We start from the raw sequence: 416,158 nt of genomic DNA on the forward strand, positions 1-416,158 counted from the left end.
TTCCGGGAATGTGTTTCTTCGACTGACTTTAGTTTCGACTCCATCTCCCTCAGCTGTGTCTTGAGCAGTTGAACTTGCTCGGAATCATATCCTTTTGTCCTAGCCAGATCAAGTCTTGCACGATCTCTTTCCTTAATCAAGTCTGCCAATTCGATGTTTTTCGCTTTCAAATCTTTCTCCAATTTCTCTCGTTTTTCTATAGCTTCTTGAGCTGATGCAGCCTTTTGTTGCACGATCTTAAACTTTCCCAAAAGATTCAAATGCTCTTGTCTGAGTTGGGAATACAATTTGGCCAGTGATTCATATTTATTTTTCCAGTACTGAACCTGTTCCTCCAAATGAGAGCACTGCGAGTTCTTAACTGCTAACTGTTCTTCGGCTGTTTGGGTCATGATCCTCAACTCGTTTTCCAGAACTTTTACTCTCTGATCGTATTGCTCCAGCATCAATTGGTCTCTCTCATGCTGGCCCCCTAGCGTCAACAAATCTTGTTCCAACTCAGCCAGCTTCCCTTGAGCTTGCCGTTGCATTTGGTCAGCCAATAACTGACTCTGAGCGAGCTCTTGAGACACTGCTTGTTGCCTTTGCTGTTCCTCCCAGAAACGCGCTTGGTCCCTCTGGAGCATCTGTTGCTCAAGAAGTTCCGCCTGCCTCCTCTCTTCAGCCTGTCTTTGCTGTTCTTCCAATTCTTGTTGCTGTCTCACAAAGGAGTCAACCATTGCTCCTGTCGGCTGAGACTGAATGATACTAGAACGCGGTGCATTGGATTCTTCGGAGTTGTTAGTTGAGGCAATTTCTTTGGCTGAGGGGACCTCATGAGAATCATCTTCGTCTTGAAGTCTTGGGGGGCTTGGCGGTAATCTTGGAATTGTAATAAGAGTTGTGAGATACTTGATGGAAGAGCAATCAGCATAAAATTCAAATAAACGGTGGTGTTGAGCATCAAATCGATCTTTCAAAGGAGCTATCACTTCATCCGATTCTGAAGACCTGTATAGAGCTCTTAACATTGAAATCAAAAACTTGTAAATTCCGTATGATTCTGCGATGATCGGAACCAATGAACTGATAACGTACTCTGATATATCCGAAGTATGGCGTATAAAAGAAAATATGACCCTCTGCAAGTTATCCAAAGAATCTTGCAAAGATAGTAGATCCATAATGGACTCAAACCCTTCATTGGGGTCACTAACAGTTCTCAATGAGACATACTCTTCATACTCAAACATTCCGTTGAAACCTCGATGATCGTGATGAAATCTCAGCTTCTGCTCTAGGTAGAAAACGTATTCCCTGATTAATTTTGTGTGACCCGCAGTCGTATCATTGTTGGAGAATCGCCCGAGACTTTCAAGCCAATTGATGTTTTTGTACCCTCCTATCAGGCAAGTAGGGTGACCTTCTTGCAGGACCTTGTGAATGACTATCAGTGTCTTGAAAATTTGAGTATCGTTTGACTGAATTGGTAATAACTTAAGACAATGCCAAAACTCCCGAGACGACTTATGATCCCAAGTATACACGATGCAGGCTCTAACATGTTTTCTTTTCGGAGCAGCCGAGTCGGCAGTGCATGCCTTTTTCAAGCTTGTTTGAATGTCCAAATTGGAATGACCCCCGAAACTGAGCATAGTTTGTATTCGCTTTTTAACGGTGATATAAATAGGAGAGCTTAATTTTATTTTATTTTATTTTATTGGTGATTAGTTATTATTAGGTGTTCAAAAGCAAAAAAAAAGAGGCGATCATTTTTGTACGTTAAGCTGCTGCATTTACCTAAGGATAAGTATTTACCGGCAAGATTCATTAGGTCATTACTCGCTTGAGTCGCGGATCATCGTTTAAAGCGCTAACAAGCATTGTCCAAGAACAGTAGGCTCCGAAAGCCAGCGTCTATGTCAAATTTTTGTAGCTAAATATTCTAGTGTACGCGAAAACACAAAAATGCTTGCTAAAAAGCATTGAAGTGGTATGTAGTGTGGCTTACATAACAAAATATGTTATCTGATAAACCGTAAGACTGATTGAGAATTCCAGAAACCGGAAAATTTTTTGAGTACATAAACTTTATTAACACCTTACAGTGCAAACTAATTAATGAGCTCCATTGAAAACCTCAAATCATTTGGTAAGTGATTTGTACCTGGTGTCCTTCCACCTTTGAATCTTGAAGGCTTTACATTTTACTGATTGGCTAACAGACAGATCCTTTTGCTGATACTGGAGACGCTGAAACTCAACCTACAAATTACATCCATATTCGCATTCAGCAGAGGAACGGAAGAAAAACATTAACAACTGTTCAAGGGGTTCCGGAAGAGTACGACTTGAAGAGGATTCTGAAAGTGTTAAAGAAAGATTTTGCCTGTAACGGGAACATTGTCAAAGATGACGATTTAGGGGAGGTGATTCAGTTACAGGGAGATCAGAGATTGAAAGTAATGGAATTTTTGATCCAGCAACTTGGTCTTCAAAAGAAAAACATAAAAATACATGGATTCTAGAGTGGAGTCCGCTTTATATTCTTGATAATCTAATTTCTACATATTCGCTCAAACATATGGATGTCAAATTTTTCCGCCTTCTTTTTACTACCTGGTAGCTTTTCTTGTTAAAAGTCTGTTCTTCTCCATTTGACAAACAATTCTTTGTAAAGATAGATGTTCAACAAGCAAGCTGTCTGATTTGAAGGATCGCCATTTTTTTTTTTCACTTTCTCATTTAGACAAACAAAATTCTTACCAATGGTTTCCGACCTTAACCTCAAAAAGTCTTGGAATCCGAGGCTGTTGAAGAATAGAACCAAGGTATGGGAAAAAGAGCGCGAGCTGCTTTTGAAGAGAAGAGAAGATACCGTTCACAAAGATGCCAATAACGAAATGCCCGTGAAATTCAATCAACCTAAATCGTTACGGATTGATTGGATGTACAAAAATCCTGTTGAACATCAGTCAAGCGGTGAAAATAGTTGCAAAAAGAATGATCATCTTAGCAAACTTCCAATCCAACGAAGCAAACAAACAAACATAGAAGAACAAACTTATGTTCGACATAACTCATCAGATTTTTCAATCAAGGAACCTGCAAACGGTATTGACAACACATTGCTGGAAAATGACCCGATTAATCTTATAAGTAAAACACGATCTCTACGATATCAACATCAGAAATCAGAACGTAAAAGTGATGACTCTTCGAAAATTACAAAGGCTCGATTGAGTCGCAAAAAGCGCTAAACTTTCCTTGACTTCGACTGAAACAATAACGTGACTATCTGGCAATATCATTGTCTGGTATCACAAATGGACTCACGAACTAAAATTATCCCTTGCCCTGGTTGCTTCAACCCATAGCGTAACTTTTGGTCTATAATCAAAATATTTAAAGCTCTAAATCCATCACCGATCTTTTCATTCCCTTCTCTTGGCTCATTAATTAAATGAACACTTTGAGAAGTATCCGAAGTGCTAGTCAAACAAGGTCAAACAGATCAGGAAGCAGATCCTTTTTGGGCTCGGGCCGAAGCTCTACTTCGACTTCGCGATCAGGCTCAAGGTCACGTCCGGCATCGAATATGGGGTCTCTTAATGCACGAGAATCCGTGGACAATTATTCCTTTACAGGCTTGCAAGCTCCAGAGAAGAATATGGCATTTGATGGCCCAAAAGAACACAATATAGAGAAAGAATTGGAAAAGACATTTTGGAGAAAATTCCGTGAAAACGTGGTAGACAACGATAATGCATGGATAAAGCTGTTTCTCTTTGCTTCTTCCATATCTGCCATTGTAATTCTTGCACTTGAGTGCACTATATGTGCATTGTTTTTCAGCAGTTTCAGGCTGATAGAGTCAAATAATGACGACTTCAACCCAATCTTAGCCATTTACGGGTATTATAGATCCTATCTCAAACAAAAGAGATATGCTATGGGTGCATACTTAGCACTTTATATCTATGCAGAACTTTATCAGATTTTGACCACCTTCATTATTCTCTATACTAGGAACGTATACCACTTGGCATCTTCCATTTTATTTCTAGCGGCAATGGCAATTTATGCAGGCATTCAGTATAACGAGATCAATACGACAATCACTAGTTTTGCAACATATAGTCAACTGTTTACATCAACATTTGATGCCTTTGGGTCTGGGACGGCTGCTGCAAAAGTTCACATCAAAAACCTATCAATTGCGGTGATCATCCTCGCCTGCTCGGTATGTGTAATTCAATTAGCTATTGGGTTAAAATTGAAAGACAAGTTTCAAAAATTTACGGGAGAAGCGATTGGCAACAGTCGCAAAATGATCTATGCCAATACAGTGTTCAATTTACACCGGGATGCCTTGTTGTTGGCTTTATTTTTTGCACCGGGATACTTTCTTCAAGCCGTGATTATAGCACCGAACAAATCAGATGCAGAATTCCGTTTGACACTGGCTGCTCTAGTCCTTTCAGTGTTTGTTATTTTTGGCGCTGATTACTCCACGTCAAGGGAAAAGAAGATAACCTCCGCGTTTTTTTCATTGTGCTGTACCGTTGGGTTGGGATTTATAATATTCAAAATTGTGAGATTGTATCTTCGATATCATTCAGCAAGCCAAGGCATACCTGGAAGGCAATCAGTTGTTGCTTTTGGAGTTATAACTACCGCAATTTTGCTTTGTTTGATGGTGTTATTGTTACAAGTGATAAGAAATTTTGGATTAGGACTATTTGAAATCTACGCAGGAAACTATAACTGGTTGAGACCTGCGCATGGAGGAAGCAGAACAAACAATGAAACAGGTTATTCCAAGGCAACTCTTACTGGAGAAAATCAAATAAATGAAGCTCCAAATGATATAGATATGTCTGGCGAGCTTTCTCCATACTTGAGATTGTCGACAATGCCAAAGAGGGAAGAGTTGGAGTTCTGAATTGTTAAGGATTCACAACCAAATTAATAATTGCTAGATTTGAGCGATACAGGTTAACGTATCGCCTGTGTTAACATCCATATTACAGAGGAATTCTCTATCTTGAGTCAATAAGCGCTTTTTCTTAAAGAGATCCAATCTATCACCCTGAAGATAGTTCAGCTTTTGATTATGCTTAGCCAAAAACTCGTTCTCTCGCAAAAGTGCCGCCACTTTCCCGCGTAGAAACCCAAGCGTCGTTCCTAGATCCGCGTCTTCATAATCATCAGGGCCGAATTCGATATAGTATACTATAGGCCGACTGAGCAGCTCCCTTTTCAAAATATCATTACTTTGGATAAAATTGACTGACACATATACATGTGAGCAATGGGTGGGAGTTTCGGCGAATACATCCATATGTTTTGATATTAGTCCCAGATGGTATCCAATTAGCATGAGTATTTGATGAGTAATGATTGCGATGAACAAATAAGTAAATATTAGTGTTATACATTTGGACCAATTCGAAGCCAGCAACTGTTTTGTTAGATCAAAGCTGTTGTAGAGCTCATATATCTTGATGTGAACAAGCAGCAAACATCTTTTAAAGGACTCTAAAAAATCGAATTCTTTCAAAGAAGGCATCTTCTACCAACAATAATTTATCGAACTAAATTTAAGAGTCAATAAAATCCTCACGAGTACAAAATTCAAGAGTAGCTGGATTAAAATGTCTCAAATTTATAGAGGGATTCACGCAGCATTGATTATATCCCTAGTTATAGCCTTCTCTTCATGGCTGCGCAGTCTCAAAAGGTTCAAAGGAAAGAGAGAAAAAGCAGAATGTTTGGCAGACTTGATAGGCGATACACCTCTTCTCAAAATACGCTCACTTTCAGAGGCTACAGGCTGTGAGGTATATGCAAAAATGGAATTATGCAATCCAGGAGGATCATCCAAAGATAGAGTTGCTTTAGCCATTATTAAAGATTTTGAAGAGCGAAATCTGATTAGACCCAACAAGGGCGACGTCATTTTTGAAGGGACTTCAGGGTCTACGGGCATTTCAATAGCTATGCTTTGTAAATCTATGGGCTACACAGCGCATATATGCTTGCCTGATGACACTTCAGATGAGAAGGTGAATCTCCTACAAATGTATGGAGCAGTAATTGAAAAAGTGAAACCAGCATCCATCGTCGATCCAAATCAATACGTAAATGCAGCAAAAAATGCAGCTGATGCAGTCACTAATGACTCCAGTTCCAATATTAACGCTGTATTTGCAGATCAATTCGAGAATGAGTGCAACTGGAGGGTTCATTATGAAACGACCGCAAAAGAGATATGGGAGCAAACTGAAGGAAAGTTGAACTTTTTCGTTTCGGGTGCAGGAACGGGTGGCACAATTGCAGGGTGCTCGATGTTCTTCAAACAAAAGAATAACTCAATTAAGACAATCTTAGCAGATCCCCAAGGATCCGGCCTCTTCAACAGAGTTGAATATGGTATCATGTATGACACTGTAGAGAAAGAAGGAACCAGAAGAAGGCATCAAGTTGACACTTTAGTGGAAGGTATTGGACTAAACAGAATCACTAAGAACTTCTCACAGGGCGAAATTTATATTGACGCGGCAGAAAAGGTCATCGACAAAGAGGCGCTTTTAATGGCTCGCTATCTCATGGAGAATGAAGGTCTCTTTTTGGGATCGAGTTCTTGCGTAAATGCAGTAGCGTCCGCTAGAATAGCCTTTAAGAAAGCAAAAAAAGGGGATACCATCGTTTTTATTGCCTGCGATTCAGGTATCAGGCATTTGTCTAAATTTTGGAAAGAAGCTCTCAAATACGATGTCCCTTCAGATTTAAGGGATATTATAAACACTTAGTATCAGCTTATTTATTCATAAACAACCTTTTATCATAAGTCATTAAAAAACCCGGTAATTTCGCTGGCCTTTCGTCTCTTATTGGATCTCACGAGATCCTTCCAGTCATCGTGCGTTTCCTGAATTTCATCTTCTGGTAGTAGTAGCCGTTCCTTTTTCTTTGGTTCCTTGCTTGATGACGACTGCCTTTCCTTAAAATTGGACTTTGATTTCTTGCTCCAAGGTGAATTTTGTTCCTTTTGTGCTTTTCTATCTAATACTTTCGAAGACGGACAAACCTGGTGTAATTTTTCGTTTTCCTTCAAAGTTTTCAGGTTCAAATACCGCTCAGAATCCACACATTTATCAATGAATCCCCCGTCAGGAAAATCATGGATAAACCTATTCTCTGGCATCTTGGGAAATCTGAGGAGAGAAAACCCTTTCGCGAGCTTCCAATAGTCCAAAGCAGAAAGTCTGAATATAGACGAAGCAGAATGTTTCGAGTAATGTCGAATGTAAGTTACAAACGCTTTCGTCGCTTTGTCATGTCTAGCTCTATCTGCGAGTAACCAGGCACGTGATTCCGTATGGATAAATTCATAAGTTTGAGGGCTGTAATTGTTTTGGCCTAGATCTTGTAATTCTATGTTCCTCAAACTCATGAAATCGACATAATTTTCTTCAAGACCTGGAGTCAAGAATACCATAGCGGTACCAGGTTTCCCGGCGCGTCCCGCCCGACCACATCTGTGAACAAACACGTCAGGGTCTGTGGGAGGATCCAGTTGTATAACTAAATCGACATCAGGTATATCTAAGCCTCGAGCCGCGACATCTGTACTGAGCAGAACGTTCTTACAATCTGAAAGCCCCGAAAAATGAGACAGCGTTTTTATCCTAGTTTCCAACTGCAGCTTTCCATGTAAGGAGTGTAATTTTATACCTTTGTAACTGCTCAAACAGGACAAGAGATGATTCAGCAGCATGTAAAAGTAAGAAACACAGACACATGTGGGAAAATAAACGATAGCCCTCTTGAATTGGTAAGATTCCAGCACATGGAAAAGAAACCCTATTTTCTCATCGGCTGGTACGATACTATAGAATAATTTCAGCTTCGAGGGCACAAGCTTTTGGCTTAAGTGATCAGATTTCACAGTGATACGAACAGGGTTGGACATTCCAAGCTTAAACACATCATCAATAGCTGCAGACATTGTTGCAGAAAACAATCCAACTCTTTTCTGTCGAGGCAGAATTTTGGCAATTGAAGACATTTCTGCATTGAAATCGTGATCAATTAATCGATCAGCCTCATCCAAAACCAATACTTGACAACTAGATGATTTCACCATAGACTGTTGTAAAAATTCCAATACCCTCCCTGGAGTCGCGATGATAATTTGTGCCCGGGTTTTCAAGAAATTTTGTACATCCGTAGATACAGATCCCACACCCCCAAGCACAGATTGAGCTTTTAGTTTACAGTTTTCGTCAGGGGAAAATTCAACAAGATTATTAATGACCGCTTCGATCTGAAATGCCAGCTCTTTAGTTGGACATATGATTAAGGATCCAAAATGACCTCTCTTGAATGCTGATTCTTCACGTAGGTAACGACATAGAATCTCCAGTACTGGGATAACAAATGCCAATGTTTTACCGGAGCCCGTCACAGCTTGTACCACAACATCTTTGTTTCCCGAAAACAAAGGGATTACTGAGGCCTGAACAGGAGTCATACTTTGGTATCCTCTCGAGATCAAAGCCTCCCGAAGCCAAGGAAGTAATTTGTAAGACAAGGAGTCCCAGCTCAGTCTATTTTCTGCTGCCATGGAGGAAACCAATTAAAAGAAAACTATTCTAGAAGGGAGTGAGATTTCATCTTTTTTTTTATATAATTTTTTTGCGTTTATTTTTATGTTTTTTTTCCCTGGAAGGTCTCTCATCTCAGTAAGAGTGAAAAAGGAAAAGGTGACATCGTCAAAATTTAGGAGGGTCTTCATATGCAAAGGATCTAAAGTAGTAGATTCAGGCGGAAAAAGTCACTAGTTTTCTTTTTGAGCTCTTCGTCACATGAATAGATTCAGCTCTTTCAGCAAATATCGCCAAATATCAAAACTAATATTTTCCCAACAAGACCGCTTTCATACTTGTGTAGCATTTCGGATGTCTGAGATGCAGGATTACAGTGAGTGGACCAAGGATGCATTGATTAAACGATTACAAGAATATGAGTCAGGGGCTAACCAAAATAAATCTATTCATCGAATTCCAAGTTGTGATCAAGTTTCGAAAAACGCTAAAAAGCCGCGGAGGGATTTCGACTTTTCTAAGTATAATCGGCGAAGAATAGCCCTCAAATTTTCGTATCTTGGTTGGAATTATCATGGACTCGCTTATCAAAATGATACATCCAATGTCCCAACGGTAGAACTGTTTATATTGAAAGCTTTAGAGAAAACAAAGCTGATCTCCAACTTGGACCCGACTGAATGTGATTTTAGCAGATGTGGTAGGACTGACAAAGGTGTGAGCGCAATGAATCAGGTGATTTCTTTAACTATTAGGTCGAATTTGACCGAAGACGAGATGACAGATCCCCTCAACGACGTAAAAGAGCTTGACTATGTGAAAATTCTGAACAAGGTTCTCCCCGAAGACATAAGAATCCATTCGATTTGTTTAAGACCACCAGAAGGGTTTGATGCTCGATTTTCCTGTCTCTCCAGACATTACAAATATTTCTTTGAGCAAGCGAATCTGAATATTGAGATGATGCAAAAGGCTGCATCTTATTTCGTTGGTGAACACGATTTCCGTAACTTCTGCAAGGTAGACGGATCCAAACAGATTGTTAACTACAGACGGAAAATTATATCCTCGTCGATAGAAAGAACCGATTTGGGACCGAACACTTACGTTTTCAATCTCAAGGGATCAGCATTTCTTTGGCATCAGGTGAGATCCATGATGTCTATTCTGATTTTGGTGGGCCAAGAACTAGAAGAACCTGAAATAGTAAGAAAGCTTCTTGACGTTAAACTCTTTCCAAGCCGTCCTAATTACACAATTGCCAGTCCTCTTCCTTTGGTTTTGTATGATTGCGAGTTTGACAGCAATGTCGTATGGTCAAAGTCTCTTACTTCAGACAGAATACAATTTGCGAAGTTTGACCAGATGTGGAGAGATCTGAAAGCAAAATACGCTATCGTTACCACGATGAAACATGTCATCGAACCTAGTGAAGAAAGGCAAAATCATGGTTCAAGTAACTGTAGCGCGTCAAGGAAGCATTCTTATACACGAATTGAACAGAGGGAATGTCTTGAGACACCGGACAATATCAACAAGAGGTGGCTTCAAAAGAGGGCTTCCGGTTGTAAGTAATTATAGATGAAAAGTGGCATTTAGAGAGGTAATTTTTATTTTTTTTTACGCACAATTTTTAAGCAAGCCTACTAGTAATACTCAGTACGTCGGAGACTTTCAACCACACAAAATGGTGACTATATCCGAGAAGATTAAGGAAATCCAAGATGAAATGTCGAGAACTCAAAAAAATAAAGCAACTGAGTATCATCTGGGGCTCTTAAAAGGAAAATTAGCAAAATACAGAAGAATGCTTTTGGATCCAGACAGTTCTTCCAGCCAGGGCAGTAAAGGCCAAGGATTCGAGGTAAGCAAAAGTGGAGATGCCCGAGTCTGTTTGATTGGTTATCCATCCGTGGGGAAATCATCTTTCTTATCAAAAGTTACAAAAACCCAGTCAGCAGCCGCAGCATACGAATTCACCACGTTGACTTCTGTTCCTGGTGTTTTACATTATGAAGGAGCTGAGATTCAAATTGTGGACTTGCCTGGAATAATCAAAGGAGCGAGTGAGGGAAAAGGTAGAGGAAGGCAAGTAGTTTCAACCGCGAAGACTGCAGATTTAATTCTGATGGTCCTTGATGCAACGAAAGGCCCTGATCAACGCGAGAATCTTGAAAGGGAACTTGAAGCCATTGGGATCAGGTTGAACAAAAGTAAGCCTGAGATTACAATAAAGTACAAACAGTCGGGCGGTATAAAACTAATCTCGTTAAACCCACCATCTCACTTAGATGAAAAGCTTGTCTCCTCTATACTGAAGGAATATAGAATACACAATGCGGACGTTACATTGAAGGATAAGGATGTCACTGTAGATGATTTGATTGATGTGATTAATGAGAAGCATGTGGTTTATACACCTTGTCTTTACGTCTACAATAAGATTGATGCCGTTTCGCTGGAGGAAGTGGACAGAATTGCGCGCGAGCCAAATACCACAGTGATGTCTTGTGAGATGGAACTTTCAATTGAGGATGTAGTTGAGGAAATATGGTACCGTTTAGATCTTTTGAGGCTCTATACAAAGCGAAGGAATGCAAGACCTGATTTTTCCGAGCCACTTGTTGTCCGCAATCAGTCCACAATTGAGGATGTTTGCAATTCAATTCACAAAGATTTAAAAGACAACTTTAAGTATGCTCTGGTTTGGGGCTCATCATCGAAATTTGGAGTGGCTCCCCAAAAATGTGGTCTAAACCATTTAGTCCATGATCAGGATGTGGTAACGATAGTGACAAAATGAAACTATGAACTAATTATTTGTGTAGCTCTTTCTCTAGTTTTTTTATCCATATATCTACTTGAGATTGATTTTCCCAGTTTATTTTGCGGCTTTCGGCCATGTATTCTTCTAAATCAGAAAGCTTGCTTTCCCAATTTGTTATTTGTCGTTGCATCGTATTGAGCTCATTGCCTAAATTGTTGAGAAAGTCGCATGAAGGGGCAATAGAATTTGCCACCAAACCAATGGATTTTAACTGAGCATTGACTCTCTCCAAATTAGATATGCGCAATGATGCATACCTCTCATACAGATATTCGATCTTTTGAAGCAAGGAGCTATCTCGTTCGATCGAGAACAAGCTATCCGTTGTTACTTTGCTAGACACATTTTTGCTTTGCTGGGACATGTAAGACATCAGAGCTTCAATTTTTTGATTCAGAACATTAAGCTGCAATTGTATGCTACCATTTTCAATTGGTCTGCTTACAATTCCTGTCAATTTTTCCAGCATTTGCACTTTTTCCAGTAACAGAAAAATTCTCGAAGTGGTCTCTGAATCAACATTCAAATTTAATTCAGGCTCATCTTCGGGAAGGCGATTATGCTTTGTCTCATAGGCGTTGCGAAGTGAACGGCTTTTTTCTTTCAGGGTTTCAATGATCAAAGTCCAGTCTTCCAAGTCACTTTCAAATTTTGAAGAGGTTACGCGTTCGCGTAATTTGTATAGGAATTCATCCACAATTAATGTGCACTCATCAGGAATGATTGGTCTACTTCCGTCGTAGCGTTCCGACTGTGTAAACTGTAGCCGACGTTCAAGTTCTGATAAATTTTCTTGATCAGGTGTATAAGCCGTAGTACCTGATGACACACATGGATGAATAATTTCAGAAGAATAAGACGATTCGTCAAAGCATATTGGATTTGAAGTTTCCAGAATTTCAGGTTCTTCACCCGCTACTATGTCTTCTGAGTAAAAGTCAAGAACGCTCATCGCCCATTGTGTTCAATGATTCTTTAGCGTTCAAATAAACTGAACTGTTTACGAAAATGTAATGAGTTAAAATTTATGTTCATTTTCACCCACTGTATTTTCTTTCTTATGTGCACGCATGGGAAAGAATATATAAATCGATTATGATTGAAAAGCTTCCCCTGGAATTTGAGATCTGGAATTTTGGAAGTTCATCAGAGCTGTACCGTAATCCCAGTTACTTTGCTCACAAAGTAATAAAGAGTATTGTAAAACCAAGTTCGTCTCCGTCATTACCTTGCATAAAACTTGCTGCTGTGACAGGTTCAAGTTCGCTGCGATGTCTGAAGGAATTGAAATTGGTTCCACTGCATTTGCCAGCACATGTCCATTCGAGGAATCAGAGAAAGATGGAGTTGCCTCCAGAGGAGACTTTGGGAACCAAGCGCCTAAACCCGAAAATGGCTTGAGCAGTAACATGTCAGAAGCCACGATATAAGATCCATTAGGACCAGCTATCACCATTAGTGACCGATCAAAAGAGCGTTTCTCCAAAGAGGAACGAGTATTTGCATTCGGGGCTCCAAATCGACCCCCCTGCCTGGTACTAGATTCTTTACCGGTAGCGACAGGAGGCGAAACTTCCTGAAACCCACCATGAATTGATATTTGCATGGCATTCAAAACAGGCACTGAAACAACCTCAATAGAGTAGTTTTGGGGATTTTCTTGAAGTTCATGCTTGGTTCCAGGTAATGATCGAAAGGCTTGCTTAATTTGTTCTCCACCTTTGAATACTTTAGACAGCCGGGGCCTGAGTCCAGAGACTCGCATCAGATTTCTTGAATTAGATATATATGAACCCCAAGAACTGGCGACAGAATGTGGCACCCTGACTGCCTTAGATTCTATGGAACCTATAGGAGCATCCACAATATGAGTGGTGTCAAAATGGTAAGAAAATTGAGATTCTGGAGAGAATAGGCTAACTAGGCTCGTGCGATCATGGTCCCATAACCTGAGATAAGTCGTAATGAATTCTATTGCGACTCTTTGTAAATCTGACGACTCAAAAAACAAACTTTGATTCGGAATAGGAAAAGAGAGCAGTTTTGAAAGTTTGCTTTCGTCTCTTACCGGTAACCCATTCAGTATGATCAGACGGGGGAAAATTTTGATGATTTCCCCTGTAGATGTAGGATTATCAATCGGGTTACCTGTTATCCATAGTTCCCGTAAGTGAGGCAACTTATTCTTCAATTTTTCGAGGGTGTCAAGCTTGGTGATGTTGTTATTAGATAATGCCAAGTTTTTCAAGCCTGGTAAAGAAATTGCCATTTCGATGAGATCTCTTGAATTGTTACCTAGATTATTGTTGGACAAATTCAACGAGTCAATCTCATATTCTTCTTTAAGAGCGATCTTCAACATCGCTAAAAAGAATTTTGATGCAGTTTGAGAGTTTGCAAGAACTTCACGCAGCTCAGGGTTAGCATCATTGCGTATGCCATCCAAATTAAGTAGTCTAGACGTGGAGTCATACCTTGAAGAAAGAGCAGATTTGATTAATACCAAAGTGCTATTACCCCCTGCGGCCGATATGTTACCCGAAGAGGAGAGAATCTTGATTCTTAGAGTGTTGCCTGCAAAGCGGATACCATTGCATTTGCTCAAGGTGTTTGCATCTCCATCTGTTTTCACCGAAGCTTTCAAAATTCCAGTTGTACGGTCCGCATAGATGAGCCTAATATTGATTTTCGTCTTCCTATGAATGAAAGATGACAAATCCTTTTCATCAGCATTTGTCCAACCTGTAATCTCCACAAGAATTCCATTATTTTGTGTCCAATCTGAACCTGAAGGTGTTAAATTCGTACTACTATGTTGATTACCTCTATTGCTTGCATTTAGCCCAAATGTATTTTGGAACATCTCAAAATATCTATTGAATCGTAGAGAATAGTTAACATCAATCTGTTGAGAGTTTCAATTGTTAGAGCCTTCAAGAACTCTTTCAGTGTCGATACCGTCCAAACAGAAGAAGCCAAAAAAAAAAAAAATAAAACGTTAGCAATCGGGATTTTTTGATCTATAACTGTCTGCAAATAAGCGCTCAGAGACCAGCTAAAGAGTAGATATATGGACGTTGCTCTCACTAATAGACAAGGAACAAAAGTAGTTGATCCATATCCATTACAGATACAAGACGAAGGGAATATACATGGGCAAAGCATGAACAACGAGCGTCAAGACCCAAAGCGTAAATAGCAAATCAGGATTCTGTCCTTAATAGCTTAGCCATCAAAAAAAACAGGCCTCCAAGACATAGATAACCATCGTGAGTTTGTATTAGCAAAACATCAAAAGGATCATTAAACATCAAACTTCAACCAATCAAGATCTTTGAACGTGCAACTTTCATCTTTGGAGTCAACGAGAGACGGATCATAAGATCCGTTTTTGTGAAATTTAGATCGTCCAAAATTGATATCGCCATCCACCACAGAATTCATGCGCACAGACGCATCACCCGTAATCATTTCCTGACTAATAATCCCTCGTTTAGCTTGAATGTCGTGATAAAGATTCTTGGGGAAGGACCCTTGTCGAGAGGAAAAGTTAGAACGCATGGGTGCTGAAGGAGGAGAGGATGTATCTGATACAGCAGACAGACAACTCCTTGATTTGAGCCTCTTGAATCGTGGTATATCTTGAGGTTGGGAATGACTAACAGAGTTTGGGACAGATCCTGAGTTTGTCGGAGAATAACCTGTTGGAGATTGAGGTGCGATAGGAGTGGTTGCTAATGGAGTATTTGGATTTGAAAGTGATTGCGGTAATCGATTTGACGGTTTGGGAAGAATTGGAACATTTCTTGACCGACTGTTGTTCACTGGGGGCACTGCTTGTCTGTTTCCTCCTAAATGATAGAAATGCCCTGGTTGCGATCCAAAATGAGGAAAACTTTGATTGTCGTATGATGTATCCATATTTGGCCTCTGAATATAGTTCGGTGAATCAGAGAAGTTTTGAGACATAAGCACGCTTTGATTGGCAGCTATACTAGGGTGAAGGTTTGTTTGAAATGATCCAAGTACCTCGGGATTGCTCAAAGTTTGTGAATTACCTTGGAAAAGCAATTTTTGCTGCGTTGTCGTGGTCGAAGGACTCATGCCAAACTGCTTGTTGAAGATACCACCCTGCTGAATTTGACTAAAGGACTGCCGCTTCGAATTTCGCTTCTTGATGATGTCGGTCTTTAGTGATAGGGGCCTCATTGTTCCGTGAAGTTTTTGGAACAAGCCACATGCATTACAGAGAGTATTGCCCTGAGAGTCTCTCCGCCAAAGAGGGGTTTTAGTAGTGCCACAATTGAAACACTTGGAGAGAGGCTTCGATGGAGGAGTCACAGAGATTCTATCCGAATGACTCTGTTGACTATCATGTGTCTCCCTGATCACGCTGATATTTTTAGGTTTGGATGCTAAAGAAATTGAACTATCCCAATCATTATTGGAAGATTGCGACTTTGAAGCAAAAGGATTCCTTCCTAAAGCTTCTGAATTTTGTGAAAATACGGTCATATTCTGAGATGAAACAGACGGGGATGACTTAAGCTGGTTTAAATTGTTAGAAAGTTTCCCGTTATAGTTCTTAAATAGTTGAGGATCATGTTCACACAAAAGTGTTTTGTCGTTCTTAAGGACCAACAAGTCATCTAAATTCAGCTGTAGCATATCGTTTAGTTCCCTTGCTTTCTTATTTTGCAGACTTTTGGGGCTTTCGGACATAGATACAGGTGTGACAAAATTTGAATTCGTAGTTGGAGAAGAAGCTGCAGGTTGAACGCTAGTTTGAAGGTCACTTGGCGGTGTTATCAAATTCGAAGTGCTCATATTGCTATCCGATGAATACCTGTCTTCCACTGCAGTCTTTTCAAGCTCTTGCTTGCAACTAAAACTTTGATAATTTTTCATTACTACAGGTGAAGACGAAACATGGGAGTTCGAACACGGAGTAAGAGAATTTCCGTTAACCTGTATCTGACTTCCATCACTTGGCTTAGCACGAAGCTGCTGTTGTAATTTCAAGTTCTCTTCTCTCAAATTTCTGTTCTCAATTCTAGGATAGAGTGGCAATATATTCTTGGCTGACATGTATATGTCCCATATTGAATTGGGTTCCATTTTCCATTGATGATCACTCGCTAGAAGTTGGGATTTTGTCTAAAGCACCTACCGACCTTCAGCTAAAAAAATAAGAGCGCTACTAGAGAATTCAGCAGCAGATTGAAATAAAAGTGTGGATTGTCAAGAAGTACTCGAGAAGCCGAAAATTTGTTAAAAAGGTGTAACTTTTAAATTAATATTTTATTCATCGATTATAAATGAAGTTTTACTATAGTAGTGAGCCAAAAATTTCCTTACGTCATCATTTTATAATCTCTTCACGAAATGATGACTACATGAAATCCGCAAAATAATGCCATTCAATGGTGGTAACAATTGAGATGTGTATCAAGGGCGCAGATCCAGGATTACGGGTAATTTTCAGGTCGAGGTTTATTGCCTTGATTTCACGATCACAAAATATCAAACACCACATAGTGTACAAAATTCGATTCTTAAATACTTAGTAAAACATATGATGTATCGTAGCTTCATTCTCAACAACGCGTCAATCATCAACTGGCCATTATCTCTTCAAACGCTCCTTCAGTTTTCTTTCTTCTTCGTCAAGCAATGACAATTTGAGAGCTTCTTCTATCATTCGCTCCTCAATACTTGTATGATTATTGTGATCATTCCCATTTGAACTGTCGCTTCTCCGGTACGAACTTTCGAACCTGCTCGTATATGTGTGGTGAGAGTCATCTCGGTCATATATCAAAGACGACGCATGCAAAGCAGTAGCAGCAGCAGATCTTCTTGCAAGTTTCGACTTCGCATTCAGTAATTTTTGTTCCCAATCAGGATGGATGAGGTCCACTGTAATTACTCCAGGCGCCTTCGCAGGCAGAGAACCTCTTCTTCTCCGTGCAGGGTCGGAGCCTTCGGCGTTTTTAATATGAAAACCGTCATCACTATTCTTAGACTTCATGGATCCGGAGTCCTCAAAACTCTTTTGACCTTGGTTCGTCCTATATTCCGATAAACAGGTAGACTTTTTGGGTGGAGTGCCTGATGCAGAATGTGACTTTGTCATTGCATAGCTAAGAGAAGCTTTCCTTTGACAGTCGGAAGAGCGACTACCACCCTGAGGCGTGTTCGGATCTTCGTGAATCACTTGCGGTATAAGGTTGAAGTCTCTTGGTGGTCTTCCACCAATACCAGTCCATAGGTTAGGTGGTGAGTACGTTACACCAAAATCAGACATCGCACAGAAAGGACAGTTCACGGGCTCGCTAATAAGCTCATCAGCTAATTTCTCCGGTTCCGTGGAAGCATTAGGAGCAACTCCCTCGTCGTGAGGCGGATGTGGGTCCAAACGTTTCAGTTGAACAAAACATTCGGTACATATTGGTTGAACACAACATCGCGACAGATTAAGGTTGGGAGGGTAATAAAGAAAGCATATTGGACATTCGATAGCATTCCGGTATAGCGTCAAAAGAAGGTCGTCTGAGGGAATGTTTGGATAAGTTTTGATCCCGCTCTCACTCACTGATCTGTCTCTACTGAAACGAGACTCTGCATCTCGCTGAAACTTTATCGACATCTCGGAAAGATGACGCTTGAATGCCTTGTGTTCTTTTCTTCGCATGGAACTAGCACTTTGGTGTATTTTATGATCATCTGGATCTTCATCTTCATCTAAAAGCAACTCAGTTGTTGGGGCATGTAAGTTAAGGCGCTTGAGACGGCTGAGAAGTTCGCCGTCCGTCCAGCTTTCGTCAAAATCTTCCAATGGTGTATAAAATGGAGCCAATTTTCTCTCAATTATCAATTCTCGAACAACGTCTGTTTTGTAGTTCAGACCATCTTTATAGTTTCCATATGGCGCTAGGTAGCCTCCGTCTACGTTCTCCTGATAGCGGACTATGAGATCCAGCATATGCTGTTCCTTCTGCCTTCGTTTCTCCCTATCTCTTTCTTTCTTTCTTTTAGACAACCCGACGAAAGACTTGGACGACACAACGTTGTCTTTTGAAAAGGATCCTGATGGAGAGCGTGCTTCCTTCGCTGGTGCATTACCCATTATGAATCAAACTCAAGCTTCTATACTTTTGTAGTCAAGGAAACTGACAATTGTGCGATCGCGACTAACAATCAAATATAAATGATCGTGGGTGCCTTCCTGGAGATTCACTACCTATGCTTAAAAATAGTCCAACTGAGATTGCGCTGCTCAAAGTCTCCCGGAACGATTAAAACTATGAGCTAGTTAATAACCCTAGCAGGTCAACTATAATAAATACGGTAGAATAATGGAGATCGTTCTGTGTCACCCCAAAATTTATCGGGAAGGCTCGGTTTTTTTGCTGCATCACACTTGGAGCTTCCCACGACATACAGAAAAGTCACTTGGTGGGGTGGCAACAAATACTGAAAAATTGTTGCTCGATGTGTTTGTTTACATAAGATTGGATGCATGATATTTCAAATTGAAGTTCGTGCCTTTCAACTCAACTAGCTAAGACGACGTGCGCATTTTAGTCAATAATCTATGTGCTAGAAAAAAGTTGTCAAATTTACGAAGTCTGACACAATGCATCCACTTAAGGACTCCAAATACACTATCAGCTACATTTTAGACACAACTGTCATCGACTCAGATACTTCTACTACTCATTCTTTGGGTGTAAATTCACTTCAATATGATGTGGACAGAGAGATCCTGTTTTCGGGTGGGAGAGATGGCATGATTTTGATGCATTTTCCCACTGAAGAGTTAAAATTGGATCCAGATTATGACGACTTTGATCAATTGAACCTCACCGCACCTGAAGTCAAATCTTTTATCAAGAATAATCTTACCAATGAACCAGTCATTATGTCACTTGAGGAGAGTATTCGCCGAGGAATGGACCACATTAGACCTCAAAAATCCTGCTACAAAATGAAAAAGTCGGCACAAATGCACTTAGACTGGATTACCGATATGTGTGTCCTTCCACAAACTTCTTTAGTGGCATCTTGTTCGCATGATTCTGCAGTGAGACTTTGGAATTATGAGACAAATGTTATTTCAACTGTTGGGTTTCACAATGACTATGTCAAGACAATGGATTTCAATAAAAAAGAGCTTGTATCAGGTGGTCTTGATAGATCCATTAGACTTTGGGATATAGCGAAACAAGAAGAATCGGCATTTTTCACGAGCACAGAAGAGAACAGGTCTGTGTATGCACTTGCCTGTCACGGAAACATGATAGTTTCTGGAGGTCCCTCGCAGACTATTTACTTATTTGACAAACGGACTATGATAAAACCAGTGAGATCATTCATTGGTCATACAGACGCTGTTCGCAGTCTATGCCTCAAGGACCGAGGAATACTTTCTGGATCATCTGACGCGACGATAAAGCTATGGGACTTGAGGACGAACAGGATAATGAGGAATCTAGACATACACGAATCATCTGTTTGGTCGCTTTATGTGCCCAAGGAGCAATCAGACTTTGACATTTTTTATTCGGGTGACAAGAACGGTCTTCTAATGAAGACGGATCTCCGATCATCCAACTTGTCTGACTTTGATATTTTCAACGAGAATTACTTAAACTCTCGAATGAATCAAAGTCTTGGTATAGCTACCACAGTTGCAGATTTGAATTCTTACTCTGGAATGAGTTCTAATCGAAATGAGCAGTTTGATAAAGCAGGAGTTCTTAGTATTACAGGTTCCAGCAATTCTATATGGGCTTCTAGTGCAACTAGTGATTTGGGATTCATAACTGATTGGACGATTCCCAAGACAGACAAATTATTACTTTACCAAGGTATCAAGCTCAACAGAAATTTGTCGATGTTGAACATGACGAATCGAAACTCAATCGAAACCACACGTGCTGAGAATCTTGATATAGCCAGTCAATTCTCAAGTGAGAGTTTGGATTATATCGATGATGCTTTAAAGTCACAGATGAAATTGCACAGACCCACTTTTGAAGTTGGGGGCTCTTTATCCGCCAGCGGCTTGAGAAATCTGACTGTGAACGATTCAGAAACCGAATCCGAAGTGGACGATGGACGAGAGTCATATTTCGTCAATTTAAACGGGGGTCCAAGCTTTGAATTTATTACCAATGACGATTACGAGGATCCGATTCACAATACAATACGGAACAACTTTGAGAAAAAACCTTTAGACATTGTTTTTCAAAGACTACCAGATGGTTATGTTTCTGTTGTTCCTTATAATTCTAGACCGATTGAGGTATTGCGTGGGAAACATGGAATAATCAAATGTAGAATGCTGAATAATCGCCGACATGTGGCCGCTTTGGATGATGGTGGAAAGATGTACATTTTTGATGTCATTGACTGCTCACTTAAGAAGGAGATACATCTGTCTGATCATGGTAACAAATCAACTGAAATGGACATTGATACACAATTTGATCATTTTATTCAAAAAATCCAAACTATGGAATCTCTTCCAATGTGGTGCAGTGCTCATGCGAAAGCAGGGAAACTAGTGATTACTATGGAGGAGTCTGACTTTGCTAGCTGCGATATCTACCTAGACGAATTTGAGACGGAATATAGAAATTTCAGATTTGACTACGACGAAAACAGCGATCCAGAATCTACAAAGCTAAACGTTGGAAAGTTGGTACTGAAATCTTTATTTCTTGGTTTTGCTGATTATGAAAAAGAATCTCTCAAGACGAGAAATGCGAATTTATCTTGCAATCAGAGCGGCATTCGACGTACTTCCACGGCTTCATCGAATGTATTATCGAAAGTTATTAACAAAGAAAATCTGGTCTCTCTGGCAAGTGTTAACGACTCCATTGGAGAGAAATCATCCGACAACGACAAGGAAAAGGCGAAACGGAAATTCTTTGGCAAGTACAAAGCTGCTTCTTCTAGCACGGCTTCTGCCTCAAACAATGAGGAGTCTTCCGCTGAACAAATGAAAAATTTAACCGAGGCAGACATATTACCTAATCTTAACAGCTACAGTGAATTGCAAAATTATATCGCTACCGGTCAGCTTAAGCCCAAAATCGTCATTGATCATAACCCTGAAGTTTCGCAGTCCAATGATGTTCTCATAGTCATAAGTGAAAAGGGAATGACGGAAACCAAAGCTTTGTTCAGTTCCCGAAAGTCAGAAATCGAGAGCTGCTATCCAATCCTGGAAAAAGTAATGCCTTTATGGGCTCTCAAATACTTGTTATTTGGTTACGCCGCTGTCAAAGATACTCCTAAAATTGTATTCCTAATTGTTCCCCATCCGTCGATCAATGCCGAAAGCTTGGAAGGGTTTGATTCACACCGCCTAAATGCTTATCAACAATTGCGAATTGCAAGAGTCTGTGAATTTGTTAGAGAAAAGCTACCGGAATCATTACAAGAGAAGAGAATTCAATTATGGTGTAAAGGCCAGAAGCTAGACCCTCGCATGACTCTACTTACTGTTAAGACTCGAATTTGGAGAACGAGTGCAGATACTGAATTAGTGTTCAGCTTTGAAGACTAGTCTTTTAGTTACCCGGAAATAATGTATGATCTTTAAAAGTTTTTTTTTTTTGTTACGGTGAACTTGGTCAGCTAAGGTCATTCTTGTATTCTAGTCAAAGAGTGGGTGTGTATCAGTTTGGGATACTTCAATATTGCGCTTCTTCGCTGAGAGTATATCACCGATCCTTGTCAATCATTACTAAACCATACGCCCAAAGATGGATGACATTGAACGAACCACCTCTCAATTATGGAGGGCTTACAGAACTGTGAAGGAAATGGTGAGAGACCGTGGGTACTACATAACACAAGAGGAAATCGATATTTCTCTTGACCAATTCAGAGAAAAGATATGCGATTCCATGGGAATGCCACAGAGAAAACTTATGTCATTTCAGGCTAATGCTTCTCAAGAAGCTGCGGAGAAATATGGAGATTTGGGACCATTATGGGTTGAGTTCTGTGATGAGCCTTCTGTTGGGATAACCACTATGAAGAATTTTTGCCAGCATATCGCAGACAAGAATTTTGCTACAGGAATTTTCATTTACCAACAAAATATGACTCCTTCGGCCACAAAAGCAATCGCAGTTGCGGAGCCAGCCGTTATTGAGACATTTCAGGAAGCTGATATCATAGTCAATATTACCCACCACGAATTAGTCCCCAAACATATCAGGCTGTCAACCGAGGAGAAAAAGGAATTGTTGGCTCGGTATAGACTAAAAGAATCTCAACTACCCCGAATTCAAAGAGAGGACCCCGTTGCTCGATACCTGGGTCTTCGCCGTGGACAGGTTGTCAAGATTATTAGAAGATCCGAGACGTCTGGAAGATATGCATCCTACAGAATTTGTCTTTAAGGTTCAACGCTGTATAAAAGATACGTCAATGTGAACGAAATTTAGTCATTCTAGCGTTTACTGCAGTAACTTACATCCTTACACATTTCTTGAAAAGTAGTATCACTTCAAGTGACTACATATCACAGAATCTTGCACACCAGTCCACCAAGACACATCTGTAAGGCGGAGTTCTTTACAAGGAGATACTTCAACTCCTGATTTGCCTAGGAAGACCGGACCGATAGTTATAATTAGTGAATTGATCAACGACTTCCCGCTGCTTGGATCTCTGGCCAAAAGCAGACTGTTAATTACCGAGGCGCCTCCTTCAACCATAATTGATTTGATATGTCGTTTCTTCAATTCTTTGAACACCTTCAACCATCGAAATTCGGATGCTGGCTCAGTTTCTATGGGAAGCAGCATAATCTTATGTAGAGTACAAAAGCTCTTGATTTCCGGATTTGATCTAATTTCTGATAGTCTCACTAAAACAATTGGTGGAAGTCCTTTGCTCTCCAGGAAAGCTTGCCTGAGTTTGGACTTTTCATAGTAAAAACCTAACTTGAATGTAGGATCAATGATCACGGGTCTTATCAAATGACTTGAGTCGTCATGATTGATTTTGAAACGGCAATTCAGGATCGGATCATCGGCCAGAAAAGTACCGATTCCGATGAGTATGGCGTCGTGCTTGGATCGTAGATAATGGGTCATAGTTTTAGTTTCTAGATGTGAAATCGAGGTCCTGGCACCAGGAGAGCTACTGATCCTTGAATCAATGGATTGTGCAAATGTTAAAGTAATAAACGGAAGACTGTCATCAGTTTCGGCTTTATCTAATACAGCTGTTGGATTTATTCGAGGCAGGTATGGATCTAAGAAAGGAATGAGAGATTCTGTCAGCGGAGGTAATGACGCCATTTAGAGCTGCAAAAGCTTCAAGCTCTAGTAGAGTACTGAACAAGCTAGAAATGCAATTCGGTCTGTCAAATTCAAAATTGGAGATCAGATTAGCTCGAACGAAGACAGCTTAATCTTTATTTTTTAGCTCCGAATACCAATAAAAATATTTTTCTTTGTGAGAATTCTATAATGATACCAAGATCACGCGGGCTCATAAGAGTATGTACCACTACTGTAAGAAGGTATCTGTTTCCTGTCAGGCAGTACTCTAAGATTCAAGTCGTGAACGCTACCAATACAGACAAAATCAATGAACTGCTCCCGAAACTCAATAATATGATTTCTCATTTACCAAAAAAATCACTTCCTTACTACAAACAGCTGATGGCATTCGACGAGTGTACATCTCAAAATTGCACATACGATAGTAGGACGGGAGAAGTGATTGGGGGGATTGAAGCATTTTGGCAAAGTATCTACAAAATAATGCCTTTGTATGATAATCTTCTGCATACAGGAGAGTTAAATGAAGACAGAATGGACAGCTTAATATCTCTTCTGCGAAACGGATTAAGAATACACAGATACCAGCTTGCCAAGCAAAATAAGAATCTAGACAATGACTTGCACCACTCGCTAAAAAGTACGAAAACTTACCTGATAGAAGCGTTAAGAAAAATAACAGACGAAATACTGAGGTATCGAACCCTTCACGTCAGTCCTGCTGGTATATCCAATATATTCAAAGCTTACAAGGACTTGGGTTTTGTTGAGGAAGCTGTACAATTTTGGGAGCAGGGGAAGAATAATAATAGACTAAAACCAATTTTTGACTCGGAGCCAGTTTTAGGTAGCGTTATTCAGTTCCTGGTCGATACGGGCGACTTTGACTTGAAAGAAGTTAAAGAATTATACGACCATATTAAATTCAAAAAGGCCAAACTAGATAAAGGACAAAATGATATTCACCCAGAATTAGTAGTTGGAATGATCAAAGCTTGTCTTGTGAAAGGTGAAACAGGTGTCGCAGGAGAATTGTTCCAACAAATAACATCTGATATTTGCAAAGAATGTGCAAATTTGAATAAAACACCATCACAGAAAATGCTCAGTTATATGACTAATGCACATCTTTCATTCATTGCTTATTCGGCCGATATTGCGACTTCAAATATGTTTTTTGAGAGCGCTGCGAAAGGTCAATTACCATATCCCACTCCTCTCCAAGTCAACTACATCAAGCCATACATGGTGAAACTCTGGCAATCAACTAATGATTTGACTTTAGTGCAGAACGTTTGGGAGAGAACGTGGGAATATAACGAAAGACACCATCGTTCTAACTCTTCTATGTCATCATCACTGAACGATCTCTTTTTCAAGATATTTTTTTCGAAGTATCCTCGTTGCACTCCTGATGGTATCAAACATCTCAAACAGGTAATTAAAGCTTATTCAAACGTCAAATCTATGGATGAGCCATTTTTCAATTGTTTACTTACAAATTCCTCAGCTTGGAATAATAGCGAAGTTTTCCATACTATTGTCAAAACAGCAGACCTATATAATTTCCCGAAGACCAATGTTTTTTATCGGTGCTGTTTGAAAGCATCCGGTTCATTGACTTTAAAGGCCTTTGAAATTATCAAGTTGGTACAAAATTTACTCTCAGCAAATGCTTCGATGGGTTACAGAAAGATCGCCAATGCGGATTGGCTTGCTATCAGGGATGCAACAATCAACTCTAAAATTGTATCTCAAGAAAAAGTTGATTTGTACTTCAAGTTATGGAAAAAGTGTTCACCTTATTTTGCAAACTCATCTAACTATTATTCGTATCAACGAGAAGACACGAAACTAAATGCTGCTTACTCGCACATCTTTAACAACATTCGAAAAATAGATACTGAAAATTTAACATTGGATCAACTGGATTTCTTTGTCAAGGACCACCAGATAAGTTCGAAGGTTAATTAAAAAAAGTAGTAACTTTTATCATTTTAATTTATTTGTCTATAGTTCCAATTCGGCTCAATTCCCAAGTTATTATTTATTATCCTGAAAATATTGATTCTATTTGCTTTAAAAGACCAATTTTGAGAGAGGTATCCCAACTACGTGCTGGATACTACTTTGTTTACAAGATCTGGGCTCACTTTCGTAGTTTTGGATACTTTCTTGCGAGATGGGACTATGCGGATCAAAGGAGGTACAAAAAACGAGAACAGGAAAATCAGCTCTCCCTCAAAACCACGCAGAAGCAGGAGCTTCCAAGCATAAAGGACATCGGCTGGGGGGTGCTTCAGAAAATGAAGCAAACGGTCTAAGCGCGAAAGAGTTAGCCGCACAAGCTGCGAAAGATCGATTCGAACAGGAAAAGAAAAAGAACCAGAAAGGTGAGTTGGGAAAGAAACTCGCGCAAGAGATTAAGAAATCGTCCAAAGATCACGCGATGGAGAACTATCATAATAGAAATAAAGAAGAACTTGTATACGATTAAGAAGATTTGCGATTAGAATGTCTCAAGACTTGTTGCAACCGTGCAATGATCCACTATGTTGAATTTTATAGACATTTGCGCTCCACGGTTTTACTTTCAAAAAAGGTAATTTCGCATCTACGCAGTTTACAGATCGAATTCATTTACGAGAAAGGTGAGGGATAGGACGAAAATATGATTTTTTTTGATTCTGCATTTATAACTCAGCAACTCTGTTGTTTGGGCAACCTAAATTGTTGACAAAAAACATTATCTCAAAGATATTTGGATATTGATGCCAGCGGCCATGAACTATGCTCATAGTCTTTTATTTTCGAGACCTGAGTCATATACCATTTCTAACATAGCTCCAAAAGATTCAATATTATCAAAATACGTTTAAGAATACCAGTAGATGGAAAAACTGATCAGCCGGTTCCATGACAATGAACGTGCTCTAGTCTAGAACTATATCTCAAGGCAATCGAGTAACGTTAACTGAATGCTACTTGAGATAACACCCGATACGGAGTCTCGTAACAAACAGACAGCTGGTGAAGAACGTCGTACGAGCTCTGCCTATGCCTTTAGCGCTATCGACAATCACGTCCTCTCACGAAGACGATGAGCTTGCAGAAGATGAATGTCTTTTTCGTGGACCTTTTTTATAACCGGGGAATAAATTACCCTATCACACGGACCCCACACACAAATGATAAATGGCTACGCAAGATGATGTCGTCGTTGTGCGAGGACAATTTAAAGCGATATCGCTGAGAAAAGCTTTTGGACGTCAATACGTCACAAATCTACCGTAGTACGCCGCATAACTACAAGAACACTCATCATCGACACAATGCAACTTTCAAGATAGTATTATGATATACATGTTTCTGGCATCCATTGTTCTTGTATTTACATTCCAACTTATCAATTTCAAGAAAAGTGACAGTGATTTGATTGTATTCCAGTCATAATGGTAAACAACTCTGTTGTAAGTCAGGAATTTGCTGAATTCGAATTGGGAGGCATGAGTAAATATATAATCCACAAGACAAATCCATATATGACATGGTTCTCTAGGTCTTCTTAATGATGGAGAGCAAAACTCTTGATCATTTGAGTCTCAGCAATAATCTTAATATTAATCACCAATCAGAAGTTACGATACTTCTGAGCAGCTTCGCAAGAGTCGTCACACTCTTGACTTTCCAGTCTACTTCGGTAGTAGCTCAAATGTTGTCCTCCTGGGTAGAAACAATTCAGGGAATGCTTTATAAAGCAAGGCATAGAAGGAAATTCCCGCAAGCGCTTCAAGAGGTCAAATCAAAATTTCACAACTAGGGAATGAGTTCAGATAGAAAGGTATTTCATTGAATGACGAGCGAAAGACTGCCATAGTTAACAGACAGCTCAAATAAATTGGTACAGGTTTTTCAATTATTAGTGTTCCATGTGTTCCCTCTGTGAATTACTCCACTGAGTTTGCGGTTGTCCAAGTAGTATTCGAGACGCAATCGTCACCGTCTTGTTGAGAATCTGGAGAAAAATTAATTGAGTTTTAACGTAAATCTTCAATGTCTTTGATCAAATTGGATAGATCGCCTCGGCTTTTCGACTCAATTTTGATGCCATTCTTTTTGTCAAGATCAGCCTTTTTCAACAAAGCTTTATCGACTGCAGGGCAAATGCCTGTCCTTGACAAAGGGCAGACGTCACATCGTGGCCTCTGAGGCAGACAAACAACTTGCCCAAAACCAACTAGAATGGGATTGATTCTTGACCATTCTTCTTTGTGATCTGAAAGCATACTTTCAAAACATCGTCTAACATATTCGGGACTCATATTCTTGCTTGGTGGTACCCATTTGAATATCTTTGCCATTCGTTGCATGTGTGTATCCACTCCTATACCGGTGTTGATATTCCAAGCTATTTGCAATAACAAGAATCCCATTTTTGGACCGACACCAGGAAAGGAGGTAATCTCTTCAATTGTTCGTGGGATTTCTCCATTGTATTTCTCATGAAGAATCTTAGCCGTTTGCTTTATATATGTCGCTTTTCTTCGATGAAAACCAACCTTATAAATTAGCTGATCCAAGACGAGTTCGTCGGTGTCGAGTATGGCCTCCAATGATAAACCATGTTTGTAACCTTTAGAAAGAAAGTAATCCTGTAATATTTTCATCACTTGAAAGTTGACCTCATCTTTAGTTTGCGAAGAAAGCATCAACGATATAAGACACTGGAATCTGTATACTTTTCCCTCGGAGAGACCAGAAACTGTAGTCGCCACATTTGCACAGCCCATTTCATCAACAGGCGCTTTTATCCTGCTTCTCACTTTCTTGATCTCATTGTACATCGGCCAAAAATGTGGTGGAGGCTGCGTAGGTAGGTTCTCCTTGAAATTGACTTGAGTTACGCGTTGCTTTTTAGGTTTAGCTTCTGCGATCAAACCTTTTGGGTCGTTCTCGGTTTTGACTTGAATTCTTCTACGCTTGCTTCTCAGTATATCATGGTTTTCGGTTGATCGTGGTAAAATGCTTAACCTTTGTTTGCTTTCAAATGTAAACTTTTCCTCTGCATCATCAGTTTTGTCCGTACCGGAAACTGTTGATGGACTAGCAGAAAGTCTTGATCTCCTCGTCTGCCGTCCCGTGAAATACAAGGTAGTACCAAGTTCGTCTTTTACCTTCTTCAGCGCCATTCCAAAAAGTTCCTTATCGAGAGTGCAGATCGAGCATTAACAATACTTAAGTTTGGGCCACCGCAAAAAAAAGTTTCTTTCGTACGGGGAAAACTTAAAGTAAAGCTGCATGTTCGTTCTGGGGTAAAAGAGTTTATAGACTTCAAAGTAGTAATTTATTGTGTTTCGAGTGATCATTTCAAATAGCCTTCAAGGAACAAACTTTCATTATGCAAAATGATGTCTTATGAGTCTTTAAAGCAGGCTTCAATGCAGATAGGTAACCGGGATCACATTAAGAAATATCTGAGATTATAATTGCTTTAATGCTGCTGACCTACAAAGGGAAATGATAGTTTCAAGCATTAGAAGACTCGGGACAACATATCCGATGACGAAGAAACCATGATAAGTTATCTGATGGTAGAGCAACTTTTGATAAGTTTTCAACTTTTACTTTCAGTCTATCGCTGAAAGCATCATTCCATACCAATGATGGTATCATAATGTGCACATTTTTGATATTGTTACTTACCTGATTCCAAATTGAGCTAGCATTGGAAGGTGATCGCTTGGATATGATTCATTAGGAAACCATGAAAATCTATCCAGATGTTCAATATTTATGTCTCCGAGAACTCTGATAGGTATCAGATTTTTGCTATACTTGTTCACCCAGATATAATCAATAAATCTTTTGAAAGGCTGGCTATGCTCACGGCGTTGGAATTCAGAGGAACTGACCAAAGATTTGTACTGCGACTCAAACCCTAGAAGACCGGTTCTCAAAATAGCACCATCAAGCTCGCCATAATCATAATTGAACCGGGTGTCTTTAGCGATGTTCAGCGAGCCAGTTTGTAAAAACTCATAAACCATGGAGTCAGGCGTAGAATTGAAATCGCCAACCAAAAGAGCATTAGCTTCTCCATTACGCATGATTTCTTTTAGTTGATAATCATTTACTTTATAGTAATTTCTCATAGTCCTTCTAAGTAAACGAGCCAGCAAGTATGTTTGCAAAACTTTGACATCGGGGAACTCAGGGGACCAATACAAGTGCGTGTTCGTCACAAAAATGATAGTTCCTGTTTTCTTGTGTCTCATTGTTGCAATGAGAGCAACAGTATTTCTGGACATAGCACGTTCTCTTAGATCTTCAGTTGGAGTGAAATATTGGGGATTTTGGAAGTGTTCAGAATACTCGACTGGTTCGTAGTTAAGAAGGTCAAATTTGTTGGAATTGACAAAAATAGAGACACCATCTAACTGGTCTTTGCTTTTCGTCCAGTAAACGGGGGGCTTCTTTTTCTGGAAAATGGAGTCAAAACCGTGATTTTTCAATAGAGGTTTCCACGTTTCCTGATAAACATTGAATTCCATTTCCTGAAAACACATGATGTCTGCCAGCCGCGATAAGTCTATCAGATTTCTGTTTATCAGAAGTAGCCTGTACTCCCAGCTTCTATATTTCGAGGGTATGTGATTGTAAACTTCTGGCCACATGTATTGCTGGGAGAGAAGGTTGTAAGTAGACACGGTGATGGTCTGTTGTCCAGCTGGTCGCTTTGAAGGGCTGACATCAAACCAATTTCTTTCCTTGGTTATAGAGTTATCCACGTTGATTGAGAGCGATCGACCTACAGGTCTGAAAATTTTAGCTACTGTAACAATGTTCATTTACTTCATAGAAGGTAAAACTTCAAGTTCTCTTATTTGTCTTTCCCCGGATTTTTGTTTTTTTATGATAGATTATTGCAGTGACATACATTACTTACAGTAAGATAAAGTGTACAAAAATACGAATACAAGCTAATAACGTAGCACCAAACGTAAATAAATGTAAAGTCAAAGAGTCAAGTCTTTCTCGAGGAACTGCCATCTCGGAAATCAACCTTAACTTTCTTCGCTGAGGACGATTTCTTGAACTCGAACTTGGATATCAATGGTAAGTGATCGGAAACAAAATCTGCACTCGGTAGTCCAATGACCCTTTTAGCATAGTTGGGATCCATTTCTCCGAGTAAACCTCTAACAGACAATGTTCCCGTCGAGTACCATATGTATTCTATGACATTTGTGTAGGTAGGACTGAAATTTGTAAATGGAAGCTCGTTAATTGCTCCATAAGCAGACTTCAAATGGAAGGGATGCGTACATCCTTCAGAGGTGAATTTTCCATAATCTCTCCCTTTAATATCATAATGCTCTTTGACTGAACCTTGAGAGAATAATTGATAAACAGCAGAGTCTGTCTGGGAGTTGAAATCACCACATATTAGCAAAGGAATCTTATTCAACTCGTCTTTGCTATTCGTATATTTTAGGAGAAGAACACGCAGTTCCTCCAAAAGAACTGCAACTTGCATCGTTTTCACATCATTAAATTCTGGATCCCAATGTAAATGTGTGTTTGCCAGTACAATTTTATTTCCAGTGGGTATGTGATGCAATATCGAGATGGAAGCTATGTTATCCTTGTTCATGAACCTATTGAATATATCTTCAGTCTTTTTATATTTGTCTTGGGTCATTACAACTCTTCCATATTCGATAATTTTTTTGTCGATCAACTCAAACATTGAAGTTTGGAAAAATGTAGCACAACCATCTACCTTCTTTGCATTCTTATCATTCATGGTTCTCGCTCTACTTTTGCAATGAAAGACAGACTTGTAACCATGACTTTCCATTAATGGAACCCAATATTCTTCGTATGTTTTGGTTTCGACTTCCTGAAGACAGATAATGTTTGTTTTGTACGAAAGTATTTCTTCCGTAAGTTTCTGCCTTCTGTATTCCCAAGCGAGCGCCCACGATGGGGTGTACATGAAGAATTTTGGTGTGGCATAGTGTTGACATAACGTGTTGTAGCTCATTAAGGTAAACGAATTAGAACCTGGAGAAGAAAGATCACATTCAATGGCCGGTTTTTGCTCATCGGGGTTTAGATTAGGTTCTCCATCATCTCCAATTTCTATCCATTTGCGCGGTTCAGGAGGAGGTAAACGTGGAGCCTCATCCCTTAAGTGAATTATTAAGCCACGAGTTCCCTTCTTTGCAATAATATTAACAAATTCTTGGTTGAAGTCTTTGTTTCCTTCCACCCCCAAAAATTCAAGTTGGTACAAATTTCCAAATTGATATGGGACTTCCTTCAAATCGTTTCCAAAAAGATATAAATATTTTAGGTTGAAAAGCATTCCCAGTTCGCCTGGGAGCTCCCTTAACATGTTAAACGACAGATCAAGCACGCGTAGAGATTTCAGCTGTAAAATTGCCTCTGGTACTTTTCTCAGGTTGTTTCCATTGAGATATAACCTTCTAAGGAAACCGTAATGGAATAACTTAGGTGAAATAGTTGTTATCATTTGACAACTGAGATCCAACGCAGTCCAAAGTTGTGTGTTGTTTTCTTTAATTCTTATGCGTTGATCTTCTTCTTCTTCGTCAATCGAAGTGTCGTTGCTCATCTTTTTATGTTGCATCAAACCTTCATTAGCTTGCTGTTGATCTTGGCTTTGCTGGCTTTCCTGCACGCTTGCCAACAGGGACTTCGTTATATCCACAAGCGAAGTTCCCTGTTTACTCGACATCTCCGGATTACTTGTAAGTCTCCTCGACGACGATGCAGCTTGACGAGCGTAGAAATGAGGCAGGTTGGAGTTCTTCGCAACGACCGCCAGCTGCATCTGATGTTGCCAGTGAATTTGACTTGATACGGATGCATCAACATGAATAGGGTTGAGCTGGGTTTGAGAAACCATTTGCCCACTCGAAAGCTGAGGCTGAGTTTGTTGGAACTGATGTTGATGACCTTGCAAGACAAACAGCTGTTGCTGTTGTTGTTGCGGGGTTTCCGGTTGTTGTAACTGTTGAAGTTGCTGGTGGAGGCTCTGAAGTTGAGTTTGCTGGCCTGATTGATTAGAAGGTCTGTAACCACCTTGATATAGGGTTTGAGTCAAAAAGCTTGATGGATTCAAACCCTCCGATTGAGATTGACTTTGATGCTGACGTTGAATAAAACCATCTTGCAAAGATGCAAAAGGTTGTTGTTGTTGTTGATACATATAAGGGGATTGAAACTGTTGCTGTGGTTGCTGTTGCGCTTGTAGCTTCTGCTGAAATTGAGAAGCGGTATTCATAATAGAATAAAGTACCTATGCGTTTCAATAGGATTTGACAAGCAAAATGAGTATAATCTACACCACTCGGTTACTCGGCGTCGTAAAATTGTTGATGAATGAAATAAGTAGTAAAATATGACTTGAACACTAATTGTATAATTGACTACCCATTCGTTTTGTTGAGTGATGAGCTTCTCCTTTTAAGAGGATTCACAATAGTTGAATATCCTCAGTAATGAATCGCTTCTTTGTGAATTGGTGATTTGATGTCGGTGATGAAGGCTTTTTTGCAAAAAGGCTTGTAAGTAATGTTGATGATAAACAGACCTGTTAGTTTTTTGTCGATTAAGAAAATCGTTTTTAGCTTAGGTTTACGTAATAATTATGTTTTCATTCCAGATCGAAAAGATGCCGACTTCAGGGCTGTGTTAAAAAATCTTTTTAAGCCTTACTCAGTAAATTTTTAACTATACTAAAATTTGGCACACTCTTTATATTTTAATATTTATCGCTCGGCAAGCTCAAGGAGTTCAAAATGGGCTTTTCATTGTCTTCCAATTGGAAACAACTACAAAGAAAACAAAAATCTGAAACCAAAGGAATTGCAAAAAAACGACCCAGATCAGCTGCGGCTATCGCTGCCAAATCTGTCAAAGTTTCTGAGGTTTCGAATAGAGACTCCGATGTTTCAATTGAGTTTAGCATCACAGAGTCTACAAAGAACGTATCTCATAGGAAAAAGGAAATCGGCAAATATCTGGCCATGGACTGTGAATTTGTCGGGGCCGGAGAATTAGGAGAATCTTCGATCCTGGCTAGGGTCTCGCTAGTAAACTATCACGGAATAACTGTTTACGATACTTTTGTCCAACCCACTGAGAAAGTAACCGATTGGCGTACGCATGTGAGCGGTGTCACTCCTGCGCATATGAAGGGTGCTGTTTCGTTTAAAGAAGCCCAAAAAAAGGTTTCAGATTTATTAAACGGTAGAATTTTGGTGGGACATGACGTGGGACATGACTTAGATGCCCTGATGCTTTCTCATCCAAGATTCATGATAAGAGATACTGCGAAGCATACACCTTTCAGAAAAAAATACGCAGCGGGCAAAACACCATCACTAAAAAAGCTCAGCAGAGAGATTCTTGGTGTTGAGATCCAATCAGGTCAGCACTCTTCTGTCGAAGATGCAAGGGCAACAATGATGATTTACAAGTCTGCGAAAGCCGAGTTCGAAAGGATATTAAAAAAGCCGCGACATAAGTAACAAAACCTTTATCAGGGGACGCATAATCAGATCTCGCTTTATATTTTATGATTAATGAAATCGCCACCTCAAATACGCATACATCAAGAATCACTCTTCCTGTATGTGGGCTGCCGTGATCTTCTCCACCAGTATTTTGATTAGCTTGTCTCTCTTTGATTTTTGTTTGATCTCCAAAGTATTGAGAAGCTCTGATGAGCGATCTGTGTACATGAACTCCCAAGCCTTTATTCCGCTGAGACCAGCCTCATCCACCTTGAGGAGAAGCTCCTGTGCATACGTGTTTCGGTGTTTATATTCCGGCGATGTGATCATACTCGAAATCGTATTCAGAGTGGTGTGCAATAACCTAGTCGACGAAGAAGTCTCGGCTACTCTTCTCATTGTTTTGATCATCAAGTTGAACGCACGCCAGGCAATTTTAGGATATCTCTCAATAATTATATCGTAGAGCTTCAAGCATTTATAGATAATAGTTTCGTCACCCTTTTGAGCGTTGAAGCAACGGCATAAATTGAACGCGTTCACATAAACATCGGGAGTATCTGTATCGCAAAAATCGAGGAAGAATTTTGGGATATGATAGCTATCACTTATTCTCACCATTTCGAAATCTCTCATACCGCATTCGTATAGCGTAGTCATAAGTTCGGAGTCATTTTGAGAGAAAACAAATAGGTAAAATGCGTAAGATATTGTGTTTAGATCAAACTGCCGGTGGTATTTTTTAACAAATTTCATGCTTTCTCGATACCTAGCGGATAAGAGTGTTTCAAGGCAGCCAAAGGTAGGATCTGTTGCAAATGGAATCTGGAGGCCTTTGGAACAAATGCTTGTCATCAAAACATCAAAATGTTCTTTAGAAACGTCGATATCATGAAGTGACTCGAGTTCCTCCAGAAAACCCTCGAAAACCGTCCTGTGGTCGAAAAGGTAGTCCCTGATCTCCATGTCAGCTTCACTCAAGTAGCTAGCAACCTTTTTGAGTGCAGCATTCATGATTTTTATCGAATACTGATAGAGAATGACATTATCTGATAGAGACAGAGCAAATCCAATCCAGAAGAATTGTGGCGCGAACGGGGAACTCGATGGAACTCCTTCAGTGAGCTTTGTAAATGAATGTAGCACGCAAATCACCATGTAAAGTTTGTCGCTGTTATCTTGCTGAATATTCTGTTCCTGGATTGTTAGCATTTCTGCCAAAACTCTTAGAAATTTTGTCACAATGCTATGGCTAACACCCTCTCTCACTAAGCTTCCCAACACAAGCATTGCACGTCCTCGAAGTTGTGCCTTCTCTAAAAAGGCAATATTAAGCACGTAAGAATTCCATTTGATGAGATGCAGTTCGTAGTCCGCAGGGTTGCAAAGATCTTTCAAAAATGATATCAGGGATTCCGTCACTGTAGCAATCGAATGGGATTTATTCACCATCTCGATTCCTGCTTGTTCCGTTGAGGCAGAAGCAATTCCATCATGGCGGGTCAAACCAAACAACATCCGATATCTAGCTCCTTCAAAAAGCTCTATTTTCTCTCGAATCAATTTGATTTGGGCGGGAGTTAAATCCTCTCGAGATAAAAACGAATGAAATGCTCTCATGACCAGACGGAGAATGGATGTACGGAACTCCAATGGCCCTTGATCCATGTATATCGTGACAAGGTAAAAAATATCACTGATGTACATCTGAACAAAGATTATTGAGTCAAAAACAAGAAACGTCAAGAAACGCGTCAAAACCGTTGTTTCAATCCATCGTGTGTGGGACTCCAATTCCGACTCGTCATTTTTAATGAAGTATGACCTCTCGCGGAGTCTATGAATTAATAAACCACATATTTCCACTGTAGGCGTCAGTGGCCAATATTTGGTTATCTCCTCCCATCCATGGCCTTCAGCCTCATGATCAATGGCTGCAGATATAATTTCATCAATAACAATTTCAACTAGCCGATCTTCCAAGCACAACTCTCCCCATATATAAAGGGCGAATGCAAGTGTGGTTGATTTGGACTTCCTGCTTGCTCTGACAAACTTTCGAATTAAATCCGAAGTTCTCCTTGGTCCCTTGATAGAATCAGCCGAATAAACGTGTTTGAATATGTTCTTGATCCATGGCGAAGTATATATGACGTATGCGTCTTGTTCTTGCTCCTGGCAGTAGTCAAGAGTATCAAAGAATCCGGACAAGAAGTCGTATGTCAGCTGAGGGTGATTGGCGGCAAGCTGGTGAGAGAGAGCAAAAATATACTGTACATCACCATAAGGGAATTCCATCGCATCGCTGCTAACAATCTTTTTTCCGACTGATAGGTTGAAGCAATCCGTCATGGCTGTGAGTAAGCGGAATGCAGCGTTTCTAACATCATCGAATTGAGAAAGAAGACCGGTCAATGTTATGTTCAGAAGCTTTCCTATTGACTTTTCAATGGATCTGTCCTCTTCATTATCCAGGACTTCAGTGGAATACTTTGATTTTGAGAAGTAGATTGTGCGCATAATTTCCGCCTTCTTGGTTGACGTCAATATGAGTCTAAAATCTGTCATAGTATCTGTTGAAGAAATTTCGTTTGCAACCCCTGTAAAATTCGAGGGACTCATTGTTGATAACGTCGTAATCGGATAAATATCAACAAGGTAAAGCGTTTTCATTTTCTGACCAAATTTGAGTCTTTGAGGTTGAGCAGAAAAGATCTGAAGGAATTTGTTTCCAATTTTCAACTTCACGGGAACAAACCGTTTGACGCTCTCCTGATAAAGACTCACATCATGGAACGTCACTCTAGCATCCTTAGTCACGGCATTGGTGTAATAAGTAAGACCATGCTTAGCTAAAGCCTTTTCGTCTTCATTTGCGCTCACGAAAAACACCTCGCAATCGGACAGCATGTTCGGATTTTCGAAATGGTGTTTTGCCTCCTTGAGTGAATTCAAGTACCTATAAGAAACATTGAAAAAGTATAATCGTTTCAAGTTTTTCCTGTACTTCTCAGCTAAGAGGGTGAACATCAAATCCAACACAGGACTCAGTAGCGTGTCATTGTTGTAGGCAGTGCAATCGATCAAGATGCAGTAAGGGTTCTCCCAGTATTTGCTACATGTAAGAAATAATTGGTAGCACAGAATCTCCGGTGAGGGTTTCTCTTCTTCGCGGTAAATTTGGAACATATCCACGATTACAAGTGGAAAACCATCCCTCGTAATGGATTCCTTGATCATAGGCTTGAATTGTCGGTCGGGCAAAGAAACTTGTGACATAAAATCGTAAAGTTGAACACCTCGTTCAGACTGGTCATTCTTGATGGATTCTGGAATTTCATAAACTGTGATCCGTTTTGGAACTCCCGATCTTGAAAGGAAGCTGTCAATTTCCCTAATCATCACGAACCGTTGCTCCATGGGAACATCAAAAATAGGCGAGGGCTTAGAATATATCATGCGGACATCAAGCCAGTGGTCGTACAAAAAGTTGTGAAAGAAGCTGTATTCGGTTTCGATACTGTTCTCATCAATGAAGTTCTCTAACTCATCTGAGAGCAATGCAGTATCCGGAATATTAGTCACTTCCACCATAAACTTGTTGATCTTGGCCTTTTGCTCCTTTAACTCCTCAATTTTACTTTGCAAAAGTGGAATCTTAACAGAAACAGAGCTTTCGTTGGCAAGCAATTGTAGGATACGTGCAATTTGCATCAATGAGCGCTTCATCGGAACGGACATCAACGGCAAGATATTCAAGCCTTCTGGGGAAACTATTGCTGGATTGAATAGTCTTAGGAATAAGAATGCACCTAAAACTGAAAGCTTAGATTCTGGAAACGTGGTAGATGTCGTATCATAGATTGTTTTCGATATCAATCTTAGGCCTTTTGGGATTTGGTCGACAGATCCTGTGATGGCGTCAACTATCATCGTGAAATATTTCATAAAAAGACGCAAATTCTCCTCACAGTTCTCGTCGTCTATACTAATCTTCTCTATTTCAAAGTACTCGCCCGAGTTTTGCAACTGATAGAAGATTGGCTTGAAAATGCTCACCAGATAGTTCTTGGCAACTCTGTGTGAGTAAAGGGCAACCATTCGGGTAGCCACGGTATTTGATCTTAGAATCTCGACATAGTCAGTTGTGTCTAGTATATCCGCGCGAAGTAAGGACGTAATCATTGAAAGCTCGAGTTCCTTATCGTTTGTCAATGTAAGCAAGGATTTGGCAAAATCGTCAACCTCTGAAGTAGGACAGACCTGAGTACATGAGTACAACAGTAATCTATCCATCGCCACGAGACCAAGGCCTTCTGTCATTATTTCTTTTCGTTGAGATTCTGAGTCGGCGTTCATTTGAATGCTAAGATTCTTCACAATGCTGGTAAATACATTTATGAAAGACGACCTCAATAGAATGTTTTCGTGATATCCCAATGGGAGAGAGTGTTTGAGCCCAAGGTCAGAATTTGACTTTAGCAGATTGATAAGTGCCTGAATAATGTTTTTAACTATGATAGAGGATCTATGACGATCTGCCATGTTCATTCCTTGAGATTGATCGGAAACATCAAGGTGTTCTAGAATTCTCACAAACAAATTGAAATAGTTGCTGAATGCCACTTCATTTGCCAAATTCCCGTGGACTCTTCCATGCATACCACCATTTGAAGCATCCAATGGGAGACCAAATAGAATGATCTTTAGTATCAACGACGTCTCAACTTTTATGTCATAATGAATATCATTCAAGTCTTGCTGCAAAGCTTTCTGTGTTCTGGACGTACCTGCATTTGTAGGCTTATATTCGAATCTCAGAACCCGCTTGTTCTCGTCTTCTTTTTCTTGGATGAAGCGATAGTTGAATGAGTTTTCGAGGTAATTTGCAATAATTTTGGCATACTGATTTTTTCTGAGAATGTTCCCATTAAGAGATAAATCATCTAGACGAGGCAGAAATGATGATTGCAATTTGCAAAGCTTAAGCTTGAGTTTCAAAAACGAGTAGTCATTATCAATTTCAGAATCCATCATGACTAACATCTTCATGTTGAGTTCGCAAAACTCTCCTGTATGAAAAAACAAGGATTCGTAGTCGATTTGACTAATGGTCCGCAAAACACTCACCATGACCTCACATATGTGATACTCTTTCTTCTCATATGCTGACTCAAATCTCCAGAAATGTTTCGTAAGTAGATCCAAGTATACTCCACACAAAAAGGGATGCATTGAAACACAAAGAACCTCTCTAGCCTCTTCTCGCTCCTTGGGATCCGATGAGAAAAGGTTGATAACTTTCAAGTTCAAGAATTTTTTCAATTTCTCCTGAAACACATAGTGACGAGGATCGTCTTCAAAATCTGGAGACATCAAAATTCCTCCAAGTGATGCTAGGTAATCTGCATAATCTTCGTATTGCTCATGATCGAGATTAGACATCGATGACGAAGACTTTAACGATCCTGACTCAATCGCATTCGAAAGTTTCAGTCTCTCGTACATCGTATTCCAAATGTCAAGAAGGACCTCGTTTGGGCCCTCCAAGTTGGCCAGGTGATCGCGCAGCTTCTTCCTCATCGCCATAGTTCCCGATGGTAGTTTATCTGAAAGGATTGCCCTTGCTAAATGGGACGCCGTGTCCTGGAAGCACGTAACCAAATGGTGGCCTCCTGTCACCATTTGCAGGAAGTCGCTTAGCAAAAAGCGCGACTGTCTATGAGTTTCTGCATTATCAGAAAATAATCCCAAGTATACAGCTTTTTCGAAGCTTTGTAACAATTTGGAGCATTTCCCTGATTTGTGAAAATCAAGAATTAGTGGGTTTGACAGGCTAAAGTTCCTGGAGTCAAAATATTCCATTCTCAGGCTTGCGAACTCAGCTAAAAGAGAGATCATCTTTTCCAACTCATCCCGATTCGTGTGTCTGGAGATGCACATTTTGGAGATTAAGTCAAGGATGACTATTGACGCCAGATGACCCATATAAGCGTGTTCCCTAGTGCTGCCGGCAGCACTCTTTGGGAAACTGATCAGAAATTCTTTGACAGAATTAGTGACATAGGGATCCTCTCCCAATATCAGTTTCACGATAGGCGCCATCGCCACGGAAAATTGCTCTTCGAAAATAGAAAGACTGTTCTCAACGTCAGGAGCTAAAGCATGAAAGAATATTGTCGGGCAATATTTTAGAGTTTGCAAAATGTTGATAAGACTTTGCCTCGAAGTGGCAAGAACATTAACCTTCATTTTGACAAGATGAGGAGCATCGTCAATGCTGTGGCTTGTGTTACCACTAGAAGTAGACGATGATTGCGTGGATCTTCGGGAAAATGAACTTGTACCCATAATGTCTTTGATAGAAACCGGTCCAGATGTAGTCGAATACGTTGAGGGTACTGACGATGGAGCAGATGATATAGATGCCATAGCGAGAGAGGATGATGACGTCGAAAGAGTGTGCTTGAGGGGAGCAATGACTTTTGAGGAAAAATTCTTCGGTTTATAAACGTATTTGAGCATGGTAGAGTTTTGCTCAGTTGTATGGGTGGTACTGGAAATATGTTTCGAAGAGGGACCCTCCTTGTGTGAGGTTGTGGCCGAAAGTTCGTCCACTTCTGATTCGGTGGTGGGTGTAGTTGGGACTTCCGTCTTTGACTGGGCATTTTTGGCGACAACACTTTGCTGCAAAACGTCTCTGATATCCACCACAGACTCATTGGAATCATTACTCGGTATTGAATCTGAGTCAAGCACCGCATAAGTGGTTGTATTTTGAATGGACAGCTTCTGTAAAGTTGAAAGCATGTAGGGAAACAAGGTTTTCAAGTAAGCCAGCAAGAACTTCCCCGTGGTGAGTTTGTTGACAAGAGTTTTGATACCCCCCGTGATATTCGATAAGCAGATGGGTTTCGAGGAATAATTCTGAAATGCATCTATTGCTTCCAAAGTTAGCTTTTTGGGTCTTAAGATAAAGCCAGCAGCATAAACTTCAATTCTGTAGCTATCGACCAGCTCGGGCTCCAGGTTGCTCGGATAATACTCCATATTATCCATACTCAGATCGAGCCTCAGTTGATCATAAGTGTTCGTGGCAAATTTGCCTAGCGGGTGATGTGGCTCGTACAAGCTTAAAGAAGATCCCACGAGCATGACCTTGATCAAGCTATCAGTAGAGGAAGGAGATTTCTGGAATATCTGAGTTAAATCTGTGAGGAACTTGTGTTTCGAGCTAAAACGCCCAACAGATCTCTTGAATGTCAGTGTTGATGACTTTGATTGTCTTTCATCGAGATATTTTTCATACGCAACGGGAGCCAAAAGAAGAACGGTCGCCAAAAATCGATAGACAGGAAGTGAATACGCTTTGACTTCCGCAAATTTGTAAACATAATCAAATAGCGACTCTGCCTGTGTGTTCAAATTCACTGACTTGGAGCTCTTCAAAAATTCACGCGTTCGCGTGACTGCCCAGTTGTATATGCTCTCAGAAGACCAATACAGAATAAGGTTTTGTTGTGATTGACGAGTGGTTAACTGAATAACGCTCTTGACTATCTTTAGATAGGCAATGATATTGTCGGAATCCAAGTAGGCAAGAGCAATGAAATCGGAGCGCGGAACAAACAAGGCTTCGAATCCAACTCTTCTATACTTGTTCTCCAAAAATTCAAAGAATTCGGATGCGTTGCTCGCTGCAAGGTACTTGACTATGTCATCACAATGTTCATCAATTTTCTGAATATCTTTGCGCTCATATTCGGAAATTTTGGCGGTATAACTCTGGTTTGACGTCAGGATCTGAACAGCCTGTAGACAGCGTGTGTGGGTTTTGAGATCACTCAACAGCGATATTAGTTGTTTGGCTATCAGTGGTGCTATCTTGCGGGGTTTAAAGTACAGCCGCTTCGAAATATTGGCTTGCGAGATTGCAAGCTCTGAGTTTTCACTGCACGCTTCTTTGTTGCTGTCCATTTTCAAGTGGTGACTGCTCCATATGACATTTATGAAGTCTACTAGCAAGCCTAGTATCAGTTCTAATGATGCAATCGAGGTTGGTTTTCTTTCCTCTATGGGGACATTGTTGTCGAATTTATTAATGTGTTCGATAGTAGTCGCCGTACAAGCAGCAATGTCGTTAATCCACATGCTATCCGCCACCTTGCAAAGATGATTTTTGGCTTCTTTGTAGTTATTATCCGACTCAATTTGCGAAACGGTCATGCCAGATTTGATGGGTAAAATGCTCTCTATTCTGGCATAGAGAGCCGCAATTATCGACTCAATTGGCCATTGCGTCTGATCGGCCTCCTGTAGCACAGATGTCATTCTGAATTTCTCTGGTAGAGGGAGCTATTAAATCAGCTTCTAGATAAAGAGGTATATTTTTGCGTGACTTTCTGTCCACACACCGAGAATCGAACTGGTTTCTTTTTTAAATTAATCAGTCTGCAGTTGAGCCTAACGTTTTTTTGTGGTTTTTGATTTTGTACACTAAAGCACGCTTAGCGGAAAGGGGAGTATATTAAATCCATATTCCGGGATCAAGTGCTCACTAAACAATTTACGAGTTTACTAGAGGCTGCTCCAAACGCATTGCTTAAGAATACGACTACTATACTTTCCGTTTCATTTCATGTAGTGATGATGTAAGACCCTAGAAAAATAAACAAAATCTTGACAGAATTGCGGTTTTGAAACGGTTGCCGACCCTAAAACGTCATAGCTACATCCGTACACCACAATCGAGGCCTGGGAATTACTATCTCCGGCATACGAGTAGGCTATTATAGATTTAAGTAAATGATTAAGCACTATTTAGTATGATTTAGAAAGCAAGCTTAGTGAAGAACCACTTGTTCTTGCCTGCCTGGTGTCTCTCCTCAAATGCCTTCTTGATCACTTTCTTGGCTTCCTCTCTTTGGGATGGCTCGGACAAAGCTTCCACGGAGACAGCGTTCTTGAAAGACTCAACCTCGAACGAGTATCTGGTTGGCATCAAGTGGTTGTAGTTGATGATTTTCACGAATGGCTTGATCTTAGTTCTCTTGGCAACTTTCTTATTTCCCATGGATTTGGTCACCTTGAGTGGTTGTCTCTCGACACCGGCGACAATAGCGTGTGGGAATTGGTGGGATTTGGTACCATCATCGTGAGGTTTCACAATGACGACCTTCTTACCTGCGTATCTGCCTCTGACCACGACGGCTAAAATTGTTAGTGCTGAATGACATGACCTATCAACCACAAAAGGGTATGCTCTCAAACTGACGACGGATGCATTTGAAAGATGTGCACTGGGTTTTCGCACTGAAACACAGATGTTTTCGAAATCAAAAAATGATGTTGTGGAAAATGGCGTTAACTATTGTGTTCAGTTGAGTAGTTCACATGGTCTCTTATAACCTGATAGGTCTTGAACTAACTATACATACCGACTTTGCCTGCTTTGATGAACTTAGCCATTTCTATTCTCTTCTTGTTCTAGGATTAAGCACAGATACAAAAAGTAGCTAGGAAGTGAAAATTCTTGAACTGAAAAATTTTGTGCGCTCCACCTCTAGAAAAATTTTAGCCCGCTCTGTCGCCTGGTGGTCAATTTCCTTGCACGGGAGATATTTCAGCTCCACCGGGGAGGGTCGAAAAATAAGGTGCTCAGTTTTCGCACGACTTTTATTGTTTTATTTACAGCCTCTATTGTGGTGGCAGAATTTGGAAAAACGCAGTCACAAAGTTTACGTGGTTAGCTAATACTAATACTGGAAAGGAGTACCGAGTAGACAAATCTGGGGAAAATAGATGCACATTCAACTAAAATACATTAGCGTTTCTTTCGGGTAGTCCGTGCTAAAAGTTTGGAATTCATAGATGTCACCAAACGTGGGCTTGAGCCATGGTTATTGCCGCCCGTGTTGTCTGTCTTAGCCGCAATGCTATCAGATTTATGTGTAAAGCTCGAGGTTCGAGTGTTCGATAGCCCGTTGTATTCACCTTCAGAGGAGATAGATGTATTTTTGAGCGCCTTGTTGATAGCTGCCGAGATCATAGGAGAATTCTCGTACAACACTTTGCGAGTGCCTGGATCCGAGCGGTGTTGGCTCTGTGATTTGCTAGAATGAGTTTCCATATCGGACCTTGGAAACTGGCTTCCGACTGGAGGAGGTTTCCTTCCGGCTTTGCTAGCAGGTTGTGCATTTGGCGACCCTGTAATACCGCGACCTGATTCCATGTTCGGCCGTAATTCTCGAAAGCCTTCATCTGAAGGTGAGAACATTGACGGCAGCTCAACAGAAAGTCTGGGAGAGTTTTCAACAGGAGAGGACATTCCCATGTTGGCTGCAGGAGAACCCGCTTGGTTTCCCGTAGCCATGCCAGCCATGCCTTGGTTCCCTGCGGGATTGTTTTCCATAAGCATGTGAATGTATCGTTCCTGTTGCATAAATCTGGATTTAGCCAGTGCATTCGTCCAAGCAGAAAGATCCTGCTTATCTACCTCAAATGCCAGACTCACGTTATTAGAAACAATGGCAAAAATACCCGTTGAAGCGTTTTTAGACCTTCGATCTCCTATTACTTCTTTAAATTGTACTGAGGAATGGATGAGGTCAATTTCACCGACGCATTGATACTTTTCTTTGTTGCGATCATGATTCTCCACAAATAGCATTGCCCGGCCAAAGGTGGTGATCACCAGAGTTCGTTGCTTTGCTACTGGATCCGCTGGAGTCTTATGAAACAAGTTTTTCAGCTTTGTCATTCTTTCGGATGAAATGTCTTTTGATGAGTCCTCTTCTTCATGATTCTCTGCTGTCTCGTACTCGATGAACGTGATTGCATTGTCTGAACTTTGGAGGGACGCGATCGACTTTTTCCTTAAGGAGGAAGCCTGCCCTAGCATTCCAGGATTCGAGGAATTCAATACCTCTCTGTTCTTGTAGCCTAATGGTGATTCTGCTAGCATCCCTTTGTATCTTTTCTCAAAGGACTCTGTCGTGTACTTGGTAGCTTGTACAATACCTGCTTTCATTACTCTTTCATCAGGATGAATTAAAAAATTGACCCACGTGAGGTCAAGGATAGACATAGGGGGAATATCTTCTGACTTGACGCCAGTGATAGAAGGCTGTTTCGACTTCGATCCCGATACTCCAGAGCTTCTTCGAAAGCTATTAGATGCGTTAATTCGAGTATTGAGGACAGGTCTCGGAATGTTGGTACCTGGGATCACGTCAACGCTCTGCGCTGAGGTTTGTTTTTGTTGGATCGAAACACCAGAAAAAGTTGAAGATGGAGAAGAGCCGGTAAAACCTCCCGATTTGAAAGCAGAAGGTACTTCCAAATTAGGCGACGACCTACCTGTCACGTATTCCTGAACAGAACCGCCGTTGTATAACGTAGAGTTCTGTTTCGATCCTAAGTTTGAATATTGAAGATTGCTATTCGCCTTTGATGCCTCAAAACGACCAGTTATTCCTTGAGACTGACCGGTACTTCCTAGATACGGGATTTTGATAGGTTCCGAAAGCAATTTTTTAGTTGTGGCGACGGCAGCTGCAGTGGATAGAGGATTGTTTAATGTTTTTTCCGTTGGCAAGAGTGGAGATGAATTTGTCTTTTTTGGTTCCATAGGATTTGGCAAGCCAAATATGGTTCCATTCGTACCGGTAGGAGTTGAAGCTGCACTAGAAGCCAGATTGCTTGAATTCAAGATATTGGCGGTTGAGGCGCTTCTTCCTCCCGCACTGCCAATCCGTTTGGTCCCCGCTGGAGACATGCTTTGTGAGCTTCTGTTTAGTTCAGGGACAGGAAGCATTGATTTTGCAGACATTTTGTAGGGACCAAGCTCTGGTGGAGGTGCTGACCAAATTGCATGCATGTCATCCCAGTCAACATCCTTGAAAAAGTAGTGCTTCTTAATTTCTTGGATCGTAATTCTGTCCTTCGGCTTCAATACCAAAATGCGTTTCACCAAGTCTCTGATTATCATTGGAAATCCAGCACTGAAGGCGTATTGAAGTTTGAGCACTTTTTGAAATGTGAGGTACTCGTTGGTTGCTTTGAAAGGCGGCTTCCCGGCAATCATCTGATATATTATGCAGCCCAATGCCCAAACGTCTGCAGCCTTGCCGCAGTATTTGTCATTCAGCAATTCTGGAGAAACATATTCAGCGGTGCCCACAAAAGAGTTAGCTTTCACATCCGAAGGATAGACCCCATTGTCATTTGGTTCCAAAATCCTGGCAGTGCCAAAATCTGTTATTTTAATTTTCATGTCGGCATTCAGCAAGATGTTTTCTGGTTTGATATCTCGGTGAATAACGCCATTTCTATGCATATAATCGATTGCGTCAACTAATTGAGTAGAATAATACCTCACAGACTCCTCGTCCATAGTACCGTGCTTCTTAATTAAGGATAAAAGCTCTCCATTTGGGGCGTAATCCAGAACGAAGTAAAGATTTTGCTCGTCTTGAAAGGTATAGAACAGATGGATGATTCCGTGGCCTTTTCCCAATCTATTGAGGGCATTCTTCTCAATGTTGACATACTTCACTTTCTTTTCCTTGATTATGTGTCTTTTGTTCAGTATTTTGATCGCGTAATCACGTCCAGTAGACAGATCTGATCCCAATACCACGGTCGAGTAGGAACCTTCACCTAGTTCTTTTCCTAGTTTGAAGTCTTTGATAGATTTCCTAACAACTCTAGTTACTGAAGTTCCATCCAGTCCTCTCACTTTTTCCAAGATCTGAGCAGCGCCCTTCTGCTGCCACTCAGCAGATGATTCCGGAATCAGTATCCGATCTTTCTCCAAATTCGGAACCTCTTCTTCGGAAGACGAACATTCATCATATTCTGATGCCACATCTTCGTCTCCTGGGTCTTCATAAAGATGTTTCTCCTGGGCTTGTTCTCTTGTATATGGAATAAAATCAGAGGATTCTGACCGCACACCACTAGCATTTTGCTCCGTGAAGGTGTTGATCGTAGAAGGCCTCGAGCGGCCTTCAACTGCCATGTACTCGTCATAAAGATCTGAATAGTCTGATACGGCAGGTTGATTAGGGGATACTGTATTGGATCGACAGGAATCGAAATTAGACGTCATTTTCGCGGGGGCTTTCACAATCTGTCAAGATCTATTTTGAGGTGTTGAAGATCGTGGGAGGTTCAATGCTGCTTTCCTAAGGTAAGAGAGTTGTCGTAAAGGTACCGTTTTGTGATCAATGATGACAATACTGTTGCTCCATTTAGAATGTCGATTGTCGATAAATGGTACCGGTTACTGTTTGCTCAAAAAAAGCTGCACCAATTTCCTAAAAAACTTTCTAAACTCGGTATAACGGGACTCTGCGGTGGGTGGTCCTCTATTTGGCCCAAAGTATTGATCAAGAGATCGATTGTGTAATTGTTCGTTGATTTTATGCAAAATGGAATCCGCAACAGGATATGTAAAGGCAAAATCTAAATTCGGAATGTAATTGATTATGTAATTGATTACATCAGAATCTTACAACCTTTGTGATAGAAACACAGGAAGACTGCTGAACTGTCAGACTTAGCCAATCTCATTGTTGACAGTCACTATGAGAGGTGGAGTGCTTTGCACTAGATAGGAAAAAGAGGAATGAGCAGTCAAAAGGTTGACTCCTATTTTCAAGTTTAGAAAATAGTAAAAACTAAATACATGCATCGGAACCTCATCTGGCATGCTAGAAGAGGATGCCCGATGCTCGTTGACAGGATCCAAGTTCAGGGCTAAGTCCTTTGTCGGAGTACCAAGGCAACAGAATTCAAATTAATTCGACCGTCACCCCCACACCTAAAAAAGGGATCCTTACCCTTTTATCAGAGGCGTTTAGAAAACAAAGTATCTATTTTTCGACAAGTCGGGGCCAGTGCCATTGTTATGTTTCAGGGGTCGGTGTCTCTTAGAGCAACTACAATAACGGTTGATCTCGATGAAGTGAAGCAGTATTTGCAAAATCTAGAGGAGGATTTAGAGAAGCTAAAGGGTCTAGAGGAGTCGTATGTTTGCGAAGGAAGGGAAAAATCACCAACTGTCGAGGAATATCTACAGCATCTGAATGACCATGACACGCCAATAAAGCATCGAGGACGCTTCAGAGAGCACAAAGTCTCTAGAATTTACTATAAGCTCCGAGAAAGCTTGAGGGGCCCCTTCAGAAAACAAGTAAGTCATCACCGCGAGATATCGCCGGAAGAAACTCAAAAAAACGACAACCTTGCCCTCTATCCTTCATACGCAACGTTTCCGGAAGATATACGGGAAGAACCTGATCAAGCAAAATCAGACTCGCTAGATCATAGCTTCAGCAGAATCAGTCGTGCTAGTAGGAAGAGCGAGGAGTCTGTCCTGCTTTCCCAAAAAAGATCCTTATCACGTTATAGTTCGGTAATTCGGTATCCGTCGTCAGTGGTTGAGGTTTACATTGGAGGTGATTTATTTGATAATCACAGTGACTTCAACAGACAATTTAGTTTTGCACGGCCCAGATCCACTAACGGCAGAGACGATAATTATTCGATGGCTTCGCTGGTGATTCCGGGATTTCAAACAGTGCCGATCAGAAGAGATTCACTCGCTGCGTTTAACGCTTCGAGTCGTCGTAACAGCAGACTTTACAGACATCTATCACGAACGCTGGTCGACATTGAGCAAGGATCGGGCTCCACGTCGAACGACGAATGGCAGCCGGAGCGGGAACACCGCAGCGAAACGCATTCAACCGGTGTTTATTCTCTAATTTCAGACCCCATCTCTGGATTCCACGCGGATAGACCGGTGCAAAGTCCAATGGGAGACGAAGGATCAGCTCCATGTTCAACGCGCACGTTCAACTACGTTTCGGCCTTCACAAACGTATTCTTGGGGCATCGTTCCCAAGAAGCGCTGGAGTCTAGCATTGATTCAGACGATGAGGATGAGGATGATCAAGGTTCACACTACTCTATTCTGCAATCTCCCCCACATTTCCATCGTGATGATAGTAGACCGCCTCATCGTTACGTTTAAAACAATGATCAACGATTTACATGCGCAACACCCCCCCAATGACAAAAAAAAAACCAAACTGCACAGGAGTCGCGAAAAACCTGACGCGGTTTCACGGCCTGAAACAAAGCTAAAATTGCGAAACACCAGTGCTTGTATGTGAGCATGTTGCTATCTACAGGCTTGTAGCGCTACTTAGACTTGTCACAATAGCCTCTTCGCTGAAATTTGAGACCTAGCATTTAAAAGTGTCGCTCATTCTCGTTTTCTCAAAGGACCCCTTTGGGCTGCAATTCGCGTTCCCAAAATATATTTCCAGATTGAGTGTTTCTAGCAGGAGTTCTCAAAAATTAAACCAAAATTGTTTTCGTTCTGTTTCCACAGTGCTATCCTGCTTGAGGCCCGTACCCAAGTATTCGTCTGCTCTCGACAAAAGCATATCATTAAGCATTTGTTCTGTATCGCGAACGCATTGTGCAGAAGAAGCAGAATTTTGACAACCGATCCTCAGCACCATCTAAAATCCAAATTAATCTTCTGTCGCGTTCTACACCCGCACAAGTTCGACCTCAAAAATGACCACCGAAGCAATGGGCAGAAATGCGTTCACGGATATCGGTCATGCTCCTCAACCTCCCCAACTACTTACATCCTCGGGTGCTTCTTTACATAGTAAGAACTCGAGTGCGTCGTCGGGAGCAAGCTCTACATCCAACACAAACACGCCGAACGATTTATCGATGAGCCGTCTTCGCATCCATGCCACGATATACCGGAAGAGTGGATGGGTTCAAGTGAAAGAGGACGGGTTGATATCTTTTAGATGGCCAAAGAAATTTCTCGTTTTAAGCGAGTCTAGCTTGGATTTCTATAAAAACGACGAGAAAGTTGAACTTTCGATGCGTATTCCATTGCTTCACATTTCGGGCTGTTTCAAGAACCAGATCAAAACATTCTGTTTCGAAATAGTACACAGAGCAAGGTCTACCTTTGTATCAGTGAAAACTGAAAAAGAGCTCAACATGTGGATCGATTGCATCTTAGCTAAGTGTCCCAAGGAGGGCTTTTCCAAGCCATTGACAGTGACACATGAAACTCATGTTGGATACGACCCGTCGAGCGGGCAATTGACGGGCGTTCCTCCAGAGTGGATGGCACTTTTAAAAGGCTCAAATATCACCTCTGAAGACGTCGCAAATGATCCAACCGCCGTCATTGATGTATTGAACACATACACAGAAATGGTAAGCCCAGATCTGGGCCTCAAAGACAAAGCCTCCGCCGTGCCTTTTGGAGATGGTGACATGTCTGCATCGTCCAAGCTTATCAACGACATTACCAAACCCTATTCTTCAGCGACAGATGGTAAATACCTCCAACCTAGAAGAGTGCCACCTCCACCGCCCACTGCACAGGCTGCAGAGGCTGACACAACTAACACGAAATATATTCCTGTGAGAAAAGCTCCGGAAGCTCCTAAGTCGAAGACCAAGACACCTCAAGAACCAAGTTCGAGATCCCCCTCAAAGCCGGTTGGACAGGTTCCACCAACTCCGCCAACATTCAGAAGCAACGTCCGAAACCCCTATGCTCCAGCTTCGAATGTGACTCCATCGAAGAAAATCAACTCGAACATGAGGTTAAACACTAGCATGGCGACTCCTAGCCCTACAGGACACTATACGCCTTCGTCTTATAAACAACCTTCGCCTGTGAATCATTCTCCAGTTCATCAATATTCGCAAACTTCTCTACATTCAGCGTTTTCACACAGCTCCCCAGGTTCCGACCTACAAACTCCAATGTCCAAATACGGCCACGAAAACCACTATTCGCCTAATTCTCAGCGTCAAATGCCTGTTCATCACAAACATCCAATGCCATATCCACAGCCGCACATAATGCCTCCTCAAAAGAATAAGCTGGCCGTCGCTGCGGCATCAACGGCTGCCAACTCGAATAAATCTTCCAATGGACAACCTCTCACGACCAAAAATAAGCTCCCACAAGGCTCCCCAATCGGCAAGGCTGGTCTCAAGGACAAACGTATATCTACGATGACAGACTCGCAGATCATGGCAAAACTGAGAAGCGTTGTCATCAACACGAATCCCGCTCCTTACTTCCAAGTCATAGAAAAAGCGGGACAGGGTGCCAGTGGCTCGGTGTACCTTGCGAAGTCGCTGAAAATGCGTAACAAGCAGGTTGCTATTAAGCAGATCGATTTGAATAAGCAAAGCAGAAAAGAGCTGATCGTGAACGAAATCCTGGTGATGAAAGACTCTCAGCATGACAATATCGTTAATTTCATTGAAGCTTATCTAAATGGGTCTGCGGATTTATGGGTCATCATGGAATACATGGAGGGGGGCTGTTTAACTGATGTCATCGACAACAATCCTGAAATTAGTGAAGAGCAAATCGCCGCCATTTGCTACGAAACTACAAAGGGGCTGCAGCATTTGCACAAGAAAAACTTCATCCACCGTGATATAAAGTCAGACAACGTTCTCCTGGACGCTAAGGGAAATGTCAAGATTACAGATTTTGGCTTTTGCGCTAAGTTGACCACAGAAAAATCCAAACGTGCTACAATGGTTGGAACACCATATTGGATGGCCCCCGAAGTCGTTAGACAAAAAGAGTATGACGAAAAAGTGGATGTGTGGTCTCTAGGTATCATGGCTATCGAAATGGTCGAAGGGGAGCCTCCATATCTCAATGAGGAGCCTTTGAAAGCTCTCTATTTGATTGTTTCCAATGGAACACCCACGCTGAAAAATCCCGAGGCCCTTTCAAGTGAGTTTATGGACTTTCTGAGTGTTTGTCTCTGTGTCGAAGTCAAGTACCGGGCGAGAACCGACGAACTGCTTCAGCACAGATTCTTCAGAAAAGCTTGTTCGACAGCAGAGCTGGCTAAACTTTTGGAATTTAAATACGATTCCAGTTCCATCAAACATTAATACACCAATTTTCGTGCATTTAGCTCAAATTTAAATAGATAATTGATTACCTTTGATGTCAGTAACTTTCATGAAATATTGTAGACCCACAATGCCGTTCTCGTCACCTGGTGTTAGAATCACGCCATTCCCGCTCTCATAGAAAGTGAGAGGACTGTTTTTGACCTTGTCAACATCCAAATAAACTAACAGGTCGCAGCTTTTTCTGATACCACTGATAACATTATTGTCAGGGTCATTGGAAAGCCAACGGGGCAATCCTTTTGCAAAATGGATGTGATTTCTGTTCATTCGGCTCAAACCACCAGTTTGTTTGATATCTTTCCAGTTCTTAGTATACGTTCCATGCACGATGATATCGGGAAAAGTCTCTGGAGTTAATTCAACCATGTCGTAAGATTGACGCACACAACTTAAAGAATGTCCCTGTAGCGCACAGATATAGTATGTTTTGTTTGGCCTGTATTCCAGAGCATCGACAAGCTCTTCTCCTTCTTGAAACACAATACGAAACCTCTTTTTATCATTCTGATTGACCACTAAGAAGATCTCTTGGGGCGTTGCTTTTAGTGACCTGATAAATCGATGGTTCAAGATCTGTTCAAAAGGCACAAAACCCTGCTCATCAATGGATAAATTTTCTCTCAATGCTTGGTGCCGAAGCAACCTTGCAAGCGTTTTGGATATCAAAAATTGTCGTTTATCAGCGCTCATTAGATAAAAATCTGTCCAAGATATTCATTTATTTTTTATTTATCTTGAGAATTACTCATTAGAGAGAATTTCTCAAGAAATTTTTGGATGCCAAGGAACTCTTAAAATCAGGGCAATTGCTTCGCAACCCCTGATTGATATCATGCGCTGTTCGCTCCAGAATATATTAAATCAATGCTTGTTCCAAATAAGGACTGTCTTGTAAAGCCCACTGTTTACCAAAACAGCAACCAAGTGGTGAAAAGCCAGATCATCCAATAAGCTTGAACAGACAAAACTGATCAGGGACTCTAAAGTTCCATTCGTTCATAAGCCAGGTACACCATATACTTTTCCGTATCGGTAGCAATTGCATGAGATTGCGTTTCGAAAAGTAGCAAATCAAACGCGCACCGTATCGTATGGCGAGATCTCAAAGACCGATCATGGAAGTGGATTACCGCGACTTAACGGCAATAAGCTAGATATCGCACTTAAAACTAGAGTAATCGAAACTTCGTCCTCCTGTACCGGACATTAGTTTTGTGCTTTACACACGACCATATAGTTAGTATGGCCATGGACAAATGGAGATCATTAGATTGAGGCTATAAGCACGCACACAGAAGTCCCATAGAAGAGGGGAAGAAGTGGGGGGTATCTGAATGTGTACAATACGTGGATTTGTAAACGACGTAAACAATGCCCGTAATAGGAGGCCAGCACCGTACTTCCTAGAAAGCGCTCAAGGAGGAGAAATTCTTCCGAGATAGTCCGAGGTGCATAACCTTACACAGCCCATTTTAGAACAGGATACGCGTTTTCGACGTGTAGGCGGTTCCAATTCTGCTGCGTCCCAAGCAGCAGGCAGCGCTATAGCTTGTGTATGCGATCCGGCTATGGCTGTACGTGATGGGATCTCATAATCGGGGAATAGCGCCTCTTTCGCTAAGGGTGCGGAGTTTTACAATTACGGAGTTTTCACCGTGTTTTTACGGAAGCAATGCAAGTTTTACTCTCTGCGGCTCCTAAAGTTTTTGGCGATTATTTTTTTATTCAGCTGTATGAAGCCATAGATGGAGAATAATTGCCCCTCCTAGGTAGACTATTTAATTAAACCAATATCTGCTATTCGAGGTTTTTTATAGATTTAATTCAAGCTTGCCCATAGATGTCCCTTTGTATCGCTCGAAAGTGGAAACCAAGTGGTTTCGTGAGATACCAATCAATCATCAGTGATTCTGTCACGTCACATGTTCATTCTCATACAATCAAAACACCTGTCGGTGAAGAAGCTAAGCTGAGAGCCCCAAGATACACCAGATTATCTGTTGATGGACCAATTGAGTGCTCATTGCATGGGTTCCAATTGCTCAATTCACCTCTTTTCAACAAGGGCTCTGCTTTCACTGTTGAGGAAAGAGAGGCTTTTGGGCTTACCGGACTGTTGCCGCCAGTCGTGAATACGCTGGATGAGCAAGTGGAGAGAGCTTATGACCAGCTCCATTTTCTCAAGACACCGCTGGCCAAAAACGATTTCTGCACCTCCATGAGACAGCAAAATAAAGTGTTATTTTACGAGCTGGTGAGAAGACACATCAGAGAGCTGCTGCCCATCGTGTATACTCCGACCGAAGGAGATGCCATAGCTGCCTACTCGAACAGATTCAGAAAGCCTGAAGGTTGCTTTTTGGATATCACGGATCCCGACTCCGTGGACGAGAGACTAGCCGCGTTCGGTGAGGCTAAAGATATAGACTACATTGTTGTTTCTGATGGAGAGGGAATATTGGGTATCGGAGACCAGGGTGTGGGAGGTGTGCGTATCGCCATCGCCAAGGCAGCCCTCATGACTTTATGTGCTGGTGTCCATCCGGGAAGGGTGATGAGCGTTGTTTTGGACGTTGGTACGGACAACGAGAGACTTTTAAATGATGATCTTTACATGGGAAACAGATTCAAGAGAGTCAGAGGAGAGGAGTATGACAAGTTTGTGGACAAGTTCATCCAGGCCGTCAAGAAGAGATTCCCAAGTGCTGTTTTGCACTTCGAAGATTTCGGTGTCACCACGGCCAGACCAATTCTGGAAAGATACAGAAAAGAATTGCCATGTTTCAACGACGATATCCAAGGAACCGGTGCTGTTGTCATGGCTTCTATGACTGCGGCTCTTAAGGTTAGCCAAAGAAACCTGCTGGACTCGCAGATCATCATCTACGGTGCCGGATCGGCAGGTCTGGGTGTTGCCGACCAGATTGTGAACCACATGGTCATTCATGGAAGCACTCCTGAGGACGCAAGGGCAAGAATCCACTGCATGGACAAAAGAGGCCTTATTCTTGACTCTATGCACAAGACCTCGACAACTGCTCAACAGAAATACGCGGATCCGGCTGACGAGTGGGAAGGCGTCAACACAAGATCTCTCGTGGAGGTTGTTAGAAAAATCAAGCCTACGGTTCTGGTCGGCTGCTCGACACAGGCCTCTGCATTCAACGAAGAAGTCATCAAGGAGATGTACAAACACAACCCTAGGCCCATCATTTTCCCGCTTTCTAACCCAACAAGACTCCACGAGTGTACGCCAGAGGACGCTCTAAAATGGACAGACTACAATGCTATGGTGGCCACGGGCTCGCCATTTCCTCCGGTCCATGGTTACGTGATCTCAGAAAACAACAATTGTTTCACGTTTCCTGGTATCGGTCTGGGCGCAGTGCTCTCGAGAGCAACCACTATCTCTGACTCGATGATCTCTGCAGCCGTCGACCAGCTGGCCGAAGGATCTCCCGCCAAAAAGAACGCCAAGGCCGGTCTTCTGGCTCCTCTCGAGGTTATTGACGAAACTTCCGCCAAAGTTGCAACTGCTGTGATCCTGCGCGCCTTGGAAGAGGGAGTTGCCCGGGTCGAGGACGAAGAGTCTCCGGATGGAGGCAAAGTCACTGTTCCTCGAGACTTTGAGGAATGTCTGGCATGGGTCAAGTCACAAATGTGGAAACCGGTCTACAGACCGATGATCAAGGTCGAACACGTCGACTCTATCCACACCCACCAGTACTAAAAGCTGCGATCGCAAAGACGTCGATGTTATAAAGGCTCTTATCGTAATAAACCAACTAATATTCTTCTCCGACGGCTTCCGTTGCACAGCCAATTTTGTGGGGCCGGCCACCGTCGGTTTTAGTAGCACAGCCGTCAATTGGGGCCACCACGGGTTAAACAGGATGTGTGCAGAAACAATATCATCTACAAGTGATAAGATAAGGCCCTGGGTTATATAAGGCCTCAATATCCAACTTCTGAGCTAACCTTTGAGTAGAAACTGTGTATTTAAAGTTTACACCAAATAAACGCCCGCTCATACCATGGCCCCAGCGTCTTTAATTGCGGAGCACAGCTGTTTGTGCCAACCATCCGCCATACACGCACACCACTCCAGCACTTTCAAGAACGACGAAAAGCCAATCAGCCACTCTTTGGAGCATATCTATGGTGCCCAAATAAGACTGGCTACCGTCTCCGGCGACGCCGATGTCCGCCCAATCAAGCTTGACTGGCACAACCAAGATTGGAAACAAAGAGGTCCCATTGTTTGTTCTCGCCGCGGCGACGGTATTACCAAGCATAACGCCATTGGCGCCCATTCGGGCCCTTACTCCATCTACCATGCTCTCAGCATTGTCTCTGGACAGCTGGACGCTCAACATGTTCCCGATTATACCAACGCTCAGCCTCCCGTTGACTTTGCTCCTCAGCCACAATGGTACGACAGCGAGAAAATTGTCTCGCTCGATCCACTGGGCCATTTGGCCCCTTGGCTCTACGGAGACATCGCGCAGGCTGAGAATGTCGAGGTGAGACCATCCATGTCCATTACCAAGGCAATTTTGTCGCTTCCTGAAATACAGGAGGAGGTGAAGAAGGGAAACCTGGAGCCTGACGGCAAGATTGTGTTGAATGAGAAGGGCGAGATGGCCGTGACAAAAATAGCTGTTGATCCTGTCTGGTACTTGCCCGGCGTGGCCAAAAGATTGGGTGTCACTGAAAACGAGCTCCGTCGTGCTCTTTTTGAAGACACCAACGGTATGTACCCAGAGCTGATCACGAGGCCTGATATCAAGACGTTTTTGCCCCCAATCGGTGGAACCACCGTGTACATATTTGGAAACCCGGAGGACATTCCTAATCCTGAGAAGAAGCTGGCTCTAAGAGTCCATGACGAGTGCTCGGGATCAGATGTCTTCCTTTCGGACATCTGCTCATGCAGATGCTACTTGATCTTTGGACTCAGAGAAGCTGCCAAAGAGGCACAAAAGGGTGGAAACGGCGTGGTTGCATATTTCCGCAAAGAAGGCAGATCGCTAGGAGAAGTCACCAAGTATCTCGTTTACAACGCAAGAAAGCGTGCAGGTGATAGTGCCGACGCTTACTTCCAGAGAACAGAATGCATAGCAGGCGTGAAGGATGCCCGTTTCCAGGAACTGATGCCAGATATTCTGCACTGGCTTGGCATCACCAGGATCGACCGCATGCTTTCCATGAGCAACATGAAACACGACGCAATTGTTAGCCAGGGAATTGAGATCGTAGAAAGAGTGGAAATACCTGACGAGATGCTCCCTGCCGACTCCCGTGTAGAGATCGACGCCAAAATTGCCTCCGGATACTTCACAAATGGCCATGTCTACACACAGGAGGAACTGAAAAACATACGTGGCCGCACGTGGGATGACATCAGCTAAATAGACCGGTATAAAGAAAATCAAAAGCTCGCGATGCTCTGCTGAACATGCTTACTGCTTGGATCTTAATCTATAGCACGAAATTTTTCCCGGGCCCGGTTCGAAGCCCTGTTCAATGTATTTTTCAGAGTAGGGGAGGGGGCGCACACAAGCCAAGCAAAATCAGAGAGTAATAACGATCAGTTGTCCCGTTCACAATTTCAGCGTCGGAGATAGCGAGACGTTTCTTTGATCTACAGTGACATTCTGAGCGGTTTGCTTGCTCCAACTCAGTCAATTGAGGCTTTAAAACGCGTTATCCTTTACCTTCCTACTGTGCGTTGTCAGCAAAGTAGAAGCGAAAGTTACACATTCTACGTCCGCCATCAGTCCATAATATAACTCTAAGTGTATGAGCGAAGCTGTGAAAGACGATACCGCTACTCCTGCGCCGATCAATCAGGAGAATCCTTCCGCGGAAGAAGTGAACGATACACCATCTCAAGACGATTCTCCGAATGAGGTCCCTGTGACAGATAACACGAACGGTACTGCGAGCCTGCCTTCTATCAAGGTGGCATCGCATGACCCCGAAACGAATGGAACGACCACATCGAGTCCCTCAAGTCCGGCACGCAGCCGCGCTCTTAGCTCAGCTCCTGTTGTGAACCTATCGGCGACAGTCTCTTTCATCAAATCGTCCTTCGAGAAGCTGGCTCAGATTAAGGAAATTAGCAAAAAGCATAAGCCATTGGTGGATCTTCTCAACAAGCAAATTGCAATTCTCAATACTGGCGAGTTGCCCAGTGAACAGGAAATTTTTGAGGTGCTGAAAAACTCATGCGAAGTCCCCAGTGCTGAAGCTAAGATAGTCGCTCTTGACTGTCTCAGCAAGATTTTTACATTCAGTGTTTTCCACGAGCCATTGACTATAAGTTACAAGAAAACGAAGCCTGACATCCACACTGATGCTGATATGGAAACTAATACAGAAACAGAGGTTGGCCGTATTCATGCAATTCCTCTCATTGAGGCGGTTGTCCAAGTGATAAGCTCGTGCTTTGAGGGAGAGGGCACAGACGAGAGGGTCGAGCTTCAAGTAATACGCGTGCTGACAGGCGCAATCCTCAACGATACTTTGCCACTTCATGGAAGAGCCTTATTGCAGGCTGTGAGACAAGTGTACAATATTTTCCTGCTTTCGCTGTCTCCTGTCAACCAAGGCATTGCGCAGGCAACTCTCACTCAGGTCGTCAATGTCGTTTTCGAGAAAGTTTCAAGCACGAGAAAGAAAGGACGCTCTGATGTTGATGTTAGCGATCAGGCGGAGGACATTGCAGCCACTTCGACGCCAGCTACTTCCAGCACAGCGGCTGCGGCGCAGACCAAAATGACGCTGCGCGAAATGGAACAGAACGTTCAAAACGATGACGTCCAGATAAGCTCTGACGAGTTTTCTGGCAACGAAGAAGAGCTGGTGGTCAGGGACGCTTTCCTTATTTTGAGATCTATGTGCAACTTGTCAGTCAAGGTGATGGAAAATGAATCGATTGACATGCGCTCCCATGCAATCAGATCGAAGCTTCTATCATTGCATATCATACACTGGGTACTCAAAAATCACATTGAAAGCTTTCTAGATAAAGACTGCATGATTATCAACAGGGCCACAAATGAGAAAACTCGTTTGGTTGACGCCATCAGAAAGTATCTTTGTCTAGTGCTAGCTAGAAATGCCGCTTCTCAACTAGCTCCAGTCTACGAGGTGTGTCTCGAGATATTTTGGATTATGGTGGATAAAATGAGAGAACAATTTAAGTCGGAAATTCCCGTGTTTCTGGACGAGATTTACTTCCCTGTAAGCGAAATGAAGACATCCACGGCGCACCAAAAGAGATATCTCCTTTCCATTATTCACCGGATCTGCAAAGCGCCTAAGATTTTGATCGAACTCTATCTGAATTATGACTGTGACCCTTCTATGCCAAACTTGTGTGAGACCATCATGGATTATTTGGCAAAGTTTGCGCTAATGCGGGTAGACGCAACCCCAACCCAGAAAGTGAGTTACAGAGAGAGTTTGACTAGGAATCTTGCCACATACAATCTTTCCGATGTTCCGCAACTGAATGTTTCCAAAATGAGTGGACATCCGCCAAACCCCGATGCCTCCCTCAACTTCCCAATCGAGTATGCTTTGAAAATGACCTCAATTGATTGCATTCTCGCGTTCTTGAAGTCGCTCAACTCTTGGAGTGGAAAACCTCTAATCACCGCCACCGCTGCAGAAGGAGATCATGCGCCATATTCTCAACGGGAACGAGCCCTTACCAGTAGCTCAGTGCTATCGCAAGCTTCAGTCCAAAATTCTACTAATGGATCTGTCAGTGATACTATCTCCTCTGCCAACGAAGAGACCTCCGTTTCTCAGTTTGATAGCATCAAGCAGAGAAAGAACGTGTTTTTGGATAGTATACGATTGTTCAACTACAATCCGAAGAGGGGACTGAGAAGTCTGCTGGAAAATGGATTTATTTCTTCAGACTCTCCTCGGGATATTGCAAAATTTCTACTGGAAACTGACATGCTCGACAAGGCAGCATTGGGAGAATTCCTGGGAGAGGGAGACGAGAAGAACGTGACAATCATGCATGAATATGTTGACATGATGGAGTTTAAAGACAAAAAGTTCCTCGAGGCTCTGAGATATTTCTTACAGCATTTTAGATTGCCCGGTGAATCGCAGAAAATCGATCGGTTCATGCTGAAATTTGCTGAGAAATATGTCAATGATAACCCATCCACGTTCGCGAACGCTGACACAGTGTATGTTTTGTCTTATTCCGTCATAATGCTCAACACCGATCAACATTCGCCACAGGTGAAAAAGCGAATGACTTTGGAAGAGTTCATCAACAACAACAGAGGCATCGATGATGGCAAAGACCTTGATCCCTCGATGCTCGAGCAAATTTATACAGACATTCAAAATGATGAGATCATGCTGAAAAGTGAGCAGCACGCCGCGCTTATATCCAGTGACTTGCATCCAATGCAACAATCGTTCTTTGGTGGCAGAGATTTGGCAAAGGAGGCATATGCCAAAGCTTCGAAAGAGATGTCCTCAAAGACGGAGGAGGCGGTGAAAAGTATCAGAAACACCTACAAGAAAAATTCCAAGGTTGTATTCTATACTGCTAACGTCGGCAATAATGCTGATCACGTGAGGTCTATGTTTGACAACCTTTGGATGTCTATCTTGGCCGGCCTAACCCCGCCATTTAAGGAGTATGATGATGACGAAATTTCGAGAGTCCTGCTCGAAGGAATTAAGGTGTCTATTCACATTTCTTGCATGTTTGATTTGGACTATGCAAGAACCTCTTTCATCAGGGCACTGGTGCAATTCTGCAATTTGAACAATCCTGAAGAACTCAAGAATAAGAATATTGATGCCGTGTATGCCTTATTGGAAGTTGCTGTGGACGAAAACTCCAGGCTTGGTTCATCTTGGAAGAGTATTCTTACTTCAATTTCCCAGATCGAACGTTTGAAGTTGTTGTCTCAAGGCGTCGACTCAGAAAGTATTCCGGATTTGCTCAATGCCAGACTAGCAAGTAGGCATTCCACGGAGAGTTACAGATCGCACAATTCTAATCAACTGTCTTTCTTCTCCTTCGGAAAAAAACAAACCATTTCGGAACAAACATCGCAACACCATTTCAGCCAGAAGTTAAGCTCAGATATGGTTGTTCGCATCAGTTCAACAGACTTGGATGTTGCAATTGATAAGGTGTTTTCCAAGAGCTCTGAAATTGAGGGAAATGGTATTTTCGATTTCATTGCGGCACTTAGTGAAGTTGCACATGAAGAGATTGAATCTTCGGGACAAAGCCAAAACCCGCGGATCTTCTCACTACAAAAAATGGTTGATGTCTGCTACTATAATATGGGAAGGATTAGAGTTCAATGGTCTGCTCTTTGGGCGGTCATGAACGAGAAATTCAATGAATTCGGCTGTCACCAGAATACTTCAATCGCCTTCTTTGCACTTGATTCTCTTCGGCAATTGTCCGAGAGATTCTTTGCCATTGAGGAGCTGTCCCATTTCAAGTTCCAAAAAGAGTTCCTCAAACCTTTCAATTACATTGTGCTCCATAGTCCACATTTGCAGGTCCGTGAAATGGTTCTGGATTGTGTGCAATATATGGTCCATAAAAAAGCTGACCTTATAAAATCTGGTTGGCAAACTTTACTAGAGATTCTCACAAATGCAGCTAAAGATAATAATGAGAAGTTTGTCGCAAAAGGACTCTCATACACAAGCATGATCATGAAATCACATTTCGACCAAATCTTAGGCCTTGATGCTTTTTCATCGTTGGTAATTTGTCTAACCGAATATGCAAAGAACGAACAATTCCAGAAAACTAGCTTGCAGTCTCTTAATTCGATGAAAAAGTTGACCAAGACGATCCCGAAGACGTTGGAGGAGCACGGCGATATGTTTTCTGCCGAAGATCTTTGGTTCCCTCTGTTGTTCGGTTTCCACGATGTTGTGATGAATGGAGAGGATCTTGAAGTCAGGTCGAAGGCCTTAAGTTTTACTTTTGATGCCTTGACTGAAAATGGCGGCCAGTTTGAGATAAAGTTTTGGGATAAGATTTGCGAAGAGCTACTGTTTCCAATATTTGGTGTTCTGGGAGATCGTTGGGAGCTTACTACACAGGATGATCTCTCTGTATGGCTTTCTACGACCTTGATTCAGGCCTTGAGAAACATGATTGCTCTCTTCACCTATTATTTCGATACCCTTAGTGAAAAGATGGAGGGATATTTGAAGCTTTTGGTTTCGTGCATCTGTCAACAGAATGAAACTATCTCTAAAATTGGTATCTCATGTCTGAAGGAGCTTATTCTCGACAATATGACTAGATTTGATGAAAAACATTGGGAGATGCTGAATAATTCATTCGCCGAACTATTTGATTTGACCACGGCCAAAGAGCTGTTCAGAGCCGATCCTTTGAGACAGTCGAATGGACAAAGACAGGAAACAGCAGAGGGAGATGAGTCTGATTTGCAGGGAAGTTCAGCGAGCGAGTCAGATCTGGAGCTTCCCGTTCCTCTAAGCCAATCGAGAGAGAAATCGGCAATTGTAATCAAATGTGTCCTTCAACTACATGTCATACAAATTCTATCGGAGCTGTTTGACATTGATGAATTTTACCAAACGGTTCCCGTTGCTAACCTTTTGAAGTTGTCAGACCTATTGGAGCATAGCTACAAATTTGCGAGAGAGTTCAACGAGGACTACAATCTGAGAGTCCGTCTGTGGAATGCAGGTGTCATTGATAAGCTTCCAAACCTTTTGAAGCAAGAAACGTCTTCCGCAGGTGTTTACATTAGCATACTGTTCCGTTTGTACTGTGATTCTGGACGCGTCAATAAGGAAGCTAGGGAGAAAATTGTTGGGGTTCTGATCCCAATGGGTGTTACAATCCTCGAAAGATTTGTGAGCTTGAACGAGGCAGACCAGTCGAGAAACATTCAAAGCTGGAGACCCGTTGTGGTGGAGGTACTACAAGCGTACAGTGAGCTGGATCATGAGGACTTTTTACGATGCTGTCCGGTTGCATATGACCTTGTTTTGCAGCTTTTCGACAAGAATCTGATGGCAGACCTGAGAGCTGCTATCAAGGACTTTTTGACAAGAGTTGGTGACGCCTACATTTTGGAAAAGAAAGAGTAGAGTTCTTATATAGCATTTGTATTTAGATTGCCCAAATCTACATATCCGTGCTTTGAAGGTAGCAATTTTTCAGGAAAGACACGACGACAAAGAACATCGGCAGTTCGACGACAAAAATTTTTCAAATAGTGCTCGAAAAGTTACACACTTTTGGAACTTCTAACAGTACAAAGCTTTGAGGCTGAGCGTAATTTCGCATCACTAAGCTTGCAGGATGTCCAACAACAAGGTAAGTTCGATAAAACTGAAAGGATTTGTGTGTAATCTGAGGCGAGCAAGATGAAAGTTTCCACTCGCGTGAGCCAAGGAAGCTAGGAGTATGCTGGTCTACTATGGCATGAAGCATCACAATCAATTGATGAAGAGCACCCAAGTCCAGCAATATTACTCACTAATGCGCTAGAACCTTTACGCCCTTTTGGGTAACGATGTGTCCGACGATGAGGGTGAAGTCCTTCCTCCAAAGGAAATTGTCAAGAAGACTACTTCCTCCAAGAAGGTGGACGCTCCTCCACCATCTGCTGACAAGTCCAAGGCCAAGAAAAACAAGAAGCCATCTGCGACTGGTAACGAGGCGGGTTTGAAGTTCAAGAACAAGAACCCTGACGTCGAGCCACCAAAGTCTACTGAGCGTCGTACTGCCAAGAGTAAGAACTACGACAGACACTCCAAGAGCGGAAAGACTGAGACTGCCAAGTCTCAAAAGACCAAGCTGGGAGATGAGGTCGAGGCCCAGATTGAGGCCGAGGCCGATGCTGCTGAGGAATTGGCTGCTGAGGAGGAAGAGGAGGCCGAAAAGCCAGTTTACAAGACTCTTGATGACTACTTCAGCGAGTTGCAATTGCAGCAGGAGGGCCTTGCTGCACAGCCGAAGAGGGCTCCTAACGCTGGTGCAGAGGACAAGTGGTCCAACGCTGAATTGCTTGTTAAAGAAAGAGAGGTCTTTATCCCACCAACCTCTATTAAGCAAACCAAGCAAAAGGCCAAGAAGGCTAAGCAATATGTGGATGTCGATGTCATCGTTGCTGACGAGGTTCGTGCTCCAAGAGAGAGACCAGCTAGATCCAATAACACCAGAGGTAGAGGAAGAGCTCCAAGGGGTAAGGCACCTAATTCTGCCGCTCCAAAGATTGAACTTAACGACAAGAACTTCCCAGCTCTATGATTTTGGTGGATAAGTGTGGTATTTGTACCGATAAATAGTATATCCATAAATTGGGAATTATTATTATCTGTATTCCGTCCCAGGATAGGATTTTTCATTTTTCAACTAATCTGACTTTCACAAAGTTATTTTATTCTTTATGTTACCATACTAGACTTCTAGAAACTTTATTGAATAAATTATTTGCCAAACATTATAGGTCATACATATAACGAACAATAAACAGTCATTTTTGCTTCGAGACTGTCACAGTTGGTATCACCATTGTCGCTTGAGATTGCGTTCCACCCACTTGACCAGACTGATAAACGCGTGCTATAATTACACACCAGTGTCAGCGCTCGTTATTAAAATTAAATTATTACCCATGCTTCAATCAATGGTCAACATTGCAGACCAATCCGGCGCAGTCAAGAGGGAGCTTTCGTCCCCCTTGAACTCGGCTCTTGCTTCAGCCACCTCGTCCACTTCGATTTCCCCGGACGCCGATAACGAGAGTGGCAATCGGTACACCTCGCCTCCGAAAGACGACTCCAGACCTAGTCCATCCCAGATCTCCTCTATTTTCAGTGTTGCTGCCCATGATGGTTCTCCGTCTCTTCCGGACAAGGAGGAGCACCATTCGGTATCATTTGTGACTCAAACCAATGGCAAGCACAGGAAGAAGAGCTGGAAAAAAACGGTGGCCGAGGAACATAAATCTCTCATCTCTACGTCATCTCCTGAAGGAATTGCAGCTGCCTCCCAAATCACGCCGAACAGAATTGCCAATATCTTGCTCAGAGAGGGACCGTTGCCAATCAGGCACTTGACTGCACATTTGGTGTCTCAGATCCCAGCATTTGGTCATCTCTCGCTATCCAAACAAAGACGTTTGATTATGGCCGCCTTGGAAATGGGAGACTTGCAAACTGGCTGTGTGTTCGAGAAAATCGGTTGGGGCCAGTGGGAAGCAAGGAAAGCTTCTGACGACCAGATCAACCAGCGAAATACGCAAGCATCCACTGGAAACAGAGATAGGTCGCCTGAAAGTCCTCCTGAGACTCACGGCTCTACTAGAGCCAGACGGAAAGAAAAAAGAGGAAGTAATTCTGCCTTAAGCGTGTCGCCAAAAGCCAGGGGACTTGGTGCTAACTATAGACGAGAGTCAATCACAAACTCAGCGACAGATTTACACAACACTAAGGTTCCTATATCGCCAAATCTCAGACCTCTACAGAGTTTACGAAATTCATTCAAAGAACGGAAATACTCCTTGGACGAGGCTATCGAGTCCTCTTCCTCTGATGATGATGATGATGATGATTTGAATTTGGTTCACTCGCAAGAAGATGATGACGACGGCATGTTTACGTTTGAAGGAGACAATGGATCCCAAAAAGCTAAGCACATTCTCCGCACGTCTTCGTTGTCGTCCACAAACAGGCATCCGTCTTTTGCGGGCATCGCGAAACCGAGAAAACCGCGCTCTTCCTTCACAAGTCAGTCAATCGAGGCTGTTTTTGATGAAAATAGCAACCTCGATTCTGCGTCCATGCCAGATGGATTGATATCCAAGAGACGCCCGAGAGTGTCTTTTTCGAACTCCTCCAGTGTGACACGACAATCCTTTTTACGTACGAACATATCTCCTTCGAACGGTCCAGTCATGCTACATGACCAAAATAGCACTGTGACGCTCAATACTGTGTCATCCATGGAGAATCTCCATGAGCAGGAACCTAATGATTTGGAAAACTACACAGATGAGGAAGACTGGGAAGCTATGGGACCTGCCACGCTTAGGAAAAATAACATGTCTGCAGTGACGGTACCCGCTTCCAACGTTGCAGTGGAACACAATTCACCGAGACCAGTATCTGTCAAAATGGTCAAACCAGATATGTCGAGTCCATTGAGACCAGCGTTAGCGACGCAGAGCGATGAGGAGATAGCTGCGATAGCTCTCATGGATTTGAAGTCTGTTTGAATGGGACGTGGGTGTGTTTTGGGTATAAACGGTGCTGATTATCATTGCTTTGTATATTATATATTATAGGTTGGATTTAAACAGATTAAATTAACGCGACGCGACAAATTGATTGTGACATTTATTCTAGAGCAGATGAGAGTTCTAACCACAGAAGAAAAGGAAATAGCGACAGTAAGTAAGGCAGAGGTAGTGATCTGACATTTCAGCACCTCAAGGCCAGCATTTGGTACAGCGTATCAAAGATGGTCGAGGAGGAAACTAGAAAACTCTCTGAAGACTCGGGAACTGATATAACTGCTACACCGAGATTTACAGCGGCTCTTGTTGAATTGGTTTATCGCCAGTTAACTGATGTTGGGGAAGATTTGGAGCTGTTTGCCAAGCACGCAAGGAGAAAGACAATTATACCCGAGGATCTTCTCATGGTGAGTCGTAAGAATAATGCGTTACGTGACATACTGAAAGAGTATCTGGAATCTATGGAGGCAGACGGAAATCACGCTACAGTCACTGCACAAGCAAGACAGCCTGTCTCTGATAGCGATGACCCCTTTAGCGACCTTAGTCAATCCTAATGCATGGGGTCGATCGGCGCGCGTACATAGTTTTGGTCGATTCACGTCGATTAAATTGGTAAATTTTTTCATCGTTGACTGTATCGGCATGTTGGCAGGACAACTTTGGAAAGCCCGGGCAGGTCTCACTCTCCGTGTTTTTGCACGTCAGTTGACTGGTGGCAAACCTCGTGCGATATTTGAGCCTGTTTTCCAGTATGGTTCTGATAGCTTTGTCGAGCGAGATTTGCAATTAGAGAAAATGAGACTCATTCCTACTGGTCCAACGGTGTTTGCGAGAAACCCATACCATGAGAACGTTATGGAATATTTGCTTGATATGTTGAATAAATATGCCTCTCTCCCCTACGACAAGAAAAACACCGCGAAGTCCGTCTGGCTATCTTTTGAGGAGTATAAGAGAAGGGGGAATGGTGCCAAATGCAAACAAGCAGAGTACAATAAGCTGAAACAGACCCTCGTGAGATTGGACTCGATAGATCCACAACTGAGAAGCCCTGATCTTGAGGAGGTTCTCGACTTTTTCAAAGTCCCTAAGACATTGAGGGACGTGGAGAAGAAGACTAAGGAATTGGACAGTAAGGGAAGAGCAGTGGCCACTGGAGCAAGAAAGGATTCGAGCGCAAAAGTCTACGTCGTGGAAGGAGAAGGAACAATCCTTGTCAACGGCCTACCGTTTGATGAGAAGTTCAAGAACCTGAAAGACAGAACTAGAATACTTTTTCCATTACAAATCGTTGAGTCTGAGACCAAGTATAATATCTTCGCTCTTTCCAGAGGAGGCGGTACTACAGGACAAGCAGACGCTGTGCGGCTGGCCATTGCCAGGGCTCTGGTGATTCACAACCCACTATTCGAGGACATTTTGCTCAAGGCAGGCTGCTTGTACAGAGATCCTAGATCGGTGGAGAGAAAGAAGCCTGGTAAACTGAAGGCTAGAAAGTCTCCAACTTGGGTCAAACGTTGATCGCGTGTATATATTTAGCTCAATATTAGTGGTTGAAGTTAGGTAATGATAACCCCAAGTTGCTGGTGACGCTCTTGAATTGTCTGATTGCTCCCGTAAGCAAGGACTTCCGAGTATCGTAATCCGTCACTTTGCTACTGGATCTAAATTCCTCTTTCAGATAGTTTCTTAGTTCAATTTGTAGGGTCTTATTTGGAATTTCTAGTGTTAGCTTCCAAACCTCATTACTTACTGTGAATCGTGCGCAGCATATCTCTGTATGTTCTGATTATTTGATTTTGGAGGATAAACTAGTCGTTAGTATGCTGGATTTCATGTGGGTCAAAATCAAATTACCCAGTTTTAGACTTACATCCTGGAGCCCGGGACTGTGAGGCTTCAACACACGACGTGAAGCCAATTGACGCGCGAATGACATACAGTACACTGTGATCGATAATTCTTTCTCCTCTTTTCGATAAAATCAGGCTCCAGAGCACAGCCTTCTTTTAAAATCTCACAATTGACCTCAAAGTAAGTATATTTTGTAGTTTGCACTGCACAAGTACGGATAACACCCATAGGTTAATATATTTGAGATAAAGCTTTTTGTCCTCGGCATAAGAAACTGAAATGGTGAAGGACACTTTCTATTACGACCTTTTGGCGGTTGATGTGGATGCTGATGAGGTAAAGATAAAGAAGGCGTACAGAAAGATGGCCCTCAAATATCACCCCGATAAAAACCCGAATGACAAAGATGCCGAAAAGAAGTTCCAAGAGATAGCCGAAGCCTACCAGGTTCTGAGTGATCCGGAGAAGCGGAAGCTCTACGATGAAATTGGCAAAGATGAATTAACGAAGGCTGGAGGAGCCGCTGAAGACCTTGGTCCAAGAGAGCTGTTCAGCATGATGTTCGGAGGTGAAGGATTTGAACCTTACATTGGAAAGCTAACGCTTCTCACAGCTATGTTTGAAGAAATGGCAGCGGGCCCAGAGGCGGAACCTCAGGATGTCAAATTTTCGGAAAGCCAGGAGATTGGAGCGCACAATCCGAAAAGAAGCCAAAATCAGCATACGAAAAAGGACAAGCTCGATATGGAAAAGATGAAACAAAGACAAGAAGAGGAAGCAAAAAAAGTGGAAGAGCTCGCTAAGCAATTGATTGAAAAAATGCAACCTGTTATAGATGCTTCTAGTCATGGTTTTCTCAGCAACGAGTCGACGACCCAATTCCAAAGCAAAGTAGCAAAGGAAATTGAAGATTTGAAGCAAGAATCCTTTGGTGTTGATATTTGCCACATCATAGGTAATGTCTACCTTTTCAAAGGACAAGCTTTTCTGAAGTCTCAAAAAGCCTTCCTTGGTAAATTCCACAAAATGTCCTCATCTCTGAAGCAGAGTCGAAACACCGTGAAGAATATTTGGTCCATGGTCGCAACTGCTACTGAAGCGCAATCTGCTGTGGAAGCCATGGAAAAACTGCAGGTGCACGAGTCCAGCGCAATTGACGAATACGAAAGAGCAAAGATTGAGAGAGCTATGACAGGAAAGTTTATTTCCGTTGCCTGGGTGTCATCCAAATTTGAAATGGAATCAACCTTAAATCAAGTCTGCTCGAAGATACTTAATGATAAAAATGTGCCACTCGAGGTCAGAAAAATGAGAGCTGAATTACTTGTGTTAATGGGTGCCTTGTTCAAGAACGCTAGACGAGACCCTGACGACGAGAACGAAGTGCAGATGTTCGAGGAACTGATGAGGGAGAGTAAAGAGGTGAAAGCCAGAGATCTAAAAAGGGCAGCTTTATCTTCAAGAGGGTCGCCTCCGACCTCAACTCCAAGTGCATCTATCAAAACGGCCCCTGAGGAGAGAACTGGTGATTCGAAGCTGTCAAAGGAAAAGAAAGGTCTGTTTTCCAGATTCCGCTAAGAGTGGTGGCTACTCCAAGTGTGAAAAAACTCTACTCATGAATGTATAATCTTGAAGATAGATCATCAATGAACGGCCGAGTATCTTTGATACATGCTATATAACACACAAAAAGGAGCTTGATTCCAAATTAGAACTTAGACGCCCGAGGATCCATACAGCTTAGCCCACTCTTCGAACTTCCTGAGACCTTCCTTTGAGACACTTGGTCTGATGTAATTCAAAGAGTTGATGAAATCTTGAAGACAGACAGGCCTGATTTCGTTTTTCGCTGTTAGGAGCAATTTATCTCCCAACTCTCTTAATGGTCCCATGGCTGCGTCTTTTGCCAAGGCTGTGATATCGGATCCCGAAAATGAATCGGTCAATTGAATTAGCTCTTCTAAGTTCTTGTCCGTTAATGTGTGATTTTGATGCGAAAGAAGCCTCTGTATTTGGGCTTTCCGGGTATCATATTCTGGGAGTGGTATGTATTGCCGTCTCACAAATCTTCTTCTTGCAGCTTCATCTATTGCCCAGGGTAAGTTTGTCGCCGCTAGCACCAATACTCTTTGTAGATCCTCTCCCTGGTCTCTTCCAGCCGCAGCCTTGGTCAGATCAGACCACTGAACCAAAAACTCGTTCTTGATCCTCCTTGAGGACTCGTTTTCGCCGTCATTACTTCTGCTTCCCAGTAAAGAGTCTATCTCATCCACAAAAATGATTGAGGGCGCAAGTCTCTTGGCTAGTTGGAACAAAGCTCTAACCAGCTTTTCCGACTCACCAAGATATTTCGATGTCAGCGAGGATGCAGATATTGAGAAAAATGTTGATTTTGATTCAGTGGCAACTGCACGGGCAAGCATAGTTTTTCCTGTTCCTGGTGGGCCAAATAACAGCATTCCGCGAGCAGGCTCTCTCAAGCCACTGAATAGGTCTGGCCTCAAAAACGGGTAAACCACCGTCTCCTTTAACGAGTTTTTAGCCGCGTCAAGTCCCGCAATATCGTCCCAGTGGACTTCATCTCCGTGAATCACAATCTCGTTGAGAATTTGCCTAGCAGCAACGGGATCTACGCCTCTCATTGAGGCAATTAGTTTGTCTTCTTCGTCTTCAATTGAATTGTCACTGTCCAAGGTTTCCGTATCTTTTGTAGAATTATCAGCAAGCACCTTAGGAGCACTTGCCGTTGACCCTTTAGCGACTGGCGAAGCTCTCCTGGAGCCAGATTGGAGATTTGGCACAGGCTTAGCGGGACCAGGAGAATGATTAGCTCTGCGGCTTTGGGGTTTGGCGAGCTGCACATTTATCGATCGCGGTGGAGATCTGGCAATTCTTACTGGCGATGTGTGGCGGGCAGGTTGGCGAACAGCACTGGGGGCCACCTTTTGGGGAAGTTTGACTTGCGAGGAAATCTTCAGCGCCGCCCTGGCCCTTTCTGCCGATGATTTATCATGATTCTTTTGTGCTTGTTGTTTTGGTTGAGGCGTCAACTTGTGACGAACATCAAGATTTGACAGGTTTTCGCTGAGGTCAATTAAGTCTTCGTCGTTGTTACTTCTAGCGGCTTTCGATGCAAGAGCATTTTGTTGTAACTGCTTGAGCGTTTCTTTATGATGGTATTCCTCATCATCAATGACACCATCAAAATCCTGAAATAGGTCCTCTTGCGAATTCGACAAGTACGGCTTGTTGGTGAATAAACTTTTGGATGGCGCCCACATCAAGTTTGCAGCTTGTTTGGCTGTGGCTTGAGACAAGATAGAATTGCCCAAACTCCCGCTAGAGTTGTTGTTAGGTATGTTCTGATTAGGGCGGAGTGACTTGATTAATGGTTTGTTTACTGGTCTTCTGGAATTCATTGTTATTGGATAAGCGGATCTCAGGGTAGGAACGTTCGCTCGCACAGAGTTGGATCTGGAGCCAGGGGGAGACACCTTCAGGCCACCAGAGCCGGAGGATTGCTGAGGATTGGAATAGATTTTAGACGCCTGCATGAGATGGGGAGGATTCAGTTTGCTTTCTAATCTATCCATGTGATCATCCGCCTGTGCCTGCAAAATGTGGATTTCGTCTAAAATATAAGACTCCTCATCGGTAAGCTCTACCCCTGCAATACTCTTCTCAAGGGCTTCCACCTTCAGCGCTGCCGCTTGATGAAGCGATCTCCAGCCATTCAATGCCTCGCTAGAACGGTTATTTTGCTCTAAACTTAGATTCGTAAGCGATGTGTTGGCAATCTCATTGTAAATTTCCAACAACTTGGGCAGCGGCGGGCTTGGTTCCTTCTTCTTTCTCGAAAACATGATCAGGTGAAACTACCGTAAAAAATAGTACACCGATTAAATTAGTGCCCCAGATGAAACTGAGCAGAGTTTGGTCACTATTTTTGAACTTGACGAGCGCAAGACTGGTAAATACGAACTAATATGGATTTGGCCTAGAGGATGACGGAGCGGTATTTAGCAGATCAAATATCACTGGTCATATCTTTCCAGCAATCGAACAGGTAACTCGTCTATTTTTATGTTTTACTTTTACTGCCAAGTTAAAAACTACGCCAAAGAAGGCTGAGGAGGAGGTGCTCAGCCACATACAACAAAAATAGGAGTTGTGCTTATGCCTGTAATGTTGTGGCCATACGGGATCCGCCGTTGTCTGATCAACGACAAATTCTTAGAAGCCACGTTCTTCTGTCCAAACGTTTCAACAAGCTACTAACATCGTGATTACTACTCGTTCCACCAGCTAGAAATCATCCCTAACTTAATAGGCGATGATACCGGTTGGCTATGACACCGACCACGACAGTGGTTCAAGCAATAACCCCTTGGCGGAATAATACCCATTTCTGGGCATTGAGACGCGCTGGTAGCTTGCCAAATAGTCTGGAGGTAAACTTTCGATAGGAAAATTTTTAGCTGGTGGATTTTCTATTTTTATGTAAGAATGCGGCTGAAATTTAAAGCAGAAAGTTTATGGAGTGAAGCATAATGCTAAGCACAATGCCAATTTGCGCAACCCACCAAACGTGCTGGACAACAAAGGGGCACAATTTGTAGTTGAACTCCCAGCTTTTGGTATCATGGTTGAAATGCCCCGTAATGAGTCCAGTATTTCCATCGAAATCACCCATCATGGATCTGACTGTCGCTTCTTTTATGTACTTTGGGGAATCTATGCTCTTGGAGGCATGCCATTCCCCAGAAGTGAAGTTATAATTATAGTAGTTTTCACATCCTTCATGGTCATGGCCAGTTACAATGATGCCAGAGTAGTTTCCCTTAAAAATTGCATTCATCACAGCCTGAGAAGTGTCGTATTGCAGATGGTTTTCGGATTTCAAAAGTCCAATTCTGTATTCTCCGCCAGGATGACAATTCTTTTCGTTGAAGTACTCCACCAACGGGCCATCCACGCAAAGACCCTCGGGTTTGTACATTGGAATATGAGTCAGCAAAATAGACGAGCCATGGTAACTTCTTTGCTTTAACGTTTCAATAAACTGCCATGTGTAGTCCTTAAATTCCGGCTGCAAAAGAGGCCCGTCTAGGGCAAGTGAGTTGAGCACAACTATTCGCCAAGGATGATCTGTATCGTTATCAAATTCTATCCAGTAATTGTCCTTGCCAAATAGCCTTCGCCATCTAGCCATATGCTGGTAAGTTGTGTCCCCATATCCAATGTCGTGATTCCCAGAAACATTGATAAATAATGGCTCATGAGTCAGGTTAGCAGAAGACCAGTCGTAAACATTTTCGTAATGATAGAATTCCGGCCTCAGAAATAGGCCGTCCGCGAGGCTTCTCTGAAACCATTCCAGATGGCTTACCCAGTCCACATCTTTATGCATAGCTATGAAGTCGAGCTCAGCAAAGGTCTGTTCTTGAGGTCTTGGAAAAAGACGCGTCATGTATCTTCTGGTTCTGTTGTAGAACTCGGAATCAGCGATCCACTGAGACGAAAACAGATCACCCAATCCAACAACATGAGTGGGGTGCAATCGGCTTTTCATCACTCTATAGATATGACCAAGGTAGTAATCGTTGCCAAAATTGTCTAATCTCTTGATATAAGGAGTGGAAGGCCAATTGCCGTTGATCTGCGGATCGCCAAATGCCATCATCCGTATATCACGGGGCTGCGGTAATTTCTCGCTGGACTCCTTGACGAAGAATGTTTTGTAAAGATCACCGAAATACGGTATATTTCTGACGCGTTCGCCAATTAGATCACTGCCATCTTCATAGCTATGATTCCACGAACACTTCCCGGGAGTGAAACTTGGATAAGTGTAGATATAGACATTCAAGACCACTGTAACCAGTGTAATGGCCCATGAAAAGCCTCTGAACCAAGCCATCTAGCGAATCTGAATATAATCTTTCAAGAGCAAAAGTCTTTGTCTATACATCCATACACCATGCCGGGACCCTGATCTCAACAGAAATCATTCAGTTTTCATAATAATTTTTATACTATACATCAGAATCTACCATAGCTGGTGTAGCCGCTTCTTGAGCTGCTCATTTGGTTTTGTAGCAGTTTTTTGAAACCATTGCACAAGTGGACCATGTCAGGATACAGGTTTCCATGCAATAGGTATCCGTTTGGCTGAACCTTGATGTTCCATGTATATAGCTTATCGCTCTTATCGTTCAGCTTGAAAAGCAGGTAGAACCATCCCGGAGATTTGTGGTTGTAACAGAAACAGTAGCATGACCGGTTCTTGTTGGCCTTGGAATATCTAATCAGCCAGTCTTTTGTATCATTGAGAGGCTCATTCTTGAACTTATCGTGGTTAACAATTTCCTCTACCTTCAAGTACAGGTTGTTGATGTGAGAAACAATCAGCTCATCCAGATCGTGATAACGGAACTCTCCAACTTGGAGAGTGCGGCCAACAGTGTAATCATTAAGCTTGTCTAGCTCTAACACGTCAAGATGTTGAAAGAGCTGGTTTTCAATCTTCCAGGTGACAGTCAAATGGTCATTTCCTTTAGAAGATGGCCTGATCACAAACTCTCCGTTATTCTTGGAAGCAAGGTAGTCCTCTGCCTCCCGGGCATTGAAATTGTGGAAGTATGGGTGCTTGATGACACGTTTCGTGCTGTTCTCCTTCTTCTCTCTCTCCTGCTCCTTGGCAAGATCCTCACGTTCCGCCTCAAAGTCCCAGAGACCTTGGAATTTGTCCACCTTCTTTCCACGACTTGCCTCCTCAATGTCACGTTTCAACAAGGACAATTCCGCTTTGAAGTTCGCGTAATCGACCGTTTGAACAACACCTTGGACTGCTTGTCCATTCTGATATTTAGTGAGTAAATTTGTGTTGTCTCCATATTCTAGCACATTAGATCTGCTAATGTTACACGAAATTCCCGACTGAGTAACTCCCACCATGAATCTATTGTCAACTCTCTGCAAAATAACAGAAATCAGCTTTCCACGCTGGAAAAGCTCTTTCGATTCACCCGTGAGCATTTCGAAAACTTCATCCTCACTGAGGATGTGGAACGATTTCCTGAGTTCCTCATAGTTATTCTGCAATTCTTCCTTAATCATTTCCAACGTTGCTCTCTTACGATGTCCGTGCTCTTCCAACTGATCAGCATAACCCTCAAGAAGAAGATCGTCCAGTTTCTCAACTCCTTCGTCATAAAGTTTGGAAATGACACCACCTTCTTCCTGTTCAATCTCCTGCTTTTCTTCTTCGCTGAGGTCCAAAGCATCGCTCGCCATCTTTCTGGCAAGCTCGTAGTCCTCAGGGTGGATTCTGGTGGCATCCAGAAGCTCAACGTCTTTATCTGGTCTGTCAGGAACCGGAAGCTCAATAAACGGAGCACAATTCATGAACACGACCTTGGTAGATAGCTCTCTCACAATCAGTTCGTCTCTTCTCAGCAAAGAGCCTCCGTTAGCTTCGATGCCCTTGATCAAGCTGCTGGCTTTTCTAGGGCCCAAACCAGCAATATATTGCAACATGATAGATAGGTAAGGGGACCTCACTGCATCATTGATCTTGATACCAACTAGGCAGGCAACATCAACGAAAATAGTGTCAATTGCCTCCTTCACCTTATGAGTTGGAAGCAGGTTCTGATGTTTGTGCACAGAAATAGAGGTCACTGCATCTCCCAATGCCATATATTCTAGCAATGGACTCTGAACGTATCTTGCCACCCCAATACAGAAACGGGCCACCACTGGCTTGTCACTGAACTCTTCGGCTGCCCGATCAGAATGCTCATAAAGTCTGCTGGTTTCATTTGGAACATAGATTACAGGAAGCGGGATTGGATCACCCTCGTATTCCTCGTCAACATCAATTTCAACAGTGATATTGTTAAGTCTGACAATGTCCTGAAGCTTTCTGAAAAGATGAGACACTTCAACGTTGTAGCTGGAAACAGCGACCACCTCTGGCTTGAACTTTCTGACAACCTCTAAAAAATGCTTCTCAAAATCTCCGTGTCTGTGATTTTGCTCAAACTTGATGTGGTCGAAGACACTTCCGTCGTAGTCCATCGCAACAGCAATTATTGCAGAATCACGTTTTCCATCACCGTTAGTAATGGCCAAAACCTTAGGAACAGTACCCTTGGCGGTTGGGAGCGGATGGAACGGAGCCTGGTCGACCTTCTCCATGAAGCTCTGTCTGATTTCGTAGAACAGTAATCTTTCACATGTTCCTCTTAGCTTTTCTTTGACATCAAGAACTATCGAAGGAATAAGCTTTTTCAAGGCCATGTCAAGACACTCCCTTCTTAAACTGTTCCAAGAATTACTCAGATCAGAGGTACCATCCGACGACAAAAACGTAAATAGATGGTCAGCGAAGTTTGCGAAGGCGTTTTTCAGGCTGATGTCGATTTTCACAAGCCCCAGTGATTCGGCTTCCAACATGCGCAAGAACATATCTGGTTGCAAGGTGAACGATTCTAGAGGCCTGTTGATAGCATATTTGAAATCGGCATATGGAGAGCTCTCAGTGATTTTGAGCCTTCCTTTTTCGGTAAGCTTTATATCCAGGCTCGCATAGCTCTGGAATGCAAGTCTCAAGTGCGCTCTGAGTTTAGGATTGTGGAATAGTTGCTCAGAAAACATATGCTTCACAGCGTTGCTTGCTTTCTCAACGGTGTCAAAGAACGACCCCTTTTCAACACACTCGCGGATCAAATCATCAACTTTCTTGTCGATATCGTCGACCAAGTAGATCTTGTTGTTTGTAAAGACATTTTCTCCAAATTTCTCCGCATTGATACCTATCTTATCAATCACTTCGTAAACTGGGTCGCTCTTGATCCTCTCAAAAATCTTGTATTTGGAGTGCGACTTCTGCTTTCCCTTGGCTTCTTCTGGATAAAGGTCGCGGTGCCTTTTGCTGTATGTGAAAAAGAGATATTCTTGAAGATCCTGCAACTCGGTCACTGTCTTTGCCGAGTCAATATACTCATCGTAAAGAGTATCGACCGTGTCCAGTGACTTGAATTGCTTTTCAATGTTCTTTTTCTTCTCCAGAAGAGCATAGAAATCTATGTCCAGCTGCACGATTCTCCATAGATCGTCTTCAGTCAGCAGTTTCTGAACTCTTAGCTGCCCATCCTCACGGTAGGTGTGAAGCGTGTAGTCCTTTCGGCAGTTCCATATACTTGGAACTTCCAGGTTGTCCTTTGAGATGAAGTACACGATCTGAGCGACTGCCTTCTGAAATGGTTCAATGAGATCTTCTTTTCCAAGAAAGAAGGCCTTTTTCTCTTCCAGCAGAACTTTGGAGACCCAATTTTGCTTGAGTTGAAACTCTTCATCGTTTAAATCATAGTTAGTTATCCGCTCTCTGTAAAATTGGTACCGCTCTGGAATATCGGTTATTCTAATCTCTTGATCTCTGTCAGTCAAAAGATGCTCTTTCAGTTCTTCAAATTCAAAGACCTTGTTCAGCGCGTGAGTTTCCTTGGAAAGCTTTTTGACTGCGTAGCCTTCCTCATCAACTTCGTCTTCCATTTCCGGCTCTTCGTCAAGACTTTCAGCTTCCAGAGCCCATGCATATTCCTCTCCATCACCAAATATTTCGTAAAGTTCATCAAGCTTGTCTTGGTCAAATTGCGAGTTGGAAGCAAGATTCGTTTGTTTGGCTCTTGCCGATCTCATCCTGGCAAGACGCTCATCCCTCTCTTCCTCGTCTTCGGAGAACTCATCATCTTCAATGAAATCATCAAACTCTCCAAGGAGATCTTGTTGTCGTTGCTGTCTCAGCTTTTTAGAGGCTTCCATTAAATCGTCTTCCTCCTCCTCTACTTCTTCTCCTTCCTCGCCTTCGTCTTCCCTAGCACCCTCTTCGTCCGAAAACATATCTGTCAGGCCTTTGGAAGTCGGTCCTGCCGACGTTTGATCGTCATCTCCCCTTTTAAGACGCTTAAATTTGGTTTTTTCTGCTAGATGACGAGGTAACTCGCCAGCATTTTCTCTGAGCAATTCCAGATCGTCCTCATCAAGCTCGTCATCCTCTTCAAGCTTCCGTATTGCTTCCCTCTTTCTCTTTTTGTGCTTACGACGCCTCCTGCGCTCATCCTCATCTATGCTTTCGTCTTCTTGACTACTGTCCTCATCGTCCACAATAAATCCCTCCCGCACTTTGCGTAGAGCTTCTTCATCTTCGTCTTCGTCCTCATCCTCTTCGGAAGAGTCCAGAGCTGAAACTTCGTCGTTGTCGTTGTCTTCAGCATCGTATTCGGCTACATCTTCAATAAAGTCTTTGGTTTTCACTTCGTTCTCATCATCGGCAACAGCGCTGCTCTCATGTTCCGACATTGTGTGAGCTTGTAACCCAATGAAAGCCTCTTGTCGACTGAATCTATTTCTGCGAACCTGTACAAGGTAACGTTGTGTTCACCGGGCGATTTTTACTTAAAAATATTAAATACGAATTAACTGCCGGGTAATCAAATCGTTCTCGCGAGACTGAAAAATTTCCTATGCCAAAGCGCATCCGTGCACCGGTAGATTCAGAGTGAGGACCCTCGCTGGATGCTCTCCTTCAGATCAGACAGGTACTCGTCATAATGTCTGTCAAGCTTATCGTTGAACTGTTTGTTTTTGTCGTTGATAAAATTCTGGCGATCCTGCGCCGTTTTCCGCCTTTTAACAGTGGTAGTCTCGCGCTCCTTCAATTGATCCACCATGTGATCAAGCTTCTCTCTGCTGGTCAAAGAGTTGATTATTTCTGAGTCCGACTTCCCCTCCTTCTTCATTTCAAAGTATATCTGTTTCTGGGCCTCGTATTTCTCCGCACTTAACGGGTTCAATGCTTTCAGGCCTTTTGTGTACGTCTGACGAGCGAGTTGCTTGAAATTCTGGAACTCTCTGTCTTCGGCCGCGGTTTTGCCGGCTTCCAGTTTTTCATGCCATGCCTCGTCTTCTTCAATTGTGTAGCGCAGATTTCGGAGACGTTCGCTTTTTACTTCTTGGTTTTGTAATTCTGTCTCCTGCACCTCTTCTTCTGCATCTTTTTGAGCAGCAGCAGCTCGTAATTTCTGTTCCTCCTTGAGCTGCTTAAGCTCTCGTTGCAACTCCTTCTCATTCTCTTCAAGTGCATTCTCCTTGAGCAGTTTTAAATTCTTCAATCTTTCAAGCCGTTCCTCAGTATTGAGACCTCGACTCATGGTAATCATTTTTACTTTGATTTTCCACCTTCAATAATTTTTTCCGCATCGGGCCTGCTACATTGATGTGATTGGGGTGAGTTAATTTCGGCTCGCAATGATTGAGGAGATTGGAGGGAATCAGCCTTCAAGCACTTCTTCGAATGACGCTTTCAAGTTCCAGAGCTCAGTTTCATTTAATCCGCTAACAGAATGGTTACAATCAGTGCTTTTCTGGGTTCTACACGGGATATGCAACCTGAGTATTGGGCTCATATCTCCTCTAGTCAGATAGATACATGACAGTGCGTGGCAGAAATCGAATATTTGTTGCAAACATTGGGGACTTTTTTTATGTCCACATTTTTAGCGTCATTGCTACATAATAAATCAAACCTGCATATATACATATATATATATAGATAAAGCAAAATTTAAATCGAGAGCGATTATTTAATATACAATTTAACTGGACTCAGCCACAAATGTCACTTGTAAAGTTTCTGTCTCCTTTTGAATACGGGGAGCCTCGGCCAGGATTCTGGGGCCCAGTGACTTCAACAATCGACTGGTGCGAGGAAAACTATGTGATTTCCCCCTATTTCGCGGAGCTTATTAACGCCACCACAAATCTCTCGTTTTACTTCCTTTCCCTCAACTTGGTACGTTCGGCTATTGTGAACAAACATGGATTGATGTTTGTCTTTGTGTCCATCGGTATGTGCGTTGTTGGGATCGGTTCCTGGTTGTTCCACATGACTTTAAAATATGAATTCCAGTTACTAGACGAGCTCCCAATGATATATGTCACAGCTATACCGTTTGCCTACATTTTTGGGCTGGAAACAAACTCCAGAGTGAAGAGGATCTTAGTGTACGGGACCACTACGGTCGTCATCGGAGCACTAACATATATCTATTGCTCAGTTTACAAAAACCCTGAACTTCACCAGGCTTCCTATGCGGTTCTCAATTTTGCTATAGTGTTCAAGTCTCTATCCTTGGTGAAAAAACACGTTACAGACTATAACCAGAGGCACTTCCTTTATAAATTTGTTGGCTTTGCTCTGTTTGAGTTCCTGTTCGGATTTTTAGTTTGGAATCTCGACACTTTCTATTGCTCAGAGCTCATTAGGGTCAGAAGGCTGGTCGGTCTTCCATTTGGAGCATTGCTACTGGAAGGGCACGGATGGTGGCACATTCTCACCTCTTTGGGGATCTTCCACTTCATTCTCTACAATCAGATCCTTAACGTGTGGTACCATGGGACGCAGGACCAATACGAGCTGGTTTGGAAGCTAGGCATGCCGTTCGAGGTTAGACTGAAACAGAGTCCATCACCAGCGCCGCAGAAAGATGAGAAAAAGGCCACTTAAATAGACATTAGATGAGACAAGTCGATCGACGCACATAAATTCGAAAGATTCAATTTTGTGGAGTAATCAAATATATCTATCTATCCGTAGCATCCATAAATTATTTCAAATGGTGTTATTTGATTATCCGGCAAAGCTTCCGGACTCATATGTTGGGCATTGGGGGCCTGTCACCGCCACAATTGATTGGTGTGAGGAAAACTACATTTTTACTCCCTATATCGCCGAAGTGGTAAATAGTTTTACCAATTTCATCTTTGTGGCCCTGGCAATGGGCCATCTGTGGAGTACTTTTAAGAACAATTTTGGCAGTCTGTACGTTTTCATCTCTATTGGCTTTGCGTCAGTTGGAATTGGATCTTTCTTGTTCCACATGACCCTGCGCTATGAGTACCAGCTGATGGATGAACTGCCCATGGTCTATGTCACGGCGCTCCCGTTCGGCTACATATTCAGCTGGAACCAGCCACGCCTGGTGCAATATGCTTGGAGAGTCGGTACCTTTGCTGCCACCGCGTTGTTCACTTACATTTATATATACGTGCAGAGAGACCCGGCCTTTCATCAGATATTCTACGCTATTCTCAATTTTGGTGTGATCTACAAAACAATCAAGACTATCCAATCGAAGGTCACAGATCCAGACGCAAGAAAGACTATGTACAAGATGCTTGTGTTGGCCGTGTCCTTGTTTATCTTTGGCTTCTTCATCTGGAACCTGGACTTCTTGCTATGTCCTAATCTCAGAGACTGGCGTCGTAACATTCTCGGTTTTCCGATGGGTGTGGTGACCGAGGGCCACGGATGGTGGCACATTTTCACTGGTCTGGGAGTCTACTATTTTATCATTTACAACCAGCTGTTACACACATGGATGATCGGTCAGCAAGACAAATACAAGCTCGTGTGGCATGGAATCTTTGCCGAGGTGAAACTCCAAAAGCCAAAGAATGAGTAAACTTAAGGTGACAATTATAGAGATTAAAGTTATTTGCATTCTCCCACTTTTGCACAGATATATCGGTAGTTGTTGTCGAGCAACTGCAGCCTGGGGTCGGTTTCGAAGCTGGGTTGTTGATGAAGCGTATCTATGGCTGCTTTGAATTCTTCCATTGTAGCAGGAAACCATGGTAGCTGGGTGATTGAGCTGTCCCTGGAAACCAAAATGCCTAGACTTTTGACTTTTTCCAGTAAATGTACAAGATCGAGTTGGCGCTCAAACTTGTGATTGGTGGCGAACCCGTCGAATGCCAGGTTTGCCAACGTTGCGTCGTTCCTATGTTCGATGATTTTGAACATTATTTTCTGGAGCTCGCAATTGATGTCGTCGTCGCGGGAATTGTAAGACTTCCATCTTACGATATGCTCCTCTAAACGTTCTGCTTCATCCTCGCTAAGCGTAGATGAGTATCTCCAATGAAAATTAAGATTCAATTTTAGTACGTTTTTGTACTCAGTTTCGTGAAGTCGGTATTCAAAAAGAGAATCAATCAGAAACAGCATCTTTAAGAACGAGCTCTTGGGAAACCGTTCTCTAAAATCCCTATTTCCCAGAAGTTTGTTCAGCAGGTAAACGGCTTGAAGATACTCGACCTTGCGCGATTCGGCAAAGCTAATCAGAATGTCAACCAATTTCTCGATGCTTTTGATATTCGCAGCTACTTCAGCCTGTTGCTCCGGAGACATGATATAGTTTCCCATGATTATCATTCCCAATGCTTGAAGCGCCATCTTTTCGGTATCAATGAGTTTGAGGTACTCCTCGAGATCGTTATTTGCGTTGGAAGGATTAGCAGAGATATTCATCACGCTATCGAACAGTCGTCGATCGTCGTCTTCTGCCACTCTTTGAATCAAGTCATGCATCAGCTGTGTATCATTCTGTAAATCAATGTCGTTTTTGCTCATCTCGTACATCAGATCACGTTTATCGATTTTCATAAGCGCTCTGAAATATTCGCAAGACGTGCTTTGGGTAGCTAGTTCCTCCAAAACGCTTGTCCAAACGTCTTGCCAGCTTTCAGGAATATCTTGGTAAGCCACTTTCAGATCGATGCCATTGGCATTGAGATACTTCGACGCCTCTGGACAATCCAAAAGTAAATTGTTCAGAAAATGCAGAATAAAGAAACTGTGGTTCGATCCGTCAATACGGTCTCGTGTAAAAGCAAAAAACTGCTCTGATGTTGCCTGGTGCAGAACCAAGTGTTTGTTCGGTACTGAGTCGGCAACAAAGTTTGCGAGCAGTCTGTATATATCCCCCAACGGAGCCATCTCTCGTTTGAGAATTGTATACTCCATAATATCAGAAACCAGCCCTCTCAGGGCCTCATTAGCCCTGTTGGTCTCTTCCCTCAAATAAGTGCCAATCTGAAAAAACACAGACGACGAATCGCCTGCTCCAGATTCTAAAATCGTCCGCAACTCGTCTAACGCATAGTCAAGTGACATAGTTTGGGTGAAAAATTAATTTAACATTACAGGAAATAATTAATACATGGAATTAGTGGTGTTTGCGCACCTCTCTGTACCACCCAGCGCCAACGTCTTCACCTCTTGTCCCTGGCTCACGGTCAATGTACCCAAATGAACCACAGTCGTTCAGCCAAAAGTGATTAGATAGTCCAGCAGCATCCATCCGGAATTTGGGATCGGTGATTAACATACAGCCAAGAAAATCACTAATCTCGCGCGAATCCGTCTCGCTGAACTTGTACTTCTCCATCAGAACACTCTCAAGTGGCCACGGCTTTAAATTCTTGATCTGGCGTAGTGTCTTCATGTCGGAATGGAAATATCTTTTAGTGTTGAAGCCTTCTTCCAGCACGCGATGAGATATGGGACCAACCAGCTCAATTATCTGCGCCAGATGGTCGTCGTTCTTGCTAAAAGTGGGGCCCTCTGTAGGATCAAAAAGGTAGTCTCCGGTCAGAAGCTCAAACAACAAGCACCCCACCGACCAAATGTCTGATGAACATCCCCAGTTGGCTCCCAAAATCACTTCTGGAGCCCTGTACTGTCTGGTCTGGATATCGTCGGTGAAATGTCTATGAACCCAACATGCATTTCCCAAGTCTGCTATCTTTACTGTAATTAGGTCATCGTCCTCAAGCTCGTCCTCCCGCGGTGGCTCGGCAGAATATGGATCCGAATCTTTGAAACTCTTGTCCAGCAGAAATTGCAGGTCTTGCTGAGATGTTTCTGAACGAATAGGGACGTTTCCGGCAGTTCTACCAGCAAACGTAGAAATTGAGGATTTCAATGGTGAAACGAAAAATGAGCTTGATTTAGATCTCAGCGGCGACGGAAGGGGCTGCGACCCTGTCACTAGCGTTTGACGTCTTGAATGACGGCTTTTTCTGAACGGTATCTGTCTCTTCTCTTCGTCCAATGAAGACGAGCTGGCCTCCACACCAGATGCTTTAAGTTTGGACGATACCCTTCTCAAAAGTTTTCTCTCTCTTTGAGAGTCTTCTAAATATTTGACAAGCTTTTCCACATCTTCAATCTCCAAAAGAATGTTTTCTGGTTTGATGTCGGTATGGATTATGCCACATTGTCGATGTAGAAAATCCGACGCTAGTAAGATTTGTTTGGCGATCTGTTTCACAAATTTGATCGGCAAACCTTTGTGCTTGTATCTGCGGATCAGGCTCAGTAAATTCTCGCCCAGCACTTCGAAAACCATGCAAATGTGCGTTCCATTAGGTCCTTGGTGGTCGAAGTAGTCAAGCAATTTGATGAGATGCCTATGGCCTGGATGCTGCGGGTCTGTGTGATTGATTTTGGACAAAAGCTTTATCTCATCAATGGCTGTTTCTCTGTAGGATTTGGCGCTCCGCACAACCTTCATAGCAACGTGTCTATTCTCCTGTATGTCTTTGGCAAGCCAGACGGTGGAAAAGTGGCCCCATCCCAGTTTTCGCACCAAAACGTATCGACCGTCTTTGTATGTTTCCCCAAGATAAGCCGGATGGTAACCGCCAGGAACGTAGTCTTCCAGATCTTCTTCATTCGCTGGATCCACATCTGAGTCTGTGTCGGAATCGTTTGAAATGTCTTCTCCCAATTGTGCCTGCAAAAGCTGTTTCAGACTTGCTGGCTCCTTAATATTTTCTCCTTCCACAACGTGCTCATTTACGAAAGTCGTAGTAGCCTGATGATTGGCCTTGGTAAGGTCTTCATCCTTCAGGTTTGTCAACTTTTGTGTCACCTCTTTGAGGATTTCCTCTTCGTGCTCGAAATGGTGCTCGTGCGGGTCCGGCAACTCCTCACCAGCTTCCTTCAACGCAAGCGATAGTTTCGACGTTGTTGGGTTTGCTGGGTCGCTAGAAGCATTTTCCTTGTTTCTGTTCATTTTCGTTGTTTCATTACTGTCGATACGCTCTTTTGAGGGCAGAAAGGACATGCTGACCCCTCTTCGTTGGACTTCAGATTGAAACTGGTTCCAGGTCGCCTCTTTCTAGTTCTCTGTATTTTGTTCCCGTAGGGCGCCACGCAGAACTTCTTCTCTATCCTTCTAATAGAATCTACCAATCCAAACACTTTGTATGGTCTACTTTGTCAGATCAAGCGGGAGGTTGGTTGGCTTTCACAAATATGCGTACCCGTTTATTTTTTTTCCCAGAACCCTATTTTTCCTGCGTACGTCGATCGCCCCCACTATTAAATAGCTAAAACATGAACTAAAAGCATTATTCGCCTGTATACTATGTATTAGATGAACCTAGCAAGTAAAACGATCAATCTCATCGCAAAGTTATCTATCTGCCACGCCAATTAGTCTAGGTCCTCAGCCATGTTAACGTCTCCATCTTTAACCTGGCTCTCTTCCTCAGTCTGCTTCTCGTCACCACCAGTCTTCTCAGCCGCTCTTTCAGCAGCTAGCTTCTCGGCCATAGCAGCGGCTTGCGCAGCCTCCTGCTTGGCTCTCAGTTCTTGTCTTAATTCCTCTTGCTTGGCGTTGTATCTGCCCTTGATCAAGTTACCAATGGAGGCCAACTCCTCGTACTTGGCGATGTACTTCGCCTTGGTAGAGTCATCACCCTCATCATAGAGCCACTCCTCAGTGTCCATCAACATCTTCGACAGCTTCTCCTTCTCCTCAGGAGAGGCAAAGTCTGCGTATTGGTCCTCAAGCTTACCTCTCAACTCGTAGATGTACTCCTCGAGAGCGTTCTTTCTGTCCTCAGTCTCTGCAACAAGCTTGTCCTCGGCAACCATCTTTCCTTCTTGCTCGAAGAACTCGTCCAGGACGTCCTTTGGCAAGGCCAGTCCTTCATACTCGATGTTCAAATCTTTGGTCTTGACGAGCTTCTTGACAATCTTGTACTCTGGTTCATCCTCTGGCTTGTCCTCCGGCTTGTCCTCTGATTTCTCGTCTGACTTGGCCTCCGTCTTGGCTTCTGGTTTCTCAATAAGCTCTTTGACCTCCTTCTCCTCAACAAGGTATGCAGACTCAATGGTGAAGAAGCCGGATGGGTCGTTTCTAACCTTCAATTTGCAAATGGCAGAGTCCTGTCCCTCAGGAACCTCGACGCCGGAAATCTTCCACTTGGCGATCTCTGGGCGAGTTCCCTTAGGCAGTTGGTCTGGATGGGTGTATTTAGCCTCAATCTCAAAGTCAGAAGTTCTGTACAAGGTGATTAGCTTGGTGGATGGGAAAACGCCTCCCTTCGGGAAGACCTCCAGGTGATCGGTGTCCTCGGCATCTTTGTCCCAGTAGTAGGTGACAGAGAAACTGTTGATATCCTCAAACTTGAATGGTCTGACTCTCAAGGTTGGCGAGTGCATAGCACAGATAAAGGCAGCACCCTTGGCAATGGCTTCATCCTGGTTCAAAGTGAACGACAGTGGCTTGCCAAACACCTCAGAAAGTCTGGCCTTCACAGATGGAACTCTGGTACATCCGCCAATGACCTCAACGGAGTCCAAGTCCTCGACCTTGAGACCAGCAACCTCCAAAGCCTTCTCGATTGGAACGTGGATTCTGTCCAGTAGCGGCTTGACCATCTCCTCAAGCTCCTCTCTGGTCAGCTGAGAAGAAACGTCAACATCGTTCATGACAGACTCGATGTTGAATGGGGCTTGCGAGTTGGCGGACAGCACTTTCTTTAGTTTCTCAGCAGCGACCAGGACTCTGTTGTATCCCTTAGGGTTGGATCTGATGTCGATCTTGTATTTCTCTTTGAACTCGTCAGCGAAATGCTCTGCAATTGCCTTGTCGAAATCTCTGCCTCCAAAATGCTTGTCGTAAGCAGAGCCCAAAATCTTGAGCTCTCCCTTTTTCACGGCACCAATGGAAACGGTGTAGGAGGAGTGGCCAATGTCAACGAAGGCGACCTTCTTTGGCTCGTCCTCTGGCAAATCGGTCTTGAACACACCGTAACCAACAGCAGCGGCAGTGACCTCATTGACGACTCTCACCGGATTCAGGCCAGCGATGTGGCAAGCATCAGCTGCTGCTCTTCTTTGTTGCTCAGTGTACCAGACAGGAACAGCCAAACAGATATCCTTGATGTTGCCTTTTGTTTCCTTGGCAGCAATGTCCTTCAATTTGTTCAAGTACATGGCAACCAATTGGACAGATGTGAACTCCTCTTGCCTTCCAAGATATCTCACTTGTGCCGCAGCATATCCGTTTTTGTCGACCAATGAACAGGTGAAGTACTTCTTTTCAACTTCAAAATCAGGCGAATCAGCGTTCAGAGCAAGAATTCGTTTCAGGTTGTCGACTGTGTTCTTCAAATTGGATGTCTGCTGTGTTTTTCCTGTCTCACCAATGGATCTATTTTTCGTGCCAAATCCAACGATAACAGGGGTGCTTCTGTTGGAAACTTCATTCACAACAATATCGATACCTCTGTTCTTCGCAACAGCGACAACCGCGCTGTGATTTCCTAAATCAACACCAAATGGGGTAGACATGATCGATCAATAAAAAGTTAATCTCTTTAACAAGCAACTTTTTTGATCCTTGAAAAATTTTAAGAGACTTTATTTTTCTTGCGTGTACACTTCAGGAACTTTCTAGAATTTACACTACTTAGATATTTCTCACCACAAGACCTAGTAGCCAACTTGCAAGATCGTTTGAAGCGTCCTCCAGCCGTCGCTGTCAATCAGCTTGTAGCAGTCGGGCAGGACCTCCTCGCCCTTGCCCAACTTCCGTACAATTTCCACCAGCAGCTCGTATTCATGTCCGCTTAAAATATCTTGGTTGAGCGTAAAATATACCAGCAAATGGAAATTGCTAATAAGGGTAGCCAAAACGCTAAGGTCATCGCCATTGATAGAGCTCAAATAGTTCTTCAGGATAGGCATCGAGGCGGATTCTCCAATATAGGACCTGTTTTCGATAGGGAACTTGTTCGTAGCACCAGCTTTGAAAAATGGCGATGACCGTTCAGGAAATCCGTGAGTCAATGAAACCAGCAGGTATTCAACAGGGAAGCTAGGGGTAGCATGTTGTTTGACTTGTAACCCGTACTCGTTGATTTTTTGGTAAAAGATCTCAGGAACATATCTTTCGTCGTTCTGCTCGTTGATGTACACCTCGTTTGGATGTGTGGAAGGGCTAATCAAATCAGCCTTGACCAGGCCTTCTCCACTCTCGGAAATCTGATATGCTTCTATGTCGATCTCGCCACTGGTGTTCCCGGAGATCACGCAGGTGACGAACTTGGAGGAGAATATCCCCGAGTCTGACCATTTACATATGTTGGGAAATTTGAGTTGCCACTTTATAGCAAAAATGGCCTCCAAGGAAGAGAGAAAGAAGGAGTCCTTGTGTCTTTTGCAAATCACAGATCCATTCCCGCTTCCGGCGTCAAGCAGATCTGTAAAAATTATGCCGACCGGCTGCAGATCTAGTTTCCTGATCAGAGACAGTATCTGCTCTTCTTCTTCCCAGTTTTGTAGTATAATGCCGTCCTCTTGGTCCACCTGTGGAAGCTCATATATAGCCTCGACCTTAGCTTTGATTCCTAAAGGCACTTTCTCGTACCTGTCATATGAGCCGAGCATGAGGCCAATCCTCTGGGTTCCGGATAATCTCCAGGCGTTGATAAATTCGTTGATAATTTCACTATCTTGGAATTCCACATGGTCCACCATTCTGAAATTTTGTCTCTGAAGAGTGACCGCGGACGGCTGGCATTTGGAACAAATTCCTTTTGGCCAAGGATCATGGCCCGCGGGACAATTCTTGTTAATCTTGAAATTGGACTCTGAAAGTGGCGAGATGTAAGATGATCCTGACTCTTTTCTGTTCGTCAAAGAGTTGAGCTCGTTGATATGAGCATGGAATGAAATATGTTTGATATTATGTTCCTGCTGGTATCCTCTGTCCCAAGGCGGCAATGGCGAACAATACTCACACATCCCCTTATCTGTATGCTTACAGAGTGAAGTCCTTTTTCTTGGAATGAGACCTTCCTCTTTGTCGTAGATGTCATCGATGGGTAGCTGTTTGACTGTGTTTGTGGTCTTGACTTCGCTGATACTCACTGAGTTACTGGCCTCAGCTGGTTCGTAAGTCAGATAGAGCATATCTCCATGCTTGAGATTTAATCCTTGTACTGATTGGTCCTTGATATCCAATGCCAACTGTCCTTGATCACCGGGATTGGAGGCCAATCTAAGTGATTCTGGTTTAAATGGGGGCAACTTTGAGGCCAATTGGTCGAGCACAGAGCCAAAGCTGGCACCTTGATTGGTGTTCAAGCGAAACACGCCATCTTTGGATCTGAATCTAAGAACCTGGCTGTTAGACCTTTCCTTGTGCAGGGTACCTACCAATGACATTCTAAGGATTTATAAATATTCGCCACAAAAAGTGTTAAAAAAGTGAAAATATTTAAGTACGCCTCGAGTGCTGATATAAAATAAAATGATTCGAATATGCCAGAAGAGACTGCTATCAACCTCTTCGCATGTGTTCCAGTCTGATAAAATGGACTACTATCGGTTGATGGCCAAGTCGCGCAATCAGAAAGCCAAATCTGACGACGAAAGTGTTCGAACTATGTCCCTGACCTTTGATACTAGACCTAAGACCGCCGCTGACAACGCCGATATAGACAAGATTTTTGGCTTTTCTGGCAAGAATAAGTCAGACAAGTCATCCAGACGAGACGTTTCCTATAGAAGCATAAAGAGGAATATCGCTGGAGTGATGGTGCCAAAACGCCCTATAGAGCCGGACAATTGTTGTATGAGTGGCTGCGTGAACTGTGTGTGGGAGCTCTACGGAGAGGACCTGGAAGAGTGGAAGCAGCTCACCAAGCTAGCCGCACAGAGGCTCATGGAGCAGGGTGACGACGTGAAGGAGAAGTGGCCGGTAGGATTTGATCCACCCCCCGACTATCTGCCTGCCAAATACATTCCGGAAGAACTCAGGGAAAAGAACGTGAGGCAGGAGAAGCGCGTGGAAATGCCATTGGGATTACAGGTTTTTACTCAGCTGGAAAAGAAGCTGAAATCGAAACACCGGCGGCAGTCCGATTCCAGGGTAGCGGCTCAAGCATAGGCCCGTTGTTTCTAATATGTATTCGCGATATATTTTTAGCATTATTCGACATCGACGCCCTTTTTCTTGAGAAACTCCTTGGCCTCGGCAATTTCGCCGAGAAGCTCGTGATACTTGTCTTCCTTGTCTTTGAAGGTGAACACTCCATAACCCAGAGTGCCCAATGCATAACAGCCAAATGACACGAGAGCCCACCATGGCACGACAGGCAGCACTTCCTGTTGCACGACTTTAGGCAATGGAATAACTCCAACTAATAGGGAGAAGTAGATCGCAGAAATAATAAATATTGCGAGCACAGTTTCGGAAGCTTTCGTCATTGAGAACAGATTGTGTTTTTTTGATTTAATTTAGTTTGGCAAGTCGCAACATATTTTATGTCGTAGAAAAACTTCAAATAAAAATATAAAGTCTCTACATTAAGGCCAAAAGGGCAACGGTCAGGCCCGAAAGCAGACCCGCACATTGGGCATTGTGGTTACCCTGCGCTTTGGAGGACGAAGATGTTGGAGCAACTGAAGCGGCCGACGACGAGGACGAAGACGAGGTTGTGGAAGGATGGTGAGCACTACCAGACGCAGACGTGCCGGTCTGGCTATTAATGGTGTTTGTGGAGGCCACAGAAATAACTGCAGAAGTGATCTCCGTGCCATCGGTGTCGAAGATGGTGTAATTAGAGGCTCTAATGTCAATCTCCACGATCTTACCAACATTGGAGTTGTTTGCACCAAAGTGGATCATATCCTCAACTCCGTCTGGGGCATCAGGCAGGTCAAAGTCGGCATCAAAGACTGAGGAGAGCGACTCCAAATAAGCCTTGTCACAGGTAACGATTCTCGCTTTGGACACCTCGTCAGAGTAGATTGTTGGAATAGACGAGTTCTCAAGCTGCGATTTGAGGTTGTCGAAGTCTTGCTTGATGGTGACAGAGCCGTTACTTGCAATCTTCACCAGGCCATAGTCGTTAGCTTCTGTGGAATACTCATAGATCAGACCACCACTCAAAGTGTTGACCAATCCGCCATAAACACCCTCGCTCACCTCGTCGAAAGTTCTTGGTGTCTTGGTGATACAGCCGTATTCAGAGAAAAACACTGGGATGGTAGAATTTGAAAGGGTTTTGTTAAGCTCGCCGTAGCCAGAAGAAGCCCAGTCTGATACGCCAGAACACCATTCGTATGAGTTGATACCAAAGAAGTCGGATTTCGAGAGATCGTCCTCGTCGCCGTCAATAGAGCAAAGCATGTACTCCAAAGTGGCGTCTCTGAGTCCGTCGTCCAGAACGTCAGCGGCAGAGTAACCAACAGGGATGGTTCTATTGGCGTTGTTTTCAATGTACTGCTTGATGTCTCTCTGAACGGCACGTAGATACTTTGGATCGACTCCAGCGGACTTCGCATCGTTGATGACCTCATTGCCGCTGAAAAATCCGAGCAGGTTAGGGTAGTTCTTAAAAGCATCGACCATCTTGAACACTCTCTCCATGTAAGAGTAAGTGTACGAATTGCTTGGGTTGTATCTGTTGAGCGACTCGCCCGAGAGCGGCGAGTTGACGTCGATCATGACGTATATGCCCGCAGAGTTGAAGATGGACATGCACTCGTCGTGGTTGAGTTCTGGGTTCACGGTGTAAACTCTGATAACGTTGACTTTTGAGCCGAGATTCTGCAAGACGTAAGCGTCTCTGTAGCAGGCTTCTGGGTCGGAAAGAACGTCTGTAGGGTTAGAATCCTGGTAATCTGACGATCCACCTGGCTGGTAGTCGACACCGGTGACGAAGAAAACCTCGCCGGCATCGCTTGCATCCACGGCTGGCTTGATGAAACGGTTTCCAATGATTTCGATTGGAATCAGCGCATTAGTGACAGAAAGCGAGCAAAGAATGCTCAACAAAGACTTGTATCCCAACATGGTAGCTAGAGCAAAGAAACGAGTGGAGGTTACAAAGCGAACGAAGTAGTTGAGTCAAAAGATTGTTTTTCTTTGTTTTTTAGATCTCCACAAATTAATTCCAGAGATTCGCTTCCTGTTTCGATACGCGGTGCGAGGTGGGAGCCCTAATTTTATATGGTGCGCTCAGCAATATTCTGTAGACCAGTGCGCGCAGAACAGACAATTGGCAGTTCAGACAGGTTGCATGCATGAAGAATATAGAATACTGGAGCTTTGTCGCGATGCGACATACGATGCGTCGTAAATCGATTCATTCAAGTAGACTAAAAAAACCCTTGTAGGCAACGTCGATGTCCCAGAGAAACTCCTTCAGCTCATCATCGGTGAGCGACTCGTTCAGCTTTAAATTGTTGAGCTTGATCAGCCACTGCACGAGTTTGGCGCGGCCATCGTAGTCACCAAACACCTTGTTTGTGCTGGTCACGATGTCGGTGAGCAACGGATGAAGTTGCTCTTTGTTGTTGTAATTGAGCTTGATTGCGTCCATTAGCGTAATGAAGGAGCCCGTTGCCTCGGCAATTGCTTTACCCTTGAGCGCAATTTCGCTTCCACTGGCCGAGGGAGCGAGGTTCACCGCGGCTAAGGAGCCGTGTGATTGTGTGGCTGTTGCCGGGAGACCGATCTGGATGCGTTTCACGGCCAGAGGACAGTCTAACTGCAAACGCTGTACGAATTTGTCCAGGTCGTCGAACTCTTTCTTGATTTCGTCGTCCTTGAGAATGAGGTTATACTGGTTGATCAGTCGCATAACTGTGTTCGTGTAGTAGTCCTCATTGTCGTGGAATTTGTCCTTGATGAACGATTTCTCCAAAACGTTGATCGCCACTATGATGGAATACAATTCCGCAAGCGATTCGATGTGGTCTCTCTGGCGATTCGACTCGAACAGAGGGATCTCGTGGTCGAGCGATTGCTTGGCTTGGCGAATCAGACTCTCTGAAACCGAGCGCGACGTTGCCGGGGCGTACGCCAATTGTTCCATGACTGGTTAGAGTTTTTTTTTTGGCACAGCCCAATTCAACATCGGCTCAGCCTTATGGATAGGAGAATTGTGTCTCAGATTAAGCTTGCCATGCGCGGCTGTTCAGCCTGCATAGGGGCCATAACTAGAGCCCTAGGATGCTACCCGATGGCTGCCGACCCTGATCTTTGCACGAGTGAACGGTAACTCGAGTAACCTTTCTCCTGTTCCGCCGGGAAGATCATTACTCTGAGATATAACCCAGAGATCTGCAGTATGCAAGTTAAAGTTTACCGTATTAGTGCTTTGTCACAGAAGATACAGTTTTTGGTCCGAATAGCAGCGACTCACCGAGCCAAGAAGCTGGCGAGTCCGCAGAAGCGCGCATGAAACCCGTACATACCAGGCCGATTAGTCCATGTTCGCCCTATATCGCTACTAATTGGTTGCACCCGTTTGCGTGCATGTATCTGCGATGAAAAACAATAAAATTTTTAGCTCGGAAACGTTATTACCGTCGTATAGTGCAGGAACCTGATGAACCTTTTTCTCACAGGAGACCAGAAAACCTAATTATAATTCCTCGGGTCTTTTCTTGTAACACTAGTGTCTGCCACCATGGTGAACATACTCAATGCCGCCGGTTGGGCGTCGTGTTTCGCATTGCAAGCTGTTGCCACATACCCGGAATATGGAGGGTATTACAAGTTTGGGAGGTACTCCAAATCCTCCCACGCCGTTGACCCTCTAACCTCGGCGATCCTCCGGTCCGGCTTCTACCACAACGAGTCCTCGACTTTGCCATCTTTCTCATTGACCGACTCTTCGCCGCATTCTCCCGACCTTTCTCTCCCGTCCTTTTCGAGTCCGGACCTCATACCCTCCATGTCGGTCCCTGATATCCTCCCATCGTTGTCCTTTCCGGAAGGCTCTTCGTTTCCCTCCCTGTCCCTTCCGGAAATCTCTCCCGTGTTCCCAACAGTCCCTACGGCGAGTCCTCGCAGTCCTTCGCTCTCGCTTCCAGAAGTTACTTCGTTATCTCTCACAATTCCAGACTTCTGGCCCTCAGTGTCAATGTCAGTGTCGGACCCGCAGATCTCGGCACTCTCCCCGGTCTCGCTCTCTAACATTCCGGGTCCTTCGTCTGCTTCGACTTCATCGGGTGCCCCAACTGAGACGGGTTCTTTCGTGGCTCCGTCTGGGCCGTCCACCTCGCAGACACACTCACCACAGACACCACCACCATGGTCGGCACCGCCATCATCACCGTCGGCCGCAGTGTCCCTGCCATCCACGGCCGCGGTCTCGGAGCCACCATCGTCGCAGACCTCATCGTCGCCATCCCCAGATCTGTCCTCTTCGGCCCTTCTCTCTGCATCAGTCCCCTCTTCCTCTTTGTGTACCCCTACTCCGTACATGAAGTTTATTGAGGAAGCTTCGACTTACTACTGGGGAGTCTACGTCCCGCCCAGCTACGGCTCCTACTCGATTGAAATGGACCAGGGAGACAACTGGGAATTCGACCCAAACGATTTCGAGCCGTCACAGATCTCTCTGAGCAAAGGAAGAGTGACCTACACGGCCCCAGTGGCCGCCAGCGGGGCAGACGTGTGTGCCGATGAGCTAGATAACGCCGATTTCGGATTCCGGGCCTCCTTCTACGTCATGGATGTCATCACCGGCAGCTACAAGGCAAACGCCACGCTCGATACCCAGAACGCCGGGACAGTTTTTCTCAACGCGTCCGGTTTCGTCGAGATCCACCCAACCATCTCGGCGTACCAGGACAACGACACCGGTTACGGCGTTTTCGAGATCCACGTCCCTTCCAACTTTACGCCGTTTGGAATCAGCGCAGATAGCGAACACGACTGGGTCTTTGTCGACCAATACTACCATTTCGACTACGACGGCTCGTCCATGAGCGGCTCGTTCTCCAGCCTGGGTAACACCTCCATCGACATGTCGTATCCTCTCACGCACGCTCCCGGCGGCGCCTACAACGTCGGCTTCGCCATCAAGCCGGTCGACGACAATCGGGCTTTGAAAAAGCGAGCAGAGAGCGAGTACGACGCCACCTTCACATTCACCGACCCAGAAACAACGATGTACCTCAGCACTTCTGTCTCTCTAACCCAGACGACTACTTCGACTCCGTCTTCCACGTCAAGCTCCTCTTTGTCGTCTGCATCGTCCACAGATGCCCCTACATACACTATCGTCTACGAAGGAGACAAAATATTGATAGACTTTTCCATTCCTTCAAGCATCATGGAGCGCGGCTCTGTGTCGTACTCCACCTCCAATGAGAACAACTTCGAGATCGACAGCGCCAGCTCTGGAACCATCCCGCAGGGTAACGCGGCGGCCAGCTTCGAAATCGCCGGTCACGAGGTAGACAACACGCAACCGGGCTCCATCGACGTGTACATCTCGCTCTCTTCTGGATCCAAAGTCAAGAGAGCCGACTCCTGGTACTACACCATCAAGCTGAGCGCCACGTCGTCCAGCGGCGTCGTCAAGCCAAGCTCTTCAGAGCCTTCAGCCCAGACGTCGCAGATCCTCACCACAACGGGCAGCGATGGCAAAACCACCGTGGTGACCACGTTGGTTTCGAAAGAGACCGATGTCGCGTCCGACGACGACGACACCCTGACGTCCATCGACGGGTCTGCCTTGACCTCCAGCAAGGGTGACCCTCATGGCGAGACCACCAAGACGTCTCTGAGCCGAACTAGCAGCTCGGCGACCAGTTCCAAAACCAAAAATAATGCTAAAACCACCACGAGACAGGCGGGCCGAACGGCGATCACTTTTGTGAACTCTAATGACGATTCCACTGTAATTACCACGAGCCTTGCCTCGGGCGTGGCTCTCTACCAGACAATCGACCCAGAAGGAAAAACGGTCCTGGCGACGTCCTTCAGCGTCGGCTCGAACGGCTACGTTACGGCCACCACTGACACAGACGGCGACCTTGTGTACACCACGGTGAAAGAAGCAAGTGGTGGTACGGGAACCTCAAATGCAGACGAATCATCCGGTGGATCTAGCTATGGATCCTCTGGCGAGTCCTCCGACAGTTCTTCTGACGCCTCGTCCAACGGTTCTGCCTCCGGCTCGTCAACCACTCACTCTAACGGAGCAATTATCACCACCGATGCCAGCGGCCACTCCACCACCATTTCCGCCGCAGGCTACAAAACAACCATTACCGGCACTGATTCCGAAGGTAACACATTGCGAATTACAACCAGCGTGCCAGCCGGCGCGTCTGCATTTTTGACCACGGACTCCAATGGCAGCAGAACGCTTACCACGGTGACTGCGTCTCGCGGTACCTCTTCCAACTCCGCTGGCCTATCTGTTTACTCTGGTAGAGCCGTCTCTAAAGCCCCATCAGCATTGCTCGGTGTTTTCACCGTGCTCCTCTACATCCTCCTCTGATCAGGTTCCATTTAGTATGGAAAGACACTTAATACCTAGGTGCACAATTCTATCTTAAAGGACATTGAACTATTGATTCATCGTAGATTGGCCTTTTTTTTCGTGCCATTCCAGGTGTCTGCGTAGATCGTACTCCTTCTTGAACCCTCTGCTGCACAGATGGCACAAAATGGTGCGTTCGTTCACGTTGGAGACCAGCAGGTTGAAAACAGACCCGATTCTGCCCTTCTTGAGCTGTCTCTGGAACGTCTGCTTCGTTGACTTCGATACAGGCACTTCATCGATCGGCGAGGGAGTCGAGGAGACGTACTGAAGCTCCTCGTTGCTCTGGTGGTCCGGATGGCTTTTCTCGTAATGCTGTGTCAGATCCTCCTTCTTTTGAAATCTTTCCTCGCAGTGCGAGCATTTCCATATCTTGACGGCGGTCGCTTCGTCGTGAATCTTCATATGGTTGGCCAATCCTGTTGGCCCCACACAGCGTTTTCCACAGATGTCGCACGAGAGCTTGGAATGCTCGGATTTTGTGTGCAGTTGCAGAGCCGACCACACTTTGAACGCTTTGAAACAGCCGGGATACTCGCAAATGAGCTTTGGAGTGGCGCTGTGGTGTTTTTCCATATGATCGGAGAGTCTGCCCGGGCGACTGAAGCTCTTGCCGCATTCTTCGCACTTCAAGCGCGATGAATTGTGAACAGAATTGATGTGTGCTTTGAGAGACTGGTGTTTATAGAATGACTCGGTGCAATTTTCATAAGTGCATTTGAACGACTTATAATGCGTTTTTTCGTGTCGTCGAAGATGCTGGTTTGTATTCACGCCCTTGCCGCAAATTGAGCAATGCAGCGGTTTGGCGTCCTCGTCAGTATGTTTGAGCATATGTCGCTGCAAATGGTCTTTTCTGATAAAGGACTGACCACAAGAAGAGCAGTGAAACGGCCGTTCATTCGTATGCGTGCGGAGATGTTGTTCTAGTAGCGACGGCTTGGCGTACGCCTTGCCGCAATTCTCATAGTGACAGATATATTTTTTCAATTTAGATGGGGAGCTAGATCTCGAGGAGTTCCGGGAGGAATTCCTTGATGAAGGCTCTGGCGATATTATCCCTGGAGAAGCATCCAAAGCTCTTGGGTTTTTTGACGGCTCCAGCGGTTCGGGATCGTCTATTGTTCGCTTCACCAGAGAATCGCAAGAGGCCATTTCTTATCAATAAATAACTAATTTTTTCTCTTGTTACCCGGAACCCTAGTCTTTTGGCAAAATTTTTTCAAAATAACGGTGTTGTTTGTTAGTCTTTAATAGACCTCCAATTGACGCAACATGGCAGAGTATGACGAAGATGAGTTCAAAAACGAAAGGTTCGACGACTTCGAGGAGAACATGGAGCTGAGTGAGGAGGAACGGTTCAGTGATGAGGATCCACTGGAAACCGAAGACGGAAAGACGATCGTGAAAGGAGGCCTAGGACCAGATGACGCAGAAACTTTTGCCAATGGGGGCACGCACAAGAAGGCGAAGAACCTCGCGATTCCTAAAGATCAGCGCACAACCACGCCATACATGACCAAATACGAAAGAGCAAGAATATTGGGTACCAGAGCTCTACAAATTTCCATGAATGCTCCTGTCCTGGTCGACATCGAGGGAGAGACCGACCCGTTGCAAATCGCCCTCAAGGAACTTTCGCAGAGAAAAATCCCGCTAATCATCAGAAGATACCTGCCTGACGGCTCATACGAGGACTGGAGTGTCGACGAGCTGATTATTGATCAATAATGGACCTGTATTTTATTTATCGTTTGGCATAGAACTGAATGTATCATTGACTCGCTCTGTATTTCCCTAACGTGAAACCGTGTCGATGAACTTGTCGGCTGCAAAGGCGGTTTTTCCAGTAAGATCACTCTTCTTACCGAACGTCCTGAGCACATTGTTGATATCGTCCTTGCTCAGCTGAATATCCTGGTTTGACTTGCCCACGCTTATGAGATGTTCTTTGAGCTCTGCCGCATTCAAAGTCTTGGAGTCGTCTTTGAAGGCTGCAAATACCTGTTCCAGCTCGTTGCGGTCGCTGAAGTCGCCGTATTTTGTGCCCATTAGTTTCAAAAACCCGTTAAAGACCAGCCCGTCGGAGTCTGCCTCTGCCATCATCTTTGCGGCCTCTCCCTCGTCCTTCAGTCCGAGGCTGCTGTACGTGTTTTTGATATCTTCCTCTGTGATCTTTCCGTCGTGATCTTGGTCAATCACGTCGAAAATTCCTTTCCAGTGAGCAACCTGCTCTCTCGAGAGCGTACTGATGCTCCACTCAGCTGTCTAATTGTCAGAATCTCGTACATGCCCTCAATTACTTACACTCATGATAAATAATCTAATGTAAACAAAAATAATCTGTACACCTTCTATTTTTTAAGGTGAATTATTTCACCCTTCAAATGTCGGTTAACAGTCTGCTAAAGGCTGCCAAGCAGTCGTTCAAAGATGACGACCCGAATTATGTGATATACTGCTGCGACAAGATCATTGAGGAACACGACAAGAACAACTACTTTGCCTATATCTTCAAGGGTAAGGCGCTGCACATGCTGAAGGACGACGCCAAGGCATTTACGTCCTATCAGCAGGCTGCAAAGATAAATCCAGATGAGATCCTTGCGTGGAAGGGAATGCTCGAGTTGCAACGGGACAGCACCGACTATAAGCAGTTTTTCGCAGTAGTGACCGGAATGGCCAACAGCTTGCTTGCTAAGAGCGATCCTCTGACAGAGGTGGTGACAGAGGTGCGAGATTACCTGAAAAAGTTCAGGCGCAAGATCCCAGAGCTAACAGAGTACTACTATCGCCAGGTTATTCCTGGCGCAGAACTCGGCGACCTGATGGGAGAAATGTTTGAAAAACCAGAGATCGCACTCTACCAGCTAATTAACATAGTACAGGAAAAGCAGAATAATTATGTGAAGTCGCAGTTGTTCAAAAACAAGCTGACCGGGATCTCGAACATGTCTGAGAAAAGCCAGCTAGCGTACAACAAGGTGATTGTGACTGCACATAAGCAGTTCAAATTGTCGGAGTTGTGCCAGCGATATATCGATATTTGCACGGATGACTTTCATCGCCGCAAGATGGAGTCGCGTCTGTTGGAGCTAAAATACGAGCTGATGAAGGCCTCGCCTCCAGAGGAGAAGAAACAGCTGTTTGCGGAGGTTTTCGACATGGCCCATGGCATGGTGATTGTTAATAATCCTGTTCAGAAGGCCTGGGACCTCTATCTTGACTGGCTGGACCTCAAATCGTTTGATTCGCTGGATCTCATCGTCGTTGCCGATTACATCAAGCTATTTGGAAATGTGGGGCTGGGCGCAGTGTTGTATGCTTTTGTTTCCTCTGACATTTCTCCGTTTGATAGAAAAAGAGTCAAGGAGTATCTCAAGGTTGAGAAAAAATCGAAAAGAAGACACCATAAGAAGAACAAGCGTGTTCTGAAAAACATCAAGACCACAGAGGATACCGAAGATGACCCAAACGACGAGTCCACTCTCCCTCTGGAAGAAGTAGAGCAAGGAAATAGTTCCGAGGACCTTTCTGCTGCCGACATGCTCGAGCTGATGATCCAGGGTATCAAGGTGGCAGCGGAGTCCATTCTGGCGCATAGAATAGTCGTCGCCTACTACTTGCATCTGCGGGAGTATGAGAGTGCTCTCGAGTACGCCAAACAGCTGGTTACTCTCGTTTCCAAAGAACAGAAAAAGACGCTTCTGGAGCTGAAGAACTCGAAAAAGGATTCTCTGCTGTCTCTGGCCACAGCCTACATATATTATGAGCCTCCACGACACTTTTCACAGGCACTGAGGCTGTACGATTCTGTTCTGACCAGCTCGCCAACAGACGTACAGGCCAGAATTGGCAAAGGCCTCATTTTGGTGGAGCAGAAAAATTACGAGGCCGCCTCAGAGCTTCTGGGAAAGGTGCTGGAGGACGCACCGGACCACTTACAAGCCAACCTTGAGTACAGCTGGAGTATTATCCAGATGGGCCGCTATTCTGAAGGTCGCGAAGGACTACAGAAGGCTTATAAGCTTATTGACGGTACAGACCCCAACTCGCTGGAAATGCGAGGCACCACGCTTTGGCGTATGGCGGAGTCGTATTTGATGGAATTGAAGAGTCTGGACACCCCTGATGAGGAAACTGCCGCTGCCCTGGTAAAATCTGCGTTCAACCTGCTGATCGAGGCCCTTAAACAGTCGGAGTCGCTTTCTGCGCCTTACAGCTCGCTGGGATACATATATCTCACATTTTACGGCAACCAGACACGGGCTTTAAAGTGTCTGACCAAAGCCTTCGAGCTGAACGCGGGCGACATGCTTGCTGCGCGGGAGCTAGCCAATTATTTTAGTATCAACAGAGACTGGGAAATGGTGGAGGTTGTTTGTCAACGAGTAATTGACAGCGAACAGGGACGGCTGGCCATGCTGTCCCTGGACGAGGATGCTTCCTGGCCGTACCGGATGCTTGGATGTGCTGCTCTCGAGCGTCAGGATGACAGCAAATCCATTGAGCTATTCCAGAACGGTCTGCGGATGAACGCCTCGGACGTGGGTTCCTGGATTGGGCTGGGCGAAGGGTATCTTGCTCGTGGACGGCTAGATGCCGCGCTGAAGGTTTTCAACAAGGCGCTGGAGCTGGAGCCAGATAATTGGCATGGCATTTACCTGCTTGCGGTTGTTTTAGGTGAGATGGGAGAATTCCAGGACAGTATATTTCAGTTGGAGAGTATTGCCGACACCAGGCCAGACGAGCTTTGCATTGTCAGTAGACTGGCCGAGACGCTGATAATGAAGACCGACTACGAAATTAGTAACAGCCACATTGCAAGGTCGATGGACACGGCACTCAAGGCGTTCGAGGCTCTCAGAAAAGCAGCAGAGTTAGATCCGTATGCTCCTAGTCTCTGGCGTCTGCTGTTGGAGCTTTTGAAACTTCTGTTGACCGTCGAATCGCACATTGAGCACATTCCATTTGACGACCTGGAATTCATCATTAGCCGTGTCCCGGAGACGAGCAGCGTGCGGTTGCTAAAGGAGATGGGCGAAGAAGAAACTTACAACAAGCTGCAAACAAGCAACAACAAGGTGGACAAAACGTGTTACTACATGATCGAGAGCGCGCGCGCAGCACTTTCCGTTACAGGCGAGAGTGCAGCGCGGCTCTTGCGCTCGTCTGTGACGTACAATCTTGGAGTGGCCTATCTCGTCGCATTTCTGAGACTCGAACGATCTTTTCTCCAAGAATGCTCCATCAAGGCGTTCAAACAGGCGATTGTCCTCGAAAACGACAACCCAGAGTACTGGAACTCGCTAGGAATCGTCTCTCTGGTTCAGAGCCCGAAAGTGGCACAGCATTGCTTCATCAAGGCCTCATCGCTGTCACCACGTGACCCGGCCCCGTGGACTCATCTGGCAGTGCTGTACATGCATCACGGCGACCTGGACCTTGCAAACCAGTGCTTCCTGCGAGTGCAGTCGCTCGCTCCGGGCCAGGCGACCTGCTGGACCGGAAGAGCGCTTGTTGAAGAGGCCAAGGGCGATAACAAGTCGGCCTCGCAGCTGCTCACACATGCCCACGTCATGTCCAACGGAAAAAGCCCCTTATCCATGCTGCTGTACAGTTTTTCCGTCGTGCTATCGCTCGTTGGTAGTGAGGTAGATGAGCAGAATTTGGACTCTGTCCAGGAACTCAATGTGGCCAATCTTTCCATCCTGAGCTACCTCAAGTACTATCCAAAGGAGAAGCTAGCATTGCAAGTGGCCACTCTGATCATTGAGCGGGTTCGCGACTTTGAGACGGGGCTTCGCTACTCCCAGCAGCTCTGTGCATTGCTGGAGGAAAAGTTCGAACAGGAAAACTCTCCAGAAATAACGATTGCGTTCTCGACGGCCCTTGCTCAGCTCTCAAGAATGTATTTGGGCTCACAGGAGTATGATAAGGCGATCGAGGTCAGCGAGCAGTCCATGGACCTGCTGGAAGACATAAACGACTTGACAGAAGAGGTGCAAAGAATCATGCTCTCGTCGCTGGCTGTGCTAGGGCTTTCTAGTTTCTTCAAGGATGACTTCGACTCCGCGCTGGTCGAGTTCAAGAAAATTTTGGACTCTTTCCCAGACTCCAGAAGAATAGTTGTTCTGATCGCTCAAGTTCTCCACGACTGCAACACAGAGGACACAAAACAGGCTGCCATCGACGAGCTGTTTAATCACATTGAGAATTACGGAACGTCGCTGCTCGTTGCACTGACTCTGGCCTCCATCTCGCTAGTCGAAAACCTTGAAGAATTCTATCCGGCCATCAAGGAGGAACTAGAGTCGTTGTCCCTGAAAGAGAGAATAGAGGACACAGCAAGCAGCGTACCATTTTTCCTAGAACAGCTGGAATCAAGAATGGGCACGGGAACGACTACCATCTGGCAAAGAAACGCGTTTATGTTCCCGGCAGACGCCTACACCTGGAAAAAACTGGATAGACACGTGCATCTGAACGTTTGCCTGAACTCGAAGAGCGTGGACGCTGGTGAGTTGAGTAACGCCTACATCCAGACAGGCGAACTGCGGGCGATCCAGCGCTCTCTTCTTCTCAATCCAAGCAACGTTGATGGCTACATTGCACTAAAAGGATGTTTATGACATGCATTGGTACACTATAATTGATATAAATTAGAACTCTTGGTTATTTTTGGCTAGCGTCATGTCACTCATAGCAAATAACAAATCATCCTCGTCGTCCTCAGCATGTCCACTAGAAGGCCCCGTGTTTCTTGACTTAGGATCTGTGGAGCGAGGCGAATGTACATCGTGATCGTCGTCGTCCGACTCAAACACGTCTTGGTTGAAAGATTTGAGTTTGAGTAGCTCTGGATTAACTGGTCTGCTGCTGCTGTTTGTGGAATTTGTATTTGTGCGTTGTGACGAGTTAGTGAGTCTGCGTAGACTGTTGTGGACAGTAGCCACCGCCGTTGCCGATGCCGGGGGCGACGGATTGTGTCGGAGATATTGTGCCAGCGAGGAGTTCGACGGCGATCCAGATGACGCGTGAAATTTCCCATAGGTTACCGAAGGCGTCACCATTGGAGCAGAAACTCCCGGCCTGAGTGCCTGCGAGGTGGGCGAGTAATTGGAAGAAATAGATCCTCTGCGAGACCTGTCAGAGGAAACCGTCCGTTTTTTGAATACCTGTGACTGAGAAGTTTGACTTTGGCTGTGTATCATAATCTGATTTGACGATGGTGAGCCGTGTTGCTGCTGATCCAAAGTGAGGAAATCATTCGACTTTTGGAAAGTCTTGAAATTTGCGAGAGGATCCTCGTACACTGAGGGAGAGTTTGACGGGAACCTCAAGTCGGGTTTCGAGTCCAGCATCTTCATAAAACTGTCAAGGTCGTCGTCCATGTATATTGAACTCGAAGGGCCGAGCTCGGTGGACGACACCGATGGAGATTTGTTTCTCGAGCGGAAATTATGCAATATAGGATTGTTGGTCGGTGTCGAAAAGGGCTGATTAGCGACAACCAACTGGCCATCTAGACTATTGTTTCTGCTCGAAACTGTCCGAAATCGCGACCCAAATGACGACGAGAACTTTCTCGAGTTGGAGGATACCTGATGTCCTGTATCTTGCACCTGATTTTGCACCATAGACCCAATCGACTTGGGTAGCGAGTCCCTGTTTTGTCGCAGTATGGGCACCAATGATGCGCTTGAGTTGGTTTTATTCAAGGTGACAGGAATTGGTTTTGATGTCGAAAACGAGGACACGCTTTGATTGCTCTGTGTGGCGCCAGGGGGAGGAGAAGACGACGAGTTGATTGAGCCGACTTTAAACAGCTGGACTGATCTGGTCGACGATCGCAGCCTTGGTGACTGGTCAGACAAATGGATCGATGCTGACGAGACCCTGTTTTGTAGATACTCCATCGGAGAGGTGAGACTGTTGCCATCGCTGTCGTAATTAGTGCGAACAGATGGAAGATGATCCAGCATGAACTGAGATGAAAGAGCCTCCTCGTTGTCGCTGACCTGGAAGTTGCAATTCGTACGATAAGAAACAGAAACTCTGAATGCTCCAATTGGCGTCAAGACAGGCTGGAGTTTTTTGGAGCTCGTGTGCTCGTCTTCGCTCAAAAGCCTTTTGCTCAGTCCTATTCTTCCCTTCGAGGTAATCGGCTTGGAACCGTCCAATATGCGGCACGAGACATGGATGGCGCTGTTTTTCGATTTAGACTTCACCAGTTTGTCCCGCAATCTATAACTTGGAAGAAGACCCGCCAGCAGGTACAACGACCGGAACAAAATGATGATTTTCTTATATATCGACGGAAACTCCATTACCTCATTGTCGAAGGAGCTGAGGTCAAACTCAATGAGCCATCTTTCCAACACGATTTCACTTTTTTTGTTTGTTTTCACGATCACGTCATCAAGCATGAGTGTTTGATTGGAGCTGAGCCCTCTTAAATCCAAATATGTCTCCACCACCAGCGGGGGTAACGACAATATGTCTTTGTTCCGCCAGAAAGAGAGCTCGTTTCTTGGAATCTGGTAGTTGCCAAGGTCCAGATTGAACCATCTGTTATTATATTTGGACTGTGAAAAGCTATCTCCCATGGCGCCGTAACTATCTTCGGGCTGCAAAACCACCGATGGGAACGCCACTCGGAAATGGAATATCACATGTGCCGCCTTGAGGAAGAAGTTCTGGATGATTTGCGCTAACTTATCTGACTGCTTCTCAGATAAAAGTTTTGAAGGCCTTCTCACGGAGCTCATTCCTGATTAATTTACAGAGACTGAATGCAATAGAAACAATTGTAGCAACAGGGGGCAGTATTCGAGCGGGTGACTAGGCGAATTTAAGCGGTGAGAGTTTGATCAAAAAATTGATTTGAGGGCAAATCCGATAAGAAAACCCAACCCACACTTAACGATAAAAAACCCACAATAATCGACTTAGCGGTAAGTAACTCGCAAACCGTATGGCTTGATGACCTTGAAATTTGCCAGTGTCTATTCTTTGACTGATGGATGAATCTGCTGATTTGAATGAATTAATTCTTCTTGATAGACGATTACTATGCTATGCCTTCAAATCAGTCATCTTATTAAAAAAAAATAAGGCACATTATTTCACGAGTAAAATAATATTTATCTAGTCAATGGACTGACGCGACAATTGTAATGTACATCAAATTATTATTATGACTATCATGCTTATGTCGTTAGAAACTCGAAAACGTCAATGGCAGTACGGAGTCTACCAAATTTCGTGATCCAGGTGCTTTCGTACTCGTAGTATTGCTCTAGCTGTTTCAGCTCGGACGGAAGCAGAAGTTCTTGTTCTCTGCCCTTCACGTCTTCTCTGTTGACTTTATCCAGCAGAATTTTGTTCTGCTTTTTGTAATGCTCTAGTTTCTCCAAAACTTCGCCCATATTGAACAGGATAGACTTTTTGAACATTTCAATAGCTGGCTGGGGCCTGAATCTAAATGCATACACGGACCGCATCGCAGACCGGTCTTGCGTTTTTGGAATCTCCTGCAATTCTATAATGTTAAACTTGAGCAAGCGACTCAGAATGTTTCTAACGGAGGCCTCCTTCATCAGCACAAGCTTGCTCACCGCCTTTTCGTCTGCAAGCCGTTTATCTTCGATACAATTCAACACTTTTAGAGCGTCAGGTCCTATGATGGCTTTGACGTACTGCTTGAACACATGTTTGGCCAATATTGGAGACAGACGTGTGTAAGGTACATGGAACTGTCCCATATCTGTCTCGATAAGGAAGGGGAATTTGGGATCAGAGGCCAGAAGCTTCAGATGCTGCAGGAGAGTGGACATAATGCGCGGGTCCGGGTTATCTGGGTCATCATTCTCATTTTCGTCATCCGAATCATGAGATCCGAGTCTCTCCAGAACCTCATCCACCTCAATCTTGACCTTTTTCGCACCAGGAAATCCATTGGAGTCCTCGTTTTTCCGCTTACGACCAAATTCCAACGATGGATCAGCAATTGTGTTTTTCACGCTTTCGACAGTAACGCCGAACTTCTCACCGTTTCTCAAGAGCTCCTTGTAGAGCTCACTAACAGTTATATTCATGCCCCTCTCCTGATCTTTCAACTCGTACCGACCACGAACCTGCTCCACGACACGCGGATCGAGGCCAACTCCCGACTGTCCGACGTTGGCAAGATATTTCTCCAGCCTGAGCTCTGGGTTATCGACCTCCGCAGACTTGGCTTCCAGTCGATTAAGTATAACAGCATAAAGCCTAGAAGAGATCTCGCCCACCTTGTGTCTGGCTTCTGAGGCAAAATGCAAAGATCGTAATCTTTTCAAGTATCTATTGAGGCTAAACGTCAGAGGAATTTCCGGGTTGACCTTTGGAAACATCGAATTCGAGTCTGATTGAAAAAGCTGCGAGCGGACTTTGTCCTCGCTCATGAGCTGTTGATGTTTTCTTCTGGTTTCCTCCTTGATCACCTGCAGCTTTTTTGCCTGGGAAATCGCCTTTCCCTTATTTTCCGCGTTGAAAATAGCTGTTTGCTGATGATAGGCTTTGTGAAAAAGATCGTACCTGCTCTGGAAATGCAACTCGTCTATTGGAATCAGCCATTTTTCAATGACAAGGATTGAAAATGCCCTTTCTGTCTCTTCCGCCCGGGCTGCTCCATCCACATTCTTGAGGTACTCTCCGATGGTCAAATGTCCATTCACCAGAACCTGTTGGACTATGGCAGCATGAAGTTCACCGTAGTCGCGATGAATATCGTTTATAATGGCGTTGGCATACAGAAACTTGTAGCAACCAGAGAACGAAGACGAGTAGTATGTCTGTGATTTATCGGTGATAAAATTGGTTTCCTCGAAATACACGGCACATTCCAGTTGCAGAAGAGAAACAAGCGACTTTTTAACCGCCGACAACTTCATCTTGCACAGCTTCTGCAATTGGGGTAAAGTGAGTCTTTTGTGATCTAGAAGAATGCCAAACACATATGCCGCCTGCTCTCCGAGCACCAGCTTCAAGAGAGAAGTGAACAAAAACGACTCGGGCGATTTAGTCTTCATAGACAGTGGAAGCTCTGTGGGAGCCCCTTCTCGAGCCGACATGGTACGTGATCTCAGATACGTAAAAATTTATGAAAAAACGAAACATCTTACATAAGCGGAAGAGAACACAGCCTGAAGAAAGGAAGCAAAAAAAATCCAAATCCTAGTAGTGGTGGACGGATGTCACAGTATTTGCACCGTCCAATCACAGAAGAAGAATTTATAAAAACACTGAAGTTGTCGAAGCAAATAGATGGACAGGAAAGCCCATCCCACGGAGACTGCATTGAGCGTGCCTATAAGGGGAGATGTACTACAAGACTTTTACATTGTGAAGTAGGCGGTAGAGTCATGGGAAGCGAGCCTGCCCCAGTTGACAGCTCCCAAATCTTTTGGCCCTCGAGATTCCGTGGGAGAAAAATATCTTCCCCACGACGCACCGGGAGATGTGTGTAGTTTTTCAGGCTAACCAATTAGCTAGAAATTATAACAAACATTAAAGTTAAAAAAGTTTTCCATCCGAGTACAACAGGGCAAGAATGTTTGCAAGAACGTCGATCAGATCTTTCTCCACTACTGTGCCAAAGGCCGTCAAGGTGACCACTGTCGAGGCTCCAGGATCGGGAGTTTCGTCTCTGAAGGTGATTGTGAAAAACGCCGGTTCCAAAGCCAGTGCCCCAGGTCTGGCTCACCTGCTTGCCTCTTCCAGCTTTCTCAATACTGAGGCCAGAAGCGGTTTGAGACTGAAGAGAGAATCCGAACTGCTGGGAGGAGAGTACAAGGCCAGCGTCACCAGAGACTCGCTGGTGCTTGAGGCCAAGTTTTTGAAGGAAGCTCTGCCATATTACGTCAACGCTATTGGCGACGTTTTGACCGGAACTCTTTTCAGGCCTCACGAGCTGGCAGAGATCGCCCTCCCATACTCCAAGACCGAGGCTGCGGCCGCCAACAGCAGCCCTGAATTCAAGGCCCTGGAAGCACTGCACGCCATCACCTTTAGAACGGGCCTGGGTAAACCACTTTATTACGACGGCTCTAAATCGTACACATCCGAGGACATTGCCCAGTTCGCCAAGTCTGTGTTCCTGGACGGCAATGTTGAGGTTATTGGATTAAACGTGGTCGAGGCCGACCTGAAAAAATTCATTTCTGAGTCTCCTCTGTCCAAGCTCCCAGCTGGCGAGACGTCGCCTGCTCCACAGAAATCTGTGGCTGGCCAGGACGCCAGAATCAGACAGGCCGGCCCAACCTCTGCCGTGATCGGTGTCGCCGCCTCTGACGTTGCTACCTACTCTCTTCTTGCTGCATACGCCAAATCCTCGCTCCCAGCCAGCTCGTCTGCCGCTGTCGATGCCAAGGTTGTGCCATACGACGGTGCTGCTCTGTTCTACATCTCCATCACCTCTCCATCTGGTACTGAGACCGGTGCTCTAGTTTCCAAGGCTGCCAAGCTGCTCAAGGAGGCTAAGGGTCTATCTAAGTACAAGGCTCTGGCTACCTACAACCAGGCTGCCCAGGGCTTCACTGTCGACATCTCTGCTGCTAAAGACTCTGTTTCCGTTCCTAAATTCAACTTGGCTGTTGTTGGAGACGTCGACGCTGTTCCATACGCTGACGAGCTTTGAGGGTGCCAAATAGATGTACTAATCAAAAGATAGAAGACAGTTACATAGCAGAATTTACACCCGTTTATAAATATGACTGGAAAATTTAGTGCAAAAAAAAATATAGTTGAACTGCCTTGTACCATGTCTTTCCAGCCCATCAATCCTAAACCCTATCTGCAGTCGCTTATCGGCAAGCCTGTGGTGATAAAGCTGAAATTCAACAACATTGAATACCACGGAAAGCTGCTGTCTATCGATAACTACATGAACTTTTTGCTGGACAAAGACGTCAAGGAGATCGACACCGCGGCCGAAACGAGCACGGATCTTGGAGACGAGCTGTTTGTGCGGTGCAACAACGTTTTGTGGGTAGGTGAGAAACAGGACGACGAGCAGACAGAGAAGGAATAAGTGTGAATAATGTAACTGTATATTAGATGGATAGAACGACGATGGCCTAGTCTTGTACTTTCTTTTACGAAATATACTACTAAGGCCACAATAAGGCCGCGCAGCTCTTTCTTCTCTTTGTAAATGCTTTACAGCTAGCACCATGTGCCAACACCGTCCTGCTCGCTCCCCAGGCTCTTTGTCGTGCATTTTCCAATCCTAAAAACATTTAATCTTCCATGTCTGACTTCGCAACCAAGCTGACCACTGTGGTCCACGACGATGACCAAATGGACGTCGAACCCTCAGAGCTGCCTCCGCACCTTGAGTACATGGGCGAGACGGAGAAGACGGGGCCATCGGCGTCTCCCGAACGTCTTTCGACAGAACCTGAGGAACACGACCCAAACGAGCTCCGGCCGGGGTCGCTACTTCTTTCGGGCGTCGACGAACTGGACACGAGAGCAATCAAGCTGTACATTGACTCTTTGCTGAAGCCAGACCTCAAATTCGAGAACAGAGAGGAATACGCTCGATTCAACTATACTCTCGAATGGGTGAACGACAAGAAAATCAACATTGTGTTTGAGCAGCCCGACGCTGCACTGGAGGCGCTGAATCTCCTATCTGAGGTCTCCGACGGTCTTTCTCCGGAGCAGGAACGCGGCGCCATGGAGTACATCAGCAACGATCCTGGTTTCAACGATCAGAATGTTAGACTATCAATAAGACAGAGCTACTGGGGCGACAGAAAGGTCAAAGGTGCAAGAAACTACTCGCGCTACTACCTGATTCACGGTGAGCCGGAGCCGACCCAGAGACAGAGGACATACAGCAACTACAAAGGAGGCCGTAGCGGAGCCCGCAACAGAGGGCCCGACCTGATCACAGGCGAGGACACCGGGCCTGTGGACGAACAGGATGGAGACTCCTACCGAAAACTTGAGATATCTGGAAGATGGGACGGTCCTAGATCGAGAGGCCCGCCAAGGGGTCCTTCGAGAGGGAGAAGCGAAAGGGGTCGTGACAGATACAGAGAGAGACTGCAACCGAGAAGAGGAAATTGCGACGACGAGGAAGACTTGTTCCCAGACTTCCTGAAAAATAGAGACAGATCGCCCGCCAGACTGCAGGAGTGAAATGCATGTGTATTTTAGATTAATTTGTCATATTTTTTTTTAAATTTTATTTTTTACTTGGATGGTAAAGAAGATGGACGGGGGTTCTTGTTCCCCGCCCGTCGATACAACTGTTCCTAGAATAACATCCCAGAACATATTTTCCATCTTTCGTTTGCATTATTCGCAAAGCACAGATGAATATGGGAAAGAACCTGAGGAGACAGCTAGACGTTCTCGCTGCACTGGGCAACTACCCACGACGTTGCGCAGCCCGCAAACACATCCGCGACGGCATGTCGTTCAGTGTAGATCTCGTTCATGTAGTCAAACGTGACGCCTGCTTTTCTTGTCTGGTGCTCGCCGCAGTTCCCGTGCTCTCCCCATCCCCAGGCGAATACCTTGAATTCTTCAGCCAAAAGACCGTGTTCGCTTCCAATAGCAATTTTCAAGGGCTTGTCGACGGTAGTGGCAGGAGCCAGTTGGCCATGCGAGTTGTTCCCATATGAGACAAGTTGCCGGCCAGAGAGAAGATGAACAGAGCTCCACATGGCCCAGATGCGGTCTACATGGTTAACAGCTTGGAGCCGTTCTGCTATTCCGTGCTGGTCTTTTCCTTGAAGAAGCGGCCGCCCGTCGCTCAAAAACACAGCAAAATCGCGTGCTAGCGCAAAATCGCAAGCATGCATAGGAAGCTTCGTAGGAATCCATAGCACTTTGGGTCCGTCAAGCAGCTGGCCCTTCTTATTATTTCCAAAGCCATAGAGCTCTCCGTTCTCAAACTGTATAACGACGTTGTGGAGCGAGGACCCGGCCTTGACGATGCGGCCGTTGTCTGGCAACACTATTTTGGTCGGCAGAGCCTCAAGATGTGTTTTCCCGAGCCCCAACTCGCCTGTAAAGCCCTGTCCGCAGGTATACACCTCGTCATCTGCTGAAATGAATACGGTGTAGTTCCAGCCTGCTACCACGTCTTTGACCTTGACCGGAAGATCGAGCTTTCGAAAAACAGGCAAATATTCTTGAAAACAGGCCAGCTGTCCATGACGGCTTGAGCCAGCCCCGAAAACCTGTCCGTTCTCCAGAAGCACGAGCGTGTGGTTTCCACCACAGGCAATCTTGATGGGCCTGACGTTTAGGTATGTGGTGCGGCCTTCTTCAGTCTGAAATTGGGCGCATTGGAGCCGGCTGCGGTCCTCGTTGTCGTCGAGCCCGAGCTGGAAGTTTCCGTTGGAGCCGCAGGCGTAGACACGATAGGTCATTAGCTGATACCGACGCGATAAGTAGGATCGACGCGTCGAGAGAAAAAAATTAATTTAGCTAAAAAACGTCTTGCTCGTTTTTTCAATCGCGTTTAACAAAAACTACACCCTAAGTTCCTTGTCGCATTTCGTCCAGATCAACCAATGACTGACGATAGCATAATTATAGAGGACGCGAATAATAATCAGAGATTGGCGGGAGGCTCTGAGGATTCTCCTGTCCAGGTCCCTGACTCGTCGCCCATCAGGGTCGGATCACAGTCCACAGAACCAGCCTCTTCTCCTATCCAGATCACTACCCGTCTCCCTAGTTTGAGGGAGCGGTTCTCCTATACCCCCAGCAGTTCGCTGGGAACGAAGTTCTTGCAAGAGCCTCTTGCCCCTCCCAAGGGCGCGCTTTCTTCAGATCTCAAACGCAGTTTCATGGCGCTGAAAAATAAATTTCCCCATTTATCGCAGGCAACCGTGCTCTCGGCCCTGAAAACTAAGGGATCGCTAAGAGAGGCTGCTGCATACTTGAGTTCGCTGCCACAGGGAGTTGGCTCAAAACCTTCAGACGGCTATCCGAAAGGCGTGGCACAGATAGTGTCTCCTCAAAAAATTGTGCTCTCTTCTTCGTCGCCCATAAAGCCAGAAAATGACGTGCTCTCCTCCAAGGTGAAGCTGCAAAAAGCTTCTAGTATTTTACAGAGGTATGGAAACGCTCAGACCAAAAGAGAACCAGAGCCGGCTCCTGTCAAGAAGCGGAAGCTGGTGCGTGGGACTAGAGATTCCAAGCGTGAAGCAACGACATTGTCAGACAGCGACAATGAGCTGATTGTTCTTGACGACGAAGAGCCGGAAGAAGTTGATGACGACAGCATGGAGGAGTCTGAAGTCGAAGAACCAGTGGATCTAGAGTTTGACGAGAAAGTGCTGCATTTTCTCAATACTGGCGAGAAAAGGGATGTTGTTGACATTGCCGGTGTCCCGCCTTCTGTTGCGCAGGCATTAATAGACAGCAGACCTTTCAAGTCGCTTGAGGAAGTGGAGAGCTTTGATTTTGCAGAAAAAGAAAACTCTGCAAGCGCGCAGAAGAAAAGAGTGATGAAAAAGAAGGCTGCTGGCGAGAAGATCCTCGAAACCACCATCAAGAAGTTGAAAGGGTACGCTGCGGTCGATTCGCTGATCAAAAAATGCCAGACCCATGGAAACAGCATCACCCAAGCTATCCATAAATGGGGTGCTGAGGTTTACAACGACAAGGGGGAGCTGGAGATTGTTGATATCGACGTGAAGAGCGAGCAGAGTGACGACGACATGTCGGACAGGACGCTATTCTCGAACGAGAACTCTCAGAACAAGAACGAAAGCTATGAGGCGCTCACTTCGGATGACGATATGGAGGACAGAGAGTTCACTCTGAAAATGTCCAAGTCAAGCGGCAGACCTCGCGGCAGACCGCCTCTGGTCAAAGTTGACTACTACAGGCACAAGCCAAAGCTGATGGCAGACGGGTTTGAGCTGAAAAACTACCAGATCGTTGGAATGAATTGGCTAAACCTGCTGTACCAAAAAAGACTCTCCTGTATTCTTGCCGACGAGATGGGATTGGGAAAGACTTTACAGGTGATTGCATTTTTGACGTATCTCAAACAGCAGTCTCTTAGCGGCCCGCACTTGGTGATTGTTCCGTCTTCCACATTGGAAAATTGGCTCCGAGAGTTTCAGAAGTTCTCTCCTTCTCTCAAGGTGATACCCTACTATGGCAGCCAAAGCGCCAGAGCAGAACTGAGAGAGGAGCTGATGTACAACAGTGACTACGACGTCCTGGTGACTACGTACACTCTTGCTACAGGCCACAAGTACGACCAATCGTTTTTGAGAAGTCGCAACTTCAACGTGATTGTCTACGACGAGGGCCATATGCTGAAGAACTCGAATTCTGATAGATATGCTAAACTGATGAAGCTGGGAGCACGTTTCCGGCTGCTATTGACCGGTACTCCACTGCAGAACAACCTGAGAGAGCTGATCTCGCTGCTTGCGTTCATTCTGCCTGGCATATTCCACGAAAAGCGCGAAGATCTGCTGGTGCTTTTTGATCAAAAGGCGTCCACCAAGTCGACCCACAAACGCGAGACGGAGGACGGCGACACAGACGACGAGGAGAATTACAACCCGCTGCTCTCGCAGCAAGCAATCACCAACGCGCGTGCGATGATGGCACCGTTTGTGCTGCGAAGAAAGAAGGACCAGGTGATGCAGCATCTTCCGGCTAAGCACCATCACATTGAGTACTGCGATCTGGACGAGTACCAGAAGGACGTTTATCAGCAGGAGATCCAGAAAGCCCGCGAGGCCAAGGCCGAGAGGGAGAGACGAAAGCTGATGAGCCCGGACGAGCTACGCAAACTGCCAAAGGCATCCATGTCCCTGTCGGCGTCGAATGTGGTGATGCAGCTGCGTAAAGCTGCTTTGCACCCGCTGCTTTTCAGAACTCATTACCAGGACTCAAAATTAAAGAAGATGTCGCGAGACATCATGAAGAGCGATGATTACTACAATGCCAATAGGGAATATATTTTCGAGGACATGCAAGTCATGTCAGACTTCGAGCTGAATAGACTGTGCCACACGTACTCCAAGCAGCTGGCTTCGTTCCAATTGGACAACGAGGCATACTACCAGAGCGGAAAGGTGAGAAAAATGCTGCAACTTATTGACAAGGTGACCGAGAAGGGAGAAAAAGTGCTGGTTTTCTCCTTATTTACCCAGGTGCTCGATATCCTTGAGATGGTGCTCAGTTTGAACCAGATCAAGTTCCTGCGACTGGACGGACAGACCTCTGTTGACGAGAGACAGGGAATCATCGACAAATTCTACGAGGCCGACGAGGTGCCTGTGATGCTGCTCAGTACCAAGGCGGGTGGATTTGGTATCAATTTGGTCTGCGCCAACAACGTTATCATTTTCGACCAGTCTTTCAATCCGCACGACGACAAGCAGGCAGAGGATCGTGCTCATCGAGTCGGCCAGACCAAAGAGGTCAACGTTTACAGAATTATCTGCAGAGATACCATCGAGGAGAATATTTTGCAACTGGCCCAGAACAAACTGCAGCTGGACGACTCGATGATGTCCGGCGACGACGACAAGGCCGCCAAGGCTGTGGAGAGCATGCTGTTCTCTGAGTAGATAGAGTGTATATTAAGACGAAAACTGGAGTTCTAGCCCGTACCCAAGACTCCTCGGGTTCATGTCTTTGTAGTCGAACTTGACTCCTGTTGACAGCAACCAGTCCTTGAAACGCCCCTCCCAGAGAAGACTAACTTGCTGTTTGTTCAAGCTGGTTGCGCATTTGAGACTGCTACTAAAATCCGACGTCTGGTGCTGGCTGATAAATAATCTGGTGGAGTTGGTTTCTGACAGCATGTGTGCCGGATCGATGTGCATGAAGTTGTCCATCAGTTCTTGCTGTTCCTCGGTCTTCATTTTGTTGAAACGCTCATCCGTCACGGACTTGTTCTCGTCCGACAATCGCCACAGATGACATCCCAGAGACAGATCGCTCTCGTACGAGTACACGTTGAAGTTGTATTTTGACACAAAAGTCGACAGAACGCTGGTCTTGATGGCATATGTCGACTCAATCGAGCCTAGCAGCGGGTTTATGATGAGAGTCATCGTGAGCGGTTTGCCCGAGGACGTGAGGTGCGTGGAGTAGCGAAGTCCAGTCGACATTCCCGGAGCCAGCGACTGGGCAGCGCACCACAGCTCGCAGCCGACGGAAAACAGCGACGAGTCTGCCGCCGGGGTAGGTGCGCCGAGATTGTATATGTATCGAAGGCCAAAGAGCGCCTCGTTCGTCGAGAAAACGTAGTCCTGCGCGGACTTGGGTGTTTGGCGTTGGTAGCAGACGTTCATTATGCTTGTGGAGTTGGACAGCTTGTTCAGCTTAGGCGTGTTGATGAACTTGACGAGCAGCTGCGAGTCCTCGGAAAGACGTTTAATGAACATGCCCTCAAGAAATTGGGACGGGAAATACATTTTCCCGTACAGCAGCGTGGGTCTCTTACTGTAGTTTGAATTCCTGGGCGAGGAAAGCAGACGGTATCCTTCAAACATGGACTGTAACGAGACAGAGGCGGTATCATTGTACGCGGACGCGACGTCAACAGAGCTGTACATGTACGAGAGAGATCCCGCCAGCTCCCCGAGCTGCGAGATGGATATGGAGGTGAAACTGTTCTCAGTGTTCTTCGAGGACACGGTCATGCTAAACCCCGAGGGGATCGGAAAATCCAGCACCTGCTTGGACGTTGCAAGAAAGCTTTCGTACGAGTTGTCGCGATTCCACAGCGTCGAGGTGTAAAAGCATTTTTGTATGTATTCCATGTAATTGAGCATCCAGGGTACGAAATGGGAAAAAATACGGAAAATATATCCAGGAAAAAATAGAAAATAAAAATTCGTAAATACATCCATGTCCAGCAAAAAGTGCCAGGACTCGCCCGCGGCGGATTCGCCGTCCGAAATGGAGCCTGTTACGTCGCCGCCGAGCTCTCCGACGATGTCACCGTCGCTGCTGCCGCGAATCAATGAGAAGGAGGACGACATCGCGTGCTCGTCGGACTCTGACGTGTGGTCGCTTGGCTCAGACAGAGACATCAATGCTCCCGAGCTTTTCACGATCTCCTCCGACTCGTACTTCTCGCAGCACAGAGAATCGTTTGGCGAGCTGCGGGGACGCGCGTTGGATACGCCGATCTCGACAAAGAAGGGACGACGGGCCAGTGACCTCTCACTGAGATCCAACATCGATTACAGCAACCACACAGAGAGCGAGAACGAGCACACGAAGACGCCGAGCCGGCCGGGAAGTCGCCGAAGCAGCACGCCGCAGAACAAGCGGTCCGGGTCGTCGCGCTCGCGCACGAGAGACGGTGCTCCCGAATCTGGCTCTGGATCTGAAATTTCCCAAACAGCTAAAATATTCAAGAACTTGCTCATACTGGAGGAGTCGCTGCGGCAGCAGAACGTGGAGCAGAAGCTGTTGCGACGGAAATACTTCTCGTTCTTCATCAGCATGATCGTGGTGCTGTTTTTCAGCGGCTACCGGCTGCTCTCGACGGTTGACTCCAGCTACATCCGGTTTGCTACGCAGATCGTATTTATCATCGACGTTGTGACGCTGCTGTTGTTCTATCTGAGCGGAGAGTACCATAGGACGATTGTGCGGCCGCGCAAGTTTGTGGTGATCACAAACAAGGGCCTGCGACAGCTCAACATTAGACTGGTGAAGGTGCGCGTCCGGATGTACGATGCGCTGCTCGTGGTGCTCAAGTCGTGCTTTCTGATACCGATTCGCGTGCTGAAAATGCAGACACAGTATCTGTCAAAAGTGGTGCGAGTGAGCTCGGTCGCCAAGTTCCGCAACTGGCTTGTGGAGCTCGAGATCAAGCTTGCGACCTCGAACGGCGGCGTCACCGATGTGAAGATTGTCCTGAATCCGCGCGTTTTCAGCACCGACATCCGCGAGCAGTGGGAATTGTACAGAAACGAGTTCTGGAACAAGGAGACGATGCGTCGCCGCAGAATCATGGTGCGCGAGCGAAAGGATCGATAGATGTAGAGCGACTGCTATTTTTCTGATTTATCGTCCCTAGATAATTTTTGACTGAAAAATAAAATTGTCACCCAAACCATCCGACCATGCCTCGGCCTCCAAACAGTTGGGTGTGGCAGCATTACAGACACATCTCGAACGAGAATGGCTTTTCCAACGTCCAGTGCATGCACTGCGACAAGACGTTCCGGTACTCCAGCAGGAATGGACCCACAAATTTGGCACGGCATATAAACAAAACCCATCGTTTGGGACAGCCCGAATCGGCCATCACTCGCCGGCCGTTTGGGGCCGCGCCCAACGACCTAGTTAAGAACGCTGACGCACAGAGGTCCCGCATGGCCCAGCCGCAACAGTCGCCCTCGCAGACCAAGGACTCCAGCACAGAGTCTGCTGCCTCGGGTGCTGCCGACAGAACAGGCTCGCTAGACATTGGTCTCACAACGCCAACCGACCTGGGGCCCGCCGGGTATGCTGCGCCGAACTCGATGCTCCAGGGGAACGGCATCATGGTCAACAACGGCGCAGCCTCGGCTGGCGGGGGCTCCACCTCATCCGCGTCCTCGAACGGACACACGGGTTCGCTCTCGGGACACGACTACTCAGACTCGATTTCGAGGTCGATCGCCATACAGACGCCTCTGTACCGTCTGGACATGCAGGGCAACGGGTCGACCCAGAGGTCGGTACAAAAACAGGCCGATCAGCTCGAAACCATGCTATACAGCGCGCAGCAGATGGTGCAGCAAATCGGGGCCCACCAGCCGCAACTGTACCAGGTCCAGCACGTTCTACAGACCGTCGTACAGACACAGCAGGTTCTGTACCAGCAGATGAGGCAACAGGCCCGCACGGCCGTGCGAATCGAGCAGAGGCTGGCAAGATCGCTAAACGAGAACAGGGGCACAGGGCTGGAACAGGCGTACGACCTGATTCCTTTCGCTAACGGAGTCGACCCTGCAAACGATGAGTCGGGTCTGCCGCTGCTCGTGAACATCTACGCGCTTTTCAATTGCACGAACGCCGCCCTCGACCAGTACTTGGTCAACTACGAGCTGCTGGGCAGCCAGGGCTCGGAAGCTGGCAGGCTCAGCAGACAGGACAAGATCGTGCGGCTGGGCAAGTTCATAGGGTGCTCGATGGTGGACAAGTACTGGGAGATCTTCAGACGACATTGACCAGAGCAGGAGATCTGTGCGAGAGTGTATATTGGATACGATGTATAGTACGGTTATAAAGTTTGCGTTTGCACGACCATATCTAAAAGGCGAAAGTGAAGTAAATATATTATATTTTATTTCTATTCACCAATGGCGTCGTCGCAAAACCCATCAATGCCCCTGGCTCCGCCCATGATGCCTCCGTTGGGAATGATGCCGGCGCTGGGGATGTTCAACGTGGGATCGGACAAGGCAACCTTCAAATTCGAGCCGTACTTGCGCAGACAGTACGGCTTTGGACTCAATCCAGACAGACCGATCTGCGAGTTTTGGCTGCAGTCAGGAAAGTGTCCCAACGGCAACGACTGCGAAAATAAGCATCCTTCCAAGATATTCAACAACAAGATCGTGTGCAAGTACTGGCTGCGAGGACTGTGCAAGATGGGCGACGACTGCGACTTTTTGCACGAATATAATCTCCAACGTATGCCCGAATGCGCTTACTATTCGCAAAATGGAGTGTGCACTCAGTCGCCGGAGTGCATTTATCTTCACGTCGACCCGCAATCAAAGATTGCTGAATGTTACAACTACTCGAACCTCGGCTACTGTCCAGACGGCCCCAAATGCCAGAGACGACACGTTCGCAAGGTCATGTGTCCGCTATATCTCACAGGGTTTTGTCCGAAGGGCCCGGAGTGCGAGCTGAGCCATCCGAAATTCAACCCGGCCATGATCCAGGGCCGTTTCAAGATACGAACGGACGAACAGATCATTGCGGGACGGAAGGCCAAGCTCGAACAGCAACAGCGCGAGGCAGAAAAGACGGACAATCAAGACGGATTGCAAATATAGAGCATATAGCATTGTACAATATTACATTACTTTCTATCTATTCTCAGATTTCTTGCCCTGCTCCGCTCTGCGGGAGTCAGGGCCCATTCGAGATCATTGAGCTCCTCCACCTCGTCGTCATCGTCCAATCCCAGCATCACGACTATCTGGGTGATCCGGATGAAGTTGTCCCGCAGGCTGTAGTCATACTTGGTGACCTCGCTGATAATGGTCGAGACGTCTTTTTCCAGCTTCGCCGCTCCCAGTTCATTGCATTTTCTCTCCATGGACCAGATCTTATTTTCCATTTCTTTTGCCAGGTTCGTCACCGCCAGCTGTATCAGGACTTGGAAGTTAGCTCTGGTAAACATGGTGAGGTATGGAATGATCAACGAGTTCCATTCCCTGATGAAGTTGACCATAACCTCTGACGTCGAGCTCAGAGCCAAGACATCAGAGGAGATTAGATAGTCACTCTCCTTCAGCGCATCGTTGACCATCTTGGACAGCTTGGACCGGAAATTCTGGTTAAAGATCGTCTTTATGTTCTCTTTGAGCACAAGGTCTGATTTTTCGACGAAGGACGTGCTTAACGTCATCACCACCGATTTCAGCCTGTCTCTAACTGACGGACTATCGTCGGTCCCCTCGCCATTGTCGAGATCCACATGAAGCTGTATATCCGTGTTAGGGTCTTTCTCCATGGATGCGCGGACTTGACCAAACTCCTGGTCGTCTACGATCAAAAGATTGTCGTTTTCGAGTCTCGTCACCAAATTGTCCGACAGTTTGTCCAAATACTGCTGGAAAACGCTGATCGAGTTAAGCACAATGACAAATTGTTGAAGCTTATCTGCAGTTTCTGTTTCAACACCGCTCAGGTTCATGGCCGCGTTCAATGCAGAAGTGGCGCTTTTCATGAACAAGCTTCCAGAATTAAAGTCCTTGCCCCCGACAGGCGGGGTGCCGCTTCTTGGAGTCACGAGGTTCGAGGACCCACCCTTTTGGTTGATAGGCACACTTGTCCGATTATTGGTATGCAAAGACTGGATAGCTTGAGGCGTGAGCAAAACCGAGTTTGCTCTCGGCTGTGACTCGGTGAGTTTCTTCTTCATGATATTCAGGAAGTCGTTCTCGAGAATCCTCCTGGTGTTGGACATCATGTTTTTGATGGTGAAGAATTCACCAGTGGTGATTGTCTGTAACATAATGACGTTCAACGAAATGGTGATATCCTCGACCATCGATGTCACTGGCGGGTCTTCTGGAGTCAGGGAGAGCAGTGATTGATTGGTGGATGCGTTGCTCTTTGTAGCTAATGCCAGGTACCGCACACAGAGCTGGAGTTGTGGGGTGATGTCAGGGAGGTTTTCCAGAAGAAACGCCTTCTCTATAGTCCTTCTGATAGCAAACGTGCAAAGCTGGTCAAAACTCCTAGTGACTTTCTTGTGAATTTTATCCATGAATGTACTCAACAGCAACGGCTGTGGATAAATAGCGTCCGACGCATTAGATTTATCGAGAGCCTCGTTCCAGGAGACGACAAAAAACTTGCAATACATTGCCCAATGGTTGAGCATTGCAGACAGCTCGTCGATCAGACTCGAAACTTCAGCAAGAGAAATGACAACATTGTCGTCCTGTAATTCCTCCTCTGTCTGAATATTCCTCAAAATTGACCCGACGAGGATCGGGTACCCGTAGTTACTAATATCGCCGATCGCCCTATCCAGGTTCTTTGCGTCCCAAAAGGTGTCCAAAATGAGGCCGCTTTGAAGATCGCATTCCGTCTGTATTGCACTTAGGACTTTGGGGAGCACAGATTTCCCGTAGTATTTCGTGATTATTCGCGAATGATGGTGAACAATATCGGCAATGGTTTGGTACAGCTGGAATAACACCTGCGCATAGAAGCTCGAATGCACGCCCTTTCCTTGCACGCTTCTCAAATTGGTTCTCGACTGGTCGCTAATAATATTGCAAATGAATCTCGAGTAGCAGCTGAGACCGACGTCGCTCTTGCCGATGAGAGGGAACAACTGGAAGAAATAGGTGAGTCGCTGCACGTCCTTCTTGGCAGCAGCCTCGTTGAACTCGCTCAGAAATATATCGTTCAGCTCCGAGATCCAAGAATCAAGCAGAACACTCGGCATCTCGGGCAGGTCGCTAGTGGGGACGATAAATTCGACAAACTCGTCGTTGATCAGACCAGGAGGTAGGTTGCGGACAGCGTTAATGGATGTGGCTGCTACCAGCCAGTCCTGTTGCTTGATTGCCGCGTCTGCCTTTTGGACCTCGTACTTTAAGGTTCTTACATTTTCCACGTAATCCTTGGTAGCCTTGATTTTTGATTTTTCCGAGTCGAGCAGTCGCACTCGCTCGGTGATTTTCGAGCTCAGCGCCGACGCGTTGTCCATAATTTTCTTGAGCGACCGCGAATGGCTCAGAGTGGACGACAGTTCCACTCTGCTGATCTCCAAAGCGCGAATCGATGAGCCGTGGGCCACATATCGTTTGTTTGTGAATTTGTGAAGAATGTAGTCTAATTGTTGCTGTTTCGAATCGATCTGTCCTAGCAGTCTCACCAGCTGGTGCAGAGACGTAGCCTGCTGTAGAGATTTCTCCAATTTCAGCAACTCCAGCTGGATCTCTTCCTTGGAGGGTACAGACACGGCTGTCATATCCTGGTCGTTGGACACCTTCTGGACTGGTGAGGAGGCCGTTCCACTTTTACCGTTCGAAAATGCCGCGGTCTGCGTGCTCATCGCGCAAATACAAGCCCGTGTGGCGTCCCGTTGTGTTCCCAAATGGGGCTAGAAAGGAAGATTCCCACGTGGAAGTTTTTTTTGAATAAAAAACAAAAAATATCTTTTTAAGAGCGTCTGGTGCCGTAAAACGTCCAACCATATTGTCCTGCGACGGATAAATTGACATTCAACGACCGCCGATGTAACATACAAAAACTGGCCCATGACACAAAATGATCACCACTGCCAATTCCTCCGCGAGAATCAGAATACTTGCTCTCATTTTCTTGATCGCTGTGCTAATCATGATTTATCCCCGCTCTGCACAGACCGGCTCCACAATAAGAATCCAGAGCTGGAATTTGAGATACGACTCCATGCCAAATGATATCACCGTAGGAGAGACAATTGCGGCTCTAAACAGGACCGTTCCTCTTGACACACAGACCAAGTATTACTCCAACTACACGGAGCAACCGTGGTCGACGCGCAGGATTGGCGTCAAAAATGAGGTCCTGTTCAACGAGGCGGACCTCTTTACCATTAACGAGGGCCTACACAGACAAGTTGAAGACCTCAGAGAGCTCCTGGACATGCCGTATATCGGAGTGGGCAGAGACGACGGAGCACAGGCGGGCGAATACCAGGCGATCTTTTACAATCCGGACTCAATTGAGCTACTTTCAAATGACACGTTCTGGCTGAGCGATAAACCATTCGAACCTTCGAAGTATCCTGGTGCCGGCTCATATCGCTCTTGCACCGTTGGCTATTTTCGAACCATTAAAAAAAGTACCAGATTTGTTGTGATCAACGCGCATCTCGACGACCAGTCCGACGATCAGAGGCGGCTAGGTGCAGCACTGATCAGGTACAGGGCGGAATACGAGCAGGAAACGAAAAAAGTCCCGGTGTTTTTGGTCGGAGACTTCAATTCCCAGGTCAGCGGAGAGACCAATGGAGCGTACAAGATCACTACGGGCAGATTTGAGTTCCCTACAGACAAGTTGAATTCGACATTTGTCTCCAAATACAACCACTCGGGTTCCGGATTTGAGTTTTTGGATCTGCTCGAGGCGACTCCTGTCGAGAACAGACAGGGAAATCTTGCTACCTTCACCGGCTTCAAGAATAACGTTGACTCGTTCAGCAGGATCGACTTCCAGTTTGGAGCCAACACGAGCAGCTGGGAGGCTGTCAGATACAAGGTTGGCGAAAATTGGTACGACAACTCGTATTATCTTTCGGATCACAGACCCGTTATCAGTGACATTCTTTTAAAGTAAATGGAAAATATGACAAAAATAAACTAAGAATATTCGGGCGCGGTAGCAATTAATTATATATGACAAGCAGAACATTTCTTTTCACTAATGTTTTCCAGAATTCTACTCAGACCAGGCCCAAATACGTCCAGTTTTCTTTCCAAGGCCGTGCCTAGGGCCAGACTCATTTCCAGCCAGTTCGCCAGACCTATGGGCAGGCCTTTAGCACCCAAAATGGGTGTTTCGCTAGGAGTGCTTGGCATCTCGAGCTATTGGCTCTATCACAACCAGATCAGAAATGAGGTAGCGATTGGTGACCAAAAGCAGCTTCAAATAGAAAGCACCGTTCAAGACATCGCTCAGAAACCTCAATATGACAAGTCTTTTGGGGGGAAGCTTGACTACCAGGAGCTGTCTCTTGGATCCATGTGTGGCCTAGTCTGCGGCATGGTTATGGGTAAATTGAGTTCTATTTTTGTGTTCTTATCACTCAGTTTCTACCTCGGCGTCCAATTCCTCAACTCGAGAGGAATTGTCACCATTCCTTGGACTCGCTACATTAAAATGGGCTCCCATTTGATCGATGTGAGACAGATGATTTTCGAACAACCAAGTTTCAACATCAGCTTCATCCTCACATTTCTGCTAGCAGCCTACTATATTTGAAAAAACAACCCCTTTCATACATAGATTCTTCAATGCTCATTTCTTCAAAATCGTTATGACGTCCTCGTCCTCGAGCACGTGGCTTAGTCCCACGTACTGCGGCTGGTGCTTCACGCTGGTGCCAAACACCAATGCAGACCGGAAATCGTCAACCAGGGACTTGTGGATTTTGTTACAGAAATCCTCTACCGTGCACTTGCCAGCACGAAGCACAACCGGATCGTTGAAGTCTGGCAGCTTACCCTTTGGCTTGGTGTAGACCCGCACCAGCTTGAGTCTGTCCCACATCATTTCCAGCAATTCGTCCAGGTTCCACCCGCTTCCAGATGATATAGGAACGGCGTTGGGGATTCTGTAAAGCAGGTCCAGCTCCTCGATGGAGAACGAGTCTATCTTGTTCAGCACGTAAATGGCCGGGATGTATCTTCTGTTTCTGGCCTCAATGACGTCAATTAGGTCGTCAACGGTGGCGTCGCAACGGAACTGGACGTCGCACGAGTTCATTCTATATTCCTGCAGCACTGCCTTGATCTCGTCGTGGTCGATCTTGGTCAATGGCACGGTGCTTGTAATATTGATTCCTCCCTTCTCCTTCTTCTTAAGTAGAATGTCTGGCGGCGACTGGTTCAAACGGATACCAAAACCTTCCAGCTCGCTCTCAATGATTTTTTTATGCTGCAAAGGCTTGTTCACATCCAGCACAATGAAAATGAGGTCACAGGATCGCGCCACCGCAATAACTTGTTTACCTCGACCACGGCCATCTTTGGCACCCTCGATGATACCAGGAAGATCGAGCATCTGAATCTTGGCTCCCTTGTATCTAATGACACCGGGGACGGTTGTAAGCGTGGTAAATTCGTATGCTGCTGCCTCTGAGTGCGTTCCTGTGAGTTTCGATAGTAAAGTACTTTTGCCGACGGACGGGAACCCAATGAATCCTATGGTCTCTCCTGTTTTCTTGACGTCAAACCCTGGTCCTCCTCCTCCTCCGCCTGAGTTGGCATCCTTCAGCAGCTCGTTCTTGAGTTTGGCAAGTTTGGCTTTCAGCATACCCAAGTGCTTCTCTGTTGCCTTATTTTTCTGTGTTCTGGCCATCTCCTCCTCGATGGCCTTGATTTTCTCGACGGTAGTCATGATGAACAAAGATAGAGAAAATAATAATTTTTTTTACAAAATTAATGGCGACGCGACGGTGTGGTCTGTGGTGTCTCCTGAAAATTTTTTAGCCCTTGTGTAAAACTAAAGTGTATTCTAAACTAAACACTTGTGATACAGGACCTTCTCCCCTGTATTGTACTATAACTAATCCGCAACCTGCAGCTCACTGTATAAATTTTGCAGAGGCGAACGGATGAGCATACAGCTTCACAGAATTGCGCCTCTCGTATGTTCGGACAGATCTGATCTAGTCAAATACATTCATTAAACAGACACATCAAACAACACCATCAAAATGGCGAAGAAGGGAAAGAAGACTCAAAAGGCCGGAGACTACTGGGACGAAGAGCTCGAGGCAGAAATGCCCCAAGCCGAAGAGTTAGGTTCTGCTCCATCCACGACCGAGACCGCAGACCCTAGCAGGGAGGCGACTCCAGCAGCAGCGGAGGACTTTGCAGATGATTTCCTATCCAACTTGAAGCGTGCCAAGAACAAGAAACAGGCCAAGGCCAAGCAGGAGGAAGAAGAAAAAGCCCAAGCTCCACAGCAAAAGGGTCCGATCATCAAGAGCAAGAAGGAAAAGGAGAGAGAGAAAAAGGAGAAGGAGAAATTGAGAAAGAAACAGCTTGCTGAGAGAAAGAAGGCCCAGGCTCCAAAGGAAGATTCCAAAGAGACCACGCCAACTCCTGGCTCTGAAGGTTCAGAGGCAGCTAAGGAGGAAGCAGCGTCGAAGGAAAAGGAGAACAATGCTGCTGCCAGTAAAGGCGCCAAAAAGGCCAAAAAGATGGCTGCTGGTATTGCGGCACTGAAGAAACAGATGGAGCTTAGAAAACAGGCCGAAGAGGAACAGAGACGTTTGGAAGAGGAAGAGAGACTGAGAGAGGAGGAAGAGCAGAAACGTCTTGAGGAGGAGGAGAAGGCCAAGGAGGAAGCCAGAAGACTGAAGAAAGAGAAGGAAAAGGCCAAGAGAGAGCAGCTCAAGAAGGAGGGCAAGTACCTGACCAAGAAGCAGAAGCAGGAGAAGCAGATGCAGGAGAGAAGAAGACAGCAATTGCTTCAGGCCAGTAATATCATTGTTCCAGGTGTTATGAACCAGTCTGCCGAACCGGCCAAGCCGAAGAAGGTTGTCTATGGCTCCAAGAAGAAGCCTTCGAAGAAACAGCAAGAGGCGGAAGAAGCTGCGAAGGCTGTCGAAGCCAAGGAGGTCTCTAAGACAGCCGAGGAAAAGGCTGCCAAGGAAGATGAAGAGGAAGAGGAATTAGTTGATGACTGGGAGAAAATGGCCCTTGATGATGACGAGGGCATTGCTGACGATTGGGAGGCTGCCCTGGACGAAGAAGAGGAGAACGAGAACGACGAGGAGCAACAAGACGACGAGACCGAGAAACAGCCATTGCAAGAGCCGCAAGAACAGAAAGAGCCAACAAGTGTTCCAGAGACTACTGTGGAGGCCAGCAAGCAGGACTCTCTTGCTCCAGAGAAGAACGGTAAGGTCGATAATGATTCAAACCTGCGCTCCCCTATCTGCTGTATTCTGGGTCACGTCGATACTGGTAAAACCAAGCTTTTGGACAAGATCAGGCAGACCAACGTTCAGGGAGGTGAGGCTGGTGGTATCACGCAACAGATCGGCGCCACATACTTTCCCGTGGAAGCCATCAAGCAGAAGACTGCGGTCATGGCTCCGTATGAGAAAATGGTATATGAGGTTCCAGGTTTGCTGATCATCGACACGCCAGGTCACGAGTCGTTCACAAACTTGAGATCGAGAGGTTCTTCTCTGTGTAACATTGCCATTCTGGTGATCGACATCATGCATGGTCTAGAGCAGCAGACTTTGGAGTCGATCAGGCTTCTGAGAGAAAGAAAGGCTCCGTTTGTGGTGGCACTGAACAAGATCGACAGACTCTACGACTGGAAGCCTATTCCTAACAACTCTTTCCGTGACTCGTTTGCCAAGCAGACGAAAGCCGTGCAGCAGAAGTTTGAGACCAGGTACACCGCCATCAAGGTTGCATTGGCCGAACAAGGGCTCAACTCGGAGCTCTACTTCCAGAACAACAACATGTCCAGATACGTCTCGATTGTGCCTACCTCTGCGGTCACCGGCGAAGGTGTTCCGGACTTGCTGTGGTTGCTTCTGGAGCTGACTCAGAAGAGAATGAGCAAACAGCTCAAGTACCTCACTCATGTGGAGGCTACCATTTTGGAAGTCAAGGTTGTCGAAGGACTCGGAACCACTATTGACGTGGTGCTTTCCAACGGTATTTTGAGAGAAGGAGACCGAATTGTTCTCTGCGGTATGAACGGTCCGATTGTCACGAATATCAGAGCTCTGCTCACGCCTCCGCCTGCCAGAGAGCTGCGTATAAAGTCCGAGTACGTGCACCACAAGGAGGTGAAGGCCGCTTTGGGTGTGAAGATCGCCGCCAACGACCTGGAGAAAGCTGTTGCCGGCTCCAGATTGCTCGTTGTGGGCGAGGGCGACGACGAGGAGGAGCTCATGGACGAGGTGATGGACGACTTGACAGGGCTGCTCGATTCTGTCGACTCCTCGGGAAGAGGTGTCACCGTTCAAGCATCGACGCTTGGCTCGTTGGAGGCCCTGTTGGACTTCCTTAAAGACATGAAGATCCCGGTGATGTCCATCGGCCTGGGTCCTGTTTATAAAAGAGATGTGATGAAAGCCGCTGCCATGTTGGACAAGGCAAAGGAGTATGCGGTCATGCTCTGTTTCGACGTCAAAATCGACAAGGAGGCTGAACAATATGCTAGTGAGCAGGGTGTCACAATCTTCAACGCCGATATCATCTACCATCTGTTCGACTCGTTCACCGCCTACCAAAAGAAATTGCTGGACGAGAGAAGAAAGGAGAACCAGCAGTATGCCATCTACCCATGTGTTCTGAAGACTTTGCAGATCATCAACAAGAGAAACCCAATGATTATTGGTGTGGACGTTGTGGAAGGTATGGTCCAAATTGGAACTCCGATCTGTGTGGTGAAGCCAGATCCTGCTACCGGCAGAAACGCTCCGCTACCACTCGGAAAAGTTGTTTCTTTGGAGGTCAACCACCAGTCAAGAGAGTCTGTCAGAAAGGGCCAGACCAACGCCGGTGTGGCGATGAGATTAGAGGCTCCTTCGGGACAACAGCCTACCTGGGGAAGACATGTTGACGAAAAAGATCCTCTGTACTCCTTGATCTCGAGAAAGTCGATCGACACTCTGAAAGACCCAGCATTCAGAGACTCAGTGCCTAGAGATGACTGGCTGCTGATCAAGAAGCTGAAGAATACCTTGGATATTCAGTGAACGACTGGTGCTGCTCCGAACTGCTGCGTCTATAATATGTGTTACCCGGATTGCAAATTTTTAGGTGATAAAAAAATTTCAGATATTTTTTAGTATTTTTTTAGCTGTTGATTCAGGACTCCAAAAGGCAGATCATCATGAACATTGCCAAGCCAGTTGGGTCCCAAATAGAGTCGGTCGATTTTGGAGTGCTCACCTCTTCCGATGTCCGCAAACTGTCTGCCAAACAGATTACCAATCCCACGGTTTTCGACAATCTAGGACACCCAGTGCCCGGGGGCCTGTACGATCTGAGTCTTGGAGCGTTTCTGAAGAACTTGTGTGCCACATGCGGGCTGGACGATAAGTACTGTCCGGGCCACCAGGGCCACATAGAGCTGCCGATTCCGGTCTACAACCCTTTGTTTTTCAACCAAATGTACATATTTCTGAGGTCTTCCTGCTTATACTGCCACCATTTCAGACTCAGAGCCAGGGAAGTGCACAAGTACGAATGTAAACTGCGACTGATTCAATACGGGCTGCTGCTAGAGGCTCTAGAATTGGACAACATGTGCTCGGATGCCGATTTGAATGAGGACGAAGCCATTGAAGACGACGGTCCAGTTGCTGTGAACAGCAAGTCGGACAGGGACCTGATGGACAGGAGACAAGAGTTTGTTGAAACTAGCATCGCAAAGGCGCTTTCTGAGGGCCGCACCACGGAAAGGGGTGTCATGACGGCCACAGTTGCAGAGGAGAGAAAAGCTGTGATTCACGACTTCTACAAGCATATCTTGAGCAGGCCGAGATGCGATAACTGTGGAATGTACTCGCCACCATTCAGAAAAGACGGGTTCTCGAAAATCTTCGAACTCGGTCTGAAGGACAAGCAGCTGACCAACAATAGAATCAAGGGTGTCAAGAGACAGGATATGTTGAAGAACGGATCTCAGGACAGACAAACGGAAACAGATCCTTACTCACAGCCTCGGGAGGGCTCGAAATACGTTTTGTCGACGGAGGTGCGCAACATTTTGCGAAAAGTGTTCAAAACGGAGCAGAAAGTGATGGACCTGCTGTTCCACTCCCGGCCGCTGAGTAGGTCGCCTGTTTCGGCCGACATGTTCTTCATCCACGCTCTTGTGGTGCCGCCGACACGATTCCGTCTTCCCTCGAAGCTCGGCGATGAGGTTCACGAGAACTCACAGAACGAACTACTGTCGAAAATCCTCACCACCTCTCTGCTGATCAGAGACCTGAACGAGCAGTTTTCGGTCCTGAGCAAGGAAATCAGCACGGAGGACCGCAAGATCATCTTCAACCGGCTGATGAATGCATTTGTCACGCTGCAGAACGACGTCAACGGCTTCATCGACTCGACCAAGAACCAGAACCAAAATAGTAACACCGCGCACCCGGGAATCAAGCAGGCGCTCGAAAAGAAGGAGGGACTGTTCAGAAAGCACATGATGGGCAAACGTGTGAACTACGCGGCGCGGTCGGTCATCTCTCCAGACCCAATGATCGAGACCAACGAGATCGGCGTTCCGCCCGTTTTTGCCAAGAAACTCACGTATCCCGAGCCGGTCACCGTCCACAACGTGGCAGAGCTCAGACAGGCCGTCATCAACGGGCCAGACAGGTGGCCTGGAGCACTGCAGGTGCAGAACGAGGACGGCAGCCTGGTGTCTCTAGTGGGCATGAGTTTGGAGCAGAGGACGGCCATTGCCAAACAGCTCCTCACCCCGTCCAACGGCTCGGACGTTGTCAACAAAAAAGTGTACAGACACATCAGAAATAACGACGTGGTGATTATGAATAGACAGCCTACCCTTCACAAGGCGTCGATGATGGGCCACAAGGTCAGGGTGCTGCCGGGCGAGAAGACGCTGCGGTTGCACTACGCCAACACGGGGGCCTACAACGCCGACTTCGACGGAGACGAAATGAACATGCACTTCCCGCAGAACGAGAACGCGCGTGCCGAGGCTTTTAACCTCGCCAACACCGACTCGCAGTACCTGACTCCGACCGCGGGCTCGCCCGTGAGAGGACTGATCCAGGACCACATTTCTGCCGGCGTCTGGCTCACCAGCAAGGACACCTTCTTCACCAGAGACAAGTACCAGCAGCTGGTGTACGGGTGCATACGGCCAGAGGACGGGCATTCGACCGGGCTGCGGCTCGTGACGGTTGCGCCCGCCGTGCTAAAGCCGCAGCCGCTGTGGACGGGAAAGCAGGTGATCACGACGATACTGCTCAACATCAAGCCGCAGGAACTGCCGGGCATCAATCTCAGGTCCAAGAATAAGATCAAGAACGAGTACTGGGGCGACGGATCCCGCGAAAACGAGGTGCTGTTCCAGAACGGCGAGCTTCTGTGCGGAATCCTGGACAAGTCGCAGTACGGTGCGTCGCAGTACGGGTTTGTCCACTCGCTGCACGAGGTTTACGGCCCGACGGTGGCAGGAAAGGCGCTTTCTGTGCTGGGACGGCTCTTCACGAACTACAACATGATGATGGGGCTGACGTGTGGTATGGACGACTTGAAGCTGACCGAGGATGGAAACAAGTGGAGAAGCAGTCTGCTGGAGGAGAGCTCTGACATTGGCCGTGTTGCAGCTGCCGAGGTGACGAATCTAGACCCTGACGTCAAGGTGGACGACCCGGAGTTTTTGAGACGGATGGAGGAGATTCTGCGCGACGACGGCAAGCTGGCCATTCTGGACGCCGTCGCGCAGTCCAAGGTGAATGCCGTTACCTCGAAGGTGGTGTCGCAGTGTGTGCCGGCAGGAACGATGAAGAAGTTCCCTGCGAACGCGATGCAGACGATGGCGTTGTCGGGCGCCAAGGGCTCGAACGTGAACGTGTCGCAGATCATGTGTCTTCTGGGCCAACAGGCCTTGGAGGGCCGCAGAGTGCCGGTGATGGTGTCGGGCAAGACGCTGCCGTGTTTCAAGCCGTTCGAGACCGACGTGCGAGCCGGCGGCTACATCAAGAACCGGTTCTACTCGGGCATCCGTCCGCAGGAGTACTATTTCCACTGTATGGCCGGCAGAGAGGGTCTGATCGACACGGCTGTGAAGACGGCCAACTCTGGCTATTTGCAGCGTTGTTTGACCAAACAGCTGGAGGGAGTGCACGTTTCGTACGACAACACGATCAGAAACGCCGACGGCACACTGATCCAGTTCCTGTACGGCGGCGACTCGATCGACGTCACCAAGGAGTCGTACATGCACCAGTTCAAGTTTTTCCTTGAGAACTACAACTCGCTGCTGCAAAAATACAGTCCGTCGTCGATCGAGAATCTCGATACCGAGACAGCGGTGGCGTACAACAAGAAGTTCCGCAAGCAACTGAAGAAACAGGCCGCGCTGCCGCACTACGCGCAGAGCCTCAAGTACGACCCGACGGTCTCCGTGTACAACCCAAGCAAGTATCTGGGCTCTGTTTCGGACAAATTCGAGGACGAGCTCGATAAATTCATCGAGGAAAACGAGCACCTATTTGTTTCGAGCAAGGAGGCCAAGACGAGAGGTGGACTGACGCAGAAGAAGTTCAAGGCGCTGATGCAGCTCAAGTACATGCGGTCCCTCGTGAACCCCGGCGAGGCCGTGGGCATTGTTGCGTCGCAGTCTATCGGCGAGCCGTCGACGCAGATGACACTCAACACGTTCCACTTTGCGGGTCACGGCGCGGCGAACGTGACGCTGGGTATCCCGCGTTTGCGAGAGATCGTGATGACGGCGTCGACGTCGATCAAGACGCCGCAGATGACGCTGCCGATCCTCGACGACGTCGACGACGCGGCCGCCGACGCGTTCTGCAAGTCGATCACCAAAATCAGGTTTTCCGAGTTCATCAGCGGCGTGTCTGTGGTGGAGACGACGGGCAGCACCGGCGCGCAGGCGGCCCGCTCGTACGAGGTCAACATGCGCTTCTTCGACTGCGCCGACTACGAGCAGGAGTACGACGTCACCAAGGAGGAGCTGGAGCACGTGATCAAGACGAAATTCATCCAGGCGCTCGAGACGGCCATTATCAAGGAGGTGAAGAAGCAGAAGAAGGCCACAAGCGAGTCGCTGCCGGCCGTCGGCAAGGCTGTGGCGCGCTCGCAGACAGAACTCGCCGCGCAGACGGCGGCCGTCGTCGACGAGGACGCTGACGACGAAAAGCTCAAGAGCAACGCGAAGCAGGCCGTTTCGTACGACGGCCCCGACGACGAGGAGGTCGAGACTATGCGCCGCGCAGAGAAGTCCGACGACGAGTCGCTGCTCGACGACAGCTCGTCCGGGTCCGAATCCGAGTCCGATGACGACGACGACGACAAGATGGACGTCGACGGGGCCAAGTCCAACCTCGTCAAGGAAAACATGTCCAAGGCTGCTCGCGAGAGACAGCAGGAGGTGATCATCAACCACAACTTTGTGAGCCAGTTTAACTACGACGACGAGCACGGCTCTTGGTGCGACTTCAAGCTCGAGCTCAGCGCCGACACGCAGAAATTGCTCATGGTTAACATCATCGAGGCCGTTTGCAAGGCAGTGGTGGTACGCGAGGTGAGCGGCATCGGCAGATGTCTGCATCCGGAAAACGAGCAGGGCAAACGCATTCTGGTCACCGAGGGCGTCAATTTTGCCGCCATGTGGGAGCACGACGCGTTTATCAACGTCAACGACATCCGTTCCAACGACATCGCTGCCGTGCTACGCACATATGGTGTCGAGGCTGCCAGAAACACCATTGTCAACGAGGTCAACAATGTGTTTGGCCGGTACGCCATCTCTGTGTCGTCCAGACACCTCGACCTGATCGCAGACTACATGACGAGGGAGGGCACGTATCTGGCGTTCAACAGACAGGGAATCGACTCGTCCACGTCGTCGTTCACCAAGATGTCGTACGAGACGACGTGCCAGTTCCTGACCAAAGCCGTGCTGGACAATGACCGCGAGGAGCTACAGTCGCCGTCTGCACGGATCGTCATCGGAAAGCTCAACAACGTCGGAACCGGCAGTTTCGACGTGATAGCCAAAATGCCAGTTGCATGAAAATTCTGCCACACACGATTCTGTGTAGAAAAATAATTAGACAAAATTTTGAGTAAATAAACATCAATCTCAATCATGTTCGGCTCCACCACCCAGTCCAATGGGTTTAGTTTTGGCAGCACGCCGAAACCCAACATCTTTGGGAACTCCCAAAGCACAGGGCAGACCACGAGCAATGCGCTTTTTGGGGGGCTGCAGAACCAGCAGAACCAGCAGAACCAGCAAAGCCAGCCGACCTCGAGCCCATATGGAGTCAACATCGCGTCGGCGTCGGCGTCGGCACAGGAATCTGAGATGCCGCAGGCGTTGACGTCGCGCGTGCCTAATACAGACACACAGCTAAAACGGAGGAGGTCGGCGTCCTCGATAGCGTCGCACGAAACTAAGGAGCACGCCTCGTCTCTGTCCTTTCTGAGCCGTCTCTCGAAACCTTTTTCGGGCACTCTCAAGTACCCTATGGAAACCGTGACGGGGATTTTCACGTCGGACAAAGCGCACGAGACCAAAAGACCCAAAGTGGACGCGGTTCCGTTCTCAGAGGACTCTGTTTCGTTGCCAAAGTCCGATTTCAGAAAGCTGGTAATTCGGAATCCTAAAGGAACGCACAGAAACTATTACGAGATCAACCCAGACGAAGTGCTTCTTGGCAAGGAAGTGGCAAGAACAAACGGGTTCATGCGTGTTGTGTCCAACTTTAAGCCCTCGTTTCTCAGGCAAGAAGACAAGCTGCTGGAATCGCCTGTAGAACAAGATTCCAGCTTTTCAAAAATACCCGAGGGCTACTGGTGCTCGCCTTCGATTGAAGATCTTTCAAAAATGACGCAGCAGGACCTGATGCATGTGCAGAATTTCACGGCTGGATGCCGGGGATTCGGCCAGGTCTCGTTCTCGTATCCGGTCGATTTATCAGCATTCCACAGCAGGCTGGACCAGCTTTTAGGCGTGCACATCGTTTTCAGACCAAGAATAGTGCAAGTGTATCCTGACGGAACAGACAAGCCCTCGCCGGGAAATGGAATGAATGTGCCTGCTGTGATTAGTCTGGAGAAATGCTATCCCTTTGATAAGGCCACCAAAACGCGGATTACCAACCCCTCTGCTCCCGAGGTTTCTGCACATATTAATCGACTCAAGAGTACCCCAGGAATGGCGTTCGTCAACTATGATCCTATTACCGGAACGTACACTTTCAAGGTGGACCATTTCAGTATCTGGGGACTGGTTGACGAGGATGAAGACGATCCGCAGCTTGTCCAACGCTTCAGAAAACAAATAGAGAGCGAGAATCAGCGCGAGGCACGTAAACAGACACAGAAAAGAGAGGCATTTAAGCGCATATCTTCGTATACTGGAGACTTGGAGGCTGTTCCTGGAGGATGGACCGCAGAGTCGGAAGACGCAAACATGGAAGACAGCGTGGAACTCGGACAGGATGACTACATTCAGGTAGACGCACCGGAGCCAGACAATGATGTCAGCGACATGGAAGACGAGGTTCTTCCTGAAGACCCAGTTTTCGACGATCTGGTGCATGTGCGCGCATACGAGCCAGACCTAGAAGAAATTGATATGATGGTTCTCAAAAAGGAGGCCAAGTTCGAGACCAGTGAAAACTGGAGCCACCAGCTGGAGCTGGCTTCCGGGTTCGAGTCTGTCTTCAGCAACGAATATGACTACTCGAAAAAAATGGACGTGTCTGCCAAAAGTGTGAACGAGCTGCTTTTTAGTAGGGACTCGCACAAACGCAAGAAAGTGGAAATGAAGCCAGTGCACTCTGAGGATTTGCAGACGTTGAATAGTGTTCTGGCGGGCGAAATGCGCCAGATGAAAGTCATAGCTAGAGAAAACTCATATCCGTTAATCAAGCCTGACGAAGACGTTTCGCTACAGTCCATTCTCAACATCTACAGGAACTCGAGCGAGTTCAAATTTTGGGATCTGATTGCGCGACTCTTCGATGACAAATACTGCGAGTCGTTTCTTGGACAAGCTGAGTTGGATGCGTATGCAGGCAAGCCACAGCTGAGAAAAACATTCATCGACCTGCAACGCCGGGAGCTATTGATTGACTGGCTGCACGACCACAGCTTGCCAGAAATCAACAAGCTGCTCGAAGCCTCAAAATCGGATCCTCTGGAGAGAACATACTTGCATATTTGTTCTGGCGACATAGTAAAGGCGGTGGTGACAGCAATCGAATCCTCAAACAACCACCTGTCTGTTCTTCTAACCCTAATAGACTCAAATGACCCTTCAGTTAGAAGACTATCAAGAGCACAGCTAAAGGAATGGGAATCTACCTCTACGCTGCAGTACATCCCTGCTCCGGTGCTAAAGGTCTACAAGCTTTTGGCAGGATACATACTATCTAACGACATTGTCCAGCATTTGAAAGGACTTTCGTGGCCGACTGTTCTTTTGATGCAACTGAAATACGGAGACACAAACCGCAGCATCAGCGAACTGGTTAACGACGTGATTGACCACGAGTCAAAGCTATGGGTTGCGCCAAGCGTGCGAGACAAGTATTATCTCGCATTTAAGCTTCTGAGTTCTCCCTCTTCCGTCGTCATCCACTACGACAACGAGACGCAGTTCCTGCTGTTCAAGAAGCTGAACAGTATGCTGAATTTGTCCAATATTGACAACGTGATTCTTCAACTGAGCCAGAAGCTTGCCTCACAGGAATACTATGAGGAAGCCTTGTTTGTTTTGGAACATTTGAGTGACGATGCCCTTTGCGAGTCTGAAATCTCGAGCCTGATCAAACTGAACATCGACTCGTTCCGCTTCTTGGATAACGACATGAGACTCGACACCTTGCACCAGACATACAGACTTCCAAAGTCTATTCTTCACCAGGCCAGATCCAGGAGGTTTGAAAAGGATGGAGATTCCGTGAAGGCTGTGTGGGCGCTGGTCGAGGCAGGATCGATGGAAGAGGCACATAAGCTGACCTTAAGCGAGGTTGCGCCCGAATTTGTGATTGCCAATGCCAACCTTGACGAATTGGAGGAACTGCTTGTCAAATTTAAGACCTTGTCTGACTGGGTGATTGGTGCTCAGATATACTACGAATATATCCAACTCAAGAAGAACAGCGATGAGAACTCTGTCAAGGCTCACACCAAAAAGCTTCTTGACGGATTAGTTCTTCTGCGCGAGTCGAATCCCAAGGCCAGAATCGCAAAGACCCTGATGTACAGAGAGGTGATTCGTCTCATATTTGACTTGTCGCTCGACTACAACGAGCAGCAGCTACTAAGCCTGGATCTTCCGTCCAGTGAGATGAACTACCTGAAAAGCAGACTACCTGCTAAATAGATAAATAAAGATAGATGCGATTAATTCATTAATTTTCGGATTCAATCTCGTCCCTAAGCGCGTCGACGACATCGAGAATGGCCTCGCAAGCCGGCGAGTCCGGGTATAGGTCCAAAAAGCTTTCTCCTGAATCACAGCTTTTTCCGATACGGGGATCTAGAGGAACACTGCCTAGGAACTTCAGCCCCATCTCCTTGGCAAGCCGTTCTCCGCCTCCTGTGGTTGGCTTGTAAATCTTGGACTCACCGCCGCAGTTCGGACACACAAACCCAGACATGTTCTCGACAATTCCCAGCACTTTCACGCCCGCCTTGCGACAGAAATCGATCTCTTTGCGAACATCCAATAATGCAACCTCTTGAGGCGTAGTAACGATCAACGCCCCATCTATTCCAGCGTCTTTCATGTAGTTTGTGACAGACAAGTGTTCATCCGAGGTTCCTGGAGGCGTGTCAATAACCAGGTAATCTAGCTGGCCCCAATCGACGTCTTTGAGGAACTGCTTTATCAAACCGTTTTTTTTCGCACCTCTCCAGATGATGGCGGAATCCTCCTTCGGAAGCAAAAATTGTATAGACATCATTCCCAGATTGTCGCTAATGTACACAGGTGACCATCCCGAGTTCGACGCGTGGATGGATTCATTTTCGCAACCAAGCATTTTGGGCAGGGACGGTCCGCAGATATCCAAATCCATGGCTCCTACTTCTAGTCCTGGATCGGCAGCAAGTGCCCACGAAAGCATCGACGTAAAAGTCGACTTCCCCACCCCTCCTTTCCCGGACAGCACCAACACCTTGTGGTTTATATTTGCGAGACGCTTGTTGATCAAGGGCAAATCAGGATCCGGTCCTTTAGGCAAAGACTCGCAAATCTCCTTGTTAGCGCATCCAGCGCAGGCATCCGACTTTCCAGCATTTTCGCTTTCAGGACCAGGACAATGTTCTGGCTCTGGAGTGGGGAGATGAGTGTTTGTCAGACGTTGGGGGGTCACGGTCAACATCTTGAAAGATAAAAATGAGATTTTGTTTTAGATTAGTAATTTTATCTTCAGCATAGACGTGAGGCGGTGCACAGTGGCTGGTAGGCAAAACGCGTACAAAATTAAAAATGGAAAGGAAAAAAACTCCCTTCTGCAATCTCATGGCCGAAGTACCACCCAGCTCTAGCATTGACGCCTCTTTGGAGAGCACGCCGGCTCCTCCACTGACAGACCAAACGCCGATAACATATGACTATCACCCATTGTCGCCACAGGCAAAGAAAGCCAAGTACTTTGCTGAGAGTGACAAGAAACCTTTTAATGTGCAAGAAACAGCTACGAGATTCAGGTATTTGCTTGGACTGACTAGCCTCTTTCAGCATTTTTTGGAGTCCAAGGCTTCCAGTGACTCCAAATTTGCTGAAGTCTGGAAATTGCTGAAACAGGATAAGGCCGCCACAAACAGATCTGGCCAGGATCACAGACATCGGAAAACGGAAAAGGAGGAGGATGCAGAGCTTATGAAAGACCAGGAATTGCTATCAGACAATTTTGAGTTTACCGAAAGCCCTTCATATATTAATGGAACACTCAGACCGTACCAAATCCAAGGGCTTAACTGGTTGATCTCGCTCAATCAGAACAACCTCTCGGGGATCCTGGCAGACGAGATGGGTTTGGGAAAGACGTTGCAAACAATTGCGTTTCTTGGTTATCTTAGATACATCAAGGGTATAGCAGGACCGCATCTCGTGATTGTTCCGAAGTCGACGCTGGAAAATTGGCAAAGGGAGTTCGCTAAATGGACTCCAGAAGTGGAAACGCTGGTTTTGACTGGAGATCAGCAACAGAGAAACGAAATCATCAAAGACGGCCTGATGACGTGCAACTTTGACGTTGTAATATCCTCGTATGAGATAGTCATAAGGGAGAAGACAGCATTAAAGAAATTTGCATGGGAGTACATTGTTGTGGACGAGGCGCATCGGCTAAAAAACGAAGACTCGCTTCTTTCTCAAATCATCAGAACCTTCCACTCAAGAAATAGACTGCTCATAACCGGTACTCCTTTACAGAACAATTTACACGAACTCTGGGCGTTGCTCAATTTTCTGCTTCCGGACGTTTTCGCAGATTCAGAGACGTTTGACGACTGGTTTTCCTCAGGCGACTCAGAAAACAAAGACGAGACAATTGTTCACCAACTGCATAAAGTCCTGCAGCCTTTCCTTTTGAGAAGAATAAAGTCAGACGTCGAGAAGAACTTGCTACCAAAAAAAGAGCTTAACGTGTATGTTGGAATGACAGAGATGCAGAAAAAATGGTACCAAAAGCTTCTAGAGAGAGACATAGATGCCGTCAACGGTGCGAATGGAAAACGCGAGTCGAAAACTAGACTGCTCAACATAGTCATGCAACTGAGAAAGTGCTGCAACCATCCGTATCTATTCGAAGGCGCAGAGCCCGGTCCTCCGTATACAACAGATGAGCACTTGATTTACAACTCGCAGAAAATGAAGGTTCTGGATAAGATGCTGAAACGGTTCAAGGAGCAAGGTTCCCGAGTGCTGATTTTTTCGCAGATGAGCAGAATGCTGGACATTTTGGAAGATTACTGTTCATTCAGAGGATTTGAGTATTGCCGTATAGATGGACAAACGGACCATGTTGATAGAATTCGGGCTATTGACGAGTATTCTGCTCCTGACTCTAAGAAATTTGTTTTTCTGCTGACCACGAGAGCTGGTGGACTTGGTATCAACCTAACGTCTGCAGACGTTGTCTTTTTATACGACTCTGATTGGAATCCACAGGCGGACCTGCAAGCCATGGATCGTGCGCATCGTATTGGTCAGACTAAGCAAGTCAAGGTGTTTAGGTTCGTGACTCAAAAGGCCATTGAGGAAAAGGTGCTGGAGAGAGCCTCTCAGAAACTGAGATTAGATCAGCTGGTCATCCAACAAGGTAGACAGATGAATATTCAGCAAGACAAAGCGAAGACCAACACCAAGGATGAGTTGCTCAACATGATTCAATATGGTGCTGCCGATGTACTAGGCCAGAACCTTGAGAGTTCTAAAGAAGAGGAAAAAGAACAACTAGATGATGATGAGATAGAAAAGATTTTGATGGAGTCGGAGAAGAAAACACAAGAGCTAAACAACAAGTATTCAAAGCTCGGACTCGATGACCTGCAGAATTTCGCTACAGCATCGGATTCCCTGTATGAGTGGGACGGTAAGACATTCCAGAAAAAAGACCCTACGGTGGCGGGGCCTCTTGGAAACGTCTACACATGGATCAACCCTTCAAAAAGAGAACGTAAGGAGAATTATTCCATTGACGGCTATTATAGAGATGTTCTCAACCCAGGCCACCGGTCTGGCTCGGCGCAGCCTCAATTCCCGGGTGTCAAACCACTGAAACAAACTCCGATTTACGACCATCAATTTTTCCCGGCAGAGTTATGGGAGCTGTACGATCTGGAGCGTAATTACTACAAAAGAAAGACAAAGCAAACAGCCGAGTTGGCGAAGGGCCCTGGCACCGCTGAGCAGCGCAAGCTGAACCAGCAGCTTGAGCAGCTCGAGATAGATCATTCGCGAGCGCTGACCGACGAAGAAGAGCAGCTGAAGCAGGAATTACTTACTCAAGGGTTTCACAACTGGAGCAGACGCGACTTCTACCAGTTCATTTCTTTGAACGTGAAGTACGGCCGCACAGCCATTTCTTCAATAGCTGCCGAGTTTGAGGATAAAACTTATGACGAGGTCAAGGAATATGCCCAGGCGTTCTGGAACAATATTGCAAGTATCGAAGGCTACGAAAGGTATGTTGGCCAGATCGAGGCTGGCGAGGAGAAGATCAGAAAGGTAAAGATACAGAAAGAGGCTCTGCGTCGCAAGATGGCAGAAACTAGTTGTCCCTTACTGGAGCTCACACTCAGGTTCCCTCCGTCGTCGTCTCTTTCGTCGTCAAAGAGAGTTTTCAGCGAAGCCGAGGATCGGTACCTACTCGTGCAACTTTACCGCCTGGGCGTCGACACAGAGGACGTTTATGAGCGCATTTTGGAGCAAATCAGGCTGAGCCCAATGTTTGAGTTTGATTTCTTCTTTCAAAGCCGAAATGCTACCGAGATCAACCGCAGATGTGCGACATTGCTGGGCTGTGTCGTGAAGGAGTATGAGCGCAGCATTCCCAGCAAGCGAGAGCCGACAACAAACGCTGCCGGTCCGGCGGCAAAAAAGTCCCGAAGGAAATAGAATGCCCGTATGGAAGCCAACCCCAAAAAAATACGAGTTTGTATTCGGCGAAAAAATAGACGTTAAATGTCATACGTAAGGTCTGGCTGTGAAATAAATTTTCTAGAGCTGAGCAACGCTGTAAGCGAAGCGGCGATAATACAGACACCTCGCACCAGACGTCCTGTATTCACGAACATATATAAAAAGGGACAAAAATCGCACAGTCTGTCTGGGCAACATCTGCAAAATGTCAAAGTTTTACGAATTCACCGTTACTGATAATAAGGGAAAGGAATTCCCGTTGGAGAATCTTAAGGGCCAAGTTGTGCTTGTGGTGAACACTGCCTCCAAGTGTGGATTCACCAAACAGTACAAAGAGTTGGAAGAGATTTACCAGAAGTACAAGGACCAAGGATTTGTTGTGATTGCCTTCCCATGCAACCAGTTTGGACACCAGGAGCCTGGCACGGACGACCAGATTGTGGAGTTCTGCAGCAGAAACTACGGCGTGGACTTCCCGCTGATGAAGAAGGTGGATGTGAACGGTCCTAATGCGAGCCCCGTGTTCGAGTGGCTCAAGCGCGAAAAGCCGGGTTTACTTGGGTTCAAGGGAATCAAGTGGAACTTTGAGAAGTTTTTGATTGACAGAAACGGAAATGTGGTTCGCAGGTACTCTTCTGTGAAAACTCCGTCTAAAATTTCTGCCGACATCGAAAGCTTGCTTAATGAGCCAAAAAGCGCGCCTTAATTGTACTACTATAGTAATCAATAATTTTCATACTGTTTGTTGGCCAACACCGACTAAAATCGCTATACGATCTATAATTAGACGTCGGGCGTGGTAAGCAGATGACCCATCTTCTCAACTTTCGTACGCAGGTAGCCTTCTACTTCCTTAGACTTAATTCCTGCGTTCTCCCGCTGCCACGCGAGCGGAATCATAGGAATCCGTTTAACCACCTTGACAGACCTGTTCTTGCCTTCCACGGCAACTATTTTATCGGGATTATTGGTAAGAAGCTGGATCTCGACTAGTCCCAAGTCGAGCAGAATAGCGGTAGCCAGCGAAAAACTTCTCTTGTCGGCCGGATGTCTCAGCATCAGGTTGGCCTGAACAGTGTCTGCTCCAAGGTCCTGCAGATTGTAAGCCTTCAATTTTTCTCCCAAACCTATGCCGCGGCCCTCCTGCCGCAGATAGACAATACATCCGTGGCCCTTCTCGCCCATCAAACGGCCGGCCTCGTCAAACTGCTCGCCGCAGTCGCATCTGGCTGACCAGGCTGTCTCTCCAGTGTAGCATTCTGAGTGGATACGGACCAAAACTGGCTCCTGCAGCTTGGTTTCGTTGACCATGTTTCCGTCCTCGTCGAATTTCAATTCGATTCCAAGCACATCGTCCCTGTCGGCGACGTCTCTTCCTGGCCGAAGCTTGCCGACGTACGCTCCTCTGGTCATTCTATCATGCTGTGTCTCGCCTGGCCGACGTTTGAATAGCGACTTTGATCGGATATCTTCCCCGAAGACGATGGCCAAATGTTCCTTGTTGTCGACGTTGTTAGAATACAAATGCAGAAAAATCTCAGGGCCCTGGGTAGTTGGGATCCTAGCACGAGCCACACATTCCACTAAGGGTAGGGTTTCGGGAAGCTGGTCTCTCTCGAGCTTGTGACCTTCTATTCCGTTACCGTTCATCGATATTGCCCTGCTAGGCGATATAGTGGGAGATATGAGAGGCATATCTTGGAAAACATCTTGAGCGTCCATCTTTTGGTGTGCGTCGGGTATTTTCAGCGTTTGGGGAGCACCTTGTTGGCCCGATATTCTCTAGGTCTTGTATCGACGGGAGAAAACTATATAGGCTGGTGCAAGGCGGCAGAAAATAGTTAGACGCATTATATTTGAGACTAAATGCCGTTGACAGAGAAACAGCGATGGATTCTCGGGGGGACTCTGGTTTTTGGTGCCATTGCGGTATACGTGCAATCATCTAAAAACCCGCTGGTCAAACCAAAGCCAGTGATTTGGCCTCCGCAGTCCGCCACAAAAAACAGGATCTTCCTTCCCGTGAGAGATAGATCTGAGCTACAGTCACTGGTGCCTCTGCACTCTCCTTTGCTGATGAATTTTGTCTTCAGGGGCGACGCCGCATCGAACAAGCAAACGGGGGCCCTGCAAAGAATTTTAACCTACGATATCGACGACAGCAAGCTTGTCAGCATGGTTGACGTGGAGTGCGATGAGCCGGGAAACAAGGGCCTGTTGCTCGACTATCAGGTTACCAAAATTCCGTCCATTGTGTGCTTGAGAAACCAGATCGCCCAAGCAACATTTGTCGACGAGAAACTTATTGAGAACCCGGAAGGGGAGGTGGACTACGAGAGGCTTAAGAAGTGGGTGGAATCGCAAGCTGCTGAAAAATAATCATTGCTGTTCCCAAACCTGAATGACTTGGTCGTAAAAGCTGCACGTCACCATGTTGCCTGCGGTCCAGTCACCTCCATAAACCATGGAATCGTGATCGTCCTTGAACTCCTGCTCGACAATGATGGTCTCGTCAGCGGACTTGAGCATCCTGCAACCGGCATACATGGCGCAGCACAGAACTCGGCCGTCATTGTTCGGCCCGGGAATCAGCCTCCACACCCCTCCGCCAAGGTGTTTTCGTTGCAGAACTCTAGGCGAAATGCCAGGAATCAGGTCACTGGGTGGACTGACGCGCAAGTCGAGCGAATTTAGATGGTCGTCGTAGCTCCCGGACCATATGGTGTAAGGATGTGTTCTGTTCCACGACGGTGTGGCAGGCAGCACTGAGACTATTCCTGCGTCGTGTAGGCGGTCTGTCTTCCAGACGGGGAAATCTGCCATTCTATTGTCATGCGCGATCAGATTTCGATCGTCTCCTCCTGAAAAGACAATGTCTTGCAAGCCGTCGAAACAGCCAAAAGTGGAAAACCAGCATTCTAGGTCATGGGTCGTGTCAAAGTCTCTTTGGCTTATTTTGTCGCCCAGTTTGAGGACAGAGCAGACCCCGCTTGTGGTGCTCAATGTGAGCACATTTGGCCTTGCAGGATGAAAATTGGCGGCAGTTATGAGCGTAACTTCTTCATATGCCTGATAATTTAACGTTTCTGTCAAATGCAGGTAATCGTCTGCCAATTTCCATATTTTTAGGTTGCCCGTTGAGTGGACGCTAATCAGCCGCGATTCGTCGAAAGGGTCGAACTTAAGGTCCAGGATCGCCGATCCTGCTGCGACCTCGTTCACTTTCTGTAGCGTTGCTGTGCATTTCCATATTTCGATTGTTCCGTACCGTTCGCTGTCTTTCACAAGCTTGTATGTGCCGATATAGACAACGGTTGGGTCTGACGGGTGGATACGAAGCGCGCACGGCGGTAACGAGGTCTTGGCGACCAGGCGACGAGCCACTGAAGACATGGTTTCCAGGCTGAAAAAAATCAGTGTGTCAAACACGACTTGACTAAAACAATTGTTTCGTGTAAACAAAATCACAAACAAATAAACAAGATGGTAAGTACAAGAGCGTCGCAAGTGCTAATATTCTAGTCCGACACCAAAGCTTACAAAGACGCGTTTGCTCTTTTTGACAAGAAGGGGACCGGAAAGGTGTCCAGCGAGTACTTGGGCGACCTGCTCAGGGCGGTTGGGCAGAACCCTACACTGCAAGAGATTAGCGAGCTCCAGGAGTCTGTTCCGTCCGAACTGGGCTACGAGCAGTTCCTCAGCGTGGTCAACAGAGAGGGCGGTTTCAAGAAGGCGGGCCAACCAGAAGACTACATCAAAGCGTTCCAGATTTTCGATAAGAACCTGACAGGATTCATTGGCGTCGGAGAACTCAAATACATCCTGACATCTGTGGGCGAGAAACTGAACGAGAGCGAGGTCGACGAGCTGCTCAAGGGTGTCAATGTCACTGATGAGCAGACAGTTGACTACGTTGAGTTCGTCAAGAGCATCCTTGCTCAATAGATTTCGTATAATTTTGTTATCGATTTATACCTATATTACATTCGTCATGTCAGTATGGGCAGGAAGCTGGCGATTATCATCATCGGGATGCCGAAAACATCCCGTTTAAGCGTCCATATGCTGGAAGTGCGAATGCTTTCACCCTCGGGCGTGAGCAGTGTGCATTCTGTCATTGTGGCACCGCGAAAATCGCCAAACGCGATCTTGGAAAAGAGCTGGAAATACTCGACACACGACTTGTCGTCCATGATCTCAACGGCAAAAGTCGACTTCCCCAGTAGCTGCTCTTTGCTCCATCCGGTCAGCACGCAGAACTCGTCGCCTACGTAGGCGATCTGCGACGTACGCCGCCAGACCAGCGTGGGTGTTCCTGAGATCGATATGTACGCGTCGTACTCGAGCAGCGTCCGCTGAAAGCACTGCTCGGCGAAGATAAGGTCATCTCCTTTCAAATGGATCATCCCGGCAATGAAAGACGGCCTGTACTCCGACATAGACTTGGACATCGACACCAGGTGTTTTTTATCGAATCGTTTTCGTAGATATAGGTTGAGGTCATGGTAGGGCTGAACGTAGTTGAAAGGGGCCGTGATTTTGGAATAGATTTCGGAAGGTTCCTTGAATTGCAGTCCGCACGGCGTGCTGGCGAGCTGGTGCTCCTCTGGCTGCGACACCGCGACAGAGAATGAGATGGCGGACTGCTGGTTGCGCTCGTTGAATTGCACGGGGTTCATTTGCCGATACTGCGAAATCTGCTTCACCACCTGCGGAAACGTAACGTGAGCCCCTATAAAATACTGGTTGGTCATTGGATCGCACTGAGGTCCCATGTTCTGCATTTTGTACATGTTTATCTGGTTGGTGTCGGGCGCAAACATGTGAGAATTCTGGTACATGGGGTTCTGGAAGTTGACGCTGTCATTGGTGTCCTCAGAGGCGGAATTGCTCACGGCAGGGCTGAAAAATTGGCCCGACTGTTGGTTGTCGGGGCTGACGAAATCCTGATTGATTATGTTGCCCAATGTCGCATACTCCATGTCTGCCGCCGACGACATGAACGGCCTGCGCTTCTCCCGCATCGTGGGTGGCAGCTCCGGCCTGGGCGTCTCGCCCGCAAGGTACTTTTTCGTTTTTCGCGGGGCATCCATGCACGTTTCGGCCGTACCCTTGCTTATGCACCGTGCACAGGGACGCCCGTCGTCGCACGTCACGTGAGCCTTGCGGCAATGGTTGCATGCTCTGGACACTTTCTTCCTGACATTGCGTCTTTTCTTGGGCGGGGACGTGCTCATTTTAGATCAGATACATGACAAAAACAATTCGGAGGCACGCTGTAAATTTTATCTAACGGTATCTCGTTGTAAGGGACATCCTTGCACAGACTAATCCTCGGAGTAGCCAGCTGAACTTTGGCAAGAGCTCGTCGTCCGCTCCCAACAACACGTTTTCGGGAAACTGTCCACTGAATACTGGTCGTGACGGCAAGCCAGTTTAGAGTCAGCGGCAAAGCGTCTGCCCGTCGTTTCTGTACTAGTGGCAAAGAAAACCACGACGCCGTCAATCGTTGAATAGCCTTTAATCAAAGACTCCATGGTTGAACTTCAGTTGCCCCCTGCAGCTCGAGGGAAGCCACACAAACCATGTACGGAGAGCGTCTCTCTCGGACTCGACCTGGACATCCTTCAAGTCAAACGCTTCCCTGGTGTCATCTGTAACTTTTGACTGCTTGATCAGATCATCAGACCTAACATATTCCAGATCAGTCCTCAAATCCGGGCATTAGCGTTGTCCATCATGCATGCAATCAAGATTCGTACCATAGCTGTACTACTAGTTTTCTCCAGGCCGGTACTCTTCTCTCCGTCAGTTTTCTCCGCCACTAGCGACTTCAGCTCCCGTACTTGCCGGTTGAAACTTGACGCTTTCCAGGGCTGTGCATCCGCGATGAACTGCTCTGGAAGCACGCGAAGCTGCCTGTGATATATGAAACTGACGTAAGACAAGCTGTGCTTTGGTCGGTTTGGCAGTCTGTCACATGTTCGCTTCCGAGTTTCTACTTGCCATGCCGTTGTCGCTGTCCATTACGTGAGCGTCTCTTCTGCCATTTTTCGCCGTTGTGTAGACCCAAGCAACCGCAGCTATGCGTAGCTGTCAAGTTCTGTCTGGGTATTTATGACTCTCACGGGGCCGGAATCAAATCTCGATCTCAGCTGGTTCCTAACTTTCTTTGCATCGTATACAAGCTACTTGTAAAGCGCGCCGTCTCTGCAGGATGTGAACGGTTATTCACGCTGCAGAAGGCTATGCATCAGCCATTTCGTGAACTTGCCTTCTGTCGTGGTACAGACGGTCAAGCACAGAACCCGGATATAAGGAGCCTGAGTGAACGTTACTGAGCAAAAACTCCAGTTAGACGATCCAGCAATGACTCGTCTGAAAGCGTTCACTAAATTGCTAGGTCGCAGTCAAAAAATGATAAGTACAAGTGCTACCTTTAAAGAAGAGGCCCACAAACTGCCTTTGCTGGACAGAACAGAAGATAGAATTCGCATGATGAATGACGGAAAAGCTCAGCCAGGAGATTCAATTGTAGCCGCCAAACTTAAACACTAACACGTCCTCATCAAAATTATGTCTGTACCATTTGAGCTGATTTCGACAAGGCATTTTTTAAGTCATTTCGAAAAATTTTAATTCATGTCTCTCGCAGATAATTTTGCCAGCCTTAAGGTGGCTGAAAACCTCTCGAACGAGGAGCTTGCCTTGTGCGATCAATGGGTGACGCTCAGTAGCCGTATCGAGGAGAATCTGACCGAGCTGAACGACTCGCTGAGGTCAAAGACCTACATTATTGGTTCGAAGCCATCGAAGGCAGACGCCGCCGTTTTCGAGCGCGTTTTCCCACTCGCGCAGAAGTGGACCTCTGTGGAGGACTTGGCCAAGTACAGACACATTGTCAGATGGATTGATCTGATCCAAAACCAGATTGGCGTTGAAAACAAGCTCAAGATCGATTTCTCTGTCGAGCTGCCAAGAGAGGTGAAAGAAAAGAAGAAGAAGGACGCTAAGGACTCCAAGGACGAGCAGAAAAGCAAACCCAAGGAACAGCCAAAAGAGCAGCCGAAGAAAGGAAAACCAACCGATGAAGCTTCTCTTGCTGCTGCCAAAGCTGCTAAAGAGGCCAAGAAGGCCGCTAAGGCCAAAGCTAAAGCCGAGGCTGAAGCTGCCAAGCCTGCTGCTGCTGGCCCAGACCCTTCGATGGTGGATTTCAGAGTTGGATTCATCGAGAAGGCAATCAAACACCCTGACGCGGACGCCCTGTATGTCTCTACCATTCACATGGGCGATGAGGAGGGCCCAAGAACCGTTTGCTCTGGTCTGGTGAAATATTATCCCCTGGAGGCCATGCAGCAGAGATACGTGGTGGTGATTGCCAACCTGAAGCCGGTCACAATGAGAGGAATCAAGTCGTCTGCGATGGTTCTCTGTGCCTCTGAGGGTGAGACCGTGGAGTTTATCAACCCACCGGAGGGGTCCAAGGCCGGAGACAAGGTTTTCTTTGAAGGTTTCGACGGCACTCCAGAAAAGCAGCTCAACCCTAAAAAGAAGATCTTTGAGCAGGTGCAACCTAATTTCAGCACCAATGACAAACTCGAGGTGATCTATAGGCAAGAAGGGAAGCCGGACGCCAGATTGGTCACCAAGGACGGCAAGGTCTGTAAGGCCGCCTCTCTTGTTGGTGCTACCGTGAGATAAATAAATGCGTAATGTATGCACAACACAGCCTGCAAAAAACTAATTTATTTTTAATTTATGAAGCTGGTGCATTCTTCCTTCCAGAAGGACAAGAGCGGGTCTGTGAGTCTTGTTCCGCAGGACGGCGAGGATCTGTGGACTTTGTACAACCTTATTGCCAAGGATGACGAAGTGCGGCTGAAAACTCATAGAAATATCAAAAAGTCCCCATCAGACAAGCCCGTGCGCAAGCTTATTACTCTCTCGCTCAGTGTGGAGAGCGTTGACTTCACGCCGAGCGACGAGGTGATGCGGATCAAAGGACGCACCGTGGAGCAGCACGAGGACGTTCCACAGGGCTCCTACCACACCGCAGAGTTGGAGTTCAACCAAAAATTCACGCTCTATAAAAATGACTGGGACGACATCAGTCTGGACTTGGTCAATAAATCATGCTCAATAGAGGCCAAGGCTGAAGTTGGGGCAGTGGTGTTACAGGAAGGCGTTGCTCATCTGTGCCTGATTACAGAGAACATGACCATATTGAGGTCCAAGATTGAGAAGTCCATCCCCAAAAAGAAGCGTGGAGACTCGAGCGCCCACGACAAGGCCCTGGACAAATTCATGGAAACTGTGGCGGACTTGGTGATCCGCAACTTCAACATCGACAAGTTGCGGGTCATTTTGCTTGTCTCTCCCGGATTCAGCGCCCGTCAGTTGTATGATAAAATATTTAGCATCGCAGTGAGCAACCAGGACAAGTCTCTCATCCAGTCAAAATCTAAGTTTGTTGTGGCTCATTCGTCCACGGGGTACTTACAGGGGCTCGAAGAAGCACTGAAAGCGCCCGAGCTGCAGAAACAGCTTTCCGATACCAAGTTCCAGCACAGTGCGATGCTGTTCGACGAGTTCAGCAAGCTGCTCAATGACGATGACGGGAAGGCGTGGTATGGAGAGCCAGAAGTGGCAAAGGCAATAGAGCTGCAAGGAGCGGTCCGCACGCTGATGATCACAGACACGTTATTCAAGAGCGATGACATTGCGCAGCGTAAGAAATACATCCATATGACGGAGCAGGTGAAAGAGCACGGCGGAGAGGTCGTCATATTTTCCAGTCTACATGACAGCGGCGAGCAGTTGAACCAGTTGACCGGAATAGCCGTGATCCTGAACTATCCTGTGCCGAACCTGGATGACGAAGAGGAGTAGACAGTCAGCTAATCGATTCTCTCGTGCAGTTTTTTAGGCTCAAGCCCAAGCACTCCATTTATGTACCACACATAACCCCCGCGTGAGAAAATCAGTGCGTCCTGCGCCACGCCTAGCAGTAATCCGTATTTTCCACCCTTCCGAATGTAATTTTTGGCCTGCACTGGTTTCATGCCCAAAGCCCATGCGTAAAAAAACCCCGTCAGAGTGGTCGCAGCCATGGTGTTGCCAAAATCCTTTAGCTGCCTCACCTCGTCCAGCAACGCCTCTGTTCCAAACATGACAGCCGTGAACAGTCCAATCTTGCCGGCTGTCTTGGCCCCAAGCACAAATGACTGCGCAAAACAGTAGTATCCCTTCCGCTTGTGGTACATAAACCAGCCGTTTCTGTTTGTCGGCAGCCGATGCGAGTTGCTGGCCAAAAATCGAAGCCCTGCCTCTCTGTATCCAAACACCATTCCCGACAGCCCGCCCACCAGTGCTGCCGAGGAAACAAGCAACGGCACGCGAATTCCAGCCGGAAGGCCCAATCGCTCGTTTCGGGACGAGTCAATGAGCTCTGCCACCGCGTCGCGTACCGAAAGGTTGTCGATCTCTTCTTCGGTGAAGGACATTGTGGGGTTGAATTTATTTTCGTAGTCCCGTGCAAAGATGTACATGATAAGATAGAAGTGACGTATTTGAAGGTTGTTCCCTCTGAGCATGAGCCGCAATTCCGCCACCTCTGCTACCCCTTTGGTTTTGCCAGCTGCTCAGGACAGCTACACAGTCGCATTGGTCACTTCTGTGGGGCTGGTCTGTCTGAACTCCATCCAGTACGGATTCCACATGTCAGAGCTCAACGCCCCTGAAGAGCTCATCAAAGAGGCACTGAAACTTGACACTTCACAGGTGGGGTTGCTCACTTCGATCTTCTCCATTGGTGGACTGATGGCGTCCACGTTTGCAGGCCAAATAAGCTCCCGTCTTGGTCTAAGGTCCAGCTTTCTCGTCACTGCTATCTATTATACTATAGGCTCGTATCTGGAGTATGGCGCCCAGACCTATCTGTCGATGCTGTTTGGACGATTTGTGAGCGGACTGGGGGCAGGATGTGCTTTAGTGCTTGTTCCGCTGTACATCAACGAGATTGCGCCAGTTTCTTTGCGAGGCGTGCTGGGATCAATGAACCAGGTGAGCATCAACCTGGGGATTTTACTCGCGCAGGTTCTGGCAATTTGGTGGGCTACAGAGATGAATTGGAGGCTAATTCTGGGATCAGGGGTGGTCCTGGCAGCGTCGACGCTGCTTCTGTCCCTGTTGCTTCTGAAAGAGTCTCCTAAATGGCTGATTCTCAACCAGGGCAACGAAGCCAGAGGTTTGCGCATTCTGAACAGGCTCAGGGGCAACAATACCTTGCAATGTGCTCAAGAGGTACAGATCTGGAAAGAAGAGAAGAAAAGGCACATGCAGCTCATAGAGTCTAATCCGTCGCTCAAAACACTCTCGTTCTACACTTATCTAACAAACCCGAACTACAGAAACTCGCGCATTGTTTCTACAGTGCTGATGGTGGGACAGCAGCTTGCAGGAATCAACTCGATTGTGTTTTATGGAGTCAAAATCCTGACGGGTTTGTTCCCAGCGCACGCTGTTGCAATCAATTGTCTCATCAGCCTCGGAAACATGCTGATCACTTTCGCCGCATCCTTGTTTCTGGACAGAGTTGGCCGCAAACCAATGCTGCTCGCCTCGGTGGCAATTATGGGCGTCGCCTCCGCGTCACTCAGTCTCGGCATTATATCTGGCAACTCGGCGCTCACGCTGCTTGGGGTCTTCGTTTACGTCGGCTCTTTTGCTATTGGGTGCGGACCTATCCCATTTTTGATCATTAGCGAGTTTTCACAGGTGGAAATCAAAGACCTAGCCCAAAGTTGGGGAACAGACTGCAACTGGATCAGCTGCTTTGCGGTTGGCTTTCTATTTCCTATTCTCAACTCTTGCATAGGAGGATATACATTTCTGCTGTTTGCCGCTGTCTGTGCATGCTTCTACGCGTTTATCTACACGACTGTGCCCGAAACCAAGGGCAAGAGTACCTACGCCGAGGTCTGGGGTATCCGAGGAGACAGATCCTAGAGATTAGCTTTTTCCCCTTTGCACGTGACTTTGTACGCGGGTTTGAGGGTTGCGCGAGCTGAAAAATTGGTTTACTGACCCGATTTGTGAGCATGTGAAAAATGGCAGAGTGTAAAATTATAGTGAAAATTGGCAAAGTCAAATAATTTCTTCCACCAAAGATGCCTACCAGATTAACCAAAACTAGAAAGCACAGAGGACACGTCTCGGCCGGTAAAGGTCGTGTTGGAAAGCACAGAAAGCACCCAGGTGGTAGAGGTATGGCTGGTGGTCAACACCACCACAGAACCAACTTGGACAAGTACCACCCAGGTTACTTTGGTAAGGTCGGTATGAGATACTTCCACAAGCAACAAGGCCATTTCTGGAAACCAGTCATCAACTTAGAGAAGCTCTGGTCGTTGGTGGAAAACAAGGAGGAGAAGCTTGCTTCTAGCAGCAAGGACTCCGCCGTTGTCATCGACACCTTGGCTTCTGGTTACGGAAAAGTTTTGGGTAAGGGAAGATTGCCAAACGTTCCAGTTATTGTCAAGGCCAGATACGTTTCCAAGTTGGCTGAGGAGAAGATTCGTGCTGCCGGAGGTGTTGTTGAGCTTGTTGCTTAAGTATGCGAATAATAAATGAGCATGAGGAGAGACTGTAGGTAGACCAAGTCGGTCGTAGGAAACTAGGTATTGCTGGTTCTGTTGTGGTCTTAAAAGTGGACTTTGGGTAATTGAAGCTAATCTATAGGCTATTATTTGCCCAAGACAAGGTTCACAAGGTACTATTCAGATCACTGCCAGGATTTTGTGGTACTGGGAGAGCAAATCGCTGTGGCAGTTCTATAACCGCATCAACCCCCGTCAAGAAATTTTGCCATATTCCAAACTCACAAGGGAAGCAGCCCAGAGCCTCCCTCCTCGTAGCACGTGCTTTCTCGACGCGGGATCAGCGTGCGGAACCGCAGCACCTGACGCTGGTCCTGCTTCGCATCCTATCAATTACACCTCGCACCGAGATCCTTACGAGAGACGTTGGTAAGCCAGCGCGCATTGTTTATATATTCAATTTTCCAACATTCTTCCGCACTTTCGTCGCTCGTTCAAGCTGGCGGCTCGCAAACTATCGACTATGACGACATCCGAGTGGAACCCACGGAAAGCTCTGCCAGCTGATATTCGGAAACTTCTGACTCCGGCCGAGGCTAACGGCAAAAATTACAACTACATTAATGCATTTTATCAGATCGCATCGCTCTTGAAGCAGCAGAAGCGGACCGGCTGGATCGACCACCAGGTCCCCAACCCAGAGAGTATTGCAGATCACATGTATCGAATGTCTATCATTGCGATGTCGCTGAACAGCGAAGCATTTTCTCAGAAGCCTGATCTGACCAAATGTGCTAAGATCGCGCTTGTGCACGACATAGCAGAGAGTCTGGTCGGCGACATCGTCCCTCACGATGCCAACATTGACAAGAAAGAGAAGAATAGACGAGAATACAGCACGATTCTCTATCTGAGCGAAATCATCAAGCCATATAACGCAGCCTTTTCCGAGGAGATCGTGCAGCTTTGGCTCGATTATGAGGACCAGCGTAACTTCGAGGCCTCAATAGTGAAAGACATTGACAAGTACGAGATGCTGATCCAGGCTTTTGAGTACGAGAAAGCCACCAAGAAGTCTCTCGATGAATTTTTCCGCTCTCGGGCGTTGATCAAGCATCCAGAGATCCAGGGCCTTGCCGACAGCCTGTTGGAAGAGCGGAAAGCATTCTGGGGTGCATAGACATTCAGTTATATCTATTCAGCATGCTCCAGGAGTTGTCGAAGCCAAAGAGCATTGGGGCAAGCGTGTGTCGAAGGATTAGCATGATGAAGCCGGTTGCAAATTGCGTGGCCAGCAAAAGCGTGCAAAGCTTGTCTTCCTTGATTGGTCCGGTCCACACGATAAATAGGTTTATGATGGTAAGGTTGGTTGTCTTACGGATCACCCATTTTCCGTCTTGGTATTCTTTGACCACTCCGATGAGCTTTAATTTCTCAAGAAATAGTACTACTGGTACCAATCTTGAGTTCAGCGGCGGATTTTGCGTGCCCTTCTCGCTCGTAGTGTCTATCAGGCCATACTCCGTGTACGAGTTGTAGAGCAGGCCGTCTTCTTCATTGAATTTCGGAAGTCGGTGACGTGGACATGGTATGAGTCCAAAGAGCTGCGGAGCCGAGTAAACGAAGTTGACGATTTGCAACAGAAAAAACAGCATCAGCGTCTTCGCAAAGTGGCCCGAGATGCCCACGACGGCAAACACCATGCCTCCAAAGTAGCACCAGGTGTCGCCGACAAAAACTCTGGCTGGGAACCAGTTGTATTTGAGCAGACCCAGAGCAATACCGACAAACGGGATGAGGAAGCACATGCTGAGTAGGTGGATCGAGTAGCTTGGCGACTGGATAGTCCCCGTGGAGAGATAGAACACGTCATTGAGCAGCAGAAGCGCGGCAATCACGACTGTCTGTCCAACCTCCAATCCATTGATCCCGGCTAGAATGTTGACGGAGTTGGGACAGAAAATAGCGACCGACGCCATGTAGAAGTAGTAGAAGTAGCCGAGGTCCACGGAATTGGTCTCCAAATGCAGCCACTGCTGCAGAAAGTGCGGAATGAGGATCGCGGTGACTCCAAAATCGACGTAGTACACAATAAGCTGCGGAATCGAGGCGACCGCAGGCAGGAAGAATTTGTGCCGCCATCTGATGTCAAACAGATCGTCCAGGAGCCCAAGCAAAATCATCGACATAAGCGAAAGCAGACATCCTAAATATGTCGACAGCATTTTATGGGGGAACATTCCAGACAGACCGTTCTGGTCAGAGCCAAAGATAAACATGAACGGGATGAACAGAATCATCACAAACATGTATGTGATGGCTGGAATGACGCCCATTGTCTCTGGAATGAGCGGTTTCCCCGGCTTAGACAGGTCTCTGCCTCCCAGGCCACGTTTGAGAAACGCATTGGTGACGGCTGGAATCAGCGACGTGGTCATCTGGTACCCGAGGACGGCAAACCCTATGGCCGCCTGTATGGGCTGGAACGACTCATTGGTGAAGATGAGCGCGAGAGCCGCAGCAGAGACTGCTAGGGACAGCATGGAATAAATGAAGATATACTTATTATTGAGTCGATAAAAAGCGACTATCGGCGTGAAAAAATTGATAGGATATATTAAATGGACCAGCTGGATATCCCTATCGTGGTGTATCCGCCGTTCAAGCTGCGGTCCAGTCTGATTGACAAGGACCCTGTTATCTGGCAGCACTTGCTGGAGAGTTATATCGACCTGTTTCAGAAACTGATCGTGGTCTCGACCAAGAGGGACGTCAAGCTCAGTTTGAAGAGCCAGCAACAGTTGACCGCATTCATGAAGGTGTACCTCTCCGAAACAAGCGAGGAGAGCACCAAGATATTCTCTCTCGGGGCAATTAACCCGGAAATACTCAAAAACCAGAAACGGCTCAAGGTCGTCGTTTTCCAGTTCATCAAGATCTACAACTTGGTCAACCTGAAGCTCGCGGGCGAGTCGGTTTGGGATTTCTGCAAGGTATATTTACGTCTTGCGTACGAGAATATGAATTTGAACCAGTCGCTGATCAGCGTGGGAATAGTGCGAGACCTGGTGGAAGGGAGAGTGAAGTCAAAGATCACGTCTAAATCCGACGACGTCTCGCTCGTCCAGTCTCTCCAGGACTATTTGAGGCTGCGTATCAGCGATGCCAAATTCAACCGGATAGATCTAGAGACCTTGAGCATGCTTCTTGGGCAGAAAGTCAAAAGCAGAGGAAACAGCAAGCAGCGCGTCGTGGTGGGGCGTGGACAACAGGACAGTTTCAGCGAGCGGTTTGTCAACTCTCACTGGATTGGTATTCTGGAAACGCTGTACAACAGAGGCGACTCGTTGCATGCTCAGCAATGTTTTGAGATTGCGCTCGTCTCGTTTGTCAGTTTGCCATCTGCCAAGATAATAAATCTCGTGAGAGACCTGGGCGTAGTTGCCAGAGCGCACTTGATCAAAAGCTATCCTCTGACGGCGCGCGTAATTCTCTCGAGCAAGTTCCAGGACATGAACCCGGACCTGAGAACCAAGCTTTTTGAAAACAAGAGCGCATTCGACCAGCACAAAATACAGAGTCTGCTCGACGTGTTTCCGCAGCTCACCGAGGCCCAGTGCAAAACGCTTCTGAAGAAGTACAAAACCGTGGAGGAGGCGATGAACAAGGTGCTGGAGGGAGAAGAGATCGAGGAGTACACGGAAAAGAAGAAACCCCGCGTCCAGTTTGGAAAGAAAGACTTCTCGCTGAAGGCGGATAGCCGGACTCACCGAGAGTTGAAAAAGAAAACGCTTGAGAACGCGCTGCGCATGCTGTATGAGTCTGCCGAGGACGAGCCCGATGATACGTACAACGACCAGGATCTCACCAGGGGAGCAGACACTCTGGCCAAAGACGAGGATTACGAGTCGGACGAGGAGTTTGCGGAGAGTAAGGAAGCAAATCGCGAAAAAGACCAGTCCATGGAGTCGCTGAACCTCAAGCTTCTGCAAATCTACAAGTCCAACCCGGAGGCCTTTGACCGCAGCTCTAGATACACGAACTACAGAAACCAGCTGAAGAGCGAGCTCAAATGGACTGACGAGCAGCTGGAAGGCTGGGCGCGCATGCTTGAGCGCAATCCGCGGCGGTTCAAGCTGCTGGAAGAGAAATTGCTCGACGTCGGTGGCTCGTTGAACGGGTCTCTGAGTCGCACAAAGTTCCAGCAGGAGAAGCACCAGGAGAAAGGGGAAAACGGCTCAAAGCCCAGAAAGTCCACCCGGGGCAATCGCAGCAACCGAAAACTCGGCCATGACCGCAAAATGGCCAGACAGTTTAATTAGCATATTAATATATGAAATTTATTAAAGATGCGATTATTTGAGTTTCCGTCTCTTTCTCTTTTCAGCTAGAGAGGTCTGCAACTTTTGCCACATTTCCTCTTCGTCGCTCGACTCGTCGTCTTCGCTCTTTTGTTCAAGGCCTTCCTGCTCCTTGGCCTTAGGCTTTGCTTCCTGGAGTTTCTCTTCTGGCTGCTCCTCGTCTGCTTCCACCAAGCAAACGTCGCTAATTTGAGTGCCCATATAGACCTTGGCAATGGTGTTTCTGGAGCCGAGTTCAAAGCACCGGACATATCTGTCGAGTCCGCCGGTGGCGAGGACGTTGTTCAGAACATGGACTGCCTTGATCGATCCCACGGCACCCTGGAACTTCCCGAGCATGCTGCCATTCTTGAAATTAAATTTTGCGGTCGTAACGTGCGTGTCGGAGCACACGATCTCCGAGTCGTTGAGCTTTGCCATGGTGATCAGCGGCTTGTCGGAAAGCTTGTAATTGAGAACAGGCCTACGGCCCTTGGTCGAATCGTAATATCTCACGTGACCATACCTTGTGACTGTAACTAGTTTGTAGACGTCCGGTTCGTCTTGCGCATCTGTAGCAAACGCTACTTTCGAGATCCAGATTGGCTCGCGCAAGTCTAGATTGTTATTTGGAACATTCTTGCCTTTAAACACAACCTCCATGGTATCCAGCTTAATGACAGTGAGGTCGGTTTCCTTTCCTCCATATGCAAATATTCCTGGTCTTGATACATCTCCACAAAAAGTGCTGATCGGCCCCTTGAGCTTGACCACACTATATTTCCACTTTTCGGGCTCAATGATACTGAGGTTGCCGGCTTCCGTACAAGCATATATTTTGTCGCCAAGTTCAAAAAGAGACACAAAAGCGTCATCTGCGGAGGCAGAAAGATTGTCTAATTTTTTCACTTCCGCGTATTCATCCTCTGCGTTGTATATACATATGCTTCCCCCTTGTCTAGCTGCAACCACGTAATTCTCGTATAGAATAAAGTGCTGGATCTTGGTATTCCTTGTTTCCTGGCAGTACGTTTTTATGGATGTCGGCTGCGGCGCATGTTGCTTGGAAGTGTCTGTTCCTTTGACGCAAACGACCTCCTTAAGAGCACCTGACTCCTCCGCAGAGACCAGAAGCTTCATGATTTATTTGAAAAATCTATAATTTATCTGAATTTTTTTTTCTCAAAGGCTGTGTTGTGTTTGTTGTAAACAAATAATATACAATATTTATTTTGAATGAGTACCAGAGGAACTCGAAAGTCCAGAAAAACGGCCAAAGAGCCCGCTGAGAATCTCAAATATGTGCGGTTTGATGGTCTGCGCAAGGCCGCGGAGTTTTCGCTTCAGGAAACCGTCAGCAAGTTCGACATTGAGAAGCTCGTTGAATGTTATCCCGGGGTCGATCGCGAGACCTTGACGGATTTCCACCATCAGATCACCGAAATGTGGACCAGCAAAGCCCTGGACGAGTTCCAAGGCATATATCTGGAGAAGGACCTGGAACAGAAACTCAATGAGCTCGACGAGATTATGTTCGAGTCGCGACAACGGCAGCTGCGCAACGACCCACCGTTTCTGATCCACAGGCTCAGTGCCGAGGACATTGTTCAGACAAAGCTTTTAGACGTCAAACAGCAGTCGATCAGCAAACTGAGCGACAAATTGGAGCTGTTGCGACAGGAAAATAATGCTCTGATGAGCCAGGTGAAACAGATGCACGACGAAAGCGCACAGAACTTCCAGGCAATGGAGCAGTCTATCTCGCATTTGGAGGAGTTGGATCGAATGAAGGATCAGCTTAGCGACGAACGGTTCAAACAGCTGCTCAAGTATATCACCGAGAAATGTTTCTAGTGGCTTATTACGACTGAGCACTGATGACACTCATGCACTGGAAGTTGTTGGCATAATTGGACTTGTACAGTCTGATTTGGCCGTCGTCACCGCAGCTGCTTAGAATCGTTCCTGTGAGGTTCCAGCTCACTTTCCAAACTTCGCCCCTATGGTCATTGAACGATGCTAGCAACTCTATCTCAAACTCGTTGTCACGATTTTCAACAAGCTTGAATATCCGCATAAACCCATCTTTGCACGCTGTGGCAATCAGGTGGTATGAGCGGCCCATTGAGGGCGCCCACGAAACTGACCGGATCAGCCCGTTGTGTTCGGGAAGCACGACACCCTGGTGGAACTTGTTGTCTGCTTCGTCCTTGTAATAAATGTAGGCTTGATCTAATGCACTCACAACCAGCCTTTCTCCTGAAAAACGCGAGGGACACCAAGACAGCGAAAAGTCGCTCTGCAAATGCGAAGCTACAGACGAGTTGAGCACGTTTATCTCGTGCACCAGGGTCCAGCTCTTGAGATTTGCGGGATCCAACGAACAGTAGATGCGGAGCTTGCCGTCCGAACCAATGGTCCCGACGCCGAGTCCCAGATGCGAAGGCATAAAACAGGCGTCGTATAACGGTCCATGCGAGTCTGCAATGGTACAAAGACGCCTCCATCTTCTTCCTGATCCTGCAGGCTCCTCAAATCGCTCTTCCCAGATCTTCAGCGTGCGATCGTAAGAAATCGACAGCAGCAGATGGCCAAACTCGGGATTCGCAAAATCGACCCTGACTATGGTGGAATCGTGCGCTTTCCACGAGTCGTTTAGTATCCAGGACGAACTCTCGGCGTCCAGATCGAACACCTTCAGATGCTGGTCCGCAGAGCACGTGGCCAACTGCCGCCCGTAGTAGTCGTACTTAACGTCCAGCACCAGGTCCTCGTGATGGGTTAGAAAAGGCTTGACGGTGTCTTTCATGAGACAAGAGATTAAATGGAATAAAACAAAATATAATAAATAATATCGGTATTTCGACTCGAGATTGACTTTCCGTCGATCGACGTGTTCATATACAGTGTTGAAAAAGTTATGTATAAGTGTCCGGCGCCGCGTTCAGTCCGAGTAGTCGCTCGCTGTGCGGTCGTCGTCATCTGCCGCAGACTTTGACGTGAGTCCAAGCCCTTTGAGTCCGTTCTGTTGGGGAGCTTTGAAGATATTATTTTTCCCGTGGTCCTCGTCTTCGAGCTCCGTTTCCTCATCAGTGTCCGCGTTTCCTGCGTTGCGTCTTCTGTCAAATGACAAGGTCGGCGGCTTCTGCAGCCCAGCGGGCCGAGGAGGCGAAGGAGATTGCGAACCAGAGTATTTGACGGGCGAAGAAAGCGATATCAGAGACATGATGGCCTCCTGTTCCAGCTTGCTATCGGAAGCAGAGCGCTGGTGGCTGGCAGGAGGCAGCATCGACCGCGAGTCGATGGTCAGCTTTGGTCGTTCGGGCGAAAGAGCTTTGTACAAAGCAGACTCGGCAGATCCTTGTCTGCTAGCCAATTCGTCCAGCTTCAGCTTCGATGCTTTGCGGCGCGCAGGAGTAGCATGGCTAGTAGGGCTGGTAGGGATGGTGGTTCTGAGCTCGGCGTTCATCGATGGCTGGTTGTACGTAGGAAGCTGGTCGGTCTTCATCTTCCAAAAGTTATCCTGTTGTTTCCGGTCCTGAGGGGTGAGCATCTTTCGCAGCTTCTCCTCCTCGAGGTTTTTCTCCAACTCCGAGATTGATTTAGCTGACCATCCATGCTGAATTTTCACATTGGCATAGTTGAGCCTTGTTTTCAGGTTTTCCGATATCTCTTTGATTTCATTGTCGTTCTTCTTGTGGACACGGAACGGCGAGCTTCCGGGCTGACGCTTCGGAGACTTGAGCAGACTGTCGTGGAATACATAGTTATTCAATTTCTCGGGGGATTTGTTGACTATTTTGTTAAGCTCCACCGAGCGTCGCTTCAAGTCGACATCGTTTCGATTGACATCCGGCGACTTCAATAAGCTGTAGAAGTCGGTGCCTCGCCGTTTTGATGGAGTGGCTCCGGAATTCATGTGCGTGGGTGACAACAACGGAGTGCCTTCAGGCATCAACTGATGCGGTGTACGCTCGGGAGTCTGGGGAAAGGGCGCCGCGTCGAAAGTCGCGCTCTTCTTCATTGAGGGTGTGGTTGGCTCGTTTATCTGAGTCATGGCGCGGTCGTGCTCGGTATTATTCAAAATGGCTATCTGAGAGGAGTTGGGAAGGCCGGTAGGCGTGTCTTTGGCTGAGTTCATATAATGGTTGTGTGAGGGAATAGAAACTCTCAATGCAAGAAGGCAAGCTCTCAGTTTCTGTTGGGGACTGGCTTCCTGCTCCTAATGGCTATTGTACAGGGGGGCGGGGCAAGCGTGAAATATGTCTCGGCTCTCGAAGGAAGTAAATATTAAATTATATTGCATTTATTTACAATTTAAATTTAGAGGAGAAACGCACAAGCCTTGTCGAACACCTGGGATTTTCCGGTCGACTTTCTGAAACGGGCTTGGATGTGCTCATAGTTTCTGTCCGGTCATTAAACACACTCTCCACTGTCTAGGGCCACCGTTCTAGACGGAAAGACACGGCACCCGAGCAGTGTCGTAGCTTCCATCCTTGCACCGCTGCAACCCGAATTCTGAGCAGTGTGTTTATTTGTTTTTCTTCGCGACACGAGAAGAGTGGTGGCAGGGTAACGAGGAGAAAACATATTTACTTATAGTGACAATAGTGATATATCACCGACTGCACAGCACCTGTTTGTGTTTTGTCCGATTAATTTGCATTCTCCGATGACGATACAGAAGAGTGATTCGCTCGGCCAATACTACCACTTTAACGCCTCTCGGCACGACAGAAGCGCTGCAGAAGCGGACTCTATAGGGGAGCAGCTCTTTACCAGCAAAAAGAGCAACTGGTTCAAATCGATGATGAGCCGAAAGCGACGCAGCAAAAACCTTGATCTCACTATCTCAGGCACAAATATCAAGTCTATGCCAATGGTGAGCCGGTTTGAACGCCGAAACAACCAATGGAGAGAACGACAGAAAAGCATGGTCGCAGAGCCACCGAAAGTGGAAGAGCCCGACACCGTATCACTGTGGGACTCGAGACGACAGATGGAGCGAGAAATGCGCAAAATCAGGCGGGCCAATGGCGACGAAGAACACATTTTCAGAGAAACGTTTTTCGAGCGATCAAACAACGACCATTCGGACTGGCCGCAAAAAGCCAGCTCCAGAATAAAACTGGACCATCCTAAGTGCAAGAGCCATTTTGATTCCAAGTTTACTGGAAATACCTTTGACCAAAATTTAAAGGACTACATGTGGTACAATAACGGAGTCAGATACTCTGACAGGAAGAAGGGACTTGAGAACCGACGAAAACGGGCAGATGCAGACCGCGAATGGCCGCAACAAACAAAGAGACCCGAACTTCACTCCACTATTTACCGCATACACGATTCGATACAGAGTTCGCTGCAATTTGTGCCCGTTATTGGCGTGGTATTCCAGCTATTTGGGATATTGTACTCAGTACCGATTCTTCCTCCAGAAGCGGTGCTTATACTGGAAATATTCACTTATCTTTGGATGATACGGATAATCTACAGGATCTACCAGGCAGTAGCTGCGCTGCTGCAACCGTTTTGGAAAGTGACCCAAATATTAGCATGGTAAATTTTAGTATGTATGTATGCATTTTACTTAAACATAGATCGAAACAAAGGTGTTGCCGATGCATGAATTTATCGAAGCAAGTGAAACCCAATGAAAGTAATCATTTCGTGAATAAAAACAAAAACAAAACCCAAAAACAAAGAACTCGCTCATTCAATTCAGCTAGTCCGGCTAGTTCAACAGAGACTTCACTTCACTTTGAACCTCGTTGAGGATCTCGTCAAACTTCTCCTTCAGACCGTCAAAGTCGATTTCCACGGAAGAAGCAACTTCTAAAGCCCGGTTCAGGTCCTTCTTCAATGAGCTCTCGGATTCGTACTCGTAATCTACGTCCCAGAACTCCGTCAAATTCTTGCCCGCGCCGTTGTAAATCAGGACGTTTGGAGTTCCATCGTCTGGAATGTCAGAAAGAGCATTCTTGGTACCAAACTTGATGATGTTCTTCTTCAGTTGAGCTGGAGAAACTGACGACGAAGCGAACTGAGAGTCGCTCTCTGGCTGCAAACCAAGGTAGTAAGCAAGCAAACCACAAACGTGTGGCGAAGCCATGGAAGTACCGGAAAGAGTAGCAGTTGCGGTATCGGAACCAATATAAGTGGACAAGATGTTGAGACCTGGAGCAAAGATGTCCACACACTTACCGTAGTTCGAGAAGTAGGCTCTCGAGTCGGACAAGGTCGAGGCACCCACGGTGACGGCGTTCTCTGCAGCGGCTGGCGAGTAGTTGCAGGCGTCGGCGTTGTCATTACCTGCGGCAACGGCAAAGTGCAAGCCGGCCTTGACTGCAGCATTGACGGCCATATCCAGGGCAGGAGACTTGCCACCACCCAGGGACATGTTGGCAGTGGACCCCTTGAAGCCTGGCTTCTTCTGCTTGGCCTCCGCAATGTGGGCGTTGGCAGCAAACTCAACGCCCTTGACGACGTCAGACATCGAACCTGAACCGTTGGATCTCAAAACCTTGACGGCAACCAGGTTAGCGTTTTTCGAGACACCGTAGTGCTCAGAGCCAATAGTACCAGCGCAGTGGGTACCGTGACCGTTACCGTCGATGTCGTCATCGCCGGTTGGGATTGTCTTTCCCCACTTAGCTCTTCCGCCGAAGTCCTTGTGGTTGACATTGATACCGGTATCAATGACATATGCTGTGACGCCGTCACCAGCGACGTCATCGTATAGGTATTGATTGAAATTTCCAAGGCTGAGGGCCTCTCTGTGCGAGATTCTAGACAACCCCCATGGAGCACCGGTCTGAGTCTCAGCCTCGTTGGCGAACACCATGGAGTCCATCTCGACGAATGCAACATCAGGGTGTCTTCTGATGAGGTTCACGACGGCCTCTGGGAAAACACCGATATAGCCAGAGAAGAAGTCGCTAATCTTGAAGACGTGGGTCAGGTCGAGGATGTCCGACTTGAAGCCCTGAGCAGAGGCCTCCTCTGGACTCAGTCCCAGCTGGTTGATGGTCTGGGAGTGCACGTCTTGCAGCCAGCTCATGTGAAAATCAATAGACTCTGAGGAGACACCAGATTTGAACACGACGATGTAGGAGTTTGGAATGATGTTCTCCACAGCAACAGGCGTGGTGATCAGCGGGCTGGCGTTGCTCTCGTCCAGCAGGTTGACGACGGGCGACTCGGTCTTTGCGGCCTCCTTTGTCTGCTTGACAAGGGTGAACTGCTGAGGGATGTTATCAAAGTGAGGGATAACAAGACCCTGGACTGCCATGGCGGCGAGCAAGGAGACGGCAACTGCGTGTTTCATGGTGCAGTTGAATAATAAGAATAGGTGGGGGATAAACTCTTCAGTGTCCTATCAAACGACCAGAGAAGAGAAGGAGATAAAGAAACTTAGTAACTTGCTCAGGTAGGCAGTGAGTGTTTTATTTTTCTGGGTGGCAAATCCCAAACGGGAAAGGCTGGGGCACGACTGATAAGCTTGACGTGATAAGCTGTTTGAAACCGACAAATCTGCGCCACAGGCGACGCCAACGATTAGTCACAGAGGAAAGGTGGTGGAGACCGTGCCAGCGGCCAGGGCCATGCGGCATCATCGGGGAGGTGTCCCCTGGCGGCTTGGCCGCCAGGCTCCTAGCGTGCGGTCGACGTGAGGAACTAGTGACATCACCTCTGCGTTGTCTTTGCGCTTGTACCCTTTGAGGATCTTTGTCTGGCTTCGCTGAGGGTAGCCGTTTGGGCAATGACGGGGTTGGTGGCATCTTCGTGCCACGTCGATGGGTCGATCGACGAAATCATTTTTTTTTTCTTTAAGTCTCCATGTCGCTTTCCAAAGAGTCCGAAAAGGAGGTGAAGCACCTTCTGCGGCTCGTCACCAGGGCGTTCTACGCGGTGCCGTGCGCCCTCATCATGGAGGTCCTTCTTTTCCACTCGGTGGTGTACGAGGAAGACATGCTGAAGCTCACCTGCATGCACCGGAAGGTGTTTCGGTCGTACTGCAATCGGCTGCTGGAAGACCGGCTGATTGTGGCGTACACACAGAAGGAGGACTCGCCGCAGTACCGGATGATGACGGTGACGTATTTTTTCGTGCGCTGGGTCGAGGCCATCGACGCCATCAAATGGAAAATCCACTCTTTGGTGAAAATGGTGAAGGACGAGGTGGACCAGCTCAGCGACCCGCAGGGCTACGTGTGTCCGTCGTGCCGGACTAAATACTCGCTTCTGGACGCGGCATCGCTGCTGAGCGAGGATAAGGCGTCGTTCGAGTGCTCTGTCTGCGGAGACAAGCTGATCGAGGACGACTCCGGCATGGAGGCGCAAAAAGGCCAGGAGAAGCTGGAAAAGCTCATGTCGCAGATCGAGCCGATCATCGAGTCGCTCAAGAAGATCGACAACATGAAGATCGAGGACAACAACTTCGAGTCGTCGCTGGTCAAGGCGATCCCCGTCTCGTCGAGCTCGGTCGCGTCGTACACGGTGAGCTCGAAGGTGCCGCGCAACAGCAAGCCGGGCGGCATGTCGCAATCGCTGCAGAACGCAGCACAGAAGTCGCAGGCCACGGTGCACGTGTCGATCACAGCAGACGACGAGGAAATGAGACAGGAGCGCGAGTCGAAGGAGCAGAAGAGCGAGACGCTCAAACAGAACGCGCTGCCGTCCTGGCACATGGAGAGCACGGTTGGAAAGTCGCTATTGAACGGCATGGAACAGGACGTTCCAAGCGTCAAAAAGGAGGCTACGGAGACGGGATTCGAGAAGCAAGTCAAAAGGGAGGACTCAGAGACCGACTCGGGCAGCCGTGCTGGCTACAGCGTCTCAGACACGGCGGGCTCAGACGCCAACGGGCCGGGAACTGCCGATACGGCCGAGGAGCTGGACGCTTTGGAGGCGTACTACGCGCAATTGCGTGCTAACCAGGAGGCCGAGGACGACGAGGACGACGAGGACGTCGACGACGCGATGTTCGAGGATGATGTGGAGTGAAGATAAAATAAGGACGGATCCAGAGTTTAGATAATTAATGAATACATAGACAGAAGTAAATAGGGTTAAAAAAAAAGTGGAAAATCTGAAAAATTGAAATCTTCGATATCGAATATTGCTTTATTCATTATCCCTATGTCCGAAAAGCCTGACCCATTCAAATCTTTTATCGCGGGGGGAGTCGCCGGAGCCGTCGAGGGCGTGGTCACGTATCCGTTTGAGTTCGCAAAGACCAGGCTCCAGCTAGTGGACAAGAGCGCCAAGATGTCACGTAATCCACTCGTGCTTATCTACACCGTTGCCAAAACACAGGGGCCCAGTGCACTGTACGTTGGGTGTCCGGCCTTTGTGATCGGAAACACAGCAAAGGCATCGGTGCGGTTTCTCGGGTTCGACGCGATCAAGAAACAGCTCGCAGACCAGGACGGCAAGCTCAGCGGTCCTCGAGGCGTGCTTGCTGGACTAGGAGCCGGTCTCTTGGAGAGTGTGGTTGCGGTGACACCCGCCGAGGCTATCAAGACGGCAATGATCGACGACAAACGGAGCGCGACGCCCAAATACCAGCACGGGTTTGGAACCTTCAAACTTCTGAAAGACCTCGGTCTCAGGGGACTCTACCAGGGACTGGTGCCGGTGGCTCTGAGACAAGGATCAAACTCTGCCGTCAGGCTGGGAGCGTACAACAGCATCAAGTCGTTCCTGCAGCAGGCCAGCGGAACAAAGCCAAACGAGCCTCTGAGCAGCCAGCTTACGTTCCTGCTCGGGGCCTTTGCCGGTGTCGTTACCGTGTACACCACGATGCCGATCGACACGGTCAAGACACGCATGCAGGGTCTTGGGGCAGACAAGCTGTACACGGGCACGGTGGACTGCTTTGTGAAGATCTTCAAACAGGAAGGACTGATGACGTTCTGGAAAGGAGCCACTCCCCGTTTGGGACGGCTGATTTTGAGCGGAGGAATTGTCTTCACCATCTATGAGAAAATGCTCGTGGTGCTCAGGTAACTGATTAGACAGGCTGCTGGGGCTCGAGAATGAGCTTCTCCGCCTTCTTGGCCCTCAGGTAGCCGAATATAGCTTTGAATATAAGGAAGATGCCAAACGAAATCAGCGCGTATGAGAAAATCGGCGTCAAATCAGCGTACGTGGTGTCCGGCAGGTCGGACGTCTCGAGCATCGGCAGTGTGGAGGTGAACTTGTCTATGTGGCCGTCGACGGCGTTGGAAGAGTCAGTGTCGATCGAATTCGGAGACGACGGCTCGAATTTCTCCCGCTCGTGCGATGACTGGCTCCCGTAAGAAACGGGAATCGACGAGTAACCGAAACTGATCAGCGTGATTCCCAAGCCGGCCTGCGAGCCGTTCTTGGCAGCGTGCGACGTGTGCAGTAAGTAGGTGATCACAAACCCGACGAACTGGAACGAGATGCTCACCGTCATGTTCCACAGGAAATTGATGATGTTGCCCACGGGCAGTCCATCAACAAAGATCTCGTCCTCGTACCCGGCCATGATCGAGGCCTCCCAGTAGGGCGGCGTAGGGTCCTGCGACGCCTCTTCGTACGAAGGCAGTTGGTACGAAGGCTCCGTACCCGTGGGAACGCTCGGCTTGGCAGACATGTTGCTGAACACGCCGTCCTGGCCGCGGCCCACCATGGGGGCGGTCGTCCGCAGCGCATTGTATCTATTTTCGGGGACAACGAACCGCAAGAGAGGAGCATTCGTCAGCATGTAGCGCAACTGGTTGCGGACGTATGTCAGCGTGGAGCTGCCGGTGCTGGACTCCGTGCTGGTTATTCTATTTTCAATGTTGCTCGTAATCTCCTGTGCGGACGTCTGGGGCTGCTGGAGCCGCGTGTCGCCCTCCACAGGGTCCTGGGGGCTGAAGGAGTCCAGCAGTGAGTCGCGCGGTTCAGCTTGCAGAGCACTATCTGCCACGTTTATGGTGTCTAGCTCTATATTGTTCGCCATTTATTAGGAGACAAGTAAAAAAGATAAAATATTTCTGTACTCTGCGCCTCCGAACAGCCCGCAGAAGTTATTACCGTAAAACTGATTATTTATTTTCTGAGCTTGATCCGCACAATCGCACGCTGCAGGTCGATCTGGTACGCGACGCCGTTGCTGCCCACCACGGGACCCACGCGGTCGACCGGCGCAGCCTGCACCCGCTCCTGTGCCCGGTATTCCTCAAGAGCCCGTAGCTGTTCCTGGGGAATTTCCACCTGCAGCGGGAAGTCGATGTAGCTGTCCACGGGAGGCCCCAGGTTGACCCCGGACGGAAGAACCGTAGAGGGCACCGGCGTGCGGAACGTCTTGGGCAGATCGTGAAGGTCGGGCAGCACGATGCCTCCGCGACGGCCAACACGAGTCTGGCCACGCTTCTTTCTGCGCGACTCTCGTTCTCTCTCCTTGGTGATTTTCTCCAGCGCGTCGAACGTGACCTCCTGCAACGACGGCGTGTACTCCTGCAAATGGTGGCGCGCTCTCACAACCGAGTCCTTGTCGATCTGCGACCGGTTGAGGTCCTTGAACTCGTCGCTCGTGATCGGCGACCCGTCGAACTTGTACCCGACAGAAAATAGCGACTTGACGTAGATCTGGCACTGTTCGCGAATCGCGTGCGAGATGGCCGTCATGAACTCGTTCGGCAGAGCCATCTCCTCGCACATGACCCTCGCAAACTCCTCTGGGTCGTTATCTGGGTTCGCCAGGTCCCAGTCGAACTTGTCCACGAGCTGGTTGTTGCCGATGGTTATATCCACAGAGATCGGCAGCCGTAAGTCAGAACCTTTGAACTCGCCGTACACCATCGGATGGTACTCATTGATTTGCTCCTTGATGCTGCTCACTATTTTCTCCACGTTCGACGCCTGTCCCTGGGGAAACTTGTAGTCTTCCATCGCAATCTGTGCAAACCGCTCCACAGAAACGGTCCCCTCGTTCAAGTTCCACAGAAAAGTGTCGTTCAGCTTGAACGAGTCTCTGTCGACGTCAAACTCCAGACGGATCGGAACAAGCTCCTCAGGCTTATTGGCTTGTTTCTCGTACTCCTCGGTGGGTATGTAGTCGTCGTGCACGCGCGAATGTTTCTTGCGGTTTCTAGGAAACACTAGCCGGGTCTTGCCTGCGCTGAACCCGTTTCCGTAGCCAGAGTACCCGTCGCCCCAAATACTGTCTGCGTTTTTGCCGGCCTCCGTCAACGCTATCGCCTTGAGCCGGGAGTCTCTGATGGTCTGGTAAAACTTGAGATCTCTGGCCATTGCCTGCAGTTGCTCTGCGTTGAAGGGTTTCCTGGTTTCGGCCACCGAGCGACGGTCGTAGTCCGTATCCCGCTCGACTATCTGTTCGTACACCTTGATCGACGTAGGGACCTCTTTTTCCTCTTTTTCGAGCGTCCTCGACCATTTGCGAGCATCTTCTATTCTCTCCGAGAGGGGAACAACCGGCTGCGGCGGACCCTGTGCGCCTGGAGGGGGCACTGCTCCAGATTGCGCACCTGGCGGATATCCCATGTTCTGAAGAACATGCGGTCCCGGCGGTATGACGGGCGAGCCCACAGGCGTTCCAGATGGGTCGAGCGGGTCCCTCGCAGAGCTCCGTTTGCGAACCGTGCGTTTCTGCGCCTGCATGCCTGGCTTTTTCTGGGCCATCTGCGGTGCGGGCACGGGCGTGGGTATCTGGGGCGGCATCTGGCCGGGAGCCTGGCCGGGCATCTGCTGTCTCTGCTGCTGGATCTGCTGCTGTTGCTGCTGCTGGATGATTTTTGCCTGCATCTGCGGATTCATCGACTGGCTGAGTGCGGCCTTTCTTTGCTGTTCGTAGTGCTGGAGAAACATCTGCAATTGCGGGTTCTTCATGATCACCGCGTTCCGCTGCTGCGGGTCCATCCGCATGAGGTTCTGGATAATCATCTGGGGCGTCATCTGCTGTTGAGGGGGCGGCTGTCCGCCCGAAGAGCCCTCAAACATGAAAACAAAAAAATAGATAAATATTTAATATTATTTCAGGGGAAAAAATATATCTCTATGTTCGGTAGTCACCGTTAATTGTCACGTACTCGTGAGACATGTCGCAAGTCCAGAACTCGCACTCATAACCGCCGCCGGTGCCCAGACGGACGTGCACCTCAATGTCCTCCTGCTCGAGGATCTCGGACGCTCTGGCCTCGTCGACCGTCTCCGGCTCTCCGTTGACCAGCAGCTGGAGTGCCGGGCCGGAGGCCGGCACAAACGAGACGCTGGTTTTCGACGGATTCACCTCGACGCCCGCATAACCGGTGGCGCACAGAATGCGGCCCCAGTTGGCGTCCTTGCCGTACATCGCGGTCTTGAACAGCGAGGAGTTGGCAATGGAGTGGGCCACCGTCTTGGCGTCCTCGTAGGAGAGGGCGTCCTGGATCTTGAGAGTTATGAACTTGGTGGCGCCCTCGCCGTCTCTGACGACCAGTTGGGCCAGCTGCTTGGCGAAAGCGGTGATTTCCGCCTGGACCGCGTCGTAGTTCCTGTGGCCCTCGGTTATAGTTTCTCCGCCAGCCACACCGTTTGCGAGCGCCGCGATCGTATCGTTCGTGGACATGTCCGTGTCGACGGAAATGCAGTTGAACGAGCGGTCGGCCGCGTGCCTGAGCATTTTCTGCAACGCCGCCGCTGCGATCGGGGCGTCCGTGACGAAGAATCCGAGCAGCGTGGCCATGTTGGGACATATCATGCCTGCGCCCTTGGCAAGCCCGGCAAGAGAGTACCTCACCCCGTCGAGCTCGAAACTCTTTGACACAAGCTTAGGGAACGTGTCGGTGGTCATGATGCCGCGCGCACACGAGAGCCAGTGCTCGTGCGACGAGCCCAGCTGCGGGCCCACGAGCTCGGTTATGCCTCTGGTTATTTTGTCGATCTGCAACCGCTGGCCGATAACCCCTGTCGACATAACCAGAGCAGACCGCGAGCCAACACCAAGCTCGCGGCCCACCGTCTCGACCATCGTGTAGGCGTCCCTGAGGCCGCCCTCGCCGGTCACGGCGTTCGCACAGCCGCTGTTGACCACGATCGCGCTGATGTTCTGGCCGCCAGTCGTGCTGAGGATGTCCTTGGACGCCAGCACCGGCGCCGCCTGGAACTTGTTGGTGGTGAACACTGCGGCCGCCGAGGCCGGCACAGACGAGGCCAGGATCGACAGATCGAGCGCGTGGTTCTTCTTGACGCCCGTGGCAAGCGCCCCCACGTTATATCCCTGCGGATACGAGCCTGTGGAGGGCACAAACCGCGACTTATCGAGAATCTTGGAAGCTGAAGAGAATTTGCGCATAACTGAAAATTACTGCATTGGGCCTTTTATATATGTGGAAACGACTCAGAAATGCGTGGCTACATTTTTGTTGTCGTGGTGCGTGCCCTGTGCTGGCGCGTGCGCTGTAGGTGTACGAACAGGGTGAAAGCGCTCGCGGGACGGGCCGGCCGTCGGCTGCCTGTAGCTGCCTGTAGCTGTCTGTAGTGTCACCGTTCTGGTGTCCGGTGTCCGTAGACACCGGCCGTGTCTCGCCTACTGGGCGTGGCTGGCCCAGCTGCCACCCCGACGGAGGAGGAGCGCGCCGTCGGGCGCATCAAGTTGCGCTTTCGGGGGCATTCTGTGTCTGGTGGATCGCGACGATCGACGCAACTTTTCAAACTTTTTTTCTTTCTGAATCCCATGGCATACACTTCTCGCATCAGGATACAGGGCGCCAACACGGACAAGCCCGTGGTGCGGCGCGAGCTGCGGGACAGGACGCCGAGGGAGGCCGTGAAGGCGGAGCAGGCGGCGACGGCGGCGGGCAACGCGTCGCCGTACACGGAAAAACCGCTACAGGACGAAGCCAACGGATCGGGGCTGGACTGGGCTGCGGACGAGTCGCCGACGACGGCGAGCTCTGTGACGGGGCAGCCGCTGGAGGAGCCGCCGTCGGTGAAGGTGCGCAAGGAGGTGTTTGGCGGGAGACGCCGCGGGAAGGGAAAAGGACCGAAACGGTCGTCTACACCAGACTCGCTGGATCAAGAGGACGAGGAGGCGTTTGAGGCTGAGGAACTAAAGTACAGAGCCGGGCTGAGCACGCGGCGGTCGGAGGAGCTCACGCAGCTGAGCACGGAGCGCGACGCGACGCACAGGACGCTGCGTCCTGTGGCGAAACGGCCACAGGAGCCTGTGGAGACAAACGGACAGTCGCGGCCGGGGTCGCGCAAACGGAGCCGTCGTGCGGTGGGGAACACGGCGGCGCTGTCGAGACGCGTGAAACAGTCGCCGCGCAAGAAGACACACGGCCAGCTGGCGGCGCCGACAGAGTCTGTTGTCGCAAGCCCCGACGACGACCCGACCGTCCACAACCAGGACTTCTGCGCCGCGTGCGGGCTGCCGGGCCTGTTTCTGTGCTGCGAGGGGTGTCCGCGGTCGTTCCACTTCCAGTGCCTGGACCCGCCCGCGAGCGAGGACGACCTGCCGGACCACTGGTACTGCAACGAGTGCGTGGCGAGCCGGCAGAAACCCAGAAAGAGCCACATCGGCATCTTTTCTGCGCTGCTGGACGAGCTGAACACACGCAACCCGCTCGCGTTTCGGCTGCCGCGCGAAGTGGCCGAGGCGTTCGAGGGCGTCACAATGAGCAAAGACGGCGACTTTGAGGACGACAACATGAAGCCGCCAAAGACTTACAGCCAGCTGCTCGCCGAGGCCCAGGACCCGCTCACCAACGTGTACGACAAGGAGGGCAACCCGCTGTTCTGCTATAAGTGCGAGAAGTCCGGGCTGAACAACCGGCTGCTCACGCGGTGCGACTACTGCTCGCTGGCGTGGCACCTGGACTGTCTCGACCCGCCGCTTACGTCAGCGAAGATGCTGGGGTCGAAGTGGATGTGTCCGAACCACGTGGAGACGGTGAACAAGAGCCGGCGCAAGCTGCGGCACCAGCCGAAGGTGGCGGTGGCGATGACGCGCGACTTCAAGGCGCCGCGGGACGCGAACATTGACATTATCAACGTGGAGGACTATAGCGTCGACGAGCTCGAGCTGGAAGACACTTTCCCGCCAGACCCGGTCTTCCAGTTCCGCAGCACCGACAACGGCACCGCGTACAAGCTGAACAGGGACCTCGTGAGGATCGGCAAGGCCGAGGAGAGCGAGAACGTGACGTACCAGATCAAGGAGGAGGCCATTATTCTGGACTTCATCAAGGGTACCAAGCACAAGCAGCAGCTCGAGCAGAGGGCGCGCGACTCGGAGAATTTGCAGCTGTACGAGCGCGCCGCGCCGCAGTTGCGCGACTACCTGCTGGGCGTGGCAAAGCTGAGCGAGCGCTCGATCATCACCAACCGGCAGAAAAAGCTGAACCTGGACGAGCTGCTCAAGCAGATCGACGACGAGTACCGGCTCGAGCACAGCGAGCTGTCGAAACAGGAGCTGCACGAGCTGCTGATTGTGAAGAAGCTGATGGAGCTCAAGGGCCACGACAAGCTGCTGGAGTTTCTGCGGTCGTAGCGTAGCAGGCTCTGCATGTACGATAATTAGAATTCGTCATCCTCGTTGTAATTCACGGCCGCGCGCTGGATGGCGCTGCGACGCTGCGGTTCCACGGCAGGCTTCTTCTTGGTCCGCGGTTTCTCGTCGACGTGCGGTCTCTTGCGGTCTGCGGTGGCCGCGGCAGCGGTGCCGGCCAGATGCCGCGTCCGGTCGCGCACCAGGTCGTCCAGCGTCTTGACCGCAGACTCCGGGATGAACGACTTGACGGCGAGCTCGTGCAGCTGCGCAGAGTCGCCGATCGACTCGAACAGGTCGCCCGGCAGACTCAGCTTGCCTGGCCACGTCGCCAGACTCCAGTTCTTGTGTTTTGCCAGCGCCTTGATGGTGTGCTGCGTCAGGTCAGAAACTAGGTACATGTTGCTGGAAAGTTCTGGAGTGAGCCGGTCTCTGTACTGTTTCATTCGCGAGGCGAGATAGAAGAGCAGCGACACGTTGTTCGTGTTGGCAACCAGGTCGAGCGCGAGGCCGATATAGGTGAGCGCGAAGCCCAGCACGGCAGTGTAGTCTGACGTTGTTCTGGCGGACTCCAGCAGTTCGAGAAACTCCTGGTGGTGCGACAGCATGCTGAGCATTCTGACAAACGATTTCTCGAAGAGCAGCTCGTTTCTGTTCGCCGTGAGCTTTCGCTTGTGCATGGAACGCACCCACGTCTTTGTGTCCTCGCGCAGAGCGTCCTGAGGCTCGTGGGCGATGAAGAACACGAGCGCATAGAACCGCTCTGAAATGAGACCCAGAGTGAGGTTTTTCTTCAGTTTCGCCATGTACAGCGCACGCACGTGATCATTCTCGTCCTGGATCAGCAGCACCAGCTTGTTCACCAGGTCCTGCTGGATCAGGAAGTTGTAGCGCGAGTATCTGGCAAGCTTCAGCAGCTTGATGCCGGCCTCCAGCCGCAAGCGCGACTGGTACTTCTTGGGCGTTGGGTACGTGCCTGTTTTAGGAGACACAATCTCGCCGCCGTTGCCGATGATTGACGTGAGCAGCTTGAGCACGGGTTCGGCCGCCTGCGCGGCGTTCTCGGCAGTCTCCACTGCAATAAGCCAGTTCACAAACACCCGCAGAGCCAGAATTTTCGACAAGCAGTCCCTATTGGCTTCCAGCTCGTCCGGGCCTATCCACCCGTTCACTTCGTCGTCGTCGTCGTCGCCAACGGTGTGGTTTCGGAGCAGAATTTGAGACGCAAGCAACGTGCTGATCTCTTTGGTTTTGTCTTCCAGAAGAGCAAGGTCAGTCAGGAAGAGCTCGGCGACCGTCGCGAGACACGTGTTGAAGTTGTCCTTGGCAGAGTCCAACGGCCAGATCTCGTCAAGGAGCGCAGCAGCTGCGGCGTTGCGCGCGGCCGTTCGTGGCACCTGGCCTAGCAGCCGCACGGCGTACTTCGCCTCGGCAGGCGAGCCGTGAACGGCTAGCCTCTTGAGGCTGGTAACATATTCATCGTAATTTTCTGTAACGATGACCTCCGGGAACTTCTTGCCAAACTGAAAGATAGCCTTGAGGTCCTTCACGCCGACTGGTCCGCCCGAGCTGATTTCCTGAGTAAGCGTCGAGATATTGGCCCGCAGAACTTCCGGGACCACCGTGGAAATGTTCTCCAGAGCGTCCTGGGCCGCGCCGTTGTGCGGGTGCGCTAGGTCCTTGCTGATCCGCAGGATCTCGCCCACGTTGCTCTGGTTGTAGAATATCACAGACGAGCGGTACACCAGCAGCTTGACGGTGAACAGCATGTCGTGCGGAGCCACGCTCGGCTCGCCGTCTAGCTTGATGTTTTTCAGCTCGTTCAGCCTGCCAAAGAGCTCTTTCGTGCAGTTCGTGATGGTCTTGTAGTCTGTCTCGATGTCGCTGCACAGCCTGATTAGCTTGAAATACCGCTTGTTGTTGAGCTTCACCAGCTGCTTCAATGCTGCGCGGCAGTCCACCGACTCCGGAAACGAGGCCACGAGCCAGTTGATTAGCTTGTCAATCTTTGAAACAGCGTCGTCGGCCGGCTTTGTGTCCGCCAGAGTTAGGAGCTGGCCCACCGCCTTGGCCATCTGCGGCTGTCGCTTGACTATCGCATGGAACGAGTTCTTGCCTTTCTCCGAAAGATGCTCTGTGACCGTGAGAAGGCGGCCGACACGCTTGGCGTCTTCCAGCTCAAACGGAAGCAGCAGCTCGAAAAGCGTGTGGTCGACCTGCGCATTGACGGTCTTGTCGTTGATGTACACCAGTTTCAGCACCTCGTCGGGGACCCAGCCCAAAAGCTCAGTCACGTTGTCGTCCTTGTATATATCGTCAAAATGGGCGTTGTAGAGCGAGCCCAGCAGCTGCAGGCACGAGCTTCGGATCTCGGCGTGTTTTTCTCTGATTAACTGGCCCAGTGTGCTCATGATAGTCTTGTTGGCCACCTTTGAAATAAACACGCCAGGGCGCACGTTCGACAGCTCCCGCACCGTCGTCAGCCGCGTGCGCTCGTCGCTGTCAACAAGCGTCTTGATCAGGCCGCCCGCCAGATCGGCAGCAAGGTCCGGGTTTGTGTTGACGACCTGCACGGCAGATTTCACCCAGAAGCTGCGAACGTGCGGCGACTTGTCGAGCGGCTTCTTGAGCCAGTTCATGTAGGCATCGGAGTGTGCGGCCGCAAAGTTGAGCCGCGGCTGTTTGACGGCAAGGATCTTGCCAATCGTCTCGGTAGCAGTGATTCTGATCTTCTCGTCCTCGGCGTCCAGCTCGTTCTCAATCAGCCCCATGGCCGACGAAAGCATCTCGGGCACGTACTTCCACAGCTCCAGTGCCAACGTGTGAAGTTTTTTGAGCTGTGCCAGCAGAGCAGACACGTCCTGTTTGTCGTCTTCTGTGCGCTCGTTTTCCTTGCCCTTGGTGGCCTCGTAGATCGTTTCGGAAAAGAACTGCGTCAATAAGCGCGACATTCTGTCAGCGTTCGCATTGCACACCTCCAAGGTGAACTTGAAGCCCGGCAAAGTTGTGTTTCCCTTCTTCATTACCATGGTGTTGGCCAGAAACTTGTTCAGCACCAGCTTGAGCGTCTTCGTGGGGATGGTGCTGGACTCTGCTATCACCTCGCTCAGTATCTCGCACACAAGCGGCTCAAGCTTGCTGCTGAATGTCCCGGAAGAGGCCAGATCGTAGAAAATCTCAAACAGCTGCTCCACAAGCGTGTCTGCGTTGGGAAGGTCCGTAATCAGCACAATTGAGCGTGTCTCGGCCAGCCGCGTCAGCAAGTACGTCTGCTGGTGGTAGAACGGGCCGTCAGGGTTGCCTATCTGCTTGAACTGCGAAAAAAAGAGCTTGAACAGGTCCGACAGCTGGGAAGCGTTGTAGGGGGCGTCAGGAGCATAGAATCGAAGAATATCGGCAAGACAGCAGGCACAGAATGTCTGAACTCCGTTGTTGGAGTGCTTGAGCAGCTTCTTGTTGATCAGCGAGTCCTTAATCTCCTCCAGCGACTTCAGGTCGACCTTGTCCTGATCGAGCGAGGATAGCTCATTGTGGAGGTCCTGAAGACGCGTAATCAGCTCCTTGGTGGCAATAGGTCTATCGACCGTGGACACCAGCGTGTCCTTGAACTTCAGGGTCTGAAGCCCCTTGGAAATAGCCATTTTTCGCAAAGAGGTGCTATAGAAAATGAAAATAAATATTTGATCCCACAACGCGTCGTGATAGCCACAACCTGTATTTTTCTCATGTGGCGCAGAAATGCATTATCAACTAAATAATACAATAAAATAAAAAATATTTATTTCTCGCAAAATCTCACTGTCAGCCCATGCCCTCATTTACCAAGCTCTTCTCTGGCATCAGCAATGCGGTCAAACAGGAACCCTCGCATTCGCTGTCGCCAGCACCCAACGACCCGTACCATACAGACACGATAAACAAGGCCAACCCGCTGGCAGGGCTCAAATTGTCCATCCAGATAGAGTCTCCGCCTTTGATGCTGTACGGTCCGCCGGAACGCAGCTCTGGCGCAATTTTCAGCGGGCTGGTGATTCTGGACGTGTTTCCTGACCAGATCGGCCAGCTACAGGACGACGTTATCGCGTCCAGCCAGTCGATCCAGTCCACCATCTCGCTGAGCACTGCCGTAACAAGTATCAGACAAAAATATGCGGAGGTGAAAGAGGTGGCATTAACTTTTATACAGATCATCGACTACGGAAAGCCGTTCACGGCCGGCTCAAACACGATCGACTCGTGTGGCGAGTGCCGTCGCAAGCTAACAGAGCTCGCTCGTTGGGACGTTCTCTCGCGTCCAACAGGCTTTGCCAAAGGCTCCTCCCATGCGTTCCCGTTCAGCTATCTGGTACCTGGGACGCTTCCTGCCACGTCTGTTCTGTCGAACTCGCTGACTTCGATCCGCTACGAGCTCGTTTGCAAGGCGCGCTTCATTAACAAGCAGGGAAGACCGGACCACATTAATATTGCGCTGCCGGTGATGATCCGGCGATCGATTTTGAGAGGTCAAGATCGCAACTCGCTCAGAGTTTTCCCGCCCACAGAGGTCACCGCCACAGCTGTGATCCCGAACGTTGCGTATCCCAAGTCCACTTTTCCTGTGGAGATCCGCATGGACAACGTGTGCTCGCTGGAACGACGCTGGAGAATGCGCAAACTGAACTGGAAGCTGGAGGAGATCGTCCGTGTGCGAGCCAACCACTGCGACAATCACCGCGACAAGTACGCCACGACCGTCGAAAACACCAAGCGCGCGCACCGCGGCAAGAAGCCGTACAAAAACTGCGGTGGTCCCGGCAAGCCGGTGTACAACTATTATTTCGAGGACCCGCCCCGTCGGCAGCCGACAGAGGAGAACGACGACCCGACAGACGTGACTGCGCAAAACACCTCGCCGCCCGCGTTTCCCGATCTCGTGCCTGTCGCGTCTACGTGGTCGGTGCAGGCGGGGAGCGAGAGTCTGGCCCCGCAGGCGTCGCAGCAGAGCACGCCGCAAATGACGCCGTCGCTGTCGACGGCTGCCAGCAACGACCCGCAGCCGCGGCAGAGTACCACAGAGACGCCGCTGTACGTGGAGGAGATCCGTGTGATCAAGTCGGGCGAGCTCAAGTCGGGCTGGAAGAGTGATTTTTCGAATAAGGGCAGAATCGAAATTGTGGCCGACATTTCACTAATGGACCTTATCTCTATGGGACTCAACGTCTCGCTTACCAATTTGTCTGCAATCAACTCTCTGAACTGCGAGTCTCCGATTTTCAGCCTGGAGCCCCAGAGCGGTGTCAACTGCGCGTGCGACATAGAAGACCACGAAACAGGCATCTTTGTCCACCACAACCTGGTGCTGGAGGTTATCGTGGCAGAAGAGCTCATGCACGCGACAAACGTGCAACCGACCCGCTCCTCATCATCGTCAAGCCATCTGAACACCGTCGCCAGCGCCCCCATGCAAACAGGAACCCCGTCGCAGAGCAGGATCAGCGCAACACACCACTCGATCAACGCCAAGCACAACGACGGTGGCACGGGGCCAGATCACGTGAACGGCAACCGCAGCGACCCGCTCAACCACACCACAGGGATCCCCACGGGCGTGGCGAGGGTGCTGCGCATGCAGTTCCGGCTTGTCCTGACGGAAAGATCCGGCCTCGGGGTCGCTTGGGACGACGAGGTGCCGCCAACCTACCACACGGTGGGGGCTCTGTCCCCGCCACCCTACGACGACATCAACAGCGTGCCGTCCCAGCAGTCGCTCGTGATCCCGCTGGACTCCAGCGACCGGTTGGACCAGCTGGACCAAGTGGTCCTGCCAGAACCGGCAAGACTGCACTAGAATTCAATACTTTGGACGCTTGGCGCCGGGGCGCTCGAATCTATCGGAGCGGCTCGTTCTGGAGGAACCCGACGACCCTGATGGACCAGATCCCCTGCCTCTTGACGACACAGGCCGCGGCGGGGCACGGGCAGGCCCCGTTCTCTTCTTGGCCACCATCACGGTAGCTTTGCCGGAACTGTCAATGTAGGCCAGAATCTCGCGAGATTGCGGGTGGAACCTGGCGAGCGCGCCGTCGCCTTTGCTGTTCTTCACCTCGTGCACCTCCTCCTCGCCGTCCATGTCGAATATACGAACGTTGTTATTCTGGTAGCTTATTGCGACTGCTGGTGCAAGGATGTCGATGCAGACCGGCGCGTCGTCGAGATTGTAGAGGCTCTTTGTGCAGATGAGCAGCTGTGCGTCGACCACGAGCAGCTGGCCGTCCAGGGCCGCAGCTATGATCTGGTTGCGGTCTGCTATGTATTTAATGGAGACAACGGGTGAGTCTGAAAGATGCAGCGACTGGATAAGTTCGATTGCGTGGAGACCGTTTGTGTTCTGGACCCTGTAGAGCTGCAGGGAGCCATTTGCGAGTCCGCAAACGAGAGTTTTGGAGTCTGCGTCCCAGTCTATGCCACCGATTTGGGCGCTCATCTTCACGGAGATAGCAGTGTTCAATTGGAGAGCGGACGAGTCCAGCAGTATAAGGGTGGCTTCTTTGTCCGCAATGGCTAGGTATCTGCCGTCTGGGGAGTACTTGGCGAGCGCAGGAGCACTGTTGGGGAGTTTGAGTGATCTTACCAGTTTGTGGGCCTTTGTTTTGATTTCCCACACTTTGAGGGTAAAATCTGTCGAGATGGCGGTGAGACGAGCGTTCACGCGGGAATCCCATATGAGCACGGCCACGGGGGACTCGTGGGCCGCTGTGATCACGACAGAGTCGTCGAACTTCTGTCTGACAGGGTCGAGTTTGGCGACTTTGATCGACCTGTCGGTGCGGGCGCACGCGATACGTGTTCCGTCGGCGTCCCACGCAAGTAGCGATGAGCGGAAATGCGGAGGGTCGAGGGACAAGGTGTCGAATTCCCGGGGATAGGAGAAAGTGATGGTCATAAATAAAAAAACAGTATTTTTTTTACTGAAAAACAAATAGATCGAATAATTCGAATTGAATAATTACCAGCGCACAAAGGATGGTACGTGAAATGTTCCTGCTATTGGCCATTGCCGACGACTAACGCCAGGCTCTTCAAACTCCCCAGCAGAGAAAGGCGAACCAGAAGTTTGCAAAGAAGAACGAAAAGCGGGCTGGAAAACCTAAGCAGCTGCAGAAGAAGAAACAGCTCCCCTTGTCGACGGGCTGGATTGGTAAGTGAAGCAAAGCACAGCGTGCTGCGTGCACATGTACTAACGGCAGTGCTGCTGATTTTCCTGCTTGTTGGTGGCGGTGTCCTTGAGGTGCTGAGGATCTTCTTTTGAGAAGGGGTGGGTTGATGAATAGACGTGTAATAGTCAGCGCAGGTGGCTAGGACTGCGAGCGGCGTTCTGGATGTGGTGCATACGGCACACGTGAGACTGTCGCTCGCGTCTCAAAAAACGTGTGCAAGGATGTCGATATAAAAAGTGGAGTAGAGAAATAAATTACTGTCACCATGTCCCTGTCCTTTGTTCGTCGCGTGCACCGTTTTCCCTTTAAAAGCGACATTTCCATCACCCGGCGGGGCGAGACGCGGATCCTCCAGGGCTCGGGCGGCCGCTCGTCTAGAACAGGCTTCACAGCCACCGTTTTTGGAGCAACAGGTTTCCTGGGCCGGCTCCTTGTTGCGAAGCTGGCCAAACACGGCACAATCCTGGTGTGCCCGTTCCGCAACGAGATGGCAAAGAGACAGCTCAAGCCAATGGGAGACCTGGGAGTCGTCAACTACATCGAATGTGACATCAGGAACCTACGGTCGCTGGAGGAAAGCGTCTGTCGCTCAGATATAGTGTTCAACCTCATTGGGTCGGACCAGAACACCAAGAACTTCTCGATGGAGGACGCGAACGTCGAATCGATCAGACGCATTGCCGAGCTGTGCACGGCGTACGAGGTTCCGCGGTTGGTCCACGTTTCCAGCTACAACGCGGACCCGAACTCGAAGTCGCAGTTCTTTGCTACCAAAGGCCAGTCGGAGATCGTTGCGAGGGAGGCGTTTCCGGACGTGACGATTGTGCGCCCTGGACCGATGTACGGCCGGAACTCGACGTTTCTGAACGACCTAGTTCCCCTGCAAGGGTTTGGAGAAAACATCAAGTACAGAAGCACTGTGTATCCTGCGCACGGGTTGCAGGTTGCAGCTGCCCTGGAGAAAATTGGCTTTGACGACTCGACCACGGGCAAGGTGTACGAGTTGCACGGCAATGAGCCGTACTCGAAAGCAGAGCTGAGAGAAATGCTGAAGTACATCCGTCATCTTGGCATGTACGGCTACTTCCCGGCAGCGGCAGGGTACTCGATTCCGACCCCAGAGATCGTGTACAAAGCTTGGTGTTGGCTCAACGAGAAACTGAACTCCAACCTAACAGCCATCAATTACGACTACTATGTTAGATCCGACATGGACCACAAGCTGGACCCGGAGGCTCTCACTTTCGAGAACCTGGACATGGTTCCTGACGAGTTGGCCGATTTCCTCTACAAGTACGTCAAGCCACACATCGTGGCGTCCTCACAGTCGCTCAATAGAACGGTGTACGACAGGGACGAGATCCTCAAGCTCCGGGCTTTTGTGAACACGCCGAAGGACAGCTTCGACCTGCTCAACATGAAGGATTAGTTTATTTATTTATTTACTCCAGCGATGATTAAGAAACTCGAGATCTTCGTCCTCTGAACTCAGCCCGTCGATCCCCTCCTCTGCGTTGCTGTGAGTTGGCGGTTTTTTGGCGGAACGGTTGGGTTGGCGTAGCGACTCCTGAAACTTGCGCAGTTTCTCTAGCGTGGGGTCGGTGGGGGTGACTGGGGCATCTTCGGCCCCACTCCGCAAAGGCTTTCCTGCCTCCTCTGCTGGAGGTGTGCTCGCTGGCCCGGTTGTAATCGACTCCGTCACAGCTTTTTCGCTCTCCTCCTCTTTCTGCTTCTTTTGTACGCGCTTCACTTTTTTAACCGGCCGCATTCGTATCTGAACATCTGCAGTTGCCTCCTCGTCCTCGTCCTCAAAGCTCAACGATACCTGTTTTCGAGACGTTTTTACCTCCAAATTCTGGGTCGCTTCCCGTCTTTCGTCCTTTATGTTCCACACATTCTCAAGAATATCGCCGCCAACGCCCTTCACCGCATACTGCAAAACACCATCCTCGTCTTTCACGGTACCCGATCCCGCCAGGTTACGTAGCCAGTACACGGCGTCGCCTCTCACCTTGCCAAGAATGGTCCAGTCAGCCAACTCGTCTCCTACCTGCGTGGTGAGCGTGATGGCGTACCTTCCCGGCGTCCTCGTATCTGCAACCACCATGTAAGGCTGCGAAAACCGGATTCGCGAATTGCTCTCCTTCGCCACAGCCTCGCCACCCGGGCCTGTCAACTCTACGTATTTCTCGGTGACCCTCGTGATGGTCATCTCGTTGCCGCGCAGAACGTGCTCTGCAAACCTCCTTGTGCCATTGGGGATCTGTTTGGCAAATAGAGCCACCTCCATTGGCCCCCTGACCGACCGCCAAAGCACAGTCCCCGATGTCGCGGGCTCCAGAGACATAACCAGAAGTTATAAATACAGTATGAAAAAAAATTTAGAATTTAGTTTTATGCATATCGCCTCTATTTGGCTCTACTCGCTCCATTCACTGGCCCATCCCTTGATGTCCTGTCCCCGCAGCCCAAACTCGCGGTCCACGTGCTCCTCTGCCAAGCAGTCCGCGAGCCAGGGGTGATTGCTTAGGGACCCCGCGTCTATGCGCCGCTTGGGCTCGAACTCAAGCATCGCCAGTAGAAACTTGGATATGTCGTAAGCGAGAGGTTCTTCGATGTGGTATTTCTCCACGAGCACAGCATGAAGTGTCCAAATCTTGAGCTTTGAGATGTTTTTGAGCGATTGGAAGGACTTGTCGAAAAACTCGCGAGAGTACTTGCACTTCTTTAAGTAGTCCTTGGACGGCCAGATCTGTAATAACTCGATAATTTGCGCCAGATGGTCGTCGTTCTTGTTGTATGTGCTTCCTGTCTTTGGGTCAAACAGATAGTCGCCGGTGATGAGCTCGAAGATCAAACACCCCAGCGACCACAGGTCCGTCGAGCACCCCCACTTGCCCCCCAAGATAATTTCGGGAGCTCTGTACTGGCGTGTCTGGATGTCGTTGGTGTAATGCAAATTGGTCCAGCACGCGTTCCCCAGGTCGGCGATTTTGACCGAGATGATGGAGTCGAAGTCGACGGACGTGGTGGCGGTCGAGGACTGTCGCGACACCGTGGACAGAACGGACTCGCGTCGCGACAAGGGCTGGTGCGATTCATTATTGAGCGACGTTGCACGCCGTGGGGTCGACGCGGCCGGTTCCGGGAAAGGCACGGGCAGCTCCGCGGCGTCGACAAACTCTTCGTTTTCCTCGGACGATTCCTCCTCTTCGGGGATCGCCTGGGCCGGGCTGGCCGCGGGCGGTGGCACCACGGGGGCCGAGTTTAGCGTGGAGGTAGACTCGCTCTTTATGTGGGGGAGCGAATCGTGGGAGCCTGTTCTGCGCTGGCTGAAAGAGAAGGAACGGAAGAAGTTGTCGACCGAGCCGCGCGTCTCGATCGGCGACGTGAGCGGCTTGGACGAGCGGATCGGCTTGGGACGGTGCGACACCGAGCGCGAGCGGTCGGCCTTGCCGACGTCCGAGTTCTGGTGGCTGCGCGACGTCATCAGCCGCGACAGTCGCCTGTCCTTGCGGTCCTTTTCCAGGATCTGCACGAGTTTCTCCACGTCGTTGATCTCCACCAGCACGTTTTCCGGCTTGATGTCGGTGTGGATGATGCCGCACTCGCGGTGCAGGTAGTCCAGGGCCAGCAGCAGCTGTTTGGCGATCTGCTTCACCAGCGTCAGCGGCAGCCCGCCGTAGCTCTCCTTCAGGATGGTGAGGTCGTTGATGGTGTGGATGTGCTGCTCCACGGACGCGGACGACATGTTCTCGTCGTACGAAATGGAGGTCTTCCTGTACTCCTCGGTTTTCTCCTTCTGGAACTGCTTGTAGCGCAGCAGCAGGCTGAGCATATTTTCGCCAAGAACCTCGAAAATCATGCATATGTGCTCGCCGTTGGGGCCTGTGTGGACGAAGTGGTCGAGCATGCGCACAATGTGTTTCTTGCCGGGGTGGTACTCCGGGCCACCCGCGATCTTCTCCAGGATCTTGATCTCGTCGAGGGCTGCCTCGCGGTAGTTCTTGGACGACCGCACGATCTTGATCGCGACGTGGCGGTGGTGCTTCGAGTCGTACGCGAGCCACACCGTCGAGAAGTGGCCCCACCCAAGTTTCCGCACAATCAGGTACTGTTTCTCTGTGCCGTACCGCTCGCCCACGTACGTCGGATGGTATCCGCCCTCGCAGTAGTCCTTCTCGTCCTCCTCCTTCTTCAGGTTCTCCTCCTCGTAGTCCGACTCCGACGACCCCAGTAGGTCCTCCGGGTCGTACTCCACCGTCTCTTCCGCCGTCTGCTGCACTTTCAGCGACGTCGACAGGTTGCTGTACGGAGGAGGGTTCGGCAGCGAGTGCTTCGAGAAAGAGAGTCTGTGCCCGAGCGACCGCAGCCGGTCCATGCTCGACCGCGAAGTGCGCGACCCGACAGACACCGACTGCGTGGCGCGATGGCCGCCTGCAGGGCTTTGGTTGTTCATATTCCCATGTAGCAAAACTGATTCAATAAAAACTTGACATGGCGGACGCCACAGACGGGTCGATGCGGCAGGGAGGGGAGACTCCGCGGTCGATCGACGCAGACTGCAGCCCCACGCGCGCCCCGGCGGCCTCCTCGTGGTGCCGGGTTGTTTATCCCAATGCAGCAACATTTTTCCCGCCGCTGACGTAAGCAGCCCACCTATATAAACTTTTTCACCCGTCCACAACAGCATGGCTGACAACACTCTGATTCTCGCTGCGCTGGCCGCGCTTGCGGCCGCGCTCGTCGGCTACTTTTCACTCGGCGCCCGCGAGCGCAAGGTTCTCAAGCCGGACGAGTTCCAGGAGTTCCCGCTGATCCAGAAGACGATCGTGTCCAAAAACTCGGCCATCTTCCGCTTCGGTCTCCCAAGACCGACCGACGTGCTGGGCCTGCCTGTCGGGCAGCACATCTCGATCGGCGCCGAGATCGACGGCAAGGAGATCGTGCGCTCGTACACGCCGATGTCGCTCGACGAGGACGCCAAGGGATATTTCGACCTGCTGATCAAGGTTTACGAGAAGGGCAACATCTCGAAGCACGTTGACGGGCTCAAGCTGGGCGAGAACGTGCGCGTGCGCGGGCCGAAGGGATTCTTCACGTACACGCCCAACATGGTGCGCGAGTTTGTGATGGTGGCCGGCGGCACGGGCATAACTCCGATGTACCAGATCATCAAGGCCATCACCAACAATCCGCAGGACAAGACCAAGGTGACGCTGCTGTACGGCAATGTGACGGCGGAGGACATTCTGCTGAAGGCGGAGCTGGACCTGATTGAGAAGGAGCACCCGAACATCAAGGTTGTGCACGTTCTGAACAACGCTCCGGAGGGCTGGGCCGGCGAGACCGGGTTTATAACCAAGGAGCTGCTCGAGAAGCACGGGGCCGCGGCCGCGGACGACGTGCAGGTGCTGCTGTGCGGACCGCCGCCGATGACCAGCGCGCTGAAGAAGGCTGCGCACGAGCTGGGCTTCAAGAAGGCCCGGCCCGTGTCGAAGGCGGGCGACCAGATCTTTGTGTTCTAGGCTATGTAGCTTGCTACCAATTAGTTATATTCGGCTTACTAAATTACATCGTCCAGCTTCAGGTTCTCGAGCCGCTGGTCCACCGCGCTGCCGCCCGTGAACGCCCGCAGCAGCAGCCGGTCGTGCAGGGCGTTCAGCGCCTTTATCACGTCCTTGCGGTCGATCACACACGAGATGTTGATCTCGTTGGCTCCCTGGCTGATCATCTCGATGTTGATCCGCTCGTCGGCCAGAATCTTGAACATCGCACCAGCAATGCCGATCAGCTGCTTCATGTGGATCCCCACGAGCGACACGATGCACAGGTCCTTGGTGACGTCGCAGTCGCCGAATTTTTTCAGCTCCTCCAGCGCCTTGCCAAAGTTATGTTTCAGCTCCTTCGTGTAGTGCAGCGCCATCGAAATGTGCACCTCGGACGTCGAAATCAGATCGACCACAAGCTTGTGCTTGTCCAGCACGGTGAAGACGCCCGCCAGGAAGCCGTGCGACAGCGTCTTCTTGTTGGAGTGGATGTTGAGCACGGCGATGTCCGACTTGGCGGTGACGGCCGTGGCGGTCTTTTTGCTCGTGAAGACCGACGCAGGGATGTTCTGGACGGATATCGGCGGGTGCGGCGGCGTCGCCTCGCCGCGCTTGCCGATGTTGTCGGGGTATATGATGGTGCCGTCGCCCTGCGGGTTCATGACGTTCTTGATTCTGATCGGGATCCGCGCCTTGATAACCTGCTCCATGGTGAACGGGTGTATAACTTCGGACCCGTAGTACGTGAGCTCGGCGGCCTCGTCGGGCGTGACCGATGCCAGCAGCCGGGCTTTCTGCACCTTGCGCGGGTCTGCCGTGAAGATGCCGTCCACCTCCTTCCAGATCTGCAGCTCCTCGGCAGCGAGCCCGACCGCCGTGAGCGCAGCACACAGGTCGGTATAACCGCGGCCCACAGCACGCAATAACCCACCGGGGATCAGCCCAAAGAAACCTGTCAGCACGGGCACCGTGCCCTCGGGCAGCCGGCGGACCTCTGCGGCAAACCGCTCGCCCAGCAGCTTGTAAGAGTGCGCATCCAGCCCGTTGCTCAGTTCCATGTCCGACGCCACCATCGACAGGTCCACATACTGCGCCTTGACGCCTCTGTCCTGCAACAGATAACTCATAAACCGGCAGCTCAGCTTCTCGCCGCACGCCATGACCACGTCGTTCGACTTCGCACTCACCTCGCCGATGATCAGACACGCGTCCAAAAGTCGCGTCACGTGCCGGATCTCCTCCCTGGTCTCGTCGATGAGCCGTTCTCTCAGCTCAGCGTTTTGGATTTTCTCTCTGGCGTTGTTCACGTGGTCCTCCTCCACAAGCCGCAGAACTTCCAGGTACTCCTCCTTCTTCTCATCTGCCGCGTACTCTGCGGCCAAAAGCAGCCGCGTGGTGGTCCCCTCCGACTTGAGGTGCGTGGATCTGGCGCTGCACACCACCACCACCTGGTGGCTCTCGCTGTACGTTTTCACGATGTCCTCGCATATCTGCTCGGGGAACTTGCCGACGCTGGTTCCGCCGAATTTCTGCACTATCCAGCCCGACGGCAGCGAGCTCACAGACGACACGGAATCTGCTAAAGACATGGTGAGATTAAAGAGTCATAAATTGAAAAATTTACGCCGGCACCGGAATGCGCGAAATTTTATATGGCAGCGGTTGCAGTCTAATAACTATACCTGTGGTACACGTCCTGGCGGTCTGTGAGGTCCCGCGACTCGTTGAAGTCGTCCGCCTGGCCGCTCGCGATGATGCGGTCGCGCCGCTTGTTCTCGGCGACGCACTTCCATCTATACAGCAGCATGCCTGCAATCATGATGATCCACAGCACAATGTCCACGATGATGCCAGCCGTGAAGGTCGGGTCTGCGGAGTAGTTCCACCACTGCGCGGCCACCACGGCCGCGAGCGAGTAGCCGACGTAGTACAGGTTATTGACGATCGACTTCTTGGTGTTTCCGCGGACGTTCGAGGCGTTCAAACTGAGGTTGATGGAGTAGAAGGAGGTTATGCAGGAACCGAGCCAGCCGCCCACTATAACCCCCCATCCGCCGGTAAAGCGCAACTTGAACAGCATTACGTTGCCCGCAAGCGGAACAAGGATCAGCAGACAGATGATAATACACCGCTGTGTCGGTGCGACTTTGATCATGGCCACGCCGATCCAGATCATCGCAAACTGCACCGCGCCCGACGGCGAGCTGTACTCCATGGTCTTGAACTTGTCATAACCAAAGCCGTTGATGATGATGGTTGAGAACCCGATCGGCTGCGAGCACATGGTGGTGATCAGGCCAAACAGGAACGACGACCAGGCAACCCAGTCTGTCAGACACTCTCTTGCCTGGTCCCAGTCCCACGATTTCTTCTCTCCCCGGTCGGCCTCCGCCAGCAGCCGGTGGACGGCAATCGTCTGCTCGCGCTCGGTCAGGAACCAAGCTTCCTTGGGCGACAGGGGCACCATGAAGTAGAACAGCAGACCAGCCACCAGCGTCAGTGCTCCGCACACCAGGAACCCGACGCGCCACACAGCAATGCTCAGAGCGTTCTCTCCCTTGGCCAGGCCGTAGAACAGGAAGGTGGCCAGCACCTGTGTGATGGCGTTGCAGGAGATCCATGCGGCGGTCCGCAGGCCGTGTTCGCTTTTTTTGTAGTACGAGCTGGTGACGATAACAAACGCAGGCGACACACACCCTTCAAAAAAACCCAAAAACGCCCGAACGGTGACAAAGCCCGCGAATGTGGCAGGCGCTGCAAGGCACATGCACACTGCGGCCCAGATAATGACGCAGATTCCCGTCACCATTTTGGTCGGAAACTTACTGAGCAGATACATGTACACGATCTGGGAGGCCAGCTGCGCCAGGTAGAAGCCAGACGTGCACCAGCTGTACTGGGGGCCGCTCAAGTGCAAATCCTGGCGCAGCCCCACGATCACCGCGTACGCCAGCGACTGCTTGTCCAAATACTGTGCGAAGAACACTAGACACATCACCGGCAGCACGTATGTGTCAATCTTGCGCACCACTTTTTTCTCCTCTTCCTCAGTGAAGTCGACGAAGTCTTCAGGGGTGTGGCTTGCGATCTCAACGATCCCAACGTGTTTTTCGTCCTCTTTGCTTTGTCTCATCTTGGAGACGAGGAAGTGCGCTTGCGCCGGTATATATAGCTTCGCAGGATCATTTTCCGCGGAAAATCACCGTGCTTATCTGGATTATACAGGAAGCGGCACGGCTTTCCCTGATCGTAGACTGCTGGAGAGATATGTCATTAAATATCTGAAATGCGGCTTGCATACAAAAATATTATTTCAGCTGCATAATATTCACGGATCGTCCCGACAGATTTGGAAGTCAGAGATAGGAGATTAACGATAAGGACACACGACCCGCGCGGCCAAGAGACTCATAGCGCGCGCCACCCGCAATCAGGGAATATAGGGCGTGTGGCGTAGTTGGTAGCGCGTCTGCCTTGCAAGCAGAAGGTCATCGGTTCGACTCCGGTCTCGTCCATATTTTTACCCCACAAATATATTTTTCTCATCATGGGATCCAAGGTGTCCAAGCCGGCCAGATCATTCAAGCCGGGGAAAGTGATCGATGTGAAGCGCGAGACACCGCCACAGGTCGAACGCGATGACTCCTTCTTGAAGAAAGCAATGTCGCTCGGCGTTGTGGAGGTGAGCGAGCAAGAGTTTGTCAAAAACCACGAGTCGGTGGATCTTTTGAAAAACCGCAAAAAAAGACAGGAGGAAGGCGCAGATGTCAAGGCGCAAGTGGAGGGTTCCAGACGGTCGTTCGTGGGTGCGGGCCAGGGGTTGCTGGATAGTAGTTTGTTGACCAAAGTGATCAAGGAGTACAGGCATGACCCGAAAGGTTTCCGACCGGAAACGTACAACCTCAGCGACACTACGTGGGGGAGGCTAAGCAAAGTTTTGCAAAGTGGGGACGTTGGGTTGCCGCAGTACGCTGTGAAGCTGGTTCGGCCCCAGAACGGCTCCAAAGAGAAGTTTGTCATTGTCGGCGACACAGAGGGCCACGTTCAAGAGGTGAAGGCTGCTGCCAAGGAGTTTCAAGAGTCGCAAACTCTGATGGGCGACAAGAGAGAAGAGAGGAAACACAAGCCTACGGGCGACGTGACGCGCGTGCTTTAGGTGTCGCAATGGACCGTGTTTTCTGTATATACTAGGTCAATGGACGGACAGCGCGGACGTGAGTCTGAGACTCGAACCAGCTGTCTATGGAGTCTCTGGGGACGATTTCTTTGGTGTCATTTTTCTCCTTGATCTCAAACAGACAGTCGTCAAGTTTTATGTAGCGGAGCGACGTTTTCGGCCGTGGCTCGTTGTTCACCAGCCCTGTAGGGAGGTGCTGGATTCGGAGCCAGTTGTCAAATACGCCCGGATATGCGTTCCCCAGCCCCCAGTGTTTTTCAAATGCGTTGCTACCAAGGATCCATAACTTGTGAAGTCTGGGGAGGTTTTTGAAGAACGTCAGTTTGTCCTTGCAGATGAATGCAAACTGCGCTTGGATACGGAGTGATTCGAGCGCAGGAAAGGCGTGGCTCATGAAGAGGCGGCTGAATTGCGCCTCGGAAAGCTGTTCCTGGATTTCAACCAGCTCTTTTTCGAACCGGATTTCGAGCGATATCTTGCGTAGACTGGCGGATTGTCTTTCGATGGCGGCGATGTACTGGTCGACAAGCGTTTCCAGCGGTATCCGTTTCAAACAGTTGTATCTAATAACGAGGTGGAGCTCGACGAGGGAGCCCAGGGGCAGTCTGTTGAGAAAAGGCGCAACGGAGTCCGTGGATCCCTGGCGCAGATCGATGCCCAGCCGTCTGAGTCTGACGGGCCGGAACGTGTCGAGAATGGACTCCGACTGGCCGATCTCGTTGATGTCGGTGAAACAGAGAGATTGGAGGCCCGACTCGATCTTTCGCAGAAACTGGTCCTCTGGCGAGATGATGGCGCTCACGAGACTGAGGTGTGCGAGATTAGAAAACGCGTCGAGGGGCTGTCGTTGCGAGTCGGCGGAGGCCACCAGGTCGCGGAGCTTGATCTTGCGGTGCGGCCACACAAGCTCCAGGCCCTCTAGTTTCTGCGGGTGTCTCACCAGACGCGACAACAGCCTGTCAGGCTGGCTGGAAGGCCCGATAGCGACAGTTTTCAGCGGCAGCGACGCAACCCGGTGTTTCGACTTGCGGAAGCTGTTCAGCGTCAGCGCAAGATGCCGTATGTTGGGGGCCGCTCTCTGGAGCAGATCGAGCGAGACCGGCTCCTCGATCCTCAACAAGACCAGGTTGTCCATTTTGGGCAGACATTCGGCCAGCTTTGTCTCGAAGTCAATAAACTCCTGCGGAAGATGCACAACCTGGAACGAACGGACGCTCCGCAGCGCCTTCCTGCAACTCCTCAAGAACGCCGTGATGTTCGGTTTCGTGCGGATGTACGTCTGTCTCGTGTTGAGCAGCGGATCCCTCTGGACATATTCGGGGTCGAACTGGGTGTAGTGGTAGTCGATGGTGATCGAGCGGTACAGCTGGGCCAATGCTATTTCGTAGATGTCGCGGTTTACTGTCAGAAGCGTGCAGAGATCGAACTGGGACAAGTGGCCGCAGACTATATTCCAAACCTCTGGTGGGAGCATAAAAAAATAAAGTCAGCTGGATCTATTTATTCAGGATAAATGCTCGAAATTACTTTTTTTCATTTGTTTGCATGACAGAATCCGTTTCTTCGGACGACTCGCTCGAATTCTACTCGACCCTGACCCGTGAGTCGTTCCAGTACAACGTCACAAAGCTCCCGGAAGGCCGCTTCAGCCCGTCGGAGCTGCTGGTGCAGAGCTACAAGTACTGGTCGCTGGACGACCTCACCAAGTCCTTGGGGTCGCTGCTGCACGAGATCGACCAGGAGCTGATCGACCTGGTCAACAACGACTACCTGAACTTCATTGAGCTAGGCAACTCCATCGACGGGTCGGTGGACCTGATCCACGACTGCAAAATCGACCTCAACGGCTACATCAGAGACCTGTCCGTCTCCAACATGAAGATCGACGCCGACCTCGAGACCGTCGACTCGCTGCTGCTCTACAAACGCAAGCTGAGCGTGTACAGGGCGGTCGTCAACCAGCTGGTGGTGCTGGAGGAGCAGCTGACGCTGTTCAGCAAGAAGATCGCCACGGCAGACGTCAGGGAGCTCGTGGTGCTGTTTCTGTCCACCAACAAGATCTACAGCGCGCTGCTCAAGTACAGGAGCCTCGAGATGGTGGCGGTGGCGGGCAAGAAGATCGCCGGGATGAAAATCGAGCTCAAGAGCGTGCTGGACAGCAAACTGGCAACGGCCACCGACGACGAAAAATTGCAGCTCCTCAAAGTGTACAGCGTGCTGGGCGAGGAGCGCGCCTTCATCCGGGCAGTTCGAAAAAAGGACAACTAGAATCCGCCAATAGATACTCTATCCACTCTATAGAAATAACCCTTCCCGCTCGCACTATTCATACACTGCCTAAACTCCTGTACACGCTGCGCTGGACCTCCTGCCAGACCTGGAACTTGACCTCGTCGGTCAGCTCGATGCGGTTTTTCAGAGCCTTTTTGTACAGCACCTCCTCGCGCTGGGTGCCCTCGTGTTTCATCTTTTTCAGCCCGCTGATCTTCACTTTGAACTCGTACCGGCACTGGTTCTCGATCGCCAGGTTGAGAAGATAGTTCTCCACGATATTTCTCCACTCGTACTTCAGAAACACGCTGCTCTGGAACTGGCTTGCGTGGCGCTGCCGCGCCTGCTGCACGACGTAGTTCGCTGTCTTGTGCCGGAAATCCTCGTCGAACCGGCTCTCCTTGTATATGTCCGAGCTAGCCAGCAGCTGCACATACTCCGTGTCGGAGGCGTCCAGGGGAAGAACCTGTATGCGCAGCGGGATCGTCGGGTACGGCGAGACCACCTGCGGCACCTTGCCGTGCCACTCGGGCCGCAGCGCGTCCACGATCAGCAGCGACCGCAGGTCGTTCAGCTCCCAGTCGCGCAGGCCTCTTTTTGTGAACGTCGGACGTCCGTTCGGAAACCGCAACGTCTGCAAATCGGGCGAATAGTAGTCTCGGAAGTCGTGCGGCAGCGCGTCCGCAAGCGATATACACCCTTCGGGCACGGCTGCGGGCTCGGACACCTGTGTCGGAAGCGTTGTGTTTGTGTATATTTGGGTGAGGTGGCTGAAGAGCGACGAGTCGGCCGTCTGGACGGTGGTTGTGCGCCGGAGCTGCGCGGGTTCGGACTCGGTGGACGCGTCGTCAGACGAGTCCTGCGACGACACCGTGATGGCCCGTCTGAGGGGCGGCGAGCCGTACGTAAGCGAGGGCTCTTGTTCCGTGGCGGGCTGGACAGTTTCGGCTGTTTTTGCGCTGTTTTTGTCCTGTAAGTTCTGCAGATGACGCTGGACGTCCTGCCGGGCCCGCACGTGGAACTCGCGCGGAGTCTTGTACAGATCTCGGCCGTCCTTGCCAAAGAGCTTGTAGCCGAACATGAAGAACGTGTTGTAAAAAATTTTAAAAGTGCGGACAAACCTCCCGCGACAATAGCCTTTCGTGGGGTACAATCTGTGGGGGTTTTGCCGGCCTCCCGGCGCGAATTTTTCCGACCGCGCAAAGCAGGATACATCCTTACACCACGTACATAACACTGGGGCACTAATAAATAGATGGGTAAGCAGCGCAGCACCCTCAGCTCGAGCGGGCCCTCTTCAGCTCCTCGAGCTCCTTGACGCGTCTCTTGAAGTCCAGGTACTGGCACTCCTCGTACGCGTGTCTCTCGTGCACGCAGTTCCACGGCAGGAACCACCCCTCCTGGCGGCACTTGTTGAGCGGGACCAGCAGCCCTGCGCACCTGTCCCGGAACGGCAGCGGGATCTGGTGTTCTTTCATTTGCTCGTGCGACACTGGCGTTAGGCGGCTATGGGATATACGTACGCAATTCAGGGAATTCGTGGGCCATCTCCGCTTTTTGACAATTATTTTAAAAGATATGCTTAGGTAAGAAATTGCTTGGGTTTTTATTTTTTTGTTTTGTTTATGAATCAAAATAAGGCCAATCGCCAGATGTTGGGACCGCGCGATATGAACCAGCAGGGCGTCGAGGTTGTGGCCCTCAAGCCTGAACACCCGCCACAGGTTCCCCAGCAGCCGCTGGCCCTTGTCCACAGCCACTACGCCCAGGAGCAGAAGCCCGATCTGAAGGAAGAGTTCCAGCCCCGGCTGGTCATTGAGCAGCTCGTGCTCACGAACTTCAAGTCGTACGCCGGCAGACAGACGGTGGGGCCGTTCAATGCCAGCTTTTCGGCGATTGTCGGGCCCAACGGGTCCGGAAAGTCCAACGTCATCGACTCGCTTCTTTTCGTGTTTGGGTTCCGTGCCACCAAGATGCGACAATCCAAACTGAGCGAGCTGATCCACAATTCAGAGGCGTTTCCGGATCTCAGCTTCTGCCAGGTCGATATCCTGTTCAAAAAGGTTCTGGACCGCTACGACGAGAACGGCGAGCTCCAGACAGAGTATCTATCTGTTCCCGATCTGGTGGTTTCCAGAAAAGCGTACCGCAACAACTCGTCGGATTACTTCATTAACGACAAAAAATGCACCTATGCGGACATGCAGGCATTGCTACGAGACCAGGGAATCGACCTTGACCACAAACGGTTTCTGATTTTGCAAGGGGAGGTCGAGAGCATCGCGCAGATGAAACCGAAGGCGGAGGGGAGCAGCGACGACGGGCTGCTGGAGTATTTGGAGGATATCATTGGCACAGCAAAGTACAAGGCCACCATTGAATCCAGTATCCGCGAGATCGACGTTCTGAACGATATATGTGTGCAGAAAGAGCACCGTTACGAGATCGTCGAAAAGGCCAAGGAGGATTTGGAGGGTGGCAAAGAGAATGCGTTGAAGTATCTGCGCAAGGAGAAGACCCTGGCAGACAAGCGGTCGTTGTATTTGCAGTATCGACTTTTAAAGGATAAGGATCTGCTTGAAAAGAAGACAGCGACCCTGCAGACGCTGAGGGAAAAACTGGACAAGGAAAAAGAACAGACGGCACAGCACAACAGCGAGATCGACGAGCTGACTAAGCAGCACCACGAGTTGAGCTCAGAGGTGAAAGCCATCGAGAAACAGGTCGCCAGTCTCAAGAGTGCGCATAAGAAGATCGAGCGAGAGAAGATTTCGATGGACGAAAAAATAAAGCACAACGAGAACCGCAAAAAAAAAGCCGTCAAAGCGCTACAGAGTAGCTCCTCTCAGATGCGCGAGAACGAGGCTAACATTGCTGAATTGGAGAGAAGCCAGAAGGAAACCGAGACACAGTTAGAGGAGCTCAACTCGACCCTTGAAAAGGAGCAGGAGCAGCTGGAGGCAATCAAGTACGAGCTTTCTGACAAGACCAAAGACCTGTCTGCGTCTGTTGAGAAATTGCAGCAGCAGCTGGAGCCCTGGAAAGACAAAATCAGTGCCAAGCAGGCTGAGGTCGACATCAAGACGTCGCAGCTGGAAATGCTAAAACAAAAGCATCAGGAGCTCTTGAACGAGACTAAAGAAATAGAAGGCAAGGCGGACGAGAAGCTGGAGCATGTTAGGGCCAAGGAGAAACAGATCCAGCATTTGCAGAAAGAGCAGGTCCATGTGTCTGAGCAGATCCAGCTTGGGGAGGCTGAGGTTGACGAAGCTTCGAAAAAACTGAAAGCTATGGAGTCTGAGATCCGTGTGCTGCGAGACAAGCTGGATGACGCCAGAAACAGGGTAACCAGGACAAAGTCGCGCAACAGGGTTCTTCAGGCGTTGACGCACTTGAAGAACTCGGGAAGATTGCAAGGATTCTACGGCCGTCTGGGTGATTTGGGTGTGATTGACGATAAATACGACGTTGCCGTGTCGACAGGAGGAGGGTCGTTGGACGATATGGTTGTTGATTCTGTCGAGACCGCGCAACAGTGTATCAACTACATGAGAAAGAACAATCTTGGGTTTGGCAAGTTTATTGTCCTGGACAAGCTGCGAAAATTCAATCTTTCCAAAATCCCCACGCCCAATAACGTTCCAAGACTGTTTGACCTGATCACGCCCTGTGATCCGAAGTTTGCACCGGCATTTTACAGCTCCATGTACAACACGCTGGTTGCGCGCAATTTGGAGGAGGCCAACAAGGTAGCCTTTGGAGCGAAGAGATGGCGTGTGGTGACCCTTGATGGTAAGCTGGTTGATGTGAGTGGAACGTTATCTGGAGGAGGCTCTAGGGTGTTCAGCGGCGCCATGAAGTTGAAGTCTGCCACCACTAAGGGCGGGGAGATTTCTGAGGCAGAGCTCAACGCGATGGTCGAGGAGGTCCATACCAAAGAAGACGCATTTTTGAAGGCCCAGGATGCCTTTAACGAGATGGAGACGGCGTTGGCTGCTTTCAAGGACAGGCTGCCCGAGATTGAGATGGAAATCTCGAAGCTGAGACTGGAAATAGACATGGACCAGCAGGAAGCCAAGGAAGCGAAAGAGCGAGCCAAAGAAGTTTCTGCCAACAAGAAGGCCATTGCCGATACTGAAGAGCAGATATCCAGGCAGGAAAAGGCGATTGCGAAGTTGGAGGCCGAGAAGCAAGATCTGAAAGACCAGTCGCAAGGCTTGGAAGACCAGATTGCAGTGCTCGAGGATAAGATCATGCAAGTTGGCGGTGTGAAGTTGAAGATGCAGAAGTCAAAGGTGGACTCTGTTCTGCAGAAGCTGGAGATTTTCAACGAGAAAGAGTCCAACGACTCGTTGCAGCTCACAAAGCTAAGTAACCAGATGACGCGATTGAACAACCAGATCACCGAAAACGAGGCAGAAATCAAGGAGGCGGAGGAGGCTATCAACCAGATACGTGAGGTCTACGACACGAGTCTCGCAAAGTTCCAAGCTTCGGAGAAGGAACTGCAAGAGTTGAGTGCGCAGATGGAGGAGCTTGTGGAGAAGTGCGACGAGATTAAGGAGGAATTGGATTTCAAACAGTCCAGGATTGCAGATCTCAGAAAAGGAGAGATTGGGCTTGTCACCGAGATCGAGAAGTGCGAGCAGAGCATCAGCCAGTGCAAATACAACATAAAGAAGATCACCAGCGAAATGGGCCATGCAGAAACGCGCGATTTGGAGAGTCTTGTTGGCTGGATGGACGACTGCGACACCAAACAGCGGCTGCTGGCTCCGCCTCCGGAATATTCGTCTGAGGACCTGAAGAAGGTGGACTTCGAGGCGTTGGCGTCTGAGATCGAGGAGCTGGAGAAAGATACCGAGGCGATGACGGTCGACTTGGACATTTTGCAGGAGTATGCAAGACGGCACAAGGAGTACAACGAGCGCAAAGCGGACCTAAACGAGTCGGTGACCAAAAGAGACGAGCTGAAACAGGCGTGCGAGGATCTCAAGAAAAGACGTCTTGACGAGTTCATGGCAGGCTTCAACACTATTTCGCTGACGCTGAAGGAGATGTACCAGATGATCACGATGGGCGGAAACGCTGAGCTGGAGCTGGTGGACTCGCTGGACCCGTTCTCGGAGGGCATTCTCTTTTCTGTGATGCCTCCAAAGAAGTCGTGGAAAAACATCAGCAATCTGTCTGGAGGAGAGAAGACTCTGTCTTCGCTGGCGCTGGTGTTCGCTCTACATCGCTACAAGCCCACGCCGCTCTATGTGATGGACGAGATTGACGCTGCTTTGGACTTCAGAAACGTGAGTATTGTGGCCAACTATATCAAGGAGCGCACGAAAAACGCACAGTTCATCGTCATTTCTCTCAGAAACAATATGTTCGAGCTTGCCCAGCAGCTGGTGGGTATATACAAGGTGAGCAACATGACCAAGTCGATCACAATGCAGAACAGAGATATATTGACGACCTGATTCACGGGAACTCTTTGAGCACGCTTTCCACGTGCTCCACGGGAAAACTCTCGCGGGGAGCGTGGAAGTACATCTGTTGGGTGCGCCGTTTTGATTTGCGGTCGGGGCCTCTGAGCTCGAGGTCTTGGTCGTGGGGAGAACACCGCACGCGGTGAACTACGACTTCCTCGCCTGTTTCGTCGTCGATCTCTTTCTCCTTGATCACCAGGTTGTTACGAATTTCTGGCGACGCCAGCATCAGGCATGCCACAAGTGTATAATACGAGTCATTGACCGCGTTGTGTAAATAGGCATATGGGATACCCAGCTTGTCTAGGATGTAGCAGAGCGAGCTTTTCTTTGCAGACGGCACCAGCGAGGACCACAGTTTCATAGTGTCGGCGACTTTCACGTGTTGCGGGAATTCCAGGCCCCACATTCGAAACAGGCGCATGTCAGACGCAAAGCCGTGTCCGACAACGATCGTTTTGGACAGATCCACGTCGTCAAACACTTTTTGCATGATCGTCTGGGCTTGGACTTTGTTTGCGATTATCGACTGGCCCGTGATGTTGTTCAGGCGGTTATTAGGAACAAATCTCTTGTTGGCGTATTTCAGGCCTTCTTCCAGAATGATGTGGAAATTGACGATATGGGGGAAAAGGGCGTGGGTCTGGTATGATGGTTTATAGATGGAGAGCCCTATCTCCAGCAAATGTTCCTGTTTCCACTCGTAATTTTCCACATCTATCGACAGAAGGTTGTACTTTCGCGTGTTGATTAGCGCCAGTGCGTCTGCCGCCGAGAGGGCGCCAGCGGCGACCTCACCGTCGGCAGCCATCTGTGCTCCCGCGGGCAGAGACTGGATGGTTCTTGCGAGCTCTGGCTGCAGGTCGCGGGGAACAATGGTGGAGAGTCCATGAGGTGTCATTCGAAGAGCGGGCGGTAGGCGGCAGAGACGACAAATTCTAGAGATCGTCAGTCTCGAACTAAACATACAATTAAAATAAATAAGGTTTTTTTTTTTTTTTTTATACCATTCGTGGACGCGTCGATCGACGCCTCTATATCTATGTACACAGCTACTTGGATCTGGTGAGGACCGAGTTGGTGAGCATCTCGAGCGCGTTTCGTGCGTCCGAGTCCGGCAGGGTGCGCAGGTTGCGGAGCGCGTCGGTGCAGTACTTCTCGGCCAGTTCTCGCGTCTTCTCCACTCCCTTGGCGTCCTCGACGGCCTTTCTTGCAATCTCGACGTCCTCAGGCTTGGAGAACTTGCGGCCGATCATCGGCCCGAGCTCCGGCTTCTCTTTCCATGCGTACAGCACAGGTGCCGTCGCGAGGCCCAGCTGCAGGTCTGCCCCGGCCGGTTTCCCCAGCATTTCTGCGGTTGTGGTGTAATCTAGCATGTCGTCGACTATTTGGAAGCAGAGACCGAGGTTTCTGCCAAACTGGTAGCAGTTCTCGATCACGTCGTCACTGCAGCCGGCCAGGATGGCGGCCGACCTCGACGACTTGGACATCAACGAGGCAGTCTTCAGATAGGTCTTGTGCAGGTAGTACTGGAACGCGGCCTCGACGTTTTCCTCGTGCGAGATGGTCTCCGGTATCTTGACGGAGTACTCGTGCACCTCGACGGGCACCTTCCCCGTGGGCTCCGGGATCCGCTTGACGACGCCGCCGTTTTCGATCTGGCCGACGTTGGGCTGCATCACGGTGTTCTTCAGCTGCATGAACTCTCCCTCGACGAGGTTCGCGATCGCCGTGGACATCAGTTCCACCACCTCGCTGTTCCGCAGTCGTCCCAGCGAGACCGACGCTCTGCCCAGCAGGAAGTCGCCTGCAAGAATGGCCATCTTGTTGCTGAACGCCACGTTCCCGGAGTCTCTGCCGCGGCGAGAGTCCGAAAAGTCGATCACGTCGTCGTGCAGCAGCGACGCCGTGTGGATCATCTCGGTTATTTCTGCCAGGCGCCTCTGTTTGGGCAGAATGCCGTTCTGCGCGTCCTTCGCCTTGTACAGCTCTCTGTCCATCATTGGCTTCGACAACGGGTTCAGAATGATGTTCGGGTTGATGCCGTGCAGCACCCGCAGCGGGCTGATCGAGTCGAGCGGGCTCTGTCCCGCAAAGGAAAATGCCCTCGGGGTCCCCTTGAACTCCTCCTGCTCGTTCACGTCGTAGGGGTCGATCGCGATGCGGGTCCTCTCGGACTCTGGGATCTTAGCGAGCGCCTTGGACAGCAGCAGCACGATCAGCGGCCGCACGTTCTTGCCCTCTGCCTCGAAATAGTACGACGCCACTCTGTTGAGCGTTGGGTGCCCAGAGCCAATGAGAGTAGCAATGTTTTTCGCCAGCACGCGCATCTCGGCGGACACCATGCTGAAGGGGTCGAACTTGGAGCCCACGCTGGGCTGCACCAGCTTTTCTGCCGTCTCGACGGCGGTCAGGAACGACGAATAACGTCTAGCGAGGGAAACTGGCCGCAAAAAGGACATGCACGATTTGTTTGAATTAAAAAAAATATTCGCTGAATAGGGAAACCGGAAATATGGGATGTCGTCTGGGAGGCGATGGTTTTCCGACCGGAAACCTTTGGCCGGTCCGCCGGTGAAGCACGCACCGTGACTCGGGCCATGTGAGGCAGGGGCTGGATCCTCTCGGTGGGGACTGCCTTTGGTCGTGATAAACGTGAACCACTATTCCAGGATGGTGACGGTACTGGGTGCAGGTTTGTTTTTGTCTACGCTCTTTGGGTTGTTCTTCCCGGAAAGAGCTCCGCTGGCAAGCAAATGCCCAGCAGCTGATCCGTTTCTCTTTTTGGTGGATGACTGTAACGGGGAATGTGTTGTGTTGGGGTGAGTTTGCTAGCCGTTGTTCCTATAATTTACATTTAGGCACCATGTTCTTGTTGGGGGCCCATTTCCAGCTCAATTGGCGATAGTTACCCCCAAGTGTGTCATCTAATGCCACAATGTGTGCATGGTAGCCAAGAAGACCCAGACGAGCTCACAGCAACGCTATCGTGGCACAATGCGGCACCATCCCATAATATTTTGCATTTTGGTTGCAACCTGTCCACGCTCGTTATATACGAATTTGGGCAGGTCTGTTTAGCAGACCTGCCCAGTACAGCAGTCCAGCAGCCTGCATATGGTCCGCTTCGAGGAGCCATGGTTTTGTTTCTAACCCAAATATCTCCTGGTCGATCGCAGCTGCACAAGTCGCACGTATTTGTGCTCTGTGCCGTAGCATACCTTTGGCACTCGATCCAGGCACACAATGGACGCATTCCCCGGGCGCCTGGGCACAACTTTGCCGGCTAGAAGTCAACGGCTGGTCACATGCTTCAAGTCATGGCACTGTCTCTGCCGGATTACTCAGTTGTATCCGACGGGAAAACCAAATATTTCTCAAGAAAATATTATATTTCCGGTTTCACCTGTATTTTACTTCATGGACTGGATATCCTCGTTCCCAGTGACACGGCACGTGCTGGAGTACACGCAAAAACAGCTGTGCGCGGTGCTGAGGAGCGGAAGCGTGCCGCAGCACATCGGGTTCATCATGGACGGCAACCGCAGATACGCCAGGATGAACAAGATGGAGACCAAGGAGGGCCACAGCGCCGGGTTCGACACGATGGCCCGGCTGCTGGAGGTGTGCTACGACTGCGGCGTGCAGGCAGCGACGGTGTTTGCCTTTTCGATCGAGAACTTCAACCGCAGCGAGTACGAGATCGAGTGGCTCATGAAGCTGGCCAAGTCCAAAATGAAACAGGTGGTGGACAACGGCGAGCTGTGCCACAAGTACGGCGTGAAAATCCGCATTCTGGGCAACCTCAAGCTTCTGCCCGCGGACGTGCGCGAGTCGCTGCTCGAAGCGCAGGAAATGACGAAAAACAACGCGCGCGCAGTGCTCAACATCTGCTGTCCGTACACAGCCAGAGACGATATCACGCATGCAATAAAAAATATCATAGCCAGGGGCCACGACCCAGAGGACATCACACAGGACCTCGTGAGCGAAAACCTGTACACGGCGGGCGTCCCAAAGCTGCAGCTGCTCATACGAACGTCCGGCGTGTACAGGCTGAGCGACTTCATGCTCTGGGAGGCCGTCGACGAGGACTGCGACGTCGAGATCCTGTCTGTGCTCTGGCCGCAGTTCACGCCGCTGCTGATGCTGTGGGTTCTGTTCAAGTGGGGCTGGAACAGGGCCGGCCGCGCACGCAGAAACAAGCGGCTGCTCGTAAACCACGGCAAGGACGACTAGCTCCAGCTCTCCTGTATGTATTAAGGTCACCAATACACTGTATTTACTTTTTAGGCCTTGTTGGCCTTCTGGGCCTTCTCGAACTCCTCCTTGAACTTCTCTGCATTCTCCTTGTTGCCGAACCGGATCGCCAAGGTCTGTGCCTCCGGAGCGCCGTCGCTCACGTCCGCAGTCACGCTGTACACCCACGAACGGTCCGACCCGACGTTCGGAGTCAGCTTGTACTCGGGAGCGATGATGTGGTTGGCACACACCTTGAGCGTCTTGTCTCTTCTCATCAGCAGTCTCACCTTCTTGGTCTCTCTGTGCTGCAAAAACTTGACGTCTCCGGTACCTCTCTCCTTCCACTCCTTCGACTCCGGGTGGAACTTGAACAGTTTGGCCCGGATCTTGAACAGAACGTCCTCGTTCTCCTCGTTGGTTTTCACCTCCACCTTCTCCAGCTGGACCAGAGGCTCGAAATGGATGTCGTCGTTCTCCGGAACCTCCTCCTCGTCCTCACCCTCCTTGTCCTTGGATCCGTTTCTATTTTCTTCTTTGGCGTCTTTTTCCTCCTTTTCCTCCTTCTTCTCCTCCTTCTTGGCGCTGGCGCCTCCAAACATCGCAAACACGTTGGCCGTAGGCGGCTTCAGGGCCGGCTCCTCGGTCTTAGGCACGCTGGAAACGCTCTTGTCTTCGCTCATGTTGTTTTGTGTTGATCTGTGTTTTTTCGCCATTTATTTTTTTTTTTGTCCCGTAGGGTAACCAGCTGCCTCCGTCTGTCTGGACGGGACGGCCCTCTGGCCGCAGATTCGCCAGCGTCCCGATGCAGCCCAACGGCGTTCGGGTACATCCCGCTCTTCTCAAGCCTCGCTCACCCCCTTCTCCCACACCGCCTCCGGAGCGCCATGCTCAAGGCTCTTCCGTACTTACGTAATACCCATGATTGCCTCATTTAAGGTCTCCCCCCAGTTTTGCATTTATCTATCAGTTTCTATTTGCGCACTCTTTAGCAATGCCGACCTCTCACAAAAGACAGTCGTCGATAGACGACGTCGACCCTTTTGCAACCGCAGACTTGTACTACGGACCGAAGACCGACCCGTCGAAGTCCAACAAAGCGTCCCGCTACGGCAGAACAAGGACCTTGTCTGCTGTCATTCCTAACAGAAAGGTGTTCCAGTTTAGCGAGCTAACGCCTTCGCCGACTGCGACCCCGCCTCCCAACGGGTCCGCCACGTTTGACATGGGCCACAGCTCAAACGACGAGGACGACTCGGCGGTCTCAGAGACCCCCTCTGAGGCTGGCTCCGCCCTCCACTCTCCGAGCGAGTCCACGTCGTCTCTCGTGAAGGAGCACAATCTGGAGGTGGTCAACTCGCAGAAGCTCTACAGCTTGCCCGGTGTTTCCTCGGGAACAGTGAACTCTGCCAGCAGCAATGCGACTTTGCGGCGGCGCGGATCAGCCGACGACTCTTCCAGCATGAAGAACTCCAAGCGTTTTTTTATCAGCGACATCGACGCCACGCTGGAGGAGCTACTTGAAAACGAGGACACAGATAAGAACTACCAGATCACGATTGAGGACAGTGGGCCGAAGGTGCTGAAGCTCGGCACGGCAAACTCCAACGGCTACCGGCAGTACGACATCCGCGGCACCTACATGCTGTCGAACCTGCTGCAGGAGCTGACCATTGCGAAACGGATGGGCCGCAAGCAGATGATTCTGGACGAGGCCCGTCTCAACGAGAACCCCGTTAACAGACTGAAACGACTCATTTCTAATACATTCTGGAGAAACCTGACCCGGACGCTTGACGAGCACAGCATTATAAACATGGCTTCGGATACCAAGATCGACACTCCTGAAGCCCGTATTCCTCGTGTCTACGTGCCTCACAACCAGCATGAGCTCTATGCGTACTACCAAAAACTCGCCGAAAAGTGTCCAGAACATAACCTGCAGGTGGAATACTTGCCCGAGCACATCGATGGAGAGTACATCAAGTCTATAAACCACAAACCGGGTCTTCTAGCCCTGGCCACGCGCAGACGCAGCCAGGAATACGCCGATCTGGAGGGCTATCCGTACGTCGTTCCTGGTGGAAGATTCAACGAGCAATATGGCTGGGATTCGTACTTTGAGACTCTCGGTCTTCTGCTCTGTGACATTGTGGACCCATGTATCGGTATGTGTGAGAACTTCATCTTTGAGATCGAGAACTACGGCAAGATCTTGAATGCAAACAGATCTTACTACCTGGGCCGGTCGCAGCCCCCATTTTTGACCGACATGGCGTTGCATGTGTTCCACTATCTTGAGGTTCAAAAGGGCATCCAGGACCTGGGCTTTTTGGAGCGCACAGTGAAGGCTGCAATCAAGGAATACAACACGGTCTGGTGCTCTCCTCCAAGATTAGACCCAGAGACTGGTCTCTCCTGCTACCATCCAGAAGGCAAAGGCATCCCTCCAGAGACAGAGGCCACGCATTTCTGTGCAGTCTTGAAGCCATATTGCGAGAAGTATGGTGTGTCGTTCGAGGAGTTTACCAAGAAATACAACGATGGAGAGATCGTCGATCCCGAGCTCGATGAGTACTTCCTCCACGACCGCGCCGTCAGAGAAAGTGGACACGATACCTCTTACCGGTTGGAAGGCGTTTGTGCCTATTTGGCCACTGTTGATCTGAATTCTTTGCTGTACAAATACGAGAAAGACATTGCGTTCATCATTGGCGAGTATTTCGACAACCACTTGGAGTTCAACGGACAAGTTGAAACTGCTGAAAAGTGGGAGTTCCTGGCCGCTGAGCGCAAGAAGCGTATTGACAAGTATCTGTGGAACGAGTCCAAGGGAATGTACTTTGACTACAACATCAAGACACACAGACAAAGCTTGTACGAGTCGGCCACCACATTCTACCCGTTGTGGGCCAAGCTTGCGTCACGTGAGCAGGCCAAAGCGTTGGTGGAGAAGGCTCTTCCACGGTTCGAGGTGTTTGGCGGCATTGTGAGCGGAACAAAGGAGTCTCGAGGCGAGATTGGGCTGAACAAGCCTTCGAGACAGTGGGACTATCCGTACGCGTGGTCGCCGCACCAGATCATGACGTGGAGGGGGTTGCAGAACTACGGCTACACCGCCATTGCCAAGAGGCTTTCCTACAGATGGTGCTATCTGATCACACTTGCATTTGTTGATTTTAACGGCATTGTTGTTGAAAAGTACGACGCCACGTCGGAACAGAGTCCACACAAGGTCGATGCCGAGTATGGTAACCAAGGTTCTGATTTCAAGGGAGTGGCTACCGAGGGCTTTGGATGGGTCAATGCTGGATATTTATTGGGACTTGAGAACCTCGACACGATCGGAATTCGGGCCCTAGGGTTGGTGACGTCTCCTAATAACTTTTTCCCTAAATTGAATGAGGCTGAGAAACGGAGCTATGGGTTGTGATACAGAATTTAAATAAATAAATAAATAAATTTTGAGTCCTAGAAAATAGAGTAAATATCTAGATCGGGACTTGCTTTCTTTTCTCCATGAAACTAAAGGTTGTCGCCGACAAGCCGATCGAGCTGCGCAAATGTCTCTCGTTTCTCATTGGACTGCGACGGATGTGTGTGTTCCGCTTTACAGAGCAGCAATTGATCATAGTGTCTTCTGGACTGAACGAACCCACTGTCTGGTGTAAGCTTGATTCAAGCATATTTCAGCTTTACGAGGTGGATTCGACACGCAACAATGTGATACCGTTCGAGATCAACATTGAGCCTCTGCTGCAGGTACTGCGCAATTACGAAAAGTCCAACGTGTCCAGCAGTCTGGTGATCCGCCTGCAACGAAGACCTTCTAACGGCGGAGAGATAAAAAACAAGGCTGCTGCGTCGCTTGCGCTTTTTTACACCGAGCAGATCTCCGTGACCTCGAACGTGAGCCACTCGTTCAACGTTCCTGTGCGGCTGCTCAAGATGGACAGCGATCTGAGGATTGTGGAGCCGACAATGGACAGCATGAAGCTGGCCATGAAGTTGCCGATGCGGATCGTGCCCTTGCTCAAACGTCTCGAGCGCTACCGGACGTCGGACCTGATATCCATTGTGGGAAATCAGACCGGACAGCTGAAGTTTGTCATCGAAGAAGAACAGCGCAAAATCGTGGTCCAGTGGAAAGAGCAGCTGGACGTTCTGCCCGACGACGAGGATGCGGCGCCGCAGAGCTGGGACTCGAGTGTGCTACGGCCGGTGTCGCTGAAAGTGAAGCTCAAGCACTGGAACGTTGGTGCGAGGTTGATGGAGCTGTGTGACGCAATGTCTCTCATCATCCACGCACAGGGCGGGATCCTGCACTGCTACATCGACATGGACCAGAAATGCGATATCGCTTATTATCTAAATGGCTACCAGACAGACTAGGCGTGTTGTGCACCGTACGCTCTCACAAAGTCGCATAGCAGCTTGACGCTCTCCAGCGACACGGCGTTGTATAGAGAAGCACGCATGCCGCCAACAGACCGGTGGCCCTTCAAACCCGTGAGCTCTTTTTCTTCCGCAGCCTTGAGGAACTCGGCGTCGGAGCCGTCAGCCAGCGTGAACACCACGTTCATTTTCGACCTCACCGGCTTCTCCACAGCAAGCTTGAACACGCTAGGGAACTCTTCCAGAGCCTCGTACAGAAGCCTGGCCTTCTGCTCGTTGGTCTTCTGCTGGACTTCAAGACCGCCTTTCTGGATCAGGTGCTGCAAGACAAGGTCCACGATGTGAACGGTGAACGTTGGGATGGTGTTGTATGCCGACTTGTTCTTGACCACAGTTGGGAAGTCGAACGCGATAGGGCTCAAAGGGATGTTCAGCTTGGTCAGCTCCTCATCAGTTGGGTAGTCAAGAAGGCTCTTTTTGATAATATAGACCGTGATCCCGGCCAGACCAACGTTTTTCTGCGCACCTGCAAAGATACACCCGTACTTGGAAACGTCCACCTTTTTGGACAAGAAGTTCGAGGACATGTCTGTCACGATCTCGACGCCTGGGAACTTGTCAAATGGGAATTCCGGGAACTCGACGCCGTTGACGGTCTCGTTGTCACAGAAGTAGAGGTACGAGGTGTTGGACAGATCCTCAGGTATGCTCCACTTGTCGGTGCTTGGAATCGTGCCAAACTTGCCGTCGACCTTCTTTGAATCCAGCACGATGTCCGGACCGAAGCCCAGTCTGGCAGCCTCCTCGGCAGCTTTTTTCGACCAGCTTCCAGTGACGACGTAGGCAGGTCTGCCCTTCCGACCGGTCTTCTTGGCGAACGAGGCTGTGAGATTAGTTGCAATAGACGAAAAACCAGTTGTTCCGCCTCCTTGCAGAAAGAAAACCTCGTGGGTGTCCGGGATGTCCAGCAATTCGACCAGGTGCTGACGAGCGCTCTCTGTAATATTGGAACCGGCAGACGAGCGATGGCTGATTTCTCCGGCACCAAGGCCAATTCCTTGGAAGTTGATCAGGTCCTGGGCGGCTTGTTGCAGGACGCTGGTTGGGAGCAGGGCAGGCCCCGCTCCAAAATAGTTTGGCTCTTTTCTCTCCAGTGACATAATGCCGAAGAGTCACAGATAATTAATTCATCTGAAAAATATCGAATCTTGCACAGCCCGAAACCGACTTAGTGTATATATCTTCTACTCCTTCTTTGCAACCTCCGAGAACTTGTCGTACAGGTCTGACTTCTCGAAGACAATGCCGTCGAACTTGCCGTCGTTCAGGACCTCTCTAGTGCTAAGATAATCTAGACTGCACAGCCTAGGCCAGTTGACGTACTGCACTCCGTTGTCAAAGATGTACTTGAGCGAGAGCGCAGCAACAGTCACCAGGAACCCGTTCAGGATGAAACGCTTGAACGGAGAAAGCGAGCTGTTCGGATAGATCGAGGTGATCACCAGCAGAGAAATGGAAGCCAGAAGTACGTAAGGGATGGACTGGGTGTACGCTGGTCTGAGGTCCTGGAACGGCGACGTAGCCATCTCGTACGGCAGGATGTTGCCAAGAAACAGATCGTAGCCGTCCTGTCTGGGACCGTCTCTGTAGTTGTTTTTGATGTATCTTGTGATGGAATTGACGAGATCGTTCAGGGCGCCCAATTTCGTTCTGCGGCCCGTTCTGGTGAAATCTGTCTTCAGAGCACCGGTTCCGGAGTACGACTTCGACACGACGTCTGCGTTGTCAGCCCAAATATTCATGAACAAAAAGTTGAACTTAGGGTCCACCTTTTCCCAGTCCTCTGCGCCGCTTATCACGCCGCTCTCAATCAGCTGCTGCTGCAAAAAGAATCTGCCCAGCGTGGACTGCACCACGTTGGTTCTATCGAGACAGTCCATACAGTTAGTTCTCACTGTGTGGCCCTGTTTGCGCTGGACCACAAACTTCTCCGAAACGTTAACCACAGAGAAGTCTTGCGGCGACAGACCTATTTCTCTCAAATGGTCGATCAGAAGCTTGACACGGTACCACCTCATATTTTTGCACTCGTGGTGGAAGTCAAAGTAGGTGTATTTCAGGTTCGGGTCGTTCAGCGCAGTCACAGCGTTCTCATATGCCAACTTGACAGGCTCCTCGTAGCCCTTTTGGTTCACGAGATTCACCAGGTACGTGGTGCCGTACTTTTCAATCATGTGGCTGAAATGCTGCCTTGTAGGCGTATAGTCTGTCTGCCCGAGCAGCAGGTTCGGCTTGTATCTAAGATTGTTCATCTCTGCCCAATACACTGGGACAGAGCCTCTGGTCTGCAGATAGGTGTACACTTTGTCACCCTCTGGAGTGTGAACAGCCAGAATTTGCTCTGTCTCATTGAAATTGGCAACATTGCCCTCGGAGTCGATTCCACGGCGGAAATACCGCGTGCCGGCCCTCATACGCGACCGCCTCGTGATCACGCCAAACGTGACCGGCTTCATGTTCACAGTTGTGTGCACAAACTTCGCGTATCCGTAGATCATCGGCAGCACAAACTGATTTGCAACCTTGATAAGATCCTGCGACACAAAGTAGTTCCACATAAACTCTGGATCGTAGCCCTTTTCGCCCTGTTTGACAAACGGCTTCGTCAGGTCGTAGTCGTACGAGAACAACAGCGAGGCAGACTGGAGATGGGACTCCAGCAACTTCATGTACTTGCTCTCGTCTTCGTCAACGTGGTACTTGGTAGGGCTCAGCGGGAGCATCTTGAACGAGGTCATTTTGAACACCTTCTTGCCACCATACACTTGGCCCATCTCTGAGGCCTCAGTGACAACCAGCAGATAATGACAGCTGTGTAGATGGATGAGGCCGATTATACCTGAGATAGGCTGCGAATTCTTGTCAACTGCATGCTTTTCCGCGTCAACAAGCTCAATTGTGCCCGAGTTGGTCACCAGCAGCGCGTGCGACTGGCTGCCACGTGCCACGCTCGTCACCAAATATCCATCGGCAACCTCCGATAGCGACAGAAAAGGAGCACTCATACGACAAAAGTTAGTTTATATTTTATTACAAAATTGAACTTCTCCTAGCGAGCGCATCCTTGCACCACTAGTAGTCCAAGAGCCTGCGTTTCGGGAAGCTCTTGATTTCCGGCACCGGGATCTCAGGAACAAGATACACCATGCCGTTGTCGTCTATCCGCTCGCGGTCCTTCTCGCTGATGTTGTAGATTTCCTGTACGTGAGACTTCAGCAGCTCTCTGACCTCGACAAAGTTTTTCTGGATCTCGTACGCCTGCGCCATCATTGACCGCCTCACAAGACCCTCGATCAGTCTCAGCGCCTCAGGCTCGGTCTGGTTCAGTCTTTCAACCAGCCTGCCAATAGAGTTGACCAGGTACTCCTCCTCGTAAATGGTTCCCTTCTTACCCCTGGCCTTTTTCCGCTCCTCTCTTCTCCTGTTCTTGGCTGTTCTGCGAGAAGCTCCCGTTTTGGCCGTTCCCTGCGTCTTTCCTGTGTATCTGGTGAAGAACGACTCTCTGGTGGACGTCTCAGACGCAGCTATGGAGACGTTGTCTGGTGCATCTGTCTCGCCCATCTCGCCGTAGTAGGCGAATGGGTCCTCTTGCTTTTTCGACCGCAGCTCTCTAAGTCTGCCCAGCTGCGAGTTGATCTGGCCCTTGCAGTCTGCAAGCAGCTCGGCAATCACACCGAAACCCTCTCCAAGAGCCGGGTCGACCACGGACTCGACCAACTCTTTTCTGTTTTCCTGGTAGCACAACATGATGGCCTGCTCATACTGGTGGTTTTTGCAGTACAATTTGAGCGCCTCCTCAATATTGTCAAGGAACTTGAGCTCCAGATAGGCCGCGGCCGAGTATTCGTGGTTGTCGGTCAGCAAGGAGACCAAACGGGTGCAGGTGTCTGTGAGAAGCTGTTTATCATGGAGAGCCAGAGTGACTGCCTGCTGCCAGTTTCTGGCTAGCACGTAGTTCTCCAAGGCCTGCTGTGTCTGCGACAACGTTTCGTATGCCAGAGCTGCGTCCGCATACTCTCTGTTTTCGTGCAAATAATCGGCGTACGCCCTCATTATGGCGTCGAACTTGTCTTTCTTGTATCTGTACAAACCCAGGGCGTGCGTGTAGAGACTGTGTTCGACGACAAAATCGACGATCTCGGCGTCGACGTCTGGCGAGTCCTCCGGTGAGATCTGCACCAGCGAGTCGAGCGCCTTTTCGTATTTCTTGAGGTAGCTGTCGATCATGAATTTTTTGCGTAGCTCCGGTTGCACATGTAGGTTCTGCAAAAACGGCAAATACTCCTTCGGGTCCTTTTGAGACTGCTGGGCTATAACCAGCGCGAGCGGCACATTGTAGATGCCCAGCGCCTCGTCGTACAGCATGTTGACGTCCAGCAGGAAACACAGGTGCTGCACGGTTTTTTCGGTCTCGGACTCGTTCTTGAACGTGCCAATCAGCTCCAGAGCCTGCTTGGTCTTTGGAGGATGCTGGCAGGCGTAGGCTGTGATGATCGTCTGCAAGTACTTGCTCTTGTACGGTGGAGTGAGCAGAACTGTCAGAATGGCCTCGCAGATCTTGCTAATTTTTTCCTTGCCCCGGGGCTTGACATAGTTCGACACCCGCAGCTGCTCGAACAGCGACGAGGCAGATTTCTCTGTTTCCTTGTACTTTGTCTCAACAACATCCTCTTCTAGTAGCGTAGACATGAACAGCTCGATATAGTCGGGCCGTTTGATCTCCTTGATGAAATGCTCCACGTTGTTGAAAAACAGCTCAGAGTCGTAGTCGTGAAGGATATCGAGCGCGATTCTGTGCGTGCGGCACGCGACAAAGGCTTCTGCATACCTTCTGTTCCTGATAAACTGTCTGACTTCCGTCAAAATCATGATCCGCGGATGGATCGTCTCCAGGTTGCCACGCGGCGCCTGGAGCACGACGCTGGCTTTGGACGGAATGGCTGTCACCAGGAGAGCACCACGCTCGATCATTCTAGTTCTCTCGTCGTCTTCGTCCTCAGAAAACGGCTGCTGGTCCATATTGCTGTCCAGATGGACGAATTTCAGCTGGTGTTTGGCCGTCGTGTACAACAAATGAGACTCGGTGACCAAAAACGACGTGACTCCGGAACAAGCTAGCAGGGAATTGACGTACAGCTTTCCGGTGGACGAAAGACCAAAACAGACACGCGTGTCGTCAACGTCGGTGACCCAGAAATCCGTGCACAGCTGCGGAAACTGTGTGACCTTGGACGCCTCGAACGTGCCGAGGTCGAGTACATACACGGACCCGTCGGCCGTTTCGTACGCGAGATGCTCGAAATCGACGGTCGGCTTCACCAGAACCGGCTTGTGCGGGCCTGCGTCCACCACAGACGCCAGAAGCGGCTCGTCAGCGTTGGAGACGTCGAAAATGGCCACTTTCGAACACCGCGCCGTGTCAAACAGCACGGCAGCCATATTGTCGCCGGCACAACACACCTGCCGCGGACGATCGTGCGGGCCCGCGAAGGCGTCCCTGGTGACGGCGCTGCGCACTTTGGGCTCGCTGCCCCTAACTATATTTTCCAAGTCCACGGTAGCAAAAGTCACGCAGTTGTTGCTCAGAAGCGCAAACAGCGAGTTCGAGCGCGCGCAGGCAACATCCAGCAAATTCTCCTCGGACCACACCTCGCGCAGACTGGCCGGCGGAGGAACGTTGGCCATGCCCAACGGCGTGATCTTGCACTCTGTTCCGTCTGCTACCAAAACCATGCCGACATCTGTAGGCGGACACGTTGGGCCCAGACCCATCGCGTACGCCATGTCGACGATCTCTATTCTCTTTTTTGAGCCAAACATGATCCTCATTGGGTTTTCGGGGTGAAATTTCATGAACTGGATCTCCTCGCCGGCAGCAGTGTATATTTCCTCCTTCAGGTACCAATGGTAGTTTTTGGTCGTCCAGACCTGGATACGGTCCAAAAGGCGGAACGCTAGCATCTCGCTATTGCACGACCAGTCCAGGGACAGCACTCGGGTGTTTTCTTCCAGCCGCGCGTTGAATTCGCCGTGTCTCAATCCGTTTCTCTCGAAAAAAATTAGTTCCAGCACCTGCTCATTTATTTCCTCCTCGAACCGACGGCGCGTCGAGGCAATCAAAGAGCCCTGCGGCTTCCACGAAAGCGGCTCCTCCTGGCCGTCGACTGCCTCAGAACAGGAGTCGAGCTCTCCGTCGCGCGAATAAACACGGATCACCCTGCGCTCGTGTCCTGGCTCGACTTCCTCGACGGAGCTTAAAGAGAGATACTGGCTGTCGCCACGCCATGAAATTTCGCATTTGAAAGTGTCGTACGACGACAGGTGGCCGTGTTGCACCTCTGCGACGGTCGGATCGTGTAGTATAGCATTGTCGCTGTCGATGTTCAATCCGGCATTCTTCAGCGCCAGCCGCTCTCGTTCCAGCTGTTTCGCGCCTTTGCCCTTGAATTGCGTCTCCTTCTTTCCCCAGCCAACAGAAACTTGCGTGCTGGCGTTCACGTCGTTTGGGTTCAGGTACTTCTCAGCAATCGGCTCAAATGTCCTTGTGAGCAGCACCAGGTTGTTTTCCCCGGTCAGAACCGCCAGAGTCTCCTCGTCAGGCGACCATCTCGCACACTTGATCCCGCTGTCTATAGATCCAACAATCTCGACGACCGTGGAGTCGGGATCGGGGCTTGCTGCGTCGTACACGGCACTCATGATGTCTCCCTGTTCGAAGATGACCACGAGCTGGCAGCTGTCCGCAAAGTGAACGAAAGATACCATCTTGTCAAACTCGCGAACGGGAACTGACGCAAGGACGTGGACCTGGCCCGTCTTCATGAACTGCTGGACCTCCAACGTCTGGCTTTCCTCAGAGCCCATCACAATGGTGACAGAGTCGGACACGGCGTCGAAGACGGAATCCACGACCTCCAGATCCGGGTACGTCCGCGACTCTGGCGCCACCTGACCAATGTTGAGGATTCTTAGGTTCTTCATTAGAGCCGGTTAGTGTTCGCAAGAGCTCAATATTTTCTAAATTTTTTTTCCTTGCATGACATAATCTATATACATTAGTTTCTTGAAGAGAGAGCTCTGTTGGCCCACCGGGTCTCCACCACGCTCCAATCTATGCAATTCCACACATTTTCGAGGTACCTGGCCTTTCCAAACACACCGTAGTCTCGCAGATAGAAAGACGGGTTGTTTCCGATGGCCATGAGCGGCTCGTAGACGTACTTCAACGGCTCGTATGTGTCTTGTGCCTGCTCCAGCGAAGGAATGTCGATTTTGTGCATGCTGAAGGAGCCGTCGTCCTGTTCAGACGACTCCGATTTTTGTTTCTTGAATGCCCTGGCGTTCGAGATCTGTCCTGCTCTGAAATGGTGAGGCGTGCCGTGGTTGTAGGTGTTCAGGATCGCCAGCGAGGAGAATCTCGACAGGTCCCTTGTTTCCTGTCCCAATTCGGGCTGTCTGTACTTGTACACCAGCCACGTGTATCCGTTTCCTTTCACTGCCTTTGCGGTGGACAGCAAAAGGGCCTTGAATTCTTGCAAAGAGCCGAACGAGGCCTCGATCTGCGACCCGAACTCTGGACGAGGAGCGTTTTCGATCTCAGAAAAAACGTCTGGCGTCTTGTAGAGCTCGTCGACGCCGGCCTTGGCAACTGTGTTGTCTGGGTTCGGTTTGAGGGACGAGAGGAAATAGTACAGGTTGTAGATGGCAGAGGCATTCTGGAAAACAAACTGCTCTGTAGGTTTTTTCGCCGTCTTGGACAACAGTTTGTAGTACTTGTCGATGGTGGGGTTATTAGTCGTCATGACAAATTCCCCTATCAGGTCGGCAGGAGACGTCTTCTTTCCCTTGAGAAAAACGTTCTTGCTCGAGTTGTATTCGACAAAGGCGGACTCCAGACTGCTTCTCAGCGGCGACTCGGATATTCCATACTTCAAATCGTCCAGCTTCCGTGCAGTCTGGACGGTCCAGATGTCCTTAAGTACGGATTCACTGAACAGCCCAGGAATGCCCACGTTCTCAAAGCTCTCCGCTATAGACAGGGGCGGAAGAATGATCGTGGCTCCCGCAGGCTCCGACTGATTATCCACGCCAGACTCTACCTGGCGGCACGCGGCACGTGCGCTGAACGCACGGTGAGCAAACGGCAAGCCACTCAGCGTTTTTCTCAGCATCGAGGGGATGTCGAGAGTATAAAAAATTTAGTTGAAAATTACACGACAGGACAGAAAAGATAAGCGACGTGGCGTTGATGGCGGGCTGGGTGTGGAGACACCGGCCATTGAGCGGAATGGAGAGGCCAGGAGGAAAACGCGGGAACGAAAGATGGTACGCGCGCGTATCCGGGGATGGATCCGGCGACCCGGAGCGCGTGGAGTCGCACCGTATAAAAATATCAACGTTACCCGGCCGAGAGATGAAAGGCGAATTTTGCAACGACCATTTTATTGGGAAAGCTGTAAAATAAAACAAGTAAATAGCAACGGAGCGGGCTTTGTTTTTGTTAAAACAGTTTTAGATCACTCTTTCGAGACCCTTGCGTATCCCACCCACCTTCCAACAGCGGTGGTCCGAGTTTTAACAGCCATCAGTAACAGCGGGTAACTATTTTTACGCGTTGCCACTACGTTCCGATACAAAAGGAAAAAATAACAACCTTTATCCAAACGAGCGAGCCTTTTGTCCGTTGCGGTCAATCCACGCGTTTGATACATTGACAAACGTATTTGCTAAAGCCATCGCCTCTTGTCACTGCAGTTAACGCCTCCGCCACCTAACCATGGCCGAACAAGAAGCAGACATTGAGTCCATTATCGACAGACTTCTCGACGTGAGAGGTTCTAGACCAGGTAAGCAGGTCCAACTACACGAATTTGAGATCAGATACCTATGTACCAAAGCGAGAGAAATTTTCATCAGACAGCCTATTTTGCTTGAGCTTGAGGCTCCTATCAAGATTTGCGGCGATATTCACGGGCAGTATTACGACCTTCTGCGGCTGTTTGAATACGGTGCCTTCCCGCCAGAGGCAAACTACCTATTCCTGGGAGACTACGTTGATAGAGGAAAGCAATCATTAGAAACAATCTGTTTATTACTAGCATACAAGATCAAATACCCAGAGAATTTCTTTATTCTTAGAGGCAACCACGAATGTGCATCCATCAACAGAATCTACGGGTTCTACGATGAGTGTAAGAGACGCTATAATATCAAACTTTGGAAAACCTTCACAGATTGTTTCAACTGTTTGCCTATTGCAGCTATCATCGATGAAAAGATCTTCACGATGCATGGGGGACTATCGCCAGATTTGAACACCATGGAGCAAATTAGAAGAGTCATGAGACCTACAGACATCCCAGATGTGGGACTGCTGTGCGACTTGCTGTGGTCCGACCCAGACAAAGATATAACTGGATGGAGTGAGAACGATCGAGGCGTCTCCTTCACCTTTGGACCAGACGTGGTTTCGAGGTTTCTACAAAAACATGACATGGATCTCATCTGTAGAGCGCATCAAGTGGTGGAAGACGGATACGAATTCTTCAGCAAAAGGCAGCTGGTCACCATATTTTCTGCTCCAAACTACTGCGGAGAATTCGATAACGCTGGCGCCATGATGAGCGTTGACGAAAGTTTACTCTGCTCCTTCCAGATTCTCAAACCGGCAGAAAAGAAGAAGTACGGATACGGAACACAGCCTTCGCCAGGGGCCCAGTCTCCGAAAAACAAGAAGAAGCCTACCAAATGATTATCAGAAGCTTGATGCTTACTATGTCGCAATCCACATGTTCATCGTTCAGGAATGAGCCAGCCACCGTCATGAGTTCCATCGAAGCCCACTTATACTTTTTATTACCTATTTGTGATTTAGTTTGTCAATGAAATGTTGTTAATCAGTTGGGTAATCAACTATACGGGCACTATATACTTAGGTAGCAATATTCTTAGGACCTAAATTCGAACAGGGTCACGTGAGAAAACACAGGGTAGGCGTCTCTACTTTTCCCTCAAGTGTCTAACTTTATTTTCTAGTTCTATATTTTAAGAAAGTTTCAATTTGTTAATTGATTATGTAACGCTACTTTTCGCTCCAGAAAAAAAAAGAAACCTTTTCAAGTCACTGTCCAGAAAGAATTCAAAAATTTTTCACACACCTTTAGATATTAACGTTCAACATGGTTTTAGTTCAAGACTTGCTCCACCCAAGCGCAGCTTCCGAGGCAAAGAAACACAAGCTCAAGACCCTCGTGCAAGAGCCAAGATCATTTTTCATGGACGTGAAGTGTCCAGGATGCTTGCAAATCACCACTGTTTTCTCGCACGCCCAAACTGCCGTCACCTGCGACTCCTGCACCACTGTGCTGTGCACGCCAACCGGAGGCAAGGCCAAGCTGTCTGAGGGGTGCGCATTCAGAAGAAAGTAAGCATAGAGAAGAAGAGTACCAGCATAGACGAGGGTGTGTATTATAGTGGAACACCATACCAACATCAGCACTGTTGAGAGACAGTTAGAAGATGCTAATCAGTACGTATTCGACGTATGTATTTGATAATCACTATATGAGGTTTGGAAAGCGAGTAGTGAAATCATAGAGAACTTATCAGAAGATGGAGTTGACCAGGTCACTTCCTATTGTAGCACCGGCACCAAAGATGGCTGCGTTCCCCAGTTTCGACCCGAATTTTTTCAACATGGCGTTATGCTGTCCTCCCTGGGGCTGTTCAGCGACGGTCATTGGCGTGTATTCTTGAGGCTGCTGTTGCGGAACATACATTGGGGAAATCGGCTGCTGCTGGTATGGCTGAGGAGTGGCAGCAGGGGTCGGAGCCAATCCAACTAGCCTGACATAGTTTGCAGGGAACATTCCGGTTTTACCACGGACGGTACCTTTCCACCACGACGTGCTCAGTTTGTCAATCACCGTGATCTTGTCTCCTGCTTTGAGCTCCACATCTTCCGGCTGCTGAGGCTTGTAGTCATACAGCGCCTCCGCGTACTCGGCTGGGCTTGGCGAAGGACTAGACTGGGTATAGACTGGCGGAGCAGCTGGCGGAGCGACAGGCTCCGCCTTGTCTGCGGCGCCCACGTCCTTAGGCGGCATTCCTTCTATATATTTTTCCGGCAGAGAGTTCAGTATGTGATTCATCAGGTTCTGGGTGATCACATTGGATTCTGCGAGAAACTCAAGTTCCTGTGGTGTTAGAACTAGCACGCAATGTACTTACGGTCTTGACGTTGGTCAAAGAACGGTTGATAGTAGCTGACATGATAAGCTTTTCGGACTAAAATTATCTTTTTAATAAATTATTGATTGGCCTTCCTATATGTAGGCGGAGCCATAAACCGGTGTAGAGATGTGCCGATAAAGACTGTAATATAGTGCCAAACTAGTATACAAACGTGAGAGGACCGCAACGTGAACATCACAGCGCGAAGAGCCAAAGGAACGCACTGGCGCACTACAGAGGCCCCAGGTAGTCTTCCTTAATGCTTCCGATCGCGCTGATGCTGTTGACGTCAGATCTCGTACCAATGATCTTTATTCTGACCTTGGAGCCTTTCATGATGACCTGGTCCTCGCTAATGTATGCCGGAGGAGTGTGCGATGGCGTATACTTCATGTCTTTAGGAATCAGGTGTTTGGATATGAAAACAGATAGTGGCCCCACGTCGGCAAAGAATCCCATGTTGTTGACCGAAGAGACTATTGCGTCGACCACTTCTCCCTTGAACGGTTTCCAGACAACTGCACGGTACTTGACTTCAAACTCGGCGTATCCCTGTTGACCGGGCACAATTTTTCCCTTCCCCACGTCGATGCTCATGCTGTCTAGAACACAGATGATATATCCAAATTGACCCGTACATGTTCCTTCGACGTCGGTCAGCAGCTTCTGCTGCAGATACTGGTTCATCTGCGGGCCGAAGTATGATGGATGGAGCGTTAGATTGAGCGAGAGGTCTTTTATAAAGAACATGGTTGGGTGGATTTATTTTGAATTATTTTTCACGGCTGTTTTCGCTGGCGAAAACTTGGACGAGAATTGAAAAAAAAATTTAGGAGTGTTTGTTAAATGTCGAACAAAATAGGCAAGACAGGACTTGGGTTTGCCCGAGTTTGGCACCATGTGGACCTTGCCGCGGACAAGAGAACGCTCGGACGCTTGGCATCGCAAATCGCAATCACCTTGATAGGCAAACACAAGCCTATCCCGCACGAGACCCAGGACGCTGGAGACTACGTCGTGGTGTCGAACGCTCAGTTTCTGCGTGTGACGGGGAACAAACTCAATAATAAGACGTATTGGTCGCACTCCACGCGGCCAGGATCGGGCAAGGCCACTCCAATGAAAAAGATTATTAAGGATTACGGATACGGAGAGGTGATCAGGAGAGCAGTGAGCAAGATGCTACCTAAAAACAAACACAGATGGACAAGACTTAACAGGCTGAAGGTGTACGACGGCTCGGACCACCCATACAAACAGAATCTGATTGCGTTTGCCGACCAACAGCCGGTTGTCCTGGAAAAGGTCAAGAAGTTAGAGGAGAAGACGAAGCTGCTGGAGGAGTACGAGAAGCAGATGTCCGGGAAAAAAATATAACTGGGCCAGCACGCAGCATAGCTACTTGTGTATATACGACTAACATATTGACAATGTTTGAATTTCATCTCCATCTTAATTTACATATTTTATATTCTTTTTGAGTCAGCTCTGTGGCATTATCTGGTGGTGACTCCACTCTTTTGCGTGTACAGTCTTGGCGCAATGTTCATACTCATCAGCTCCTGGAACAACAACTTGGCGGCATACGGGATGTGTATCTGGTAAATGTTGGTCTTGTTCTTACAAGACTTGCACTCGAATTGATTTTTCTTCAAGTTGGCAATGACGCTCATCAAACCACAGATACCACAAATGTGGACTCTGAAAGCGTCCGACGAGTCCATCAGTCTCTCCTTCAGGAACCCGGCAGCACCGTGTGCAATCATACAGTCACGCTCCATTTCTCCGAATCTGAGTCCTCCGTCTCTGGCTCTGCCCTCCATAGGTTGCCGAGTAAGGTTCTGGTACGGTCCTCTGGCTCTTGCGTGGATCTTGTCGTCCACCATGTGTCTCAGTCTCTGGTAGTAGGTAGGGCCAAAGAACACCTGCGCCATAAGCTTCTTACCCGTGTGTCCGTTGTACATCACCTCGAAACCTCTGCTCTGGTAGCCGTTCTCTCTAAGAAGTTTCGACACCGCGTCCACAGTCAGATCCGTGAACGGCGTGGCGTCTCCTTCGTAACCTCTCATCGAGGCCACCTTGGACAGCAAACACTCGATCAGGTGGGCGACCGTCATACGAGACGGAATGGCGTGCGGGTTGATGATCAGGTCCGGAACAATGCCTTGTGCGGTGAAAGGCATGTCCTCGTGTCTATACGTGATACCAATGGTACCCTTCTGGCCGTGTCTGGAGGCAAACTTGTCTCCGATCTGCGGCACTTTGGTGGTTCTCATTCTGACCTTGGCAAACTTGAGGCCTTCGGCATTAGTGGTCAAAAGCACCTGGTCAACGATTCCGCTCTCCGTCGTCCTCAGTGGCGTCGAGGCATCTCTCTTTGTGTGATATTTAGTTCTTTGGCCGAGCTCCTCTGTGTCTGGCGGAATAGGAACGGTTTTTCCAATAATGATATCATCTCCGGAAACACGAACCCCTGGAGCAATTAGTCCGTCATCATCCAGCTTTTCGTAGGTGCCCTGTTTGAAGCCCAGAGTGCTGGAACGCATTGGCTTTTCAAACTCCTCCACCACAGAAATACCGCTTCTTCTCTCCTGATCCATGTAGGATCTGAAAAAGAGCGATCTGAACAAACCACGATCAATAGACGATTGGTTCATAATCATCGAGTCTTCCTGGTTGTAACCAGAGTAGCATGCAATGGCCACAATGGCGTTCTGTCCAGCAGGAAGCTCTCTGAACTTCAGGTACTCCATAGACTGCGTCTTTGCCAGTGGTTTTTGCGGATAGTACAAGATATTCGCCATAGTGTCCATTCTGACACTGTAGTTCGTCAAGAACACTCCCATAGCCTGCTTACCCATAGCAGACTGGTATGTGTTTCTTGGAGACTGGTTGTGGTCTGGGAACGGAATGATCGAGGCGGCAACGCCGAGAATCATCGACGGATGAATCTCGCAGTGGGTAAAGGAGTGGGCCTTCACAACGTTCTTGATTCTCTTTGCTGGATCCAAGTCACGTTCGGCCTTCTGCACTTCTGCGCTGGCAGAGGAAATCAGGTCTTCTGGAGACATGGCGATCAAAACCGTTTCCTCCTCCTCGGCATCAAGATACTCGATAATGCCGTTGCTCAGCAGGGAGTCCCAACCAAATACTCTCTGGACAGGACCCAAGGGCTGGCCCTCATCGTCAAATTCCTCATCCTGCACGATCTCTTCCACTTCTCTTTCCAGAATCTTGCGACAGTGCTCTTTCGTCAGCTTCAATTCACCCTTGTGCTCGCTATCAGGATCGTTGTCGACAATGAACAGAGGTCTATAGATTCTTCCTGCATCAGTAAAGATCTTGAACTCTCTCTCTCTAATGTCCCTAATTAAAGAGACCTCTGGAGAGATGGTACCACTTCTTCTGAGTTGTCTCATAGTTTCAACCAGCATGGCAGGGTCTCTGTGCGTTCCGACCCAATTTCCGTTCAAAAACACTCTCGTTGCGTTCTTATGCTCCTGTGGCTCGTAGTCAGACAACGGCTCCAACCCCCACTCTTCCAGCAAGTAAGTGATAGGCTCGGAAGCGGAACCGACTGAGGCACAGGCCATTAACGACAAGTTCTTCACCAGACCACAGGCCTGTCCTTCAGGAGTCTCGGCAGGACAAACGAGACCCCAGTGTGTATTATGCAATTGACGTGGCTTGGCTAACTTACCGTCTCTTCCAATAGGCGTGTTCGTTCTTCTTAAATGCGATAGTGTCGAAGAGTACGTGTATCTGTTCAACACCTGAGAAACACCAGCTCTGCTGCTCATGGCCTTCTTCTGCTCTCCCCAGTTTCCGGTAGCGAGAGAGTACTTGAGACCAGAGGTGATGGTGTTGGACTTCACAGCACTGACAATGTTAAAGTCGTCGCCTCTCTCAATACATCTCTGCATGTATCTGTAAATGTCTCTGGACAACTTTCTGAAGAGGATTCTGAACAAGTTGGCTAGCAACGGACCAGCAAGGTCCAATCTTTTTTTACCGAAATGATCTCTGTCATCTGGTTCTTTCCTTTCTAAAGCGCACAGTAGCAGTCTGTTGACAATGTAACCAAGGAAGTAAGCTTTGTTGGTTTCGTAACCAGAATCTTGCGAAATGTGCGGGAGAAATTCACGCTGCAAAATGTCCTTGGCGTATTGGATACGTCTCTCTTTCTTGATACCAATCGAGTTTCCTCTTCTTCCGATGTAATCCAGGGCGACTTCCTGCGATTGGATCAGGAATCCTTCTTCAATACAAGGCTTCAACATCTCAAGCATCTGCCAGTCGTTCTCATCGTAACAAATATGCTGCAAAATGTCTCCGTCCTCAATCACTCCCAAAGCTCTAAACACAATCACGATCGGAATGTCAGCCTTGATATACGGAAGGGTAGCCTTAATCGATCTCCCCACACCACCGCTCTTGAAGTTGGAAGCGCCTCCTCTGGCAAGCTTGACCTGAATGGAGGAAATGAGTCTTGAACCTTTCTCCAGCGCGGACCTGAGCTCAGCAACGTGAGAGACTGGAGATGGAGGAGACTTCTTGAAAACTTGCACAATATTGGCGGCGGACCTCTCCTGGGCAATCAAAACCTTCTCGGAACCGTTGATGATGAAGTATCCTCCCATATCGAATGGACATTCTCTGATTTCGTATAGCTCGTCCTCCGAAAGACCATAAAGAGAACAGAACTTGGACTTCAACATGATAGGCACCTTACCTATGAAAATCGTTTGTGACTCTGCACCAGAACGATGCACCTTAATGCCGTGTCTCTCTTCTATGACATCGTCGCTGTCATCGTCAAAGTTAGGGGGCATAATGACCATTTCGTCCTGCTCGATCTCGCCGTTTCTGTATCTGGTGATCTCGCCCTCTCGATACCAGACAACTTGCGTGGTAACCACATCATCGTCATCTATACTTTCCTTCACCATTTTTTTCATCTCAACGTACAAGGGAGCCGAGTAGGTGAGGTTTCTCAGTCTCGCTTCCTGCGGAAGAAGAGTACTGGTGGTACCATCAGCTTCGGTCTGAGAAGGCTTCGAAAGAAAAATGTCTCCAAATGTAATCTCGTATCTTCTGTTCACGTCGTCATCCTCTGTGATGTGCTGTGCTGGCTGATCGAGGATCAATTTTTTATCTTCAAGAACCAGTTCCTGAATAGACGACTCGATAAACTCTTCGAACGAGTCCAACTGCTGCGAGACAAGACCCTTTTCCTCGAAGAACGACGAGATGACCGTCCAACAGTCTTCCGTCGTGATCATCTCGTATTCTGGAACGTCATACATACCTTCGTTGAAAGACATGTTTATGATGAAAAATACACTTTATTGAATACCAATTGCTGGAAATATCTCTCAAACGTTTCCAAATTCAATGCGCACTTGACTCGGTGGATGCGATCACTTTCCAACGATTCAGACAAAGTGTTTACCAGAAAACAAGATGTTTATCTAGGAGTATTCGCCTTCAAGTTTTTTTTCTTCAACGAACACAAGCATCCTCCTAAAATTACCCGGCGATAAAAACGAGCTGGGATTTTTCAACGGGGTCAATATCGAGTATTTTTTCCCAAACCTTTTTGTCGCTATGTTTGCACGATTAAAAGCGGCCAGAAGCAGCCTTTTCGAGCGCACGCTTGTGCAGTCGCAGCGGACCATAATCATGGGCCGCCCCCGTCCTTTCGCTCAGAAGAGAAAGCCAACCGTTCCAAGGGAGGAGCGCGCAAAGAAATCCAAAAGAATTGTCCAATTGGTAAAGGAAGCGATCGAGAACGACGAGCCACATTTCACCGTGGGTGCGAAGAAGCTGTATTTCCCATCGGCGAGAGTCACTCTATTACGTCCCAACGCGAAACAGACTCCATACCAGGCCAAGTTTCTGGTTCCTAAGTCTTTTAACAAGCTGGACCTGAGAGACTACTTGTACCATCTGTACGGCCTGCGAGTTTTGAATGTGACCGTCGCTTTGACGCCAGCAAAATGGGACTATCCGATGGGTATGCAATTCAGTTCTAGACGCAGACTGCCGCAAAAGAAGAAAATGACTGTGGATCTGATCGACCCATTTGTGTGGCCCGAAGAAACAGAGTTCTTCAAGCAGCAGGCCGATTTCATTGAACAGAGGGACGCATACCAAACGGAAAAGAGCACAGCTGTTGGGTCGGACAAGCTCAAGCCTTCCAAGGCTTTCGGAGGCATCATAGACAGACATCCGCAGCCGATGAACTTTGTCCCTAAAACCGTCGAGAGACAGATGAGAAACCTCAAAGAGAAGGCCAGTCTCCAGGAGAAAGAGTTCAGAACAGAAGAATTCATTTCCCAACATATCCAGCTATAACCCTGTACATATAAATTCAACATAATAAAAGCTTGAAATCAGAATCGTGACTATTCATTCGCAAAAGAGCTGTTTCTGGATTTCCAGCCAAATCCCCACGACGGGCGTCTGTTTTGGGGATCCGTGCCCGACGGAGTCATCTTCCGCAGCGATGCCGACGAGTTGCGCTCCTGGAGCCGCGGCAAACTCGTGGTGCTTGCGTTCGCGCTGTGCAGTTCGTCTTTATTGACAACATCGTACTCCTCCCGCACGTCTCGGTGCTCATTGATCAGCATACTCTTGATGGGCGAAATCAGCGACGAGAGTAGAAGCTGCGGATAGTAGTCCGCCACATTCTGACCGGCGGATGGAGCTCGCCAGCCAGAGGAACGCCACAGCTCGTTCATCACCTCAACCGTAGACTTATCCTGTTTGGACGCCACATTGAGCTTGAGAAACTGGTATCTGGGCACGTATTGGTCAATGACTCTGTTGTAGAGGTCGGCGCCGTAAGTGGCCACGTCGGTGGTCTTGAGGTCGCCAAGATAGTGGTTCAGCAGCACCAGCCAGTTCTTGAGATAGTGGTGGTAGAGAATGTACGAGCCTGTGACGCTGGTGCCCGAGGAGTCCACGGAAACCAGCGGAAAAACCAGCCAGATCCGCAAGTACAGGATCACCAGCGAGCTGAATGGAACGAAACTGAGCACAGTGCTCACCACCCTGTTTGATATAACCAGCGTGCAAACGGCGAGGACAAGCCAGTACACGAACCATCTTTGGAACTGACTCTGTGGCGGTAAAACAATGGGGTGTCGTGACTGGTCGATGTTGGTTAGCAGCTTGAAAGATTCCACCAATGGATACAAGTATGACACCCAGACGCCGATCACAGCAAACAGTACCCGGAACATGGTCTGATTGTCGATAGCAAATTCGGTGTGGAGGCTTTGAATTGGGTACGGCCTGAAAAGCAAAAATCAACAGTCCTAATCACAGACTGTTAACCATAGCAATATGCAGGACCAAACAGATTTACTCAACTTTCTCCACTGTGAAAACGGAATTAATTAAACTGAGTTTTTTTATTTTTTATCTATCAGTTTACCCCCATGACGTGCGCTGACGTAATCAGTAGGTGGCCCAGTCGTCGATGTACTTAATGAGGTCTATGAGCAGGTTCTTCGTCTCGTCGGGGCTCGAGACCCAGCACGTGGTTGCCGCGGTGCGGCTGGCGTAGTCGTTTGACCCGAGCGAGTTGAACTGGTCGCCGACGTGCAGGGTGTTTTCGGCCTTGACGTCGATCTTATCGTTGGAGCTGATAAATTTTTGGAGCACCCTCACACCGTACGCTTTATCGCCAATGTCGACCCAGATGTCTGAGCCGCCGTTGAAGGCGCACCAGCGGATCTTCTTGGCGGTCGGGAACTGCCTGAGGCGTTTGTCCACGCGCAGAACAATCTCCTCGAGCTGCTCGCGGATCAGTTTGTAGCCTGGCAGCGGGACCAGGCCAACGGCCCGTTCCTTGCGCACCACGGTGGCTGGCGCGCCCAGTTTGTGAACCAGGTCGTTCAGGACGTCCTGTGCAAAGTCCAGGGTGAGGCGAATGTCCTCCTCGGACCAGTTGAGCATGTTCTCGAGCAGCCACCTGTCCTTGGAGTAGAATCGCAGTCTCTGCTCCTCGTTACTGTAGCGGAAGAGATAATTGGCCTCGCCGCCCATGATGAGCAGGTTTTCTCTCTGGTGGCTTTTCAGCAGCGGGGACGTCTGGACGGCGTCGATAAGGCCCTTGAGACGCTCGTAGTACTTGTTCGCGTCGCTGTAGCCGGCCGCGGTGACGATACCCACATAGAGATCTTTGGCCATTAGTCCGATGAGGTGGGGTAAAATTGGCGACTCTGCGTCGAAATTTTTGCCGTCGTCGTACAGTGTGATGTCACCATCGAAGGTAATGAGCTGCAGCTTGCGATCTCGGATGGTCTTGGAGTGAAAGAAGCGCGACATCTCCAAGAGCTGGGCCGTGTTGAGGATGAGCCGGACGTCGTTGAAGGAGGGCGCCACCAGGCGCCGCTTGCTGATGGCGCGGCGCTCGTCCTCGATGTAGAAGGCCTTTTCCAGAGGCAGTCTCGTGAAAAAGTTGCCGACGCTCGGAACCAGCTGCACGAGTCGAGACAATTCCGGGGTGCCTGCTCTGGTCATTTCGATGTTGTCGTCGATGAGGAGTTCGAGGTCGTGGAAGATTTCTGCGTAGCGGCGTTTTGCCTCAGAGTTCACCATGAGGTCGTCCACGGCGGAGATGCCGTTGCTCTTCACCGCGTACAGGACGAACGGCGTGGCCAGCAGGCCTTTGATCCACTCTATGAGCCCGTCGCGACGGTGCTCCTTGAGCGCGTACTCCACTCTGTAGCGACTAGTCATCGGGGCTGGCTTCCTGCGCTGGGCGTGCTAATTAATTGTTGCCGCACCTGTACGGGGTCCCTGCATCCTTGCACCGCCTCCGAAAATGCACCACTCGCTCTAGCCGTCGCGTAAAACTCGTGAATCTGGCAACTGAGGGGGTTCTGCAGCCGCAACCTAACTTCATCGCTTTAGGACACAGCTGGAGAGCGTCCTGCGAGGCTCCCTTCTCGGGCGTAGCCTACAACGTGACTTTGCCTAAGCGGACGGCCCTCGCTCTGGCTGCTGCGCCTGCTACCAGAAACTCGTTCCAGCAGCAGCGGTGTCGGAGTGTCAGTTTCTCCACAGTGCAACTGCGGGTGAGTCCGCCAAAACCTGCTTTTCTTATGCTACCGTGCAGTGACTCCGGCATCCCCAGTTTTTGCCCTACCTGATCACAGATGGGGTCAGCGCTGTCGCTAAGTGCACCAGCCGTCCCCACACGGGCCATCTATAAATAGTGCCACCAGTGGACGGTGGAGCCATCAACCAAAGTACAAAAACAAAATGGCCATTCCTGACGAATTCGATATCATTGTTGTTGGTGGAGGTTCCACCGGCTGCTGCATTGCCGGCAGACTCGCCAACCTCGACGACCAGAACCTAACCGTTGCCCTGATCGAGGGCGGCGAGAACAACATCAACAACCCGTGGGTCTACCTGCCCGGGGTGTATCCTAGAAACATGAGACTCGACTCCAAGACGGCCACCTTCTACTCGTCCAGACCGTCGAAGGCCTTGAACGGCAGAAGGGCGATCGTTCCCTGCGCTAACATCCTCGGAGGAGGCTCCTCCATCAATTTCCTGATGTACACGAGAGCCTCGGCCTCCGACTACGACGACTGGGAGTCCGAGGGATGGAGCACGGACGAGCTGCTGCCGCTGATCAAGAAAATGGAAACCTACCAGCGTCCTTGCAACAACAGAGACCTGCACGGGTTCGACGGCCCAATCAAGGTCTCCTTCGGAAACTACACGTATCCTACGTGCCAGGACTTCCTGAGAGCAGCCGAGTCGCAAGGAATCCCTGTCATGGACGACCTGGAGGACTTCAAGACATCGCACGGTGCAGAGCACTGGCTCAAGTGGATCAACAGAGACCTGGGCAGAAGATCCGACTCTGCGCACGCGTACGTCCACCCAACCATGAGAAACAAGCAGAGCCTGTTCCTCATCACGTCCACCAAGTGCGACAAGGTGATCATCGAGGACGGCAAGGCTGTGGCCGTGAAAACGGTGCCAATCAAGCCTCTGAACCCTAAGAAGCCGGTCTCCAGGACCTTCAGGGCCAGAAAGCAGATCGTGATCTCGTGCGGCACCATCTCGTCGCCTCTGGTGCTCCAGCGCTCCGGTATCGGTGCGGCCCACCACCTGAGGTCCGTGGGAATCAAGCCAATTGTCGACCTGCCAGGTGTGGGTGAGAACTTCCAGGACCACTACTGTTTCTTCACGCCCTACTACGTCAAGCCGGACGTTCCTACGTTTGACGACTTTGTCAGGGGCGACCCGGTTGCCCAGAAGGCCGCTTTCGACCAGTGGTACTCCAACAAGGACGGTCCGCTGACCACCAACGGTATCGAGGCCGGAGTCAAGATCAGACCGACCGAGGAGGAGCTGGCTACCGCCGACGAGGACTTCAGACGCGGCTACGCCGAATACTTCGAGAATAAGCCAGACAAGCCTCTGATGCACTACTCTGTCATCTCCGGCTTCTTTGGAGACCACACCAAGATCCCTAACGGCAAGTTCATGACCATGTTCCACTTCCTGGAGTACCCATTCTCCAGAGGATTTGTGAGAGTCACCTCGGCAAACCCATACGACGCTCCTGATTTCGACACCGGCTTCCTCAACGACGAAAGAGACCTGTGGCCTATGGTCTGGGCCTACAAGAAGTCCAGAGAGACGGCCAGAAGGATGGAGAGCTTTGCCGGAGAGGTCACCTCGCACCACCCACTCTTCAAGGTCGATTCGCCAGCCAGAGCCAGAGACCTGGACCTCGAGACGTGCAACGCGTACGCCGGCCCTAACCACCTCACTGCCAACCTGTACCACGGCTCGTGGACCGTTCCTATCGGCAAGCCTACGCCTAAGAACGAGTTCCACGTGACCTCGAACCAGGTCCAGCTGCACTCCGACATCGAGTACTCCGAGGAGGACGACGAGGCCATCGTCAACTACATCAAGGAGCACACAGAGACCACCTGGCACTGCCTGGGTACCTGCTCGATGGCCCCAAGAGAGGGCAGCAAAATTGCTCCTAAGGGAGGTGTTCTGGACGCCAGACTGAACGTTTACGGAGTCCAGAACCTCAAGGTTGCAGACCTTTCTATCTGTCCCGACAACGTTGGCTGCAACACCTACTCCACTGCATTGACCATCGGTGAGAAGGCTGCCACTCTCGTTGCTGAAGACCTGGGCTACTCTGGCTCCGACCTGGACATGACGATTCCAAACTTCAGACTCGGAACTTACGAGGAGACCGGACTTGCCAGATTCTAAGGAGACACGGAAGGACGTACAGCTTTTCCAAGCGTGTGAAAATAGTTCTTTTTCTGGTTTATAGCGATTATGAAGTGATGAGATGAAATGCTCAAGTAGCGAGTATACGAAAAATAAACGCAAAATAATTTCTTGCAAGAATATTTTCCCAGGCTATTAGTCACCTTCAAGATGCCGGCCGCTTCCAAAAACGTTGTCATGATCGATAACTACGACTCGTTTACCTGGAACCTGTACGAGTACCTGTGTCAGGAGGGGGCCAACGTCGAGGTTTTCAGGAACGACCAGATCACCATCCCGGAGATTGAGCAGCTCAAGCCGGACGTTGTGGTGATTTCCCCCGGTCCGGGCCATCCGAAGACAGACTCGGGCATATCTCGCGACGTGATCAGCCATTTCAAAGGGAAAATCCCCGTTTTTGGCGTGTGCATGGGCCAGCAGTGTATTTTCGAGGAGTTTGGCGGAGACGTGGAGTATGCTGGCGAGATTGTCCACGGAAAAACCTCCACGATCAAGCACGACAACAAGGGAATGTTCAAGAACGTGCCGCAGGACGTTGCCGTCACCAGATACCACTCGTTGGCCGGAACCCTCAAGTCGCTTCCGGACTGTCTGGAGATTACTGCTCGCACGGAAAACGGCATCATCATGGGAGTGAGACACAAGAAGTACACCATCGAGGGCGTCCAGTTCCATCCAGAGAGCATTCTGACCGAGGAGGGCCATCTGATGATCCAGAACATCCTCAGCGTTTCCGGTGGATACTGGGAGGACAACGCTAATGGCGCGGTTCAGAAAAAGGAGAGCATATTGGAGAAAATATACGTACAGAGACGAAGAGACTACGCGCTCGAGATGAGCAGACCGGGCCGCACTTTTGCCGACCTGGAGCTGTACTTGTCTATGGGACTGGCACCGCCGCTGATTAATTTTTACGACAGGCTGGCGCAGAACATCAGCGCCGGCAACATCGCGATTCTCAGCGAAATCAAAAGAGCGTCGCCTTCGAAAGGTGTCATAGACGCAACTGTCAACGCCGCCAAACAGGCCCTCACATACGCCAAGGCCGGGGTTGCCGCTATTTCTGTGCTGACCGAGCCTACCTGGTTCAAAGGAAGCATCCAGGACTTGGAGGTGGCCAGAAAAGCGATCGACTCTGTGGCCAATAGACCGTGTATTTTGCGCAAAGAGTTCATCTTCAACAAGTACCAGGTTCTAGAGGCCCGTCTGGCTGGAGCAGACACCGTGCTGCTGATTGTCAAGATGCTGGAGTTCGAGCTGCTCAAAGAGCTGGTCGCGTTCTCGAGAAGCCTCGGCATGGAGCCCCTGGTGGAGGTCAACAACGTTGAGGAAATGCAGGTGGCCACCGCGGTCGGCGCCAAGGTGATTGGCGTGAACAACAGAAACCTGCACGACTTCAGCGTCGACCTGTCCACGACGGTGAAGCTGAACGAGCTGCTTCCAAACGACGGACCAAAACCTCTCCTTCTCGCGCTGAGCGGGATTTCGTCGCCGCAGGACGTGTCGAACTACAAAAAGCACGGCGTGTACGGGTTCCTCATAGGCGAGGCGCTGGTGCGCAAGGGCGACCAGGTCGGCGACTTCATCGCCCAGCTCCACGGAGCAGAATAAGCAAGGCGGAGCCTGGCTGGTGCACGGGTGTGTATAATGATGCAGAAAAGCGAAAACACCTGGAATGCGAAAAAAGGTTTACCAGTTTCTGTTATAAATAGAAAAAAACGCTTCACCATGCGGACGATATATTGGTTGTTCTCGCTGGTATTTTTATGGACGCGTGTGTTTGCGGACGTGGAGCCTGTCTCGCCAAGCGCGGGCGACACGTTCACGGTTGACGGCTCCACGGTGGAGTTCAACGTGAGCTTCAAAGACGACGGCCAGTCGCCTAGCATCAATGACGCTCTTTCCTTCACTCTGCTGCTCATGACCGGTCCGAACGACAATATCGAGCAGAGAGCCACGCTGGCAACATCGATCACATTAAAGGACCTCGACGACGATACGTACAAGGCGTCCGTGGAAGCTAGCGTTGGTGCAGACGGATACTACTACGTCCAAATTTATGCAGACTACGGCTCGGAGTCCTACACAATTCATTACACGGACAGATTCAAGCTGGAAGGCATGACTGGTACTTTGGAGACGTCGGGTTCTGGGGAGGCTCCTGACCCTCAGCAGATTAGTGTGCAACAGTCCATCAACTCCGACTGGTTCACCATTCCATACACGATGCAGACGGGAAAAACAAGATACGCTCCAATGCAGACTCAGCCTGGAAGCACGGTGACGGCCACGACGTGGTCCAGAAGGTTCCCTGCCTCCTCTGTGACGTACTACTCCACCATCTCGGGAACTCCTGTTGTTCACTCCACGATCACCGCCGGCTGGTCGTACACTATGAGTTCTCTCACGAACTACGCCACGCCTGCGCCATTCCCCAGCGAAGTCGGCTGGTACGCCCCAAGCAAACGGTTGCAGAGCGCGACGTTGGACAGCTCCTACAGAAAGATGAAGAAACGGAGATGGGACGATTAAGACACAAATACATGTAGCGATATTAACCGAGTATAAATCCAGCTAGCTCAGGCTAGTGTAGAATAGCTCCGGCACCTTGTGGCTCATCTCCACCAGCTTCGTCACGGCAGGCTCGCTTATCTGGTCGCCAAAATCAATGATCTGGATCACCTTCACGCTGTTGTCTGTGTCCACTATTCCGATACACTCGTACCAGTTGTTCAGCGAGAGCGACTCGAGCAGGGCCTGCTGGTTTTGGAATTTGAGCTGGATAGAGCCGTTGCACTGGACGATCGCAGTGCCTGCGCCAGCGGACTTGTCGATGAGTTTGCCGATGACACGGACGGTCTTCTTCGTGAATTGCGAGATGATGCTGGCGTCCACTCTGATCGACTCCATAATTTTGCTGCGGTTTGTAGAGTGATTATTTTGCGGTTAGCTGCTTACGCGTCAGAGAAACTGCGTTTACGTAAATTTGAGCCAGCTGTCGGCGTGGTGCAAAGATGGGTCTGAAAATTTATTGAAAAAGTGTTGGACCAACTACGTCTTCTCATCATGATCTTCCTCAAAACTATGTTGCGGGTCGTGGACAACTCTGGCGCAGAGCTTGTCGAATGCATCAAGGTTCTCGGCAAGAAGCCGACCAGCCACGCCAATATCGGCGACAAGGTCGTTGTCGTCGTTCAGAACGCAAAATCGCTCAACCAGCATCTCTCAGGCGCAAGCGCCAGCAACAGAGTGAAGAGAGGTGACGTGTGCCGTGCGGTGATTGTGCGCACAAAGTCGCCAACCCTGAGACCTGACGGGAGTGTGATTAGGTTCGACGACAACGCATGCGTCCTGATCAACCAGAAGGACGAGCCAATTGGAACGAGAGTGAACGGAGTGGTTGCTAGAGAGCTCAGACGCAAGAACTTCAACAAGCTGGTGTCGCTGGCTCCAAAAGTGGTGTAGGAAGCGCAACGTATAGTACTGTATATATCGACAATCAGTGTTCAGTGTAAGGATGTGGAAGATCGAGAAAAAATTTCAATACTTACGCACTCTTCTTCATGACAAGAGCCAGCCAGCTTCCCAAGGCCGCGCGGGCCCTCTTTTTGAGAGATCTTCCTGCATCGCGTCTCACGAGACAAAGAGAGAACCTGAACCTGATTGCAAACTACAAGGACTCCGCATACAAATTTCCCCAGGTGTCAAAATTACATCTCGTCTTTAAAAGTCACAACGCCTACGGCCATATGGGAGCCAAGCAGTTCTGGAAGTGGAATCTTCGGACGATCTGTTTCCACAACCCGGATGTCAATATCGAGGTCACCAGAGTCAAGTGCCCAACAAAAGAGGAGCAACTGAAGTGTCCCAGCGTTTTGAAGGTGGTGTATGCGGACGGGCGCGAAAAGAAGATCGACTGCAAGTACAAACACTCTGATGATATTATGAAAGAGCTGGTAGAACTCACACAGGCTGTGAAGTGTCAAGAAGACGAGATCCCTGTGCTCAAACAATAACTGTATATAGTTGAAGAAACGGTCAGCCAAGAAGATTGCGCATGCGAGGCTTTGTAGAGATGCTGCAAGGGCAGGTACTGACGCGCCACTCGGGGCTCATGCTATCGAACGAGGTGCGTTTGATGACACCACGTCTAAAACTATTGGTCAGAATAGCGGACGATCGGCGCGACGATCGTATTTTTCGTTTAAAAAAACACACCATTTTATATTAAATCACGAAAAAAAGAGATATAAATTTGGTGACATCGTTCGTTTTTCGCCATGTCTGGAACCGCTGCTTTGATTCAGGAAGTTCAGAGCGTCGGACTGCACGTTTTGGACGCTATTCTGGCGCTGAGCACGGCTCAGAAGATCATGATTGTGGTTGCCCTTCCTTTCCTCTACTCTATTGTTTGGCAATTCCTTTACTCGCTGAGAAACGACAGAGTGCCTCTCGTTTTCTACTGGATCCCGTGGGTCGGGTCTGCCATCCCATACGGCATGCAACCATACGAATTTTTCGCCCAATGTCAGCAGAAGTACGGCGATTGCTTCTCCTTCTTGCTATTGGGAAAGGTCATGACTGTGTATCTGGGTCCCAAGGGCCATGAGTTCATTCTGAACGCGAAACTGAACGACGTGTCCGCCGAGGAGGCGTACACCCATCTGACGACCCCTGTGTTTGGAAAGGGCGTGATTTACGACTGTCCAAACTGGAAGCTCATGGAACAAAAGAAGTTTGCCAAGGTTGCCTTGACCAAAGACTCCTTCATCAAGTACGTGCCACTAATCAGAGAAGAGGTTCTCAACTACGTGAACTCTGACAGTCAGTTCAGGGGCAACAGGGGCAAGGCCAACGTGCTGAAGTCCCAGCCAGAGATCACCATTTTCACGGCCTCCAGAACCTTGCTTGGCGAGGAAGTGAGAAACATGCTCAACACTGGTTTTGCTAAGCTGTACTCCGACCTTGACAAGGGATTCACCCCAATCAACTTTGTGTTCCCTAATCTGCCGCTTCCTTCCTACAAGAGAAGAGACGAAGCACATAACACTATTTCTAGCACCTACATGAAACTGATTAACAAACGAAAGCAAGAGAACGACATCCAGGACCGAGATCTAGTTGATGCTCTGATGAAGAACTCTACATACAAGGACGGCACCGCAATGACCGAGAGAGAGATCGCCAACCTGCTGATTGGTGTTCTGATGGGAGGTCAGCACACTTCTGCTTCCACCTCGTCGTGGTTCCTGCTCCATCTTGGTGAGAGGCCAGATTTACAGGAAGAGCTGTACAACGAGATCAAGTCTGTTCTTGGCGACAGAAAAGAGGTCACCTACGAGGACTTGCAGAACCTGCCTTTGGTCAACAACACCATCAAGGAGACCCTGAGACTGCACATGCCTTTGCACTCGATCTTCAGAAAAGTGATGAACCCGCTGCAGGTTCCAGACTCCAAGATGATTGTTCCAAAGGGCCACTACGTGCTTGTCTCGCCAGGTTTCGCCATGACAAACGAAAAATACTTCCCTAACGCCAACACGTTCGAGCCCCACAGATGGGATGTGTCTCAAAACGCTGGATCGTCCGATTCAGACACAGTGGATTATGGATTTGGTACTATTACAAAGGGTGTTTCCTCGCCATACCTGCCATTTGGAGGCGGCAGACATAGATGTATCGGTGAGCAGTTTGCATACACTCAGCTGGGAACTATCCTGGTCACTTTCATTCAAACATTCAAATGGACCAGTAAGCTTCCTAAGGTCGATTACTCTTCCATGGTGACTCTCCCTGAAGAGCCTGCTGAGATTGAATGGGAGAGAAGAGCAGAATAAGTAGGAAGAATTGCACATTATTTAAGTTTCTCTTTGGTTGACCACCTGTAGCTCTTTCTCAACAGGGTTCTTGCGAAGCTCGCTATCTGTTCTTATCACGTCGTGGATTTTTCTTGTAAGATCGTCCACCAAATTACTGGCATGCTGACAGCAATTCATGATCATGCTGGCGTCGATGTTGAGGCCTCCACATTTCACCATCTGACAAAGCTCTTTGTTCTTGTTGATGGTGAGCGTCATCGAGCCCAAACTTAGTCTTTCTTCTATCAGGTTCGCATCCAACAAGACCAACTCGTTGTTCAGGTTTCCTTTTATATTCTCCTCGTCGTCGTTTGGGTTATAGAACTGGAAGGTGAAACACAGCGGAATGTGCAGTATCGAAAGCGGAACAGGATTTCTCTGGTCCTCGTCAAATAGGATAACGTTGTTTCCATCGATCTCCATGTCAGGTTTACGGAAATGGAGCAATGCTACCATGACAGCGATAGACGAGATATCGATGAAGTTCCCGTCGTAGTTCAGAAATTGCAGGTCGGCGCGGATAGCCCAGCACTTGGAGCCGGCAATTATGCAGAGACTTTCGAGATCAAGCGCTCCGGAACGTCGCACGGCCTTCTCGATAAGTCTGGAAATTAGTATCTCGTCGTTCGATTGTTTGCCGCCTGTGGTGAGCCCGCTCTCGAAGAATGGCGAGCAAATGGGCGATATTTCGGTGCTAATTTGAAAAATACCATCAAACGGACGATCCTCGTAGGGCTTGGTGATCTCTGCTGTGACTCGACATGCAACTTTAGTTTTCCCCAGGCTCACCTCAGCATACCCGTACTCATCGCGAGAGACAGATATGTGGACATCTCTCATCTGGAGCAGCTTGCGGCCATCCAACCGGATGTTCTGTTCCAAGGCTGTCAGCACAAACTGTTTTTCGTTGTTGGAGATGTCGTAGTCCCTTACCATAATTTTTTGAAAATATTATTTATTCTCTTCAACTTTTTTTCCATCAATTCTTTTATTTGTTGCCGTCCAACATGATTTCGCCATTGAAACAAATCAGCCCAAATAAAAGCGCCAGGCTGCTCAGGTCGCTGGCCTCCGTAGGCCGGTACTCGACGGCGAACCTGAACTTCTTTAACCGCTCGACCCTTCCTTCCAACACTATCATTAGGTTCGTTCCTCAGCAAACGGCCTGGATTGTCGAGAGAATGGGAAAGTTCAACAGAATACTAAAGCCAGGTCTCGCAATCTTGCTCCCGTTCATTGACAAAATCCAGTATGTGCAGTCGCTCAAAGAGGTTGCCATTGAGGTGCCCTCTCAGAACGCTATTACTGCGGACAATGTGACCTTGGAAATGGACGGAGTTCTGTACTACAAGGTGGTTGATGCCTACAAGGCGTCCTACGGAGTTGAGGATGCACACTACGCAATTATCCAGCTCGCACAGACCACGATGCGCTCGGAGATCGGTCAGATGGCGCTTGATCTTGTGCTGCGCGAAAGAACCATGCTGAATGTCAACATCACCACCTCCATCAACGAGGCTGCCAAGGACTGGGGTATCGAGGTGTTGAGGTATGAGATCAGAGACATCCGGCCTCCTACCAACGTCATCAACTCGATGAACCAGGTGGTGGAGAAGGAAAGACAGAAGCGTGCCAACATTCTGGAGTCGGAGGGTCTCAAGCTCAGTGAAATCAACATCAGTGAGGCCCACAAGCAGACAGAGATCCTCAAGTCCGAGGCCGAAAAAAGCAAGAAGATCAACTGGGCCAAGGGTGAGTCTGACGCCATGTTGCTCAAGGCCAAGGCGACGGCCGAGTCGATCAGACTGGTTGCCGACGCCATTGCCAACAGTCCACACGGCAAGGAGGCCGTGTCGCTCAACATTGCGGAAAAATACGTCGAAGCTTTCGGCAAGCTGGCGAAGGAGACAAACACGGTTATACTGCCTGCCAGCTTGGACAACCTGCCTAAACTGATTGCCAGCGGTATGAACATCTACAACCAATTGAACGACACCGAGTTGGCCCAGAAAGTGTTGTCAGAGCCACAGCTACCAGCACAGCAGAAGGAGGAAAAGAATCCAAAGAACAATTAATGTACATACGGTAGTCACAAACAGCTGCTACACCTTTCTCTTGAAGAAGCCATCGAGCGCTCCCTTGCCGACAGCAACTTTCTTCACCTCTTTGCGCGCCACTTTTTTCTCAACCTTGCGTTTCTTGGGATTTGCCGCGTTCATCCCGTTGAGTGTATTGATGTTTTCCTCGGCCAGCGCGGTCATTTGTTCTTTCTTCTTGTACTCCACCATGTAGGAGTCCAGAATCTCGGTCGGATACAACTTTTTCAGCTCTTCTAGGTACTTTGCGTCCACGTAGGAGCCAATCAGCTCAATAGCGAGCAGTTTTTTGCGCACCTGCAGCACCTCGTCTGTTGGCTCGAAGCCGGGCAATACAAGCTTTTTCTTTGTCGCGGCGACTAGCGCTGACGGCAGATTTTGGGCCAGACGGTCCACCTTTGAGCTGAGATAGCCGACGATTTTGTGCATCGAGGGCTTGTAAAACGTCTCGCCGTTTTCATCAACGCTCTCACATATTTGCAGCAACGGCTGTTGCAGATCGATGCCATTATCCACCAGATCTTGAAGCGTCTCCGAACGCTCAAATTGTTCCAGCAGGTCCTGGAAGCTCACCATGCGCACATTTTCGCGACTTAACGCGTTGGTGAAAAAATCCAGCAGCAGATACACAGGGTTGTACTTGGTGGCTATCCAGAGCTCGCAGTTCTTTCCCACCATCAAACTATCTTTGGACACGTCCAAGGCGGCTAAAAAGATGGTCTTGAGCGGCTGTTGCTTCTTGGTCAGTTTCTGGGCGGTGTTGTGCGGATCTTTGAAATTCGCCTTGTTGAGCTCGTACACCCGCCCGCTGTTAACCACCAGTTGGGATCCCTTGTAAGATTTGATGGTTTTGAACGGCGTTTGCAAGTTGCTTGGAACGACAATTAGCCGTATATTGTCCTCGTTATTAGACACTGTCATGATATCTTTACGCGTGGTACATGAAAAAAATAACTTGACAGTATTTTTTTATTTCTGATCTATGATTTTACTAAGACTCTCCAGCACCAGCTCTCTGCGACGCAATCGTTTATCCGATCTCACAACGCTGCTGAGAATAATGAACAAAAAGTCAGAGTTCTACTCTGAAGAGGACCAGAGTGCCAATTCCGAGTCAGAGGTGGTACGACAGTTCCGTAAACTAATTCCCAAAGACCATAAGCTCTCTTCTGACATCTCATCGTGGAAACAGCTAAACCAACCTCAAGATCTCGTCGAAATTCCAAATGTTCCCGATTCTTTGAATGAGACTACTCTGGATGACTATGTGCGTACCCTGAACCGTGTGAAGACCCGAAAGTTTGACCAAAATCCAGTCTATGTCAGAAAAGCGTTTGAGAAAATCGTCGAGTCCAATGTGCTAGCGAGCGTGCACACCTACAACATGATTCTCAGGTTCTTTGCAACAACACATGATTTCAGTAACGTCAAGGAAACCATGCGTCTGATGAATCAAAGAAAACTGTATCCGAACACAGAGTCTTTCAACTTTGTGCTGGGCCCCATGAGAACCAGTCGCCATGAGCGAAAGTTTGCGCTCATCAATATGTACCTCAAGCAAATGCGTTTCTACAGGCAGATCCCAGATCTGAGCACCTGTTATATTCTTTTTGAGTGTCTCCGCACGCATCGGAAACCAATATACGACTACATGGTTAACAGCGGCTGCTCGCTGCGTCCCATTCTCCCCGCCGTGATGGCCTACAAGCACGACATCGAGAAAAAGAGCTATGGCGAGCTCATCGCGGAAATGGTTGCAAGTGGACAATCGTTCAGAGATGAGCCGAAACTGGTTGCAGAATTCGTTAGATTTGTGCTAGATGAATACGGGCCCTCGCAAGCCTGGGAGTTTGCGATGGACAGACTTGAAAATGATATTTCAGAACTCACGCCGTCAATGCTGGTCCATTTTGTAAACCACTTTGTCAAAGCAAATCAACTTCACAACGCCATAGCGATGATCAACAATTTCGACAACCATTTTCTCAAAAGAAAAGTGCACAAGGTGTACGAGATCCTGACTATGGCAATGATAGACCGCCCAAACAGTGAGAACTGGTCCGTGCTAGTGCGCAGATTCTACATCGAGAGCAAAACTTCGTTTGCACGCACAATCATGCTTCCTAAAGAGGTTGCAAAGCTGCGAGCCAGAGCCAAGGAGTACGGCTACACTAATTTCAATCCGGAAAAACTCACTCACGAGGAGTTAGACCTCACTTCTAAAGTGCTGGAAAGCCTACAATGGAGCGACCCGCATCGCCCGATTTTCGAGCTCCAGAAGAACCCAGAGAGCTTCCAGGAAGCTGCCAAATTTGTCGCATAGTATGACATAAGCAGACATGTAGTTTTATTTTTTTTTTGTATATACATGGGCAAAATCGATAACATAACAATCTAGATTTGATGGAGCAAAGTCATTTTGGAGGCTCAAAGCCCAACGGCGGCTCCAGCAATGGCACCGGTGACGCTTTTGGGCAAGCATCTGGAGTCTCGCAATACACATTGCCCGGAGTAATGCAATATTTGCAGTCGCAATTTACCACAGTGGAGCGTAATCGGATGATGTCTGATTTAGAGAGGTCGGCGCTGAAGCTTCGTATTGTAGAGCTCGAAAGCGAGAGAAATACGCTCAAACTCCAAAATGAAAAGCTGAAAGCTCGTGTGGACGAGATGGAAAAGGGACACACTCGTACGAAAGAGCCTTCGAGAGATGAATCAAGTGTTGATCATCTACTCGCTCCGGATAACGTGGACGTAACAAGGCTTGTGAAGGCAAGACAATTCCTAAGAACGGCCACAAACGAGATTCTTTACATGCTGAAAAGTCCGACGGTCGAGCTTTCGGACCCATTGCATCTTTCTAAAGATGAGACGTACGAATTCTACTCTAACCTGAACGCTCGCTCAACGCCATCTCAGAAGACCAGCACGTTATCTTCTCAGGACAGTGCTGCCGCGGATTACCTAGATATGGCTATTTCACTAGAAGCCAAGGCCAAGCCCCACAATGACACCAATCACAAGGTTCCTGCACAGGCTGTTGCTCCGCCGGCCAAAACCACGGTTATTCTAGGCGAAGCCATCGGCAAATGTTTCCTGGTCGATGGCTTGTTATTTGCATATCTACCGGACAAGAAATGCATCAACGTTTGGTCTAGCTTAGAAAACGGTGTTGAATTGAAACACTCCATCTTGATCGGCTCCACGAAGGTGGAGGACATGGTTTATCACAAGGAGATGCTGATTGTTCTGAGCGTCAAGCAGGTTCTGGCATTCAAGCTGGAGGCAAAAGAAAACGCACTTCCTCTTGCCACGTACGAATGGGACGAACGTATCCAGTTTGTCGATTTTAGGGAGGATAGACTCGTCGCTGTTTTTGATGACAAGGTCGAAATACTCAAGCTAGAATGTCAAGATGAATGTTTTGAGCCGGTTTATGCAATTGACCGCAACTCCGACATCAAGTTTTTGGCAGCCAAGTTCACAAACCTGCACGATTATGATCTTGCGATTCTTTCCAACAAATCGTTGATTTTGCGCAACACAAAACAGCAGTTCAAAAGCAAACTTACCAAAACGAAAGCATGGAATGCGACAACCTTTGACAATGTCATCGTGACACCCGAGTATGTTCTCTCAAGAGAAAAAACAGCTCTCTCTTGCATTTGGTACAAAGACCTCTCTTCTGACAAACGCGAAATTGAAGAGCTCTCAGAGAATGCCCAGCTCGGCTTTTCACTTGATGACCCAGGACTGGTGTTTGTTTGGAGTCCGAAAAACGATGGCTCACAGTTGCTATTCTATCAATGGACTAATGATGAGTGCAGCGTTTCCTCCCAGATGGAATTGGACGAGCAGTTCAAAGAGGTGTGTGTGGGACAGTTTGGCGGCAAAGGAGCTGTTGTAGGAGCTTCAGGAACCGGAATCTCTCTTTTCAATGAATGGGAAATAATTTAAGCGGTTACAGCGCTATGCGAGAAAATCATCGATCCGAATTTACCACATGATTGGCAACCATTTCGTGTTCAAAAGGGTTCTGCTAACCATCCTTTTTAGCTTCTTCGCATCGCTGCTGATCTACACTGATTATTTGCAGGAGCTGTATCTATTCAGCAATAAGTTCAGGCTCACAGAGTTCAAAGTGGATATGAGTACTTACCATTTTCTAAAGAGGTACTCAGACCTGGAACAGCATTCGCTTTCTTCCATCAAGCTTTCAAAGGTTTTAAATACCATCGAGCAAATGAGCGGCGACTTGGATACGGCAGCGCAAGAGCTATATCTGTATCCTCCATTTCCCAAACTGGATCTAGTTTATGTGGGGCCCACTTTCATCGAGAATGGCTCGCTGTCGCTCAATTGTGAATACAGCTTTACGAAATTCAAATGCCGTGTGCAAGGGCTCATTCGCAGTGAAAAGACATATTTGGTGAACACATATTTGAGCGACTCGAAATTTGAGGAAATTGAGTTTCACGCTTCGTGGAAAAACATGGTGCGGTTCTACAAGCTCAATAGTCATGATGACGACAACACTTCGAACTTACGTCTAATAGCAAACTATCTGTTCCTTTTTGGCTTCAACGGTACCCACATCCCTCTTTTTGCATCCTCGTCCGCTGAGGTTGACTCGGTAATTATTGAGAATAAGATTGAGCTTTACAATAAGATTCAACGCACTATTGGGGACTTCATCATGCTCGTCCAATTAAAGATGGTCAATTTTGCGCTCATTGCGGTTTCGTTCATTGCTGTGCTTGTATTGCATCTGATTCTGTATTGGGTGCTGTACCTAGTGTCCGGCTTCCGGTCTAGGAATAATATAGAAAACGGGCCACTGGTGAGTCCCGAGGATGTAATCGTGCAGGATTACAACTCGCACTCCGACCACGTGATACATTTTGGCCAACCAAGGAAGCCCGATTTGACTACCGGGGCTTCTGATCTGGAGCAGCAGAACGACAATAACGAGGACTTTCAGATCCAGGAATTATCGGGTAAAAGCCGCTTCGCATTTGGGCTTATTATAATCTATTGTCTCGTCCACTATCTCGTGTACTACCTTATTGATTTCTTAATTCAGCAGGCTATCAACCAGATCTTCCGCAGTGTTACAAACGGAGAGATTGAGCTGAGCGGGCTCAGCAGCACGAACACGTTGGCTGCCACTTCTGGACTGTCAGATGTGTCTTCAGCGTCCGATGGCTCGAGCTGGAACAATAATGGCGGAGAGACGTTTACTTCGCTGCTGAATATCTGTGGCTTGATTCTGAATACGCTGATATTCAGTTTCTTCCACTACCTTTATGGTATTTTGGTGTACGTTTACACGCTGACCTGAACATGCCAAGACTGGGCTCTGGGATTTTTCTGTGAGATTTTTTTCCCGAGCAGTAATCCGATATATTCGAGAGCGGGCTATAAAAAGGATCTGATCGGTAGAAAATGTGGTTATCTTGCATACAATTGACGAAAATGAAACAGTTTTGGGTACTCCCGCTACTTTGCAAGGTTGTTCTTGGACGTGCAAATCCTGTTGCATTTGCTGAGGCTCTTGCTTTGGAGCATGGCTCCGATTATGCGAACACCATGGGTGAGATTGCAATGCTGTATCCAACTGATAGAGAATGGTCGGAAGAGGCTGAAACAATCGCTCCCTGTGGGTCCTATGCCAGTCCTAACAATAGGTCGGAGTTCCCGTTGGACGATGGTTTCGTGGCTTTGGTTGCAAAGTCTCACCAGGCGTGGTCTGTCAACCTCAAGATCTCCTACAACAACAATCCAAAGTCTAATGATGACTTCGACACCTGGGCTACCCACAACTTGACTAACCAGATCGATATTGGACACACGTGCTTCTATCTGCCAGACATTCCTTCTAACATCAATAGCGGAGATAATGCTACCATCCAGTTGGAGTACATGGCTATGGAAGATGAGTCGAACGTGACTCACTACGCCTGTGCCGACATTGAGTTTGTGGAGAAGAACGTCTTTGAGGTCACGGAGTACGCTCTGAACTGCTTCAATGCCACTGACGACAACTACTATTCCAGCGATATCACTGTGGACACTTCCTCCTGGCTCTCGTCTGCCTCCTCAGCACACTTTGCTACATTGTCTGAGAGCACCACTTCCAAGGCTGCTACCACCACCACCTCCTCAAGCAGCAGCGGCACAACTACCTCTGCTAGCTCCTCTTCTTCCAGCTCCAAGGGCATGGCAGGACAGGTCTCGGCCTCTGGTCCGTTCGGACTTTTGTTTGGCTCTCTCTTGTTCTTCCTTCTATAGGTGAATGTACATATGCTAGAAAGTGTATTGTGAGCTCCACCAGTAAGCTAGTAGGCTGCTCAGCTGAGCTACCATTTTTTGAGTGATACACGACCTCGCTGTTAAAATTTATTCATTTTTTCGAATTTTCAGTGAATTATATTCAGTTGATGTTTAGACTCGCCAGATTAGCTGCTGCGCCGCGCGTTCTGCGGAGCGCGGCGCCTGTGCGTGCATTCCACAGGTCCGCTGCTGTGTGTGGCTACGAGGAGGAGAAGGCGGTTCTGGACAGCTTGTCTGCCAAGCTCTCCGAGGCCGACGTGGAAAGACTGTCGAAAATGAGAAATATAGGTATTTCTGCGCATATCGATTCCGGAAAAACCACGTTTACGGAGCGCGTGTTGTTCTACACCGGTCGGATCAAGGCGATCCACGATGTCCGTGGAAAGGATGGAGTCGGAGCCAAGATGGACCACATGGACCTGGAGAGAGAAAAGGGTATCACCATCCAGTCTGCTGCCACCTACTGTTCGTGGGACAAAGACGACGAGCACTACCATTTCAATCTTATTGACACTCCTGGCCACATCGATTTCACCATTGAGGTTGAGCGTGCGCTGAGAGTGCTGGACGGTGCTGTTCTTGTTGTTTGTGCGGTTTCGGGTGTTCAGTCTCAGACGGTGACCGTTGATAGACAGATGAAGAGGTACAATGTTCCCAGAATTACGTTCATCAACAAGATGGATAGAATGGGCGCCAATCCGTGGAGAGCCGTGGAGCAGATCAACAAGAAGCTGAAGATCGCTGCTGCTGCTGTGCAGGTGCCGATAGGAGAGGAAAAGGATCTTTCTGGGGTGGTGAACATTATTGACCGCCAGTCTATTTATTTCGAAGGGTCGCAGGGCGAAAAGCTGAGAATCGAGAAAGAGGTGCCTGCCGACCTGGTTGACCTGGTTGAGGAGAAAAGAGCCACTCTGATCGAGATGCTGGCCGACGTGGACGACGAGCTAGCCGAGGTGTTTTTGAACGAAGAAGAGCCAAGCACAGACCTGATCAAGGCTGCTATTCGCCGTGCTACCATCGCCAGAAAGTTCACCCCGGTGCTGATGGGGTCTGCCTTGGCCAACAGGGGCGTGCAGCCTGTTCTGGACGCCGTTGTGGACTACCTGCCTAACCCGTCTGAAGTTTTGAACACGGCGCTGGACATCTCCAACAACGAGGCCCCCGTCAATCTGATTGCCGCGTCGAACCAGCCGGCCGTTGTGCTCGCCTTCAAGCTGGAGGAGGGCAAGTACGGCCAGCTGACGTACCTGCGTGTGTACCAGGGCCGTCTGAAGAAGGGCATGATGGTCACGCACGTCAAAACGGGCAAGAAAGTCAAAATTGCCCGACTCGTGAGAATGCACTCGAACGACATGGAGGACGTGGACGAGGTGGGCGCGGGCGAGATCTGCGCCACGTTCGGCATCGAATGCGCCTCCGGAGACACGTTCACGGACGGCCAGGTGAACTACTCGATGTCGTCGATGTTCGTGCCGGACGCGGTCGTGTCGCTGTCGATCCACCCGAAGACCAAAGATGCGGTGAACTTCTCCAAGGCTGTGAACCGGTTCCAGAAAGAGGACCCCACGTTCCGGGTGCACTACGACAAGGACTCGAAGGAGACCATCATCAGCGGAATGGGAGAGCTGCACCTGGAGATCTACGTCGAGAGAATGCGTCGCGAGTACAACGTCGAGTGCACGGTCGGCCGTCCTAGGGTCTCGTACAGAGAGACTGTTCTTGGAAGCACTCCGTTCGAGTACACGCACAAGAAACAGTCTGGAGGTGCCGGCCAGTACGCCAAGGTGATGGGCGAGTTCAAGGCGACGTCCCTGTGCGACCCGGAGTACGTTGGAGCGTCGCCAGAGGAGGATATTCGGTTCAAGAATAACTTCCAGACTAAAATCGTGGGTGGAAAAATTCCCGAGAAGTATCTCCTGGCCTGCAGCAAGGGATTCGAGGAGAGCCTGGAGAAAGGCCCGCTCACCGGCTCGCGCGTTCTGGGCGTGCACATGCTGATCAACGACGGTCAGACACACGTGGTGGACTCGTCGGAGCTGTCTTTCAAGACGGCCACGCAGTACGCGTTCAGACAGGCGTTCCTGAACGCGCAGCCGGTTGTGCTGGAGCCGATCATGAACGTGGTGATGACGTCGCCGACCGAGTTCCAGGGCGCGGTCATTGGCCTGGTCAACAAGCTCGGCGGCGTGATCCAGGACACCGAGAACACGGCAGAGGAGTTCACCATCACGAGTCTGTGCTCGCTGAACAACCTGTTCGGTATTGCTTCGCAGCTGCGTGCGCTGACCCAAGGAAAGGGCGAGTTCACGATGGAGTTCAAGGAGTACCAGCCTTGCCCGCCACAGCTGCAGAAGAAACTGGTCGAGGAGTACCAGAAGAGAGGAAAGAAGAATTAGTGTATATATCGTTGTATATAGCCCGTATAAAGAGCCTTAGATTTGATTGGTTTAGCTGAGCGCAGACATGTCGACCTTGCCCGAGTCGATCCAGGACTGGTCGACCAGCTTGTCGCGGGCGGCAGAGATGTGGACGTACGACGACTTGATGGTTCCCTCAGAAACACCGGTCTTCTCGCTGATCCGCGACAGCGGGATCTGCTGCTTGAAAATGGCCGTGGAAAAATAGATAACCGTGGCTGCGATCGTCGTGGGCGACCGTCCCTCCAGCACACCCAGCTCCTTGAGCGTGCGAGCAATGTGCTGTGCGGAGGTGGTGATCTGCGGCGACAGACCCAAGTGCGAGCAGAAGCGGCCCACGAGGTCCTCCGGATTGGTCTGCGTGGTGGAGATATTGTTGTTGCGGCGAGTGATCAGTCCATCCTGTTCTGCGTCTTTCCTCTGGATAATCTGCTTAATGATCTTGAACACCTTCCCGATATCCTTCTTTGGCACGTTTGTCAGCGCCCAGATCTCGTTGTACGTTCTAGGCACGTCCGCCTTACGACACCCAAAGAATATCGATGCGGCCATGATCGCCTCCTGGCTCTTTCCCCTCAACATCTTGTCGTCGTGCACCAGCTTGTACACCTCTTTGGCACCGTCCTGCACAACACGAGGCAGTTGGTAGCCATCACAGAGCTGCGAGATCTTGGAGTACGCCGACTGCAAGGCGTAGTCCTTTCTATCAACGACACTGCGGTTCTGGATCCGGTTCAGCTCCTTGGCCGCCCGGTTTCCGTCCACTCCGGCACTGATAACGGTAGACAGCTGGTCTGAGTCGAGCGCTCCGTTCGTGGCTTCTCCCACACGCGACGGATCGTCTCCGTTCTGGTCATCGTTGGCAAACGTCCTCCATTCTGAGCGAGTGTCTATTATTCGCGAACTCAACACCAGGCCGCAAAGAGCACACACGATGTCCCCTTCGCTGTGTCTCTCTACTATCTCTGGAGGATACACCTTGCACTCCGGACAAACCAGAGTGATGTTAAGGTTGACGCCCTTTGGTCTTTCGGATGGCGAAGGCATAAAGACAAGAAAAAAAAAATTACAGCTACTGCTTATGTAAATAAGTTCGATTACGGTCGGAGTTGAAAGAGTACAAATGGCGATGGGGGACGACCAGCAGGAATAAGAGGGGATCGAAGTTGTAACGGCAGCCCAGCTCAATTGGCGTACAACTTCGCCCAGGACGTGTGCTCCTAACATCCACACGACCCGTAGCTATCTCCGTCGACGTGGATGTTGACTGCGTCTGTGTAGTCGTCGCTGAACTCTAGACTTTCTTCCTGTTGCAGCGCGTTTCGGGCCACCACGTCGAACGCCTGCTCCACGTTAACGGCCTCCTTTGCACTTGTTTCGAAATATGGCAGGTTTCCCATGCTGGCACACAGCGACTGCGCTTTCTTGGACGAAACAAGTCTCTTGTTCTCCTCCACGTCGATCTTGTTGCCGATCACCACGAACGGGAAGTTGTCCGGGTCCTTGATGTTGGCTTGGATAAGAAACTCGTCTCTCCAGCTTTGCAGGTTCTCAAACGACTTGGTGTTGGTCACGTCGTACACCAGAACACAGCAGTCTGATCCTCGGTAGAAGGCAACCCCCAAAGACTGGAACCGCTCTTGGCCCGCGGTATCCCAAATCTGCATGGTCACTTGTTTATCGTCGATAACAAGGTCCTTGGGCAGGAAATCTGCGCCGATGGTGGCCTTGTACTGCTGTGAGAACTTGCCATTGATGAACTGCTGCATCAGCGACGTCTTTCCCACACCAGAGTCGCCCAAAATAATAACCTTGAGGATGGTCTTCTTGCGAGTAGACATGGGCAATCGTAAAATGATGAGGCAAAGGCAAAAAAATAAATATTTACGTAAGGAGAAACGCAGGTCCTACAATTATTCTAATTGATGTGTTTATTGTTAATTGTTTCATTGAGAACTATAAACTCGTCATATCCATAACTTATAACATGGGATGGAAACTCCACTTCAAGCTACTCATCCCAAAAGAATCGACCTGCTAGAGACCGGCTTATGCTGACTTCTTGTCGTACGACTCGCTGCTCGAGATCTCAATTCTCCGCAGGCCCTCGTCTTCCTCGCCACTCTTTGGAACGGTCAAGTTCAACAGGCCGTTCTCAAACTTGGCTTGGATCTTGTCACCGTCAACCTTCACTGGCAACTTCAAAACCCGTGAGAACTTACCAACGGTTCTTTCGGTGTACGTGTTGTTGGCCTTGGTCTTCGTTGTCTCGCGCTCTGGAATCTCACCCTTGACAATCAGCTCATTCGTCTTCGTGTTGTAGTCAATGGTGACCTTGTCCTTAGGGGCTCCTGGAATGGCGACGGTCACGTCGTACGAGTCGTCGTTGTCGTGGATGTCAACTGGCGGAGCAAAGCCGTCGTCGAAGAAAGCAAATGGCCTGAACAGGTCCCATGGACCAGAGGTCTGGTTCGATGGTCTGGCCACCTCCTTTCCCTCGTTGCCACCCTTCTTGTTCTCCAGTCTTCTGTTGCCTGGAGCCGAAGAGGCAACCGAGGATCTGAAGAATGGGTCGTTGAACAGGTTGTTCAGTTGTGCAACCTCTTGGTTGATGTTCTCAAAGAAGCTGTAGAATGGATCGTTGTAGTAAGACATGTCGTTCGCGCTTTCTGATAGACTTGTACTCAAACTAATCTCTGGGTTGCAATGGGGCCACCTCCAGGCCAAATTTATACCCTGTTGCCACGAGCCGCAGAGCCGCGGTTACGTAAGCCGCCGCCCCGCCATCGAAATTTCTGGGCACCGCAGGAAGTTTCTGGAGAGCACGCGAGCGCCAATCTGCTGTTCTCCAGCGTTCCCGAAAGCTCCATCTGGTGATTGCTCTCCACATTTGCCGCGCGACCTCACGCCACGGCACCTGCCACACCAATTGCCTGTCCTATTGTGCCGGCTGGCGCTCTTGGCAGTCTTCCTGCGTATTCTTTTGAAACAGTCTTAGCTTTCGCACCCTCGCAACACATCGCCCTTTTTTTCCACTCTGGCACGCTGCGTCCGTGGGGAACCGGCCCGGGTCTCCAGGCGCCACGTACGTCACGTCAGCACTTAGCACGGCGTGCCGCACGGCGGGCAGGTGCGGGTTTACGTAAGCCACCTTTCTCAGCAAATACCCAAGCGAAAAAGATCTTTTAAGGCGCAACTACCGGGCGTGGATGTTATAACCCAGCATCGAGAACTGCCGCACTGCTGATACTACTTACACTATGGTGCCGCCCAAACAAGCAGAGGAGCCGCCCAAGGCGGCGCTTTCAACCGCCCAGCGAGCCGCGTCTGGAGGGTCTGACACCGATGGGCGACGCAACATGACTCCGGAGAGCAAAGCTCTGGCGGCGAAACAGGACGCGAAAAACAAGAACACCAAGTCGTCGATGGTTGCTGTAGTGCAGGAGCAGGCGCAGAACCCGAATCCCGTGCACATTTTGCCTGTCTCGAGTGTTGGCAACACTGCTGGTTCAGGAACCACCTCTACGGCGACGGGGTCTGGTTCCGGGGCGACGGTGGCGGGCAACGGGACGACGCGCAGTTCGGCGTCGGCAAACGTGTCGCGCCAGGTGAGCTCGGCGGACATCACCAAGATGGCCAGTCCGAATGCTGGGAATGGCGCGACTGACTCGTTTTTGACACATCTCAAGTCGAAGCGGTCGGTGATCGACGGGCCGGTGCTGGAGGACGGGCTGCGGCCCAAGAAGGGTGGCGGGGCGTCGAGCCTGATGAACTTGCGCAACGCCAACACGGTTTCTTCGACGTCGACGATACAGAGCAAGGCCTCGTCGAGAGCTGAGTTCTTTGCTGCTAAACTACACGACGCGATCAAAGTGGACGACAAAAACAGCTCGGACTCGGAGGAGACGTTTGTCTACGACACCTCGACGAACGAGCGACCGGGCGAGCCGGAGACGGCGAACGACGAGACGCTTACGGCGCAGCAGACGATCAGCGACGGTGTGCGCGATAGAGAGGCGCCGGCCGCGACTGTTGTGCGGTTGGAGGACGCGCCGAGCGAGACGGGCAGCAACCGGTCGGAACACAACTTTCACTCGACAACGAGCCACGACCGCGCAGAAGACCACGACCGCGCGCAGTCGAAATCGCCGCTGCCGCGGGCAGAGGACAGGAACCAGCTGCGGCAGATCACGTCGCGAGTTTTCGACTCGAAGGGCGTGATCCCGAGACGATATTCGGGCATGGAGTACGAGATCGACGACTTGGAGGAGAACTACCCAGCGCAGCAGGTGAACGAGCCGGACCTGTATTCCGACTCGGGCGACGACGCGTCGCTGAGCGAGCACGCATACAACAACAACAACTACGGCAGCATCAGCTCGGACGGGTACCTGAGCAATTTCCAAAACGGCATCTATATGCAGCAGCCGTTTTTGGAATCCCGCAACAACAAACTGGGAGGCAGCAAACTGAAGCGCAAGCCGAAAAACCTGTATTTTTCGCCGCACAACTTCACGGGCGCGCGCGAGGTGCGCATTCGCCAGATCAAGAGCTTCTGCTACACGATAGGACTAATACTGGTGCTGCTGAGCGTGGGCTTCATGAGTGGCTTTATTCTGGCCACGACGAAAGAGCTGCAGCATACGCGGATAGACGCCATTTCCGACGTGCTCATCTCGCAGGAGGAGCTTGTCTTCAGCATGGAGGTGGAGAGCTTCAACCCCGGGTTCCTGTCGATTACGATCCAGGACGCCAACATCGACGTGTTTGCGCGGTCGCAGTACGTGGACGCCGAGGAGACCGACAAGAAGAAGAAGACGCGGCCGTTCTCGACGATTCTGCTGGGCACGGTGACCAGCTTGGACGTGCCGCTGCATTTCCAGGGCGGCTTTTTCAACCGGCAGCTCGACTGGAGCATGACGGAAATTAAAATTAAAAATCCCTGTTCATTTGACGACTCTGGCGAAATTAAAATTCTCGAGCCGTCCGAGAAATGGCTCAACATCTCGAGGAACCCCTTCGATCTGATTATTCGCGGAGTGCTGAGCTACCAATTGCCGATCTCGACGTCCAACCAGACGGTCAGCGTAAGTGGAACGTTCGAGGTGAACCCGGAGGACCTGGAGGGCCCTATTCCGGGCACCAAGGAATAAATTAATGGCTAGCGTGCTATTGTGGAAAAAGCGCCATTAGTGAGTGCGTGGCGTCTCTCCACCAATCCCGATATAAAGGGCCTTTGTAAAATATCTCTGCCCGTGCATACGGCTATGTAGAGCGTATAAATTGGCAGGTGTTCCCTCTGCGCTAAATAATTACCATGACTCTTGAGCAAAAGCTAGGCGGACTAACCATCCACAACAATTTCAGCGCAACCTCTTTCCAGAACGTGGAGAAAGCGGATTTGCAGGGCTCCGGCTACAGATCTGCGGTCTTCTCTGGGAAAGAGGACCAGATGGTCCAGGTGATGGACGAGCTCGACTCCACAGGGTTCATCCCAGAGAACCTGATCGAGTCCGAAACGCGGTACTTTTACGAGTCGCTCGGCATCGACGACACGTATTTTGCCTCAGAGTCCGTCTCCGTCATCGTCTCGCATATACTTGCCCTCTATTCTGCAAAGGTGGATGCGTTTGCGAGAGGACTCACGGATCGCCCGTTTCTGCACCACCGTCGCGAGACCGACGACCACGCCGTCTACTTTGATGCCGCAGGCTGGGACGACTTTGAGCAGGAGATCGACGACAAGTACCTCGATCGTGCCGTCGAGGAAACCCCCTACCGCTTGGAGTCCTTCAATTCCAGATTGCCGTCCGGCGACGTGGTGAAATGCCAGTTTGTTTACAAATGCAAGTTCGACACGCGCGGGGCGTCCGCCAGCAGCGACATTGAGCACGTCGGCGACTCCACGTTTCTGAAAACTGCCACTCCCCACACTAAATTGCTATATTCAGAAGTTTTGAACGAGCTGGCAGCCACCGAGGGTCCCGTGATCAAACACTTCACTGTGGCTGCCACAGGCGAGCAAAGAATTATCATTGGGTACCGCCGCAACAGCTCGCCGCGTTACAGCTCGGCGCTCGGCACACTGGCCAAGTACTACAACGTGAATCTCAGACGCAAATACGTCGAGAACTTCGCCAATGGCTATTCCATCATCTCGATGTACATTGACTACACGGACGGTGTGAGTCCCGACGCTACCATCTACCAGATGGCCAAGGAGGCCTCGTTGTTGTACTGCATTCCGAACAACATGTTCTACAGCAAGTTCGCCAGCGGCGAGATGTCCATCCAGGAGTCTATCTACGCGCATTGCGGTGTTATTTTCGTGACACATTTCCTCAACAGGCTCGGTCCGGAGTTCAATGCACTCAGAGAGCTGCTCTCGCACTCTGTCTCGCCGCAGCACACTGAGATCATCAGCAAGATCAAAAAAAGACTCACGTCCGAGACGTACACCCAGTCGTACATCGCCGAGTGCTTTGAGAACAACAAGGATCTGATCAGCCAGCTGTACAGGCACTTTGTTGACCACCACTACACCTCGACCTCGCTGCAGTCCACCCTTTCGTACCAGAGAGTGGAGAAAGTGAGTCCGATCGAGAACGACGAGGACTTTGAGAAGGCGCTCAACAGGTCGGCTTCGGCCAACGAGGGCCACAAGCTTGTTCTGCGGGCCTTGTACTCGTTCAACAAGAGCGTTCTCAAGACCAATTTCTTTGTCACGTCCAAGATCGCGCTCTCGTTCAGACTGAAGCCGTCGTTCCTGCCAGAGACGGAGTATCCACAGACACCATTTGGAATGTTTTTCGTTGTTGGTTCTGATTTCAGAGGTTTCCACATCAGGTTCAGAGACGTTGCTCGTGGCGGGATTCGTATTGTCAAATCCCGGTCCAAGGACAACTACTTCACCAACATGAGAACTCTGTTTGACGAAAACTACAACCTCGCAAGCACTCAGCAGCGCAAAAACAAGGATATCCCAGAAGGCGGGTCTAAGGGTGTGATTCTGCTGAACCCAGGCGCTGCCCAAGAGCGTCCCAAGGAATGCTTCACCAAGTACATTGACTCCCTGCTGGACCTGTTGATCAAGGACCCTCGCAAGGAAACGATCGTGGACCTCTACAACAAGCCGGAGATGCTGTATATGGGGCCAGACGAGAACACTGCCGGGTTTGTGGACTGGGCTACCCTGCACGCTCGCAAGAGAGGCGCCAAGTACGGCTTCCCATGGAAGGCCTTTTTCACAGGAAAATCGCCTACGCTCGGCGGCATTCCTCACGATAAGTACGGAATGACGTCGCTCAGTGTCAGAGCGTACACGGAGAAGATCTACGAGAAGCTTGGTATCACTGACCTGGGAAAGATCACCAAAGTGCAGATAGCCGGTGGAGACGGAGACTTGGGCTCGAACGAAATCAAACTGTCCAGAGAAGAAAAGTACGTTGCCATTGTAGACGGCTTTGGAGTGGTGGTGGACGAGGACGGACTAGACAAGAAGGAGCTGTTGAGATTGGCACACGAGCGGAAGGGCAACCAGCACTTTGACAAGTCCAAGCTTGGGCCCAAGGGGTACCTGGTTCTGGTTGATGATACTGATGTCAAGCTTCCAGATGGCCGTGTTGTTGCCAGCGGGCTGACGTTCCGCAACAACTTCCATTTGACATTGAAGGAAAACTTCCCGAACGATTTCATCAAGCTGTTTGTTCCGTGCGGAGGCCGTCCGAACTCGCTGGATGCGAACAACGTGCACAGCCTGATCGACGAGAAGACGGGCAAGAGCATCATTCCGTTCATTGTCGAGGGGGCCAACCTGTTTATCACGCAGCCGGCCAAGCTGATGCTAGAAAAAGCCGGTGCTATTGTGTTCAAGGACGCCTCGACCAACAAGGGAGGAGTGACGTCGAGCTCGCTGGAGGTTTTGGCGGCCCTGTCGTTCGACGACGAAGGGTTCCTCAAACACATGTGTGTGGACTCTGCTACCAATGAGGTTCCGGAGTTCTACAAGCAGTACGTGAAGGAGGTTCAGCAGATCGTGGTTCGCAACGCACGCAATGAATTCGAGCTTTTGTGGTCGCTGAAGGAGCAGACGGGCAAGCCCTTCAGCATCCTCAGCGACGAGCTTTCTATGGCTATTAACAAGCTGGCCGACGAGCTGGCCTCCTCCAAGGAACTGTGGGACGACGACGAGAAGTTCAGAAACGACGTGCTCACAGACGCTCTGCCTCACATGCTGCTCGAGCAGATAGGCATCCAGGCCATCCTCCAAAGAGTGCCTACGGCGTATCTGCGGGCGATCTTTGCGACTCGTCTGGCGTCGGAGTTTGTGTACTCTCGGGGAATCGACAGCAACCCTGCCAGGTTCCTTGAGTTCATTTCTTCTCTGAAACGGCGGTTTGATGCTGCTCAGCGGACAGTCGGCTAAGTTCGAGGTCGACCCGTCTCTGGGCCTCGTACTCGATCATGTTGGACTCCATGATACGGGTCCCGATAGAGTCGGCTATAAAGGCCGTGACAAACGTCGATACGCCCAAATAGACCTTCCATTTGAGCGGCAGCGCTTGATACCGCTGCCATAGAGACTGGTTTGGCGGGCGTGGACGCTTTGTTGTTCTAGAAGACATAAAGATTACTCCACATTTTTTCCACAGCCGTAAAAAAAAAATGAGTTAAAATTAGTTTCGACTTTTTATTTACATTATGCAGAGTCGTGCGAGGTGATACGGTACATGCTCTCGCCCTCCATATCATCGTCCTCTTCCAGCCCGTTGAATGTGCTGTATAACCGTTCTCTTTCCTGGTCTTCCTGTCGTAGATAGTCGGAGTCGGATCTGGGATCCTTGGGCGTGGCTATTTTGGCGGACTTGGCCTGCAACTTGGACGCATCGAGCGAATTGCGCGCCATAGCGGCCATTCTGCTGATCGATGCATTGGACGATTCGCCAATGGACGCTGACCGCTGCGACTGCGCGTACTCCGAGTCGAAGTCATCCTCCGGCTGGATGATGTCGAACTCGTACTCGTCCCGTCTGCGGGCCCGGCCGGGTTTTTTGCGGCTCTTGAGCATCCAGATGCAAATGATAAATCCCAGCGCAAGGAAGAACACAAAGTACTCCTCGTAGTGCGTGTCAGAGGCCCGGTACACGCCGTTTCCCGTTTCTGCCGACGGCGTGGCCTGGTCTGTCGCGGTGAGGGTGCTGGTCGCGGTTGGGGCGCTCGACAGGGTGCTGGATGCGGCAATGGCGACTGCGTCCTTGTCACTGCCCTGGATCTCGCTGTAATCCTCGTCCAGACTGAACCGTTTGGCCTTTTTCGGATCACGAGACTCGCCGAAAAGCCGCAGCTGCCAGTTTTCAAACGTAAGCTTGTTGCGCTCGTTGGTGTTGCGCACCTCCAGAGTCCAGTTACCCAGCCCAGGCTCCCCCCAGTGCGCGACAGACGAAAAGGTCCAGTTGCGGAACCCGTCCTTGTTGCGGTCGCGCTTTCTGGTCTGGCCCAGGTCCGACCTGATCCCGTTCGGCGACACAAGCGTCACCTCCACGTCGCCGCGTCGCTCCGCCGCAATGTTCACCGTGACGGTCACGTGCTCGATCCGCTCGAGATTGGCAGCCGCCAGGTCGCCGCTCGTCACCTCGAACGTCGTCGTCACGGAGCCCACGTTGTCGACTTTTCTGTTCGCATGCTGCACGGGCGAGTAGTACCACGCCTGCGGCTTCAAAAGCGTCCAGTTCTGCGCTGCCCGCACCATGCGGTCGGCGTCGAGCTTTCCCCACCCAAACACCGGCGAGTAGCGACGGCCCTCGATGTATGACTTCTGCCAGCTCGGGTCGTTCGAGTTGACCTCCGTCGCCTCCTGCACCGTCAGTGCCTGGACGTCTCGCCACGTGAGGTCTGGATTGGCCTGCAAAACAAGTGAGTATATTCCTGCCGCCAACGGAGCAGCAGCGGACGTGCCCCCATGCGCAGCCGTGCACTTATTGTTGATGTCGGTGGTATGGATGTGGTCGCCCGAGCCGGAGGAGTACGTGGACACCATCACGGCCGTGCACGACTCGGCGTACGGCGGATGCAGTCCCTTGTGGTCTATCGAGGTCACTGTGATGGAATATATGCTATTTGTGTATCCGTCGAAATTGCAGTTATCGTTGTGGTAGCCGCCGTTCCCGCTCGCAAACACGTACAGTGCGCCTTTCTCCTTTCTGCCGTCCTGGATGCCCTTCAACATGGCCTCGCGGACCACTCTCTCGGGCATGTCCATCGACTGTCCGTCGTCGGGCGGGCCCCACGAGCACGAGTAGATGTCGTTGACGTCGAGGCCGTGGACCATGGCGACGGCCTCGTCGTCAGACGTGATTTCCGCCGACAGAATGCGGATACCAGACACCTTGGAGTCGTACGCGACGCCCACACCGCAGTACCCATTGCCCTTGGCGGCTGCTATCTCCGCTGCACAGCGTGTGCCGTGGTAGTCGTCGGACAGGCGCGGCTTGGGCAGCGGGCTGTTGTCGTTGAAGTCGTAGGAGCCCTCTTTGCAGAAGTTGCGCGCGAGATCGGGACTTTCGTAGTCCAGGCCGTCGTCGACCAACGCGGTGACCACGCCTGATCCGGTGATGTTGCGCTTCCACACAGGAACCACGTTGACGTCGTGGCCTGGGAAGTTTGGGTTCAGGATGTGCCACTGCTCGGGGAAGATCGGGTCGTCGATGCGGAAGTCCTTTTTCGCGTTCTCGATGGGCTCCATGGACGAATCGACAGCCGGCACCGGAGCCCTGCGCACAAGCCGCTTTGGAGGCAGCATATGCACAGATCGCACTCCTGCGTCGGCCAGCACGTGGCTGAGGCTGCTCTCGCGTTTGCGCAGCCGCTCTGGCTCCGTGTGGAACATTTTCAGCTGCTCCAGAGACAACAGCTGTGAATCACCCTCTTCGTCCTTGTGTACAGAAAAAACATGGTACTTGTCCACCGCGCGCGAGGGGTGCTCGTAGGTCAGCTCAGGCAGTTTCTGGAGCAGCCCCGCGACGTCGTCGGCCGAGATCTCCAACAAAAAGTAGTGTTTCTGCCGGTAATCTCGCGGCGGAATGAACATGTTTGGTAAAAACAGCGCAGCGGAAAAATAATTCTAAAAAATGTTAGAAAAAGTGTAACAATTAAAATACTATTTATTTTTCACTACATGCTAGCCAGAGCTCCCATTGGGTCGTATGGCGGAAGAACAATCGGGTCCGTGTCAAGAAGCTTGACAAGCTCTGGCACCTCGCTCTTCTCCACAACCACCTGGTACACGTACTCTTTGAAGTAATCGTGCGTCATCACATAGTAGCCTTCGCTGCCTTTTTTGTTGGACCAGCTGTTTTCAACCCTGTAGCGCACGGGCTTCCCGTTTTCGTCCAGATGGACGCCTGTGATCAGCATTGCGTGGGTCATGAGCGACTGGTTGTAGAGGACGCGCGAGGCCTTGTCGACGGCCCGGTGGTCGTAGCCGATCAACTTGTAATCCCAGAGGTCGATGTCCATAATTCCTCTGGTGTTGTCCATGAACTTTGGCGTGTCGGTGCCGAAGAACACGGCCTTGTTGTTCTTGATGCGGTTGACCACGGCGTCAGCAAGCACGTCGATTTCGACGTTCAGGTAGGTGACCGGGTTCGTGCCGACAACGTTGTTGAGCCTGTCGATCTTGATCATTCTGTTGTACGGGTTTCTAGGATCATTCAGCAGCGAAATGTACTCTGGCGTGTCGAACTCGATCACGTCCTTCACAAACGCCTTCGGCGTCGTCGTGATGGTCTGGAACTTGCCGTCCTTGTCGTAGAAGTCCCACGTAAACTCCTTGTCTGGGGCCGGAGGCACGCCCAGGAAGATGCACTGCAGTCTGTACACCTCGGCAATCATCTTTGCCTTGTCGTCCTCGACGGACTCGCCTGCAGCAAGCTTCTCGCGCAAAACCTGTGCGTACTCGCGCAGCTTGGCCAGCAGAAGCCTATTCATCACGCGCGAGGCCGTGGTGTTGTAGCTGTCGGGGTAGACGGCGTTCGGGACGATCCCGTACTTGTCAACGATCTGGGTCATCATGGTGAACTGGCCGCCGTCGCCGATCGGGTCGGTGAGGAAGAACTGCACCAGACGCGAGCTCACGTCCTCTTTGTACGTGTCGCAGATCTGGTCGAGGAAATAGTTGGCCTTTTCGAGCTTATCGTAGAAAAACAGGTACGACGGAGAGAGCTGGCACTCCTTCAGATTGAACTTGGACATCAGCTTGAGACGCAACATGTTGGTGGACGCAAACAGCCAGCAGCGGCCCGAAGCCTTCTGGTCGGTCACCGGCGCGCCCTCCTGCTGGACCTTGGTGTTGAAGACATGGACGTCTGCGATCTCGCGGGACCTGTTGATCAGCAATTCGTCGATGTTGCCGTGCTGGAACACAGACGCGGCCAGCTTGCTGACAGTGTCTTTCTCAAACGACTCCGTCCATTGGGCAATTGAACTGAGGGATATTTCAGACATGGGAGGAAACTAAGATAAAAAAACAGACGAGACGAAGATATAAGTAGAGAAAAATAAACGGCACTGATAGCGAGTGCCGTTCCAGATAAATAAATGAGCACATTGATGTCATCGGAATTACGTTAGCATAGCTACTTAAATTTTGCTCTGTTCCAAAACGTCCGGGGTGGTGACTGGCCACTGGTAGATGTTACGGTTCTGGAAAACATAGCCGTTCTTCTTGAGGTAGTCGGTCAAGCCGGCAGGGCCTCTGGAGCCGTACGCATATGGCTGTGGGGTTGGAGCGTCTGGGCCCTCGAGGTAGTTGAGCAGCGGCGTGAACAGGGCCCAGCTGATGTCGAGCTCGTCGTCCCGGACAAAGTTGGAGTGGTCGCCGCGCAGACAGTCTCTGATGAGCGACTCGTACGCCTCTGGGATGTAGAAGTTGGAGTATCTGCTCTTGTACGACAGGTCGAGCTCGGTGACGGCGATGACGTTGCTGATTCCCGGCACCTTGGTGTTCATCTTCATGTACATGGCCTCGTCGGGCTGGATGCGGATGACCAGCTCGTTTCTGTTGATGTCCTTGAACATGCCGTTGGAGTTTTCTCTGAACTGGATTCTGATCTCCACCTTGCCCTCGTTGAGCGCCTTTCCGGCCCTCAAGATGACAGGAACACCCTGCCATCTCTCGTTGTCCACCTGCAGCGTCAGACAGGCAAACGTGACACACTTGCTGCCAGGCTTGACGGTCTCGTCGTCCAGGTAGCCCGGCTTGGACCCGTCCTCCGACCGCGTGTACTGGCCGACCAGGACGTTGTCCTTGTCGAACGGCTTGATCGCCTTGAGCAGCCGGACCTTCTCGTCTCTAATGGCCTCTGCGTCGAACGAGACCGGCCTCTCCATCATCAAGAGCGTCAGCACCTGGAACAGGTGGTTCTGCATCACGTCTCTAATAATGCCGATCGAGTCAAAGTATCCGCCCCTGCCCTCAGTGCCGAACGGCTCCTTGAACGTGATCTGGATCGACTTGATGTAGTTGTTGTTCCAGCACGCGGACAGGAAGTTGTTGGCGAACCGGAACGGAACAAGGTTCTTCACCATCTCTTTTCCCAGGTAGTGGTCGATTCTGTAAAGCTCTTCCTCGCTCCAGAGTGGGGCCAGCTCCTTCTGCAACGCCTGCGCGGAGGCCAGATCGTGGCCGAACGGTTTCTCGATGATGATCCTTGCAATACCTTTATCTCCAGGATGGACGTACTGCTTGAGGTTGGCAGCCACCGTGGTGAACACTGACGGAGGCAATGCCAGGTAGAACAGCCTGTGCGACTCCCCGACCTTGCTGGCGGCGTCGTACGCCTCGATCGCCGAGTTCAGCTTCTGGAAGCCCTCTGGAGCGTCGTAGGGGCCGGAGATATAGGTCACCATCTTGAGGAACTCGTCGACCTGGGCCTTGGACTTTTCGGACGGAGTCTTGAAGTATGGCTTGATTCTCGTTTTCAATTCCTCGTCGGTCAGCTTCGAACGGGCGTATCCAATGATCCGGGTGCTGCTGGACAGAAATCCTTCTCTGTACAGGCCAAACAGGGCTGGAAACGTTTTTTTCTTGGCGAGATCGCCAGAGGCGCCAAAAACAACAATCACGGTGTCCTCTTTAAACTCAACTGTAGAAGACATGACGGAAAATCACAAGTCAGTATACTATTCGCCACAAACGACTTTTAGCAGGTTTTTTAAATGAGCAAGCGATCCCGTCGAGATGTGCACCGCCACGGCGTCAATAACTAATCGGTGAAAAATATTTGGCCCGCACCGCCACATGTGTACTCCGGATCAGAGTAGTCCTGGGGCCAGCCGCCTCGGGGATACTCGGACTTGTGGCGCAGCAAAGCGGTATCTCCAACCGGCTACTCCGCGATTACAAATCTGCTTCGAAAATACGTACCCCTACCACCGAGACCCGAGCGCGATCGACGTTGTGTCCGTCGGCGTCTCCACCGCCTTGAACAGTGTCCGCGTCGTGCGCTCCTCGCTCAGCCCAAACTCCCGCTCGAACGTGTCCACCCAGCCGCGCACCCTGCTGGCGAGAACTCCGGCCACCGAGATGCTGGTGTAGAGGTGTCTGATCTGCTCGGCCCAGTCCTTAGACGACACCTCTGCCGGCCCGCTGATCTGGCCGCCGCCGTTGATGCACCCGCCCGGACACGCCATCACCTCCACGAGGTCGCACTTGTGCACCTCCGGACCTGCTTCCTGCCTCTCTCCCGTGTCCTGGGCCATGCGCGCGCGGCGTCTCGCCGCGAGCCCGCCGTTCACCCTCGTGCTACCGTTTTTGAGTTTGCGCACCAGATTCTGGATATTCTTGAATCCGTTCACCACGCCCGCCGTGGCTATGACCTCCGGCCCGCGCACGAGCCGCAGCTCGTAAATGTCCGGGTTTCTCCCGTTTATCGTCCTGATCTCTGTGTTTTCGTGCATTTTTTGCAAATGCAGTAAGTACTGCAGCGCATACCCTCCTGACGACGAGCCCTCGCAGTTGAGCCACGCCGCCTCCGCGTCGGGCCAGTCCCGGGGCGCGTACTGCTCGTAGATGTGCGAGAGCGGCGTCGCGTCGTGCTCGACCTCTTTGATGATCTTGTCAATATTGATGTTCTCGTCCTGTAGCAGCTGGATAAGCTCTCTCGGCGTGATCACACAGTCCACGTCGGGCGCCTCCGCAGGCGTCTCGAGCTCTGGCCGCGCGGCCTCCAGCTTCTTGTCGAAACAAGGCATGATCGAGAGGTGGTACACCTGGTCTAGCGAGCAGTTATATTGCCGGCCTATTAGTCTTTTGAAAATGCAGCCCGTGATCTGCTGCGGGGACTTCACCGTGCTGAGTTTCGGCAAGATGTGCGGATGTGTCTTCTCAGCATAGAGCACCCAGCCGGGACAGACCGACGTGAGCACAGGACCCTGCACGCCGCTCTGCTTGCGCTCGACTATATCGTGCGTCAGCGTGTCGGTGGCGATCATGCGGCCTATCCCGGTGCCTACCACGCTGACAAACCCCAGATGGTTCACAAACAGGTGGATCAGCATCTTGTCGACCTGCTCGACCGTCAGCTTCAGCGCCGCCGCCAGCGACGCTCTCGACTGATGACTAATGCTCATGACAAACTTTTTGTTGTGCTGTTCTTGTTTGAGCGCGTTGATGAGCTCCCTGTGCGAGTGCTGCGCAACAAGCACTTCTTCGGCCGACGTGATGCAGCCGGAGCACGCCAGACAGTCGGCGAGCGATATCTGCGCCTCCTGGAGCCGCGAGCTCGATCCGTCGATCTCCACCTCGAGGGCGTTGCCCTGCGCGTCGATCTGGATATCGACCGGCCCGCGGCCGTCGGCCTTCTTGGCGTTCGAGGACTCCACCGGCTTCACACACGCCACTCCGGGCGTGATGAAGTCGTTCAGATCGTCCGCAGATAGGATGGCACTCATACGAATACTTTTTTTTATTTTATTTCTTATTTTTGCCTATCTAGGACGTACAATTTTTTGGCAGATTTATGGCAGCCGGCGGTCCAACCAGATATCGGCAAAATGTAATGGGCCACATTACTGCTCGCTCGGAGTCTCGCGGTTGGACTCCAGGTCGCTGAGGTTGTGCAGCTCGAACTCGTCCATCGGCTGCGGCTGGATCGTGTCGTAGTGGTTCTGGTCGTAGATCGTGTAGCCAACGAGCCGCAAGTACAGCTCCAAAATGGCCAGGAACCACAGCTCCACCAGGCACGCTGCGCTGGTCAGCACCAGCACGTACGACGAGTGGTCGGCGCCCATGTCCACGACGAGCTTCAGCTGCTCCTCGTTGGCGCCCATAAACGTAACGCCGGCCAAGACGAGCGAAAATGGGGGCAGATACTGGAAGGACATGATTTTGCCGGACGGGTGGCAGCGCTGGTCGTGGAGCACGAAGGTGATCTCCCAGATGCGCGCAAAGCCGCCCAGCATCAGCACCCAGCCGAAGAAGGCGTGCACCTTGGTGGAGATTTCCATGTGCTGGGCGTGCTGCGACATGGCGTAGGCGGTGAACATGAGAGTCAGCGCGGGCATCGCGTTGCGGCGATTATTGCGGGACAGATAGATCCCGAGCATTCCGCACGCCCAGAAGATGATGCCCATGCTGGTGTGCTGGTAGTCGCCGTGGGACCAGGGCTCCCAGGGCCTGTGTTCTGTGAACGTGTTGATGATTCCCCAGACGGTGATCATGAGCGAGTCGTAGAACTCCTGCGAGCGTTTCTGGCCGTCGCCGTGGCGCAGCCACGGCACCACGAGCACCATGCTGAGCAGGAACCCGTAGCCGATGAAGGCCGTGCCCATGATCCCGTGGGCGTTGCACTGCCCGGTGTGCAGGCCGTAGCAGAACCCGAGCGCGGACACGACGGCCATGCCGCTTTTGAGGAACCCGCACAGCACCAGCAGCACAGAAAGCACCTTGTAGACGGCGGTGGCGACCCTGGGGCCGACAAAGCCGATTTTGCCCGCAAACAGCGACGATCCCGTGGCCACGCTGCCCGCGAGAAGCGCGAGACAGTAGAAAAACGCCAGGAACCACGCTGTGCCGCGGCTCGCCACGTTCTCCTGGCCGCTGGGGTCCGGGAACCGCAGGATCAGGGCCTCGAGTGCGGCGTACACAGCACACAGCGCCTGGACCGCGACGCCTGTGGCGAGACGCCCCGCGAGCACAAAAACAGCGCCAAACGACGGAACAACAACGAGCAGCACCACCGATATCAGCCAGTGGAAAATCAGCGTCTTGTTGACGTTCTGCGCCACGGCGGCGAGATACGACGTGTCGTCCGCGGCACCTTCCTCAAAGCCGGCACGGACCGGCCAAAAAAGCGTGGCTAGCACGGCTAGCAAGAGCGCACCTTTCATGTCTGGAGATTATTTTCGATCGCAATAAAATATTTCGTCGCGAAACGCCGTCGCCGACGCGCGTCGCTCAGCCCTTGCCCAGCTTGAACCCAAACACGCGCTTCTTCCTGTCCTTCTCCGGCGCCGCGTCCCCGTTCGTCGCGCTCTCCACCACCACCTCCGGCACAGGCTCTCTGTGGTAGGCGCTGGTGTCGAGCTCCTCGTTTTCCGCGGCGGCCAGGCCGTTGTACAGCAGGTGCTCGGTGAACTCGTCCTCGTTCTCGACCTCGCGGTAGAAGAGCAGGTACGCGGTCGCGAGGCCCGGCCCGTCGCCAAAGAAGCGGTACACAAAGTTCTCGTCGACGCACTCGACGGTCTCGTCGTCGAAAAGCAGCCAGCCAAACCGGTCGGTCTTGACGATCGCGACGTAGTGGCCGTGCGACGGGCCGCCGCCGATGTGCACGACGACGGCGTACAGCTCGTACATCTTGTCGGCGTACTCCGAGCCCTCGGTCGTGTTGAAGATGCGCAGCGTCTTGGTGTACTGGACGCGGTAGAAGAGCTTGACGTTTCTGCCCAGCGCCTCGGCGTACTTGAACCGTTTCAGGTGCAGCGCGAGGATCTTGGGCAGCTTCTTGAGCTTGATGGTTTTGGCGGCCTCCTGCAGCGAGTGGCACGACTCGCAGTAGAACTTGTTGGACTCGGAGAGCATCTCGCTCTGCGAGAACATTTTGAGGCAGTGCGTGATCGAGGTGTTTGGTTGCAGGTCGATCGAGAGGTCGAGAAACAGCTCGTCGCGGGTCGAGACGGTCTCGCACGACAGACACTTCGTCTCGCTCGTGAGCAGGCCCTCGAAAAGACGGTGGATGTCCGTTTCCGCGCCGGTAGCGCTGCAGTAGTTGTCTATGGCCTCGATGACGTGGTTGACGAGGAAGTTGAGAAACTCGTGCGCGTCCTGGTGCATCGAGCTGCGGAACATCTCGTTCTCCTTCTTTACCACCTCGACGAGCTGCTGCGCGGAGACAATCCCCACTTTCGACACGTTCTCGGCGACGCACTCGAAGACGTCCTTGAGAGCGGTGAATATCGTCTCCGACATGCCGTACTGCTCCGCGTACGAGTGGTCCAGGTTGATGATCGGCCCGCGGACCAGCGCCTGCCGTTTGCGCTGCTCGCTGCTGGCGGCGTGGTTGTCTGTGACGCCGACGAGGGTGATATTTTTCTGCTGGTTTAGCGAATAGTGGATGTCGAGGTTGGCGTACTCCGGGTACTTGGCGATGAGCAGGGATTGCAGCTCTGGGTTGTTGAGGTCGGGTCTGGGGTCTCTGTCGGCGCTGCCCGCCGTGGGGGGCGCAGACTGGGGCTGGCCGGGCTTGAACAGGCTGCGGACCTTGGAGTTCTGCGGAGTTGTCGATCCACTAGATCCCGGCGTCGAGACGGCCGCGGAGCCGTTTGTGGACGCCGTGGGGGCCAGCGAGGAGAGAAACGCGTGCGGTTTCTGGCCGTGGACACGAAGTTTCCGCTTGCGTGGGTGTGCTGCATCGCGCTCGGGGAACGCCAAGATCAGGTGGCGGAACGACGTCGTGTAGTAGAGCGTCTGCAGGATGGACGCGATGTAGCATGTGTACCCAAAGTTCTCCATGCCAAACACCTTGTCGGAGCCGTCGCCGTAGGGCATGTTGGGCTGCGCAGGGTCCACAACGGCGTACTCGAGCGCGGGATCGAGCGGGTCTTCGGGCGCAGGCGCGCTCTCCACGTGGGCGTAGTCGGCCTTCAGCGACTCCGAGTCGTTCTCACTCGGTGGCGGCGCTGTGTCCCGCTTGGACTTGTCGGCCTTCCACTTCTTGAACATGGTGAAAATGGAAAGGAAAGAAATTTCAAGGTGTGGGGTGTTGTACAGAGCGTGGGGCCTCCCTGTTGCGAGGGGGGTACACCAAAATAAGAGGAGGAGAGTTTGGCAGATTCCGCACACACGAAACTTGGGGCGGCCCGCTGTTTCTGGCCCCTGAGGAAGAGCCACTGTTCCCCTATATACATGCTATTTTTTATAACGTGATACGTGAGCCGTTGACCCATCGCGGAGCAGACACCTGATCTCCTTGTGAACAAGTCTCGACAGGCTGGCGGTGGGCTTCTCGTGGTTCGCAGTCGACTTTTAATCGACTCCGGACCGACGGCCGACCTCAGATCGGCCGTCGGTCTATATAAGGCCCAAAAAATCGCTCCTCTTTTTACCCTTTTTTCTTAGCGGTAACTATTTCGCGATGAGCCCCGAGCAGACGAACAGCCCCGAAGTCTGCCACAAGAGCGCCTCCACGCACACGTCCCCGTTGAGCATACACCCGCCCTCATGCCCGCACTCCAGCCCGGGCTACACGGCCAGTAGCTCGAAGGAAAGCCTGCCGAACTCCTTTGTCAGTGCGCAGCAGACGCTGGCGTCTGCCGAGCTGGACAGCCACGCGCACAGCCGCAACGTGGCTGCCTTGCTGTCTGTATCGAGCGAGCCAGAGGCGCCACAGAAGACAGAGCGCAAAACACCAGCCAGATCGGTGGAGACAACCCCCTCAATCCCCGAATCGCCCCTGGGACTGAGAAAACAGGACTCAGAAACGTTCTCCGAGAGGTCAATACCCAGTCATCTGAGCTTCACCCCCAAAGCCGAGGTCTTCACGCAGAATCACATCATATCGCCCGTGTTGCATCTTTCCAATGTCACGGATTCGCACGAATTTCTGCAGCACACGCTGGGACCCTCGGCGGTGTCGCTGGTGTCCACAGGGAAAGTGCTGGAACTTTACGGGCGCAACGCAAAGAGGATACGAGACCCAGAGGTCCAGTTCTCGTATGCCCAAATTCTGGTGCGCAACGGTCTCACGGCAAAGACCGACGAGGCCGCGGATAAGAAAAAAAGGAAGGAGTATTTGCTGGAGGCCCACGATTTATTGAAAAGAAGCTCGCGTGGGGGGTGCGTCGACGCACAGTACTTCCTGGGAGACTCTTATGCAGTGGGCATGTTTGGCAAGTCCGACGACTCAAAAGCGCTCAGCTACTTCGAAGCGGCCGGAAAGGCCCGACATGCAGAAGGAGCATACAGGACCGCCGTGTGCTACCGTAAGGGTTGGGGCTGTTCCCCAGATTCCCGCAAGGTGGTGAAGTTTCTCGAGATCGCCGCACTGAACAATCACCCAGTCGCCATGATGGAGTACGGAATCTACTGTTTCAAGGGCCTCATGGGGCTTCCAGACGACATAATCACAAAGCGACAGGGCATCAGCTGGCTGAAACGAGCTACTGAAGCGGCCTCCGAGCTGTCCTGCGCTGCGCCGTATGAGCTGGGTATGATTTTCCTCAAGGGCTTCAGAGACATTGTAATCCAGGACACAAAGTATGCCATCAAGCTGTTTTTCCATGCGGCGTCCCTAGGTCATGCGAAGTCTGCCTCTCTGCTTGGCAAGCTTTACGAGGTGGGCAAGCTCGTGGAGCCGAACGCAGACCTATCGATACACTTTTACAACATGGCGGCGAGCAGTGGGGACGTGGAGGGCATGATGGGGTTATGTTCGTGGTATTTTGTCGGTAGCGACAATTTGAAGCAGGACTACGATGAGGCATTTGCATGGGGTCTGCGTGCAGCCGGGTGTGGAATGGTGAAGGCGATGCTTTTGTTGCAGCGGTTTTATGAGCTGGGAATTGGATGCGAAAAAGACCTGGCGAAGGCGAAGCATTGGGGGGACCTTGCGAGCCGTAGCGCTGGCGTGAGCAGCGAACGCAAAAGAAGAACATGGGAACAAAAAGATTGATTTTCCCAGTCAGAAGACAATTATAGATCATGTATTCGTGGCATACTTTGTGTGTTTGAACATTGCCGCTACGGCTGCATTGCCTTGCATTGCCTTGCATAGCATGGATGTTGCGAATAAAAAACAATTTGCTCGGCAGCTGGACCGGTGTGGTCAGAGCGCATACGAAGATAAGCCACTGCCTTGCGGACGCTGCGCCAGAACACGATGTATCGCATCCAGAGTGTGCATGTAGGAATAAATTACAGATCTGAATTCAACCTGCATAGATTGGCCTTTTATTCGTGCGGTTCCCGTATCCTATTTATAAGCGATGATTTCTTCCCTCTCTATTGAACCTCCTTGTTGAATACTTATTTTTCAGTTGCCTCTAGATAGGCATCCATGCATCGCTGCATCTTCCCGTCATTACACTTTACGCTACTGACTTTTAAATTGCAATTTGAAAGTGCGCTTTCGTAGACGTGGGACAATGCTAATGTCTGAAGAAAAACAGATTCCCATTTGGCAATCACCATATGATCAGCATAACTTTTCCGTCCACCATTACCAGCAGCAGCAAGACCCGAGCTTCCTGGACCAGGCGGGCTACTTCGTCCCCTATGCTAATGGCTTCCCGCAACAGACGCAATATCCATCATACTCTTCAATTGCCCCCTTTCAAATAGGTCATGTTCAGCACTTGAGCGCAAACCCGCTAGCACAGGTACAGACCCACTACTACTCGTACCAATCCCCGAACTACCAAAGACAACAATTCACTCCCGACTCCTCCTTCAGCGACAAGCCAGCCAGCGCTGCCGATCTGATCTTCGACATCAGGAAGGACGAGACAGAAGCTTCGCATGCACAGCCTCATCAGTACCAACAGCCCCCCATCATGGGGTTCGGGTGGCCGCTTCCGCAGTTCCAGCTGGAAGACCGCTCCAATTCCTTGTTGAAACGCTCCAAATCGCTTTCGTTCGAAGACACACAGACTACATTCAAAGCGCGTGACCAAAGACGTTCCCTACCGAAAAACGTGTTACTGGACACCGAGGAGTCGGCAATGTCTCAGGTTGAGCAGTTGCAGAAGGACTCTTCACTCTGGGAGCTTCTAAATTCGGTTCCGAAAAAGGGGAGTTCGTATAAGTGCAGCCACTGCACCGAGAAGTTCACAGCTGTTGAGAGTTTTATCCTGCATCTGGAGAAGTACAAGCTTGTGAGATCCAACAAGTGCCCGGTGAAAGACTGTCCCTACCGAATCATAGGACTCCCCAGGAAACCTGAGCTAAGACGTCATTGTTTGTCGCAACACTCAGAGACACTGGAAAACTTACTGCGACTCAAGTTCCAAGAAGGCATAGAACTTGACGTCCGGGCTCTGTCGAAGCCCAAAAGTAATGAAACGGAGACCGATCCGAAGCAAAAAAAGCCGAACGTGTGTCCGAGGGAAGGATGCGGCAAGAAATTCAGAAGGAAAGACTCTCTACAAAGGCATGAGCGACTAGTGCATGAAAACCAAAACAGCAGGTTCAATCAGCGTCTTCGTATGCAGAAGACGATTCTAGGAGATGATCTAGACGGATGAGTCTCTAATATTTAATGTTTATTCCAACTTCCGGGGATTTTTATTCCGTTGACCAGAGTGGTCAAAATGGGTGGGTCCTATACATTGCTACACCTTGTCAATTTTTCAATCAGTTTCAACAATTCATCATTTAATGCATCATTTATGCAGCATACGGGCATGTGCAGATCGAAATAATTGAATACACGGGGTCTTGTCGATGAACAAGGCAGTTCATTATTGGTAGAAGGCACGACTTGTATCAAAGACCAGACAAAGGAGTCGATAGTACGTTCTGGCGTTTGGTGGAGGTACAGAAAGCCTAATACGAAAATACCGCCAAAATCGGATGTCAGTTATTCTTCCGATTCTCGGAGCAGTTACTATTATAGGCCAGAGAGCGAAGACCGAGATTTGCGTGCTCCGTATCACACACATGATTGATTACGTTTTCATGTCCGTCATCGGTTGATGTGTCAAGATGACGGCTGAGCAGCTGGACCAGTTGTAAGGAAAATGGGCAGAAACTCTATTGGATGTCGCCAACATTGCTAGCAGTGGCAGCTACCGCCAGGCGTCATGTCCTGGGGGCCCCTCTCAAACTGAAGGCTTTCATAGAGGCTCGCAGGTTTTTCGAGTGCATATTGTGTCTGATGCACCGGCCACCACAAAAGAATCATCAGGCAGGACGCACTTCGGTAACTGCAAAGGAATAGCGCTCCTGCACATATTCTGCATTTACTGCCTACAAAAGCCGCTCGAAGTGGGTTTTTCTTGTTGGTAAGTATTCTATAGCCAGAAAACGCGAAAAGATTCCTATTGTGATTGGATCCGACCGTAGATACGAAAAGCCGAAAAAACTTTATTTTTCCATGTTTACGTGTACATGTATCGACTGCGTTAGGCCGCATTACAATATATTAAACAGCATTGTTGAATAAGTAGGACACAGACTCGCCATTGTGAAGGCGTCTGATGGCCTCGGCCAGTGTCGGGCTTATGTCAATGATTTCCAGCTTCCCGCATGCTTCTGCCATGCTCGACAGCGGCATCGAGTTCGTACACACGATCTTTTCCAGAGACCCTTGGTTGATCCTTGCCAGGCCCTGACCACTGAAGATGCCATGCGTCACTATGGCAATCACGGATCTGGCCCCCCTTTCGAGCAGCAGATCTGATGCCTTGCACAAAGTGCCGCATGTGTCAGCCATGTCGTCGATCAGCACACACACTTTGCCCTCCACGTCTCCCACCAGCACCATGCGGCTCACCTCGTTGGCCTTAGCCCGCTCCTTGTGAATTAATGCAAATGGCGTGTCCAACTTGTCACTCAATGACGCAACTCTCTTTGCCCCACCGGCATCGGGCGACACCATTATTATGTCTCTGTTTCCGAGCTTCAGCTTCACGTACTTGAGCACCTCGGGTTCCGCATATAAATTGTCCACAGGAATGTTGAAGAAGCCTTGGATTTGCGACGCATGCAAGTCCATCGTAATGACGTGATGACAGCCCGCAGTCACCAGCAGGTTCGCAACCAGCTTCGCCGAGATGGCCACTCTACTTTTGTCTTTCCTGTCTTGTCGCGCGTAGGGGAAATTCGGGACCACTGCGGTGATTTTCCGTGCCGACGCCGCCTTGCAGGCGTGGATCATAAAGAGCAGTTCCATTAAATGGTCGTTCAGTTTCTCCGGGCCTCCACAGCCGGTCTGGATGATGTAAACGTCTTCATCCCGGATGCTTTCCTTCACCAGCACCGCGCTTTCCCGGTTCGTGAAGTCGATCACGTGGATGTCTGCTATTTGCAAGTTCAGGTAGCCTGCTATCTGTTCGGCGAGCCTGGGATGCGAGTTGCCCGCGATAATCTTGATCGAGTTGGGGGGCTTTTGAAGTGACATTTATTTAATTTATTTTAATTAAATATTTTCCTTCTCTATGGCATCCAAACAGGCATACAAGCGATTGACAAAAGAATATAAGCAGATCCAGGAAAACCCGCCGCCATACATTCTGTGCCGGCCAAGCGAGGAAAACATCCTGGAGTGGCACTACGTGATCACGGGGCCCCCGGGCACACCTTACGAAAACGGGCAGTATCATGGCTTGGTGCTCTTCCCGCCTGAATACCCGTTCCGCCCGCCTGCAATCAAAATGCTGACGCCGTCCGGCAGGTTCCAGGTCAACACCCGGATCTGTCTCAGCATGAGCGATTTCCACGAGGATACGTGGAACCCGTCGTGGTCCGTGGCGACAATAGTAACGGGGCTCCTGTCGTTCATGACAAGCGAGGAACAGACTACCGGAAGCGTGGTCACGTCGGAGCGAACTAGGCGACAATTGGCATTAAAATCGAGAGAATACAACCTGGGCGACCCGCGGTTTGTTGAGATCTTTGCGGACCTGGCCCAAGAAAACCGTACGTACAAGGAGCCGGAGCCGGCAGCTCCTGAGCGGGCAAAACCGGCAGCTCTGGACCCAGAGGACCGGATCAGGGCAAAACAGATCAGAGCCCAGAGCGAGCAAAGCGGTCACGGCGAAAACGGATGGGGGGTATATGTGCTGTTGGCGGTGGTGCTTGGCGTGGTGATCAAGATGGCGGGCGGCACGCCAAGATGATTGGAGATGCTAGCTGTCGACGTACTCCGCGAGGTCGTCCTCGTCAAAGATGATCTTGACCATGAGCGAACAGGACGGACACACAGCGATGTCCTCGCCGTCGAGCATGTCGTCGAGACCGATCTGGAAACGGTCGCCGCAGGGACAGGGGTATGTGAAGATCCGCTGTGTGGGGTCGAACACGAAGTCCTCTATTTCGATCTGGTCGTAGACAGTAATCGTCTCGGACATGATTATGTAAAGCGGAAAATGTTTCAAACTAGGCGGTGTAGAAGTTGGAGGTGGGTTTTTTTTCAGTCCCACGTGACTTTGGACCGGGCTGGCGTGTTAGCTGGGTTTGAATATTTAAAAATTCTCATCCATTTTTTTATTTTTCACTAACCAACATGGGTATTTCCAGGGATTCTCGTCACAAGAGAGCTGCTACCGGTGCTAAAAGAGCCCAGTTCAGAAAGAAGAGAAAGTTTGAGTTGGGAAGACAAGGTGCCAACACCAAGATCGGCACCAAGAGAATCCACGCCGTTAGAACCAGAGGTGGAAATGTCAAGTACAGAGCTTTGAGAATCGAGACTGGTAACTTCTCATGGGCCTCTGAGGGAATTTCTAGAAAGACCAGAGTTTCCGGTGTGGTGTACCACCCATCCAACAACGAATTGGTGAGAACCAACACATTGACCAAGTCTGCCATCGTCCAAATTGACGCTACTCCTTTCAAGCAATATTTCGAGCAACATTACGGTGTTACCCTTGGAAAGAAGACCAAGGCTGCTGAGGAAGAAGTGAAGAAGAGCAACAAGCTGCAGAGAAAGCTTGCTGCCCGTGCTGGTGACGCCAAGATCGAGCCTGCTGTTTCTTCCCAGTTCGGATCTGGTAAGCTCTACGCTTGCATTTCGTCTAGACCAGGTCAGTCCGGAAGATGTGACGGTTACATTTTGGAGGGTGAAGAGTTGGCCTTCTACCTCAGAAGACTGACTGCTAAAAAATAAGCGACCAGTATGATAAATAATTGAATTTAGTCAAGGAACGTCAGTAGGGCAAGCGAAGCCGAGGTCCGTGTCGCGCGGTCAGCGAATCATCCGCCAGAGAAAATGCAAGCCTCAGGGCATTGCAGGCTTCTTTGGTGCGTTTCACTCTCAATCTACGCCTGGTCTACTCTGCTTCTCAATTAGCTTGTATTACTATAAAACACGTTCTAATGGTTAGCATCCCTCAGTAAAGGCAATAAGTCTCCTCCTCAAACGTCGGTACAGGTCTGTGAGTTTATCATCAGCGAGATACTTACAATGGTCGAGCGGGAAGAATGATCTCTTTTCTCTAACTTTCTTTCACTTTGGATTTTTCACCGTTTTTTTTTTTTTTTTTTCACCTGTGATTTTCCAGTATGTGCTGCCAATGTTGGCCACGGGCAGATAGCTCACTCCTTCAACTTGGCCTTCTTCTCGCCCCTCAGCTTGGCCTTCTTCTCGCGGTTCAGCTTGGCCGTGTTGCCGGCCTCGGTATCCAGGAAAAAGTCCCACATCCGGAACGACGACGCGTAGTTGCCGATGAAATGGTGGTGGTGCTCGTCGTGGTGGTCTGCTCCGGCCCAGATTGGCAGGAAGTGGTGCAGCGACCACGGGAACTCGTATCCGGAGTGCGCGTCCACAGCCTGGTACAGTCTGAGCGTAATCCAGATACATATCGTGAACAGGTGGAGGTTTCTGGTGAAGTAGCACCACAAGATAGGAATGCCCACGGTGCCGAACCCAAGCAGCATCACCTCGATCGGGTGGGCATATTCTGCGGCCAGACCGAACGGAGCAGCGTAGCGATGGTGTTGCTTGTGGATGTACTTGTAGAACGAGCCGTAGTGCAGTCCTCTGTGGAACCAGTAGTGCCAAGCGTCCTCGAGCAAAAAGAAAATGGACACCTGCAGAGCGATGGTCTTGAGCGAAGGGAACGGCACCTCGTAGCTGATTCCGATCTTCTCACACACCGGGTGGAAAAACCAGATCGGAAACGCTTCGACCATGAAATGCGAAATTAGAACAGACTTGAGGCACTCCCACTGCTCTTTGTTGGAAGGCAGTTTGGCGTCCTGGATCTTGTACTTTCTGAAGTACGGGATGCGGTCTATTATGAACCAGGGCAGCGAGCGGCCAAAGTACATGAGCTCGTGCAGGCAGAAAAACAGCAGTCCCGTGGCAAAGATGTCGTTTCCCACATATGTGTAGTACGCGGCCCAGAGCTGCTCCAGAGAGTTCAGGCCCTGGACCTTGCGGACTTCCTGGTACGTCTGGAAGAACGTCTCCTTGGCGGCAATGTGGACGGCGGTATCGGCAAAGACCCTAGCTGGTTAGCTTGCTGTGCTTTGGTACTTACTTGGAACTCATCGGGCGTGTTTAACTTTTTGAGATACACAAGTGCTAAAATATATATATGCAGGTCGTGCGATTCGGGTTTCCAAAATACGATATAAACGAGCCGGTGCAGGGGTGCGCGGTCTCTCGTGCTGCTACATTACACTCCTCGCATTGCCGTCCTTCACTCCCAGCACCCGCTCCTTGCGTGCCGGCAGCACGTTCTCCTTGTCGTCGTTCCAGGAGCGTTTCAACAGCGCTTTTTCTCCGCCAAATGCCTTTTCCAGCCGCTCGAGTCTGGTAGCCAGGTCGTCGCGCACCGCAGCCACCGCGCTGCTCAGTTGGCCGCACCGCGCCATCGCCTCAGCCACCTGTGTCTCCTGCATCTTCGACTCGCCCTCCAGGCCTGCACAGCCCGCAAGAGCTTCATCCAACTCGGCATTCAAGTTCCGCAGAACACTGTTGCACTGTGTCTGGAGTTCGTGCAGCCCGAGCACGCGCAAATCAACCGCTGAGCTGAATTTCGTCTCCAGCTCGCCCACACACGCCTCCAAACGTCCCAGGTTCTCGCACAGCTGGCGCGAGACGTCCTCAACTTGCTGCAGGCGCTCGTCGTCCCACGCCACAAACTCGTCGCGGAACCGTGCCAGCGTCTTTTCCCACTCGACGACGTGCCAGCCGTCCAGCCGCCGCCGCAGAGCGCCACTCTGCGTGGCAACACAGGCCTCGTCGTCCGCCAACCTGCTGTCGACCTGCGCCAAAACGTCCGGCCGAGTGTGGTGCATCTGCTCCATCGCCCCGAGCACGCTTGTCACGTGCTCCTCCACGCTGCTCAGCTCTGCCTTCTGCCTGCCGGCCTGCTGCTCGACGGTTTGCCTCACCAGCCCCACCAGCTCTTCGTTCTCGCGGTCCAGCACCAGCCTGTGCTGCGCCAGCGCCTCCTCCACGTACGTTTTCAGCTCCGATCGCACGCTCGCAATCTGATCGTCTCGCTGACGCAGCTCCTCCCTCAGGGTCGCCACCAGCTGCCGGTCCGCAGACAGCCGCTCCAGGAACAGCTGGAACGCCGCCGCAACGTCGCGCTCAACAGCTCCCAGCCGCTCGCGCACACCGCCGTCCAAAACGCCCAACCGCGACGTAAACTCGTCACGTGACTCGACAGAGCGGGCGCGCAGCTGCGCCACCGACGACGAGCTCAGCCGCGACATTTCTGCCGCCACGGCCTCGAGGTCGCCTCTTATGGCGCCCCACAACGCGCCCAGCTCGCGCGACGTCGCCGCAGCCGCGCTCGCCAGCGACCCGTCCAGCTGCTGCGCAAACGCGGTCACGTGCTCCCTGGTGTGCTCCCAGCGGTGCTGGTTGGCGTCCAGCGCGCGCACGAGACGGCCGCGCTGCTTCTGGTGCGCGCAGAGCTGGCCCTCGAGCGCGGCTGCGTCGGCGCTGGTCTCTGCGTAGGCTCGGAGCACGCTTTGGAGCTGCTTCGTCTCTGCCACCGCCTGCTCTAACCGGCCCTCGGCGCGCTCCTTCTGAGCTGCGAGCTCGCGGCCCGCAGCCTGCTCCAGCTCCAGCTGGCTCTCGAGCGCGTCGATGCGCTCGCGCGCGCGCTCGAACCGGTCCTGCTGGCCGCCCACGCGCGCCTCGAGCTCCTCGACGCGGATCCGCCGGCTCTCGCTCTCGCGGCACAGCTGTTCGTAGCTGGCTCGATCCAGGTACACGCCGTTCTGCGTGCGCGCGGCGTTGAGGTCCCTGGTGAGCCGCTCGATCTCGTCCATGTACTCGCTGATCAGCGTCTTCTTGTTGACGACCTCGTTCACCTGCGGCCTGTTGCGGATGCTCTTCGCAGTGTGTGCGTACTCCAGCGTGCTCAGCGTCTCCTCGAGCGACGTCTTCGCGGGCGACAGCGTCGCGATGATGCTGGTGCACGTGCGCCCGCCGAGCGAGTCCTGCAGCAGCCGCGTCAGCTTCGACTCGCGGTACGGGATGTGCGGCGAGTTGGCCACGAGCGCGTTAATCACGCGCCCCAGCGTCAGCAGCGACTGGTTGATCATGCCGGCCTCCTTGGCGCGCTGGTTCGTCGCGCCCGACCGCGAGATGTTCTCGGACCCGCCCAGGTCCACCAAGTTCAGTTTGCCCACCTTGACAAACTCCTCGCCGCCCATCTTGCGCGAGTCCTGCGTGCGCATGTGCACCGTGATGGAAAACACCGTGTGCGACCGCGACGAGAGCTCGTTGCACCGCGTGCCCGCGACCTGCCGCCGCTCGCACCCCTGTGCTGCCAGCCGCAGCCCCTCCGCCGCCGTCCGCACGTACACCTCGTGGATGCCCTGCACCAGAACGCCCTTTTTGCCGGCGTCGTCGAATATCTTGAGCGGGCGCGACTCGTCGCCCAGCAGGTCCCTGACGTTCTCGTTGTACAGCTCAATGAACGACACCTTCACAGAGTAGTCCGGCACGCTCTTGAGCCGCTCGAAAAGCTTGTGCACGGAGCGCGGGATGATGCCCGCGTCGGTGGGCAGCCTGCTGTGGTCCGCGCCCAGGGCGCCGACCATCGTGTGCGTCTTGCCCGTCCCGGTCTGCCCGTACGCAAACACGGTGCAATTGTAGCCCGCCAGGATCTGCGCGAGCATCGGCTCGGCCACCGTCTCGAAAACAGACTCCTGGTCGCTCTCTGAGCCAAATACACGGTCGAACGCGTACGTGCGCTGGTGCGCGCCCGAACACACGGCGATCTGCTCGCGCGACGGCACAGACACCACGACGCCCGCGTTCTCGGCCACCTCGCGCTCGTTGCGCGCCCGGCACCGCACATACACCTTGATGTTGGAAAGCATAATAATAGCGAGGAAAAAAAGTTATTTCCCAGCCGCGCTCCTCGTACTGGTAGACCCAGCGGCTGGCCGCGAGCTCTGTAAGCTGTTTCTGCGCGCTGCGCTGCTCGGTGGCGTCGGCTGGCCGGGCCGCGCGCTCGGTCTCGCTCCCGTCCGGCTGCCAGATCTGGCCAGCGATTTCTCCAAACAATTATTTTATTTCTCCTGTCCATGCACCGCTCGCTCGCTAGCACGGCGGCCAGCCTCGCCGGCCTGGCCGCCGCCTTCTCGCCGCAGGAAATTCTCCTCGCCGTCAACGACGACATGCAGTACAACGTTGCCCAGTGGGAGCGCTTTGTGATCGAAAACCAAGACGACAAGCTCGTGCAGATGTTCCTTGCGTACGAGGACAGAAATGTGCTGAAGGCCAGCCAGCTCAGCTCCGCGTACGCCGCATACTCGTACGTGTTCACCAAGGTGCCCTTCGCGGGCCGTCTCTTGCAGGAGGCCGCGTTCATCCACACCAACACCAACTCGAACGCCAAGGTCCAGGACCCGAGCGCTTACATAAGCATCATCACGCAGGACCACGCGACGCAGGAGCTCGTGTACACGGACGGCGTGACGCCGGACGCGACGTTTGTGACGGCCGCCGCGACCGGCAGCGGCTACGACGCGGAGTCTGTTGCGTCGGACGTCTGGAAGGCCTACAGCACGTACTACACGGGGTATTCAGACTTCAGCGGATTCTATGCGGCGATGAGCAAGAGTTTCACGGCTGCGTCGTCGACAGCGGTGTCGACGGGCGCGGACAGCGGCACCACGGGCGCAGCGGCGCGTCTCGCGGGCCCTGGGCCTCCCTTTGGGCTCGGACTCGTTGTTCTGGCGCTCATATAGCCAGCGTTGTTTCGCTTCCCTTGGCCATTATACCTATATTGATGCCGAGCAGCACCAGTATCACCAGCGCGAGGTAGGCGTCTGTGACGCCGGAGCTGACGACTTCTGTCTTCTCGGCCCTGTACCTGTGCACGGAGCGCAGGTAGTTGAAGACGGCGAGGATGAGGGTGGTGAGGCTGAGACCGGCGAATGCGAGGCCCATGTTGCGGCCGAACAAGTCGTCTGTGCGGAAGCACACCGCCATCGCGGACACCGACAGCACGGTGCAGAATTTGATCCAGCTGAGCGTCGTGCGCTCGGCCATGGCGATGTCGCGGATTTCGGACGTGCGGTTCTTGACATGTAACGAGAGCAGGTTGGTCATCGGTGGAGGTATATTTTTGTCACGGCTGTGCTGCAATTTCACTATTTTTTTACTGATTAAATTTTTTTAGGAACTTTTACACTCTCCATGTCTAACTACACCCAGCTCACCCCCCAGGCTGTGCAGCCGCAGGCGACCGTTCTGTGCTGCAACTGCGGTGTGCCGATGGACGGGTCCACGGGGCTCGTCATGTGCTACGACTGCATCAAGCTGAACGTGGACATCACTGCGGGAATCCCTAGAGAGGCAAACATCTCATTCTGCCGCAACTGCGAGCGGTTCTTGCAGCCGCCGCAGCAGTGGATGCGGGCCGAGCTCGAGAGCCGCGAACTGCTGGCGATCTGTCTGCGCCGACTGAAAGGCCTCAACAAGGTGAGACTCATAGATGCCTCGTTTATCTGGACAGAGCCGCATTCGAGAAGAATCCGCATCAAGCTGACCGTCCAGGGCGAGGCGCTGACGAACACGATCGTGCAGCAGAGCTTTGAGGTGGAGTACGTCGTCGTGGCAATGCAGTGTCCTGACTGTGCCAAGTCGTACACCGCCAACACCTGGCGTGCTGCCGTCCAGATCAGACAGAAGGTGCAGCACAAAAGAACGTTCCTGTACCTGGAGCAGCTGATTCTGAAACACAACGCGCACGTGGACACCATCTCCATCAAGGAGTCGAAGGACGGACTGGACTTCTACTACTCGCAGCGGAACCACGCCGTCAAAATGATCGACTTTCTGAATAGCGTGGTGCCGATCAAGTCGAAGAAAAGTGAGGAGCTGATCAGCCAGGACATCCATTCTGGCACGTCGCAGTACAAGTTCACGTTTTCTGTCGAGATCGTGCCGATCTGCAAAGACGATCTGGTGGTGCTGCCCAAGAAGCTGGCCAAGTCTATGGGAGACATGGCCCGGCTGGTGCTGTGCTCCAAGGTGAGCAACATGGTGCAGTTTATCGATCCTGTCACGCTGCAGACCGGCGACCTGTTGGCACAGGTGTTCTGGCGCACGCCGTTTGCGGCTCTTGCCGACGTCACCCAGATGGTGGAGTTCATTGTGCTCGACGTGGAGCCGACGGGCCAGCGCAACGGAAGATGGCTTCTGGCCGACGTCACGGTGGCGCGTGCCAGCGACATGGGCTCGAACGACCAGGAGTACTACGTGCGGTCGCACCTGGGCGGAATCCTGCACCCTGGAGACTCTGCTCTGGGCTACTTCCTCACGAACTCGAACTTCAACAACGAGCTGTTCGACGAGCTCAACACAGACACGACTCCGGACGTGGTGCTGGTGAAGAAGCACTACGTGCGCTCGAACAAGCGTATGAAGCACAGAAACTGGAAGCTCAAGAGAATGGCCAACGAGCACAAAGACCTGGTTGCCGACGAGATCGTCGACTCGAGACAGGCCAGACAGGAGGCAGAGAAGGCCGAGAGAGACTACGAGCTGTTCCTGCAGGAGCTGGAGGAGGACCAGGAGCTCCGAAAGACCGTCAATCTGTACAGAGCCGAGAACAAGCCTGTCGAGGAGGACGACATGGAGGAGGAGGACGATGCTCCTCAGATCGACATTGACGAGTTGCTGGACGAACTGGACGAGATGAACCTCGGTTAATATATATACGGCCAACTAAGTTTGTTTTCTCACTGTTTGGTAGCCACCACCAGCTGCTGGATCGCCTGTGGACTGGCCCCCACAAACTGGCCGTCCTTCACGCCGTCCTTGAACGTGATGAACGTCGGCATGGCGCTGATTCCGTACTCCATTGCGACGTCCTGGGCGTTGTCCACATCGACTTTGAAGAACTTGACGTCTTTGTGAGTTTCGGAGAGCTTCTCCACCACGGGGGAGATGGCTTTGCACGGAGCGCACCATGAGGCGTAGAAGTCGACGAACGCAGCCTTCTGCGAGAGCACGTTCTCTCTGAACTCAGCCAGCGAGCCAACCTCAACGACCTGTCTCGCCGCTCTCGAGCCCGAAAATGCCCGGATTCCCTGGCGTGGCAGTGTGGTTTTGAATTGTCTGGAAAACATGATATATATTTATTTTAAATATTCTTTGGACTATTTATTATAATTAATTAATTTCTATTCCTATGGAGCCCAAATATATAAATACCCAATCATTTGTCGACTCGTCCTTTTTCGTCAAGCTCTCGCAATTGAAGCTTGATGTCCTGAAACTCGATCAGTCCTCGCGCCCAATACACGGATACTACAATTACAAACGGCTGGCCCCTGGACAGGCTCCAGCGATTAATCTAAACGACATCAGTTTTGCCTCTGAGCAGGAACTCGAGTCCCAGCTGCCGGAGCATTCTGCGTTCATTGTCAGGGGTGCGATTACCAACGTCAACACGCTGGAAGAGTTCAAATCGCAGAACAAGCTGGAGTTTCTGACACGGGCTGGGGGCAAAATAATCGACTCTATCAAAACTAAGGCTGCGCTGCAGGATCCACGCTTGCTAGCCCAATTTGCCGTTTACTCGTTTGCAGACCTCAAAAAGTACAGGTTCTACTACTGGTTTGCCTTCCCTGCGCTGTACTCCAAATGGCAGATCACGTCTGAGGCTCCCTTGCGAGGTAATGTGCCCGAGTCGCAATTTTCGCTCATCAGAGACGGCAATCCCGTTCCCCTCGCCCAATTGGACGCCATTTCCACAGATTCGCCTTTGCATGTTGCATTTATTGACACCTCATCCGTCCCAGACGCCTATTCTTACGTGCTGCGCAATTTTCTGACCATGCTTGCCATGTATGGCTACCGCGACGTGGTGGTGGATGTGCACCGCGACAACGAGTCTCATTCGCGCCAAGTCACCCTGAAACTGCAATCAGAGGTGGACGTCTCGAGAGTTTCGGGCTGGGAGCGCACGTCGCAAGGGAAACTGGGCCCAAAACTGGCCGACCTCGGTGCGCTAATCGATCCGTCGCAACTAGCCGACCAGGCAATTGACCTCAATCTCAAACTCATGAAATGGCGGATCGTCCCTACGCTTAATTTGGACGACATCAAGTCGACCAAGTGTCTGCTGCTTGGGTCCGGGACACTAGGGTCATACATTGGCCGCGCGCTGTTGGCGTGGGGAGTGCGCAAGATTACTTTTGTTGATAACGGGAAGGTGTCTTTCAGCAATCCTGTTCGACAACCACTCTTTGACTTTATCGACTGCATAGACGGGGGCAAGCCCAAAGCGGAAACCGCAGCAGAAAACATGAAGCGCATCTTTCCTTTAGTCGATGCACAGGGCTTCACATTGGAGGTGCCTATGGCAGGGCACCCTGTTACGGACGAGAAGAAGCAAAAACAGGATTTCGACAAGCTGGAGGAGCTTATACAAGCTCACGACGTCATATTCTTGCTGATGGACTCGCGCGAGACCAGATGGCTGCCTACTGTCATGGGAAATGTGAACGGCAAGCTAGTGATTAATGCTGCGTTGGGATTCGAGAGCTATTTAGTGATGCGACACGGGTGTCTTGACCCTGAGAAACCTCCGGAGGAACAACAAGAGTCACGGCTAGGCTGTTATTTCTGCAACGACGTGTACGCGCCTTCCGATTCTACCACAGACAGAACGCTGGATCAAATGTGCACGGTGACGCGGCCGGGAGTCGCCCTGATGGCAGCATCATTGGCTGTGGAGCTGATGGTTTCTGTTCTGCAACACCCGGACAGACAGTATGCGCCCCACTCGGCGCAGGACTCGTGCACCGTTCTGGGGTCGCTCCCGCACCAATTGCGCGGATTTTTGCATAATTTCGAGATGCTCAAGCTGAGCGCCACAAACTTCAGGTACTGCTCTGCGTGCTCCGTCTCTGTGGTGCAAGAGTTCAAATCACGCGGCTGGGAGTTTGTGAAGCAGGCGCTGGAAAATCCAAAATATCTGGAGCAGCTCACCGGGCTCACTGACGTCCACCAGCAGGCCGAGGAGGCAGTGACCAATTTCGACATATCGGACAGCGAGGGCGAGTTCGATTAGGACATGAGCATGCTGACGGCCCAGTCAACGCTTAAAGTGCGCAGATCAGTGTATGTTTGGCCGTTGCCAACAAACAAAATAGGAATGCCCGTGGCATAGACCAAATTGACCATGGACCCGATCAGATCGCCGACTGTGTCGCATTTGGAAACAATGAAGAAATCGAGGTGTCTATTGGAGCCAAACGCCTTGTTGAAATTCTGCGCCTGCAAAACCGAGTCGGTGCCCACTAGGGCCTCGCCGACCATGATGATTTTGTCAGGGTTGGCCGCTTTGGCAAACGATGCCAGTGGAGCCATCAACTGTGTGTCGTTGTGTCTTCTTCCGGCCGTATCGAGCAAAACGATGTCGAAATTGTTCTGCTTGGCGTACTTGATGGCCCCCGTGGCGATCTTGGCAACCAGGTCTGCTCCTCCGTATCCGCCCTCGAACAGCTCGATCTGTTTCTGGTCAGGAGACAGTTTCGTGAGATTGTTGACGTGGGTGCGCAATTGCTCCACAGCCCCGGATCTGAAGGTATCGCACGCAGTGATCAGGACACGGTAGTTATTTTGCAACAGCCAGTACGCGAGTTTTGACAGATTGGTGGACTTTCCAACACCGTTGACTCCAACCACGGAAATCACGTACGGGAGGTTGTTGCTGGCCTTTTTGGCCTGAATTTCTTTCAGCAGGTCTATGGAGTTGTTTGGTGTGAGCAGCTTGATCAGCTGCTTCTCCAGGCTCTTCTTGGCGGTTTCTTGCACGGAGGTGAAATTTGCTGTTTTCGAGCCAACGAGCTCTTTTTCGATTTCCGCGATGAGAGAGTTGGCGACGTCTGGAGCCACATTTTTCTTGATTAGATGAGTGGATAATGCAGATTTAACCTTTTTAATGTCCTCCTTTGTAATCTTCTTTCCTCCAATGATGTTCCTGAGGAATCCAAACGGCTGGGCCGAGGACTCTGTGGTCTTCTCTTTCGGGGTGACGGACAAGATCTTGTCCATTTCTTGCGACAGATCGCTTACCAAGAACTCGCCTGTCTTGGTTTTGGATCCAAAATGAGCTTTGTCACCCACCAGCTGATTGAGATTAGCAGACCCGTGATTTTGGGTTGACGAGTCCGTGGAGAAATCCAGATCTGAAGTTTCTTCGTTTTCCTCGTAAAACGTTCCATCAGCGTTCCATTTTCTGGACTTCTTGTTCCCCTTCAATTTCTTCTTGTCCTCCTTGAGCTCCGGCTTTGGCTCTTCCCTGGCCTCTTCTTTCTTCTCCTCTAGCGTTTCAAGGTTTAATTTGAAAAACTGCTCAAATTTGGCAGGGTCCGAGTTCAGATACAAGGTTTTGATTTTTCGAAGGAAATCAAACGGAGACTTGAGGGCCAGCACAGAAACGTGGATCATCACAAAAACCAGCTTTGTGTGTTGTTGGTTGACAGAGAGATACTCAACACTGTATTTGTCGACATGGTAGCTGCCCACAGTGACTCCCTCCTCGTCCTGAACCTCCTGGGCGTCGTCCTTCTCTGCCTGCTGAAAAGTCTTCAAGTTGCGCTCTGAAACGAGAATGTCGTCAATAAATGTGTTCACTACACTGGAAAGGTTCTTTCCGGGCTGGTAGTTGAACTCGACTTGGCCCGTTGGTCTGAAAATTAGAAATTGGTCAATCATGAACACACAAGATTAGTGAAAAAGATACGGAAAAATCATATCAGGTTTAATTAGAGCTGAAAATTAAATAAAAAAATTAAAAAAATATTTCACATACCAAAAAAATACTTCAGAATACTGAAAATCTTTCATGTCTGACTTCGCGTCTCTGGGACTACCGAGATGGCTCGTGGAGAGTCTGCAGGCGATGAAGATCACCAAGCCCACTAATATCCAGGCCGCATGTATCCCCGAGATTCTCAAGGGCCGCGACTGCATTGGAGGAGCCAAGACCGGTTCCGGTAAAACCATAGCGTTTGGAGCGCCGATGCTGGCCAAGTGGTCGCAGGACCCGAGTGGAATTTTCGGCGTGGTGCTTACACCCACGAGGGAGCTGGCTATGCAAATCGCAGACCAGTTTGCTGCCCTGGGAGCTACGGTGAATCTGAAGGTGCGACTAATTATTGGAGGAGAGTCTATGACAGACCAGGTTGCAATGATCAAGGAAAATCCGCATTTCATTATCGCGACGCCCGGACGCCTGGCACACATAATAATGGAGAATGAGGACGAATGCCGCGGCCTCAAACGTGTGAAATACCTGGTGCTGGACGAGGCAGATCGGCTGCTGACCGATTCGTTTACGGACCATCTGCAGACATGTTTCGAGTCGCTTCCAAACCCAAACAAACGCCAGACGCTATTGTTTACCGCCACAGTGACAGACTCGGTGCGTGCCTTGAAGGACCGACCAGTGGCTCCCGGAAAGCAGCCTGTGTTTCTGCACGAGCTGGACAATGTCGACACAGTCAAAATCCCAAGCACGCTGCGACTTCTATATGTTCTGGCGCCCGTCGTGGTGAAGGAGAGCATGCTGCATAACATACTGATCAACGACGACTACAAAGAAAGCACGGCCATTGTGTTTGTGAACCGTTCCGAGACAGCAGAGATTCTACGCCGTCTGCTACGCCATTTGGAGGTCACCACCACATCGCTGCACTCTGAAATGCCCCAATCAGAGCGGACAAACTCGCTGCACAGGTTCCGCGCGGGCGCTGCGCGCGTGCTGGTGGCGACAGATCTGGCTTCCAGAGGTCTGGACATCCCGAGCGTGGAGCTGGTAATAAATTTTGATATTCCTCGGGACCCAGACGACTACGTCCACCGAGTCGGAAGAACCGCGCGTGCGGGCCGCAAGGGTGACGCGATCTCGATGGTGACGCCCAACGACCTGAGCCGGATCCTGGCGATCGAGGACCGTGTAGGCGTCAAGATGGAGGAGCTGCCGCTCAGCGACAACAAGGTGATCAAGCAGAGCCTGAAAGCGGTGTCGAAAGCCAAGATCGAGGCCCGCATGGACATGGAGCGCGAGGGCTTTGGTGAAAGAAGAAAGCGCAGAAAGGAACGAGAGGGCAAGACGAAGCGGAGGAAATAGAGAGGAGAATAAATACGGTAATAGACTAATTATACTTGTAACCAGCAGAAATTTCTTAGACGGGGCACGTTTAATTTAAATGGCGATTCTATATTATTTCTTCTTCTTCTGTCTCTCAATATGCGCACGCAGAACCTTCTGTCTCTCGCGTAAGCTCAGCTTCTGCTTTCCCTGCACAGCTTTTTTGTGGATCATCATCACGAAGTTCTTCTTTCTCTGCTTTTCTCTGTTGGTGGTGGAATGCGGAGCGTCTCTCTTGCCCTTTCGAGAACCGTACTTGTCTCTGTCCTCGCGGCCCTCCTTCACCTGCTCCAGCCGCTCCTCCTTCGTCTGCTTGTACTTGACCCGTCCAACCAGCGACGAGTGGTCCACAGAGTCCTCGTTCCTGTACTTCTCGCCCATGATCTTCTCCACGCCGGCCACCTGGTTCAGCTCCTTGAGCTTGGCAAAGTCGGCAGGAGTCAGCACCTGCGTCAGCGTCTGCTGGATGGCTTTTTGGCGTTCATCGTCGTCGTCGAGCTTCTGTTTTTTGCTAGGTTTCTCGCCTTCGTCATCCGAGAGTTCCAGATCGGAATCCTCGTCCTGCACCTTCTTCTTGCTCTTCTTCATGTACTTCAGATACTTCTTCTTGATGCCCTTGCGTTCGAGCTTCTCCTCGTCGTCGTCGGAAATCTCGATCTCCTCGTCGTCCTTCACGTCCACCCAGTCACCCTCAATATCGTCGGCCAGATCTTCCTCCTCAGACTCGGGGAGCGTCCAGTCCTCGGCGCTCTCCTTGCCCAACGTTCCCTGCTCCATCTTCCACTTGGCCAGAAGCTCCAGTCCAGGAATGCCTTGCACGATATTGGTCTCCACACCGAACTGCGGCAGACCCTTGCCCCCGTCGTGAATAATTTCCATGGTGGCAGATTTTCCTCTGTCCTTTTTGGAAAGCATTTCCGGAGCCACCTCTCTGTAGAGCGAGATCAGCGACCGCGCAGCCTGAACGACGTTCTTGGCCTTGGACGACTTGTACTCGGTCAAGTCCTGCAGCAGCGTCTCGTCGATTCCGGCAGGGTTTCTTGCCAGAATCTCGCGGATCGTGTTGATTCCTGCAGCTGCAACCTCCGACGCGACACCCTCGGAAACGAACTCGTCGGCAATCTTCCGCACCACCATGTTGATGGTCTCTGGAGGAACAAGGTCGTGAGAAGCCTGGGCGGACGCAGCCATGATCTGAGTCACGTTGCGCTGTTTAGGAGTCAGGTATTTCAAAAAAAAGGAGTAGATTCCCAGCACGGTGAGCTTGTGCGTGCCAACGAGACGCGAGACCAGATTCATGATGGCAATCTTCTGGTCGAGGTCAAATTTGTTGGCATTCTTGCTGGCCAGATGCTGCTCGTAGAGGTCCTCTGCAAACTGCTGCGGGTCTCTCAGAAGATGGATGGCAGAGAAGTTCAGATACGTGGTGCTGCCCTTGGACATTTTCTTCTTGACCTGCTTCAGAGCCTGCTCCAGCTTCTTGCCTCTCTTCGACGACTTCTTGTTCACCTGCATCTGGTGGCGAATAGCGTTCGGGTCCAGCTCCTCGTCGTCCGACTCCGCCTCGAGCATCTCCTCTCGTTCCTTGTCTGCTCCCAGAAAGAAACGGATGCCCGATATCACGACCTTGGTGTCCGGGTGCAGCGAAGCCTGTGTCATGATCTCGACGGTCCGCGAGTCGTCCCACACGCCTCTGCGCCACAGCTCGCGGGTCAGTTTCGTCGCCCACAGTCCGTTTCCGTCCTTCTGTTCCAGCAAGTTGAACAGCAGCGCCTGGGTTGACCTGTTGAGCTTCTGGTTCTTGGCTCCGGTGTTGCACGACTTCAGCAGCGACACCAGAGCGCTGTATATTTGGCGTCTGAGCTGCTTGGCATGCAACCCGTTGTTGCCCTCGACGTTGGGCCCATACGCGCTCAGAAGCGGGAAAATAGTCTGGATCAGATACTCGGCACTGATAACGTCCTTGTTACGTAACATGACCAGACACTGGATAATCTTCTCGCGCAGGTCTGGCGCCAGCTCGCGGTGGTTATTGGTCAATATCGTCTTCAAATCGTCTGGAAAATGCTCTGTCTCCTTTGGATAGCACGAACACACCGCAGACATGAACCCGATCAGCTCTGCAAACTCTTCCCCGTCGTGGGAGGAAGGAGACAGAAGAAAAATGTCTCGCATGGACTCGTAATGCGCGTACTGCTGCAGAAACTCCTCGTAGTACGAGTCGGGGTCCCTTTTGACAAGGTTCTGGAGCAGCGCAATGTTGGTCGGCAGGATGGCGGCTCTCTTTCTCTTCACCATGGAGTATTGTGATAAAATTAATTTATGTGAAATTTTTTTATCGGGCGGTGCATCGTGGGGCGGGAGCGATTAGCGTGCTGTTGGATCTGGCGGCCACCGAGTGCCCAAGACCCAAGCGGCGGTATTGACGGCAAATGGCGGGCAATTCTGACTTCTCTGTATACCGGATGTACTTTTCAACCAGACCTAAACCAAAAGCGCTCTTAAGACGAGTTCTCCTATGCCTGCACCATGCCCGAAACACCGAGACGACAGGAAATTCTCTGGTCCGGCCAACGTTACGTTTCAGCTGCTCGCAGCAAGCCATGGAGCGTGCATGTTCCTAGTTTTGCCACCCACGCTGAAGCCCTTTTTGCGGACCGTCTCTCGCATTCTACCCTCCATGCTACCAGCTACAGCTCCTAGCTCTGCGATTACGTAAACACACAACTAAATATTCGCGTACGCTATTTTGTTTGTTATTATGTCTTTCGACACGCTGAAGCTCTCTTCCACGCCGCACCTGGTGGGCCGCTGTGTGAGGTACCCGCCCACGTTTGCAAACTCCGGCGGCCTGCCCAAGCCTAAACGGTTTCCGGTGGACCAGATGCAGAGCTTCCGCGACCAGGAGGCTGTTGTTTTCCAGGACCTCCTGTTTGTTTTGATTGGGCTTGAAGGCTTTTATATACGGTATGCGGACTCGTTCAGCATCGATGACAGCCCGCTGCAGCGTCTGATTGGCCCCGATTTCTCAATCAACAAGCACCTAGATTCCGGGCTCAAGGATATCGCCAAGAGAATCAGCCGTCTGGGGAAATACTACGTCAGTCTGGTGTCGTTCGTGGAGCAGTACGACGATCTGGAGTATGGCACCGTTGTCCAGGCTCTCTGCTCTGAAATCAGAGAGGTTCTGCGTGTGTACGAATCAATTTTGGTGCAAATCGAACACGAATTCCACCACAACGCGAACTATTCGGTGACGCTGCTGGAGCAAGATCTGACTGTCAATACAACGCTCCAGTTAACCCATTTGTATGAGCTGGTGATGATGATTGTGCAGGAGAATGAGAAGCGCAAAGACTCGTCCAACATGAACAAGATGCGGTTTGAGAGCATGCTAAAATCTCTCAAGGACGATCACTACACGGGAACTTTGGACGGAGTCACATCGGACCCCAACAACAGCAAAGTCGTCAAGGGCAGTTTGGTTCTGAGTTTTATTCAGTTGGGAATTGACAAACACAAGGGAGATGCCGCTTCCTACCAGTTTATGGTGGACCTATTCAACAAGGTATCTGTTGGCTACGTGTCCATGCTCAATTGGTGGCTCGAAACGGGCACCATCGAAGACCCCTATGGCGAGTTTCTAATCCATCAAAACCTCGAAGGCTCTCGGGTAAGCGAGGACTACTGGGCGGACAAGTTTACGATTCGGAGCGAGGGGTTGCTGAAACAATTCTATCCTCCCAATGTACAGAAAAAGGTTATCCTCACCGGCAAGTATTTGAATGTGCTGAAGGAGTGCGGTGTTGAGGTCGAGAACTTGGGGTCCACTGAACACATCAGAACTCTACAGGACAACGATCTATTTATCCGGCTAGATGAAGCGTACACAAGAGCTAACAAGCTGATAATCGACTTGCTATTCAAGGGATACCACATTCGGGAATTTTTGGAAAGCCTGAACAAGTACTTTTTACTCACGAACAATAGCGAATTCAATGACTTTATGACTGACGGTCTTTCCGAACTGCGCAAATCGAAAGAGCACGCTTCCATCAATACGCTTACCAAACTGTATCTTTCAAGCTATCATAAGGACGACGTGATACAAGACCATGCAAGCGCCAAGAGCCGACGCTTGATTTTCAATCTTGCGACCCTCTCGCTCACCAAATACACACTGCTGGACGAGCTGGTGATGATCTTGAGCGCTAAGACCACCAACTCTGAAAAGGTGTTTGCTTCATCCGACTTGAACTCGCTTAAAAATCTTCTCAACTCCACGCTCGAAGCCAATGAAAACAACGCAAAGATCAGCGTTCTGACAAATACGAAGATTGACCAGTACGCTGTGTTCAGCTTCTGTCTCGACCTCGAAGTGCCTTTTCCGCTAAATCTGATCATCACCAAGTCGCAAATGGTCGAATATCAATTCATCTTTCGCAATCTTTGTTACCTCAAGTTTGTGGAAAAGTGCTTAGAGATATCGTGGCGCGAAATCACTCACCAACGGTTCTGGAAATGGCAGTTCCGCGATGAGAGATTGCGCCGGTGGATCAAGAAGGCCAGGGTAGTCCACGCCAAAATGCGGACGTTTGTGAACTTGTGTTTGTTTTATTTGAACTACGACGTTATGCATGCCAATTGGAAGAAAGTTGAGGCCGTTCTTGAAAGTCTGAAGACCGACTCGAGTGTGGAGCTTGAAACGGTATTTTCCTCGATCAAGTCGTTCCTCAGCACCATCTTGTCTGAATCGATGTTGACGAAGATCAGGCTCGCCCAAATCGTGAACCAGCTTTTTGCAATCATTGTTCTGTATCATAATTTTGTGATGGCTTTGAGAAAAACACTGATTCTGATGGACGAAGACCTCTTCACAGAGAACCAGTCCAAGCTGTCGCAGGGAACTACCTTTGATCCCGAGAAGAATGAAACCCGCATGAGACGCCTGATAGCAGGACTCAAGAATTACGAAGAGAAATACTACTCCAAAATGAGCGATATGATGGATGCGCTAAAGTACTACGGTGAGATAGATTCTCCGTCGTTGTTATGTCTATATGAGGAGCTGGCGCTATCTTTCAAGATGGAGATCTACTAACGTTCCAGTTTCCCAGAGCATTCTGCCATCATTTCCAACACCGTCTCGATGTTTTCCTTGCGCATTGCACAACATGGGACAATCTTCCAATGGCGCTGCTCCACAAACTCTTTGAGCTTCATGAACTGGCTCTCGGCTCCGTCTAAATCGGCTTTTGTAGCCACAATCAGTACATTCTTGTTTTTCATTCGTTGCGGTCCCATTTCCTGAAGCAGGACTTGCAAATCTTCAACAGGATTATTGCTGCCTAAAGAAATCACAAAAACCAAGCCGCCCGATCTCTCCACGTGCCGCAAGAAAGTCAGGCCCATGCCCCTATTTTCACTGGCGCCCTTCACCACTCCAGGAATATCAGCCACCGTGAAGGGTGGCTGATCAATCCGCAGTTGTATCGTTCCAATCGTAGGCTGCAGCGTAGTGAACTCCCAGTGACCGACACGTGGCCGAGCATTGGAAATCGCGCGCAAGAGGGTGGACTTGCCCGCATTTGGCAGTCCAACCAGTCCAAGATCCGCCAACAGTTTGAGCTCAAAGATGAAATTCTGCTCCAAGCCTGAGCGGCCAATTTTCGCAAACCGCGGATTGCGAATGTTGGAAGTCAGGAAGTGCATGTTGCCCATTCCTCCCTGGCCACCTCTCAGAACGAGGACGGGCTCTTTAGTTGGCTCTGCAAAATCGATGCCTTGGATAGGAAACACGTCCTGCATGAGCTCATGGCGTCTTTGGTCTTCGTCGTATAACCGGACACGTTCATTGAGGTCCACGAAAAAGTCGCGCTCCATGTGGTACTGTTCGTCTTTTTCCTTGAAGATCCATCCTTTTCCCGGTTCGTAACTGTCTCTGAAAAATTGGATATTTCTCGGAACCCTATCGCGTCTGGAACCGGCGCTTGCTTTCACATGGAACACCTGATCGCTCTCTGAATCTCTTAGCGAACGGATCTCCTTGGGATCTGCGCACCACATCATGGTTGTCCCGACAGGGACCTGTATATGCACGTTTTCGCCCCGTTTCCCATCCAGCTGACCACTTTGGCCATTTCCACCGTCTCCTGCAACATAATTGGCCTTGATGCTATGCAAAGAACTCAACCCCTCGACAGCGGACACATAGACGTTGCCGCCATCTCCACCATCGCCTCCGTCAGGCGGCCCCACGGCAATGCCTGTGTCTCGGAAAAACGAAACCGCTCCATTTCCACCCTTTCCCGACCTCACCTTAACGACCTTCAAGTCTGAAAAGGCCTGCGAAGAGTAGGCCTTGGGACGTTTGTTGGATGGCAGTCTCGAGAACGGCGACGACGCCACGAAGTAGTCGGACGCGGGCACAGAGAGCGTGAAAAACGAGGTTCCTGGCTCGCTATGTGGGTCTGCTTTTTTCACCACCTTGACGTGTTTGCCCCCAGGAAGCCTTAGGTTAATGTATTCTGGGTTTTTTTCGGACTCGAGCTCCGAAGCTTGTCGTATCTCGTAAGTTGACTTAGGCAATTCTATGGGGCCTGCGGATTTTAGTGTCCCCGAGGCCCTGCCTAATTTTCTGAGCCAAGCAGCATTTTCCTCGAGTGTAGGCGCGTTATCGGGCACTTTGATGGCGTGCAAGCGTAGAGATCTGGAAATATATCGGACCTGACTGGCGAACATGAAAAATTAAATATTTTATATTTTTCGCAGAATAAAATGCTGATGATTGAATTAAGTCGATCCTATCTATTTTCTAAGATACTCCTCGTAGCCAACAGAGCCCAGCCGTTCAGCCTTTTCAAGGACCCCGTCTTCCATCTCGCTCATGTACTTCGCCATCTTGCTGAAATACACCGGGTCGAACGAGCCAAGAATGCGCACGGCCAGGAGCGCAGCGTTGGTGGCATTGTTGATGGCAACAGTCGCCACGGGGACTCCTCTTGGCATCTGGACTATCGAATACAGCGAGTCAACTCCGTCGAGAGTCGAGCCCTTGACAGGAACGCCAATGACCGGCAATGGCGTCATGGCAGCAACCATTCCTGGCAGATGGGCAGCTCCGCCAGCGCCGGCGATGATGCACCGAAGTCCCCTTTCTGGGGCCTCTGTAGCGTACTTGACCATCCTCTGAGGCGTCCTATGGGCAGACACAATCGTAACCTCGAAAGGAACGCCAAAAGATTTCAGAATATTGCAACCGAGCGACATCACGGGCAGATCCGAGTCCGAGCCCATTATGACGCCGACGAGCGGTTTGCTGCTGGCTCCCGCAACAGCTTTGTTGGCCTCTGGCTCTTCCAGCTTGTCGGATTTGCCCTCGATGTATTCTAGTCGACGAATGCAGTCGTCCATCGACTGCGAGACAATGTTGATGTGGCCGAGTTTTCTGCCCGCTCTGTTGGACTTTCCGTACAGATAGACGGACGCGTGCGGAGTTTCGAGCGCTCTCTTGCACATCTGCATCCACTCTCCAGGATCTGGGCTGCCCAACACGTTTAGCATGATAGCATGTGTAGACGGGGTGGACAGAGAAGTGAAGTTCTTCGGCATCGGCAGACTGCAGACGGCACGGATATGTGCCTCAAACTGGCTCGTAACACACGCGTCGATGGTGTAGTGGCCAGAGTTGTGCGGTCTCGGAGCAATCTCGTTGATCAACAGCTCGTCGTTTGGTAGCAGGAACATCTCTATACCAAAAATGCCGGCTCCCGTGAACGCAGACACCGCCTTTTCTGCCAAGAGCTGCGCGCGCTTCTGTATGGTGTCAGTGACACGGGCAGGCGCAAATACCGTGTGACAAATGTTGTTTTTGTGGATCGTCTCTACGGTAGGGAAGGCATGGACGTCTCCGCCAAGACCCCTCACCACCATCACTGCGAGCTCCTTGGTGAAAGGGGCCCATTTTTCAGCGTACAGAGGTCTGTCTTTCAGAGCTTCCAGAGCCTCTGGGATCTTGGAAACGTCCTCGACAACAAAGTTACCCCTGCCATCATAAGCCAGCGTTCTGGACTTGAGCATATACGGATATCCGTACTTCTGCCCCACAGATTGCAGGGCCGCAGCAGTGCTCTCAACAGCGGTGGACTCGGCAACGGCAATCTGGTTCTTGATGAGGTGCTCTTTCTGCAAGTACTTGTCCTTGATAAGAGCAATGGTCTCTGGAGACGGATAGATCCGGACGGACGTTTGCTCCTGCACCTTCTTCAAGGCGTCCACGTCAACGTGCTCAATCTCGACGGTAAGCACGTCACACTTCTCCGCGAGCCTGCGGATCGCCGCCTCATCGTTGAAGGAGCCGTCGATGTGTTCTGCACTGGAATTGATCTGCTTGGCCGGCGAATCGGCACCGTTCTCAAGAATCACTGTCTTGATGTTCAGCCGACTAGCTGCTTCGACCATCATGCGGCCGAGCTGGCCACCGCCCAAAATTCCTACGACCTTCGAGTCCATGATACTAATTAAATTAATGTATTTTTTTGACTTGGATATTATTTTCTATGGAAATTGTTCCGATTACGTAATGCCAGACCTGGGAGCACTAGCGCGCCACTATCTCGCCGTCCTCAAAGTAGTACTTGTAATTAGTGAGCAGCTCCGAGCAAATCTCCTTGGCACCATCGAAAGGAGTGAGGTTGGGAGCCATCAACACGCTCAGCGCGCCAATACTCATCTTGTTGAGATCTTTGTGTTTGAGCACCTGCTGGAAGTATCTGAAGAGCACATAGAGAACGTCGAAGTTCAAAGTTGGCAGTTTCTGCAGCGTTTCCTTCACCTTTGGCACGGACGCCTCGTGATCTGCTGCCAGCGTGAGCGACATGAGTTCCTTGGCCTCTTCCTCTGGGATCACCGTCTCCTTCAGAGTTCGCAGATATCTCTTGAAGAGAGTAGCGATTGAGTGCACGTCAGGAGGCGTCGGCAGCGTAGAGAAGTCGCAGTCGTTCTTCTCGTTGAAGATCTCCTGGATTTTGTTGACTTCCGACATCATTCCGTTCAGACGGAAAATGCCCTCGCTGTACACAGCATTTTTCTCCTCGAGATACGACAGAGAACGGTAGACGACAGAAGGAACAGGCTTCCCGTATATTTTGAAATCTGGAGCTCGGTCGAAGGACTCCTGCAACGTCGAGCCAAAGTACTTGGAGGCCGGCTCGAATTTCTGGAACGAGGCGTCGGCCGGCGGCAGCGACGGTGTCTGCACGGCTCCGAGCGAGACCATGGTTCCGGAGTAGGGCATGGCCTTGAACTCGAGCACGTCGGACGAGGCGTTGGAGGTCGGGATTGTGGACTCGCGCGAGCGTTTGAGGTTGAACCATTTATTTTCAGACACCGCTGGCGACGGTAGCAGGGGCTCGTGCTGTGTGGGCGTAGACGCCACGGAAACGGGGTAGTCCACGGCTGTTGTGTTGGACGGCGACGAGGCGACGGAGACGTGGTCGCCCTCGTACGACTGGTACTCGGCAATCGCGCGACACCAGTCCTCTGCGTCTGGCACGGACTCGCAGTAGAGCACGTGATGCTTCACGGAACGCAGAGACTTGCGCCGTTTGCGCGAGATCGTGATGATTTGATTTTCGCGCGACACCAGCACGTCGTTCACGTGCAGCGTGTCTGTGGACTTGGAAGCAAAGTCGGTGATGCTCAGATAGTGCTCGATGGAGTCGAGACTTAAAATGGCGAGACGAAACACCTTCTTGAGGTTCTTCGAGCCGACCTCCACGACGGTGGCCTCGCGCTTCGACATGTCGTGTGCCTCGTCGGGCGTGAAAAAGCCCCGGAACAGCTTCCACACGTTGGACCCGCGCTGGGTGCGCATCACGCGGCACAGCTCCGAAACGTACATTTTCACGATGGACTTCTGCGTGTCCCAGACCAGAGGGTCAATCTTGAGGAACGCTGCCTTGTCTGGTAGCATCGGCAGATGTGTGAGCCCGAAGTAGCGGAGGTCGTGGTCGAGAGTCAGGAGCTTGGAGTATGGCTGGCGAACGAGGTACAACGGGACCAGCTCGCCCGGTCTTTCGTTCGAGTTCACCATGAACGACACCAGGAAATCCTCTCGTTTTTCTAGAACGGCTCCCGGGTCGACACAAGACTCCACGGTAATCACCGTGGAATCGAACGAGGAAGAAATATAATCGTATTGAGAGGAGTCGGACGGCTGCTGCTGGTGAGATAAGGTGGGGTTCGGGGCTCTTTTCGGCGAGGGAGTCCTCAGAACGGACCGGTGCTCCGGCGACAGGTTGATCGACCGCAGCGGCGAGACCGTGGACAGGGAAGCAAAATCTTTCAGCGGAGAGAAGTCTTTCATAGGCGAGAACTGGTTCCGAACAGGTGACCGGACGCTCGCCAACGTGTCTCTTTCTGGCGTCTGCGCGACAGGGTGGGACGGAATGGGCCCTGCCTTCGCTGCTGGTCTCAGTTCTGGCCTCGTTTCGTGCTTGAGCTGTGGTTTTTCCGCCATTTGCGCCGCTTTCGCTTGCGGTTTCGGCTTGTGTCCCGATTCCTCCTCCTTTTCTTCTCTCTTCGGGGTTCCCAGCAGCTCGTACGCAGGCCGTTTCGAAAAATTGCTGCTGTTGCCGCTATTGCTGAAAACTAGTTCGTCCACAACAGGCGTGTGCGTCTCCGACACCGCCGGCTTCTGTCTTCTGGGAGAGCCCTTGCGCGGAGAAGAGCCCAGCGTCACGTCCTTGAGAAGCTCCTCTGCAGCCGTGCTGCGCGCAGGTGAGATGCGCATCGTGACTCGGCGCTCGCTGCGCTCGGGAACGTCGATGTCAGCCTCGTCCAGCGGATTGATCACCTTGTCCAGGACCTCCTGCTGCTTGACAGGCGAGTCCCATGGATTGATTGCGCTCTCGTGTTTGTCGACATGGTCCCGTGTCAGGGTTTCCAAGTGGATAATGCGAGCCTTCTGCGAGGCCACAAGTCGTCGTAGCTCCAGCAGCTCGTCGTGCAATGTTCCCTTGTCGCTCTCCAATTGGCTAATCTGGCTGCGCAGACGGCCGTTCTCCTCCTGCAGCGTCTTGTAGAACGCTCCGTCGCAAGAATCCGAGTCCAAGGTCTCCTGGCTCTCCAGCTTGGCCTTGTCGGAAGCTATTTGTTCCAGCGAATCCATCACGAAAAACAGAGATTTAGGGTTCGCAGGACTCGCCAAATTCTCAGCCATGTATTCTGTGCTATGGTAAAATCACAAGGGCTGTTTTGGCGTAGAATATTCACCACACACAATACCCTTCCGGTAAATATTAGGATCCTTTTTGGTAAATTAGCTGTTTTAGTTTCACCTGCGGAAATTAGGAAAAAAAAAGCTTACGCGTCACATGTCGGTCCGCCGTCGTACTAATAATATTAACAGATACTCAAATCAATCCTCAGCTTTTTTGATGAAATCAGGCAAAGCGTTCGCCTTATCGTTGCTCTCCAAGGACACGTACTCCTCCCAGAGCTTGACCAGCTGCTTCTTCTCGTTGTTCTCGACCTCCAGCCGTCTTTTGAAACCCTCCAGCTCGCTGCGTAGCTGCTCGTTCTCCTTGTTCAACTTCTTGAGCTTGTTCATCCATTTCATCTCGTAGCCCTTCTTCAAAATCGCAACCTTCTGCTCATGTTTGGCAGAGTACTGCAAATAGAGGTCCTGAGCCAGCTTCTCCAGCTGCTGTTCGAGGTTTTTGTCGTGCTCCTGAATCTTGGCGTTGGCCTCCGCGAGCTGGCTCTCCAGCGTGGTCACTCTCTGCTTCATTGTCGACGCCTCGGTCTTGGCTTCCACCAATTTCTCGTTCTTGGCCTCCAGATTGGCGCTCAGCTCGTTTATCTGGGCCTCCGTGCTGCCTCGCAGCGCATTCATCTCCTCGCGCAGCTTTTCCAGCAGCTCCTCGGTGTTCTGGTCCTTGCGCTTGCTCAATTGCTGGCTCAGCTCCTCTTTCTCGGCCTTGAGCCGCTTGATCTCGTCGCGACGGTGTCCCATTACCTCTTTCAGACTCGTGTTCTCATCCTCTAGTAGAGTCTTCTTCTCCTCGAGAGACTCGAGCTCAGAACGCACGGCACCTAGTTCGTTCTCCAGTGCGATAATCTTATCCACGCCAGACTTTAATTCTTCCTGGTATGCGTTGAGTTTCTCACCAGCTTGGCTCAGGTCGAGCTCAAGACCCTCAATCTTGATTGCCTGCTCGTCAAGCTTGTTTCGCAGCTCAGCCGCATCCTTCGTCTTTGTATCTAGCTCCTTAACAAGATCCTCCGTCTTCTTCAAGGCAGACCTGGAATTGCTCGACATATTCTTTAGTTGGTTTTCCAGCGACTCTTTCTCTTTGGTCAATTGCTCGATCTCGTTCAACCTAAGCTCCAGCGCAGACGAAAGCTCTATTTTTTCGTTGGACAACACGGCCTTTTCCTCCTTCAGACTGGTAACGGCTATCTCTAGATCGGTGATGCGTGCAGTCTTGTCTGCGAGTTCGGACTCAAAGTTCTTTGCGGTTCCCATCAGCTGACTGTAGATCGTTTTCAGCTTCTCAAACTTGGACTCGTGGAATTTGACTCTAGACTCTAATTGGCTGATCCGAGCATTTGACGCCTGGATCGACTGCTTGTATGATTGAAGCTCAGCAATAAGCTCGCCCTTCTCGTTCAACAGACGTCTCTTTTCTCCGGACTCGGTTTCCAGCTGTGCGGAAACAGAGGCCAACGTGGCTTCCGTAGAAACAAGCTTCTCCGATTGGACTGCCACCTCCGCCTTCAATGCGTCAATACTGCTCTGCATGGACGACTTGATCTGTTCCAGTTGGGAGCTCGTGAAAACCGGCCTTTCTTCCGCCTCCTCGCCACTAACAAGCTCGAAATCCTCAATCTCGTCTTCCTGATCAATCATGGCGCTGAAGACGTCCAGGGCAGATATTTTTTGCGAGAGCTTGACAGGCGACATTCTCTCGTCCTGCTCGCCCTCCGAGTCCGACGTGTCTTCGTGGCGGTCCAGCGAAGAGTCGGCAGCAATCGCAGAAATATCGTTGATCTGTGTGCCCCTGTGCTTGAGTCCGTTGATCACCTCCGTTTCGCCGTCGATCTTGTCCTCGAGCAGCTGTCCATGGCTCACGTTGGCGAGTGGACTGTTCTGCGGATCGAGCACAGGATTCTCGGTCGAGGCGTTGTACAAATCGATATCCGAATCGTTCATCAGCCGGCTGTGGTGTTCTCTGTGGGGGGTCACGCGCGTCTTGGAGTCCGGTCTCAGCGGAGTCTGGAACGACTCGTCTCCCAAATGCATCTTCTTCGCGCCCGAGACAAGTAGCGGAGTGTCCATGTGTCTCTTGTGGTTCATTCTATTTTGGTGAGCCCCCACCGGCGAGGACTGCACCTCGACCGCGTCCGACTCCACGTCGAGCATTTCAATCTTATCGGTGTCGATGGTATTATTGTCGTCGTTTTCCTTCTCTGCCGTGCTCAGGGCCTTCCTCAGATCGTGTTTTCCCAGCGCAATTGGAGCCAGTTTACTGTTGAGGGGCTCTTTGATACACGTCAAAGGCACCCTGGCAGGGGAAACGGCGAGCGACTGCGTTTTCTGGGGCGAGAGCGACCGCCGTCTAAAGCTGGGCTTTCTCGTTTCGTGCTTGTACGCGAGGCCGTGTTCGATCCGCTTGAGCGCGGTCTTGGCCCCGCTGGGGCTGTTTTCGCTGAGCTTAGCCATATCAAAATATAAACAAAAAAACGCGTACAAAAAATCCCCAAACGGTGGCACATAGTTAGGAGGCCTTACCCGGCCGTTGAAGTTAACTTTACAAATATTTCTTGCCTTTGAGGATTTCATTAGTACACCATGTCCAACAAGGAATGTGTAAGTGTCATCTTGCTTTGGATTCTAACATCAGTCTGAGCTGTACGAGCGTATCATTGAGGATGTGATTGCCGAATCTCGACAGGACTTTGAGGACGGGGGCATTGACGAGCAAACGTTGTTGGACCTCAAGCGGATATGGCGAGACAAATTGTCGAAAACAGGGGTCGCGTCTTTCAGCTGGGACCTGAAGAGACAACAGTACGACGACAGCAGCAACATGCTGGGGCTGGGCGACGACCGGATCAGCTCCCAGACGTACCAGGAGCAGTTCAACCCTACCGGCAGCGACGCAAACTCAGGGCTTCACATCCAGGGGCTCCACCTGCCGCAGTCGGATCTGGCGCTGCCGACGAGCTCGATGAAGCAGGAGGACGATCTCGGGGGGATGAACATCGCGCTTCCCGGCGGAGGCAGAATAGGGCAGTCGGACGGAACGGTGACGTTTACTGTTGAGGGAAAACAGGCCGAGGAGCTGGCCAGAAGGCTCCGTCGGACGCAGACGGACGGCGAGGGAGACCTGGGCGAGGACGGCAACGAGCTGGGGTCCGACCTGGGCGTGGACTCGGACGAGATCAACTCGGATCTGGACGACCCCGACGAGGACGAGATCAACTCGGCAGACGATAACGAGGACCAGGAGTATAACATCATGCTGTGCTTGTACGATAGGGTGCAGCGCGTGAAGAACAAGTGGAAGTGCAACCTGAAGGACGGGATCGCTAACATCGACGGACGCGACTACGCCTTCCAAAAGGCGACGGGAGAAAGCGAGTGGTAGCCTAATGCGTTTGGCTGCGATTGTATATTATGATAGATGGATGACGTGAAAAAAAAGCGAAATTGTAACCAGAAAAACAATAATTAATTTTTGCTCATGCTACAACCTCGAGTCCGGTGTTTTGGTGCTCTGAGGGCGCTGCGCAACAAGACTCCGCGTGCATCGCAGGTGAAAAATCCAGCAGAGCCGCCCAGCGACGCCGAAGAGAGCCCGCTTTCGCCTGCGGAGCTCGAGGCAATCAACAATATACAGTCGTCGCTCTACCAGCCCAGCGATCCGTTTCTCGAGCCGTCCAAGGCCGACCTGATCCAGCAGAAAATCGACGCCATCTCGCAGAAACTGGAGCGACAGAAACAGCTCGAGCAGGCCAAGTACCAGAAGCTCATAGAGGAGCAGGAGCAGGCCCTGCGTCCCACGTTGGGTGACTACAAGCGGCCCATCACCTCGTTCCTGCTTCTGGGGTCTGGGGTGTATCTTCTGCTGCAGTACGCGTGGACGTGTCTGGAAGGAGAAGAGCACATCATCGCCATGGAGCAGAGGACACGGGAATACGAAAAAGAGATCCAGACACTGCTGGATCAGCAGGTCGCAAAGAAAAAATGGTTTTGGAGCTAGAACGTTTCTGTATTTTCGCAATAATACTTACAGTCTAACCGAAAAAGTTGTAGGACTTGCCGGTCTCCTTAGCGGCAGCGTCGAGGACCGACTTGGCGGCAGAAGCGTCGGCCCCGTTCAGCTTGCCTGCGACATCGGCCAGAGAAACGTCGCTCAGAGCGTCTAGCAGCGTCTCGATGTCTGCGTCGATGAGCGTGGCCTTGTCCTCGGCTCCGAAGTAGCCATTGTCCTTGGCAGCGGCCCTGATGGCACGCTTGTTCTTCTTCTTGGCGCTTTTCGCGGCCTCCTTGGCCTTCTTTGCGTTCTCCTTCTCGAGCTTGGCCTTGGCCTCCGCTTCTGCCTTGGCCTTAGCCTCGGCCTCGGCCTTCAGACGGGCCTCCTCAGCAGCCTTTCTCGCACCGGCTTCTCTCTCCCATTTCTTTCTGGCCTTCTCGGCCTTTTCCTCCTCCTTGAACTTTTTGATTCTTGGGTCCTCAGACGAGGCTCTCTTGACCAGGTCGGCCAATCTCTTGTTGTCCTCGACCTTTCTCTTCTTTCTGGCGTTGTTGTTCTTCTTCTCGATGTACCGCTTGTGGTCTCTGTTGGCAGTGTCGTCCGGAACGTCCTCGTCGAGGAACTCAAAGGTTCTCCATGAGTCGAAGTTGGCCCAGAACTTGTAGAAGGCCTCCACCTCCTCCTTGCTGGACTCCATGTTGCCCAGAGAAGGAACAGGCTGCTTGTTGGAAAACCTGGCCTCCGACTCAAACACAGGCGTCCAGGCCTCGAAGAAATCGTACTTCTCCTTCGGCGATGGGGGCTCGACGTCGGCGTTGAAGTCCACTGAGTCGTACTGTTTTCTCTTGATAGGGTCCAGCAAGGTTTCGTAGGCTTTCTGGATAATCTTGAAAAACCCGTCCTGGTCCAGTCCACCGGCGGCACCCTTCTTGTCTGGATGGTGCTTCAGGACCTGCTTACGGTGGGCCCTTCTGATCTGGTCCTCGGTGGCTCTGTACCTGAGCTTCGACAGACCCATCACAGCGTAAAGGTCGGCCGTCTTCCAATCTCTTGGATCGTGCTCAAGCAGTTCTTCGCTCTGCTCCTCGTCGAATTCGTCGTCGTCGTTGGACTCCTCCACCGACTTGACGTTCTTGGAGGCCTCGAGTTTCTCGTACTCGGACCAGGTGTGGCCTCGCAGGACTCTGGTGGCATGCGCAAGGAAGTACTTGCCAACAGGCTCAACAGGACGCTTGACAGGAGCGCTGTAGTTGGAGTGGGCTTTGAAGTCGCCGGAAAAGCTAGCAGGAACGGCAGGAAGCGACATGCTCTGGTGTGGAAATAAAAGTAAAAAAATTGAAAAAAAATATTTTCCGTGCTCCCTAACCATGACATCGTCCTCCGACCTCCAACAGCAGGACCTTGTTGTGTTCGAAGACCGCTCGATTCTGCCGAAATCAAACCCCGAACACAACTACTGCACCCTCGTGCTCTATAAGGCGTCCACGCGGCCCACGTGGCTCAATGTCGCGCTCGTGGAGAACTCGCTTTTTGGCACCTGCTACGTCAACAAGACGCCCGTTTCCGACCGCTCGACTGCCCCAGTCGTGTTCGCGTCGCTTAGCACCGATGAGACTACATATCGCAAACAAATGGCACGGCTGAAGGGCGATCTGGCTGGCTTCAAATACGTTGACCTCTTCAACAGCTACCAGGACTGGTACGCCAAGATCTCGCTGGAGGTGGACCGACAGAGCAAACTGGGCAAGCCCAACGTGTTTATCGAGAACCCTGAATTTCTGCTGTTCCTCACAGACATCACTGTGGACCAGCTGCTCGCACAACTGCGGAAACTAAACACGAAATGCAACTTATTCCTCATAAGCTCGGGCGACGAGAGTCTGATGGAGTATTCCGATTCGCCAGATGACCTGGCCACCATTCACGCTACTTTTCTGACGAAACTTGCCCACAGATCATCTTTGATCTTTTCGTTGCGTCCGCTGCGCACGGGAAGGGCGGAAGATGTGACCGGAGAGCTGACTATTGGTAGAGGCCTGATCGGCTCGCCGAAGAAGATTGTCGAACGAGAATACCTCTATCTGATCAGTAAGGAAGGGACAGTGAAACTCTTCTATAGATAACCTATTTGCTTCTGTATATATTGTAATAATCGTCCAGAGCAAACTCAATTGCGCAGCGAGTCTCCAATAACGGATAGAGAGGCCAGACTGACCGTTCTCCAACCTGGATCCAGTAGGGGATATTCTTCTGGTACTCGTTGATGTCGAAGATACGGCTGAAGTCCTTGATCAGCGTTCTGAGCTCCGGGACGATAGTGATCTCGCTGTTCTCAAAGCGGGGCGTTTTCTCGTCCACGGCCAGCCATCTGAGGAAACCCAGGAGCAGCCCAAACTTCTCCAGGGCTTCCACTCTGTGTCTGAGCTCCAGACTTATCAGGTTTTTGATATGGTTGGTCAATTGCCAGGAGGTTGGCGAGTGCTTGAGGTCGTTGCCGATGAGCGGCGCGAGATACGGTCTGGCGAGAGAAACAACAAAGTGATTGACATTAAATAGTTCTGTGAGTCTTGTGTAGGGCGAGATTGGCTTGAACGATTTCGTGTTGATCGAGCTGGTGTAATGTGGCGACAGATACTCGCAGTGTCGTTTTAGAAACGTCAGCGTCTTGATCTCGTTGTCTGCGGTCTTGTACTTGAGCTGGACGTCCTCGTCCAGGACGCCGTTTCCGATGGAACAGTAGATTGCGCTCTTGATTGTGACGTTGGGCGTGGACACATAGTTTAGAAGCGACGGCACGCAGCTCTCTGTCGGGTGGATAAGGATGTTGAGGATTCTGTTTGTCTTCAGGTACGCCTCTTCGAAGGTCAGGTCTCCGACCTTCGACTCCACATACTTGATGAATAGTAGCATGTCCTGGCTGTATCCGCGTTTGATGACCGAGCCAATCACGTGGTGGCTGTTGCCGTCAGTTTTATCCTCTGGTAGCAGCTGGACAAGATTATTGAGGTTGTCTTCGATCTCCGTGTCGTCCAAACAGCATATCAAGGCGCCAACCAGGGCGCCGATGGCAGAACCAGCAATTATCCTGGGCAGCAGATTTTTAAAGTAGAGTGCCTTGATGACTCCTAGGTGACAGAGTCCAAAGAGAGAGCCGCCTTGTAATATCAGAGCTGTGACTCCAATCGTCTGCCGCGAGTCGTGGAAAAAATCCAGCTTCATCTGGTTGAAATAGCTCTGCTCCATGGTCTGGTCGCGCAGCTGCCACTCGTCTATGAACTGGAAGCATTTCAGCACCTCCTCAATGTAAGCTTCAATCAGGACTTTGGTGCCAATGTACGACTTGTTGTACAGCTGTTTGTTTGAGATCCCGCCAAAGTTCCTGAGCACGCTCGACCGCAAGATCCCCATCACCTTGAGCGGGTCTTTATAGATTCTCGCGAGCCGGAGATCGTGCAGACGCTCGTTTATCAGCCTGTAGTCGTATTTCTTGGAGATGAAGTTCTGTCGCCAGACGTCGTAGCCGTTCAGCCGGTCGATCTCCGACGTGATCATCTCCCACTCGTGGAAGTCCGTACATGTTTGCAGAGACCGTTTCAGGTCGCGGATCGGCGAGTCTCTGACGAGCTTGACGAGCCGTTTGACCCAGAAGAATACCACGTCAATCACCAACGCCAGCACCTTCCAAAGTGCTGGCGGCGTGTTGTTGATGACGAGCGAAATAACGTACAGCACGGCCATCGAAAAGCCCTTGCTGTTTCTCTTCATGTTTAGCCGGTCCGAATTTAAAATTGGGGAAATTTAATAGTTGACACCAGCCCGGAGAGGCGGGATATATTATTCGCTGAAACAGAGCCAGCACTAGCCGCCTAGAACAACAGTGCCTTTCCAAGGCCATTGGCGGCCCCCGCTAGGAGACCACGCCGCCAGCTACGCGGGCAGGCCCTGTCTGATTACATAAAAACCAGTCTAGTTCACGGCTGTGAAAACATATATTTTTCCCCTGCTATTTTCTCTTTTTCGCCACCATGGATATCATTTTGGGCATCAGAGTCAAGGACTCGGTCATTGTCGCCACGTCAAAGGCGTTCACAAGAGGAATCTCGGTCCTCAAAGACACAGACGACAAGACAAGAGTGCTCAACCAGTACAATCTGCTGGCGTTCACTGGAGAGTCGGGAGACACGACCCAGTTCGCAGACTACATCCAGGCCAACATCCAGCTGTTCACAATGAGAGAAAACACAGAACTGAATTCCAAGGCAATTGCGTCGTTTGTCAGACAACAGCTGGCCACCTCGATCAGATCCAGAAAGCCCTACCAGGTGCAGATCCTGTTGGGAGGACTCCACAACGGCTCGGAGCCATTTCTGTCGTTGATCGATTACTTGGGCACTCGCGTGGACCTGCCGTACTGCGCCCACGGATATGCTGCCTTCTACACCATGTCGCTGCTCGACCACCACTACAGATCGGATATGGCCCTGGACGAAGGCCTGAAATTGCTCAAACTGTGCCACGAGGAGCTCGTGAAGAGAATGCCTATCGAATTCAAAGGCCTGTACGTGAAAGTGATCGACAAGGACGGCATCAGAGATATAGATTTTTCCTAATAAAATTACTTGTCGTTCCATTACATACTCCTATAAACATCAGGTTCGTCGCCGCCTCATATTATCAGCGTCTTGGCCTCTTCGCTCGACGCTGGAGGTTCTGCATGGATAGTGCTCACCGGCTGGTTCTTCTCATCAAGAACAACCGTCTCGTACAACATAATCGTGCTCGTGGTCTCTTGCTCCGCTTCTCTCTCGGCCTTCTCGCGGGCCTGGAACTCGACGTTGGCCTTGGCACGCAAAATGGCCAGATACGACTCTCCGTCGTTCACCAAAGTGCCCAGAGTTCTGTTCAGCTCGTTCAGCAACTTGGTCACGCGTTCTAACTTCGGCGTGGAGCTAAGAAGCTGGTCTCTGGTCTGAATTAACTCCTGCTTCAGCTCTTTGTAGTTCTTCCACTCTTTCCAGTCGTCTCCGTTCTTCACGATTTCTGTGGAGTAGGCGTTGAGGGTGGACTCGCTGAACTCTTCAAGGGTCTCCAAAATGGACGTTCTCACGCGTAGCACCTCATCGGAGAACTCCCGCTCGTATTTTTTGAAATCTTCGGTGATCTCCACACCCTTTTGTGTCAGCGACTCTGAAAGACGCTTTAAAAGATCCCGCATGTCCTGGCGAGTGACATAGTTGTCTGTGTTGTGGTTGATGTCGTGAATCATGACGTGGGCCTCATCGTAGTTGCGGTTGACCAGCTCGCCGAGCTCTTGCAATTTAGGTCTCAACTGGTTGTAGATCTTGTTGTAAGCATTCTCGTCTACCTGGGCCACCTGCGACTCGAAATCATTTATCGCATCCTGTGTTACCCCCTTTAACAACTTGTTGTACTTGGTGAGTGTGGGCTCGGCCTCGCTAAGAGTCTCCGAGACGTCGTCTGTCTTGTCAGTCTCGGCAGCCTGTTTTGACAGTTTCTTGAAAAACTCGACATCCTCGTAGGTTGGGATCTTGAACTTGGCATTCAGTAGCTTGTTGAACTCATCCTTTAAAAACTGCTTTTTGTGCTCCGTCCGCCAATACTCCTCGGTCGTCTTTCTGATCTTCGAATCGCGCTGGAAAGCATCAAGATACTCATAGGTTTTGCAGTAAAAGTATCGCAGTGCATCCACCAACAAAACCACTAATCTTTTGGTATTCACATAGAACCAGGAGTTCCTGAGTGCTTCCACATGCGGCTCCAGCTTGTTCACTCGTAGTTTATAGTAAAGTTTCAACAGCTGTGGTCTCACGTAGAGATTATATCTGAGATACAGTGCCAGCCTCAACTTAGTTCCCTGGATATAAAGCTCAGTCTTCATCCGATGGAAAAGGGAGACAGTCCGGGGGATGATTTTCGTCAGAACCACGATCTTAGCCTTTGTGGTCAGCTCGAGTGATTTAGCACTAGCGTACTCCCCCACTTCTGCACTCTTCGCCCTTGCATAAACCAAGGCGAGTCCTGCTACCTCCTGCGCCTTGGCCGTCATCTTCTTGGACAACTCGCCTAGCTTCGTCTTAGCAACGCCACCGTACTTGTCAACATGTGGCTTTGCAAATTTGGTGTAAGCTTTCGCACTTTGCTCGTAGCCAGCTTGCACAATTGGCTTCACCGGCGACTTGGCGTACAAATTATTCAGTGGAGTGAAAACCCTGGCATCCGCCACTTCAAAGACAGGGCCGCAGTATGGTTCCACAAACCTGTAGTACTTGTGGGTGTAAAGACAGAGGGCATCGCTGGATTGTGAAGCGTCCAATTGATAGGTCTGCGAAAGAGGGCACTTGACAGTTACATGGGTGACAACATATAGCAGTACACCAATGACAAAGAGAAGCCTGTTTTTAGGAGATAAGAGCGCCATTTGGGATGTCCTGGCAGGTTATAACAAAATGGGCCTTCCAAAATCAATAACAAACTTGTTGAAGGCGACTCGTTCCAAAATATTTTACTCTATTTTTCTTGAAAATAAACAAGTTTTTTAAGCTGGATTGCGCACGATGCATAGAAAACACCCAAACACACCCGCACACCAAAATATTTATCAGTACCTCGGCGGCCGGTTGTAGGGCGTCCTATTGGGCCTGTGGCCGTAAGGTCTTGGAGCCCTGCCACCACGACCTCGATAGCCATAGTTACCACGCCCATAAGATGCTGGAGGCGGATACAGCATCTTGGGAGCAGGTTCCTGCTGCTCCATGTGTTTGTGTTTCTGTGCTATCTTGCGGCCCCCGAGCCCGCCTCCTAGTCTCCTGGGTTTCCAGTTTTTCACCACACGGCCCCTTTCAATGTCTACGACCACTGCGCGATCTTTGATCACCATTCTATTACCGTTCTGAAACGCCAGCTTGGCGTCGGACTCTGATTTGTACAGGATAAACGCGTAGCCTCGACTTTTCCCGGTGTTGGTGTCTCTCACGACTCGGATCTGATCGATTTCGCCAAACTGTGCGAATTTTTCGCGCAACTCTATCTCATTAACTGTGTAATTTAGTCTACCAACAAAAACGGTTTTGTACGGGTCTCCGGTGATGTTGGTGTCTGCCTCTGGGTTCCATTTTAGTAGAGCCCGCTGGAGAGCCTCTCTGTTTTGCTGTGACTTCAATTTGGCCTTGGCTTCGCGGCTGACGAACTCGTTTTTGTAGTCTTTGTACTCTTCGACATGGTCCTTCAAAGAGGACAGGAACGACGCAATTCCATCCACTTTGGGTGTCCGACGTTTCTCTATAGGAACATCTGCTGGAGGAAGGTACTGGAGAGGCACTTTGGGCGTGAACAGATCCACAACCAGCGGGGTGTACTTATTATCCGACATAGGGGAAAAAGAGACGATAGATTAAATTTAAGGTCGATCGACCAAAAAAAATTTATAAAAATTTTAGGGGAAAAAAAATCATTATCTTGGTTAAAAATGGCTGGAACTCAGAAGAAGAACGCCAAAGGACGGCTGGATAGATACTACCACCTAGCGAAGGAAAAAGGGTATCGTGCGCGTTCGTCTTTCAAGATTCTCCAAATCAACCAGAAATATGGCCATTTCCTAGAAAAATCTAAGGTCGTGATAGATCTTTGTGCGGCACCAGGATCCTGGTGTCAGGTTGCAGCGCAGCTTTGTCCTGTCAACTCCCTCATCGTGGGAGTGGACATTGTGCCCATCAAGCCGATCCCCAACTGTATTACATTCCAAAGCGATATTACCACGGAGGACTGCAAGTCCAAGCTCCGGGGCCATCTCAAGACGTGGAAAGCAGACACCGTGCTGCACGACGGTGCTCCCAACGTGGGTCTGAATTGGGTGCAGGACGCTTACACCCAGTCGCATCTGACGCTGCAGGCTCTGAGGCTTGCTGTTGAGCATCTGGCAGCGGGCGGGACGTTTGTCACCAAGGTTTTCCGTTCGAGAGACTACAACAACCTGGTTTGGGTTTTCCGCCAACTTTTCGACAAAGTCGAGGCCACGAAGCCGCCTGCTTCGCGTAACGTTTCTGCGGAGATCTTCGTTGTTTGCAAGGGCTTCAAGGCGCCTAAGAAGCTGGATCCTCGGTTGCTGGATCCCAAGGAGGTTTTCGAGGAGCTGCCAGAGGGCCCTGTCAATAACGAGGCCAAGGTTTTCAACCCAGAGGTCAAGAAGAGAAAGAGAGACGGTTACGAAGAAGGCGACTACACTCTTTTCCATCCGATGGCGCTTTTGGACTGGGTGCGACAGGAACAAGACGTGATCAACACTTTAGGAAGTGTGAGCAAATTTGAGATCGACGAGAACAGTGACGAGTGGAAGCTTCTGCGTCGGATGAAGGACACGACTCCGGAGTTTTTGGAATGCTGCAAGGACCTCAAGGTGCTGGGCAAGAAGGATTTCCGCTTGCTGATCAAATGGCGGAAGCATGCTCGTTTGGTGCTGGATCTGGACGACGAGAAGGAAGAAAAACAGATTGAGGTTGAGGAGCTGACAGAGGAGCAGAAAATCGACCAGGAGATTGAGGAAATGAAGGAGAAGATCCGTCTCAAGCACAAGAGAGAGAAAAGACGCAAGAACGAGGCCCGGCAGCAGGAGATCCAGAGAATGCAGATGAACATGTTGACGGACATGCAGATCGGTATTGACGCCGGCCAGATCGGGTCGGAGAGTCTGTTCAATCTGAAGCTGGCGGAGAAGACCGGACAGCTGAACGAGCTGGCTCGCGGTAAGAAGAGTATGGTGTTCACGGGCGAGGACTTGATCCGCGACAACGACATTGTGGTGGACGAGCGCCAAGCTGTTGAGTCTGGCGACGAGCTCGACAACCTTGAGGACCAACTTAACTCGATGTACCAGCAGTACAAGGAGGCGAAGATGGAGCGGGACGCGAAATTGAGAGCCAAGGCTGCGCGTGGCGGCGACGACGAGGAATGGGAAGGAATCGAAGACAGGCAGAGCGAGGTCGATTCGGACGAGGCCGTGGAGGAAAGCGAAAGCGAGAGTGACATCGACAGCGACGACGACGAGGCGATCAACAAGCTGACAGCCACCATCGAGAAGAAGAAGAAGGGCGGGCTGAGCAAGACGGCCAGCAACTTCTTTGGCGACTCTATTTTCGAGGGTGTTGAGGAGGTCAGCACAGGCAGCGGGCAGCCGCAGCGAGAGCTGGCGAAGCAGCCAGTTTCTGAGCAAGCCGCTTCGAAGCCGTCCGCGTCTGAGAGCGAGAGCGAAAGTGAAGCTTCCGAGTCCGAGTCCGAGTCCGAGAGTGAGACGGAGCCTGACTTTGAGCTCGTTTCCGGGTCCGGCGACAACTTGCCCCACAAGCAGGAGGTCGATCTGGCCACTGTGGAGGCAATGACGCTTGCCCAGCAGCTTGCTTTGGGCCAGAAATCGAAGAAAGACCTGATCGACGACGGGTTCAACAAGTACTCGTTCCGCGAGAAGGAAGGTCTGCCCGACTGGTTCCTGGAAGACGAAGAGAAGCACAGCAAGATCAACAGACCGATCACCAAGGAGGCCGCGTTGGCCCTGAAGGAGAAGATGAAGCAGCTGAACGCCAGACCGATCAAGAAGGTGATGGAGGCTGTTGGCAGGAAGAAGCTGAGGGCCATCAAGCGACTCGAGAAGATCAAGAAGAAGAGCGATTTGATTGCCGAGGACGATTCGAAGAGCGAGCTCGACAAGGCCAAGGAGATTCAGGCTCTTGCGTCGAAACTGGGCAAGAAGAAGAAGACCAAGCCGAAGGTCACGGTGGTGGTTGCCAGAGGCAGCCACAAGGGCCTGTCTGGACGTCCGAAAGGTGTCAAGGGCAAGTATAAGATGGTTGACGGTGTGATGAAGAACGAGATGCGTGCATTGAAGAGGATCGAGAAGAAACGGAAGAAGAAGGGTAAGAAATAGTGTGGAAATAAATATCCAAGTTGGGGGATCTGCATTAAACAAATGCGTAAAATAAATAAAATAAAATAAAATGAAATAAATAAATAGTATAATGAATCACCGCACAACGCTGTTTGTGTACAGCAACGAAAAAGCGGTTTTTGACGCGCTGGGGGGCAAAGACAAGATTGTTGTTCCGGCGTCGAAAGCGTCGCCGCTCGCCAGAGAAGACCGCATCGAGATCGACGTCTCCTTGCTGAAACCAGAGTATCGCGACATTCTGGCCAAGTTGCAGCTGCTCAACGTCCAGCTGGGCAGGAAACGCAGCGAAAAACCGCAGTTCACGATCTTTGGCGACCACGAGAGCCAGCCGGCTGGGGTGCGCATCGACGTCGCTCCGCAAACAGCCCGAAACATGGCCCAATACGAGAAGCTGTCGCAGCTGGCTGTGGAGATGGTTCTACAGCTGATCCGTGTGGACACGAAGACCACGCCGTATTTTTTCGAGGAGTGGTACCGGGCGTATCTGTTTGAAGAGCCGGATCTGGAGGTGTCTGCGCTGAGAATATGGAATGCGCTAATTGGTGAGCATTTTCCACTAACCTCGGCGGAACTCCAACGCGCGGCATCTATGGAGCTTATTCTTGACGGAGACAAGCTTCGTCTCCTTTTCTACTGGCCTTGGGTCGACCACCGACTGGAATTTGCCAGAGACAAGCGGGAGATCGGCGTGTTCTATCTCGACTCTCTGCCGGGCGACTACGACCTGAGCATCAGCGGAGTGCGTGTTCGCGGCGACTCCAAGTTTCTGCCGACGTCGCTGTACGCGAACTCGTTCCACACGCAGCTTCCGGGCGTTTCTGCTGAGCACGCCTTTGTACAGCCTACAGGGCTGCATCCAAAGTACAAGGTGCGCGTTTCAGGTGAGAACGAGGCTCCCAAATCGACGTGTCGTTTAATTTTCGATTTGGATATTCCGTCCACGTATATTGTCGACAGGTACCAGCTGGCGTGGTACGAAGGCACTTTTAGGAACGTGTCGGTTTTCGGCCGCAGCGACCTGGAACTGCCGAGCTACAAAGTCTCGGAAGGCTGCTCGCTGCGCGTGGAATTGGGCCCCGGCGTGCGGGAGTTCGAGATCCCGCTGCATCTGCGCTACGGCGAGCCCTTGCGCGGCGTGAAACCGATCGGGCTGGCCGCGGGAGATCTCTATTGGGACTGTGAGACCGATCCCGAGACAGACTCCCTAATTCGAGGCAGCTTCATGCACGAAGATCGAATACTGGAACGCACGCACTGGCAGATGTTCCACATCGGCAGCCATGGCGCGAACTACCTGGAGGCTCTGTTGCCCGTGGGCGACGTGCGGGACAGCCGTGTGGTGGAGAGCGGCACTCTGGCGCTGGTGTCGGTTTTCGCCGTATGGCTTGCCAAACTGTTTTGGCAGATTTGATTCATGATGGCTCTAGAAATCTTTCAACAATAGCAGAGCGCAGCGTGTGGCTTTGCGGTTTCAATGGCTGCGCAAAATATTTCTAAAATTGTCTCCTGGAATTTGAGAGGAGTCAGAACTCTGCTGAATTTACTACTATCCACTCAGCACCATGCAGAGCCGTCCTACGGAGCAAGGCGTTGGTCTACGGCGGCGAGAGTCGGTCTCCTCGATCAGCTCAATGCGCAGTGTGCGGTCCATGACCACGCCGCGCGAGGTCAGCACCGACTCGCTACTGGTGATAGAGGACCGCTTCGTTCGCAAGCCACGGGCCCCGAGATTGCGCCGGCCCGACCCGAGGCCACAGCCCCGGCTCTCTGCGCATGTGTCCTTCCCTCCGCCCTCTGCCGGCCGCTCCACGTACTACTTTCCGAACGGCGAGGTTTTCAGGCCACGGATGCAACCACGGCCCAAATCGGCCAAACACAGCTCCCTGCCAAACATGGGCAGTCTAGCCACCGGCCAGCGGCAGCCACCGTTGCCAGCTCCGGCGGCCCCTGTCCAGGAGTACCAGCCGGTCCCCGAGACTCAGCAGATGTCTCAAATATCCAATCAGCCCACGGGCTCGAGTGCGTCGTCGGCGTCGCCGTCGTCGTCGGTAGACCACAGCACGCCGGCGTCGTCCATTACGTGCAGCGAGGAGGAGGACGACGACAAGAAAGGACTGAAGGGGATGTTCAGCAAGCTGCTCCGGAAGGATAAGAAGCTCAGCAAAAGAGCCGAGCCGCTCGCGTCAAAGAGCAACCTGAGCAGCGAAAGCTCGTTGGAGTCTCTGTCGCTGTCGACCGAGCCGAGTGACGACAGCAGCAGCTTCATTGCCGGCGACGACCGGCCGCTAGACGGCGGCGACCTCGACTCGGAACTCGAGTACATCTCGTCGATCATTGGGATCGGAGAAACCTCGTTTTTCGACGACGAGAGCCAGGACAAGCTCATCAGGCGCGAGTCGCTGAGCAGGAAGTCGCTGGAGAAACAGAAGTCGCTGAGCAGGAAGAACACGCTGGATTCGCAGGCCACGCTCGACGCGAAAATGCACTGCGACGTTGCAAAGCCGCGCACTTTCGGCAACGGCGAGTTCGAGGTCGTCACCACAAACAGCGCCAAGGAGCCAGGCAAGTCCTGTGCCGCGGCGAGGTCCGCGCTGAGCTCGCGGTCGGCGAGCCCGCAGCGCGTGTCTTTCTCCGATAAGATCTACCTTAATGAGACGTTTTCTGCCGACCATTACGTGCGGTTTAATAGAGGCCTCAAGCACAGCTATTCGCAGTTGGCAAGAAACCCTGCGCAGATAAAGGAGATCCGGGCCGAGCTGAACCACTACAAATTGCACGAAATGGCCGTTCACGAACAGTCTAGAGAGTATACGCATTATTTCCGAGCTGCATAATATATTGACCCAGGTTCACTCAGGACCCCCTGTAGGTGGAGTAGCCGTAGTTGCTGAGCAACAGAGGCACGTGGTAGTGGCTGTCTGGCGGGCTAGGCACCTCGAACGTGATATCGACGAAGGGGAAGAACGTCTTTCCGTCGCGCTCCAGAAAGTAGTTTTTCGTGTGGAAGCGGATCTGGTACACTCCGGGCCCCACGCTGGTCCACTGGTTGTCCTCGAAGCCGACGCTTTTGCGCAGTTCGCTGTCTGGGCCTGCTGGCACCCATTCGGCAACCCGGCCGTCCGAGTTTGTGCGGGCCGTCGCAAAGTGCTCGAAGGTGTTCCTCAGAACGCGGATGTCGCACTCCACGTTTGCGGCTGGCTGGCCCCGCGTGGTGTCCAAAATATGGCAGGTGATTGGGGGCATGGAGAAAGCTAACTAATTTCAGATCGAAATGAGATTTTGCAATATTTATTTTATTTATTTTTCCAATGGAGGCCTTTCGATTGCCGCGCAGGTCGCGACCCGCGCCGTCGGCGAGTTCCCGTCAGAACTCGCCGCCCGGGCAGCAGGACGACGGCGTTCTGTTTGTCTCCAAGGGCGTGCGGTACTACTCGCCCGCGCTCTTCCACGCCGCCCCAGCCATCAGAAGAGCGCCGTTTCCGATGCTGATATGCGACGTCCTGAAACTGCGCGATTGCAGGCGGGTCTACAAGAACGAGGGCTACGCTCCGGCGAGCCAGAACATACTGATGCTAGGCAACCATCCCGTGCAGAAGATCGTTGTTCAGGGGAAGGTGGTTGGGGAGCGGTGGCACGAGATGTCGCAGGACAGGTTCTTCATGTTTCTGGAGATCTCCGACGGGACGGCCGAAAACGCTCTCACGGTCAAGATGCAGAGCCAGCTGTACCACCAGCGGCTGATCGGGTTTGAGAAGAACAACAATCTGCTGGTACAGGTCCGAGGAGTGGCCAGTGTCTATAACGACCTGGTCGAGATCCACGCCGACTGGCTCGACGTGGTGGGCGACAAGCGTGACATGGGCGCTGAAATGGACTGGTGGGACAGGGCGCTGAGCATGAAGGCCGAGGTTCTGGAGGATCCTTGGGAGTTCCATGGTGATGTTTGCGAGGAGAAGAAGAAGGCCCGGAATGCGCTCAAAGAGTGGGAAGAGGAAGACGAGAGGCCTGTGCTGCAGCCGGAGCGCAAAGAGGCGTCCGGAAAGCGGCATGCTCTGGCAAATGTCCCTGCCAGAGAGGAGTCCGCGAGAGAAGCAGACGTTGCTGCTGATGTACAGCCTGCAGACTCTGGAGAGCACGATTCGGACAAGTCTGGCTACGCGACGGCCACAGAGATTGAGGAGAGCGACGAGTCGGATGACGTTTACGAGGACACGCAAGAGGAGCCGCGGCCGGCTATGATAGAGGAAACGGCGGAGGATTCGAGCGCTGACGGGGAGGCGGGACAGCGTGAGAAAAAAAGACGAAAAAAGACACCCGAGAAGGTGTCCGAGGAAATACCACCAGAAGCAGCAGCAGCACAGAAAGCGCGGCAGACGGAAAAATACGCCCGTGCCAGTGCCCAGTTCCTGCTGCCGCCGCCCGCGTTCGTGGGAACACGGGTCTCCGTCTCGCTGCTCAGCCAGTTCGAAGACGACCAGGATTCCATGGAAAAAGAAATACTGCGGTTCTGTTTGCACACGGACGACAGCAAGTTCAGTCTGGACCGACTGATGGCAGACAGATCTGTGGCTCTCGCCGTGTACCAGGCTATTCTCAGGACCCGAGCAGAGCAGGACTTCGAGCCGCTTCACAGCGCACTGGACGAGCACTCGTTCAAGCTGTTTTTCCACGCGGCGCGGAAGTCGCTGTGCCACACGAGGCTTGTCAAACTCACCAAGTCCTCCAACATAGAGACCGGTAGCCTGAAAAATGTCCAGGGGTACTTTGCGAACCTGGTCAACCATGTGATGCACCAGGTGGAGATAGCCGTGCAGGAGCTGAAGGACGGCTCAGAGAGCGTCGACGAGCTTTACGAAAACATGGTGCAGTTCTACCACACACGGCTGGGGCGGTTTGTGCTGACGTCGCGGTCGATGATCGGCAAAGTGAAGGACAAGTTCGCGGTAAGCGTCTCGCCCCCCGTCATCCGCCAGATCATGGCGCACGCGATCTGTGCTGCCGAGACAGACCGCTCAATTGAGCTGGAAGACGGGGCCCAGGTCATTTTCACGTGGTATTATCTTGTCAAACACTGCCATTACATGTATCTTCCGGAAATCGTACGTAGTGGAAAATAGCATTTTTTATTTATTATTTTCTTGCACACGTTATGAGAAGACGGGGGTCCAGTGTCTCCGACAACATGGGACGCAGATCACGAGCGGGCTCGATCACGTCGACGACTTCGGTGGGCACGGCGACGATCGAGTCGATTGTTCTGGAAGAAATGAAGCCTCGGGCCAGAAGCAAGTCGTTAAGCGAGCTCGATCCGGTGACCAACGCTGACGTGACAAAACCGGTGATGTACCCATTTTCGGCGAGGGAAAAAGAGACCTTGTGGAGCGAGTACACGCAGGACTACATGGGCAGCTGTATACTCAGCGTTGACGACCAATGGATGATAGATGAGGCCACGAGCCAGGAAGTGCTGGAGTTCCAGAACTATCTGCGCTACAACTACGAGGAAAATAAGCAGTTTCTGAAGGAAACCAACGCGATAATCCAGGACCTGAACAGGCTGCTGTTCATTGGAGACCAGGTCACGCTGCAAACGGTGGACTTCCAGAAGAAATCTACGCAGCTGATTGCAGAGATCGAGCAGCTCGACAGGTTGCACGAGGACATCTCCCGCAATCTGACGCTATTCGAGAAGCTCGATCCGATTGTGCAGACGCTCAACACCAGCAGCAGCGGGTCGATCGTCACCAAAGACAGTTTCCGCCACGATATCCTGGAGGAGCTGGACCGGTGTCTTGCTTTCGTGCACGATCCGGAACACTCTTCTTTCAAGGAAATTGGCATTTACAGGCATAGATTCAAGCAGTGCATGATCAGAGCTCTCACACTGGTGAAAAACTACATCGCCACGGCGATCCGCGAGCTGGAAACGGCTCTGCAGCAGAAAATCACAGAAAAAAAGAAGGAGCAGGGCACAGTGTCTGCCAGCACCTCGGTCCTGGTGGACGCGTTTGTGTATATCCAGTTTGAGGAGGACGCTGCCAAGTATACTGGACTCTTTGAGGAGCTGTACACACGGGCAGTTAAGGTGCAGGACCAGGAGTACCTGGGGCTGTTAAATGACTGCTATAACCAGTACTTTAGATCGCGCTCCAATCTGCTCAATTCTGTCGTCCAACAGCACATCGCGGCGCAGGATACTTCCAAGGGCTGCATCCAGCTGGCACAGAGCAACATCCCGTACTTCATCAAGCTGATGGAGCGCGAGTACGACATATTTAGAAGACTTTTTTTCTTGGCTCCTCAGAAATGCAGCCACGACGTGGACAATTCCACGAACCTGCTGTCGCTGTCGAAATGGTTCGAGGAGCTGTTGGATCCACTGTACAACTTGCTAAGAAACAAGATAATACGCGAAAAGAGCATTTCAGAGCTCTGCGAGCTCATCTCAATTCTGCAGAACTATGACGACGTGGAGGAGTTTGACGCGGAGGGGCAGACAGAGGAGTCCGACATGTTCCACCACGACGCGCCGTTGCAGGAGAAGATCCACCTTGGCGAGCTTTTCCGGCCGATTCTGGAAGACGCACAGACAAGACTCGTGTTCAGGGTGCAGGCCTACGTGGACGAACATATTGTCAGCTATAAGAAAACAGGCAGAGAGCTGACGATCGGACATCGCCGCAAAAACAGCGTTTCCGACCCTATAGCCGAGGAGCCACTGCAGCAGCCAGACAGAGAGCTTCGTGGCGACAGCATTTTCTCGCTGGACAACACCACGCTGACGCCCCAAAGCCTCGAGTTTGTGTATCCGCCTATCGTCAACGCTGTCCAGTTATTGATGAAGATCTACCAGCTGCTGAACCCGAGCGTGTTCGACGATCTTGCCAACGCGGTTGTCCACCTCTCGATACTGTCGTTGCACGCGAATTTCGGCAACGTCCCTGGTGTCGAGTCCAAACTGTACGAAATTAAAAACCTCATGTTTCTGCGAGAGTACATTTCAACGTTTGAGATAGAACACGTGCGCCGCGAAACGAATTTGGACTTCAGCGGGATCAAGAAGATGTTCAGCAGGTTCATGCGCGGCGACAATACCAAGGAGACGATCGACACGAACTTCTCGGCCGCGAATGCTGCGAACCCTGAGCAGAACCGATTCATGAACTTGTTGCTGGGCTCGGTTCCGCGGGTGGTGAACGACTACGTGGACTGTCGGTACGAGATTCAGATGGCGCTCAGAAACGCAGTGCACGAGTTCATCGACGAGTCGTCCCGGCCGTTCACCAAACCGCTAGAGCTCTATCCTCAGCAGTCTTTGCGCAATGTCATGGAGAAGTTCATGCGGACCCTGAAAAACGAGTTGCCCCGTCTCAAACCACGCATACTAGCGTACTTGAAGGACGACAGGATTTTGAGCTTTCTGCTGGATGGAATCCAGGAGACCGTGATGAAGGCATACGAACAGTTCTATTCCAGGGCAGAGACAGAAAAGTCCGAGGACATCGAGCATCTCGTGGATGTGGACGTCGTGATCTCGTTGTGGGCGGACCAGATCAGCGAGATGATCTCGCTGGACGACCCGGAACTTGACCTAGACGTGTACTCTGACGACGAACAGCGAGTGAGCGAAAACGGAGACGTCAGCAACCTGAATCTCAATGCGCTAAAGTAATGTATTTATAGGTGACATTCACTGTCCGTCTTCCTCGAAAGGATTGTAAGCGTTCTTCGAAAGGATCTTGTTGAGCTCCTGTTTGATGTAGACGATTTTTGACGGGTCCACTAGCAGGTGGGTGTCGTCCAGCTCCTCAATGACAATATCCCGCGAGTCCGAGTCGATCTTGACTATGAGGGCTTTTATCGACGGGTCGCTGTTGTTAGGATGAGCGGTGCGTTACGTACCATTGAACAAGCGTTCCTTTCACTGCACGGGCCATGTAGTGGAATTAAATAAAGTAGATAAAATAAAATGAACTAAAATAAAATAAAATGCAATATACATAATTTTATGGGCTCCTCTTTCAACGACGAGATAGTGGACACCTCCGCAGAAATTGGCAGCACAGAATCCGCAGATCGCAGTCCGGAAGCCGAGAATGGCATCGGTAACCGCTCAATTGATTCCGAGGACCGCTCCGAAGCCGCAAGCACGGAGTCCTTAGAGCCTCCTAAGCTCAAGTACTCCCGTTTGAACAAACTACCCGCGAGGTTCTTCACCAGGGATGCCGTCAGTTGCTGCTACTTCCACGAGAAAGTGTTTATATTTGCAACCCACTCCGGCTTTGTCCACCTGACTCGACCTGACTTCACGCCGCTGCGCACCATGAAGACCCAGAGAAGCTCGATCTTGTCGCTGCACAGCGACGGCGAGTACTTTGCCGCTGGGTCGATCGACGGAACAGTGGTGATCGGGTCGGTTGAAGACGAGAAGGATATCACGGCCTACGACTTCAAGCGGCCCATACACGCTGTGGCTTTGGACAAAAACTACAAGACAAGCAAGCTATTTATTTCTGGCGGGACCAGCGGCAACGTGGTGTTCTCATCGCGCAATTGGTTGGGACAAAGACAGGACACTGTGGTCGGCGGCGGCAGCGGGGCAATCACAATGATACAAACGATAGACGACATTGTCATCTGGACGAACGACTCTGGCATCACGGTGGCCCAGATTCCGACAAAAACGGTCATTTTCCACGAGCAGCTGCCCAGGAACTTTCCCAGGCCAGAGATGTTCTGGCCGCGCTTCCATCAGGCCGACGCCGACCGGTTTCTTGTCGGCTGGGTCAACCATGTGTGGTCGTTCAAGATCTCCATCTTGGACTCTACCTCCAGCATAATCTCGTCTGCCGCGTCGAGCTTCCGGTCGGTCGACAAAAAGATAGTCTTGGAGCACCACGTTATCCTGGAGGACACGCTGATTGCGGGCATTTCCGTGTTCAGCGACGATCTTCTGATTTTGAACTACGTCCCGAACAACGAGCCTCCGGAGCTGAAACTTGTTCACCAGCTAACGTTCGAGGAGATTTCCGTGGACCAGGTGGCTATGAGCAGGCGCACAAATCTTGGTCTCAACGACTACCATCTCTACCAGCATGGGTCGCAGTGGTTTTTGGTTTCTGCCGACGATTGCATTGTTGTCCAGCCGTACGGACTTCACGACCAGCTCACGTGGTACACTGCGCGCGGAGAGTACCTGGAGGCATGGAAAATCAGCGAGCTGTGGCTGGCCAGAGACGAGCGGCTGGCCATAGCAGAGCGACACATGGAGAAGCTTGTTGCTGCGGAGAGATGGCAGGAGGCGGGTGAGTTCTTGGGCGACATGCTGGCGCTTGCTGGAGACGAGGAGCCAGAGTATATTCAGCGGGTTGCAAGTTGCTGGGATAAGTGGATTGTGCGGTTTTCAGAGGCGGGCCACGGGGATCTGCTTGTTGACCGTGTTCCGTGTGCTGCTGTCGGCGACTACCTCGTGTCCTCAAGGCACTATAACTCGATTTTGGAGCGGCTTGTCGAGCGGCACGAGTTTTCGAAAGTGGCGTCGCTTGTGGAGAAATGGGACCACAGTCTTTTTGACGTGGAGGCGCTGCGAGACCGTCTGGCGGAGGAGCTCGAGGAGACGGAAGAGCAGGAGGCCTCTGTGCGTCGGCTGATTGTCGATCTGAGCGTCGAGCTGGACGAGATGGAGAAATGCGTCGAGCATCTGATTTGGCTCAAAGATCCGGCGATCATGCTCTTTGTGGACGAGCATCACCTGCTGCTGGCAAACCTGGACAAGTTGCCGGCTATTGTGACGCTGAGCGCGGGCGGCAAGCCGTTGACGGCGGAAAACCTGGCCACGACGGTTGCTATTCTGGTGGAAAACAGCCACGAGATCCTGCCGCAGCAGATCGTCGACACCCTGGACGCCGCAGGGCTCGACTACGTGAGTTTCCTGTACTTGGACGCCCTGGCGGCGAGCGACAGGCTGCTTGTCAAGGACTTTGAGGACGAAATGGTGAAGCTGTACGCGTCGTTCAACAGAGACCACCTGCAGCAGTTTCTGAGCCGCCATTACAACTACTCCGTGGAAAAAGCGATTTCCGTGTGCGAGGAGAACAAATGCGTTTCCGAGCTGGTCTATTTGCTGAGCAAGGTGGGCGAGAACAGGAAGGCGCTCAGGCTGATTGTGGACGAGCTGCGCGACCCGGAAAAGGCGATCCAGTTCGTGGGCGAGGCCGACGACAGGGAACTGTGGGATTTTCTGCTGGACTACTCGATGGACCGGCCGGCGTTCATCCAGACGCTCGTGGTGGCTGCGAGCGACCTGATCGACCCGGTTCCTGTGATCTCGCGGATCCCGCGCGGCGTCGAGATCACGGGGCTGCGCGAGGCGTTGGTGCAGATCTGCGGCAACATCCAGATGGACCGCCTGGTGCACGGGCTGATCGCGCGGCTGATCGCGGCGGAGTCCATGGAGCTCACCGGCCAGTACATGCGTCTGCGCGCGCAGGGCACAGTTTTCGAGCTGGACCGCGTGCCGGCAGAGACGCTGGTGTGCCGCAACGGGCTGCTGGCCACAGAGGAGCAGTTTCTGGGGCACCGCTGGAAAGGCTCTGCGGCTACGCTGGCAGAGAAGATAAACCACGTTGCGTATATCCGGCGACATATTGGGCGCTAAGAGGGCTGGGGGGCAGGAGTATATATTTTCGTGGGCGGAACGCAGGCTAAAGTTTTACATGGATTTTGAGGCTATTCTTACACTCAAGACGCCCGGAGACGATCTGGCCGACCAGGGACTGTTTAGACCGTGGTCAATGAAGCAGAGGCAGCTCGACAAGGAGCCCGCAGCAGACAGCGCTGTTTTTTTCTCGAAGAGCGACACTTTCAAGTCGTTTTCGGTGAACGACCCGATGGAGAACTATTTCAGCTTGGCGGAGCGCAAAAACGACAACTTCTTCACGGGCCACGACGACTCGTTTACCGAGCAGTCGATCACGCCGACAAAGCACAACGTGGCGTCGCGATTGGGCACGACCGCGCGGGTGCCCAGCCTCAGGTACGACCTGGCGCCTCCGCGGTTTGCAGGCCTCTTCGAGACCCCGAAGCCGGAGACGCCGTTCCAGCCGGGGGCGCGAAACACGCGCGCCTCGTCGTTCGCGGTGCAGTCGTTCCCGTTCATGGAGCGAGTGCCTCTGCGGCCGGCGGCCGAGACGTCGCGCCCGTCGTCGAAACGAGAGCTGTCTGCCCATCTCGAGAGCAGCAAGAGCGTCCGGCACCGGCGAAAGAGCGTGTCGCTGTTTCTGACGCAGCTATTTGACAAATTCCTGCAGAAAAAAGACGAGGCTCCCAAGAGCGCGCGGTCGATCAAGTCGGTCAAGAGCTACAATTTTCTCAACCAGAGCGCGGACATTTACAACGAGATTATAGACTACTACAACGACGCCTCGAACGTCGAGCGCGGCCGGTCGATGGTCAGAAGACCTGCCAAGGACAGAAGCGTGTCTGTGTCGGGTCGCGGCAGAAGAGACGTGTCGCTGGGGTCGCAGCTGCTGCCGACGGCGACGATCTTCGACGAGGCGACGAGCACGCCGTTTTTCAAGGACCTGGCCGGGCAGGACGACGCGGCGAGCTCTGTGAACACGAAAACGACGACTCTGCGCCGGCTCCGGGCCGATTTGGACCGCTGGTGGAGGCGCAAGACGATGAGCCGGTCGCGCAGGAGAGAAAACCTGGAGCTTGCGGCAGGGATCCAGCCGGGCACCGCAGAGCTCGTGTGCGAGAAAAAGGAGTTCGAGGCCACCAGCACGCCGCTCAAGGACAAGGAACAGCAGGAGGTGCTGGTGACGCAGGACAAGTTTGGCCACACGGTGCGGAACGTGATAGAGACGCGGATCCTGGTGGTGGAGAACGAGCCCAACATGGACGAGATGCTGAAGCAGGGCAGCTCTGCGCCGGAGTGGCTGAAGGCAGACCTGTTGAGCCTGATCCAGAACGGCAACCTGCGGATTTTCAAGGAAAAGAGCGGACGCAACTTCATCACGGTGGAGGTCACAGAGCTTCCCGAGCTCTAGCGGACGCAGGCGTTTATTCCGTACATAGAGTATCTAGAACGCGATAATTGGAAGGATTATCTCCTGAAGACACCGGCCACGACTCCGCCCACGTTTCCAAAGAAGCTGCTCGCGACAGAGCCGGCAACGTTGCTGGCGATGTTGTTGGCCTTTCCGAACTTATCGCACTTAGTGTAGGCGAGTGCGTTGACGGAGGTGAGCACGAAGGCGAGGCCCACAAGCGAGAGCGAGAGAAAATGGAGCTTAAGCATCGCCACGATTCCCAGAGCCAGCCAGAGAACAGGACACGAGTAGAGGAAGAGCCAGAACACCTTGGAGTCCAGGGGGTTGACATACCTGCTAGGGTCGGCGGTCTCGAACACCCAGACGGACTGGCCGAGATCGTTGGCCTCGTTCCACCACCGCAGCCCCACCATCAGCCGGCCAGATATGTTTTTCACGTTCCAGAAGTCGGCGGCGAGAAGAAGCATGGTGACGATGAAGTTGAGGATGTAATTGGAGGTGAAAAGGACGCCGAAGAGGTATACCAGGAGCGGCGATATTCTGAAGAAGAGGAAGAAGAGCAACGCGACGGGATGCGACGACTCGGCGAGCCGCTGGTACAGGGTTCTGTCGGCCATTTTGTGCAAGGCGAGAAGAAATTAAAAAGCGAAAAATAAATAAATTACAGGCAGTATTTGTGTGTAGCTTATGACGTTTAGTTTTCTTCGGTGATGCCGAGCTCTGCAGCTTTCTGTTCCAGACGGCGTCTCTTTTCGGCCTTGGCGGCGTTTATGCGAGCGAGCTCGGCCTGGATCTCGTACGGCTCCTTCGGAATCTTGTTGAGAGTGTCTGGATCCGGCCAGAAGCCCGGAACGTTGAACTTCTTGTCTGTGTCGATACCCACGTAGTACATGATGGAGATGGGCGTGAGCAGATAGAAGGTGAACTGGCGTTAGAGCAGAGAAGCGATCGACGTACCTTTGCCAGCTCAAACTGCGAGCGCGACATGTTGAACTTGAACATGTTGAACATGATAAAGAAATAATAATTATCAAAAAATAATTTAACTTTAATTTTTTAGCCATTTTTTACAAATTTTTGTCCCACTATTGGCTCATGTCCAAGAAGCAGAAGCTGAGCCCGATGAAGATTTGCACCCACTCAGGAACGTTCCACGCTGACGAGTCGCTCGCCGTGTACATGCTGCGCACTTTGAGGCAGTTCAAAGACTCCGAGCTTGTGCGATCGAGAAAACAAGAGGACTGGGACACCAGTGACATCGTTGTCGACGTGAGCGGCCAGTACGACGGCAAGAAGTACTTCGACCACCACCAGCGGGAATTCAACGATGTGTTTGCGCCCGGGTTCCGGACCAAGCTGTCTTCTGCGGGTCTTATTTACAAGCATTTTGGAAAACAGATCATTAGAGAGAATTTGGAGCTCGAGCAGGAAAAGGACATCGATTTTCTGTACGACCGGGTGTACAGAGACTTCATCGAGGCTGTGGACGCCAACGACAACGGAATCAACAAGTACGAGAACCAGGACGAGCTGAAGCCGCTCTTCAAGGACAGAAACTTCCAGCTATCCTCCGTCGTGGCGAATCTGAACCCGTCGTGGAACACGGACCCCACCGACGCAGATTACGACAAAGCTTTTGAGAAGGCCAGCGAGATCATGGGCTTTGCGTTCATGAACTACCTGGAGTACATGGGCAAGTCGTTTATGCCGGCCAAGCAGTACGTGGAAAAAGCGATTGGCAGCCGGTTCGAGGCCGATCCTAGCGGCAAGATCATCATTATGGACCGTTTCGTGCCGTGGAAAGAGCATCTGTACAACGTCGAGAGGGAGCTGGGCATCGAGGGCGAGATCCTGTACGTTTTGTTTGCAGACACGTCCGGTGCCTGGAGGATTGCGTGCGTGCCGGTGAGTGCGTCGTCGTTCGACTCGCGCAAGAAGCTGCCGGAGCCGTGGCGCGGCGTGCGGGACGACGCCCTTAGCGAGCTGACGGGCGTCCCGGGCTGCATCTTTGTGCACGCGGCGGGCTTTATTGGCGGAGCCAAGTCCAAGGACGCGGTGCTGCAGCTGGCCCAGAAGGCCATCTAATTTTTTTATTTATTATCTTACATAATCTGTATTTTGAAAGATAATTTTCCAACACACTTGATCCGCAACTGATGAAGAAGCTTTTGTCGCGGAAAGACAAGCGCCGCAGCCTGATATCGCCACCGCCGGTCAGCTCGGGCGGCTCCGCCACGCTGGCAGACGCGCACGAGCCGCGCCACGACGACGACCGCTCCGAATCGACGCTGGATCTCAGCAGCAGATCCGGCACAAGGACGGCCACGCTGGAGGCCACCAAACGCAACCTGCTGAAGGGGCTGTCCAGCAAGCGGTCGACAGCCTCGCTGGCACCGAGCGGCGTGCAGAACCTCGTCGACCCCAGCTGGGACAACGAGACGCTCAAGGTCGGCTGGCTCAACAAGGTCGCCGACGCAGACGACGCGGACGACATGCGCCTGTGTCGCGCAGAGGTGAAGGGCTCGACGTTGCTGGTGTACCGGCCGCCGGCCGAGCTGAGCGACGTGAAATGCTTCGACCTGGAAAAGAAGAGTAGCGCGCGCGCGGCCGGCGACGTCGCTCCCCAGGGCAGGGTGGTGCCAGGCGTGGACGAGGAGCAGCCGTTTTCCGAGGAGCGCGGCCGGTCCCTGAAAGCCGCGCCGCAGATCAATTTGCCGAGCGACTTTGCCGGGTCGCAGCTGAGCATCGCGACCTCGCTGTCGTCGCTCAATGTCAAACTGGACTACCCGTCGGTCAGGTACCCGCACCCCGATCTCAAGCTGGAGGACGAGACGGGCGAGATCGTCGACGGCACCGTGGAGGCGCTGTGCCACGCGGTGATCTTCAATCCTAACAGCAAGGTGAGCAAGCAGCTGGTGCAGATTCTGCCGCTGGTGGAAAATGTGGCCACCGCTTTGCAGTATTTCCATAAATATAGCGAGCTGATGGAACAAACAGAAAAAAATAGCTCCAACAAATACCTGATGGACCACAACAACAGGATGGTCGTTTGGGCCAGCAGACTGTACCTGGTGGTGGACACGATCCGCGAGAGCTTTCCGGGGCTCTTGCTCGACGAGGAGGTGCTCAAGGGCATCTGGAACCTGCTGGTGTGCGTAGACAGGTACAGGGACTGCGACAGCCTGAAAATCGCGATCCACCAGCAGCGGCAGCAGCTGGCGAAGCTGCTGCCGTCGGGCGCGGGCAAGCTGAGCGATCTGAGTGCAGACGTGTTTCTGGAGACCAGGGTGGACGTGCTGGCCGCCGAGATCGACGCCCTGCACGTGCGGTACGCGGCCGCGTGGGGGCCTGGCAACGACCCGTCGCTGCTGTACGAGACCGCGATGGACAACCACGCGCACTTGCGCGCCAATCCGCTAATCTTCACGCTCCCGGACGATCTGCACTACCTCGCGAGGTTGCTGTGCTACCACCTGTTCGACGACCCGCACGTGACTACCCCCACGCAACGCGCGCAAATACTGGGCAAGTGGATTCAGCTGGGGGACACGTTGAGCAACATGGGCGACATGGTCGGCTACCTGGCAATCGCGACCGTGGTGTGCTCGATGCCCGTGCTGCGGCTCGCCCGCACCTGGGACCACGTCTTGCCCGAGTACGTCCAGCTCGTGAATTCCAAGTGGGCGCCCGTGGTGTTCGAGCTGGACCGGCGCTCGATTGTGAGCTCTGCGAGCCACCGCGCGTCGTACCACGTTTTAGCGCCGCAGGGCATTGGCCGCAGCTACGCGCGCGAGAACGTTGTGCCGTATTTTGGCGATCTGCTCGTGAGAAAGGCCTCGTGTGCGCTGCGCGACCACGAGCGCCATGTTGCGCGCGTGCGCGCGTTGTTTGCCAAGTGGAAGCAGTTTCTTGCCGGCGTGCAGAACGAGCCTGGATTGGCCAGAAAGCGCGCGCAGGTCGGGTCGCTGGACGCGGGCGTCGCGAGCCGGCTTGCAAAGGTGCTGCAGTGCCACGTGCGTGGGCTGCCGCTTTCGCTGCCCGCGCTGATGGACCAGTCGTTGCGCGTGGAGCCGGCGTACGCGGGCCAGTTCCACCAGATGCACGACACGTCGCGCAGCCCGCTGTTTCTGGGCTCCTACGCGCCGCTGCTGTTCCCCGAGACGCTCGAGCGGGACCGCATCTTTGACCGCGGCTCGCTGCTGGGCGCGATCGGCGGCGGCGACAGCGCACGGCTCGCGCCCAGCAGCACACTCGCCGCGACCGACGATGACGAGCTTAGAAAAGTCAGCCGCAACCAGTTTGTCAAGACGGTGCGCGACGTGTTCAACGTCGACTCGCACGACTTCCACGTCGACGACACCATCGTGTTCAAGACGAACGACGCGCGCGGCGTGCAGCAAAAATCGCGGCCGCCCAGTACGCTGCTTGGCGAGAGCGCAAGCGTGAAACGCTACAGCAGCTACTCGTCCAACAGTTTCAGCTTGGATGAGTATTTCAACACGTATCAGGCATACGCGGAGGGCCGCGAGAAGGAGAGCGAGAAGGTGAGCGCAGAGATTCTGACCAAGGCGGCGACGCTGGACCGGCTGCTGGATCTGCTGGTCCTGACGTATTCTACGTTTGGCGCGCGGATCGCCGAAGCGGACATCAAGCGTTTTGTCGGTAGCGCGCCGGCGGACCGCGTGGAGCTCAAGATGAACAACGGCGTGTTTACAATGACGTTTTTTGCCGTGTACCGCGGGTTCTGCTCCACCACAAGGTTGCTGCAGGGACTGAAAAAAAGATTTATCGGGGCAAAGGCGGCGGCGCGGTCGCTCGCGGAGGGCAGCGAGCCCGACTGGGACGTAGAGTTCGCGGGCGAGTTTGCAGACACCAACTGGCGCTACGTGGGGCAGATCCAGCTCGGCGTGCTCGAAACACTGCAAATTCTCGTGGAGAACTGCTACCACCATTTTACAGACAGTCTGGAAAATAAAACCATTTTCGACTCGCTGCTGCGCTACGTCGACAACGAGACGATCGTCCAGTGGACGAAGGTGCTGCTGTGGATGGAGGCCGACGGGTCGCTGGACGAAGAGTACATCCAGCAGGTGCGCGAACTGTACGGCTCGCTGACGGCGACGTACAAAAAGATGCGCAAAACGTACGTGCGGAAGTCGTATCGGCCGATCCTGAACCGCCGCGTGCCGGCTTTCACCACAGAGCTGACGATCGTGCCCGCCGACCGGCTGCTGCCGCGCTCCAAGGACATTGCAGCCGTCGAGAAGTTCGTCCTCGACCTCGACGCGACGATCGGCGCGCTGTATGGACTGTCGACGCTCGACGACTGGATCGCCGCGTTCGAGATTCTGGAGATACACGCGTGCGCCGGCCCGCTCAGCCTGTCGCAGTACGACGCGCAGCCGGCAGACGTGCCCGACGCAGAACTCGTCGTCACCAACGTCTACTGCTGGCTCGCCACAGTAAAAGACGCCAGCGGCGAGTACGTGGTGAACAAATTTCCTGCCCCCGTGCGGAGCCTGTTCGAATTCTACTTCCGGCTCAAAACGTACTTTGCCGCACAAATCCTCGACCCGAACCTGGCCCAGCCAGAACGAGTCGACCGAATGCGTGTGGCAGTGCTGATGCTCGGCAAGACGCGCTCGGCCGAGGCTCTGCGCGTGCCAGGTATGCTAGAAAGCTGCCTCACAGACGTGATTTTGTCGCCCGAGTCCCGCAGATACGCGGACTGTTGGCGCAAGCTCGCCAAAACCGACACGCTGGACTCTTTGGAGCAGCTGATCCCGCAAACCTCCAAGGTAAAAGTGCTGCCCTGTCCCGGCTGGCTCGCGGAGCGCATGCTGGAGATTGCGTGCTTCATTCCAAACAAGGCGGTGGAAAACACCAACCTGATCAACTTCGACAAGCGCAGGTTCGCCTACAACTGTGTCTCCAACATTCTGGACCTCGTGCCGCACACCCCAGCCCTGCCCGAGGACACGCCGTTTGCGTTCCTGTTCTCGTGCAGTTGCGCCCAACCGGCGCTGCGCGAGTTGCCCGAGGCGGGCAACACGGTTTTCGGGCACCATCTGCAACAGCAGCGGCAGCTGCTGCTGATCGAGACGGCACGCCGACGACTGCTGGTCCGGCAACTGCAGAAGTGGACTGCTCCCCAGGAGCCCTACAGGGACTACAGGCGGGAGAGCGTGCGCGTGTCGCGCAGCATCCCGATGCGGCCAGCCGGTAGCAGCGGGAGTTCCATGTTCAAGCTGGGCGGGCTGCTCAAGAACCGTGCGTTCGGCATCAGCATGGGCCACGGCGAGCGCGTTGTGGGCGTCGACGACCTTGGCGTTGCGGACGACTACGTGGACCCCAAGCAGCGTCCCGTGATTTCGGTCAACTTGCGCGACTACACCATTTTCCCCGTCTACCAGTCACCTTGCTCGTTCAAACTGAGTAGCGCTACGCAGGAGCTCATTTTCCAGGCAGTGTCAGACGTCGAGAAGGACGACTGGCTGTACCAGATCAATTTTGCGCGCAAGCACTGGTACTGGTCGCGCACGGTCAACAAGTACACGCACCATAACTTTGTGTTTGGCGTGCCTTTGGACTACGTGTGCGAGCGCGAGGGCCGCCAGATGCCGGCGATAATCGAGAAAATGATGAGCGAGATCGAGTTTCGGGGCCTGGAAGAAACGGGGCTGTATCGTAAGTCTGCGTCGGTGAGCGTGCTGAACGAGATCCGCGACGCGATCAATCTCCACGGCGACCTCAACATGGAGGACCAGCTGGTTTTCGATGTTCATAACTTGACGGGAGTTATAAAGATGTTTTTCAGAGAGCTGCCGGAACCGTTGATACTGGATACCATTATCCCCGAATTCGACAAAATCAGGCAGCTGGCGCAGTCGGAGGAGCGTTTTGACCACTACAAGCTGATCTTCGACAAGTTACCGGCGCCGAACAGAACGTTACTAGCGCGGTTTGTGAAGCATCTGAAAATGGTGGACGAGTATAACCAGCATAACAAGATGCCGGCATCAAACCTTGCCAAAGTTATGGGTGGGTTATTTATCGAAGGATGTCGCCCAGAAAATAACAAATACTTCAGCCTCATGACGTTTGCGTGCGAAGACCTCATTGTCCACTACGACCAGGTCTGGACATAATTCATAGTCATTTATTCATTCATTAATTCATTACACATCTAAAGTCGACCCGCACTGTAGGGTCTTCGGAGTTGGCCTCCACGTCCAGCACTGCGCGCCAGTGCTGCCGCTGCTTGTAGTCGTCCTCGCCGAACCCATGGTCGGTGTCGTCCACATAATGCCACTTGTACACCGACGACGTGCCGTACTCGTTGAACTCCTGGCCCTCGCTAGCCTTGCTAAAGTTGTAGTCGATACCGCTCATTTTCTTGATTTCCGGTATCAGGTGCTTCTGCAGGTGATGCTGCAGCTGTCTCCTGAATTTTTTGTTCAGAGAGTTCATCTGCGGCTTGATGTTCTCCTCGTTTGAGTGGATCTCCGACACGATGAACGGAGGCAGGTACTTGAGATGCACGTTCAGGTTATCGAATTCGTTGTCATAACTCTCGTCCATGATGTAATTCTCAAACTCTTCAAGAGAGTCAAAATTCATCTCGTGCGATGTACGCACCTTAGGGGGAGCTTCCAGATGATCTAAATGTATGGGTTCGCTGTGTTGTATTTGTCTTTGTTTCTTGGCCATCGTATTCTATGATCGAAGGGGAGCCCGCCACACAGTCTTATATACCCTGCCCCATTCCCGCAAAATCACGCCAGCAGTGACCTCCCATCACGCTGCTGACATAAGCACACATGAAAATCACCTGGCGCGCGCATTTTTGGAAATCGCTGATCTGATAGCGACCCTCCGATTTTATACGTCCTCCATGGTGGTCATACAAACCGTCAGCAACGAGAACGTCGTCGTGAGGGTTAAACCGGTGACTGTCGAGGGGTTCCAAAAATACGGCGGTCTCCTGGCGTGCGACCTGCAGCTCGCCACTGCGCAGCAGAGCTCGGCCAACCAGGGCACAGCCATCAAGCTGATGAAGGTGGCGCCCGTCGTCAACAACTACGCGGCCGCACCCAGCCACAGACCAGCCACAGCGAACTGGAACATCTTCCGCTCGTCGCCGCCGAAACATCTGCTCCAGCAGGCGGACGGCGTCACAAGGTACACGGCCAAGGTGCTCGAAAGACACCCGTACACCACACAGACGTTTGTCCCGATGGGACGGTCACGTGACGTGGATCACGCGTACCTGGTGATCGTGGCCCCCGACAAGGACGGGTTGCCGGACTACGAGAAGACGGAGGCGTTCCTTTTCAAGGGCGACCAGTCGGTTACGTACGGGGTCGGCACGTGGCACGCGCCGATGGTGGTCCTTGGCGACACGTATCTAGATTTCGCCGTGCTGGTCCACGAAAACGGCGTCGAGCACGAGGACTGCGAGGAGGTGGTGTATAGTGGCATGACAATAGAATTTGATTAGGTGTCTACTCGTCTGTATCCATTCTGTCGGCCTGCTCAGTGTGTTCTGCTGGCTGTTCTGCTGGCGGCTCGGTTTGTTCTTGTGAGTGCTGCTCTGGCTGTGGTTCGTCTCTATTTCTGGCGTTGGACAGGCTATCCAGACGGTCGAGCCACTGCTGCACGTCGTCGTCATCGTAGATCGTGAAGGGCTCGTCCTTGCCGACGACGGCGACCGTCGTGTTCAGCGAGTTGAGCTCCTTGTCCTGCGACAGCGTGTCTCTGAGGGCCGTCAACGCGTACTCTACCAGCTGTTCCTTGGTGGCGTCTGCGAACTCCTCGTATTTCCTTTCCAGAAACGTTCTGGCGGCCTGGGACCTCGCGCCAATCGCCGCCCCCACGTATTCCAGCACGCTTCCCGACGGCTGGAACTCGTACAGATGGGCGCCGTTCTCGTCGATTCCGGCCACCAGCAGCCCCACGCCGTACGGACGGCCGCCCGCCGACTGTGTGTTGTCCTGTGCCTTGTCTGCGATCGAGTACACCGCCTTGGCCACGTTCAGCGGCCGGTTGAACACCATTTTCGACGACATGGCCTGCTGTCTCAGGAAGTTCGAGAGCACACGCGCGTCGGGCGCCAGGCCGGCCAATGCTATGCCCATGTGGTTGTCAATTTTGATGATTTTCTTCTGGTACGAGCCCAGCTCCTCCGCGTTCCGCTTCAGGGCCACCAGGACCACATGGTTCTTGGACGTGATCCCTACGGCTGCAGAGCCCTGCTTAATCGCCTCCAAGGCGTACTCTATCTGGAAAATCCGCCCGGTCGGCGAGAACGTCGTTGCGTCGTTGTCGTAGTTGTTGCGGAACTGCAAGAGTTAGCCGAACAGCGAGTTGTCGGTACTTACCATTGTGCTAGGTAGAATCTACGTTTTGCCACTTATTTTTTTTCACGGACCCCGGTGCACGGATGCAAACGCCTTTCATTTTAAACTCTCATCCATGCCGATAAAGCTCAACCCTCTCACGAAGATCATCGGGCTGTCGTCCGTGCTGGCCGTTGGATTTCTGCTGGTCGTGCTCGCCGGCGCGCTCTACGGCAACTGGTTCCCTCTCCTGGACGCTTTCGTGTTTGCCATTGCACACCTCCCGATATTGATCACAAAGTACTACGCCTCCGAGTACGCCTCGTACCTGGGCGACGCCGAGCTGAGCGCCACGAGCGACGTGGTGGACTTTGGCCGCTTTCTCTCGAGCTTCCTGCTGGTCACCGGGATAGCGTTCCCGCTGATTCTGTACCACTGTCACATCCTGACGCATCTCGCCGCGCAGCTCTCCGTCTACGGGGGCCTGCTGATCTACGGCGTCGTGGTGACCTTCACGAGCTACTTCGACGGCGTCGAGACCGACGCTCTCGACTTCTAGCGGGGCGGCTTCGAATTTCCCAAACAGGAAGTTCGCGCTCTCTCTGCTCGGCAGTGCATATAATACTTAGATTGTTACTATATCGGCTGGCACCATGTTCTGTACTTTTGACCACACGCTGGCTGCCGTGGACAAGAAGAGCCTGCGATTGGCGCTTTCGCAGGCGAGCCCTGTGTTCTCCGGCGCGGGAAACCGCCCCCGCTCCATGCCTCTGATCAGCAGCCGATCGTTCGTGGGCATGAGCTCGCGGTCGAAAAACGGGTGTGTGAGCTGTCGCAGGAAGAAAAAGAAGTGCGACGAGGCGTACCCCGTGTGTGGCCTGTGCGCACGGAGAAACACCCCGTGTGTCAGGAGAGATAGTACGACGACAAAGACGGTTGCCAAACGGAGCGTAAGGAAGCCCCAAAGCCGGCCCCCGCCCGCGCCAGCTCCCGTTTTGGGCTCCAGCGACCCGCTGGTGCGGATCGAGCCGCTCGACGCCAGCGAGGACGACTTTGCGCCGATGGACGAGTCGCAGATCGTGGAGAACCAGAACTTGCCCGACTCGGAGCTCGTCAAGCTGCTCCACCGGAAAGACACGCGGAAATTCCTCCGGCCTACCGTTTTTCACCTCTTCACAAGTAAGCTCTCGCCCGCTGTCACCGTGCCCTCCAACGTGCTCACACAGTCGCTGGACGAGACCGGCCGCTTGTTTCTGGACCACTACATCTCGTTTATCACCGAGGAAATCACGATCTGCCACTCGCAGGAGTCCAACTTCTTCTTCAGCTACATCCTGAGACTCGCGGCGCAGGACGCGGCCGTGCTCAACGGGATTGTTGCGTGGGGAGGCATGTTTCTGCTCGGCTCGCAGAACGAGGAGGCCCGCGCGTACTTTGCCAAGTCTCTGGCCCTGGTGCAGACCCGCCGCCAGCAGATCGCGGCCCGCCCGACGCTCAAAGACTTCATGGCGGTCGCAACGTGTTTCCTCGTGCTTGTCGGCGCGGAGGTCTCGACTGGCGACATCAAGTTCTGGTACCATATTTTTCTGCAGCTGCGCGACGCCTTTTCGGAGTACGGCGGGCTGCGCAAGTTCTTCGAGGACACCAGGCACGCGAACGAGGGAAAATGGATCATCTCCAACTACTTTTTTCACGACGTGAATGCCACCAGGACAGTGCTGTCCGGCACGCACGAGGACATCAACACGTACAGGGAGATATTCCACGGGCACAAGATCCTCGAGACCGACGAGTACGGTCTCGACCCGTTCCAGGGCTCTGCGGCCGAGCTGTTCCTCATCTACGGGGAGATCATTGACAAGCGGAAGGAGCTCAAGGATCTGGAGATGCGGATCCGCGTGCTGGAGCTGTCTGGCGACGAGGCTGCGACAAAGACGGCCGTCCTGCTGAGCCAGGAAAAGGAGGACCTCTGTCTGGCGTCGTTCGAAGACCTGGAGTCCCGGATTCTCCAGTCCAAGCCCTCGTTCAAGCAGCTGGAGGAAATCAGCGACAACCGCGAGCTGCTGACGCTGCACCTGACGTGGTTCGAGCTGCACCAGATCACGATGCGGCTGTACCTGCGCATGGTGGTCAAAAAGACCGACTTCCGCGACCGCGAGATCGCGGCTCTGCGCGAGCACGCCGGCAAGCTGCTGGATATTGTGATCGGCACGCGGATGCAGTCGATTCTGTGCCTCACGCTGATGATCGCCGGCGTGGTGCATTGCGACGCGGCGTCGCGCGCAGACATCACGGCCAAGTACGAGCGGCTCGTGCGCTCGTTCGAGGTGAAGAACGTCCAGAACTGCTGGCTCGTGGTGCAGAGGTGTTGGGAGATCGAGGACGAGCTGCTGCGGCGCGGCGAGCCCTGCTACGTTGACTGGTGCGACGTGGTGGAGGACTTTGGGTGGGAGTTCTGTCTGTGCTGATGCGCTGTATTTTCGTAGCACTACGTAATTTACTCGTCCTCGCCGTGGACGTTGCGGGCCTCCTGCATCAGCTCGTACAGCTGGACCACCTGCTCGTCGCTCATCTTGCTGAGCGCGTCCGAGGTGAGCTTGTATTTGCGCCAGTCGTCTTCTGTGTTCTTGGTGACGGCCTGGAGATAGTCCTGCCACGCCGTGAGGAAGCCCACGATCTGCAGCGGGTCCTCCACGTTGGCGTGTGCTCTGAACTCGGCCCGCACGTAGTTGTCGCCCAGGTGTCTTGCGTCGGGAGGCAGTTTGCGGTGCGAGCGCAGGATTGCGCGGTAGAGCGTGAGCGGCGGGAGCAGCGGCCGTGTGTCCCTGGCGGGTCTGCGCGGGCGGACCAGGCGCGGAACTGTGGTTCTCATGGAGAATTCAGAAATATCTTTTTTATTTTATTTTGTTCCTTTTATTTTTTTCATTATATTTCCCATGCTACTTCTCGAGAGAATTACAGACCTCGAGGTTTTGCGCTACGTGCTCAGCCACAACCACGGCACCTGGGGCGGCAATCTGGACGTGGACGAGTACGTTGAGCGGGAGCGGGTGAACTACACCCACCGGTTCTGCGATCTCTGGAGGGACGAGACCGTGGTCAACGGGACGTACTACTGGGTATTCAGAGATACAGCGCTGCCGAGCGAGAATTTCGGGGATATTGTGTGTGCTTGCGAGTTTCTGGTGCGTGACGCGTACTATTTCGACAAATCGCTCCACGGAAGCAAGTGCGTGGCAGTCGGGTCTGTCTACACTCTGGAACAGCACAGGAAAAAGGGGTATGCTACAAAGATGATGGAGCAGCTGGTGGGGAAGATGAGGGAGCTGTTTCAGGGAGAGCACGACTTCTCGCTCCTCTACAGCGAGGTGGGCGAGTACTACTCGCGGTTCGGATTCCAGAGCTACCACGTTCCTGTGGCCCTGCTGGAGACGGGCAAAAAAACAGAAATTCAATACTCGTACGTGACGGAAGAGAAGCTGCCGAAATTCATCGACCAGTACGACGCGAAAGTTCGCAGAATGGTGCAGGCGACGCCGGGGTCTGTGGCTGTGAAGCCGTCGGTGGAGAACATCGAATGGTTCCAGAACAGATCGATCCATTTGGCCAAGCTCCAGAAAAGAGAGTTTGACGGCAATATATTTGGCATACACATAGGAAGCGCTTTTGCACTGTGGTATTACGAGTTTGGCGAGGATCAGGTGACTCTAATCATGATCGATGCAGAGACGCCAGACCAGACACGCCAGTTGCTCGAGTGCTGCATGGCGGAATGCTCTGCAGTGAAGAAAATCAAGATATGGCACGACGACTTGGTATATCATGCAGGAGAAAAAGACGAGGCAGCCTTGGGGCTGGTGACCGAGCTGGGAGGAAGTGTGGGGCACAGAAACGGCTCGCTCTCTGCGCTGTGCATGCTGCATTCCTCCAGCCAGCCAGCGTGGGTCGCCAATGGAAAGTGGGCTTGGTATTAGTTCCATGTAAGAAAAGAATGCAAGGATGCTGATGCTAGTGGATGCAATTACTGGATCTTGAGACTGCTCATGAGAAGGCTGTGATGGAGCTCTGGGTTGTAGTCGTGTTTGTACGGATTATCAAACTCCATGAGGCTTGTGATCGGAGTAGTGTGCACGCTCGACGAAGTCGATTCCGAGTTGATTGGTGTGGAGGGGCTGTGGACGAGAGATGGCAGATCTGGCGCGTACGTGAGTTTGACATCGTTGGAAACACCCTTTTCGAGGTCCTCGGTTTGTTGTTTTTTAAGCAGCACGGGTTTCGAAGCCCTCCTCCTCCAGGAGGAGATCACCTTATAAATGCCAAAGAAACAGGCTCCCACCAGCGTCAGCAGGAGAAAATCCAGCGCAACCTCCGCGATACCATGGATCCCCGCGCCCTGGATACTGTGCTGGTCAACAAGGTAGTAATTAAATAGTCCCAGTCCTATTTCATGGACTGGCCTGAAGCCGGGCTCGTGGGCTTCCGGAGGGATCACAAGATACTTGTTCTTGAGATCCTGATACAGGTGTTCGCGAAGAAGCACAGTGTCGTATCCTGGTGGAGGAACAGCCATGGGTCGTCGAAGAGGAGAAGAAGGTATTAATAGTAGGCAACAGGGATTTTTCCAGCTTTTTTTTTCTTTAGAAAATTCCCTGCTAGTATGTACCACAGAATGAGAGATGCATGTAAGTAATCTATGCATATTGAAGGAACAAAAGTAACCTGTAATATCTTGGGGATAGTAAGCATTCTGGCTGTACCTGAACTCAGGAACGTACAAGAGGGCACCTCCCATGAGCACAGCTGGAAGTTGAGCCATGTCGCTCGACTGGATGCCCCTGTTCCTGGCAAATATTTACCAAAATTAGAATAGCAACAGGTGAGATTTGGCTCCCAAATTCGGAAAAGACCAAATAATTAGCCTTTGTTGATATTTCGCATATCTTTAAATAGCGATTACATCACCGGCGCGTCGATCGACGGTTTTTTTAGAATTAGGTATTACTTCAAAAAGCGATCTAATAATATTACTCACTGCTGTGCACATTGGACTCCAGGCTGGCCTTCCTCTTCCTCGTCGTTATCTTCGTCGTAGCTTCTGTTTCTACGCTGACCGTGCTTGATAGGATCCACGTCAGTCAGGACGCAAGAGTCGTCGACAACGGCATTCTTTGGAATGTTGAGCGCTGGTCTTGGGGGCAGAATCTTGGCCAGTGCTTCAAGCTGCTCCTCAGTAGCAAAGCCCTTAGGTGGGAAGATGACCTCAAAGTTCACAAACAGGTTTCCGTAGCCTCCGTGTCTTGGAATAGGCATACCCTTCTCCTCGATGACCTTCACGGAGCCTGGGGAAATCACCTCGCCAGGGATAATGTCAACCTTTAGGTACTCTCCGCTCAAATGCTTGATGGCAAAGGCACCTCCTGCCAGAGCGGTCAGCAGATCGATCTTGGCGTCGTAGAACAGGTCGTGGCCCTGTCTTCTGAAGGTATCATGTTTCTTTTCGTCGATCACGAAAATGACGTCACCCGGAATGATGTCCGGAAGTTGGTCTCCCTCGCCAGAAAAAACGACTCTTTGGCCAGCTTGCATACCTGGGTCGATGTGAACCTCCAAGATCTTTCTCTCGTTGCTGACCTTCTTACCTTTACAGGTCTGACATCTGTCCTTAGGCGAAATGATGTCTCCCTCTCCCTGACAAACGTCACAGGTGGTCTGGAATCTCTGGATCATAGGACCCATCTGTCTGGTGACGAACTTCATACCGGTACCGTCACACGAGGAGCACTTTTTCACGTCCTTACCGCCCTTACCCTTACAGGTGGAACATAGCACGGTTTTGTTCAAAGCCAGCTTTGTAGTCTTACCCTTGTAGAGCTCTTCCAAAGTGCAAGAAATAGTGTGTCTGATGTCTTTTCCTCTCTGAGGGCCGGTCGGACCACGCTGGCCAAAGCCACCAAACCCGCCAAAGAACTGCGAGAAAATGTCTGCTCCGTTCATGCCTCCCGCTCCTCCTCCGCTGAGACCTTCTTCACCATACTGGTCGTACAAATCTCTTTTTTCCGGATCACTGAGAATCTCATACGCCGCAGAAATCTCCTTGAACTTCTCGGCTGCCTCCGGGGAAGGGTTTTTGTCTGGGTGGTGCTTCAAGGCACCCAACCGATAAGCTTTTTTCAGCTGGGCGTCGGTGGCGTCGGGGGACACACCCAAAATATCGTACAGCTTAGTATCTTTCACCATGTCTGATTCCTCTTGATCTGTGGCAAACCTGTAGATTGCGGCTCTCTACTAGACTGTTAGTGCTGTATACGGCACTCCTAGCGATGTCAGTGGAAAATTTGCCCTTTAATAGGAAAAATCTAATAATCGGAGAATCCTAGACAAAATTTAAAAAATTTGAATTTTCTCGCATCGAGTCGTGTTTACGCGAACTTTTTTCTGGAAAAATCCAGGCTTGGTAGCAGGTTTATCTTCGTGTTACCACCGCCGCTGGGTGATCTCGTGTTGTAGCCGATTTACGGGGCAGTGGCGGCGGGTTAGAGGCTGGAGAAGCGGCGGGCGCGGGCCGCTGCAAGCGGTCTGGACGATTTTGGGGCTGCTGCTGCTGTTGCTGTTGCTTCTGAGCAGCAAGCAGCTTTCGAACTCGAGTGTGTACCATGGCCGCGTTTCGCGTAGAGCAGCCGTTCATCCACGCAAAGAAAGAGCCAACCAGGGGCGGCAACGAGATGAGCAGATCAAACAAGATATTGGCCTGCATTTTTGAGTAGGTTGCGGGATCAATGTCAAACGCCTGGCTGGCCATGTGGATCAGACGCGCGTGAATCGCGTACATCAGAAGCGGCCCGATCCCCGGAAGCATCACCAGAATCGGCCCCAAGCCTATCCCGCAGTCGATTGGATAGCATCCGAGGAAACACTTATCGTCTATCCATGCTCTTCTTTGTATTCGTTTCCACGCCTTTTTCTGCTCCTTTGTAGCGTTGTCAGGGAGTTTCAGTTTGCGCGTCGAGCCGTCGGGCAGTTCCTCGACAAACGGGTCTTTTGTCTTGATCTTGTCCCCGGCCAGCTCGTTCCACTTGTCTACCAGATCGTCGTAGAACGGTATGGACTCCAGCTGGTCCTGGATCGACTGCAGAGTGTTCTGGATGGCTGACATTAAAATGATGTTGATTCCCAAAAGAGTACAGTCCCCAAAGCACGACGGTGTAATGCGGTCCCGCTGTAACTGCACAGGTGCCTGGTTTGATTTTGCTACTTAAAAAAAAAAAACACAGCCTGGCTTTAGTTTATTTAACAAATGTCGAAACCTCTCGTCGAGACGCGGATCTGGATAGACGGCTGCTTTGATTTTGCCCACCATGGTACGTAGACGGCTATTTTGACTAACTCCAGGCCACGCAGGCGCAATGCTGCAAGCTCGGCAGCACGGGACCGAACTTTACGTTGGGGTCCATTCGGACGAGGATATTTTGGAAAATAAAGGACCCGTGGTGATGACGCTAGATGAGCGTCTGGCCGCCGTCGACGGGTGTCGGTGGGTGACGAAGTCCGTTCCCGGCGCTCCGTACGTGACCGATCCTGCCGTCATGGACATGTACGGGTGCAAATACGTGGTCCACGGCGACGATATCACGACGGATGCCAATGGAGAGGACTGCTATAAAGTTGTCAAGGAGCTGGGCAGGTTCATTGTGGTGAAACGCACACCCAACATCTCCACCACAGACCTGGTTGGCCGGATGCTGCTGTACTCAAAAAACCACCATCTGCCGCCCATTCTCGCCAAGGACTGGCAAGACTACGCTGCTGGACAGCCATCGCATCCTCTTCTTCAGCCCGACGCGGTCAGGCGTTATAAAGCCTATGCCACGTGCGAGGACGGCAAGAACCCTGGGGTAGCTGTTTTCGCGTATGCTACGGACACCGGCGAGGTCCACGAGCTCGTGAAGCCCAGCGCAGACAGATTTGCGTCGTCCAGGATATACTACATCGACGGCGGTTTCGATCTCTTCAACCCGGGACATATTGTGGCTTTGAAGAAGCTCAAAGAGCGCGCATCGGCTGACGGCGCGGCTGTGCTTGTTGGAGTCAACAACGACGAGGACGTCAATGAGCACAAGGGCATCAATTATCCTATCATGAACTTATTCGAAAGATCGCTGTGCGTGCTCCAGAGCAAATACATAGACGGGATTGTTCTTGGCGCTCCCTACAAGCCGACCAAGAATTACGTCCTCGAGTTCCCTGTGCCTGTGCTGAAGGTGTTCCACGGGCCCACCTTCGAGGATGAGGACCCCTACACAGAGATGCGAGAGCTCGGCCTCTACGAGAACCTGGGCAGCCACGAGTACGACAACATCTCGACCGAGGACATTGCGAGCCGTGTTCTGAAAAACAGAGCGGCGTACGAGGAAAGACAGCGGCGCAAGGGGTGGAAAAGCGAGCACGAGAGGCAGCTTGAGCAGCAGGAAAAAAAGCTGGGCTAGATAAAAATTAATATATTTGTCGATAAAAATAATATTTTTCAGTGTATGGGGAAGAGGATACACGGAGGAGGAGGCCAGGCGAAGCGGTTCAAAAGCGGCGTGCTGATCGAGCCAGGCCAAGTTGGCATCTACGCCTCGTGCAACAGGCACAAAGAGGGAGCTGCGGCCAAAGAGCTGAAGCAGCTGCTCAACGATAGATGGAAGGAGTATTTCCCGGTGGAGCAGGAGACTGACGAGGAGAATGAGAAGGAGGAAGAGTCTGTGGAAGACGCAATCAAGCGCGAAATTGATGAGATGAACAAGCAGAACCAGGACGCGAAAAACAAGGAGATCGTCAAGGAGATGAGCATCAACTGTGACTCGTTGATCTTCATCAAGACCAGAAGGCCAATTGTGCCCTCTAAATTCGTGACGCAAGTTTGCAGCGAGCTGTTTGACTCGAAGGCGAAGAACACGCGGTTTTTGCAGAAATTGACGCCGATCGATGTCTCGTGCAACGCAACAGAGACGGAGTTTCGCAAGCTGGCCGAAAAAGCGTTTCAGGGCCATTTTGACAACGACGAGTCGTACTCTTTGAACCTGATCAAGCGAAATTTCAGCATCATTGACAGAGACACGTTCACCTCGGTTGTGGCCGAGCTTCTGCCCGGCCATCGCCTCAACTACCGCACACCAGACAGATTGATCAACATTTTCTGCTTCAAAAATAACATCGGCATGAGCGTGGTGAACTTCAAGGACTACGACAGACTGTGCAAATTCAACCTGCAGCAGATCTTTGACCGAGTAAACGGACTGGACGGCAGAGAAGCAAACGAGGGGGCAGAGCGCGAGGCAGGAGCCGAATGAGTGCTTGCCACACCTCGCACCACCGGAGCACTTAAAAAAAATATAGCCCTGCGATGTTTTTTCGTGAAAATTTTTATGAGAAAACGGAGGTCCATTCGACAGCGGTGATTATTTGCATTGACCAATTGTTCCGCCTGAAGGCCGAACGCCACTGTTGACAATCGCATCTCGTTAAGTTTCAGCCTTGTATGAGCTACGAGTGGTCAGTCGTTTACTCATAACGATTTTCGCCGTCCTGTGATGATTAACCGACCGGGCGGACATACCAGTACCTGGCAGCCACATTTATGTAAAAGCGCTCCTCGTGTACAATTTTGGGGCGCCGGCTGTGAGGGAACTGCTGAAAGGTCGCAGATATCTGACGGACAGCGTGGCTGGAGACCGGTTTACCGAACCGATTTCTAGCCACGCTCCATTCTCGATTCTATGATGAGGAAGATATTCACACTGTAAGAGGGCCTCGGCTCGGTGAACGCAAAAAATATACTGATTTAATGACTCTGATGAATCGAGAATATAGTAGAGTACATAAAGATAAATCATTATCTATACTTTTGTCATACCTTCGTGATGTTTCTTGTGCGAGACAGGCTTGGTCGGGAGCCCGATGTACTGTTGATAATGTACGGAAATGACTTCCTCCCGTAATTCCTGTATTTCATCCCTGTACCGGAAAAGCTCGAAGTCGTCCAGAAACGTGCACGTCGTCGTTGTTGTGTCGAGCCTCCGTCGTTTGGAGGACTCGGTAGCTGGCGGAGAGAGATGCTTGCTTTTGCCCGCGGAATGGGCCTTTTTAAGCCACACATTGAGGTCGGAGTCGAGCTCGTTCCCAAGCGATTTGCGGGTGTCGAAGAGCTGTATTCTGAAGTTGAAGATCTGCTCCAGGTCTTTGATGCTGGTGTCAAAGGGGTCGTAGCGCGAATAGTGGCGACAACCAGACTCCATCATGGCCGGTAGGTTGCGGAGACGAAACACAAAGGAAACAAACGAACAATTTTCGTTGCCCGTCAAACATACTAAATTCGGAATTTCTCATCCGCACTCTCCTAGATAAGATAACAATTGAGGCCACTGCGCTATCTCTGGAATTTTTGTGCTGTGGCGGTGCGCGCTAATTTTAACAGAGCCGTGGATCGCGACGGCTTTTTTTCTCTTTTCCGGCTTATCACCCACTATCTGGATTGCTCGGCTCCACTATCGCTCGAATTGGAAAATGTCTCGCTATCGCCGTCCAGTTCCAGCCCGATGCCAGAGACGTGCATTCGCGTCTCCATGTCGCTAGTCTCTCGCTCTGCAGCAATCGTCTCTCTCCCCACAATATTATGCGACTCCGTCTTGTGGTTGTACTTCTCCAGCCCGCTTACGAAATCCACGAGCAGATGGATGGACAAAATCTCGAAAAATAGGTTCACCTGGACCATCCACTTTGGGTCGCGTGCCACCAGCGCCGACCCCATCACCTGCATCCCTGTATTGAAGAAGTAGCAGAAAAAGGTGGTCACCAGAAGCCCCAGATTTTGGAACTTGAACCGTCTGTCCACGCGGAGCAGCCAGAACAACATCACCAGCACCCAAATGTACACACACACGAGCGACGTGAACACGAGCACCGTCACATTCACCCAGTAGCGCACGTAGTAGTTGCTTTTTGTCGTTAAAAAATAGTGCAGCGAGATGAATACCACCACCAGCACCATGAACAGCGCGTTCACAACGTTGGCGGCCACCAGACACCTGTACATCTTGTTGCCGCTCTTGGCGGTTCTGGTTCTGAACTCCGACACCAGCCGGTCGCACAGCGAGTACCACGATACGTATGTGAGCGCTCGCAGAATGCACACTGGCACCGTGTAGTAGAGCTTGTTGAAGAGCCTGTCGATGACCAGTCTTCGGTCCTGGAAACAGCCGTCGAACTCTTCCTTCATCAAGGTTGTAAAGCGCACAAAGACGACCGTCGAAAAGACGGCAAGGAGCGTAGTGATCAGTTGCAGATGCAGAGGTCGTTTTTCTGTGGCTATCGACTGGATCAGAAAGAGAAGCCAGAACCCCACGGTCACGGTGCAGAGCACGAAACTGATAGCAATCACCGAGTCGTGAAAATCGTCTCTTGTCAGTGGCAGAACGGTGGATATGATGGTCGCCTGGTACGATGACAGATACTCGTTCAGAGCGGTCCAGTCGGAGGCGTTGGTGAAGTACAGCGACGGATACGTATTATCGACGAGAGTGCCGTCGCTCAGGTTGATGGTTCCCGGCTCCAGCTGGAACACGGAGAAATTTCCCTGGAATATACGGGCTAGGTCCATAAAAGGAGAATAAATAAAGTATTTTTTCAGCCTCTAGATTAAAGCTCATTCTATTATCTTAGGTGGCACTTTTCTCCCGCGACCGGCCCGACCGCGAATATTTCCTGCCCTCCTTCGGCGCAGGCTTATTTTCGAGCACGCGCAGATCAATGTTGACCACGTACGACCGTTTGGGTCTCTTGTAGTCGTCGTCGTAGCGGCCTGCGTCCGGCTCGCCCATCTTGAGATCGAGCTCCTCGATAGGCAGCGAAACGCGGAACTCAGCCATCTCCTGGAAGCTCCGCGTGCCGCGGCCCTTGCTGGTGATCATTTTGCTTTGTAGTTCACGCACAAACATGAAGTTGTTGACTCCCCGACGGTGGAAAGTCGACGAGAAGCCTTCTGGGTATGTGGAGATCTCCTGTCTCTTCGCTGTGCTGCTGCCCGAGGAGCCAAGATCTCCCTGTGGCGACGAGCTCGGGCAGTCGAAAAATAGCAGCATTTTCGAGTCCCTGCCTGTGGACTCGTTTGAGAACCTGTGCGATTTGTACGGTAGCTTCTGCTCGTTGAAGAGCTTGGCCACGATTTTGAACCGCACAAATAGGTCGTTTTCGGGCTGGATCTTGGACGACTTGGCATTTGTGTCTCTGACCAGATGCGTGATTTCGCCGTAGTCCTTGAAGGCCTGGTGGATTAGTGCAAGGCATTGCGAATGCGGCGTGTCGTAGGGAAGCGAGGCAACGTAGACCATGTACTGTGTGGGTTGCCTGATGATGATTGTCTTAATGTATTTGATGATTTTCGAATGTGTGTCCTGCTTGTGGAACGTTTGCTTGGGAAACCGCGGAGGCAGCGACACCTCGTCGCCGATCGACGGGACCAGAGCGTCCTCGTCAATTCTCCGGACGGCCAGCTCCGTGCCTGGCTCGTCTCCGTGGCATATTTTTGGCTTTTTGGTATCATCTGACGAGGTTGGGAGCGTTCCCAAGGAAAAGCCGTCGAACAGCGGGTCGACGTAGCTAGAGTTTCTGCTCGGAATCAGCGGTGTCGTGCCCCCGAGCGGGGTGGCCATGCTCGACACCGGCCCGTACAGGGACCCGCCGGACGGTTTGGGGTTCTCCGGAGCAAATAGGCTCAGTGTGAGAGGCGACGCAGGGAGCCCAGTGGAGTGCGATCTCCGTTCGCCGAGAACGGCTCCATTCGTGTCTTTGCGGGACTCCATCACAGGGCTGGGGAAAAACCGTGACATTCGGTGCGACAAAGGCGTGTCGTCGAGAGAGCCTGTGCTACCCCAGAAACCTGGAGTAACCAGTGACCCTGTGGACTGCGAGAGCGGATCCCACTGTTGGGACGAGCCGTTGAGCGATACGTGGCGTGACTCGGGCAGATTGATGCCCAGCAGTTCGGGCGAGTTGACGGCAGTGGATATTTCGTTGCTGAGGTCGTTCCACAGGTTATTATTAGAATCTTCCGGAATAGAATGGCCATATTGCAGCGGCGACGTGGCGTAGTCGTCGCCGCGGTGGTCTTTTTTCGCGCCCTCGGACAGCGTGCGGGCCTCGTGCGGGACAGGCCTGGGCGAGTGTCGCTGCGAGACGGATCGATTCCACACATTCGAGCCGGCAGGACTCGTGTTTGTGGACCAGATGCTGGATGCGGTAGCGGAGTGTCTAGTCAGAGTGAGTCCCTGAAACGATTTTTCGAGCCCATTGGGTTTTGCGCTGCCCACAAGATCGATCGAGGAGCCGCTTTCTGAGGAGGACGGACGAGCCGAGTAGTTCGTGCTGGGCGACGCCATTGATTGCGCGGAGGGGAGGTGTTTGAACGAGCTGCTAACGGATTCGGACTTGTGTCGCGACCTCAAGGGACTGGGGTCGTCAGCTTCCACATTCAGCTGCTGGAGAGCCGGATCGTAGTCCATCACAAAATTAAATACTGTTCAATTATTTTCTCCAGAGTCATACCCAGGAGGACTATGCGCACCCGTGCACCGGCGATGGTGCGGAAGGGGGTCGGACTAGAAAAAAATAAAAAACATTCATAAATTACATCAGCAACACGAGTCCAAGCTCTTGCTCTTATTTTTTTGTTTAGGTAAGACGAAAGACGGAGCGATCCAGACACTCATCCAGCTGCAGACAACCGCTAGCGTGTGCACACTCCGCCAAGACGTAAGTATTTTGCGCACCAGAGACCGTTCGACGCCCGGCCTGTTTGTGTTGGCTGGCAAAGTTTGCAGCGCACGGACAAGCCTGGCGGAGATTATGCAAGCATCACGTAATATGTGGGCCCCAGCACACTAACCTCCAGCAATGACCGACAACGCCAACAACCTGGGCAGTATCGACCCTTCGTTCCAGAAGATCATCAAGACGCAGCCCTCCGACGGGCAATTTGAGGACGAGGTGGCGGCCGCGGCCGCCGCAATTGCGGTCAACAATAGAGGCCCGGCAACGGAGGCCGCCCAAAAACAGGCGCAGGCCCAGTACCATGCGCAGTACCAGCCCAACGGCGGCAAGTCTGGCGCCAACAGCGGGCTGCCGCCTCCTCCGACGTCTGCGTCGCCACCCGTGCACAGCGGCTCTCCTGAGTCCGCCTCGCCGGGCCAGGACGAGAACGGCCGGCCCTCGTACCACGGCAAGCCGCTGAACCAGTCGAAGCGGGCTGCGCAGAACAGGGCCGCGCAGAAGGCGTTCAGACAGCGGAGAAAAGACCACATCGAGGAGCTCGAGAAGAAGCTTGAGCAGCACAGAGACTGCCAGCAGGAGCTCGAGAGCCTGCGCCAGGAGAACATCCGGCTCAAGGAGTACATTCTGTCGCTGCAGAGCAAGATCATCAGCACGGGCGATGCGACGATTGCCAACCCGCCCCTGGGGCTGTTTGGCAACAACACGCCGACAAACTCCTGAGAGGGTGATCTATATGTTGTTTAAGTGTAGTATAATGGTATTGCGTTTTAGTGTTTACAGTGTCAGAACGGCCGGGGCGAGAATCGCCCCGGGAAACCCTACAAACAGTGTACTTGCGCTAGCGTGCTGTCTGCGGGATTTCTCTTCGTTCTGGTCGATCTTTGCACAGAGACACATTCCCTCGGCACGTGGAGCTCCAAGGAAACTCAAGTTTGTGCGGATTTTCCAACAAATACCCACCGTCTGCTGACGCTGGGCATGCGTTGGAAATAGTTGGAGATAAAAAAAATTTCGGCTGGTAATTTATCCTTGTGTCTGTCTTCCTTTTGCCATTGTACAGCAATGAGACTTTTCGGTGGCCACAAATCGCGTTCCAACAGCTCGCCGCCGGCCCCCACGCATTCCGACTCGCCAGGCGAGCAGACGGACGGCGTTGCGCAGCCCAGTCGCGAAAACTCTGCCAGCCCTCGGCCTAAAGCCTTTGCCATGACCCATGTTGCGCGACGCACCTCGTCGCCGATCCGGATCTTCAGAAAGAGCTTCACCAAGGCCGTAGACGAAAACCCGCTCTCGGCGTCTGCGGGCAAGGCGATTGGCGCCACGACGCGGTCCGTGGAGGCGATCTCGGAATCGTTCACAGACAAGTGGAAACGATCTGTGGAAGCGATTTTGTCCCCCACGTCCCCGAGCGCCCCCACTTCCAAGACCGAGGACGAGGACTCCACGAGCACCAATTCCGAGATCGCGGGCGACTACGACGACGACGAGTTCGACCTTGGCCACGAGCCAAAGCCCCTGGTAGCCGAGGAGCCGAGCGTCCCACCTAAAAACCGGTTTTCGCGCGCTCACAGCGACGTCGAGTCGTCCATCATCGGCGGTCAGCCTGCGCGGCAAATCGAGCCCGACGAGGACAGCCAGGAGACGGCCGTGGAGGACGCAAGCCCGACACGCAAGGTGTTTTCGTTTTCGCTACCCTTTGGCTCCAACGGCCCCCACAAGCCGAGCCGTCTGTCCTCCATCCGGTCGGTTCTGAGCCCCACGCGAACTATCTTCGAGCCGGATGACAAGGAGCTGCAACGCATCGAGATCCGCCAGAAGCTGGCGCGACAGGAGTCAATTTCGACGGTTGAGGAGGCCATTTTGTTTGAAGACGTCACTAAGCTCCAAGACAACAAGATCGATGCGCTGTTCAAATCTCTCAAGCCCACGGTCAAGCTGCCCCCGAACCACGAAATGCCTGACTATCTGCGCATTTTCCACGAATTCGAAGGAGACGTCGTCATTCTGGGCGGCTACCGGGGCAGCATACTGCGGGACGCCCTGACCAAGCGACGTGCCTGGATTCCAGTGCTCAAGGCGGGCTTGAACATCAAGAAAATAGACCTGCTGTTGGGCCCCAAAGACGAGGACGAGCTGCACACGGAGGAAAAAATTTACGCGGACGGCGTTCTGTCGCACATCGGGCCGGTCGATATCTGCAAAAAGCTCATGACCACGCTGGACGCAAACCCAAAAGTCCGCGTGCACAACTTCGGCTACGACTGGCGGCTTTCGCTCGACATCTCGGCCGAAAAGCTGCACGCTCTGCTCAAAGACATCAAGAAACGGACCGGCAAGCCGGCGCTCATTATTGCGCACTCGATGGGCGGCCTTGTGGCACACGCGGCCATGCAGAAAGGCCCGTCGCTGGTCCGCGGAATAGTCTATGTCGGCACGCCCGCGCCGTGCTCGAATATATTGGGGCCGCTACGGTTCGCAGACCACATTCTGCTCTGCAAAGACCTGCTGACGTCGGAGGTGAACTTCATGATGCGCTCGTCGTTTGTGTTTATTCCGCGCAACGGCGAGCTGTTCAAGGACAAAAACACCGGCGAGCTGTACAATATCGATTTCTTCGACCCGAAAAACTGGATCGAGTACAACCTGAGCCCGATAGTCAGCTCCATCCGGCTAGCGCAGGAGGCAGGCAAGCCCGTTCCGCCGCACGTCAAGCAGCAGTCGCGGTTTGCGATCTCTTTCGACGAAGCCTACGATTACCTCTCTCGCACGCTCAAGCGCACCTCGGAGTTCCTCGATAGTCTCGAGTACGACGAGTCGCGCGAGTATCCGCCAATGGCCGTTGTCTACGGCAACGCTGTGCCATCTGTGCGCTACTCGCTTGTCGACGGCATCGACGATATCAAAATGGGCAACTACTACCACTTCTTCTACGGTCCTGGAGATGGCGTCACCAACCAGAAATGGGTCTTCCCGGAAAACAGAGGCTACCCGCTGGTCGGCAAGTTCAACTCCACGCTGGGCCACGTGGCCCTGCTGACCGATCTAGACTGTATCGGCAAGGCTATGCTGGCCATAGTCCGCGCCGAGCAAAAATGACGATTATCTCACGATGTATATTATGTATTATCAGTCTGCTTCTTCTGCGTACTTCACCACTAGCCACAGACTGCAGCTACTGCACTGTATTATGAGTTCGTACTGGCCGTCTTCCAGAACCGTCCCCTTGTCGAGATCGGCCTCGCTGAGCTCGAAGCCGCCCGGATATGTGCACCTCGGACAGCTCTTGGTCCAGCGCGGCTCGTCCTCGTAGTCTGTCATTTCAAAGTCGTCCAGCGAGTATGTTTCGAGGCCGTCGCCGGTCGCCACGCCCAGCTTGGAGAGCTCTTCCTGCCGCGCGACGTCGTACTCCTGTCGTTTCACGGGATCGACCAGCACCCGATAAGCGTCTGTGATTCTGGCGACTTCGCTGCCGCGGGTCTGCGTTCCCGTTTTGTCCGGGTGCGAGGAGAGCAGTCTACGGCGGTACGCCTCCTTGATCTGTGCCACAGACGCTGCCGGCTGCACCCCCAGAACCGTGTAGTGAGACTCCATGAGGTCCAGGCTGTGCTCTGAAAAAATTTAATTTATTTGATTTTATTGCGTATTTTTTTTTTTAAAATAAGCATGGACTCTTTTGTCGAGCTGGACGTCAAGACGGTCGGCGACGCGGCCGACTCCGTCGTGGTCAGCTCCTGTGTGAACGGCGTTGAGCTGCCAGATAACATGTCTTTCGACCTGTACAAACACAAGGACACCTACCTGGTCCACGGGGAGTCTGAAAGCCTGGAGTACAAGGGAGAAAGCATTGGGGACGACCAGACATACTATGTGGGGGTGTTTGATCCGCAGAGAAAAACGGTCGAGCTTCTGAGAGCGCCATTGGTGGCGACGCGCGTCTCCTCAAAGCGAAAGCCGTCGATTCCCAACATCAGACAGCTGGACGTCCAGCGAAACGTGCAGAGAAACGCTTTGGGCGAGGCCTTTGGTACGAAGAAGGCCAAGAAGGCCATTCTGGACCTCGAGAAGAACAAGATCGACGCGTCGAAGCTGGAGACCGAGCAGTCCGACATCGTCGACTCCATCAAGGTCAACACGTCGATGCTTCCGTCGAAAAGCGAGATGCTGGACGACCTCAACGAGCACAGAGTCACTCCGCAATTCGACGTCGAGGCAACCTCCGTCGACGACATCTATCCGCTCGAAAACATCATCTCCAAGAGAGAGCTGGCCAGCATCAGAGTCGACAGTTTGCAGAACGACAGCATCCAGGCCAAGGACAAGCTGGACCTGCTGCCGTACTCCAACTCGCGCTACCTGCTAAGAAAGCTCTCCTCCATCACCAAAGACACTCCCGACCGCAAACTCAAGCTGCAGATGCTGTATTATGTCTCGCTTCTGATGGGACTGTACGCCAATCGTCGCGTCCATGCCAAAGACCAGCTGATTGAGTCGCTCAACCAGCCGCCCGTGGTGCTTGTGGACTACGTGCTGAAAAATTTCAGCATCTTGAAAAAAAATAATAGGAGCTATCTGATCGACCCCAAGTGCGAGGACAAGATCCTGTGCTATTTGCTGGCGCTGATCCTCAAGCTGGATGAATACCAGGTGGAAGTGTCGCCTCTGGCACAGGAGCTGTCGCTCAAGCCGTCGAGGCTGACGTCGCTGTTCCGCTCGCTCGGCTGCGTCATTAAGAACGCGACGGCTGCGCAATGCGAGGCGTTTGGCGTGCCGAAGACGGCAGCCAGCAACTACAAAATCGCCACACTCAGGGTGCCGTTCAAGGCGCCAGAGCTTGCTAGACGTGGGGGGGCTAGAAGATAGGCAACTTCAAATTGAGTATTTGGAAAAAAACGTAGCAAGCGCATAAGATCTGGCTGCAGACGTGCTGTAATTAATACACCCATCAACCTCTTTATGTTTTGCAGAAATGTATCAACTATACAGAATACATTTGCCTCATTATCGTTGCAATATTAGTGCGAGCCGGTTTTGAGCCGGTCTCTTATAGAGAACACACACATGACCCAAGCCATCAGCAGCGAAACCGTGCCCACGCTCAAGTTCATTGTGAACATTGGGGTCCAGCCTCTGTACTCGAGCGCCATGACGACAGGGTCCGTGCTCTCCATGAAGACAAGGCCTCCGCAGAGCAAACAGAAGGAGGTGAGCAGCTCTGTGAACGGCCTGGATGGCTGGAACGACTGGCTCTTTGGGAAGAAGGTCATTAGCAGGAAGGTCACCAACCGGACCACGGACCCGTAGGTCAGAAGTGATCCCCACTGCACGTGGATGATCATGGACAGCTGGGAGGCCTGCTGGTGCTGCGACATCAGCAGCCCGGTCCAGAAAATCGTGAAGGCTGGGAACGGATTAGGACTGAATCCTGGGGTCACGTGAGCAGGCCGGTAGCTCTGGACCTGGAAGTCTGAGCCGACCTGAGAATAGAACTTCTCCAGGCGCCAGTCGGCGAGCTTCAGCTCGGCCACCACGCCGCAGAGGCCGGCGCCGATGAACAGGAAAGCGATCGACACGTGCTGCAGGTCCTTGGCCGTCCATGGGCCGCCTGGAGCAGCCAGATGCTCCAGAAACACGTTCGTGCAACCGTAGAACAGGATCAGCGAGCTCTCCACCATTTCCATGGTGATCATGCTGTTTTTGGGCTGGAGCCTGTACAGGAGCGACGTGCGCTTCTCAAGAGGCAGGATATACGACTTGTTCCAGGCCCAACCGAGCTTGGTCCAGGCGCCGCAGTATCTGGCCAGCGAGATGATTCCCAGTGTGAAGAAAACGCCGCCTTTGATGAAGTGCGCCAGCAGGTTGAACACGTGATTGCCCATGCCGATGCAGCTGAGCACAGCGACGCCCGTTGGAGCGTAGACTAAAAAGTAGGCCAGCATACCGTAATTAAGGACGTGGAAATTAAACGTCGAGGCCAGTCCGAAGACCGACACGAGTTTGGCGACGGGGCCAAGTTGGAACAGTCTGGCGAGCACAAAGTCGCGTTTCTGCGTGGGGGCGGCCACCGAGTGCTGGCTGTTCAGCGTGGACGAGCCCGGGTCCTCGAGATCGAACGAGTCGGCGCTCAGACGCTGCAGACGGTCGTCCGACTCGTACAGCGTGCTCGACGGCGACGCGAACCCGTTCAGCTCGCTCATTGGGATATCTTTACCCGGTAATGGCGCGTGCGTGGCCGGCGAAGGGCCCTCGAGCCATTTCTTGGCTGTGTAGACAAACGAGCTGAACAGGTGGATGATGACGAGGAGGAACAGGCCAGTGCTCATTTTCGAGTAGGCGTTGTTCGGGTACAGCTCCGGCGCGTTGCTGATGAAGAGCGAGTAGCAGAAGAGCGAGGCAATCACCATGGCGGACTGGACGGTCAACAATGGCAGAAACCACTTCGAGTTGACGTTGCGCAGAACAAGCACAAGCGGGTACACCAGGACGTAGGCGGCGTAGACGAGGCCGAGATGGACGTACAATTGCGACTTGTATGGGGTGTCGACAGTAAAGTAGGACGTGGTGTTGTAGGCCTCCCAGAACAATCTCTCCGCTGGAGTCAGTTCCGTCTCGAGGATAGGCACACCGTGCATGTGGTGGGCCTCGTGTGCAACGGGGACCACAGTGCTGAGGTCAAGGGGGGCAGAAAGCGTAGAGGTGGTGTGGCCGTGTGCTTCCATGTCCATAGCAAGGACGCTGCGGCAGGCCGCGACGGCCACTAACAGATTAATCCAAATGGTGTGCATGGGGAGAATGGGAGCTTGGGAGAAAGAATTGGAAAACAAGAGGTTTAAATTGCATTGGTACATATCGAAATCGGCCCACCACATGCTGCTAGCCCGAAACCCTCCCCAAAATTCGGATTTGAGCAGATCGTCTCGGAACAAAGCGGGAAACGCGAAACTTGGCTTTCCGGGGCATTCAACGGCCACCATTACGCTCGTCCTGTCTACGTGTCCGCACATGGCCTCTGAGAGGCCTCGGAAGCTAATCTAGCTCTGGAACCCTTCTTGAGCCCATATTCTTTCCAAGGTCGTGTGCCCCACCCAGATGCTCACCCCAAACGGCAAGAAGCGAGCTACAGCAAGTGCTAATTGCGGGCCCTGGAGCTGGGAGAAGTGGCCAGGTGGAAGCCCTGCCGCAGCCCAGCCAGTTCCGTTTGATCCTGCCGCGAAAGCGTGTCTCTGGGGCCAGATATCGGCCCTCGTCGACCCTCCCCTTTTCACTTTGACAGGAGGTATAGAAGCTTCCCGAATTTTTTAATCATTAGACCTGCATAAAATTCGGCGAAAATGTTCAAGGAGCAAACGGTTCGGTAGAAAATGGGAGCCGCTACTACCCAATGCGGATAATGAGCACGTTTTATTTTCTCGTCGATTAGTCATTGCAGGACACCTCTGCACGCGCAATCCGCGCACATCTCTACCCCAGAAACGCCGCTTCTTCCATTCGTTGCCATATCGCCATGCCACGAGGAATCCTGAAAAACGCGCCCCGCGACGCAGATTACTGCGCCGACGAGCCCGGCACGCTGAGCACGGACGCTGCGGAGTTCGACCGCAAGAAAGTGATCGAGAACACGCGCCTCAATTCCAAGCTGTTCCGAGACTCGTCCTCCAAGGGCGACCTGATCCGGTCCAAGATTCAGGAGCAGAAAGAGCGTCTGCAGCACGAGGGCAACCTGGAGCACCTCAAGTGGGACGAGAAGAACATACTGATCAACGAGCTGGAGAAAAGCGCAACCATGAAGATAGACGAGCCCAAGACTCCGTACGAAGGGGGGTTTGACCCAAATAACGACTACTACCGCTCGGACAACGAGGAGGACGAGGTGGAGGCGCTCGACCTGGGCGAGGGCGTCGACGACGGCGCACAAGTCTACAGCGAAGATAGAATCGAGGTTGTGGAACAGCCCGAGCATAAGTCTGAGTCGGAGCCTGAGTCGGACGACGAAAACAAGGAGCTGTCGCCGGAGGAAAAACACAGGTTGTTCGAGGAAAGACGCAAACAGCACTACCACTTGAAAGCAAACCCTTTGAAACAGCCTATCCAGGTCAGCGACGACGAGGAATAATAATATTAATATGCACTAGCCTCTCTTGATGGAAAGAATTGTATCTGCGTCGACTTTGGCGCTAAAGCAGAGCTTTTCCAGGCGCTGAAGCTCTTTCTCGAGCGCGTCGAAGTCGTCAAGCTCGTACGCCTGCTGCTCCAGCTCCCGCAGCCGCTGGCTGTACGTCTTGCGCCACCGACAGTACTCGCCGTACGTGCTGAAAAATCGGTCGCCCAGCTCGTCGCTCGAATGCAGCTGGGTGCTGCGGTCCACACAGAACCACTCGCCCGTCCGCGTCCACACAGACAGTCCTTGCAGGCTCTCACAAAGACGGCACTCGGCGATGGTGGGCATGTTTTTCGCGCTCAGCTTCTGCTCCACCGGCTCGATAGGAAACAACAGCTTTTGTATGGTGTCAGGAAGCCACCTTCCGAGATAGAAGTGGCTCAAAAAAATGCCGAAATTGGACACGTGGTGCTCGTTGTCGTGGTTGGTGGCCACCTTCGGGAAGTGGTGGTAGAAGAAGCTGTTTTTGTCCGGGATTTCATCGAGCTTCCAGAAATCCCTGAAAGATTCGTTGTGGCGGTCGAGACACCGGTGCAGCTTGAAGTTCGCCATCTGGAGATATCTCTGCACGCCTTCTGCCTCCAGCACTGGCGCGGACGCATTCAACGACTCGCGGTCGTCCTTCTGTAACGATAAATCATCAAACATGAGTCTGACTTTTTATCGGATACAACTTAGCAGATCCGACATCGGACGTGCGCCTGTGCCCGGTGTACTCCACGTGACTTGCGTTCACGTGAGGCGGCCGGCTGTGCGGGAAGTTTGTTACGAGCACTGTCCCTGTGGTTCGTCGAGACTTTGTGTCACGTGACCTGTCTTTTCCCCGGGCGCTGTCGGCGATCGCTAATGGCGGAGAAGATATAGGTAAGCGCGCTTTTCCCAGAATCAGGCAGACGTGCTGAAGACGTATGTGGGTGCGAATTTTTTCTCAGTCACATGAGCGTGATCTGACATAATAGTGATCGCGGTCTTGGAATTGCATGACCAAGACACATACAGAATGGACGTTCTGCCCAGACCAGTCCCCTTCCCTTGGCAGGCCAGCCAGATCTCCAGGACCCTGGAAGACCCTTTTTCATTGACGGAAAAAAGACAACGCTTGGTGTGGGGTAGCAGAACCCTGAATCGCAACATGGAGTAACCTGATCAGCCAGCCGTGAGGGGCGTGCTTGTCTTTAGGCAAAGCGGTCATGCGGGGATGTAAAAATATTATCCATCTTTGTCGGATCTTGCGTGGGTGCTGCATATCTATTGTTTGCCGTGTCTTGTTGCGGCGACAAGAATACGTATTTTTCAGTGGGGTAGCACGGCACCTGGGTCATTCGCGAGGAGACAGAACACGTATAAATACACCACTCCTGGCTTCCCCTGCTTCACCACTGCTCATCAATGTCTGAATCCATCCACTCGGACACAAACTCGAAAATCGAGGCCGTCAGCGACTCAAAACACTGGTGGTCCTCCAGGTTCTCCTTCAACAAGGACGACGCCCCTCCACAAATATACAACAGAACCCTGTTTCTGTCTATCTTTGTGTTTGGAATTCTTGGCTGCGCCAGGGGCTACGACGAGGGCAACATTGCCGGAACGGTGGCCCAGACCGCCTTTATCAAGGAGTTTGGGCTCAAGGACCCCAACAAGTCCGCCTCTGAGCTCGCCAACCTCAAGTCGAACATCACGTCGATGGTCCAGCTGGGCTCGATCGGCGGGTCGCTGGTGTCCATCTACGCTGCCGAGGCGCTCGGCAGAATCAGAACGCTGCAGGTGGGGTGCCTCGTGTGGGCCGTGGCCGCCGTCATCCAGATCACGAGCCACTCGATCGGCCAGCTGTACGCTGGCCGTCTGATCGAGGGGTTCTGCATCGGCACGACCGTCGTGTGCGGGCCCTGCTACATCTCTGAGTGCGCTCCCAAGGCGATCAGAGGAACGTGCAACAACATCTTCGCGGGCGCGGTGTATTTCGGCATCATGACGGCCTACTTCGCCAACTACGGCACGGCGCTGCACCAGACGGGCCGCCACCAGTGGATCTACCCAACCTCGCTGAAGATCGTGCTGGCCGGCTCGATCCTCATTCTGTCCATGTTCTTCTGCATCGAGTCGCCCCGCTGGCTCATCAAAAAGGGCAACATGGAGCAGGCGCTCATCAACTTCAGCAAGCTCAGACACCTTGAGCCAGACCACCCCTACATCCTGTCGGAGATCGCCGACATCAACGAGCAGCTGCAGGTCGAAAGAGACGCGATCCGCGGCACGTCGCTGTGGACCAACGTCAAGTCGCTCGTGACGGTGAAAAGCATCCGCATCAGAATGGCGCTGTGCATCATGATCCAGATCCTCGGCCAGTGGAGCGGCTCGAACGCCATCACCATCTACGCGCCCGAGCTGTTCGCCATGGTCGGCAAGTCCAAGCAGACCGACAAGATGATGATGACGGCGTTCCTCGGCGTCGTCAAGTTCACCTCGGCCTACCTCAGTGCCTTCTTCCTGATCGACTTCATCGGCAGGAAGAAGTCGCTCTACGCAGGCATCACGATCCAGCTGGTCTCGTCGCTCTACTTCGCCATCTACATGACGATCGTGCCGCAGGCCGCCGAGGAGCACGTCCACCTCACCGCATCGCAGGTGCGCGCCGGCAAGGGCGCGCTCGCCTCGATCTACTTCAACGGCATCGGCTGGACCATGGGCTGGAACTCCGTGCAGTACCTCTTCAACTCCGAGGTGCTGCCGCTGCGCGTGCGGTCGCTGGGAACCGCCGTCGTGATGGCGTTCCACTTCGCCAACCAGTACGGCAACTCCAAGGCTGTGCCTTCGATGCTGCTGGCCATGACAAACTACGGAGCGTTCTACTTCTTCGCCGGCGTGTGTCTGCTGGGGCTCGTTTTCTGCTGGTACTTCCTGCCAGAGGTCACGGGCAGGTCGCTCGAGAGCATGGAGGAGCTGTTTGCCCTGCCGTGGTACCTGATCGGCAGACGTGGAGCCCAGCTCGCCCCAGACCACTCCGAGGTCAACCGGATCCACTTCAGCCGCACGGGCCGCGGCAACGCGCACGCGGGCGACATCGACATCGTGATGAAGGAGCAGGCCGAGAACGTCGAGTACGCCGACGACAAGGTCGCCGACAGGGAGCTCGAGGAGGTGAGGTGAGAGTGCCATTTATCTTATTTATCTTATGTAAGCGAAACGAAAGTGAAAACGAAAATACGCCAGCCAAATAAATATTACCAGCATGTCCAACAACGTGTCCCAGGAGCTTCTGTCTATGGACTACGACACGTACGCGTCGGAGCTGTCGCCGCTGGAGATCGACACGCTCAAGCAGTACCAGAACCTTGCGCTCAACCTGCTGCAGCTGAAGAACGACATCGTCACGCTCAACAAGGAGGTCGACTCCACCTCGGACGGTCTGTCGCGCGGCGCGCTCACCAAGGACAGTCTTCTGGAAGAGCTGCGCGAGCTCGAGACCAAGATCTCGGTGATCTCCACGCTGTTCAAGTCCAGCGTGTACCAGGTGGTGGTGAACAACACCGGAGACCTCGCGCAAAATAACGAGCTCACTACGTCCATCCAGGACGACACCGTCTAGCTTTCTGTCTATGTATTTTTACACGTCGAAAATCACGATTTTCCCGTCGTTCCCGCACGAGCTGAACCGTAGCACGCCGTGGGCGTCCGTCTGGAACGGTCTGAGCACGTTGATCGTGTTCTGGTGCACCGTCAGCAGCTCGCCGCTGTGCGCATCGCTCGAGCCCTTGAGGTCCAGTTGTCTGAACAGGTTCAGCGCCGACTGGCTCTCGCTGCTGGTCTTTGTCTTCGTGGCCGGGTCGTCAATCGCGTACGTCTGCTGCCAGCCGCTGCTGTCTCCTTCGAACACGATCGGGTGGCAGTTGTGGCCCGCGGCAATCACCTTGGTTGGCGACGCGAAGATCAGCGTCCGGAACGGCAGGTACGACGTTCTGGCCTTGAAGACGCCCGCAACCTCCTGCTCGCCCGGGCCCGGGTACACAAAGTACACGGCCGAGTCGTTGCCGACGGCCGCGACGAACGAGCAGCTCGGGTCGAACTTGACGTCGTGCACCCACGAGCCCACGTTGTAGTCCAGACACAGCGTCTGGAACGGCAGCCGCTCGCCCCACACAGTGGCTGGCGGCTTCGTGTCGACGCCCTTGATGTACGTGGAAAACACGCGCACGTGCCCGTCGGTCGACCCGCACGCCAGCAGCACGCTGTTCTCGTGCCAGTCGAGCGACAACACCGTCGACTTGAGCGGTCTCTTGATGTGCTTCGAGATCCACCAGTCGTTCTCCACCTCAAAGTAGCACACCGCAATCACCCTCGCAGACGAGCCGACGGCAAACTTCGACCCGCAGGGGCTCCATTTCACAGACGTGGCCGCTCTGTTGATACGCAGCAGAACCAGCGTCGGCTTGTACTCGCCGCCCGCAGCGGGCTCCCAGACAAGCGCATTTCTGTCCTGCGAACAGGTGACGATCTTGCCGTCCTTGCTGATGTCCACCGCCGTGACTGTTTTGTCGTGGTGCTGCAGAACAGCGACCAGCTTGGGCTTGCCGGCAGCAGACAGGTCGTAGATCTCGACGTTGTTCTGGCGCGTGATGGCGACGCTCTTGCGGTCCTGCGAGAAGCAGTGGTCGTATATCGGGTCTTTGGAGAGGTTTAGCTGGATAAATTGACTCATTCAGGAGGAGCTCTCTACTGAGGTGGCGAAAATGATAATTGCGAAAAGAAAAATATTATTACGTCCTCGCCGGGGCACCCAGCTGAACAACTGGCAGCAGCGTCAATTGGTCTTGCCGGTGTTAGCTTGGCCCCTCCTCATACCGTACGTAGCCATACCAAGTAGCAGGCCCAACACGAACGTGAGACTCGGCCATTGGCCGACAAATATGGACAGTACGGCCGGGCCAGGACAGAACCCGCTCAGCCCCCAGCCGACGCCGAACAGACAGCTCCCGGCCACCAGAGGGGCGTCGATCTGGCGCGCCGTCGGCAGCTGGAACGATTTCTCCAGCACCGGCCGCGAAAGCCGTTTTTGCAGCCTCACCCCGGCAAATGCAACAGACAACGCTCCTCCCAGCACAAACACCAGCGACGGGTTCCAGTCGCCGGCCAGGTCCAGAAACGCGCGCACGGTGGCGGGGTTGGCCATTCCGCCAAGAATCAGGCCTATGCTGAACGCTAGGCCGCACGCGAAGGCTGCGATGTTTCTGAGCAACATGCAGACTAGTTTAAATTATTGGAATTGTAGAGGAATAATTTGGACGGTAGCAGAATTACAGACTGGACACTGTAGACAGAAAACGGTGTGTTAGCGTACAAAGGAGGCGCAAGTGGCTATATGAACACACGCATGGGCTCCCTGTGCCGGTCGTTTGGGCAGATACAGTGGCACCAGAAGCCCCGTTATAGATAACGGTGTGCCAGGGTAGCCGTTGCTATGCCCGCGCTGAGGAAACAGCCCACCGCCACCATCGACCGCGGAGACAGCCTTGCAAGACCCATCACCCCGTGCCCGCTCGTGCAGCCGCTTCCCAGCCGCGTGCCATAGCCAACAAGAAACCCTGCCGGCAGCAGCACGTACCACGGCGTGCTCAGCGATAGCTCGGGCCAGTCCCCGGTAGCGCAGCTCCAAACAACGGGCCCCGTCGCCAGCCCCGCCAGAAACGCAGCGTCCGGCCAGATGCTCTCCCCGGACACAACGCGGCCGATCATGCCGCTGATCCCAGCAACGCGGCCCAGCAGAAACAGATACGCGGTGCACGCCAGCCCAATCACTGCGCCGCCCGCCAAATTGCTCCAGTACTCGCTCTTCATGGTGGAATGATGCTGAAATAATTATTTTAGTCCGTGCACGGGTGAGACCTGGGGTACTTCGTGAGTGTCCTCGCTCTTTATCTGTGGCGAGGACTGCGGCTGCTCTTGGCCGCCTGCTCCAGAATCCTCCTTGGTGCCCTTCAGTGGCTCACGCAGCGGCTCCTTCCAGCGCTCGACCATGTCGTTGTACAGCACAGAGCTCAGCTCTGCCTTTGCGATGTCCTTGCGGAACTGCGGGCTCTTGAGCATGGTCAGCACATGCAGACAATTCGGGTATACAAGCTGTTTGGCGTACTCGGGACGTCGCCAGTATTCCAGGTACTCTAGATAGTTCAGGAACTTCTCGTCTTCCAGGAACCCCGTCTGGGCCAGGTAAGTGAGATACTGCATATTAGCGAGCGACTGCACAAACTGATAAGTTAGCAATCAGAAATCTACACTTACCTCCAGCTCGATCTCCCATCTGGTGGGCAGGTCCTCGTCGGCGACCTCAGCCATCTGGAAAGGGATTTTATTTTATTTTATTTATTTTGTCTCATTTATTTTATTTCATTTATTTTACTTTCTATTTAATTTTTTGTTGTTTCGCCTCTTCATGTCCCAGGCCGTCCGCCAAGACCATCCTGTCGGTCGACATCTGCAACTGCTGGACGCCAAGCTGGACGTCGCCGCCAGAGCAGCGAAATTGACCAAATTCCAAGTCCTCGTCGCTTTGCTCTACCCAATAGTGATTGTGCTCGGCCAACTGGTCTGGCTTGCTTCGCCCCGGGAAACGACACACAACTACTTCACCTCGAAAAGAAACATCTTCAACGTCCTATTCGTCAAGAAGGGCTGGCTCTGGACGTCTGTCGTGTACCTTCTACTGCTGCTCAGAGTGCCCAGCACGTCGCGCTATTTCAGTGCGGACTCGCTGGCAGGCTCTTTGAAACAGTTTGCATGCGTGACTCTATGCTGGTTCTTCTATTCGCAGTGGTTTTTTGGCCTGCCCATCATGGACAAGATCTTTGTTCTCACCGGCGGCTCGTGCGCTAACATCCCGCAATCGCGGGCCACTGACTCGCAAAAATTCAGGCTGATGCAGCCCTCCGACCTTGAACTCTATTACTCTAGCTCGCTGACCTCGGCCCAGTGCCGCGCCATCAAGGGGAGGTGGACAGGCGGCCACGACCCGTCCGGCCATATGTTCATTCTGTCTCTAAGCTCTATGTTTCTGATCCTAGAATGTGCGCGGTTCTACACGCTTGACGACCTGGCCACCGAGATACGCAACTTCAACAACGAATGGCGTGAGTTTTCGCGCACCAGAGACACCGCAAGCCTCTGCCGCTTGCTCAAGGACAATCCCCTGGTGTTTATCGGTCTTCTGCTGTGGCTCTGGTTCTGGATGATTTTCGTCACCTCTGTCCATTTCCACACCCTGCTCGAAAACATCGCAGGCCTCGTCTTCAGCTACCTGAGCATCTATGCGTCGATCCGACTGTTCAGATAGGCAGCGTGGACTTGCCCACCCGCCATGCGCTGATCGGAAGAGCCTGAAGATGGACCACCGTTTTTCTGATCCATCCATAGTACAATACCACTCCAATAATCATGCACAGTAGATTCGTGCTGTAGTAGCCGTCCACAATGGTGTTGCACACGCCGCCGTGGCCCAGACAGTCCTTCTTGGCCGAAGGCCCGTAGCAGTTGAAGTACGGAGTCTCCTCAAACGGATTCGCCGCCATTGGCGTGGCAGGCATGCATCGGGCCTTGGTGAGAATGTCGATCAGACTGAGCACGATAATTTTCGGCCACTGACCGCCCAAATTCGACAGCGTGTTCAGCGTGGTCATGTATGTGCCGCCGATGAGCGGGTCGGCAATCTGCGTGTGGAAAGCGCAGATCGACACAAACTGGACCGTCGACATGAACGAGCTCAGCAGGTGCTGGAATATCACGAACAGGAAATACGCTGTGGTCACGTGACCGTCCCTCGGGAAGCACCACACCAGCACCTGTCCCAGCGCAGCAGCGGCTATGCGGCCCAGATACGCGTACATCCACGGTTTCAAAGGCTCGTCTCCCGTGGACCACCTGGCAGAGTAGTATCCAAAAACGATCTCCAGCGGGAAGTCGATCAGCACTGTGATGGCCAGGTCCTCGCGCGAAAAGCCCTTGTCCAGCAGTTTCAAGTTGGTGGCTCCCTCGTTGGCCTGGAAAGCAATTTTCGACACTAGATGCACCAAGATGAAAAGCTTGACGTTTTTCAGCTTGACCACGTTCCACATCTTGTGGTAGACGTCCAAAAGCGTGCTCCTGCCCGCCGGCTCGTTGTACGCGGTGTGCGCCTGCACCACGTTGGCCCTGGACTGCTCGTCTCTCTGCAGCTCCTCCAGCTCTATGTCCTTGGAGGAGGCCTGTTTTCCGCGCGAAAGCGGGTCTTCCGGCACAAAAACGAGAATCACCACTGTCACGGCCAGGTAGATCCACCCCCAAAACCACATGTACTGGCCGAGCGTCAGAAAGCTGTCGGAGCTCGGCGTTTTCCTGAGGTACGAGTTCGCGAAGTCTGCAGAGTTGAACGCGAGGAACACGGTGAAACTGAGGAAGTAGCCCGTGTTGAGGCCGATCGTCTGTGCCGTGGACGCGTAGCTCAGCGCGTCTTTGGACAAGATCGTGAGGGCCCAGCCGTCGACGGCGATGTCCTGCGTCGCACAGAGCAGGATGAGGAAGAAAAAGGTGTAGGCGAGGGTGTAGAGGTTTTCCTGCATGTTGCGCATGAGGGAGTCGATCACCGTTCCCAAGAACAGCAGCGTGAGTCCCGAGATCGTCTGGACAGGGATGATCCAGGAGCGTCTTCGGCCGAGCCGTTTCAGGTAGCACGAGTCGACAATGGGCGACCACAGCAGTTTCAACGAGTACGGGTACGACGCCAGCGAGAAGAAGCCGACCTGGGTGTAGCTCAATTGCGCCGATTTGAGCAGAAACGGCACCGACCCGAACGCCAGCCCTATGGGCACGCCCTGGATCAGGTACAGCAGCACCAGGAGGAGGAACCGCGGCCGATCTTGGCGAGGCAGGTTCTTCTGTGTGGTGCTGAGCTTCTGTCGCGCGTTCTCGAGCGGCGTCAACCTGTCGGCCGCCGCTGCGTGCGCGTCCCCATGGACGCGCGGGGAGGTCGAGTTGGAATCGTCGTGCCGCTTCAGCGAGTTGGCAAAGATGGGCAAAACGTCGGGCGACTCACTCATGAAAGAAAAAATATCCAAACAGTGCTAAATAAATTAATACCAACTAATGCCTAAGTGTACTGCTACTCGTGATTATTAAATTGCGCGACAAAGTCCTGCACCCGGCTGCGCACCTCCTGCGTCTTCACAATCACCACCACCATGCCATCCGAGCCGACGTCGTATTTGATATTTCCCTCGTTCGGGTACGCGACCTGCTCGTCGAACCTGTCGAACCACTCGTTCATTTTCTCCATCGAGTCGATCCCCGCAAGCACGTACTCCTGCATCTCCGTAGCGTTGATGCTCCCGTCCTCGTTTTTCTCGCCGTCCTCGGTGAGAAGCACCAACTTGAAATCGAATCCTAAAGACATAAAAAACTTTTTTGCACGCGTAATGTCTCAAGAAATAACGCCAGCACTCAACAGTCTGGAGGAGGTGATCACGTCGCCGGCGCGGCCGCACCAGAAAGACCGCGACGCAGCGATCCACGCGGAGCTGGAGAAGCTACAAAAGATCAACGGCGCCATAGAGCAGAGCCGCATCTCCATCCAGGAGTCTACAAACTACATCAAGCGCATCAAAGAGAGCACAGTCAAGGCGAACGAGCTCATTCACATCTGGAGCAAAATTCTGTCGCAAAACAAGCACACCGCGGAGTTGCTGGCCGACCCGCAGAACGTGTGGCAGGGAGCCAGCCACGAGGACGAGAAAGTGCAGGAAAAGATGGCCGAGTACGAGGAGCTGGCCGCGCGGTACGAGCAGCTCGTGGAGGAGAAGAAGAGCGACGAAAAGCGCAGAGCGAGGAGAAAGTAGTGCTGTATGATATAATAACGTTTAAAGCTTTCTTGCCAACTATTTCGTGATTTTGCAGATCAGGTCGCCCGCGTCGACGCTTTCGTTCTCGTGCACAATGACCTCGCCGATCTTTCCCGAAACAGGCGAGCTGATCACCATCTCCATCTTCATCGCACTCAGTACACACAGAGGGTCGCCCTTCTTGACCTCGACGCCAGGATGGACGCGCACCTCGATGACCACACCGGCCATAGGAGCCCCCACCTCGTTCGGGTTGTGCGCGTCGGCCTTAGGACGCGTGACCGTCTCCACGGCGGCGAGCTTGTCCTCGACAGTGACCTTTCTCATCTCACCATTGAACTCAAAGTACACCTCTCTGGTGCCTGTTTGCGGCGACAGGTCTCCGATGGCCATCACCTTGATCACAAAGGTCTTACCCTGCTCGATCTCCACAGAGATCTCTTCGTTCAGCTTTGGAGGCGCAAGGAAGAACCTCGTAGGCAGCACAGAAAGGTCGCCGTACTTCTCCTGGATCTTCTTGAACGACTCGAACACCTTCGGATACATGTTGTACGAGGCCACGTCGCACTCGGTGATGGAGTTGCCGAACCTCGACTGCAGCTCCTCCTTGATCTTCTTGAGGTCGAACGGCTCGAGCTCCAATCCCGGCCTGCGAGTCAGCTTTCTTCTCTTTCCGGCCAGAATGTTGGTTCTCAAAGGCTCTGGGAAGCCGCCGTACGGTGTACCCATCAGGCCCTCGAAGAAGTCCAGCACAGAGTCTGGGAAGTCCAGCTCAGAAGCCAGCCTCTCCACGTCCTTGGGAGAAAGCTTGTTGGACACCATGAACTGGGCCAGATCTCCGACAACTTTGGACGTTGGAGTGACCTTGACGATATCGCCCAGCAGCATGTTGGCCTCCTCGTAAGCTTTCTTGGTTTCGAGCCACTGCTCACCCAGACCGACCTGCTGGGCCTGGAATAACAGGTTGGTCAGCTGACCTCCCGGAATCTCGTGGTTGTACACTTCTGGGTCTGGACCCTTCAGGTCGGCCTCGAAGCACGAGTACAGCAGTCTCATCTCGGACCAGTACGCGTCAATTTCCCTGGCGTTCTGCTCGGTCACGCCGGTGTTGATCTCGTTGTCCAAGGCCGCAATGAAGGCGCTCATGGAAGGCTGGGACGTCAGGCCCGACATCGAGTTGACCGCACAATCGACCACGTCGGCTCCGGCAAGTGCACAAGCAACGTAGGTGATCACACCGGTACCGGCTGAGTCGTGGGTGTGGACGTGGATAGGCACAGAAGGATACTTCTTTCTGATGCTGCTGATCAGCAGCTTGGCTGCAGCAGGCTTCAAAGTACCCGCCATATCCTTGATTCCAAGCAAATGAGTGCCCATCTCCATAATCTTGTCGACGGTCTCGAGATAGTACTTGAGGTTGTACTTTTTGCCTGGCTTGAGCATGTCTCCAGAGTAGCAGACAGTGGCCTCAACAACACCGCCGGCCTTCTTGACGGCGTCGACACCGACTTTCAGTTGTTCCAAGTCGTTCAGAGCGTCGAACACTCTGAAAATGTCCACTCCGGCGTCCTTGGCCTGCTTCACAAAGTGGTCAATGGCGTTGTCAGGCAGCGAGGAGTACGCCACTCCGTTGGCTCCTCTCAGAAGCATCTGGAATGGGATGTTTGGCACGGCCTTTCTCAGCTTTCTCAGTCTGTCCCATGGGTCTTCGTGCAAGAAACGCATCGCAACGTCGAAAGTGGCACCTCCCCAACATTCCAGGGCAAAGGCGTATCTAAAGGCATGGGCCGTGGCCGGAGCAATGTTCAGCAAGTCTATAGTTCTAACTCTGGTTGCCAGAAGCGACTGGTGAGCGTCTCTCCAGGTAGTGTCCATGATCAGGCAACCATCGAAAGCTCTTATTTGGTTGGCAAATTGCTCGGGACCGTAGTCCAAAAGGTACTGTCTGAAAGAGTCTGGAGGAGCAGTGTTCTTGATGTCGATCTCCCAGCCGTTAATGTCGTGGATCACCGGGATGTCGGCATCCCTGGTCAGCTTTGGCAGGCCGATCTGGCCCTTGATCGACGAGCCATTGACACACAGGTCAGCAAGGTACGACAGTAACTTCTGAGCTCTGTTTTTGGACTGCACCATCTCGAACAACGAAGGAGTGTCGTCGATAAACGTGGTCCAGCAGTCACCAGACACAAACGTTGGATGGGTCAAAAGAGCCAGCAGGAAAGGAATGTTGGTCTTGACACCCCTAATTCTGAACTCGACCAAAGCTCTAATCATCTTTCTTCTGGCAATCTCGTAGTTAGAGCCAGACGTGGAGCACTTGACCAGCATCGAGTCGTAGTGCGGGGAAATGATGGCGCCTGCAAATCCGTTACCACCGTCCAGTCTCACACCGTTACCTCCCGACGACCTGTACACTTCGATTTTTCCCGTGTCTGGCTGGAAGTTCTTGGCAGGGTCCTCGGTCGTGATTCTGCACTGAATGGCAAAACCCCTGGTGGTAATCTTGTCCTGTAAGAGGCCCAGTTGCTGCAACGAAGCACCGGCAGCGATCTGGATCTGAGCAGCAACAATGTCAACTCCGGTGACCTCCTCGGTGATGGTGTGCTCGACCTGGATTCTAGGGTTGATCTCGATGAAGTAGTGTCTGTTCTGGTTGTCGACGAGGAACTCTGCGGTACCGGCGTTCCGGTAGTTGGCGGCCTTGGCCAGTTTCACAGCGTCGGTCAAGATGGCGTCTCTGACCTCGATAGGAAGAGTTTTGGCCGGAGCAATCTCAACCACCTTCTGGTGTCTTCTCTGCACGGAACAGTCTCTTTCAAAGAGGTGGATAACGTTGCCGTAGTTGTCGGCCAGCAGCTGCACCTCGACGTGCTTCGGCTTGTCCAAAAACCGCTCAATGAAACAGGTGCCGTTGCCGAAAGCGGTTTTGGCCTCGGATGTGGCTCTGTGGAAAGCGTCCGCGATGTTCTCGCCCTCGCGAACCACTCTCATACCACGTCCACCTCCACCAAAAGCGGCCTTGATGATCACCGGGTAGCCGTACTTGTCCACAAATTCCTGGGCCTGCTCGACGCTGTCGATTGGTCCGTCCGTTCCAGGAACCACCGGAACGTTGCACATGCCGGCCAGGTTTCTGGCGCTGACCTTGTCTCCCACGGCGTCGATGACGTTGTGGGGCGGGCCAATCCAGATCATGCCGCTGTCCTCGACTTTCTTAGCGAATTCTGAGTTTTCAGACAAAAAGCCGTAGCCGGGATGAATCATGGAGACGTCGTGTTCAAGGGCAATGTTGATAATCTCGTCAATCTGCAGATACGCCTGGACGGGAGAGTACTGGCCCCTGGCTCCAATGACGTACGCCTCGTCTGCCTTCAACCGGTGCATTGAGAGTCTGTCCTCGTGCGAGTAGATGGCGACGGTCTGCATGGAGAGCTCATGGGCAGATCTGAAGATTCTGATGGGAATCTCGCCTCTGTTGGCGACCAGGATCTTGTTAGCATTGGAAAGAATCTCGGAGTTCTTCCGCAATCTGTGCAGCGACGAATAGTCTTCGACCTGGGCCATCGAAATTGCTATAAAAGATGATTAGAAAAAAGGGAATTTGATGCTAATAAAAATGAGTGCAGAGTAAATGGGGGCAGATGACGTGCCGCCAATTACGGGGGGCAGCATTTTTTTTTCAGTCATGAGCAAAAAAAATTTACAGAGAAAAATAAGCACGGAGTGAGCTCCGTATTGTTTCTTGCACCTAAACAATAAGATTTCGATGACTCCGACCCTTTGCAGTAGTCACCCTTGTTTTTCGATTCTAGACAGCCAATTGAACGTGCTCGTCATTGATAAGCGCCCGGTATGGTTCCAGTGCGTTTGCAACAGTGACGTTGACGAATTTTTCAGTTTGTTGTGGGGCACGACCAACAAAAGTGGACGGGTCGAGTAATCTGTCCAATTGTGACCAAATAGGTTTGAAGTAGTCTGTGCTCTTAATTCTCTCAATTAGGTCGTTGTCGCCGCCCTCCTGCTTGACCACCGCCGACGCCTGGTGCGACAGCACGCGGATCTCCTCGTGGCATTCCTGCCGCGAAGCTCCCTGCTCCACCATCGCCATGATGATGTTCTCGGTCGCCATGAACGGCAGCTCCGCCTTGATGCGGCGCTCAATCACTTTCGGGTACACCACCAGGCCGGACGTGATATTCAGAAGCGTCGAGAGCAGAATGTCTGCCGTCAGAAAGGCCTCCGGAATGGAAATTCTTCTGATGGCAGAGTCGTCCAGCGTTCTCTCAAACCACTGCACGGACGCCGTCTGGAACGCGTCCTGGTACAGGGAGCCCAAGTGACGCGACAGCGAGCACACGCGCTCGCATCTCATCGGGTTGCGCTTGTAGGCCATGGCAGACGATCCGATCTGGCTTTTTTCGAACGGCTCTTCCATCTCTTTGAGGTTCGCCAGCAGTCTAATATCGGTGGCCATCTTGTGGCATGAGGCGCCCAAAGACGACAGCGGGTGCAACGCGTCGATGTCGATTTTGCGCGAGTACGTCTGCCCCGTGCAAGGATACGCGTACTCAAATCCTAGCAGCTCCACCACCTTCTCGTCCAGAGCCTCGACCTTGTCGTGGTCTCCGTGGAAAAGAGACAGGAAGGACGCCTGTGTGCCGGTGGTGCCCTTAACCCCACGCAGTCCGATGTCGTCTCTAGCCCGCTGCATGTTTCTGAGGTCCCAGAGCAGCTCCTGGAGCCACAGAGTTGCTCTTTTTCCAACAGTCGTCAGCTGAGCGGGCTGAAAATGGGTCCAGCCGAGCACCGGCAGGTCTTTGTACTCCAGAGCGAATATGGCCAGTCTGTTGATCACGTTGACAAGCTTGGGGATCAGAACGTCGTACGCGTCTCTGAGGAAAATCAGGTCCGCGTTGTCTGTCACGTAGCACGAGGTGGCTCCCAAATGGATGATTCCGGCAGCGGCAGGGCACGTTTCGCCAAAAACGTGGACGTGCGCCATCACGTCGTGTCTGACAATGGCCTCTTCCTTTTTGGCGGCCTCGATCTCCTCGTCGGTGATTTCGAGGTGCTTGGACATCTGCTCGATAGCTTCGTCAGTGACGACTGAAAGACCGAGCGATTTCTCGGCAATTGCCAGGTTGTACCACAGCTTTCTCCACGTGGAGAACCTGTTGCGCAGAGAGAAGATCTGCGACATCTCCTTCGACGCATACCGCGACGACAGCGGGGTGGCATAGGTGTCGTTCGACATGGTAAAAAAATGAAGTAAATTAAAAATTAATTTGACTCTGCATACAAAAAATGCATTTTGGCCAGAGCGGAAAATGTGGGGGGCGAGGCGAGATGCCAGGAGGCAATATATAAGAAAGAGCTACGGGAGGACAGACACGCTATTGTTCTAGATGGGCAGCCCGCAAGGCTGAGGCTTCTTCTCTGCTTTGGTGCTGACGGGGGATATAAGAGGGACGTTTTCATTTGCTCAGGAACGGTAATTTGAAGGACGAAAATTAAATAATGAGGAAATATAAAGCTGAAATAAGCTACACTGTTTTTTTTATCCTCCCCCCATACTCCGCGAAAAAGCTCATGTAGTCCAAGGAGGCTCACCAACTCGCCGTCCTCGACAACGCTACACTGTGTAAAGCAGTATTTGCTGCTCCATGGCCGACACAGAATCTGCTTCCAAGGAGCCGAAATCATCGTCTGGACAGACGACAACGTGGTTGCGACTCAGTGGTGCAGCATTGGCAGCACAAATCTGAGGAATGCTGCATCGAAAGTAAATTCCCGTCCCGTCGTTTGTAAAATCTGTTCCATGGCAGACGCAATCCCATTTATACTGCCATCTGGGACAACGTAGGACCGCATCTTTCACGCTTCTTCCCAATCACAATGATGAAATTTTGCTCGAAGGTGGAAAACACAGGGAGAGAGCAGGCCGTTCGGCATAGTCAGCCTCCTATTGTGCACTTATGGAGCCGTTTTCGTTATTCAGGTCAACCCTGGTAGTCATCAAATAACCCGACCTGCTGAACGGAGTCTAAGCCAGTAACTGTAAAGGAACACAAGCTTAATGCTCTCGACAGTGCGGCACAAGTAAGTGGATGTGGCTCAATTGCTACACTTTCCGTAGCTGTCCTATTTGTACCTGCCAAAATTCACCCCAAAACTAATCACAATTTGCGATTACTCGCGCGAGATCAACTCTGCTCTGCACGCATTCCACCATTACCACGGATTCTTCACTTCTTTGCTTTCGCTGCCAAAGGAAGCTATAAGCACCATATCAGGCGAAACTCTACACCCCAGACCAAAATAGTTCCTGCCTAAATTTCAGTTGTTATTGCTAACACCATGTCCTCTCAATCGCTGCCTAACGGCACGGCCAAGGCTGAAATGCGGCCTTCCGGCAAGAAGAACAGGAAACTGCGCAAAAAGGCCGCCCGGCCACAGCCGATTATGAAATACGCCTGGCTGGCCGGCCATGTCAGCACGTTGCTCTTCGGGCTCATCTTCCTTAGGTACTACGTTGTCCACAAGCAACACCAGTCGTGGGTGGCCTTTGTCGGCTACAGACTTGCGTGGGTGGGTGTCTGGATCAGCTACAGCGTGGCCATCATGTCTCACTTTGACAAAAAATCGCTGCCTTCCTATTTCACGCTCATGACCACAGAAAACTTCCAGTACCTCGTTCTGTCTGTGCACTGGTTCTTCGGATGGTCGTCTTTCTTCAAGCTGCTGCCGTATCTTCTGATTGCGACGCTACAGCTGTCCAGCCACTTCCAGATCAGGCCGTTGCTCAAACTGGAGCCGGTTTTCAAGAAAATCATCGTCTACAACGAATTGTTCCTGTTTGTGCTGCTTGCGTTCGATACGCTGTGCATGAGAGGCAACTCCGGCTTCGGCCTCGTCAGCTACGCGATGTTCTACTGGCTCAGGCTGCTGCACAGCGAGGACAACAGGTTCTTCGTCTACTCGGTGATCAGCAAACTGGACACGTTCATGTCGAAGCAGAAGAACCCAACCATCGTGGAGCTCTGGAGCGAGGTCAAGAAGTTTTTGAGCGTCAAACAGAGCAAGTTCGAGTCCCAGTACTTGGCCGAGTAACTACATGTAACTACATAGATGAGACACAAGACATCCGTCAGAAACTTGAGCTTTGGTAAACTGTGTTGTCTTCAGACTTGTTCAGAAGCAGAACTGAAGTAGTATTCATCATAGAATGCCTGTGGCTGTCTCATCGAAGTGTTTTCCTGAACACGTCAACCAAACCTGGAGGTCAGTACTGTTTCAGATGGTGATGCATGTTTTCACGGCTCATCGAATCGGAGATTATTCGCCTACGAAGTGTTCTGGGGAACAATCATCATCAGTACTTACAGTAAACTTTTGAGGTAAAATTTTTTGCGTGGGCATTTAATCTGTGAATTATTTGAGAGCGTTATTTCGGGCACCGGCGGCATCCAGGAGTACAGGCTCGCAGCTGAACGCCTGCCAGACGCCGGCCGCACCAGCCGCCCCGACTTTACGCTTGACGCGCTACGAGACCCTCCGATCGTGCTACAAAAGTTCTGCATCATGTATTATACTAATCTACTCAGCCGTAGCACGAGTGTAGATGTACTGCTTGGAGTGCTTGAGCACTGGCTTGATCACACCGTCCTCCTCCAGCTGCTTGAGAGCAACTCTGGCGACGGATCCACCGATCTTCAATCTGTCGACCAAGATGGAAACAGACACAAATCTGTAGGTTGGCACCTCCTTCATAATTCTGTCGTACTTCTCCTGGTCCAGCACAACAACGTGCTGGGCCTTGTCCTTAACCTTTCCCTTGGACCACTTCTTCTTGGACTTCTTACCACCAGCAAGGGCGGCAGCGGCCTTTGCTGCCTTGGATTGTTGAACTTTTGGAGGCATCTAGCGTGTTAGCGGCGAACGTCGATAATCCACCTACCTTGTGTTATATGTTGGCTATCCAAATAATTCACACGGTTTTGAAAATTTTAACCTGGCTTAGATAAGCAGAGATACCCAGCCCGCGTGCAAGTCATGTGACACATATTCCAGTCGAGATCGCCAGCCCGTTCGCGCACCTCCCTACACCAGCCTGCCCGTGTGCTTCGAACTTGTTTCGCAGTTGAAACTGATATCCTACTTAAAACGCGCTAGAGCCTCGTGTTTGTGTACAGGTCAACTGGTTCGTGTTTTGTGGAATTGCCATGGCTAAAAGAAGCAAATCCCAGCTCACAGCAGACGCCGCTCTTGCCGAGGACTACGACAGCGACGAGGAAGTATTCGAGGGAGCCAAGCGTGCTTCGGCGGACGTGATGGCGTCGCGGCCTATTGCCAGGCTGAAGCCGCGGCTCAAGGCCGCGAACGGCTCCAAGCCAGAGCCCAAAATTGGCGGGGCTTTTGGGTTCCTCGGGGCCTCCGCCACGGAACAATCTAGTAAACCAGCCAATACGCTTGCATCTTCAAAGTCTACAGAGGAGGTTATCAGCGACCAGCCTACACAGTTAAAATCCTTGAATGCTCTCTTTTTGCAGGCCATCAACAACGCCATTCAAAAGAACCCCATTGCAGACTTGCGTCCCGTTTTGTCCAAGTACAATGAGTATTACGACAAGGTGGTGAAAAATAAAATTGCCGTGAAAAAGGCAGAGGTGCCAAAGGTCGATGTGAAGGTGGGCGAGGTGGAGAACCCCGAGTTCAGGTTTGGCGATACCAAGCCTGCAGAATCTGAGGAGGAGGAGGAAAAGCCAGTGGAAATAAAAGGACCAGCGTTCAAGCTGGACACGCTGCCAAAGTCGAAGAACTACGGGTTCAAATTCGGCCACGCTCCGCCTCCGGACTCGGACTCGGACGACGACGTCAAGATAGAAGGCCCAAAGTTCCAGCTGCCGGGCAGCACACAGATCAAGGACAATGTGTTTAAGCTGCCAAAGAAGGAGGAAAAGGAGGAGAAGAAGGAGGAGAAGCCAGCGTTCACATTTGGTCAGACAGAGACTAAGGAGGCTCCTAAGGAGGCTCCTAAGTTTTCGTTTGGTCAGACGCCCGCCCCGGCCTTCTCGTTGGGCAGCCAGCCCGAGCCGACTGAAAGGCAGGAAAAGCCTGTGGAAAAGCCAGAAAAACCAGCGGAAAAACCAGCAGAAACACCAGCAGGAAAACCAACATTCTCGTTTACAGATAAACCGGCGTTCTCATTCAACGTGCCAAAGGAGAACAAAGAAGAGCAGAAGCCGGAGCAAAACTCAGAGCAGAAGTCAGAGCAGAAACCAGCCTTTTCGTTTGGCTCTTCTTCCGCCTTCTCCTTCACCAAACCCTCCGAAACCAAAACGGCCGACTCTGAGCCGGCCAAGCCGGCGTTCTCGTTCTCCGCCCCTTCGAACGGGTTCAACTTCTCGTCCCAGCCCGCACAAAAGCCTGCCGCGTCCAACCCGTTCAATTTCGCGTCCACGTCACAGAACACCGCTCCTGCCGCTTCGACGTTCAACTTCAATTTCTCTGCACCAAAACCAGAAGCAAACAAGGACGACACTGCCAACGAGGAGGAGGAGCAGGTGCAGAACGAGGACGTCAAGGGCGACTTTGCCGTTGTCAAGCTGACACAGAAGGTGGACACGAAAACCGGCGAGGAGAACGAGACGGTTCTGTACACGAAAAAATCCAAGGTGCTCAAGTTCGACGCGGCTGACAAGTCGGATCCGTACAAGTCGATCGGGCTGGGCGAGCTGAAGGTGCTCAAGAACACAGAAACGGGCAAGTCGCGGATCCTGGTGCGGTCCGAGGGCAGCCTGAACGTGCTGCTCAACGTGGCTATTCTGAAAGACGTTAAGTACGAGCTGATCGGCAAGGGCAACTCCATGCGGATCCCAACGTTCTCGCCCGACGGCAAGCTCGAGACGTATATTGCGCGCGTCAAGACGGCCGACGACGGCAAGAACCTGCTCGAAAAAGTGCAAAGCTGCCAGTGACGTTGTAGAATATGTACGTATATTACATAATATAGGAGGCATCATTGAGGTACGCTCTGGCGACGCAGCACCGTGCGGACGTCCGTGATGAACTCTATAGCGTCCCCGACGTCCAGATACTTGTATGCGTATTTTTCGGACTTGTTTAGGTGCGCCAGACACTCGGGGCCCAGCACGTTGCAGATCTCCTCTTTGGAGCCCAGTAATTTATACTGAATCTTGCGAATCAGCGCGAGCAGCACGCGCAGCGGGAACGTGTCGCCCTCGAAGATGTATATGTCGACGAGCCGGCTGCACACGTCCATGTTGAGACATTTGGAGAAGAGACTGGGCACCGTGTTGGCGATGACTGTGCGTGGTTGCAAGCCGACGGCTTTGAAATGTGCGTGGATGGCAGGGCTCGTTTTGGCGAGAAACTTGTCGAACTGCGCCGTGATGTCCTCCAGGTACTCGTTGTTCGTGTCCACTAACAGATGGTAGATGAGTTTTTTCGACACCAAGTTCACAAACATGCGCAGTGTCAGTTTTTCGTCGCGCAAATTGTAGTAGAGCACGCAGATGAGATTTACCAGGTGCGTGAGCTGGATCTGCTGGAACTGCCGGCTCGCAGACTCGCGCTGGTGCAGGTTGAACGCAAGCATCACCTTGAGAATCGAGTCGAACGCCTGGCCGTACTGGAATATCAGCAGGTTAGGGAACGCCTGCTGGATCAGGTCGGAGTAGCTCTGCACGCTCCTGATTAAATGGATGTTTTTGCTGTTCTGCGCGGCGAACTGCTTTGGATCCGGCCGCTGCACCTTGAAATCGCACGCCTTGCTGATAATGTTGTCAGCCTCGCTCAAGTACTGCGCTATCTGGCTGTCGCTCAGTTCGGTCCTGCCCATCTGTCTGATCCACACGTTGATGCGCAGATCTGCCGGCACGCCGCGCCACCACAGCTCCCGGGTCTCCGCCAGGCACACGAGGCGGTCGTAGTCGCGCAGCACGGCGCGCCACGCGGCACGGTCTTTTTCCGTCTGCTTCGCCTGCTCCTCGAGATGTCTCTTCCGCTCGGCCAGTTTTTTCTGTTCCTGGTCGATCTGCGCCTGCAGCAGCCGTTGGTAGTCTCTGGTGTGTTTGGACGCCTCGCGCGGGTCCTTTGGCGGCAGGTTTGTCTGTCTCGTCACCGTCAGGTAGCCCAGCTTCTCCTTGGACGTTGCCGGCACTGAAAGATGCTTGTAGCTGTTGAGCATCGCGATGCGCTCGAGCGACTCGTTCACGAGCGGGTCCTCGCTCAGACTGAGCCTGCACGCGTCGTCACTGAACTTTGAGTCGTCCTCCAGCAGGCTCAGCTCCGAGAGATCGGAAGACGCACTGAAGATCGACGACGCGCGCGTCTTGGGCGAGCCAAAGCTGGAGAAACTCGACACAGAGCCGTATTTCCGCAGCGGCCGCAGCGGCGACGGCCGGTACGCCTGCTCGCGCTGCGCCAGCGACCGGAGCGGCCGCGTGTACGGCACGTTGTACACTATGAGGTCGTCGGGCAGCTCGTCGTCAGACAGAAAGTCTGCCGTGTCGAGCGCAGAGGACCGCCTCATCATCTCGGCGGCCATCGTGCGCTTCTTCTGGCCCAGCCGCAGCCGCTGGGACGGCGTGATAAACACGGCCTCTGGCGAGGTGCCCGCTGCGGTGCCGGGGGCCGCGCCGCCTCGCTTTCGCGGCAAAGAGTGCACCGTGCTGGACCGCGACACAGTGCCGTTCAGCGGCACGTCCTCAAAGGACTCTTGTTGGATCACCTCCAGGAGCGAAGGAAGAAGCATGGAGGCAGCAAAAGGCGAGAACCGAGAAATTTGTGAGATTACACGAAGCGGTGATTTCTTTACCTCCTTCCAAAAACGGAAACTACTAAATATAACTAGGCGGTGCAGCAGAAGCGTGTCGTAGAGACGTGTTTGAGAATGTAGGGGCTTGGCTGTGCGCAAGGAACAATGTCGCTGTCGTCTGGCCAGACCGTCTACGGGAGATTGCTGGCAGTGCTGGCAGTATGTACACGTTAGTCATTATTTATCGTCTTTGTTCAGGATCTTCTTGAACGCATTGCTCAGGAAGGACTCGATCCGCCTGAGGTTCGACGGGTGCTCACAGTCGGCACCCGCGGAGGCCTCCTGGTCAACGCTCTCCAGCGGCTTCCAGCTAGGATCCATTCTGTTCGCCTTGTTGTCGCCAAAGGCATCCGCCAGGGCCTCCAACAGCGCCGTCTGCGTAGCATTCTGCGGTTTGAGCGGGACAACGTTCAGCACCACCCGCAGGTCGCCTCTTCTGTTGCCTGCGTACGGAACACCGCGTTCAGGAATCGTGATCACCTTGCCGTGCTCCGACCCGGCAGGAATCTTGATCTTCACCTTCTGGCCCTCGAGGGTTGGTATCTCCACGGTGCCTCCCAGAGCCGCCGTCGTCATCGCAACTTTGCAGTTGTAGATCACGTTGACGCCGTCCCTGACAAACTCTGGGTCCGGAGCCACCTTGATTCTGATGATCAGGTCACCGTTGCTCAGAACAGTGCCTTTCGACGTCGTAGTGTGAGGAGCATTGCCGGCGCCGCTCACACGGATCCTCGACCCGTCCTTAATACCCTTTGGCAGGTTAACCTCTGTCTGTCTGTGTTGATCCACAACTCCCTCGCCGTGACAGGTCGAACATGCGTCCGAGGGATTAATAAATACTCCACTTCCTCCACAGGCCTTGCACGTGGACGCCATCTGGAAGCCCGCTTGCAACTGGTACACCTGCGAGCCTGTTCCGTCACAGCTCCTGCACGTGCTCTTCTTGCGGTTCCGCTTTAGACCCGAGCCGGAACAGGCGTCACACTGACACACCGCTCTGTAATCGATCGAGGCACGAGTTCCGAAAATGGCCTCGCGGAACGAAATCGTCTTCAGCACCTCCACATCCTCTCCCTGGAAATGCTGGACCCCACGCTGTCTACCTCCACCCATGCCTCCAAACAAGTCCTCGAAATTAAACCCAAACCCTTCAAATGGATTGCCACCTTGGAACCCGCCCTGGAAACCGGCAAATGGGTTGCCGCCGTGCGCTCCGCCAAAACCGGCGCCTCCGCCTCCAGCGTTTGGATCGAACGCTGCGGCTCCAAACTGGTCGTACTGCTGTTTTTTCTGTGGATCGCTTAGTATGTCATACGCCTCTTGTAACTCATGGAACTTCTTTTCCGCTCCTTCCTCCTTGTTGACATCTGGATGGTACTTTTTCGCAAGCTTGTAGTACGCCTTCTTGATATCCGAGGCAGAGGCGCTCTGACTAACTCCCAGCGTCTTGTACGGATCCTCTAGCTGGGTGGGCCTGCTACTGTGGAATTCTCTGCACGCACCCCTTATCCCATGGAAAGCAAGCGGCCTGGCATATCTCATGGACCGCGATTGTGAATTCCAGACCAGCCGACGAGGCAACAATCTGACTTTCAGGACGCTATTCATAGATTAATCAATGCTATATTGTTTTAAGTGCTTGATATTTTTTTGATATTTTTTTCGCCTAATAGTACATGGGAGTCCGGGTTACATAACCAGAGATTTCTAGAAAAATCACGACTCGAACGCCTGGGCCACCAGGTCCTTGAGCTCGTTCGCGGCATCCTCAGGGTTGTCACTGCGCGAAGTGGACGAGCCTTTTTGCGCGGTCTTTGCGCGCTCGGCGTTGCCCCCAAATAAATTGTTGATGATGTCCTCGTAGCTGGGGTCGCCTCCTTCCTCGTGCTTTTTGGCTCCCGCTTCTGGTTGCGGAATTCTGGTAGCGGTCGTCTGAATATTTGCGTGCCGGGTTCCAGCTTTTGGTCTTTCAACCTTCGTGGCCGCCCTGCTCGAGTCGTGAGAGTAGTTTCTGTCAGGCTCTCCTGTGACTTTCACCAAATAGTCAGGGAGCTCCAGTCCGTTCTTCAAATAGTACATCTTCCAGTTTCTGGCCTTATCCTTGAGCTGCAGTGTCGTTCTGTTCTTCAGAGCCTCACTGATGGACCCACCGGGCCCGTACAGCTCCAAAATGGCCGTCCATTGCGTTCCCTTAAGCTTCAGCCCGTCCCTCAGCGCCTCTTCCTCCTCCTGGCTCCAGACTCTTCTGAACGTCGTCGGTCTGTTCTGTCGATAGCTTCTGGCTTTCTTAGTCTTTTGTTCTGGCTCGGGCGTGTTCTCGCCCGAGTCTTTGCCGTCGCCGTCGAATTGGCGTTTTCTCGCGACAGAATCAGTGCCCAGACGCAATCTCGTAAGCTCCTTTGTGATCTTCCCCTTTGGTCCCCAAATCAAAAAACCCACGTTTTTGGACACATAGTCCAGAAGATCGTTCAGAAACTTAATCCATTCGTACTTTTCCATGAGCGAATCGTCCTCCTTCATGTTCATAAGATTATCCTTTCTGGAGTCGCATCTGGCTAGAAAGTCCAGCTCGGCCGGCGTGAAAAGCGTCGAGTTGCGCACAATGGTGTGTTTTGAGGTATCAAAGTCGGGCTGCTTGCGCTTCAGTAGGATTTCATCCAGATTATCAGGAAACAGATCTTTGAGAATTTCCTCTTTAGAACGATCGCCCAGCTCAATGGCCGAGATGAAAGCCTGTGTTTTAAGCTCCAGGAATAAAATAGCGTGCGATTTGAGAAACTTGGTCTGGTTGTTCGGAGCTCTGCTGCTCTGCGCGAAGGGGTACGACGAGCTCAACAAGGTAGACTGCAGGGTGTTGTCCTGCTTGAGGTTGGACAACGATCGCGTCGGGTCCAGGTTCTGTGGAGGACAGAACACGTCCAGGAACGCCTCGTTTAAGAAGAAGAATCCCAAGTCGATCAGTCCCAGCGTCGCGAGAAGGAAAGTCGCAAGATTCACCTTCCGCAACGTTCCTTCTATCGTGTCTTCCTTGCCGCGGAAAAACTCAGGAGCAGCCTCGCCGTACTTCCAGAGGCCAAAAGTGACGTTTTCCACTGTGAAGAACGGGCTTTCCTCGGAGTTGTACACCCTTTTCGTAGTCTCAAACAGCTCGATCAGGTTTCCAAACGCAATGCCTGCAAAAGACTCGCGATTGGAAACCAGTTCCATGATCTTTTGGTACGGCCCTTGGGAGATGATTCGTAATATCTGAGTCGCCAGGTTGTCCAACACTGGCAGCGTGTTGATCAGCAGCTGAATGTTGAAAGAGAGATTGGATGGGGCGGTGAAGGTCAGCGGGAGAGCAGCCAGCTGGGCATGGACAACATCAACAGGGGCCGCCTGCGTCTGCTGGCTCTGGACAAGCTCTCGGTAAGCCCTCAAAGCTGGAGATTCTGTGGTTTCTCGCACGAGCTCCGAGTTATTAGGAATGGACAGGCCTTTGAAATTTGTGGTTTCCCCGGACAACATCGACAAGGTAGGATCCAAATTACGGTCCTCCGGCTTGTTATCCTTATCGTCTACTGTGGCTTCGGAATGCGATTTGAGCTGTGTTTCTTCCTGTGGCTGTTGCGTTTCCTTCTCACTGTTTATATCCTCAGACTTGCTGCTGTCTTTTTCGTCTTTGTGCTCCTCCTGCTCACCAATGATTTTCTGGAAATGAATATTCAGCTCCTCGTCGTTAAGCTGTTCGATGTTATCAAATCTGAACCCAGGAAGCTGGGAGGTGAGCAGCTCTAGCTGATGGTGGTCTATGTGTTCGTGGTCGAGCTCCTTGGTGATCTGCGGGTCGATCACGGGTGACTTCGGCTCCGCGGACGGCTCCGTGCCCGATGTCTGCTTATCTTGGGCCATTTTGTTGCGTTTCCAACAAACAAGAAGCAATAAACAATAATAAAACTGTTTAAAATTTTATCAACACATCTCTACATTTGCAAGAGACTAAAATAAAAAAATTTTATCATGTTCACAGCCAGCCGGTTTACGGTTGTTACGCGTAATTACACTTCTGAAAAGGGATAATTAATTTGTTACGGACGTGTAAGCAAAAAAATCTAACCCCTTGTTTCTTCTCATGTCTTTCGAACGGGCAGATATTTACAGCACCTCCGTGCTTCCTGGTGAAGCTGCGAGCGACGATCAGTTCAGCGAGGTCATCAAGGCATTCAAACGGTTCATTCTCGAGTTTAGGGTCGACAACCAGTTCATCTACAGAGATCAACTCAGAGAAAATATCCTTGTTAAACAGTACCAGCTCACGGTGCACAACGAGCATCTAATTAGCTACAATGACGAACTGAACAAGAAACTGATGGACGACCCGTCGGAAATGGTCCCTTTGTTCGAAAAGGCCATCACCGAGATCGCAAGAAGAATTATATTCATTTCTCACGAGGAAACGCCCACCAGTTTCCCCACCTGCCAGCTGATTCTGCTCTCGAACGACAACAGGCTCTCGATCAGGAACCTGGACTCCGAACATATCTCGAAAATCGTCAAGATCTCGGGAATCGTCATTTCCGCGTCCACCCTCCACTCTAAGGCAACTGAAGTCACTTTGATGTGTCGCTCGTGCAGACACACAATGAAAATGAAGGTGGGCTTTTCGTTCGGCGCCATCCAGACGCCCAAATCGTGCCAAAGCGCGCAGCAGCCTAACGGAGAAAGAAATCAATGTCCTCCTGACCCGTACATCATTGTCCACGACAAGTCCGTGTTTATCGACCAGCAGGTGCTCAAGCTCCAGGAGACAACCGACATGGTGCCGATCGGAGAGATGCCTAGACACATTCTGTTGAGTGTGGACAGAAACCTGTGCAATCGGGTCATTCCAGGCACCCGTTGCGACGTGGTTGGAATCTACTCGATCTATCAGGCCAAGGTCCGAAACGGGCCCTCTGCCAACAACGTCGCCATCAGAAACCCTTACATGAACGTTTTGGGCATCCAGACGGACCGTGACGCCGAGACAGGAGGGCTCAGTTCTGTGTTTTCCGAGGAGGAGGAAGAAGAGTTTCTGTCGCTGGCACGGTCAGAAAACCTGTACGAGCGGTTTTCGAACTCGATTGCGCCGTCGATTTACGGCAACGCCGACATCAAAAAGGCCCTTGTGTGTCTGCTGATGGGCGGTTCGAAGAAGATATTGCCGGACGGCATGCGCCTGAGAGGAGACATCAACGTGCTCCTGCTTGGAGACCCCGGCACGGCCAAGTCGCAGCTGCTCAAATTCGTCGAGAAAGTGTCGCCGATCTCTTTGTACACGTCCGGTAAGGGATCGTCCGCAGCTGGTCTGACGGCGTCGGTGCAGCGGGACCCAACAACGAGAGACTTTTATCTTGAAGGAGGAGCGATGGTGCTTGCGGACGGAGGTGTGGTTTGCATCGACGAGTTCGACAAGATGCGCGACGAGGACCGCGTGGCGATCCACGAGGCGATGGAGCAGCAGACGATCTCGATTGCGAAGGCGGGCATCACGACGGTGCTGAACTCTAGGACGTCGGTGCTGGCGGCGGCGAACCCGATATTTGGCCGCTACGACGACATGAAGTCGCCGGGCGAGAACATAGACTTTCAAACGACAATTCTGTCGCGTTTCGACATGATTTTCATCGTCAAGGACGAGCACAACCAGCAGCGCGACGAAGCGATAGCGCATCACGTGATGAACATCCACACGAACGGCGGCTCTGCCGAGACGCAGGTTGAGGGCGAGATCCCGCTGGACAAGATGAAGCGGTACATCCAGTACTGCAAGGTGAAGTGTGCGCCGCGGTTGTCGTACGAGGCGAGCGAGATGCTGTCGTCGCACTTTGTCGGGATCCGCAAAGAGGTTAAGAACAAGGAGTCGCACTCGACCGAGCGGTCGTCGATCCCGATCACGATCCGGCAGCTCGAGGCCATTATCCGGATCACTGAGGCGCTGGCCAAGCTGGAACTGGCGCCTGTCGCCACAGAAAGACACGTTGAGGAGGCGATCCGGCTGTTCAACGCGTCCACGATGGACGCTGTCCACGAGGGCAATTCTGACAACGCGCAGATCACGTCGGAGATTCACAAGATCGAGAGCGAAATCAAGCGCAGACTCCCGCTTGGCTGGTCCACGTCGTACGCAACGCTCAGAAGACAGTTTGTTGAGAAGGGCAGCTACTCGCTGGCCGCGCTAGAAAAGGCTCTGAGCATTCTTGAGCGCAAGGAAACCATCCAGCTCCGACACCAGCGGTCCAACGTGTTTAGATGCGGTGTGTAGCTACTTATATTAAACTACAACATGGAAGCCGGAACGGCCCCTGGCCAGTCCGTCCTGGACGATCTTGGCGATCTCGTGCGGATCGCGCGTGATCTGTGTCAGCACCTCGTGGCCGTGCGCCGTCACCACCACGTCGTCCTCGATGCGCACTCCGCCAATGTACATGTACTTGTCCACTGCTTCCTGGCAGATATATTTGCTGGTGTCCGGGTTTTTCAGAGCAGGCTCCAGGAGGAACGGCGAGAAGTAGATTCCCGGCTCGTTCGTCACCACCATGCCCGGTTCCAGCTTTCTGCGCAGCCGTAGATAGCGCAGCATTGGGTTTGGGTCGTTGTAGTTCGGGTTTCCGCCGACGTCGTGGGTGTCCATGCCCAGGAGATGGCCTAGTCCGTGCGGGAAGAAGCTGGCAGACACGCCGGACCGGAAGATGTCTTCCTCATTTCCCGTGAACAGGCCGAGCCTGAGGAAGTTTCTGATTAGTACTCTATGAGCCAGCAGCTGCAAATCGTCCCAATGGGTTCCAGGCTTGATTTCCTTCATGCATTCGTTCTGCATCTCCAGCACCGCGTTGTAGATCTCCAGATGCTCTTTAGTCCAGACTCCGCTGATCGGGAAGCATCTGGTCACATCGGACGCATAGCACTCCCACTCTGCTCCGGCGTCAATCAGAATGCTGTCCTTTCCGGCCAGACCCTGGTCGTTTTTCACGTAGTGCAACGTGCCGCACGACGGGCCAGAGCAGCAGATCGGATCGTACGCCTGGAACTTGGAGCCCTGGCGAATCGAATGGTAGACAAACTCCGCGTGGATGTGGCCCTCGTTCTTCTCTATAGGTAGGGCCGACATGACGGCAAGATGCGAGTTGTCGGTGATTTTGGCGGCCTTGCGCATGAGATCCAGCTCGAACGAGTCCTTAATCAGCCGGGCCTCGTCCAGCGCATAGAAGAAGTCCTTGTCGCCCGCAGTTACGTATTTGGCAAACTGCTGGCCGGAGTACTCCTCCGTGTCAGTGGTGAAAATTTCGGTGCCGTTGGCGAGTAGATCTTGCAACACTGTGTCCACGACGGCCGCATAGAGAACCTCGTCGACATCGAACTTCTTGATAGCCTCCTCGGGAAACAGGGGTAGTCCGCTCCACATTATGTCGTCGGCGTCGACATCTGGCAGGAACAGCGTCAATTTGTCTGCGGAAACATCGTACAGAACAAAGCAGCCACTGATTTGGTTCACTCCCGTAAGGTAGTGAAAGTATCTGTTTTGTCTCAAGGGAGCGGTCTGGTCGCAGTAAGGATACAGCTTCAACGAGGCACCCGCAATAAAGAATGCGGCGTTGGCATTGTGTTTTTTGGTCAAAAAGTGTTCTTTCACCTTCCTGGCGTGCGCTTTCGCTGGGTACATGATATGAAAAAAAAAAAATTGTTTCTAATTTCTTGTTCGATTTAAATGTCGAAGCGAAAAAGACAAGATAGTTCAGGGGAAGTTCCGGACCGAAAGAAAATCTCGACTCGAGACGCGTCGCTGTATTTGGACACAATCAACAGGAAAATCCTCGATTTCGACTATGAGAAGGTCTGTTGCGTGTCGCTGTCCAACACAAACATCTACGGCTGTCTGGTGTGCAACAAGTACTTCAGAGGTCGGTCAATGGACTCGGAGTGCTTTCTGCACTCGATCAACGACGACCACCACGTTTTTGTCAACTTCGACACGCTCACCTTCCATATCTTACCCGAGAACTATCAATTGGACGAGCAGACCGCGTCATCTTTAGACGACATTCGACGCCAAATCAACCCCACATACAAGGACCTAAAAGACCTATACCACGACACGTCGCTCAAACGGGATCTTGCTGGTCGAGAGTATCGCCCAGGGTTCATTGGACTGAGCAATTTCGGTGCAAACGACTATTCAAACGTAATTTTGCAAGCCCTCGCACACATTCCTCCATTGAGAGACTATCTGCTGTTGTATCCAGAAAAGCTCCACAAAACTAAGCTGGTAGGCAAGCTTTCCCTTCTAGTGAGAAAGATGTGCTCTCCAAATCTGTTCAAATCTCACATCTCTGCCCACGAACTGATGCAATACATATCCTCGTCGACCAATAAGAGATTTTCCCTGCATTACGAGAGCGAGCCCAAGGACTTCCTCATGTGGCTGTTCAACAACATGCACAAGGAACTGGTTTCAGAACTCGAAAATAATCTGATCTCGTCTATTTTTCAGGGAAAAGTGGAGCTTCCATCTGGGAAGTCTAAGTTCTGGATGCTCACATTGACGCTGCCGCCAGTGACTTTGTTCAAAGATGGCGCCAAGCTAGAGATCCCCCAGGTGGCGCTTGAAGACCTGTTTGCTGCGAAAAGCTACAAAATAGCCAAACCACCGCAGTTCCTGACTCTCTATATTAAAAGAAAGGACGACACACAGAAAATCGCAGGCGTGAATGGCTCCAATATCAATCCAACGGTAGTGAAATTCAATCCGTCGCAACTTAAAGTAGACTCTCATGTCTACAAGCTCATAGCCAACGTGGTATATAGCAGCGGCCAGAACGAAAATTACAGCCTGGAGAGCGAGAACCAGGCCCACTACAAAATACAGGTTCTAGATGAGGTGCGCAACGAATGGCTCGAAATCGATGACCTCAAGGTTAGACTGATCGAAAAAGACCTCTTGTTCCTCAACCAGACGTACTTGCAATTCTGGCAAAGGATAACATAGACCGAATGCATTAGATGGCCAATCTATTAACGTTTCCTGTAATGATTGAAACGGTGTTTTCCTCAATGAGCGCCTCTGCGGTTTCACCCAGATGCTTCTTTGGATCCTGCTTACCCACGTAACGGGTCTTGAGCTGTTCCTCGGTCAGCTCTCTCTCCTCCACCACCCTTTCGACGTACTGTTTGGCGATCTTGACCATCTTCTTGGAGGCGTCGAGATTATTGCACTGTTTCTCGTTGTAGTCGTGGAGCTTGAGTCCCGCAGTCCACTCCTTCTTGTGCAGATTCAGCAGCATGTCTGTTTCTTTGGAAGTCTTTCTGTAGTCAATGTTGAGCGAGTAGTAGTTTCTGTTGAGACCATGTATCAATGCTTGAATGGTTGGCTTGTTGAGCAAACCCACGTTCGACGTGGTCTGTCTAGGCTCTTGTCCAAGCATCAAGGTTTGCGACGAGATCGATCTGAATGCGTCTATCACCACCTTGCCCTTCACCGACTGGATAGGGTCTATCACGACGGCGACCGAACGGGGATTCAACTGTTCAAAAGACTGCTGTGTGTTGACATCGACGGACGAGAGCCAGCACCCAAATCCAGGGTGCGAGTGGTACCATCCCACCACCATCTGATCTCTGCCGGTTTGTTTGAGCATGTCCATCATCTTGGTCTGGAAAACATCGTCCACAGCCTCCACAGACACTCCCGTACCAGACTGGGGCATGGCGAACACGTCCACCACGTGGATGGTGAAGTCATCAACGAAATCGCCGAGCATTAGACCCATCACCTCCATCGGCACTCCAGCACGGCCGTGCTTCAGCATTTTCAATAGAGCAAGTGACGAGATGTACACGGTCTCGGCGTTGTCGATCGCCGGCTGATCACCCTGCTGGGCACCTCCAAGGCCACCCATTCTGGATCCTAGTAACGATTGCAGTCTGTCCATGTTGTATTTTAGGTTTTTTATTTTCTTTGCCACTTTACTAAAATGAACCAGACCCGCGGCTGCGATTGACAGAGAAACGTTTGAGTATTAATTACATATTAATTATTAGCACTTTGAAAGCGCACTGGATGCCTTTGCCCTATTGATATGACCGACCCTTTGCTTGACTCTTCACCTGATGATGAGTCGCCTCTTCTGCTGCCCGAAAATATCAACCAGCCGCTCACCACGAAGGCAGAAGTGTTTGGCTGGTGTCTGTATTCTTGGGCTGCCGAGCCGTTTATTGTCAGCGTCGTAGGCACGTACGTGCCGCTGCTGCTCGAGCAGATTGCAAGAAACAACGGTGTGAAGCTTATCGACAAGATTACTCCGTGCAACCAGCCCCGGGACCCCACAATTCCGATCCCGACGCCCCCCAACGACGGAGACTTCCTCAATAGCACGATGATAAACGATTCGCAGAACGATTCGTGCGTGCTGCCGCTGCTTGGCGGCCGCTTCTACATTGACACATCCTCCTATGCGCTATACACGTTCTCAATCTCGGTCCTTGTCCAGACCGTGCTTGTGATTTCCATGTCGGGAGCTGCTGATCGAGGGTCACACAGAAAATCGATGCTTGTCGGATTCGGAGTCATTGGGGGACTTGTCACCATGTGCTACTGGCTGATCAATGATCGAAATTACTATATGGCGTCGCTGCTGGCGATTTTGGCCAACAGCGCGTTCGGAGGAGTCAACGTTTGTGGAAACTCGTTTTTGTCGCTCTTAGTGAACAACCATCCATCGGTTCGACAGATCAATATGTCCAAATCGTCAAAACTAGCAACAATGGGCGAGGTCTCGTCCAAGATCAGCGGGATGTGCGCTGCCTCCGGCTACATCTCGGCTCTTCTGATGCAAATCATCACCATGCTTGTCATTGTCCATGTCAGAAATAATCCGAACATAGACTCGCTGATCTACCCTTTGAAGCTTGTTATTGGCTTGGTAGGACTGTGGTGGCTTGCATTCCAGCTGCCCATACAGATATTGCTGAAACCACGGCTTTCTAAGGAATTGCACGTCTCAATTGAGCCTCCAGACCCGTCGGCACCAGGTTACACCATCAAGAGCATAAAATACAGACTACTCGTGCTAGGGGCGTATATTTTGCATGGCTATAAAACCCTCCTATCGGCTGCCAGAGCGGCGTCGCAACTAAAAGACATCATGGCGTTTCTGTTAGGCTGGTTCATCATCTCCGACTCGCTCACAACAATCAACTCTACGGCTATCTTGTTTGCCAAGTCAGATCTGCAAATGACCACCGTGCAGCTCTCTCAAATCGGCGTGCTCACAATGGTCTCCGCCATTGGTGGGTCCGTGCTTCTACCAAATGTGATCCAGCCGTACTTCAAGCTCGAGCTCAAGCAGACCATGATTCTCATCATTACATGGGCATCGATAATCCCGCTGTACGGGATTCTGGGATTTTTTATTCGGTCAATGGGTCTCCATCACGCCGTGGAAATGTACGGGTTGGCTATCTGGTACGGCTTTTCTCTCGGCGGCGTGGCAACGATCTCAAGGAGTTTATACTCGATGCTGATTCCTCCGGGCCAGGAATCTGTGTTTTTTGCGCTGTTCAGCATCACAGACAAAGGCTCTTCTGTTGTCGGGCCGTTCCTAGTGGGCCTCATCATTGACAAAACACACGACATTCGCAAATGTTTCTGGTTGCTGTTCTTGTTGCTGATCGCTGCCGTGCCTATATTCTCGCACGGAATCGATGTTGATCGTGGGATCAACGAGGCAACCGTTTTGGAACAAGAACAAGATGAATAGACCACTAAACGCCCCAGATGTTCACGACCCCGTCGTCGCCACAACTTGCCCATTCGTAGTCGTCATTGTCGGTTGGTTTCCAGTCGATGCAGTTGATGAGAGACTTGTGCCCTTTCAAACACTCTATGAGGTTGCCAAACTTTTTATTCCAAATGTAAATCAGCCCGTCTTCGCTTCCGCTAAGAACAAGGTTTTTGTCTGTAACGCAGCCCCTAATTATGTAGTCCGACTGCTGGAGCCCGTAGTATTTGTTCACCAGGTACGGCCGGGAAGTCTTAGAGATGTTCCAGAGCTGCAGCTCGTCTGCCTTCACGTTTATCAGACAGTGGTCTGGATCGTCCGGCGAAACGGTTATGGAGGTTAGTTGTTTCTCGATATTGATGATGCTAGAAAGCTCGTAGCTGGAAGAAGTGATATCATAAATCATCAGTTGGCATGAGTGCGTTACAACAAGCAATTTTTCGTCGTTGACCAGAGCCAGATCTTCAATTCTGTGGGAGATTTTGAAATCGTAAACTAGCTCCTTGTCTAGGTTGAAAATGCACAGCTTTTTGTCGGGTGAGCCAATGATGAACTGGTCACTGTACTTGAAAAATTCCACTGACCGAATCCGGACATTCGAGTTGAACAGGTCCTGGTCAGAGATGGTGGCAATGCAGCTACCCGATTCAAGATCCCACACCTTGACGGTCTGGTCAAAAGAAGAGGTGATGATCTTGGTGTCATCGTGAGACCACGACAGGTATATAATCGTGTTGTCGTGGCCGACGAGGTGCTTGTGCAATCGGTAGGTTTGTGTGTCGTAAATAGCAATCGTTTTATCGACCGAAGCACTGGCCAGATATTTCCCCGTGTTGGAGTACTTGACGAACCAGCACTCATTTTCGTGATGTTCAAGACGGATCTTTAGGTTTTTTGGGAATTGGTCCTTCATGTATGTGTTTGCGTCTCTCAGTAAAGTTAGGGGTTGCGACGAGCTCGTAGGAATGTAGTAAGGATCGTTAAGCTGCTGGTATGCCACTGCCTGTTTCAACAGCTGTGCTAGTCTATGTGGCGGGATAACTTTATCGGAAGGAAGCAGCGCCAGCACCTGATTGACAAGGCACTCTCTCGAAACAGCAAGATCTCCACCTATTTGCCATCCCAGCTCTTCGAGTAGAGCTTTAGTGCTGGAGTCGACGAGCTCAATCTGGTCGCCAAAACTGACCAGCAACGAGCTCAATTTCTTGCTTAGACTTTCCACCTTTTCATCGTCAGGATAGTCTGCTGTGAGTGTTCTCAGGGTTCGCAATGCTCGGTTGTTATTTCTCAGGAGGATCAGGCTTTCCAGGAACAGGGTCTTTTTGATCAGCACACGGACATCTCGTTGAATTTTTGACAATTGCGAGTCGTCACCCACAAGCTGGGCTAGATTGTTGTTTATCAATTCTAAAGAACTTGCCCCTTCTAGATCAACTTTGGTGTCTCGTAAAAAATCGCTAAACTCTCTAAGATGGCGGTCGGTGACTTGGAGGCCTGTGGTCTGGCTCACATGGTCGGCAATGTCTTTAAACGGTCCTCCGAGATCTGTAAAATATTGTATAATCAGTAGCAATAGCTGATCGTTCTTGATCGAGCTCAGTTCGGTGGATAAACCAGGTATGGCAGCAGAGAGAAGCGAGTGAATCCCTGTGTGGTTGTTTGCCGACGAGTTGTCGGAATTCGCTGCAATAGATCCTTTTCTTTTCGGGGACATTGTAGCGACGTGAGACAAAGAACCCAGCTCAAATCTTATCTTAAGGCTAGCTAAATATTCCCCATAAAATCAGAGCCGGGTAATAGAGAGACCTTTTACATCGAGAGCTTAGTAAGTTTTGACGGGCTTGTCTTTTTTTTTCCTCTGCCTTTTCCGCGCTTACTATAACACTCACGTGTCTTGTTTTGCCACGCTACAAATATTTTCGACACGTATAAAGACATTTTAATCCTTTTATTTTCCGGAGTCATTATGAAGTTGTTTAATGTCTCGATCCTGACCTCTGTTTTGGCTATGATGGCCGTGGCTAGAGGCGATGCCGATGAGGCTGCCATTGCCTCTCCAGATTCTGCCGTTGTGAAGCTGACTGCAGAGAGCTTTGAGTCGTTTATCAAGGAGAACCCGCTCGTCTTGGCCGAGTTCTTCGCCCCATGGTGTGGCCACTGCAAGCGTCTTGGACCAGAGTTTAGTGCAGCCGCCGACAAGCTTGTTGAAAAAGACATCAAGCTGGCCCAGATCGATTGCACCCAGGAGAGAGATCTATGTGCCGACTATGGTATCCGTGGATACCCAACTCTTAAAGTCTTTAGAGGCAACAACTCGCCGACCGACTACCAAGGTCAAAGAGAACAGGAAGCGATTGTCAGCTACATGATCAAACAATCCCTGCCTCCAGTGTCTTTGCTTGAGGACACGGCTGATCTGCTGGACGCTCTAGCAGATCTCAACGAACCAATGATCCTGCAGGTGCTGCCTCCAGACTCGAAGTCTTCTGGCAACGAGACATTCCATTCGTTGGCCAACCGCCTTAGAGACGAGTTCAGGTTTGTGTCGACCTCGAACCCGGAGTATGTTGAGAAATACGTCAAGGAAAAGTCCGCTCCAACCTACGTTGTTTTCAGACCGGGCGAAAAGACCGAGGAAGCATCCATTTTTGCCAACAAGACATTAGACGAAGAAGGATTACAAAAATTCATTAGTGTTGAGACTAAGCCTCTCTTCGGTGATGTTACCGGTTCCACGTTCCAATCCTACATGGAATCCAAACTTCCTCTAGCGTACTTCTTCTACGAAGACGAGTCCCAAAAAGCTGCTGTCGCGGACGAAATCACCAAGTTGGCCAAGAAATATAGAGGAGAGATTAATTTCGCCGGGCTCGAGGCCAAGAAATACGGAATGCACGCTAAGAACCTCAACATGCAGGAAAAGTTCCCACTGTTTGTCATTCACGATCTCCAAGCCAACCTCAAATACGGCATCGCCCAAGACAAGGACTTGGACTTCTCTGAGATTCCTAAATTTGTTGAAAACTTCAAGAAGGGCAAGCTGGAGCCAATAGTGAAAAGTGAGCCTATTCCGGAGACCCAAGAGGAGGCTGTCTACCACTTGGTTGGTTACGAGCACGACAAAATTGTCAATCAAGAGAAGGATGTTCTGGTGGAGTACTACGCTCCATGGTGCGGTCACTGCAAGAGACTTGCCCCTACTTATGAGGAGCTGGCTGCTATCTACAAGAACGACACCGCTGCCAGCGCCAAGGTTGTGATCGCCAAGATAGACCACACAGCCAACGACGTTGCGGGCGTCGAGATCACCGGATACCCTACCATTTTCCTTTATCCTGCTGACGGTTCTGGCCCGATCAGTTACGAGGGACAAAGAACTTTGGAGTCCCTGGCTTCTTTCATTCAAGAGAAGGGTACCTTTGGTGTTGACGGACTGGCTATCAGGGACGCTAAGAGCGGAGGAGCCAATGAGCCAGAGTCGGATACCAAGGACACTACTCACGACGAGTTGTAACGAGTTTGACAAGAAATGTTTTTTTTAATAAAAGTTCATCCATTAATAGTCTCGCTGGCTGCTTTACTTAGTCTATTCATGATCGCAAGGCCCTCACCAGTCTCTTCCACGCCTTCGATCAATATGTAGTCGTACTCCTCAGCGTCGAGGGCTCTCAGAGCGGAAAACAGGTTCCGCTGGATCTCGTCGCCTGAAGTTCCAAGAGTTCCGTCATAGTAAATAAGAGGACTGATGTCATTTGCTTTAGCAAAGCAACGGGTCTTAAGCAGAGCGATCTTTTTATTCTGCAAATTGTTCTTTTCCAGGTATGCTTTGACTTTTTCCTTTCCATCCCCACAATTATTAAACAAAACCACCCTTGCTGTCGGTGAGTAGTGGCGATATTTCATTCCTGGTGTCCGCACAGGCTCTAGTTTTCCTGCCGTTTTTTTCGCAACCACAATATTCTGCCACCGTGGCCCGCCTGCCTGTTTTATTTGCTCCAGCGAGATTCCACCGGGCCTGAGGAGCATAGGCGGATCACATAGGCCGTCTACAACCGTACTTTCGAGTCCGACATCGCACGGTCCCCCGTCCAAAATAAGCGGAATGCGTCCCTTGAGATCGTGGAAGACGTGCGCGGCCGTGGTGGGAGATGGTCTTGTCGACGCATTTGCCGATGGAGCAGCAAGCGGCAGGTCGGCTATATGAATCAGCGCACGTGCAACCGGATTTTGGGGCATTCGGACGGCGAACGTCGGCTGGCCGGAGGTAACAAGCTGTGATATTGGCGAGTCATGGACGTTTTCAGGCATTGGCAGCAGTATTGTGAGCGGGCCAGGCCAGAACTTCTCAATTAAAGGTGCATATATCTCGGGTATCTCCTGGCTTGGGACCATGAGTTTTCGTTTGAGCTGGTCGACCGACGAGACGTGCGAGATCAGAGGGTTGTCTGCCGGTCTGTTCTTGGCGGCGTATATGGACTTCACTGATTCGGAGCTCAGACTCGAGCCCCCCAGTCCGTAGACTGTCTCGGTAGGGAACCCGACGGCGTGGTGGGTATTCCGCAGGATATCTGCGGCGTACTCTAGATTTTGCTTTGTCTCTGCGTCGGTGATAGTCAGGGTTGTTCCTGCCGCGTCAAACGAGATGGACTCTGGCTTCACTGGCAGGATTTTCGTTTCGAGGGCCGTCGACATGTTTGAAAAGGAGGAAAAGTGGCGCCGGTAGCTGGCTGGCCTTGGTGCGGTCAATCTCCAAATTATGAGTAAAAAATATATTTTTTAGTTTTATTTTTTTTGTTTTTAATTTTTTTGTTCACCACATGTTTGGATTCGCCAAAAAAATAGTGTCCACTTTGGAGACCCAGGCAACGAATTATCTCAATGTCGGATCGGACGCCAACAGTGAGGGCTCCATGGGCCTGCGCGTGCTGGCCGTTGACAAAAACTCGCTGGGTGAAAAGTACGGGTTTGAAAGCTGGTTCGATTTCATCATGGCCATCAATGGGTACCCTGTGGTGTCGTTTCTGCCGAGCGGGGAATCGCATGACTCCAATCCGTACGCACACCAGGAAAAGTCCTCTGAATATACGCGACTGCTGGAGTTTTTGGCCTACGAGGTGAATACTAACAAGTCCGATCTTGTTTTCCGTGTGTGGAGCGCAAAAGGGTCAGTCGAAAGGGACGTTACAATCCCAAATCACGAGTTTACGGCCGACAACAACGAGCAGCTCGACGACATCAGCATATCGCCCTCGACACAGAGCAGAAACGTTGTGCAGAACTCAGCATTCAAACGGCTCCAGGTGACGTTGCAACTGACACCGCTGAGCGCGGCCGGATACGTGTGGCACGTGATGCGGGTGCATCCGAACTCGCCAGCATACCACGCGGGAATCATGCCCGACGAGTACATCATCAATTGCGAGGGCGGACTGCTGGCTACAGGGGGTGAGGATTTGCTGGGCAGAGTGATCCAGTCTGTATACAACAAGTGGCAGCAGAGCGCTACGTCCGGCGCAACGCCGTGTTCAATCGTGCTGTACGTGTACAACCACGACTACGACGCAGTGAGGCCCGTCACGGTGTATCCGAACGAGACATGGGGCGGTCGCGGGCTGCTGGGATGCGATATTGGATACGGCTTGCTGCACAAAATCCCCGAGGTGGTGGGGAAGTACGGCCGGGACGAGGACGACTCCGATGTCGACCTGACTCCGGGCGGCGTGATGTTCAGTGCACAGCCAGAGGCACTAGATGTGCCCGCACAATCAGAAAACGTTTTGCAGCCGGCCGTTCGTGCTCCTTCATTTGCAGAGACGCCTGCCGAGCCGACTGCGAGAAGAAAGAAACCGTCCAAATACGCTGCGCCGAAAGGCGACCTCACGAGCTATTTTGAGGAGGAGACAGCCAAGTCGAAGCTCATCGACGGCGAGAGCAAGACCACCTCCGGCTCTGTTCCTGCCCCTCCGAAAATTACAAAGCAGCAGAGCTAGCCTTGTTTCTTCCATTCGAGCCACTCCTGGCGCAGCGTGCGGTAGGCATGTTTGGAGTGGAACGAGTCTTTAATGAATAGCGATTGACAGATTTGCAGGCCAAGCACCCAATCGACCACTCCCAGGTCTCGAAGCAGTGCGACAACCACAAAACACAGGCTCCCGAGAACCTGACCCAGAATCGTGCCGACCCATACTTGTGCAAGGTTGTGATATTCAAAGTAGAGTCTCGAATAGCACACGAGAAGCTGCGCGGCAACAAGAAGCGCAAACAGGCCTATTTTTGTCGACCTTTCCACAGGAGTCGGCCACTGCAGGAACATTCGTAGCGACATGTATGTGACGAAGAATGCAATGAACTGCGCGTGCGACGAGGGCATTCCGTAGGCAAGGCCGCCGTCTTTTTTGAAAATCTGGCCTTTTGTTGGCCTCTCGAGCTTAACTAGTCTCTTTAGTATGCAGCTGACCACATCGTTGAGCACCTGTCCCGCTGCAACGAGACAGCATTCGACCTCGCGTGTCACTACGAACCAGGAGAAGAGAAACACGAGGATCAGAATGGGGAGCAGCGAAAACAGCGCCACGGCAAGGCTGAGAATGTTGGACTCGTCATAGAGGATGTAGGTGTGGTCGAAAGGCACTAGGGGGTTCATAAACGAAACGAATAAAATAAATCAGAAAAATAAAAAATAAAACATAAAAAATAAAAAACCCCATGGAGCTAAAAGTCTACCTTGAGGAGCTTAAAAAAGGCCCCACTAATCTTCTAGAGCTGCTGGGCTACCTTGATGAATACCATAAAGACACCGAACGACTTCAAATAGCATCAACGCTGATCAATCACACTCTCAGCGTGTACAAGCTATCAGACAAAGAAGTGCGACGGGAGATCTGCGATCTCCTGTGTTGCCGAGTAGGCCTGGGCCAATTAGTGTTGCAGTGCAAACGAAGACTGGATGAGAATGTTGCACAGGTGCTGGCGGATACCGTCAGTGCGCCGAGGTTCAGACAAATATTGACAAACGTCCAGCATACCGAATTGTCAGAACTGCGGTCTCTGCTGACCGTTCGGGTGTATGAAGAACTGAACAGGGCGGCCACAGAGCTCCACTATGATGACCTGAAGGAAGCCGCAGACAGGTATCCCAAGATTCTTCTTGACTTGGCACTTTCCTCAAGCGTTGCTGACTGGAGGTTTGTGAACGGCTGTTTGAGGATGCACGCAGTGGATCCTTTTGAAAAGAGCATGTACACCCGTTTGGTGGCCAAGTTCAACGAGAAGAACGATATGTTGTTTTTAAAACAGCTTCTAGGGCTCATGGAGTCTTCCATTCAGGATGTCAACGTGGCTGGCTACAATAAAGTATATGGCGAGCTCGAGATCCGTGACGGGCACACTGCCGTCTCGTTTGTGGTAAACTCGCCGCTGGAGATGCAGAAAATTGTTGTTGGCCATTTGCAGACCGACGAAGCACTTGCTCAAAGGTACATTTCGCTGTTCTCATTGAAGTCGTATATTCAACAGACGTCTTTCAGTGAACACGAACGTTTGACGCGGCTTTTACTCTTGATCCTGCTTAGGCTCGACGACACACAGATAAGAGATATATCGACGCAAGGCGAGTTTCTGAACGCTATCAGCAACCATTTGGAGTCGAACTCGCCAAAAGTAAGGTTTTTCGGCATGGCCGTCGGCGATTTAGTATATGAGCGACTAAATAAGAAGCCAATGTTTGACATCGAGGAGCACAACAGGGAAAGAGAGCACTTTATGAACGAGATCACAAAGCCAATTCCCGACTGCACCCTTGAGGACGCATACACCATCATCAGAAGGAAAGAACAAACAATACAGAGACAATACACAGAGACCAAAATCATCAAACCTGCTCCCGTCGTCATAGACTCTGATCCAGAGGATTCCGACGACGAGACAGTTTCGCGCAAACGCACCGTTCCGACGCCTGTTTACCTCAAAGAGGTCATCTCGTATTTACAGGCAGACTCCCAGAAAGACCAGCTTGCATACGAAAAACACGACATTTTGAACAAAGTGCTCGCTCCGCTGGTTCGTACAAAAGCAAATAGTCAGGAGCTCCATTTTTACAGCGAGACACTGCTGGACTTGGTATTGGGCCTTTCAAATCCGTATAAGTTCGCCGACTTCGAGTCGTGGCGACTGTCGTGCTGCATAGCCATATGTGTCGGCGATTTCGAGCAGGCGGCCGCGTTCCTCATCAAGACCTTTTTTTCTGGAGACATTTCGCTCAATAGACGGATTTTGATCTTGAGCTGTTTGAGCCTAAGTGCCAGAGAGAAATCGGGACTCGACGACGAGTTTGTGGCTGGCAAAGAGAGAGTGCCGGGACTAGGGCCGCAGAGGCTGCCAGAAAATATACACAGACAATTTATGCAGTACGAAGAGCAACAGAAACCGGAGCTCAAGAGTATCACCAAGCAGATGGACATGCTGGAGCTGACGGGCACGGTGACCCGGATCTCATCGCGACTGACAAAGAAAAAGCCAGCCAAAACCAAAGACACACGGTTCATCAACAACGAGCTGCCCAAAATGTATTTCCTGCTGGTCTCGACGTGGCAGTACGTGAACGCAAAGACAGGCACTGGGTTTGTGATTGGCCACTATTCGCCGATTCTCAACTCGCACTTTCTCAGGACGCTGGCGCTGATACTCGACTGTGCGACTCCGTCCTCGATCCAGGTGCTGGATATGGTGCGGGAGCTGGTCCTGATTCTAACGGAACACATGAAACAGCTTGTGGTGCAGTACGAGGAGATCGTCGTGGAGGCAGTGCTGGCCGGAATCAGGACCGTCTTGCAATGCGACGGCAGTCTACTTCGCCAGCTGGTTGGTCCCGAATTGATTGCTATGCGAGAGTACTTGGAGATATTACTGGAAAACGGGGTTTTGAACGAAACAACAATACAAAACAGCGCCCATATAGTGTCACAAATCAACAGAATAGCAACTCCGTTTGCTTAGGATTTTTCAGAGTCCAAAGGATACGTTGTGGGGTCCCAGCCGCTAATATAGTTTTCCTCGAGGCTGTTGAGAGTTTCGAGGTCCTCTGGGGCCAGATCAAAGCTGAACACGTCGAGGTTCGGGGCCAGTCGGGCCTTGGTGGCGGTCTTCGGCAGGGTGATGAAACCTTGTTCGAGAGACCACCTTATGAGGATCTGAGCGGCGGTTTTGTTGTACTTCTCGCCCATTTTCACGACCACGGGGTCGGCAACTTTCTGGCCTCTGGCCAGTGGCGAATACGCCTCAACGGCGATATCGTGCTGCCGGCAAAAATTGACCAGTTCCGGCCGTTGCAGCCATGGATGCAGCTCAAACTGGTTGATGGCGGGTTTCACCTTGAGGTCCGGGTACGCCAGAAGCTCCTTCAGATGCTTCACGCCATAATTCGAGACGCCAATGTTCTTCACCGTGCCTGCCTCGTAGGCCTCCTCCAATGCCTTCCAGGTCCCGTGTCTTCTCTCGCAGTCCGACTGTGGCGAGTGGATCAGAATCAGGTCAATGTACTGGATCTTTTTTGCCTTTTCCAGCGACACCTTGATGGCGTTTTTCGCCTTTTCGTACCCGTGGGATCCATCTCCGATCTTGGTCGTATAGAAGATATCCTCACGCTTGCGCGAAGGGTCCTCAGCGAGCCATTGGGCAATTCCCTCGCAAACTTCCTCCTCGTTGTCGTAGAGAGCGGCGGAGTCGATGTGGCGATAACCGACGTTCAAAGCCTCGTAGATAAGTGAAGTACACTGTTCAGCAGGAGTTTTGTAGACTCCGAGACCCACGGTGGGGATTTTGCGTCCCGTGTTCAGCAGCAGGGATTGCGCGGGGGCCATGATGGATATTTTATTTGCTAAGATAGAATACGCGACAAGCCTGGAAAGTATTGTTATTGCGGTGTAAGGGTGTCATGTAGAGCAATGTGCATAGGGAGCTCTCAAGGTCCGGAGTTTAGAGAAGTGTTAGCGCCACCTCCGCCAATCTCCACGGCTGGCAGATGTCGCTTTCGGGCGGGACTTTTGGGATCCTGTACCCTTATATTTCGGGAAAAGCCTCGTGAGGACTCGGGCATATTGCGGGGTATCGGAGGCAGAGTAGATAATATACGGACAGATCTCCTCACACAGTCATATCGGGTGAGGCATGTGCTTGATGCATTGCATCAGGAGACGTGTCCGATAGGCAGAGAGATTTGAGTGCGAGGAAATCAAAATATTATCATGTACTGAGCAGGATAATGTCTGGAGCTCTTGTTCAAGGGATTAGATATATTCAATCTCCGACTGGACGGAGCACGTACACAATAACAGATATTTGGGCAGGCCACTACCACAGAAAGTAACCCCGCCTCCAACCTCTCTGTTCAGTCAGACGGACAAATTTTTTCACCGTTGGTCACACTTTTGCGCTCGCCGCGACTCCGAGGCATACTTTTTGGGGAACTACAATAGGCAATTTTTTTTACAATGCACGGCAAACAATGTCAGAGCCAAATAGGGACTTCCCATGCAGCACGCCGTGGAGACATCTTACTGAAATCTGCAACCCAAGCACGCAACTTGTTGTACCTCCTTGGCTGTCTGGGCAAATATAGAGCCGTGGTTTCGCAAAATAGTTTTGCGAGTTTTATTTCATAATGAGTGATCTGGAATCGCTCTCTGTCAAGGAAGACAACTACAAGGGACTGGCGGTCGACGAGGTGAAACCTCTCGACCTGTCAGCAAGTTCCATTGCTCACTATGCCAAGACAAGAGTTACGGATCTTCTCCCCTCGAAGGAAATGATGAAGGCCAACAAACACCTGTTGAACCCACTGCCTGGTCTCAGACTCATCCCTGGAAAACAGTGGGTCATGTTTTTGTCTGCATTTCTAGCCTGGACCTGGGACGCGTACGATTTTTTCTCTGTCTCGTTGAACGCTTCCAAGCTTGCTACATACTTTGATAAGACTGTGAAACAGATAACGTGGGGTATCACGCTCGTGCTCATGCTGAGATCCGTGGGGGGTATCGTGTTTGGATACCTGGGCGACAGGTACGGCAGAAAGTACCCGCTCTGCATCAACATCCTGCTCATGGCAGCCATCCAGTTCGGCACCTACGGAGTCAGCACGTACGAGCAGTTTCTCGGCGTGAGAGCCATTTTTGGCATTATGCTGGGCGGAATCTATGGAAATGCCGCGGCTACCGCGCTCGACGACTGCCCTTCTGAGGCCCGAGGCTTCATTTCCGGACTTTTGCAGCAGGGCTACACGTTCGGCTACCTTCTGGCTGTTGTGTTCACCAGAGTGCTTGCAGACAACGTCAAAATGGGGTGGAAGTCGTTGTATTTGCTTGGTGGCTCTGTGTCTCTTTGTCTGTTCGCTTTCAGACTTTCGCTACCAGACACCAAGGCGTTTGTGCGCCAGAGAGAAATCGAGCAGTATAACAGAGACTGCGGTATTCCGCAGCCAACGTTCAAGCAGAAGGCGATAGGCGCTCTCAAGAACTACTGGGCAATGATTATCTATCTCGTGCTGCTCATGGCCGGCTTCAACTTCATGTCTCACGGCTCCCAGGACCTGTATCCTACGATGCTGACAAAGTTGTACAACTACTCGGAAGACAGGTCCACCGTGACGAATTGCGTGGCCAACCTTGGGGCTTTCGTGGGCGGTATTGTCGTCGGCCACTTCTCCAACTTCATCGGCAGACGTCTCTCAATCCTCATCTGCTGCGTCTGCGGTGGCGCGCTGCTATACCCATGGGCGTACATCAAGGGAACTGGAATCAACGCCGGCGCATTCTTCTTGCAGTTCTGCGTTCAGGGCGCCTGGGGTGTCATTCCAATCCATCTGTCAGAGCTTGCTCCGCCAGATTTCCGTTCGTTCGTTGTCGGTGTCGCCTACCAGCTCGGTAACCTTGCGTCCTCGGCCTCGTCGACGATTGAGACGACAATGGGCGAACACTTCCCAGTCGACGGCCATGACACTTCGGAGGTGTTTGACTACGCTAAGGTGATGGTCATTTTCGTCGGATCCGTGTTCGCATACGTGTTTTTGATCACGCTCGTCGGTCCCGAGAAGAAGATGGCGTCGCTCACGCATAACATTGAGGAGGAGGAGCAGGAGGCCGGCCGCGAGAACCAGGCTTGATTAGGAGGTACGGGAACGGTACTTGATTGCTAATCTAGGAATGCTTCTGAAAATTGTTTCCGCTAAATTTGTGCTATGTTTGAGGTTATGCGGTTGACTCATGAGACACCGGACTGCTGGGCACAAATTGCCCTGGACAGGTTCTACCTTGACCCGTCTTGCTAAAGCTCGCCGTACACCACGCGCATCACGTGACCAGGGAATAGCTGGTTTCCATGGACAATGAACGGGCTCCTCGCGGCGCATCGGTAAAAACACGAATACGTTGGTCTTCGTGTGCAAGAACTCATCGCTCATCGAAGTATAGGGCAGAGTTTGATACTTCCTTAAATGTCGCACTTAGTCGAAGCTCTTTGCGAGCATGACCGCACTCTTCAATGTCTCGCCTAACGACCAGACTTCGGGGCGCCATTGAGCATGACTGACATACTTTGAAGCAGCTGCTGATGTGAAGATTGAGGTACCGTATTCTTAAGCTATAATACTATTTTTATGCCAAGTTGCCCCTTTGTTGCAATCGAAATGCGTAATCTCGGTTTGTGTCTATCGTGAGATCCATATGACACAAATTCCTGCATCCTTGTTTAGAATTTTTGCACTAGGTATTCGTTAGTGGAGATATGCCACCAGGAATATATGTAGTACTAGCTAAGAGTGCCCAAAGTTGAATATTGGATAAACAAATCATCCTCGCAGCTGCAGAGTCGACGGTATTCATAATGTCTAGGAATGTCATTGCTCTCAAAGTCTCTAATTCCTTATCGATATGAAAGTCACGAGGGGATTGAAGTTCAGACCAAGGGTTATAGCCGAGTCTGCAAAATTGGATAGGCCATAAGCAGTGGATCCCATCTCTGGTGGAAGTATAGCATTAGAGGCATTGCAGAGAGCAACCGGACATTCTTCAGCGCAATATGGATCTCTTCAATGCTAATACCTCAAAATGTATGACGAGAACTGGCAAGGAACTTTCCATCAGTCGTATGACGGCTCAGATGCTTCAGGTGCCTGCAAACCATTTGGAGACTCCACAAAATACGTAAACAACGACTCTGGCATCATTTCGTGAAAATCGTCATAGTGTCGAAACAGACTAACAGACGAGTCGTACTGCGGGTAGCCGGCGCACTCATTCTCTTTGCAAAACAGATCGTCCCACGTATCGTCCCTGTTGCTATCTGTAACGTTGTTGAGAAGATGTGTAAGCAACATATGGTCGCCTAATTCCTGCTGTGACTGGAATTTCTCGGCGCATCCGTGGGGGCAAATTAGCTCTCGCTCGTGGTGTTTTGCTTTGTGTCTAAGCAGCTGTTGTGACGTGACAAAGCCCTTGTGGCAAACGCTGCAACTCAACGGTTTTGTACTGGAATGGGACCACATATGGACCTCCAGATGCGATTGTCTGTAGAATGCCTTGCCGCAGTCAGGAATCTGGCACAGGAAAGGCCTCATGTTTGCGTGTGTGCGCTGGTGCTGGCGCAGCAGACACGGCCGCGTGTACGACTTGCCGCATTGAGGCTCCGTGCACACGTACTTTTTGGGCCGGAGCCTTTCTTTTGCGGACATAAATGAAGTGAAATAATTAAAATGATTAGAGCCCTGATTAGATCCCTATTATTAATAGTGAGTATAAATATGGTATGGTAGATCGGTTTACAGTTATTCGAGAATATGTCCAACATTGAGCAAATACACCGCATATCAGTCGAAGGAACTGAAGTCTTCTACAGAGAAGCCGGCTCCAACTCCAAACCTAAGCTGCTGCTGCTCCATGGCTACCCGACCTCGTCCTATATGTTCCGCAACCTGATTCCTTTGCTATCGTCTCATTTCCATGTCGTTGCCCCAGACCTTCCAGGATTCGGCTTTACAGTACCAGCAGAGGGGTACGTCTTTGATTTTAAGGCGCTCGCAGAGACCGTTGACCAGTTCGTGACGAAGCTTGGCTGGAAGAAATTTGCAATTTACGTCTTTGACTACGGCTCGCCGGTTGGCTTCCGTCTGGCCCTTAAAAATCCTACTCGGATTACAGCAGTCATCTCGCAGAACGGAAATGCCTATGACGAGGGAATCGACGACAGGTTCTGGGGTCCGCTGAAAAAGTACTGGGCGGCGGGAAAAAGTGACTCAGAGCTGACATCTGTGCTGAGAGCATATATTCAGGACAAGAGAAATGTCGACTCTCAGTATTTTGATGGTGTGGTTGATACGGCGGCGATCGATTTGGCTCCTTCGACGCTGGACTGGGCCCTTCTCTCTAGAGAAGGACAGACAGATATCCAGCTTGGCTTGTTCTTTGATTACCAGAATAATATCCGCCTCTATCCGCAGTTTCAGGAGTTTCTCCGAAATTCCGGTACTCCTGTACTGCTTACCTGGGGAAAAAACGACGCCATTTTCAGCTTCGCTGGGGCAGAGGCGTTTAGAAGAGACGTGAAGCTGAAAAACTTGGAGATACGCTATTTTGATACTGGCCACTTTGCTCTTGAAACCCACGCAGAGGAGATTGCCGAAGCGATCATCAACTTTTTGGTTCCAAGACTGTAGGTGCGAGAGGTACAAATATGGTTGCAATAAAAAACCAACCTCGTAGTGGAGCAATTACAATAAGAGCACATGATGTGAAATGCTTTGGGACTTGTAAGAGGGATGTAGTGTGTAAATCAAGCACCTTTCTCCATGCTTGGCTTGTGGATAATTTATCTTGATTACACTAGTCTCCAGCCTTTTGAGAAAGAGCTTGGTGCACATTGACAAGGTCCACAAGACCTAGTCGTTTATAATTGAAGTGTTTTCCCAAATCTTGTATGAGTGGTGGTGATACACGAAATTAGAGCCTTGGAATCTGCAAGGAGAAAGCAGAGGCCGATTGTAGGGTCTGAAATTTCTGCAGCTTTGATTTCAATTTTTGCGAGATGACTGGCCCTGGTAGCACAATTTATATGAGGGCAGCAATGTAGCTTATTGGAGGTTGTTCCAGCTACCTTTGGGTCAGCTTAAAACTAGTCTTTTCAAATTCCAATGATCATATTGCGAGAATGTAGAAGCTACATTTAGAGGTTGTGTTACTACATGAGATTGGGTCGTTTAGGGATTCCAATTTCAAAAAGCGTACTGGCTGAGATTTCACAACTGGAGAAGTTCCCTAAAGTAAAGCTACCCTACCGAGATATTTTTCCCTGATAAGACGGTGGTGCCTCGGGCTTGGGCCAGAAGTGCTTGATCGTCACTGCTTCCCATGGGATTCGACTATCAAAAGTAGAAGAGCGCACGGTTTTTGAAAACGAGAGCAGGCTCAAAATACGCTTAATTATTCCATTACAAGTTCCGGCCGTTAGACTCTCAACAACTAGTTGTCTCTGGAACAGTAAAATTTCCAGCATTCGCATATCGGTTAGTAGAAGATGACTGCATTAAATCAGCCTATGTGTGCAGGTATTTATAGCTACATTTCATCCTCCAACGGAGCAGGCTCCTTGACCCCCTTCTGTTCCACTATCAATTTGTATTCCTCGGGACGTCTGTGGCGGGCAAAGTTGAAAGCTCTGTTTCTTGGCGGGTAGCAGCTGTCAAGATCAATCTCAGCCCAAACGAGCTCGTCTTCGTTGGTTTTTGACTTGGCAATAATCACACCCTGAGGATCAACAATGGTTGTTCCTGCAATCAAGGAGTACTTGCCGTCATCGACGCCTGTCCGTGCAGAACACAAAGAGTAGCAGCAGTTGTGGTACGAATTGTACTGTAGACACAGCTCGTTGTGGAAAGTAGCCATGGCTTCAGATGAATCGGAGTTGACCATCTGTGAGGCCTTGCCTGGCTCTACCACGTTGGAAACAGGAGTGTTGTAGCCGATACAGACAATCTCCGCTCCCTGAAGACCTAGTATCTTCCACGACTCAGGCCATCTCCTGTCGTTACATATCAATTGCCCGATAATAGGTCCTCCGTGGCCGGTTCCAGTTCCCGGCCATCTGAATGCTTTCCAGTTTAGATTGCCTTCGAGAAAGTATCTCTTCTCCAAATGCTGCCATGGAACATTTTCTAATGGCTCTTTGTCACCGGGCAGAAACATTTTCCGGTACTTGTTTAGGTTGTTTCCTGCCTGGTCGACAAAAACAGAGGTGTTGTAATGTTCATCGTCGTCCGTCAGCTCTGCATAGCCAACGCAAACCGCAATGCCATACTCTTTTGCTTTCTCAAAAAATGGCTTGAATGGGTCGAATTTGGTAACGTCGCCCTTCTGGTACCATTTATCGAGCTCTGGGCCGAACGGAATAATATGCCGAGGAAAGAAGGTAGTGAAGGTAAGTTCTGGGAAGTTGACGAGCTTGATGCCTTTATCGTGCGCCTGATCCAGCAGCGCAATCATGCGCTGAACCACCTCTTCGTAAGGAGTATCAATATCAATTTTGCCAACCTGGGCAGCTGCGACCTTTAGCAATCTAGTCATGATATGATGGTGAGATCTTTATTTTCTTATCATATATATATCTCATATGCATGCGCGGGCAATGTAAAAAAAAACTATTTAGGTTCGGGCAACTCCCAAAGCACCATGCCTCCCGTTAAACGGCCCTACAGATCCAGAAGAGTGCGGCCGTGCGACAGGTGTCGAAAGCGAAAATCCGGTTGTGTTATCGATGGACAGCCGCCGTGCCAGCTGTGTGCTAAATTCAACCTCCGATGTGAGTTCACAGATAAAGCACCGCCTGTGAATCGGCACAAACAGACTAAATGCCATGAAATTGAAATAGACCCTATTGCGGAGCTGGACAATAATGATTCAATGGCCAACCTAACATATACAGATGATGTTGATGTGCTGGAAACAACTTTGGATCCTAAAACTCTTGACCGGAGAAACAGTGTTCACGCAGATCAATTAATTCCTGATGCAGATATTTGGAATGAGCTTTTTGGCCTGATCGTAGGTTCAAGTCAGTACAGCAACGTTGCTATAACCTCTCCCGTAACCGCGCGAGATGACGAAGAACATTCCTCCATTGATGCTTTCAAAAAGTACCAAAACGTGTATCTCTATAAATCTGGCTACATCGATCCCGTTGTCCAGCATCTGTCCAAAAATTTGGAAAGTGCCGAACCAAAAGAGTGCCATATACGAAAAGTGGCCCAGTCAGAAGCCGCAGAATATGTACTCTTTTCACGCAGACCAACAAACTACGATGTGCCCAGTATCAATTCGCTTATACAGCAGCTCTTCAGCCCGCACATACCCAAACTTATGGTGCTATTTCTCAAACATGTGAACTCTTACTTTCCCGTTTTTTCGCGTGGCCGCTTTAACACATTTGCCAAGCAGGACCCAAAGGTCTTTCCTTCTGTGCTGTTTGGCAGTCTTCTTGCGGTTACCGTTGATTGGTGGCACAGACATCCTGAGTTGAGCTTGACGGAGTGTCCAACTGTGGAGTCTCTGGTTTCTGTTACCCGAGCTACAATACTTGCTGAGACGTCAAATCCCTGCTATGGAACTCTTCAATCCTGCTTGCTGCTGTCGCAGAAACTGACGCTTGAAAATGTTGAGCTTGACGGAACTCAAGAACTATCTCTGCTAAGTGTTGCATTTACAATCTGCCAATCTATGGGCATTAATGTTGAGTGTCGTCACTGGAACATTCCTGACTGGGAGAAAAGAGTGCGTCGACGGCTGTGGTGGACGCTGTATATCCAGGAAAAATGGTTTAGTGTATCTCTCGGACGGGCAAGTCTTATATCCAAAGAAGCATGGAACGTGGCGATGGTTGACGGATCTGATTTTGCATTCTACCCCGATTCGTGGGGATCACAAGAGCAGCATGAATACGAGGTACGCATATTCAGCCTGATGGTGAGTGTTACCATGGTGATTGATGACTTAGGAGGACTAAACAGTTCTCCGCTGAGTCCAGCTTATGAAAGTGCAAGGCTGCTTATACAGCGCATTGACTCATTGAGGAACGAAAACTCAGATATTTTTAATTTGGACCAGATCTTGTGCGGTGGCAGAAGTGCGGCAGCACTGGTCGTTGCAGCTGTAACGGCAAAAGTCCTAATCTACAGCGCCCTTCTCCGTTTAATCGAGACTCAGACAATAGAGGACCAAGTTGCAAGGGCCATGATCGAGCAAGAGTGTCTGGCACTTACTGCAGAGGTTCTGGAGATTCTTGGAAGACTAAGGCCGCACCATTTCGAGTCTTTCTGGTATTCTTGGTCAAGGTTCAATTTTGCAACCATCGCAAACTTTTTCCTCCTCGTATCACGACTACGTCCCCCGAGTCAGTCTGAAGCTGTTGAGGCAAACATGACCAAGCTCCGATTCTTTTTCCAGAGCAGGTCCTTGGTGTTCCGGCATCTGGGCCTTGCCATGTGGATATTAAATGTGCCTGAATACTAATTTCGCGCTATCTAATTTCAGATAAGATTTCTTTCTGCAAGTTGCCCGATCGGCGATATAAAAAAATGAAGTACCATTAAAATTGAAATCAACTATGATCGACCACAAGCCAAAGGTGTTGTACATACCGTCCGTTCAGAATATACATGACGAGACTGCCTGGAAAACTCTCAACGAGAAGTTTGAGGTCATTACTTACGACTGTGAGTCAGAGGAAGAGTACATTGCGGAGATGCAGAAGCCTGACGGAAAGTTTGCAGGCATAGAGGCGATCTGTCGCTCTTCCTGGCTGAAAGGCCAGCCTTACGTGCATCACTACTTATTCAGAGGTGAGCCAGTCAAAGTGTTGCCCGACACGGTGAAGATTATTGTTCAGTCAGGACACGGCTACGACATTGTTGATGTCGACTACTTGACAAAAAAAGGCGTGCTTTTTTGCAATTCGCCAGACTGTTGCACCATTGCAACTGCAGATGTTGGTGTTGCCCTGGTTCTTCAATCTTTCCGCTACCTTACATACGCGGAGCACTGTGTTCGGACCAACAGATACTACGAGTCCGCACCTCTGGCTCTGTGGGGTGAAAATCCGTCCGGAAAAACGCTAGGAATTATTGGACTTGGTAACATAGGGTTCCGTGTGGCCGTAGCTTGCCAGGCACTGGGAATGAAGGTGGCGTACCATAACAGAACTCCAAAACCTGAGTATGAGGGAAAATTAAAAGATCTGAAATACTTTGAAACTTTGAATGACATGCTCGCCGTTAGCGACTGTGTATTTGTTGCATGTCCACACACTCCTGCCACGCACCATCTGATAAATGGAGATAGATTCAAACACATGAAGGATCATGTTCGACTCGTCAATATAGCCAGGGGACCTATTGTTGAAGAAGCAGCAGTTATCGATGCTCTTGAACGGGGCCAGTTGGTGGGAGCAGGCTTTGATGTTCATGAGTTTGAACCGAAAATTCACCCAAAGCTCTTAGAAAACTACAGAGTGACCCTTCTCCCGCATGTGGGTGTGACCTCCATCGACAGTTTCAAGGCATTCGAAAGAAAGTGCGTTGCTAATCTGGTTGAATATTTTTACGGCAATGGAAAACCTGAGTCTGTTAACAAGATTAGCACGTGAGACGGAATAATAGAGAATAGAGGTATAGACCTGTTTCAATTAAAACTAAACATCTAAGATGATGCTTGAGTAAATCGAGTCCGGAGGCCAGCGGTCCCACGAACTCTTGGGGAACGCAGAGTCCAAAGAGCTCTTTCTCTGGCCTTTTGGGAGCAAAAGCACTTGTTCCTCCGAGATAGTTGTACTAGGAAACCACTTGTATAAAAGCAATCAAGACAGAGACTTGGTTGCCCGTTTCACTGCAGTAGGAGAGGGACGAAATATGGAACAAGTGCTATCGACAAATGAGAGTCTGAATCTAGACATTGGAAAATAGAGAAAATCAGAGAGGCATGTCTTTGGCAAAACCAAGATGATCGGCTACATTAGAACTATGCGTGGCTGCCAGCTGCTCCCTTGAAACCTTCTTTGCGGTGTACATAATCATCTGTATTAAAGAAAAGAGGCCTTGAAAGTTCAAGCCATGCTAGATCTGAAGATCACTGGTCCTCTTGAAACCTGCTATAAACGATGTAGGACGTAGAATTTTTTTTCATTGTGTCGGATACCTCCCGCACTGACTTATTATCATATTGATAATAATATCGCCCGCAATGTACGTTGCCCGAAGGTAGAAAAATTCTGGGCACATAAAAGTATTTTCAAACCCAAAACTACACACATGTCTCGCAGATTTGAAGTTGAAGAAGTGCTCCAGCACCTCACGGAAGCTCAAAAAATTGCTCTCACCGCAGGTACGTGACATCTTCAGAACTCTAATTTCAAGGCGCCGATTACTGGCACACAACTGGTCTGCCAGAGTTTGGAATTCCCAAAATTCGTACTTCGGACGGCCCAAATGGTATCCGCGGTCAGAACCACTTCAATAGTACTCCAACCGCATGTATCCCATCAGGGACTGCCCTTGCGTCTACATGGGACGGCGAACTTCTGTTCCAAGTCGGCGAGTTGCTGGACAAAGAAGCCCGAGCTAAAGGTGTGCACGTTATCTTAGGACCGACAGCCAACATCCAGCGCGTTCCTCTCGGCGGACGTGGGTTTGAGTCATTTTCGGAAGACCCGTACCTATCAGGTATCCTTTCTGCTGCGTATATCAATGGGTTTCAAAAGTCTGGTCTTGCTGCCACTATGAAGCACTACGTTGGCAATGACCAGGAGCACGAGCGATTCAGCTCGAACTCAGTGATTTCCCAGCGTGCTCTGCGTGAGATTTATCTCCGTCCGTTTGAGATTGCGATCAAAGAATCCAATCCCAAAGCTATTATGACAAGTTACAATCGAGTCAATGGAGTCCATGTGAGCGAGGATAAATACTTGCTCACCGAAATTCTCCAAAACCAGTGGGGTTATCAAGGCCTCATAATGTCAGACTGGACAGGCACCTACTCCACTACAGGAGCATTGCTGGCTGGCCTGGATTTGGAAATGCCCGGTCCGGGAATATGGAGAGGACCTAACCTAAGTAGGGCCTTGGTTGCTGGCAAGATTTCGAAAGAGGTATTGGACGAGCGCGCTCGTAAAGTGCTTCAGTTGGCAAACAGTGTCATAGATGCGGGTGTTGAGGAAGACAAGGCAGAAGAGCAGCGTGATGTTTCTGAAACCAGAGCCTTTTTGAGGAAATTAGCAGGCGAGGCCGTGGTGCTTTTGAAAAATGAAGATAGTGTGCTACCACTAAAGAAGGAAAAGACGTTGGTCATTGGTCCCAATGCTATATACACTGCCTACTCCGGTGGGGGGTCTGCTTTAGTAACGCCATACTACACTGTGTCTCCATTTGATGCAATCAGAGAAGAGATTGGCCCAGAGAATGTATCGTTTCAGATCGGAGCATATTCTCACAGATATATGCCTTCTCTTGCTCGCTATTTGAAACTAGACAATGGAAGTACTGGTGTGCGCTTTCAGATATACAACGAGTCTTTTGAGGTCAAGGACCGGGACGCAGTTGATGATCTGATCCTAAGAGACGTCAATTATTTCCGGATGAATGACTATGTCAACCCGAAATTGAAGTCAGGCACATTTTATTGTTGCCTCACATCGAACTTCACTCCCGAAGTGGACGGAATTTTCGATTTTGGTGTCAGTGTTTACGGAACTGCGCTGCTGTTTTTGGACGATCAGTTGATCATTGATAATTTGCACAACCAGAAAGCTGGCGAGTCGTTCTATGGAAAAGGAACAGTTGAGGTCCGTGGATCTTATTTTGTGAAAGCCGGACAAAAGTACAAGCTACGTATTGAGTTTGGCTCGTCCCCAACGAGTATGCTTCACCAGTCGAATCCTGTCTTTTTTGGAGCAGGAGGTCTGATGTTTGGTGGTGCTCCGCGGATAGACGATGATCAGGAGATACAGAAGGCAGCAGAGGCAGCTCGTCAAGTCTCGCAAGTTATTGTTGTTACAGGGCTGAACAAAGAATGGGAATCTGAGGGATCAGACCGGAAGGACATGAAACTCCCCGGTCACAACGATCGTCTGATTGAGTCTGTGCTGGATGCAAATCCAAACACTGTCGTGGTGATTCAGGCTGGGACGCCAGTCGAAATGCCCTGGGTGAGCAAAGCAAAGGCTCTGCTGTACACATCATACGGAGGAAACGAAACAGGCAACGGAATTGCAGATGTCATTTTTGGAAAAATCAACCCTGCTGGGAAGCTGCCCCTTACCTTCCCCAGACGTCTACAGGATTGTCCTGGGTATCTTAATTTTGGGACAGAAAACGGCAGGGTGCTCTATGGTGAGGATGTTTACGTTGGCTACCGTTTTTACGACACATTTAAAGTTCCCTCACTTTTCCCATTTGGTTACGGTCTTAGCTACACATCCTTTGCTCTGTCTGCTTTGAAAGTGGAATACGATGGCGTGCTGCAGGTTGACGTCTTGTTGGAAAATACAGGTGATCGTGCCGGTGCAGAGGTTGTTCAGGTCTACGTTCATCAAAGCTGTCCGGCAATTAAGCGGCCATTCAAAGAGCTGAAAGGTTTCAGGAAGATATATTTGGAAGCTGGAAGCTCGCAGAAAGTACACATATCCATCGACGGCAAGTTTGCCACTTCTTACTGGAACGAAGCTTGCGATAAATGGATTATGGAGGCAGCGACGTACACTGTTTTTGTGGGAACGTCGAGCGAGGGAAATTTCCTGGAAGAACAGTTTACTGTTTCCCAACCCCTTTTATGGCTTGACAAACTTGTATAGAATACAATTAAGGTTTTGTTAGAGGTAAGGCTGTCCCCTTAATTCTCTTCCCGGCTTAGCCCATGTGAACAATCCCCGTTTGGAAGTTCTCATCCCCATACGTACAAAGCCAGACAGTATATTAACGGCACAGCAAACTCCGTCGATGACTTGCACGCTGCGTCCTTCCAGTGCCTGTTCGACAGCTGAAGCCATATCTGCCATCCCCGCACAGCCGAGAACAATACAGTCGGCATCTTGCTGCTCAACCAGCTGCTTTGCACAACTGGCCATCAATGAGAGAACCTCTTTTCTTGGCTTCGTCTCTAGCTCCTTGACTGTGAGTTTTGTCGACAAAAGGCCTGCGCAGAAGTTTTCCAAGCCGTAGGCTTGGACGGCGTACTGGTGACGGATTTGTGATCGATATCCAGTACAAAGGACTCCAAACTTTCCGCCGAGCATCCTGGCAGTGTAGAATGCTGCCTCCATTATTCCACAGCATGGGATATCAAACTCTTCTCGTATAGAGTTGACGAGAGGATGGTCCGAGAAGCAGCCAACAACAGCGGCATCGACTTGAGAGAAGAGAGGGTAGGCATCTCTAAGACACTCGGCTGCAGATATCACGGAGTCTAAATGACTTTCAATTGTCACCGGAGCCTTACCAGCTGGCCCAGTATACCCATAGACCGTAGTGTCCGGCGGAAGACTGCTAGAAATCATCTTCAGACAAGACGCTGTCATCGAGGCTGTGGCATTAGGATTGACAAATAGAACTCTGATGGAAGTTCCCGAACCGCCAACGAATGGAAGATCTTCTAACTGTAGAGACATGAAATTTATCGAGTCCCTGTCCTGTGGCTATCCTTTTTATTTATATGCAGGATCGGGCAACTTATCTGCGATAAAAAGGAGCTGGTTCGGCCAAATCGAAAATAGCATGTTTTCGTATCAAAGAGGGCAATTCGATCTGGTTATCCACAACGGGCTTGTCGTTGTGGGTTCCGACGTGATGCCACCATCAACGTACATTGGTATCAAAGGTGGCGTCATCGAACAGATCTCAGCAACACCGCTCACGGGAAAAAAAATTATAGATGCCGAGGGAGGCTATATCATGCCAGGCGGTATTGACTCGCACGTCCATCTGTCCCAGAAGAACACTCCTGCTGGTGACACTTTTGAATCTGGAACACGTTCTGCTCCTCCGGGAGGGACTACCACGGTGATCCCATTTGCAATCCAGAACTCCAAAGAGGATTTTGACTTGGTTTCTGCTGTTGAAGAGTACCACACAGTGGCAAAAAATAGCTCCTATTGTGATTATGGGTTCCACGTGATCATTTCCAATCCCACTGACGAAATACTCAAGACCCAGCTTCCCCTGCTGGCTCAGCAGCACGGAATCACCTCGGTTAAAGTGTATACGACGTATCCTCGGTATCGTCTTTCCGACGAGCAGGTACTCGAAATTCTCTTGTCGAATCGCAAATTGGGAATCACTACAATGATCCATGCGGAAAACGCAGATATCATTGACTTCATAGGCAAAAAACTGGAGGAGAAGAAACTTACGGATCCGTTTTACCACTCTGAGAGTCGTCCAAAAGTAGCTGAGGACGAGGCCACTTATCGGGTCATTTCTTTATCCAAAATGATAGATGTTCCTATTCTGATTGTGCACATGTCATCTGAAACGGCATTGGCGACCGTTAGAGATGCACAAAACAATCTGGTGCCAATATTTGCAGAGACTTGTCCACAGTATTTATTTTTGACAGCTGACTACTTGAAACACCAGTGCTCACATCATGTCCACAAAGATGATCCTTTTGAGGGTGCCAAGTACATTTGCTCGCCACCATTGAGACAATCTCAAGCTGAGCTCGATGGCGTGTGGAAAGCCATTCAAAACGGAACGGTGACAGTGTTCAGCAGCGACCATGCTCCAACTATTTACGACCATCCGCTAGGAAAAAAAGCTGGTTTGGTGAATGGGATTCCCCACTACAAAAAGGTACCAAATGGCCTACCGGGCATTGAGACGAGAATGCCTTTGCTCTTTTGCAAAGGTGTTGAGACAGGTAGAATTACTGCACAACGGTACGTTGAACTGTGCTGCTCGAACCCTGCAAAATTGTACGGCCTAGATAAGAAGGGAACGATTGCTGTTGGCAAGGACGCAGACTTTGTTATTTGGTACCCTAAAGGTAAAATGGCACCATTCGTTCTGAGTAACTCAATGCTCCACCATGGCATAGACTACTCGCCTTTTGAAGGAGTGGAATTTACAAACTGGCCAAGATACACCATTTTGCGGGGTTGTGTGGTCTGGGATAGAGATAACGGCGGTCTGATGGCCTCAAAAAGCACAGGCCAGTATGTAAAGCGGACAGGGTCCAGCATGCCCGGCCCTATGGGCAAGTTGTCCTATATTTTTGAATAGAGATATATTGCCCAACCCGAGAGTATTTTCTTATCTTCAATCTCTGCTTTCCAAATTCGCAAAATTTTTTATGCACGATAGGGCAACTTATCAAAGTCTCGGCAGATTTTTGAAAACTATAAAAACCAGCCTCGAATCGGTAAACTCTCATCAAAATGAACGCCCTCAAACGCTTTGACCACTATGTGTCCGTGCGAGACAGTACTGAGAATGAAGATGATTTGCTTAGAGCCAACCGCGATCTGAAACCAACTCCTCCACAGGAGAGAACCTGGAGGACGTACAATTACATCGTGGTTTGGTTCCAGTCAGCGTTTGGGGTTAGTTCGTGGAATACAGGATCTTCACTTATGAAAGCCACAGGGCTTCCATATAAACAGGTTATCGGGGGTGCTATCTTAACTACCTTCTTCTGCTGTCTCTTAGTGGTCGTGTCTGCACGTTCGGGAGCCGACTACCATATTGGGTACCCTGCGGTTGCAAGGGCAGTCTTTGGTGTCCGGCTTGGCAGCTTCTTTGTGTTTGTGCGTATGTTTGTGGCAGCCTTATGGTTCGGTGTCCAAACTTATTATGGCTCTAGATGTTTCGATATTGCTCTGCGCTGCATGTTTGGCCATAAATGGACAGATATTCCAAACCATATCCCTGATAGTGCTGGAATTACGACGCGGCTCATGGTTGCCTTTTTGCTTTATTGGATGGCACAGTTTCCGTTAATGTTTTTGCATCCAAGACAGATCCGCTGGTTTTTCACTGTCAAGGGCATCATCATGCCCATTGCGGCCTTTGGTTTGTTTATCTTCTGTATGATCAAGGGTGGTGGGCCTGGAGACTACGACATTGGTGTCAAGGTGGAAAAGGTTTCCACTACGGGTAACCAATGGATTCATATGATCAACTCCATCATTGGATCGGTGTCTGCAATGATCATTAACCAGCCAGATATTGCTCGGTATGCAAAGAAAAAACACAGTGCCACCTGGCCCCAATCGATTGGCTATATCCCTTCAACCCTTGCAATTTTGCTGATTGGTATGGCTTCAAATGCTTCCATCCGCAGAGCATATGGAGAATCGTACTGGAGCATGTGGGACCTGATGACTGCCATTCTTGAAAATGAGTGGGGCCCAGGCACGCGATGTGCCGTGTTTCTGTGTTCTTTATCATTTGCTGTTGGTGCGGCGGGTACAAATATATTTGGCAACTCTATTCCGTTTGCTGCTGACCTGTGTGGTCTGCTCCCAAAATATTTCACTATTGTTCGCGGCCAGATTTTTCTGGGGCTTCTGGCATGGGCAATGGTCCCATGGAAAATGATCAACTCTGCAGCAACACTAGTTTCGTTTCTTGGTTCATACTCCATCTTTGTGGCTCCTTTACTTGGCTGTCTGTTATCTGACTTCTACATCATCCGCAAGGGCAACATCCACGTTCCCTCGTTGTACACCAAGAATCCAAAGGGAATTTATTATTTTTATAAGGGATGCAACCTTTGGGCTGGAGCCGCTTGGGTCATTTCCCCCATTATCGCCATTCCTGGTCTATACAGATCGTATCATGCTGATGCATTGACCCAGACAGCCTCAGACATTTTCTACGGTGGCTGGCTATACACTTTCATCATTGGTTTTGTTGCCTACACTGCTTTGGGGTTGTACTTCAAGCCAAAAATATATCCTGATGCGTACAGCGAGACTCCAAAAACTTGGGAGTATTTGGTCGACACCAACGGGTTTTTTGAGGATGATGAGCCAATCAACGGCGTGGGCTACCCTGGAACAGTGATTGAAGAGGAGAAAGACGTTGCGTCTGGAAGCTACGAGCACAAAAGCGACGACATACAGGTTGTCATGAGTGCAAGATCCGTGGGTCAGATGTAAGATCTGGTCACGTGCAGGTTTAGTTCGCTGAAACAGATGATCGAATTTATTTCTATCGAGATTTATCTTTTCGTAGAGTGTAACAAATAACTAATGAGAGGGATGGATTTGTGGACGATTAGTTTATGCGACATCCAAACGGCAAATCTGACTTCGCATCCTATTAGTTTCCACTTCAAAGGCTGCTGCAGAGAACGAGTTTGACCGGAAGAAATTCAATTGGCGAGAACGAAGCCCTCCATTGAGAACGCTGAGCGAGGGGCCGATTTGCAACTGTGACTAAGGGTCAGCTAAAGGTCGTGCCGAACCAGATAAAGAAACGACCAGATCAGATGAAAATTTATCTTATCTGTTGAAGCAGTTGATGGCTCAACGACATCGCCACATTTTCGCAAAAGTACAGTAGTTTTATCCTGATTGTGATGTATCTATAGATAGAGGCATTCCTCAAAGCTATTCCGTTCAAGGTTTGATTTTGGCCAGTTACAATGGTAAACCAAAGAATTTGGAGACCTGTGAATCAAGAAACTCCATTTATTCAGTCATGCATTCTTCGTTCACCGTGTCGGAGAGCTGCTCAGGATTGAATAAGAGGACACGGAGAGACCAAAGTTAAAGTCAACGAAAATCCCAATGATTGTCTCATATATGAGGTTACTTGACTGGGATGCTAAGGATGTATATATTTTGCGGACTCCAGAGCCTCATTGACATTCAACCTCGGAATCATCCATCTAAGTCTTTCCTGACGTCAATGTAACCAAGTAGCCTAGCGTAGAGCTAGCGCCCCAGCACCCGGACCTAGGCGTTGAGGGCGCTGAGGGCTGGGAAGGAAGGGCTTGCGACTGACCGCGCGTCGTGGGAAAGTGAACCAACAATATCACCAGTAGTGGCACTAACCGGAGTACATTGTTGGGATGGCATCACACGAGGTTGTGTCGTTTTGTAGGATTTGAAGGTAAAACTAAAAAGGAAGAAAAGTAAAAGTAAAAGCGCCAAGCAGGGCAGGGTATGGATGGGTAGTAAGTAGCAGGGATGGAGTGGAAGCGGAGCGTAGGGGAAGAGAGCAGGGCAGGGCAGGGGAGGGTAGAGAGGACGGGTTGGTGGAGTGTGGGGAGGGGAGCAGAAGGGGAAGCGGGAGATAGAGTGTGTGTAGAGCGAAGCGACAACAAGCAGGAAGACGTGATGCGACAGAGGGGAAGTGGTAGTAGGAAAAGGGGAGAGAGGGCCGGGTAAGCGGGGTGACGGGGTGGACGAGAGCGTGGCGACCTGCTGGTTGAGCGACAAAAGCGAGATGTTGGAGGCCGACGTGACCAGATG

At 50.6% G+C, this 416,158-nt stretch overlaps 260 protein-coding genes across 260 annotated transcripts; 134 read left to right on the forward strand and 126 right to left on the reverse strand.

Annotated features, from left to right (window-relative positions):
• KL911_003861 (uncharacterized protein) lies at positions 1-719 on the reverse strand (the record flags this gene model as incomplete). The annotated part of the gene is made up of 1 exon (XM_043199088.1): positions 1-719. A coding segment is annotated over one exon (719 nt), but the record flags the coding sequence as incomplete, so codon positions are not given.
• A 28-nt stretch (positions 720-747) lies between these two features.
• On the reverse strand, positions 748-1,634 carry KL911_003862 (uncharacterized protein; the record flags this gene model as incomplete). The annotated part of the gene is made up of 2 exons (XM_043199089.1): positions 748-769; positions 892-1,634. 2 exons carry the CDS (start codon positions 1,632-1,634, stop codon positions 748-750), a joined length of 765 nt encoding a protein of 254 aa, XP_043053131.1.
• Positions 1,635-2,747: 1,113 nt separating this feature from the next.
• On the forward strand, positions 2,748-3,239 carry KL911_003863 (uncharacterized protein; the record flags this gene model as incomplete). The annotated part of the gene is made up of 1 exon (XM_043199090.1): positions 2,748-3,239. One exon carries the CDS (start codon positions 2,748-2,750, stop codon positions 3,237-3,239), a length of 492 nt encoding a protein of 163 aa, XP_043053132.1.
• A 203-nt stretch (positions 3,240-3,442) lies between these two features.
• On the forward strand, positions 3,443-4,924 carry KL911_003864 (uncharacterized protein; the record flags this gene model as incomplete). Its single annotated transcript, XM_043199091.1, has 1 exon — positions 3,443-4,924. The coding sequence occupies one exon, from the start codon at positions 3,443-3,445 to the stop codon at positions 4,922-4,924; it is 1,482 nt and encodes a 493-aa protein (XP_043053133.1).
• A 33-nt stretch (positions 4,925-4,957) lies between these two features.
• Positions 4,958-5,323, reverse strand: KL911_003865 (uncharacterized protein; the record flags this gene model as incomplete). Its single annotated transcript, XM_043199092.1, has 1 exon — positions 4,958-5,323. The coding sequence occupies one exon, from the start codon at positions 5,321-5,323 to the stop codon at positions 4,958-4,960; it is 366 nt and encodes a 121-aa protein (XP_043053134.1).
• Positions 5,324-5,636: 313 nt separating this feature from the next.
• Positions 5,637-6,794, forward strand: KL911_003866 (uncharacterized protein; the record flags this gene model as incomplete). Its single annotated transcript, XM_043199093.1, has 1 exon — positions 5,637-6,794. The coding sequence occupies one exon, from the start codon at positions 5,637-5,639 to the stop codon at positions 6,792-6,794; it is 1,158 nt and encodes a 385-aa protein (XP_043053135.1).
• Positions 6,795-6,826: 32 nt separating this feature from the next.
• KL911_003867 (uncharacterized protein) lies at positions 6,827-8,611 on the reverse strand (the record flags this gene model as incomplete). Its single annotated transcript, XM_043199094.1, has 1 exon — positions 6,827-8,611. One exon carries the CDS (start codon positions 8,609-8,611, stop codon positions 6,827-6,829), a length of 1,785 nt encoding a protein of 594 aa, XP_043053136.1.
• Positions 8,612-8,945: 334 nt separating this feature from the next.
• KL911_003868 (uncharacterized protein) lies at positions 8,946-10,166 on the forward strand (the record flags this gene model as incomplete). Its single annotated transcript, XM_043199095.1, has 1 exon — positions 8,946-10,166. One exon carries the CDS (start codon positions 8,946-8,948, stop codon positions 10,164-10,166), a length of 1,221 nt encoding a protein of 406 aa, XP_043053137.1.
• Positions 10,167-10,278: 112 nt separating this feature from the next.
• On the forward strand, positions 10,279-11,394 carry KL911_003869 (uncharacterized protein; the record flags this gene model as incomplete). The annotated part of the gene is made up of 1 exon (XM_043199096.1): positions 10,279-11,394. The coding sequence occupies one exon, from the start codon at positions 10,279-10,281 to the stop codon at positions 11,392-11,394; it is 1,116 nt and encodes a 371-aa protein (XP_043053138.1).
• Positions 11,395-11,407: 13 nt separating this feature from the next.
• KL911_003870 (uncharacterized protein) lies at positions 11,408-12,370 on the reverse strand (the record flags this gene model as incomplete). Its single annotated transcript, XM_043199098.1, has 1 exon — positions 11,408-12,370. The coding sequence occupies one exon, from the start codon at positions 12,368-12,370 to the stop codon at positions 11,408-11,410; it is 963 nt and encodes a 320-aa protein (XP_043053139.1).
• Positions 12,371-12,511: 141 nt separating this feature from the next.
• KL911_003871 (uncharacterized protein) lies at positions 12,512-14,281 on the reverse strand (the record flags this gene model as incomplete). The annotated part of the gene is made up of 1 exon (XM_043199099.1): positions 12,512-14,281. One exon carries the CDS (start codon positions 14,279-14,281, stop codon positions 12,512-12,514), a length of 1,770 nt encoding a protein of 589 aa, XP_043053140.1.
• Positions 14,282-14,721: 440 nt separating this feature from the next.
• Positions 14,722-16,536, reverse strand: KL911_003872 (uncharacterized protein; the record flags this gene model as incomplete). The annotated part of the gene is made up of 1 exon (XM_043199100.1): positions 14,722-16,536. The coding sequence occupies one exon, from the start codon at positions 16,534-16,536 to the stop codon at positions 14,722-14,724; it is 1,815 nt and encodes a 604-aa protein (XP_043053141.1).
• A 508-nt stretch (positions 16,537-17,044) lies between these two features.
• KL911_003873 (uncharacterized protein) lies at positions 17,045-18,547 on the reverse strand (the record flags this gene model as incomplete). The annotated part of the gene is made up of 1 exon (XM_043199101.1): positions 17,045-18,547. The coding sequence occupies one exon, from the start codon at positions 18,545-18,547 to the stop codon at positions 17,045-17,047; it is 1,503 nt and encodes a 500-aa protein (XP_043053142.1).
• Positions 18,548-19,057: 510 nt separating this feature from the next.
• On the forward strand, positions 19,058-22,000 carry KL911_003874 (uncharacterized protein; the record flags this gene model as incomplete). The annotated part of the gene is made up of 1 exon (XM_043199102.1): positions 19,058-22,000. The coding sequence occupies one exon, from the start codon at positions 19,058-19,060 to the stop codon at positions 21,998-22,000; it is 2,943 nt and encodes a 980-aa protein (XP_043053143.1).
• Positions 22,001-22,199: 199 nt separating this feature from the next.
• On the forward strand, positions 22,200-22,844 carry KL911_003875 (uncharacterized protein; the record flags this gene model as incomplete). Its single annotated transcript, XM_043199103.1, has 1 exon — positions 22,200-22,844. One exon carries the CDS (start codon positions 22,200-22,202, stop codon positions 22,842-22,844), a length of 645 nt encoding a protein of 214 aa, XP_043053144.1.
• Positions 22,845-22,946: 102 nt separating this feature from the next.
• On the reverse strand, positions 22,947-23,750 carry KL911_003876 (uncharacterized protein; the record flags this gene model as incomplete). The annotated part of the gene is made up of 1 exon (XM_043199104.1): positions 22,947-23,750. One exon carries the CDS (start codon positions 23,748-23,750, stop codon positions 22,947-22,949), a length of 804 nt encoding a protein of 267 aa, XP_043053145.1.
• A 171-nt stretch (positions 23,751-23,921) lies between these two features.
• KL911_003877 (uncharacterized protein) lies at positions 23,922-25,709 on the forward strand (the record flags this gene model as incomplete). Its single annotated transcript, XM_043199105.1, has 1 exon — positions 23,922-25,709. One exon carries the CDS (start codon positions 23,922-23,924, stop codon positions 25,707-25,709), a length of 1,788 nt encoding a protein of 595 aa, XP_043053146.1.
• A 208-nt stretch (positions 25,710-25,917) lies between these two features.
• On the forward strand, positions 25,918-26,232 carry KL911_003878 (uncharacterized protein; the record flags this gene model as incomplete). The annotated part of the gene is made up of 1 exon (XM_043199106.1): positions 25,918-26,232. The coding sequence occupies one exon, from the start codon at positions 25,918-25,920 to the stop codon at positions 26,230-26,232; it is 315 nt and encodes a 104-aa protein (XP_043053147.1).
• A 1,540-nt stretch (positions 26,233-27,772) lies between these two features.
• Positions 27,773-28,924, reverse strand: KL911_003879 (uncharacterized protein; the record flags this gene model as incomplete). Its single annotated transcript, XM_043199107.1, has 1 exon — positions 27,773-28,924. The coding sequence occupies one exon, from the start codon at positions 28,922-28,924 to the stop codon at positions 27,773-27,775; it is 1,152 nt and encodes a 383-aa protein (XP_043053148.1).
• Positions 28,925-29,434: 510 nt separating this feature from the next.
• On the reverse strand, positions 29,435-30,583 carry KL911_003880 (uncharacterized protein; the record flags this gene model as incomplete). Its single annotated transcript, XM_043199109.1, has 1 exon — positions 29,435-30,583. The coding sequence occupies one exon, from the start codon at positions 30,581-30,583 to the stop codon at positions 29,435-29,437; it is 1,149 nt and encodes a 382-aa protein (XP_043053149.1).
• A 176-nt stretch (positions 30,584-30,759) lies between these two features.
• Positions 30,760-33,048, reverse strand: KL911_003881 (uncharacterized protein; the record flags this gene model as incomplete). Its single annotated transcript, XM_043199110.1, has 1 exon — positions 30,760-33,048. The coding sequence occupies one exon, from the start codon at positions 33,046-33,048 to the stop codon at positions 30,760-30,762; it is 2,289 nt and encodes a 762-aa protein (XP_043053150.1).
• A 517-nt stretch (positions 33,049-33,565) lies between these two features.
• Positions 33,566-34,297, forward strand: KL911_003882 (uncharacterized protein; the record flags this gene model as incomplete). Its single annotated transcript, XM_043199111.1, has 1 exon — positions 33,566-34,297. The coding sequence occupies one exon, from the start codon at positions 33,566-33,568 to the stop codon at positions 34,295-34,297; it is 732 nt and encodes a 243-aa protein (XP_043053151.1).
• A 90-nt stretch (positions 34,298-34,387) lies between these two features.
• On the reverse strand, positions 34,388-42,613 carry KL911_003883 (uncharacterized protein; the record flags this gene model as incomplete). Its single annotated transcript, XM_043199112.1, has 1 exon — positions 34,388-42,613. One exon carries the CDS (start codon positions 42,611-42,613, stop codon positions 34,388-34,390), a length of 8,226 nt encoding a protein of 2,741 aa, XP_043053152.1.
• A 499-nt stretch (positions 42,614-43,112) lies between these two features.
• On the reverse strand, positions 43,113-43,567 carry KL911_003884 (uncharacterized protein; the record flags this gene model as incomplete). The annotated part of the gene is made up of 2 exons (XM_043199113.1): positions 43,113-43,479; positions 43,557-43,567. 2 exons carry the CDS (start codon positions 43,565-43,567, stop codon positions 43,113-43,115), a joined length of 378 nt encoding a protein of 125 aa, XP_043053153.1.
• Positions 43,568-44,105: 538 nt separating this feature from the next.
• On the reverse strand, positions 44,106-47,393 carry KL911_003885 (uncharacterized protein; the record flags this gene model as incomplete). Its single annotated transcript, XM_043199114.1, has 1 exon — positions 44,106-47,393. The coding sequence occupies one exon, from the start codon at positions 47,391-47,393 to the stop codon at positions 44,106-44,108; it is 3,288 nt and encodes a 1,095-aa protein (XP_043053154.1).
• Positions 47,394-48,194: 801 nt separating this feature from the next.
• KL911_003886 (uncharacterized protein) lies at positions 48,195-49,322 on the forward strand (the record flags this gene model as incomplete). The annotated part of the gene is made up of 1 exon (XM_043199115.1): positions 48,195-49,322. The coding sequence occupies one exon, from the start codon at positions 48,195-48,197 to the stop codon at positions 49,320-49,322; it is 1,128 nt and encodes a 375-aa protein (XP_043053155.1).
• A 554-nt stretch (positions 49,323-49,876) lies between these two features.
• Positions 49,877-52,264, forward strand: KL911_003887 (uncharacterized protein; the record flags this gene model as incomplete). Its single annotated transcript, XM_043199116.1, has 1 exon — positions 49,877-52,264. The coding sequence occupies one exon, from the start codon at positions 49,877-49,879 to the stop codon at positions 52,262-52,264; it is 2,388 nt and encodes a 795-aa protein (XP_043053156.1).
• A 30-nt stretch (positions 52,265-52,294) lies between these two features.
• On the reverse strand, positions 52,295-52,978 carry KL911_003888 (uncharacterized protein; the record flags this gene model as incomplete). Its single annotated transcript, XM_043199117.1, has 1 exon — positions 52,295-52,978. One exon carries the CDS (start codon positions 52,976-52,978, stop codon positions 52,295-52,297), a length of 684 nt encoding a protein of 227 aa, XP_043053157.1.
• Positions 52,979-54,128: 1,150 nt separating this feature from the next.
• Positions 54,129-56,018, forward strand: KL911_003889 (uncharacterized protein; the record flags this gene model as incomplete). Its single annotated transcript, XM_043199118.1, has 1 exon — positions 54,129-56,018. The coding sequence occupies one exon, from the start codon at positions 54,129-54,131 to the stop codon at positions 56,016-56,018; it is 1,890 nt and encodes a 629-aa protein (XP_043053158.1).
• A 304-nt stretch (positions 56,019-56,322) lies between these two features.
• On the forward strand, positions 56,323-57,699 carry KL911_003890 (uncharacterized protein; the record flags this gene model as incomplete). The annotated part of the gene is made up of 1 exon (XM_043199120.1): positions 56,323-57,699. One exon carries the CDS (start codon positions 56,323-56,325, stop codon positions 57,697-57,699), a length of 1,377 nt encoding a protein of 458 aa, XP_043053159.1.
• Positions 57,700-58,090: 391 nt separating this feature from the next.
• On the forward strand, positions 58,091-63,430 carry KL911_003891 (uncharacterized protein; the record flags this gene model as incomplete). The annotated part of the gene is made up of 1 exon (XM_043199121.1): positions 58,091-63,430. The coding sequence occupies one exon, from the start codon at positions 58,091-58,093 to the stop codon at positions 63,428-63,430; it is 5,340 nt and encodes a 1,779-aa protein (XP_043053160.1).
• A 214-nt stretch (positions 63,431-63,644) lies between these two features.
• Positions 63,645-64,595, forward strand: KL911_003892 (uncharacterized protein; the record flags this gene model as incomplete). The annotated part of the gene is made up of 2 exons (XM_043199122.1): positions 63,645-63,663; positions 63,883-64,595. 2 exons carry the CDS (start codon positions 63,645-63,647, stop codon positions 64,593-64,595), a joined length of 732 nt encoding a protein of 243 aa, XP_043053161.1.
• Positions 64,596-64,962: 367 nt separating this feature from the next.
• On the forward strand, positions 64,963-66,564 carry KL911_003893 (uncharacterized protein; the record flags this gene model as incomplete). The annotated part of the gene is made up of 1 exon (XM_043199123.1): positions 64,963-66,564. One exon carries the CDS (start codon positions 64,963-64,965, stop codon positions 66,562-66,564), a length of 1,602 nt encoding a protein of 533 aa, XP_043053162.1.
• Positions 66,565-66,809: 245 nt separating this feature from the next.
• On the forward strand, positions 66,810-67,142 carry KL911_003894 (uncharacterized protein; the record flags this gene model as incomplete). Its single annotated transcript, XM_043199124.1, has 1 exon — positions 66,810-67,142. The coding sequence occupies one exon, from the start codon at positions 66,810-66,812 to the stop codon at positions 67,140-67,142; it is 333 nt and encodes a 110-aa protein (XP_043053163.1).
• Positions 67,143-67,230: 88 nt separating this feature from the next.
• KL911_003895 (uncharacterized protein) lies at positions 67,231-68,109 on the forward strand (the record flags this gene model as incomplete). The annotated part of the gene is made up of 1 exon (XM_043199125.1): positions 67,231-68,109. The coding sequence occupies one exon, from the start codon at positions 67,231-67,233 to the stop codon at positions 68,107-68,109; it is 879 nt and encodes a 292-aa protein (XP_043053164.1).
• Positions 68,110-68,721: 612 nt separating this feature from the next.
• Positions 68,722-70,020, forward strand: KL911_003896 (uncharacterized protein; the record flags this gene model as incomplete). The annotated part of the gene is made up of 1 exon (XM_043199126.1): positions 68,722-70,020. The coding sequence occupies one exon, from the start codon at positions 68,722-68,724 to the stop codon at positions 70,018-70,020; it is 1,299 nt and encodes a 432-aa protein (XP_043053165.1).
• A 137-nt stretch (positions 70,021-70,157) lies between these two features.
• Positions 70,158-72,305, reverse strand: KL911_003897 (uncharacterized protein; the record flags this gene model as incomplete). The annotated part of the gene is made up of 1 exon (XM_043199127.1): positions 70,158-72,305. The coding sequence occupies one exon, from the start codon at positions 72,303-72,305 to the stop codon at positions 70,158-70,160; it is 2,148 nt and encodes a 715-aa protein (XP_043053166.1).
• Positions 72,306-72,961: 656 nt separating this feature from the next.
• Positions 72,962-74,362, reverse strand: KL911_003898 (uncharacterized protein; the record flags this gene model as incomplete). The annotated part of the gene is made up of 1 exon (XM_043199128.1): positions 72,962-74,362. One exon carries the CDS (start codon positions 74,360-74,362, stop codon positions 72,962-72,964), a length of 1,401 nt encoding a protein of 466 aa, XP_043053167.1.
• Positions 74,363-74,484: 122 nt separating this feature from the next.
• Positions 74,485-78,807, reverse strand: KL911_003899 (uncharacterized protein; the record flags this gene model as incomplete). Its single annotated transcript, XM_043199129.1, has 1 exon — positions 74,485-78,807. The coding sequence occupies one exon, from the start codon at positions 78,805-78,807 to the stop codon at positions 74,485-74,487; it is 4,323 nt and encodes a 1,440-aa protein (XP_043053168.1).
• Positions 78,808-79,001: 194 nt separating this feature from the next.
• Positions 79,002-79,667, reverse strand: KL911_003900 (uncharacterized protein; the record flags this gene model as incomplete). Its single annotated transcript, XM_043199132.1, has 1 exon — positions 79,002-79,667. One exon carries the CDS (start codon positions 79,665-79,667, stop codon positions 79,002-79,004), a length of 666 nt encoding a protein of 221 aa, XP_043053169.1.
• A 455-nt stretch (positions 79,668-80,122) lies between these two features.
• Positions 80,123-81,013, forward strand: KL911_003901 (uncharacterized protein; the record flags this gene model as incomplete). Its single annotated transcript, XM_043199133.1, has 1 exon — positions 80,123-81,013. The coding sequence occupies one exon, from the start codon at positions 80,123-80,125 to the stop codon at positions 81,011-81,013; it is 891 nt and encodes a 296-aa protein (XP_043053170.1).
• Positions 81,014-81,122: 109 nt separating this feature from the next.
• KL911_003902 (uncharacterized protein) lies at positions 81,123-81,971 on the forward strand (the record flags this gene model as incomplete). Its single annotated transcript, XM_043199134.1, has 1 exon — positions 81,123-81,971. One exon carries the CDS (start codon positions 81,123-81,125, stop codon positions 81,969-81,971), a length of 849 nt encoding a protein of 282 aa, XP_043053171.1.
• Positions 81,972-82,000: 29 nt separating this feature from the next.
• On the reverse strand, positions 82,001-83,464 carry KL911_003903 (uncharacterized protein; the record flags this gene model as incomplete). Its single annotated transcript, XM_043199135.1, has 1 exon — positions 82,001-83,464. One exon carries the CDS (start codon positions 83,462-83,464, stop codon positions 82,001-82,003), a length of 1,464 nt encoding a protein of 487 aa, XP_043053172.1.
• A 52-nt stretch (positions 83,465-83,516) lies between these two features.
• Positions 83,517-85,421, reverse strand: KL911_003904 (uncharacterized protein; the record flags this gene model as incomplete). The annotated part of the gene is made up of 1 exon (XM_043199136.1): positions 83,517-85,421. The coding sequence occupies one exon, from the start codon at positions 85,419-85,421 to the stop codon at positions 83,517-83,519; it is 1,905 nt and encodes a 634-aa protein (XP_043053173.1).
• A 371-nt stretch (positions 85,422-85,792) lies between these two features.
• KL911_003905 (uncharacterized protein) lies at positions 85,793-87,940 on the reverse strand (the record flags this gene model as incomplete). Its single annotated transcript, XM_043199137.1, has 1 exon — positions 85,793-87,940. The coding sequence occupies one exon, from the start codon at positions 87,938-87,940 to the stop codon at positions 85,793-85,795; it is 2,148 nt and encodes a 715-aa protein (XP_043053174.1).
• A 141-nt stretch (positions 87,941-88,081) lies between these two features.
• On the reverse strand, positions 88,082-89,818 carry KL911_003906 (uncharacterized protein; the record flags this gene model as incomplete). The annotated part of the gene is made up of 1 exon (XM_043199138.1): positions 88,082-89,818. One exon carries the CDS (start codon positions 89,816-89,818, stop codon positions 88,082-88,084), a length of 1,737 nt encoding a protein of 578 aa, XP_043053175.1.
• An 85-nt stretch (positions 89,819-89,903) lies between these two features.
• On the forward strand, positions 89,904-90,542 carry KL911_003907 (uncharacterized protein; the record flags this gene model as incomplete). The annotated part of the gene is made up of 1 exon (XM_043199139.1): positions 89,904-90,542. One exon carries the CDS (start codon positions 89,904-89,906, stop codon positions 90,540-90,542), a length of 639 nt encoding a protein of 212 aa, XP_043053176.1.
• A 41-nt stretch (positions 90,543-90,583) lies between these two features.
• Positions 90,584-90,862, reverse strand: KL911_003908 (uncharacterized protein; the record flags this gene model as incomplete). Its single annotated transcript, XM_043199140.1, has 1 exon — positions 90,584-90,862. The coding sequence occupies one exon, from the start codon at positions 90,860-90,862 to the stop codon at positions 90,584-90,586; it is 279 nt and encodes a 92-aa protein (XP_043053177.1).
• Positions 90,863-90,956: 94 nt separating this feature from the next.
• KL911_003909 (uncharacterized protein) lies at positions 90,957-92,453 on the reverse strand (the record flags this gene model as incomplete). The annotated part of the gene is made up of 1 exon (XM_043199141.1): positions 90,957-92,453. One exon carries the CDS (start codon positions 92,451-92,453, stop codon positions 90,957-90,959), a length of 1,497 nt encoding a protein of 498 aa, XP_043053178.1.
• A 292-nt stretch (positions 92,454-92,745) lies between these two features.
• KL911_003910 (uncharacterized protein) lies at positions 92,746-93,477 on the reverse strand (the record flags this gene model as incomplete). The annotated part of the gene is made up of 1 exon (XM_043199143.1): positions 92,746-93,477. One exon carries the CDS (start codon positions 93,475-93,477, stop codon positions 92,746-92,748), a length of 732 nt encoding a protein of 243 aa, XP_043053179.1.
• A 755-nt stretch (positions 93,478-94,232) lies between these two features.
• KL911_003911 (uncharacterized protein) lies at positions 94,233-94,874 on the reverse strand (the record flags this gene model as incomplete). Its single annotated transcript, XM_043199144.1, has 1 exon — positions 94,233-94,874. One exon carries the CDS (start codon positions 94,872-94,874, stop codon positions 94,233-94,235), a length of 642 nt encoding a protein of 213 aa, XP_043053180.1.
• A 76-nt stretch (positions 94,875-94,950) lies between these two features.
• Positions 94,951-96,903, forward strand: KL911_003912 (uncharacterized protein; the record flags this gene model as incomplete). The annotated part of the gene is made up of 1 exon (XM_043199145.1): positions 94,951-96,903. One exon carries the CDS (start codon positions 94,951-94,953, stop codon positions 96,901-96,903), a length of 1,953 nt encoding a protein of 650 aa, XP_043053181.1.
• Positions 96,904-96,972: 69 nt separating this feature from the next.
• On the reverse strand, positions 96,973-98,100 carry KL911_003913 (uncharacterized protein; the record flags this gene model as incomplete). Its single annotated transcript, XM_043199146.1, has 1 exon — positions 96,973-98,100. The coding sequence occupies one exon, from the start codon at positions 98,098-98,100 to the stop codon at positions 96,973-96,975; it is 1,128 nt and encodes a 375-aa protein (XP_043053182.1).
• Positions 98,101-98,220: 120 nt separating this feature from the next.
• Positions 98,221-98,676, forward strand: KL911_003914 (uncharacterized protein; the record flags this gene model as incomplete). Its single annotated transcript, XM_043199147.1, has 1 exon — positions 98,221-98,676. One exon carries the CDS (start codon positions 98,221-98,223, stop codon positions 98,674-98,676), a length of 456 nt encoding a protein of 151 aa, XP_043053183.1.
• A 66-nt stretch (positions 98,677-98,742) lies between these two features.
• On the reverse strand, positions 98,743-99,258 carry KL911_003915 (uncharacterized protein; the record flags this gene model as incomplete). Its single annotated transcript, XM_043199148.1, has 2 exons — positions 98,743-99,177; positions 99,253-99,258. The coding sequence occupies 2 exons, from the start codon at positions 99,256-99,258 to the stop codon at positions 98,743-98,745; spliced, it is 441 nt and encodes a 146-aa protein (XP_043053184.1).
• A 74-nt stretch (positions 99,259-99,332) lies between these two features.
• KL911_003916 (uncharacterized protein) lies at positions 99,333-103,577 on the forward strand (the record flags this gene model as incomplete). Its single annotated transcript, XM_043199149.1, has 1 exon — positions 99,333-103,577. One exon carries the CDS (start codon positions 99,333-99,335, stop codon positions 103,575-103,577), a length of 4,245 nt encoding a protein of 1,414 aa, XP_043053185.1.
• A 30-nt stretch (positions 103,578-103,607) lies between these two features.
• Positions 103,608-105,716, reverse strand: KL911_003917 (uncharacterized protein; the record flags this gene model as incomplete). The annotated part of the gene is made up of 1 exon (XM_043199150.1): positions 103,608-105,716. The coding sequence occupies one exon, from the start codon at positions 105,714-105,716 to the stop codon at positions 103,608-103,610; it is 2,109 nt and encodes a 702-aa protein (XP_043053186.1).
• A 441-nt stretch (positions 105,717-106,157) lies between these two features.
• Positions 106,158-108,059, reverse strand: KL911_003918 (uncharacterized protein; the record flags this gene model as incomplete). The annotated part of the gene is made up of 1 exon (XM_043199151.1): positions 106,158-108,059. The coding sequence occupies one exon, from the start codon at positions 108,057-108,059 to the stop codon at positions 106,158-106,160; it is 1,902 nt and encodes a 633-aa protein (XP_043053187.1).
• A 479-nt stretch (positions 108,060-108,538) lies between these two features.
• On the forward strand, positions 108,539-109,624 carry KL911_003919 (uncharacterized protein; the record flags this gene model as incomplete). The annotated part of the gene is made up of 1 exon (XM_043199152.1): positions 108,539-109,624. One exon carries the CDS (start codon positions 108,539-108,541, stop codon positions 109,622-109,624), a length of 1,086 nt encoding a protein of 361 aa, XP_043053188.1.
• Positions 109,625-109,696: 72 nt separating this feature from the next.
• On the forward strand, positions 109,697-110,017 carry KL911_003920 (uncharacterized protein; the record flags this gene model as incomplete). Its single annotated transcript, XM_043199154.1, has 1 exon — positions 109,697-110,017. The coding sequence occupies one exon, from the start codon at positions 109,697-109,699 to the stop codon at positions 110,015-110,017; it is 321 nt and encodes a 106-aa protein (XP_043053189.1).
• Positions 110,018-110,235: 218 nt separating this feature from the next.
• KL911_003921 (uncharacterized protein) lies at positions 110,236-111,135 on the forward strand (the record flags this gene model as incomplete). The annotated part of the gene is made up of 1 exon (XM_043199155.1): positions 110,236-111,135. The coding sequence occupies one exon, from the start codon at positions 110,236-110,238 to the stop codon at positions 111,133-111,135; it is 900 nt and encodes a 299-aa protein (XP_043053190.1).
• Positions 111,136-111,341: 206 nt separating this feature from the next.
• On the reverse strand, positions 111,342-112,376 carry KL911_003922 (uncharacterized protein; the record flags this gene model as incomplete). Its single annotated transcript, XM_043199156.1, has 1 exon — positions 111,342-112,376. One exon carries the CDS (start codon positions 112,374-112,376, stop codon positions 111,342-111,344), a length of 1,035 nt encoding a protein of 344 aa, XP_043053191.1.
• Positions 112,377-112,520: 144 nt separating this feature from the next.
• KL911_003923 (uncharacterized protein) lies at positions 112,521-115,553 on the forward strand (the record flags this gene model as incomplete). The annotated part of the gene is made up of 1 exon (XM_043199157.1): positions 112,521-115,553. One exon carries the CDS (start codon positions 112,521-112,523, stop codon positions 115,551-115,553), a length of 3,033 nt encoding a protein of 1,010 aa, XP_043053192.1.
• Positions 115,554-115,565: 12 nt separating this feature from the next.
• KL911_003924 (uncharacterized protein) lies at positions 115,566-116,753 on the reverse strand (the record flags this gene model as incomplete). Its single annotated transcript, XM_043199158.1, has 1 exon — positions 115,566-116,753. One exon carries the CDS (start codon positions 116,751-116,753, stop codon positions 115,566-115,568), a length of 1,188 nt encoding a protein of 395 aa, XP_043053193.1.
• Positions 116,754-116,841: 88 nt separating this feature from the next.
• On the forward strand, positions 116,842-117,984 carry KL911_003925 (uncharacterized protein; the record flags this gene model as incomplete). The annotated part of the gene is made up of 1 exon (XM_043199159.1): positions 116,842-117,984. The coding sequence occupies one exon, from the start codon at positions 116,842-116,844 to the stop codon at positions 117,982-117,984; it is 1,143 nt and encodes a 380-aa protein (XP_043053194.1).
• An 86-nt stretch (positions 117,985-118,070) lies between these two features.
• KL911_003926 (uncharacterized protein) lies at positions 118,071-119,162 on the forward strand (the record flags this gene model as incomplete). The annotated part of the gene is made up of 1 exon (XM_043199160.1): positions 118,071-119,162. The coding sequence occupies one exon, from the start codon at positions 118,071-118,073 to the stop codon at positions 119,160-119,162; it is 1,092 nt and encodes a 363-aa protein (XP_043053195.1).
• Positions 119,163-119,294: 132 nt separating this feature from the next.
• On the forward strand, positions 119,295-119,999 carry KL911_003927 (uncharacterized protein; the record flags this gene model as incomplete). Its single annotated transcript, XM_043199161.1, has 1 exon — positions 119,295-119,999. The coding sequence occupies one exon, from the start codon at positions 119,295-119,297 to the stop codon at positions 119,997-119,999; it is 705 nt and encodes a 234-aa protein (XP_043053196.1).
• A 26-nt stretch (positions 120,000-120,025) lies between these two features.
• On the reverse strand, positions 120,026-122,743 carry KL911_003928 (uncharacterized protein; the record flags this gene model as incomplete). The annotated part of the gene is made up of 1 exon (XM_043199162.1): positions 120,026-122,743. One exon carries the CDS (start codon positions 122,741-122,743, stop codon positions 120,026-120,028), a length of 2,718 nt encoding a protein of 905 aa, XP_043053197.1.
• Positions 122,744-122,958: 215 nt separating this feature from the next.
• Positions 122,959-124,011, forward strand: KL911_003929 (uncharacterized protein; the record flags this gene model as incomplete). The annotated part of the gene is made up of 1 exon (XM_043199163.1): positions 122,959-124,011. One exon carries the CDS (start codon positions 122,959-122,961, stop codon positions 124,009-124,011), a length of 1,053 nt encoding a protein of 350 aa, XP_043053198.1.
• Positions 124,012-124,098: 87 nt separating this feature from the next.
• On the forward strand, positions 124,099-124,656 carry KL911_003930 (uncharacterized protein; the record flags this gene model as incomplete). The annotated part of the gene is made up of 1 exon (XM_043199165.1): positions 124,099-124,656. One exon carries the CDS (start codon positions 124,099-124,101, stop codon positions 124,654-124,656), a length of 558 nt encoding a protein of 185 aa, XP_043053199.1.
• A 36-nt stretch (positions 124,657-124,692) lies between these two features.
• KL911_003931 (uncharacterized protein) lies at positions 124,693-125,793 on the reverse strand (the record flags this gene model as incomplete). The annotated part of the gene is made up of 1 exon (XM_043199166.1): positions 124,693-125,793. One exon carries the CDS (start codon positions 125,791-125,793, stop codon positions 124,693-124,695), a length of 1,101 nt encoding a protein of 366 aa, XP_043053200.1.
• Positions 125,794-126,112: 319 nt separating this feature from the next.
• Positions 126,113-129,130, forward strand: KL911_003932 (uncharacterized protein; the record flags this gene model as incomplete). The annotated part of the gene is made up of 1 exon (XM_043199167.1): positions 126,113-129,130. One exon carries the CDS (start codon positions 126,113-126,115, stop codon positions 129,128-129,130), a length of 3,018 nt encoding a protein of 1,005 aa, XP_043053201.1.
• Positions 129,131-129,267: 137 nt separating this feature from the next.
• Positions 129,268-134,166, forward strand: KL911_003933 (uncharacterized protein; the record flags this gene model as incomplete). The annotated part of the gene is made up of 1 exon (XM_043199168.1): positions 129,268-134,166. One exon carries the CDS (start codon positions 129,268-129,270, stop codon positions 134,164-134,166), a length of 4,899 nt encoding a protein of 1,632 aa, XP_043053202.1.
• A 75-nt stretch (positions 134,167-134,241) lies between these two features.
• Positions 134,242-137,490, forward strand: KL911_003934 (uncharacterized protein; the record flags this gene model as incomplete). The annotated part of the gene is made up of 1 exon (XM_043199169.1): positions 134,242-137,490. One exon carries the CDS (start codon positions 134,242-134,244, stop codon positions 137,488-137,490), a length of 3,249 nt encoding a protein of 1,082 aa, XP_043053203.1.
• A 28-nt stretch (positions 137,491-137,518) lies between these two features.
• On the reverse strand, positions 137,519-138,493 carry KL911_003935 (uncharacterized protein; the record flags this gene model as incomplete). The annotated part of the gene is made up of 1 exon (XM_043199170.1): positions 137,519-138,493. One exon carries the CDS (start codon positions 138,491-138,493, stop codon positions 137,519-137,521), a length of 975 nt encoding a protein of 324 aa, XP_043053204.1.
• A 140-nt stretch (positions 138,494-138,633) lies between these two features.
• Positions 138,634-141,735, forward strand: KL911_003936 (uncharacterized protein; the record flags this gene model as incomplete). The annotated part of the gene is made up of 1 exon (XM_043199171.1): positions 138,634-141,735. The coding sequence occupies one exon, from the start codon at positions 138,634-138,636 to the stop codon at positions 141,733-141,735; it is 3,102 nt and encodes a 1,033-aa protein (XP_043053205.1).
• A 229-nt stretch (positions 141,736-141,964) lies between these two features.
• KL911_003937 (uncharacterized protein) lies at positions 141,965-142,465 on the forward strand (the record flags this gene model as incomplete). The annotated part of the gene is made up of 1 exon (XM_043199172.1): positions 141,965-142,465. The coding sequence occupies one exon, from the start codon at positions 141,965-141,967 to the stop codon at positions 142,463-142,465; it is 501 nt and encodes a 166-aa protein (XP_043053206.1).
• A 77-nt stretch (positions 142,466-142,542) lies between these two features.
• KL911_003938 (uncharacterized protein) lies at positions 142,543-143,481 on the reverse strand (the record flags this gene model as incomplete). Its single annotated transcript, XM_043199173.1, has 1 exon — positions 142,543-143,481. One exon carries the CDS (start codon positions 143,479-143,481, stop codon positions 142,543-142,545), a length of 939 nt encoding a protein of 312 aa, XP_043053207.1.
• A 657-nt stretch (positions 143,482-144,138) lies between these two features.
• KL911_003939 (uncharacterized protein) lies at positions 144,139-145,152 on the reverse strand (the record flags this gene model as incomplete). The annotated part of the gene is made up of 1 exon (XM_043199174.1): positions 144,139-145,152. The coding sequence occupies one exon, from the start codon at positions 145,150-145,152 to the stop codon at positions 144,139-144,141; it is 1,014 nt and encodes a 337-aa protein (XP_043053208.1).
• Positions 145,153-145,242: 90 nt separating this feature from the next.
• On the forward strand, positions 145,243-145,704 carry KL911_003940 (uncharacterized protein; the record flags this gene model as incomplete). The annotated part of the gene is made up of 2 exons (XM_043199176.1): positions 145,243-145,266; positions 145,330-145,704. 2 exons carry the CDS (start codon positions 145,243-145,245, stop codon positions 145,702-145,704), a joined length of 399 nt encoding a protein of 132 aa, XP_043053209.1.
• Positions 145,705-145,748: 44 nt separating this feature from the next.
• On the reverse strand, positions 145,749-146,996 carry KL911_003941 (uncharacterized protein; the record flags this gene model as incomplete). The annotated part of the gene is made up of 1 exon (XM_043199177.1): positions 145,749-146,996. The coding sequence occupies one exon, from the start codon at positions 146,994-146,996 to the stop codon at positions 145,749-145,751; it is 1,248 nt and encodes a 415-aa protein (XP_043053210.1).
• A 1,405-nt stretch (positions 146,997-148,401) lies between these two features.
• On the forward strand, positions 148,402-149,460 carry KL911_003942 (uncharacterized protein; the record flags this gene model as incomplete). Its single annotated transcript, XM_043199178.1, has 1 exon — positions 148,402-149,460. One exon carries the CDS (start codon positions 148,402-148,404, stop codon positions 149,458-149,460), a length of 1,059 nt encoding a protein of 352 aa, XP_043053211.1.
• Positions 149,461-149,517: 57 nt separating this feature from the next.
• Positions 149,518-150,648, forward strand: KL911_003943 (uncharacterized protein; the record flags this gene model as incomplete). The annotated part of the gene is made up of 1 exon (XM_043199179.1): positions 149,518-150,648. The coding sequence occupies one exon, from the start codon at positions 149,518-149,520 to the stop codon at positions 150,646-150,648; it is 1,131 nt and encodes a 376-aa protein (XP_043053212.1).
• Positions 150,649-150,656: 8 nt separating this feature from the next.
• On the reverse strand, positions 150,657-151,262 carry KL911_003944 (uncharacterized protein; the record flags this gene model as incomplete). Its single annotated transcript, XM_043199180.1, has 1 exon — positions 150,657-151,262. One exon carries the CDS (start codon positions 151,260-151,262, stop codon positions 150,657-150,659), a length of 606 nt encoding a protein of 201 aa, XP_043053213.1.
• An 88-nt stretch (positions 151,263-151,350) lies between these two features.
• On the forward strand, positions 151,351-152,766 carry KL911_003945 (uncharacterized protein; the record flags this gene model as incomplete). The annotated part of the gene is made up of 1 exon (XM_043199181.1): positions 151,351-152,766. One exon carries the CDS (start codon positions 151,351-151,353, stop codon positions 152,764-152,766), a length of 1,416 nt encoding a protein of 471 aa, XP_043053214.1.
• A 161-nt stretch (positions 152,767-152,927) lies between these two features.
• On the forward strand, positions 152,928-153,371 carry KL911_003946 (uncharacterized protein; the record flags this gene model as incomplete). Its single annotated transcript, XM_043199182.1, has 1 exon — positions 152,928-153,371. One exon carries the CDS (start codon positions 152,928-152,930, stop codon positions 153,369-153,371), a length of 444 nt encoding a protein of 147 aa, XP_043053215.1.
• A 508-nt stretch (positions 153,372-153,879) lies between these two features.
• Positions 153,880-154,536, forward strand: KL911_003947 (uncharacterized protein; the record flags this gene model as incomplete). The annotated part of the gene is made up of 1 exon (XM_043199183.1): positions 153,880-154,536. The coding sequence occupies one exon, from the start codon at positions 153,880-153,882 to the stop codon at positions 154,534-154,536; it is 657 nt and encodes a 218-aa protein (XP_043053216.1).
• Positions 154,537-154,540: 4 nt separating this feature from the next.
• Positions 154,541-155,899, reverse strand: KL911_003948 (uncharacterized protein; the record flags this gene model as incomplete). Its single annotated transcript, XM_043199184.1, has 1 exon — positions 154,541-155,899. The coding sequence occupies one exon, from the start codon at positions 155,897-155,899 to the stop codon at positions 154,541-154,543; it is 1,359 nt and encodes a 452-aa protein (XP_043053217.1).
• A 78-nt stretch (positions 155,900-155,977) lies between these two features.
• Positions 155,978-157,678, forward strand: KL911_003949 (uncharacterized protein; the record flags this gene model as incomplete). Its single annotated transcript, XM_043199185.1, has 1 exon — positions 155,978-157,678. One exon carries the CDS (start codon positions 155,978-155,980, stop codon positions 157,676-157,678), a length of 1,701 nt encoding a protein of 566 aa, XP_043053218.1.
• Positions 157,679-157,711: 33 nt separating this feature from the next.
• On the reverse strand, positions 157,712-158,836 carry KL911_003950 (uncharacterized protein; the record flags this gene model as incomplete). Its single annotated transcript, XM_043199187.1, has 1 exon — positions 157,712-158,836. One exon carries the CDS (start codon positions 158,834-158,836, stop codon positions 157,712-157,714), a length of 1,125 nt encoding a protein of 374 aa, XP_043053219.1.
• Positions 158,837-158,932: 96 nt separating this feature from the next.
• Positions 158,933-159,550, forward strand: KL911_003951 (uncharacterized protein; the record flags this gene model as incomplete). The annotated part of the gene is made up of 1 exon (XM_043199188.1): positions 158,933-159,550. One exon carries the CDS (start codon positions 158,933-158,935, stop codon positions 159,548-159,550), a length of 618 nt encoding a protein of 205 aa, XP_043053220.1.
• A 7-nt stretch (positions 159,551-159,557) lies between these two features.
• KL911_003952 (uncharacterized protein) lies at positions 159,558-160,505 on the reverse strand (the record flags this gene model as incomplete). Its single annotated transcript, XM_043199189.1, has 1 exon — positions 159,558-160,505. One exon carries the CDS (start codon positions 160,503-160,505, stop codon positions 159,558-159,560), a length of 948 nt encoding a protein of 315 aa, XP_043053221.1.
• A 135-nt stretch (positions 160,506-160,640) lies between these two features.
• KL911_003953 (uncharacterized protein) lies at positions 160,641-161,837 on the reverse strand (the record flags this gene model as incomplete). The annotated part of the gene is made up of 1 exon (XM_043199190.1): positions 160,641-161,837. One exon carries the CDS (start codon positions 161,835-161,837, stop codon positions 160,641-160,643), a length of 1,197 nt encoding a protein of 398 aa, XP_043053222.1.
• Positions 161,838-162,371: 534 nt separating this feature from the next.
• KL911_003954 (uncharacterized protein) lies at positions 162,372-163,262 on the forward strand (the record flags this gene model as incomplete). The annotated part of the gene is made up of 1 exon (XM_043199191.1): positions 162,372-163,262. One exon carries the CDS (start codon positions 162,372-162,374, stop codon positions 163,260-163,262), a length of 891 nt encoding a protein of 296 aa, XP_043053223.1.
• Positions 163,263-163,433: 171 nt separating this feature from the next.
• On the reverse strand, positions 163,434-165,480 carry KL911_003955 (uncharacterized protein; the record flags this gene model as incomplete). Its single annotated transcript, XM_043199192.1, has 2 exons — positions 163,434-164,983; positions 165,249-165,480. The coding sequence occupies 2 exons, from the start codon at positions 165,478-165,480 to the stop codon at positions 163,434-163,436; spliced, it is 1,782 nt and encodes a 593-aa protein (XP_043053224.1).
• Positions 165,481-165,538: 58 nt separating this feature from the next.
• On the forward strand, positions 165,539-166,705 carry KL911_003956 (uncharacterized protein; the record flags this gene model as incomplete). Its single annotated transcript, XM_043199193.1, has 1 exon — positions 165,539-166,705. One exon carries the CDS (start codon positions 165,539-165,541, stop codon positions 166,703-166,705), a length of 1,167 nt encoding a protein of 388 aa, XP_043053225.1.
• Positions 166,706-166,840: 135 nt separating this feature from the next.
• Positions 166,841-167,710, forward strand: KL911_003957 (uncharacterized protein; the record flags this gene model as incomplete). The annotated part of the gene is made up of 1 exon (XM_043199194.1): positions 166,841-167,710. The coding sequence occupies one exon, from the start codon at positions 166,841-166,843 to the stop codon at positions 167,708-167,710; it is 870 nt and encodes a 289-aa protein (XP_043053226.1).
• Positions 167,711-167,714: 4 nt separating this feature from the next.
• Positions 167,715-168,674, reverse strand: KL911_003958 (uncharacterized protein; the record flags this gene model as incomplete). Its single annotated transcript, XM_043199195.1, has 1 exon — positions 167,715-168,674. One exon carries the CDS (start codon positions 168,672-168,674, stop codon positions 167,715-167,717), a length of 960 nt encoding a protein of 319 aa, XP_043053227.1.
• Positions 168,675-168,763: 89 nt separating this feature from the next.
• KL911_003959 (uncharacterized protein) lies at positions 168,764-170,674 on the reverse strand (the record flags this gene model as incomplete). Its single annotated transcript, XM_043199196.1, has 1 exon — positions 168,764-170,674. The coding sequence occupies one exon, from the start codon at positions 170,672-170,674 to the stop codon at positions 168,764-168,766; it is 1,911 nt and encodes a 636-aa protein (XP_043053228.1).
• A 55-nt stretch (positions 170,675-170,729) lies between these two features.
• On the reverse strand, positions 170,730-172,007 carry KL911_003960 (uncharacterized protein; the record flags this gene model as incomplete). Its single annotated transcript, XM_043199198.1, has 1 exon — positions 170,730-172,007. One exon carries the CDS (start codon positions 172,005-172,007, stop codon positions 170,730-170,732), a length of 1,278 nt encoding a protein of 425 aa, XP_043053229.1.
• Positions 172,008-172,388: 381 nt separating this feature from the next.
• Positions 172,389-174,206, forward strand: KL911_003961 (uncharacterized protein; the record flags this gene model as incomplete). The annotated part of the gene is made up of 2 exons (XM_043199199.1): positions 172,389-173,051; positions 173,139-174,206. 2 exons carry the CDS (start codon positions 172,389-172,391, stop codon positions 174,204-174,206), a joined length of 1,731 nt encoding a protein of 576 aa, XP_043053230.1.
• Positions 174,207-174,232: 26 nt separating this feature from the next.
• KL911_003962 (uncharacterized protein) lies at positions 174,233-177,844 on the reverse strand (the record flags this gene model as incomplete). Its single annotated transcript, XM_043199200.1, has 1 exon — positions 174,233-177,844. One exon carries the CDS (start codon positions 177,842-177,844, stop codon positions 174,233-174,235), a length of 3,612 nt encoding a protein of 1,203 aa, XP_043053231.1.
• Positions 177,845-178,011: 167 nt separating this feature from the next.
• KL911_003963 (uncharacterized protein) lies at positions 178,012-180,030 on the forward strand (the record flags this gene model as incomplete). The annotated part of the gene is made up of 1 exon (XM_043199201.1): positions 178,012-180,030. The coding sequence occupies one exon, from the start codon at positions 178,012-178,014 to the stop codon at positions 180,028-180,030; it is 2,019 nt and encodes a 672-aa protein (XP_043053232.1).
• A 3-nt stretch (positions 180,031-180,033) lies between these two features.
• On the reverse strand, positions 180,034-181,125 carry KL911_003964 (uncharacterized protein; the record flags this gene model as incomplete). The annotated part of the gene is made up of 1 exon (XM_043199202.1): positions 180,034-181,125. One exon carries the CDS (start codon positions 181,123-181,125, stop codon positions 180,034-180,036), a length of 1,092 nt encoding a protein of 363 aa, XP_043053233.1.
• A 539-nt stretch (positions 181,126-181,664) lies between these two features.
• KL911_003965 (uncharacterized protein) lies at positions 181,665-182,828 on the forward strand (the record flags this gene model as incomplete). The annotated part of the gene is made up of 1 exon (XM_043199203.1): positions 181,665-182,828. One exon carries the CDS (start codon positions 181,665-181,667, stop codon positions 182,826-182,828), a length of 1,164 nt encoding a protein of 387 aa, XP_043053234.1.
• Positions 182,829-182,837: 9 nt separating this feature from the next.
• KL911_003966 (uncharacterized protein) lies at positions 182,838-183,746 on the reverse strand (the record flags this gene model as incomplete). The annotated part of the gene is made up of 1 exon (XM_043199204.1): positions 182,838-183,746. One exon carries the CDS (start codon positions 183,744-183,746, stop codon positions 182,838-182,840), a length of 909 nt encoding a protein of 302 aa, XP_043053235.1.
• A 72-nt stretch (positions 183,747-183,818) lies between these two features.
• Positions 183,819-185,858, reverse strand: KL911_003967 (uncharacterized protein; the record flags this gene model as incomplete). Its single annotated transcript, XM_043199205.1, has 1 exon — positions 183,819-185,858. One exon carries the CDS (start codon positions 185,856-185,858, stop codon positions 183,819-183,821), a length of 2,040 nt encoding a protein of 679 aa, XP_043053236.1.
• A 232-nt stretch (positions 185,859-186,090) lies between these two features.
• On the forward strand, positions 186,091-186,927 carry KL911_003968 (uncharacterized protein; the record flags this gene model as incomplete). The annotated part of the gene is made up of 1 exon (XM_043199206.1): positions 186,091-186,927. One exon carries the CDS (start codon positions 186,091-186,093, stop codon positions 186,925-186,927), a length of 837 nt encoding a protein of 278 aa, XP_043053237.1.
• Positions 186,928-186,965: 38 nt separating this feature from the next.
• KL911_003969 (uncharacterized protein) lies at positions 186,966-188,537 on the reverse strand (the record flags this gene model as incomplete). Its single annotated transcript, XM_043199207.1, has 1 exon — positions 186,966-188,537. One exon carries the CDS (start codon positions 188,535-188,537, stop codon positions 186,966-186,968), a length of 1,572 nt encoding a protein of 523 aa, XP_043053238.1.
• Positions 188,538-188,584: 47 nt separating this feature from the next.
• KL911_003970 (uncharacterized protein) lies at positions 188,585-189,208 on the forward strand (the record flags this gene model as incomplete). The annotated part of the gene is made up of 1 exon (XM_043199209.1): positions 188,585-189,208. The coding sequence occupies one exon, from the start codon at positions 188,585-188,587 to the stop codon at positions 189,206-189,208; it is 624 nt and encodes a 207-aa protein (XP_043053239.1).
• Positions 189,209-189,230: 22 nt separating this feature from the next.
• On the forward strand, positions 189,231-189,937 carry KL911_003971 (uncharacterized protein; the record flags this gene model as incomplete). Its single annotated transcript, XM_043199210.1, has 2 exons — positions 189,231-189,278; positions 189,449-189,937. 2 exons carry the CDS (start codon positions 189,231-189,233, stop codon positions 189,935-189,937), a joined length of 537 nt encoding a protein of 178 aa, XP_043053240.1.
• Positions 189,938-190,495: 558 nt separating this feature from the next.
• KL911_003972 (uncharacterized protein) lies at positions 190,496-191,104 on the forward strand (the record flags this gene model as incomplete). The annotated part of the gene is made up of 1 exon (XM_043199211.1): positions 190,496-191,104. One exon carries the CDS (start codon positions 190,496-190,498, stop codon positions 191,102-191,104), a length of 609 nt encoding a protein of 202 aa, XP_043053241.1.
• Positions 191,105-191,135: 31 nt separating this feature from the next.
• Positions 191,136-192,599, reverse strand: KL911_003973 (uncharacterized protein; the record flags this gene model as incomplete). The annotated part of the gene is made up of 1 exon (XM_043199212.1): positions 191,136-192,599. One exon carries the CDS (start codon positions 192,597-192,599, stop codon positions 191,136-191,138), a length of 1,464 nt encoding a protein of 487 aa, XP_043053242.1.
• Positions 192,600-192,670: 71 nt separating this feature from the next.
• KL911_003974 (uncharacterized protein) lies at positions 192,671-193,393 on the forward strand (the record flags this gene model as incomplete). Its single annotated transcript, XM_043199213.1, has 1 exon — positions 192,671-193,393. One exon carries the CDS (start codon positions 192,671-192,673, stop codon positions 193,391-193,393), a length of 723 nt encoding a protein of 240 aa, XP_043053243.1.
• Positions 193,394-193,451: 58 nt separating this feature from the next.
• On the reverse strand, positions 193,452-194,477 carry KL911_003975 (uncharacterized protein; the record flags this gene model as incomplete). The annotated part of the gene is made up of 1 exon (XM_043199214.1): positions 193,452-194,477. The coding sequence occupies one exon, from the start codon at positions 194,475-194,477 to the stop codon at positions 193,452-193,454; it is 1,026 nt and encodes a 341-aa protein (XP_043053244.1).
• A 571-nt stretch (positions 194,478-195,048) lies between these two features.
• KL911_003976 (uncharacterized protein) lies at positions 195,049-198,867 on the forward strand (the record flags this gene model as incomplete). The annotated part of the gene is made up of 1 exon (XM_043199215.1): positions 195,049-198,867. The coding sequence occupies one exon, from the start codon at positions 195,049-195,051 to the stop codon at positions 198,865-198,867; it is 3,819 nt and encodes a 1,272-aa protein (XP_043053245.1).
• A 1-nt stretch (position 198,868) lies between these two features.
• Positions 198,869-199,777, reverse strand: KL911_003977 (uncharacterized protein; the record flags this gene model as incomplete). Its single annotated transcript, XM_043199216.1, has 1 exon — positions 198,869-199,777. One exon carries the CDS (start codon positions 199,775-199,777, stop codon positions 198,869-198,871), a length of 909 nt encoding a protein of 302 aa, XP_043053246.1.
• A 151-nt stretch (positions 199,778-199,928) lies between these two features.
• KL911_003978 (uncharacterized protein) lies at positions 199,929-201,478 on the reverse strand (the record flags this gene model as incomplete). Its single annotated transcript, XM_043199217.1, has 2 exons — positions 199,929-201,268; positions 201,427-201,478. The coding sequence occupies 2 exons, from the start codon at positions 201,476-201,478 to the stop codon at positions 199,929-199,931; spliced, it is 1,392 nt and encodes a 463-aa protein (XP_043053247.1).
• Positions 201,479-201,806: 328 nt separating this feature from the next.
• KL911_003979 (uncharacterized protein) lies at positions 201,807-202,166 on the forward strand (the record flags this gene model as incomplete). Its single annotated transcript, XM_043199218.1, has 1 exon — positions 201,807-202,166. One exon carries the CDS (start codon positions 201,807-201,809, stop codon positions 202,164-202,166), a length of 360 nt encoding a protein of 119 aa, XP_043053248.1.
• A 30-nt stretch (positions 202,167-202,196) lies between these two features.
• Positions 202,197-203,115, forward strand: KL911_003980 (uncharacterized protein; the record flags this gene model as incomplete). The annotated part of the gene is made up of 2 exons (XM_043199220.1): positions 202,197-202,656; positions 202,757-203,115. The coding sequence occupies 2 exons, from the start codon at positions 202,197-202,199 to the stop codon at positions 203,113-203,115; spliced, it is 819 nt and encodes a 272-aa protein (XP_043053249.1).
• Positions 203,116-203,165: 50 nt separating this feature from the next.
• On the reverse strand, positions 203,166-203,798 carry KL911_003981 (uncharacterized protein; the record flags this gene model as incomplete). The annotated part of the gene is made up of 1 exon (XM_043199221.1): positions 203,166-203,798. One exon carries the CDS (start codon positions 203,796-203,798, stop codon positions 203,166-203,168), a length of 633 nt encoding a protein of 210 aa, XP_043053250.1.
• Positions 203,799-204,109: 311 nt separating this feature from the next.
• KL911_003982 (uncharacterized protein) lies at positions 204,110-206,548 on the forward strand (the record flags this gene model as incomplete). The annotated part of the gene is made up of 1 exon (XM_043199222.1): positions 204,110-206,548. One exon carries the CDS (start codon positions 204,110-204,112, stop codon positions 206,546-206,548), a length of 2,439 nt encoding a protein of 812 aa, XP_043053251.1.
• An 86-nt stretch (positions 206,549-206,634) lies between these two features.
• Positions 206,635-207,398, forward strand: KL911_003983 (uncharacterized protein; the record flags this gene model as incomplete). Its single annotated transcript, XM_043199223.1, has 2 exons — positions 206,635-206,914; positions 207,064-207,398. 2 exons carry the CDS (start codon positions 206,635-206,637, stop codon positions 207,396-207,398), a joined length of 615 nt encoding a protein of 204 aa, XP_043053252.1.
• Positions 207,399-207,503: 105 nt separating this feature from the next.
• KL911_003984 (uncharacterized protein) lies at positions 207,504-208,670 on the reverse strand (the record flags this gene model as incomplete). The annotated part of the gene is made up of 1 exon (XM_043199224.1): positions 207,504-208,670. One exon carries the CDS (start codon positions 208,668-208,670, stop codon positions 207,504-207,506), a length of 1,167 nt encoding a protein of 388 aa, XP_043053253.1.
• Positions 208,671-208,754: 84 nt separating this feature from the next.
• KL911_003985 (uncharacterized protein) lies at positions 208,755-210,575 on the reverse strand (the record flags this gene model as incomplete). The annotated part of the gene is made up of 1 exon (XM_043199225.1): positions 208,755-210,575. One exon carries the CDS (start codon positions 210,573-210,575, stop codon positions 208,755-208,757), a length of 1,821 nt encoding a protein of 606 aa, XP_043053254.1.
• Positions 210,576-210,642: 67 nt separating this feature from the next.
• On the reverse strand, positions 210,643-214,551 carry KL911_003986 (uncharacterized protein; the record flags this gene model as incomplete). Its single annotated transcript, XM_043199226.1, has 1 exon — positions 210,643-214,551. One exon carries the CDS (start codon positions 214,549-214,551, stop codon positions 210,643-210,645), a length of 3,909 nt encoding a protein of 1,302 aa, XP_043053255.1.
• A 74-nt stretch (positions 214,552-214,625) lies between these two features.
• KL911_003987 (uncharacterized protein) lies at positions 214,626-215,849 on the reverse strand (the record flags this gene model as incomplete). The annotated part of the gene is made up of 2 exons (XM_043199227.1): positions 214,626-215,665; positions 215,810-215,849. 2 exons carry the CDS (start codon positions 215,847-215,849, stop codon positions 214,626-214,628), a joined length of 1,080 nt encoding a protein of 359 aa, XP_043053256.1.
• Positions 215,850-216,346: 497 nt separating this feature from the next.
• On the forward strand, positions 216,347-217,321 carry KL911_003988 (uncharacterized protein; the record flags this gene model as incomplete). The annotated part of the gene is made up of 1 exon (XM_043199228.1): positions 216,347-217,321. One exon carries the CDS (start codon positions 216,347-216,349, stop codon positions 217,319-217,321), a length of 975 nt encoding a protein of 324 aa, XP_043053257.1.
• Positions 217,322-217,748: 427 nt separating this feature from the next.
• On the forward strand, positions 217,749-217,997 carry KL911_003989 (uncharacterized protein; the record flags this gene model as incomplete). Its single annotated transcript, XM_043199229.1, has 1 exon — positions 217,749-217,997. One exon carries the CDS (start codon positions 217,749-217,751, stop codon positions 217,995-217,997), a length of 249 nt encoding a protein of 82 aa, XP_043053258.1.
• A 177-nt stretch (positions 217,998-218,174) lies between these two features.
• Positions 218,175-219,399, reverse strand: KL911_003990 (uncharacterized protein; the record flags this gene model as incomplete). Its single annotated transcript, XM_043199231.1, has 2 exons — positions 218,175-218,779; positions 219,105-219,399. 2 exons carry the CDS (start codon positions 219,397-219,399, stop codon positions 218,175-218,177), a joined length of 900 nt encoding a protein of 299 aa, XP_043053259.1.
• A 41-nt stretch (positions 219,400-219,440) lies between these two features.
• On the forward strand, positions 219,441-220,179 carry KL911_003991 (uncharacterized protein; the record flags this gene model as incomplete). Its single annotated transcript, XM_043199232.1, has 2 exons — positions 219,441-219,501; positions 219,692-220,179. The coding sequence occupies 2 exons, from the start codon at positions 219,441-219,443 to the stop codon at positions 220,177-220,179; spliced, it is 549 nt and encodes a 182-aa protein (XP_043053260.1).
• A 119-nt stretch (positions 220,180-220,298) lies between these two features.
• On the reverse strand, positions 220,299-224,126 carry KL911_003992 (DNA-directed RNA polymerase II subunit RPB2; the record flags this gene model as incomplete). The annotated part of the gene is made up of 1 exon (XM_043199233.1): positions 220,299-224,126. The coding sequence occupies one exon, from the start codon at positions 224,124-224,126 to the stop codon at positions 220,299-220,301; it is 3,828 nt and encodes a 1,275-aa protein (XP_043053261.1).
• A 283-nt stretch (positions 224,127-224,409) lies between these two features.
• On the forward strand, positions 224,410-225,159 carry KL911_003993 (uncharacterized protein; the record flags this gene model as incomplete). The annotated part of the gene is made up of 1 exon (XM_043199234.1): positions 224,410-225,159. One exon carries the CDS (start codon positions 224,410-224,412, stop codon positions 225,157-225,159), a length of 750 nt encoding a protein of 249 aa, XP_043053262.1.
• Positions 225,160-225,209: 50 nt separating this feature from the next.
• KL911_003994 (uncharacterized protein) lies at positions 225,210-226,049 on the reverse strand (the record flags this gene model as incomplete). The annotated part of the gene is made up of 1 exon (XM_043199235.1): positions 225,210-226,049. The coding sequence occupies one exon, from the start codon at positions 226,047-226,049 to the stop codon at positions 225,210-225,212; it is 840 nt and encodes a 279-aa protein (XP_043053263.1).
• A 217-nt stretch (positions 226,050-226,266) lies between these two features.
• KL911_003995 (uncharacterized protein) lies at positions 226,267-228,022 on the reverse strand (the record flags this gene model as incomplete). Its single annotated transcript, XM_043199236.1, has 2 exons — positions 226,267-227,571; positions 227,801-228,022. 2 exons carry the CDS (start codon positions 228,020-228,022, stop codon positions 226,267-226,269), a joined length of 1,527 nt encoding a protein of 508 aa, XP_043053264.1.
• A 56-nt stretch (positions 228,023-228,078) lies between these two features.
• KL911_003996 (uncharacterized protein) lies at positions 228,079-230,073 on the forward strand (the record flags this gene model as incomplete). Its single annotated transcript, XM_043199237.1, has 1 exon — positions 228,079-230,073. One exon carries the CDS (start codon positions 228,079-228,081, stop codon positions 230,071-230,073), a length of 1,995 nt encoding a protein of 664 aa, XP_043053265.1.
• Positions 230,074-230,244: 171 nt separating this feature from the next.
• KL911_003997 (uncharacterized protein) lies at positions 230,245-231,705 on the forward strand (the record flags this gene model as incomplete). Its single annotated transcript, XM_043199238.1, has 1 exon — positions 230,245-231,705. The coding sequence occupies one exon, from the start codon at positions 230,245-230,247 to the stop codon at positions 231,703-231,705; it is 1,461 nt and encodes a 486-aa protein (XP_043053266.1).
• Positions 231,706-231,822: 117 nt separating this feature from the next.
• KL911_003998 (uncharacterized protein) lies at positions 231,823-232,626 on the forward strand (the record flags this gene model as incomplete). The annotated part of the gene is made up of 1 exon (XM_043199239.1): positions 231,823-232,626. One exon carries the CDS (start codon positions 231,823-231,825, stop codon positions 232,624-232,626), a length of 804 nt encoding a protein of 267 aa, XP_043053267.1.
• A 42-nt stretch (positions 232,627-232,668) lies between these two features.
• On the reverse strand, positions 232,669-233,004 carry KL911_003999 (uncharacterized protein; the record flags this gene model as incomplete). Its single annotated transcript, XM_043199240.1, has 1 exon — positions 232,669-233,004. The coding sequence occupies one exon, from the start codon at positions 233,002-233,004 to the stop codon at positions 232,669-232,671; it is 336 nt and encodes a 111-aa protein (XP_043053268.1).
• A 174-nt stretch (positions 233,005-233,178) lies between these two features.
• KL911_004000 (uncharacterized protein) lies at positions 233,179-233,559 on the forward strand (the record flags this gene model as incomplete). The annotated part of the gene is made up of 1 exon (XM_043199244.1): positions 233,179-233,559. One exon carries the CDS (start codon positions 233,179-233,181, stop codon positions 233,557-233,559), a length of 381 nt encoding a protein of 126 aa, XP_043053269.1.
• Positions 233,560-233,657: 98 nt separating this feature from the next.
• On the forward strand, positions 233,658-234,110 carry KL911_004001 (uncharacterized protein; the record flags this gene model as incomplete). Its single annotated transcript, XM_043199245.1, has 1 exon — positions 233,658-234,110. One exon carries the CDS (start codon positions 233,658-233,660, stop codon positions 234,108-234,110), a length of 453 nt encoding a protein of 150 aa, XP_043053270.1.
• A 264-nt stretch (positions 234,111-234,374) lies between these two features.
• KL911_004002 (uncharacterized protein) lies at positions 234,375-235,931 on the forward strand (the record flags this gene model as incomplete). The annotated part of the gene is made up of 1 exon (XM_043199246.1): positions 234,375-235,931. The coding sequence occupies one exon, from the start codon at positions 234,375-234,377 to the stop codon at positions 235,929-235,931; it is 1,557 nt and encodes a 518-aa protein (XP_043053271.1).
• Positions 235,932-235,952: 21 nt separating this feature from the next.
• On the reverse strand, positions 235,953-236,888 carry KL911_004003 (uncharacterized protein; the record flags this gene model as incomplete). The annotated part of the gene is made up of 1 exon (XM_043199247.1): positions 235,953-236,888. The coding sequence occupies one exon, from the start codon at positions 236,886-236,888 to the stop codon at positions 235,953-235,955; it is 936 nt and encodes a 311-aa protein (XP_043053272.1).
• Positions 236,889-236,959: 71 nt separating this feature from the next.
• Positions 236,960-238,027, forward strand: KL911_004004 (uncharacterized protein; the record flags this gene model as incomplete). Its single annotated transcript, XM_043199248.1, has 1 exon — positions 236,960-238,027. One exon carries the CDS (start codon positions 236,960-236,962, stop codon positions 238,025-238,027), a length of 1,068 nt encoding a protein of 355 aa, XP_043053273.1.
• Positions 238,028-238,054: 27 nt separating this feature from the next.
• On the reverse strand, positions 238,055-238,969 carry KL911_004005 (uncharacterized protein; the record flags this gene model as incomplete). Its single annotated transcript, XM_043199249.1, has 1 exon — positions 238,055-238,969. The coding sequence occupies one exon, from the start codon at positions 238,967-238,969 to the stop codon at positions 238,055-238,057; it is 915 nt and encodes a 304-aa protein (XP_043053274.1).
• Positions 238,970-239,108: 139 nt separating this feature from the next.
• On the forward strand, positions 239,109-240,371 carry KL911_004006 (uncharacterized protein; the record flags this gene model as incomplete). Its single annotated transcript, XM_043199250.1, has 1 exon — positions 239,109-240,371. One exon carries the CDS (start codon positions 239,109-239,111, stop codon positions 240,369-240,371), a length of 1,263 nt encoding a protein of 420 aa, XP_043053275.1.
• An 80-nt stretch (positions 240,372-240,451) lies between these two features.
• KL911_004007 (uncharacterized protein) lies at positions 240,452-242,005 on the forward strand (the record flags this gene model as incomplete). The annotated part of the gene is made up of 1 exon (XM_043199251.1): positions 240,452-242,005. One exon carries the CDS (start codon positions 240,452-240,454, stop codon positions 242,003-242,005), a length of 1,554 nt encoding a protein of 517 aa, XP_043053276.1.
• A 190-nt stretch (positions 242,006-242,195) lies between these two features.
• KL911_004008 (uncharacterized protein) lies at positions 242,196-243,389 on the forward strand (the record flags this gene model as incomplete). The annotated part of the gene is made up of 1 exon (XM_043199252.1): positions 242,196-243,389. One exon carries the CDS (start codon positions 242,196-242,198, stop codon positions 243,387-243,389), a length of 1,194 nt encoding a protein of 397 aa, XP_043053277.1.
• A 134-nt stretch (positions 243,390-243,523) lies between these two features.
• KL911_004009 (uncharacterized protein) lies at positions 243,524-244,339 on the forward strand (the record flags this gene model as incomplete). Its single annotated transcript, XM_043199253.1, has 1 exon — positions 243,524-244,339. The coding sequence occupies one exon, from the start codon at positions 243,524-243,526 to the stop codon at positions 244,337-244,339; it is 816 nt and encodes a 271-aa protein (XP_043053278.1).
• Positions 244,340-244,488: 149 nt separating this feature from the next.
• Positions 244,489-246,777, forward strand: KL911_004010 (uncharacterized protein; the record flags this gene model as incomplete). The annotated part of the gene is made up of 1 exon (XM_043199255.1): positions 244,489-246,777. One exon carries the CDS (start codon positions 244,489-244,491, stop codon positions 246,775-246,777), a length of 2,289 nt encoding a protein of 762 aa, XP_043053279.1.
• Positions 246,778-246,828: 51 nt separating this feature from the next.
• KL911_004011 (uncharacterized protein) lies at positions 246,829-247,845 on the reverse strand (the record flags this gene model as incomplete). Its single annotated transcript, XM_043199256.1, has 1 exon — positions 246,829-247,845. The coding sequence occupies one exon, from the start codon at positions 247,843-247,845 to the stop codon at positions 246,829-246,831; it is 1,017 nt and encodes a 338-aa protein (XP_043053280.1).
• Positions 247,846-248,018: 173 nt separating this feature from the next.
• KL911_004012 (uncharacterized protein) lies at positions 248,019-248,639 on the reverse strand (the record flags this gene model as incomplete). Its single annotated transcript, XM_043199257.1, has 1 exon — positions 248,019-248,639. The coding sequence occupies one exon, from the start codon at positions 248,637-248,639 to the stop codon at positions 248,019-248,021; it is 621 nt and encodes a 206-aa protein (XP_043053281.1).
• Positions 248,640-248,847: 208 nt separating this feature from the next.
• On the reverse strand, positions 248,848-249,818 carry KL911_004013 (uncharacterized protein; the record flags this gene model as incomplete). The annotated part of the gene is made up of 2 exons (XM_043199258.1): positions 248,848-249,534; positions 249,711-249,818. 2 exons carry the CDS (start codon positions 249,816-249,818, stop codon positions 248,848-248,850), a joined length of 795 nt encoding a protein of 264 aa, XP_043053282.1.
• Positions 249,819-250,058: 240 nt separating this feature from the next.
• Positions 250,059-251,951, forward strand: KL911_004014 (uncharacterized protein; the record flags this gene model as incomplete). The annotated part of the gene is made up of 1 exon (XM_043199259.1): positions 250,059-251,951. The coding sequence occupies one exon, from the start codon at positions 250,059-250,061 to the stop codon at positions 251,949-251,951; it is 1,893 nt and encodes a 630-aa protein (XP_043053283.1).
• A 164-nt stretch (positions 251,952-252,115) lies between these two features.
• KL911_004015 (uncharacterized protein) lies at positions 252,116-255,223 on the forward strand (the record flags this gene model as incomplete). Its single annotated transcript, XM_043199260.1, has 1 exon — positions 252,116-255,223. The coding sequence occupies one exon, from the start codon at positions 252,116-252,118 to the stop codon at positions 255,221-255,223; it is 3,108 nt and encodes a 1,035-aa protein (XP_043053284.1).
• Positions 255,224-255,496: 273 nt separating this feature from the next.
• Positions 255,497-257,884, reverse strand: KL911_004016 (uncharacterized protein; the record flags this gene model as incomplete). Its single annotated transcript, XM_043199261.1, has 1 exon — positions 255,497-257,884. One exon carries the CDS (start codon positions 257,882-257,884, stop codon positions 255,497-255,499), a length of 2,388 nt encoding a protein of 795 aa, XP_043053285.1.
• An 83-nt stretch (positions 257,885-257,967) lies between these two features.
• On the reverse strand, positions 257,968-259,299 carry KL911_004017 (uncharacterized protein; the record flags this gene model as incomplete). The annotated part of the gene is made up of 1 exon (XM_043199262.1): positions 257,968-259,299. The coding sequence occupies one exon, from the start codon at positions 259,297-259,299 to the stop codon at positions 257,968-257,970; it is 1,332 nt and encodes a 443-aa protein (XP_043053286.1).
• A 135-nt stretch (positions 259,300-259,434) lies between these two features.
• Positions 259,435-260,952, reverse strand: KL911_004018 (uncharacterized protein; the record flags this gene model as incomplete). The annotated part of the gene is made up of 1 exon (XM_043199263.1): positions 259,435-260,952. One exon carries the CDS (start codon positions 260,950-260,952, stop codon positions 259,435-259,437), a length of 1,518 nt encoding a protein of 505 aa, XP_043053287.1.
• A 270-nt stretch (positions 260,953-261,222) lies between these two features.
• Positions 261,223-262,746, reverse strand: KL911_004019 (uncharacterized protein; the record flags this gene model as incomplete). The annotated part of the gene is made up of 1 exon (XM_043199264.1): positions 261,223-262,746. One exon carries the CDS (start codon positions 262,744-262,746, stop codon positions 261,223-261,225), a length of 1,524 nt encoding a protein of 507 aa, XP_043053288.1.
• A 68-nt stretch (positions 262,747-262,814) lies between these two features.
• On the forward strand, positions 262,815-264,156 carry KL911_004020 (uncharacterized protein; the record flags this gene model as incomplete). The annotated part of the gene is made up of 2 exons (XM_043199266.1): positions 262,815-262,887; positions 262,958-264,156. 2 exons carry the CDS (start codon positions 262,815-262,817, stop codon positions 264,154-264,156), a joined length of 1,272 nt encoding a protein of 423 aa, XP_043053289.1.
• A 94-nt stretch (positions 264,157-264,250) lies between these two features.
• KL911_004021 (uncharacterized protein) lies at positions 264,251-266,014 on the reverse strand (the record flags this gene model as incomplete). The annotated part of the gene is made up of 1 exon (XM_043199267.1): positions 264,251-266,014. The coding sequence occupies one exon, from the start codon at positions 266,012-266,014 to the stop codon at positions 264,251-264,253; it is 1,764 nt and encodes a 587-aa protein (XP_043053290.1).
• Positions 266,015-266,426: 412 nt separating this feature from the next.
• KL911_004022 (uncharacterized protein) lies at positions 266,427-267,962 on the forward strand (the record flags this gene model as incomplete). The annotated part of the gene is made up of 1 exon (XM_043199268.1): positions 266,427-267,962. One exon carries the CDS (start codon positions 266,427-266,429, stop codon positions 267,960-267,962), a length of 1,536 nt encoding a protein of 511 aa, XP_043053291.1.
• Positions 267,963-268,434: 472 nt separating this feature from the next.
• KL911_004023 (uncharacterized protein) lies at positions 268,435-269,532 on the forward strand (the record flags this gene model as incomplete). Its single annotated transcript, XM_043199269.1, has 1 exon — positions 268,435-269,532. The coding sequence occupies one exon, from the start codon at positions 268,435-268,437 to the stop codon at positions 269,530-269,532; it is 1,098 nt and encodes a 365-aa protein (XP_043053292.1).
• Positions 269,533-270,431: 899 nt separating this feature from the next.
• KL911_004024 (uncharacterized protein) lies at positions 270,432-271,409 on the reverse strand (the record flags this gene model as incomplete). Its single annotated transcript, XM_043199270.1, has 1 exon — positions 270,432-271,409. One exon carries the CDS (start codon positions 271,407-271,409, stop codon positions 270,432-270,434), a length of 978 nt encoding a protein of 325 aa, XP_043053293.1.
• A 37-nt stretch (positions 271,410-271,446) lies between these two features.
• KL911_004025 (uncharacterized protein) lies at positions 271,447-272,127 on the forward strand (the record flags this gene model as incomplete). Its single annotated transcript, XM_043199271.1, has 1 exon — positions 271,447-272,127. The coding sequence occupies one exon, from the start codon at positions 271,447-271,449 to the stop codon at positions 272,125-272,127; it is 681 nt and encodes a 226-aa protein (XP_043053294.1).
• A 9-nt stretch (positions 272,128-272,136) lies between these two features.
• On the reverse strand, positions 272,137-272,358 carry KL911_004026 (uncharacterized protein; the record flags this gene model as incomplete). Its single annotated transcript, XM_043199272.1, has 1 exon — positions 272,137-272,358. One exon carries the CDS (start codon positions 272,356-272,358, stop codon positions 272,137-272,139), a length of 222 nt encoding a protein of 73 aa, XP_043053295.1.
• A 155-nt stretch (positions 272,359-272,513) lies between these two features.
• KL911_004027 (uncharacterized protein) lies at positions 272,514-273,113 on the forward strand (the record flags this gene model as incomplete). The annotated part of the gene is made up of 1 exon (XM_043199273.1): positions 272,514-273,113. The coding sequence occupies one exon, from the start codon at positions 272,514-272,516 to the stop codon at positions 273,111-273,113; it is 600 nt and encodes a 199-aa protein (XP_043053296.1).
• A 428-nt stretch (positions 273,114-273,541) lies between these two features.
• Positions 273,542-274,276, reverse strand: KL911_004028 (uncharacterized protein; the record flags this gene model as incomplete). The annotated part of the gene is made up of 1 exon (XM_043199274.1): positions 273,542-274,276. One exon carries the CDS (start codon positions 274,274-274,276, stop codon positions 273,542-273,544), a length of 735 nt encoding a protein of 244 aa, XP_043053297.1.
• A 345-nt stretch (positions 274,277-274,621) lies between these two features.
• Positions 274,622-277,297, reverse strand: KL911_004029 (uncharacterized protein; the record flags this gene model as incomplete). Its single annotated transcript, XM_043199275.1, has 1 exon — positions 274,622-277,297. One exon carries the CDS (start codon positions 277,295-277,297, stop codon positions 274,622-274,624), a length of 2,676 nt encoding a protein of 891 aa, XP_043053298.1.
• Positions 277,298-277,504: 207 nt separating this feature from the next.
• Positions 277,505-278,516, forward strand: KL911_004030 (uncharacterized protein; the record flags this gene model as incomplete). The annotated part of the gene is made up of 2 exons (XM_043199277.1): positions 277,505-278,070; positions 278,171-278,516. The coding sequence occupies 2 exons, from the start codon at positions 277,505-277,507 to the stop codon at positions 278,514-278,516; spliced, it is 912 nt and encodes a 303-aa protein (XP_043053299.1).
• A 183-nt stretch (positions 278,517-278,699) lies between these two features.
• On the forward strand, positions 278,700-280,139 carry KL911_004031 (uncharacterized protein; the record flags this gene model as incomplete). The annotated part of the gene is made up of 1 exon (XM_043199278.1): positions 278,700-280,139. The coding sequence occupies one exon, from the start codon at positions 278,700-278,702 to the stop codon at positions 280,137-280,139; it is 1,440 nt and encodes a 479-aa protein (XP_043053300.1).
• Positions 280,140-280,168: 29 nt separating this feature from the next.
• On the reverse strand, positions 280,169-280,558 carry KL911_004032 (uncharacterized protein; the record flags this gene model as incomplete). Its single annotated transcript, XM_043199279.1, has 1 exon — positions 280,169-280,558. The coding sequence occupies one exon, from the start codon at positions 280,556-280,558 to the stop codon at positions 280,169-280,171; it is 390 nt and encodes a 129-aa protein (XP_043053301.1).
• A 62-nt stretch (positions 280,559-280,620) lies between these two features.
• KL911_004033 (uncharacterized protein) lies at positions 280,621-282,507 on the forward strand (the record flags this gene model as incomplete). Its single annotated transcript, XM_043199280.1, has 1 exon — positions 280,621-282,507. The coding sequence occupies one exon, from the start codon at positions 280,621-280,623 to the stop codon at positions 282,505-282,507; it is 1,887 nt and encodes a 628-aa protein (XP_043053302.1).
• Positions 282,508-282,618: 111 nt separating this feature from the next.
• Positions 282,619-283,053, forward strand: KL911_004034 (uncharacterized protein; the record flags this gene model as incomplete). The annotated part of the gene is made up of 1 exon (XM_043199281.1): positions 282,619-283,053. One exon carries the CDS (start codon positions 282,619-282,621, stop codon positions 283,051-283,053), a length of 435 nt encoding a protein of 144 aa, XP_043053303.1.
• A 324-nt stretch (positions 283,054-283,377) lies between these two features.
• On the reverse strand, positions 283,378-284,156 carry KL911_004035 (uncharacterized protein; the record flags this gene model as incomplete). Its single annotated transcript, XM_043199282.1, has 2 exons — positions 283,378-283,405; positions 283,480-284,156. The coding sequence occupies 2 exons, from the start codon at positions 284,154-284,156 to the stop codon at positions 283,378-283,380; spliced, it is 705 nt and encodes a 234-aa protein (XP_043053304.1).
• A 130-nt stretch (positions 284,157-284,286) lies between these two features.
• KL911_004036 (uncharacterized protein) lies at positions 284,287-285,573 on the forward strand (the record flags this gene model as incomplete). Its single annotated transcript, XM_043199283.1, has 1 exon — positions 284,287-285,573. The coding sequence occupies one exon, from the start codon at positions 284,287-284,289 to the stop codon at positions 285,571-285,573; it is 1,287 nt and encodes a 428-aa protein (XP_043053305.1).
• A 93-nt stretch (positions 285,574-285,666) lies between these two features.
• Positions 285,667-287,892, reverse strand: KL911_004037 (uncharacterized protein; the record flags this gene model as incomplete). Its single annotated transcript, XM_043199284.1, has 1 exon — positions 285,667-287,892. One exon carries the CDS (start codon positions 287,890-287,892, stop codon positions 285,667-285,669), a length of 2,226 nt encoding a protein of 741 aa, XP_043053306.1.
• Positions 287,893-288,355: 463 nt separating this feature from the next.
• Positions 288,356-290,695, forward strand: KL911_004038 (uncharacterized protein; the record flags this gene model as incomplete). Its single annotated transcript, XM_043199285.1, has 1 exon — positions 288,356-290,695. The coding sequence occupies one exon, from the start codon at positions 288,356-288,358 to the stop codon at positions 290,693-290,695; it is 2,340 nt and encodes a 779-aa protein (XP_043053307.1).
• Positions 290,696-290,723: 28 nt separating this feature from the next.
• Positions 290,724-291,477, reverse strand: KL911_004039 (uncharacterized protein; the record flags this gene model as incomplete). Its single annotated transcript, XM_043199286.1, has 2 exons — positions 290,724-290,751; positions 290,822-291,477. 2 exons carry the CDS (start codon positions 291,475-291,477, stop codon positions 290,724-290,726), a joined length of 684 nt encoding a protein of 227 aa, XP_043053308.1.
• Positions 291,478-291,590: 113 nt separating this feature from the next.
• KL911_004040 (uncharacterized protein) lies at positions 291,591-292,335 on the reverse strand (the record flags this gene model as incomplete). The annotated part of the gene is made up of 2 exons (XM_043199288.1): positions 291,591-291,614; positions 291,676-292,335. 2 exons carry the CDS (start codon positions 292,333-292,335, stop codon positions 291,591-291,593), a joined length of 684 nt encoding a protein of 227 aa, XP_043053309.1.
• Positions 292,336-292,401: 66 nt separating this feature from the next.
• KL911_004041 (uncharacterized protein) lies at positions 292,402-294,105 on the reverse strand (the record flags this gene model as incomplete). Its single annotated transcript, XM_043199289.1, has 1 exon — positions 292,402-294,105. One exon carries the CDS (start codon positions 294,103-294,105, stop codon positions 292,402-292,404), a length of 1,704 nt encoding a protein of 567 aa, XP_043053310.1.
• Positions 294,106-294,193: 88 nt separating this feature from the next.
• Positions 294,194-296,815, reverse strand: KL911_004042 (uncharacterized protein; the record flags this gene model as incomplete). Its single annotated transcript, XM_043199290.1, has 1 exon — positions 294,194-296,815. The coding sequence occupies one exon, from the start codon at positions 296,813-296,815 to the stop codon at positions 294,194-294,196; it is 2,622 nt and encodes an 873-aa protein (XP_043053311.1).
• A 198-nt stretch (positions 296,816-297,013) lies between these two features.
• KL911_004043 (uncharacterized protein) lies at positions 297,014-299,320 on the reverse strand (the record flags this gene model as incomplete). The annotated part of the gene is made up of 1 exon (XM_043199291.1): positions 297,014-299,320. The coding sequence occupies one exon, from the start codon at positions 299,318-299,320 to the stop codon at positions 297,014-297,016; it is 2,307 nt and encodes a 768-aa protein (XP_043053312.1).
• Positions 299,321-299,449: 129 nt separating this feature from the next.
• On the forward strand, positions 299,450-300,248 carry KL911_004044 (uncharacterized protein; the record flags this gene model as incomplete). Its single annotated transcript, XM_043199292.1, has 2 exons — positions 299,450-299,467; positions 299,529-300,248. 2 exons carry the CDS (start codon positions 299,450-299,452, stop codon positions 300,246-300,248), a joined length of 738 nt encoding a protein of 245 aa, XP_043053313.1.
• A 96-nt stretch (positions 300,249-300,344) lies between these two features.
• On the forward strand, positions 300,345-300,863 carry KL911_004045 (uncharacterized protein; the record flags this gene model as incomplete). Its single annotated transcript, XM_043199293.1, has 1 exon — positions 300,345-300,863. One exon carries the CDS (start codon positions 300,345-300,347, stop codon positions 300,861-300,863), a length of 519 nt encoding a protein of 172 aa, XP_043053314.1.
• A 34-nt stretch (positions 300,864-300,897) lies between these two features.
• KL911_004046 (uncharacterized protein) lies at positions 300,898-302,163 on the reverse strand (the record flags this gene model as incomplete). Its single annotated transcript, XM_043199294.1, has 1 exon — positions 300,898-302,163. One exon carries the CDS (start codon positions 302,161-302,163, stop codon positions 300,898-300,900), a length of 1,266 nt encoding a protein of 421 aa, XP_043053315.1.
• A 61-nt stretch (positions 302,164-302,224) lies between these two features.
• Positions 302,225-302,980, forward strand: KL911_004047 (uncharacterized protein; the record flags this gene model as incomplete). The annotated part of the gene is made up of 1 exon (XM_043199295.1): positions 302,225-302,980. The coding sequence occupies one exon, from the start codon at positions 302,225-302,227 to the stop codon at positions 302,978-302,980; it is 756 nt and encodes a 251-aa protein (XP_043053316.1).
• Position 302,981: 1 nt separating this feature from the next.
• KL911_004048 (uncharacterized protein) lies at positions 302,982-304,622 on the reverse strand (the record flags this gene model as incomplete). Its single annotated transcript, XM_043199296.1, has 1 exon — positions 302,982-304,622. The coding sequence occupies one exon, from the start codon at positions 304,620-304,622 to the stop codon at positions 302,982-302,984; it is 1,641 nt and encodes a 546-aa protein (XP_043053317.1).
• Positions 304,623-304,882: 260 nt separating this feature from the next.
• Positions 304,883-305,467, forward strand: KL911_004049 (uncharacterized protein; the record flags this gene model as incomplete). Its single annotated transcript, XM_043199297.1, has 1 exon — positions 304,883-305,467. The coding sequence occupies one exon, from the start codon at positions 304,883-304,885 to the stop codon at positions 305,465-305,467; it is 585 nt and encodes a 194-aa protein (XP_043053318.1).
• Positions 305,468-305,523: 56 nt separating this feature from the next.
• KL911_004050 (uncharacterized protein) lies at positions 305,524-307,296 on the reverse strand (the record flags this gene model as incomplete). The annotated part of the gene is made up of 1 exon (XM_043199299.1): positions 305,524-307,296. One exon carries the CDS (start codon positions 307,294-307,296, stop codon positions 305,524-305,526), a length of 1,773 nt encoding a protein of 590 aa, XP_043053319.1.
• A 180-nt stretch (positions 307,297-307,476) lies between these two features.
• KL911_004051 (uncharacterized protein) lies at positions 307,477-308,247 on the reverse strand (the record flags this gene model as incomplete). The annotated part of the gene is made up of 1 exon (XM_043199300.1): positions 307,477-308,247. One exon carries the CDS (start codon positions 308,245-308,247, stop codon positions 307,477-307,479), a length of 771 nt encoding a protein of 256 aa, XP_043053320.1.
• A 96-nt stretch (positions 308,248-308,343) lies between these two features.
• On the forward strand, positions 308,344-310,791 carry KL911_004052 (uncharacterized protein; the record flags this gene model as incomplete). The annotated part of the gene is made up of 1 exon (XM_043199301.1): positions 308,344-310,791. One exon carries the CDS (start codon positions 308,344-308,346, stop codon positions 310,789-310,791), a length of 2,448 nt encoding a protein of 815 aa, XP_043053321.1.
• Positions 310,792-310,882: 91 nt separating this feature from the next.
• KL911_004053 (uncharacterized protein) lies at positions 310,883-312,223 on the forward strand (the record flags this gene model as incomplete). Its single annotated transcript, XM_043199302.1, has 1 exon — positions 310,883-312,223. The coding sequence occupies one exon, from the start codon at positions 310,883-310,885 to the stop codon at positions 312,221-312,223; it is 1,341 nt and encodes a 446-aa protein (XP_043053322.1).
• A 151-nt stretch (positions 312,224-312,374) lies between these two features.
• On the forward strand, positions 312,375-313,646 carry KL911_004054 (uncharacterized protein; the record flags this gene model as incomplete). The annotated part of the gene is made up of 1 exon (XM_043199303.1): positions 312,375-313,646. The coding sequence occupies one exon, from the start codon at positions 312,375-312,377 to the stop codon at positions 313,644-313,646; it is 1,272 nt and encodes a 423-aa protein (XP_043053323.1).
• Positions 313,647-314,120: 474 nt separating this feature from the next.
• KL911_004055 (uncharacterized protein) lies at positions 314,121-315,929 on the forward strand (the record flags this gene model as incomplete). Its single annotated transcript, XM_043199304.1, has 1 exon — positions 314,121-315,929. The coding sequence occupies one exon, from the start codon at positions 314,121-314,123 to the stop codon at positions 315,927-315,929; it is 1,809 nt and encodes a 602-aa protein (XP_043053324.1).
• A 65-nt stretch (positions 315,930-315,994) lies between these two features.
• On the forward strand, positions 315,995-318,484 carry KL911_004056 (uncharacterized protein; the record flags this gene model as incomplete). Its single annotated transcript, XM_043199305.1, has 1 exon — positions 315,995-318,484. The coding sequence occupies one exon, from the start codon at positions 315,995-315,997 to the stop codon at positions 318,482-318,484; it is 2,490 nt and encodes an 829-aa protein (XP_043053325.1).
• A 336-nt stretch (positions 318,485-318,820) lies between these two features.
• KL911_004057 (uncharacterized protein) lies at positions 318,821-321,469 on the forward strand (the record flags this gene model as incomplete). The annotated part of the gene is made up of 1 exon (XM_043199306.1): positions 318,821-321,469. The coding sequence occupies one exon, from the start codon at positions 318,821-318,823 to the stop codon at positions 321,467-321,469; it is 2,649 nt and encodes an 882-aa protein (XP_043053326.1).
• Positions 321,470-321,527: 58 nt separating this feature from the next.
• Positions 321,528-322,862, forward strand: KL911_004058 (uncharacterized protein; the record flags this gene model as incomplete). The annotated part of the gene is made up of 1 exon (XM_043199307.1): positions 321,528-322,862. One exon carries the CDS (start codon positions 321,528-321,530, stop codon positions 322,860-322,862), a length of 1,335 nt encoding a protein of 444 aa, XP_043053327.1.
• A 236-nt stretch (positions 322,863-323,098) lies between these two features.
• Positions 323,099-323,521, forward strand: KL911_004059 (uncharacterized protein; the record flags this gene model as incomplete). Its single annotated transcript, XM_043199308.1, has 1 exon — positions 323,099-323,521. The coding sequence occupies one exon, from the start codon at positions 323,099-323,101 to the stop codon at positions 323,519-323,521; it is 423 nt and encodes a 140-aa protein (XP_043053328.1).
• Positions 323,522-323,559: 38 nt separating this feature from the next.
• On the reverse strand, positions 323,560-323,867 carry KL911_004060 (uncharacterized protein; the record flags this gene model as incomplete). The annotated part of the gene is made up of 2 exons (XM_043199310.1): positions 323,560-323,724; positions 323,823-323,867. 2 exons carry the CDS (start codon positions 323,865-323,867, stop codon positions 323,560-323,562), a joined length of 210 nt encoding a protein of 69 aa, XP_043053329.1.
• A 93-nt stretch (positions 323,868-323,960) lies between these two features.
• KL911_004061 (uncharacterized protein) lies at positions 323,961-324,950 on the forward strand (the record flags this gene model as incomplete). The annotated part of the gene is made up of 1 exon (XM_043199311.1): positions 323,961-324,950. One exon carries the CDS (start codon positions 323,961-323,963, stop codon positions 324,948-324,950), a length of 990 nt encoding a protein of 329 aa, XP_043053330.1.
• A 71-nt stretch (positions 324,951-325,021) lies between these two features.
• On the forward strand, positions 325,022-330,013 carry KL911_004062 (uncharacterized protein; the record flags this gene model as incomplete). The annotated part of the gene is made up of 1 exon (XM_043199312.1): positions 325,022-330,013. The coding sequence occupies one exon, from the start codon at positions 325,022-325,024 to the stop codon at positions 330,011-330,013; it is 4,992 nt and encodes a 1,663-aa protein (XP_043053331.1).
• Positions 330,014-330,035: 22 nt separating this feature from the next.
• KL911_004063 (uncharacterized protein) lies at positions 330,036-330,575 on the reverse strand (the record flags this gene model as incomplete). Its single annotated transcript, XM_043199313.1, has 1 exon — positions 330,036-330,575. The coding sequence occupies one exon, from the start codon at positions 330,573-330,575 to the stop codon at positions 330,036-330,038; it is 540 nt and encodes a 179-aa protein (XP_043053332.1).
• Positions 330,576-330,759: 184 nt separating this feature from the next.
• On the forward strand, positions 330,760-331,365 carry KL911_004064 (uncharacterized protein; the record flags this gene model as incomplete). Its single annotated transcript, XM_043199314.1, has 1 exon — positions 330,760-331,365. The coding sequence occupies one exon, from the start codon at positions 330,760-330,762 to the stop codon at positions 331,363-331,365; it is 606 nt and encodes a 201-aa protein (XP_043053333.1).
• Positions 331,366-331,369: 4 nt separating this feature from the next.
• Positions 331,370-332,657, reverse strand: KL911_004065 (uncharacterized protein; the record flags this gene model as incomplete). The annotated part of the gene is made up of 2 exons (XM_043199315.1): positions 331,370-332,146; positions 332,358-332,657. The coding sequence occupies 2 exons, from the start codon at positions 332,655-332,657 to the stop codon at positions 331,370-331,372; spliced, it is 1,077 nt and encodes a 358-aa protein (XP_043053334.1).
• Positions 332,658-332,715: 58 nt separating this feature from the next.
• Positions 332,716-335,075, reverse strand: KL911_004066 (uncharacterized protein; the record flags this gene model as incomplete). Its single annotated transcript, XM_043199316.1, has 2 exons — positions 332,716-334,947; positions 335,052-335,075. The coding sequence occupies 2 exons, from the start codon at positions 335,073-335,075 to the stop codon at positions 332,716-332,718; spliced, it is 2,256 nt and encodes a 751-aa protein (XP_043053335.1).
• A 64-nt stretch (positions 335,076-335,139) lies between these two features.
• Positions 335,140-336,177, forward strand: KL911_004067 (uncharacterized protein; the record flags this gene model as incomplete). The annotated part of the gene is made up of 1 exon (XM_043199317.1): positions 335,140-336,177. The coding sequence occupies one exon, from the start codon at positions 335,140-335,142 to the stop codon at positions 336,175-336,177; it is 1,038 nt and encodes a 345-aa protein (XP_043053336.1).
• Positions 336,178-336,224: 47 nt separating this feature from the next.
• Positions 336,225-336,773, reverse strand: KL911_004068 (uncharacterized protein; the record flags this gene model as incomplete). The annotated part of the gene is made up of 1 exon (XM_043199318.1): positions 336,225-336,773. The coding sequence occupies one exon, from the start codon at positions 336,771-336,773 to the stop codon at positions 336,225-336,227; it is 549 nt and encodes a 182-aa protein (XP_043053337.1).
• A 458-nt stretch (positions 336,774-337,231) lies between these two features.
• KL911_004069 (uncharacterized protein) lies at positions 337,232-339,356 on the reverse strand (the record flags this gene model as incomplete). Its single annotated transcript, XM_043199319.1, has 2 exons — positions 337,232-338,485; positions 338,685-339,356. 2 exons carry the CDS (start codon positions 339,354-339,356, stop codon positions 337,232-337,234), a joined length of 1,926 nt encoding a protein of 641 aa, XP_043053338.1.
• Positions 339,357-339,606: 250 nt separating this feature from the next.
• On the forward strand, positions 339,607-340,686 carry KL911_004070 (uncharacterized protein; the record flags this gene model as incomplete). Its single annotated transcript, XM_043199321.1, has 1 exon — positions 339,607-340,686. The coding sequence occupies one exon, from the start codon at positions 339,607-339,609 to the stop codon at positions 340,684-340,686; it is 1,080 nt and encodes a 359-aa protein (XP_043053339.1).
• Positions 340,687-340,731: 45 nt separating this feature from the next.
• On the forward strand, positions 340,732-341,535 carry KL911_004071 (uncharacterized protein; the record flags this gene model as incomplete). Its single annotated transcript, XM_043199322.1, has 1 exon — positions 340,732-341,535. One exon carries the CDS (start codon positions 340,732-340,734, stop codon positions 341,533-341,535), a length of 804 nt encoding a protein of 267 aa, XP_043053340.1.
• A 401-nt stretch (positions 341,536-341,936) lies between these two features.
• KL911_004072 (uncharacterized protein) lies at positions 341,937-342,483 on the reverse strand (the record flags this gene model as incomplete). The annotated part of the gene is made up of 2 exons (XM_043199323.1): positions 341,937-341,959; positions 342,099-342,483. The coding sequence occupies 2 exons, from the start codon at positions 342,481-342,483 to the stop codon at positions 341,937-341,939; spliced, it is 408 nt and encodes a 135-aa protein (XP_043053341.1).
• A 372-nt stretch (positions 342,484-342,855) lies between these two features.
• KL911_004073 (uncharacterized protein) lies at positions 342,856-343,841 on the reverse strand (the record flags this gene model as incomplete). Its single annotated transcript, XM_043199324.1, has 2 exons — positions 342,856-343,299; positions 343,383-343,841. The coding sequence occupies 2 exons, from the start codon at positions 343,839-343,841 to the stop codon at positions 342,856-342,858; spliced, it is 903 nt and encodes a 300-aa protein (XP_043053342.1).
• Positions 343,842-343,899: 58 nt separating this feature from the next.
• KL911_004074 (uncharacterized protein) lies at positions 343,900-345,741 on the reverse strand (the record flags this gene model as incomplete). Its single annotated transcript, XM_043199325.1, has 1 exon — positions 343,900-345,741. One exon carries the CDS (start codon positions 345,739-345,741, stop codon positions 343,900-343,902), a length of 1,842 nt encoding a protein of 613 aa, XP_043053343.1.
• Positions 345,742-346,132: 391 nt separating this feature from the next.
• On the forward strand, positions 346,133-346,729 carry KL911_004075 (uncharacterized protein; the record flags this gene model as incomplete). Its single annotated transcript, XM_043199326.1, has 1 exon — positions 346,133-346,729. The coding sequence occupies one exon, from the start codon at positions 346,133-346,135 to the stop codon at positions 346,727-346,729; it is 597 nt and encodes a 198-aa protein (XP_043053344.1).
• Positions 346,730-347,071: 342 nt separating this feature from the next.
• Positions 347,072-349,105, forward strand: KL911_004076 (uncharacterized protein; the record flags this gene model as incomplete). Its single annotated transcript, XM_043199327.1, has 1 exon — positions 347,072-349,105. The coding sequence occupies one exon, from the start codon at positions 347,072-347,074 to the stop codon at positions 349,103-349,105; it is 2,034 nt and encodes a 677-aa protein (XP_043053345.1).
• A 30-nt stretch (positions 349,106-349,135) lies between these two features.
• Positions 349,136-349,600, reverse strand: KL911_004077 (uncharacterized protein; the record flags this gene model as incomplete). Its single annotated transcript, XM_043199328.1, has 1 exon — positions 349,136-349,600. The coding sequence occupies one exon, from the start codon at positions 349,598-349,600 to the stop codon at positions 349,136-349,138; it is 465 nt and encodes a 154-aa protein (XP_043053346.1).
• A 72-nt stretch (positions 349,601-349,672) lies between these two features.
• On the forward strand, positions 349,673-350,869 carry KL911_004078 (uncharacterized protein; the record flags this gene model as incomplete). Its single annotated transcript, XM_043199329.1, has 1 exon — positions 349,673-350,869. The coding sequence occupies one exon, from the start codon at positions 349,673-349,675 to the stop codon at positions 350,867-350,869; it is 1,197 nt and encodes a 398-aa protein (XP_043053347.1).
• Positions 350,870-351,021: 152 nt separating this feature from the next.
• KL911_004079 (uncharacterized protein) lies at positions 351,022-352,980 on the reverse strand (the record flags this gene model as incomplete). Its single annotated transcript, XM_043199330.1, has 1 exon — positions 351,022-352,980. The coding sequence occupies one exon, from the start codon at positions 352,978-352,980 to the stop codon at positions 351,022-351,024; it is 1,959 nt and encodes a 652-aa protein (XP_043053348.1).
• Positions 352,981-353,095: 115 nt separating this feature from the next.
• KL911_004080 (uncharacterized protein) lies at positions 353,096-354,119 on the forward strand (the record flags this gene model as incomplete). The annotated part of the gene is made up of 2 exons (XM_043199332.1): positions 353,096-353,251; positions 353,427-354,119. 2 exons carry the CDS (start codon positions 353,096-353,098, stop codon positions 354,117-354,119), a joined length of 849 nt encoding a protein of 282 aa, XP_043053349.1.
• Positions 354,120-354,134: 15 nt separating this feature from the next.
• KL911_004081 (uncharacterized protein) lies at positions 354,135-355,243 on the reverse strand (the record flags this gene model as incomplete). The annotated part of the gene is made up of 2 exons (XM_043199333.1): positions 354,135-354,820; positions 355,162-355,243. 2 exons carry the CDS (start codon positions 355,241-355,243, stop codon positions 354,135-354,137), a joined length of 768 nt encoding a protein of 255 aa, XP_043053350.1.
• A 364-nt stretch (positions 355,244-355,607) lies between these two features.
• Positions 355,608-357,320, reverse strand: KL911_004082 (uncharacterized protein; the record flags this gene model as incomplete). Its single annotated transcript, XM_043199334.1, has 1 exon — positions 355,608-357,320. One exon carries the CDS (start codon positions 357,318-357,320, stop codon positions 355,608-355,610), a length of 1,713 nt encoding a protein of 570 aa, XP_043053351.1.
• Positions 357,321-357,393: 73 nt separating this feature from the next.
• KL911_004083 (uncharacterized protein) lies at positions 357,394-357,750 on the forward strand (the record flags this gene model as incomplete). Its single annotated transcript, XM_043199335.1, has 1 exon — positions 357,394-357,750. One exon carries the CDS (start codon positions 357,394-357,396, stop codon positions 357,748-357,750), a length of 357 nt encoding a protein of 118 aa, XP_043053352.1.
• An 18-nt stretch (positions 357,751-357,768) lies between these two features.
• Positions 357,769-358,860, reverse strand: KL911_004084 (uncharacterized protein; the record flags this gene model as incomplete). Its single annotated transcript, XM_043199336.1, has 1 exon — positions 357,769-358,860. The coding sequence occupies one exon, from the start codon at positions 358,858-358,860 to the stop codon at positions 357,769-357,771; it is 1,092 nt and encodes a 363-aa protein (XP_043053353.1).
• A 102-nt stretch (positions 358,861-358,962) lies between these two features.
• On the reverse strand, positions 358,963-359,996 carry KL911_004085 (uncharacterized protein; the record flags this gene model as incomplete). Its single annotated transcript, XM_043199337.1, has 2 exons — positions 358,963-359,353; positions 359,659-359,996. 2 exons carry the CDS (start codon positions 359,994-359,996, stop codon positions 358,963-358,965), a joined length of 729 nt encoding a protein of 242 aa, XP_043053354.1.
• A 21-nt stretch (positions 359,997-360,017) lies between these two features.
• On the reverse strand, positions 360,018-360,494 carry KL911_004086 (uncharacterized protein; the record flags this gene model as incomplete). The annotated part of the gene is made up of 2 exons (XM_043199338.1): positions 360,018-360,359; positions 360,441-360,494. 2 exons carry the CDS (start codon positions 360,492-360,494, stop codon positions 360,018-360,020), a joined length of 396 nt encoding a protein of 131 aa, XP_043053355.1.
• A 67-nt stretch (positions 360,495-360,561) lies between these two features.
• On the reverse strand, positions 360,562-361,179 carry KL911_004087 (uncharacterized protein; the record flags this gene model as incomplete). Its single annotated transcript, XM_043199339.1, has 2 exons — positions 360,562-360,779; positions 361,014-361,179. The coding sequence occupies 2 exons, from the start codon at positions 361,177-361,179 to the stop codon at positions 360,562-360,564; spliced, it is 384 nt and encodes a 127-aa protein (XP_043053356.1).
• Positions 361,180-361,215: 36 nt separating this feature from the next.
• KL911_004088 (uncharacterized protein) lies at positions 361,216-362,266 on the reverse strand (the record flags this gene model as incomplete). The annotated part of the gene is made up of 2 exons (XM_043199340.1): positions 361,216-361,448; positions 361,657-362,266. 2 exons carry the CDS (start codon positions 362,264-362,266, stop codon positions 361,216-361,218), a joined length of 843 nt encoding a protein of 280 aa, XP_043053357.1.
• A 112-nt stretch (positions 362,267-362,378) lies between these two features.
• On the forward strand, positions 362,379-363,280 carry KL911_004089 (uncharacterized protein; the record flags this gene model as incomplete). The annotated part of the gene is made up of 2 exons (XM_043199341.1): positions 362,379-362,397; positions 362,538-363,280. 2 exons carry the CDS (start codon positions 362,379-362,381, stop codon positions 363,278-363,280), a joined length of 762 nt encoding a protein of 253 aa, XP_043053358.1.
• Positions 363,281-363,367: 87 nt separating this feature from the next.
• KL911_004090 (uncharacterized protein) lies at positions 363,368-364,021 on the forward strand (the record flags this gene model as incomplete). Its single annotated transcript, XM_043199343.1, has 1 exon — positions 363,368-364,021. The coding sequence occupies one exon, from the start codon at positions 363,368-363,370 to the stop codon at positions 364,019-364,021; it is 654 nt and encodes a 217-aa protein (XP_043053359.1).
• A 39-nt stretch (positions 364,022-364,060) lies between these two features.
• Positions 364,061-367,588, reverse strand: KL911_004091 (uncharacterized protein; the record flags this gene model as incomplete). Its single annotated transcript, XM_043199344.1, has 1 exon — positions 364,061-367,588. One exon carries the CDS (start codon positions 367,586-367,588, stop codon positions 364,061-364,063), a length of 3,528 nt encoding a protein of 1,175 aa, XP_043053360.1.
• Positions 367,589-367,832: 244 nt separating this feature from the next.
• KL911_004092 (uncharacterized protein) lies at positions 367,833-369,278 on the reverse strand (the record flags this gene model as incomplete). The annotated part of the gene is made up of 1 exon (XM_043199345.1): positions 367,833-369,278. The coding sequence occupies one exon, from the start codon at positions 369,276-369,278 to the stop codon at positions 367,833-367,835; it is 1,446 nt and encodes a 481-aa protein (XP_043053361.1).
• Positions 369,279-370,381: 1,103 nt separating this feature from the next.
• KL911_004093 (uncharacterized protein) lies at positions 370,382-371,193 on the forward strand (the record flags this gene model as incomplete). Its single annotated transcript, XM_043199346.1, has 2 exons — positions 370,382-370,608; positions 370,701-371,193. The coding sequence occupies 2 exons, from the start codon at positions 370,382-370,384 to the stop codon at positions 371,191-371,193; spliced, it is 720 nt and encodes a 239-aa protein (XP_043053362.1).
• A 427-nt stretch (positions 371,194-371,620) lies between these two features.
• KL911_004094 (uncharacterized protein) lies at positions 371,621-371,944 on the reverse strand (the record flags this gene model as incomplete). The annotated part of the gene is made up of 1 exon (XM_043199347.1): positions 371,621-371,944. One exon carries the CDS (start codon positions 371,942-371,944, stop codon positions 371,621-371,623), a length of 324 nt encoding a protein of 107 aa, XP_043053363.1.
• A 302-nt stretch (positions 371,945-372,246) lies between these two features.
• Positions 372,247-374,001, forward strand: KL911_004095 (uncharacterized protein; the record flags this gene model as incomplete). The annotated part of the gene is made up of 1 exon (XM_043199348.1): positions 372,247-374,001. The coding sequence occupies one exon, from the start codon at positions 372,247-372,249 to the stop codon at positions 373,999-374,001; it is 1,755 nt and encodes a 584-aa protein (XP_043053364.1).
• Positions 374,002-374,042: 41 nt separating this feature from the next.
• Positions 374,043-375,800, reverse strand: KL911_004096 (uncharacterized protein; the record flags this gene model as incomplete). Its single annotated transcript, XM_043199349.1, has 1 exon — positions 374,043-375,800. The coding sequence occupies one exon, from the start codon at positions 375,798-375,800 to the stop codon at positions 374,043-374,045; it is 1,758 nt and encodes a 585-aa protein (XP_043053365.1).
• A 240-nt stretch (positions 375,801-376,040) lies between these two features.
• Positions 376,041-377,471, reverse strand: KL911_004097 (uncharacterized protein; the record flags this gene model as incomplete). The annotated part of the gene is made up of 1 exon (XM_043199350.1): positions 376,041-377,471. The coding sequence occupies one exon, from the start codon at positions 377,469-377,471 to the stop codon at positions 376,041-376,043; it is 1,431 nt and encodes a 476-aa protein (XP_043053366.1).
• Positions 377,472-377,579: 108 nt separating this feature from the next.
• Positions 377,580-379,754, reverse strand: KL911_004098 (uncharacterized protein; the record flags this gene model as incomplete). Its single annotated transcript, XM_043199351.1, has 1 exon — positions 377,580-379,754. One exon carries the CDS (start codon positions 379,752-379,754, stop codon positions 377,580-377,582), a length of 2,175 nt encoding a protein of 724 aa, XP_043053367.1.
• Positions 379,755-379,974: 220 nt separating this feature from the next.
• On the forward strand, positions 379,975-382,146 carry KL911_004099 (uncharacterized protein; the record flags this gene model as incomplete). Its single annotated transcript, XM_043199352.1, has 1 exon — positions 379,975-382,146. One exon carries the CDS (start codon positions 379,975-379,977, stop codon positions 382,144-382,146), a length of 2,172 nt encoding a protein of 723 aa, XP_043053368.1.
• A 9-nt stretch (positions 382,147-382,155) lies between these two features.
• KL911_004100 (uncharacterized protein) lies at positions 382,156-383,544 on the reverse strand (the record flags this gene model as incomplete). Its single annotated transcript, XM_043199355.1, has 1 exon — positions 382,156-383,544. The coding sequence occupies one exon, from the start codon at positions 383,542-383,544 to the stop codon at positions 382,156-382,158; it is 1,389 nt and encodes a 462-aa protein (XP_043053369.1).
• A 45-nt stretch (positions 383,545-383,589) lies between these two features.
• Positions 383,590-384,867, forward strand: KL911_004101 (uncharacterized protein; the record flags this gene model as incomplete). Its single annotated transcript, XM_043199356.1, has 1 exon — positions 383,590-384,867. The coding sequence occupies one exon, from the start codon at positions 383,590-383,592 to the stop codon at positions 384,865-384,867; it is 1,278 nt and encodes a 425-aa protein (XP_043053370.1).
• A 10-nt stretch (positions 384,868-384,877) lies between these two features.
• Positions 384,878-385,810, reverse strand: KL911_004102 (uncharacterized protein; the record flags this gene model as incomplete). The annotated part of the gene is made up of 1 exon (XM_043199357.1): positions 384,878-385,810. The coding sequence occupies one exon, from the start codon at positions 385,808-385,810 to the stop codon at positions 384,878-384,880; it is 933 nt and encodes a 310-aa protein (XP_043053371.1).
• Positions 385,811-385,957: 147 nt separating this feature from the next.
• Positions 385,958-387,637, forward strand: KL911_004103 (uncharacterized protein; the record flags this gene model as incomplete). Its single annotated transcript, XM_043199358.1, has 1 exon — positions 385,958-387,637. One exon carries the CDS (start codon positions 385,958-385,960, stop codon positions 387,635-387,637), a length of 1,680 nt encoding a protein of 559 aa, XP_043053372.1.
• A 4-nt stretch (positions 387,638-387,641) lies between these two features.
• Positions 387,642-389,372, reverse strand: KL911_004104 (uncharacterized protein; the record flags this gene model as incomplete). Its single annotated transcript, XM_043199359.1, has 1 exon — positions 387,642-389,372. The coding sequence occupies one exon, from the start codon at positions 389,370-389,372 to the stop codon at positions 387,642-387,644; it is 1,731 nt and encodes a 576-aa protein (XP_043053373.1).
• Positions 389,373-389,624: 252 nt separating this feature from the next.
• Positions 389,625-391,172, forward strand: KL911_004105 (uncharacterized protein; the record flags this gene model as incomplete). Its single annotated transcript, XM_043199360.1, has 1 exon — positions 389,625-391,172. The coding sequence occupies one exon, from the start codon at positions 389,625-389,627 to the stop codon at positions 391,170-391,172; it is 1,548 nt and encodes a 515-aa protein (XP_043053374.1).
• A 35-nt stretch (positions 391,173-391,207) lies between these two features.
• KL911_004106 (uncharacterized protein) lies at positions 391,208-392,350 on the reverse strand (the record flags this gene model as incomplete). The annotated part of the gene is made up of 1 exon (XM_043199361.1): positions 391,208-392,350. The coding sequence occupies one exon, from the start codon at positions 392,348-392,350 to the stop codon at positions 391,208-391,210; it is 1,143 nt and encodes a 380-aa protein (XP_043053375.1).
• Positions 392,351-392,475: 125 nt separating this feature from the next.
• Positions 392,476-393,648, forward strand: KL911_004107 (uncharacterized protein; the record flags this gene model as incomplete). Its single annotated transcript, XM_043199362.1, has 1 exon — positions 392,476-393,648. The coding sequence occupies one exon, from the start codon at positions 392,476-392,478 to the stop codon at positions 393,646-393,648; it is 1,173 nt and encodes a 390-aa protein (XP_043053376.1).
• A 715-nt stretch (positions 393,649-394,363) lies between these two features.
• KL911_004108 (uncharacterized protein) lies at positions 394,364-396,652 on the forward strand (the record flags this gene model as incomplete). The annotated part of the gene is made up of 1 exon (XM_043199363.1): positions 394,364-396,652. The coding sequence occupies one exon, from the start codon at positions 394,364-394,366 to the stop codon at positions 396,650-396,652; it is 2,289 nt and encodes a 762-aa protein (XP_043053377.1).
• Positions 396,653-396,748: 96 nt separating this feature from the next.
• On the reverse strand, positions 396,749-397,515 carry KL911_004109 (uncharacterized protein; the record flags this gene model as incomplete). The annotated part of the gene is made up of 2 exons (XM_043199364.1): positions 396,749-396,913; positions 397,027-397,515. The coding sequence occupies 2 exons, from the start codon at positions 397,513-397,515 to the stop codon at positions 396,749-396,751; spliced, it is 654 nt and encodes a 217-aa protein (XP_043053378.1).
• Positions 397,516-397,599: 84 nt separating this feature from the next.
• KL911_004110 (uncharacterized protein) lies at positions 397,600-397,875 on the forward strand (the record flags this gene model as incomplete). Its single annotated transcript, XM_043199366.1, has 1 exon — positions 397,600-397,875. The coding sequence occupies one exon, from the start codon at positions 397,600-397,602 to the stop codon at positions 397,873-397,875; it is 276 nt and encodes a 91-aa protein (XP_043053379.1).
• Positions 397,876-398,315: 440 nt separating this feature from the next.
• On the forward strand, positions 398,316-399,812 carry KL911_004111 (uncharacterized protein; the record flags this gene model as incomplete). The annotated part of the gene is made up of 1 exon (XM_043199367.1): positions 398,316-399,812. One exon carries the CDS (start codon positions 398,316-398,318, stop codon positions 399,810-399,812), a length of 1,497 nt encoding a protein of 498 aa, XP_043053380.1.
• Positions 399,813-400,787: 975 nt separating this feature from the next.
• Positions 400,788-401,264, reverse strand: KL911_004112 (uncharacterized protein; the record flags this gene model as incomplete). Its single annotated transcript, XM_043199368.1, has 1 exon — positions 400,788-401,264. One exon carries the CDS (start codon positions 401,262-401,264, stop codon positions 400,788-400,790), a length of 477 nt encoding a protein of 158 aa, XP_043053381.1.
• Positions 401,265-401,483: 219 nt separating this feature from the next.
• KL911_004113 (uncharacterized protein) lies at positions 401,484-402,359 on the forward strand (the record flags this gene model as incomplete). The annotated part of the gene is made up of 1 exon (XM_043199369.1): positions 401,484-402,359. The coding sequence occupies one exon, from the start codon at positions 401,484-401,486 to the stop codon at positions 402,357-402,359; it is 876 nt and encodes a 291-aa protein (XP_043053382.1).
• An 898-nt stretch (positions 402,360-403,257) lies between these two features.
• On the reverse strand, positions 403,258-404,262 carry KL911_004114 (uncharacterized protein; the record flags this gene model as incomplete). Its single annotated transcript, XM_043199370.1, has 1 exon — positions 403,258-404,262. One exon carries the CDS (start codon positions 404,260-404,262, stop codon positions 403,258-403,260), a length of 1,005 nt encoding a protein of 334 aa, XP_043053383.1.
• A 105-nt stretch (positions 404,263-404,367) lies between these two features.
• Positions 404,368-406,203, forward strand: KL911_004115 (uncharacterized protein; the record flags this gene model as incomplete). The annotated part of the gene is made up of 1 exon (XM_043199371.1): positions 404,368-406,203. One exon carries the CDS (start codon positions 404,368-404,370, stop codon positions 406,201-406,203), a length of 1,836 nt encoding a protein of 611 aa, XP_043053384.1.
• A 94-nt stretch (positions 406,204-406,297) lies between these two features.
• Positions 406,298-407,335, forward strand: KL911_004116 (uncharacterized protein; the record flags this gene model as incomplete). The annotated part of the gene is made up of 1 exon (XM_043199372.1): positions 406,298-407,335. The coding sequence occupies one exon, from the start codon at positions 406,298-406,300 to the stop codon at positions 407,333-407,335; it is 1,038 nt and encodes a 345-aa protein (XP_043053385.1).
• Positions 407,336-407,996: 661 nt separating this feature from the next.
• On the forward strand, positions 407,997-410,533 carry KL911_004117 (uncharacterized protein; the record flags this gene model as incomplete). The annotated part of the gene is made up of 2 exons (XM_043199373.1): positions 407,997-408,069; positions 408,135-410,533. 2 exons carry the CDS (start codon positions 407,997-407,999, stop codon positions 410,531-410,533), a joined length of 2,472 nt encoding a protein of 823 aa, XP_043053386.1.
• Positions 410,534-410,551: 18 nt separating this feature from the next.
• Positions 410,552-411,346, reverse strand: KL911_004118 (uncharacterized protein; the record flags this gene model as incomplete). Its single annotated transcript, XM_043199374.1, has 1 exon — positions 410,552-411,346. The coding sequence occupies one exon, from the start codon at positions 411,344-411,346 to the stop codon at positions 410,552-410,554; it is 795 nt and encodes a 264-aa protein (XP_043053387.1).
• A 106-nt stretch (positions 411,347-411,452) lies between these two features.
• KL911_004119 (uncharacterized protein) lies at positions 411,453-412,958 on the forward strand (the record flags this gene model as incomplete). The annotated part of the gene is made up of 1 exon (XM_043199375.1): positions 411,453-412,958. The coding sequence occupies one exon, from the start codon at positions 411,453-411,455 to the stop codon at positions 412,956-412,958; it is 1,506 nt and encodes a 501-aa protein (XP_043053388.1).
• Positions 412,959-413,113: 155 nt separating this feature from the next.
• Positions 413,114-414,838, forward strand: KL911_004120 (uncharacterized protein; the record flags this gene model as incomplete). Its single annotated transcript, XM_043199377.1, has 1 exon — positions 413,114-414,838. The coding sequence occupies one exon, from the start codon at positions 413,114-413,116 to the stop codon at positions 414,836-414,838; it is 1,725 nt and encodes a 574-aa protein (XP_043053389.1).
• Between the last annotated feature and the right edge of the window lie 1,320 nt (positions 414,839-416,158).

The sequence above is a fragment of the Ogataea haglerorum genome, assembly GCF_019207285.1.
Source record: "Ogataea haglerorum isolate 81-453-3 chromosome Unknown 81-453-3_NODE_11_length_416158_cov_97.210077, whole genome shotgun sequence".
Lineage (NCBI taxonomy): Eukaryota > Fungi > Ascomycota > Pichiomycetes > Pichiales > Pichiaceae > Ogataea > Ogataea haglerorum.